General features: G+C 39.7%; 2 protein-coding genes and 1 long non-coding RNA gene across 3 annotated transcripts in view; all 3 read right to left on the bottom strand.

Moving 5' to 3' along the window:
* Window positions 1–184,100, bottom strand: part of LOC132392113 (protein unc-80 homolog) — a 208,351-nt gene extending 24,251 nt beyond the window's left edge. The window contains 57 exon segments of the mRNA XM_059965960.1: window positions 2,417–2,601; window positions 3,375–3,581; window positions 3,894–4,017; window positions 4,494–4,619; window positions 7,600–7,723; window positions 9,045–9,245; window positions 16,614–16,858; window positions 17,510–17,519; window positions 20,025–20,117; window positions 20,549–20,719; window positions 22,657–22,753; window positions 23,420–23,558; window positions 24,173–24,307; window positions 28,311–28,576; window positions 28,933–29,113; window positions 31,794–31,895; window positions 33,685–33,774; window positions 36,235–36,329; window positions 39,935–40,118; window positions 41,052–41,138; window positions 45,104–45,204; window positions 52,791–52,934; window positions 53,085–53,216; window positions 54,898–55,084; window positions 59,265–59,396; window positions 62,525–62,706; window positions 67,534–67,672; window positions 73,058–73,162; window positions 74,104–74,304; window positions 79,570–79,667; window positions 80,265–80,468; window positions 81,938–82,103; window positions 84,411–84,544; window positions 85,634–85,769; window positions 87,151–87,363; window positions 95,467–95,639; window positions 98,564–98,651; window positions 100,295–100,401; window positions 101,622–101,830; window positions 104,749–104,847; window positions 108,732–108,895; window positions 109,246–109,394; window positions 118,469–118,616; window positions 119,063–119,215; window positions 120,862–121,185; window positions 136,549–136,817; window positions 139,203–139,343; window positions 142,901–143,117; window positions 150,509–150,643; window positions 154,697–154,958; window positions 158,507–158,637; window positions 160,103–160,167; window positions 161,218–161,341; window positions 162,480–162,790; window positions 171,828–171,984; window positions 174,205–174,253; window positions 183,891–184,100. Of these exon segments, the coding sequence (XP_059821943.1) occupies window positions 2,417–2,601; window positions 3,375–3,581; window positions 3,894–4,017; window positions 4,494–4,619; window positions 7,600–7,723; window positions 9,045–9,245; window positions 16,614–16,858; window positions 17,510–17,519; window positions 20,025–20,117; window positions 20,549–20,719; window positions 22,657–22,753; window positions 23,420–23,558; window positions 24,173–24,307; window positions 28,311–28,576; window positions 28,933–29,113; window positions 31,794–31,895; window positions 33,685–33,774; window positions 36,235–36,329; window positions 39,935–40,118; window positions 41,052–41,138; window positions 45,104–45,204; window positions 52,791–52,934; window positions 53,085–53,216; window positions 54,898–55,084; window positions 59,265–59,396; window positions 62,525–62,706; window positions 67,534–67,672; window positions 73,058–73,162; window positions 74,104–74,304; window positions 79,570–79,667; window positions 80,265–80,468; window positions 81,938–82,103; window positions 84,411–84,544; window positions 85,634–85,769; window positions 87,151–87,363; window positions 95,467–95,639; window positions 98,564–98,651; window positions 100,295–100,401; window positions 101,622–101,830; window positions 104,749–104,847; window positions 108,732–108,895; window positions 109,246–109,394; window positions 118,469–118,616; window positions 119,063–119,215; window positions 120,862–121,185; window positions 136,549–136,817; window positions 139,203–139,343; window positions 142,901–143,117; window positions 150,509–150,643; window positions 154,697–154,958; window positions 158,507–158,637; window positions 160,103–160,167; window positions 161,218–161,341; window positions 162,480–162,790; window positions 171,828–171,984; window positions 174,205–174,253; window positions 183,891–183,982 (8,703 nt within the window). The 5' untranslated portion in view covers window positions 183,983–184,100.
* A 6,561-nt stretch (window positions 184,101–190,661) lies between these two features.
* LOC132392746 (microtubule-associated protein 2-like) lies at window positions 190,662–476,751 on the bottom strand. Its single transcript, XM_059967050.1, has 19 exons — window positions 476,717–476,751; window positions 441,576–441,629; window positions 353,003–353,055; window positions 276,086–276,362; window positions 250,540–250,584; window positions 243,680–243,796; window positions 232,231–232,305; window positions 217,624–221,895; window positions 217,226–217,429; window positions 216,837–216,968; window positions 216,151–216,227; window positions 213,801–213,974; window positions 208,926–209,073; window positions 206,244–206,309; window positions 205,493–205,821; window positions 201,108–201,200; window positions 194,474–194,555; window positions 194,261–194,373; window positions 190,662–193,312 (listed from the first exon to the last, which is right to left on the bottom strand). Exons 4-19 carry the CDS (start codon window positions 276,339–276,341, stop codon window positions 193,097–193,099), a joined length of 6,399 nt encoding a protein of 2,132 aa, XP_059823033.1. The 5' UTR covers window positions 276,342–276,362; window positions 353,003–353,055; window positions 441,576–441,629; window positions 476,717–476,751; the 3' UTR covers window positions 190,662–193,096.
* Window positions 476,752–554,023: 77,272 nt separating this feature from the next.
* On the bottom strand, window positions 554,024–555,767 carry LOC132392250 (uncharacterized). Its single transcript, XR_009511461.1, has 3 exons — window positions 555,681–555,767; window positions 554,796–554,902; window positions 554,024–554,227 (listed from the first exon to the last, which is right to left on the bottom strand). It is a non-coding gene; the product is annotated as an uncharacterized LOC132392250 (long non-coding RNA).
* Between the last annotated feature and the right edge of the window lie 20,949 nt (window positions 555,768–576,716).

Genomic DNA, 576,716 nt, shown 5'->3' with positions numbered 1-576,716 from the left:
GAACTCAGCAGGTCAGGCAGCACCTATGCATGGAAATGAACTGTCAACATTGCGAGCCGAGACCCTTCATCCTTTGCCCTCATCCTTCTCCAGTCTCAATGAGTGATCTTGGCCTCAAACATTAACCTTTATTCCCCTCGAAAGAAGCTGCCTGTCCTGCTGAGTTCTTCCAGCATTTTGTGTGTGTTACTATGTTTCTTGCAAGGGACAGCATAATTTAGATTTAACCATCTGAGAGTTAGCCCAATTGGAAATGAGTAGTGTAGTATTTGTACCTGCTGATTTGTCTGGAGAAATCAATCTTTTGAGACATCGCTCATTAAACAAATAGACCAACCTTTCACCATATTTTACACTAAAATTAGGAACCAATGATGTTGAGGATAGACAGGCTTTCAAAAGCTTTTAGTTACATTTCAAACTTATAATGTTGTTAGCCTGGAGCAAAACTTGTTCAATTATACATCAAGACATCCAAAAGCAGAAGCCATCTAGGGAATAGGAACAGGAAGAGCAAAGAAGTTTAGATGCTAGATATAAGGGTAGATTAGCACTTGAAAGAGATATGCATTATGGAATCAAAGGACCAAATAACTGACTGAGTTTGAATCAATTATCAGAAAATGATCTGCTTAATGGACAATTTAATTCTGCTAAGTGCAAAGGACAATACCAAGATTTGGTCAAAATTGGCAGCAACATGTCTGGGTTCACAATAACTTGATTTATTGCAGTCTTTTGTGCTAGGAGCAAGCCTGGCAGCCTAATTGGCCATTTGCCAGGCGTGAGTTAATTACCACTGACAATTTCCCTAAAATGAAATTAATTTCTAAGCCATCAGATCAGGGAGGCCTTAAAAATCAAACTGAATCTTTTGGCGTGCTTGACAATCAAAATAAATCATAATAACTGTTAAGTATGATTTTTGTTTCAATTGACTGAAATTTTAATTAATATTGTGAAAGTATCACAGGGCAAAGAGGAAGAACTTTTTTCACCATGCTGGAGGTTGGAATCTGTTACATACTAATCAAAGTAGGAGGTGGGTACTATAGAGATACAGATTAAAGAAGAGCTTACTTGTCACATTGAAGCATCAAGACGTTCAAATGTCATTTATGTCATTGTTTTTGCAACGTGGTGGGGGAAGCCCACAAATGTCGTCACACTTTCGGGACCCACAGCTCACTACGCCTAACCACACAAAACTAGAGCACCCAGAATAAACACATGGGGAGAACATCCAAACTTTCTACAGACAGCGGTGGGAACTGAACCCTGATCATTGATCACTGGTACTGAAAGGCCACTGCACCAACCAGTACACTACCGAGCTGCCCCAACATTTAAAACTCATCGAGTTGAGCGCTTGAGTGGCCAAGGCATGGAAGGATACCAATCAGTAGCTGTACATGGAATTAATAAGGGTGGGACCATGACATTTGGTATGCACATGGTGGGCTGATGGTTCTGATTCTGTGCTCTGTGATGCCATAACAAATGCTCTCCAACATAATAAAAATTATGTTTAGAAGATAAACAGAACTATATACTCAGTGGACACTTTATTAGGTATCTCCTGTACCTAATAAAGTGGCCACTGAGTGTATGTTTGTGGTCTTCTGTCCGTTCACTTCTAAGTTTGACGTGTTGTGTGCTTAAAGATGCTCCTCTGCACACTACTGCTGTAACACATGATTACTTGAGTTACTGTCACTTTCCTGCCAATTTACCAGTCTGGCCACTTCCCTCCTTAACAAGGCGTTTTCACCTACAGTAATGCAGCTCACTGGACGTTAATTTGTTTTTCGCACCATTCTCTGTGAACTCTATAGAGACCACTCTGCAGTTTCTGAGATACTCAAGTCACCCTATCTGGCACCAACAACCAATCCATAACCACTCAGGTCACATTTCTTCCCCATTCTGACGTTCGGTTTGAACAACAACTGAATCCCTTGACCATGTCCGCAGGCTTTTATGCATTGAGTTGCTGCCACGTGATTGGCTGATTAGACATTTGCAGTAACAAGCAGGTATACAGGTGTCCCTAATAAAGTGGCCACTGAGTGTACATTAATAACTTAAAATCATGTTACTCAAGTGGTAAATTAATATTTTGATGATAAGCATCTATTTTCAGCTGTTTCAATTGAACCACTAACTTACCATTTTCACTTATACAACGGAACAATACTTAAAACCAAAATTAAAACAGCAATTATATTTTACATGACCGACTAGTTAAACTCAGCAATATGTAATTGAGTCACAGTGGGAAGTTAGGATTGAGGGGCTTCTTCAAATTCAAAAAAAATTCAGGCCTATAGAAGGTCAGTCAATATGAAGATGCAAGTCAAATATCACTAATTCAAAAATGAAAAGCAAAACCGGAGGAAGTTATTATTTTCTTTACCTTGCACTGTATAAAAGGACGAAGAAGAATAAAGATAGGGATTCTTGTTCTCACTATAAAGTCTATGAAATCCCACATGGCAAGGCCTCCAACCTTCCGTAGTGCCATTTCTTTAACTTGCAAACTGAGCTTGTACCACTGGCTGCCCAAATGATGTTCAAAGCACACAAGGATCACCTTTAATGCTAACATAAGCAGGGTAATTAAAAAAGGTAAATCAGTAACTGAGAACTAATGATAATTAAGTATATTTTATCCAGGGTTAACAATATAGCTAAGATAAATAAAATCAGAAGTATAGATTTTCTCTCCTTGAAACTCTCAATTAATTCTGCATATACTGTACAGGTGCCCACCGCTTTATGAATGTTCGCTTTACGCCACTTCGCTTTTACAAACGACCTACATTAGTAACCTGTTTCCGTATTACAAAGAGGATTTTTGCTTTTACGAAAATTTTTCCCAAATAACTTAACGGTTCTTTGCTTTATGCCATTTCGGCTTAAGAAAGGTTTCATAGGAACGCTCTACCTTTGTAAAAGTGGCGGATATAACTGTACAGTATATCAAAATGTCAGTCAGTAGCATGCAGATATGCTCTTAAGTATTTACATTTATTTCAGCCAACCTAGTCATCAGTCCAATTTCCTGAGTTCCACAAACTCTACAATCACATTGTTGCTTCTTTGTATTTATATTTACTTACATGACATTCAATTCAAACATTGGTCAGTACATTATTTCTCGTCTAGTATCTGTTCTATGTTAATTAGCAAGTACAGACAGATAGTACAAACCTAAAATCATATTGAGTTCAGTTCTGGATACATCTCAGTGGTAGTGACACATCCATTTGGCAATTAATATCACAAAAAGACAGAACATTTTCTACAGATAAAGTCAACTGAAAGCTCTTCTTTTGTCATCTACCATTAAAACATGTGCTCTCCCACTTTACCCAAGTAAGCTGCTTGGCTTGTTGATTCAGTTAACCCTTCCCTCCGCAGGTCCTTCGCAGTATCCCCTGGAGTTGAACAATGTGCTGGAGAGTTCTCCAGCATGAAGTTTTTGCTACGGGAAGTACTGATGATTCGCGGTGGGAGAAGGATATTAATTACTGTTTGTAACAGCAGGAGAACCTCAAGCTGCTCCAAGTTTGGGCTATCTATAGCAGAGAGGAATAACTGTGTTATTTAAAATGTGAAAGAAACGTATCAGCGTTCATATCAAGTTCAAATTCAAATCATGAAGAATCAGTCTACTTTTTAAGTAAATAAATGGAATTTTAATAGATAAATTTAAAGATATTGCTATCCATTGCCTCTATCCCTTTACTGGCTTTTCTGCCTCCAGGCCTATTTGCTTCCACTGAAAAATTATGGTGACTATAAAAACCAACCAAACTAAGATTCATAATCTTAATTCATCATGACAAGGTGCATGAGAATAACTTTTAAAGAGCATCATAGCAACTGACCTTTGCTCCCAGTTCCAACTGTTAGCACAAATGGTATCAGAAGGTTCAGAAGCATTCCTTCCCTTCTTTCTTGATTAGTGAATGGGGAAATCACATGGCTTAAAGGGAAATCTTCTTTCAAAGCCTTTCATTAATAAAAAGATTATTTAGAACACTTCAAACAGTACTTCAATGTGCTCAGAATAAATTTTTGCTTTGGTCTTTAGTTTATTATTTGGAAGTTTTAAGACATTTGAAATGTTTACTATCTACTTCATATCAAGACAAAATAGACTGACAGTTCAATTTAACAAATATTTCAGAAAACATTTCTGTTAATGCACATTTAGAGTTCTGGAAATCAACACTGAAGAAATTTGCTTTCTTTATCCAAGCCTTTAGCAGCATCAGAATTAAGATGATAGGAAACTGCCTGCTCATTGAACAATCATGTATTGATTATGGTTCTCCCAAAGTTTGGATGCAATTTGGGTAAAAAAAAACTCTGAATCAATTACATAAATTTGTATACTCATTTCCCTCTATGGTTTCTGTCATATTTATGACTGCAAATTGATGGAAATATTATCTTCATGACATTTATCAACAGAATAGACATACCTGAATTTGTAGAGCAACAAGTCTAACGACAGCTGTGCTGAAGGGCAGTGGAGGAGAAAGGTATGGACTCAGGTGCAGAAGAGGGAGCCCATCAGCAACACTCGATGGTCCAACAACACCCATTACCTAGGCATGATCAGTCAGCAAATTAAATTTTACTGTAATGAATCAGACAAGTAACACTTCCTGAAATCTTCCTTAGCTTATAACATCTCTGAAAATCTATCCTGGGCCCGGCGTCTTGATGCAGTTACAAAGAAGGTGCAACTGTGGCTATATTCCATTAGGATTTCAGGAGGTTTGCCATGTCACCAAAGACACTCACAAATTTCAACAGATGTCCCATGGAGAGTATTCTAACTGGCTGCATCACTATCTGGTATAGGGGAACGGTATTGCACAGGAACGAAATAAGCTGCAGAAAGCTCCATCATGGGCACTAGCCTCCCCAGCATCCAGGACATCTTCAAGAAGTGCATCTGTTATTAAGATCTCCCATCACCCAGGACATGCCCTCTTCTCATTATTACCATTAGAGAGGAGGTACAAGAGCCTGAAGGTACACAATCAACAATTCAGGACTAGCTTCTTCCCCTCTTTCGCCAGGTTCCTGAATGGACATTGAACCCTACTCCACTACTTTTCTTTTACACTACTTATTTAACTTTAAATATATGTATACACACTTCTTACTGTAATTTTACAGTTTTTTTTATTATGCATTGCAATCTACCGCTATCGCAAAACAACAAATTTCACGACATATGCCTGTGAGACTAAATCTGATTTGCTTTCTGATAACTAACAAAATCTGAGTATTTTCATTCTATATTAAGCTATATATTATGACTGGAGTGCTCTTCATACACTATTCTGTTTAATGTTTTCACTTTGACGCGCTGAAGGAAGTGCACTTGTTTTAAAAGTTTTTTCTTGAAAGAACAACCAAATACAAAACCCACAATTAAGTCTCAGATGTAGTTTGCCTGCTTAAATAACTCAACTGTTCAGATAGTTCTAAAGAATGATCTCAGAGAGGTCAAAGGCAGGGCTGCAACGACAATTCCTATAACCCTCATGAAGTTTGACAAAGTCGGGAAGAAAACTGCCCACAATTAGCACTACAGCTCCATTATTAGTCGCTCTAGTGTGCCATTTATAAGGGTATCTGCAGTACCCTTCTTTGATCACACCTTCTGAATATAAATTGCTCTGCTATCTAGAAAGACAAAGCTACTAAGTGAATGGAAGCAGCTCTATTTGCAAGTTCTTCTACACACCAAACTGGTGAAACCCTGCAACTACATACTCAAATACAGTGTGAAAGTATCTCAATACATAAACTACAGCAGCTCAAGATGACATGAAAATAAGGTAAGTAGTGAGAGTCAACAAATATTGGCCTCGGTAGCTGTGCAATTATCTAACACAATTATCTCAGCCTCCCGGTACTGAGCACAGAAAATGAAGCTCCCAAGGCCGTTTCCAAAATCAGTATTCTTTACTAATAGTCAACAGGCGAGTAAATGGAATTGAAAAGATAGAATCGAAGGGGAAAAAAAATAATTAGGTTTTTCCCAGAATCAACTTTATTCACCAGATATATTTACTAGTATTAGGAACTTGCTGTAGTGTGTTGGCATGACATGCAACCAAAAACAACAACATTCAACAATAATAAAGAATTACATAATAAATAAAGTGCATGTTTGGCATAAAGTGTGCATAATTAGAATCATGGTATTTACAATGTAAAGATCATTTTAGAGAAGATTCGATGTTCAGTTTTTGAATCTAGCCAAGACTTTTATACACTGTGGGGACCATTTTTGAGTTATTTTCAAAACCTTCAATTTGTTGTAAAAAGTACAGATGGTGGCTAATAATATATTTTATTATATGAAAAGGGTATTTTTCCCTTTTTTCTTGTTTTTCCTAACAGCTCTGACTTTGGTAGTGGGTTTAGATTTGTTTTTCTGTATAACAATATTATTATATTTCAATATTATGATATAATTTAATTTTTACGAATACAGGGTTTTGTGATTGTAACTGTATTTTTAATACAATGTATTTGGTACTATTTTATTTTTTTCTTTTGACTTATAATATCTTGTTGTACTCTGTATTCCTTTATGCAGAAACTAATATAAATATTGAAAGAGAGAGAAAAGTGGTTTTCAGTGTTTAAAGTGCAGTTCAGTGCTGATGTAAAGAGAACGGGGGGGGGGGGGGCATGTGCTAACTAGAATGATTGATCAGATTAACTGCCTGGAGGAACGAAACATTTAAGATGATGCGAAGCTTTTGTTTTAGTAGTGCAACAGGGCTTTCCAGAAGGGAGCTTTTGGAAAAAAAGCAGTTTGCAGGGTGGATAGCATCTGCAGTGATTTCTCCTGCTCGTTTATTTTGACCTGGACACATACAAAGTCCTGCATTGATGGTAGACTGTAGCCAATAAACTTTTCTGCTGACCTAATAGTTCGCCATGGTTTTGTATATTGCGAAAGGATACTGCACCAAACCAGAAATTAATGGCGGATATGAGGATGTTCTCCATGATGGCAGTGTACAATTGCTCCAGTATGTTCTTGGGAAGATGGAATTTTATCATCTGTCACAAGTATATCTTCTGTTGAGCCTTTTTGTTAATGAAGGAGATATATTCTTCCATATGTGCTCCTGTGAAATAACGATGCCCAGGAGGGTGACTGCCATTGTGCAGTCATTGAAATACATTTCCCTATTGATTTCTTAACTGAAAAATACTGCTAGGAGGCAAATATATGAAAATCAGCTAAGTCTTCATCCTTCTAATGCAAAATTCAGATTGTAAATCCAATGCATAGATTTTCCAAGAGAGAGGAGAGCAATGCAAATATCTTCTCATTTTCACCTGTGCGTTGACAAAATGAGCCAAATATAGAATGCAACTAGTATCTCAATAAAAGTCGATTAGAATGAATGGGTTGAAAATTAAGCTTGGTCTTTTGATCTGTGCAGTTCAGTGCTTGACTGGTGATGCCGTCCTATAATGTATCACTGCAAGAGCTTTACTCAGAGTTAGTCAAAGATGGTTAAATCCCAGTGCTTACATTGTACTCACCAAATTAACACAGACATTAATCAATGACCTAAGATGTGGCAGGAATGAAATGATCGGCTGTCTCTGAAGTGTTAAGCAGATCCCTTCTATTAAACTGCTGGCAGCTTCCCATTCCACCTGGCGCCTGAACAAACAAAATAGAGTTTAACCAGAACCTGGTAAAATATCGCAATACTTTAAGGTACTTTGTTGGTGAAAAAAAGGCATGACCTAACATTGATTTCACTTGGATAAATATTTTAAAAGTTTATCTTAATGCTTTTCATTTCTTGATTTGCAGTCTCTGATTTCTAATGTGATTGACTTGATGGCATCACTTCCTGGATTTCAGAAATTGGCAAGATTTAATGCCCGGCACAATGATGTCAGTAAGAATGTTGTGCCATGGAAAGTGCCAGCTTTTGATAAATGGCAACAATATATCTATTTATTTAGTAACAGCCCCTTCAGGCGAATAAGACTACACTGTCCAATTACACCCACATGACCAAATGACCTACTAACCTGCACGACTTTGGAATGTGGTAGAAAACTGGAGCTTCCGGATGAAACCCACAGGGTCACATGGAATGTAAGAACTCCTTACAGACAGTGGCAGGAATTGAACCCAGCTCACTGGCACTGTAAGTGTTATGCTAACCGGTATGCTACCATGCTGTCCTAAATTCAGGCCAATGAGTTTGGTTCTGCTAAGCCAAACTTCCTGAAATTAACATGTCTGTCATTCACAAAATATCCAACTGAAGTATTACACACGCAAGATACAGTATATGCAAATTTTTATATTCAACTGGTTAAAGTAATGTATTTATACAAAAAGCCAGTCTCAAAGAAGTAAAAGAAGAAGAATTAGTTATTTTTTGCTGCCTTTCTCTTGGCTGTGTATCTTGGCTCTCTTTAGAAGTAGGAACTCAATCTAGAAATAAACACCAATGGTGGAGAAGATGAAATTACTCTACATTAAAGTCCACTGCGTCAAAGTTTGAGCTGATGTACCTATGTGTATATTTGCAGAACCCAAATTACTGGCCTGGAATTTGTGATTGTTTGTGAAGTCCCAACAAATTCTGTGATGTGGGTTTATTCTTTCTTGACATTAGTTGCTGTGAGATACCCATTCTAAGTAATCTTGCGCATCACGCAGGTGACGTCATCAAGGAGGCTTAAAATGCCCACCTCAGTGAAGAATTCACCACAACAACAAATCAAGAAATGAAAGTGTATTAGTTGTAAATTAATTTTGAATTTAATTTTATATTAAATACTTTATGGTTGGGATGGACTCAGATTAAAGAAGAACCTGAAATATTATACATCAGTTCATGTTATGGTCACCAAAACTTTGAGAGACCTAGCTGTATGTGGAAGGAAAAGTCCAACTGTGTTCTCTGCACTACATTCTCAACTATATTCCCCAATATTTATTAAGTAACGAATCAATTTACCGTAAGGTCGGCATCTTGTGAATCTTGTTGAACATTCGATCTAATCGCTTTAAGATTAAAATGAGAGCTGGCCGGACAGCTTCTGTCGTCCAATCAGTGATTGGAAGCATTTCCATAATGTATCTTCGAAGACCATGGCTCTCCATAGTTTGGGTGTCATACGGCGCAAGCTTCAGAAGGGAATGAGCTATTTCTGCCAGCCTAAGAGACCAATTACAAAATAACATAACTGTTGATTAAAGAAGTTTAATTTTTCTATCACAGGAAATACATCAATTTTCTACTTTCAAACTGCAGAAGGCATTAAGAACAACGAAGATCACTGCAGACACATGGTAAGGTATACCAAGATCTGTTATGATATCCTTTATATGTCTTTTTAGGTATTGCATGGTTCAGTAATATAAACAAGATTAAAGAATACTTGAAACAGAGTATAAGATGCTCGCTGTAATACAATTTGCTGCTCCCAGAATTTACTCGCTCTTAAAGTTCTGAGATGCAATAGGACTTGGGAGACCTCATGCAGGATACCCTTAAGGTTAACCTCCAGGTTGCGTTGGTGGTGAAGAAGGCGAATGCAATGTTGGCATTCATTTCTAGAGGAATAGATTATAGGAGCAGGGATGTGATATTGAGGCTCTATAAGGCACTGGTAAGACCTCACTTGGAATACTGTGTGCAGTTTTGGGCTCCTTATTTAAGAAAGAATGTGCTGACATTGGAGAGGGTTCAGAGAAGATTCACTAGAATGATTCCAGGAATGAGAGGGTTAACATATGAGGAGTGTTTGACCGCTCTTGGACTGTACTTCTTGGAGTTTAGAAGAATGAGGGGGGACCTCGTAGGAACATTTCAAATGTTGAAAGGCATGGAGAGAGTGGATGTGGCAAAGTTGTTTCCCATGGTGGGGGAGTCTAGTACGAAAGGACATGACTTGAGGATTGCAGGGCGCCCATTCAAAACAGAGATGTGAAAATATATTTTTTTAGCCAGTGGGTGGTGAATCTATGGAATTTGTTGCCACGGGTGGCAGTGGAGGCCAAGTCATTGGGTGTATTTAAGGCAGAGATTGATAGGTATCTGAGTAGTCAGGGCATCAAAGGTAATGGTGAGAAGGTGGGGGAATACGACTAAGGGGAGATTGGATCAGCTCATGATGAAATGGCGGAGGAGACTTGATGAGCCAAATGGCCTGCTCCTTTGTCTTATGGTCTGAAGGAATCGCAGAAGACTTTTTAATACATGGTATATTCAATCTATCAATTTACGTGGTGGGTGCTTGGAATACACGATCTGGGGTGGTGGTTGATGTAAAAAAGATCAAAGAAATGTTTTAAGCAGCACCCTTTGCACATTCCCTGAAGAAGCAAGCATTCAAACTCTTCATTATTATCTTGGCACAACTGGTGAAATAGTCTGCTATTTAATGGAGGAGCTTTAATTTTGTTGATAGCAGATATAACAAGAGTCATGCCTGAAAAAAGTTGCTGACTCAGGTTTTTGGCTGTGAGATGTTGATGAATTACACAATGGATTGCAAAAGGTCTTGGAATTTATTTTCTCATAAATGTCACAAAACCAGCATGGTAAGCTGGTGCTCCATTTGTTACGCAAATAATCATGTTCCTAGTCAAAATACTTTTATCATCAAAGTACATTTTAAGCTTGCTGTAGATTGATTCTCATATTTGTTTTTAACTTCTTACAAAACAGAATCTCTTCATAATCTTTTCCAGTTTTGATAAACCGTACATATGCTATTAGCAATGCCTCATTGTCTCACACAGTTGACTCATCCAGTTGTGTCCCAAACACTGTTTTTTGTAGCTCTGTGCATGGTTGATACTCAATGCCTTCACTCATTTCATCAATACAATGAGCTAAGGAGTTATTACTCAGAGCAATTGATTTTACAATACTGGTATCCATTTTGAGAACACTGGTAAGCACTTCTGATACAGTAGGTATAATTAACCTTTCACCAATTGTATGAGGATCTTCCACAATTTGCTATCATTTTGGAAATTTTATAAGAAGCAACGAGACCACTATCAAGGTCATTTTTTAGCTTTCTTGGCAAATAACTTGAGTGTGCAATGCTTTTCAAAAGCTTCTTTCATCTTCTGTAATTCAGTAATATCATAAATAGCCTTTTCATAGTGTCTTTTACAGAAGTGTTCCTGCAATGTTGATGGTTTCATGGCTTCATTATACAGTATTACAAATAAGACATATGGAGCGTCGCTGATCTGACAGGAACTGTATAAAACCATATTTCAGGTATGTAACTTTGTACTGATAACCATATAACCATATAACAATCACAGCACGGAAACAGGCCATCTTGGCCCTCCTAGTCCGTGCCGAACCCTTAATCTCACCTAGTCCCACCTACCCGCACTCAGCCCATAACCCTCCACTCCTTTCCTGTCCATATACCTATCCAATTTTACCTTAAATGACACAACTGAACTGGCCTCTACTACTTCTACAGGAAGCTCATTCCACACAGCTATCACTCTTTGAGTAAAGAAATACCCCCTCGTGTTTCCCTTAAACTTCTGCCCCCTAACTCTCAAATCATGTCCTCTAGTTTGAATCTCCCCTACTCTCAATGGAAACAGCCTGTTCACGTCAACTCTATCTATCCCTCTCAAAATTTTAAATACCTCAATCAAATCCCCCCTCAACCTTCTACGCTCCAATGAATAGAGACCTAACTTGTTCAACCTTTCTCTGTAACTTAATTGCTGAAACCCAGGTAACATCCCAGTAAATCGTCTCTGCACTCTCTCTAATTTATTGATATCTTTCCTATAATTCGGTGACCAGAACTGCACACAATATTCCAAATTTGGCCTTACCAATGCCTTGTACAACTTTAGCATTACATCCCAACTTCTGTACTCAATGCTTTGATTTATAAAGGCCAGCGTTCCAAAAGCCCTCTTCACCACCCTATCTACATGAGACTCCACTTTCAGGGAACTATGCACAGTTATTCCTAGATCTCTCTGTTCCTCTGCATTCCTCAATGCCCTACCATTTACTCTGTATGTTCTATTTGGATTATACCTGCCAAAATGCAGAACCTCACACTTCTCAGCATTAAACTCCATCTGCCAAAGTTCAGCCCATTCTTCTAACCGGCATAAATCTCCCTGCAAGCTTTGAAAATCCACCTCATTATCCACAACACCTCCTACCTTAGTATCATCGGCATACTTACTAATCCAATTTACCACCCCATCATCCAGATCATTTATGTATATTACAAACAACATTGGGCCCAAAACAGATCCCTGAGGCACCCCGCTAGTCACCGGCCTCCATCCTGATAAACAATTATCCACCACTACTCTCTGGCATCTCCCATCTAGCCACTGTTGAATCCATTTTATTACTCCAGCATTAATACCTAATGACTGAACCTTCTTAACTAACCTTCCATGTGGAACTTTGTCAAAGGCTTTGCTGAAGTCCATATAGACTACATCCACTGCCTTACCCTCGTCAACATTCCTCGTAACTTCTTCAAAAAATTCAATAAGGTTTGTCAAACATGACCTTCCACGCTCAAATCCATGCTGGCTACTTCTAATCAGATCCCGTCTATCCAGATAATTATAAATACTATCTCTAAGAATACTTTCCATTAATTTACCTACCACTGATGTCAAACTGACAGGTCTATAATTGCTAGGCTTCCTTCTAGAACCCTTTTTAAACAATGGAACCACATGAGCAATACGCCAATCCTCCGGCACAATCCCCGTTTCTAATGACATATTAAAGATCTCCGTCAGAGCTCCTGCTATTTCTACACAAACTTCCCTCAAGGTCCTGGGGAATATCCTGTCAGGACCCGGAGATTTATCCACTTTTAAATTTCTTAAAAGCGCCAGTACCTCCACCTCTTTAATTGTCATAGGTTCCATAACTTCCTTACTTGTTTCCCACACCTTAGACAATTCAATATCCTTCTCCTTAGTGAATACCGAAGAGAAGAAATCATTCAAAATCTCTCCCATCTCCTTCGGTTCCACACATAGCTGACCACTCTGATTCTCTAAGGGGCCAATTTTATCCCTCACTATCCTCTTGCTTTTAATATAACTGTAGAAACCTTTCGGATTTACTTTCACCTTATTTGCCAATCCAACCTCGTATCTTCTTTTAGCTTTTCTAATCTCTTTCTTAAGATTCCTTTTACATTCTTTATATTCCTCGAGCAATTCCTTTACTCCATGCTGCCTATATCTATTGTAGACATCCCTCTTTTTCTGAACCAAATTTCTAATATCCCTTGAAAACCATGGTGCTCTCAAACCTTTAACCTTTCCTTTCACCCTAACAGGAACATAAAGATTCTGTACCCTCATAATTTCACCCTTAAATGACCTCCATTTCTCTATTACATCCTTCCCATAAAACAACTTGACCCAATCCACTCTCTCTAAATCCCTTCTCATCCCCTCAAAGTTAGCCTTTCTCCAATCAAAAATCTCAACTCTAGGTCCAGTCCTGTCCTTCTCCATAATTATATTGAAGCTAATGCTATTGTGATCACTGGACCCGAAGTGCTCCCCAACACATACATCTGTCAGCTGACCTATTGCATTCCCTAACAGGAGATCCAACACTGCCCCATCTCTAGTCGGTACTTCTATGTATTGTTGCAAAAAACTATCCTGCACACATTTTACAAACTCTAAAGCATCCAGCCCTTTTACAGAATGAGCTTCCCAGTCTACGTGTGGAAAATTAAAATCTCCCACAATCACCACCTTGTGTTTACTACAAATATCTGCTATCTCCTTACACATTTGCTCTTCCAACTCACGCGCCCCATTAGGTGGCCTATAATACACTCCTATCAGTGTTACTGCACCTTTCCCATTCTTCAACTCCACCCAAATGGTCTCCCTAGAGGAGCTCTCTAATCTATCCTTCCAAAGCACCGCCTAAGATTTTCTCGGACAAGCAATGCAACACCTCCTCCTCTGGCCCCTCCTACTCTATCACACCTGAAGCAACTAAATCCAGGAATATTTAGTTGCCAATCACACCCTTCCTGCAACCACGTTTCACTAATAGCTACAACATCATAATTCCAGGTATCAATCCACGCTTTAAGCTCATCCACCTTTCTTACAATGCTCCTAGCATTAAAATAGATACATTTAAGATACTCTCCATCTCCTCCTCTCTTTCCATCCCTAACAATGCATTCAAATTTATTATCCTTTTCTTTCTTCTCCCCTACATCTTCGGGCTGAGTGCATCCCTTCTCCATCACCTGCCTTTCCTCCCTCACACACTGTCTATTTACTTGCTCCACTGGTGAACTAACCTCCTCTCCCATAGTCTCCTCAAATAGTCTCCCGCCCCCCCCATCTTACTAGTTTAAAGTCCGCCCTGTAGCCCTAGCAAACCTCCCCACTAGGATATTGGTCCCCCCACGATTCAAGTGTAACCCGTCCTTCTTGAACAGGTCACTCCTGCCCCAGAAGAGGTCCCAATGATCCAGAAACTTGAATCCCTGCCCCCTGCTCCAATCCCACAGCCACACATTCATCCTCCACCTAATTCTATTCTTACTCTCACTGTCGCGTGGCACAGGCAGTAATCCCGAGGTTACTACCTTTGCGGTCCTTCTTCTTAACTGCCTTCCTAACTCCCTATACTCTCCTTTCAGGACCTCTTCCCCTTTCCTTCCTATGTCATTGGTACCTACATGTACCACGACCTCTGGCTCTTCACCCTGCCACTTCAGGATATCTTGGACACGATCAGAAACGTCCCGAACCCTGGCACCAGGGAGGCAAATTACCATCCGGGACTCCCGGTCACCTCCACAGAAACGCTTGTCTGAGCCCCTGACTATTGAGTCCCCTACTACTATGGACCTCTTTCTTCTAACCCTACCCTTCTGAGCTACAGGGCTGTCCTCTGTGCCGGAGGCTTGGCCACTGTCACTCCCACCAAGTAGGCTGTCCCCCCCAACAGTACTCAAACATGAGTACTTATTGTCAAGGGGTACAGCCACTGGGGTACTCTCTAGTACCTGCCTCTTCCCCTTCCTGACTGTAACCCACCTATCTGCCTCCCGTGGTCCCGGAGTGACCACCTGCCTGTAACTTCTCTCTATCACCTCCTCACTCTCCCTGACCAGGCGAAGGTCATCGAGCTGCAGCTCCAGTTCCCTAACTCAGTCCCTCAGGAGCTGCAGTTCGGCGCACCTGGCACAGATGTGGACGTCTGGGAGGCTCGGAGACTCCCGGATCTCCCACATCCGACACCGAGAACAACAAGCTGCCCTCACACTCATACCTCCCAAATAACTGAAAATACAAGAACTAAAAGATAAGCCTACTGTGCCCTCTTCCGCCTAAGCCCTCTGAGCCCAAGCCCTACACTCTGCGCCCGGCTCACTCCGCTGCCCGCAAACGAAGCTGCCCGCTTCTTAAGGCGGCGTTCTTTATATATCTTCCCTCCTTCCCGGGCCTCCTTCACGCGCCTGCGCAGTCCCGCCTCTCAGAACTCCGATCTGAGAAGCAATTGGACAATTTGAAAATGGCCGCCGCCGCACTTCCTCTCAAGCCTCGCTGTCCTCTTCCAAAAGGAAGCATTCCCTGTAGTTTCTGGTTCTTAGCAGGATTAGAATTCAAGACTTCACTGCCTTCAGACTCAAAGAAATCGTGACAAACGTATTTATCCATGATTAATAGCACTAAATTAAAATAAAAAATTAACACAAACTAGGAACGCCTGTTGGATGCTGATGATGGCAGCGAGTTGACATGGATGGAACCATGGTAGCAACATGCAAAGGAATGGCGAGGGGAAGATGAAGACGATCACAACAGCGAAAATTTCGTTGACAAGGATTCAGATTAGAATCTGAATGTTAGTCGGGATAGAGCTGGTGTTCGACAAGCTACCTTTACACTATTCCAGTTAGTGCGATTGACCAATCACGTAAGGTCTCATAATCCCCAAAGATGGTTCTGAACCACACACATGAAGCCGAGGTTGCTTTGAACAACTCAAAAGGGATCCTTGGGGATGGCAAGTTCGCTGATTGGCTCTATTTCACTATTTGGTTCCAGCCAGTGCTTTATCGTTGCGCAACCTGTTTTCTCCAGGTCTTCAGAGAAAGATGAGAGGGTGTACTTTACTTACCAACTGTTAAGTTGTATGAACTTATTCTGTGCTGTGTGTCAGGGGGAACTGTTGGGCAATTGGTTGCTAATTTATTCATCCTCAATAATGTCCATTTGGTTGGCAAGGTCGGACGAGATTGCTGAGTTTCAGATGCATTCTGACGACAATTGCTCTCAACCTGCCGAGCTATGGTTCTTCCTGTGTTCCCGTGCCTCGTCCTTTTTTTGGAAGTGCCTGCTCTACTAATGATTGGTTAGGTCTCGTGTGTCAAGTTAGGGTGCCGCTTACTGCCCCCTCCTCCAAACTTCTTAAACGCTCCCCCGATGACTTCTATTACCCCCAATGCCCCCTTAGGACACGTGACCACCCCCATTGGGAATCACTGCTTTAAAGTAATACCTCATATGTGACTTCACATCAAGAAGTTCAAAAGCAGTGACCCTTGGCTCTCCAGCAATATTCTGCAGAATTTTCAACCTTGAGCCACAGTGCTTGAAGAACTCAGTGCAAATATTTAAGAGTGACTCCCGAGGTCTGCGGAATTCCTCTCTTGCTATGCGTTCATCCAGCTCTTCAGTTGGAAGACTCTGGCCCTCTTCCAACAAATGTAGGTTATCTCTGCAGATAGACAACAGCATTATTTCCTATAACAATTCAACATCACCAGTAGATAATCAATAAAAATAATTAATTAAGGTTTCATTAACTATAAAGAAAACAAAATCCTGCCAGCTCTCATGGAATGTGATCAAACAGCCGCCAACAGTATAAGAACCACAATGATTCAAGTATCCCACTGGTTGCTGACTAATTTGCAGAGGACACAGATAGGCTAATGGAATAGGTAGGTGATGAAATTCCACACACAGAGTGTGAATTGGTGCACTTTGGTTGGGAAGGAGAGACAATATATTTAAATGAAATTATTTTAAGGGGGTAAATCTTTAAAAATTGCAGGACAGATTAATACTTTATGCAAAAATGGGTTTACAAACAGCTCAATTGTGAAGAAAATTGTGTTAAACCTACATAAAAATATTGGCTCAGACGAAGACATAAAAACCAAGAGATGCTGAAAATCCAAAGCAACGTGCACAAAATAATGTAAGAGCTCAGCAGGTCAGGCAGCTGACGATTCATGCTGAGACCCTTCATGAGTACTGAAAGGAGGAAGGTGAAATAAGCAAGAATGCAAAGATGGGGCAGAGGAAGGAGTAGCAGCTGGTAGGTGATAGGTGAAACCAAGTGAGGGGCAGGTGAGTGGGTGGGGAGGGAAATGAAGCAAGTTCAGATACTTCTTCAGCCCTTTACCTTTCACCTTTCACCTCTTAGCTCCTTACTTGTTGCTCTGGTTCAGAAGAAGAATTGCTTTCAAATCTGAACAACACTCTTTGGGATTACTCTTAGGTGTTTAAACTAGGGGTTCCAAATCTGGGGTCCACGGACCCCTTGCTTAATGGTATTGGTTCCTGGCATAAAGCAGGTTGAGAACCCCTGGCATAAACAAAAGAAGGTGGAATTTGTGATCAAATGTAAATATTTTAAAAACAGATGGCTTAGATGGAGTAAATAAGAAGTAAATTTCCACAGGTTGAAGGAGCCCAACAAGATGCCACAGAGTTACGAGAATTCATCTTCATACAACACCAAAGCTGGAATTTTGGCCCACCATGTCCAAGCCAAATTTTTAGTTCGATCTACACCAATTCCATTTGTCCACACGGGGACCATATCCTTCTATGCCTTATCTAAGTTGACCAAAGCAAAAGAACATGAAGGAAGAATTATTGAAAGTGAACAGTTACAACTTTAATATCCTAATAGGACAATGGAAATAAACTCAACAGTAACATTTACCAGGAACTGAGTGACTATTGTAGTAATATGGCATAAGTGTTACTGAAAAAGTTGTTGCACCAGGAAGGCCAGACTGATTCCTTTTTTTCATGCTGAATCATTTCATACTTTCTATTGTAGGGTGCAGAATAAATTGTTTACCTTGGGTTAACCTCACATCATTAAGCATTTTTCTTAGATAATATTGAAGCCATTTGTTCTAAGATTTATATAAGTCTATTCACATTACTTCAAAACTTTGCTGAGTTTCAGTTTTAAATTTCAGTTGGGATTGACACCTTGAAGCTGGAAGGAACAGCAGAGGCCGTCATCGCTAAATATTTCAAAGCAGTGTACTTCTTCATCTCTTCCCTTTTGCTTCAGTCTGCGGTGAATTTAAAGTCCTACTATTAGTCATGCCAACTTGTTGGATTTTCTTTTGCTTGTATTGCCATTTTATTCTGAAACAGCGATGTCATTAGAGCGCTATTCAAAAATGAGGAAAATATCTACAGCAGGATTCATCCCAAAAGTACATCTTGATCCTCTGCTGTTTCCATGCACTAGGTAGCTTGCAACACAGCAACACTTTACATCATAATCTTTAGACCAGTGACAAAAACCCACAATTACCATCTTTGTTCTAAATAGAGCAGTACGTTCTTCTTTAACCATAATTCACTATAGATTTTTTGAATACACATTTGTCCCAAAAATCGTAAAATTACAAAGCTATTACATTTGAGAAATGCATTTTCTTTTTGTTTTTTATTGTGTTCTTTATGCTTATTGTGTTTGTTTTAAATGCTGTATCAGATCCAGAGCAACAATCATTTTGTCTCCTTTTACCCTTGTGTACTGAAGAATGACAATAAACAATCTTGAATCTTAAATCTTTTTGATCTATATTCAATGAGAGAATAATTGAACATTTAATGAAAGTTAAAGGGATATGCAAGATAGCTCACAAGTTGACCAACACACCAAATTAAGTGTTTTTTGTGCACTTAACAAAAGTTAATGGGTGCAATTTAGTAGGCATTTCCTAAAGCTTCATAATTGGTTAGGCAGCTGAATAATGAGTAGAATAATAGACTTTTATTCAGGTTAGGAGTAGTGCTGCCTCTCAAGAATCTGGTCTAGGCCTTAGCTATCCATGTGTTTATTAATGACTTAGTCTTGCTAATAACATGAAGTGGCATAATGTTGACAGGACCATACAATTACAGAAAGATATTGAGAATGGATCACGTTAAATGAATTAAAACAAGCAATTGTGTAGTTATCCAATTTGAACTAGTAATGGATAGATCCAAATATCACTAATCAATTTAATGTTATGAACAGAGGCCCAGGGATTTTAGAGACCACGTTCATAGATCATTATGGGTTAGTAGAAGTGTATGCCCTTGTATGTGAACGTTTTGAACATAAATCTGAAGGGATTTTGCTACAGAACTGTTCTTACACTGGCCTAAGAAACTAAATACAGTGCTGGGCAATCTACCACTGATCAGAGAGCACTGGACATGCAACTGTGATTCAACAGAATACTATCAGGATTTCAAGGACTGAATTTCTGGGAGAAATGATACACTATATTTGTAAACCCTGGGAAATAAAAGGTGAAGGAATTTTTGACTTGATGTGTTGAAGAATTGATGAGTTGACAAAATAGTTTTACTTCTGGAGGAAGCCAGGAAAAATAAAATATTTCTGATTAATTTAGTAATTAAATATATTATAATATTTATGATTGCCAACTGTTTTAGTCTCAAGGATCATAAATCCCTCTTGGACAACAATGACTATGCTCCTTGGACTAACCTTTAAAATGAGATAATGGAAAAATATCTCAAGACAAACAAAGCAGATTGATGAAAATTACAATGTAAGAGACTATTAGTGCGTTTCTTGCACAGATTGCAAGGTGACAAACAGAATACATAAAAATTATCATAAATTCTTTCTGACCTTGTGTTGACTCCTCCAGACATGGCATGGTTGGCTGTTGGAGCTCCTCTGTGACCTTGGTCAGACCTGCTCATCTGAGGAGCCGTCATCGGCCTGTACCGAATCCAGGGAAGGAACCAACACACATTACACAAAGTCAAATAATGCCTCCTTTTAAATCAATGTCATTTGATTGATCCAATTACAAATAATAAAACGATTTTAACTGCAAAAATATTTAATTTTAGTTTTTGTTCCATTCTAATATAGTTGAAATTAGTTCAGGATTTTGTTGAGTTTAGGTTTTAATTACCAATTGAGGTGGAAGGAATAGCAGTCACTGTCATTGTCAAATATTTCAAACCCTCCCTTTTGCCTCAGTGATATGCATAGAATCTATAAAGTATGTTTAAAATACAAAGTAATATACTAAAATATATAAACTCCTTCAACATAGTATGTTTCCTTCAGAAGAACATGACACATTATTAACCAGGCTAAAAAAAACTACTGCATACAAGAAAAGGATATCTCTTCTTCATTACCGGGTGAGCAATTCGACACTGTACAACAGAGCTTGTATAGACGTGGCAAGTGAAGCAATGGCAGTGATTTCATCCCGTGCTGCAGAAGCTGACTCCAATTCAAAGGTTTGTTTCTTTAGTTTCTGTAGGTAACAAGGTACTAGTGCTTCGAGAACCATCAGCATTTGCAGACTGTGGAACAAAACAGGATCATTAAACCAGACGTCCTCCTTGACGATCATCAAAGATAATTTATTCACCTGTTGGCAATGGATTAGTCTACAGCATTGATAATTATGAAATTTAAGCTCAATCTCAAAAAAATTCAAGCTTATACCTTTTCATTAAAACATTACTAATTACACATTGAAATTGATTGATGTGCAACGGTAGGTTAGCATGATGGGGAAGAATAGGAGAGCTGCGGGTTGTGAGGAAGAGACCAAAGATGTGTTGAAACTAAGATCAGATCAGCATGATATTAAAAGGTGAAACTGACACAAAGGGCCACATGGTCTAAGGGGTGTATGTTGCTCTGGTTTTCCAGCATCTGCAGAATCTCTTGTTTTCATGAAATATGGCTATTGTTATTTCATACTCTCAAAGCAGCTCAATAAGCATAGCTGGCTGATCCAGGTCCATGTCCACAAAGCTGCAGCAGAACCACCTTAATGCCCATTAAAACTGCTACTCTAGCAGTGAGATTTTCAGAATCTAAAAGTCAAGATATAATAGCGAATCTCTAAGCTATTATTGTTTTCATAAAAACTATTAGGAAATGGTGTGATTATGTGTGATGTAATGATATAACTGCAAGATTCATTCCTATGAAACAACCACTGAGTGGCTCAATTTTCTTTTCTTTATAACAAACACCATTTTACAGTATTTTGACAGAAATTGTTAATGAACAATATATAGTACGTAAAAGCTGACTGTTTTCAGCTATAATACATCCTCAATGGATAGGGATAGGACTGGTATGTGGTATTGATACAGCTTGTGCATTTTGCCTTTCATAGAAGCTGCCTGATTTTTGTGTTCTTGTTTTACATCTAATAAGCTGCTTAGATTTTTTTGCTATTTTGTGCCTGGTTTGCAGTTAGTTCAGCAATGGGGGAGATATTTTCTGGTTCGCATTATAAGGTTCCTGGATCAGTTGAGTGACAACTGAGATTACGACTATTATTGTCAGTAGATCGCATCTGTTTTCCAGCAGCACTTAAATATGAAACAATCCTGCAACAGCAACTCCATACATCACGTTTCTGGCCATTAAGACTCAATGCTAATAATTACTCCAACTTGTCTACTTGCTGTCTTCATCTTTGTGTCTGTTTTTTTCATTTTTGAATTTTGATTTTGTGCTCTTTGTTTTCATGCAAGCAGGATACAGTGAGTTTACAGGTTCCTCTTGTCTTTGCACATCAGCCAACGTTATAGAAACTACCCAATTTCCATTGGCTAGAGAGCTTCTAAAACGTGTCCAATGTAGTTTCTGTTTATACTTGATACCATCTTCCTGCCATTAGGGTGAAAACAAATAAGAAACAGCTTTCAAACTACAATATGTATCTTGAGTATTTGTCTTGACGACCTTCTGATAGCTCAAAGAATATACCATCTTTTAAAAGCAATGGAAATAGATATTTTGAATTAAGTAAGCAATAAATGCAAAAAGTTACTTGATTTAAATTAAATAAATATATGATTAATTAAATAGAGCCATGTTACCCATTCATCAGTCTTGTTTCTCATGTAGCTGAGGGACTGAGATGTGTAACTGGTTTCCTCAGCACAGCAAGACTGATTGTCCCAAGACTCAGTACAATGGAGTATATGCCACTGGTTACATACTCCTGCAGTGCAGTGCTCAACAATGCAGAAATACCACAACTGCTACATTGTTATCTACACTTTAGTCAGCCTATCAACTGTGCACCTAAGTCTGTGATGCATTTCATTTGAGAATTTATATTCAGGAGGCTTTTATAGTATTATTAATGTGGATATCTTTGTTATTTTATATTGTGGAATAAATGAGCATATATTTTCCATGTTAAATTCCAAATATCATTGCAATGCCTTAGAAAACCTACAGCATAATACAGGCCCTTCGGCCCACAAACCTTCTTAGTGATTCTGGAGCATATGCGACTACAGTAACACATAGCTTGATAGCTTCACTGATGGAGAAGGCAAGATCTTCATTTCCATAGCAGAAATCTAGAAGTACATGGAAAATCATTATATAGCTAACTATTCAGATGGTTTTCCTGAAGGTTGCTTTACAAGGGGAAAGAACCCATGTTTAAACCAGACAGAAACTACTCTTTTTACTTATGTTATTCTTCACATTCTCACTTCATAAAATATTTGGTAATAACAATGAAAGGAAAGAGTCTGACATACTAAATAATTAAAAACATGTTAACCAGATCCGGCTGATGAATTAAGGTTATCATGATGGTTATTAATGGCCGAGCAGTTGAATAAAGTGCAACAGCTCCAGAGGAAGTGCAGTGCAGGCAGACAATACCATGCAGGGCCATGATGAGATATATTCCGAGGCCAAGAATCCATCTCATTCTACTCGGGAGTCATTTAATAGCCAAACAAGAAAGGGATAGAAACTGTCCTTCAGCCTAGCAGTACATGCTTTTGAACATTTGCATCTTCTGTCTAATGGGAGGGGGAAGAAAAGAGAGTATCCAGGGTGGGGTAATGTCTGGTCCTTGATTATGTTTTCTGCTTTACCGAGGCTGTGAGAGAAATTGAGTAATTTTCAACAGGATTATCAATTTAATGATGTTGTAGCCTTTAATATTTAACCTTATTTCATAGATATCCTGCTTGAAATCATTGCTTATTGCCAAGGTTAATTAAAATTACCTAGAGATTTTAGAGGCTTCTCAGCTTTTACTAATTCCAGTACATCCAATATGTCTTGCGTATCGTTCTCCAAGGATACCAAGAGATCAAACAAACATTGAGAAGATACACTCTTCGAAGATCCATTATTTGATACATCCTAAGTGCAAAGGACAAATATAAGTTTACTTAAATGTAAATTATTTCAATATTGATTTCTATCTTTATCAAATAATCATTTAAATCCCTTGAGCCGCATTTTGTTTTTGATTCAATTATATGGGAGTTTTCTTTTCAATCTTAGTAATAGTGATTACTGTAATTGGCTACATGATTAAGCCTTTTTCAAGTTTTCAGAAATTTACAAAGTGGCTTACTAAAGAGAAATTACTACACACAATATCTAACAACTGTGATAAAGAATCCATGGAACAAAGGAAAAATTGATTAGGATAAAGACTTTGTTTATGCAATTACTTAAGAAAAACTGATGATGAATTTGCAATCAGTTTTGCAAGACAGTTTTTTGGAGATTATCGATATTATTGTATAATAGTTAATGTCTGTATAAGCAAGGGCAAAACTCATCAGATTTAGATGTTAGGTGGCACTAGGATCTGAGTTAGAATTCAAATGATGAATATAAAGCTACAACAGTTTCAGAATATCTAAGTATTCCTAAAATATAATCTTTGTATAACTTAGCATTTGAAGTACTTGCAGGCAGATTTGAAGGAGGGGGAAAAGGGATGGAAATTATTTTATTTTACTTACTGAGAATCCCAGCAATGGCGCCACACTTGCAAATAACTGGAGGATAAAAGGTTTTCGATGCAATATGTAAAACTGTCGACATGTAAACTCAATTGCTTGGCGTAGCAATGGATTACTTTCGTAATCAGCATAGACCTGTAACAGGAGAGCCGGAGGAAAAGTTAAAATTTCAGTGAAGAGTAAATGCAAATATAAGACAAATGTAACATAAGGTCAATGAATTATTCTTACTTTGATCATTTAAACAGTGGTATGAAGATGCCACATAACTAAATTTCTCCAATTATTTCAATTCTTATACAATAGCATAATAAAGAAAATGTGCTATCCTATAGCCTTATTACTAAAGTGAACAAACAGTAGCAGCTTTATTTCTTGCCTGCACTCTGCTTAACATCTTATCCAAAAGCCTGTACCTTTAACAGAGATGAGCTCCTTTAATAATAAAATTATTGTTCAAGTGAAAAGAGTTGAACTTAAACCCACAACCCTGACTCAAAGGGGAAATTACAATTAAGTGAACCAAAGCTGTTGTACTCTTCATTGCAAAAAGATGTATTTCATTTAATAGCATCCTGAATGACATAAGGCTGCAGGCATGTATGAAACAGATACAAAAGAAAATATTTAGCTTACAATATACAGTGCCTCGAAAGAGTATTAAACCCCCAAAACTATTTTCACATTTTCACATACTGTCTCATTTTCTAAATTAAAAATATATCGAAGTAGGATTTTTTGAGCTAATCTATAAAATATTGTGTGTCATGTCATATCAAAAGAAAAAATACAAAACCTGTCAGCAATTAACAAAAAATTAAAAAGCAAAATTGTGAGGCTGAGAAAGTATCAATCCCCTTTGTAAATAAGACCATGAGACATAGGAGCAGAATTAGTCCATTTGGCACATTGTCTACTCCATCATTCAATCATGGCTGATCCTTTTACCCCCGCTTCAGCTCCATTCGCCAGCCTTTCCCCCGTAACCTTTAATGCCATGTCCAATGAAGAAATGCTAAAGCCCTGACTTAAATACACCCAATGACCTGGCCTCCACAGCTGCCTGTGGTAGTAAATCCCACAAATTCATCACGCTCTGGCACCATGCTATTTCCTCTGGTGCAATACGCAGTATTACCTTACCAACTCATGCAATTTGTTGATGTAGAAAATTGGAAGTTCACCTTTTTTCAATGATTTCAAAGAATAAATAACCCCTTTCTCTGTAAGGTCCAACTGTATGGTAGATTTGTTCAATAGACCAAACCAAAATGAAGACAAGAAAGTGTTCAAGACATGTGAGGGAAATGATTAATAGAGAAGGCCAAATCTGGGGAAGGGTACAAGACCATCCCAAAGGCACTGAACATACCTCGCTGTCCAGTGCAGTCCATTGTGACAAAGTGGAAAAAAAGAAACCACAGCTACCCCACTAAATTTACTCACCAGAGGAGAATGGCACTGTGACGCTAAAAGTCTCTTTGAGTGAGCTGAAGTTAGTGGCTACAACTGGAGATGAAGTTCATGGCTCCACAATCTCTAAGGTCTTGCACAAAAAAGGGTACTTGTATAAGAGTGACAAGGAAGAACCCTGGCTATATACAAAAAACATATCCTTCTCCTTAAAGACTTTGTGAAGTGTCACTTAGAAGATAATGTAATGACGTAGAAGAAGGACTTGTGGTCAGGTGAGACGAAGTTGAACTTTATGGTTCTAGTATTAAGCGGTACATTTGGGGTGAATCTAATACTGTGCATCAGCCAGGGAACACCATTCTTACTGTAAGGTATAATGAAAGTAGCATCATGCTACAGGGATGGTAAGCCAGGTCAGGAATGATAGAAGATGAATGCTGCCAAATACAGAGATTCTGCTAGCCTCTGCCAAAAAGCTTAAACTGGGGAGGAATTTTGTCTTTCAGCAGGCTAACGACCCAAAGCACACTGTTAAGAGCAACCATGCACTTAAAATGGTGTCCTTGAGTGGCCCAGTCAGACTCCTGACCTTAACCCAATCGAACATCTTTGGCAAGATTGTTGTGCACCACTGCTCCCCTACAAACCTGGCACCGCTTAAGCAATTTTGCAGGAAGGATGGGCAAATCTTGCTCTATCACATTGTGTAAAGCTTATCTAAAAAGACTACTGGCTATAATAACTGCAAGAGGTGGTTCAACTAAGTTCTGAACAAAAGGGGATGATTTCTATTGAACTACATTAATTTCAGTTATTGAACTTAGTTTTCCATGCTTTATAATTTTCCCTTTTTTCTGAACTTTACTTTGACAAAAAGAACATGTGATTTATAAATAAACATTGTCAGTTAAATTGATCAAATCCTTGCTTGTAATACTCATCTATGTGAACAAAGAATTGGGGGATGAATACTTTTGCGAGGCACTGTAGTCTTCAGGACAGTTTAATTTATCCTTATTTATGAACTACAGAAGATGTACTACTGATAAACGCTCTTAAGGTTAATCATGAGTAGACAAATTTAAGATTTGTTAATAACACCAGTTAGTCCACTCAAATTCTGATGAAATAAAATGAAGGTCCGTATGTCCATCTTACCAATGAATGACATCTTTCAATATGGGTGCTCTCAGTTATGAAGCAACTAGCAGAAACTGAGAAGCAGGAAACAGATTACTTTTCAGTAGGAAATGAGTAAGAATAGGTAGAAGATAAAAGTACATAAGGTAGAGAGAATGCAGAGAGAAAAATAGCCATGAAAAATTAATTAAATTTAAATAGAGCCATTTCTGTTTCAATGCAATTAAGCAAATGGACCTAACAGATGGTATATGAAGGAATGAGAAGAGGTTATGCATGATTCTGATATCAGACAGACGCACTTTATTGATCCTGAGGGAAAATGGGTTTCGTTACATTTACACCAAGAATAGTCTAGAAATATAGCAATATAAAACCACAAATAATTAAATAATAAGTAAATAATGCCAAGTGGAAACTAGTCCAGGACCAGCCTATTGGCTCAGGGTGTCTGACACTCCGAGGGAGGAGTTGTAAAGTTTGATGGCCACAGGCAGGAGTGTCTTCCCATGACACTCAGTGTTGCATCTTGTTTGAATAGTGTTTTGTTCTTGTTCCTTGTTTCTTATTCCGTTTTGTGTATTTTGGACAATGAAAATATACCACCATTATTTTGTTCACATTGAAAATGTACAAGTTCAAGACATGAGCTAACAAATAAACACATCAACCTGAAAAATCTTAGAGCAAAGCAACTGAAAAATTTATATAGTCTTTTATTCAGACACAGATATAGATTATTCAGAAAGTTTTCTTCAGTTGTTACTTAGTGCTCAAGTAGAACCAAAATTTACTTTTCCTATTTAGACATTATTCTAACATTTACAAATATATGTCCAAATGTAGACTGATGAAAAGAAAAAGCAAAATTTAAAGGTGGCAGCATTTAAAAAATGTTACACCATTATGTCTATACAAAAATACACTTTCTTACGGCTTCTTTTAATTGCAAGAGACCATACTTGCATAATATTCTGCAATATCTACATAATCTAACACTTCCTGTGTCTGGTTCAGCAGTGTTGCCATCAACTTGTATGGTTGTCTGACAGAGCAGAACGTTTGTTACATCAGGACTTGGGGATTTTGTCACATTAAATCCCCATGTGGCTTTGACTGAAGGCCATTGACTTTAAGAATTTTTGTTGTTCCCCTCTGCAGAGATGTTAAGTATTTCTCACATTTTCTGTTCTTACCTTTAAGATGTGTTCTTTGATTAGTGCACTAATAGTTATATTACTGAAAATTCCTTTGTAAGGCACATGTCTAATTCCTCTTTGAAAATGAGTACTGAACAATGTTTTAAGCATTGCAATTATTTTTTTATAATTTTGTAAAACTGATTCTTCCCATCTTGCTCTTTAGCCAATTACATTACATTCACGTAATCTGGTGATCAAGTTTGTCTTGAGTGGATACCTGTAGTTTTTGATTTGATCAAACCACCTCCCTTCTTTTAAATAAAACCTTTACCTTCTCCCACTTCCGGGCAATTTTTAAAGATTAAGAAATACATACACATTCATTATTATTAAGAAGTGGCGGGTACTTAAGCACCAATTACTTGCTGAAATAAACTTACCTGAAGCATGGAAGGAAGGATCCACTGATAACCGCTCAGTGAGAAAAGGTGGTTGAAGTGCACAGCCGTATTGATTGCTGTAGCAGCATATTGTCGAAGCAATGCACTGTCCTCCGGGTGGAGAATTAAAGCCCCATTAAATACGTTCAGGAATAGCATGATCTCATCGCCCCACGGATATTCACTAGGCATACCCAAAAACATCTCTTCCAATAGCTTGATCCACATACTCTTATGAAGAGTATCAAGTCCAAACAGCTCTTTCCCTGACAAATCAATGAAAATTTTCATGATGATGCAGATACCATTCATGAAGACCTGTTTTATTTCAAACTTCTGAATTATCTGAATAAGTGAGTAACTTAAATTTATCCATAAAAATGCTCATGAAAACTAAGAACTATTTAATTTAATTAAAATAATTCCTGGAATACAACGTTCTGAAAACAGCTGGTATGAATGTACATTAGCTCTGAAATCCCTTCCATTGCTATGTAGCTCAATGTTTAGCTCCAATGATACTCATTATGCTTTAGAAAATGGACAAAATGCTTGGACAATTATTTGGTTGCTTGAAAATTTCATTTGAAAAGATTTGACATTTGCTGAAGAGGAGATTTACCTTGATGATCGGCAAACAAGGAAAATTCTGCATCTACCGCATTGCGAGGGAATGATGGTAATCTGAGCAGATCTTCTTGAAGCAAGGATACATGGGATTGTTTGTGTACAGCTGGTATGTGTTGAGTAAGGGACATCAGAAACATCACTCGCCCAAGCTCCTCCAGTTTCCGTGTGAACACCTATTTAAAATTATGCATGTTAGGTTTTGAGAAGGCAAAATACTTTTAAAATATCTATCTTAAGAATAATATAATGATGTTATCCCTTTCTTATAAAATGTCAGTGACTTCATCAATAAGAAATCATATCAGTGCTCCCTTCATATTTTTCCAAAGCAAAATATTCAGATTCAGCAACTGGAATTTACCTTGAATGGGTTTTAAAATGGAGAAAGCCATTGCTTAAGAATATTCCTCCAAAAGCGGCCACAATAGTTGCTGTTTCTAGTACATCAAAAACTATGCAGCAAAGTGAAAATTTAAAAACTTGTTTTAAAATCAGCTGGAGGCTGTCAAAAAAGACCCATTACAAATCTAAAGTTATGTATTTCAAAATTGCTTGCATATCTCTACAGGAACCAAGCTGAATCCTGCAGGTTTGGAAACGCAACCTACTTCTATCAATGAAAAACTTCCTGAGTGGAGGTCATCAGCTTGAAATTTTTGACTACATTTTTTCCATAAGGTTCTGCCTGTCCATCTAAATACTTCCTATAACTTCTATTTGAATTTCAGATCTCCAGCATCTGAAGTTCTTTTGCAATTTAGTAAAGTTTTGTAGTTGCAGCTGATTTTTCATTTATGTTTGGAAACTTTTAAACACAATAATAAGCTTGTCATATTGCTAGATTCAGGATTATTGTAAAACTTCCAATTACAAAGGAATTCCTACAAATTCCTTTAAACACTACCACTAATACTGTGTGTCTCTAGAGATTCGGCCTGTTAGCCTCTTGCTAACAGCTACTGGACTCAGCGGTGAGAAAACCATCTTTCTCAAACTCCATACTCTAGGGTCGGAATGACTTGGGTCCCACCAAAACCAGGAAGTTGGGATATATCGACCATCCGAACCCCAATCTGTGTGAATACTGTATAGATACTGCCCCCATACAATTAGCCACTGGCAAGAAAAAACAGGCCGTACACTGCATACAATCATAAAGAAAGCATATTAACAAATTTCAGCTTTATTGAACAGTTAGTAGGAAAAAGAAAAAAAAAATAAGAAGGGCCCATAACAGTTAATCCAGTCCAAATGAGCACTTAAGTTGGAGCACATCTTGAAGTTGTCTTCAACTCACACTGGACCCAGGGTCTGTATGAAAGCACACACCACCTTTTGAATGTCATTCGAAACCCCTTTTTGAACAATCGGGCTCCCTCATGGAGTATTAGTCCCTCCTCATTGAAGCACCTTGTGCAACAGGGACAGTGTCCTCAGCCATCTTCACTCCTGTCTGCTCCAAGCTCTCACCAAAAAGACCTCAACCCACACCAGTGTCTTTCACAAAACCTCTCCGTGCATGTTCTCTAGAACCTTCTCCCAATTCTACCAACCTGACTGGCTAACACAATATTCTTAAGTTGAACAACATAGCCCCTTATCATTAGCTCAAAGCCAAACATGCAGAACTGACTGCTCTTACAGAAGTGCCAAAGTGAAATACCTACTGCGTAGCAGCTAAAATCTTAACCAGGGCATTACACTTGTTTTATGCTTTTTAAAGGAGAATTACTGATCAGTTGAACACATCTTACACATGACCATATCAGACTGATTCAACTCAACCTTCTGTTCAATGAAAATAACCCTTGTTTACTTCAATTGTTTCACATACCTTCAGAAAAAAATATATCCTCTCCTACATGGTCTCTTTTAGCATATCAACAAACTGGGCTGAACACTGCTATACTAAAAAGAACTAATCACCATTATATACTCTCTGCTGTGGCAGAGATACATAAATAGAAAAATGGTTGCCATTCCAAATATTTTTACTTTCTCATTCATAACAACAAGCTCCACGTCATTTCTTACAACCAATCTGTAAAAAAAAAAGTGATGTATTTGGGTGAATACAGCAGGGATCATCAACTGGCTTGAAATCTAGTAGATTGCTCTGTCCACCAGAGAAAGCAGGACCTCCCAGTGTCCATACATTTTAATTTCACGTCCCATTCCCATTCTGATATGTCCATCCATGGCCTCCTCTACTGTCAAGATGAAGCCACACTCAGGTTGGAGGAACAACACTTTATATACTGGCTGGGTAGCCTCCAACCTGATGGCATGAACATTGACTTATCTAACTTCTGTTACTGCCCCTCCTCCCCTTCTTAGCCCATCCCTGACAGATTAAGTTTTTTTTTCTCTCTGCCCATCACTCTGTCTGTTCTCCATCTCCCTCTGGTGCTCCCCTCCCCCTTTCTTTCTCCTGAGGCCTCCCATCCCATGATCGTTTCCCTTCTCCAGCTCTGTATCCCTTTAGCCAATCACCTTTCCAGCTCTTAGTTTCATCCCACCCTGCTCTGGTCTTCTCCTATCATTTCACATTCCCCCTCCCCAACTACTTTCAAATCTCTTAGTATCTGTCTCTTCAGTTAGTCCTGACGAAAGGTCTCGGCCTGAAACATCGACAGTGCTTCTCCTATAGATGCTGCCTGGCCTGCTGTGTTCCACCAGCATTTTGTGTGCGTTGCTTGAAATCTAATAGGTTTCTTTTGCATAATTAAATATTTTGCTCAAATATTTTCAAATAAGACAAAATATGCAAGACCATAGGATAAAGCAAAGTGTAAAAAAAAATATTAGCAAAGGGTTCTAAATGACATTTCTTGACACTGGCCTCCTACTTGCCTGTTTTTGGATTAGTTCTTGTCCTTTAGAAGGAAGCATGTGGACAAGGTTCAACTGCGGTGAGACTGAACGGCGAAATGGGTAAATATCTCGTACGTAGGTCTGCAAAATCAAAACCATCCATACCATTAAAAACGGGTTAATCTAACAAGCAAACACACTGCATGCTGAGGGATTGACTCAAGAAATATCATAGATTCAGTCTCTTTGTAAATGCCTCCCTCAGCTGGATCATTTTTGAACAGCATCAACTTCACCTTTTTTTTTATTTAGCTTAAATACTGAGAAATTGCTAAATTCTCAAATGAGCAATTTATTCAATGAGACATTGAACTAGAACTGGATCCCCTATTAGCTTAGCTGCTGAATTAGTCAAATTTGAGCTTCCCGTGTTCTGGTCAAAAATCTATCAACTGACAGCAGTAAAAATCAAACTAAGTGAACATTAGCCCTGCATTACTTTATTTTGTGAAAAACACACAAAAATACATTCTGTATTTCACATCTGTAGTTGGAAGGAATTTGGTTTAACAGCCATTGAGGTATTTAACAGTAACAGGTGGTGGCATTGACTGTGAAGATGACTAACGAGGGACTCTGATGACCTGGGTAAGTGGTCTGTGAAATAGCAAATAGAGTTAGATTTGGCTAAGTGTGGGGTGTTGCATTTTGGGATGGCAAATGGGGATAAGACCTTTATACTGAACAGTAGAGGCCCAGGGAGTGTGGTAGAAAAGAAGGAGTACAGGTACACAGTTCCCAAAAGTGGCATCACAAGTGGACCAGTTTTAGGCATACTGACCTTCATTAGTTAGGGTGTTGAGTATAGAGTTTGGAACGTTATGCTGCAGTTGTACAAAACTTTGTGAGGTCACGTTTGGAAAGTTGTATTCAGCTTTAGTCAGCGTGTTAAAGAAAAGAAGCCTTGAAGTGAGTGCAGAAGAGATTTATAAGGATGCTTCTGGAACTTGAGGAATGAGTTACAGAGGGAGGTTGAGCAGGTTTAGATGTTTTTCACTGGAGCATAGGAGAATGAGACGTGTATAAAATTGTGAGGGATATCTATAGGGAAAATGTGCACAGTCTGTTTCCAGGGAATAGGGAATCAAGAACGAGAGGATATAGGTATAAAGTGAGAGGGGAGTGTGACGAGAGTCCTTGACGAGGATGGTTCAGGTCCAAATGCTAGAGTATCAGGGGCAAGAATCAAGACACAGTTTCAAACTGGATGGAGAATCTGAGCACAAAACAAACACTAGACGAAATGACAAGTAGTTTACGACTGAGCACCAGACCTCAGCTCGGGAGCTTCTTAAGTGCTCAATCCTTGGCGCCCAAAACATGAAAAGGCAGACATTCATCCTTCAGCTTTACCATCATAATTTCAGCAAGCTGCATGTGTGATGCATCAGCTTTCTGGCCAGAAATTTCAGCTTGGATGGCAAATGAAAGCCAAAGGTGAGTGTAAGAAGAGGTTGGGGAAGGGTGGGATGGCAAGACACAGGTACAACTGGTGCATTTTGGTGATTTGTTAGTGAATGCTGACATAATGGAGAAGGGTGGAGCAATATTCCTGCTCCTCCCGGTTCCATATTATTTTCTAATTCATTCATCATATACTGGCTTTTCTGGTGTTCCATCGCTGTATCTTCCAATGTCAATGTTAGGAGTACCCAGTAATCAAAAGTGTAACCAGACCAGCACTTATGTAAAATCAGGGCAGAGGCTGGATATTCTGCAGTGAGTGGATTTCTAACATATTGTAACCATCCTGCAAGGCAAATAACTTGATTATTTATCAAGTTAAGTTGCTTTCCTTTTTCCAATCCTTCCTTTGTGTAATAACCAGTAAAACTTTGGAAATTTACTAAGTAAAATAGATCAATCTTACCTTAGCATAGTGTATCAGGTTCCAGCGTTTATCCATCAAAAAGTAATGGTTTGACTGAGCTTCAGGAATATTAAAAAACTCCAAACACTCCTGGAAGGAAATAATGTGATAAGTCCAACAACTACAACACAAATGAACAAAAAGAACAGCAAGTAAGAATAAATTTCTTTACTTAACATTGTCACATTAATTTGAATCATGTATGAGACAAGAGAAGTTTGTCATTAGTAGCCACTCTACAATCAGTGATAAACTATCTCATTTTTCATTACAATCTAGTATTCATTAATTTGACATTCAAATTATCCAAATTTGGTATTCAATAATTACTAGATGATAGTTTACTACCAATACATTTGAGTCACATGGAATGGTCCCAACATCACTAAACAATATTTGCCATCTGAAGATTTAATTCTGTAAAACATGCTCACTTCTGCTGGAATTATTATTGAAGCTAGCCACAGATTATGACAATAATGTGTCTATCCCATTGATGTCAAATGCCACACTGATTATGGTAATCCAAAGTTAAAAAAAAATTATAAGAGAAAAACATGGTCAGTTTAAAATTGAAGTTCTCAGGTTTCATAGAAGTGAGAGTTTAAAAGCAGCACACAAACAGGAGGCTCCATGAGGTTGAAAAGATTGCAGGAAACAGAAGCTCTAAGCATTTAAACACAAGAGAATGAAAGTTTCTTGACTTCAGGAACAGTCTAGGAGATAGAAACTCCACGAGTTTAAAGAAAGATTGAGCTGGTGGGGGCTCCAAGAGCAATATCATAGGCAAGCAGGTGGGTGATGAGATGGTGAATATCAAGCTATTTTCTTCTTTAGACTAAGGCACTGATATAAACTAGAATCAGGAATTATAGCATGTAATATTAAATTTAATTAATTAAAGAAAGTAGACAATTTAAGTATAACTATAAATAATCACTGAAGCAAGACTAATTAAATAAGATCTTTCTAAGACACAGGAAGGCAGACTGTGAGTCTAGATTACAGAAATTCGCAGGTAGTGATAATTATCCTGAGTAATGGTGTCTGTGGGAAATGTCTCTAGTCCAGTTATTGACTGCAATTTGAATTGGGAACATTCTGACGCTTAAGGGTCAAGCTGTTTCTACCCACTCGTTGCAAGGAAAGATTGCCCAAGATGGGCAAACCGTGACTGCTATAGAGTCAGATAGAGAAGTTTATGAGAAGCTGAAAGTTTGTAAAAACAGTCCTTGCAGGTTTGAGGCACTTAGCATCTGTGAATAAAGAAGATAAACTCAAGTGGACAGACACATTGGAGACCAAAGTACAGTGGTTCAGAAACTTGTCAAAAGGGTGAAGAGCAGGATAGTAATCTGGTGGTAATAGGGCACTGTTGGCATTCTCTGCAGCCAAGGACAACAATGCTAGAAGGTGTTTTGCCTTTCTGTGAAGTTGATATGAGACATCTCTCAGCAGCTGAAGAACAGTTTTGAAAGGCAGGGATTGAAAAAATTACAAGTTTGACAAAAGGCAATTTTGAATATTTAAAAAAAACTTCAGAAATGAAGGTTGAGGGGTCACCAAACTTTAACATTATGAAGGGTGGATGTGGGGAGTATGTTTCCACTTATATAAAAGTGGTTATCTAGTGGGCATTATTATAAGATGGGCAGCTCAAAATCCAAATGGTTATTTAGAAAAAAAGGCTACTTAATGCATGATGAGAAAATGGAAGGCTCCATCCTGAAATGGTTGAAGCAAACAGCAAAGATGCATTTAAATGAAGGCTAAACAAGCACAATTGAGATGGTAAGAAAAGATGGAAGACTTGGATGAGAAAGGCAAGAAGCTAGTATGGGCCAAACAGGCTCAATGGTCCATTACTATACCATATAGTCTATGTAATCATGATTTAATACCTGAAATCCTCCTTACCTCATCCTCTAATATTTTCAGCAAAACCAAAGTTCAATTTTGAATTACCATAACAAAATATTTGCCCACTTTTTCTGCATTCAGTTCAATTCTACTCACCTAAATGCAAATTCTGCAAAATTGAAGCATGTCAGCAGTAAGACCTTTGGTCAAATAATGTAGGTCCTACACATAATTTTCCGCCCATTAAAATGTATGATTGTGTTTAAAATTTTAAAGCAAGGATCATTATTTTGTGTGCTTATGTGTTATAAACACAAAATTTAATAAAAGCAAAAAGAATAACTGCTGTAACTAAATATCTAATGGAAAAGAATGAATACTTGATAAATATTGCCATAAATTGAATGCATAACAGTAGAAGTATATAATTATAAACTGAATATAAACTGAATTATAAACTGAAGATATAAACTGAATGGGAATCAATGTATAAAAACAAAAAAGATAAAGCAAGCTTACAACATACATGCATGTAAATACCATATATTAGTATCAGGCACTCTTAATGCAACAAAAACACATTAGAAATGAAGTATTCACTACATGGTACTTAGTATAACAACTATACAGTAAGAGAACTCCAATGATCAAAATGAATGTAAATTCTTTATCGAAATAATATCTCCTCACCTTTAGAACAGCTTCAAATTGTGTATCTTCATGCACAGGAAGTTGTGTTGGAATATCACATTCATTCTGTCCATGAACAACCAAAGTCTTTGTGCCTGGTGTAACAAAAAGCCCAACATCAACATAAATTATTTGCTATAAAAATTAATCAATTAATTAGCAATTGACTTATTACAAAAAGATAAACTGCAGTGCCACATAATGATCTTTTTTCTATTAGCAGCAAGTGTTAAGATTTGGTTAGTGGAGACACATGCAGTTTTATATTTCAGACAGAAGCTGGTTGGGTATCTGAAATAACTTGCAGAAGTATAGAGGTGATTGGGGAAGTGGAACTAATAGGATTGCTCATAAGCAGAGCTAGTACAAATCTGAAAAGCCAAATGGTCTCCTAATGTGTTATGACCATTTCATGATTTTGTGAACCATCAATTACGCATGTTTGTACCTGCTACCTCCCATCCTGTGGTGGTAATTTAGAGAGCTGCCTAGCCCAAAATTATACAGAATTATTGAGGCCACAATTTCTGTCACTGAGTTCCTCCAATTTAAAAACATACTTATTCAACCAGACTTAATCAGCTACTCTAATATCATCTTACAGTGGTGCTAGAAAATCTGTGAACCCTGTAGAATTTTCTCTATTTCTGCATAAATATGACATAAAATGTGATCAGATTTGGTGTCCCAAAACTAGATAAAGAGTAGCCAATTAAATAACTAACACAAACATTATAGTTGTTCATTTACTTATTGAGAAAAATTATCTAACATTGCATGTACTTGTGGAAAAAGTATGTGAACCTTTGCTTTCAGAAACTGTGTGACCCCCTTGTACAACAATTACTTCAACTAGACATTTCCTGTAACTGCTGGTTTATCCTGCACATTGGCTTGGAGGGATCTTAGGCCATTTAGCTTTAACTCTGGGATGTTGGTGGGCTTCCGTGCATGAACTGCTTGCTTCTGGTCTTTTCACAAGATTTCTATAAGATTAAGATCAGGACTTTGACTCAACCATTCCAAAACACAAATTTTCTTTTCTTAAAACAATTCTGTTATTGATTTACTTTTGCCTTTTAAATCATTGTCTTATTGCATTATCCAACTTCTATTAAGCTTCCGGTAACAGACTGCTACCCTGACATTGTCCTGTAAAATGTCTTGATACAATCTTGAATTCATTAGTCCCTCAACGACTAAAAGCTGTCCAGGCCTTGAGGCAGCAAAGTAGCCTCAAACCATGATGCTCCTTCCACCACGCTTCACAGTTGGGATGAACTGCAGTGCCCCTTTCCCTCCAAACATAGCAACTGGCGCTTCTGCCAAAAAGTTCAACTTCTGTCTTATCTTTCCACGGAACTTTGTCCCAGAAGCATTGCAGAATATACAGGTGACCTTTTGCACACTTGAGATGTACAGCAATGCTTTTTTTGGGAAGTAGTGGTTTCCTCCAGGGTGTCCTTCCCTGAATACCATTCTTGTTCAGTGTCTCTCTTATAGTAGACACATGAACAGAGACTTCAGCAAGTTCTAGAGATTTCTGTAGGTCTTTTGCAGTTACCCTTGGGTTCTTTTTCATCTCCCTCAGCATTGTATGTTGTGTTCTTTGTGTGATCTTTGCAGGATGCCCACTCCTAGGGAGAGTAGCAACAGTAATGCGTTCTTTCCTTACTTGTAGACAATTTCCCTTACTGTGGACTGATGAACACTCAAGTCTTTAGAAATGTTTTTGTAACCTTTACCAGCTTCGTGCATCTCTATAATTCTTCTTCTAAGGTCCTCTGGAAGTTGTTTGGATCAAGGTCTGGTGTATATAAACAGACCTTTCTTGAGAAGAGCAGGCTATGTCAGTAACCTGACTTTGTATGTTCTTTTTATAGGGCAGGGCACCTGTACAACCCACACCTCCAATCACATCTCATTGATTGGAATGCATGACTCCAAATAGCTTTTGTAGAAGGCATTACCCCAGAAGTTCACATACACATTACAACAAGTACATGTAATATTAGAACATTTTTCTCAATAAATAAATGAGCAAGTATAATGTTTTTGTGTTATGTATTTAATTGGTTTCTCTTTATCTAGTTTTAGGACATGCAAAGATCTGATCACATTTTTTGTCATATTTATGAAGAAATAGAGAAAATTCTGCAGGGTTCAAACTTTCTAGCACCACTGTATGTGGCTAGGTATCCTATTTGGTTAAATATTACTCCTCTGAAATCCTTTAGGATCTTTTACTGTGTTAACAAAACTTCAAGCCGATGAATAAGGACCACCATTCATTTACAGTCCCACAGCTGGATTCTGGGATATTCATCTTTCAGCAGTTGATTATATTACTGCATTGCTGTTGGGATCAACAGCTTGTTCCATTGAGAACATAGAGGCTTTAGCTAATATGGAAAGGATATGCAGGACACGGGAGGTTACGGGGGAGACACTCAGCTCATGTTCAAGTTCAAATTCAGTTTACTGTCATTCATCTGGACACATGTATACCACCAAATGACACACTGTTCCTCCAGACTATGGTGCACTACATAGCACATGTAACTCACACAACACATAAAGCAATAATACAACAAATAATAAGGTGCATATATAAGTTAAAAAGTAAACAGTATAATGCTACTGGTGTTTCATACATGATGAGACCTGGGTGGTGGTAGGGAGGTCAATAGTTTTGCAGCCTATTTCCCATCCTAATCCCATGAAGCTATTTCCCATCCTAACCGTTCTTGTCCTAATGCTGTGATACCTCCTGATGATGGTCGGGGGTCAAAGGGACTGTTGGATCGATGGGAAGGATCATTGACAATGCTAAGGGCTCTGTGTATGCTGCACCCCTAATAAATATCTCTAACAAGTGGAAGAGATCATTTCAGCAGACCTTGTGATCCATTGTGGTGCATGATCAGATGCCTTGAAATTCCCATACCATGTGGTGATGCAGCAGGTCAGGATGCTCTTGATAGTTCTCCTGTAAAAATGGGGGAAGAGGGATCCTCGTGCCTCAATATCCTTAGGAAGTGAAGATGCTGTTGTGGTTTCTTGACCAAAGTGTTGGTGTTGGAGGAACCAGTTGAAATCATCTGTAATATGGTCTCCCAGAAATTTGGTGCTCCTAATTCTCTCCATGTGCAGTGATGAGTGGCCAGCACCTTCTTAAAAATCTACAATCACCTCTTTGGTCTAGTCAATATTGAGACTCAATTTGTTGTGCTTGCACCATTCTACCAGTGTCTCTCCCTCCCCTCGTTACACTGTCACATTGTCGTTGTTGAGCAAACTTGATGAATGGGTTTGAACTGGACCTAGCAGTGCAGCCATGTGTCAGCAATGTGAACAGCACCGGCTGAGCATCTAGCCCCAGGGAGGCCTGCGTTTGTCACTCTAACACTGAACTTCTGCTGTGAGAGATCCCTTCCAGTAGAGACATCATCATTAACAGAGCCTCATCTGAAGGAATTTCTAGCCTTGACTTCAAATGATGCCTGCTAGTCAAGAGGTGGCAGCAGTGTAGAGAAGGAAATCTGATACAATGTTAATAACCACATCACAATTTACAGCAATCTACCGACCTCTGCAAATGCACAAAAATGATAAACAGTTGAAAATAATTAGAATTAAGCAAAAGGATGTTTTACATCATTTGTCACTGCTTGTTTTTGTTAGGCAGCTGCGAGCCTACCTGGCATTGAGGCTGTGACAAGCAATTTGACTTCACACTGTTCTTTTTTCATTGTTTGCTTCAGGTCTTTGAAGAAAAGTCCTTCGACGTAAACCACAACCTCCCACAGAAAGGTGACAGTGGCTGAGATTGCATCCATGCCCCATTCACAAGGGGTGCGCACAAAATACATAATCAGGCCAACCTGCAAGGCAAAAGAAAGTGATGAAAACTAAACATGATTCAGTATGCAGGCAAATTGTGTAATTAACTGAGGGCAAGGCTATCCTGTGTATTTCCAGGCCATGCTCATTCCCACACCATCATTAGTTCAACTACAGATATTTGAGATATATACATAAAATTCATTTGAATGAATTTTGCAGCATTCTTCATAAATTTTACAGCCATTTAAATAGCTCTCTCATAAAGTTGATTGAGAAGAATTGGTCAACTTCTGCCAATCCACGAGATTAAAGAAAACAGTTTTAATTTCAGTTAGAAAAGATCAGATGTGACAGTGAATCACATACACAAGAGATTATGCAGATGCTGGAAATCTTGAGCAACACACACGTAGTGGAGGAACTCAGCAATCAGGTGACATCTATAGTGTGCAACAAACAGTTGATATTTCAGGCCAAGACCTTCCATTGGGACTGAGAAGGAAAGGAGCAGAAGCCAGAATAAGATGGTGGGGGCAGAGAAGGTGAACAAACTGGCAAGTGATAGGTGAAGCCAGGTAGGGGAAGGTAGGTGGGTGAGTGAGGGGCGATGAAATAAGATGCTGGGAGGTGATAGGAGAAGAGAAGAGCTGAAGGAGGTATCTGACAGGAAAGGACAGTGGACACGGAAGAGAAAAGAACGGGCATCAGAGGGAGGTGATAGGCAGGTGAGGAAAAGAGAAAGGGTGGGAGGTGAACCAGAATGGAGAATGGAAAAAGAGAGAAGGGGGAGGGGGAGAAATTACCAAATGTTAGAGAAATCAATGTTCATGCCATCCCGTTGGAGAATACCCTGATGGAATATGGTATGACAACATGAATGTAACTGGATGGTTTATATTTAAAGCTTACTGTATTATTGCTTAGGAATTCTTAAAAATACTTAAATAATTAATGACACCACTAATACTTACCAGATAGTTGAAGAGTATATGAGATGTCTGAGCTGGCATATCTCCAATATTCAACAGAAGTTTTCGCAGCATGTAGATCAGTTCATCCTTCGAAGAAGAGTGCAATTTAGCAAACATGGTTGGATTTTTATAAATTTATAAAGTAAAAAAAATTCTCAAAATAATCCTTTGAAAATGTTAAAATATTTCACCTGTTGTTATAATTTATTAACAATGTCACATTAGTTTATTATTGACAATTGGAAAGTGTTCTATTTATGATTCGATCAATGCACCCTTTGAAGTAGTATTTTCACATGCTCTAACTTTCTCCCATGTAAAATGGTAATCTAAATTCTATTTACTTCATTGACCGCATTAAATGGGCACTTTTGTCTCAAATGTCGAGGATTGGAAGATTGCAAAAGTTATTCCCTTGCCCAAGAAAGGGAGTATAAATAACCCAGGAAATTATAGACCAGAGAGTCTTACTTCAGTGGTGGGCAAGTTGATGGAGAAGCTCCTGAGAGCCAGGATTTATGAACACTTGGAGAGATATAATATGATTAGGAGTAGTCAGTCTGGCTTTGTCAAAGGCAGGTCATGCCTTACAAACCCGAATGCATTCTTTGAGGATGTGACTAAACACATCGATGAAAATAGAGCAGTAGATGTAGTGTATATGGATTTCAGCACGGCACTTCATAAGATTCCCCATGCAAGGCTCATTCAGAAAGTAATGAGGCATGGAATCCAAGGAGAACTTGCTTTGTGGATCCAGAATTGGCTTGCCCACAGAAGGCAAAGGGTGGTTGTGAATGTTTCGTACTCTGCATGGAGGTCGGTGACCAGTGGTGTTCTGCAGGGATCTGTTCTGGGACCCCTCCTCTTTGTGATTTTTATAAATGACCTGGATGAGGAAGTAGAAAGGTGGGTTAGTAAGTTTGCTGATGACACAAAGGTTGGGGGTGTTGTGGATAGTTTGGAGTGTTGCCAGAGGTTACAGAGACATTGACAGGATGCAGAACTGCATAGTGGCAGATTCAGCTCCACCCAGATAAGAGTGAAGTGATTCACTTTGGAAGAAGACAGAATATAATATTAATGATAAGACGCTTGGCAACGTGGAGGATCAGAGAGATCTTGGGGTCTGTGCTCAAAGGACACTTAAACCTGCTGCGCAGGTTGACAATGTGGTTTAGTGTGTTAGCCTTATCAACTGTGGGATTGAGTTCAAGAACTGTGAGGTAATGCTGCAGCTATATTAGACCTTAGTTTGACCCCACTTGGAGTACTGTGTTCAGTTCTGGTCACCTCATTAGAGGAAGGAGAGAGTGTGGAGGAGATTTACAAGGATGTTGCCTGGATTGGGGAGCATGCCTTATGAGAATAGGTTTAATGAACTTGGCCTTTTCTCCTTGGAGCAAAGGAGGATGAAAGGTCACCTGATAGAGGTGTACAAGCTGATGAGAGGCACTGATCGTGTGGATCGCCAGAGGCTTTCTCCCAGGGCTGAAATGGCTAACACGAGGGGGCATATTTTAAGCTGCTTGGAATTAGGTACAAGGGGGATGTCAGAGGTAAATTTTTCACACTGAGAGTGGTGGGTGTGTGGAATGCACTGCCAGTGATGGTGGTAGAGGTGGATACAATAGGGTCTTTTAAGAGACTCTTAGATAGGTACATGGAGCTTAGAAAATTAAAGGGTTATGCTCTTGAGATACTTTAGGCATTTTCTAGAGTAGGTTACATGGTTGGCACAACATTGTGGGCTGAAGGGCCTGTAATGTGCTGTAGATTTCTATGTTCCAATAGGAATCTATTTTCTGGCAAGATTCATTCAAAATAAAGCTGATTAAATGAATAGACTCACTGTGTGATTAATATTCCAGTCCCCAATTTGAAGCCATCACTGGCTCATGAAGACAAAAAAAATGATAGTATTGCCTTTGAGGTACACTCATCACTATCCCCAAAATACATTGTTCAGGAAATATCATTTCACATTATTATGAATCTAATGAATACTTGATAATAGTCTGGCTTGTGACATAAATCTTATAAAAGCTTTTGTAATGAAAATTTGGGATTCCAATTTTCCACTTTTATGATATCTAAGCAAAGCCAAGAATGGGTAAGTGTTACATCAGAGCAAAAATTTTAAAAGGGAGCTGAAGTATTTTCAGACAAGGTTAATGCAGATGATAATATTTACCTTAGTCAGTTAAGGATGAAACTATTTGAAATTTGAAAATAGCTCTGCATAATGTAAAATCACAAGGTGTAAAATCATAAGTAGATTCTCCATGTTCCCTCATCCAGAGAAATTAATGGTTGAAACACACTTACAGTAAGTACATATAGCATTAAATCAGTAAGTTTATCCATACAGATTAAAAATGCAATTCAAGATATACAGACTGGCAACTTTTTCAGATGTTTGTGTGGATATAACTGACAAGGCCAGTATTCGCCATTCCTATTAGCCTTTGAGGTAATGCTACAGTAGTGTTTTTGGTAAAGGTGCCTGATGCTATTGGGTAATGAGTTCAAAGATTTAGATCCATCAGTGATGCTTTTTCAAGTCAGGACCACATGTCAATTGACGAGGAAGTGGCACAGGATGATCCTCTCATGTACCAACGGTGCTCTGTCTGTTGGTCTGGGAAGTGCTGTCAGAGTTGCTTGACTGAGATGTGTAAATTTAAAGCACCTTTCAGTGCATCCAGTTGCACTGACCGTGTTGTAGCGACAGAAGAAATAAACATTCAGGGTAGCAGATGTGGTGCTCATCAAGCAGGTTGCTTTGTTCTGGATAATGCTTCTTACGTGTTGTTAGAGCTGCACTCACTGCAAGTAATGAATAACTCATCAGACTCTTGACCGTTCCCTTGTAGGAGGGATCTGGGGAGTCGGGCAGTAAGTCTATTGGATATGCAGCACTTGAACTGTCCACTTTTAATTGACTGGTCCAGTTGAATTTCTTGTCAGTGGTGACTCCCAGAATGTGGCATTCAACAACAGTGATGACATTGAATATTAAGGGAAAGCAGTTAGAATTGTCCATGATGTAAACCACCACTGACTGGCACTTTAGGGCATAATTTCAGATCACGCCTGAATGTTGTGTCTAGGTTTTGCTGCATTCAGGTGCAGACTGCTTTATTCGCTAAGCTGTTGCAAACACAACTGAATGTCCTGCAATCGTCAATTAACATCTTATGATGCTGCACCTGAGAAACGCTGGTATCACATTCTGCGGCTGGGATAAACGACCTCTAAATACTTAATCTGTCTTCCTGTGAGTAAAGCATAATTTCAACTCATGGGTACTGTTTCCCATTGACTTCGGTGTTATTAGGACTGTGTAATACTAATGTGATGTCAAGGGTAGTTGCTCTCAACTCACATTAAGAAATCAGTTCTTTGGTCCAAGGCTGCCATGACACCTGCAACCAAAAGGACGAGCCATGACAAACTGCAGAGCATTTTACTACGGGTAAAATGTTACCCTCTGTCTCTTTGGTAACGACTGAAAGTAAGTGGTCACATGGCAACTATTCAGTATGGACATCATAATTTTGTCAATGGGAAGTAGGTAGGCTATTTTCAATATTGTTGTCTAGATGCCAGTATTGTAACTGAGTTTCAAACGCTCTGCTAAAGGTGTATTTGATTCTGGAAAGTAGCTGAGTTGAGACACTGTCTTGTTGTTTTTCATACTTCTAGAATAGATTCTGATGATCTACCCCATCTATACCTCCTATCATTACACATACGTTTATCAGGTCATCCTTAAGCCACCATTGCTCCAGGAAAAACAAATCTAGCCTATCCTGTCCCTTCCCATAACAATTCTAATCCAGACAACATGCCGGTGAATCTCCTTTGCACTTACTGTAGTGCAACCACATCCTTCCTATAGTATGGCTAATACTTAATAAGAGCAGTTTTATTTTAAACATCTAGTTTATTACCCAAAATTAAATTGGTTAATAATTGTAAATAGTTGCTAGGATTATGAGTAACAACCCAAAATTGATACAAAATAAGTTAAAAATCTTAGTTTTAACCTGACGGTTACTGATGGTGAGCTTCTCCAGAAAATGGCGAAGAACAAGTGCAGGGTCTTCAATCAAACAGTTCCACAATACCTGCTGGGCCACTGCACTCACTGAAAAAAAAGGAAAATATCAGACTGACTAACTTTAACAATAAAAATTTTAACTTTATCACTATTACTCCTTAAAGGAAATACACTGGCACATCTAATTACGAAGGCTGTTGACCATGTTAAGTGGGAAGGCCTTGCGTTTGGCCTTGTAACATTTTCTGACCCAATTGCTCCATGATGCAGGAAATGTGGGGGCCATGTTTTAGAAGGCCAAATGAAACTTCTGAGCACAGGCAAGGCAAATTTTCTGCTTTGTCTGGTCTTTGTGATGATGGGTATAAAATGGAGGACTGAATTACTCAGGTTTCTGAGTAATCTGCAGATGCTGGAAATTCAAGAAACACACGTAAAATGCTGGTGGGACGCAGCAGGCCAGGCAGCATCTGTAGGGAGAAGCGCTGTCGACATTTCAGGCCGAGACCCTTTGTCAGGACTAACTGAAAGGAAAGATAATAAGAGATTTTAAAGTAGGAGGGGGAGGGGAGAATGAGAAATGATGGGAGAAGACCAGAGGGGGTGGGGTGGAGCTGAGAGCCAGAAAGGTGATTGGCAAAAGGGATACAGAGCTGGAGAAGGGAAAGGATCATGGGACGGGAGGCCTAGGGAGAAAGAAAGGGGGAGGTGGGAGCACCAAAGGGAGATGGAGAACAGTCAAAGTGATGGGGAGAGAGAGAGGAAAAAAAACAAACAACTAAATATGTCAGGGATGGGGTAAAGAGGGGAGGAGGGGCATTAACGGAAGTTAGATAAGTCAATGTTCATGCCATCAGGTTGGAGGCTACCCAGCCGGTATATAAGGTGTTGTTCCTGAGTGTGGCCACACATTTTGATTCCACGTCCCATTCCCATTGTGATATGTCTATCCATGGTCTCCTCTACTGTCAAAATGAATCCAAACTCAGGTTGGAGGAACAACACCTTATATACCGGCTGGGTAGCCTCCAACCTGATGGCATGAACATTGACTTCTCTAACTTCCATTAATGTCCCTCCTCCCCTTCTTACCCCATCCCTGACATATTTAGTTTTTCTTTTCCCTCCTTTTTTTTCTCTTTTTCTGCCCATCACTCTGCCCGTTCTTCATCTCTCTCTGGTGCTCCCCTTCCCCTTTCTTTCTCCCTAGGCCTCCCGTCCCATGATCCTTTCCCTTCTCTAGTTCTGTATCCCTTTTGCCAATCACTTTTCTGGCTCTCAGCTCCACCCCACCCCCTCCAGTCTTCTCCTATCATTTAGCATTTTCCCCTCCCCCTTCAACTTTCAAATCTTTTACTATCTTTCCTTTCAGTTAGTCCTGACGAAGGGTCAACAGTGCTTCTCCCTATAGATGCTACCTGGCCTGCTGTGTTCCACCAGCATTTTGTGTGTGTCAATTAAGAGTGGGTCACTTTAATTGGTCCAGATCACATGCAGGTCACATAAGAATGGCAGCTTTCCTTCCACATAAGGTAGTAGTGTAGAACAACTTAATTATTACAATTTAATGCAATTAGTGTAGGACAGTAGTGTAGAACATTAGTACAGGTGGTGAGATTCAAACAAGCCCAGATCTCCAATTCAAATATTTGGACTCCAATTCAGTAGTTCAGCCTACATATATATCTGACAACAAAATAATCTTTTTATCATTCTTTGAATCCATGTTCAAATATCGCCACCGATCATTTTTTACAATCCCATCTGTATGAAAGCCTTTTCTTCTTTCAACTATTCCTGACCAGTACAGGTATTTCCAGAGTTTAGCACCACAAAGATCCACTAGTCATTGCTAGGCAAACGTAAGTAACCAGGCTTACTTCATAAAAAATGTTGTGGATCTATGAAAAGGAAGACCTATGTTTCAGTAATCAGCTTAAAGGATATCTTTCTAAACATATAAATGTATTAACCAGTCCTGTCTGTGCTATAAGGTTCTGCACAATGGTAGAAGCCATCTAGTTTGGTGAAACTGACTCTCCGGGAATAAAGTAAAATCCAAGGTCTTGCATTTGGCAATTCCTCTCACAAATTAGAATGGAACATTGAAAGTCTTTTCTTTCTCCATGATAATGACCATTCCCAAACTAACTAACTAACCATCCCCTCTCGCAACCTCCAATTGCTCTTCTGAGCTCATCTTGCCCAAGGCATTCATCTCCAGCTTTGATTCTTTAGATCATCCAATTTCTATTTCTGGCTCTCTTCCTCAAACAGACATGGAACTGCTTACTTGTCAAATTCTTGCTCTTCTTTTATTTTTCAAAGTTCTTAAAATGCTGAAGCTTCCCAGATTTATACCAATTTTTCCAGCCAATTTCATGACTTTTCTAGTTCAATTTCTAACACACAAGAGTATTGGACATAATTAAAACAACACATTCTTCATACCGAGTGCACAATTTTTCTTAACACCTTTGCAATATCCAAAATAGCTAATCAAAGCCACCCACAGTAACATCTATCTTCCAGCTCAGTTTGGTGGTGTTATTTTTTACTACTTGAGAATATTCAAGCAGAGAATCCACATCACTAGGTTCTCTTGCTGTTGTGTAGGATTACACCTGGAATCTTCCAAGGACGTGCCCTCAGATCTTGCCTCTTTTGCATCAACACAATGCTCCCTACGTTATATGAAAAGAAATGGAGCTTGGTTTCACTGAAGTGTTTAAGAGACCTATTTTATTTCTTTGCAAGGTTGAATTATGTCTGTTTACATTTATACTGACCACTCTTTGCTATGTTGCAATGAGTTCAGAACAATGCAAATGAAAGCTGCTATTACTTATCTTGTAGTGTAGCATTAAATGAAGATATAAACATTATTATTACTGATGGGCAATTATTCACCTGTGTCACATAATAGCTGTGATTTTGAAATCCACACTGCCAAACAGAAAGGCTTTCCCCATCACTGAAGATTCGTAAAGTTATTTTAAATAGAGGATGCAGCAATGGTAAATATAAGATAGCTGGATAGAAATAAATGGTGTGTCTTTAAGGTATTTAAAAAAATTTTGGAAATAAAAGTAAAAGGTTTCATTAAGAAAATGTAGCAAGTATCTTCAGATTTGAAGACATTATGAATGAAATAAAATCCCTGGCATAATACAGAAATAGTGATAAATCAAGTGATTACAGAAACAAAAGACATTTATGAACTGTTCTTCACCATTCTTGTGTTCCTCTGAGCTTAAAATGAGCACTTTTCAAAAAATGTCATTGTTGTAAGGATAGAAATGCAACCACCAAACTAATGCACAACTGTGTCACAAACAACAGTTTCATATCATAGAAAGGTATGTGGTACATGGATTTAAAAATAAATTTTGGCCAGTACATTAGGAATAAATGCTTTATTTTTCTATGGAACAGTCTATGGGGAGTTTCTACTTCGACCTAAAAGAAAAGTTATAACACCTCTGTGGTAAACTATGTATACCTGTCTGGATAGGCCCCTCTGCTGACTGATCCTCCCACAGACTCCTGTAGAAAGGTGATTGGGGCACTGCTCCTCCCTCAGTCTCCGAGATGTCGTGCTCTCTTTTTGCTGCTAATAAAAGCCTATTGTTCACTTCCTGTCTCTGAGAGTTATTGCTGGTGCATCAACCTCTTCTGGGAAACACCATTGTCACGATACAACAGTACCTCAGCACCTTGTTATTGTGTCAAAATACTGGAAATACTCAATTGGTCAGGGAGAAATAGGTGGCAATGCGGGCTGTGCAGAAGATGCAGGAAGTCTTCAGGGAGTACACGTGGGTTAAAACGGACACAGGAGATGCAATATGATATGGAATGGAATGAAATATGTCAACATCTGAGCTCATGCACTGTGGTGAACTACATATACCTGTCTGGACTCGCCCCCCCCCCCCCCCCACTGACTGCTCCTGTGGCTCCTCCCACAGACCCCTGTATAAAGGCGATTGGAGGCACAGCCCCTTCCTCGGTCTCCAGGATGTTGTGTGGTGGTCTTTCTTCCAGCCAGTAAAAGCCTATATCTCGCCTCACCTCTCCAAGAGTTATTGATGGTGCATCAATTTTATTGGCTGGAAGTTTTAAAACATGGAAAGTATTTTACATCCGGAAAAATTAGACTTTGATCCCCAAGCTCCAGAAGCAGCTCTTGCCTTTGAACTCTGGCTTGCATGCTTCCAATCATACTTGGAAGCGATTCCAGTGACTGAGCCTGCCACAATGCACAAAATTCTCCTTTCCAGGGTCAGCCTGAAAGTATTCTCCCTTATCAGGGACCTGCCGACCTACCAAGGCGCATTGGACACCCTCAAAAGATAGTACCTGTGGCTGGTGAACACCGTCTACGCAAGACATCGCTTAGCGACGTGGTGACAGCGGACCAGCGAGTCGAACGGGGAGTTTCTCCGAGCCCTACAGACACTCGTGCGGGCCTGCGACTGCAAGGGACTGACGGCGGAACAGCTTACGGAGCTCCTGGTACGAGACGCCTTCATTACAGAGATCAGGTCAGTTTATGTGCACCAGCGGCTGCTGGAAAATGCCAATCTTATCTTACGCTCGGTGATCGAGATGGTCAACACACTGGAGGTTGCTCTGCACCAATGCTGATGCTGTCCAGCCGCGCGATCTCCCGCTGGTTCCATGGACGCTGCAGACCCTGCCACCCGCGAGCGAATCGACCTTGGCTGCTGCCAGTCGTGAGTCCACAAGCTCCCCAAAACCGACCATAGCTGCTACCAGTCACAAGTTTGAGCAGTGTTACTTCTGTGGACTCGAAAAGCACCCCCGAAAACATTGCCCGGCCCGAGAAGCCACCTGTTCCAGCTGCAGGAAGAAGGGCCATTTTGCTAAGGTCTGTAAGTCTGAACCACGAGCGGGGTCGAGCAGCGCCGCATGTGAGGCATGGGGGCTGCCATCTTGCCTGCCCGCCTCATGCAAGACATGGGGGCGGCCATCTTTGTTGGCGCCACCTCGTCCCGCCCCTGACCCATGGGTGCTTACTGGGCACCAAGACGGCGGTTCAACTCTGGCCTCCGTAACCCTCGACCAAAGCGCCCCACACCAGCTTGCAAGGTCAATGATGGACATCCTGGTGGAGGGGCACAGGACTAGCTGCCTGTTTGACACGGGCAGCACTGAGAGTTTTATTCACACGGACACGGTGCAATGCTGCGGACTCGTGACATGGCGGATAAGCCATAGGGTCACCATGGCTTCTGGGTCACATTCCACAGACATCCGGGTGGGTTGTGTAGTGACATTGGTAGTGCAGGGCACAGAATATCGGAACTTTGCGCTACTGGTCATGCCTCAACTGTGCGTGCCTGTGCTATTGGGGCTGGACTTCCAGAGCCACCTGAAAAGTGTGACTATGGCATATGACGGGCCCCTCCCACCACTCACTGTCAGGAATCCTCAGTTTTGTGGGACTTTGTCATATACCCCGCTACTGACCACACACACACACACCGACCCACACATCCCACCCAGCACCATGCCGACAGCTGCGCTAACCGACACTACTTGCAGCCTCTCCACCCTCAAGATCCCTCCCCCACCGCTGTTCGCCAACCTGACCCCTGACTGTAAACCCGTGGCAACTAAAAGCAGGAGGTACAGCGCGGGGGACAGGGCCTTCATTCAGTCAGAGGTGCAGCGGCTGCTCAGGGAGGGGATCATTGAGCCAAGCACAAGCCCTTGGAGGGCCCAGGTGGTTGTTGTTCGGACCGGGCAGATAAATAGGATGGTCGTGGACTCTAGCCAGACCATCAATAGGTTCACGCAGCTTGACGCGTACCCCCTACCCCACATCGTGGATATGGTCAATCAGATAGGTCAGTACAAGGTGTACTCGACCATAGACCTGAAATTCGCTTTACCACCAGCTACCCATCCGCCCAGAGGACCGCCCCTACACTGCCTTCGAGACGGGCAGCAGGCTCTATCACTTCCTGCACGTCCCCTTCGGTGTCACAAATGGTGTCACAAATGGTGTCTCTGTCTTCCAGAGGGAAATGGACCAGATGGTGGACCAGTGCCAACTGAAGGCCACATTTTCCTATCTGGATAACATCACTATCTGTGGTCACGACTGGCTGGATCACAACACCAACCTCCAATGATTTTTCCAAGTGGCCAAAGCCCTGAACCTTACTTATAACAGGGACAAGTGTGTGTTTGGAACCACCTGACTCGCTATCCTTGGGTATGTCATGGGGAACAGGGTCATTGGCTCAGATCCAGACCGCATGCGCCCCCTGTTAGAACTCCCTCTTCCCACCACTGTCAGAGCCCTCAAACGGTGCCTCGGCTTCTTTTTCTATTACGCCCAATGGGTCCCTCATTACGCAGACAAGGCCCGCCCCCTGATCAAGTCCACCACATTTCCCCTCTCAGCCGAGGCCCACGTGGCCTTCAGCTGCATTAAAGGGGACATTGCCAAAGCAACGATGCATGCGGTGGACGAGACCATTCCCTTCGAAGTAGAGAGTGACGCCTCTGACTTCGCGCTGGCTGCTACCTTCAATCAGGCAGGCCAGTAGCATTCTTCTCTCGTACCCTTCAAGGCCCTTAAATTCGGCACTCCATGGTGGAGAAAGAAGCCCAGGCCATAGTGGAAGCTATTAGGCACTGGAGGCACTATCTCCCTGGCAAAAGGTTCACCTTGCTGACCGACCAGCACTCAGTTGCGTTCATGTTCAGCAACCAACAGCGGGGCAAAATCAAAAATGGTAAAATGTTACGGTGGAGAATAGAACTCTCCGAGAGTTATTGATGGTGCATCATGCACTTCAGCAGGAAAACATAGAAGAGAGTTTGAAGGACATTGCTGTTCAGATGGATGTGTTTGCTACTGTACTTGGAGCACTTGAAGTTTTTGATAACCCTACTTTTGGGAAGTGACTTTGAATATCTATGTCTTTCATAATCTTATATATTTCATCCTCCTTCATTCTAGAGAAAACAAACTCAGCCTAAGCAGGATAAAGTCCATTTAGTCCATTTAAAGTGCACACACGCGCGCACGCACACACGCACACATTATGTTAATTTAAACTTATGTTCATTTGTCCTCATCTTATAGTTGCAGAATATACCTTCTGGTGCTACTTGGATAATATACCACACTGCTGCTGCAAAAAGCTCACTTTCATGGCATTTATATCTTGTTAATGTATATCTATTACACAATAAACCTGAACGTTAACTAAAGAAGGCTTGAAGTCAAACATGTTTCAAATTGCAGAGTGGGGGAAGGGACAGAGAGAATGAGAAAGGAATGCTGGGGTGAAGACCGAAGGAATGAATTTCACAAAAGGTGGTAATGTTAGCTAAAACAAGGCGGTTAGTCTTAAATTTCTGACAATCTGTCCACAGGAGAAGTTGAATTAGGACACAGGACATATTTCTGGCATTTGCCAATTTTTTTTTTGATGAATTCTGTGGAAGTCCATAATTCATAACCTTCTAACTCAAATGCAAGACTGCTCCTAACTGCTAAGTATTTCATGACGTTAGGTGTGGAGTTTAAAATATTAATTTCTACAACCTTTAATAGCTTTGATAAGAGAATAAAAACCTGTTTGCTTCAAAACCAAATGAGTAGCTAACCAAGGTATGATAAAAGTTACCTGCCACACCATCTTCTCGTACTTCCCCATCCTCCATGAGATGAACAATCGGGAGCACAGTGGCACAAATGCACGCAGGGAATACAGCTTGAGGAGGCTGCAAGACATGATGTGTTGGAGTGTTCTCTGTTGCATCTTCCTCATCTGCACATAAAACAGATACTAACAAATCTCAACACGATCATAATTGAAAGAACTGAAGAATTAAAAAATTAACGATCTTTGCACACAAGGACATATAATAATGCAGCTATTTCCTAGTCACTCACAAGTTAACTGGTGGCTGCCACTTACCTTCAGCACTGACCGCTGATCGCACTGACCACACAGAGCCCCGGCGGAATGAATAATTTCTATGGGAGGTACTGGACGTGCAGGATGGACTAACAGACAGCCGACGGGAAGCTAAATTTGCAGCATCCTCAACTGCAAAAGAAAATCAAAAATTCTGACTCATAAACTATTAAGTAAAATGCAGATCTTTAAGGTATAATCACAACACATCTGTTCATACTGTTTCTTGTGTGTTTAACAGATTCTTACAAAACGCAATACACATATATTTGTATATTCACTTTAGTGATCACGGATGATAATAGTTATGCAATATTTTTCTGACTTTTCTCAAAAATAATTTTGCTAAATTAAAGTTTTGTCAACCACTATCGACACCTTATAAAGAAATAAAGAACTCTTTTTACTGTGGACGTAAATGGGGTCCAATGATATCTGGGGACCAGCAGTATGAAAGCACTTATTACTGTTGACTACGCTTCATAATTGTAATGCACTCAGGCCTGGAATAAAAAAAAACACTAATTTGAACTCTTAACTGGCAGCTATGTCGTTAGACCATGAGGGACTAACAGATTAGTTCAGATAGGATAGATCAAGTATTAAATCGAGCATCCCCTCCCAAGCTACATCAGGGTTCTGATCACATTCAACCAGCTCCAGCGGGCACAACACTGGACTGCACTCTAAGCTTTACCATGGTAAAAGATTCTTCAGGGACAACACTTATAATGAAATTTTAACACTTCTTCAAAGACCTGCTGCATCCTGACGAAATCATGAGAACCCGTGACGCATGATGTTTGGGCTTGCAGAGAAGCATTGAGGAGTTCAGATCTCTCTCGAGGGGAGCACACGGAGGCGAAATGCAAACAGAGTAGGGCATACAGCAATCGCAGCAACCCACGCACCCATTTCACCAAGTTCTGCCTCATCCACGGCAGAACCTGAGGGTCTCAAATCACAGAAATGTAGTAGGGGAAAGTCAGCCTCAATTCCTAGTACACAGCAGCCGCAATATCCTCGAGCTGTTTGCCTAGCCAACCAATTTAAAGAATTCTAAAAATGAGTCTGCCAAAAAGGAAAAGACAATTTGTACTCAAGCTTTTAAATATTATATGGAATTTTAAATAAAGATTGGAATGGACATGATTAGGGTACAAACCAAATATCATAAAGATATTAAAACATTAAGAGCCATAAAATCCACTATACCTTAATATAATTATTTATGAGCAAATTATAATTCCATGACAATCCATACACTCAGCACATAAGTTCATGGATTCTGGGGGGAAAGAAGTGAATAAAAAAACTCCTCCTAGCAATTCAGAGAAAGGAAACGTTCTGAAAATTCTTGAATTCATTGGAAACAAACTTCAACACTTCTGCAAGCCAGGAGTTTGTTCTCAAGAGGTCAATGACCTTCTGGAAAGATAAAACTTGTGGTATCTCAACTGGCTCCACATCATCATAAGATATAGAAGATCCTCTGGGACTCTCTTTTGTTCACCATAAAATCTACTCTACAAAGAAAGACTCTAATCTAGTCTTGATTTTGAATACTACAATTCAATGACCTCATAATGTTTTACTATTTGAGAGATTATTCTGCTAAGTAAAGGCAATTTAGCTTTCAAGCCTATGCTTTTTTTCTTATTTTGCAGCCGTTGCATGAGACATATTGAAACTGGGCACAGTCGTGTAGCTGAAGACTACTCTGTTCTTTCATGATGAGAGAATTACAACTTTTAATGTCTTGTTTCCCCAAAACATCCCTGAAGAACTGGTTCGTGATTCAAACAGATGTTACCTTCCTCCTCCATTTCTGGTGGTGGAGTGTTAATGGGTTCATAGCATGCTTCCTGTGTGATGGGAATGGCTGTGATGAAGCTGGCTTCTCTACCCAGTCGTTTCTTCTCCTCCTCCTGCTGCAGGTTCTTCAAAATATGCTCTGCTCGCTGATGAGATCGGGAAACTGCACGAGCTGAAAAGGATTTCTGTAACAAATTGTAAGTTAAGGATATTAATACAAATCATTCTGCATATAAGCCAATTCTAGAACTTATCAATAATTTTCAGTAATTCATTGTTTATAGAATCACCCAGCACAGGAACAGGCCTTTCAACCTACAGAGTCTATGCTGACCATGATGCCAATCGAAACAAACCCCGCTTGTCTGCACATGGTTTACACCTCACCGTTTATGTGCCAGTCTAAATGCCTCTTAACCACTGTTATTGTATCTGCTTCCAGTGCGTTCCTGAGCAGAACATTCCAGATACTAACTCTATCTGCGTTTAAAAATGTCTCGTAAATCTTCTTTATACCCCCTCCCCACCCTCTTACCTGAAAAGTCGTACTCTCCAACATTTGGGAAAAAAGACTAACAAGACTCTATAGCCATACATACATCTAACCATACAGTACAGTATAACCACACATACATCTATCAGGAATCCGCCTCCCCAGCCTCTGATGCTTCAGAGAAAACAATTAAGTTAGTGCAACTTCTCCTCATAGCCAATACTCTTTAATTCAGGCAACATTCTGGTAAAACCTCTTATCCAATCCTGAGCCCAAAACTGGACACAATACACCAAATGTGGCCCAACTACAGTTTTATACAGCGGCAGCATGACTTCCTGACTTTTATACGTAACGCCCCAACTGTCGAAGACAAATATGCCATATGCCTTTGCTATTAATTTATTTTCATTTGAAACAACACAAGAAAAATTGCAAGAAAAATCACTACATTCTCCTATCTTACAACAGTGGGACAGAGTTTAACCATAACAAGGTCGTAGTGCAGAGAAAAAGGCCCTCCTGCCCACCATGCCCACGGCAGGTTTTTTTGACCCATTGTGCTACTCCCAAATGGTGTAGAGGCATAATATGAGGGTGGGAGAGTGTCGGGAAATCATCAGCATGTCCAGAAGTGGGGAAAGTACGTGAGAACATTGGTTTTAAAGGAGTATTCAATAGAATGTCGACTCCTTTGCTAAATAGTTAAGAGCACTAAAAAGCTGCTCCATGAAAATGATATCATATCAAAGATAATGAGGAGTGGTTTTATAGAGGTTTATAAAATCACGAGGGTGAATGTACACAAATTTGCTCCTAGGATTGGGGAATCTGGGCATGGGTTTAGTGTGAGAGGGGTAAGATAGAAATCTTTTCCACCAGAGGGTGGAATGAGCTACCAGAGGAAGCGGATGAAACAGGCACATTAACAACATGTAATAGGTTCTTGAACAGGTGCTTGGATAGGACAAGTTTAGAAGGATATAGGCGAAATGTGGGCAAATGGGACAATTTTAGTTGGGAACCCTGACTAGTATGAACCTGCTGGACTGAAGGGTTGGTTGCCATGCTGTACAACACTATAACTCCAAGAGTGCTGGAAAATTAGGGCCTAAGACCCAAAATAAAACACTTGGTCACGTAGACAGCAGTGACCCCTGCCCTCCCACATTACCTGAGACCTGGACATCTCAAGGCACTGAAAAAATATCACTTGATACAACATCTACAAAATTCTCTAAGTTCACTGGAAAAATAAGCAAACTGAGGTGCTTTTATATCCTAGTTAAATTCAGTAATGTTGTTTAGGCCATGTCATTCATATATTTGATACCAGACTATCAAAAACAGACTCTTAATTCCATTCTCAGTCAATGAAAGAGATCACCAGCAAACAGAAAATGATTCGAGGATATGCTCCAAGTTACCTTCAAAATTACACAAGAGCTTTAACACATATGGAAAACAGAGTGCAAGAATTGTTAACTTGCAAACACCTTTGAACACTGGTACCCCCAGCTAAAACTGCTCTTAATGTGGAATATGCTCAGGAAGAGTAAATATTAAAGGCCATTTTGTTCCTAATCACACTATTTAGGCAACTGTTCTTTCTCACATATTACTTAGGTAACAAACTTTTCATGGACGTAACACTGTTATGTACATCCTGTACTCACCCTCATTCGACACACATAATTAAGTAAAATTCAGTAACCATGTTCTGTCCTGCATCAGGCCATGTGTTTTGCATCACATTTAGTTCACAGAGTTCATACACCCATGGGCAGGGAGTATAGCTTTAAACAAATATACAGTCGGTCCTCCTTATCTGCGGTTTCTGCATGCGCAGATTCAATGAACCGCAGATCAGGAAAACCCGGAAGTTCTCTCTCCAGCACTCGTTGTTTGAGCATTTGGTCACCTCGCATCTTGTTCGGTCGCTACTTTGTTTCTGTGAAAGAATAGCTCCTAAAAAGCAATTAAGTGGTCAAAGCAATTCCACAAAGGCTAAGCGGGAGCGTAATCTGCAATTGTGACATCTTGACCTTCAACGCCTGAAGATCTTCAGCCCTCAACCTCCACAAATCATGACATTAGGATTATTGAGCCTCCTCCAAAGCATCCATATTCACTAAGCAATACAGTGTAACAACTACTTACATAGCGTTTCCATTGTATTAGGTATTATAAGTAAACTAGGGATGACTTAAAGTATACGGGAGGACGTGCGTGTGTTATATGTAAATACTACACCATTTTATATAAGGGTCTTGAGCATCCACGATTTTTGGTATCCGCTAGGGGTCCCGGATAAGGAGGGCTGACTGTAATTCATTGTCAATCTAGTTAGTTACCCTTTTTTAAAACAGAACCTTGTCTTCATGTTGTCCAAAACCCCTCCCAAGTCTGCCAGATCTTGCAGATTGGATCTGTATGTATGTATGTATGTATATATATATATAATGATCTTGATATGGCCCTTGTGGCTAAAGGGATCAGGGATATGGAGAGAAAGCAGGTACAGGATTCTGAGTTGGATGATCAGCCATGATCATACTGAATGGCAGTGCAGGCTCAAAGGGCCGAATGGCCTACTCCTGCACCTATTTTCTATGTTTCTATGAGTCTTCTCTGGCTTATAAATATTATTGACTTTATTACTTCATAAATCTGTGTGAAGGTTAGTTACATGTATGAATAAGAAACATTTTATGAAACACTATTTACTAATCAATAATCTTCAAGACCTTGGCCTTAGTACCTTGTTGTGCAGTTGGATTGATTTCCTCACTTACAGACCCCAGTGAGTTCAAATTGACTACAACATGACCTCCACAATCTCCCTCAGCACAGGTGCACCACAAGGCTGTGTGCTTAGCCCCTGCTCTACTCACACTGCACTTACGGCTGTGTGGCTAAGCACAGCTCCAATGCCATATTCAAGTTTGCTGCTGACACCATTATCATAGGTCAAATCAAAGGTGGTGACGAATCAGTACGTAGGAGGGAGGTTGAAAATCTGGCTGAGCAATGCCACAATAATAACCCATAACTCAATGTCAGCAAGACCAAGGAGCTGATTATTGAATATAGGAGGAAGAAACCAGAGCTTCATTAACCTTGGTGTTATTATTTCAGAGGACCTGGGCCCAGCATGTAGGTGCAATTATGAGGGAAGCATGGCAGACTCTCTACTTCCTTAGGGGTACGTGGAGATTCAGCATGACATCTAAAACTTTGACAAACTTCTGAGGGTGTTTGGTAGACAGAATATTGAATGGAAACACCAATGCCTTTGAATGGAAGATCCTTCAAAAAGTAGTGGCTGCGGCCCATACATCATGGGTAAAGCCCTTCCCACCAATGAGCCTATTTACATGGAGTGTTGTTGCAGGAAAGCAGCATCCATCGTCACGGAGCCCCACGCCCCCAGGTCACGTTTCCTTCTCACTACTGCCATCAGGAAGGTGATGTAGGAGTTTCAGGACTCACACCACCAATTTCAGGAACAATTATTACCCTTCAATCATCAGGTTCCTGAGCCTGAGGCAATAATTTCACTCAACTTCACCTGCCCCATCACTGAAATATTTCCACAAACTATAGACTCACTTCCAAGAGCTCGTCATATCATGTTCTCAATAGTTAGTGATTATTTATTATTCTTACTTCCTTTTATATTTGCACAGTTGTCTTTTGCATACTAGTTGTACACCCATTTGGTGTGGTCTTTCATTGTTCCTATTACAGTTATTCTGGATTTTTTAAATATGTCTGCAAGAAAATGAATCTCAGGGCTATATATGATGAAATACATGTAATTTGATAATACACTTACTTTGAATTTTGAACTTTAGAAAGCAAACACTTACAGATTGATCTTCACTGATTGGGTCCTGTACACGTCCTGTGCTCTGAGGAACCCACGGGGGATCAAACATCGGTATAGATGGCATACCCAAAATTGGAGAAGGTAATGTAAAGTTTATGCTTGGAGGTGGAATCTTAAACACAATAACACAGAAGACCACTGATAAGTGTACTTGAAATTCTTTAGTCTATCAAATACAAAATTCTAAATTTCAACAAGATCAAAATGTTTTATTGCAATGTACCAGGATTTGCACTAACACAAAATTGTGTAAAAGTAGCATTGCAATTGTTTTTATTCCGATGGTTTTCAGGAAAATGCCTATCACAATCCTTCAGCAAACAATTTTACAGCAAGTGCCATATTAGGAAAGTTAAAATATATTTAACATCAAGTGTTTCATATTAATTATGAATTCATAAATATGTTTGTACCAAAAACATGGCCATTAGCGGAACAGAAGCAGAGATGGAATTCTAACATAGCGAACACAGCTGGATTACAACCTTGAAAGGCAAGTATACTGATGAACATGCTAGGCAGCATCTGTCAGGGATAAACACTGCAGATCCGGCTGTCCATCGGCCTGGAATTCACAGACGCTAATAGATGATATGACAAGTCTACCACTCAATATTTACAAAAATGATTATGATACAAAAACTTCAGAAATTTGGAACAGTGCAAATATCTTGTTAGAATGTTCTGGAAGCCAAAGGGAAAGTATGAGCAGCAGCAGAGCATTAAAGTACTGGAAGCCCAACTTTATGGTAATGAATTTAATGGAGACTTTGCATAAAGAAGCTACCTAAACTGTATTTTGCCTACCCACTCTATTGGTAACCACACCACAAGCAATGACTGCAATGGAACTGAAAGAAATACAAATAAATTGTTGCTTCATCTGGAACCATCATATCTGGGGGGGGGGGGGGTTGAGGATTATCCATTGAACATAGTCTGATGAGGTGGGTGAGATGAAGAAAGATAATCACCAACTGTGCTTCTGAATGTGAGAGCATGGAATGAGAGCAGAACTTGGGGAAAGTGACAAACACAATCAAGGAACTATGAACATGGCCCAGGTAATCTTCATCTGAACAATGCAGAGACATTCTGGAAGTCCTAGTTTTATACATGGATGAGATCAGAGAAAGCTCAATAACAGCTCCACTTTCTAAGGAGGCTGAAGAGAACCAGACTATACACATACATGCATCATTCTACAGATGTGCAGTAGAGAGCATCCTGACAAGCTGTATCACTGCATGATATGGAAACCGCACTGCGGTAGACAGGAAGGCTTTTCAACAGGTAGTCAAAACTGTCCAACACATCACTGGCACTAGCTTCGCCACGATCAAGGATATATATATATATATATATATATATACACACACACACACACACACAAGGTTGCTGGAAAAGTTCAAGTTTAATTATCACTTAATTAAACATTAATACCCAAGGATGCAGTGTTACTCCAGACCAACATGCAAAACACAGTGCCAACAGTCATACACAGATCAAGGCACCCATAGTATATATAAGATAGCAAGTAAACATACAGTCACACTAAAGGCAAATAGCCCAAGTCCCTGAATGACTTGTTCTGTAAAATGACGGTGCATGGGTGTTACTGGCAGTTCTCAGCAGTCTGCTGAGAACATACGCAGCATGCAATTAAGATTGTCATTCCACTGATCAAACTCTGGGGGGCAGCACCTACAGAAAGGGCCAGCCCTCAACCTAATATGGACGCTGAACTACATTGCCTCCGGTATCTCCTCTCCTGGACTGTTGCAGCAGGCAAGCCCGCAGCTTGAGGCCTATTCCTCACTACAATCAAGGTCACACAGGTCCCCATCATCCATCTTCCCAATAAGCAAGGGAAACTGACAGGCAGCATTTTACATTATCAATATCCAACCAAATGGGCCAGTAATATCATGAAGGATCCCACCCATGAACTGTCTGATCCACTCCCATCAAGGAGGAGGCTACATAGCAGGACCACCAGACTCAAAAACAGTTTCCTCAAGCAGTAAGGCTGATCGACATCTCCACCCACTATCCCACCCCTCCATGGCCCAACCACCACTACTTTATCATATCCTGTCAGTCACCTTATGTACACACTCCTGTATCCAGCATCTCTTTATGGACATGCAACCAATCTATGTATATAAGCTATCTTACGTATTTGTATTGATTTTTTTTTACTATTATCATTATTGTGTTCGCACGTTTATTTTGGTTTTTTTATTGCACTGCATCACATCTGGAGAAACAGTTATTTCATTCTCCTTTACACTTGTGCACTGAAAATTTAAGAATCACAGATATTGCTGTTTCAAGAGCAAATAAAAAGGGGATGGAGGTCTTTCCACCACGTGCTTTAAAATTAACTCATGCAGAAAATGATATAAAAAATCAGCTTCCGCACAAATGAACTGCATACATATGAACTGTGCCTCTAGAAACCAGAACAATGTGCTTTCTGGTACTGGACTCTCAAACTACTGTGAACATCCTCCCCACGTCCACACTGTCTAAACCTTTCAATATTTGGTTGGTTTAAGTGAGATTCCTCCCCCCCCCCCAATCATTCTGTTAAACTCCAGCAAGTGCAAGCCCAAAGGTATCAAACACTGCTCAAATATCAACCCTGTCAATCCCAAAACCATTCTTGTGAAACTCCTCTGGACCCTCTCCAATGACAGCACATTCTTTTTAAGTTACGGAGCCCAAAGCAGCTCACAATACTCCATATGTTGTCTGATCAATGCCTTATAAAGCCTCATCATGACTCCCATTCTTGTATAATCTAGTTCTTTGATTACTGGCAACCAAGCAGACATCATGCTAGTATTTTTAGTGTAATACTATGGGCTCTTGTTTAGCAACCTCATATGTGGCACCTGGTCAAATTCAAGTAAACAATATCCAAAGACACTTCTTTGTCTATTCTGCCTGTTGTTTCCTCAACGAAATCTAACAGATTTGTCAGGTAAGATTTCCCCTTAAGGAAATCATGTTATGTCTGTCCTACTTTATTGTGTGCCTCCAAATATCCCAAAACTTCACCCTTAATAATGGAGTTTAACACTTTGCCAACCCCCAAAGTCAGGCTAATTGGCCTATAATTACCATTCTTCTGCTTCTCTCCATTCTTAAACAGTAGATGCTTTTATACTGAGGTAGCAATAGAGACAAGGGCAGAGTTACTCCTGAATGTATGCTTATTCCTGTAGAGCTTACCTTAAAGATCTGTTGTGCACCTTCTTCCATCCGTGGCCAGACTTGGTACCTGAATCTCCAGAGTGTGTTAAATTTCACAATAGCATTGATTCGTTGTACTGCTTCTGGATGGTGAAATTCGGACATTACCATATCAGATACAGCATCAGGAACTTTTACCGCACACAACAGAAACATAGCAGCTGTAAAAAGGGGAAAATATAATATATATAAAAACATTCACTCTGTGTGTGTGTGTGTGTGTGTGTGTAGCTCAGTTGCCTAAGACTTTTGCACAGTACTGTATTTGTCAACATGGAGCAAGTTTGTAAATCTGGTGGGAGCAAAGGCTGTTGGGAATGTCAGGGGTGGAGCACCATCAGAGGGGTGTGGGACAAGTGGTAGAGACAGAGTTGCAAGGGCAGGGGGCGGTGTAGGTGGAAACAACCCTAGCCCTGAGATAACAGGCAAGGTCATTTGATTCCAAACAATTGGTTTATTGATCATTACTGAATGTCTCTCTGGTGCTTCCTGCTCTCTCCTTTTCCCAACCATGATTCCCTTCTCTCTGGCCCCTTCCCACTCTCAGTCCACAGTAGAGACTTACATCAGAATCAGGAAGCATAGCAACTCACATGTCATGACATTTGTTTTATTTGTGGTAGTAGTGCCGTGTAATACATAAAATTGCTACAGTACTGTGCAAAAATCTTGGGCATCCCAGCTTTATATATGTGCCTAAGACATTTCCCCAGCACTCTACTTAATCTCAACAATAACAAGATACTGAACTATTTAAAGGCTCAAAGGGCATTGTTCTCGCTAGTCTGCTCCCTACTTTCTAGCTGCCCCCTCAGTGCTCTGTTTGCCATATTTCCAATTTCCCAATAAACTCAATATTTTCCACTTGAGCCTGCTCCTAGTGCTGAGGGGAAATGGGATCTGAAGATCCAATTCAAAGTGACTAGAAACCTGCAGAATCCGAAGGCAGACCATCCGTTGTGCATTCAGAGAGAAAAAAAAAACATACTTCAGCAATTCAAAACTGGAAAGTTAACACCAGAAACAATAGGATCACATGGAGAGTAAGCTCACAACAAGCCAAACAGAATGCTGGAAACAGTTAGCACGGTGAAAACAGACAGGAGACTCATTGCTTGGCATCAAAAGTAGATTCAGAAATAATGACATATAAAAGCTCTGGTGCCAAAATTGGGAGAAATATCTCACACATTAATCAAACCACAACCTGATGTAGTCATACTCAAAGAAATATAATTAACAGCTAGCATCCTAGATACCTCTGTCACCATCCCCGATTTCTTTTCAGATCAATGTGGCAAACTAACAAGGGAAAATGACATTGACTGGGTGAGTAACTGTCATGTATTTTACAGACAATACAAAGTTCAAAGTAAAATTTATTATCAGCGTACATACATGTTACCACATACAACCCTCAGATTCTTTTTCTGCAGGCATACTTAGCAAACCTATAGAACTGTAATTGTAAGCATCAGTAAACAAATTGGGCAAATACAGATATAAATAAATAATAAATAAATAATGAGCATGAAATAACAATATGACAGTCCTTAAATGAATGTAGTTAACCCGTTTTGCTCAACAGTCCGATGGTCGAGGGGTAGAACTGTTTTTGAACCTGGTGGTGCGAATCCTGAGGCGCTTGAGGATCTTTGATGATAGATGCTGCTTTTCTACAGCAACTTCATGTAGACGTGCTCAATGGTTGGGAGGGTTTAAACTGTGATGTACTGGTGTTCCCATACCAGGCCATAATCTAGCCAGTCAGCACACTTTCCACTACACATCTATAGAAGTTTGCCAAGGTTTTCGATGATATGCCAAATCTCCACAGATTACTGTCCACAGTGGTGCTGTCGTGCTTTCTTCACAATAGTATTTATATGATGGATCCGGGACAGGCCATCTGAGAATGTGACACACAGGAATTTTAAGTTACTGATTCTCTCTACCTCTGATGACTACTGGCTCACAGATCTCTGGTTTCCCTCTCCTGAAGTCTACAATCAGTTCCCTGGTCTTACTAACATTGAGTGAGAGGTTGCTGTGTTTACACCGCTCAGCCAAGTTTTCAATTTCCCTCCTCTACTCTGATTTGTCAATCCCTTTCATACAGCCCACAACAGTGGTGTCATCAGCAAACTTGCATACAGTGTTGGAGCTGTACTTAGCCACACAGTCATAATGTAAAGCGAGTAGAGCAGGGGGCTATGTACACAGCCCTGTGGTGCTCCTGCGCTGACGGAGATTGTAGAGATGTTTTTGCCAATCCGGACTGACTGGAGTCTACAAGGAGGAAATCCAGGATCCAACTGCACCAGGGAATATTGAGGCCTAGGTCTTTGAGTTTACTGCTTAGTTTTGAGGGGATGATGGTGTTAAATGCCGAGTTGTAATCGATAAAGAGCATCCTGATATATTCATCTTTGCTGTTCCAGGGTTGTGTGAAGAGCCAGTGAGATAGAATTTGCTGTGGACATGTTGCTTTGGTCAGCAAATTGGAGCACATCCAAGTCACCATTCAGACAGGTGTTGATATGCTTCAACACCAGCCTCTCAATATATTTTACCACTGTGGATGTAAGTGCCACTGGGCGACAGTCATTTAGACGGGTTACCATGGTCTTCTTGTGCACTGGTACGACTGAAGCCTGCTTGAACAGGCGGGTACCACACATTGCAGGAGTGAGAGGTTGAAGATATCCATGAATACACCAGTCAGATGGTCAGCACAGATCTTCAGTACTCAGCCAGGTCCTCTGTTCGGACCGGATGCTTTCCTTAGATTCTCTCTCCTAAAGACAGCCTGCACGTCATCTTCAGATACTGAGACCAAAGGATCATCAGGGTGCACGGTGGTTCCTCCCTGTTCTGGTGGTCAAAGCAAGCATAGAAGTCATTGAGCTCATCAGGAAGCGAAGCACTGCTGTCCCCTACGTTGCAAGATTTTACTGTAGAAAGCTAAATTGTAGCCACTGGTGGCTTCCTGGAAGAAGTAAATGTTAAGGAGGAAGGATGATCTACCAATCAAGCCGGGTGTTTTGTCTTGAATGATGATCATCTCTGCTTGATAAGCACCTCAAATATATATTCAACTCCACATTCACCTACAATTAAAACTGCACTGCTTGTTTACTCCATGACCCCATACAACAACTGAACAAAGCTTCTTTGACAGACCATCTCAGACCTGTGACCTCCCTCACCCAGAAGGCCAACAGAAGCTATTGCTTGCCACCTAACACACCAAGTTCTCTTCCAAGTAAAATACAATCTGTTTTAAGATGCTGAGTGCTTTCTCTTCATGATCACATCACAATCCCAGAACTCCATATGTAACAACCCTGCTGTTCCACACAGACTGTGATGACTCACCAAAATCATCTCATAGACAAGTGGGAATAGGTGATAAATATCTTGGCAATGATGCCCACATACCACAAATAAAAGGAGCTCCTTGCCAGGTTTGAAATTACTCTTAATATTTCCCCAAAATAACTTTTCTTTGGTAAATCTATCCAGTTTGCATTTCCATGAACCAGTATCACTTGAATCCATTAAATATCTTGCCCATTAATAGTTTACTTGCCCAAACAATTAAAACTAAATTTCTTGTAGATTAGTTTTAAATTTATCCTTCTTGAAGCCTTCTCTCGAGGTCTTACTTCCTTGGATGGGGTGAAAAATACTTCCTCATTCTATATTATCTGTTCAGAATTTAGAAAAGTACCATATTCACGTTACAAATTAATTCACACTCAATTTACATATTTTGATTTCCACTTTTCTATAAGTGGGCTTTTATACTCCCTTTGAATACACCAATATTTTTAAGTACTTTCATCCATTTGAGATATACTGTATAACCTTGTCCTATTCTTATACTAGAATCTATGTCATCACACAGTTTTCCATTTAATTATATTTGTTGTTCCTCTATGTTTTATTTTTAATGTATTCCAATGCTGCTATCAATAAATTCCAGCAAAGATCCCAAGATTCTGTATTGCCTTGAGGCACTGTCTATGTTGAAAGCAGGAACTGAACAACCTGAGAATAGTTCTAATTTATCATTGCCATAACAACATACTATGATAAAAAGACTAAATTTCATCAAGTTACTCATTGCATTTACTTCCATGAAAATACACAATGAACCTCAATTCCACTCAATTTACTTTCTTGCTAATCTTTTTAAACTGTTTGCTCCACTTGCATTTACAACTCAATTGTAAATAAACTGAACATCAATAATCCACTGGATATTGGCTGGCAGGATTAAAAAATAAATCACTGACATTTATTATTTGGTTAAAATAATAGCTGATAGTACAAAGATTCCCAAATGCCAAATGGGGATTTCTATCAATAATTATAAACTTAAACATGACATACCTTTCGTAAGTGCGTAAAAAGTCATCCCATCCCCAAACTTATTATCATAATAAGTAAGTAAAATAGAGCTTAGTAAAATAGAGGGCTATAGGTAATCCTAGTAATTTTTAAGATAGGGACATGTTCAGCACAACTTTGTGGGCCGAAGGGCCTGTATTGTGCTGTTGGTTTTCTATGTAATGCCTGTATTGTGCTGTAGGTTTTCTATGTAATGTGACAAATTACTGGAAGATTGTAAGATTTTTCTAACCAAAAGGGATTAAGTATTTATTTACAAATCATATCTGCCAATTTATTGCAAGTAACATACTGGTCTTACTGCATAGAATTATAGCACAATAATAAGGCAATAGATTTTATACCATTATTTCCTCAAAACCAGCTAAAGACACATAAAATTGTCAGCAATGAAGAACGTTCTGCTGTCCAATCTGAGTTATGTGGCATATCAATGCTGTCACATCAATGTGGAATGAATACTACAGGGAAATCACCAATACACAGCACATTCTATAAAAAGCAACTTTTAAAACTTCCTATTTTTTGAGGTATAGTATTGGCTGTATGTGTCACAATGAGATTGACGTTACCAGCTGCAGCAGCCATGTGTTCGTCTACACTGAGAAGAAGCTCCCATGCTGCAGGCTGTATGTCTCCATACATGTCCTCGGTTAGTATGGGTGCAGCTTTGATCAACAACGACAGAGGGGCTGGAGACAGGCTCATTACCTACATTAAAAACAAGGACCAAATAGAATTATAAAAAGAAAAAAATATTATATTGAGCACCTTGCACTACTCTCTCTCAATTCCACTTACAGGAAACTTAACAAGCAATAGACACTAAGAAATAACATGTGAGGGTTTTTATGATATTGATTGAGGAGTGGAAACTGAAGATAATTTCCCTGATCTTAACATGGTTCCACAGGGATTTTTATGGTTATTTGAACAAGTAGACAACATGTCAGTTTTTCACCCAAAATACAGCATCAGTAACTCTATAGTATGCTACAGTACAGCCATGGGACACACATCTAGAGCTCTATGCTTTAGCACTTTGGAGTGGGGCTTGAACTTTATGAATGCAGAGAGGTAGAAATGGAACCACCTGAGCATAAAATTGTATGCACAAGGTTAGATATATTATTTATGCAGTCACTGGGTTATGTAAGAACTTCATTCCTGAGAATTGCTCTTAAGCCAATTTCTCAGTAAGTCAAACAATTTCTATCGTAGTTTATGTCATATTGCTCTTTATACACTCATTACAACTCTTTCATTTCACTGAATAATCATGCTAAATCTCCCTATAATTAATCTATTGGAATATACACTGTACGAACGAATATAATAAGTAGTTCAATATTATTAGCTTGAAAATGCTTTAAAAGTATATGGAACATTCTGCCTAAAGTTGTATTTCTGTAAGTCGGGTCATCTGTATCCAGGGAGCCCCTATGTTATCATATACAAATTCTTAAAATTGACCTCAATCTATCCACTTCCAATTGTTACTGAAACACAACAAGGAATTATTATCAGAAAATAAATGCACTAAACTTAATAGTTATCTTGCATCCAATTTTAATTCTGAGTTTTCTAGTGCTCAGTAAAATGAGCTGTTCAAGAGAGCTGAGAATGCTGCATGAAAAGTATTTCAACAGCTCTGCGGGTGAGTCGAGAAAAGCAGTGCTTTCTCCCAACTTACTTCATGCAGGCAATACCCCCACTCTGACACCTTTCACATACCAAATTAAAAATCTGGAACCAGACATCTTACATTCTCAAACATATGAACACAGCACTTGGCCCATCTAGTTTATGCAGGCTTTTGCAGCAATCTCATTCCCCCACTAATTTCCTCGTATTCTATTCATACAACAAAATTCTTCCTCACCCAGTCACAAAAATCCACCAAGACTGGGATCCAGATAACCTTAAGTATAAATGAAATGCTTGCAAAAAGACTGTTGCACATAACATTCGGAATGATAGAATGCAACAATACAGAGCAACTTCCACAGTTAATGCAAGATGATTACAAGCAGGTAAATTTATATTTCCAAGCTAAGTGATATAATGACTTCAATGTCAAAGGAGTTCATGATGAGATGCAAATAATTTTACCATTTGTAATAAATCGGATGATAAAGAGGCATTATACATTTTAACAGTAATTTTTAATACTTTACCATGAGTGACAGTATTTTAGTTATCTCATCAATGCCTTTTGTTTAACTGAGAACACATTTTCATTTGGGGAGAGAAACCTGAAGAAAATGGTTAGGATCTTGAAATTGGATCAACAGACTTGATCATAGAATATAGAACAGCACAGTGCAGAAACAGATTCTTCAGGCACAATATAGTGCCAACTAACTAAATTAGCAATCAAATAGCCAGCTAATCTCTTCTGCCTGCAAAATTAATATTTATATTTTGATCTGTGTTATTTTGAAAGAGGGAGGCTTGTTGAAACAGGCATTTGGGCTCATTAGTTCAAAGCAGGACCTGAAAAGTTAACAAATGACCTTAATGCAATTTTGATGGCACGTGGGCTCCACAGAAGATAGCTACAAAGAAGTTATAAAGTCCCATAGCAACACCCACAAAATGCTGGAGGAACACAGCAAGTCAGGCAGCATCTATAGAGTGTGTTGTGTGTGTTGCTCCAGAATTCCAGCACCTGCAGAATCTTGTTTTTACAAAGTTCTGTTGGACTGAGAAGTACATTAGAGCTCCTTTTGTCCTCAAAAATAAAAGCTGGGGTCTTGCACCTAACTGCAACCACCACCCCTCCCCACACTCTGCACAACAGGGACTCATGAGTCTTTGCCAATAACCTGGCTGGCCACACATCTGAGGTGGAAGATTCACTGAGCAGCACTGGGATAACTATGGATTTGCCAGCATATACTTGAGCTATGGGCTCAGTGACGCACTATCAATTACTCCAAAAGACTGGAAGTAGAGTAAATACTGAAAGGCTTTTTATAAACAGTAAAATTGATCCACGTCCATGCTGTAGGGCTGTCCTAGACTGTGGGAGGAGCCATGACACAGTCACCTTTATTCAGGGGTCTGTGGGAGGAGCCACAGGAGCAGTCAGCAGAGGGGCATGTCCAGACAGATAACCCAGTTACAACCTATATACATGATTTACCACAGGCAGTATCATAGAAATCCCAAGTCAATGAATTGAAACAGTCACCTGTTAGCTATCCGGGTCTCAATTCACCCCACTGAAATGCCACTTACAGCAGCAAATCAATAACAATACCTTGCTTCAAGATTGCTGAATTCACCAGCTCTGCTACAGCTGTGGAATAATAGTGCTGGATAACAGCTCTGGGAAGCTATTCTTCTTAAAGAGAGACTCAGCTCAAAGGCAGGACCTTCAGCCAACCTAGTTTACACAGACCATCAACCACACATTCACATTAATCCCATTTTATTTTCCACACATTCGGACTTCCCCCAGATTCTGCCACTCACCTACACATTAGGGACAATTAACAAAGACCATGCCTTTGGGAATGAAAAATGCTAATGGAACTCACAGCAGAAACAGTATCATTGGAGCAGTGCAAGATGATCATGAACTGTCACAAACATTAAGAACATTGATTTATCTACTTCCCTCTCCTATCTTAATTCAGTGTGAAACTTTCCTTGATATTCCTCACCACCACAGTTTGAACTCAAATCTTTCTTTAAACAATATTTCTATCTTCCAGATTTTGTGAATTTCAGGAGTCCCAAACCAGTTTTCTAAGTTTCTGCGTTCATCTTTCCTTTCTGTTTCTCACACTGGGTGAGATGGTTAATAGTTCTTTTCTTGGGTGCTATCCCATACTGTTCATTCATACCAACTATTATTATTCCTTCTCTCAAAAAATAAACTATGCTTTCCCTGCCCTTACACCAACTACACATTTATAAACTATTGTATCATTTGTTGTATCTGTGCACATTTTTTCTGCAATTCTACAATTGGAATTCCACGAGTTCCATTATGCTGAAATAGTCTTTAAAGCCACAAATGATTCTGATAATCTATTTATTCACATGCGTTCTGATCTACCGGCAGCCTTGATCAGAACTGATTATACAAGCATCTTCTGGTTCACTACACTGTCATCCCATTTGATGGAACAACACATCCTATCCTTGGCGCCATTCTCTTTTCATTAAAACCAGGGAATCATCTGCAAAGGACCTCCATCCCAACAAAATTACTTTGGAATTTCACCAGAGATTGTCACAAGTCTAATCTTGCTCCTCTGTGATACATTTAGTATCACCTCAGTTTTCCCTTGCATGTGGTTCTTTACACTTGTCTGTAATAACATTTTATCTTGATCTCCTAAGCTGTTTCAACAAAGTTCAATATAATTCTGAACTCATTTTCCAAGTTAACATATTACATCCTTTCAGGAATAGATAGTCAGAATCGATTGATCCTTTATAGTACACAAAGTGTAGAAAGGTACCTAAGAGGGAAATCAGGAGTTCAAAGAGAGGGCACAGGGTGAATCTGACAGGCAGGATTAGGGAAAATCAGATGTTGTACAGGTATACTAAGAGTAAAAGGGTGGCAAGAGTAAAAAGGTCCCCTTAAAGATCAGCATGGCTGTCTACATGGAACCACTGATGATGGGTAAGATTTTTAATAACTATTTCTCATCAGATTTCACTGTACAGAAGATCATGGAGGTAAGGAACTAAGGTAAATTAGCAATGTCGGACCATGTATGAGCAAGCGTTGGTAGCCTTAAAGCACATCACGTGGATGAATCCATAGGAAATGGCATCTTCAGACATTGTGGGAGGCTAGGAATGAAATTGTGTAAACCTTGCAAAGGTACCTGCAGGTGAAGACTCCAAGCAGAGATAGCTAATGTACAGTCTTTGTCTCCATTTACTTCTTTCTGGCTCCATATGCCTATGATACTTCCCTCATCTTTTTCAACCTATCAGCCACTAGCTTCATTCTGAAACTCATCCCTCTGAGTTCCATTCGCCTATCATTCCTCCTTGATCTGGTACCACTTATCCGTTTTGTGCTCTGTCTCTATCTTCCAACTGGACTCCAGCTGGCCATTGTTCCTCATCTCAACCAGCACTGACTCACCCCTCTCTCTGAATTCTTCATACTATCTTGCTGCAGCGTTTCTATCTTAAACATTAACCATATCCTTGCCTCCACAGAAGCTGCTTGACCTGCTGAGTTCTACCAGCAAAATATACTTATACTCAATACCTATCTATAAAAGCAAGCATACCAAATGCCTTTTCTCTAGCTAGCCACTAGTGTCACCTCTTTCAGGGAATTACGAACTTGCTACTCAAGATTTCTCTGCACTGCACATCAATGTTCCTAAAATTGCTCCCATTTACTCTATATGTCCTATCAGAATATGACTTTCTAAAGTGCATTACCTCAATGTCCAGATTAAGTTCACTCAACATTCCAAATGAACCTATACCTCATGGTATCCTTAGACAACCTTCATTACTATGACTTCACCAATTTTTATGTTTACCTGCAAATCATTCAACCGTTGTATTGCCTGACCTTGAATATTACAGAAACTGTATGACATGGGTTTTGAATCTCCATTATACCATGGACCCCTACCATTAACCAATAGGTCTGTGGACCCCAGGTTGGGAATCCCTGCTATACAACATCACGTCACCATTTGAACAGACTAATCACACCACCTCCGTCCAATATTCCAAACAGATCTTGGTTTTGCTTGCACTAACTAGCAGCATTTTCAACGATGCCATTGTGAACTTAGTTGATACTACTTTCTTATAGACCTCAATTTCTTGTGTTTTAAGTATTGATGTCAACACTTTAAAAATACTACACATTTTTAAGTTCTTTCATAACATTCCATAGTTTAAGCATACTTGAAACTAGTGCCAAATATTCACTTATGTTAGCATCAGAAATTAAGCATCACTATTATTGCTTGAATATTTTCTAAACTAAATGTACCTTGTATGAGCAGCACAAAATGATGGATTAAAATTATTATGTACATCTTTCTATTATTACTTTGAGAATAAAAACAAAACTGAGTAATTACATAACTATACCTGAGTCCTAATATATTTCAACATTCCAGAATCCTTTTTCCCATCCAGACTTGTAACAGGTATCCTTTTCCTCAAAGGTGTACGGAGGCAAGACTTGTCAGAACACTAAAAAAAGGGGAAAAAAAAGAAAATATAGAATTGCATTCCAAAATGACTAGGTTTAAATGACAAGCAGTTAATTCTGCTTCTTCACACTCCAAATAAACACTTCATTATTGCTGTGTTTTAGATTATCTCCATTGCTACAGTAAAATTAACTTGCAGGAGGTCTTCCTGCCAATCATAGCCATGCCAATCAAAGCTTACATTTATCGTTCAGTTGCCTTGTAGGTCAATTCTTAGTTTCACAACTTACAATGGTAAAATTCTACCTTTTACACTTGCTACAGGTCTTTAAATTCTTCGAGAGTATTCTGCCACAGGTTGAGTTAAAAAAAAATGATATATTTCCTGCTTGAAGCAATTACCAAATGTTATACATATTCTCTCTACTAATCTTTCAGCAGTGAGTTTCAGATCTCTACAATCCATCAGGCTGAAACAGCTAGTAACTTTAAATATATGCACCCAGATTTTACACCTCTGCTGCAGATCCTATTGACTCCAACTTGGTCTCTTATAAATTATGTACGTCTCTGTTAATGTCTCGTATCTCTTTTTCCAGCATATCCAATCTTGCTTCATTGTCCAGCATCCTTGTAAAATTCTTTTGCACACACTCCAACGTAATTCCAAAGTAACATCAGTAAATTGTCGGCCATTGTATTATTGCTATTAATTGCCCTTTAAGACTCATCTAAAGATATAAATACTTCAAAAGAATATTTATTTTCCACCTGATTCACAAGAAAATAACTGAATCTTTGATCAATCCAGCATTCAATAAGCAGTACATTTGATAAGCACCGAAACAAATTAGTTTAGTCAAATTAAATATTTACTGTGTTATATTCAAATATTAGACACCAATATGTTAAGAATAAGGATGCAATAGGAAAACAAAATTCTACTTCCAAAATACAGTATGGTTGCTGAATTTTTAATACCTCTTTGGATTTCTTGGGTCTCAACCCTATTTTACTTCCAGAATCATCATCGCGGACTGTATCAACAGTGTCTCCATAGAGGAGTTTGATTGCCCTTACAAGTCGAGTGCAAGATCGGCTGTGATGCTGGTAGCAACACGGGTGGCAGTAATCAATGTGGCAACAGATAAAACTTTGTTGGCTGCATAATAATATCATAACCTTTTGACAAGAAACATAATATTAACAGTATTAAACAACTTCATTCTACTACTATCAACCAAATAAGAAATCCAACAACACACAGGTAAATTCTGGTGTCACTTATGCCTTACCGAAGCTCAGAACTAAAGTCAAATATGTCTGAAACTGGAAAATATATTCTGATAACTGAAAACAATTATAACTAAAAAGGAGACCAAAGAGACTGCAGATGCTGGAATCGAGAAGAGCACTGGAAGAATTTAACAGGTCAAGTGGCGTCAGTAGTGGCAGAAGTCAACATGTCAGTCCTTTTCCACTTGAATGCGAGGCATCGTTCATGCCTCCAACCATTTTGATAATGCCCTATTTCCTGGTCCCAAGCTGGCTCACCTTTATATACCTACTTCAATTCTTCACCTAGATGGTCTTATGGCTAGTTGGTCTTATATCTTAAACAAAGGACTAATCCATTTCACTCTACTAGTACTCTCATCCACTTGGCAGAATTTAACTTACAACCAACAACTTCTGCTTTTGTTCTTCCCATCTTCTACAGATCAAAGGGGTAGCCATGAGCCCTAGCTACATTGATTTGTTTGTTGACAGCATGGAAGTGCTTGCTTAATGCCTTTCTAGCACAACCCCACTCACTCCCCCAGGCTCTTTCTATACTACTGATTGGTGCTGGATGCTGCATTGTGCAGAATCTGTTAATTTTACTTTTTCCAAGACTTCCACCATCTCTGACACTCCTTTTCCTTTTCTGCATCTCTCTCCATCTCAGCTGATTTTTGTTTGGGGCGTAAAACGTTTCAGTTAGTAATTATATGGGAGAGAATACAAAGGCACAGAAGGATGTTCCACCAACAGCAGCAGCACGAATGCAGAGATGGGCATTGTTTCTCGGAGGCCACAATTATAAGATCGAATTCCAGAGGGCAACTAAACATGGAAATACTGATGGATTGTCTCATTTATCCGTGGAAAAGGAAACACCTAAAAATAAACTTTACAAAAGAGGGCAATCTTTTTGACCTATTCTCTCTAAAGCAAATCGAAAGTCTCCTTATTACGGCAGAGATGATATGAAAGTAAAGCAGGTAAGATTCAACATTGTCTCAGGTCTGCTCAAAGCTGGAATGTGCAGCAGGAAGTCCAGTTTCCCCACTTTTTTACTAGCACTGGGATGAACTTGTCCTTGATGGTGGTTGCCTTGTGTGGAGATTGACAGTTGTACCATCTGAGCGAAAGTGTCGGAAGAGCTACGTGCCAGTCATCTAGCTGTGGTCAAATGAGAGCGTTGGCTCAAAGCTTCGCCAGGTGGCCTGGGATAGACCAGCAGACCGAGCAGCTCCCCACGCACTGTTCCGGATGCCTACACGTCCAGAAGATGCCAAGAGCAGCATCTCTCCATCCCTGGAAACGGCCTGCACTGCCCTGGCAGAGGATTCATATAGATATTGCCATATCATTCTTGGGCACAAATTTCAGGATAGTCATGGGTGCAGTTACAAAGTGGCCGGAAGTATTGTGAAGCCTCTTCTCGAGGACTGGTGTCACTGAACACTTAGTCAGTTAGGCTTGAATGGGACAATTTAAAATTTGCAATGCTGTGCATGTCTACATAGTAGTTGTATTATATGGTAAACTGTATATACAGTATATAAGTTAACTAGAGAGCAATACATTATATATTTGAGTCGAGAAGCATTCTACCTTGAGTTAGAGATTATAGCTAAGCAGGGAGGAGTGTAGCATATTCAATATTTCAGTAATATTTGAGTAATAATGTAAATATATTGTTTGATTCAACATTCTTTGTTTATATAATTCATTATGGGTTACAAGTAAGAAGCACGTGGATGGCATACGTCATTACATCAGCACGTCATACACAAGCACCTCACTAACGAAAAATTAAATATACAAGTATTCAGAGCTCCATGTTTTTCTTTCGATTAGTTTCAGAAGTTACAAAATATAGCAGGGACGACATTTTATTAGGAGCCTGAGGAGACTTGGCTTGTCACCAAAGACTCTCACAAATTTGTACACATGTACCATCGAGAGCATTGTAACTGTTTGCCGCACCCACTGGACAGGACTGGAAAAAGCTAACTCAGCCAGATCCTTCATGGACACTCGCCTCCCCATCACCAAGGACGTTTTCAGAAGAAGGTGTATCCGTTATTAAGGACTCCCATCACCCAGGACACACCCACTTCTCATTGCTACCATCAGGGAGGAGGTACAGGGGCCTGGAGACACACACTCAACAACTTCAGAACAGTTTCTTTCACACTAGCATCAGATTTAAAATGGGCAATGAATGTATATACACTACCTTACTATTTTTTTACTCTCTTTTTACACTACCTAATTTTATCTTTGTATATCTACATTTATATCTATACATAATTGTAATTTATTATTTTTATGATGTATTGCAAATATACTGCTGCCACAAAATAACATATTCCATAACATATGCCAGTGATATTAAACCTGATTCTGATTTTGCATTTCCATATGCAGCACACTTGCCCTGTTACCCCTGCCCCCTTTCTCCAGGCAGAACAGCTAGAGAGTTCCTTTAGTCCACATCTTCCATCCTACATCCCCTCACATCTGAAACCACTTACCACCAGCATCTATACCACTCCTCCTCCTCATCAGGTTCCATCTGCCCATCGTCCACTACCTATCTGGTTCCACCCATCAGCTGACAGCCTCTACACCACCCAGCCTTGTACCTACATAGAAAAACCCAGAGCACAATTCTCCTGGACTGGAGAATCCAGATGAGGGAATTATATCATGTTGAAAATTTAATAACTTTGGATTGATATGAGAACTTCACTTATAGGATTGTTACTAGCTGTAATTTTCTACTACAGATACCCCGAAAATGCTTAGTCCATGACTGCATCAAAGGCAATGGTTGAGAGTATTTTGGACTCTGAGATAATCAGGAGTCCTAAGTGGGGTTGTTTCAATAATCAGTCATGATGTTAAATGGTTTCTGACCCACTCCTTGTTATTCCACATTGATAAACTATTGACAGGACCACTTCCTCTGGAAGATATTCAAATTGCATTGGAATAGCATGTTAGTATGCTTAGTTCCTTAAAGTTGTTATAGATGGGGATGCTAGTGGGGATAATGTCATATTGCTCCAATGTCATATTTAAGTTTGCTGACAACATTACTGTTGTGAGCCAAATCAAAGGTGGTGAAGAATCAGAAATATGGATGGCGATTGAAAATCTGGCTGAGTGGTGCCACATCAGTCTCTTATTCAATGTCAGCAAGACCTAGGAGATGATTATTGACTTCAGCAGGAGGAAACTGGAGGTCCATGAGCCAGTCCTCACTGGGGAGTCAGAGGAGGAGAGGTTCAGCAACTTTGAATTCCTTGGTGTTAACATTTCAGAAAATCTGTCCTGCTATTATAGAGGAGGCAGCACTTCTACTTGTCATCTAAAAACTTTGACAAACTTCAACAGATGCATGGTAGAGCATATACTGACTGGCTGTGCCACAACCTGGTATGGAAACACCAATACCCTTGAATGGAAAAAAAACACTGCAAAAAGTAGTGGATACAACCCAGTCCATCATAGGCAAAGCGCTCCCCACCATTGAGCACATTTACAAAGAACACTGTCATGGGAAAGCAGCATCAAGGACCCCTGCCATCCAAACCATGCTCTCATCTCACTGCGGCCATCAGGAAGGAGGTACAAGAGCCTCAAGTACCACACCATCAGGTTCATGATCAGTTATTACCTCTCAACCATCAAGCTCTTAAACCCCACCACTGAACTGATTCCACAACCTATGGACTCACTTTTAAGAACCTTACAACTTGTGTTCTTGATATTAATTGCTTATTAATTAATTATTATTATATTTCTCCTCTTTTTTTTGCTTTTTGTATTTGCAGTTTGTTGTCTTTGCATGTCCATCTGTCATGTGCAGTTTTTCATTGATTCTATTGCGTTTCTTGCTGTTTACTATAAATGCATTATAAACAAAGTGAACTTCAGGGTTGTGTATGGTGTTACGTACCCCGTAACGGGTTAAAAAGAACCAGCAGAAATGGACACACCTGGAGTTTGAGTCTTCCGTTATAAACTCTATTTTATTAGTAACTACTTGAATAATGCACTATAAAACAAGATAAGGTAAACAGGTTAACAGAGTATATGCATATATATAGGTGAGTAGATAAGATTCCCAAGCTTTTCCCAGCTCAGGTGATTAGGTGATACAGTCTTATGGTGGTATGGTAAGTAATCAGTTCAATTCTGGAATTTGGTTTGAGTAGAGTTGGAGAGAGAGAGATTTAGAGTGTTGGTTTATCTTCCAATGCCAATCCTCCACGTCATCCTCCCATTCCCGAAACTTATTTAAAAGTCACCAACTTGTGACTACAGAAAAGGGGACTGTTTCTACGGTAATACTATCAATCCAGGTTACACACCGATAGCATTCCACCGGTCCACACGGTGAGCAAAAACCCCACCTTTGTCGTAGGTACACAAAGCTCACGAGTGTCCTCCTTGCTTCTGGAGTCGAGTGTCTCCTGTGGTGTGTCTTGTGTTTCTGATTAAAAAGTCAACTGACCTTGCATATATCTCCAAGGGTGGAACACGAATTGTCCATCATATACCTCCGCTGTTCAGTTTCCAAGGCAACTCACAGACTTTCTGTTGCTCTCTCTCCCTGAAATAGCACACAAGCTGTCTGCTCCCTCTCTCTCTTGTTAAAGTAACAGTTCACTTTAGAATAGTCCTTCAGATCTCATCACATTGGTGACATATATTCGTAGCTCAATAATAAATTTACTCTGAATTTTGAATTTATATCACGATTCTATGATATACCTGAGTCCCAACTATTACTATAATTCTCTGACTCTCTTAAGAATTACCAAGATGATCAAAACTACATAGAATGTTTGAAGCATTACTGATTAAAATAAATTGAAGTACAGAATTCTGTAGTGAATTAGCGTTAGCAACTAAAAAGAAATAAAGATGAGCTATTCCTCCTTCAGCAGATACTGCCTGATCTGCTGAGCATATCCAAACTTTTCTGGTTTTATTGTTGATCTCCAGAATCTGCAGTTGTTTTTTTTCATTTTCAAAAGAATAATCTAATTATTGGTATCAATTAGTTCACATTACAGCAACTGCTGGCTCAAATACAAACTATCATTCTAAACCTTGTCACCTCAAGCACAGAAGAAAACACAAAATGTAGACTGTAATACATACTGGTAACCATGTCATATTTCTGTGGTAATTTTCTTCTGTCCCTCCTGTGCTCAATCTTTCGGGTTCAATACTAGGTTCACTAGTGCTCCAAGGGCTACCTGTGAAAAATAAATTTTATATAAACCCTCTTCACACCAACAAACCTATTAAAGTTCAAGTACAGTTATTATCAAAGTATGTATAAATTATACAACCTTGAGATTCGTCTCCTTACAGGCAGCCACAAAACAAAGAAACCCAATAGGATCCATTAAAAAAAGACCCAATGCGCAGAGAGCGAGAGAGAGAAAAAGACACAAATCGTGCAAACAACTAAAGCAGGCAACAACATTCAGAGTGAAAATGAATCCGTGGACACGAAGCTCGAAGCAGGCCCATGGCACACAGCGGAGCAAATCTTTGCAGAGCTCACAGACACAAAGCCCAGAGCAACCACAGCGGGTCACAGCCTCAGCACCGCGGAGAGCGGAGTAAACATCGCAGAGCAGCAAGCAGAATGGGCCCGACGCTTGCCCCCAGTCCAGATACCCTGCCTTTTCAATCCAATCGGCTTGGCATTTAAATCGTCCAAAGATCAGGTCGTTCCTTGCTCTCAGCCCAGCCACTGATACGCTCAAGCCTGGACACCACCACTGTGCTCTGGACCATACCTATCACTACACTTGCCTACATATTGTGTACATTAAAAGAATTACCTATATCAGTAACAGTGTCATGGCTTTGAGACAATAGAAGCTCTTCATTTTCTGACTCAGAGTCCTGTCGTGAAAGTTTTGTGCTCTTCAAACTCCCTGCTCGACGTATGCTCGACAAAGATCCACCTTTTTTTACTCGAAAACTTCGTGCCCCCTTTATCTGAAGTAGACGGGAACCTCCTGGCCTTGCTTTTCTAACAGGCCCTACAAAAAAAAATGAAGGCTATACATCAAAAATGTTGATATCAGCACGTATCTTATACAGTAGTGTGCAAAAGTCATAAGCACCCTAGCTATGCATAAGTGCCTGTGACTTTTGCACAGTACTGTAGTAATTTTATATATTACACTGTACTGCTGCCTCAGAAAATATCATGACATATGTAAGTGATGATAAGCCTAATTCTAATATGGGTGTCTATCAGGGAATGAGAGTGGGGAGGTGGCAGGGAGAGGGGAATCAGGGTTGGGAAAAGGGGAAGGAAGAAGGGAAGGAGTGGAAAGCACCAGGAAGCATCAGTTTGGATGTCTTCTTTGGTGATGAACAACTGAATTTGCTTGGGATGGGGGAAATTATTTTGCAAAATAATCTTGTATAAAGATATGAATGGGGACAACCTCAATATTTAAAAAGTGGCTTCAAATCTTGGTATCATGAAGAAATCTTAACAATACAAAATCTAAAATGATATTATTATGTTTTATTTTCCATTTAAAACTATACCTGATTAAATAACTGATGTAACATCAGTTGCAATACAATGATCAAAAGCTATGTACATCTAGATTTTTATGTAAACAAAAGCATCATCTACTGGTGTCTATTCTTTCTTTTTGTCTGTAATACCACACATATTCTGTACAGTAAAGTTTAGTGATTCCAACTCCACCTGCAAAAGCAGATAAATGTCAGCAAGATTCCTGGAATACAGCAGTGCCTCGCTGAATGCACAACAGAAATCTAATAAGTGTTATACTCATCAGGCTGCAGAACGACTTGCCCTGAAGATTTGCAGCTGAACGTGACAAGACTTTTAAATATCACCTCAATGATAAAATGAGTGAAAAAATTAGCCTTTATTTCAAATTAGGAAATTATTATATGTAAATAATATGATATTAAGCTTGAACATATGAGTAAATATATATAAATACTTCCACTTAAATGACCTGATGTATTTAGAAGAGCTGTAAGGGAATCTGCACATGATCTGCCAAGGGTAATTATTTACATTGGGAAAATATTACACTGGATTTATACTGAAATAAAACTTCTTAATTTAAATTAAATTGAAACATTGCCTAGGTTTAGAAAGGATTCAGATATTGAGAAACTCTACACAGTGTGTGTGCAGGTTTACCATTTCAATTTTTAATTTTTAATTTAATTTTTAAGATGTGGTCATCACTGGCAAGGCCTGTATTTATTATCCATTCTTATACATTAATTATTAAGTGTTGAGAGGAAGCCAGCTGATTTTTGCATTCTATCACCATCTCAGATGGGAATTACAGGAAATAAATTAATTTTCTAATGACTACTGCCTCAGGGACAATAGCTTGTCCATTTTCTAAGGTGGGGCAACTTTACTGATTTGCAGCGTAAATTATGTATACAAAAATTGATTATGTATATGTAGTTAATTAAGAAATTTTTTAAATTCCTTTCAAACCTTTCTTCTCATCACAGGCTGTGTCTGATTTAAGAGTGTGACTGCTACTGTGAGGTGAGTCCTTTGAATCTTGTTCGTCGTCGATAATTCCCGCGAAACTGATTTTGCGTTCATATCTATGTCGATCTAACTCAGGATCAAGACGAAGTCTGCAGCTTTCCAAATCCTGGTGAAAAGAGTTCAACGTTATATAGACTAACATTTTAAGAAATAAAACAGTTCCGAAGCCTTGTTAACTCAAGAGAATCTGCAGATGCTGGAACTCCAGAGTATTACTCAAATCGCTGGAGTAACTCAGCAGGTCAGGCAGCGTCTATGGAGAGTAATAAAGAGTCAATGTTTCAGGCCAAGACCCTTCTTCAGGACTGAAAGGAAGGAGGAAGAGGTGTGAATAAGAAGGTGAGGGGAGGGGAAGTACAAGATGGCAGTGGTAGGTGAAGCCGGGTGAATGGGTGGGGGAGGGAAGATTAAATGAGAAGCTCAGAGGTGACAGAAAAGGTAAAGGGCTGGAGAAGAAAGAATCTGATAGGAGAAGGGAGTGGACCATGGGAGAAAGGGAAGGAGGAGGGGCACCAGAGAGGGGTGATAGGTACCAGAAAGGGTTAAGAGGGGAGCCAGAAAGAGGAATGGGGAGTGGGGAGAAATTGCCTGATATTGAAAAAATTAATGTTCATTCTGTCTGGCTGGAGGCTACCCCATGGAATGAGGTATTGCTCCTTCAACCTGAGAGTGGCCTCATGGTGGCAGTACAGGAGGCCATGGACCAACATGTTGGAATGGGAAAGGGCATTGGCTATTGGGAAATCCTCCCTGTTATGGATGGAGCAAGCAGTTTCCCTCAGTCTACACTGAATCTCACCAATGGAGAAGAGGCCGCAAAGAGAAGACTGGATCCAGTAGATGACCCTGACATACTTGTCTCATCTGGTAATGAATGGTGGTGAAGGGACAAATCCTGCTTGCAGGGGTAAGTACCAAGTGGAGGTTAGTGGTGAGAGGTGAAGGGACAAAGGATTCATGGAGAGAGGGATTCCTGTAGAAAGCAGAGAGTTAAGTAGGGGTGGGAGGTAAATATATGTTCAGTGGTAGGATCCCATTGAAGATAGTGGAAGTTGTGGATAGTTTTTTGCTGGATGTGAAGCTCATGGGGTTTGTAGATAAGGACAAGGGGAGTTTTATTCATTAAGTTTGCAGGAAGATGGAGTGAATGTGGACTTAAAGAGCAAACACGAGGAAATCTGCCTGATGAAGGGTCTCAGCCCGAAATGTCAACAGTGCTTCTCCTTACAGATGCTGCCTGGCCTGCTGTGCTCCACCAGCATTTTGTGCAAGTGTGGATGTTTGGGAAATGGAGGAAATGTGGGTGACAACACCGTCAAGAAGATAAAACCCTGTTCATTGGAAAAGGACGACACTTCAGATGTTCATGAAAAGAAAGTCTCATCCTGAGACTAAATGCAGTGCAGACTGAAGAACTGAGAAAAGAGAATGTCATTTACTCTCTTCCTTGGCCCTAAATGTCAACTCTTTATTCCTCTCCGTAGATAACGCAAAGTACACTGCAGATGCTGTGGTCAAATCAACACGTACAAATAAGCTGGATGAACTCAGCAGGTCAGGCAGCGTCCATTGTAATGAGCAGTCAACGTTTTGGGCCGAGTCCTGACGAAGGGTCTCAACCCGAAACGTTGACTGCTCATTTCAACGGATGCTACCCGATCTGCTGAGTTCATCCAGCTTGTTTGTACGTGTCCTCTCCATAGATGCTGCCTGACCTGCTGAGTTCCTCCAGCATTTTGTTTACGTTACTCCAAAGCCTTGTTGTTGCATGCCAGATTCCAAACTACCAAAATTCCAGAGAAGTAGTGCACCTCAAAGACAAAACTGGGGAATAGCCATTTATTTTTACTGAGGAGGCGTCTGATCCACTGGTATTCCTATGTTGGTATGAAGCTTGACAACAAATCCTGTACTTATAATTAAACCGGAAAGCACACATCTGAAGTGCAGAGCGTATAAGCTACATGAAGTGTCCCTTTCATTTGGACTTTTATATGCAAGATTACTGATCACTTTACTTATTTGTTTGCTTATTTATTTAGAGACATATCATAGAACAGCCCATTGATCGTAGATGAGATTGTAGCCCATCGAGCCATGCTGCCTAGCAACACACCAATTTAACCCTAGCACAATCACGGGAAATGTTAGCAGCCCAGTAACTGGTACGTCTTTGGACTGTGGGAGGGAACTGGAGCATCTGGAGGAAACCCATGCACTTCGTGTGAAGGTAGAAACACTCTTACAGAGCACATCGGAATTGACCTCCAAACTCTGATGCCCTGCGCTGTAACAGCATCATGCTAAGACTGTGCTACCGTGGTACCCCTACTACTTTTTCTTGTTCCGCAAAATACTTTTCTCTAACACGAAGATATACTAATAACACTAAACTGTGACTGGCTATACTTACAACGAGAGGCTCAGTACGTGGTCGAGGCAAGCAAGGAAACGTTTCTCGAAGGAATGTTGTAATCTCTAGGAGAAGCTGGCAGGCTGCCATCTTCAGTGCAAATGGACAGCCACACTTGGTGGGATTAACAGTACCTGTGTGAAACATTGGCATGATCAAAGGTAAGTATTATTGACTTAAAATAAACTTGTGAGATTTATTATTGGAGACCCTCAGTAAATGGGTGCAGTAAATGATTCTTTCCCAATAACCCTACAATATTTTATCTCCTTTGTTTATTCATCAAATTCCCATTACTAGTAAATCCAGCATTAAATCTGCATCCAGCTCAAAAAAATGCAGTCCATTCCTAACCATTCAAAGTGACGAGGTATCATTCGTCGCATGTAAAGCTTGCCAAGCTGTTTGATGTACTGTACGTAATTCAATTCATAGTGAGAATTGACTAAATTCTTCAGGCTTTGTGGGGCACGGGAATGAATGACCCAATAACTGATGAAGGATATGTAGCATAAAGCAAGAAGTGGTGCAGTCAGAGCAAGAAAATATGGCAATAAGCTGGTGTGAGCCAGCCAACTCTTTTCATTTGAAGAGATTGCAAATTAAGTAGGGGACCATAAATTCTACAGGTAAAGCTCTCAACCAGAAATCCAAATCTTAAGCAAACATTTTGGTGATAACTATGTAGTTTATATACAACTAAAAGCAGAATCAGTGAGCCAAATTACCCAGCTGGTAGGCAGTTCTGTCAGCACTGGTCACATAGGAGAGGAAGTGTGCCTTCCTTTGGTTGCTCTGCCTCCACTTTAGCAGCACATTCCTTACTAGACTGCTGGAACCAAGCCTGGGCATTTATGCATGACAACCAATGAGTAACTATTCCCACACTCACTTGATCTACTTAAATCATAACGCAGAAAAGTTCTGCAGGTGCCGGCAAACTGAAACAAAAATTGAAAACATAAGAAGGACTCAGTAAGTGAAACAAAATCTGTGAGGAGAGGAAGAGTTTTACTTTTTGGATCAAGGATTTTTCATTAGAACCTTAGACCAAATCGGCAATCCTGTTTCCTTTTGTGGACGTTGCATGAAGTGCTGGAAGCTCCCAGCATTTTCTTTTCCTTTCCCTTTTAGTTTCCAGTTAAATCATAAACAAAGGAACTGCAATTTCATTGTAGCCAGTCCAGAGGAAATATAAAAGCGTCAAAATTCAATAGACATACTGTCATCAAGGAAATCCTCTTCTTCATCTTCTTTCCTCAAACGTCGTTTAGTCTCATCATCATAAATGAAACTGAGTATGTTTGCTGGGCTCTCACTCTCTGTGTGACACAGCTCATTGAGCCTGGTTCCAATAGCCTGTTAGAAGAACAGCATCTTAACTTCAGAGCATTGACATATGCATCCACGTGTAATTAAGGACACACAAATGCAAAAAAGCTGTTTTAAAATAACTTGCATTAAATCTCTCTAACATGCATACACAATTCTGTCAACCCAGGCTTCCTCCCTTATTTTCCCATTGACATAAACCTCCCAGTGAGTGCTTAAAATTCAAGATAATTTTCTTCACAGCAACATTTTACTGTTGGACAGAAAAAATCAAAATAAACCCCTGGCTAAAACATTGCTTCCTAGTTCAGTGCTCTTTGGTTGTTATAAGTATGGATGCCTTTGTACTAAAGTTTCAACACAACACTTCTTGCTTGCCTTGTATACCTTCAACTTACCTACCAGTGGGCAGAAAAGCTATATTCACTTTCTTTACGTATTATTATTCTGACCAGTTCCATTAAATTTACAATCATCTTAAGTTCTTCTTCCTTCCAAAACTGTAATTTTTGAAAATGCTCATCTCCTACCCATATCAATGTGCACAGCCCAGTGAGTACAAGCAATCCCCATGTTATGACCATCTTGACAATGGAAATTAATTTTTACGGAATTCAAAGACACACTACATAAGAATAAAATTCATTCTCACACAATTATGGGAAAAATGTTTAGAAATTAGCACATTTTTTCAACTTGCACTTTTTGACACAGATGACATGGCTTTGTGATATGGATATTCTAGGAAAGCCCTTCCATGTTACAAAAGTATCTACTTCAGTTTTTCTTCAAGAACCTAGAAAATATGTGTAGGAGTAGGTCAGCTGTTCCTTTGAACCTGTCCTGCCACTTGCTATGATCACTGACATTCCATCTTAAGTCCAATCTCCTCCATTATGCCAGATCCCCATGGACTTCAATTCCCCGATCTTTCCAAAAGTTAACTACCTCATTCTTAAATGCCCAAAACAATTGAACCTTCACAGCCCTCTGGAGTAGACAATTCCAGAGGTTTACCAACTTCTGCCATTAATTTCTTTGATGGTAAATCTAGGTTATATTTTCACGAGATACCATATGACTGAAAATCAAATAAGTTGCAGATACAAACAAAAACCACTGGAAACACCCATTACTCAGGATGGAAATAAGTCTGAAATTTTAACTCTGCATCTACTTCCACAGATGTTATCTGAGCTATGTGGTGTGATTATTTTGACATTTTTTAAAAATCTTTCATTTCGCACTATTGAATGCTTTCAATGTCTTTGAAAGATACCAAAGACATGGCGTCTATTTGTACTCTTCACTTTATAATTTATGAATACTTCTCAGACATGCTTAGCTTGGCTCTGAACTGCTTTTCAAAGGAAGTCGTGTTATTAATTGTCAGAGGTTCTTTGCTTACCTCACCCCACTGACAGAAGAGCTTTGCTGCTTTCCACTGTAATTTCTGATTACGCTTATTTCCAACAATGGGCGACCTTCCTCGCGACAAACCCTTTTTAGTTATACTAACGTGGTGTCCTTTCATCCACTCTGGCCAGTTTCCACGGTTGCATCGATGTACAAACCGGGCACACTCTATGAACAGTGCTGCCCTTGCTACAACTGGAGCTTCCTGAGATGATCATTCAAAGGAAGGTATGGAAATTAAAATACATTTTAAAAAATACATTACACCGTTGGACCCAATTGCTAATCAGGTTATTGATTTCTGTTCCCTGCCTCAAGAAATGAAGGACAAAAATTTTAATCATTCAATTTTGAATCACAAAGTCATGGTTGAAATCTAAAAAGAATTAATAATTAAGATTTCATTAACATCAAATGTCAAATATTAATAGTTTTTTTCATTTATTACTCTCCTTTTTTACATTGAGGTTGAACATTACCTAATAATGTCATAAGACACAAAACTGAACAAAAATTTTCTAATCATTTTCACAACCTGACTTCTATCCCAGGCCAATATCCAACATTGGCTATTTTCATCTAAAATATGCAACTGTAGAAATGACATAGAACATAGTAAGAGCTTAAAGAAGCACAAAACTAAAGACAGGAGATATGTCCAACTTTTTATTGCCTTAATCTGAATCCCCTTTTAATTTTTTACCTAATGCCACCTTCCACCTCCACCATTCTCTCCTACTTTTGCAATCAGATCAAGAGTAGCATTTACAAAGGACTGGAAAATGCAGGCTGGCCAGCCCTATTCAGGTAAGAAAATATGTATTCAGCATAGAAGCAAATTGATTGAAAATTATAAATTTGTTAAAGTAAAATATTAATAAAATACCAACTTATATAGCATCCATCACATCTAAAACATTTCAGTTTCTGAATGCAAGTTTGTACATTTCCTTATCCCTTTTCAGTCCCATTCATGAAGGCTTAGTGGCTCCGTAGGTATAATCTATTGGAATCATTTGAGGAAAATAACTATGTAAGCTTTCCAAAAATTCCGTTAAGGTAGCCACAGATTATTAGGTGAGAAGACAGAAAATTTGTCAAACAAACTAATAACTGCTAGATTAAGTTCCTAACTACAGACTAGGAATTTAGTTACTGGCTCACCAGTAGAAATTTATAACTCAAGGATGTTAATGAATTTCTTCTATCATGCAAATGTTAGTCTTGAAACTGTTAATTTAAAAAATATCTCTATAAATTACATAGATCTGGTTATTGGGATAGCTGATATGAAAAAATTACAATTCTTAAATCCTATTGATAAAAAACAAATATGAATAAATCTTATTACTCTGGAGAAAGGGCCAGATATCAGATGTTTTCTAGCTTGCATGAAGTCAGAGTAATGGAGTTGGACACGCCTAATACCAAATACACTTAGATATCACATATTGCAAAAACTAAAGCTCTAGGAAGGATTATTGTCCAGTATTCATGTCCAAAGCAAACCAGTCATTTGGTTCCATGAGCAGCACTGCTCAGTACCAAACAAAGCACATGTGTGTCTGTAAGAATCCATTGCAAAGCACAGTTGGAATGCTCATCAGATTCTGGTCAGAATCAGAACCTGGTATCACTGTATCACAACTGGTACATGTTGTGCTTTGCGGCAGCAGTACATTGCAATACATAATAACAAAAACTATAAATTACGATGTACATACAAAAAAAGAAAATTTAATTAAATACATAGTGCAAAAAGGAAGGGAAATAATAGTGAGGTGGTGTCCATTAGAAATCTGATGGCAGAGAGGAAGAAGCTGTTCTTGAAACCTTGATTGTACATTTTCAGGCTCCTGTATCTCCTCCTCGATGGTAGCAATGAGGAGGTGGTATGACCTGGGTGATGAGGGAAGGTGGGTCCTTAATGATGTATGCCAGCTTTTGAAGATGTTCTGGATGTTGGGGAGGCTAGTGCCTGCGAGAAAACTGGTAGAGTTTACAGCTTTCTGTAGCTTTTTCTGATCCTGTGCAGTGGCCCCTCCACACCAGACAGCAATGCAACCAGTTAGAATGCTCTCCATGGCCCATCTGTAGAAATCTGCGAGTGTCTTTGGTGACATACCAAATCTCCTCAAACTCCTAATGAAATATAGCCACTGTCGTGCCTTCTTTCTACTTGCATCAATGTGCTGGGCCAACGATAGATCCTCTGAGATGCTGACACCCAGGAACTTGAAACTGTTCACCCTATCCAGTTCTGATCTCTCAGTGTGTGTTCCCTTGACTTCCTCTTTCTGAAGTCAACAATCAATTCCTTGGTCTCACTGACGTTGAGTCCAAGGTTGTTACTGTGACACGCTCCTGTATGCCCTCTCATCACTATGTGAAATTCTGCCAGCAACCATTGAGTCATCCGCAGATTTCAGATGGCATTGACCTGTGCCTAGCCACACAGTTGTGGGTGTAGAAAGCGTAGTGCAGTTGGTTAGGTATGTATCCTTGAGGTGTGCCAGTGTTGACGGTCAGCAAGGAAGAGATTTTATTTCTGACCCGCACAGACTGTGGTCTCCTGATGAAGTGGTCAAGGGAGGCAGAGGCTCATGTTTTGGAACTTGTTGATTAGAACTGATGGTGTGATTGTGTTGAACGCTGAGCTGTAATCAATAAATAGCAGGTGGTCCTAGGTCAAGTGGAGAGCCAGTGAGACTGCATCCGTCGTAGACCCATTGTGGCAATAAGTAAATTGCAGCTGGTCCAGGTCCTTGCTTAGGCAAGAATTGATTCTAGCCGTGATCAACTTCTCAACGCACTTCATCACCATACCGTAGGTGTTAGTGCAACTGGGCCATAGTCAATGAGGTAGCACACCCTGCTCTTCCTGGTCATTGGTATGACTGTCACCTTTTTGAAGCAAGTGGGAACCTCTGGCTGCATTGAGAGAGATGGAAGATATTTTTGAACACTCCTGCCAGTTGGCTGGCAGGGATTTTCAGAGGCCCACTGGGTACACCATCAGGGCCTGAAGCCTTGCGAGGGTTCACCATGTTGAACGATGACCTGTAACATGATGGCAGCTAGACTTTTTGAACAAACTGCTCAGGAGAATTACAAAGGTGACTTTCAAGCACAGAGATGCTTGGTTAGGTGGAAGACTTAAATGGCTGCTATTTGAGAAAAAGCATAACAGATTTTCAAAGGGATTGAATGCAATTTTTTTGGAATAGTTAAAGAACATGCACAAACAATATAATGTAAGACTGAAGACTCTTTCTTACTCATGAGTTTAATGGATGCATGGAACAAGATATAAAATTGACTTGGTGTGCAGACAAACTCTTAAGAGACTAACAATTTCCTGATTAGAACATAAAAACAACAATAAGCCTTCAAACCGATTCCTCCACTCGGTTAAGTAAAGGCTTACCTGAATGTCTCTATCTTTGCTGTAGCTCTTTGTATTTGCCTTTATTGTATAGCCCTGTGTACACTGAAAGTAATTACACTCTGATTTATGCTTCCTCGATGAATAGCAAGTTATTTTCTGAAATTTTATTCTGCTTTTTTGAGGAAATTTCGAAGTGAAATTTAGTGGACGCTAAGAACACAGAACAGGAAAGCTAACAGAGGCCCTTCTGTCCATGACTTTGTGCCCACCACTTAACCTACTCTAAGATCTATCGAACCCTTCCCTCCTAAATAGCTCTACATTTCTTTCATCCGTGTGCCAATCTAAAAGTCTTTAAAAAGTCCCTAGTGCATCAGCTTCTACTGCCAGTCTGGCAGCATGTTCCATGCATCTATCACTCTCGGTATACAAAATCTACTTTCCTCCAATCACTTTCAAATTATACCCCCTTGTATTAGGAATAAAAATGTGAAAATAATAATTTTGATGCTCTTGGTGTTGCAGTGAAGCAGCACAAGCATGGATTATACAAGCTAGGAGCCCATTCTCTGCAATCTTGAAATTCATAATTTTAATCACTTCCTTGAAATGGGGAATCCAGGAACCCAGCCACAGGTTGAATTAGAGCCTTGCTAAGAGAAGGATGTTTATGTCCTGTTCTGCCAAAGGCAACTCATGCAGTTCATTTAAAAAAGAGGTTTGATTTTTGTTAAGGAATTAAATAAAGGAATGTGAAAATGCTAACTACGATCATAGGGCAGCGACCAACATGAGTTCAGTATCCCAGAATCCTGTAGCTCACGTTGTAGTATGTGGGATGGACCTGGCGCTTACTTTACAAAATTCTTCTTTTTCCTTTGCATCTTTGTAGATGCATTACTGTTTGATATTTGTTATTATTCAACTAGAGTCCTAGAGTAATAGAGCATGGAAACGCCCAGGCCTTTTGGCCTAACTTGCCTTGCTTGCATTTGGCCTTTACCACTCTGAACCTACTCTATGTGCCATTAAATGTTTTTTTAAAAGTTGTAATTGAATCTGTTTCTACCACCTCCACCAACTTGTTCCATATATCTGATACCCTCAGTGGAAAAAGTTGCTCCTTGGATCCCCTTTAAAACTACTGCTTCTCACTTTAAACCTAGGCCCTCCAGTTTTAGATTTTTTACCCTGGAAAAAGACTGTGGCCATCCTCCTTATCTACGCTTCTCATCATTTTATATACTTCTCTAAGGTCATCCCTCAGTCTCCTATGCTCCCTCTCTAGCCTCACCTTATATCTCAATACTTCCAGTCCTAGCTACATCCTTGTGAATATTTTTTTCACCCTTTCCAGCTTAATATTATCCTTCCTATAGTTAAGCGATGAGAATGCACACAACTCTTTCACAGCTGTAAGATGACATCCGACCTCGTATACGCAATGCCCTGACCAATGAGGGCAAGCATGCAAGTATCTTCTTCATCTGCCTGTGTCACTAGGCAACTGCACACCAAGGTCTCTCTGTTCTACAACACCTTCCAGGGTTTTGCCAAATACCACACAAGTTCAGCCCTGGTTTAACTCCCCCAAATAGATCTCTTGTCTGAGTTAGATTCCTTCTGCTATTATCTGGTCCACTAATACAGTTCATCTTGATCCTTCTGTAATCTTAGGTGACCTCGTTCAGTACCTATACCACCAATTTTGGTGTCACTCGCAAACTTGCCACCTATACTCTTAGTCAAATCACTAATATAGATAACTATCACCAGGGGATCCAGTGCAAATCCTTGTGGCAAAGCCAGTGGTGACAGGTTTCAATCTGAAAAACTACTTTCCAGTATCACCTTTTGGCAACTGCCACCAAGCCAAACACATACGAAATGCTGGACTTAGCAGGTCAGGCAGCATCTATTGAATAAAAAGTTGACGCGTCAGGCCGAGACCGTTTATCGGGACTGCTGTTTATTCCTTTCCATATATGCTGCCTGACCTCCTCCAGTATTTTGTGTGTTACTCTGGATTTCCAGCATCTGCACTATGTTTTCAAATCAATTAAAGTTTGATTGTCTTTCAAACCATACATGGATACAGCCGAATGAGACAGCGTAACTCTGGGGCCAAGGTGCAAAAATGTACATGCGTATTCCAAATAATGAGGAAGGAAAAGAAGAACATAATCATACAAAAAAACAAATTTTTAGACCAAGTTCAACTTCCTGAGTGACAGGTCCCACAAATTTATGGTTCCTGGCAATCCAGCAAGGATCTGGACCCACTGCAATGTGCCTATCACCACAATAGGTCAATAGCAGATGCAATCTCAATGGCTCTCCACATAGCTTTAGACCATCTGGACTGTACAAACACCTATGCCAGGATGTTGTTCATCAACTATAATTCAGCATTTAATACCATCATTCCCACAATCCTGATTGAGAAGCTGCAGAACCTGGGCCTCTGTATCTCCCTCTGCAATTGGATCCTTGACTTCCTAACTGGAAGACTACAATCTGTGCGGATTGGTGATAACATCTCCTCCTCGCTGATGATCAACACTAGTGCACCTCGGGGATGTGTGCTTAGCCCACTGCCTACACTCTATATACACATGACTGTGTGGCTTGGCATAGCACAAATACCATCTATAAATTTGCTGATGATACAACCATTGTTGGTAGAACCTCAGGTGGTAACGAGAGGGCGTACAGGAGTGAGATATGCCAACTAGTAGAATGGTGCCACAGTAACAACCTGGCACTCAACGTCAATAAGACGAAAGAGCTGATTGTGGACTTCAGGAAGGGTAAGACGAGGGAACACGTACCAATCCTCATAGAGGGATCAGAAGTGGAGAAAGTGAGCAGTTTCAAGTTCCTGGGTGTCAAGCTCTCTGAGGACCTAACCTGGTCCGAACATATCGATAGAGTTATAAAGAAGGAAAGACAGCAACTATACTTCATTAGGCATTTGAATAGATTTGGTATATCAACAAGCACACTCAAAAACCTCTACAGTTGCACCATGAGCAGTATTCTGTCAGGCTGCATCATTGTCTGGTATGGAGGGGCTACTGCACGGGACCAAAAGAAGCTGCAGACGGTTGTAAATCTAGTCAGTTCCATCTTGGGCATCTTTAGGATATCTTTAGGGAGCAGTGTCTCAGAAAGGCAGTGTCCATTATTAAGGACCTCCAGCACTCAGGGCATACCCTTTTCTCCCTGTTACCATCAGGTAGGAAGCTGAAAGGCACGCTCTCAGCGATTCAGGAACAGCTTCCTCCTCTCTGCCATCTGATTCCTAAATGGACATTGAACTCTTGAACACTACCTCACTTTTTACAATGTATTATTTCTGTTTCTGCACAATTTTTAATCTATTCAATATACATATGCTGTAATTGATTGATTCATCATTCTTCTTATTATTTTTTCTTCTTCTCTAGATTACGTATTGCATTGAGCTGCTGCTGTTAAGTTAACAAATCTCAAGAAACATGCCGGTGATACTAAACCTGATCTGGTTCTGAACTCCACCTGTCCGACACTGCAGGCTGGCACCAATAGGAGAGGCCGTCCCCAACCGAACCCAGATGCCACGCTACAACGCGAGACTGAGGATGGAGGCATAATCCTAGCTATAACAGAGGCAACACTGCTGCCTCACCACCTGTCTCTTCATCAAACAAGGGAAGCAGGCCTGCGGCAATCAATATCCAACAGGGTCTTGCGATCACAAAAGAAAATTCCAAGGCAGTCACTCACGGTTTCACTGCAAGCCCCCTTCGCGCCAACTTGAAGGCACCAACTCCGGTAGCACAGTCTCTACCTGGGTCAACTTTTCTAAACCCAATCCACCTCACCCACTTGAATCCCCATGCCTGATGGCCCAGTCGGATCCCCCGGCTTGACGGCTCAGCTTGAAATCTCAGGCCCGATGGCCCAATTCGACATCCTCAGCCTGACACCCTGGCTTGACATGCCTGGCCCGACTGGCCCAATTCCACATCCCCGGCCTGACACCCTGGCTTGACATGCCTGGCCCGACTGGCCCAATTCCACATCCCCGGCCTGACACCCTGGCTTGACATGCCTGACCCGACTGGCCCAATTCCACATCCCCGGCCTGATACCCTGGCTTGACATGCCTGGCCTGACTGGCCCAATTCCACATCCCCGGCCTGACACCCTGGCTTGACATGCCTGGCTCGACTGGCCCAATTCCACATCCCCGGCCTGACACCCTGGCTTGACATGCCTGGCCCGACTGGCCCAATTCCACATCCCCGGCCTGACACCCTGGCTTGACATGCCTGACCCGACTGGCCCAATTCCACATCCCCGGCCTGATACCCTGGCTTGACATGCCTGGCCTGACTGGCCCAATTCCACATCTCCGGCCTGATACCCTGGCTTGACATGCCTGGCCCGAAGGGCCGATTCGCCTCCTCTGAACCGCCAACTAGCTCTCACGACACCCCGGCCAGCTACTCCAAACAATGAACAATGAGCAATGAGTTTTTGTTTCCAACTGACTGATGCACACTGAGTCCCATGTGATCAAACCTTCCAACTACAATGCTGGAAAAAGCCAGGACAAGATAGAAGAATTTACATCATAGAAACCTGGCAATCGATGTTCCGCAAAAGCCACCTCTTGAATACATTTCACCTGCACTGTATTCTCCATCCCTTCTCCTACTTGTTCTTATACAGTTTTTCCTTGCATGCACCTACGCAATTTGCTCAACTGCTAGTATGGTTGCATTTTTCACATTCCGTTTAAGGAAGAACCGAACAACTTTCAACATGTAACACTGGATATTTTCTACCACTGACCTCCAGGAAAGAGCCGTATTACCATATACACTGAAACAAAGCTGGTAGACAAAATAGACTTCTGTAGGTTTTTTTTACCAGATCAAGAGCCGCAGCCAGGATTGAAGCATCAGGGATTGTTCCAGGTTCACAGCAGTTTAGAAGAAATTGGAATCGTTTCATGCCTTGTCTAATGGCCCCAAGGTTCAAGATATTCTTACTCTTGCTTCCTTCCTGACTAGCTTCCAAGTGTTCCTCAAAACTACGACAACCTAACGAAATATAAAACATCAAATTATCCAAAGTTATATGTGATTGTGCCTTTGTTAAGGGATCATACTATTAGGTATAGCTAAAAACTGCCTGACAGATCAATTTTTATTCAAGTATATATGAAACTCCAAATAGAACAGTTAATGATCCACTTAATTACACTTCTAACATTCTGGCAAACATATAATGCAATGATAAACAAATGGCTGAGTAATAATTATATTTTTTTAAGAATATCTTTGAAGAAAATGCCACTTATTAAAATGCTCTTTAATAGTGTTTTTCATTATAACTCACACTTAATCATAGTCCCGCAGAACCATTTCTAAAGCAAACTTCTGAAAATATTTTGGATTTGACCTTACTATCCTGAATGGTCTCCAAATTAATGTCAAAAAGTAAAAATACTTATGCTTAAACTAAGAAAAACAGAATGATTTAATTCACCTGCCAGAAAAATCTAATTGCAAACAATTTGAATTGAGTTAAACTGTAGCAATAGAAACATTTCCAGTGCAAATTTTGCACTGTAGAATTCACATATTAAACTTAATGTGAAATTTATGTTCAAATAATTATGCCACAGGATAATTTGCTTTTCTCCTGCTTTTTTCTTAAACCACAATTAATTGGATTGATGTTTAACTGATCAGTACTGGGCAGATATAATAAAAGACAATTAATGTTTATTGAAAAAACCACTGCTCTTTTTTTATGAAAAAAGTAATTTGTTATCATAGGTACCATGTGACATTCTTGTCTCAAACTCATATCTATTGCTGTTTGAAAACATACCTCAGAATTCTCTGCAGTAGATGTTTTCTTGTGCAAAGTACCAGTGAACAAATGCCTATCTTGGCAATTTCTACTTCATTTGAGAAAAAAAAACTATTAAGTTGCTTTTTACCCCAGTAACGATCTCCTCCCTCTCATTTCCTATACAAAACTGAAGGGAATATTCTTCACCAGAACAAGCTTCCACAATGAATGGTAATTACAGGCGTCTGAAACACATTTCTCAGAAGTTAATATGCTGAGCTATAATCTCTGCAGGTAAGTTTTGATTGGATAATTTAAGTGTGTAATTATTTAGTTCAATGGTAATATACAACATCTTTCCATGCATGAGTACATGTGGTGGTTGTATAAACAACTGCTCTTTTAAAAGGCTCTGAGAGGTGACACCTACAAATCAATCACCAATCACTGTTTATAGTACTTTACATTATACCAGTCATAAATCCCTCCATTAATGATTACTTATTCTTGTTAGGTAATGGTGACTTAACCACTGTGCTTTGACTTGAACAGTTATGAAATCCTGATACCAGCTATTTTATGTCATAATATAAATTTTTAAATATCACAATCATAGAAATACTGGAAAATGATCTACTGAATTGATTATACATGGCAAAATGTCAGCTTTGATTAAAAAGTCTGCAATGGCATATAATCCCAATGATGAATGACATTATTTAGTAATTGACTTTATTCCTCTGGGAACTAAAATACTTATTTAAAATGTATCTGCTTTAAGTATTAAATATCATATGTAGTGATAGGCATACATGAAATGAACTACAGAATTTAGTCCCTTTCATCTGTTGGAAATTCAAAGCAATACACACAAAATGCTGGAGGAACTCAGTTGGCCAGGCAGCATCTATGGAAAAGAGTAAACAGCCAACACTTCCCGCCGAGACCCTTCTTCACAAAGTTTCTCAGCCCCAAACATCAACTGTTTACTCTTTTCAGTAGATGCTGCCCGGCCTGGTAAGTTCCTCCAGCATTTTGTGTGTGTTCCATCTGATCAGCTGTAGCCGTAGACAGTATTCTTTGCTATCCACAACAGCAACAATTTTCATGTCATCCATAGTTAACTTCTAAATTCGTACCCAAATCCATATCATTAACTAGGGTACAAGCACCATTCCTGCCGTGAACCACTGGTCACAGTTTTCAAATCAGGAAAGCATCTTCCCATCACTACTCACTGCCGGCTCTCACAGTGGTGTGCCGCAGGGATCCGTACCAAAACTTTTGTTGTTGTACTCTACAGAATGGTGGATACAAATGTTCTATTATTGAGATTGGAGATAAAACAAAAAATGGTGGTGTATGGATAGCAAAGAAAGTTTTCCAAGACTACAGCACTGACATTCCCTGTAAGTGGCCACATAGGTAGATAGTGAGGTGAAGGCATACTGTATATTCATAGTTTACTGCATAAAACATAAGAGTTGTGGGGGGGGGGGGTCAAGTTGCAAAATTATAAAACATTATTTTGTGCAGTTCTAGTTTCCCACATTATAGGAAGAATAATATTTCACTGGAGAGAATGTAGAGCGATTCACCTGGACGCAGCCTGGATCAGAGGACTCGGGAGAGATTGGTCACCTGGACTTGTTTCCCCTGGAGGAAAGGAGACTGAGAGGTGATCTTATATATAAAATAAGGAGATGCATCGATAGGTTGGTTAGTTAGAATTTTATTCCTATGATAGGAGTATCAAAAACAAAATTTAATGTAAGAAGAAAGAGTGTTTAAGGGGATTAGATGAGAAAGTCTAACCCCAGAGAGAGGCCGATATCTGGAACTTCCCGTCAGGGGATGTGGTGGAATCAGATATAATCACTACATTTTAGAGGTGTTTTAAGAATCCTAAAATGCTCAAAACCATTATAAAGCTACAAAAGCAAAATAGTCACATCCAAACAAAGAATGGCTTTAGTAGCTGTTGTAAATCAGCTGACACTCAGCAGGGAAAAAATAATTGAAATGCTTGGCATAAACTGAAAATCTGTCCACTATATCCACCGGACATAAACAAGATACAACTCTGCAACAGTAGGGCAAGTACCATCTTTCTCTTCTGGATGATGAAGCTTTGATGGATTCCTTCGGCCCGAGCGCCATTTACCAAGTCGCTTGAAGAAGTTCTCCTCTTCATCTCGCCCATCTTCTAGGCCCTCACCTTCAGAAAGCTTCACTGCGCTATTAAATTTCACCTGTGTACAACAGCATTATGAAAGAAAAAATTGTAAATTTGTTCATTTGCAGAATTTTAAAATCACTAATTGATTCGGACTCTTGTGACAAAATACATTGCTAATATGGTTCTCATATGACTTTCTTGTTGAAAATAACAAAAGGATACAAATCCATTTCCCACTTACCCCCTCCCCAACCAAAGAATGTCAACTTGAGTGTATGGTCAAATGGAGATTAAGCAACAATATCAAAATAAAAGGAATAAAATTCTAATTATTTCAATAACCTAGACTGATTAAAATGAAGAAATGATTGAAAGTATTCTTCTGAATTCTAATGCACACATGATTCCAATTTTGTTAGGGACACAAAATTCCTATCATTACTATTGGCAGGTCTTGGGTATAGTATGCATGATTAGTGTTTGGACATGCTGATACAGCTATTTAAAGGTCTGCATCTTAAAATACAGCTGAACTAATATTGTCAGGAATGAATTGCTGGATTTTTATGTCAGTATTCCTTACCGCTTAACTCATTTACTTAATGGATCATGGGGCAGTTTGGGGTAATTTCACTCATCATTTCCTGACTTACATCAGAAAATAAATTAGAATTTAAAACAAGCTTACACATAACCATATGAGATGCACATGTTGTATGGCAAAATGGAATCACAAGTAATGTTTTGTTTTATTTTACTTAAAGGATAATTAAAAGAGGCAAATGTTATGCTGATGCTTTGTCACTGCTTTAGACAGCAGCACCAGCTGAGAACCACACCACATAATTCCAACACATCTACACCTTGCATGAAAATTCAAACAGATGTTAAACACATTTTGTCTGGAATAGAAACACAAAAAGCTGGCAGAACTCAGCAGGCCAGACAGCATCTGTGGGAGGAGGTAGTTACGACGTTTTGGGCCATCTTATAAGAAATCCTATCCCCACTCGACCATCCCATGTTACTACACTCCTGATGAAGGGTTTCGGCCCGAAACATCGTCACTACCTCCTCCCATAGATGCTGTCTGGCCTGCTGAGTTCTGCCAGCTTTTTGTGTTTTTATTTATTTCCAGCATCTGCAGATTCACGTGTTGTTTTGAATAGGTTTTATAACATTGGACTGCCTATACCAAAACTCCAACTGCCACTATTCACATTTAAGTAAACCCAAAAATCATATCAGTCTATATGATGGAATGTTTTCTGATGAGAATATCCCATTGAAACTGAGCGTGCACAGTTTGCATTGAAAGAAACTTTTTAAAATGTACTCATTGTTTTTGTAACATTAAAACAAATTACATATAATGTGTATTTTGAGAGCTAAGATTTAAAATTGATAAGAAAATTCTCCATAGATTGGTTAGATGCAATATGAGCATACATTTAAAGTAGAGATACTCCTGCAAGAAGCTAACTTTGAAGTACTTATGGGCAAATAGTTTAGCACCAACTGATATGAATTACAAACATTTATTTGATTACACATTGAAAACTGGACATCCAAAGCAATCAATTAATTGTAGAGCTCCTTCACATCCTGAAAACACAAACTTATGAAGGAAAAACACTTTCCATGTGACATGAAGTATAAATAAAAAGTTGATTTTGATAGTGCTAATTCAATATAAACAAAAATCAGTCTCTGCACCTTTGAATTCTGGCGTATGAATGAAAGTCTATCCACCGAGCTTATGTCCAAAAGGTCTTCAACGCCATCTGTTAGCCCTGATAATGAAGACCGTTTCAACCAGTTTCCTATTATAACAAACATGATTTTCAGTTATTTCCATAATGCTTTTCCTTTGAAGCACACCTTTATTTTGTAATTACAACCAATCTGAAATGTTAAAGTGCTATACAAATATATGCAAAAGCTGCTATTCTTCAAAATTTTCCTGAAAATGTGTCGTATCACCTACTGTCCAACTTATTTAACGAAAATGGAAGGGGAGAATAGCTTTTACAATCAGTCTCAGAATCAGTATCACTGGCAAATGTCGTGAAATTTGTTTACATCAACTGTACAATGAAATACATGATAAACAGAAAAAGTGAAAAAATAAATTACATTAAGTGTGTGTGTGTGTGTGTGTGTATATATATATATGTGTGTGTGTGTATGTATACACAGTTAAGTTAAAATGAGTAGTGCAAAAATAATAGAAATAAACAAATAGTGTCGTAGCATTCATAGGTTCAATGCCCATTTAGAAACTGGGTGGCAGAGGGGAAGCTGTTCCTGAATCACTAAGTGTGTGCCTTCAGGCTTCTGTATCTCCATGCCAATGGTTACAGTGTGAAGAGGGAATGTCCTGGGTGGTAGAGTTACTTAGTGATGGACACTGCCTTCCTAAGGTACCATTCCTTGAAGATGTCTTAGATACTACGGAGACTGGTGCTCATATCCTCAACAAAGCTGTCAACACAACTCTCACATTATCCTGCAAAATAATGCACTTTTACAACTTAACTGTTGTCAGTCCACACTTGAATGCAGCAAATCTCAGAGTAACATTCAAACCTGATCTAAGTAGTACATGACATTTATATCTTACAAATGTCAGACAAAAACAAGTTTAATTTGAACGAGTTTCATCATCTGTTCAGCCAATTTTTACATCAATGGCCAAAAGCTTAAATGGATCAATCACATGAACATTGTCAATGATAGCAAATCAGAGTAGCTACAATGATTTGACTGTTGACCCCCTAAAGCCTATGCACCATCTATAAAGCACACTTCAGTGAACAAAGCTCACAAAGCTCTCCATCATCAAAAAAGTATTGGTTTCATCACCACACTGCTTCTCATCTTCAACATTCACTTCCACCAACACTGGCATCAGGGTGCATATCTTACTCTTCCCCATGAGTAGGATGAACAGGTATCTCAGTTTTAAGTCTTAACATTAATGTCTCAACTTCTTCATGCAGGGCAAATTGATTCACATTCAATTGTTGTTGACTTTATTTACCTATAGGGAGTTTGAGCTTCTTCCGCAGGGAAATTCTCCTGGATCGTGAACGCGAGCGCCTGTCTGTGGTGGTTCCAGAATGAGCTGTTGTGCATTCTGAAGTATCTTGCTCGGACTGGCTGCTCGTATCACTTGCAGCGCTCTGTGATTTAAACATTTTACGCCAAAAGTCCTTTCGACCCAAAAGAGCTCCTGGAATTTGTTCCTCACTGTGTTCATTTAAAAAATTGTTAACAAAAAGATTATAAGATAGGAACAGGAGTAGACCACTTCATCCCTCAATCCCGCTCTGCCGTTCAACATGATGACGATTGACCACCCCATGCCTCAACTCCTCCTTTGTGCAGATATCCATGACCCTCAGTTCCCCAATGGTTGAAAAATTTATCTACCTCCACTTGAAAAATGTTTGGTGATCTCCCCTCCACAACTCTCAAGGGTAGAGATTCAATACCCCCTTTGAGAAGAAATTTCTCCATAGTCCAGTTTCCCAAGTAAAGTTGATAGTGTACACACACTGGTTACTGAGAGTGGATAGGAAAGGAACTTCTTTGCTTATAATAGTTGGAAACACTTGCCCTAGAAGTCAACTTCAACAAATGCTTTTATGTATTTTTTCCCCCCAAGGACATGTAGCACTGCCATGAGAGTTATCTCTGACTGAAGTAGCTCACATTTTGAGGACCACAATGCTTTATAAAACTGGCCAGATTTCAGAATTAGGTTTAAGGCAGATCTGATGATGCATTTTCTTTCTCTTCTATTCTTTTTATACTTTCACACAGTATCTACAAATTACAAGCGAGTCTGGTGGACTGTATCTTTGCTGCTGAGGATCTGGTGCTGTGCGGATGGATTTATGGTGGTCCAGCCACAACAAGCCCTGCCCAAACATTCAACTAGCAATATGGTCCGGCTATACCCCATCTCCTATTGTTAAATACAATTCTGAAAATCTTACTCTGATCCCAAAGCTATCATTCCAAATGCACAGACCGCTCAAATGATAACAGAAATATATATACAGCTGGTTCATTTTACTAAAAGTTCAGACACCACAAAATAAAAATTTTGAGCTTAGAGGATCCTATGAAGTCCATCAGCAGCCCATTGGTTTCATAGTGAACTTAAGGTCTGCCTTAGCCATCTGATGCTTTCTTAGTCCAGACCAAATAATACAATTAAACCATAAAACACAAGTCTGGAAATAGTGAATAAATAAAAATACAAAGCAAATAAATACTTTTATCTATTAGGCTGTTGGATATGTTCATGCAATCGCACAGTTCCTAGATGCTTGAAGAAGATAGTGGTTAGCCATTTTTAAAAAATGTCCGAATTTCAGGATGAGGTTATTAACAAATCCAATAGGACACCTGTGAACCTTTTTGAAAGTGTATGTCCAAATTAGCAATCATCTAAAAAATTCTCTCCTGTGGCATAGTAATTTTGAATAGAGATCATTAGCTAATGAATTAGTAACAATAATTATGGACATTTTAAGCAAAAAGGATGAGCCCTATTGCTTGCTTGCTCGCTTATTTATTTATTTATTTATTTATTTATTTATTGCTTTACTATTAATAAAAATATAATGGAGACAAATTGAAATTAAGCATTTTTAAAAACCTATTCACAATGATTAATAAACAGCTTTAAAAAAGCAATTGAAACATAACATCATTTCTAAATAGTAGATTATTGCAACCATTTATGAACCAAATCATGATGTGTGCATCAGGTCTATGAGGATTTCAAAGTGTACCATCCAACATCATGTGTTCTCACAAATGTTTAGCTGCCACCAAGTCGGCTGGCATGAGGAATTTCCTGTGAAACCATCTCACTGCTCTCTGGTTGTAAACAATAATTCACTGATTCATTTGGCAGTAAAGATAATCATTATGTATCTTTCAATTATGGGTGGGGTTTAAAGAATTAAGGGGTAGCATTGCATGCTGTCCAATAATATTTTTGCACGTGTCACCTTGCACATGCGTGTCATACCTTTGTGACCTCCTCCCTCCCCGTCGAGGCTCTTTTCTCACAGTCACTTATCTTAACATTCTTGTAGTGTGCAGTCTCTGACCAATTTTGCAATTCTGGCTGATGCCACTTCCACAATAAAATAAAATCAACTGATAATTATAATTTCAAGGCCTCTGATGCAATTTAATTTTACAGTTTCCTTTCTCGAGTTTGGTCTGGCAATTGGAGGCTCTGTACCAAATGACTATACAGTATAGGAGCAGAGTGCATTTCTCTTCCTCACTTTATCCTGACTGCCTGCATGACAGATTTATAAGCATGGCTTCCAAGAGAGACAAACTATGTACTTCCAGGCTGAAAAGAAACTAGAACTGTACTGGGACATAGTTCCATTTGCAACACAATGAACTGGTACAGAGCTGGGCTTGAATTCTACCAAGCACTGACTCTTGGGATTATTTTATTCAATAATACTACTATTAATATATAATATTACAGGATAAACAAACAAGGACAACTTAATTAATAGATATAGCCACTCCAAAAACACATAACATACAGAAACCAATAACTGAAAAACACCAGAAATATGCAGAATCAAATGAGGAAATGGATAGACTATGGAACATGAACAGGTTATACATTGTCCAGTAGTAATATCTACATCTGGCATCATCCCTAAGTCACTATGCAATGACATTAAAGAATTAGGCCCTCACAGCAATATTTATATTAATCTCCAGAAAGCCACAATACTAAACCCCATTAAAACAGTCTGAAAATTCCTAGCAATTGAGAAATGAGTGTGTTTGGCTATGCCCATGCCTCAGGCTTTACAGCATGAGCTAGGAAAAATAAAAATAGTTATAATAATAGCAACAAGAATAACCAAATTTATCATAAAACTATTGAACGAAGATCCATTAGCACAAGTGAAACACAAAAACACTAATAAATCAAGATTTCATTTCAGTGCACCTCTGCCACCCACAATGAGAGAAAACAACAGAATATTTAAACAACTAAAATCATCAATATCTTTAAAGACCCATTTTGGCCTTGTGATTATTTCTGGCACACTGCTTTGATGTGTAAAGGATACTGAAGGATAAGTTTTAAACGACTTCTTGTCACTTACTGTTCTGGGGTCTGAGGAGGACGACTGGAGATAACACTGCGACATTCATCTGGTGCTGCCGAGGCTTGTGCTTTCTCAGTGGCTGGCCCTCCATCAGTCCTGCAGTCGACCAAATTCAGATGTTATTACAACCAATTATGCCAGCCTTTTGGATCATCTATATTAATGCCAAAAAGTTTACTCAGATATATAAAGAGCAAAACAGAGACAAGAGTGGATTTTGGACCGCAGGAAAATGTTGCTTAAGAGCTAATAATGCTTGACAAAGAAATGCAGATGAATTTAAGTGTTTCACATCAGCCTTAGTTTTGGAAGACACTACTAGCATACCAGAAATCCGGGAGTGGCAAGAGGCAGAAGTGAGTGTAGGTGCTATTACTGAGGAAAAAGTGCTTGAGAAGCTGCAAGGTATTAAGGTATGTAAGTTATCTGGACAAGATAGAATGCACCCCAGGACGTGAATCAGGTAGCTGAGGAAATTGTTGAGGCATTCTTTCAAGAATAACATGGTTCCAGAGGACTGAAAAATGGCAAATGTCACTTCATCTTTGAAGAGATATACACTTGTACAGTGAAGGTTGGCTTACCGGCAGAAGGCAAAGAGTGGGAATAAAGGGGGCTGATTCTGGTTGGCTGCTGGTGACTAGTGGTGTTCAACAGGAGTCACTATTGGGACCACTTCTTTTCATGTTATATGTCAATGATTTGCATAATAGAATTGATGGCTTTGTGGCCAAGTTTGCAGACGATATGAAGACAGGTGGAGAGGCAGAGAGTTTGGAGGAAGCAGCAAGTCTGCAGAAGGACACAGACAGATTGGGAGAATGGGCAAAGAAGTGGCAGATGGAATCTTGTCGAGGGACAGGAGGAATGCAAACTATTTTCTAAATGGGGAAAAAAATCAGAAATCAGAGATGCAAAAAGACTTGGGAGTCCATGTGTTTGATTCCCTGCAAGTTAACTTGCAGGTTGAGTCGGTAGTAAGGAAGGCAAACGCAATGGCAGCATTCATTTTGAGAGGAATAGAATATAAGAGCAAGGATGCAGTGCTGACACTTTATAAGGCATTGATCAGATTGCCCAGAGTATTGTGAGGAGTTTTGGACAAATTGAAGACGTGTGCTCACACTGGAAAAGTTACAGAGCAGGTTCAGGAGAACCAGCCCAGGTATGAAACAGTTCATGGATGATGAGCATTAGATGACTCTGGGTCTGTACTTGGTGGAGTTTAGCAGGAAAAGGGAACCTAATGAAGACAGCATCTACACTCCATAGGTCAGAACAAGTGGGATCTCCCACTGGCCACCTATTTTAATTCCATTTCCCATTCCCACTCAGAAATGCCCACCATGGCCTCCTCCACTGATGGGATAAGGCCACACTTAGGTTGGAGGAACAACACCTTATATTCCTTTTGGGTAGCCTCCAACCTGATGGCATGAACACTGATTTCTCAAACTTCCAGTAATGATCCCTTCTGACTTCACCATTACCCATCACCTTGTTCCTCTCTCATGTTATCTCCTTGCCCACCCATCGCCTCCCTCTGCAGTGCTTCCCCCCTTTCTTCTTTCTTCCATGGCCTTCTGTCTATTTCACCAATCAACTTCCTAGCACTTCCCATCCTCCCTTCCCCTCCAAGTTTCAGCTATCGCCTGGTGTTTTTCTCTCCCCTCCTCTCACCTTTCAAGTCTACTCCTCAGCATTTTTTCTCCACACCTGCCAAAGGGTCTCGGCCTGAAACGTCGACTGTATTGTTTTCCATAGATGCTGAATGGCCTGCTGAGTTCCACCAGCATTTTTTGTGTTGCTTGGGTAAATATCAATATGATTTAGCATCAGGAGAACTTCGAACAAGGGGAGTTAGTTACAAAATAAGGGGTGGATTATTTAACACAGAAGTGAGAAGAAATTTCTTCCCGCAGAAGGTGCTGAATCACTTCAATTCTACACCCCAGAGTTGCAGAAACTGGATCGTGGGAAATATTTAAGATGAAGACAGATCACTTTTTGAAAGATGAAGAAACTGAGAATGGGAAATTGGTCAGAATAGATCAGCTACGATCATAGTGAATGGCAGGGTTGGCTTGATGGGCCAGATGGCGTACAACTTGTTTTTGCACTTACATTCACTTCTTACTGAATCAGATTAAATGGATATATAAAACAATTACTGCTTTGTGCTACAATTATTCTTCTCTATTTCCATACTGTCATTATTTTGTTTCTGAGGGAACAGTATTATAATGACATAATGTGAACCAGATTGACTGATCACTTACCCTAGCATACGATAATTCAAAATTAGAACTGTAAGTATAAAGTCCATGTCCCCTGATTTATTTTGTGATACTAGCACAAAAATAATTATCAAATGAAATAACAATTTCTTAATGTCAACCGATATTATAATCTCAAGGGTCAAAGTATAATTTATTATCAGAGTACATATATGTCACACTTACAACCCTGAGATTCTTTTTCCTGCAGGCATACTCAGCAAATCTATAGAGTAGTAACTGTAACAGGATCAATGGAAAAGCAAGAGCATAGAAGACAACAAACTGTGCAAATGCAAATATAAATAAACAGCAATAGATTATGAGCATGAAATAACAAGATAAAGAGTCCTTAAAATGAGACCATTGAATGTGGGGGCATCTCAATAGATGAGTGCAGTTATCCTCTTTAGTTCAAAAGCCTGATGGTTGAGGGCTAGTAACCATTCTTGAACCTGAGGCACTTGTACCTTCTTTCTGATGGCAGCAATGCAAAAAGAGCATGGCCTGGGTGGTGTGGATCTTTGATGAAGGATGCTGCTTTTCTGCGAAAGCATTTCGTGTAGATGTGCTCAATGTTGGGAGGGCTTTGTGTGTGGTGTACTGGGCCAAATCCACTACCTTTTGTAGGATTATCCATTCAAAGGCATTTGTGTTCCTATACCAGGCTGTAATGCATCCAACCAATACACTTTCCTACGTATCTATAGAAGTTTGTCAAAGTTTTTGATGACATGTCGAATCTTTGTAGACTCCTAAGTAAGCAAAGGTGCTGTTGTGCTTTCTTTGTAATTACATTTATATGATATCTCTTTGTGATAACTAATTCTAGTATGGTAACGAAACAGGAATTCTTTCAGTATTTTAGTGTTTCTTAGCGGTAATTATTTTGATGGGAAGAAATGCAATGTCAAGTGATATATCTCTGGAAGAATGATTTGATTGACAAAGCATTTGGTTGCCAATCTGAACTTAATGTTCCTGTAAATAGCTATTAAAGTGACTCCATTTTACGATTCACAAGAGAATGCCTCGGGATTCTCTTCAGAATAATTGCCTGTAAAATGTGAATAATGTTTAATCAAAGGCATCTATCTGAGATCAATTAATAAATCAGCCTCTTGCCAGATTTCCAGCAACTTTATTTTTCAGTTTAAATGGTGAGAATATGGACACTATTGAATATTGCAGCCGCTTGAAATTGTAATTAAGTTTAAAGTACACAGCAAGTGCCAAACAATAATGAATTTCTATGAACAATGAAATTAGTTGTATGATCTATAATTTCCAGGAACATTTATTTCAAAGATGTGCCATCATTATTTCACTGAATCCTGGACCTATTTCTGAATGCACGTAACATCAATTTCAGACAAACTCCCCAGTCATATGAGTAACTCCTGAGAATGAAGTCAGGAATATACCACATGCCAAATAGGATTAGGCCACATTCATTTTTAGGTCATAAAGTGGACAATATTAAATTAAACTTTTAACCAACAGGGGATAATATAAATGAATTGTTCACTTGAATATTGCCATGATAACACTGCATAACATGAATATACTTCTTGCCTTATAAGGACAAAATTGTTAAGCTCATTAATTACACAACACACTTTCAGATTAAGACTACATCAGTTGTTAGAAACTTACAGCCACTATTAAGCATTAGATTCTTTGCAAGATGTAACAGCTGAATACCTTTTGCTGACAGACACTTTCTTTTCCTCAGTTTCTTCAGGTTTCTTACCAGGTGTTACCTTTTCTGCACTATCTAGAAGAGCACTGAGTGTCACTCTTCGAAAAACATTCCCATGAGCTTCTTTGATGAATTGAACAAGCTGACGAATGTCACAATAAAGACCCTGCAGCAAAAACAGCAACAACTTGTATTTGTGTACAAAGCTATAATGTAGTAAGACTAAAACAATTCCCAGAAACATAAAAAACAAAACAGGCACCAGCAAATAAGGAATATTAAAGCAGATTATCAAAAACTTGGTCAAAAGTGGGATTATGTTGGAAATGAGCACTTCCTTTACCATTATTATTTTTAGAGCATCTGGATTTTCAATAAACCACAAAAATGATCAAGGTATTTCTTTAATCTACAAGGCCCTTGTGGAAAATAATTTACAAGTAAGTTATTGTGAAGTGATTGGTTATAATGATAGTGTCAGATTTCCAACAAATTGGTTCCAAAAGAGATGCTCACCAGATTCTCGGCGCTATGCAATTCATGCGTAGTTGATGCACATCGGGTGATGAGAGGTTTGAACATGCAGCTCACAATAATTGCTTCCATATTCCGTGTAGCTGATTTACTGTCGCCAGTTGTAAAATTATTTCCAAACCCAGCCTTGTCTAAACATACAGAAAATACCAATGAATGTTTTATCTTCAGAATCCTGTTTCACATCCTTCTGACCTATTCTAACCCAGGCTTAATCTTCATAAATCTCCCTTACTCATTCCCACTGGTCAGCAAGTAACTTACAGTGGATTCCAGTTGATTAGGCCATTGGTCAACTGGGGCAGCCGCTTACTTGGGTCAACTCTTAAAGAACAGATTCTAATCAAGAAAATAGCTGGGATTTATTTTGCTTAATTGGAACACCATGATGTTTAATTGAGACAGGAGACTGTTGCTGAATAGTTTTTAACTAGAATCAGATGCATGTACTCGTGGGGCTGTTAGATACTACACCATGCTTACAGCAAGCAGTTTTTAAATAGTGTCATTTGTGTGCACTTGTGTTCAAAAAGCAATGATTTTTGTCACAGGTAGCTGTGGAGAAATAAGCAGTAAGACAATTCAGAGCCGTTTTGCTCACTGCGGTTTCAAGCATTCAGGCTTGGTGATCCCAGAAATGGCCTGAGTGAAAATGAAATAATTTCACTACTTCAGGTTAGGAAATATGAAGAATTTGAAGGTCTTAACAATCATCTAGAATGTTGCAATGAAAATGAAAATTTGAAGGCTGCAATTGTCGATAGCATTGTACGTGCAGTCCATTGTCTACACTAGTGTCTGCATTGATTTTGTACATCTTCAGTTAATCAAAAGAACATGGCAGCGTACACTGGATGAACATTAGGAACTCCTGCTGTTTTATAGTACTGCTCTAGGATTGGTAGTGTTCTAATTTGTTCTGTATTTCATTTCAATACATAAGTTGTTATTCAGTTAAACAGTAGTTTGTTTTTAAAGCATCTTTTTAACTATTTCCATGAAACTTTGGCTAATTGGGGTGAGCCACTTAATTGAGCCAAAATATATTGGTTCCAATGTGTCCCAATGGATTAATTTTTGAATGAGACAGCTGTAGGCCTTAATGATATTTAAGATCCGAGTGGAAAGTACATGTGAAACTCCATTGATGAAGATGTCAACAAGGGTCTGAAAGTCTAACAGAATTTGAAAATTAGTGAATAAGGGTATCACAGGAAAAGCTAAAACATGCAAGACAATAGAAACTGACCTACTGTATATATACAGTAAACCTACCACAATAGCATACATTTGCTGTAAACTGTTCTGAAATTTAGATTTATGGATACCAATCAAACCAAACTCTGGAGTACAAGGCACCTACACTTCTATTTTGTGCATTTAACACAGACAGTAAAGAAAGATTTTATTCACAACCAAACCTTTCAATGTACAAAGCAATCTAAACCATTGCAAAAAGAGAATTGACCCCGTAGATAGCAGTTCCATGTAAACATTCCTTTTCTTTCTAAATCTTTTTATTAATATTAGTAATATGGACAGAATACAAATGATATATTGATAAAGAAATTACCAACATATAAATTCCATTACATATGAAAAAAAACATACATAAAAGTTACAATATAAATGAGTTTACCAAGACATAAGCCATAAAATATATGTATGAACATAGTAAGTCTAAATATTTTATAATATATGATATAAAGAAAACAGAAAAAAGAAAGAAAAAAAACAAAAAAAATATAATGCAAAACTAGCTAATCTAATCTAATAATATAGAAGAAAAAAGAAGCAAAAAAAGAGAGAGAGAAAAAAAAGGGGGCTGTTTATAATATCTCACAAAAATAAATATTCATCAATGCTGTCACTTCCGGTCCTCTCAAAATACATAAGCTAAAAGCTGGGAAATCAAATGAACTTGGCACAGGGTCATATTACATCATATGAAAATGTTGAATAAATGGTCTCCATAACTTTTCAAATTTAGTAGAAGTCTCAAAAACACCACTTCTAATTTTTTCTAAATTTAAACATAACATAGTTTGAGAGAACCAATTAAATACAGTGGGAGGATTAATTTCTTTCCAATTCAACAATATAGATCTTCCAGCCATCAGAGTTAGAAATGCAATCATTCGACGGGCAGAAGAAGATAAATGCAGTGAGTCTAAGATTGGTAAACCAAAAATTGCGGTAATAGGATGAGGTTGTAAATCGATATTCAAAACCGCAGAAATAATATCAAAAATATCTTTCCAATATTTCTCCAAAAATGAACAAGACCAAAACATATGAGTTAAAGACGCAATTTCAGAATGACATCTATCACAAATAGGACTAATATGAGAGTGAAAATGAGCTAATTTATCCTTGGACATATGGGCCCTATGTACGACCTTAAATTGTATTAATGAATGTTTGGTACATAACGATGATGTATTAACTAATTGAAGAATTCTATCCCAATTCTCACTAGAAATACTAAGACTAAGCTCTCTTTCCCAATCCTTTTTAGTCTTATAAAGAGGCTCTGAACATATCTTCATAATTATATTATAAAGTTTTGAAATAAGCCCTTTTTGAAAAGGGTCTAATTCAAATAAACTCTCCAAAATATCTGAAGGCACAAAATATGGAAACATAGAGAGTACAGAACTTAAAAAATATCTAATCTGTAAATATCCAAAAAAATGAAATCTAGGCAAGTTATATTTGTTGGATAATTGCTCAAAAGACATGAAACAATTATCTAAAAATAAATCAGAAAATCTTAGTAATCCCTTAGTTTTCCAAGCCGAATAAGCTTGATCTATAATGGAAGGGTGAAAAAAACAATTAGATACAATAGGACTACTTAAAACGAATTGAGTCAACCCAAAAAATCTCCGAAATTAAAACCATATACGCAAAGTATGTTTAACTATTGGGTTGTCAATTCGTTTCGGCAATTTAGAAAGAGCAAAAGGGAGAGAAGTCCCTAAAATAGAACCCAGAGCATAAGCTGATACCAATTTAGTTTCTAAACTCACCCAACAAGGGCCAAAAGATCCACCCCCATCTTTCAACCAACATAACAAATATCTAATATTAACTGCCCAATAGTAAAATCTGAAATTAGGTAATGCTAACCCGCCTTCCTTTTTTGTCTTCTGTAAATATGTTTTACCTAACCTGGGATTTTTATTCTGCCATACATATGAAGAAATTTTTGAGTCAACATTAGTAAAAAAAAGATTTCGGGATAAAAATTGGTATCGCTTGAAAAATATATAAAAACTTAGGTAAAATAACCATCTTAATAGCATTAATCCTACCTATTAGGGATAAAGATAAAGGTGACCACTTAGTAAACAAACCTTTAATCTGATCAATTAAGGGTAAAAAAATTAAATCTAAATAAATCTTTATGGTTTTTTGTGATTTTGATCCCTAAATAAGTAAAAGAGTCATTAACTAATTTAAAAGGTAAATTTCCATAAATTGGGACCCGTTTATTCAAAGGAAACAATTCACTTTTATTACGATTTAACTTATACCCAGAAAACTCACTAAATTGAGCCAATAGTGATAAAACTGCTGGAATGGATTTCTCCGGGTTAGAAATGAATAGTAATAAATCATCTGCATACAAAGGTAACTTATGAATATCTGTCCCACGATTAATACCCAAAATATCCTGTGATTGTCTGATGGCAATTGCCAAAGGTTCTAAGGCAATGTTAAATAGTAATGGACTAAGAGGACATCCTTGTCTAGTGCCCCGAAATAGGCGAAAAAAGGGAGATCTTTGATTATTGGTAAACACTGAGGCTACTGGAGTATGATAAATCAATTTAATCCATGATATAAGTATCAGACTAAAATTAAACTTCTCCAACACATTAAATAAGTAAGGCCATTCAACTCCATCAAATGCTTTCTCCACATCTAATGAAATCACGCATTCTGAAGTATCATGTGAGGGAGTATAAACAATATTCAACAATCTCCTAATGTTAAAAAAATAATGATTTTTAATAAAACCAGTTTGATCATCTGAAATAATTTTGGGTAATACCTTCTCCAATCTAGATGCCAGTAACTTGGAAAAAATCTTGGAGTCTACATTCAATAAAGATATAGGTCTATAAGAAGCACAATTAGTAGGGTCTTTATCTTTCTTCAATATTAAAGAAATGGAAACTCTATAAAAAGATTGTGGCAAATTCCTCAATCTAATGGCTTCCTCAAAAACCTTACCTAACCAAGGGGAAAGAGTAGCGGAAAAAAATTTTAAAAATTCGACTGTATAACCATCTGGACCCGGTGCTTTCCCAGAATTCATTGAGGAAATAGCCCCCTTAATTTCTACATCCATAATAGGAGTATCCAATATCAAAAGATTATCAGATGATAATCTTGGAAAATTTAATTTCCCAAGAAAATCAGACATGGTATTATGATCTTGAGGAAATTCAGATTGATACAGGGAGGTATAGAAATCTTGAAATGCCTTATTTATCTCATCATGGTTAACTGTCAGATTCCCATTCTGCTGACCAATCTTAGTGATTTGACGTTTAACCAAAGCATTCTTCAATTGACTAGCTAACAGTTTACCAGATTTATCACTATGTATATAAAAATCATATTTAGTTTTCATTAATTGATTTTCAATCGAGGATGTAAGTAATAAACTATGTTCCATTTGAAGTTCAACCTTTTGTTTGTAAAGCTCCCTACTAGGAGCAATTGAATATTTCTTATCAAACTCTTTAATTTTATCAACCAATAAAAGAGTTTCCATCTTGGTACGTTTCCTCAAACCAACAGAATAAGAAATAATCTGTCCACGTATATACGCTTTAAAAGTGTCCCAAAGTGTTCCGCAGGAAATATCATCTGTAGAATTAGTTGAAAAGAAGAAGTCGATCTGCTCCTCCATAAATTTTATAAAGTCAGAGTCTTGCAACAAGGTAGAGTCAAATCGCCATTGTCTAGCATTAGAAGCTGTATCCGTAAATTTCATAGAAAGTAATAATGGAGCATGATCAGAGATAGCTATAATATCATTGTTACAACTGATTACCAATGGAATAAAACAAGAGTCTATAAAAAAATGATCAATTCTCGAATAAGAGTGATAGACATGTGAGAAAAAAGAAAACTCTTTGTCATTAGGATGCCGGAATCTCCAAATATCAAAAACTCCATTGTCAGTCAAAAAAGAGTTAATACAATTGGCCGACTTATTAGGTAAAGTCTGAATAGATAAAGATTTATCCATCAGAGGATTTAAACAACAATTAAAGTCACCACCCATTATTAACTTATATTCGTTTAGATTGGGTAAGGAGGTAAATAAAGACTTAAAAAAGTCAGGACAATCCACATTTGGAGCGTAAACATTAACCAAAGCAACCTTTTTATTACAAAGTAAACCCGTAATTAACAAAAATCTGCCATTCGGATCCAAAAAAATATCATGATGAACAAATGATATACAGGAGTCAATAAAAATTGTAACTCCTTTTACTTTAGCATTCGAATTTGCATGATACTGTTGACCCCGCCAAAATCTAAAAAAACGAAAATTGTCCTCCTTCCTCACATGAGTTTCTTGTACAAAAATGATATGAGGATTAAGTATTTGGAATACTTTGAAAATCTTCTTTCGTTTAATTGGATGATTTAAACTATTAGTATTCCAAGACACAAAATTAATGGTCTGAGCCATAATTCTAAAATCAACCCTTTGGTATAGAAAGGGTTAACCAACTTATAAACTCATGCACCCAGAAGAGGAACAAAAGTAATGAGAAGACCCGGAAGTGACGACAACACAGACATATTTGAAGTTCAAAAACAGCCCAAATAAAAAAACTAACACAAACCGGTACAAAAAAAATAGAATTAGAAAACAAGACTATCCCCCCACCCCCCAAGAAAAAGAGAAAAAGCCAAAATATGACTTAAAAAGGGAAAAAGTAAGACTAATCCTACCCCCATGTCAGCTGAAGAACACTCCATATATAAAGGATATATATAAAAGAATCACCCCAACTTTAAAAATTAAAATCGCTATAATAAAAAACCATATTTCTAAGTATAGTTAGTTGTAAAAAGAATAAAAATATAATCACTAAAAAAAAATTATAAATCAGGCTCTAGCCCAGACAAAACAAAAAATATTTAAGCTATGATAAGCAATGCATTGTAGGAAAAAGGTGAAAAAAATAAAAACATAACGCAATCTTAAGCAAAACCAAAAATCTTTTTCAAAAAACCACTATCTTAATCAAAGAAAAATTCACCTTCAAAGAATTAAAAATATACCTTCAAAGGAACAATGTTAATGGACAAGTATGTAGTTAAATGATTAAAGTGTATAAGGCAAAACAATTAATATGACGAAAACACACTTTAACTTAAGTATAAAGTGTAGGATGAACCTACATCAATAACCAGATTTTAATTCTGGTTTAAGAGATCGAGAACCACCTTACACGATCAGAATCGTTCATTTATTAGAGACTGGTGTCTGTAGCAGTAGGGAAGTTCTCCTCCAGATATTTTCTCGCTTCTGAAGTTGAAATGAAAACCTGTCGTGGAGCATTCGACGGAGATATTCGAAGCTTCGCAGGGTATAGAAGCGCAGGTTTCAGATTTTTCTCATAACATTCAGCCATCAACGGTTTAAAAAAAAGCCTTCTTTTTAAAAGGTCAGGACTAAAGTCTTCGACCAGGCGGAAGCAAAATTCTTTTAATTTAATCATTCCTGCCCGACGAGCTGCTCTTATAAGTTGTTCTTTGTCATGTACATAATGGAACCGGACAATTACCACCGAAGGTTTGTCTGTAGCACTCGGTGATCGACACCGAATTCTATGTGCCCGATCAATAAAGGAGGGTTATTCGGGAAAATCGTCGGAAACACTTCTTTTAAAAGTTGAGCAAAATATTTCGAAGGGTCATCTTTTTCTATGCCATCTGGAAGACCAAGCATACGTAAGTTCTGTCTTCTGGACCGATTCTCAAAATCGTCACTCTTGGCTTTAAGGGCTTCCATCAGCTTAATGGTCGAAATTAAATCCTGTTGCAGTTTTTCAATAGTCAAATCTCGCTTCCGAGCATCTTCTTGCAGAGACGCAATAAGAGTTTGTTGCTGTTTAATTACTAAATCCGTCTTAACCATGTACTCTTGAAAAGCCTTTATAACTTCTTTAAAAAATTGTTGTAGTTCAACAAATTTTTTATCCAAAACCTCCATAAACAATTCAAAAGTTAATTCAGTTTGTTGTGGCGGAGCCTGCTTTTTCCCGTTACCGTTCGGATTGCATCCGGGATCCCGTCCCTTAGACCTGAGAGACATTTCTGTTTGCATATCTTCAAAAGTTCACAACAAACTCTGGGCAGTAAATCCAAAAAAAAATAACAAAGAAACTTTCGGTATAGGTAAAAATAAGCTGAATAAGGGTGATCAAAGGTTAAAAAAAGTAAAGGTTATGGAGCGAATCCAAAACAGTACTCAGTCCATGAGCATCTCCAGCTGACTCCCCATGTAAACATTCCTATGCTCAGTGCATCCTGGAACTTTACTTGTGAAGTACAACATTCGTAACTGAACTGGGAGTCAGACCTCATGCTCAACTGCTAACCTGAGATTAGCAGCTAGCTGCAAACACATTGGCCTCTCAGTTTCAGCCTAGCCAAAGCTGGCACCACTGCTTCATTTGACTGGGATTGCCAAACTTAATTGAGAAAGATAGTAAGAGATTTGAAAGTCTTTCCTTTCAGTTAGTCCTGACGAAGGGTCTCGGCCCAAAACGTCAACAGTGCTTCTCCTTATAGATGCTGCCTGGGCTGCTGTGTTCCACCAGCATTTTGTGTATGTTGTTTGAATTTCCAGCATCTGCAGATTTCCTCGTGTTTGCTCTTTAAATTTTCAGATTTTTGTTGTTCATATTTGTAAAAATTTAAAGTAGTTTCATCTATTTCAAGAAAATATATTCTTTTATTTTTAATTGATTAAACCCTTTTAATCATTTATGCCCAGGCACAGGATAAGAAGGTATTTCACCAATTCAGTTTGACCATCTCCGAACCATAAGAAATAACTTCATTGCAGCATTCCTGAATAATGCCTTGCAATCATAAGCTGACTCTGGCAACATCTTTCTCATTACCTCCTGTATTTAGTGAAAGGGTTAAATAAAAAATTCTCTCCTATAGTATGCTTCTCATTAGAGCCACACCAGTGGCTGGAGTAACCAAAGCATCATGCAACTCCCAGCTGATCAAATCTGAATACGCTAATTTTTTGGGAAATGTATAGACGTCATATAAACTTTAAAAAAATTTACTTGAGATCCACTTCCTGGGAATTCATCAATAAAGTAATGCAGGCATATTTTTAATATCAGAAGATTTAGATCCTTCATGCTATTAAGCTTCAGGGAAGATTATCATCATTTATTTAAAAGTCATATGGGAATTCTAAGTAGTTCCCTTCTGTGTAACAGGAAAAATGATTGCTGCAGATCTCAGGAAATAAATATTATTTACTCATCTTCAAGAAGTAAAAAATGATTAAAATTCAGGGAGAAAGAATTCTGAGTCACTCATCAATTGTCAGGTTTACAGAAACATGCCATCAGGCTTTCTTCTCAATTTCCCAAATGTTGAAGATACAACAACCTGATGCACAAACAAATCCATGTTTCTTTTTGATTCCTCACCTATTTCACTGAATTAGTGAATAAATTGGAATGAAATAGTGAATAACTTAACTAGAAAGTTTATAAACGTATGCCTCTATCATTTCAAGAAGCTTAAAGAATACAGTGAAGGTGAAGAGAAAGAAGCAAATTTTTAAAAAGGAACAGTGGATTTCATTACAATTTTAAAAACAGACAGAGGAAGTAGCTACCTTGAAAACAACGGCATATAACCAAACCCGATCGGATATCTGAAAAGCAAAGAGAAAGCTACTGGAAATCTAAAATTAAAAAAAAAGTAATAGCAATATTCAGCAGGTCAGGGAGCATCTGTAGAAAGAGCTAGTCAAGGACCTGAGACATTAACTGTTCCTCTCTCCATATATGATGCCTGAGCTGCTGATTATTTCTAGCACTTTAAAAAAATATTCAAATTATATATATATATACCTTGTAATTTTTTTTTACATAAAGAAAAGACAACATAATATCTCAAGAGTACTTACTGTCAGTAACTGGTTCCATACAAAACCCAAGCAAAGCATGCAAAAAATCCACTACGTTATTCAATGAATCCTTGTTTACATACTCTCGTAGAGTTTGTCGAAACTGTACTTTGCTAAGTTTGTACAATCTTGTAAGGCAGTTCTGAGCCTAAAATAATTAATACATTTCAATATAAATGATCTTTTTAAAAAAATCATCATAGAAGTGTCATGCTGTACTGAAAGATTACCAGAACAATGTAATTTATTCCACTGAATAAACAATGATAAAACAATGAATGATTTAAAGGTAAATTACCAAATCTGAATTTCATTATGAATGAATTTTCACATTGCTCTTTAAAAATAGCAGCTTACATTCAGTTCAGTGGCAGGACTGATGTTAATATCTTCAATTCATTTTAAAACAGACACAAACACTGTGTTTAAATTTGGATGAATCTGTAAAGTAGCCCTAATTATAATCTACCTTATCATGAGGTTAATTCAACAGTGATGAAAACTCTACACATCACTACCAAAAATTATCTTCACTTCTATCAATAAAGAGACATTTTTGGCAACATATACAGCAATATAATTTGCTGTTTGTACTCATAAACAGAATTCACGTACTTGAAGGCGGAGACGATCTCCTGACAGGCCACGGTGTCCTTCACCACAACCGTACGCACATCCCAACGATTTTATGATTTTGATGAGCATTGTTAATGTAAGTTTATGAATGTTCCCCGGGACATCCTCCTCCTAAGTAAATATATGTACAACTTAGTACTTCAATGAAATAAACTATTGCAAATGAACACAAAATGTTGGATTGCAAATTGATTCCTCATAGAGAACAATTGGAGAAAAATATTCTAAAAGTTCATATAGTAACAAGTCTTTTGTACTTCCACATAGAAATGATATTTTTGTTAACAAAACTGTATATGGTTATGCATTTGGCAAAGAACCTTCAAAATAATTTTGATCATATAAAAGTCAGATATCTTCCTTTTTTTCTAATTCTACTCTTGATGGTTGTTGCTTTTACTGAATTTTACTTCACAAATGTTGAATGCTCTCAAAGGTACATCTTCAATAAATGATTTTTCACATGTAACAAAAACTGTTGTGAATTGAATTTTGGTAAATCATTTGACTGTGTTGTGTATTTCAACTGAGCCAGATCCTGTCTTCTCCAGTTATTCATATACACTTACTAACCAGTAGGAGTCATATGTCACAAAAATGGTAATGTGTAACTACTTTAGATTAGAGGTATTGGTTTTACTACCTAACTTCTCAAGAGCACATTTATTTTAAATTCGTATCAGTGAGAGTTTGGGCTGAAATAGACTTTTATGACAATGTTCTGCTGCATTCCCTTGTCTTGTGACACTGGACTCAGCAGGAAAGCTGGGCTTCTACAGACTTCATTGCTCCCAGCCTGAGGAATCTACCTGCTTAAGTACTAACGTAACTGAGATAAATCAGTAAACTGGCAAAATGGATATTCAGAATCCTTTATTTTACCAAAAAAAAAAGGCTGCTGAAAGAACTTGGTGGGTCAAGAAAGCATCTATGGAGAAAAATAGACAGCTAACTCTTTGGGTTGTGCCCTTTTTAAGAATTTATTTAAATATTGTCCATTTTTTTAGCCGAGTGTTTTTATTTTATAGTTAATTTTTCAACATCTTATATGATCTTTTACATATCAAGAATCATCTTTTTGCAAGGTACACAGATATTTTCAAATGTCTTTGACATTCAGGTTCAATTTCAATTTCAGCTTTGAGATCCAGAGAGTCTGGGGAATGGGGCCTCACCAACTGTCAAAGTCTTGCTGCAACCATAGCCAGTGACTTGCATTGAAATGGTCCCTAACTTCCCCAGTGCTCAGAGCTCAAAGGTTGTGACAAAGTTCACACTGGAGGAGAAAAAACATGGTCCAAGGGCACGTAGTCAATTATTTTAGGTCACCAGATCTACTTCAACGTGTTCTGAAATACTGAAAGGAACAGTGTGCCACTGGTAAATCTAACTAGTTTTGAAATATGTTATCTCAAGAACTAAAAGCAGCTTTAAGTTTCTAAATTACAGGTTATTACTTTCTTTAGAAGATGTACTGGTGAACGGCCTTTTAGTACATCTGCTTAAACAAAAACATTATCCGAAAAGTTCTTCATTTGTTTTTTTTTAATTTGAAAGCAGCTTAAAACATGAATATTTCTCCAGTGTCTTTGTAGGACCACTACACTTGCAATGTAATGTCAAATCATAGCCCCCATTTAACAATGACTACACAGTAACAATTCAAAGTACCTAATTTCTGATTAGCCTAAGAATGAAATGCTACATTTCACAAGTTTGAAACTTTTATACTCTGAACATTGTAAATAATAACAAACCTCTAGACTTCCGCTTTTTTTGTTTCCATCGTCTCCTCCACCACCTCCTCTGCCTCCACTTGCAGCCGCACTTCCAACGCCTTCCTCTGGTGCAGTTGGAAACGCACTGGATGACCCTCCTGGCGCTCCTCGCTGGTGATTGGCTGCATCTTTCTGCCACTTGTCACCTACATTATTCTCCTTATTTCCTGCAGTTTTGTAATTCTTATCCACTAATTGAACTACATCCAATTGCAGCAAGCAGTCTATAATGTTTAGCCCAACATCACATATCCGAGAACTAATATCATGGTTAAGCACCATAAACAAAGCTTTCAGAATGACCTAAAAGATACAAAGAACATCCATTTACAAATTCAATGCCAGAAATTGTCTCAGTTCACACATCTGAAGAGTCAGAGACAGGCTTGGATCATGTTGATTTTGACAGCCCAATTGAATCTTTGTTACCATACAACTGTAATTAAACTCAAGGCCACATTAGCACAATTATCCTACAGAGCTAAATGCCCAGGAGCAGCAACTAAATAAGATCATAAGACATATAGCAGAATTAGGCCATTCAGTCCATTGAGTCTGCTCTGCTATTCCATCATGGCTGATTTATTATCCCTCTTAACCCCCTTCTTCCTGTAAGCATTAACACTCTGACTAATCAAGAACCCATCAAACTCCATTTTAAATATACTCAAAGCCATCTTGGCAGTGATTCCAGAGTCACCACTCTTGCTAAATAAATTCCTTCTCATCTGTGTTCTGTATGGATGTCCCTCTATTCTGAGGCTGTGCCCTATCGTCAAAGATTCAGCCACTATAGGAAACATTCTCTTCACATCCACTCTTTCAAAATTCATCAGGTTTCAATGAGATTCCCCCCCACCCCACCATTCTTCTAAAGTCCAGCAGATATAAGCCCAGACCTATCAAAAGCTCCTCAAACATTAATCCTTTCATTGCCCAGAATCACTCTTGTGAACCTCCAATGCCAGCACATTTTTTTTTGTAGATAAGGGGCACAAATCTGCTCACAATACTACATGTGGTCTGGCCAATGCCTAATAAAGCCACAGCATTACATCCTTGTTCTTATGTTCTAGTCCCCCAACATGTATGCTACCATTGCATTTGCCTTCTTTACCACTGACACAACCTGCAAGGGAAGACAAATCTCAGGGTTGTATCCTACATACATACTTCAAAAATAAATATATTTTGAATCTTCCGTAAGGACTCCCAAGTCCCTTTGCACCTCAGATTTCTGTATTTTTCCCCATTTAGAAAAAAGTCTACGCATTTATTCTTTCTACCAACATGCATAACCATATACTTCCCTACACTATATTCCATCTGCCTCCTCTTTGCCCATTCTCCCAATTTGTCTACATCCTTCTATAGACTCCCTGCATCCTACACACCAATGCCACACACACACAATGCTGGAGGAACTCAGCAGGTCAGGCAGCATCTATGGAAATGAATAAACAGCTGAAGCTTCAGTACGAGAGCCTTCTACAGGACTAGAAAGGAAGAGGGAAGACAAAGAAATAAAAAGGTGGGGGGAGTGGAAGTTGGATAGCTAGAAGGTGATGAATGAAGCCAGGTGGAATCCGATAGGAGAGGAGAGTGGACCACAGGAGAAATGGAATGGGGCGGGGGGGGGGTGGGGGAGGGATATCCAGGTAGAGACGATAGGTAGGTGAGAAAAGGTAAGAGGTCAGAGTGGGGAATAGAATAAGAGGGAAGGTGGAGGGGGAGTGAAATTGTTTTTTTTTTAAACCAGAATAAGAAATCAATCTCCATACCATTCTCAACACTACCTGCCCCACCACCTATCCTCGTATCATCTGCAAAATTGGCCATAGGGCTATGATTTTCAGTCAACCAAATTATTGACATATAACATGAAAAGAGGCGGCCCCAATACTGAACCATGTGGAACACCACCAGTCACTGGCAGCCAACCAGAAAAGGCCCCCTTTATTCCCATTCTTTGTCTCTTGCAATCAGCCAATCTTCTCCCCATGCTAGTATCTTTCCTATAATATCATGGACTATTGCTAGCTAAGGAGTCTCATTTGAAATACCTTGTCAAAAGCCTTCTGAAAATACAAACAAACAACATCCACTGACTCTTCTATGTCCATCCTGCTGGTTAATTCTTCAAAGAATTTCAACAAATTTGTCAACAAGATCTCCCCTCATGGAAACCATACTGACTTTGGCTTCCAAGTACACCAAAATTACACCCTTAATAATGGATTTCAATGCCTTCACAACCACTGATGTCCGGCTAACTGGCCTATAATTTCCTTCCTTCTGCATCCCAACCCCTTTCTTAAATAGTGGAGTGGCATTTGCAATTTTCCAGCTTTCTGGTTCCATTCCAGAATCTAGTGATTCTTGAAAGATCATTATAAATAACTTCACAATCTCTTCAGGTATCACTTTCAGAACCCTGGGGTGAAGTCCATCTGGTCAAGGTTGCTTGCCTACCTTCAGGCCTTTCAAGTTCCTAAGCACCTTCTCCTTAGTAATAGCAACTACACTCACTTCTGTCCCGACACTCAAATTTCTGGCATACCACTACTGTCTTCCACAGTGAAAACTGACACAAAATGCTTATTAAGTTCATCTGCCATTTCTTTGCTCCCCATTACTCTCCAGCACCATTCTCCAGTTGTCCAATATACACTCTCATCTCATTTTCACATTTTATATATCTAGAAGTACTTTTGCTATCCGCCTTTATATTATTGGCTAACTTACCTTCATATTTCAAATTTTCATGTCTTTTTTAGTTGCCTCTGGGTTTTTTAAATCTTCCCCAGCCTCTAACTTCCCTCTAATTTTTGCTAAATTATATGCCTTCTCTTTTCCTTTTATGTTGTCTTTGACTTCCCTTGTCAGCTATGGTTGCCTTATCCTCCCTTTAGAATACTTTTTAATTTTTGCAGTCTGAGTTTTCTGAATCGTTTCCAGAAACTCCAGCCATTGCAGTTCTGCCATCATCCCTGCGACAGTCCCCTGCCAATCAACTTTGGCCAGTTCCTCACTCATGTAATTCCCTTTACTCCACTCAGATACTGATACAGCTGACTTTATCTTCCTCTCAAACCGCAAGGTGAATTCTATCATATTATAATCTTGCATCCCAACAGTTTTACTTAAAGCTCCCTAATCAATCTGGTTTATTACACTACACCCAATCCAGATTTGTGCTTCCCCGAGTGAGCTCAACTGCAAGCTTTTCTAAAAAGGTGCCTTGTAGGTATTTTATAAATTCTCTCTTGGGATCCAGCACTGACCTAATTTTCCCAATACACCTGCATATTGAAATCGTTCCTTGACTATCATAACATTACCCTTTTAACATGCCTTTTCCATCTCCAATTGCAATTCGGCTCCAAGGCCTGTATATAACTCCCATCAGGGTTTTTTTTTAAACCCTTGCAGTTTCGTAACTCTACCCACAGGGATTCTACATCTTTGAATCCTACTTCACCTGCTTTAAGGATTTAATATTTTCCCCAACAAAGCCATCTCACACCTTCTGCCAACCTGCCTGTCCTTTTTGATACAGTGTGTATCCTTGGCTGTTAATCTCCCACTTATGACCTCAAATACACAACTCAGTGATGCCTACATAATACCTGGCAGTCCCTTAACTGCACAAGACCATCGACCTTATTCTGTATACTGCATACATTCAAACACACTACCTTCAGTCCTGTATGTATTACCCTTTTCGATTTTGCCCTTCAACTCACCCCACTGACTGCAATTTTGTCCTAGCATCTGCTTGTCGTTCCTCACAGTCTCACTACACACTGCATCTACTTGTACACCAACTGTCCCATCCTCAGCCCTATCACTCCGGTTCTCATCTCCCTGCCAAATTAAATCTCTGAGAGTGGATCCTAAAGCTCCTCTAATCACTTTTTAAAAGCTTCCAGTTGTTGAAAACTTATTTTGTGACAAATACTGAACTTTATAAATAATTCAAAAAGATATATACTCTAAAAATATTAAACATTATACTTACTTAAATACACGTGGAAGTACTAAAATTAAATAAGCAACATTAAGAAAAAAAATCAATGCCTTACCAACACTTAACAAAGTTGAAAGAAAAATTAAAGTGGCCTGACAGCCATTACAAAGACTGCAAGATGATGTACAGGGTGATCTGAATATTGCTCATTACAGAATCTCACAGCATGGAAACTGGCTATTCGGCCCAACACATTCATGTTTGTTTTCATACTGAATAGAGAGCACCCTTCCCAATTATTTCTATCTTGCGGCAGCACATGTTCCACTGCCCCGGTCACCAGGACACTACTTAAATACAGTCAGCAACTCAGCATTTTCTGGCAGTGCATTTCAGGCACTTGCCACTCTCTATGTGAAGGTGGTTGACTCTCACATCCCCTCTATATTTTGCCCCCTTTAATGAAAATCTGTGTCTTCCAGTTTCATGTGTCTGATGGAGGGAAAAGTTGCCTGCAGTATACTCTATCTATACCTCTCACGGCTCTACATAATCCAATCATGTCCCTTCTTAATCCGCTACTGTCCAGGGAAAACAGATCTTGCTTCTGCAGTCTCTGCCCATAACTGAATGGCTCCATGCCAATGAATCTGCTCTGCACTCTTTCCAGTGTTACCCTTCCTATGGCATACAGCATAGCACAGTACAGCGTTGTACAGGCCTTTCAGCCCATGAGGTAATGCCAATCGATATAAACCTATTGCACAATCAGTCGAACCCTTCCCTCCAACAGAGCCAGAACCCTCCATTTTTCTTATATCCACGTACCTATCTATGAATCTCTTAAATGTCCCTTTTGTATCAGCCTCTACCAACAACCCCAGCATTGCATTCCAGGCACCTACAAATCTCTGTGTAAAACAGGCTACCTCTGACATCTCCCCTAAACATTCCTTCACTTGCTTTAAATGGACATCCTCTGGTATTGGCCAATGTTGTCCTGGGAAAAAGGTGCTGGCTGGCTGCTCCGTCTGTGCCTCTCATAATCTCACATGTCTCTATAAAAATCACCTGTCCTCTGTCTTCCCTCTGAAGAGAAAAGCTCTAGTTCACTCAACGTTTCTCCAAAAGACATGCTCTTTAATGTGCCGCAGTTCCCGAGGAGACACAAAGGGAGAGAGAGTTTAAAAGAAGGGATCTGGGGCACCCAGCACATTTTGGACACATTAGTTTCCCAGGAGACATTGTATTGTGCATAATTAGACACTTGGCAAGGACGAATAAAAAGAAGTTAGGTTTAAGCAGAGCGGCCATTGTGTGAATAGGTCAGTGTTAAAGTGGAGAGTTGGCTCATTGAGACTTCGGCGAGGAGAGCCGTAAGCTCCAAGCAGATGTTTGTTGTTATTTATTCTCTGTTTCTTATTGCACATTTAGAGCAGTGGTGATACCAGCCAGGCAGGATAGTGGAATCCTCCTGTTACGGGATGTGGGAAAGCTGGGAGACTGCCAGTATCCCAGATGACTACACTTGCAAGAAATGCATCCAGCTGCAGCTTCTGACAGATTGTGTTGAAGAATTGGAGCTGGAAGTGGATGAACACTGGATTATTTGGGAAGCTGGTAGACAGGACACCAAGGGAGGCAATTGCAGTCAAGATGCAGGACGCAGGTACATGGGTGACTGGGAAGAGGGCAAAAGGGGAGCCAGTGCAGAGTATCCCTATGATCATTCCCCTCAACATTTTAGATACTGTGGGGGAGGGGGGGTAGAACGACTTAGCAGAGGAAAGCCACAGCAGTCAGGTCTCTGGCAGTGAGTCTGGCTCTGTGGCTCAGAAGCGAAGGGGAAAGAAAGGGTAAACTGTAAATATGGGGGGGGGGGCTCACTGGTTAGGGGAACAGAAAGGAGGTTCTGAGGATGTTAATGAGATTCCTGAATGATATGTTGCTTCTTGGGCGCCAGGGTGATGGACATCTTGGACTAAGTCCACAAAATACTCAAGTGGGAGGATAAGCAGCTCAATGTTCTGAGGTTCTACTGTTTTAGGTGTGATAGAGTGGGAGGGAAAAGGGGGTGGGGTGGCATTACTAGTCAGGGAAAATGTCAAGGCAGTGCTCAGTTAGGACTGACTGGACAGCTCATCTATTGAGATACAAGGCTGGAACTGAGGAATAAGAAATGGGTGACCACGCTAATCGGATTATTTTATAGACCACCCAACAGTCCTTGGGTTATAGAGGAGTAAATTTATAGAGAGATCACATACTGCTGCACAAAACATAAGGTTCTGATAGTATTGTAGGTGATCTTAACTTTCCATATATTGACTGGGAATCCCATGCTGTAAAAGAGCTGGATGGGAAAAGAGCTTGTCAAATGCGTTCAGGGAAGTTTCCATAATCAATACCTAGAATACCCAGCTAGAGAGAATGCGATACTAGATCTCAGGGAATGAAGCAAGGCAGCTGACAGGAGTTTGTGTAGAGGAACACTTTGCAACTGGTGATCATAATGCCATTAGTTTCAAGATAATTATGAAGGATAGGTCTGGTCCTCAGGCTGAATTTCTGAATTGGAGAAAAGCCAATTTTGATGGTATCAGAAAGGATCTGGAATGTGTGGATTGGGACAGGTTGTTTTCCAGCAAAGGTGTACTTAGTAAGTGGGAGACTTTCAAAAGTGAAATTTTGAGAGCACAGAGTCTGTATGTTCCTGTCAGAAAAGGCAAAGGTAACAGGTTTATGGAACCTTAGTTTTTGAGTGCTATTAAGGCCCTGCTTAAGAAAAAGGAGGTACATAGCAAATATAGGCAGAAACAAACAAATGAAACACTTGAGGAGTATAAGAAATGCAAGAGAACATAAGGAAATCAGGAGGGCAAAAACAAGGCATGAGATTGCTCTGGCAGACAAAGAGAAGGAGAATCCCAAGGGCTTCAACAGATATATTAAGAGCAAAATGATAGTAAGGGACAAAATTGGAAGATGAGAGTGTAATCTATGCATGTAGCTGTAAGAGATGGGGATCTTAAATGGATTTTTTGCATTTGCCTTTACTCCAGAGGTGGACACAGAGTCTACAGAAATGATGCAAAGCAGCAATGTGGTCATTGACCGTATACAGGTCACAGAGGAGGTGGTTGCTGCCTTCAGGCAAATTAGAGTCAATAAATCCCTAGAGCCTGACAACGTGCTCCCTCATACTCTGTGGGAAGCTGGTGTAGAAATTGAAGAGGCCCTAACAAAGATATTTAAAACATCTTTAGCCATGGTCAAGGTGGCAGAGAATTGGAGGATAGCTAATGTTGCTCCATTATTTAAGAAAGGCTCTAGGAATAATCCAGGAAATTACAGGCCAGTAAGTGAGTAAGTTATTGGAAGGTATTCTAAGAGACTAGACAAATCAGTATTTGGCTAGACTGGGACTGATTAAGGATACTCAACATGCATTTGTGTGTGCTAAGTCATGCCTAACCAAATCTTGAATTTTTTGAGGAAGTTACCAGGAAAGTTGATGAAGGAAAGGTAATAGATTTTCACCACATGGACTTCAGCGAAGCCTTTGACAAGGTCACTCATGGGAGTTTGGAAAAAGGTTCAGTCACTTGGTATTAGAGATGAGGTGGCAAATTGGATTAGATATTAGCTTCGCAGAAGAAGCCAGAGAGTGGTTGCGGACAGAGACCCAGTGGCATGCTGGGTCCATTGTTGTTTGTCATTTATATCAATGATCTGGATGATAATATGGTCAACTGGATCAGCAAATTTATGGATGACACCAAGATTGGGGGTGCAGTGGATAGCAAGGATGACAATCAAAACTTGCAGCAGGATCTGGACCAGCTGGTGAAACGGGCTGAAAATGGCCGATGGCATTTAATGACACAAGTCTGAGGTTCTGCACTTTGTGAGGACAAGCCTGGGCAGGACACGGTGAGCAGCAGGGCACTGAGGAGTGTGGTAGAACGGACAGAACAGAAAATACAGATCCATTATTCCTTGAAAATGGTGTCACAGGTGGATAAGATTGTAAAGAAAGCTTTTGGCACATTGGCCTTCATAAATCAATGTCTTGATTGCAGGAGTTGTGATGTTATGTTGAAATTTTATAAAACATTTTTGAGGCTAGTTTGGAGAATTGTGTGCAGTTTTCATTACCTACCTACATGAAAGATGTAAATAAGACTGAAAGAGTGCAGAGAAAATTTGCAAGGATGTTGCCAGGACTTCAGTTATAGGGAAATGTTGTACAGATTCCGACTTTATACGCTAGAATTTAGAAGATTGAAAGGAAATTCAAAAGATTGAGGGATATATACAGAATTATGAGGGGTATAGATAAGGCAAATGTAAGCAGGCTTTTTTGCACTGAAGTTAGGTGAGACTACGATTAGAGGTCATGGGTTAAGGGTGAAAGGTGAAATGTTTAAGGGGAAAATGAGAGGGAACTCAGGGTGGTGAGAGTATGGAACGAGCTGTCAACACAAGTGGCAGATGCGGGTTCCAAATCAATACTTAAGAGAAATTTGGATAAGTACATGAACGAGAGGAGTATGGAGGGTTATGGTCTGGGTGCAGGTCAATAGAACTCAGCAGATTAATAGTTTGGCATAGAGTATATGGGCTGAAGTGCTTCTTTCTGTGGCTGTTCTTTTCTATGACTTTATGTATGTATTCTCTAATTGAGGCAGCATCCTGCTAAATTTCCTCTGCACCCACTCTAAAGCTTCCACACCTTTCATATAATGAAGTGACTAGAAATGAACACATTGTGGTCTGAGCAGAGTTTGATGGAACTGCAAAATTACCTCACTAGTCTTGAAGTCAATCCCCTGTATAACAAAGGCTAGCACTCTACATGCTCTCTTAACCCTGCGCCCCCCATCAACTTGTGCAGCAACTTTGAGGGATCTATGTACTTTGACCCCAAGATCCTTCTGTTCCACCACACTGTTAAGAATCCTGCCTTTGATCTTGTACTCTGCCTTCAAGTTTGATTTCTCAAAGTGCATCATTTCACACTTTTGGGGATTGAATTCCATCTGCCATAAGATATAGGTGCAGACTTAGGCCATTTGGCCCATTGAGTCTGCTCTGCCATTTCATTTTGGCTGATCCAATATCCCTCCCAGCCCCAATCTCCTGCCCTCTCCCTGTATCTATTCATACCCTGATCAATCTATCAACCACTGCCTTAAATATACAAAGTCCAAAATTATTATAAATATAAATACATAAAATTAGCTTATATACATAGACTGATTGCAGGTACAAAAAGTGATGTTACATACAAGAGTACCTGTACATAAGGTGAAGTATTGTAGGTTTTAATGGTAGAGGTCTGACGGCTTGAGCAAATGACTGTTTTTGAGTCTAGTGGCTCTGGTGAGGAAGCTACATAGCTTCTTCCCTAATCTATGCGGGTCAAACAGTTCAGGAACAGGGTGAGTGGTATCATTCATGATATTGTTATCCTTCTTCTGGTATCTTTCTGTATATATGCCCTTGATAGCAGGGAGGTCGGTGCTGGACAGTTTTAAATACCCGTTGTAAAGCTTTCCTGTCAGCCGCAGTTTCCATTCCACACAGTGACGCTGCATGTTAAGATGTTCTCAACTACGCATCAGGTCGTGAGTTCTGATGTGCAGAGATCTTTTCAACCTCCTCAGAAAGTAGAGGCTTTCTTGATGGTGGGGAATGTGTTCAGGGACCATGAGAGGTTCTGAGAAATGTGCACTCTCAGAGTTTGAAACTGCTTGCAGTTTCTGCTGCAGTGCCATCGATGTGAATGGTGCGAGTTTTCCTGAAGTAGATAGCCATCTCCTTCGACTTGGTGGCATTGAGAAAGTGGTTATTTGCTTGGCACCAGCCCTAAATGTCTTCCATCTCCTCTCTGTTGGCAGTCTTATTGCTGTTTGTGGCGAGCCCAACTACTGTGGTGTAATCAACAAGCCTGACAATGTGATGACTGGCCCCTCTGTCTTGTGTGCAGAGTGTACAGCAGTGGGCTCAGAACACAGCCCTGGGGGGCACCCATGTTGAGGATGATGGGGAGGAAGAAGCTGTTGTACATGCTGACTATCTGAGGTCTGTGGGTAAGGACGCCCAACACCTGGTTACACAGTGGTGTATTTAGATCGAGAAGTAGGAGCTTCTTCATCAGTGTCTGTAGGACAATAGTGTTGAATGCCGAAAGGAAATCCAGAAATAACATTCTGGCATAATGAAGGATAGCGTCACACGTCTTCCGAACCTCTCGGTGTTAGCACGTGCAAGGATCGATGGATTTGTACCCAAGGACCTCCTGCTCTTCTGTACTATGAAAGAATTTATCATTGATGATTTGCTGTATGCCCTAGCTTCACTAGTACTCCTAAAATGTATATTTTCATGTTTGTCTGGATTAAGCACCATCAGCTCATTTCACCAATACAGTGATATCTCTCTGCATTTTAAGGGACCTTCCAAACTATCTATATTTTGCTAGTTTTCTTGACATCCATAAATGTAATAATCTTGCCTCCACATCCTCTGTCCTGCTCTCACCAAAACACTCTAGTTACGTCTTTGAAAATAGGCTAACCAAATTGATCAGGGAGAATCTATCCCTTACAAAGCCATCTTGGCTGACACTGATTAGGCATATAGGTGACCAGACATATAGATGAGGGTAGGGCAGTAGATGTCATCTACATGGATTTTAGTAAGGCATTTGACCAGGTACCACACGGTAGGCTTATTCAGAAAGTCAGAAGGCATGGGATCCAGGGACGTTTGGCCAGGTGGATTCAGAATTGGCTTGCCTGCAGAAAGCAGAAGGTCGTGGTGGAGGGAGTACATTCAGATTGGAGGGCTGTGACTAGTGGTCTTCCACTAGGATCTGTTCTGGTACCTCTACTTTTTGTGATTTTTATTAACTAACTGGATGTGGGATAGAAGGGTGGGTTGGCAAGTTTGCAGATGACACAAAGGTTGGTGGTGTTGTGGATAGTGTTGAGGATTGCCGAAGATTGCAGAGAGACATTGATAGGATGCAGAAGTGGGCTGAGAAGTGGCAGATGGAGTTCAACCCGGAGAAGTGTGAGGTGGTACACTTTGGAAGGACAAACTCCAAGGCAGAGTACAAAGTAAATGGCAGGATACTTGGGACTGTGGAGGAGCAGAGGGATCTGGGGGTACATGTCCACAGATCCCTGAAAGTTGACTCACAGGTAGATAGAGTGGTTAAGAAAGCTTATGGAGTGTTAGCTTTCATAAGTTGAGGGATAGAGTTTAAGAGTTGCGGGGTAATGATGTAGCTCTATAAAACTCTGATTAGGCCACACTTGGGAGTACTGTGTCCAGTTCTGGTCGCCTCACTATAGGAAGGATGTGGAAGCATTGGAATGGGTACAGACGAGACTTACCAGGATGCTGCCTGGTTTAGAGAGTATGCATTATGATCAGAGATTAAGGGAGCTACAGCTTTACTCTCTGGAGAGAAGGAGGATGAGAGGAGGCACGATGGAGGTATACAAGATATTAAGAGGAATAGATAGAGTGGACAGCCAGCGCCTCTTCCCCAGGGCACCACTGCTCAGTACAAGAGGACATGGCTTTAAGGTAAGGGATGGAAAGTTCAAGGGGGATATTAGAAGAAGGTTTTTTACTCAGAAAGTGGTTGGTGTGTGGAATGCACTGCCTGAGTCAGTGGTGGAGGCAGATGCACTAGTGAAATTTAAGAGACTACTAGACAGGTATATGGAGGAATATAAGGTGGGGGGTTATATGGGAGGCAGGGTTTAAGGGTCAGCACAACATTGTGGGCCAAAGGGCCTGTACTGTGCTGTATTGTTCAATGTTCTAAAATATGAATATGGTAGATGAGTATCCTAATGTATGATTCATAAAAGAACAGTGAACAATTAGGGAAGCTGATAAAACATGTGTTTATTGCAACTGAAATTAAATACAAAAGTTATTGAGTTTGGTTCAGTTTTATAGGGTATTAATGAGACTATACAGAGACATAGAGTACAGAAACATGCCATTCAGCTCATCAGCTCCATGCTGACCACAGGAGACCCAGACAGCATGTATTTATCCCATTTTCCAGTATTTGGTCCACAGCCTGGGCAATTCAAGTGCTCTTCCAAATTCTTACTAAGAATCTCAAGGGAGAGAACTGGAATACTCTTTCACTATTGGTCTCCTTATTTAAAGAAGGGTATAAATGGCTTAGTAGAATAGATAAGGCCTACTAGATTGATACCTGGAATTGGCAGATTACCTTATAAGGAAAGGCTGACCAGACTATAGTCATCTTCACCAGTGTTCAGAAAAGCAATGAAATGAATTGAATCTAGTAAGATACTGAGTGGTTTAATTCGGTCAATGTGGACAAGGTATTTTCTCTTTTGAAAGGATTTAGAAAAAGGAACATAGTTTAAAACTACAGGGCTGAAGGTATAAAATAAAAATGAGGCAAATGTTTTTCTTTTAGAGGATTCTGAATCTTTGGAACTCTCTCTTATGAGAACAATGGACACTGGCTTTGAATATTCTTACGCCATGTACTTAATTTATATGCTTGCAAGGCACTGGTACAGATATCAAAATCAAGCTGATCCTGTGGTTCAGTAGCACAATTGACATAACAGATAAATGATTATTTCTTCAACTTGCTCTTTTTCAGGATAACCCAGCATTGTAGACAAAAAAAAAAACAGGACCTAGAGGACAATTGTCCTCCTGAGCCTGCTCTGCTGTTTGATAAAATTATGGCCTATTTATGCAAATGGAACTAGTTTATATGGGCATTTTGATCAGCATGGTCGAAGGGCCTGTTTACATGCTGTATGACTCGATGAATATCATTCCACCTTGGCCTCAACAACACTTCCATTCCACTATAAATTGCCTGTCTTTCAGCCTCCATACCCCATGCAACGTATATCGACATCCTGCCTGCCTTCCTGATACTCACTGATCTTGCACGCCAACCTGTTGTGTTTCATGTCGTGGCCCTCAGATCTTTGTCGTCTCAATCCCATGAAGCACTAATTTACACCTTCACTCTTAACCACCTGCTAGAACACAATAGCATTTCTGTACCTTAGGTGAGTTTTGAGCACAAACTTCTAATATCCTCTGCTGATCAATGAATAAATGAGTTAAACATGCAAATACCTTCATTACCATTTTCCTTTGGTCATCTGCACCAAATTCTAGAGGTGCAAGTCAATATTTCGAGAATTTACAGTTTCCGGAAAAAAAATCATATTGTGCATCATCTTCTGCACATGGACAAATCTGTAAAGTTATTATAATACCTATGATATACAGCTTTAGTTATGATCTCAGCTATGCCTTTTGTTAATTCAGCATTGCATACAGCTACTTTAGCTCTGATATTCACAACACCTTCCTCACAGCAGAAAAGGAAATGGAAACATCATTTCTCATTGAAGAATACAAGAAATGGAAGCAGAAGACATTCAGCACCTCAAAAACCTGTCCACAGTTCCATAAGCTTATTCTCGCTCTTCTAACTCAGAACTGCTTTCCTGATTTAATGCCATTCCTTTGATATTTCATTATCCAAAAATCTGAGTGGTTTCCATGTGTCATTAAACCAGCTTGTATTTTACTACAATTCACTGATTTGCAGAGATGGCCATGATGAGCATTAATAATTGCAACTTCAGTTTTGTTCCTGATAACTGATTGGAATTCTGATGTTCAACGTACTATGCAACTATTCAACGTACAAGTGCACAAACTTGTGACAACGGTATATAAACTGTAATTAGAAATTTCTAGTAAAATATAAAAGTCTGAAAAAGTACAGAACATTTGCAAAACAGAAAACAGAAGAGATTCGGCAGTTGCTGGAAAACCAGAACAATACACACAAAATGCTGGAGCAATTCAGCAGGCCAGGCAACATCTGTGGAAAAGAGTACAGTCGATGTTTTGAGCCAAGACCTTTCCAGTTCCAACTGGATCCCACCACCAAGCACTTCTTTCCCTTCCCCCCAATTTCTACTTTCCTCAGGGATTGCTCACTATGGGACTCCCTTGTCTATTTAACCCTCCCCACTGATCTCCCTCCTGGCACTTACCCTTGCAAGCAGAACAGGTGCTACACCTGCTCCCTCACTACCATTCAGGGTTGCAAACACTCCTTCCCAGTGAGGCAACGCTTCACTTGTGAGTCTGTTGGGGTCATATACTGTGTCCGGCACTCTTGGTGTGGCCTCCTGTATATCAGTGAGACCTGACATAGATTGGGAGACTGCTTTGCCAAGCACCCATGCTCCATTTGCTAGAAGAAGCGGGATCTCCCAGTAGCCAGCCATTTTAATTCCACTTCCCATTCCCATATGTCAATTCACGGTCTCCTCCACTGTCATGATGAGACCACACTCAGGTTGGAGGAATAACACATTATATTCCGTCTGGGAACCCTCCAACCTGATGGCATAAACACTGATTTCTCGAACTTCTGGAAATGCCCCCCCCCCCACTATTCCCCATCCCCCTTTACCCTCTCTCACCTCATCTCCTTGCCTGCCCATTGCCTCCCTTTGGTGCTCCTCCTCGCCCTTCTTTTTTCCATGGCCTTTTGTTTTTGGCAGACAGACATACTTAATTGATCCCGAGGGAAACTGGGTTTCGTTACAGCCGCACCAACCAAGAATAGTGAAGAAATATAGCAATATAAAACCATAAATAATTAAATAATAATAAGTTAATCATGCCAAGTAGAAATAAGTCAGGACCAGCCTATTGGCTCAGGGTGTCTGACACTCTGAGGGAGGAGTTGTAATGTTTGATGGCCACAGGCAGGAATGACTTCCTATGACGCTCAGTGTTACATCTCAGTGGAATGAGTCTCTGGCTGAATGTACTCCTGTGCCTAACCAGTACATCATGGAGTGGATGGGAGTCATTGTCCAAGATGGCATGCAACTTGGACAGCATCCTCTTTTCAGACACCACCGTCAGAGAGTCCAGTTCCACCCCCACAACATCACTGGCCTTACGAATGAGTTTGTTGATTCTGTTGCACACAACAGCAAACATGATAGCACTGGCCACCATAGCCTCATGGAACATCCTCAGCATCGTCCGGCAGATGTTAAAGGACCTCAGTCTCCTCAGGAAATAGAGACGGCTCTGACCCTTCTTGTAGACAGCCTCAGTGTTCTTTGACCAGTTCAGTTTATTGTCCATCCATATGATTCGTATCTCCTATCAGATTCCCCCTTCTCCAGCCCTGTATCGCTTTCACAAACTTCCCAACTCTTTACTTTATCCCTCACCACACCCCCCCCCCCGGTTTCACCTATCACCTTGTGTTTCTCCCTCCCCTCCCACCACCTTTTAAATCTAGTCCTCATCTTTTTTTTTCCAGTCCTGCTGAAGGGTCTCAGCCCGAAACGTGGACTGTACTTTCTTCCATTGATGCTGCCTGACCTGCTGAGTTTCACCAACATTTGTTGTTACCCTCTATTATTTCAAACTTGAATTAATAGAAAATTTGAAATAAACTATTTCAAATTAAAAGACTGTAAACATTCACAAAATAATAACGGATGCTTTAAAAATCACTTTTTTCCGCAAAAGATTTAAATGTAGAATAACTAAAATCTTAATTCTTCAGACTCAATACCTTGCAAATTCAAAGTGATTGTTTTATCATAAAACTTTACCGTTAGATCAAGCATTCCATTTTTCTTGATAAAATTGTTAGTTCCTTCCATGTTTTCTGTTTCTTCAAGGCAGGTATAGTTTATACAGGAATCAGTCAGACTGCGGGGCAAGTTGGCACATGCCAGTGGCTCATGGGGCAATTCTGGTATAGCCACTTGGTTATATAGTTTTCTCATGTGTTCACTGAAGAAATCAGAATATCCCACATTGAACGAGGCTACAGTGGTGTTGAAAGTTGCTACTGTAATTGTGGAAATCTGTGATCTCACTATAAAATATAAAATTAATTATTTTTATTGCTTTAACTTCAAATGCAAAATTAAAATGTAATATAACCACTTAGAATTTCATGGTGCAGAACATTATGCCACTAATTTGATGTGTGTCAATTTCAATCATTTTATGTAATATTGGCAGAACATGAATTACAGAATTCTGATTTTCAGATTACTTACATGAAATAATTCAAGAAGGTGACACACCAATTTGACATATGGATTTTCATCCCAAATTATAGTTTTGTCAATTTATAGTTTATCATCATGGTTAACCTATTTTTACACCATCAGAGACACACTCTCTCTCTCTCTCTCTCTCTCTCTCTACCTACAGCTCAACAGACTTCTTGTTTCTCCTTTCCAATTCTGATAAAACGTTTTCAACCTGAGATGTTTTCTCTCTGTCCACACTTCTGACCTGATCTACTGAGTGTTTTGATATTAGATTCCCAGCATTTACAGTTATTTCCATTCCCCCTCCTTTTGAAATCAATTCTGTCCACCTTTGATACCTAGAGTGAATGGAAGATAAGTGTCAAACTTCATAGGAAAATATCCCACAGCTAACTCACACCAATCTAGAAAAACGCAGCAGGCAGCATCACAGGGACGGCAACCAACTACAACTCCTCACACAAATAAGAAGCTTAGGGTGATGATCTGGGATTGTCACATGGCAGACAATATAAACACCCCAAAAATAGATCCAAGCTTATTTTTACCCCATGGTCACTTTTGTGTATAGGCATTTAAGCATTGTTGCAATATGCATTAAACATAAAACACAATGATGAACAAGCAGTATTTTCATGGATATTAACTGAAGACTAAATGCATCATACAATGAAATTTTAATTTACTTTAAACTCATGAATTCCATTCAATTTACTCATATTATTCTCAAGTGAAAAAAAACTGTATAAATCATTTACAACATTATTACCCCCAACTATGAGATCCATGATTATGGCAAATGCACTAATAGAGGGTACATACGCCCAAAGATACAGTGTGGTGTAAATAACCTAGCATTTGATCATTTTTCCAATTATAATAAAGATTTTTCTGCTTATGTTACAATTTTATCTTGCAGTAGACCATGCAACAATACACAACTCTCCATGGAAAAGGCAGACATGTTACCTAAAAGTCTCTACCATTGTCCCTCTTAAGCTGTTTCAAGAACACTCTGGGCTCACTCAGCCCTGAGATCTCCAGAAAAGACACTGCCAGTGTACCTAAGTGGTGCCTTAATGACTGACCGTGGACAGAACTGAGTTTCACCATCGCATGCGACTATTTCGGATCTTGATTGATTAGTTGATGAGACAGCTCAGTATCTCACTCTCATTAACAGGGGATTTTTTTGCGTAAAACGTACTTCAATACTTTTTCAAGCTGAATAACTTTATTCAACAGATAAATTGTGGAATGGTGGTGGTGTGAGGGGGGCTAAGAGTATGTTAATACACAAATTACATTTAGGGCAACTAAAGTTTCCAAATCTTTCTGTATTAAGTATGGTCAAAGAAAGACCCTTGAACTGACATAATCTGCACTGGAAGCTTCTAATAATTTCTGTTCATAGCTCCAAAAAACAAATGGCACTCTTGGGTACAAATGAACTTGGCTGAAATTCCCTGCGACATAATTTTTTTTCAATGTAATAAAAATCTTCCTCCTCTATCAAATATTATACAGCAAATTATTGTTGTTTTGGTACATTTTCAAATTAGATTGTTTAACATTTTGTATATTGGCAGATTGATTGAAGTGCTGTTTCTAAAACTTTATTTGTGGTTGTAATGATCAAACTACTTCAAATATTCTTTTTTCAATCCATCAAGCAGTTTCATTTTTAACAATTATATGTTTTAAAACATTCAGATTTTTTGTATTGATTCACGACAGACCTTGCGTTTGGCAATAAAGTAAAACTCTTAACTATTGTTCAATTTTTCAAAAATGCTGATGATTTGCTATCTGATTCACTGGGTGCAGATTACTGTGCTCCCTATTGCACTCTGTGCTCTGGCTTCTGCACCCACCTAAACACATCGTCTCCTGGCTCCTGGGCTTCCTCAATCACACAGGGAACTAGTCCCACACACCCTCAAAACTCACTGCTAATTTGGTTACACTACTATACCGTTTAACAGTTTAAAATGTCAATTAACAGCACATTAGTCTGGAAAATCTACAAATCTGGCACCAAGCATGTCGGCTTAATGTAGTTTTGCTGTACAGTACATAAATGGTTCTGAGTGGAGATTTGGAGGCGGGAGGGGCAGGGGTACAATAATTCTAAAACAGTTTACACCCTAGATCAATAATGTCTAGTGGGAAATTTCTACTCCAAGGGATTTGCGTCTTACCTTCTTTAACCGTGTTATCTCCGTGACTGTTGGAGTGATCAGGTATGTCACTCAGCAAGGTGTGATGGGAATGGGAATGTTTAGTACTCATGCTTTCCATTTCTGTTGCCGTATCTGAACTGCCTCGCCGGGTGAATTTTCCTGCAACAGAATATTTTTCAAAACTGCATCCATAAAAATCCTTGACCAACCAGATTTCATTGAATGATGTACAAAGACACATACTTTCAGATGCAAATCACAACTAAATCAAGATAGATTAAACTATGTACACCAATACTTTTACTGATTGCAAGTAATTTAATTTAAATTGGTACAGTCCAGTACTTATTTCGGAGTTGCAGCATTAAAATGAACCAGGCTCTGGTGGGGGGGGGGGGGGAGACGAAGAAAACAAGTGAGCTGATTAGCCGGTTTGTGGATGACACGAAAATTGGACGTTTTCCGTAGTGAGTGAGGTTGTCAAATGATTCTGCAGGCTATAGATGAGGCAGAGAAATAGTGGATGGAGTTTCATCTGGACAAGCATCAGGCCAAACGTAAGAGAAAAGTAAACAGTAAATCACAGGACCATTCAGAGCCATGAGGTACGAATGGCTCTAGGCATGCAGGTCCATAACTCAATGGAAGTGGCAAGACAAGTAGACAGGGTGGTAAAGAGGCTGTACCACATGCTCGATGTCATCGATGCAGTGTAGAATCTATATTGCAGCCATATAAAACTGTAGTTGGTCCACGTCTGGAGTACTGCTTGCAGTTCTGATGTCACAGTACAGGAGAGACGTGGAGGTTTTGGGGAGAGTGCAGAAAAGGTTCACCAGGACACTGGCTGAACCAGAGAGCATCAGCTACAGGGAGAGGCTGGACAAACTTGGACATCAAGGCTGAGGGGGATCTGAAAGAAATTTTTTACATTATGAGAAGCACGAGTAAGGTAGATATTCAGAATCGTTTTCCCAGGTGAGATGTCAAATAGTAAAGGGTTTACAGTGAGAAGCAGCACATTTAAAAGGAGCTTAAAAGCGATTTACAAGGCAGCTTTTTCAAACATAGTGTGTTGGGTGCCTGGAATGTGCTGCAGGGGAAATGGTGGAAGCAGCTTTGATGGCTAAGTTTAAGAGGCATTTAGGCAGACAATTGAGTGCTATGCACCACGTGCAGGCAGATGTACCTTCAGGGTCGGCATGGACCATGTGGGCTGTTTACTCAGTGTTCTATGTGGATGTGAAGGAGCATTTAACATCTCGGTAGTGTAGGAAGAGTACAAAAAAGTAGGGTAAATTTGTTAATAAATGAGATTATTACAATGGTAAGAAATGATATTGATTCAGAAGCCCAAGGTGCATTGTGTGTACAGATAAATTATAGTAAGGGTAAGAAGAGCAGGCCCCACGACAGCATAGTGTCTGGCACAACACTATCACAGTTCAGAGGGTTCTGGAGTTCAGAGTTCAATTCTTGCACTGTCTGTAAGGAGTTTGTACATTCTCCATGTGAACTGCATGGGCTTCCTCCAGGTATTCCAGTTTCTTCCCAAAGCCCAAAGAAGTGCCAGTTAATAGGGTAATTGGACACTGTAAGTTATCCTGTGATTAGGATAGGGTTAAACAGGTGGGTTGCCGGGCGTTGCATCTTGTTGGGCTGTAAAAGCCTGTTCTGCACTGCATCTCTAAATAAATAAAAAATAAAGTCACTGGTAGCAGTAATATGTTGGCTCCCTAATAACAGCTTTACTATAGAATACTGTATAAATCAAGAAATAATAGGAGCTTGTAATGGAGATTGCAAGAATCGTAGGCAAATTAATTATTACAATAAATATTGAAGTTAAATTGGCAACAGCAACCTTGACGATGAATTCATAGAATGTATACTTAATAGTTTCTCAAAGTGTAATGTTGAGGAACGAAGAAGTTCTTTGAAATTTGTTACTGTATGGTGACATTGGATTAGTTTATGATCCAACAGTGAGAGATCCCTTAGGAAGTCATCTTAACATGGAAGAATTTCAAATTCAATTGGAGGGTAAGAAATTTGTGTCTGAGACTAGTGTCCTAAACATTAGTTACGTACTTGGAAAGTTAAAGGGTAAAATAGTAGGTCGGCAGTGGTAGGCATTTAAAGAAATAATTCATAAATCTTAGCAAAGGTGTATTTGGTGAGAAGGTAGCTTTGCAGTGAGGATCGAGGCCTAGTGAAGTTAAGGGTGTTATTAAATTGAAAAACAGAAAATGTGGCAAAGGGTAATGCTAGGGCAGTGGATTTGGATTTCTCTTGTGAACCAAAAAAGGATGACAAAATAATGGAGAGAGGAGACGGGAGTAAAAAGAGAAATTAACAAAGAGAGAAAAAACAGACTGTAAGACTAAAAAAAGAGGGGAAAGAGCAGCTCAAGTAAAGATTGGTCCCTTATGCAATGTGAGTGAGGAACTAATAATGGGAAACAGAAATGGCTTAGCTTTTAAATAATTTTGGATCTGTCTTCAAGGTGGAATACTAAAACGGATTAAAATGGATGGTCTACAGCAGTGGGCCAGAAACATACAAGACATTCAGTAAGGTACCATATTAAACGTAATGACACAAGATGAGAACACACACACTTGGGGATAATATATTGGCATGAATGGCTAAACACAAAAAAAAGAGCTGAATAGGTCAACTTCAATTAGCAATCACTAACAGGCAGGTGATGAATTGGACTAAACTTGCTGATGATACAAAGCTGAATATGTTTGCAAGTTGTGAGGCAGATGCAAAAACTGCAACAATATAGATAGGCTTCGGACCCAGCATGGAGGTTGCCCTTCACAGAAGGATGGAGATTGTGCAGCCGCTCTCATCAACACTGACTGGAGGATTTTACTGAAATTCTGAGATTTATGCGATTATTGGACTGTAGTTTATACTGGTCTCCTTCAATGTTCTGTTTTTTTTTTCTTGTTGCTGATTGTTACTTTTGTGTGAGGGAGGGGTTGAGGATTTGGGGTACGATGCTCTTGTTAGTGTTCTTCTGTGTGGGTGATCTGCTTTTATGTGTGAGGGGGTTGGGGTTCGATGCCATTGTAGTTGTCCTTTTGTGTGAGGGAGGTAGTTGGAGTTTTGAAGTTATTGTCACAGTTTTTAAGTTAGGGAGGAGGTTGGGGGTTTGGGTTTTTTGAGGTTTTAGCTGCCGTTTTCTGTGTGGGCAATCTATTAGTTTTTGTGCAAGGAATGGGGTGGGGGTTTGGGTTTTCCAAGTTTGGTTTCTTTTTCTTCTTTTGTGGGGGGCATGATATATTTTCTTTCAACAACTGCCATGGTTTTTCTGTATTTTGCGGCTGTCTGGAGAAGATAAACATCAGAGTTGATTTGTACATGCAAATTTTGAACCGTGAACCTTGGTTTAGTTATTGGGCAAGAAGCTGGCAAATGGAGTGTAATGTTCAAAAATGGAGGGTTGTCCACTTCAAAAACAAGAATGAAAAAACCATTAGTAGCATTGAGTAAGACTACCACAAAGTTGTGACACAAAGGGAGCTGGGTTGCAGCTTATGAACTAAAAGGTAGCATTCAGGGTACAGTTAGTAATCAGGAAAGATAATGGAATGTTAGTCTTTATTTCAAGGGTGATAGATTATAAAATACATCTGTGATTTCATGGGAGGAAACATAATTGCGGAAGAACTAGTATATGACATCAAGGTTATTTGGCTAACCCAGTATTGTAGCTTGCCAGCCTCCTCTGTCCAAACCACGTCTATCTTCTCCAGTTCCAGAAAAGCTCCCAAATGAGAAAGTACTTCGTGTTGGTGATACATCTAAATGGTCCTCGTGTAGGAGGAAAGGCATTCCCATTCGCCGTTGCCTCTTTTTACCTGGGTGATGGAACGGGATGGAGCCTTTGCGTTCACGGTCCTCTTTACGGCTCTTGAACTAATGCACAAAGGTAATAACTTTTATTAGTAAACAGTATTTGACATGGTTTACAACTGAATCTTGCATATTCCATTAGTTTCAAGATAATTATGCAGAAGGTTAGGGCTGGTCTTCAGCACAAGATTCTCAACTGGAGGAATGGCAATTTTGATGGCATCAGATGGGATCTGGCAGGAATGAATTTGGGAAATTTTCTGTTACAGAGATGCTTGACATGTGGGAGGTCTTCAAAAGTGAAATGCTGAGAGTATAGAATTTGTATGTTCCAGTCAGGATAAAAAGCAAGGGTAACAGGTTTAGGGAATTTGGGCTCTTGAGGGATATTGAGACCCTGGTTAAAACAAAAAGGTGTAGGCATTTGGGATCAAATGATGCCTTTGAGTATAAGAAATGCAAGAGAACATTTGAGAGGGAAATTAGGAGGGCTGAAACAAAATATTTCCAGCATCTGCAGATTTTCTCTTGTTTATGATGTTGGTCTGGCAGATAAAGTAAATCCCAACAGAGCAAAAGGATGGTAAGGGACAAAACCAGTCCTCCTGAAGATCAGCATGGTCAACTATACAGGGAGCCAAAGGAGACAGGGGCAATAGTAAGTGAACTTTCTGTGTCTGTATTTACTTGGGAGAGTCTATAGAACTGAGGAAAAAGAGCAGTGAGGCCATGGACAGTATCTGGAGTATGGAAAAGGAGGTACTTGCTGTCTTGAGAAAAATTAGGAAGGATAACACTCCAGGGAGTAACAAGATGTCATCTTGTACACCTGAAGGTGAGGGCAGTAATTACAGGGGCTCTGGCAGAGGTAATTAAAAAGTCTTTGGACATGGGTGACATGCTGGAGGTCTGAAGGACAGCTAACGCTGTTCAGTTGTTTAAGTTGTACAAGCCAGTGAACCTGACATCAGTAGTGGATAAATTACTGGAAGGTATTCTAAGATATACAAGTATTTGGATAGACAGGGCCTAATTGGGGATAGCATGTCTCTGTGTGTGGCAGGTCACGTCTAACCAATTTTATAGGGCTTTCTGAATATCTTTCATCAAGAGAGCTGATGAAAGGAAGGCAGTGAAATTTGTTGCCATCATCTTTATCAAGTGCACAGACAAGGTCCCACATGGGAACCTGGTCTGAAGATGAAGTTGTCAGTGGTTTAGCAAGAAAGCCATAGAGTGGTAATAGGTAGCTGTCTCGTGAACTGGAAGCCTGTGAATAGCAATGTTCCACAGGGGCTGATGCTGGGTCCATTGTTGTTTAACATCCATAGTAATGATTCAGATGATAATATGGTAAAGTGGATCATGTGTAGTATTTCAGAATGAGAATCACGTTTAATATCACCAGCATATGTCATGAAATTTGTTAAATCTGCAGATGACACCAAAATTGCGGGCATAGTGCACAGCGAGGAAAGCTATCAAAGTTTGCAAAATAATCTGGACCAGCTGGAAAAGGGCAGAAAGATGGCAGATAGAAGTTAATGCAGAGAGCGAGAGCTGTGAGGTGCTGCATGTAGGAAGGAGAAAACAAGGTAAGACGTGACCATTGAATAATGGGGCACAGTGGTGGGCAATAGGTCAAAGCGATCTGGGAATACAGATCCATAATTCCTTGAATGTGGCATCACTGATAGTCATATAGAGAGCTTTTGGCACACAGGCCTTCATAAATCGAAGTATTGAGTACAGGAGTTAGGATGTTATGTTGAAGTTGTATAAGACACTCATGAGACTTGATTTGGAGTCCTATGTGCAGTTCCAGTCACCGATCTACAGGAAAGATATCAACAAGATTGAAAGAGTTTTTGTCTACATGGATCTTGTAGGGATATAGGACCTGAGTTACAGAGATAGGCTGAATGGTGTCAGATAGGACTTTATTCTCTGAAGCACAGAAGAATGAGGAAAACATATAGAAGTATATGAATTTCTGAAGGGTATTGATAAGGTGAATGCATTCAGGCTTTAACTGCTCAGGTTAGTTGAGTGAAAGTGAAATATTTAAGGGGAATCTGAGGGGGAACTACTTCAGTCGGAGGTTGGTGCGAGTGTGGAATGAACTATAGCAGAAGTGGTAGATGAAGGATCAACGTCTACGTATAAGAGAAGTTTGGATAGGTTCATGGGGATTATGCGCACATGGATGAGATTAGGCACAAACCAAGCTGGCATGGTTCAGAAGAGAAGGGACGAGGAGAGGTGAGCATTGTAGTGATAGAAGATTCGGTGGTTAGGGGAAAGGACAGGAGGTTCTGTGGATAGGAACGAGATTCCCAGGTGGTATATTGCCTCCCAGGTACCAGGGTCAGGGACACATTGGATCGAATCCACAGCACTCTTAAGTGGGACAGAGAGCAGCCAGACATCATGGTCCATGTCAGTACCAAGGCATGGGTAGGAAGGATGACGAGGTCCTGTGAAGTGAGTTCAGGGGATTAGATGCTAAGTTAAAGGACAGGATCTTTGGGGTTACGATCTCAGGATTGCTGCCTGTGTCATGTGCCAGTGAGGACAGAAATTGGAAGATCATACAGTTTAGTATGTGCCTAAAGAGATGATGCCGGAGGGAAAACTTCTGATTTTTGGATCACTGGACTCTCTTCCAGGGAAGGTAGGAACTGCCAGAAGGGACGACTTGCATCTGAACTGCAGGGGAACTAATACCCTTGCAAGTAGGTTTGCTTGTGCTGCATGGTGGGGGGGGGGGGTGCTGGTTAAGATAGGGTTGCAGGGGGAAGGGAGCCAGAGCAGATGGTGCAGTGGTTGTGGGGAAGATGTTGCTAAGCCTATATACAAAGGCAGGAATCGAAGGGTTGAGCTTGGTGGGACTAACATTCTGTGTCATGTACATTTCAATGCAAGGAGTATTGTAGGAAAGGCAGATGAGCTTAAGGCATGGATCAGCATGTGGAATTATGACCCATTAGTGAGACTTGGTTGCAGGCCAGGCAGAGTAGGCAGCTCAATGTTCCATGGTTCCATAACTTCAGCTGGGATAGAGCGAGGCAGATTAAACGGGAAGGGGGTGGCATTACTAGTTAGGGAAAGTGGTTTTGGTAGAGCTCAGACAGGACAAACTGGAGAGTTTGTCCATTGAGGCTAGATGGCTAGAACTGAGGAATAAGAAAAAGATGACGTTAATGGGATTATATTATAGACTACTCAACAGTTCATGGGATTTGGAGGAGGAAATTTGTAGAGAGATTCCACGCTATTGCACGAAATGCAAGGTTGTGACAGCACTGAAGGTGATTTTAGCTTTCCACAGGGACTGGGACTCCCAGGGCTGGATGGGATAGAGCTTGTCAAAATTGTTCCAGAAGGTTTCCTTAATCAGTACATAGAGGTCCCAACTACAGAGAGTGTGATACTAGATTTCCTATTAAGGAATGAGACAGGGCAAGTGACAGAAGTTTGTGTAGGGGAACACTTGACATCTTGTGATCATGATGCCAGATAATTATGGAGAAGCAGAGGTTTGTTCCTCGGGTTGAGATTCTAAATTGGAGGAAGGCTAATTTTGGCAATATCAGAAAGGATCTGGCAAGTGTGGATTGGGACAGGCTGTTCTCTGGCAAAAGTGTAATTCCTAAGTGGAAGGCCGTTAAAAGTGAAATTTTGAGAGTACAAAGCTTGTATGTCCCTGTCAGAATAAAAGATGGATAACAGGTTTAGAGAACCCAAGTTTTGAAGAGATATTAATGCCCTGATTAAGAAAAAAAGAGGTATAGACAGGTAGTAACAAATGGGGTACTTATGAAGTACAAAAAATGCAAGAAAAAACTTCAGGAGGGCTAAAGGAAGGAGTGAAGTTGATCAAATAGGCAACATGAAGGAGCATCCCAAGGGTTTCTAAAGCTAGGAGGAAAAGGATAGCAGGGAATAAAATTGATCATCTGGAAAATTGGAGTGGTTATCTACATGCAGAGATGAAAGAGATGAGGGAGATCTTCAATTGATGATTGCATCTGTATTCACTCAGGAGATGGACACAGTCTGTAGAAGTAAGGCAAAGCAGCAGAGAGGTCATGGGTGTCGATAGATTACAGAGGAGCAGGTGTTTGCTGTCTTGAGGCAAATTAGGGTGGATAAATCCCCAGTGACCGACAAGGTCTTCCCTCAGACCTGTGGGGGTCCAGTACAGAAATTGCAGTGGCCATAGCAGAATTATTTAAGATATTCTTAGCCACAGGTGAGGAGTCAGAGGACTGGAGAATAGCTAATGTTGTTCCATTGTTTAAAGAAAAGTCTAAGGATAAGCCAGGAAATTTTAGGCCGGTGAGCCTGACATCAGTAGTGGGTTGGTAATCTAAGAGACTGAACATAGGAGTATTTGGATAGACAGGGACTGATTAGAGATAGTCAACATGGCTTTGTGCATGGTAGGTCATGCCCTACGTTCCCTCTAAGCTGTGTGTGTGTGCGCGCACACTCACGTTTTTCAACTAGCGCACAAAGGAAATCAACGTGCGCACAAAAAGTTAGTTACCTAACATAATATAGTAATTAATAATTATACTTATTGAAAATAATCTTTTAGCTAAATGTTCATTAACTAGTTAATAGAATATGTATGTTATTTTGTTGTAATTCTGTGCAGTTTCATGTCAAATATTTTGTAAACCTACATAAACTGTGCCACGTGTGCATTCAGTGCGCACATATTTTTGTCACGGGAGAAATTTTTGCACAACATAAGATTTTTGTGCACACTGACTACTAAAATTTAAAGGGACCATTGGTCATGTCTAACCAATCTTAGAGTTTGTTCAGGAAGTTACCAGGAAAGTTGATGGACTGAAAAATGGCAAATGGAATTTAAGGCAGACAAGTGTGAGGTGTTGCACTTTGGGTGGACAAACCAGGGTAGGACTAGCCCAGTGAGCAGTAGGGCACCGTGGAGTGCGGTAGAACAGAAGAAACTGGGAATACAGATCCATAATTGCTTGGAAGTTGCCAATAAGACTGAAAGAGTGTACAGAAAATTTTAAAGAATGTTGCCATGACTTGAGGACCTGAGTTAGAGGGAAAAATTAAATAGGTTAGAAATTTATTCCCTAAAGCATAGAAGAATGAGGGGAGATTTGACGGTGGAATACAACATTATGAGGGGTATAGAGAGGGTAAATGCCAGTGGGCTTTTCCCAGAGGTTGGGTGAGACTAAAACTAGATGTCTTGGGTTAAAAGTGAAATGCTTAAGGGAAACGTGAATGGGAACTTCTTCATTCAAGTGTGCGGTGAGAGTATGGAACATGCTGCCAACAGAAGTGGTGGGTGCAGATTCGATTTCAACACTGTGGTTCAGCTGCAAGTCAAAGGGACTAGGCAGATAAATATTATAGCATACACGAGATGGGTTGAAGGGCCAGTTTCTCTTCAACAGCGCTTTATGCCGCTGCCTCTATGACTCTATTAATATTTACTGTTTTTGATTTTCTTTTTTCAATATGCTCCATATTTCTTCAAAACAAACATTAAACATTTACATAATTCTCTGGTTATTATCTTTCAAAGTTCAACTGAATCTAAATGATTTCTGTAAATTGGAGGAAAGCAAACATGACCCCACTTAGAATCTGATCAGTACACTCCAGGAAGATTGTGCTTGTACTAGAGGGGGCAGAGAAAGTTCACTGGGATGGAGACCTTTTGTCAGAGGGACAGACTGGATAGAAACACAAGAAATGTCAAAAATTCCCTTCCTCTCACAGATGCTGCTCAGTACATTCTCCAGCAGACTGTTTGTTCTGAAAGACTGGATAGGCTGGGCTTATTTTCCATGGAGTGAAGGAAGATGAAGGGTGATCTCATAGGTATGTACGATTATGACGGGCATGGATAGTCAAATCATTTTTTCATGGTGGAGATATCAAACACAAAAGAGGATAACCTGAAGGAGAAATTAAATTTTTAAAAATCCCCTCAAGTTCCCTTTAAAAGCAGGAGTACACTGCCAGAGAAGTGATAGAATCAGATAAAATTACTGTGTAACAGGTACTTATTCAGCCATTTATGCAAGGCATAGAAGAATACGGTTCTAATGCATGCAAGCAAGTAGAATTAGTAGAGCTGAGAATAAAGGTCAGTATGGGTGTGGTGGCCCAAAAGGCACATAATTTCTGTGCTGAACATTTCTGTGACTCTGAAGAAAGTAGAGAATAACAGGGAGCTACCAAACTGTTAACTTGACATTAGTAATTAAGAAACTACTAGAATATATACAAATCATCCACAGGTTGTGACAGGGCACCATTCCTGCAAGCTGTGAACCTAAACAGTTCCCAAACTGAAAATGTGCCCACACACTAAGTTCCTGCACAGAGAAGATGTCTGCAGACCTGCAGCAGCCATTAAATCTAAGCCATTAGTCTGGAAAACAATCTGCAAAACCACTTGGGAACCCAGCAATGTGGACAGTGAAGAAAATGCAAGACTTCAAAGGGATACAAGCTAAATAAGTAGGTAGCTACGAGGTAGGTGCAGCACAATGTTGACAAATGAAAAGTTATCCACTGGTAAACAAAATAGAAATGCCGAGTATTTCTTGAATGGAAAGGGACTGGAAAATGTCTGAAGGGAGAGGGCATCTTTTGTACATGAGTCATAGAAAGCTAACATGCAGATGCAGCAGGCATTTGGGAAGAAAGAGTTTACTCTAAGAGTAGAGATAATCCTTTTTCAATTTCATGGGTCCTTGGTGAGATCAAAATGCTTACTACAGAGGGGACACAGCAAAGCATCATTATCTATATCATGATATAATGAATTGTATTTAAGGAAAAATCAAGCAAGCAAGGTTTCTATTCTTTATAGTTTATAAGAATGAGAGGTGAATTTATTGAGACATAAAATACATTTTAGGACCTGGAAGGATGTTTCCCCTGGCCTAGGAGATCTACAACTAGGTGACAGAGTCTTAGAATAGGGAATTTAGGACTGAAATGAGAAAACACTTCTTCATTCAGAGGGAAATTAATCTTCGGAATTTTCTACCCAAGAGGGCTGTGGAAGCCAGTCATCAATGGCTTCAAAACAGAATAATATATTTCTCAACACTAAATAAAAATCAAAGATTTTATTATATGGAAGGAAAATGGTGTTAGGACAAAAGATCAGCCAAGATTTGTTGAATAGCAGAACAAATGACCCACTCTATTTCTTATGTTTTTTGTTTTAATATGCATTTGTCCTTGCACATACCTAAATGGGAAAACAAAAGACACTTAGCAGGACTGATGGTTATTACTAATACACAATAACTTTATCCACAACTGACACTTGATATATACAGGTCAATAATAATACTTAAGTACAACATTAACTACACCAGCAACATAATTTTTAACTTCTTTGATCAGGGGAAATAAATATCTCTGAAGTTATTCTTCACCTTTTTAAAGATGTTCATTCCAAGATCAGTAGAAAGGTCTGGAACAGCCTGCCTTCTGAGATTTGTCACTGACAACTTTGCAAATGTTTCAGAACTCAGTGACTTCTCCTCTTCATTACATTTCAAAGTAAGATCCTTAAAAAGACAAATATAACATTTTAACTTTTCTCAAGTGTTTTCAGGCTCTGCAGGTCTTGTTCTACTGCCTTCTTGAGAAATGCGCAACATCAGATTTTTACAACAGATATTTTAACTGCAATAAATAAACGAAATAGCTTATGGACCTCAATTAGAAGCTGCAGTGAAAGTTGAAGTTCAAATTAAAGTTATTATCCAAGTACATGCTATATATGTTACCATATACTGTACTATATTGAGATTTGTTTTCCTTCAGGCATTTACAGAAAATAATGAAATACAATAGAATCCACAACAAACAATACATCAGAGTCAGGTTTATCACCACCATCATACTGTACTGACGTCGTGAAGTTTGTTGTTAAGTGTCAGGAATACAGTGCAATACATAAAAAAACTAAGTTACAATAAGAAATATAAAAGAAAGTAAATTAGTTCTGCAAAAAGAAAGCAAAATAGTGAGGTGGTGATCATGAACCATTCAGAAATAGAATGATAGTAAAGACATAAACCAACACAAACAAACTATATACAAAAGAAGGTAAACTGTATAAACAAAAAATACTGAGAACGAGTTATGAAGAGACATTGAAAGTGTGTGTGTGGGTCATAGAATCAGCTCAAAGCTGTGGAGAGTGAAGTTATTCATGCTGGTTCAGAGGCCTGATAGTTGTAGGGTCGTAACTGTTCCTGAACTGGGTGCTGTGGGACCCAAGGCTTCTGGACCAGCTGCCTGATGGATATACCAAGAAGTGGACATGGCCTGGTTGATGGGGGCCTTTGATGACGGAAGATTCTTTTTGTAGCAGTGCTCCATATAAACGTACGATGGTGGAGAGGGCTCTGCCCATGTTGGACTGGGTTTTATCCACCACTTTCCATTCCTGGGCCATGACGTTTCCTTACCAGCCTGTGTTGCAACTAGTTCAGATATTCACCTCTGTGCATCTATAGAAATTTGTTAAGAGTTCTTGGTGACATGCCGAAACTATGCAATTGCTTTAAGAAAGTAGGTGTGCTATCACATCTTCCTTGTGATGGCACTTAGCATGCTGGCTCCAGGCCAGATCCTCCATATGTTAAAGCCAAGGACTTTAAAACTACTGACCCTCTCCACCTCCAATCCCCTAATGAAGACTGGCTCACGGACATCCAGAGTCTTCCTCCTGCTTTTTGATGTTGCTGAAGTTGAGTGAGAGGTTTTTGTTGTGACACCACTCTAACAGAACTTCAATCTTCCTATTTGTCACAACATTTGATCACAATTTACATGCAGAATGAGGTTTTAGTAAATGTCTTCTTGAGCTGATCAACATTTCAAGACAAAGCTTATGCCCTGAAAAGCTCTCCCAGTTGTTCTATTTCATTACTTTCTTGGTACCCCATCCTGATAAGCAGCTCACATCCATCATTACATTAAAGAATTATGTGAGCCTATTAGAGGCGTAGCAACCTAAAGCAAACTCCTTCAGTCTAATGTTAATTATCTCTTTGATACCACTTACAAATGTATTTTGCAAGCTTTTTCCAGACAAAATCACCAGATATGTCAACTTTTTGGGTCCTCTCCTCTTCACTCCAAATTGCTGTGACCACCGGATGCCAAGGTAGCATAGTGGTTAGTGTGACACTATTGCAGCTTGAGACATTGGCATTCAGAGTTCAGTTCTGACACTGTCTGCAACAGGTTTGTACTTCGTTCCCATGAGCGTTGGGTTTCCTCCGGGTTCTCCAGTTTCCTTCCACATTCCAAAGACATACCGGTTAGTAGGTAAACTGGTCATCGTAAATTGTCCTGTGATTAGGCTATGGTTAAATAAATTGGGTTGATTGGCATTGCAGAAAATTGGGCTGAAAAGGCCTGTTTTGTGCTGCATCTCAAAATATGTAAATCTGTTTCTGTGCTTTACTCTCGGGCCAGCAAATAATCCTGGTGCAAGAAACTCCCCTGTTGGATTGACCCAATAAAGTTCTTTAACCATTGAGGGACTTCCAGTTGATTTGCTGTATCTAGGTTCTCTAACAACATTTGATCAGGTACCACATGTTAAACTTACCTCAAGGATGTAGAGGAGATTGTGAGCTTTCTTAGTCATGGCATTGGACCAGGACAGGCTATTGGTGTTCACTCTTTGGAAGCTGAAATTCTCAACTTCATCACTATGAATGAACACACCCTTCCTGAAGTCAATGACCAGCTCTTTTGTTTTAATGACACTGAAGGAAAGGCTGTTGTTATGGCATCATGTCACCTTGCCACTCCTTCCTGTATGCCAATTCATCATAATTTGAGCTACTGCACACTACGGTGGTATCATTTGTTAGAACAGAATGTGCTCACACTGTGGTGAGTGTATAAGGGAGAAGAGTAGAGGGCCAAGGACAACCCTGAGGTGCCAGTGTTGAGAATCATCATGGAGGAGATCTTACTGCCTCAGATTGAAGCACAGAGAGATTAAAAATGTTGCCCCCTCAGAGTACTACTTTGTTATTACTGACTTAGGAGTACAAGACACTGCTTCCAAAACCTCAAAACAAAGCAAATCATGAGGGGGGAAGTAATAGACTTTAAGAGGTCAGAGACTGGCTGGGGAATAGGTAAATATGTGACCAATGAAATTTTGCATGATAAACATTAAATGTTGCATTTTGGTGGGGAGGAAAAAGGAGGAAATTCTAACAGGAGGAAAAAGGAGCAAATGCTGGGAACACTGCAATGCAGAGTCAAGCAGTATCTGTGGAAAGAGAAACAAATTTGATGTTTCAGGTCAAACAGCCTTACCTAGCTCTGAAAAATATAAGAAAACAAATCAATTTTAAGTGGCCTTTTAGATCCCCTTCCCCTTCTCACAATTCCTCCACCGCATCTGCTCTCAGGATGAGGCTTTTCATTCCAGGACGAAGGAGATGTCTTCCTTTTTTAAACAAAGGCGCTTCCCTTCGTCCACCATCAACTCTGTTCTCAAACGTATCTCTCCCATTTCCCGCATATCTGCCCTCACCCCGTCCACCCACCACCCCCTCAGGATAGGGTTCCCCTTGTCCTTACCTACCACCCCACCAGCCTCCCGGTCCAACGTATAATTCTCTGTAACTTCCGCCACTTCCAACCGGATCCCACTACCAAGCATATCTTTCCCTCCCCCCCCCCCACTGCTTTTCGCAGGGATCGCTCCCTACTCGTCCCCCCCATCCCTTCCCACCGATCTCCCTCCCGGCATTTATCCTTGTAAATGGAACAAGTGCTACACCTGCCCTTAACACTTCCTCCCTCATCACCATTCAGGGCCCCACACAGTCCTTCCAGGTGAGGCGACACTTCCCCCGTGAGTCGGCTGGTGTGGTATACTGCGTCCGGTGCTCCCGGTGTGGCCTTTTACATATTGGTGAGACCCGACGCAGACTGGGAGACCCTTTCACTGAACACCTACGCTCGGTCCGCCAGAAAAAGCAGGATCTCCCAGTGGCCACACATTTTAATTCCATGTCCCATTCCCATTCTGATATGTCTATCCATGGTCTCCTCTACTGTCAAAATGAATCCAAACTCAGGTTGGAGGAACAACACCTTATATACCGGCTGGGTAGCCTCCAACCTGATGGCATGAACATTGACTTCTCTAACCTCCGTTAATGTACCTCCTCCCCTTCTTACCCCATCCCTGACATATTTAGTTGTTTGCCTGTTCTCCATCTCCCTCTGGTGCTCCCCCTCTCCTTCCTTTCTCCTGAGGCCTCCCGTCCCATGATCTTTTCCCTTCTCCAGCTCTGTATCACTTTTGCCAATCACCCTTCCAGCTCTTAGCTTCATCCCACCCACTTCGGTCTTCTCCTATCATTTCACATTTCTCCTTCCCCCCACTACTTTCAAATGTCTTACCATCTTTCCTTTCGGTTATTCCTGACGAAGGGTCTTGGCCCGAAACGTCGACAGTGCTTCTCCCTATAGATGCTGCCTGGCCTGCTGTGTTCCACCAGCATTTTGTGTGTGTTGTTTTATAAAACTAGTCACTTTTTGCATTGACAGCTGTGATCTTGTAATTTTCTTACCTGTGTTTTGTGGGTATTAACCAGAGAGGGAGCTGCTGCTACCATGGAGCTACTGCGTGGTCTGGGCAAATGGCTTATCTCTGGTTCAGTCGGCCTATCAGGTTTCTCCTCCAAAATCCGTCGAAGTCTTTGCAAATAATACATCAATGCCCAGTGGATACCTTCCTCTGACCAGTGGGGTTGCAGCAGACAACGTAAAACTGCAATGTCAAAATAGGTGGCATACCGAGACCTCTGACTCAGTGGAACAGTTAATGAAGCTCTGTAACAGATGTAGTTTATGCTACATTAGAAGAGAAAAATTTAAAATCACATTCAAAATTAACAGAATTCTCATTAAATGGATACAAATGTACAAATCTTTCAACCTTTTATCTCAATTCAAACACCAGATCCATTACTTGTTATAATATGTTTCCATTAATCTGCTATCTAAATATCTGTGAAATCCCAATGGTATGGCATCTGCCTTACAATGTAATATCTTCTGTGCTCCCTCCCGACTCACTGAGGCTCCAGTTCCTGCTCTCCCTTCCGACTCACCAGCAGCCTGCTTCCTTCTGATTTCAGAGAGTTTTCATTCCTTCGCTCTACTTAATCTGACCGTTTCCTGTACTCCCCTTAAACTTACCCGGTTCAACAGGAAATCATAATATCATATAAAAGTGGGAAATCATAATATAAAAGTGAATTAAAATAGGTTGGATATTAATAGGGAATAACAATTTGGAAATACTGGTATTAATCTCGAATATGACATTATTGGAGTTGTACTATATGCTGCTGAAAACTCAGCTGTCCCTTCTGTACATATGTGCAACAAGATATAACAGAGACAACAGAAATAAAATGCACACAGAATGAGAAAAGACAGAATTAGAAAATCATAAAACACTGTATGGGACAGAGAAAATAGAACCTTGGAGCCTATGGTTCTATATATAACAAACAGTACTATTATGTTCAAGCACTAACATCCATTTGGAAACACAACATAATGCGACAATGTTAGACATGGTTCATAAAAAATACAAAGACTGAATACAAAACATCCTTGTGTACAATATTAGGAATTGTGACCAAAGAAAATATTTTAGTATATGAGAAAATATCCTTGACAGATCAAAGATGGAATTTATTTTGTTGATGTGTAGAGGTAATGGAAAACAAAATGCCAGCTCGTGTACTTTATAAATGACACAGGAATGAAATCAATGGAGGAGAATTACCGAGGGAAATATGGAATGTAGAACAGTGATAATGGGACAGTTCACCACAATAATGAGCGTGACAAATACTGTGTTAAGGTCAGAAATTTCGGTTGAAAGTTGTGTATCCAGTCCAACAATGAGGATGACAGTACAAGATCAATCCCTTTGTAAGAAACCGGGTTAAGAGGTTAATGCCACACTGGTGATGCGTCTCAGATATAGGAACAGCTGAATCAAGGCCTTAGAATAGGAAGAGTAAAGGGCAAGGAGTAAACTCACATAACAGTCTTTGACATGAAGGAGGGATTTTCAGCAAACTGGCAAGGATGGCAAAACTGTAAGATGGGGCTGGTATAGATATGATCCATCCTGCATTCTGACACGGGTAGAAGGGAAGAGTGACTACGGGATGAAGCAGGAAAAGGGCGAGCCATGCAAGTGAACCAGGCTGAGTATAAAAAGTACAGAGAAGAAGCACGTAGGAAAATGAGGAAAGAGACAGGATGAGAATAGGCTGGGCTTAACAAAGGGGAATGCGAAAATTCCCCCCCCCCCCACTCTGCAGGAATATTCAAAGTAAAGGGTGTTGGAGGAATATTAGGGAATAAAAACAGCAGAAGACCAATGAGAAAGCAAGCAGTGATAATGCAACATGGATGCAGTTACCACGGGAGTTGATTTGAATTATTTATTAAGTATTTCCGCTAAAGTTATTTAAAATTCATTGTACAAGGTTCTGTTGTCAAAATTATATATATTTCAAATTTAATTTTTTTTAAGAGACAAAATTTTAAAAAGCCATATTTAAAAGTGAAAAGAGTAAAACTGTTAAAAAAACATACAAAATAGAAGCAGGAGGCAGCCATTTGGCCCCCTTATACCTACCATTCACTAAAATTTTTCACGCCAGCACCACTTTCTGCACAGATAACACCATTAGACATATAGAAACACAAGCTATCCTTCCTTTGATTCTACTCCACCGTTTAATTATGGTTGATTTATTATTCCCTCTTAACCTCATTCTACTGCCTTTTCTCTGTAACATTTGACATTCTTACTAACCAAGAAACTATCATCCTCCCCTTTTATATACCCAATGACTTGCCTCCACACCACTTGTGACAATGAATTCCACAGATTCACCACACTCTGGTAAATAAAGCTCTACTCATCTCTGTTCTAAAGGGACATCCTTTTATTTGGAGGCTATGTCCTCTGGTCATATACCATCCCACGATATGAAGCAGCCTCTTCATGTCCACTATATCCAGGTCTTTCAATGTTTGTTGGTTTTCAAGAATATCCTCCTTCATCCTTCTAAACTCAAGTACAGCCCCAGAGACATCAAAAATTCATATATTAACCTTACCATCCCCAGGATCACTGCAATAAACCTCCGCTAGACTCTCTCCAATGCTATCACATCCTTCCTTAGATAAGGGGTCCATAGCTGGTTATTAATGCAGGCTGAACAACGATCTATAAAGCCTCAGTATTACGTCCTTGCTCTTGTATTCTTGTCCTCCAAAATGAATGTTAATATTGTATTTGCCTTCCTTACTACCGACTCAACCTACAAGTTAACCTTCGCTGAATCCTGCACGACAAATCCCAAGTCCCTTTATGCCTCTGAATTTTGAATTCTCTAACTTAGAAAATAGCCCAATGCCTTTATACTTTCTACCAAAGCGCATGACCACACACTTCTCCATGCCATATTCCATCTGCCACGTCCTTCCCATTCTTCCAGCATGTCCAATTCTTTCTGCTAACTCCTTGCTTCCTCAGCCCTACAAAAGATCTTTGTATCAAACTTGGCCATGGAGCCATCAATTCTTTCATGTAGATCATTAACATATAATGTGAAAAGTAGTGGACGCAACACCCACCCCTGGGGAACACTGTTAGGCATGGGCAGCTAACCAGAGAATGCCCCCTTTTTCCATTCTTTGCCTTGTGCCAGTGAGCCAATCTTCTACTGTAGCAGCTAGCACCTTTCCAGTAACAAGATGGGGTCATGTCCTGCACTGCATATCGTCAAAGGTCTTTTGAAAATCCAGGTAAGCAACCTCCACTGACTCTCCTTTATCTATCCTGCTTGATACTTCCTCAAAATTTTCTAACAGATTTCTCAGGAAAGATTTCTTAAGGAAACCATGCTGACTTCAGTTTATTTTATCATGCGTTTCCAAGTACCCTGACACCTCATCCTTAATAGGAGGTCAATCAGCTTATAACTTATGCTCTTTTGCCTTCCTCCCTTCTTAAATGGAGGAGTGACATCTGGGATTTTCTGGAATCATTTCTGACACTAGCGATTCTTGAAAGATCACTACTCCTGCCTTTACAATCTCTTCAGCAGCCTCTTTCAGGACATTGGTGTGTAGTCATCCAGATGACTTATCCAACTTTAGACCATTTCAGCTTTTTAAGCACCTTCTTCTTGATAGAGACTGCACTCATTTCTGGCCAACTTTTGTTTTATTTTGAGCATGCTGTTGACGATGTCCACAATGCAGACAGATTCCAAATATTTATTTAGTTTGTTCACCATTCCTGTATTACTTATTGATACTTAAAAGAGAAACAGAGATACCTGGAGTTAGAGGCTCTTTTGTCCTTGGAAGCACCTGCAGCTTCAGGTGAATTATTTAGCTGTGGGCTCTGTGTCCTGCCTTCTGGAGCTATAGATTCCAACTGACTGGTCTCACAAACCACCTGAAAACCCTGTGTGATATGGAGTTAATAAATTAACACTTGGCTGAATAAATTGTCATTCTATTACCCAATTCAAAGCAGTGAGATTATACAATATTTTAATTGCCAAAACATAGAAATACAATTGAAATGCTAACGAATAATTCAAACATATTATTCAGGCAACTAAGCTATGTTCAGAGCTATGGAAGGAGAGATGAAACTTTTTTTAAAATCTTCATTTCATTAAATAAAAAACAAAATAGTGCACCAATATACTGTTCATACTTTCCAAAATAGAGATTTATAATGATTTCTTGAAATAGAATATAGAACAGTACAGCTTAGGAACAGGCCCTTCAGCCCACAATGTTGTACTGAACCAATTAAATCAGTAACCAAATGGCTCTTCTGCCTACAACGTAACTTCCTGACTTTTGAACTCAGCGCCTCGACTAATAAAGGCAAGTATGGCATATGCTATACACCCCCTCCCAATATATCTACCCTATCAACCTGCATAGCCACTTTCAGCTAGTTATGAACTTAGACCCCAAATGGGTTGTTGAGTAGATGTCATGTTGAAAGAAGTTATTTGTCAACAATTTCTCTACAGAGAAATTTGGGCAAAATTATTTCTGATAATTAATGCATTCAGGGATTAAGTTTCTTTTGTCACCAGCAACATCCTGCATCATGCAAGCCCCTCACACCATATTCTCAAGTGGAAGTGCCATTAATAAAAATAAAAGAGCTGGAAATATTCAGCAATTTAAGCAGTGTATGTGGAGAAAAGAATAAAGTCAATGCTTGAGATCAAGGACCATCAATGGAACTGGAGAAGTGGGAAGACATATGTGGTTTCAGCTGTACAGAGGGGAATAGATGGACAGAACACAGGGAATGACCATGATGGAATGCAGATCATTGATGTCAGCTTCAGTCATTACTTCAATGATGCCCAAAATGACTTCAATGAACTGCCCCATCTCAGCACATTGAAGCTCTCTGTACCCAAAAAAGTTTCAGATAACTAATCTTGCCCTTCCTCTTTCTATAGAAGAGACTGTACTTATTCTGCCTCCAACAGCTAATTTAAAATAATTGTTATCCAGACGACATTAATCTGTACCTCATCACACACATTCCCCCAACACGTTACTACTGCACGACATGAGTTCAGAGGCGGCAAGGCTAGAGACACACAAACAAGAGCCTAACTTCACACCTGAACTAGGAATTTCAAGCTAATGCCAGGAAACACATTTTTCCCGGAAGGGCACTGCAAATTTAGAACTCACTTTCAGCAGTTAGAAATTGCAAGGATTAAGAGACATTTGTTAGATACCGGTACACGTTAACAATTGCAAATAAATGCTATTGAGATAGAGAGTATCACAATGTTACCAAATCACAGCACAGGCTGAAGAAGTTGAATGGACTAATCTTATTCAAAATGACACAAATACTGGAAGTACATGAACAAAATACTCACTGTTACTCCTGCTTTATCTAAATTGCACAGTGGTGTTCTGTTGTTTAAGGGTGATGTTCTCTTGGCTGGAAAGAAAAATCATCAACAAAAGCAACATTAGATTTTCTACTCTCGGCTCCCTATTTTAGCAGCTTAAATTGAGCAGGAGTTCGATCCTGTGGAAAGTCTTCAGGAGGGCAGAGATGGGGTAGGAATGGCAATAAGTGAGCAAATTCCTCAATGGAACATTCACCTGGGGATCTGACAGTCAAATATTCCTCTAAAACGGGCAACTAATATCACTCAGGAACTTTCTGCAATAAGAAGCAATGCAGATGCTGCAAATATACGTCACTTTTGAACATTTCAGGGTATATTTTCCTTGATGTCAGTTGAGTTTGTTCATCTATGCCAAATATTCATTTCATTGAAAACTTAATCAAATAACTAGACCTCCTGTTGTACTGATCAAACCACGGTTTAATTGTCCACTGTAAAGGCCAGTCCCCCTTACAAAAATCTCAGCAAGTGCATCCACAACTTCAGCAAGTTCTCATCAATGAGAGGTCAGGGTCTGGATGCCTCATCATTTATCAGCAGACACAGACCTACACGTTGCAAGTCCTTCGCTTTCAATCTTAACGAAACTCAGTAAGGGGTTGAGAAGTTTCAGAATCTTTGTTCTATCAGTCTCTTTCAAATGAATCCCTTACTCACAGATTTTAAAAACATACAAGCATATTTTCATTCCCCAAATCTGCGAATTCTGCTCCAACCCCACTCAAATAAGAGTAACATTGAAAACTGCAAGCAAGCGACAATTCTGATTGATTCTAAAACTCACCAAACACTTGGTTTCAGCTATGTCCGTAGTTCAAAATATAGAGCAGGATATGAGAAACATATTGTTGTGCTTATTAATAAAGGCATCACAACAGATATCAGCATCCTTTTTAAAACAAGGACATGATCCTATAAATATCAGTAAACTGAACTCCATTGGTGCATTAATGTTTTTATTTATTTTGTCTTTCTTAAAGCAACAAATTCAGGGATTTTGTGCAAATAGCCATGAAAATGCTCAGTAATATTTAGGAAGCATATCTTTAAAGCAACAATGCCAATATTTTTCTTACCTGTGACAATATTTCTAACAGGCTTCACAAGAGCAGTGAATGCTGGTGCTTCTGGATGTTTGTGCTCCCACATAGGTTGCCAAATCACAAGGCCACTAGCCAGGCGAAACACAAGATCCGATTCCTAGAATTGAATGCAATACATCATTGAATTTCAGGACAAACAAGCTGCTTTTATACAACTAATTCTGGTTCTGCTAATCACCTATAAGTTATCAGGAAATTGAAAATGGTTCAATCCTTATTTTAGTCCAGCTCCTATGATTGAAAGTCATCTTCTAACACTTCTACTAAATGTGTAATATCATGATAGTTGTTTATAAAGTGATTTTGTGTAATGTTGCAAAATTCAGTTTCATATGGCAAATTTGTTATATCACTGTCCTTTTTGTGTCTACTTGAGAGTAAAACTAAATCATTTTATAATATTTTAACCATTCTAGATTATTCTAGTAATGTATTATACACAAGTCTGTTCAGAAATATTTTACAATAGACCCAAGGTTGCAAAGGGCCTACATTCATGATCAACAGAAGTCAAATTGCTATACGATTAAAAGGTCTAAGTACATTTGCCTAAAGGGACAAAAAGTGGCCATTAGACTAACATTGTCTGTGCCTTTCTTGTGAAAACATAAAACTACTCTTGTTCTCTCTTCTGCCCCTTAACCTGGGAAAGTTTTACTGTTCAATTCCATACCTAAATTATTTAAAAATTTCTACAACTGTTGTGGCAATACTTTTAAGACCTTAAGAAATTTGGAAGAAAACTCTTTATCAAACTTCTCACTTTTTGGCAATAATTGTGACATTTGATTACTTTTTCACCCTGCCGCGTTTAACAATTTCTGCTTTATGACTCAACCAAAACCAATCAATACTCCATCAACTTTCTTCATCTAAGGAAAAATTCCCTACTGTTCTAATCTCCATGTAACTGCTGGTAACTACCTCATCACTAATAATGTTGCAATAAAGTGTTTCTGTGCCCTTCCCAAAGCTCTTATATCCTTTCTGAAGTATGGTACACAATACTGAGTTGAGGCCCTACTAGAGATTCATAAAGATTTAGCTTAACAACCAAAGTGGTGATTGTTAAATATTTACTGAGTACTGAAAAATACTACACAGTTCATAGATAAACTGCATAAACATCATTTTGTAAGGAGTTCAGTTGGCTGTGCACTAAGAAATAATTTACATTGTATTCAAATACCCAGAAAGAATCATGTTTTAAGAAAATTATTAAATCATTAACTTACCTTAATTCTGTGAACAAGAGGTGCAAACAGAAAGACAAAGAGCTCTACGGTGGCCATTGAATTTGTGAATAACTTGGGTCTGGGGTGCTCTTCATCCTCGGTGACATTGTAGTGCCTGGGTTGGCCTGGAGATCCCTGATTCTCCACTTGATGAATAAAAGCGCCACAGCTCCCAGACCAGCTGGATCCAGCTCCACCAGTACTGAAAGCAGCTGTAGTTTCATTATTGCATTCATAAGGAGCATCCAACAGCATCCAGTGCAGCGTATGAAGCAGCTTGGTCTCTGCAACACCAAGCTTATCTTGGTGGCCTTCAACAAAATAAAGTGCAATATGTTTAACAGTTTATATAAAACCTCGGGTGAAGTTAAGCACTTTCCAGTTCAGGCAGTCATATGAATGGCTCAAAGCATCATGGGAAGCAGTGATAAATCAGGTGTTATCGGTTGTCATCATTAACAGAGCTGATGTCCACTCTCCTAAATTTTGCCTCAGTACTAACAAAAAAATAGTAGCTAGGAAGACTGAAACATAACTTCCAAAATTGAAGGAGGTTGCTCAATTTTACCATTTATAAACAAAGTCTGCAGTGATTTAACACTGGATGCAACTCCCACTGACTTATCCCAATATTAAGACATAGAGTGCCCAAGGTTAAGCAAGGAATGACTAATGCATTCCTGGAGAAGACCACTCCTACCAGAAGACCCCTACAGAAAACATAGCTAATGAAGTACAAACTTCACACAAGTTTCTCCCAGACTCTGCTCTTGGGAGTAGTTCTTGAATCTCTTCACAAGGAAACAATGTAGAGAACATCAACTGAAAGAGGTTCTTCTCCAAACACTCATTCGTGTATGATCCAAGTCCCAAGCCACCTTTCAACAGCACACACGTTCTTTGATTAAGCCCCTTATATTTTCTTCACTATTAGTAATCAACCCATCAATTCATCCAGACTACGTTCAGACAAACATTTATCATAATTCACTTGCTGGTAACAACCTCTTTCACCCACAGTGACTTTCCCAAATCCATTCTTTATTAATCAGTCTACGTGGGCTGTTGATAATAAAGTTTAATGATTAAGATTTTGAGTGAAATTATCAGTTTCAATTTGAAATTTAATACAAAATAATCCACAAAGAAACAATTTATAAATCTGACCCTAAATATTACTGACTTTAATATTAACCAGTGGACAAGAAAAGCCTGATTAAATAAGCTATCTCTAACTCTGTACACATGTAAACCAGAGACTGTAAAAGTAAATTTTCAGAATTTAGATTGACAAAATGTGATTTCTAGTTTGAAGCAGAAAGAGAGGGAAATGACTAGAGAGAATAGAAGACTGTTATGTAGCTATTTGACATTAGGGTCGGTTCACAAGCCTCTGCTGCTCTCAGCTTGTTCTTATTTATGGAGCATGTATCTGACGTGGATGAATATTCATTTGAAAACATGCAAACACACAGAAAGGTGTAAATGAAGTGAACAATGTTTTACAAATGCAAGCTCCCTTTACATACAATTCTAAAAAAGGATACATGGACTACATTCAGTGAGTGGCTGGAGACAGTAAATTTAAAAATGTGCGACCTCAGGCAGGAGATGCTCAGATTAAGAGAGCAGAGTCTCAGGATAGGGAATAATGACTGGGGTGAGAAATGCCTGATTCACAAAACTAAGGTTTTTTTAAGAACCTATCCACCCTTGCTTTCACAGTACATGCTAATTGTTACTCTATTCTGTCTAGCTACAGCGAAGGGGTGCCTAAATTGTTAAGTATATTTAAGGGTGAGATTTTCGTACATTAAAGAATGTGAATGGAGCTAGTAGATGAACTTTAAATGTGGAATGAAAAAGGATACTGAATAGCAAATGTGGCTCAAAAGGCCTTGTGGGTTATGCTAAATTCTGATTAAGATTTTTTTTTATATTCTTCACACTATAAAGTTGGTTATCATGCTCTTTCATAATGCATCAAAAATTGAAAATGATAGAAATGTTCAATATTTGGAAAGAGAATCAGGGTTAACATTTCAGTTAAAAGACCCTGTTCTTTGAACTGTAATATTTAAAAAATTATGCCTAAAGGTTTCACGCCTGTTTCTCTTTCCACAGATGCTGACTGACCTGGTGGGTGTTTCCAGCAGTTTCTTTTATTTATTTCAGACTTCCAGCACCTGCAAATATTTAATTTTCTCTCATTTCGTATGATGGAATACTTACAATGGCTCAGGTTAATACAATGCTGAGATCTCTATTGGTGATTCGAGGTTGACTCTAAATGTGTCCACTTGACCAGAAAGGTTCAAAATGATTTTTGAAGGTACAATTAATTTGTACAAGATTATTAAGTAATGTTTTGTTACTGGAAACTGGTGTAAAAAAGTCCATGCTTAACAACTGACATTCAGCAATCAAGGAGAAATCTCCCTCATTGGGGGATCAAAGGTGGCGACTGACTTGTTGCATCATGGCCTGGAATGGAAACACCAATGCCCTTGTACAGAAAAGCCTACAAAAAGTAGAGAATGCAGCCAGCCCAGTCCATCACGAGTAAAACCCTCCCCACCATTGAACACATCTACACAGAGCGCTATTGCAGGAAAACAGCATCCATCATCAAGGAGCACCCCCCCCCCCCTTCCAGGCCATGCTCTCTTCTCACGGTTGCCATCAGGAACAAGGTACATGAGCCTCAGGACTTGCACCACCAGGTTCAGGAACAGTTATTACCCCTCAACCATCAAGCTCTTGAACCAGGGGGGATAACTTCACTTGACCCATCACTGAACTGCGGTACTGAAAACTGAACTCACTTTCAAGGTCCCTTCGTCTCATGTTCTCGATATTTTTTGCTTATTTATTTATTATTTCTCTTTTTGTTTTGTATTTGCACAGCTGTTGGTTTTTTTTGCACATTGGCTGTTGTGCATCCCGTTGGGTGAGGCCTTTCATTGATCCAATGGTGTTTCTTGTAATTACTGTGACTGCCCGAAAGAAAATGGAACTCAGGGTTGCATATGGTGTCATACAATGTATGTGCCTTGATAACTTTCCTTTCAACTTTGGTTTTGGTCAAGACATACCTGACCCACACAAAACAATATTGTTTAAGTAGGTAAATATCTGAAGCAATGGAACACATGAGGACATCTACAGTTACATGAAGAAAAGGTACCACTTTTTCAATAAACCAAGAAAAATTTAAAATGCATCCTTTTTACCTACAGCCATCTAAAGCAACAAGAAGACAGAGTATATCTCTTTTACTCTATTTTTCTATTTCTAGTTCTTAGTTAACTAGTGTTAGAACAGAAAGGGTGAACAGGCTTATTTATTTTTGAACAGGTAACATTTCAAAATTTATACTCAAACATTAAGATAAACTTTTAAAGCAAATATCAATGATTGATGATGACAGAATCAATGTTTGGGATAAAAGCCAAAATGTATGCTGATTCAACTCCTAATTGGTGTTTTAGTTTCAGTAATTGTATTTCAAATAATATTGATCATTGGTACATTCCATTTCTCAACAATGCCACTTATTATAAACAATCAGGAATGCACACCAATGCCTCTACTTTGTGAGGAGGCTGAAGAGATGGACAATCTATACTCATGTCATTCTACAGATGTACAGTAGAGGGCACCCTAACAAGTTGCATTGTACGGAAACCGCACTGCACTGGACAGGAAGTCTCTACGAGTAGTCAAAACAGCTCAACACATATACCAGCACTAGCCTACCCACCCTCAAGGATGTATATACAGAGAGGTGCCTGCCAGTAACATCAGGAAGGATCGCACACACCCTGCTTATGGACTCCTTGTCCCAATCCCATCTGGGAGGAGGCTACATAGCTTCCATGCCAGGATCACCAGACTCAAAAACAGTTACTCTCCCCAAGCAGCAAGGCTCATCAACACTTCCACCCACTAACCCACCCATCCACACTCCACTACTTTATCCCTTCCTGACAGTCACTACTGTATTTATAAATTCATATATTTATTGCAGTTTTTAAATTATTGTGTTTTTTATCTTCTTGTGTTTTGTACTGCCTCGGATCCAGGGTAACAATTGTTTCTTTGCCCTTTACACATGTGTACTGGAAATGACATTAAACAATCTTGAATCATTACCTGATGAAGTGAAGCTCAACTAGAGTTGTTTCTAATTGTTTTTGTCCTTTCAAAATATATTTCAACTCTGATTACAACTTTTTAAAAACAGCCATATGAAAATTAGAAAACAATTGTAGAGGAATTGGAAATTATGTATACTGTATAAATCCTTATTAACTAAAATGGAGTATTCAAAATATCTACAAACAGTCTCCCCGCTAAATGTTCTGTGAAAGCAAGGTCTAAGTTACCAAAGAGATGACTCTTCAAGATGGCTACATTTCTATGAATACTGCCACTGGCATGGTCTCCATGGCTTTATTTATTCCACCAAAAAAAATCAGTACTTACTGACATCTTTTATTGTGTTTCTGAGGATTTTCATATACATACTGCCAAATATTGTTAGTATAAATTGACCTGTAGATGCTAGGTCAGGCAAGGGAAAACTACGGCCCGGGGGCAATATGCGGCCCATTAAGCTTTTTAATCCGGCCCACAGAACTTGCTGAAATTATATTAATAAACCTTGTTAACGTTTTTTCCCCGCAATTCTGGTGTTTTCCCAATAGATGACGCACTCTATATACATTGACCTTTGTTGAGGTGCAGCATATTACTCCACACTTGCGCTTTACTCTTTGACCTCTCACCCCTTCTGTAAAGATGAGTGGAGCTAAGTGGATAGAGAATGTCGGGTGTTTAATAAGGAGTGGACAACTAAATATCTTTTTACCGAACACCGATCAACTGCTGTATGCCTGATATGCCAAGAGACTGTGGCGGTTTTTAAAGAATATAATATCAGCCGTCACTTTGCCACAAAACAGGCCAACTATGCTAGCGACCAGTCAACGAAAGAACAGGAAGCTAATGCTCAGAGGTTGGCACCTAATTTACAGGCTCAACAAAATTTTTTTCACCGTCAAACTGCCATTCATGACTCAAGTACCAAGGCGAGTTTTATGCTGTCATTCAAATTAGCAAAGGCCAGCAAGCCTCTGTCTGAAGGCGAGTTTTTAAAAGAATGTATGGTGGAGACAGCAGGTGTATTGTGTCCGGAGAGCAAAGACAAATTCGAAAAAAATCAGTTTATCACGCAGGACAGTGACTCGCCGTGTGGAACTGATAGATGAAGATATAACCAGCGACTTAAATAAAAAGGCGGAGTCATTCACGTTATAATCATTAGCACTGGATGAAAGCAACGATGTAAAAGACACTGCTCAGCTCCTCATTTTTATCCGAGGAATTAACAATACTTTTGAAATAACGGAGGAGTTTTTGACAATGGAGTCTCTGAAAGGAAAAACACGGGGAGAGGACTTGTATGACCGGGTGTCTGCTGTCATCGAAAATATGAAGCTCCCTTGAAGTAAACTTATTAACGTCACCACAGATGGATCTCCTAATTTGACGGGGAAAAATGTCGGCCTGCTGAGGAGAATACAGAATAAAGTGAAAGATGAAAATCCTGACCAGGATGTTATTTTCCTTCACTGCATCATCCACCAGGAATCTCTATGTAAATCGGTATTACAGGTGAATCATGTTGTGAATCCTGTCGTAAAACTTGTCAACTTTATACGTGCAAGGGGACTTCAGCACCGTCAGTTCATCACGTTCCTGGATCACCAGGACCTACTTTATCACTCCCGTGTCCGCTGGTTAAGTTTGGGCAAAGGGTTTCAACGAGTATGGGAGCTCAAAGAGGAGATCGGTGCATTTTTGGAGTTACTGAGGAAGGCCGGCGAATTTCCTGAGCTGAGCAACAAGAGCTGGCTTTGTGACTTTGCGTTTGCTGTGGATATATTTTCACACATGAATGAACTGAACGTGAAGCTACAGGGGAAGGATCAGTTTGTGCATGACATGTACACAAACGTGAAAGCCTTTAAATCCAAGCTGGCTTTTTTCTCCAGGCAAATTTTGAATAAGTTATTCACTCATTTTCCCACACTAGCCACGCTGTAAGAGGCCGGCGCAAATGTGAAAAAATACAGCGAGTCACTGGATGCGCTGCACAGAGAATTCTGCCGTCGCTTTTCTGATTTTGAAAAAATTGACAAGTCACTTCAGTTGGTGGCCTGTCCCCGTCACAAGATCCTGAAACAGCACCAGAGGAGCTACAGCTGGAACTGATCGACCTTCAGTCTGACCCCGTCTTAAAAGAGAAGTTCAACTCTCTTAAACTGAATGACTTCTATGCTTCACTTGGTAAAGAGGTGTTTCCAAACCTCCGGAGGACGGCGCAGAAGATGCTGGCGTTGTTCGACCTATTTGTGTGAACAGGCGTTCAGCGTCATGAACATCAACAAAGCCAGCCACAGATCCAAGTTAATTGACCAACACCTCAGATCCATCCTGAGAATCGCCACAAAACTAAATCCAGACTTTGATGTGCTGGCTAAAAAGGGAGACCAACAACACTGTTCCCACTGAAATTAAAAATAAGTTTCTTCGTTGTGTTATGTAAAAAATGCATTTGAAAATATTTTTTTCAATAAGCCTTACATGTTACATGTCATTTCTATTAAGTGATGGACATGAGTAGTGCGCAGGTGCACGTACGTTCTCAAAATAAAAAAATGCGCTCCAGATCAAATACGCGCTCCGCATACTGGCGCGCTGTCACTGTTCTGTCTTTGTGCTGGTAGTTGTTGAGTTTTGGCACATGGGGACAATTGAATAAGAAGGAGCAGGACAAGTAGACCTGCATCTCCTACCGTTTTTGAAATAAAGACAGTCAGGAGGAGAGTGATGATGATAATATCTTGAAGGATAACAGAATTTTCAGTGCTTTAAAATAATAACTGTTACTATTAAAAAAAGCTGTATTTTATTCATTTAATTTTCAGTGTTTTAAAAGTCATTTAAATAAATAGCTAAATACCATGGGACTTCAAAGACAGATATTTTGTTGTAATGCATTTGTTCATTTTCAATTGAAATTAAACCACATGTTTTCTACATATCCCATGATATTTTATTTTCTCTTATGAGGTGTATTACCAAAACACTCCGTCCATCTGCTCCAGGTCCGGCCCCCCTGTCAAATTTTAGAACAGTTTGTGGCCCACAAGTCAAAAAGTTTGCCCACCCCTGTGCTAGGTGATCAGAATCAGGTTTTCACTGTGTTGTATGAAATGAAATGTGCATTTGGCAGCACTGACTAAAATTACTGTAAATTACACACTAATAGCACAAAAAATTAGTCAATATTGAGGAGTTCATGGAATGTTCAGAAATCTGATGAGAGAGGGGAAAGAGCTGTTACTGAATGGTTGAATGTGGGTCTTCAGCCTCCTGTATTCCCCCCCCCCCACCCCCGATAGTAGAAATGAGAAACAGGCACTTCCCACGAACAGTGGGGATCCTTAACGATGGAGGCCACCTTCCTGAGGCACGGCACCTTTGAGATGTCCTCAATGGTGGGGAGGGACGTACTCGTAATGGAGCCAGGTGAGATAACAACCTCTGGTGATCCTGTACATTGTAGCCTTGACACTACACTGTGATGGAACCACTCAGAATGCTATTCAATGTACACTCGCAGAAATTTGCAAATGTCTGTGATGACAAGCCAAATCTTCTCAAGCTCCAATAAAGCAGAGCTGCTGTTGTGCATCAACGTATTGGGCCAAGGATAGATCCTTGGAGATGTTGACATGTAGGAACTTACTCTTTCCACCTCTGATTCGTCAATGAGGATCAGAGCATGTTCTCCCGACTCCCCCTTCCTAAAGCCCACGTAGAATTCCTTAGTCTTGCTGCAGCTGAGTGTGAGGCTGTTCTTGTCACACCACTCAACTAGCCCAGCTAACTCACTCCTGTATGTCTCCTCATTGCCATCTGAGATTTTACCAACAATAGATAGGGTTTTAAGCTGATCTTAGTCATACAGTAACATGTGTAGGGAGTAGAGCAGTGGGCTAAGCACATTTCCTTGAGGTGTGCCTGTGCTGATGGTCAGCAAGGGGGAGATGTTTATACAGACTGTGGTCTCCCGATGAGGAAGTTGTGAATCCAATTGCAGAGGGAGGTATAGAAGCTCAGGTTTAAAAGCTTTGTGATTAGTACTGAGGAGATGATGGTTTAAAACACTGACTTGATTAACAACAACCTGACATACTGTACGACTTGTTATCTAGATCTTACTATTGTTTAGGTGCAGGATGAAGAACCAATGAGATTGTCCATGTAGAGCTGCTGTGGTGATAACACACAATTGCAGCAGGTCCAGTCTTTGCTCAGGCAGGAGTTCATTCTAGCTATGATGGACCTCTCAAAGCACTTCATTATGGCACATATGAGTACCTGTGATCAATAGTTGTTGAGGAAGCTCAACCCCTGCTCTTTCTGAGCACAGTAAGACTGATGCCCTTCTAAGATGGAACCTCAGTAGTGAGAGGCTGAAGATTTCACTGAACATCCAGCCAGCTGGTCAGCACCTGCTTTCAGTAACTAGATGATACACTGTTGGGGCCTGATGCCCATCTAAATTGTCAGGAGTAAGTTTTTTACGCAGAGTGCTGAGTGCATGGAATGGGCTGCCAGTGACAGTGGTGGAAGCAGATAGAATAGGGTATTTTAAGAGACTCCTGGACAGGTACATGGAGTTTAGAAAAATAAAGGGCTATGAGTAACCCTGGGTAATTTCTAAAGTAAGTACATGTTCGGCACGTGGACTTACTTTAGAAATTACCTAGGGTTACTCATAGCTGAAGGGCCTGTATTGTGCTATAGGTTTTCCATGTTTCTATCTATTTCTATAAGCATTTTTCCTTTCAAAGCTTGTATAAAAAAAGAGCTCATCAGGGAGTGGAGCTTCACTGCCATTTATGCTGTTAGGGTTCGCCTTATAGGACGTAATAACATGCAAACCCTGTCACAGGTGGTGTGCATTCGAATGCGTCTGTAATCTCATACAGAATGGCCTTTGTACTCCCATGATGGCCGTACCTGGACTTCTGTGGGATTCTGGATCACCTCACTTAAAAGCCACAGATCTATCTGCAACAGACTGCAAATCTCCTGATCATCATGGGCTTCTGGTTTGCAAAAACTCAGTAAGCTCTCAAAGGCACACACACGTCCACTCATACTCCATATATACGAAAAATAATCTGATTTGAAATATTAAGTACCCAAAATACTATATATTGAAAACTAGAAAAATGAACAGTCAGTGAAGAATGCAAAGGCGCTCACCAAGTTTATTCCGGTTCGACAGCAGTGTGGCAGTGCAGTGGAGTACATGTGGAAGGGCAGCCTGTATCAGTTCCCAACGTGTAATGCTCTGGATGGCTTCAGAGAGTGCAGGTGAGAGACCATGCAACTTACATTCCACCAACACACGCTCAAAAGACTAGAAACCAACAAAGCATAGTTAGAGTAAATTAATGCATCCTTCTCAAATAAAACTATTATTTTTTTCTACGCTCACATCACAATGCTGAGGTTAGGGATTTGTTATGTAAGCTATATTCAGAGATTAAAATTTGATATACAAGGGCTTTTAAGATGCTAAAACATCTATCAGCATCTTTCTTGTGCCAGTCATCACAACTTCTTTAGCCAATCCTCCCTCTGATATCTGTCCAGCCCTCCTTGTGAAGAATTTCACCCTTTGATCTTTTAGTAACCTTAATCACTACCTCGTGATGACCACTTTGCACACAATGGACTTTTGATTTTTTTGCGTTCTAATTGTGTACTTTCTTGTATAATTTACGTCTAACTTATGTTGTTCTTATGAATGTCATCTTTTTAATAGTGAAGCTGCTGCAAGCAAGTATTTTCACATTGCATTTGTCCATACTAATCCTTGTGCTTATGACTAAAAACTCAACTCTGACCTTGTGATATAACAATTAGATTATAATTTTTCTGCTCTTACCGTATACAAAGGACACCAGGAAATTTGCCTTTCATTGCTCGTACTGAAGTGAACTAAAACATTCAAGCAAATGGAACTGAATGCCAGGAGGAGAGGAGAGTAGGCAAAAGACTCCACCAAAATGGGCACTCAATGAAGATGAGTTCCTAAACAACAAAGACTTCAGCAACATTCAGCAATAGAAACTAATATTTAATTTCTAATTCATGTTTTGCCATTATGAGTAATGCACCTCCACTCAATAAGAAACACAACAGCCATGCTCTCCGTGGCCAAATTTCACCACTCACACTGCTCAATGGGAATCAAAGATAAAACAAGGTCCATGTCCTTCTACAAGTGCCAATCCAAACATAATTTTTACACTGTAACTTTATCTGCATTTACCACATCCTCCAGCTGCTCATCCAAAACAACCACAGCCCTCTGTGTGGAAAAACCTGCTTCACACATCTCCTTCAAATTTCTCTCACTTTAAACCTGTGCCATTCAGTTCTACATGCCCTGAGGAAAAAAATCTTATCCCATCTATAAGGCCACTCCTCTGCCTCCGAAGTATAGTGAGAATAAATCCTGCCAATCTAATCTCTTGTGATAAGTAAAGCACTTCATTCCAAGCAATGGAGTCCTCAGTTTCTTCTGCACTCTAATATTACCACATCTTTCTTCTAGTGTGGCAACCAGCAGTGCACACATTGCTCCAAGTACAGACAAATCAGTATTTTATACTGTTGTAGTCTGACGTTCCAAATCTTGTACTCAATGTCTCAGCCTACGAAGGCAAGCCTGCCAAATGCCTGCTTCACTGTCCTCTCCGTCTGTTGCTATTTTCAGAAAGCTCTGAACTTGCACCCCCAGATTCCTCTGTACATCCACATTACTGAGGTCTCTGCTATTTTAATAGTTAGTATTTGCTATTTTAAATGTGTTACCTCACACTTATCCAGATTGAATCCCACCTGCCATTCATATATGACCAACTACAAACCAGTCCCTGTAGGACAGTACTGGCTGCAGACTTTCAGTGAGAAGAACACCCTATGGCCTCTACACTCGACTTCCTATCACTTACCCAATTTTGTTTGCCAATGCTTAGTAAGCAAGAAGCTTTTTCACAAGGGAAATACTGAGAGTACAGAATCTGTATATTCTTGTTATAATAAAAAGCTAGGTTCATAGAATCTTGGTTATTGAGGGATATTGAGGTCCTGATAAAGAAAAAGGAGGTTCATATCAGGTATAGGCAGTTAGCATCAAATGAGGCTCTTGAGGAGTATAAGAAATACAAGAGAACACTTAAGACAGAAGGGCTAAAAGAAGGCATGATGTTGCTCTGGGAAACAAGGTGACCAAAGGTTTCTACAGAAATATTAAGAGCAAAAGGATAGTAAGGGGAAAAATTTGTCCTCTTACAGATCAGTACGGTCATCTCTGGAGCCAAAAAATTTGGCAAGTTCTTAAATTTTTTTTGCATCTACATTAACTCAGGTTACAACACAGAGACTATAGAACTATGGCAAAATTGCTGTGAGGTCCTGGAGTGTATCCCAAATATGAAAGATGACAATTGAACTTGGTATCAATGTCATGTTTTTGTGTCATAAAGCTGTCTAGTTTTCACTTCAATTTGTGTCTCATTTAATATCAGAACTTAATAATCAAAGAACACGTTTAAATAAGTTTGCATACCACACAGGAGGCTTCATACTGTTTTCCCAGCTTTGGTCTCAAAAATGCACTGCAAGATGAATAAAAGAAAATGTACTGTATGAAGTAAGACCAATTTTCAGAATTAGAATCAGGTTTCTTTTTACTGATATATATATCATGAAATTTGTTGCTTTGCAACAGGAGTACAGTGCAAGACATAAACATTACATTAAGTTGCAAAATAAATAAGCAGTGCAAAAGAAAAATAAATTGTGCAAAATAGTGCTTTACAATACTTTCTGGAGTAAAACTTTACTTTCAAATATGATTCTATTTTTGCTATTGAACATTTTACTGATTGTAAAGTAATAAAGTATTTAGTACATCAAAATTAAAGTTTCAATGAAATTATTTTCCATTTTTCACACAATAGCTGCAGTGAGTGATTTGAGGTGTTAATTTAGCAGGGATATATTTAACAGATAAGTGTAAAAGGTCAGAAAAACAATGTCATCAGAAAGGTATTCATTTTTTCTACCACCATTTAATGCTCTACAAAACCCGGTTCCTGGTCATTTTGAGATTCACTACTTTCTTAGGCCAGTTGAAGCACACATGCTGCATCAGCCAGCAGAAGAGATTTGCTGATTATTTCTTTTGCTGATTTTTCCAATTATATTCCAGCAGCAAAGTGAATAAAATGGAAGAAGAAACACACCTGGATCAAAGAGCAAAGGGGGAAATGGCAAGATTCTCCATTTATTAAAGGACTTTGGGGGGGGGGGGAAAGAAAGGGAACTGAAACATTCCAAATCTCAACCAAAAACACAACAAAAGGAGGTCCTCAGAACAGTGCCACTAGCTCACAATCTCAATACGCACTCTTCCATTAATAACCTTCCCTTCATCAAAATCAGGGAGGATATTTGCCATTTATTGCACGATATTCAGTTCCATTTTTTCATGCCTTGGACAGCATTCAGCAAGGGCTGATAAGTGCCCACATCTAATTTCAAAATCTGCCATCTTTTTTGCAACTTCAATCACATTTAATATCTTCCAAGAACAGTGGTCAAATAAACCCATCTGTACTAACTGTTTCTGGAAAAATCTCGATCTCTAATCTGAAGTAACCAGCAGAGTTTTTGTGTTTAACGATAATTTAAATTTCAAGGAAAAATTTAAAAGAATTAAAATAATGAAAGTATTTTTTTGAAAAATTAATTAAATGTACAGTTAAGGAGCTTAAATTAATTAAAAAATTAAAAACATTAATATTAAATAAAAACATGCTTGTATTTGAGGAATATAAAGAAAGCTAGAAACAACTCAAGCAAGGAGGGCCAAAAGGAGACATTATACACCCTCGGCAAGAAGGATTAAAGAGAATCCCAAGACAATTTTTTACAATCAATAACAAAAAGATAACCAGGGATAGGAAAGGACCATTCAAGTATAAAAGAGGGGATTTATGCTTGGAGTCAGAGGATGCCAGCAAATTACTAAACAAGTACCTTGCATCAGTATTCACAAAGGTGTATATTACACCAATATTTTCCAAAAATGGAGGATAGTGAGATGAGTCTGGAGTATTCTAATATGCTAGGCATTTTGAGAGCAGGGAGATGGTTAGGTCTCCTGAAAAGCATTAAGGTGGATAAACCCAGGTCTTGATGGGACTTATCAGGTCTTGATGGGCTGTCATCAGAGGCAAAAAGAGGAAATAGCTGGGCTTGAGTTAAACGATCATTGTAATTTGTCCCATGATTAGGTGAGCGTTAAATTGGGGTTGTTGGGGGTTGCTGGGGTAACATGACTCAGAGCCACTGTATCTCGAAATAAAAGTAAAAATAAAAAGTAAAATTGGTATACTCATTGAAAACAGAGGGTAGTAGTGGAATGTTGTCATTCTGGCTGGAGGTCAGTGACCAGCAGCCTTCCACAGGAAAGAGTGCTGAGACCTCTGTTAGGACAAAGTGTAGACAGGTTGATTAGCAAGTTTATTGGCGACCCAAAAATTGATGGAATTGTGGAGTGAAGGGCAAAAGATACAACAGGGTATAATGTAGATCAGTTACAGGCAGAAACATGACAGATGGAATTTAAACCAGGCAAGTATGATATTTTGCATCTTGGGAGATCAAACGTAAGGGAAAGGTGAAGGGGCTCTCATAGGATTGATGTACAGAGAGATCCTGGGGTCCAAGTTCATAGCTACCTGGAAGTGGCAATGCAAATAGATAGTGGCTATGAAACAGTATATGTGATGCTTCCCTTCATCGCTAACAGGAGTCAGAAAGTCATGTTACAAAACCACACTGGAGTACTACATACAGTAATGGTCACCCCATTACCGGGGAATGAGGCTCTGGAAAGGCACCGAGAGGTTTATAAGGATGCTGCCTAGATTAGAGGATATGAACTATAAAGAGAGCTTGGACAAACTCAAAGATTTTGACAAACTCAAACTCTTAAACCAAAGAGTCAGAGACTGAGGGAACATCTGATACAGTTAATGACGTTATGAGAAGCATAGATATGGTAAACAACCAGAATCATTTTCACAGGGTACAAATACCATACTTTAGAGGGCAGAGTAGTTAGGGGGAAGTTTAAAGGGGATGTGCAGGGTAAGCTTTTACTTAAAAACACAGAAAATGACAGGTGCCTGGGATGCACTGCCAAGCACAGCAGTGGAAGCGGTTATACTAACAAAATTCATTAGGCTTTTAGATATGCATGTGAGGACGCTGGGGATGGAGGGAAATAGTTTAATTTGGCATCATGCTTGGCAGACAGCTTGGCCAAAGGACCAGTTCCTCTTCAGTACATTTTTCATTTTAATCCAAGTCTGCAACTCCATTCAAATGAATGGGATCACAATGGTACAAAACCCAGGAGCTAGGTACAATATTTTTTCTGCCCTTTGAGATCGCATGGTTCAGCTCAAGCTCTGGATTTAATGCTGAATGCTATGTGGAGTGGAAAGTCAGATGTAACATCATTTGACCTCCATCAATATTTTCACAATGCACACGGAAAAGATGTGGGAAGAATAAAAATGGAATGAGTATATGATCAGTCTAAAGTGGGCACGCAATTACTGACAGGTTATTGGCAGATAAACTAAACTATACGAAAGACAAATCACTCGCTTGGAATTCCAGTCATTCGGACATTGTTTTACCATGCATTGTGAGGAAGAGAATCATAGCTTCTGATTCAGGTGGAGAAGTACATTCTTCCCACACTATGCCTCAGGATCCAGCTCTTCCACTCTCCAAGTTACTGGAAAATAGGCATTCTAACTATCATGGGTACTTTATTAAATGAAAAAGCATAAATGTCAGGGAGCATTCTTTTACATACAAAAGCAGGCACCTAATATTTTGAGGCAAACTGGATCCAAAATTCGCTTTGTGACAGAAAACTCCATCAACCCCAAAGTAAAATAGTCCAAAGCTCGAGGTACACCCATATGCATTCCACTTTAATCAAGTGTTATACAAGGCCCGCATTTGGGTCATCCAGTCTCAGATTACAAATTTTCCTGTGTTTGCCATCACACTTCTGAATTATTTTTAGTAAAACTAGACGTATTCCTGGAAATGTTATGCAATGTTTATGTAAACTTCAATCGCAGTGGTCTTATGTTGCTAAACCACAGGGCACACAAACACATGCCATTTTCCAATTTATCTACTCTCAGTTGAGATTCTCTATAACACCAAGTCTTAGAAAAATATTTGGCTTTGTTTACAGTGGGATGTCTGTAATATTTTACAAATCAAGAACAAGAAATAGCTCTAAGATCTGAGAACACACAATGTTTAAATAAAAATAAGTTCCATGATATTTCTGTACTGTCAACATCAATCATCTTTGACATAAAAATCTTTGAAGCTTGAACACAATAAACTACAGTGAAAAACATCAATTACAATCAATTCAAGAAAAATTATATTGATATAACCAACATCCAAATCCAATTTTTGTACAATGTTATTATTTTTAACAATATGTAGCGTTTATAAAATTTAAAATGAAAACAAATTGAATACAAGTCATGGACAACCACACCACTTTGCTGCAGCTCAATTTGAGGAATGAGAGGTTCCTTTTCTGTGGTGAAATATCAAAGCTGCCTGATTCTTGTAATAAAATGAAGGCAAAGCAATTTTCCATATTTATAGCACTGATTGTTACTGGAAAAAACTGAATGTAATTTGTGACCGATGCTTAAATGTACTTAAACATGAAAATCCCAGTTACTATTAGAGATGATCTATGCTGATGCAATGTGTCTGGAACGTATCTATCCACGTATGAATACATTACAAACCCATAAAAATCATTGGTTGAATATCAAATTTTTAATGAAGCTGTGTCTGCACTGTTGCTGAATAACTTCCCTAAATTAGAAAGATTATTAATACAATTCCTTCAAAAGAAATCAAAAATGTTGCAGATTTTAGAATAATGTCTTAATCTTTGCCATTCACAATAGTCTTTCATAAGTGTATATTCCAATCCTTATTTCACTTTCTTTACAGTGATTTAATTGTAACTACTGGACCAAATTAAACTGGATTCAGCCAAATGCCTGCTTGCACATACAGAATGTAGCTCAGATGTGTACAGTTGGTCAGATTAATCCTTTCATCCTGGGGGAAAAATGTGTGTAGCATTAAGCAGTATTCTGGTGAGTCCCAACACTTCATCCTCCCTCTCTCCCTAAGCCTCAAACATCCTAGTAATTTTCACAGAAGACAAAAAACGGAGGCAAAAGGCAAAGCTGTGAATAAGGAAGAGAGGAGTTACTGAACAAGCATCCAACGGCCTCGACTACTGATCCAAAGACAGGAGTTTGAATGTCAGCAATGGAACTGGGGAAACTGCACAAATAAACAAATCTGGAATTGAAGAGCCAGGGGTTTTAGGCAACTAAAGATCTACCCATGTGGTTGGCTCTTTAACTACAACATCAATTATGCATGGTCAATAAATCCTGGCCTTGCCAGTCAGTTACATCAATAATTTTTTTTAAATCCATGCAATAGATTTTTCTTCTGATATTTAACAATATTCAAAATTAAGATTAAATATTTTTAAACTGCTAATAAAAGTTAAAACTTTCAAATACTAAAAATATTCAAGTTAAGTTTACAAAAGCAATAAAGCCTATTTTTATCTAAATACCATCTCCAAACTATTCTGAACCAGATTGAGCTGCCAGAAAGTCAGAGGATGGGGCAGGGTGACACATGAGCAACCCCTGGGCCAGTACATGACCCAGAGCAGGACACAGTGCAAGTTCCCTTTGGCTACACTCTATGACAAAAACCTTTCCTGTTTTACCCAATAAAGACTAATCAGTCCTGATTTTCATTCTATACATGTTACACTGTGAGGACAGTAAAGATACGCAGGGAGTTAAACATCTTCTCGATAACTACCTGAGTCGGAGGCACACTTTAAGGTTTTTAAATGAGAAAACTTTTTGAAAAGATATTGCTGTTTCAAGGGCAAATAAAGAGTTGATGGAGTTGAATGTCTTTCTGTCATGTGTTCTTCAAGTCAAAATCCAACTTAACCCATGTAGGAAAAGATGTAAAAAGCAGTTTAAGAACAGACCACAAGCGGGACTTCCCACAGCCAAACATTTTAATTCCCATTCCCATTCCCATTCCTCTTGTGCCAAGATGAGGCCACCCTCACGGCGAAGGAGCAACACCTTATATTCCATCTGGGTATCCTCCAGCCTGATAGCCTGAATATCAATTTCTCCTCCCCGTGAACAAATTCCCACTCTGACCTTGCACTTCTTCTTGCCTGACTATTACTTCTCCCGGGTCCACTCAGCCTTCCCATTTTTCCTATTGTCCACTCTCCTCTCCAGCCCTTGCCCTTTCCCACCCACCTGGCTTCACCTATCACCTTCTAGTTAGCCTATTTCCTGTCCCCCAACCTTTTTATTCAGCACCTTCTCCCTTCCATCTCAGTCCTTCAGGAAGGGTCTCGGCCTGAAACTTCCACTGTTAACTCTTTTCCACAGATGCTCCCTGATCTGCTGAGTTCTACAGCATTTTGTGGTTTTGCTTATGAGCAGTAGGTGATGTTTGTACAAAACAAACTGCATGCAGAACAAACAGCGCATCTAAAGGCAGAGCACTCCCTACCTGGCATCTTCCATGTCAAACTTGACTACTGAAACTAAAAGCCAAATGAGCTTCCCATTACGTCTTTGGCAAAAGAATGGGCAGTCTCAGAGACTAGTCTTACTGCAGTCTTTATCTATTCTGAGTTTGAAAATGACGTACTTGCTGACGGTGACATCTGATGAGCTGAGCTCTGGCACGGCGATGATTAGGTAAGGTATCTCTGAAGTGAGTCGTACCTTCAACTCACTGTCAAGAAAGGGACAGAGTTCTCAAGGGTAACTTTGGATAGGAAGAGATTCCTGCATTGTGATGCTCTGCACAGATGATGTCGCTGCTAAGCAACAGGAGAATCTCAGCAAAAGAGACGAGTTGGTGTGGGGTGGGGGGGGGGCGGATCTTGTGAACTATGTCCTGAAGATGAGAACAACCGTGTGCTGCTTCAGGGGCTGGGATTTCATCCCCGTAGTTGGGAATATGGTCACAGTCAAAGAGTTCCAAGGGTAAAGAGAGCTCCCTCCTATTGACTCCGTGACAAACTCACTGACTCTGCTTCTGGTATCATCTGACATTCCAGGCATTTCTTTGGAATGTACAGGGAAGTAGCTACATCTGATCGATGTCCATCTGGCTCCACGTCGGCCTCTGCTGCAGGCATGCTGGAACAAGTAGGCCAAGGCGCTGACCCTGGATTTACAGCTGCATCTGGGTCGAATTCTCCTGGGCTGTCAATAGGTTTTTGGCTCAGTTTCCTTGAGACCACGGCTGCTTGCTGCACGGTATGCCCCTGTGTTCTGCGATACACTGCTGGTGTTTTTCCAGTTCTTCCCGCCATCCCCCGAGATTCTCCACTACTCTCCAAATGACAGACGTCCACATTCTGCCCCAGGGCTCCCCGAGCCAGCCTCGGCATCTCACTCAGGCGATTGTCCAGTGCTGATCTGCCTGGTGCAGCGAACGAGGGCTGAGCAGTTGGATCTGTAGTAGCCATTGAGGCACGCGGTGCTGTACTCAGCCCCCGTGTGCTCTTACTGAGTGGTGTACACCCATGTAACCCCGAGTTGGGTGACTTTGGGCACCGCTCAATGCGAGCTCATCTTCCTTTGGGTTTGAATCTGGAGCAGAGGATGCAAGTTTAGGAGGAGGACTGGGTAAAAATTTAGTGTGAAGCATGACAGGAAGCTGATGCCTATCATTGTTGGCTGCTTTGATTTCCTCCTCTGTTGAGCAACCACATTGTAATAGAGGGATTGCACCAGAGGCCAGCTCTTCAGTCACCTTCCCAGACGGACAACCACCACTGTCCAGGTCAGCTGCTGCTTCATACATACACCTTTGTCTCTGCTAAAGCAGCCTCAGCTTCGCACTCCTCCTCGAGTGCCCTCTTTGTAACTCATTGCATTCATCATGAGCTTTCTCCATGTTTAACCAGCTTTCTCCATTAGCATCTCAGCTTCGCACTTAGCATTCGCTGTTGTTATTCTTGCAATGGCATGAGTTAGTGTGGCAGCTGTGCTAAATGCTGTCTTGCTTAAGCGTCGCGAAGTAACGATTGATAGCATCACATTCTTACCTCACTTTCAGGGCTTGGCGATCGACGTTGCTGGGGTTGGAAGCTGACATTGTAGTATAGTATATGACACTCAGAGGCTTATACAGTCCGTAGTGATGCCTTTGATGGCGAGTTACCTTTTGACTCTACTGCCCTTGCAGCGTATTGTGTGCAGATAGGGAATTAAACACCTTCTCAAAAATCACCTGAGCCAGAAGCTTTCTTCAGGGATTTTAATGCGAAAACTTTTTGAAAGGATATTGCTGTTTCCAGGGCAAATAAAGTGTAGATGGAGATGGATGTTTTTCTACCATGTTTGTCCCAACTTGAAATCCACGTTAAGCTGTTAAAAGAAGCTTATGAATAGGAAGTGATATTTGTACAAAATGAACAGCACCTCTAGAGGCAGAACACTGACTCTCCTGCTCCCAAGATCACAGCTTCACATGGAAGACGGCAAATTCTAAGTTTCATTAAAAAGAAAAAGGAAATTTATCCCTTAGACATTGTGGGTAGAAACCAAAACTTCGGATGAACTTTGAGAGTAAGTGCCATTCCAATGCCACATGGATAACATATTACAGACCAGTGCAAACTCTTCCATAAGACTGTATGACTATGAGACATAGGGGCAGAATTAGGCCATTGGGCCCATCGTGCCTGCTCAGTCATTCTATCATGTTGATTAACTCTCTCACTCCCATTGTCCTTCCTTCTCCCCATAACCTTTGACAAGCTTACTAATGAAGACACTCTAAACCTCTGTTGTAAATAAACCCAATGACTTGGCCTCGACCACTATCTGTGGCAACAAATTCCACAGATTCATCATTCTCTGACTAAAGAACTTCATCTTCATTCTAAGAGGATGTCCCTCTATTCTGAGCTGTGCTCTCTGGTTCCCGACTCCCCTGCTATAGGGAACATTCTCTCCACATCCACTCTATCTAGGCCTTATAATATTAAATAGGTTTCAATGAAATCCCTTCTTAAGCTTCTGAACTCTACTGAGTGCAGAATGCTTCATTCTGTTTCATGCCTTCCTTCATAAGAAACAGGGGTAACCCAATCAGGCTTTAGAACCCATGTCTATTCAAAAAAAAAGAATGGCTGATTCAACTTTGACTTCAATGCTACTTTATTACTTGTTCATAGCGCTCCTCACCCCCATATGTGTGTAATATCTGCTTTTCACGTGTTTCTCCCTTCTCCAATTTGCTTTTCTTTCACTCTCTCTCCACCCTCCTTCAAGCTTGTGTTTCTCTCTGCACTTCATCGTCCTCAGTTTCTTTTGCACCCTGCCACCCCACCTGTTGAGAAAGACCTGTAGCCCTCGCAAGTGATTGTCATCGGCCTGGGAACTAGCGGAGACACGGGAAATTGCAGATACTAAATCAAAACAGCAGAATCTGCTGGAGCATCTCAGCGGCCGAGCAGCATCTGGGAGAAGCGCGTAGGGAAGAATACTCAACATTTTCTCGCTCCTCCCCTGAACCCCTCCAGCAGACTGCACTAGCAATAACGCAACGAGCTTTCAGCGGCTGCGAACGGCTCCCCGTCGCAGTTCAGCCTTAATTATATCTGATAATAAAACCAAAACAAATTATCAAATGCATCATAAGGCGGATTTCAAATCAAGGGCCCTAGCTCAAAGAAAACCAGACATGTCAGATGACCGCAGTACTTGTTGACGTATTTCGGGAGATCAACATCGGCAACAATTTATGCAGCAGGTGTTAGCCTCTGCAATGCCCTGCTGGAAAGGATGACGGCGATTCAATAGTAATAATAATAATTAATATAGTATCAATTAGTTATTATTTTGCCCATTTTTACTACGTGCTGGGAAATGAGCAATTGTCTGAGTCGCGGAGGAACGAGTGGAGAGCGTTAACGAGAAGGCTGGCACGGGTCAGAGGGTCCGAATGGCCCCGTTCACCCCTGTATCAATCTCTCCCCATTCCCCGTTTCCCAGCGCCAGCTCACGGGCAGAGACGAGATGTCCCGAGATCTACCTGGTCTGCCGCCACAAGAAGGTCTGGATGGGCAGAGGGATACCGCGGCCGCACTCCCGCTCCACATCCTCCGAGCTTTTGCGCTTCACCATGGCCGCAGCTCGGCTTCCACCTCCGAATCGCCTCCAGCGTCAGCACCTGCTGTCCGCACCCCCTGCTTTACCCCCTCCCTGCCCGCCTGCCTGCCAATCACTGCCCGTCCGCCTGCACCGGCAGCGCTGCGGCGCTCTGCAAGTGCGGGTGAAGGCGTTGCTCTGCGCCCAGCGCGGTACTCGTCTCAGTGCCGTGCAGCATCCCCCCAGTGAAGTGTCTCGCTTCCTGCAAACTGCAGAAATTCAGGTTAGTCTAATGTCATTTCCTGTACACAAGTGTAAGGAGAACGAAACAATTGTTACTCCGGGTCCGATACAGCACCAAAAAAAAACATAAAAGACAGCGAACATAAAAAAAAACCCACAAAAATATAAATACATTAGATTATATACATCGATTGAATGTATGTCCAAAAAGTAACACTAGGCTGTACATAAGGCGACTGATGGGAAATAATGAAGTAGTGGGGGTGTTGATTAGCTTCACTGCTTGGGGAAAGTAACTGTGTTTGCTACATGGGCTCCTCCCCATGGGAATGGGACAAACATCCACAAGTAGGGTGGGTGGTAGCTTTTACGATGTTACTGGCCTTTCTCTGTACACATGTCCTTGATGGAAGGTAAGCTAGTGCCAGTAATGCGTTGGGCAGTTTTGACTACCCATTGTAGAGCCTTCCTATCCAATGCAGTGCAGTTTCCATGCCAAGCAGTAAAGCAGATCGTTAGGATGCTTTTTCCTGTGCATCTTTAGAATGACTCGAGTATGGGTGTGCCAAGTCCAGCTCCCTTCAGTATCCTCAGAATGTAGAGGCTTTGGTGAGCTTTCCTGTCTGAGTAGGATGTGCTCTGGCAGCATGTCAGGTTGCACGTGATCTGCACTCCCAGGAGGCTGAAACTGCTATGCCTTCGATATAAAGGGGGCAGAGCTCTCCCGAAGTCAAGTACCATTTCCTTGGTCTTGTTGACGTGAAGGGAGAGGTTATTTGCCTGACACCAGGCCTTGAGTTCTTCCACCTCCTGTTGTCTCATCGTCTGTGCTGATGACCCCCACCACTGTCATGTCATCGGCAAACTTGATGATGTGATTGCTCGGGCGGTTGGCTGTGCAGTCATGTGAGAGCAGAGCAATGGGACCAGCACAGAGCCCTGGGGGGACTCTGTCTTGGGGATGATAGGGAGGGAAGAACGGTTGTGCATCCTGACTATCTGAGGTTTGTTTGTCAGGAAGTCCAACATCTGACTGCACAGTGGTGTATTTAAATGGAGGTGTAGGAGCTTGTTCACCAAGGTCTGGGGGACAATTGCCGAACTGAAATCCAGAAACAGCATTCTGACAGAAGTGTCCTTGTTTTCTAGGTGTGTCAGGGTCATGTGCATGACAGATGCTATACCATCTATCATACAGCAGTTCTGTCAGTAAGCATGTTGGTGAGTGTCCAATGTTGCAATAATGGAGTTTTTGATATAAGCCATTAACTGCCATTCAAAGCACTTCATCATGGTTGGTGTCAGTGCTATTGGGTAATAAACATTTACTTATGAAGGTGTAGAGTTCTTTGATATATGGATGATGCTGGCTGATCTGAGCATGTGTGGACAGCAGTCTGGATGAGTGAAGTGTTGAAGATGTCTACAAAGACATCTGTGAGCGGGTGTGCATACTCCAAGCACTCCTCCTGGAATGTTTTCTGGGCTGGCTGCCTTACGGGGATTGACTTTCTGCAGAGTGCTTCTCACATCTGCTGCTCTTACAGATACTGGAAAGGGGATAGCTTTCATGACTGGTATTGTTTTGCATGCTTTGAAGCATTCATACAAGCTCCTTAGAGCATTAGGAGGGAGGCATCACTGGTACAGTCTATGCTGCTTTTCCTTGCATAGTTAGTTTTATCCTTGATACCCAGCCACATATGCTGGGGATCATTATCAGACAGGTGTACCTGAATTTTTTGTGCGAAGGTGGTATAAAGTGTCCTGCTAGACACTTCATCTCACTTCCTCAGGAAAGCTACCCTTATGTAGGCAGTTCTAAAGTGGGGATAATATTTTCCAAACAAGAGACAGACCAAATCCTTCAGAACGTCCCTGATCTATCTCAATTCCATCTTCCCATACCAACACAAAGAGGAATATCCAAGGATGGCTTCATAACTCATTTAGAACTGAAGCTGAATTCCCAAGACCCAGAGCACAAATGGAACTGGCAATGGGAAAAGATCATTACAGCCTTATATAGGGACAATAAGAAACAAAATGCTGAAACACAGTCACAGGACACATCTACCCAGAGAGGCACGAGAGTTAGTACCGCAGCTTGAAGACCATGCCGGCAAAGGGTCTTAGACCTGAAAACTTAATTCTTCTTTTACCACAGATGCAGTCCAACCTGTGTAAGGGTCCTCACTGTAGATTTCCAGCGTCTGCTGATGTTTGAGGCTTTCATTATTTATGGAGATATTTTACTGTTCTCCGTTGTATCCTTAACCCGATAGAAATACTTACTCATCCCACTGCTGTGTCATGTCCCTGGGTGAGGGCTCATTCATCTAATGGCTGTTTTGCAACATTGAATCTCTGACCACCAATCAATGTTGCAGAGGCTGCCTACAAGGGCCAGGGTGAATGGTACTTCTGTTCAGCAGTGAGATGTGGGGCATAGTGACTTTCAAACTACTGCTGGGGACTGACTGTAGCTGCTCCATGTTGACAGACTATTTAGATGTCAAAGTCTCTCTCATCATCGCCTCATAGTGGATATGGAAGTTGTGACTGTATCTCCTCACCCCTGCTTGGCTACATATCTTCTCCCAACCCAGTTATTCCTCTATGCCAGCTATCACCACTGAGAAATCTCAGGCCTAGGAGAGCTAAATGGGAAAAACAACGTGTTTTAAATGAGAGACCCCAAGTTGCTTTTGAGTCCTTAAATCATTCATTTGGGCCTCCACTGCATTCCTGAAGCAAACAGTATCTTGAGCTGTTATGTCAATAGATTACAAGGTTATTAATGTTCTCAAATGTGTAACCTCCATGAACTCATGAGAATCTCTGACCTTAACTGTTCAAAGGGGAAAATTAACTACACTGGAAGCCAGAGTCACCTATTGGGCGTACACAGTAACTCTGAATAAACACTCAACAAGCCAAGCCTTACCTGCACGAAGAAACAAGCTGTTGCCATTTTGGGCCAAAACCTGTTTAAGTAATGGAAGTGCACAGTACCTCCCAAGCATCTTTCTTACTGGACCTATCAAGCACCAAATGCTCTATTGGTGGAGAAGGAAGGAACAATATTGGCCTCATCAGCTATTTCAGAACTGGAACAAAACGCAAGTCATCGTCAGTCTCAAGGGATTGCCCAAGAAGGAAACAGTAGAAACAATATCTGGTGTCCTTTTCTATCTGGACATAGCAATCTCAGAAACTCAGAAGACCATGGTAAATCATAAAAAGTATTAGCTGATTTAGAGACTGGTTTGTCTTTTTGCAAGGGAATAACACAAGGGTAGATTACCCATATGTAAGTGAAGATCAGATCTGATCGTGGGATTTTTGTTGCAATATAGTATGCATTATGGTTTTTACCAGTCTGTGAAGTAGCAGATGATTATTGATGATGTTTCCAGTGGAAGCATCTTTGAACAAATAATCATAAAAAACCTTGTTCATGTACAATTCAATTTTACACTCAGTGTATAAGGATTATACCTAGTGATAGGAATCAGAATCAGGTTTATCATCACTGGTATGTGTCATTAAATTTGTTAACTTAACAGCAACAGTTCAATGCAATATATGATAACAGAAAGGAAAAATAAACTAATAAATTAATCAATTACAGTGTGTATTGAACAGATTAAAAATAGTGCAGAACAGAAATATATATTTTAAAAATGAGGTAGTATTCATGGGCTCAATGTCCATTTAGGAATCATATGGCAGAGGGGCAGAAAATGTTCCTGAATTGCTGAGTGTGTGTTTTCAGGCTTATGTACCTCCTTCCTGATGGTAACAACGAGAAGAGGGCATGCCCTGGATGATAGGTATCCTCAATAATGAACACCACCTTTCTGAGGCACCACTCCTTGAAGATGTCTTGGGTAATGAGGCAGTTTTACAACTTACTGTAGCTTCTTTCGGTGCTGTGCAGTAGCTCCCCCCACCCCAACCCTGTACTACAGAGCAATGCGGCATTTAATTAAAGAACCATATTACAATACATTTTTCCAAATAGTGATTTTTTTTCTTACCAACATGAGCATGTGCTAATCATGCATTTTGTCAGTATCTATGCTTTAGTCCTTTGAAGTCATCAGCATAACAAAGTATTTCAAATATAAAAGTGAATGGACTGAATTTGTTGAAACAGCGAAAGCAAAGTTGTCAGCACACCTGTTATTACAGTGTAAACCCAATGGCAACTTCTGGTATTCACATCACATGCATACATTTAAAGGCAGAGATCACTTTAAGAGCATGTACTCTTGTAGTGATCAATGATAGCCTTAATACAATGTAACAACGTAAGCCTGATATCCACACTGCAAATAGGTGAAATTGTTTAAAAGTCAATTATTGATAGTTACTGAATCGGTGATTATTAATCAGTGGGTGCAGGCCCCAAATTATTTATTTTACCAGTGACTCAATTTTTAGAACTAAAATGAAGACATAAAAATGCTTACTAGTTCCTAGTTACATCTGTAATTATTATTTTCTGCTTCCACATTTCTTGGTTTGCAGTCTATTTGTAAGAATTAAGATACTATAGTTTGACTGACTTTTGAGTTTTACTGCTTCTTGACCTGTTCACTGGTGCACCGTGCTAGAAAAAATGGCAGATAAGTTGAAACCAGTACTGCTAAATCCATGCAGGATCAGGGTACCTGTACATGGTGAAAGAAACAGCTCATTCCTTCACCACTGAGAGATACAGTAAACCGATTGGTAAAACTAATACCATTGATGTAATGAAGTTAGCTGTTTGATAGCAGCTTGTAAAGCTGTGTGATGATAAATATTTGGATTACTTAAGTTTTGTCATAAGCTCCCTTACTAATACCATATACCTCAGAAAGAAAGGTAACGTGTGGAAGGATTATCAAACAATAAATTTCAGTTGTATGTATGCTACTTGATGACTAGAAGATTGTTTTACTTTCAGTTGTGAATTGTCCCTTTTAATTAGTTGGAAATGTCAGTTAGTATCAAATACAGTACAGAAAATGTATATGCTGAAACTAGCACAAACTGGACAATAGAAAATGGGTGCATCAGTTCTGTTTTTACTTCTTGGAGATGCCCTGAGTCTCATAAGCCAGATTGCTTTTGCAGCCAAGGAAAGAAATTGATCCCTTTGCTATTGCCTTATTTAAAAAGTGTAAAAATGAAAGACAGGTAACAAATTTTGTGAAATACCAGTGATATTAAATCTGATTTTAATTCTGAGAAAGAAAGGTACAATGTTAGAGAAGCGTATTTGGATATAAAAGCACATTTAAGCTTTGAAACTGAATACACATTTAAAACCAGGTTCAAAAAGAATATATTCTCATAGGTGTAAATCTTTCAAACTCAATGGAAAAGAGAACTGTGGAGATGATGGTGGCGATAGTCAAGGCTGAGAGAGTTCAAATGAGCTAGGGAATCAAGGAGTGGAGTGAAAATGTGTAAATTCTACCCATGTGAATTTCTGTGTTTGATTCTGGGTCTGGAAAGACATTTAGGTTGTGAGCAACAACAAGTGACTTAAGACTGGAGTTATCAAAAACTGGAAGAAGGTTTGTCTTCTAATTGCAATTGAGACACTAAAAAGCTTAGAAATTCATACTACCTTAACAGAAACATTAAATAGATTTTTCAATTATTTTTTACTATTTAGGAAGGGTTCAGATCTCTTAAAATATCATAAGAATTTTGAGAAACTATATATTAACCACTGGGAAATCTACATGCAACGAAAGCATACAACATGAATAATATTGAACAATAATGAATTGGAAGTTTATTAGTAAATGAGTGAAGAAGCTGAAAAACTTGTAAGAAAAATTGAACATCATAACACTAATGACTTTTATCAGAATTAACTCATCCTTTAACAAAGTGAAAAGGTTGATTATTTGAAATAGTTTAATTCGATGTTGCCCTGTGGGCCAGTACATGCCTAGTCAGTAGTAATAGTTCTGTTCTTTGAGCTAATGTTAATGCAGTTTTTCTCTCTCACTCCTCCCTTAGATGCTGCCTAATCTTCTGAGTATTTGCATCATTCTCCTTTAATTCATATTGTTCAGCAGCTGCTGTGGTTAACATATCGCAGTTTGATCTCTATTGTTTTTTGTCTGTCCATGAATCTCCTTTTATTTCCAGCTCCTCTAGAGAGATCATTGATTGATAACCTTCAAACATCTCTCTCTGCTAGCCCAACATCACCTTAGTCTCCACTTAATCACAAGCATTCCTTTTGTCCTATCCATTTCTTTTACATTGAAACATTTTTGATTTATATATATTTATCTTCAGTTAAGAGTTCTGATGAATGACGTTTGTCTTAGGACTTCTTCTCCAAAGATGCTACTTGATCTGCTGAGTATTTCCAGCACTTTCTTCTTTGCAATCCATAATACTTGATTCAGAGATAATGTAAGGGTACAAATTGAATATATACTCAGAACACAAATAGTATATTATGACATCGGTACTTTATCCTGACCAAAAAAACCATACAGTTATAAATGGAAAAATGTACATCCAAAATGCAACTAAATTCAATCCAATGCTTAGCAGAAGGCTACAAGGTAAAAGAAAGTGAAATTCCATCACAAAGTCATCCATATGTGTATGGTGCAAAATTTGACTTATTTAACTTGTAACTGAACCGCTCCTCAAAAACTAACAATGTCAACAGTGTCAGGAAAGTATTTCATAATTTTAATGACCTAGCATTGTCTGGGCTTAGACCTTTTCAGCAGCCTGCCTTAATCTCGGGCAAAGTTTCTATATTGCCCTGTTTCAAAAATAAACAGCACAGAACTTTAACTAGTGTCAGATGAGAAGCAATTTATTCTGCAAATCACTCTACAGCAAAAAACACAAGTGCAAATTTTACTTAAAACATACAAGCTAACACTGGCCAATCCCAAAATTTTCTATTTTAGCAGACTCTGGAATGATTGGATATAAAACACATTCTCTAAAGCACATTAAAATCCCACAGCCTATACCAGGCCAACGTATCTTTGTTTTGCCCTAATTTTTTTCACCTGTTCTAAAACGTTTCAGTATTTTTGTTTTCAAATTTTGTTGGAGTGACTTGGCAAGATAATATCAGTAACACTTTCATTTAAAATGCAACAACACCTCAACAATGATCCTTTCCATCACTTCCTGCTACAGTATCCTGTATTCTTCAATACAAGCTGTATCTTAATGAAAATATGCAGCATTGCTTTCAACATATTCAGATAATCTTAAAATACATTGTTGTTTTCTTTTACAAAAGGTTAATTTAATTTCCAAAGCATTTTTTTTTACAGGCTAGTGAAAAACAAGGTCTTAATTTGATTAATATTGTTAAAGATGTAGTTGTTGATTACATTAATATCTACAATCACCCTTGGTAGCAGGCTGTAGCAATTACAAAACTTATCTTCAAATTTTTTTATATCAGTTTTGACTTCGTCTATTCATCCTGAAGATACTGCCTCTTGACAACCTTTGAAAATGCATTATAAACCTATGATTTCATTCTTGTAGTTACCAATTGATTTCTCAATCTCAATTTGAACTGAACATTGAAAATAAAGTATTTTGTTACAATTCTAAGAAACGTCTTGTGAATGTAGCTTCAGTGACTTTGAACTGAGGCCAACACATTTGGAACAAAATGCTCAATATCCTGATTCCATAGCATATGTATTAAAAAAAAACACCCTTTCTTTTTAATTGGCCTTCACTACCTAAACTGTCTTGCAAAGTGAAATAAGCAAAAAACAGCACACACCAAATGCTATGTGACCCCCTCAGTACATCAAAACTCTACAAAGCAATTGCTTGAATCTTTTAGCTAGCAATACATCAAACTCATCTGGCACTAAGGTCATAACTTTTGGTTGTTACAGTAAGCACTTCATGCTATTTTTTTGAGAGATAAATCTAACAAGTATAACTGCTAATGGCTACCTTATCCTAAACAGTAACACCAAAAGGTGCAGAAACACAGATACTGTGAATAAAAGCATAACTTCCAAGTATATAAGGGATAACACACTGGCCACAGAGGATATCTATTATACCGGATATATATAATATATATACAGTACAAACTGCATATATATGTACTATATATCAAACAACTGATCAACCAAAATATGAAAAATCAGCATATAGAGAAATCTAGCACTGAACTGACATTCTAGTTAGATACAGATCCACAACATTGGATTTGCATCCTATTTACGTGAAGTAGCTACATAATATTTCTGAACAACTTAATTCCCATTTTTGTTACAACTTGTATTATAAAAATGCAAAACACTACCTTTTTGTGGGTGAGCACAATAATGTGTGGTCACATCATGTTTTGGCATTAATACTTCCAATCCTCAACATAATAAACTGCTTTACTTTCCTGAACAGAATGCAATTCAGGGATACTTTACACATATTACTAGTTTCTGGGTCTGCTCCTTTATTCCCTTAAAATACGATTATGTATTAATTTATCCTGCAATAAATATTAATAGGTACCCTCCCTCACGTCCAAGGAAGAATTCATTCAACATAGGATGAGGAGCTGGGAATAAAGTATGTCAGCTGCTTTCTGAGTACTGATCCATTTCAACACTGCCTTCAGGCATGAAACATTACAAATGTATTTGTCATCAGTCCATGCAAGCAGAGCTGAGAACAACATTGCTAAGTGTGATGTACAGCAGTTGTTACCATTTAAAGCCAGAAACACCTGGCATGAATGGAAACAAGATTTTGTTTTTATTCACTACAGTCTGAGGACATGATCAATAGTTAATTGAAAGGAATAAACACAATCCCACTTTGAGCTTATGAAGGCTCAAAGCACATGCTACAAACAAACAATAACAATTTTGATCAGCAAAATCACAATCCTTGCTTGGCTAGTGCAGCAGTAACATCATCAGCAAGTGTGGCAAGTTGTGGTGATTCCATTAAGTTGATGCTTCCAGAAGAAGAGACATTGCTGAGTCTGTGAGGAGTTGTGGCACCGGATCGTCCTGGGGACTGAGTGACAATATCTGCTCCATGGTCCACACGAGCCCTGGCATTCTCACGGAAGCTAAGCTTGTGGCTTTCAATCTATTCAGAAAGGCAAAGGAATATTCATATCACTGGTGGAAACAATAGCAGACAAGACTTAAATTGTAACAGGTAATCAGAATCAGGTTTAATATCACGATATGTCACAAAATTTGTTGTTATGTGGCAGCAGTACATTGCAATACTGTATATAATAATAAAAACTAAATTAAAGTGTGTATATATTTATTAAATAAGTAGGGCAAAAAGAGAAAAAAATGTAGTGAGATAGTATGCGTGAGTTCAATGTCCATTCAGAAATCTGATGGCAGAGGAAGAATCTATTCCTGAATCATTGAGTGTGCATCTTCAGGCCCCTGTACTTCCTCTCTGATGGTAGCAGTGAGAAAAGGGCATGTCCTGGGTGATGGAGGTACTTCATGATGAATGCAGCTCTTTTAAGGCATTGCTCCTTGACAATATCCTGGATGCTGGGGAGGCTAATGCTCATGATGGAGATGACCGAGTTTACAACTTTCTGCAGCTTATTTACTTCTGTGCTGCGCCAACCACCCCCCCCCCCCCCCGCCCAATAACAGACACCGATACAACCAATTGGAATGCTCCCCACAGTACATCTGCAGTAATACTTATATGATTCCATTTTTCCACAATATAACATGGTAAATGGATATCTTGATTTCCAGCTTTCCTTTAGAGCACTGCAAGGTGCTGGAAGAGTCGTGGAACAACCTATTGACCATGCTGGCTGCTTACTTAATGTGACACACAATTTTACTGCAAGCATGTATTAGAGGTAGATACTTGTGAACAGGAGGTAATAAAGTAATACATTGCCTAGGGTATCACAAGACACAGAATTGTAATAAACAAAAGATGGTTGGACCTGATCATTAGAATCCTGTGTTGAAATTTTTACAAAAGAGCAGTTTAATCAAATAGTGACTTGACTTAGCTGTGAATTTTGTTGCCCATTTTCATTCCTACCTTTACATTTCCACCTCCAGGTGTGTGATGTGTATTATCAAGGGAGCCAACCTTGGACTGTGCCTTTTCCTTAAAATCCAGTTTCTGACTTTCAATTTTAACATGTCCTCCACCTACACATGATAATAGATCACAATTTGAATGACACAATAAACAATATAACAACACTCTTTTCAAAAACCAGGCTCATAATAAGTTAAGAGTACACAATACCTGGTCTATAGTGTATGTTGCTGAAAGAGCCACACTTTGATGTGATGTGACTCACATCTATTTTCTTGGTAACAATTTGTACCTGAGGAACATGAAACAACCTTTCAGCACAAGATAGCAAGTCATTCATTGCATCCAAGCACTGCAGCAAAATATTTGAAGAATACAATTCAAGTTCTTTTGGATGAACATCATTAACAGCTCTGTATTTTTTTTATTCTGTTTGTTGGTAAATCATGTATTCATGTTGGGAAAGTTACATATTAATACATTTTGAAAGGCATATAGTACTTGAAAAGCTTGTTGTGAGATTCCAATGTAATCTACTTGATTAAAGCAATGAGCATAACATGCATTTTGCACCATGGTTACTTTCTTTAAAACTGCATTTCTAAATTAGATTAGGGTGAAATAACACAGTTGGAAATTGTAGGACATTATCTCTGAGAAAAGCCAAAATTCAAATTAATATCTTATTTATTGAAAGAAAAATTGCATTATAAACAAAATCAATTCTGGGCTTCTTTTGTGTCAAATTTAATTTTAAAAAATGCCCTTCAGGGCAGACCAATGGCTAAAACTCACTTTCTGATAATAGTACAGAATAATTGACTTTTCTGTTGAATTGAATTTAGCTCAGAAATGCAAATTTAAACAGTAACTAATCTAAATAAATCTCTTTTAATGTAATTAGATATTTCAGGCAGATTACCAATTTACAATGCCAAAAACAATTAATAGATAAAAGAAAGAGTTCAGAATTAGATCGCAGTATAGAAAAGAACAAGACCAGGCAACAGGTTTCTTGTATATGTCTTGTGTGTATGAACAATGATGAAGAGATAAAAGAAATCATAAAAGAGCACATCACAAGCTTTGTGGTTGTGTGGGATGGCTTTAATTTTACAAATTGGCTTACTGCAGAAACGTGCAGGAAGTATAAATGCCTTAAGTCCTAGTACCAAAAAGAATCAATCTTTCCCAGGCATTACATTCCTATTTTACTCTTGAGTTTTTCACACTTAGCCCAAGACAAAAAGACAAAACCTAACAAAAATGGTTTTTATTTTCATGCTAATGCATTTGTCAATTCAATTAAATCTGGCGAGTAAATTTGGAAAGAACAAATCTTGACTCATAACACACAACTGGTATTTTAATGACAAGCTCTCCATTATTGTTCTGGATTTCTGCCAAAGGCAAAGGAAATATTGCCTTAAACAAAAGCTCATTGTTAGTTTAAAAGGTCTGCCTTGTTGATACTAGTTTTACCTTTATAAATTTAACCAATTTTTAATAATTATTCAAAAATTACTAATTCTGTGGCCTTTTTATACTCTAAATTTACTTGATAATTTATATAGAAAGCTTGGAGTTAATGTTGTATTTTATCTCAATAAATTAAAAAAATCTTTGATAGTAGATTAATCAGTTAAATGGAGTAGCTGTTACTTAACCAAGTTAACTGATGGGCATTTTCAAAGAAAGCTTGTAACCGTGTAATCACAGATATATGAGAAATGGAGGAAGTAACATTCCCGATGGTAGAATGTTGAAAGGAGGAACTACCTGCATCTTTACAATGACTTGCTACTGTTGCAAAGCTTGCTTTCGCATGTTACTATGCCAGATGCAGTTAGGTTTGGTGTAAAGGACAAAAGTAGTAGAGACAAATGATCAGGAGTGCTATTTATTTTTATAATATGTAATTGGGTAGAGAGAGTAAGTTTGGAGGAACTATTCATAATTTATAGTTACTTGTCCAGAAATTCTAGCAATTTTTTCAACTTTTGCCATCATTACTCCATGAAACAGATAGCACTTTGAGATCCCCAAACATGCCCAGCTTAATAGAAAATTCCATCTTTGTCTAAAATGATCCAGTACACCTCCTTGGCAATGATATTCGTAGCCTTCTCCACCCCCAAAGAAAATCACTTGAACTGATGTCAGTGTACATTATTTACAATGTACTGTGAAAGTCATGTACAGATCAAATACGGGATCTGTATGTGAACAATGCCTTCAGAGACCTTTTATATACTAAGCCAAATTACTGAGTGAACTACTATATATTTTAATTCCTCGTGATTCAAGGTACATTTATTATCAAAGTATGTATGCAGTGTACAACTCTGAGATTAGTCTTCTCCAGACAGCCATGAAACAAAGAAAAGCATGGATGCTGTTCAAAGAAAAGCAGCAAACCATGCACAAAAAAACAAGATAACCAGAACATCAAACTCCTCCATGCGCAAAAAACAAATCACACAAATGGCAACAAAAACATCAAACCCCAAAACCTCCTGTGTAAAAAACCACAGTCCAATCCATAAATTGCAAACCCATAACTTTGGTATCATCCTCCAACAGCATCAAGGGCTTCCGTGGTTTTCTCTATTTCCTGGCTATTTGGAGCAGATGAATCTTGGAGTTGTATATTGCAATCATATATTAATAAATGTACCTTGAACTTTAACAAAATTCTTAAAATTCTCTACTAATCCTGCTTTGCTAATTGTGAGATTCTTTAATAAAGATTAGCTGTTCAACCAGGCTGATTGTACCTGCTGAACCAGAGATATCTTTCAATTGGTAGTAAGGAATTGAATATATTGAAAAACTAATATATTGGTAACACTTACAATTACTAGGAAACCAGATTCAGGCAACATTAACATGCTAGTTATTCCCTTTCTTCAAACTGGAAGTCATCATTTTTATGGCAAATGCATTCAAAATCAGGTCTAGTAACTGGTTGGATTTGTTTAACTTATATGTAGTTACTGTGCATACGAGAGGCATTTGTGATATTATAAAGAGAATAACAACTTGTTGTCCGAAATGGCAAAGAAAATGTATTAAATCGATAACATCTAAAAGGTCTCTGATTGTATTGAGTTGCAAGTTGTGTGGTTTGATAATAAAAGCCTTCAAAATGCAACAAAGAAGTGTTCTGTTCCCAACATGACTTAAATGGCCCATAAGTCTGTCCCATTTCCCCTTGATCAGTGCTCTACGCAAGGTTTATTTCACTACGTGTTCTTAAATATGCATTTATTTTATTATCTACAGATGCAGAGTTTATACCCTGAGCATTTTCTCCCTTAAGTGCTTCCATTTGTTTAGTATTTATATTTAAAAGTTATTTTGCCATATGCTGTAACTGGGGTAGCAGTGCAACATTTACTCATAGTACATAAGAAAGGGGAATGTCATATTTAAACATGTAAGTTGATGCATCGGCAGCAAAGTGACGGTTCAGGGCTTCATAAGGAAGGTCTCAGTGTTTTACAAAATGGCATAGGTACGCAGTTAAGGAGAGTTGTCTTTTGTATTTTGTTGTAGTATTCTGTGATGACTGAGTGAAAGACTTCAGCAGCTGTCATGAAAGGTTGCAGTAATTTTCCTCATTTGATTTCGGATGGGCATTGTCAACAAAGTGGCCAAATACAATGGTGTTTGAATAACATGCTATAAGAAAGTACATTAATTTCCTTTATTCTCCACAGTGAATATTTTTTTAGAAATAGGAAAGGGACTAAGCTTCTCATCCTTAAAGCACACTTCTTGGTTATGCCATGGCTGATCTATCTCAACACTTAATTAACACTCTCTCCATATGCCTTACTTCTTTGCAAGTTAAGAATCTATCAGTCTCTGAGCACGCATTGACCCCATCCAGAGAACTGCAAGGATTTTCAGTACCTCTGGGTACTGAAATTTCTCAATTTAATGCTTAGTAACTAATACCTTGCACTGACTTTCAGCCAACAAGATAAAAGATGCATTATCCAACATCTATCTTATTAAATCCATTAAAATTTTGTGTTTAAGATTCTCTCTCTTACTTTAAAACTCCAAAAGGTTCAGCTCTTCCTGAGTTTTCCTTAAAAGACAACCTCACACATCCTTCCTCACACATGCATACCCTATCCTAGTAATTGGGACCAAACAAATCTTTATTGTCATCTATCAAAGGCAGGTAAGCATTAATTTAAATCAACAGACTAAGAATAAGGGGAAAGTCAGGCAAGTGAACAAATTCAAAAGGCATGAGCAAGAAAGGAGACATTTGTGCAAGACCAGCAATAGGATAAAATAGTTGTAAATTTAGTTCTAAAGTGAGAATAGTGGGTAGCTGAGGTTAATGGATTTTAATACTGTAGTAAGATGTCTGTAATCAGAAAGAAAATGAAAAGTTAAATGTTTGATGAGTACCATAATGAAGGAAGTTATTAATTGGAAAATCAAAAAGGAGACATTTGATACAAAAAGAACAAAACTGACAGCGAATAACCATGAAAGCCATTAGAGTTAATATAAAAATATTAGATTTAAATTTTGAATTACTTTCATGAACTCTGCTTGCACTATAAAGATGGAGATGTACACAATATAAGAATAATGTATCAGACTGATCCCTGTTGGTGTTGTCCAAGTCAGATGACAGCTCTCTTGTGACACAGTAGAGAGTCAGTTCCATGAGGGGTATATTTGGGATTTTCATTTTATTTATTCCTTTCTTGTTCAAATTCTAAAATGTTGAATTTTATTTTCATTATCACTCTACATTGAATTATTACATCTTTTTATTTTTGGAGTTGATTACCTGATACTGGTTGGAGATAAATATGTGGTAACTAGCACTTCTGTGAAAGGAAAATTGTATTCCTTTGTTTTGTGAGCGGTAATAATCTTGAACCTTGTTCTTACAAGAGGAAATGGCTCTGGGGTACGGCAGAGCAGGATTCTGCAACAAAATGCATCCTTTCTTCTTCTCTCTTATTCAATACAAATATATTCTTAGATTTCAGGTAGGAGTCAAGAACCCTTTGGTAAGGAGGGGGAAACAAAAGTCTAGGTCCACATATTTAACACACCAAGGCCTCTTCATAAAATTCTGCATCTATAAGGTTAGAAATTGGGGCAGAAAAACAATGGCCCTGCTAAAGTTTACGTTTTTACCTTCAACTTCCTTTATGTCATAGTTAGCTGCCACTTTTATTTGACTTACACTCTTTATGCGTTTATGTCCAATTGTAGATCTAGAATCAAGCATGAAATATAGTAATCACCATTTTTACGGACTGAATAGATTTACTATTGTAGATGATTGGTCCAGCACATTATCAGAAAATATTGTCATAAACAGGGATTATGTACAAGTGTAATATTAATAGTGCTGGTTGAGATGGTTTGTAAGAATGTATTTTAAATTAGTTCAGTAATAATAGTAAAAATGAAAATAAAACTATTGTAGTTCTGTCACAAACAAGAGTAAATCTGCAGATGTTGGAAATTAAAGTAATACATGTAAAATGCTGGAGGAGGCCAGGCAGCATTTATGGAAAAGACATCTCTTGGCCCAAAATGTCAACTGTTTACTCTTTTCCATTGTAGCTCTGTCAGTCATTTGATAGACTCCATCCTTAAATGCAATGTGGTTTATGGTCATTTAGTGATGGGAAAAATTAAAGGGTATAATGGTCTTTACAAAGGTGCAAAATCTCAGAAAATTAAATTTTGACACTAAGGAGGTTCTGAAGGTTTTAACATTTGGAGTTGGTGGCAGGAGGATTGGGAGCATTGAAATTATTTAATTTTAATAATCAAAATTAAACGTGCAGATGACAAAAGGTATCAAAGGGCAATCGAAAAAGGTTTCCAAAACCGAACCGGAACCAAGTATTCTTCTGAAGAATATTTACATCACCTGCAGAACAACCTTATGGAACAAGTTAAGAGAGAATAAAACTCCAGTAAGCATTGTAATTTCTAGAATTTAAATAAATATCTATTGTATATTATTTCCAGAAGAATTAGAAGAGAAAAAAAGTCTTGCAGTAACTTACTTACTTATGATCTCAGGACCTCCCTAACAACTTTACAGCCAAGTTAACTGTTCCACATTCACTTTTACATTATAGATAACACAATAGCTATTTACATATACCAAGCTCCAACAGACACATAAGTGAGAGTGATCAGATAATCTATTTTTAAATATGTTGTTCAAAGTAAATGTTGACACAAGCTCTGGAAAGAACTCCACTACTGTCCTTCAAAATAGTATCATGGGGAAAAAGAAATTAGAGATAAATAAAAATTCCTAAACATATATTTTCTGCATGCAAAGCATATCTAATACACTTGGGGTATGTGCTATCTAATCAAATCACTTGAGCTGATACATTTGCTTTATGAATATAATTAATGTAAATATTTAAAGCAAATGTGTTGTGGCAAAGAAATAAATCAGAATTATTAACTGTATTAATAATGGATGTTAATTATGATGAGAATACATAATCATATAAAATCTGAGTTATTGTCTCTGTAAATGTTGATCATATGGTAAACTTTGCTATTGTCTCTTAAAATATGGAAAATAAATATTACTACACTCAATGCACACATGAAAATACATAATCACCCATGTATTATTTTTAAAATTTCAAACAATACTTTGCAGTAGCATCTCATATGAAATGATGCAAAGAAAACAAGCATTTCTTTTTAATTGATAAGCAAGCAAGCAATACCATTTGTGTCTTTTTAAGAGTTTTACTCAATAATTACAAAATTTTTCTCTCAAATAAATTCTCAGTTTTCAAAGTAAGAAGTGACTCACGTTTCCAATCGGGGGAGCATAACGCACGTTGTCCAGCGAGCCACATTTTGGCTGAATATGGCTAAAATCAGGTTTTACATTTGCTATATGTACCTGGAAATGATAGGGACTTTACCAATCAATATCTACACACTAGTCATTCAGTGAGAAGATGCCCACTGTCAATAATATTAGAAAAATACTGTCACACATTTTCTGCTTATAAAGAGGAATTTTATTTCCAATTTTCTATAGAGAGTGTTAATTCCAATTGGACTGAGAAAATGCTCCATGCTATCAAAAGCCAGTGGTAAATGACAAGTGCCTTTGATAGATGGTTCCTGCAGTTTAAATTCAAACTTTATTAAAATTATAATTCTTCTGAAATGGTTTTGGTTAAAATTCCTGTTTAAAGAACACTACAAAAAATTATTTTATCTGTTCACAGTTATATTGCAATTAACTATCTCACAAATGATATATTAAACAGTATAGATTTTGAATTTATCATAATTTTAAATATACACTTCTGCAAGTATTTGGTTTTAGCCATACTTAAGCCTACATAAATTTTGTTCAACAATGTAGCAAAAACAAAATTAAAAAATAACAAAAAATGCTGCATAAAAAGCTCCATGTGCAAATAGCAACAAAGCTATACAGGCGCGTGCGCACACGCACACACACACACACACATATATATAAACTTACACACATTCATATACCCAGGCCAGATTGTGTTTCTTAAGTCATCACTTTACTGATGTGCAGCATACGTTATTAGTATTAGACTAAAGGAGGACAAGACTGCAAGTGCTGACTGTTTAATTGTGCAAAATTGACCACTGAGGGCTTGTAACATTTCATGAATATCTACCAAATGACCCAATAGAAGGTTTAGGGTAAGGACTGTCCTTGGTCATTTCTTCTTGCCTTACTACAACCCAAGAAAGACTGACAAACATATTCATGGGGAAACTGAGGTTAAACAAAGAAATACATATTGTCATTAGCCTGATCTCTTTGTTCCCTCATCACTATCACAAACTTTAATAACACAATAGAATTACAAAGATATTTCACATTGCAAAGAACATTCAGTTAATTTGCAGAAATGCAAGATAAGGATCTCATACTATTATTCATTTTGACATGACTATAAGTGAAACCAATCATCAAAAATATACTTGGGTCATCATGACAAACAAAAAGGTTATTAAAAGAATAAGCTAATAGCTTTATGAAGCCAAAACATTTACACCTTCTTGTTCATAACAAATTGGCTTTAAAAACAAATTTTGAAAACAGACAAGAAATCAAGACATTTTAAACACGTGGTAGCATCTACTAGATGAAGTTTAATCTGTTCAATCAATTGAATAATTTCTATGGCATCAAAGTTATAACAATCTGTTTCCCTGTAGAATCCTGTCACTAAAATAATGATGTACCTGTGAGATTGATTTGTCATAAATGTTAAAGTCCTGAAATAATCTTACCATGTACTTCATTATAATAAACATGCTTCAAAGTCACCATGAGATGAAACAAACAGATGTAAAGTTTATGTAGAATAGGGGAAAGATACATAGTAATTAACACTAGTCTCTCAGAAATGGAAACAAAAAAAATCAGTTATCAAAATGGTTAAAAAAAAGCTTGTTTGTAAATGAAGTATCCCCTTGGAAATCCTTATAGAAAAAGGATTATATTCTCTAGAACTGAAGGAATAAACCAATCATACAGTTTTTCTTGTTAATTAATTAACTGTCCATTTCCCCAACAATTTTTTTGTGAATGGAGACTTAAGAGGCTGCAGATGCTGTAATCTGAAGCAAAAAAAAAACAACTACTGAATGAACTCAATGAGGTTATCATTTTGGATCATTGCTCCACATCGAGTGTCGCTGAGAGATAGCCAGTATAAAAAAGCGAGGGGAGATGGGAGGGGTAAGACAGGACCAAAAGGTGTCAGATGCAATGAGATGAGAAATGGTATGATGAAGATAGGTGCTAGAGGGAGAGGGGTGGAATAGGAGACAATAACTGTTGGGTGATAAATAAAGACAGATAGGGAGAGAAGAAATAAAAAGGGCAAAAGGAGCCAGGCTTCCAGGATGGAAATGTGTAGAAGTATAGACAAAGGTTGGAAGTGTGATAAGTGGAGATACAAGAGGCTGAAGGTTCTGGAATCTACTAAGTGAGGGAGGTGATCATTGGGACCATATAAGGAGAGAGACAATGGGAGATGGAAGTTGTTGGGGGAGGGGATAGGAGACTTGATAGGTATAGTGTCTGGTTAATTGGGCACAAGGACCCAGATGGGGGAAGAGAACGAAACTGGGTAATAGGGCAGATACCAGAAGAACCTATGTGGACCAGAAGGACAGAGAAACAAGTTCAGGGATTGTGGACTAACTGCAAGTTTTTTTTTCATTTTTCACTGAAATGCACTATCTATATGGGGCTTCAGCATAACAAAACCAATTTTCATAGTAGCAAGAATTGTGATGAAGTGTCTAGATACAAGACTGAGAGACAAGTCCTGAAGTCATACAACATTTAGTTTGTAACGTTTGACTACAAAATGGATATTTATTTGGATGCACTTCAAATAACTTGTCCATTACCTATAACACAGCACAATTTTCAGCAAATGCCTCACAGGAACAGGATCAAATGAGTTAGAGAAGCAAGCAAAGGGAGATTCAGTGACACTACCATCACATTCCTAATGCCAAATTTCCCACCACCAATGTGTGCTTTTAGGGTGATCACTGATTGTAATTAAACCATTTACATTGATACTGTGGCTGTAATAAGCAGCCACGGTGCCTGCCCTGAGTAATTGTTCTCCAAATTCTCAAAGCCCTTCTGCCACTTGCAAATCAGATAGCATAGAGGTTAGGGGCAGGATGTGACTCTCTCCATTTGTATGATAGAGTGGGGTTTCTAGAAACTTCAAGAGAAAGCAGCCTACTGGATTAATAGCCAATGACATGAGCATGGTTGTAAATTTGACCTAAATGTATGTCAAACATGCTTTCTTCATATGGTCAAAGATTACAAGTACAGCAGTGTGGAGCAAGTGTCTGGCTTGCATCCCAAGCACCACCATCTTTCATTCCTCTCACCACCAACATATATCGAACCTACTGTACTAGCTATTCCTTCAATATCATAGGTGGCCATCCCCAGTCCCCTAAACTAAAAGGGCATCAGTAGGCTGCACAAAGGAATGTCATCACCACCCAACCTGCTGGCCTGGCAGTATTTTCACCTCAAGGTTGCTGTGGTTCAAGACAGTCACCAGGCTTTTTTTTTTCTCTAAGATAAGATAAGATAAATTGGGCAGAAAACTCATAACCCATGTGCTATTAAAAAAATTGATAAGTGGCGGACTAACGTTTACTTTCCCTGACAAGCTTTGAAGTACCACTGTAAAGAAGAAACATGACGTTGGGAAACCTCAGAAAGGCATTTCAGAACTTTGGGCCCTAGACCACTAAAGGCATTGGATCCAGGAATGGGAGAATTAAATCTGGGCATTACCAGAGGCCAGAATCAAAGAAAAGGTTACAGGATGGAGGAAACTAGAGACAAAGGACTATATGGTCAAGGGTGAAAGTAGGAGTGAGTTTCAACATTCAATTACTGCTTACAGGGTTATGTCCTGGTGAATGGCAAGATGCAAGCCAGGGCATGGGCAGCAGAGTTTTGAATGACCTCAGGTTTACAGAGGGCAAAACAGGGAAGACAACACAACAGTAAAATTGTAACAAAGAATTCCATGAATGATACAGTACAGATGAGATGAGGTAGGGCGGAAAACGTCGTAATGTGTACAACAAATGTCCCCCTTGATATGAAACCATATGTCAAGCTGTCTATGTTATTCACAGGTTTTAAGTATAGTATTAATGATACTGATTAAACTGCAAAAGATTCATTGTTAATGAATCATCATAAGTATAAACTGATATATTGCAACACTTAATGGAACCAGAAATATCTGCAAGATCTTAGGCTTTACTTAACAATGAGATTTAAGATAGACTCAGCTGCAAAATTGTTGCCATTTTTCCTAAGCATAGGCTCTTCATTCCATTTAATTTCTTCCAACTAGTCACAAAGATGCATTTTGCAAATCTTTTCCTTTAAGTAGGAAACATGAGAAAACCTATTGCCATTGCTCCTTTAGATCAGACACTGCATCCTCTTTTACCAGATGAGCAACAGCAAATTCAGTATAATATCTGAAATCAAAGGACACAGTTATAGAAATAAAAACACACTATTGTTAAAGTTTAAGGTCTGATTTTTCTTTCCCAAAAGTAAAAATTATCATGATTGCCATCAAATCACATAGCATATTTTACTTAAGTCTATGTATTCTAATCTCATACCTGCCCTCCTCTGGGTTGATGCTTTAGGTTGTCAATTGATCCAATTTTGGATTTGATATTTTTCAGATCTGGCATTGGTTGGTTGATAACGCGGAACTGCTTTGGAGTAAGGGGAGATTTTGGAGGAGTGCGGATAATGGCCACCTTCCTCTCTGTGGGCACCAGAATGGGAGATTTGTGTGTGCCAGGTGTGCCGGGAGTGCGAGGAGTCCGGCTTCCTGGCGTACGAGAGTAACTGGGCGGCGTGCTCGGAGTGACTGCAGTGGATCCAGGAGTGGATGGTGTGACTGTGCCGCTTCTTGCTGACTTGGAGCGTGCTGATTCGGAGCCTTTGAAAAATACACGTCGTTTATATTGTTTTTGTTTAAAATAACTACGTAGCCTTTGTATATGCCTAGAAACATCATTCAGACTACATAAAGGTAATGATCACATCTTTAAATAGAATTTAATGAATAATTATGAATAGGTTTAGTAAACATTTTCACCTCAGATGCACAATTTAATAATTGGATTAGAAAATAAAAGTTTTGAAACTGGATTTCTGGTATTTTTATTTCTTAGCCTGCAAGTTAATTCTGGAAACCTGTTAGTAATCTGTACAACGAAAAATCAAAATACCACCATACCCATCCAGCCACAGTTCTGAATGTTCTAAGTGAGCTACACCAAGTCTGTCTTGCAGAAAATAAGTAACATTTACAAAATATTCATCGGGGCAGAGCCACCACTGACTACAGGGTACCTGCACTTGCTTGTGCTCGTGATCTGCTCATTCCATGACCCCTTTGGTCATTTCTTGGTTCAGTCCTTATAGCTACGAGGTAGAAAAGAGACAAAACATGAAAATAAGGATTTATGCAGTGAAATCAGTAGAGAGGAATGGTTAATGATCATTATGTTTGTAATTTGCATGCCAGATGTTAATTTACATTTTTTTTCAAGCACTATTAAAGAGACTGGCTTCTCTGATATCTCGAGGACACAAGCACAGGTTCTGAGAAGAGAGTGGTTTGATATCCTTGCACTTTTAGTTATGGCTCCTTAGTGCATTTATTGTGTCCCTCGAAATTATTCTACCTTTCTATTTAAACAGAACAGCACTAGGGTAACTGGAACTGAAAGCGCAAATTACAACAGGCTACTTAGAAAATACAATTAAATATAATTGCAAATATAAATAAAAGAGACCATTTTGCAAAGAATTTAGACTGTGATTCCTCTAAAAAATCCTAATGAACAGTTCTCAGATCTACAAAGTACCAATGTTTTGTCAACAAGGTGCATTATGTTAGTAACATAAATCAAAATATTAACAACGGAAACTTGTTTTAATAAATATATTCAGTAAAAGAGATTCCTATATACCAAAAGCTTAGCTTAACCTACTATATTCTTACTTGATCTCTTCCCCTAAGGAAAGGATAAGGGGAGGTCTGTGATTAAACCAGTAAATGCCCAAAATGTAATCTTTTCTCATATAGGGCATGGCAGAGAATGTCCCATGACTGAGCAGGAACTCCTTATTAAAATGGTTAATTTGCCTTCCTGCTGTTCAATTCAAAGCCCAATTTAAAAGTTATTGCTGATGATGAATTTCCCAGGGAAGAAATATGGAGATATCTGGACAGAAGTGGTTCCATCTTGTAGACTCAGCATGGATTCATGATGGGCAGGTCCTTTTTGATAAAGTTACTGTTGCTTTTTGAGGATATAATGAGCACAGTGGATAGAGGGGAACAGGTGGATATTGAATACTTGGATTTCCAGTGTCAAAAAAAGGACACCCATAAGAATACATGGAGTTGGTGGTAATGTGTTAGCATGAATAGAGGATTGATTAACTAAAAAGAGGCAGTTAGGATAAATGGGCTTTTCATTGATTGGCAGTCAGTGGAGAGTGGCTGATATTCAGAGTATTCATTAATGATGTAGAGACCGTGTGTATCATCTCTAAGTTTACTGATGCTATTAAATTGAGTGGAATGAAAAAATGTGCAGAAGATGCAGAGAGTCTTCAAAGAGATATAGATAGATTAAGTGGGTGAGTAAGCGTCTAGCAGATGAAGTAAAATGTTGGTAAATGTGATGGCATACACTTGGAAGGAAAAACAGATCAGATTATTATTCAAATGGTGGAAGATTACATCATGCTGTTTTGCAGAGCAACTTGGGAATGCTTGTACAAACGTACATGGATTGCAATAGAATGGTCTGCAGGTGCAATAGGTTCCAAGAAGGCAAATGAAATGTAGGCCTTCAGTGCTGGAGCAATTGAATTTCAGAGCAGAGGGGTTATGCTGCAACTGTGCAGAGTACTGTATGCAGTTCTGGTCTCCTAATTTAAGGAGGAACATACCGGCTTTGGAGACAGTATAGAGGAGGTCCAGAGATAAGGGGGTTAATATATGAGGAGAGATTGCGTTGCCTGGGACTATATTTGATGGAATTTAGAAAAAAATGCAAGGAGATTTTATTGAAACATATACAATTATGGAAGGAATAGATAAGACAGAGGCAAGAAAGTTGTTTATACTGGTAAGTGAGATAGACAGAGTCAGGGGAATAGATTTAGGATAGAGATGAGGACAAAGTGCTTTCCCCATAAAGTAGTGTACTTGTGGAATGCTTTTTCCAGGGAAGCAGCAGGGACTACCCCATTAAATATATTTAAGACACAGATATAGATTTTTGCATGCAGGAAGTTATGGGGAAAAGGCAGGAAAGCGGAGCTGAGTCTATAGCCAGATCAGCATGATCTTATTGAATGGCACAGCAAAGCTCAGCTACTCCTCTTCCTATTTCTTATGTTATTATACATAGCTCTATTAAACAGAATGACATTTTTGGAAACAGGATACAAAGAATATATTTATCATTATTGTCTATTAGCTAGATCTTCCAAAAAAACACTGCCATTTTTGGCTTTCTATATTAATTATGAAATTACGCATTTGTAAAGTGTTGGGTTAAGTAGTGTAAACATATAGAAAAAGCAGTGTAAGCAGTTGTATGCCCTTCTACCAACATACACATACTGCATCTTGGCGCGTGGTCAAGTGGTTAAGGTGTTTGTCTTGTTATCTGAAGGTTGCTAGTTCAAGCTTTGGCTGAGGCTTGCATGTGCGTCCTTGAGCAAGGCACTTAACCACACATTGCTCTGCGACAACACCGGTGCCAAGCTGTATGGGTCCTAATGCCCTTCCCTTGGACAACATCAGTGGCGTGGAGAGGGGAGACTTGCAGCTTGGGCAACTGCTGGTCTTCCATTAAAAAAAACCTTGCCCAGGCTTGTGCCCTGGAAACTTTCCAAGGTGCAAAGCCATGGTCTATCGAGACTAACGGAGGCCATGATTGAAAATTCGAAGTGATACAAAATGCTTAAAAAAGTGAGTCAAATATTGAGGTTTTAGACAGAAATACAAACACTAACTTGTTGGTCGCCTTGGTGCTGAATAAACTGGGCTTGCAGCTGTAACAAACTGTGGATCCCTTTCTTCTGGCGGAGCTCGGCGAGCAGTCAAGATTGAAGAAGGTCTCGGCAAAGCTGAACGCTTCTCTGGGCTCCTCCCTGTGGTATCCTGCACAGAGCAAATGATGTCAGTATGATCTATAACTCTATGCAACTTCCTTAACTTCCGTAATAATAACGTGAAATGGGGCATATATAATATTCAATAAACATATAACCCCCAAAATGTGCCAATAACCTGCAATTAAAATACCTTTGAGCTTTACAATTCTTTCCCAACTCCAGCAGAGCATGCAAATATCAATGGACAAGCTTTTAAAACTGACTAAAATGCTAAAGGAAAAATTTCATATTACAGCCAATTTATTTAAAATAGTCATGCATATGTGCACAGATTTGCATCTCCAAAGACAGGGAATAATTTACTATTCATTATTATGCAGTTTTGCTAAAGGCAGGTGATGTAACAAACTATGTTCTATTCATTCAACACAGATTACAGGTATCGACATTTTACTTTAAGACAATTTACTTTAAGGCAGTTCACAACATATTCTTGCAAATTCCACTTTGAACCAAAGCACTTCTGCAAAATTAAAACTATTACTTAGGTTTTAAGAAATTATTTTGCAGTATTTTGTCCATGCATTGATGTGATGTAATGATATTTTCAAAAACAAGGTGAAATGAAAATCAAGGACATGACAGATGAATTAAATGAGTATTTTGCTTCATCTTCACTATAGAAAGTGCTTATAACTTTCAGAAATAGAGAGGATGGATTTTGGGAAATTCCAATCACCTGCAAAGTGGAACTGAGCTGAATGTTGGAACTGTGAGCTGATACTGATGGACCTCATGCTAAATCTTTAAATAGAAATGTCTATGCCACTCTATGCAAATCAAGGTTTCACAAACGACGCTGAAACTATGATGGTTTCAAGAGGTAAGCATAGGCAGAATATGGTGGGGGAAAGTACCCTTCTGGCTTGAGCAGTGACATGGAATGTTTCTGGAAAAGTTCCATTAGATCAGAGAATAGATATACAGTACCTCCTTTATTCAAAAATTGAGGGAAGCAGAAAGCAAGAAACTATGGGAAAGTGAGCACTAAATTCATCACAACAAAAACAGAAGAGGCATTTCTAAAGCTGTCATAGAAAAGCAACATATCAGGGCGTATATAGAGAAAATTTTCATCCTGAGCCATATACAGAAGATGCTAAAGCAACTTAGCAAGTCAGGCAAGGGGAATGAACACTTGACATCTTAGACAAGATCTTTCATCAGAACCGGAAAGGAAGTAGGAAGAGCCAGAATAAGGTGGGGAGAGGGGAAGAGTACAAGTTTGTAGGTGATAGGTGAGACCAAATGCAGAGTAAGTTGGATGTGTGGGGTGTGGAGATGAAGAAAGAAACTGGGAAGGGATAGGTGGAAGAGCTAAAGGGCAAAATAAGGAGTCTAATAGGTGAGGACAGTGGACTATGGAAGAAAGTGATCAATTTAGAACTAGGAGCCATTGTTTACAAATTATGGGTCAACTACTCAACTTAGAGATGAAGGAAATCTTTTCCCTCATATGGCTGTAGGTCTTTGAAGGGTGTGGAAGCAAGGACTTGTACTACATTTAAGACTGAAGATCTGGCTGAATGGTGTTATAACAACCACCTCTCACTCAACGTCAGTAAGAACAAGGAAATGAATACTGACTTCAGGAGTAGGAAACCAGAGGACCATGAGACAGTTCTCATCAGGGGATCAGAGGTAGAAAGGGTCAGCAGCTTTAAATTCGTCTCTGTTATCAGTTCAGAGGATCTATCCTGGCTGCAGCACATAAGTATTATTACAAAAAAAAACATGCAGCGCCTCTACTTTCTTAGAACTTTTGAAGATTTGGTATGTCATCTAGAACTTCGACAAACCTCTATAGATGTGTGGTAGAGATTAAGTATATTGACTGGTTGCAATATGGCCTGGTATGGAAACCCTTGAATAGAAAAGCTTTTTAAAAAAGTAGAAGATATGGCCCTGTCCATCACAGGTAAAGGCCACCCCAGCACAGAGCATATCTACACTGAGTGCTGTTGCAAGAAACCACCTTGTATCGTCAAGGCCCTCACCATCCAGGCCATTCCCTTTTCTTGTGGCTGCCATCAGGAAAACGGCACAGGACCCTTAGGACTAGACCACCAGGTTCAGGAACAGTTATTATCCCTCAATCATCAGGCTCTTGGACCAGAGGCAATAACTTTCCTTAGCTTAATTGACCCCATCAATAAACTTTTTTGATAACCAATGGACTCCCTTTCAAGGACTCTTCATCTCATGCTCTTAATATTTGTTTATAATAATTATCTTTTTTTTTGTATTTGCATTATGTTGTCTTTGGATATCGATTGTTTGTCCTGCCTTTCACTGATCCTATTGTTTTTCTTTTATTTACTGTGAATGCCGGCAAGAAAATTAATCTTAGGGTTGTTTATAAATGTCACCATATACTTTGATAATAAATTTACTTTAACCTTTGAAATTTGTAACAGACAAATTCTTGTTGAAAAAAAGGTACAGGAACATTACCAGGGCTGGGTTAAAATCAAGTTAGCTGTAATCTTTGTGAATAACTGGGTAAATTTTAGATGCTAATTTGTCTGCTCCAAATTTGAGGTAAAATCCTTATGATTCCTTGCATGGATACAAGTGAAAACAGTAATTCTTTGAACATCTACCATTATTCTGTTTTCCAAAATGCTGCCTTAAAAAGATCAACTCTAAAGTTCTTCCAAATATTTTTGTACTTTAAATTCTGCTAGCTGCTCCTTTAATTTTGCATTTGTTTGCTACCACTGAAACCACCATCATCAGAATAATAAGCTGACTGGGTATATAGTTAACAATTTTTCCCATGCATCTGGTCGTTAGATGATGGTAATTGAAGTTTAGCCCCATGCTCTTAAGGTAGCTATTTAACAAATATTACCATTATTACATCTCCGTAACTATTGAGAATTCTTGGTGGCATCAAAACATACAAACACACAGTTCCACTGTCTGATTAATTCATTTTCACTTCCCTTGCTTTTCAGATTCCTGAAAAACATCTCCCCCCCCCCCCACAGATAGTATAATGATCTGCTCAGAAATCTGCAACCTTACAGAAAACTGTCAGTCTATTGCTTTCTAGCAACACACACACTTAAAATGCTGGAGGAACTCAGCAGGCCAGGCATCATCTAAGAAAACAGTAAACAACTGACAACGGCTGAGACACTTCATCAGAAGTCTATGGCCACAATGGTTCCTTGTTCGACTCCTGTGACATTCTCTCAGGTATTCCTCAAGTTGCATCCGTAGGCCCCCATAACTATTATCACCATTCTGCACTTTGACACTACTAACAAATTTTCCCAATAATTCTCATCCATATTGGTGGCATTCAACTTTACTTTATCATGACCTTTTTTGACTCCTCAATTACTACTAAACTGATGGCTTCTCTATCATACAATGTTGTTTAAGCAATAAGTTCCTTCAATTAAATATTAAGATCAAAGTTATTTCCATCAACATTTCTTCCATTCATTTCTTCCTTGGTAAACACTCAAAGTAGAACCAGCAGGTTCAAAATGTTGATGCCAACGGGAGATCTGGACCACTTAGAAACACCATCACTTGGACATGCCATCACCTGCACAATTCTTCTGTTGTAACTTGTACCAGATCATATTCGCCCATTATGTCTGATCTACAGGCTCCTCATAAAGGAATGCATCAACTTTGATCAACTCTTCCTAATTTGAAATCCCTCTGGGGCTTTACTCTTCCCTGTCTCTAATCTTCTCCAGCTTTATACCTCCATCCCTCCAATTATGACCTCTTCATTATCCATCACTTTCTGTAGTACTCCTACTGATGGGCATGCATTCAGCTTGCAAAGCCTTCACTCTGGACTCCTTTCTCCAAAGAGCTCTGTGTATTTTAATTTTGTAAAATGCTCCTTAAAACTTTTGAACAAGTCTTCTTCAAAATCCAGGTAGACAACAAATCTTGTTTACATTTTAGCATTTTCTTAGGATGTTTTACAATATGAAAAATCATTACATATATATCATACAGTGAGAAATGAACTGATTACAGATCATAATTATCTAATGCTGTTATAGCATTTATCTCACTGATGCATTTGTTAGAAAAGTGGTATTGTTCATATTACCGGATATAAACTAAAAAAGGATCAAAACAAGTTTTGAAAATTAAAGAACTATTTAGTTCTGGTGAAGGGTCTTTGATCTGAAACATTAACTGTTCCTATTTCCACAGATGCTGCCTGAACTATTGAGTGTTTCCGGCATTTTCTGTTTTCAATCAGAGAGACTGTCCTCTGGGAAGTAAAAGTAACTCAGCCTGCAAGCCTACTTCTTTTGTTTTTTTAAAAACAAAATGTCAGTAGAAAATACCTTGTTGTTCAAACTTCCTCAGCACTGTTACATTATTTTAATTTTTATTAATTATATCAACTTTGGCCTTAACTATTACTCAACTATTTTTCAGTGATGAATAACCTAATCCATGCAATAAAATGTCTCCTATTAACCCTGTCTACACGAACATAAAGTATGACTGCTGATGAGAAGTTCATAGTGTGGTCAACTCTTGATGAGCTCAAGTTCAAAGGTTGACAGGGGTAAATGTAATTAGTTTTATGCTGACCAAATTTAATGGATAAAAAAAAGCTTGACTGTTTCAACATTACAAGAGTGGCAGAAAATTTCAATTCCAAGTAGAAATTATCATTGTGTAAGAAGCAAAACTACTATCATGGACATTTCTTCATCTTACCTTTTTCACAAGCTGCTCATTCAAAGATTCTCTAGGGCCAGCAGACGAGGGTCGTGTGGGATAGTAATCTAGGTCAATAAAGGCTTTTTTATCAGCAGAACAAGTAGATTTGGGTCTTTCAGGGAGGAGGGAAGATAATTTTGAGGTAGGAATCTTTGTTAGTGTAGATGAATTCTTGCCATGAGAAAATATAAAGCAAATTAAAAAACGATAAGACAATGAACATAAAAATGGAACAAAATACTAAAACATAAGAACTTAAATTAGTAACATGTTTTGACATGTCCTGATAGTTTAATGAACATATCAAAAATAATAATGCAACATCACCAATATGAATACTCGATGAATTTAGATACTTATAATCGCCCTGGTCAACAAACACACCCAAACCAAACTTCTCATATTCTGCACAACAATATTATATGATACAGTTTTCCAGCAGTCAGCATAATTGGCCTAAAACACTATACTCCAAGATAATTAAGGTGTCATTTTACAAACTGTATTTTTATATAAGTGAGGGTGACTATGATTAATCTTTAAAAGCATTTTCTGTTCTGGAAAAATTCTTCAAAGATGTACAGATACAGTGGAAACTCCCCATTTTACCATTTGTGCTCCCTGTACATTTATTACAAGTTCTCACCATGTTATCAAATAATTAATACCATAGTTTCGAGAAGCAACAAAGTTCATACTTAAAAAAATATATGCATTTGCTTTATGTAACACATCATAGATGAGATAATATTTCTAAAATCTGCTATAGATACGTTAGCAAGTAAATACATACAGACCCTTGCTAAAGTGAATTAATTGGGAAGGCAAGCTAAAGAATGGGTTTGAAAGAAATGCTTTTGAGGTCTTAAAGAAACCTCAATGGCAGTTGTGACTTTGCATTCAGTTCTTTCATTGGTGGTGAATTCAAAGGTTATGATGAGAAAGTTCTGGAAATCCTAAATATGCTTTACCATTTAAAAGGGATTACTTTACTCTCAAATATATGCTTTTATAAAAACATTATTTATGTTTCTGGTTATTCTCAGCCAAGTCATGATAACTTCCATGTATGATCTTTTTTTAAAAAAATGAAGGTTGCTATGGTTCTAAATGTTTGTCTCTTGGCCCATCATTCTGTAGTCAAAAATGATGTAATTTCCTCCCAAGCATTGTCCCCCAGAATAGTTAGATGATAAAATGTTTTAGAACTCTCCTCACCCAAGCAAACCCTAAGAGTTCCCCATCATTGACACGGTTAATGATAGTGACTGATTGTAAAATATATAGGTGTAAAGCCAGCAACTTTGCAGCACATTTACATTCCATGATCTCTGAAACAGCAATTCCACCAGTGTTTCATCATTGGATTTTTTACCCCTCTAACCCAAGCGGGCAAGTCCTGGCTACATCTGCACATCCCATATAAACAGCCTCTGCCTACTGTCATACTGTCATCCCACGGTTTAGTGTTTTCACATCACCTCAACAGATATCTGCCATCAGAACATACAGAGATCATGCATATAGCATGACATCAAACTAGCTCTTTGAAGAGCCCAACTACAGCATTAATCACCCCGATGTGTCCATTTGCAAAGAACTTTAAATAAAGAGACAAGCATGCAGCGGGATTACCTCCCCCTCCTGAATCAAATCACGCAAGGAATCCTTACAATAGCTTTATTCCACCTTTTAACTTTGATTCCATCACTAACAAGCTGCCCTAATTAGGTTTCACCTCTATCCAGCATGCCTCTATTCTTCCAGCTCATCTGATATTAAAAGGCTCACACAGTAATGGCCCACTTTTTTTTTACCATGCTAGTTTTCCTCATTATCACTTCCCATTGCCTTGCCCCAGTCAGCCGGTCATTTGTATACAGGAAAGAATACTAAAGACGCAAATGAAGATTTGAAGCAAGAGAAATTCTGAAGTCCTCAAAAATAATTTGTTTTAATTTACAATTGTACAAAACATTTGAACCATCTAGGTATGAGTGAAAATGTTTCCTTCTGTGTTAAGTTTTTGAATAGCAGATTTTTTATGCTTTAATGAAATGTTTCTTATCATGCTTACTCAAATATTTGCTCTGTATGTGACATAGCACAGATATTCACTATCTGTGAACTAGAATTAATTGAAAACAACTTAAAAAAGAACAGACAAAACTCAGCAAAGATTAAAAAGTTACTTTCAAAATCTAAAGATCACATTGAGGAATTTAAGAATTATCTGTAGCTTCCACATATGCATACAGTACTTCAAACATAAAAATCATTAACTGCTGTTTAAGTTGCCCCACCTTCTGTTATGTGCACAGAATGCATTTATCACTAATTTACTTACTGTGATCCGCTCCTTAGGTTGCTTAGCAACAGAAAATTTCTGGTCTATAATGTAAGCACCCTCAACATTTCCAGGAACTAGACAAAAGGAACACTAGCATTAGAACATTGGATTATACAGCAGAAAGATTTCCATTTTGAATAAGATACAAGTCGAGATGTGCATGAAAGCAAAATGAATTTAATATTATCACCATCATATTGAATGAGAAGCAACGTAATGAAGTACAAAATTATCCAAACTAACAAATAGATAAAGCTCCAAAGGGAGTAAACCTTAGTACATAAATGTTTTATTTTTTTAAAAAGTAAAGCTAATATACGTCTGAAAAAAAAACACAAATGGAAAACAAATGCTTCATGTAATGCAAGTTATTTCTGAATACCTCTCAACAAGAGAATTAATGTGAATGGATATCATGATGCAGGCTGCAACACTTTCCCCACTATCACACGGCAATCTAAACAAACTCCCACAAATAATTACACCACCACTTCAAGTTTAAGACCATTGCACTTGCAAGCTTGTGCATGACAAGCATGTGTGATCATGACAGCTATAAGAAAAATGAAACAAAAAGCACCATATATAGCCTAATGGCTCAAAAGAAAATGCAGGAAAAAGCCAGTCCAGCAATGAATTAAAGTCCATGTTTGCCAGCCACATTGCAGTGTTTACACAATCACCTGTCTGCTTCCTTTTAGTACAAGGGACGTGAGCTGGTCTATGATATCTTACAGCTGGTTTTAATATGATTTTCCTGGAGGGAGACCGGGTCTGAATCTCTGTTTTTTTAGCAAGTTCAGACTTCTTATACACTGTTAGAAAGGAAAGATAAGAGCATATATGAGGACAGGAATAAAGTGCCAATCATGTGGAATGTTCAACATCCACTTTTCTTTAAAGGAAACAATAGAACAATTCAGGAATTTAGATATTGCTACTTCCTGTTATTGTTTATTCTCTAACAGACAAATTCTTAGAAAACGTAACATTGTTACATGGGCACAATACAAACACCTCACATCACAAAAATGGAAGAAGTGAAAATAAAAATTGCTTCCATTGTATGAACCTTTTCTTTTCTTTCTGTCTTCTTTGGAGAGTACATTGACATCTTTTTTGATTATTTTTCTCTCTGGCGTTGAAGCTCTGTTTTTTGCAGTTTTTAACACTTTCCCTTTCCTATGTTTATCCAAAGACGGGCTGCTGAATTCCTTCTCTGGTTTCTCCTGTTTTGTGACAGCAGCGGGTTGTGTTACTATGATACTCTCTTCATCTGCAGAATTAAAGTGCAAGAAATCACTTTAAATGGCAACAGGATATTACGAGGGAGAAGATAAAAGCATAAACTGAATTCATGTTACTTTTAAAAATCACAGGATACACTTTAAATGGCATAATTAAATTACATATAATAAAGAGAATTTACTATCTTGTGATGGATGATAGCTAGTAAGGCTTTACAGGCACCTTGTGTATCCATCCAGTAGCTGTCAGTGTCCATTACCGATTCATCAATACTCTCATCTTCTTTCAAGTCTGTTGGGATCTGTATCTTCTCTGGGATATGCACAATTTCAGCAGTCTGTACAGCAGGCTTATGAGTTTGTTCTTCTGTTAAATGGGTTTGTTCATTGCATGTAAAAACATCATCAATATCCTCGCCATCAGCTATGGCAAATCTCACACTGTGTCCCATGTCCTCTCCTCTTTCTAACGTCGTTTGAACAACTGTAATAATATCATCTTCTACTGTAACAACAGATTCCACAATTCCTCTCTCTTCAGTTCCTTCCACAGGAATAATATTTTCAGATACTTCATAGTCAGCAGGGTCCATTTGCAAAACTATTTCTGGCACTGTAACCTCAATCAACAAATTAGCCTTATTTTCTTCATTGCTAGATTTCTCAGCTAAAGCCGAATCTTGTAGAGGAGCAGAGATACTATAATCAGATGTCTCTGCTTTTGAAACTTCTCCCACAGTAACTTCACTAGGTGTGGTCCCAGTTTCATCCTCTGTGCTTTTCTCAGGCTGAGCAACTGCAGGTTCAACAACATCACCGGACAAAGTGTGTTCAGTTTTTAGTTCCGTGGTTCTCTCGGCTTGAATGAGTTCTGGTGCAGGGACAGTCTTCTTCTCTATTTTGTCGTCATCATGCACAGCTTCCAAGTCATCTTTCTGTGCACTAATGACAGGAGGCAAACCAGGCTCTGTGTCATCCTCTCTAATTTTAGCAGTTGGAGCCAATTCAGATGGAGATCCAATTTTCTCGGACATTTGATCAACTTGTTCCATTTTTTCACCTATATCAACGGCATTAGTATCACTTGGCAGATCAGGCTTAGAGACATCGAACATAATTTTCTCAGGTGAAGTGGCTTTTTGTACAGAGTCAGATTGCTCAGGTATTTTGTGATCAACAGTGTCATTTTTCACACACACCTCAGTTAAGGTAGCCTCACTATGTGAAATGGCCTTACTTTCCACAAGAGGTTCAGGTGTTTCTCGAATGAAAGCATCGTCTTCAGTCTTTTTATACTGAACAGTTTCTGGTCCAGCAAACTCAGAGGACAAACCAGGCTTATGGCCACCTTCAAAGACATTGACAGGTTGAACAACTTCTTCAAAGGAAGCAGTTTTCTCGCAAAACATGTGATCTGCCTCCATTTCTATGTCAACATCCAGCACAGTATCCTGCCTGGGTAAAATAGGTCTTGGCTTATCTTCAAATACTTTCTTAGTTTGAGCTGATTCCTGTACAGAAATACTTTTGCCAAACCTTAATGACTCCATTTCTAAAACTGTTACGGTAACTCTGTTGGACATGGTCTTGGTCTCATTACCCAAAGTTTTCTTAGGTTGAGCTGTTTCTTGAACAGGAACATCCTTCTTAGGCAGCTTTTGATCCACGAGCTCTAGCTTCAGAGATGCTTCCGGTTCTGTGAACTCAGTTGGTAAATAATCCAGAGATTTATTTAGAGGAGTGTCTACTGCAATTTCAGAAATATTAATAGCCTTATGTTGATCAAGTTCTTTTGCTTCAGGGATATCAGATAAACAAACAGGTCCAGATTCTGTTTTAGCAAGCTGGACTGGAATATCTATTGAAATTGATTCTTCATTCCTAACTTCTGATTGCCCTTCCAAAGTGGGCATTAATTTTAACTCACTGTCTTCAGACAGGGTGGCAATCCTAAAATGTGAATCCTCTTTATGCTTATTTGCATCTATCTGCCTCCTAATACTTTCCTCATCAATAGTTTGAGAAGCAGTGCGGATTTTGTGGAGGAAAATGCTTCCATCTTCCAAAGGACTTTTGACCTCCTCAGGAGTAGGTAAGGGAGCAGAGTATTCAAACACACAATAGCCCATTTCCTCTGGCTGGCCAACGTTTTTAATGATTAACTTGATGCTTTCACTCAAAGCCTCCGAGCCAGAAACAGACTCTGCAGGCATCGATGCTCTTCGGCTCATCTCAGTTTCACTGCCATCAAAGCTCAGTCTGCTTCTACTAACTCCTAAATCTAACATTTCCGGCAAGTCAGGGACCACAACACTGTCATTTTTGTAATCATGCTTCAAAGTATGGGAGAAAGCATACTGCTGGTCTAAACACACGTTTTCATTTGCTGACTTCTCTTCGCACGTAGAAACACTTTTGCTTTTATCCACTTCAACAGGAAAACAAATCTGCTTCTCCTCAGCAGGTGTCGGCGCAGGAAAAATGTCTGCTGTCTCATCCAAGCTTATTCCCCTGGTACAGGCAAGAATGTCAGATGCCAGTGGTGACAAAGATTCTGGGGGACCTTGGCTCTCTGCTTCCACCTCAAGTGATATTGAATCTAAAAAGGTTGTTGGGAGATTCAGCACTAGCTTCTGTAGTCCTTCAGATGTGTTCACATCACCACTTGAATCAGGATGTTGAGAAATTTCCATCTCTTCACGGTTTTCAGGAGCAGGAAAATTAAGTTCATTTTCTGCAGTGGGCTTGGTCTGGTCAACAGGGAGAGGTGAGTGTGCAAATGTGCTATACTGAATGCTTTCTGCCGGAATATTATTTTCAGCTCTGTTCTCATCTACTTTTGCTTTATCACTTAGGGCCTCAGTGCTCTGCTGCACTGCATGAGATAGTCTTGAACTGCTCTCCTCTGTAATGGTCATTTCATAATAACCATCTTCAGGCTGTTTGGTCACTTTTACCCCATCATCTTTTGAAACAAATGTTTCAAAATACTTAGATATTTCTGGCTGATCCACCACAGTCCCATCTTTTAAATTCACATTAGCAGCATCAGACTTTTTGCTTTGTGCTATTGGATTAATTGAACTTACAGTAGTATTTTCAGAAGCAACATCTGAATCAGTGGGTGGGGGCACCAGCGGTTCAGACTTCTTTTCTTTGGAAATTACCTGTTGAGTGCTTTCGTCTTCAATTTTTGTGGACATATCATGAATCTTCTCTCTGCTTTGCTCAATAGTACATGGGTCTAACTTAATCATCTCAAGCACTGAACCATTACTTATACTATCAGCTGCATCACCTGTGCCAGGATGTGTGCTATAGGCTGCAATTTGATTAGCTTCTTCCACACAGGATTGAGCAGGTGTAACATCAGTTAATTGCCAGACTTCAACTTTTTGATCAGCTTTATCCATTTCCTTAATTGTAAGATTGGCAGTTAACTGCTCAGGCACATGCTTAGAAGATTCAGTTGGTAATAATTCTATTGCACTGGAAATTTTCTCTTCAACTGATGGTTTCCCCTTTGAATCCTCTACATTTTCTGCACTTCTTATGGAGTTATATTCAACACATTCTGCTCTATCTTCTGGCATTGAAAAGACATCACCTATATGTTCGACCAGTTTTATTGTATCTAGCATTTCTTTCCTTTTAGCTTCTGAAATTATAGCATCATCTCTAACTGCACTATCAGCATCTGTAAGTGTTTGTTCTACATGCAATTCCTCAGGAATTCCTGGCTTTCCCTGAGGAAACTGCTGATCCTCTTTAGTGGTATAAACAGTAGTTGCAATGGTATCTGCTGGTATTTTTTGCTGAGGTAACACATCTTTGCCTTCAGTAACAGCAAATGGCTCTTCTCGGGAAGCTGCTGCACTCTCCTTATCAGTTACAACATTTGCAGAAATGTCTTTTTCTTTCAAACAACCACCAGCTTCTGTAATTTCTGCACTGGATATTTCAGATAAATCCTTGACATTAGGACTAGGTGAAAGTAATTTACTTTCACCTAGATCTGATTTGCTAGATGTTATTTCAGGTGAAACGGGCAGCGGTTTTCTTGTTTCATCTGTTATCTGGACAGAACTTGGTTGGACTTGGGTGACGACGTTCTCTGCTGCCACCACAGAAGTGCACTCATCTTCATAGGTGCTGAATTGCAATGATCTTTCATAATGGCTAGTTAGAGTCTCAACATTAGATGCAACCAACTCTTCTGGATATGGTTCACTCTTGACAGATGGAGCTAGAGGTTGAGTTTGCAAAATAGTAGTTGGAAATGAATTCTGTACCTCGGAGATTTCCACTGGAGTTCCGCTGAGAGCTTCATTATCTTTACCCAGTGTGGAAGAAGGCAACAAGTCAGATATTTGTTGTTCAGTATGCTCAACAGTCTTATCTTTCAACTCTGCCATTGATACTTCATGCAACGTTGGTCTTCCCCCACTAGCAACAGAGGATTCTCCACCTGTTGGCAGCTTGTCCATCTTCGTGGCTGAAAGCAAATCTAAAGTAGTTTGGTTGCATGCATAGAATTAATTCAATGATTTGCAAAAGCAATCCATGTATCTTCCCCTGCTCAAAAGGCATATGTGTGGAATACAGTTTCATTGTACAAATCTGCTGAGAGCTATAGCGGAATATTTAGGGCTGGTGAAGAGTTTTGTTATATTGTTGGACCTCAATTGTATTTAACACTTAAACTGTGACTGATTCTCAGAACTGCAGTTATAAAGAAATCTAACATAAACTACATTCTATGAGTGCATTAATGTGGAACTATCTCTGAAAAGATTGTACAAAATAAATGGTATTTTCCAAAACATGAATTTCTATATTTATTTACATTATAGTTTGCCAAAGCTTCCAAGGATATATTAGTTGATATTCCATAATTTACTCAAAGAATAAATATATATTCTTTGGTATTTTTATCTTTCTCCCTGCATTTTTACAGAAATTGACATAATATACTGTACTATATGCAATTAAGTTCTGCTTATTATTTTCACATTTGTCTTCCATTTCTTCATTCTAAACTGTCACACTTACTATTCTTGTTACCCTTAAGTCTGACTAAATTCTCTTCATGGTCTTTGTGATCATCTGCTTCCCTCTGTATGCACAATATACGTCCATCTCCAATTTCACTTTGCGTGTTTTATAATTTCTGTCTCCCCACACGTGTTGAAGCTGTGAATGTAGACTCATCATGCTGATTCTTGATGGATAAGTTATTTGATCCCTCCGTGAAAATGTAGAATATGTGCTGTGTGATGTTAATTGGGGTACGTGGGGTTAAAGAGAGGAGGGATGGGACATGAACAAAATATGGGAAGTGGAGTATTGGTGGTAAAGTTTAATGTATCTCTTCCTTATGGTGAGTAACCTTCATATTTGCATCTTCATGGAAGCTGGGAATAGAGGGGAGAGCTGGGATTTGGAGTCTATGGAGGGGGGTTGCTACTGGAAGGCATATACTGCTGTGATTGTTTATTACTATTTTAATGGGCACAATATTGTGTATGTGTTTTGCATGGTGAGCTTTTGACAAAATCATGTCAAAACCTGTGTATTTGAATTGAAAATTAATTTCACACACACACCATTTTATTTGCCCAACACTGAAAACTGAAAGAGATGATAGCATTTGCCATAGCCTGAATAAAACAATAAATGCAAGATGTCAGCACTGAAATATGAACAAAACAGTCTATTTTAAAATAACCCCTGATGTACATTGAAAATACAAAAATGCAACTTAATCACTGAAAAGCCTAATAACCAGAAAGCAGGTGAATCAGCTTTAAAATAATGTGATAACCTATCGGCAATGTAACTGGCAAACATTTAGGCAATGGAAAGCCTCATGCGCAATTAAAAAAAATCAACTCAATTGCCAAGCATGAAAACAAAATAACTTGAGCGTCAACAACAGTGGTGGGAAATTATTGTTGCTCCCATTGCCAGCATCAGATCAGCCAAAGCACTTTAAGCTACCCTTCAAGCAACAACTACCAATAATAAACAAAAGCTTGTTAATAAGAAGATTCTCAAAAGGCATTTGTCATTATCTGGAAGTCAACAGGAAGACACACCTTCACGAGAAGGTGGCATTTCTCCCATGGACCCAATCTCTCTATGAGTCATGCCCTTTCCATTGGGAATTTCAGCTGGTACATTGTCTTCACTTGATGATGTGACTTCCACACATTTGGTTTCCCAGGGTAAGGCCACAGCTTCTGCTTGCACTAAGTGCTCAGCAGACCAAGGCTCCTGAACATGCTCTTGCTCATGAGCTACAGCTGGTTCCTCTTCATCAGATGTTGGACTCTCAACAACTTCTACTCAAAGGAAGAAGTGGACATGTCAGGACAACAGACAACACAGATGTAATAATGTAACAGGTTTAATGGGACACTTTCAGCTCTGCTTTGCATAAATTAAGCATAAGGTTAGAATTGATGTTGTTGGCATAGTCTCCCTACAAACATTTCAAAGGCTATTCTTTGGTATGAATTCTGAGGTGACCTTGAAGTGAGTACTTAAATTTATATATGTTACTAAAACAGTTACAGGTCAATATGTTCACTTGAGTTTCATAAGTCAGAGTCACAGAGAAGAGATACAGGCCCTTTGGCACAACTCATTCACCTTTCCTCTATTTGACCCATATCCCTCTAAACCAGGAGGAGTTCCCAACCTGGGGTCTGCAGACCCTCGAATTCATAGCATAAAAAAGTTTGGGAACCCCTGTTCTAAACCTTTCCTATCTGTGTTTCTGTTCAAATGTCTTTTAAAACATTGTAATTGTACCAGTCTCTACCACTTCCCCGACTGCTCATAATAATATCATGACCAGAAATGTACATAATATTCCAAATATGGTCTCATTAACATCCTACACAGCAGTAACATGACGTCCCAATTTTGTACTCAGTGCCCTGATTGAAAGTAAGTGTACAAAAATCCTTCTTCATCACCTTGGCTATTTGTATAATTACTTTCAGGGAACTATACACTTGTACCCATTGGTCTCTCCATTCTACAGAACTCCACAGGATCCTATCATTTACTATGTTAGTCCTGTGCAAAGTCCTGCCCTGGTTTAACTTTCCAAAATGCACCACTTCACATTTGTCCAATTTAAATTCCACCTGCCATTCCTTTGTCTACTTTACCGGTTGATTCAGTACTTGTCGAAGCCTGAGATAGCCTTCCTCATTCCCACCTGGCAAAATCCACAAATCCACATTCTCATCTAAATCATTCATTTCCAGGGTATCTTGCACTTAATCAGTGGCACATAATTATGCACAGGCCAACCAACTGAAAATAAGCATCCACTAACATTCTCTAATTCCTTCCACCAAGCCAACTCTATATCTAACTAATCACACCCTTGGGATCCTCTACCTATGATGTTTTGTCAAAAGCCTTGGTGTAGTCCATATGTACATTGTCTACTCTCTGACCTCATCAATACCCTTGGATAGCATTTTTCACATAAAGTCATGTTGACTCTCCCTAATCCATGCATTTCCAAATGCAGATAAGATACTGTCCCTCAAAATCCCTTCTAGTAACTTACCCATCACTGACATTAGTCCCCTAGCTTGTTCTTAGAGCCCTTCTTAATGCAAGGTGCAACACAGGCCCCTTCCAATTATCCAGTACCTCATCTGCAGCCAAAGGAGATACAAAAATCCCTTTTCTCCTTGCCTACTTCCATTTATCACGCATGCACCTGTCCCCTAACTCCACCCCCTCAGCATCTAGGCTCTTTTTGTCCATCATTTTTCAACCCTCTTTGGTTTACCTATCACTGGTGTCGCACTCCTCTGTCTCTCCGCTTTATGTCATTGATCTTCCCTGCCCACTCTCAGTCCTGATGCAGGCTCTCAACCTGAAACATTGACAATTCCCCCTACTCGCCCCACTAGACGTTCCTTGACCCACTGTGTTTCTCCATCAGTCTGGATTTTGCTCCAGATTCCTGTACCAAGTCACCATTTCAAATATTTTCTGTAAAATCGGGACATATTTATAATCTATTACAGTCTTTGGCACAGATTTTTAATGTAAGCTTCAATGTCACATAGCATGAAATAGGCAATTTTTATAAAAAAAATATTAATGAATTTGACCTCAATAACCTCAGTTAACATTAATTACTGTAATCAAATGAAAATAAATGCTGAAGTACATTGCAAGCCAATTATCATTTTCAGAACAAGGATGGGGAACTCTTGAAAGAACACTTGAACAGTACAAGTACTCTGATTAGATGATGGGCAGTTTCAGAATCTAATTAGGCAACTTTACATATCCTGTAAACTATTTTCTTATTTCACATTGACAACTTCTGTTTTAAATCTCAGATTCATTGTTTTTGCTTTGATCAGAATTGAAGCATGCAAAGCTAAGGACAAAAAGGTTTCAAAAAACGATGGGGTCCTCCAATGTTGATCCCGGATGGTAACTATTCAAACTATATATCAATGAAAACCAGGCTGAAGTACGATGCATCAAGGACAATGAGGTGACACAAAATAGTGAAGGTTCCTCGCTTTGCTATTGTCATTTTGAAAAACAATCTAACCAACCCCATTTTTTATAATATTGTTTTGTCTTGGAAGGGAAGGTAGAAATGATAAAGTAAAAGGATTTTGGCACCTGTGTGTGTTGCTGTAGATTCTGACCTAAACAGATGATATACCATTTTGAGAAATAATTTGTCGATACTTACAAAAGAGCAAGGGAGACAAGTTCTTTGTATGCAATGAGATTTTTTTTTAAATCAGCAAATACACTGGCAGTAAAAGATTAAGCTGTAATTTTGAAAAGGGAATATGATTTTAAGAGCAAAATTGTAGGATTATGATGAAAGAGGTGGGGAACATATCTAATTGAACTGGCACTAGATAAAAAGTCTAAAGGGTTCTTCCTGGGCTTTAAAATTACGTGATTTAATGACAGCACTTCCATAAAAATTAATTTTGAGATGCATATTAATTTAAATTTGCATCAATGGTTGAGAATAATTAAATACAACTTTTGATCACAATCTAACCCATCCAGAGATATCATTTGGTTCTTAAACTTGGCATTTCTGCCAATTTACCTACTCCTAATTAGGTTATTGATGTGAAATTCAATGAAATGACTAATTTTCATTAAACATAAAGGACTCCAATTCTAAATTTTTATCGAATGATTACAGTATTGATAGATAACGGGCAAGCTTCTAATGCTATTTGGTGATTTCGCTGACTTTTTGCACATAGAGTAGGATAAAATAATAAAAGATCATGCTTCACACAACTGGAGAAAAGATTTTATATATTGCAGTAACAAAATTATCATCCCATCATCAATGGTACCTAAGCATGAATATGATACATGTATCTAGATTTTTAAGCAATTAGTCAGTTTTCACAAATGGAAACTGTATCTCGAATTGCACATGAAAATTTCCCAGTATGCTAGTGCATAGAAACAAAATCTCTCCTGTAACCAAGCTGACAAGTGTCCAGAGTATAAAGTAGTACACAGGGCCTTATAGAGGTTACACTTATCTTACTACATACCTGAAACAAGCAATGATTTGTGACTGAATTAGGTTACTTTAAATGATGATTTGTTTTTAATGTTGTGCAAATAGACGAGAACTAAATGAGGGAGATCTGGAAAGTCATGAGGGTCCTGAAAGTATGATTTTTGTTATCAAGGACACATCTGTATCTTCAGAATTACTAATGTAATTTTTTATCTTATTAAAGTGTATCACATTTATACAAGAACTGTGATGAGGGATTTGCAACTGCAGCAAATAGTTTTAATAGCACTGCTTTTCACCATCCAAAGATCATAAGCATACATTCAAAAAGGAATTTCCAATTTCATAATGATTTAGTCCACAGTTGACAATTCCTTTTATGCAAAAAGTTAAACGCTGCAAATACAGTAGTGTCACGGGCCAAGAGCTGGAAGTGTTTCAGTGATTTGCATCACTACTGAAGTGAATGTAAAACAGGCATGCCAGAAATGAAAGCTATGTGGAGTGAGCACTCATAGATTTAGTACAGTAACAGGTGAAAGACATTGTGAATAAAAACAAAAAGAATGTGAAGTGCACTGAATTAATAATTCAAGCACTGTTTTACCCAATGTAGGAAGTCCCAAAAATTCAAACTGTACGTGGAATTTTATTAATAGCCATGTTGCTTTTGACCTAATGGGGCTTGAAATGCACAATGCTTTCTCAGACATAATCAAGGTACGATGCAAAATCCTGTAACACTCATATTTCTTATTTAAGTAGTTCAAATTATTGGTAAGTGATTGACACTTTTTATTTGCCCACTAAGATGTGGGATATCACACTGTTTAGACAATTGGAATTATTTCCACCTGATGACAACAATTTTGATACAATTATATACTGATACTTTTAACAACTTCCAAAAAGTACCTGTGGTGTGAAATGACTGAAAGTGCCTTTACATCTGCATCATCAGAAAATGATGTGTATCAAAACACAACACAGAGGATATAGGTTAAAGGGGGATCCTTAAAATAGGCAGAAAGGCTTTGGTGGGTGGTAAAACTGAAATTAAAAATTTGGCAACTCAAAACATGAGCAAAAGGGTGAATAAAAGATCAGAAATGAAAAACAACATTCTCAAGATATCTATAAAGGCTACAAGAAATTGATTAGCAGTGGAGACAATGAAAGGATATGGAAAAAAAATGATAAGAGTTTAAAATCAACTGATTATTTAACATGGAGCTAACATTAGTCATGGGTGGATAGAATTTGTGAAAAGTTAGAACACAAGTGAGAGAGTTTTGAATGATTGCCACAATACAGAAGTTGAAAATACAGAGGCTAGCTAGGTGTGCACCTGCATCTTTTGATTAACAGTCTGAGTAACAGTTACATTGAGGTATGACGGTAAGGGCTGTATTACAGAAATGGCATCAGACATCTTAGTGATTGTACAGATATGTGAAGCAAAGCTCAAAGTCAAAACATGTCACCAAAATTGCAATCAAACTGGTTGCTGTTCAGGAGGCTTCTCGGGAAAAGAAGAGTTGATGCTGAGGAAAGAGATTTTAACAATGGGATCCAAAGACAATTGGCTCATTTTCATAATTGTTCAGTGAAATTCATGGTCATCTAATGCTGAATATTAGAAAATTTAGACATTTAAAAAATATTAGAAGAAGGTAATAAGATGGAGCTCGTAAGGACAGCAAGCAAATAAAAACTGGACCTGTACTTTTGAATGATACTTCTGAGGATAACTTTGAGATGAGAAGAAATTCCATAACAGGTAAATAGAAGAGCAATATATGGGGATTGGTCATGGTGTTGCCTGAGGATTATTCAGTTGCTCCTTAGATATTCTCATCTTTGGTTCATTCCTTCGTGCTTAATTTTTTTAAGAACCTGAGATTTTGCAAAACCTGCATGTATCAATTTTTCTGAAAAATTCAATTTGTCCATTTACTTACAGTTAGCAAATTTACAGAAATTAAGATCCAATAACAATATTTTGCAAAAATATTTATTTTTTCTTTTAAATCTGATTTGCAGCTTTTACAAAGTGGACATTCTGGTTTATTTTAAATAGACAGCCTCTACTTTGCCTTGATGTTTAAACCAAGGTTTGCTGCTTCTGAACTCACCAGCCAGGGATGTTTCTAGCCATTATAATAACTGGTAGGGTAAAATAGGAGGTAATAAGTGATCAAGCACATAACTGGAAGCCTTCACAACTTTACTTTTCACATTAACAAGATGCCACCTGATGCTAAGATAAAAACCTTGATGTACATTTAGTTATACACCTATTTCAGATTTTACACAATAAACTTCCCAGAAAAAAAAATTCTAGATTTCTTTATGTGCAAAATGTGAATTTCTTTCTGGTGCAATCCTATATTTTATGTTCTTATACCGCAACTTTCATATTTACAGATCTTTTCCACCTACTTTCAGGAAAAACTAGTAATTTTGTCTTTAGACATTATGTTATATTTGCACAAGGGACTTTCACTTCCATGTGGGTAAAACAATTGGACTGATGAATACATGCAAGACAGAGCAATGGAAAGAGGGGAATAAGATACAAGGAACCATGCTTGGGTTCACCTTTGTCCTGACTACACAACTCATCTGCCTGTAGTACTGTGGCACTGGGGGGTGTACAAGCGACAGTCCATTGGGAACTGAATAAAGGATGCTCATAGTACTCCTCATCAGAATTGTAAGGCTCTTCATCATGAGCAGAAACAGAAATGGAAGGGGCTAGGAGCTTGTGCTTCTCCTGAGTGGCAGAAGGCTGATAGCTTGAGCACCTTTGGAGAGGTTTTTGCTTAACCTCAATCACTAAATGTATAAATAGACACAGTGATAATTTGACAAACAGACACAAGTACAAAGCAAAAGAAAAATTCAGCTACTCAGTGTGATGAAACTGGCCTGGAAGCATATGGTGTCTCAAAATAAATATACTTGTTCTGCTGCCCACACTGTATAATTATTAGAAAATAAATATATTAGAAGTTTTTTGAGAAATACTCAACTCACTTCAACCTATATTTAAATGATATTCCTTCTCTGTATTGTCTTAGTAAGGTGCAATGTTTTAGTTTCAGTTAGACACAATTTACTTCTATTTTGTTGTAACAGATATTTTGTCCCCGTTTTTACATTCATCTGATTACCCTGTGGAAATACCAAAATCTTCTTGAGTACGTTTATGTACAGTCAAATATGACATTGCTGTTGATGATAATCTGTCCTTACACTGGTGACCAGTGAAATCAGATGATACTGATGACATAATAGGAATTTTAACTAGTTCAAGATTATTCTCACTATGACCAAATCTCTCTTTATTGTAAAGGGTTAATTTTTTTTGATTCATCTAGGGATCATGGACTTCGCTAACAATGGCCACACTTGCCCATCCCTAATTGCTGCTGAAATGAGTTGGCAATTAAGAATCAGTCATATCAAGAGAGTCCAAATGCACATAAGGATAGAAATGGATGCCTGATTTCCTTTCCTTAATTGGACAAGAATTTATAAAAATATTGTACTTACACTTCTACAGTTACTGAGATTAGTTACATTTTTAAATTCTAAATATATTTAGCACTTGAATTAAGGGCAGCACAGTAGTGTTAGGGGTTAGTGTACTACGACAATGCCACGACACAGGTTCAATTTCTACTCAACGCTATCTGTACGTTCTCCCTGTGACAGTGTGGATTTCCTTCGGGTGCTCTAGTTTCCTCTCATGTTCCAAGTAGAAGGGGTTAATAGATTAGCTGGTCACATGGATTGGCAGCACAGGCCCACTGGCCCAGAAGGGACTGAATTGTGCCATACTGCTAAATAAAATAAAATTTTAAAAGTTCCTCAGCTCTCACAGTGGAATTTACAGTCATTTCTTCAGATCAAAGGTCTTGAAATTTGAATAATAATTTAGTAATTTAACCACCATGATTTTAATGGTCAACTCAGTCTAAGAATGGCTAGCAAACACTCTTACCATAAAAAATATTTAATATTAATTAATTGTGAGAATGTGATTGGTTTCCATCAATTGTTGCTGGATGGTAAGATCCTTTAAAACAGACAGTGGATATCAGAAGAGAAGGCACTCCATAGCAATCTCCACATCTTTATGTGCATTGCTTTTCTCAAGAACAGGTGCAAGAGCCAATTAAGACAAATTTAGAACTTCAATTACTAGCAAAATGGTATATTCAGATCGAGTAGTTTCTAGCACAACCTGGACATAAAAATGTGGGACTTGCTGGAACCTAGGAGCAATGACATTGTGATGGGGGTCAGATTGAAAGAACGTGGATGCATGTGTTAAGGACCAACATCTGAAATTTTAATTTGCCAGTTTTCTCCACATATGCTGATCAGCTGCTGATTCGTTCAAGCCTTCAGTCATTTTTGTCTCAGAAGTAAGCCTCCTGTGTAAGTGCACAATTTGTCACAGAACTCCACTGTAATTGCTGACTTCCCATTTTCAATGCTGAATGGATCTAGCAGCACGGTTGACAAATGCAAAATCAGACATAGATGGTCTGAAATATCATTCCAACTGTTCTGCCATTTTTACCAATCCCAGTTTACATTAAACAATCAATTTTCCAGTAAAGAAGGGGAAACCTGCAGAATGAAGATACAACAAAAGAAATCATCTGGATTTCTGGACGGGGAGTAACTTTAAACAGACTGGAAATAATTTGTATTACATCTTCCTTTCCCCTACCACTAACTAAGAACAAAAGTTGCAACGTGCACAACTGCCACTTCACCTGATTAAACATAATGCAACTGGAATCACTGAACAAATCTAAAAAATATAACTAAAGAATCTGCATTATACTTTATAATTTCTTTATTTTATACGTGTTTTGCTGAAATATAACGTTAAAAAAACTTTTTAGGCCTTAAATGAAAACCAGTATCTGTAGGTCAGACAGCTTTGAAAATAATTGTTAGAATTGAAGTATCATTCTGTCTTGTACGTGCCATAATTTACAATTACTGCATGGCCAGTTTCATCCACTGTTGTTCAAGCACCCACAATCTGTTCAGTCTTCACACAACATCCAGACACTTCATGAAGACAAGGAAGCATTGAAAACAGTTCAGTAATTAAACAAAGCCACATACATATACTTTAAAACTGGATTAGAATTTCTTCTGATCAACAATTTATACACATTCATCCCCACAAACATTTGTATATGAAGAAAAGTTCAACAGAGATAAGGAAAACTATTTTCATACCTTTCTCAGCTGCAGCAAAATGTTCTGATGCTGGAGATGGTGGTGGGGAAGGTGGCAAATTGGTTAAATCTTCAACTACACGTTAAAACAAAACAAAATACAATGCAATAATTCAATAGAAACTCAATAATACAATAATCCAAAATACACTATTTCTGTTATTTCTCATGAAGGAATTTGGCTAAAACAAATGTGAAGAGAGGTTTCAGATCACTCAAACCTGCCGATGCTTTTGCTGTCTAGAGGGATGGGACTAATACTGCTATTGACTTCCTGTTTTACTTGGTAGGGCTTTTTCAGTGATCATTAGGACTGATGTCCCAGGACAGAAGGCTGATTTACAAAGTGGATTTGTGAGTGAAATATTGAAGATGAAGGAAGTCAATGGTGACTCTTGGCTGCTTGATGAGAGCTAAACCAGCAGACATGGGTGGATCCCAAGGCTGATTGGGAAACCAATCTAATGCCGCCCTCCAGCAACTAAACTTGTTATAATCAACCTACTCCATGAGGATGGCTGCAGCAATGAGTGGCTCAAGAGTCGTCCAGGGGATTCAGAACACCATCAGGGTGGCAGTGAAGGACCTCATTGAGGGAACCCCTTTACCAGTGATCTCTTCATCAAGAAGATCTTTGCTAAAGTGCTGTGTTCATGATGAAGGACATCCACTGCCTCCAGGACATCCCAAATAATGGGAATTACACATTACCTTCAAGTATCCAGTGTGATGGCAGAATGTGCTACAGGACGTTTGAGAGAAGAGGAACAAGGTTCTGGTGTTACTGCTGAAGATGCAGCCACTGTTCACCATCCCCAATCAGAATGAGTGTGAGATAACAGTGTATGTTTAACCCTTCATGTGCCTATCATGGATGTCCTCACCTTTGTGGCTTGTTACAATGAGGGAGCAGGAAGCTGTCTGGACATCAAGGACCCATTTAAGGTCTTGACTAGTAAGCAAGTGCTTGATGAAGATCAAGAATGGATGCAATAGAAGCTAATGTCCATCCTGCTTCAGTGCTTGTTAGTGGAGAGAACTGTGGGTACATGGTTAATGCAGGACAACCCAGACAGTGTCATAACCACAACAAACCTGAAACGCAATAGTTCCGCAGTCATTTGCAGGAACTGCGTGCAGGAAGAGCACCATCCCGAGCACTGCAGAGAAAGCACAAGTTGCAACCCCTTGGGGAGGCAGGCCATCTCTATCAGAAGATGACAGTGGGACAATAAGGGCATGACAGATGGTGAAAAGAAGTCTCAGAAAACACCACCCAAGAGACAACAGACTTCTGAGAGGAATAGTAATGGAAAGAAAGGGGCAATGCAAGAGACAGAGGACAGCAACCTCTCCTTTTCAGAGGATGAATGTAGGAAATTGACAATGTAGGCAGAGAAAGCATCAAAACAGAGGAGACAAAGTGGAGGGGAACCCATAGATAAATATGTGTTAATGCTTTGCAAAATCTCACCAGGATCACAATGGATGTGACTTTTCTATAGGAATGCGGGCTACCATACCTTTGCAACTACCAGAGGTGCTTGTGATGGTGGTCCCAGGAATTGTCTATACAGTCGAGGGGTGGGAAATGATTATCGTGCGTTCAGCTTGGGGATTATACTGCAGGGAGGCAACTTCTCAATCAGTGAGGTCAAGAAGCTGGGGGCACCTCCTTGTATCAGACATAAAGTACAGTGACATTCTTCTCTGGCTAATCAATGTGAGGAGAAGGATAGAGTCATAGAAAAGGACAGCACAGAAACAGGACCTTTGGCCCATCTAGTCCATGCCAAATGTTTTAAACTGTCTACTCCCATCAACCTGCACCAGAACCATCACCCTCTATACTCCTACCATCTATGTAGCTATCCAAATTTTACTTAAATGTTGAAATCAAGCTCACATGCACCACTTGTGCTGGCAGCTCATTCCACACCCTCTCGACCCTGACTGAAGAAGTGTGCAATGATCAGTGTCCAAATTCATCCTCAGAAGCTGCATATCAGAGGAATGTCTGCTCTACGGGCTGTTCCTAGGGACAGACACCAAGACAGGCATCAAGTACTGCTGGAAGGTCACCAACTCGGTGAAGGACGCCCTTTAGTCTGCAAAAACACTTGCTGGTCTTCTAGGACAGCAAGATGTCTGTAAGGGAATGCTGCAGACCAACACAGTCCAGGCTGCAGGGTTATATGCTGAAGGATGCACTGAAACTCATTGCAGACAATACTAAGATTTTGTGGGCAGGGCTAAAAGCACACATAGAGGGGCACAAATGGATGGGGAAACCTCTCGAACTATGAAATGGGTATCAACCTCAGGGCACCATATGAGAGGCAATAGTCCTATGTACTTGTTTTCTTTGTAAGTTTACATACTGAATGTAACAGATGTGAATATAAAACTTTTATCACTGTTTCACAATTTGTATATAATTTTTATCATGAATTGAGTCTATTTTTGAAATTGAATCAAGAGTCTTGTCTATTTGTTTACTAACTAATATTTGACACCAGCAATTTCTGTCACCATGAAGTTTGCAACTAAAAATTTTAAGGATGAGCACTCAACTGATGATAAACCCAACTCAAAAGATTTTCTCTTTATTTAATTTTCCAAACCCTTTGTAATCTTACACACCACTAGCAAATCCTCTGTTACATTGCCTGCTTTAAGAACCATCCAGTCCATCCCTACAATCCACTTCCCTTGGAACCAATCATGTAAATATGTTTTGCTCTCTCTCCACAATTTTTACATCCTTCCTAAAGTGGAGTGCCCAGATTTTATCCACAGCATTCCAGCTGGGGCTGAGCTAATGCTTTATATGGGATGAATACAGCTTCCTGATTTTGTACTCCATGCTGCTATTTATAAACCCAGATCCCATATGTTTCATTAATAGATTTGTTAAACTATCCTCCTACATCCAAAGCTTTTTGGAGTAACACTCCCAATGTTCTGCTATTTGCATCTACTTTAAAATGGTACTACATAACACATAACGCCTCTGCGTAATCTTTCAACCAAACATACTGCTCCTTATGTTTCTGAATTAAGTTTCATTTTCCACATAAACACCCACTTAAACAACCTTTCAGCATCCATGAGATCTATTAGCTTCGTGACTGGTGTTTACACTTCCAAGCTTTATGCGACTTGCAAATTTTCAGAATGTGCCCCCCCCCCCCCGTACCATGTCCAAGTTGAAAACAAAAGCAAGAATTTTGAACTAATCTTTTGAGTAGGCTTGATTTACCTCATTCCAGTCTGCAATACAGACAGCTAATCATTCACTACAACAGTCTTCTTGCCTCCCATTTGCCAGCTTTTGATTCAATGTTGCTACTGCAGTTCTATTCTTGGGCTTCAGATTTGTTTAAAAAAAACATAATATGATGCCTTATCAATTGCTGCTGAAAGTCCATATAACAGTTCAAACAATCTTTATATAAACACCGATACCTCTTCAAAAATCTCACGCAAGGCAGTCAAATATATTTTGCCCTGACTACATAGAACATAGAAATCTGCAGCACTTTACAAACCCTTCAGCCCACAATGTTGTGACGACAATGTAACCTACTCTAGAAAATGGCCTAGAATTACCCCACTGCATAGCCCTCTATTTTACTAAGCTCCACGTATCTAAGAGTCTCTTAAAAGACCCTATTATACTCACCTCCAGCACCATCACTGGCAGTGCATTCCACACATCCACCACTCTCTGTGTGAAAAACTTACCCCCGACATCCCCTCAATACCTGCTTCCAAGCACCTTAAACTATGGCTCCTCGTGTTAGCCATTTCAGCCCATGAAAAAGCCTCTGTGTATCCACATGATCTATGCCTCTCATTATCTTATATACCCCTATCGGTTACCTCTTATTTTCCATCGCTCCAAAGAGAAAAGGCCAAGTTCACTCAATCTTTTCTTTTAAGGTACCCTCTCCAATCCAGGCAATATCTTTGTAAATCTCCTCCGCACTCCATCTATAGTATCCACATCCTTCCTGTAGTGAGGTGACCACAACTGAACACAGTACTCCAAGTGGAGTCTAACCAAGGTCTACTATAGCTGTAACATTACCTCACAGCTCATTAACTCTATCCCACAGATAATGAATGCCAACACACCATACGCCTTCTTAATAAAACTGTCAACCTGCGTAGCAGCTTTCAGAGATCTATGGCCATAAACTCCAAGATCTCTCTGATCCTCCACACTGCCAAGAGTCTTACCATTAATACAAATATTGAACTTTATCACAAAGGCACTGCACTTGATTCCGACGTTTTTATACTTTATTCCACATTGTTATTGTTTTACTTTGTTCTAGCTCAATACATTGCAGATTGATTTGATCTGTATAAAGAGTATGCAAGACAAGCTTTTCACTGTGTCTTGGTACATGTTGCAATAGTAAACCAGTACCAATAAAGATGACTATGGAGGCATGAGAGAGGAGCTGACCAAAGTTGATTGGAAGAGGACCCTGGCAGGGTTGACCAGAGTAGCAATGGCAGGAGTTTCTGTGAGTAACTCAGAAGACACAGGATCATTTCACCCCAAAGAAGATGCAGCACTCCAAAGGAGGACGAGGCAAATAAGGGAAGTCAAAGACAGCATAAGTTATTGTCACATGCACCATGTTGCATGTAAATGATAAAGTGCAATATTGGTATTAAATCTATGTTGACTCTCCATGAGGTCACTCTTAGTTTTGTAAAATTTAATTCTTCTCTTGCATTATTATTAGTTGGAAATGTAACATAACACTAGCTGATCTGAAGTTATCAAGTTTAACATTCTCCACTTTTAAACAGGTATCTACTATTTGCAAATCAGAAATTCAAGAAAAAAAACTGCAGATGCTAAAAATCTAAAATAAAAACAGAAAATGCTGAAAAAAATCCCACCGATGCTCTTTCCGACCTTCTCTGCCACCTAGAGTGCCTTGCATTCTCTCTTGCTCAGTCCTAATGAAAGGTCCTCAGCCTAAAATGCTAAATGTTTTTCCTTCCATAGATACTGCCTGAACTGCTGTAAGTTTTCAGCATTTTCTGTATTCCTAATGTGTGTAATCCTGCATTACTTTTGTTCTACCCCTTTATCTTAGCACATAAATACTGAAAGCATTTCTACAAATGCTCTTCACCTATTTTTATCTCATGTCACACCCTGACAAGTTTCTCCTTCACCATGGCTATTGTAAAGTCTTCTGTAAGTACACAGACTGCTTCATTTTTATTTGCATATCTCACTACCCCTACTCCTTAAATCAGCACCAATGTTCCTTTGATTGGTAACTGTGTGCTTTGGGCTCTTTGATATGTTACATTCTTAAACTATTTTCTTCCACACCCGATCTTTTAGTTTTAACCTTATGTCAGTCCTATGCCCCTTCTCCAACTCTCACTTTTATCAGCCATCAAGCCCTTGGATGTTGACACTCTTATTTTTCTTTGCAGGAATCAAAAAAATCAAAACTCAAACACCAAAACTCTGCTTGTGCCATTATGTGCCTATCTTCATCCTACCCTGTCAACGCATCCTTTGGTTTCTCTGTAGTGGTTCAGGAACAGTTACAACTTCTCAACCATTAGGCTCTTGAACCAGAGGGGTTAACTTCATTTGCCCCATCACCAAACTGTCCCCACAAACTTTCAAGGACTCTACAACTTTTTTTCCCAATATTTAATGCCTATTTATTAATATTATTATTATTGTTTTTGGTATCATTTTGTATTTGCACAGATTTTTTTTTCACATTGATTGTTTTCCATCCTATTGGGACAGTCTTTCATTAATTCTATTGTGCTTCTTGTAGCTACTGCAAATGCCTATAAGAAAATGAATTTCAGGGTTGTATATGGTGACAAATATGTACTTTGATTTAAATTTATTTTGAACTCTGATCATTAGTGCTGTCCAGCTTGAATTCAATCCTGTCCTATAGTACTGCTTGGGTGTACTTCTTTCTGTGTCTGAGTGGGTTTCTACCAGGTGCTCGAGTTTCCTCCCACATCCAAAAGATGTGCTGACATGTTAATTGGTCACTGTAAATAATCTGAGGAGTAAGTGAACCTTTGAAATTGATATAATGTTTACAGAACAGGTTACGGGGAAATTAGTGGGAAATGGGACAGCTGTGTGAACTAGCATAGATTGAATGGAATGAAATAGCTTCTTCCTACATTGTAGGTAAATAAGGTAAATGTAATCATGTAGTCATAGAGCTGTTCAACATGGAGAATGGCCCTTCAGCCCTTACTTGTCCATGTTGACCACAATGTATATTCAAGGTTATCTCATTTCCCAGCTCTTGAACAATATTCCCTTGTTATCCACATATCTGCATAAATATATCTAATGTACCTACTTCAGATATCATGTGTCTGTAAAAAAGCTGACCCACAGAAGTCTTAGTAAACTTCTAACCTAAAACTATAGCTTTAGTTTCCAATTCATCAACACTGGAAAGAGGCCTCACCCTATTTACACCCTTCATGATTTTACGTGCCTCCATGAGATCATCCCTCAGTCACCTAAGCTCCGAGGGTAGTAGGTCCCACCACTCCCTCACCCACACCAATCCAATCCAACTCCACCTAGAAGCCCTACACTCAGAGGCCACTTTAATAGGTACACTTGTACACCTGCTTTTAAATGCAAATGTCTAATCAGTCTATCATGTGGTAGCAACTCAATCTATAAAAACATGCAAGTCAAGGGGTTCAGTTGTTGTTCAGACTAAACATCAGAATAGGGAAGAAATATAATCTAAGTGACTTTGATTGTGAAATGATTGTTGGTGCCAGACAGGGTGATTTGGTATCTCAGAAACTGTTCATCTCTTGGGACTTTCTCATACAACAGTCTGTAGAGTTTGCAGAGAATGTGTGAAAAATTAAGAAAAAATCCAGTTGGCTGCATATCTGTGTTGGAAAATGCCTTGATAATGAGAGAAGTCAGAGGAGAATGGCCAGACACGTTGAAGTGGACTGGAAGGCAACAATAACTTAAATAATCACGTTACAACAGTAGAATGCAGAAGAGCTTTTCTGAATGCACAACTTGTCAGACCTTGAATGGATGGGCTAAAGCAGCAAAAGATCAGACTCCTGTATCTAATCAATTTGCCACCAAGCGGGTTTACATATAAATATAGTACAAGCAAGTTCACATCCTCACATTTTCTCAAATCCAAAAGACCTTTATTGGGACATAGAAAAGGGAGTCACTGGGAGGATGAGCTGCTGGCTAAAGCACCATGTTATTTTTAAATAAAAATAAATTTTAACTGTTTAAAGTAAAATGCAAAAAGGGACTTCAAAAGCATCAGTACTGCTAATAAGAAATCAGTTAAATTATAACAGATTATGTTGGAAATATTCATTGGATATGGAACACGTTGTAAGATAATCATTGAGGCTTTCAGTTTGAGGACTTCTCAAACTTATGGTCAATATTCCCTGAATTCTGTATTTCAGATTACCAGTGCAAATTGAACTTTTGCTTGTGTTAATTAACATCATTGTAAATTGATCAATGGAATAGGAGGACTGAGCATAAAATATATATATATATAAAATCATGTCTGTTTATTGTATATGAGATATTAGAGAATCTGACCATTGAGATAGATAAACTGTAGACTAAGGTATATTTGAATTCAACCTTTCAGTGGGCAGGTAGTGACGGACACAAGTCCTTAAGCTTTAGGATAGCTATAGCTAAGGACAAAGACGCACATTGCGGGAGAGTATTAAATTGAAGCAGAGCAAACTACAAGAGCATTAAGCAGGAACTAGGGAGAAATACAGTACTATGCAAAACTCAGGTTCATGCAAAAAATTTTGTAAAGCGAAGATGCTTTCAAAAATAATGAAATGAAAAGTTTCTAAATAATCAAAAAATTACTATAAAGAGTAACAAATAGCAAAAAAAACCCTAAATGCAACCAAAATTTGGTGTGACCACCGTTTGCCTTTAAAATTGCATCAATTCTTTGGTACACAGTCTCGCAGTTTTATAAGAAAATCAGCTGGCAGGTTGTTCCAAGCATCTTGGAGAACTTGCCACTGTTCTTCTGTAGACATTCACTGCCTTGTTTGCTTGTCTCTCCGGGTAATCCCAGACAGCCTCAATGATGTTGAGATCAGGGCTCTGTGGAGGCCATACCGTCTGAAACCATATTAAAAATCTAGGGTGCCTAAGACTTCTGCACAGTACTGTAATTGGGAACAACTGTTTTTGGGCAAGCCCAAATCTGACCAGTGTGATATAAGCCCTGACTTACCCTGGTCTAATCATGGGGCATCTTACTATAACCAATTAACTTATCTATCCATGGCCTCCTCTACTGTCAAAATGAATCCAAACTCAGGTTGGAGGAACAACATCTTATATACCGGCTAGGTAGCCTCCAACCTGATGGCATGAACATTGACTTCTCTAACTTCCGTTAATGCCCCTCCTCCCCTTCTTACCCCATCCCTGACATATTTAGTTGTTTGCCTCTTCTCCATCTCCCTCTGGTGCTTCCCCCCCCCCCTTTCTTTCTCCTGAGGCCTCCCGTCCCATGATCCTGTCCATTCTCCAGCCCTGTATCACTTTCGCCAATCACCTTTCCAGCTTTTAGCTTCATCCCACCCCCTCTGGTCTTCTCCTATCATTTTGCATTTCCCCCTCCCCCCACTACTTTCAAATCTCTTACTATCTTTCCTTTCGGTTAGTCCTGACGAAGGGTCTCGGCCCGAAACGTCGACAGCGCTTCTCCCTAAAGATGCTGCCTGGCCTGCTGTGTTCTACCAGCATTTTGTGTGTGTTGTTGTTTGAATTTCCAGCATCTGCAGATTTCCTCGTGTTTACCAACACGTGCCTGGATTAGAGGGCATGTGCTATAACGAGAGGCTGGACAAACTTGAGCTGTTTTCTCTGGAGCTTTGGAGGCTGGGGGGAGATCCGATAGAGGTTTATAAGATTATGAGAGGAACAGATACAGCAGGTTGACTGTATCTTTCTCTCCCAAGTTGTAATGCCTAATACCAGAGCGCATGCATTTAAGATGACACAGGGAAATTTCAAAAGGGATGTGTGAGTAAGTTTTTTTTAAAACAGTGTGAGATGGGTGCCTGGTATACACCACCCTGGCATGTTGGTAGGTGCAGATACCTTGGAGGTTTTTAAAAAGGTACTTAGATAGACATGAATTTCAGAAAAATGGAAGGATATGAACATTATGTAGGCATAAGAGATTAGTTTAATTTGCCATTTGATTACTAAATAATTTAGTTTGCCACAACATTGTGATCTATAGAGTCAGTCTCTATGCACTAACATTCTATGTTCTGATTTGCAGAAGATACTCAGTGACAACCCACAAAGAAGGCTGATCAACAATGTTAGAGCATAAAGAGTTGGGAGTGATGGACTTGCATGGCCTGAGAGCTGGTTATTGGACAGAGAGCAAAGAGAAACTGTGCCAAGTGCTGTACTACAGGAATAGTTTTTAAATTGACAATCCATGCAAACAGTTTGCCTGAAGGAACCAAATGTGAAGTTGAAAATGATACAAAACTAAGTGAATTGTAAATAGGGAGGAGGATATAAAAAGGGTCTAAGGGAAAACAGATAAACTAAGTGGCTATGAATAAAGCAGATGCTAAATAATATAATAAACTATGAAAGTAATCATTTTGGTGGACAAAACAGAAAAATGAAATTTTTTGATGAGAGTTTGGCAATATTTACAGTAGAATGAACCTAAGTGTCCTTGAATAGAAATGATTAAATGTCAACATGCAGATGCATCAAGAACTGAGAAGACAAATGGCTTGACGGCCTGGATTAGTGCAAGTTTTGAGCTCATGTACAGTATGCAGGTATTTAAATGCAATTACATGGGCACCTTGGTGAGAATTGGCACAGACTGGATGGGCACAAAGGCTTGTCTGTGCTATAGAGCTATAAGACTATCATGCATAGACTGTCCCCAATCTAAAAAAAGAGTATAATTATAATAGAGGGATCAGTATGAATATAAAACAGCACAGCTCAGGAACATGTCCTTTGGCCCACAGTGTCTGTAATGAACATGATTCCAAATAAAACCAATCCCACCTGCCTGTGTAGGATTGATATCTGCCCATTCTCCACATGTTTTTGTGTCAGTCTAAATGACTTAATCACTAATATTGCATCAGCTTCCACCTCTAGATTCATTAGACTGGCTCTAGGTATATTGGATTTGCTGCACTAGGAGAATTTAACTAGACGAGGCCTATATTTTTAAAGGAGATCTTACCAAAACGTACAAAATTCTTTTGGGATTGACAGTCTAGATCATGGGTTCCCAACCCGTGGTCCATGAACCCCTTGGTTAATAAGTCGGGGTCCAGAGCATTAAAAGAAAAGTTAGGAACCCCTGGTGTAGATGCAGTGAAGAATTGCCCTCTGGCTGTGGAGTTGAGAACCAGGGTAATTAATTCTGATTAAGCTTATTGAGTGTGGAGAAATTTCTTTCCTTGAAGTGTGGTAAAGTTTTGGAAATCTGCACTCTAGAGAGAATTATTCCAAAGATTCTTAGATTTCTGGATATTAAGGAGACAAAGAGATATGAAGATAGTGCAGAAAAGTAGAGCTGAGAAACAAGATCAGTCTCGATCTAGATGAAAGGCAGAGCAGGGTTAGAATTCCAAATGGTGAACATCTGCTCATGTTTCTTGTGTAGAACACAGCATATTCCAGCACAGCAGTCTAATCATGGTCTGGTAATATTTCAAATCAAATAAGTGGCACTAACTATATAAAATACACATGCATATTAAATAACTTGCAACTTACTGAGTATTTTTAATTAAGTGTCAAATTATTTAATATACATGTATTGTATATGGTTAGAGCCACTTATTTCTCCAAAGAGAAGATCCCGTAGATAATACAGGAAAACCTGGAATATCACCAATTTTTCAGATTTTTCAGTCCTATTTTGGATACATCATGAAACTATCTAAGCCAGCACTTTATAATAATAAACATTTATTATTCATGAAGTCCTGGCAGCAGCATAATGCTGGATTAAATAATCCAGGCAGACTCCAACTCCAATAATCCAGAATCCAATTTCTTGGAAATCCTGATGGTTCAGGCCACTTTCATTCAGAATGCGAGTAGATTTGGGAGTAGGTTGTAAATCACAAGGTGAAATTTACAACCTGAAATTTGCCAAGTTCCTTTTCCCTTTCTCTAAATTCAGTTTTCTAAACTCACAAGCTTTATTGAAACATTTACTATACTACTAAAGTTTAACATGATAAAAAAGTAAAATAAAACTGTTGGGGTATTAATAGTTGGAACATCAAGTAATTCAGAAGATCCACTAGTCTGCAAGAATGCTGAATTACCGAAGTTTTACTGGTACCGTCAAGGTCACCTCACTTACCTGCAGAAGGCTGCTTTGGCTGGTCTCTCAGTACGGTATCTTCTATTTGTTCTCCTTTAAGCACTGCCACTGCTTCAGCTGTGACTTCCTGCACAATTCTAGCAGAGATCACTTCTGCTAAATAGATACAAGAAAAACAGGTCAATTTCTGAAAGGGAGCAAATTTGTTCTTGGAACTTGAAACTCCAAATTAAAATGAACAAGAAAGGAAAAGGAACTTAATACAAAGATGTCAAAAATGTACTTGACAAAGAAATGTGTTTTATATACAATGCATTTTCAGTATTTGAATTATACACATTCTTACTTTAAGGGTTGATACACGGTTTAGGAAAATTATTATTCCAAAGCATTACTCCATTCATTTTAATGAATCACTACACTCCCACTGTATTGTGCAGAAATAGTCCACAGATGTGATTTTATTTTTGCTGAGATGCAATTACGTTGAGTTGCCAAGTTGGAACTTCCCTTAATCTTGACTACCCATATGTTACTATTCAAATATGAACTGCATTGAAGTGAGATATTTAAACATATGTCGATACCATCCTGGGATCTTGCTAGGCTAACCAGTGTAGGAAAGAAACATATTGCTCACCTTTCTTGATATTTTGCTAAATCTGTATCGTATTTCATAGTTAGTCAGGACAACTATTTCATAATGATTTTATAATACAACAGGGTGGCTTACATTGTAGTACAGCTGTTCACTCCATTACAACTGAACAAAAATCATGTTTACCTTCCAAATTTCAATGCAGTGACTGGGTAAAGCGCAGAAAAAATTGGCAGTTAGGATTGAGGTCAAAATTAGAAATATACAAAGGGATTATTAGAGCACAGATTTGATTACTATGAAAGTGCAGCAAAAAAAGTTCCTTTGATAAAAAATAAGATTTTAAAAAAACCTAAATGTATTTTAATCTAGGGTTTGTAATATAAAAAACATCAATAAATCACTAAGCATGATTTATCCAATCCTAAGAAAACTAAGTAGAAGAACACTGATTTAAAGTTCTGCGTTTTAGGGAGATGCGAGGAAAAATGTTTATGCAGGAACAGAGCGGAGTTCAATCTGGACACGTGTGAGGTGATGCATTTTGGAAGGACAAACCAGAAGACTGAGTACAGGATTAGTGGTTGGTTGCTTAAGAGTGTGGATGAACAAAGTGACCTTGGGGTTCAAATCCATACATCCCTCAAGGTCGCTGCACAGGTTGATAAGGTAGTTAAGAAGGCCTGTGGGATGCTAGGCTTCATTATTAGGGGGATTGAGTTCAAGAGTAGAGAGGTCATGTTGCAACTCTACAAATCTCTGGTGAGACCGCACTTAGAGTATTGTGTTCAATACTCGTCACCTCATTAAAGGAAGGATGTGGAAGCTATGGAGAGGGTGCAGAGGAGATTTACCAGGATGTTGCCTGGTTTGAAGAACAAGTCATATGAAGCAAGGTTAGCAGAGCTGGGACTTTTCTCTTTGGAGTGTAGAAGAATGAGAGGGGACTTGATAGAGGTCTACAAGATTATGAGAGGCATAGATAGGGTGGATAGTCAATACCTGTTTCCCAGGGCACCAATAGCCAACACCAGAGGGTATATGTACAAAATGAAGGGAGGGAAGTTTAGGGGAGACATCAGGGGTAATTTATTTATTTATTTTTTATTTTTTTTACACAGAGGGTTGTGAGTCCCTGGAATGACTTGCCAGGGATGGTGGGAGGCTAATACATTAGGGGTATTTAAGAGCCTCTTGGACAGGCACATGGATGAAAGAAAAATGGAGGGTTATGGGGTAGTGTGGGTTTAGTACTTTCTTATTAAGGATTATATGGGTCAGCACAACATGAAGGGCTGAAGGGCCTGCACTGTGCTGTAGTGTTCTATGGTTCAAAGATAGCAGTTAAGATTTGAAACTTACTGTCTGCAATGATAAGAGAAATAGAGTCAACGAATGGATAAACATTTGAGGGAAAACAATATGGAGGCTCTAGGGATGAGCAGGAAAACAGAACTGACTGGATACTCTACTGGTTAAGACTTTATACACTGAATAATATTTTTCTGTGCAATATTCGATTATTCCATGCTCAGTGATACAGGGTCTGAAGAATTACAAGTGTAAATATTAAGAAATATGAAACAAATGATGAATAGCATTGGTTAAAATGGATTCATCTATGTGGTACTCATGGAGTCCAAGGTGCAAATTGATTTTTCACCTTGGATCCTATCAATTACACAGTAATCTGCAGTGTTAACACATTAACAGTAAGCTAATAATTTAATGTTTTGTCAGTGCCGTAATTTCTGGTAATTCATTTCACTCCTCTTGCATGACAACGATCTCAGCATCAACAGCATGGAATTAGTCAAATAGTTACTAAAAGGTTTTAAATAAAATGAACAAGTATAATGGAGAAACAAATGCAAAAAAAGAGAACATGGAACATGAGAAAAGGATTAAAAAGCAACTGAAAAGCAAAGAGAAAAAAAAGCAAATATTAAGCCTGAAGGTAATTCAGAGATAAAATTGGAAGATTGTTTTATGTTTCCCATCTTATCAAAATAAATGCTAATAAATCAGTACTTCATTCTTTGGTTGCCTAAAGATATCATACACAATGAAGTATTGGTGATTCTTTTTCAAACCCACACTTGTTAAAGCAAGCATATTCATTGCAGTCATGTTTATCTGGAATTCAGTTCCATCTCTAGTGAAGAACATCTTACCAGTATTATAGCCTTGCTTTACATGTATAGCAGGGTTCACTCAGGCGGCTTCATTAAAATGGTTGCACAAAGAGCGACCTTCTTTCCTCCAGTGGTGTTGGTTGCTCAGCAAAGCACAGGCAAGCTTTTCCTGTGTTTTTACTAATACTCTTGAAACTGACTGCTGCCAGTGTTTGTAGCAAGTACTATTTTCCTCTCTTCTTCCTTGTTTTAACTGCAGATATATAGACTTAACTCACTGCACAGGGATGATCAAAAATGGAGGACTATGTAAGAGGGAAGGGCTACATTGACCTTAGAGTAGGTTAAAAGGCAAGTACAATATCATGGGCTGAAGGGCCTGCACTGCATTGTAATGTTTTATGTATATGCATGGCTGCAAAAACACAAGGCAAAACATCAACGCTACTCACTCCATATCACCACTCTGCGCCATACTTTAAGAAAGAAGCTGTTCAAATGAGAAATACTCTATAACAACACAGGACGACAGACTCGATACCATCAGTGATCTATTAGCAATATCGCATTACCACTGGTGATAATAACTTAACCTTGCTAATGGACACCAATTGGCCAGTGTATAAAGTACTGGACTGAAAACCAATCAATTAAAAACATCTTACTTGGCTTTTTCATTTCACCTTTGGGGTTCAAAAAAAGTTCACACAAGGGAGGAGGAGGAGATGAAGAAGAACAGATGAATGGGAGAATTTTTAACTTAATTCTGAAATGTACACCCTGCAGGCAAATCTAACAAGTATCAATTACTCACCCTTTCCAATGAATGGTTTGCCAGGCTACCTCAAAGAACTCTACAACTCAACTGAACTGTTAAGGATAGCATGTTCCTTCCAGGGAAAAACAGTGATACCTTTACCATAATCATCACTTTTAATGATAATAGCATGTTATCTTCAGCTGTATTTATTTTATAGTGATTTAACACTCTTGTACTTCATGTTGAGATTTGATTCACATTCTCTAAATTATATGAACTGCATTAAATTAACTACCACAGTATGCATGCAGTTTCAGGGGTTTTAACAGTGACTCAAGCATGGTGTTTTGTCTTCTGTTGATTTCTTTGCAACAACTAAGGTAAACAACCTAAAAAAATCAGTAATGGACTTAACATTAACTGTACTCTTCAGTGCCTTATTTTCACCTGAGTATCAATTATTAGTGAGGACAGAGGTCAATCATTTAAATCTATGCAAATATGAAAAAAGGGTGTTGGTGCAAAATTTCAAAGCTGTACTGAAGTTGCAATCTGAATTGACAGGACTGTTAAATATCAAAGAACAGCAGAGTTGTCCAGTTAATAAAGGCTTTGCCTTGTAGTGCCAGCGACCTGCGTCAGTCCTGATAGAGGTTACTAGCTGTGTGAGTTCACACATTCCTTCTGTGTCCACGTGGGTTCTCTCTGGGTGCTCTAGTTTCCTCTCACGTCAAGGATGCGCAAGTCGGTAGCTTAATTGCCCAATGTAAATTGACCCTAGTGTGTAGGTCAATGGTAGAACCTGGGGAAGAGTTGATAATAATGTGGGGAGAGTAACATAAGATTAGAGTTGTTTAGGATTATTTTAAATGGGTAATTTATGGCCGGCATGGACTCAAGCTGAAGGACCCGTTTCCGTGCTGTGTCTTTGACTGTAAGAAGAATTAAATCTGAATTGTATGGACAAAGTAATCACAATGTTAACTAACACTATTCAAATAAAAAGCATAGTGGTGAGCCAGATCATACCCACTACCCCACACTGTGTTCAGTTATCCGAGATCCCATTTTCAAAAGGGTAATTTTTTAAAAATCAGATCATATAATGTCCAATAGATTGTGCACAAATATAGATTTACCATCAAATATATTGGCATGAAATTGAAATGTTTAAGGTTTAGGCTCCTCAGGCATAATGATGTGTAAATATGGAGATCACATGTTGATCTCCATATTATTTAAAGCTAGGTTCTTGATGCACCATCAATAACTCTCGGAGACAGGAGGCAAATGATAGGCTTTTATTAGCTGCAAGAAACCACGATTAGTAGCAAGAGACCACCACACAACATCCTGGAGACTGAGGGAGGAGCAGTGCATCCAATCGCCTTTATACAGGGGTCTGTGGGAGGAGCCACAGGAGCAGTCACCAGAAGGACGTGTCCAGACAGGTATATGCAGTTCACCACAGTTCTAAGAGCACTGGTAACTATTGACCTTGGGGTGTAGATTTAACGGAACAGCACTAAATACAGGCCATTCAAATCGATCACAATATTCAAAGAGGACAAACCTGCACGTAAATAATTGTCTGGACTTTGTTGTAAAAGATTCATGTTTCAATCACCGAGTCACTCAGCTCATATCTTTTCTCACTTGCACGTTGTTCCTCATATTCATCATCCGAAAGGGCATAAAAAAGTCAATTTGTCTGCCAAATCATTCAGCATGACCTCCTCTATTCATCCACTATCACCTTTGACTGTTATTAATATCTCTTAACTAAATGACTGCATAATCAACAGTAGATTAAGTTAAGCATAGATTGCCTTTAAATAAACTCAAAGACAACCAATGATATCTAACCTGGCTCCAGCCAAACCCAAATGAACACTGAGCTAGGTTTAAGACCATCACAGCATAAAACACAGGAGTAGAATTAGGCCATTTGGCCCATTGAACCTGCTCTGCCATTCCATTTGGCTGATTTATTATTCCTCTCAACTCCATTCTTCTCCCTTCTCCTCGTATCCTTTGACATCCTGACTAATCAAGAACCTATTAACTTTCACTTTAAATATACCGAATAAAGTGGCCTCCACAGCTGTCTGTGGCAATGAATTCCACGAATGCACTATCGTTTGACTAAAGAATTTTTCTCCTCTTAAATGAACATTTCTCTATTCTGAGGCTGTGCCCTCTGGTCCTAGACTCACATGTTATAGGAAACAAAGCCATCAATTTTGTCATGCAAATCGTTGACACACAACATGAAAATAAGTAGTCCAAACACCAATCCCTGTGGAACACCACTAGTCTGCAGCAGCCAACCAGAAAAAGCCCCCTTTATTTCCAGTCTTTGCCTCCTGGCAGTCAGCCAATTTTCTATCCATGCTAGTATCTTTCCTGTAATACCATGTGCTCTTATCTTGTTCATCAGCCTCATGTGTGTCACCTTGTCAAAGGACTTCTGAAAATCCAAGTAAACAACATCCACTTACTTACCTTTGTCTATCATGCCTGTAATTTCTTCAAAGAATTCCAACAGATTTGTCAGGCAAGATTTTCCCTTAAGGAAAGCATGTTGACTTTGGTGTAGTTTACCACGTGCCTTCAAGTACTCTGAAACCTCATCTTTAATAATGGACTCCAACATCTTCCCACCCACTGAAGTCAGGGTAACTGGCCTATAATTTCCTTTCTACTGCCTCCCTCCCTTCTTAAAGAGTGGAGTGACATATCTTCAGCAACCATTTCAGAATCTAGTGTTTCTTGAAAGATCATTAGGAATGCACCTGGTCCAGTTGACTAATCTACATTTCATTTTCCCAAGCACCTTCTTCTTAACTCTCTGAAACTGAACTAAATATTGTGAGTGCTCAACCCAATTTGCAGTTGAGCATCAATCCTCAGATCCGAACCATTACAAAAAGCCTTCATCCCTTCCTTTGCAACATTCCTTTGCATCTTCAACTCTTCTATGCGGCAAAAACTCAATGCTTCTGACAATTTTATTCTTTGGCCTCCTGAGACTTATCCTGGGTAAAACTCTGCCCATCACAAAGGGGGAAGAATTTGTCTTCTCCAGGAGAACAGAACTGATTCACATGAACTAATGGCCTACTCTATTCTGCAACTGAGGTCACAGAGAGTTATGTGAAACACACTATTTGCCATGACCCAAATTTGCTTCACGGAGAAATGACAAACCAATGTTGACTACAATGAGATCAGTCCTATAACTTGGCATACAAAATGATCTATTTGTTTTTTAAGGATGAAACAATACATTAAGTAATAATTAGTGGATGAAGTACCAAACAGTGTGAACTTGAACTTTTAAAAAAAACTTGTACAATGTATCTGTACATCTGATTATGAACATAATGCAAGTCAGAAATTGTACCTTCTGTTGCAGGAACCGATTTACTGTCAGATGTTCTTTCAGACACTGCAAGAAAGTAAACAGAAAGGTAGACAAGGGGAGAAAAAAAGACAGAATCAGTTTAAGGCACATAGACATCAGCTTGAGAATAGAAGTTAAATACTACATGTGAAATGTGATTACAACAACTCTTGGTAAGATGAAAGCCAAGTAATTTGCCTGACAAAAAATACACAGAGCACTGGGACAAAGTATATGTCAAATAAATGCATGAAAATCGGAAAATGGGTTATGAGAACCTTGGCATTTTCTACTCTTACAGTTATCAATTTTCTGAGTTAAATACTATTAATACATTTGAATAGAAAGATCACAATGTAATACCTAGAGTCGATTTCAAGTCGAGGACTAATTACTTTTTATAATTTGTCATAACGTATGATACACTGGAACAACAGTCATGGCAGATTAAGGCCAGAAGATACAAAAGCAGAATTAAGCCATTTGGCCCATTGAGTCTCCCCTGCCAGTTCATCATGGCTGATCCAATTTTCCCCTCAGCCCCAATCTTCTGCCTTCTCTCTGTATACCTTCATGCCCTGACCATTAAAGATTGTATCAATCTCTACCTTAAATCTACAGAATTGGCCTGCACAGCTGCTCATGGCAACAAATTCCACAGAATCACCATTCTCTGGCTGAAAGAAAGTCGTCCTCATCTCCATTCTAAAAGGACAGCCTTCTTTTCTGAGGATGTGACCTGTAGTCTTAGGCCCTCTCATCATAGGAATCGTCCTCTCCATATCCACTGTATCAAGGCCTTTTATCATTTGAAAGCTTTCAATGACATCAGCCCTTATTCTTCTGAATTCTAGTGAATACAGGCCCAGAGTCATCATACACCATTCATATGACAAGCCATTCAATCCTGGAATAATTTTCATGAATCTGCTTTTAACACTCTCCAGTTTCAGCACATCATTTCTAAGATAAGTAGCCCAAAATTACTCACAATACACCAAGTGAGACTTCACCAGTGGCTTATAAAGTCTCAACATTACATCCTTGCTTTTACACTCTGGTCCTTCTGAAAAAATGCTCACATCATATTTGCCTTCCTCACCACAGACTAAACCTGCGAGTTAACTTTAGGGAATACTGCACAAGGACTCCTAAGTCCCTTTACGCCTCAGTTTTTAAAAATTTTCTCTCTATTTCGCAACATCAACCTGTGCTTTAAGTATACCCAGTAACTTGACCTCCACAGCTGTCCATGGCTATGAATTTCACTGAAAATCGAAGTAAACAACATCCACTGACTGACCTCTGTCTATCATACCTATTCTTTCTTCAAAGAGTTCTAACAGATCTGTAAGGCAAGATTTCCTCTTAAGAAAACTATACTGCCTTTGGCCTACTTTATCAAGTGTCTCTAAGTACCCTGAAAACTCATCCTTAACAATGGACTCCAACATCTTCCCAACCACTGAAGTCTTGCTAACTGGTCTATAATCTCCTTTCTTTTGCCTCTCTCAATTCCTAAAAAGTGGAGTGACATTTACAATTTTTCAGTCCTCAAGAACCATTCCAGAATCTAATGATTCTTGAAAGATTAGTACTAATGGCTCCACAGTCTCTTCAGCCATGCCTTTTAGAACCTTGATATGTAGTCCATCTGGTCCAGGTGACGGATCTACCTTCAGACATTTCAGCTTCCCAAGCTCCTTCTCCTTGTAATAGCAACTACACTTCTGTCACAACACTATCGAATATCTGGCATACTGTTAGTGTCTTCCACAGTGAAGACTGACACAAAATAATTAATTAAATTCATCCGTTATTTCTTTGTCCTCCATTACTACCACTCCAGCATCATTTTCCAGTGGTCCAAATTCCACTCTCAGCTTTCTTTTACTCTATATCTACACAAAGTTTTTGGCATCCTATTTTATGTTATTGGCTAGCTTACCTTCATATTTCATCTTTTCTGTCCTTTTGGTTTTTCTCTATCCTGTGACTTCCAAATTGCCTCGAGAAACTCAAGTCATTACTGTTCTGCAGGTATCCATGCTAGTTGTCCCCTTCCAATCAATTTTGGCCAGCTCCTATTTTATGCCTCTAATTCCCTTTACTCCACTGTAATACTGATAGCTTCTCCCTCTCAAATTGCAGGGTGAATTCTAACATATTACAATCTCTGCCTCCTAAGGGCTCTTTTAGTTTCAGCTCCCTAGTCAAATCTGGTTCATTACACAACACACAATCCAAAATCACATTTCCCATAGTGAGTTCAACTACAAGCTACTCTAAAAAGCCCTCTCGTAGGCATTCCACAAATTGCCGTGCTTGTGATCCAGCTGCAACCTGATTTCCCCAATCGACCTGCATATTGAAATCCTTCAAGACTATCGTAACTTTGCCCTTGTTATGTGCCTTTTTCTATTTCCCATTGAAATTTATATCTCACATCCTTCAAGGTCCCTATACAACTTCCATCAGCATCTTTTTACTCTTCACCATTTTTTCTCACCACATTCTACAGAGGATGTATCCAGAGTATCCTGAGCAGCTGCATCACTGCCTGGTTCGGAAATTGCACCGTCTCAGATCATAAGACCCTGCAGCAGATAGTGAGGTCAGCTGAGAAGATCATCGGGGTCTCTCTTCCTGCCATTACAGACATTTACACCACATGCTGCATCCGCAAAGCTAACAGCATTGTGAAGGACCCTATGCACCCCTTATACAAACCTTTTCCCTCCTGCCATCTGGCAAAAGGTACCAAAGCATTGGGGCTCTCACAACCAGTCTGTTTAGCAATTTCTTCCCCCAAGCCATTAGACTCCTCAATTCCCAGAGTCCAGTCTGACACCAACTTACACACACACTCAACTGAACACCATTCCACTCCCTTTGCAATTTTTGCTAATTTCTTTCTCAATTCCTGCTAAAATATTATTTACATTTACATCATTTATTATTATTTTGTAATTTCCCTTTACTGTGTCTATTGTCTTGTTTATTAATTATTGTACTGTTTTGTACACTTTATGTAGTCTCATGTAGGTCTGAAGTCTAATGTAGTTTTGTTCTGCTTCATGTAGTGTAGTGTAGTTTTGTGTTGTTTCAGGTAGCATCATGGTCCTGGGGGAACATTGTTTTGCTTTTACTGTGTACCGTACCAGCAGTAATGGTTGAAATGACAATAAAAGCGACTTGACTTTAATCTCTATTCACAAGGATTCTGTATCTTCCGATTCTTTATCACCTCTTTCAAAGGATATGATTTCATTTTCTACTAACAGAATCACCCCATGCCCTCTGCCTAGCTTTATTAATAGAGAAGAACAATTTCAGTTTATGCTGCAATAACCAAGCTGTTTGCACATTAGATTCTGTTCTGTTGTGTTTCATCAGTTCAACTGGAATTCAATGGATCATTTTTTTTAATCAATTAAAAAATGTACATGACTATAAAGAATAATTACAGTGATTGTTCTTTTCAAATAAATCTAAGAAACACCACATCTAACCAATTGTGCTAAAGACAGAAATAAATAAACTATATTTGACACATTGGTGACTTTGCAGAACAGATACAAATGCATTTTTCACCGATGGCAACAAGACTTCTGATACCAAAATTCACAAAAAAAATCAATTTTAAAAATATGAACAGAATCTCTTTTCTGTGATTGATCTCACTGTTAAACCATTTGATAAATGCTTGAGGAGGTAGAGAACTGTAAACAGCCTTTCACACAATATTCAGGATTTAAGAAATATGAATAGGTATTCTTTTATGTGATTGATCTCACTGTCAAACCAGTTGTTAAATGCTGAGAGGAGCAGAGAAGTGCAAACAGTTGAAAATCAGTATTCGAATAATATCTAGTCATGAGCAATATTACTGCCACTTGCAACATGTCATGTATCTTTTTTTTTCTAAAGGGAGAAGGCTCTTCCTGCATGCTTATCTAAATACAGTAGGAGTGATTTAGGGAAAATTTCTTTAAACAAAAGGTTACAGATATCTGGGGATGTTTAGCCACTGGATACATTCAAGGCTAACACTCATGAATTTTTGGATGCTTCGGAATTGAAAAGCAAAGTTGACATTTCAGAATTAGCTCAATACCTCCTGCAGTTTCTATTTCTTGTGGCCAACTAGTGATTTCTTTATTGAAAGACTACACTTCATCAGAAATCATATTAGAAATTAGATCTGACATACACTCCCCAAGTCAAGATCACACTATCGTCTGGATGTGTGACTGAAATAGGCTACTATCGATGAGGAAAGGACAAGGCAATGAAGGCTTATAGGTACACAATAAAAATTATTCTCTGATATATCTTCCCTGTTTCTGTTAACCAAAATATGGAATATACACTTGTGTAATGTGTTATGAATTAAACTGGATTTACATAATTATTCCAGTCATATAGTGCTGTCATCAAATCAATTGTCATTCTTAAACTAGTGAACTAGACATTGAAAGTACACTCGACAATGGCCAGTGAGGTGGCTAAATTATTTTAAACTTTGTACCAAGACCCACAGTTATTATTGTTAGAATATCCTTATTTCTAAAATAATTGTGATGGGAAATTGCCTGAAAACCAGCACTAATGCCTTTTGAGAAGCAACAAGCCAGTGACCTTAGGTTGATGACCATACATTGAAATGTAGTAAGGCAAGAGTTTTGCAATTGCTATTAAAACAGCAATCAAAATCAAAACACTGCAAATCAAAATCAGGTTTCCATAAGAACACGGTAGATGAGAGGTCACACTGTTGTCCCTCTGTCCCTATTTATTCAATTATATTGGCACCACCATTAATTCTACCAATGAGGGGATGGGGCACATCTCCATGGTGAGTATTAAATGTATTGCTTTGAGGAATAAATATACTTCCTTTCCCCTCCTGCTATCACTCCTACTCACCAAGGACAGGTAGTTCTAGATGCCCTTGAAAATAATGTAGTATGAACTCAATAGTGACTCTGCGGTAGAATTCATCTGACTGCCCCCAAACATCACCAACTTGTTTATCAAATAACCGAACATGAAATTCCTGTGGCTTTCGAGGAGAGTCTATCTCCTGAGCCGAATCTAAGTTAGAACTGGCAGAGATACAGTGAGCTCATTAATTTCAGCACAACTGTGAGAGAGATTATCTTTTTTTCTTTGTATTAATTGAATTTAGTGAAATGTGTTTTTTTTTCAAATCTTCAGCTGTCTGAATTTTAATTTTTTAATTGAAATTCGATGGCTAGGATCATACTTTTGCTCAATAAGACACTACAATCTGCGCACGGAACTGTAGCTCTGGGCAGATCTGAACTGCCACTTCCCTGCTGCATTCAGCAGTAAGTCCTGTGGCAGGACTCAGCAATAATTAGCCAAGAGTCCAGAAACACTTTGTATTAGGCTCCTCAGCAAAATAACAGCCATAAATAGTGTATCAAAAAAGGGTCTATTTGAATGCCGTTTGGGACCCAAGTGGAAAAGGTAAATAAAAGTAGACAGTCACAGGTAGATAGAGTTGTAAAGAGTGCTCTTGGCGCATTGATGTTCATAAATGAAAGTACTGAATAGAGGAGTTGGGATGTTAAATTAAAATTGTATAAAATGTTGGTTAGGCAAAATTTAGAATACTGTGCAATTCTAGTCAACTACCTAAATACACCAATAAGATTGAAAGTGTACAGAAAAAAAATTACAAGGATGTTGCTGGAATTTGAGCCTCTGAGTTATATAGGGAAAGGTTGAATACATTAGGATCTTTTCCCCTGCAGTGTGGTCAAATGACAGGAGATTTGATAGAGACTGATAAAATTATAGGGGATATAGAGAGTATAAATGCAAACAGGCTTTCTTCTTTGGGCTTGGATGATATTAGAACTAGAGGTCACAGTTAAGGGTGAAAAGTGAAATATTTAAAGGGAACCTGAGGGTGAACTTTTTCACTCAGATTGTGGGCACAAGTGTGGAATGAGCTGCCTGCGTAAGTGTTGGATGCAGGTTTGATTGAACAGTTGAAAGAAGCTTTGGGTAAGTACGTAGATGGGAGGGGTAAGGTGGACTATAGTGTGGGATAATGGGACTTGGCAGAATAATGGCTTAGTATGAACTAGATGGACTGAAGGGCCTATTTCTGTGTTGTAGTGCTCTAGGACTATGTCTTAAAAAGGTCATTTGGCTTTATTCTTCTACTTTAGTCATTTTGATGTTTTTCCACAATTAAAAATACTTAAGAATCAGAAAATGAAGTAGGCAATTCAGCCTCTCAGAGTTTAATCAGGTATCAAAGGCTCTTTTTTTCCACCTCTTTCATTGGTGGGGCTTATTCCTGACTTAGACTATATTGAAACAAGATACGTTAGTGGGACTCATAATAAATTAAATTGAAAACTTACTAAAAATGTCTGTATGTGTGTCTTCTGGCCTGGTGGGAATGTAATCTTTATATTCACTTTTCAGTAAGACATTCCATCCCTCCAATCATACCAAATTCCAAGATTTCTGTCCAAATCACTACTAAGCTCCAAGATCTTCCTAAAATAAACAACATTCACTATGCCATATCCATGTCCTCAACTAACAGAATCATGCTTGCTTTTCAAATCTAAGTGGCTTCTCATGCACGTGATATAGATTACCTAGATACCCAAGATGCTTTGCCCTTTAGTCAAATACAAACTTATTTACAAATTCTCTCCAGGAAAATATGCACTTAAGCTGCTCAATCAGATCAACAGAGAAGAAACAAATTTCCTTAGGAAAAAACAAAACAAAGACATTCTGTTTACAGTGAAGACTATAGTACTTCATTTCAGGGAACATTATTAATATTGATTAGTAGTAACCTGAAGCTTTTTTTCCCGCTCACAATGACATAGTGTAAATGCAGCATGAGTGGCAGCAAATTTTACATCAACATACTATGCTTTCAACAGAAGAACATGCCCATAACTTTATTGACCCCTGTGTAAAGCTATAGCATGGAACCTGGTCAGGAGTGAAGAATCAGCAAACTCATTCTAAGTTACTGCTGCAAAAGAGTAGAGTTTTATCTAAATTAAAGGCCAATTTTTGATCTGACTTCTGTGTTAGCAAATTCACTGATGGGAAACTTATAGAGGTGTTCTGTTCACAAAATGCATGGCAAATCCAATCACTATACGTTAATATACCCAAAATACATTCAACCATCACCAAAGTGATGGAAGGGCTCACAGGTGATGCCATCATAATTTGCTGACAATACCACCCTGGGTATCGTCAAGACAACTCAGCACAAAACCTCATCACAGTCATCACCCAAACAAGAGCCAAAGAGTGAATTCTTGAGGCAGGGTAAGAATGAATATTTGATAGTGTGGAGTATCAAGGCACACTGGGAAAATTGACAGCATCAAGAGGAAAAATATTCCAACAGTTGGAGTCATGCCTTACCCCAAAAAGGATGCTTTGATTGCTGGAGCTCTATCATCTCAGCCTCAGAACATTACTTCAGGAGTTCCTCAGCACTATTTCCTACGCACAACCACCTTGTGAGTCCGGTTGAAGAGTCTCAACCCAAAATGTCGCCTATCCATTTCCCTCCATAGAGGTCAAGTTGCTACAGCATTTTGTGTGTTGCTCCAGATTCTATCCTCTTCAGTTTCTTGTGTTTCCATCTTCAGCTGCTTCATTTAATGACCTTCCTTCTATTCGAAGGCCAGAGTAGGGATGTCGACTAATGATTGTAAAATACTCAATTTCAGTTGCAACTCCTCAGCAATGAAGCAGTCCATTATGGCATGCAGCAAGATCTAGACAATGTTCAGTCGCAGGATGATATGTGGCAAATAGCATTCATGCCATAAAGTGCCAGCCATTCTGACCAATTCATCTTGATGTTCAATAATACTATCATTGCTGTGTCCCGAACAAACCAATTTCTGGATGTCACCGTTGACCAGAAATTATTTGGATTCATCATGTAAACAGGCTGGGCATCCTGCAGCAAGTACAGGGTGATGGATGCTCTCCAGTTACGTGCACATGTACAGCTTCAGCAACTCAACACCATCTGGAACAAAGCAGCCAGCTTGATTGGAAGCTCACCCACCACACTCAATATTCATTTGCCTTATCAGCAGATTACAGTGGTTGCAGTGAGCACAGTGTACAAAATGGATTGCAATTACTAACCGTGGCTACTACAACAGCATCTCCTGCATAACCTGCAAGGAGGGCAAGGGACACAAAGGAAAATCACCAATCCAAGTTGCACATCATCTATATTTATTTATTTAGAGATAAAGTGTGGAACAGGCCCTTCTCGCTCAATGAACCATGCCACCCAGCAACCCACCCGTTTAACCCAACCCTAATGATAGGACAACTTACAATGAGCAATTAGCCTACTAACTAGTACATCTTTGGACTGTGGGAGGAAATTGAAGCACTTGGAGAAAACCCATGCAGCCATGGGGAGAATGCACACACTCCTTACAGACAGCGCCGGCATTGAACTTCAAACTCTGATGACTTCAGCTATGCCACCATGTCGCCCTTCTTACCTATCGTTCATTGTCTAAGTCTTGGAACTCCCTACTCGACAGTATAGAGAGAGTATTTTTACTGGTGCCGCAGCATTTTAAAGCTAGTGGCAACCATGTTTTGAAAAAGTGCATTACTTAAAGTAACATGTTAACAGATAAATCTTATTAACAGTTTCATTTTAATCTATTGTGGCAAAATTGCAATTACAGTATCAGAAAGGCTTCTTTCTTTGAAATGCTTCAAACAAGAACACAATTACATGCACTGAAATTTAGAACACATGGTGTATATTAAAAATTCTATGTCACCCTTGATAGAAGTATATGCAATAATTGTTAATCTATATTAAACTAATACTTTTCAGGGATATATTATTTGTTAAATGCTTTACACTGTTTCCAAACAATTCACTTGTTGTTCTGTGATACTTAAATTGAAAGGAAGCTGGTTAACTCAAAATGTAATTTAAAAAATGTTAAGCTAAAGAAAAAGTAACTTCAATGAAATGAGCACTGTAGAACACCACTAAAAATACCTTGGCTCACTTACCACATAAAATTATGCACCTTAATTAATTCCTCTGAAGTAAGGATAAAATGGGCTCTGAATCAATTTGATTCGTGGATGGTAATATTCCCTGGCATCAAACACTATCAACGAAAAATATTTGTCTTGTACTGGAAACCACAACCAATGGGAAATTTCTATAATTTTGATCATATTGGATTTCTTCTTTGAAATCTTCACCACATCATCAAAAAACAATTGGCTTCATATTTAAATGTATGTCTGTTAGCTACCATTGTAAAGATTAAGGTGTTAAATAGAGATCTATCTTTTTAAACTCATTTGAAAAGCTACAAGAAAAGGCAAACATTGAAATTATGTTATAGACCATATTGTCACAAGGAAAATAAAATCTTAAAAATTACCATTTTGGACCAAGAAAACAAAGAAATTACCACATATATACCTCAATCATGGTTTTATTTGTACCTTGTACATTACCAGAAAAATGTATTGAAAATTAACATACAAGAGTAATTTTATTTTTAAGGAACATTTTCAATTAAGCCTCATATTTCTGCACATTTATTTGCACAAAATTATGTAACAAAAGAATCTTTGGGAAGCTAATGAAGAGTTGGTGCTTCAATGTTATTCAAAGATTAAACCGTATTTTGAAATCTTTCATTTTTAAAGGAATTTAACCAAAATTTTAGGGAGGAATTTATGAAAGGAAAGAGTTAAGAGATAGCATTGAAATGGATAATTTTAATCTACATTAGTTACAGAATAGACATGATAAGTCACAATGATTTCATCGTTAAAAGATCTAATGATTTTTATCTTTACTAATTATTCAACTTGTATAGTACATGTTCTTTCATACAAGATGCGTATCGGCAGTTTTCTACTAAGTAAAACAGTATGTACCAAAAAGATATTTGTATTTATAACAAAGCAAAGGGTGAAGCATGGTTTAGTTTTTAGAAAAAGGAGCCAGAATAAATTCAAAGCAAATTTTAAAAATCAATTTATTTTAAATAAATATGACATATTTAATAACCCTAACTACAGACAGTAAATAAGTAGATTTTTTTACATATGAGTAATGTTTCTAAAATACCTTTTCATTTTTATTTTCATCCTTGCAGCAATAATGATGTTTAAGCAACAAAAGGATCCCGTACAAAGCCGATAAAAGCATCTTACTTACGTTGTTGTCACTACAGTTTAAGACATTGGGTTTCTTTAAACCACAGACCCCATACAGGCAGAAAGAATCTGATGAAACTCACAAGGATGTCACTGTAATGGGCAATTCCACTAAGACCAGAATCTGGGTTATCCTAAGTCAGACAATGAAACCCCGAATATTAATGAGCCTGCCCAAGTATGCTTTCTTCTTCTAGCATAGCTGTGTCAAGAATGTGCAATACATGCAGCAAACTGTTGTCATAGAAACAGAGGCAGAACTGACTTAAATGTAACACAGCAGCAAGAGTGTGAGGACAACATCCAATAGTTTACTTATTCCTAATTAACAAATCACCACTGAATGCTCAATGAATCAGGCAGCACAGAAGGAACCCACGTTACCTATAATGATACTGTTTTCCCTTTTCCAATTATAATTAAAAATTACAATCTCATCTGTTTCGACTACTCTTTCGGGGAGTGAATTAAAGGGCATAACATTTCAAAATATTTGTGCCTTAATAAAGACACAGAATCTGTTTAATGTAATTCTAGTTAGCTTGTTTCTCCTCTGAAATGTACTTAGTTTGTTCAGTTTACAAGGAGGGTGTCTGGATGTCTGGAAAGGAGGCCAAGAGTCATTCAGAGAAGCAATTTGAAGGTACAGTGATTAAGGGCATAAAACAGCAACACGCAAGGCACCAGAAATGGAGCAGCAGCAGCACAAATTTAAAGGTTGTCGATGTGGAAGGGATTTTGGGGTTATGTTGCCCTTGGTAGGATTGAAAACAAAAGCAGGCAAGGAGCTTACGTCTCTCACCCAAACAGCAGATGGCCAAAGGTTTTGAGCTCTGAAATTTTCATGGAATGGGGCCTGTAGTAAATTCAAACAAAAATAAATTTAATGAACAAATTCCTTGTAGTTTTCACTGAATATTAAACCAAATGTAGGTTTTGGTGGATTTTCCCTTCAGTTACAAGTATACTGTTTTGGATACCATTAGTAGGTCAGCCTATCAGACGAGAACAGCAGCAGCCAAGTATGTGGCACGAACATCTAATTTGGATGTTCAGTAGTGGGGGGGGGGGGGGGTGGAGTCAAGAAAAGCTGTAATGATAAGACAGTCAATAAAGGAGCAGACAGAAGATTCTTTAGGCATGAATGAGAGCCCAGAATGATATGTTTCCTTGATGCCAGGGTCAAAGATATTTCCAAGCAGTTGCAGAACATTCACAAGCTGTTTGACAAAGCAGTGGGACCACAATTGTACTCAATGGGACCACAACATCAGTAGAAAAAGGGTGTGACACCTTGCAGTATGAATGTGGGAAGTTAGATAGAAGGGTAAGAAGCAAAATCGCAATGGTGGTAATGTTTAGATTACTCACTGTACCACACACAAGTGAGGGTAGGAACAGTAAGATAGGGCAGATGAATATGTGGCCAGGGAGTTGGTGCAGAGGGGATTCAAGTTCATGGAGTAGTGATATCCTGAGGCAGATGTGTCCTGTACAAAATGGACAAGTTACACCTGAACTGAAGCAGGGGCCAATATCCTAGAAAGGTGATTTAATATTGCTTTTCAGGCATGTTGAAACTCGTCTGGACACTGTGCAGAAGATGACGAAGCTGAGATAATTGTAGAAATTAAAGTGAGAGGTCGAGTCAGCAGAACAGAAAGTACGGGGCCAGGGTGCAAAGAAGGTCTGATGGGGTAAACTGCATTTATTTTAATGCATATAGCTGAGGTAGATGAGCTCAGGGCATGGATAGGCATGGAATTGTTATGTTGTTGATATTATAGAATCGTGGTTGAAGGAAGGGTAAGTCCATCAACTCTATTCAAAATTACAAATGGTACAGCCGTGACAGAGATGGTGGTAAGTGAGGAGTATTTGAGGTTTAGACTGGGGGGACATCACAGTAGCACCTAGAAAGGATATTCCTGAGGGATTGACCAGTGAGACCATATAGGTAGAACTTAGAAATAAGGAGGAGGTAATCACCTTGATGGGATTGTACAACAGATTCCCAATAGTTCCCAGTAATTAGAGGAGCAAATACATATGGAGATTCCAGATAAGAATAATAGTGTTGTGCAACCCAAGTTAATTAAACCCAATGATGTAATGTTAGAAAACTCCACCTGTGGAGGGATGAAAATGAGGTTTACCGAATTTTTAAAAAAGAACTTGGGGGGGAGAAAGTGCAGGAAAGCGAAAGAAAAGCAGCAAAACTATTAGAAACTAAAGATAACAAACTGTTAAAAGTGGAATTAGTAGTGAGCATCTCTACCCTACTTACTTGAAAACTTTAGCGTGAAAACCTTTGGAGGAGAGACGATAGTATCTATTGAAGCTACAGCTATAACAAATAGCAGATATAATGAGACAATATCAGCAGAGACACGTGTCAAAAATCTTTACCGAGTAACTGGGAGTTAGTTCTGTTTATCACACCAAGGGAGTTGATCAGTTTTTATTTGTGTAGGTATTGTGAATTGACTCTCATTTGAAGAATCTGAATTTGATTTTCTGTAAGAACTGATTATTTTTGCAAAGACTTTGATAAGTTACTGAATGAGATTTACTTTGTTTAAAAGTTGTGATGTTGGAGAATTGTCATGAAAGGAGTTAAGCTTTATAGATATATAATTTATGAATTTGAATTTCAATTTGTAGACATACTGATTAAAACTGAAACTGAAGTTAACCAGAATACTTAAGAATAGGAATTCAATGGGTTTTCTAACTAAGGAAAAAAAAGGAAAGGTTAGTCTGTAAACTTTATATGGGGAATAACACTAGATCTAATTAGTTAAGAGAAATTAGAATAACAAAGGTTATTCTTATGAATATCACTGATTCTAACTAAACAGGAATTTGTTTTTTGTTGATATCTCAGATTTGGAACCTCAACAGAAAGTTGGAATTTTGAATTTTTATGTAAATATTTTGTGTATCTTGTTTTTTTTATAAACCAAACTTACTTCCAGAAGTGTGTGTTTTTTATTTACTGCTTCCTTCAGTATCTAGAGCTTCTGATAGCCTACTGGCACCTAGTGTAGTACTATGTAATTTCAGTTTTCTCATAGAGTGCGGTGACCAGTCACACAAGATAAAACAAGCACTACACAGGTGTTAGAGTTGCCATAGCAGGAATACACTTAAGGAAATTCAAAGGACAAAAAGGGTACATGACAGGTAAGGTAAAGGAGAATACTAAGAGATTTTGTAAGTATAATATATGACCAACAAAATGGTAACTAGGAAGAGAATAGGTCTGCTTGAGGATTAGAGATGTCAACTATGTGTGGAGCCATGGGAGACCAGACAAGGTCTGAAATAAATACTTCTTGGCTATATTTACCATGGAGAACTCATGGAAGCTAGGGAATTCAAAAAAGGAGCAGAAGGATATGAACTGTACAAATGAGGTGCTGGTGTTAAGGCACATGAAGGAGGGAAATCCCTGAGGCCTGTCCAAATGTTTCCTAGGATACTGTGGGAACCAAAAGGAGGAGACGTGGCAGAGCTTTTTGGTATATCACTCAGCCAGTGGTGAGGTATTAGAAGCCAGTAGAGTGGCTAATGTTGGACCTTAATTTAGGTAGGGTGCATGTGTAAGTCTGGGAACTATGGTCCAGTGAGTGCAACACTAATGGGGGGTGGGAACAGACAGATACTGCGGGAAGAATTTGAGAGACAAGACCCATCTGTATTTGGAAGGCAAGAAAAGATTAGGGACCCACAGCATTGCTCTGTTTGGTGAAAACCATATTCCACAAATCTGATTAAGTTTCTTGAATAAGTGTCCAAAAGAACAGGGCAGTAGATACAAGAGATTCTGCAGATGCTGGAAATCTTTAGCAACACACACACACACACACAACTGGTCAGAAGGAAATCAGCAGGTCAGGCAGTATCGATAGAAGGAAATCAACAGTTAATATTTTGGATCAAGACCCTTCATTAAACCAAGAATGACCCAGTCTAGAAGTTGCATCATATGGGATCCAGGATGAGCTAATTAACTAAATGCAAAATTGGCTTGTTGTTGGAAGGAATAAGAGGGTGGTAACACAGGGTTGTTTTTCAGATTGGAGGCATGTGACCAATGTGTACTGCAGGTATTTAGATGGATATATTTATTAATGATTTGGATGAAAATACAGGCAGCATGAATGGAACCAGAACTGATGATGTGGTGGGAAGTCATGTCACAGCTGTTCAAGACATTGGTGAGACCACTCTTAGAATACTGTGTGTAATTCTGATCACCATACTATAGGAAGGATGTGACTAAGTTAGAAAAGGTGCATAAAAGATTTACATAGGTGCTACCAGGACTGGAGAGCTTGAATTATATCAAGAGATTAGAAAGGCTGGGACTGTTTACCCTGGAATGAATGAGACTGAGTGGTGACCTTAAAGAGCCTGATAAAATCATTAAAGACATTGTCCATTTTCCAAGGTAGTCGATCCTAAAATCAGAAGGCATGCATTTAAGGTAGGAGGGTAAATATTTAAAAGGGAACTGATTGACAAGCTTTTCACACAGAGGGTAGTGGGAAAATGGAATAAGCTTTAGAGGTGGGTACAATTTCAACATTTAAGAGAAATTTAGGATCTGAGGGGGCAAATAATCTCTTACACAGCAAATCTCACCAGAAGATCCCGTGCAGATCGATTAGATCTCATTAACCAGATTAAAGAATTGGATCAAGAGAAATTTAGGGACACATGGTTAGTAAAAATTTAGAGATATATAGACTAAACACAGGCAAAAATAAAGTCCCTTTGTACAATAAGATGGACTATTGACCTCATGGTCTACCTCACTATGTCCTTGCACCTTGTAATCTGCCTGCACTACACACCTCTTTAGCTGTGGCACTTGGTTCTGCAATGTTACTGTTTTCACTTGGTGACACAGTAGCATAACAATTTGAATAAAGCTTTACAGCGCCAGCAATCGTAAGGTTGTTGCTCAATTCCCACTGCTGTCTGTAAGGATTCTCCCCAGTTTTCTCCCACATTCCAAAGACATACAGCTTAGGGTTATAGCAAGGTTGGGATGGAAGCATTGTGACACTCACAGGCTGCCCCAGCACATCCTCAAGCTGTATCAGCTGTTAACGCGAACAACACATTTGACTGTATGTTTTGATGTAAATGTGACAAGCAACACTATTCTTTAATCTTTACAATTATAAAATTTAAAAGACAAGTACACGGATTGGACAGATTTAGAGGGATATAGGCCAAACATAGGTAAATGGGACTAGCTCAGAAAGGCTTTGGTTAGCATGGATAAACAGTCCTGTTTCCCTACTGTACAACTCCATACATTGACACTATTAGATGTTCAGGAATTGCAAAATTATCACTCCAAAACGAAGCAAAGATTAAGACTTGTACCAAAAAGGATGGAAGAACAGGATTATCTTCAATGATAATTTTCCTGTAGTCTGGTATTATTTTATTGACAAACATTAGCTCCGAGACATGGAGAACACAAGTTTCTTTTGCATGGTCATAGCCCACAAGGGAAATGGATACACAAGTTTAACCACTTATTTCCAGTGATTTAGATTGAAGTGAGGCTTTAATGTTATTACTATGGTTTATATTTATCATCAATTTGTTAAGGGAAATGCTAATGCAATAAACCTAGAATACAATGCATTCCTCACGCTCATTTCAAAAACATACAAAGAATTATTTTATATCTTCTATTGTAAGGAACCATAGTATTGGTTAAACTGCAAAATGTTTTACACAATCATTTTAAAATAGAAAATAATTGCACAATATTACTTCCAAGATCACTGAAGATTTGTTGCTAAGGTAACAAGTATGACAATATATCATGAGATGCCTTTTTGCTATCAGACGCATCAGCCTCTCTACAAGACCCCTACAGAAAGTGGAGTTTTGGAAAGCATTCCTCCTAATTTATGAGCTCTGTAATTTAAACATAAGTATGCTGGAAATAAATTGAGCACTTAAGGCTTAGTGCCCTTCTAGATTCTTATAAAAATGTTATAAGGAAAATCACTGAAGCAAATCCATTCATAAATCATGATGAATCTGATCACTGTGTGGCTGGTGTTTCCAATAGATAGCCACTGGCTTAGATCTGAGATCAACTGATCTCTGGCTCCCAACAAAAGTATTACATTAACAGTTCCACCTTAATGTTGGGATCTGACTTCTTGCTCTACCACTCAGCCTAATGGGAAAGCACAAACATCCTTGTCTCAACACAATGAAACTGGTTGCTAATAAAGCACAGGGAACTGGTTTATTTTCCTTTACTTTATATTATTTTATGCTTTTTAGATAATATTTCATACTTCTCTTTCAAGTTTTATAAAGGTGTTTCAAGAATCATGATTCTAAGTCCAGAAACAGAATCAGATTTATTATCATTGACGTATGTCACAAAATTTGTTGACCTTATGGCCTATAATAGCTGATAGCTGTTAGATTACCATCACAGTGTTCTGAAGCAAGGTCTCCAGATCTGCCACCAAGAGCAATTTGTCATTCAAAGCCTACTCCTAACAGTGGGATGGCCATGGAAATCAGACCTCAATGTTGCCTGGAAGCACACCGCTATGAAAGCAAACGGGCTAAGCTGTATGCAACCCGAGTACACCTTTTCATGAAAAGGAATTGGACAAATTGCTTTAAATGCTTTGACAGAAGTTTGCTTGTTTGAAAGAAAACATTTCCAACATATGGTTCCATACCACCAGAGCCATCCATACACTCACAATTCTCTATCCAAGAAGGCAGGGAAGACTCAAACACTGAACACATTCAATATAAGATTCAACAAATTCTGGATACTATTGGAATTAGGGGATTTTGGAGCCTATGCAGGAAAATGGTGCTGATCCTCTAATGAATGGCCAAATCCTACTTACATGTCATATAATCCAAAAGCAGCTGTCCTTTTGTACACATCTCAAAAATGAGTTCATCTGTTAACAGCATGTTTTACAGGCCTTGCAAGGGATTTTTTTTCCAACCTCTGCAGATGTTTGAAGAGAATATTAAAGCTGTTGCACCAAATTGATTATGCAGCAGATGTTCATCTCTACTTTAAGCAAGGATCCCTCCAAGTAGGACTGATGATGTATTTATTTTCTTTTTGAAATAGCATGCAAAATAATGTTGACCATTTGGACTAATTCATCTTCAATGTGCTCAAAGTCTTCAATTAAGGCATCTTGCAAATCACAAGCCAACCAAATAACTCACAGATTGGCTCTGCTTTCAAGAGGATTAAAGGCATAAATGTGCTTAAAGCTAAGAAATACTTTCCACAGCAACAGGGTTATTTACCCTGGGTCCACCCTTCTGCTGGTAGCTCCCCAAATCCCAGCAGTTAGAAACCAGATTACACCAGGGTATGATCTAAAGCACTGAGCTCTAGCAGGAAGAAGGACCAATTATTTCTAAATCTTTAACAAGGGATATTGAGAAATGTGGTATTAATATGCTTTTGTGATCAGCTTGAAGCTTGGTGACTTGGTGACCACTGCACTCTTATGTTCTAAGATTTTCCTACTTCCTGCATTAGTGAAGCGACTTCTGAAACCAAAAGCTTTAGGGCAGGAAATAATGAGTCAGTCTCGGAATTATGTGGCTGTCACGCCACACAATTTTAAAGCAGATCTTCTCAGTTTGGAAAGGACACATTCTCTAAATCATAATTGAAAGCATTTGGCATCTTGGAAAGGTTACAGTAATATCACTAACTGAACAGTCTTAAGCAAAGGAAAATTAAGCTTGACTTGAGATAAACTGATAAGGATCCTCAACTAATAATGCCACTATCACCCAAGAACAGGAAACATACATTTCTATTTGTCTCTGGATTATGAACCATACTTAACCTGACACAACTTCTTAATCAATCATTCTGAAATAGGGGAAAAAGATGTGAGGGCAAATGATGGAAGTCATATTGCAGCAATTATAATAAAAACCATTCAGATTTAATATTTTTGAAATAACTAACTCAACAGAAGAGTGTACCAGAGACAAATTGAGCAAGTGGGCAACCCTTACACTTCAAAATATTACTCTGCAAGAATACAAACAACGAGGGAGGAGACCCCGGCTTAAAACCAGAAAAACAGAAGTTCAGATCACATATTTATTAATGGTCAAAAAAAAAAATTAGCTATGAAATTCTCAAACAAAAGCTAAGTATGGATTTCTCAACATTCAAAATTGGTAAAATATGTTAAATTTTAAATAATTAATAAGGTTACAATCATTGGAACAAGTATTAACATTGTATAACCTTTCTAATAATCCTTTGCTATTAACAGTAACCATGTGTTTTTCTTGGAATATGCTACTTCTCTGAAAACCAGGCACAATGATGTAACGAGCAGATTTAACACCACCAGATGAATGACTTAATCCATTCATTTCAGCTACCATTTAGCTATAAAAACAGGCCTGCTGCTAGAAGAAGAGCAGCTGTGCCAAAAGAATATCAAAACTTAACTCTGCTTCCTTGGAGCCACCCTTTTTTGTTCTTTTTTTTAAACTGAACTTTCAGCACTGGAGTAGTTTTGTTTTTAAAAACTGACATGAAACTGGCCCACCACTGAAGAATAAGACAGTTGAGCTAATCTTAAGAAGAAAGCTCGGCTACCCCGTTATTCCTTGATATGCACCGGCCTTGGCTTCAAAGTGACAGATGTCCTGACCCATTTGAAATTTAGGTAAATAAATGAAGGCTAGGTCAGTGCTGAGGGAGATGAACAATGTCTGATTTTTGTGAGATTTTTTTGATTTTTATCTTTTGTGAATCAAATTCTATGTCCCTTTACTTTTAGAGTAAGTCGGGTAATATAAAATCATCACTTACATCGTAAAATGCTCCCACTAGTTTTTGACCCATTTTCCATAAGTTTTTTTTTTCTCTTGTTACATTATTCTCCTTCTATTAACAATAACAGATACATATTTCAGAACAGCATGACCACATTTATCCTGTGAATTTGGTTTTTCTCCAAAATTTTAATTTATTGTACTTAAAGGCCTTACTTGCTCTTATTTAAAGTTACAGAAGAGAGGGTGAAGAGGATGGAGGAAATGTCTGATATGCTGCACAGCAGTTGGGAAGGCAACAATTACTTAAAGAAAAACCGAAAATGACAGAAAAGAAAATTGGAACAAAGTGAAGCAGCAAGTTAGTTACATCCACTCACACAGAAAAGGGTTAACAAAAATTGTTCAATTTATTATGAAGTTCAAAGATCAAAATGAATATATTACCATAATATGTATACGTTAACCATTTATTCCCTTGAGATTCATTTTCCTACGGGCATTTACAAGGAAAAGATGCAAAAATACAAAGCTATACATAAGTGGGCTAGGTTGCACCAGAAGGGCCTGTTACCATGCTGTATCACTAAATAAAAATAAATAAAATCCTGGCTGATCTTAATATAACTTTATGCCATGTTCTCATCTACTCTGAGTTAACTGTCCACGACTTTGCTAATCAAATATTTATCTACCTCTAAGTTAAAAGCATTCAAAGACTCTTTCTATCAGCAGTAGAGGAAGAGAATTCTGATTATTCCTGAACCTCAAAGAATGAATTACACCACACATATGTCTTAAATGGGTGTCTCTTATTTTTAAACAGTAATCTGAGTTCCACATTCTGCCACAAGATTAATTAATCCGCATCCTCCCTGCCAAGATCCCTCAAAATTTTAAATATTTCTGCTGTCCACCTCTGCAGCAGAGGAGACAAACATAGCCTGTCCAGACATAACTTAGAGAAACCATACACCCCGCCATTTCATACATTTAGTCAAACCTCCAATGTGATTCCATTGCATTAACATCCTTTTCTTAACCAGACATCAATGCTGTACCCTGTAGTCCAGATGCCCTCATCAGTGCTCCAAATAACTGAAGCATAACCTCCCTAAGTTTGTTTTCAATTCTTCTCACAATAAATAACAATCTTTCCTAATTGCTCACAGAAACTACATAAAACCTATGCAAATCATGCACTCAGACACCCAGAACACACTATATTTCAGAAATCTGCAAGCTGTCACTATTTCCATAATGTACATTTTATATTTTCCTGCCAATAAGGACATTTTCACATTCCCACAATATATCCCATTGGTCAGATATTAACTCATTTAATATCTCTATATAATTTTCAGGCCTAGTTATATCTATGGTGTATTTAATTCTTCAGTAATACTGTAAATTTGTTGATTAAGCATTCATTTTTAAATAATTAATTTTGGGTTATACATAAATGTACACAAATGGCATACATCATCACATCATGTCATATGTGCGCTCCTCACTGAAAAGTGAAACTACGAAGTTAGACTCACATTCCCAGCCCCCTTTTAGCCCTTTCCATTAGTTTTTATGTTTTGAAGTTACCAACCTGTTGAAGCACAGCAAAACATTCCAGTTTTAAAAAAAGTGCAGCACAACATTTGAGTTTAAACAGTAAATACTTAGTGATAATAATGATTAAATGAAAAGCAGAAATGGCTGGCAACATTGTAAAGACAGGCACATTCCATTGCACAATGGATAACTGAGTGAACTGAGTCGTATTTTGAAGCAAGTGAAATAGCCAGTGAGAAGCAAGAGCCAATTTTGCAGAGTATGTTGGATTTAAAGGCAAACACCCTGCTTAGAAGTCTAAATGCTCCAACCAAACCAGCTGAAATGAAATTTGCTGATATGGTGAAAGTGCATTTTATATGCAGAATCAAAAGGAACGAGAGTCCATTTCAGCTTACGTGGCTGAATTGAAGAGATTGTCTGAGCAGTTCAGTGATGGGCTTAATGATGAACTAAGAAATTGTTTACATGGAATCTTACAAGAAAGCTTTCAAAAGTGGCTCCTAACTAAGCATATCTCACATTTAAAAGGTCAGTTGAAATGTCTGTGCGAATGGAAACAGCAGTCAGAGGCACAATTGAGTTGCGGTCAGCATGAACAAAGGTGCAACATCTAGCCAAACAAAAGTGCTACTGTTGTGGCAAGGGCAGTAAACACATACAAAGAGCATGTCGGGCAGACAGAAATAAACAGGCTGCAAAGGGAAGAGAAAAAGATGTAAATTCAAGCTGCAGTTTCAAAAAGAGCACAAATCTGCATGCTATTGATGAAAAATCTGATTATGATGAAAGTAACACAGGGCTGAATAGCCTTGAGATTTACAATGTGAAAAGTACCAATAGACAAGGAATACTTAAGCCAAATGTGTATGGTAAATTAAGTAAATTGTAAATGGACACGAGCTCAGCTATTTCAGTAACTGCACAAAATTAGTTTGAACAGCATTTCAAAGATACTAAACTGAAGCCTACAGATAGCTATATTTCTTGCAACAGTCCACGATCTCTCTACAAATTTGTTCCTGTAAATTCCGCGGACTGTTAGGTGGTCTATAATATAGCCTCATTAACATGCTCATACCTTTCTTATTCCTCAGCTCCACACATGCCATCTGGAAAGCTCACTCTTGTCCACAGAACTTCCTTTTTGTTCCCCTAACTAATAAATCCCCTATCACCACAGCTTGCTTCTTCTCCCCCCTTCCCTTCTGAGCCATAGAGCCACATTAAGTGCCAGAGACCTGACTGCTGTGACCTTCCTCTGCTAGGTCATTCCCCCTCCCCAACAGCATCCAAAGTGGTATACTTGTTGTTGAGGGGAATAGCCACAGGGGTACACCATTGGATGTTTAACCCCTTTCCTTTTCCTTACTATCACCCAGTCTCTGTTTCCTCTCTATACATCCTATATATCATGCCCTCAGCCTCATGAATTATCTGGAGTTCATTCAGTTTCAGCTCCAACTCCTTAACAGGGAGTGTTAGAAGCTGCAGCAGGTGAAGTCATCAGGGAAACTGGCCTTCCCACATCCCTCAAGAGCAATATGCCTCTTTCCACTCCCCTACCTTTTTATTCTGGCATCTTCCCCCTTCCTTCTCAATCCTGAAAAAAGGTCTCTGCCTGAAAAGTTGACTTTTTATTCTGTTCCATAGATACTGCCTGATCTGCCGAATTCTTCCAGCAATTTGTGTGTGTTGCATTCAACTAAACTGCCTGGTATCCCTACTGTTCAACCTATCCAAGTATACAGTGAGATACTGTAAATAAACTGGAAAGGAAATCTACCCACAGGTTTTTCGCCTTCTCTCACTCAAGCCTCTCCTTGCTGAAGTCTTGAAGAGCTAAAGCCTCAAATAACCACTCTAATACTGTCTACTCCAAAAATGTCTGCTCCAGAATGGCCCCTCTGCTTGTCCCCATCTTATTTTTATTTGTTCTTGCCAATCCAACCTGATAGCTGATTGGCCACAACCCAATGCCTCGTGTACTCAATCGGTGAACCTGAGTGAGCTACATCTTCTCATGCTCCCTGATGGTCTGCTGTTCAAAGATGATGGTCCACATCATCCAGTGAAACTTGCCATGCACAGTTTGGGATGCCAACACGCTGAGTAGAAAGGCATCCAGTGCAGTCAGAAACAGTTCCTTCAGTGCCATAATCAACTCCTACAACCACAACAGAGATGGCACCCGAACCTGCGAGTGTTTCACAGCCGTAGGTCTCACCTGCCGAGCAGAGTGACACCCCCCCCCCCTTGTCAAGAAAGACAATATCCAATTGAGTAATAAATCCTCCAGGAGCATTTAAATTTTTTGGCCTGAATGGGACAATTTAAAATTTACTATGCTGTGGATGGCTGCTTAGTAGTTGTATCATATATCACATAGTATGCTGTTTACATACATATAAATATATGGAAGTTGATATGTATTCTATATTGAGTTGGACTCTATAGCTAAGTGGGAGGGGGTGTAGTGTATTTAATATTTCAGAAATATTTGAATAATACAGGCTGTCCCCAGGTTACGTACAAGTTCCATTCCTGAGTCCGTCTTTAAGTCGGATTTGTATGCAAGTCAGAACAAGTACATCCAGTATTATTTAGCATCAGTTAGTCAAACGTTTGACTTAGAATATAGTATACGTTTTACCTTTCTATGCATATAAAACACTTAAGAAATGTATGTATTCCAATAATTAAACCACTGCATTGTTTAGTAATAATTGTAGCTTTCATCAGGGCAGGGCCTTTCACATGCTCCATTATTCTCACTTTATCTGTTATCATTTAAAATTGTTCCAATCGTTGACTGACTGTAGCTTAACGCTTTTCTAATGACCGATGGCATTTCACCTCTTTCCAAACGCTTTATTATTTCTACTTTATTTTCAATCGCGATCACTTCCTGTCAATGGAACAGAAACACTGCAGGTGGCGGGTCCCGAGCTGCACCAGCTCCCAAGGTCCACTGGGTCCTAAGGACCACCACACTGAATTCCCCGGGTTCTAAACTCCACCGCACTGAGGCAGGCTAAATGGGACAAGTAAGGACTGTGCTGGGTTTGGGTATTTGATCCTCCACAATATTCTACGTGGGAATTTAAACTGGAAGTGGCCATGTTTTTTTTAAAGAGATTGAGTTACGAGCTCAACATCAACCAGGCAAGGATTTTACAGGAGTCACTGGATCGACATCAACTCAGCACGGGAGCCGTCTTTCAATAAATCGAACTTGGAAAACTCTGTTCTCGGAGCCCAGTGCTGATCTCACTGTGCCACCAGCCGACCGGAACGGGGGGGGGGGGGGGGGGGGGGGGGAGGGGTCAGGGTGAATCTTACTAAGAAAAATTTAAGCCAAATACAAAGTTAAACACTCAACATAGTTTCAAGGGCAATGACTTAAAATGGCAGACAGTGCCGCAAGCTGACTTAAAATGGCGGACAGCGTTCTCCTTCCTCGGTTCTTAAGTATGAGTTGTCCATAAGTCGGACGTTCATGACTCGGGGACTACCTGTATTGTAAATATGTTGTTGACTAAGTATTCTTTCTCTAAATAATTCATCACGGGTTATATGTAAAAGTACTGTAAATGGCACATGTTATACATGCACACCGCGCTTAAAAGGGAAAATGAAGATAGACGTGCATTCCTGGCTCCCTTGCTTTCCTTTGAGTTAGTTTTTATGTTTTGGAGTTACGAAACATAACAATATCCTTTTCAGAATCCTGCCCAGGAACAGAAAAGTCCACAGAAATTGGTGGCCACAGCCCAATTCATCATAGGCACAGACTTCTCTATCATGGAACACATTTACAAGGAGAGTTACCTCCAAAAAGCAGCATCCATCTTCTAAGATCTCCACCATCCAGACCTTGCCACTTCTCCCTATTACCATCGGACAAGGAGTTGCAGAAGCCTTAGGTCATCCCACACCACCAGATTCAGAAACCAATTATTACCCTACAACCATCAGGCTTCAGAACTGCCATGGATAACTTTGATCACCACTACTCTGAATTGATTCTACTCACTTTCAAAGTCTCTTTACAACTCATGTTCTCAGTTTTTTATTTGCACAATTTGTCTTCTTTCACATACTGGTACGTCACCCTTTGTCTGTTTATGACAGAATTTCATAAATTTTATAGCAATTATTTTCCCCCTGTAAATGCCTGCAAGAAAATTAATCTCATGGTAGTACATGCAATATATACGTACTTTGATAATGAATTTAATTTGAACTTTGGTTTCTTACCTGTGTTCCATTAGCAAATACACAATTAGTACCTTCATCCAATTTATTTGTATTAATTGTAAAAAAAAAATTGAGATAGCACTAATTCCTGTGGCACACCATTTGTTATCTCACTAAATTTTAAAAACTCCATTACTCTTGCTCATTATTTTGTGTTAGCTGGCTAATCCTCTGTGTGCGGCCACGTCATCTCCCACAATTACGCTTTGAATGAGGGACATTATTAAATGGCTTCTGGAGTTCGAAGTTATTTGTCTTAGTAGGAGTGGTCCCAGATAGCATGCGGATATTACTATATCTTATTAATAGAAAAACTACTTAATTATCCTAAGATGCCTAACAGAAGTGGAAAACAAAGAGTTACAATGTACATTCCAAAGTTATTGTCAGACAGAGAAGTTCCAATGACTTGCCTTAAGACTCAATATTTTAAAATTATGATGCAAAAATATTTAGTGATGGTTTGGCAATGGTTCTGGTTTCACTTAAAAGCACAGAGACAAATATGCATAATCATCATGGATTCTTAGTAACAGATAATGTTACTAAGTTATCTTAATAACTTAGGATATATTCACTGCTGTATACTATAAAAGATAAGAAGTAGAATTTATTTCACCTGCTGTCACTTCGTCTCTAGCGGCTAAATTCCCATTGATTCCTTTTGCTTTTGTCTCAGTATAAGCTGTTTGACTTCCATTCTGAGTTGCTGCAGGGTGCTCACTGAATGAGTAGCCATTCTCAGTCCTGGATATACATTCATCTGTGGCTGTCTGTTCTTTAAAATTGGCAGCAAATTGATGTGACGCATCTTCAAGGAGAGTGTTGGAGCCCCATTGTGGTGCATTCGCCTCAGACTTCCTGTCATCTGCCATTCTTCTTTGGTAAGATCACAACTGTAATTATGATAATTGTACTGGTTATTAAAAATGACTGCTAGCAATGTAAAGTACAATAATCCTTCTCATCCAATTTCCGCTTTTAATGATTACAAAAGAGAACCCCTTCTGTGCCTATTTAGCAAACAGCATCAGGAGTGGTTTGTCCTTGCAATGGAAATCAATATACATTTGTTTTCATTGTCAACTGAATGATTTTATCTTAAATTTAAAGTATCATCAAATCCAATCTAACAGAATTTAAGAAATGGGACCAAACTGAAACTTGCTTCGCTTAGAAGTAAATAATTATATTGAAAAATCAGGTTCTGTGCATTTATTTTTTCCAAAAGCAACTTATTGCATTTTTACATCAATTATACATATTCTCAACATAGGAAAAATAATTTGTTGACCCATATCCATTGTATCGTTTAACAAATAACTGCAAGCAAATCGTAGCTACATAAATCCACCCCCCACTTTCATCTTGTATTACATGCTAATAGAACAAGTAGATGAAAGAGGAGACAACAGAAGCACAACAAATCTCCTTAAAATAGGCACAATTAGCAAAACTAAATTACCGGAAATAAGAGGATAGAGCAGCATTTGGTATATTTTACCATCCAGGACTTCCTGCCTTCACATCATTTGCTTTTTCTTGTAAAGCTTTGATTTAGTCACTTCTTGTCTTGTTAGTAATATAGTGATAAACACTGGAGATTATTTAATTATAAACTGTAATTCTTCATCACATTGATGCCATTTCCATTGTCAGAATTTCTACCCTATGAAATTAGCATTTGCATCTCAAGAAATGGTTTCTGTGAAGACAAGTAAATTATATGGACTATTTTATGAAGCTAAAATTTGTACGTTATTTCTCCTTTACTTTCAATAACTAAGGACAATTTTTTTCAAGGGATCAAAACTCTACTTGTTACAAATCTTTTTTCTCTTAGTGGTTACAGAGAGAAGCAAGCCCAACTTTATTCTTTAACACATGCATAAAAATGAGAATAAAAACCATAATTACACCCATCATTCCACAACTACTTAGAGAGAAACCACCGGTGGTGATGCCACAGAAATAGATTTTGCAATGTGGGTGGCATCCTGAAAATACCTACTTCTGAGCACGTTCAGTTAACGCCCATTTTTTTTCCCTTCAGAATTTCTCTAGGTACAATTTAATTGCATAGCAAGGAAAACCAGAAAATCTGGGACCTTGGTGAAAGGGACTGCCCTCTTAATGAAAGGATTGAGAAAGGGACATGAAGAATGGGAAGGAGGATGTAAAAGTGTACTTGAATATAATTTTAAATTAGGTACATCATGAGCAATTTGTTGGTGCAGTGATAACAAGGAGTTTTATTAAACAAAGATTTATGCTGATCCATAGAAGGGGATGGAGCAGATAACTACCCTTTGACCACAGCGTAAAGTTTTATTATGTTTTAAAGGTCACGAGAAAGGCGGGCAGGATCAAGAAGGAACAAGTTTAGAGCAAGCAAATGCAGGAATGAATAGGAGATCACAATTAGCAGGCAAAAAAAAAGCTACCAAAGAAAAGTAGGAAGATCATGGCAGAATTTGAAAACAAAGTAGAGACTTATAAATCTGAATTTTTTTTAAAGCAGAGACCAACTTAGGTCAGCAAGTACAGAAGGAATTGAGGAATGAAATTTCAGGATGGATAGTACAGCTTTTAATACCAGATAATGAAGACTGAGTGAAAGATAGCCACCTAGGAGTATATTTGAATAGCTACCTCAGCAAAGAAGCTAGAAAGAAAGACTGAACAGAGAAACAAGAAAGATTCAGATAAAAAAGATAAAATTTAAATTGTAAACCAATTCAGTAATGAGAGATGATCATGGATTGAAAAGATCATGATGTAAAATTAAAATCAATTTGGTTTGATCGCCAAAATAGCAAAAAGGTAGAAAACACCGGTATGAAATATTTACAGTACACCAAGCAGTTGCTATAGTATTGAGCAGGAAATTAAAGACGCATGTAATGGGTAATCATCAGAGACAATAGCCCACAAATAGACCTATGGTGTAGCCTCAAAGGGCTAGATCCCTGCTATTCTTTTTAAACAAATGAAACTAATAATTGTTCAATATCTGGAAGTTTGTTTGAGGACCAAATGTTCAAGTCATGGCAATTACATTATTATCACGGCTTACATAATTAATCATTTTCAAAAGGCAGTTTAATGAGGTGTACAGATACAAAAGCAATTATAATTTCTGTGGGGCAAGGTTAAGTATGAAATACTCCAAGTTATCAGCAGAGTGATAGAACAACTCAAGGCAATTGAAGTCTCCATTAAACTTGCACATCATAAACATCTTGCTTAATAGCAAAACTTGGCTACCTGGTGCAGAATTATTTTTAGAACTATTATGTATTATATATTACCATCTATTGGTAGAAAAGATTATTACAGCCATATATTGATTCAATATAATCATGGAAATGAATAATGAAGACTTGTGATACTGTAATACAGAAACAAAAAAAGGAAACTTTCAGAATGAAAGATCTTGGCTCAAATTTAGCAGCCGGAAAAGTTCGTCAAATATATAGATAGAGATTTTCAAAACAGTTGACTGAATTTAAAATAACATCATTCCCCCAAGTCAAATGAGAGCTTGAAGAACAGAATTCCAAATTTAAATCAAGAGATTCAAAACTGAAAAGAACCCATGAGATGTTTGTTCTAACATATGAGGAATATGAAAAATTCACAATGATCATCAATGGATGAGTTAAGAATAAGTTTTTTTCGTAAAAGGTTTAAGGGTGGAGTAGAGCTGCTCAAGAGTGAAGGAAAGAACTGGAGAATAAAGGTACAGCTTAGAATCTTAAATATTTCACTTTTTCTTACAAGTAATGATGCAAGTGAGAATAAAATGCGAAGTAGTAGAGCACTATCAAAAATAACAATATAAACTAAATCTGTTCTTTAAAAACTGAACCTTAGATGGTGGGATCAGATAGGTTCCCCCTGCATATACAGGACCATCTACTACCTCTAGCAGTCAGGCAGGAGATAAAAATCATAGTTCTTCATTTTTGTTGAAATAAATAAATTGTGCTAGTGAACTGGCTATAATCTAAGATCATTACTTTATTCAAATCTGAAGGTGTATGGATAATCATAAATCAATACAGTTGAAGCAATCTAATGATCAATGCCCAATTATTAGAACTTGAAATGCTATCAATGACCTTCGAGGAAATGTGAAGGTTCAATTATAGCCTTTGTGAATTTATTGAAGTTTGCTTCACAAACTCAGTAACGTATATTTCAAAGGTGCGAGCATTCAGGCAAGCAAGACACAACTGAAAAGTGCTAAGATTCTAAGAAATCTGTACAAGGGGAAATCCAGCAGCATGAGAAACAAGAAAATAAAAAGGTAAATAGTAACGCTAGAACAGAAACAGAAGTGCTGAAGGCATTCAACAGATCAAAGGCAATGAAAGAAGTCAGAACTTCCCCACAAACATTTGTTTTGTCGCAAGTTAGCAGGTAAAAGCCAATGGGAAAGATTTCCTTCCCTTGTTTCGATACAAATCTGCAATTATTTCAATTCTGATCGGAATGTACGCCAGAGATAAATGTAGGCCCTCCAGAGAACAGGGTTTGTGAATTAATAATGGTAAGTAAACAAAGAAATGACAGATATATCTTGAATAACTATTTTGCATCAGTATTCAACAAAGAAGACATTTATAATATTCCTAAGATACCAGATAAATTAATTTCAAATAACCTTTCAGGAAAGATTATTAATAGCAGAAATCAGCTGCAATTGTACAAGCCATTGGATTTCTGCATACAGGTGACCCCCCCCCCCCCCCCCCGACCACCCCCCCTCCACTTAACAGCAGTTTGGTTTAACAGAAATTCACCCTTACAGAATTCAAAAACTGCTACTCAAGAATCCAGGACACAGAATAAAAACTATCTCTCATGGAATTTACATGTCAACTTTTATTTTTTAAGCTTCCATGTTTTTTGCACAAATGACGTGGCTTTGTGTTATGGAAAAACCAAGATCAGGGCAAGCTTCTGGAAGCACAACTCTCCTCTCCACCCCTCCCATAACAGAGGGGCTGCCTTTATAGTTTTGGCCCTTGTAACTTTTATATAGTAATATTTGAGGAGATTCAGCAGGCTATTCTTGGAAGGAGAGGGTTGTCCAAATCAGAGCTAGTAAATAGTTGTATTCCTTAAGAGTTCAGAACAATGAGGGGAGAACTTATTCATATAAATCAGGTCCTAAGGAATGGATGACAGGGTAGATGCTGAGATGTTTTCACTAGCAGAAGAGGTTTGAACAAAATAATCACAAGAGAAGGGGCCAGTCATTTAAAACTGAGCTATGTAGTGTTACGAACCCCGTAACTGGGTCACTTACCAGCAAAGATAGAGAGGTCCATTGAAGTCTGATGGTACTATTTTTAACAGTATTGATTAGTAAAAATACACAAAAATATTATCAATGCAAACATACAGATAATATACGTCGTCAATACTAAATCTAAAAGTGCGGGTATAATAATAATCAATAAGAAATAAGCTCTATCGTTGTCTAGGGGATAATGTATTGTCCGATGGAAATATAAAAGTCACTCAGTTCATTCAGGCTGCAGCCTTTGGTTGGAGTCAAGAGAGAGATTTTTTTTAAAACTTGCCGGCTTTTCCTTTTATGATTTCGATCCTTCGAGAGTTCCGTTGGGGTGGCCGGTCACTTGTGGCCTCTCCTTTAGCTAAAGCCGTTCTTCCGTGGCGAGCCCGCCAATTCCCAGGCAAGGGAATTGGACGCACACGAGCCCCACCGGCTGTCGCTATAAAACGCTGTCACGGGATTTCTAGCGTTTCTCCTGGTGCGTCTAAAGGGGTTGTTCCCCAGACCCTCTTTTATCCTTACTCACGGGGTCTCAGATGTCAATCAGGTTGGGATGATGCAATCCCTCAACCAGCCCACTCTGGTCATCCCCTGAGGGCTTCAATGAATAGTACAGTACTCAATACACAATTCCGTCTCCAAGAGACAATGGCCGATATCCGTGGCTTTGTCTCACTGAGGCCAGGACACATTCCAAAACATTGAGGATAGTCTCCCATTTCCTGGGTCCCAGACCCGAATTAATAGCGATCTTGCGATTCTCAAAAAGGAGGGGGCTACTTTGTACCCTTCGGTCCCTCAGAGTTGTGGCACACTCGTAACAGTAGAAATATCTTTTCACAGAAGATAGCAAAACTATGGAACTATGAATAGTTTGGGAGATGAAAAATGGATCAGAAATGGATAAACATTTGATAAACTGAGGAATGCAGGGGTATGGAGAAATGGTACTGAAGAGGAGTTGAGTCCAACATGGATCAGCCATTGTTATATTATAATTACAGGGAGGCTTGAGGGGGCTGATGGCCAACTCCTTCTCCTATTCTATTGTTCTTATGCGATAGAAATGGATGAGGGTAGATCTGCAAAGCTTGAATTTGAGGAGGCTTCGAAACACAACACACCAAAATTCTGCACTGGTTCCAGTTTTGTTTCCACTTCATTTAAATATGAATTATATGAATATAAATGAGACTTCAGCAGCACTGGGTACACATGATATATTCACTGCAAAATGTCAAAACTATTTCCATCTGTAAACGTTACAGTAAGTACTTTAAAAATTGCTGCAGACCTGGCATTGCATGGCCTTCTTTGACATTACTCACTGGAATTTAGAAGATTGAGGGGGGATCTTATTGAAACGTATAAAATTCAAAAGGGATTGGACAGGGTAGATGCAGGAAGATTATTTCCGATGTTGGGGAAGTCCAGAACGTGGGGTCACAGTTTAAGGATAAAGGGGAAGCCTCTTAGGACCGAGATGAGGAAAAAACTTCTTCATGCAGAGAGTGGTGAATCTGTGGAATTCTCTGCCACAGGAAACAGTTGAGCCCAGTTCATTGGCTATATTTAAGAGGAAGTTAGATATGGCCCTTGTGGCTAAAGGGATCGGGGGTATGGACAGAAAGCAGGTACAGGGTTTTGAGATGGATGATCAGCCATGATCATACTGAATGGCGGTGCAGGCTTGAAGGGCCGAATGGCGGTGCAGGCTTGAAGGGCCAAATGGCCTACTCCTGCACCTATTTTCTATGTTACTAATTAGCAACAAAAGCAAAGGATCACTGTTTCCCTTATTCCAGTTCACTGCCAAATGCTGCTTAGTTACAAAACTGTAATGATTTAGCCAACACTGTATTACAATATAACAAAGGATCACAGAATAAGAACACTGAAGATCAGTCTGGACTTTCAAGCAGATTGGGATCATAAGTTAAAAATAAAGCTTACGTTAAACACATTTGAGATTTTGGAAGACAAGGACAAGACAATAATAATACTGGCATTGCTCATTATAATAAATACTCACTCGTATGTTTAAAAACTGCAAGAGCCTTGTAAATGCTAAGATTCTCAGTAGTTCATTGATTCCTGTTCATTGTGCTTGGGAAGACTGCACCAGAAAAACAAGCAACTTTTGGATTCCCATACTTCGTTTCAGCAGAGTATAACTACGGAGGCCTCTGACCGATTCCTTCATTATTACTGTGAGCACTGACAGTTGCACCATTTAGCCTCGGTATAAATTCTGATCTCGCACTTTCATTCTACACCAGCTTCCATATACCACAGATGAGTCAACTTCTAATGCTTAATTTAGAAATCAAACTGATGATGCTTGTATCTCCAATCATTTGCAGCTCTCTGCTGGTGATGTCAGTAATGAATCATAGTGTCATAGAGTTATCCAGCACAGAATCAGGTCTCTTGGCCCAACTCATCCATGCCAAAAAGTTGCCTTACTGAGCCTGAATTCCTACGCCACTGGCAATGCCAGCATTGCAGAAGGTCCAGGGGAAGTTCACAAGAACATATGAGGAGCGCTTGATAGCCCTGAGCCTGTATCTACTAGAGTTAGAAGAATGAGGGCTGGATCTCATTGAAACCAATCAAATATTGAAAGACCTAGGTAGAGTGGATGTGGAGAGATTGTTTTCTACAGTGGGGAAATTTAGGACCAGAGGGCTTAGCCTCAGAATTGAGGGATGTCCATTTAGAACAGAGATGAGGAGAAGTTTCTTTAGCCAGAGGGTGGTGTATCTGTGCAATACATTGCAACAGGTGGCTGTGCATGCCAAGTCATTCAGTATTTTTAAGGCAAAGGTTGACAGGTTCTTGATTAATCAGCTCATCAAAGGGCATGAGGAGAAGGCAAGAGAATGGGGCTGAGAGGAATAATAATTCAGCCATAATGGAATGGTGGAGCAGACTCAATGGGCTGAATATTTCTAAAAAAAACACCAGAGTCAAGACAGCTACTTCCTTTCAATCATTTGGTTTTTGAAACAACCTTATCTCTACGGTTTAAAAACACCATGACTACCTTCATCACATTGTACTACAATGGACTTTGTTTTTCATTTCATTCCAATTGTGCCCCTTCTTATAAAAAATGTGTAGAGCTTATGTCTATGCCCTTTTATTTGAATATTTATAACCATATCCTGCTAGTCTTTCCTATCCATGTAAATGACGCAATGTCTTTTACATACCACGAACTCTTTCTGCCTAAAACATATCTGGCAGCTTGTGCTATGCACTCACCACTATCTATCTGAAATAACTGTTCCTCAGATCCACTTTAATCTTTTTCCTTCTCACTTCAAATCTATGATGATGAAATTTGTTGCTCTAACAATGTAAACAAAAGATCTTATAAGAAAAGCAATTGGAAAAAAACCAAAATTATTTAGGATCGGCTAGTTTTAAAAAAAGTTTCCTAAGGATCAATTGTTAAAGCTTGCAAGTTGACATACAGTATGATTGTGAATGAAATGTCTAACAGCTCTTTCAAGTAATCATCCCTGGCTATGAAACTGCAATTGCAATCCACCTGGGATTGGCTGGATCAATTAAGATTTACATGCTTACTTCGAGACCAGATGTGTCTCAACTACTTGCTTAGTGTTCATTTTAAGCAGCTGCTGCATTAAAAAGGGACATTTCTCAAGGTTTACTATATAATTTAAGCCCCAGCTTCTAAATGCAAGAAACGTTTCGCCAAAACAGAGCTCGTCAATCAAGCACACCAAGAAAATTATAACTTTGCACCAGTCTCATCAATTGTAATTAATTAGCCGCACAGCTGCCCAACTATGGAATTGCAGAATGCATATTGTCTCTTCAATTCCATTTTGTTAGTTAAATAGACTCAATACCCACCTCACAGCAAACACATTTAAGAATGACGAAGCTGTGGTATGTGAAAGTTTCAGCACAAGATTAATGAAAGATATTTGATATTTGGGAGGGCATAGGAGGAAGAGGGTAAGTGAAAGAGGATTAAAATGAAAGTGATTAGTTTGGCTAAAACATGATAGTGACTTCAAAATTATACCATTTCATTACTCCATTATATATTTATATCTATTAGCTTGAGCAAACTCAATATTTCTTTAGATGAACAGTACACATTAAATAAAAAGGTCTGTGTACCCAAAACAAGTGTAACTTGAAGGGATTTCCTCTACAGGTCTATTCTCATTATTTGGATCCTAGTGGATATCTAGACAGAGCATGGTTCACATTCAATCTTAGCCCAGCACTACAGTTTGGATAAAGCATCCAAGACTTGAGCAAAACAAAAAAAAGGGATTGCTCGCAACTTTGCCATAATATTTGACTCACATGAGATTTAGACCACATAAGCAAGCTATCACTGAAACCACAAAAGCTTCAGCCATGCCCATGTCTCACCCAGCTCACTTGGTGTTTAAGAGCTTTCCCATATCCATTATTACCAGATGCATGCAGAAACAAATAAAAAATAATACAGTAGGAGCTCACTGGGTCAAGTAACATCTGTGGACAAAAAGCACCTTCTGTGTTCATAAATGCCGTTCAGCCCTCTGAATTCTTCTAGCATTCTGTATTTATTTGTTCAGCATGCCAGTATCTGCAGTCTCTCTTGTCTTCATTGAAGCAGAAATCTCTGCCTGTTATTACTGTTACCATGAAGATTCATTCAGCAGATCCTGTCCAAATCATACCGGAGAATGGGCACTAAACCAGTGACAGCAAAAGGAAATACTTTTGTTTCCCACCCCTTAAGAATATCTACACTATTTTTAAATCATTGACTTTCAAAATTTGTCCCAGTTCCCACAGCTGACATATAAATGATCTACACTTGCATCAAATTCCATCAGATATTTGTAGTTAGATTCATTATATTATAAATCTCACTGAATTCAATTGGGACGACACTTCTTTGAAAACTCAGTGATTTTCACTGTATCTCTTTTAACACATGCCCTCTGGTAGCATCCTGGTAAACCTCTTCTGCACATTCTGCAAAGCCTCTACATGCTTCCTATAATGGGGCAACCAATGTAAATGCAATACTCAAGACGCAGCCCAACTAGTGTTTTAAAAAGCTGCAACATAACTTCCTGGCTTTTGAACCCAATTCCTCAACTAATAAAGGCAGGCATGCCATATGATAATACAAGAGGTTCTGTAGATTCTGGCAATTTTGAACAGATATAAAATGCTTGTGGAAACTCAACAGATCAGGCAGCATCATGAATAGAATCCTGATGAAGGGTCTCAGACTGAGACATCAAATGTTCACTTCTTTCCAGTAGATGCTGCCTGACCGGCTGAGGTCCTCCAGCATTTTATGTGTGTTGCTTAAACACAACTGTACTTGATTCAGTATTGGGAAATGCTTTACAATTTTTTTTTTATTAAGTTTCAAATAGATATAACAATGATAGTAATACAAAGAGATGGGGATGACATTAATAACAGTTAACGTATACAGACACAGATTCTGAGTAACATGTGTAACCTAAGCCTCCCAATCTCTTAGTAACTAAACATGAAAAAAAAACAGAAGTATGAACCTGGTCAGGTGCCAGGTCTCTCAGTGGGAGAGCATTTTGGAGATAATGATCACAATGCTATCTCCTTTACAATAGCATTGGAAAAAGAGATAGGAACAGACAAGTTGGAAAAGAGTTTAACTGGAGTAAGGGGAATTATGAGACTATCAGGCAGGAACTTGGAGGCTTAAATTGGGAACAGATGTTCACAGGGAAAAGTACAGAAGAAATGTGGCAAATATTCAGGGGATATTTGTGTAGAGCTCTGTATAGGTACGTTCCAATGAGACAGGGAAGTTATGGTAGGGTTCAGGAACTGTGGTGTACAAAGGCTGAAATAAATGTAGTCAGGAAGAAAAGCTTACAAAAGGTTCAGAGAGCTAGGTTATGTTAAAGATCTAGAAGATTATAAGGCTAACAGGAAGGAGCTTAAGAAGGAAATTAGGAGAGTCAGAAGGGGCCATGAGAAGACCTTGGTGGGCAGGATTAAGGAAAACCCCAAACCTACAAGGATGTGAAGAGCAGGAGGATAAGACGTGACAGAATAGGACCCATCAAGTGTGACAGTGGGAAAGTGTGTATGGAACCAGAGGAAATAGCAGAGCTGCTTAAAGAATACTTTACTTCAGTATTCACTATAGAAAAGGATCCTAGCGATTGTAATGATGACTTGCAGCGAACTAAAATGCTTGAGCATGTAGATATTAAGAAAGAGGATGTGCTGGAGCTTTTGGAAAGCAGCAAGTTAGATAAGTCGCTGAGACCAAATGAGATATACCCCAGGCTACTGTGGGAGGCAAGGGAGGTGATTGCTGAGCCTCTGGCGATGATCTTTACATTATTAACGGGGACGGGAGAGGCTCCAGAGGATTGGAGAGTTGCAGATGTTGTTCTCTTATTCAAGAAAGGGATAACCCAGGAAAATATAGACCAGTGAGTCTTACTTCAGTGGTTGGTAAGTTGATGGAGAAGATCCTGAGAGGCAGGATTTATGAATATTTGGAGAAGTATAATATGATTAGGAATAGTCAACATGGCTTTGTAAAGGGCAGGTCGTGCCTTACAAGCCAGATTTAATTTTTTGAGGACGTGACTAAACACATTGATGAAGGAAGAGCAGTAGATGTAGTGTATATAGATTTCAGCAAGGTACCCCATGCAAGGCTTATTGAGAAAGTAAAGAGGCATGGGATCCAAGGGGACGTTGCTTTGTGGATCCAGAACTGGCTTTCCCACAGAAGGCAAGTTGTGGCTGTAGACAGGTTATATTCGGTGATTAGTGGAGTGCCTCAGGGATCTGGTCGGACCCCACTTGGAGTACTGTACTCAGTTCTGGTCACCTCACTACAGGAAGGATGTGGATACCATAGAAAGGGTGCAGAGGAGATTTACAAGGACATTGCCTGGATTGGGGAGCATGTCTTATGAAAACAGGTTGAGTGAACTTGGTCTTTTCTCCTTGGAGCGACAGAGGATGAGAGGTGACCTGATAGAGGTGTATAAGATATTGAAAGGTGTTGCTCGTGTGGATAGTCAGAGGCTTTTTCCCAGGACTGAAATGGCTGCCACACAAGGGCACAGGTTTAAGGTGCTTGGGAGTAGGCACAAAGGAGACGTCAGGGGTAAGTTTTTTATGCAGAGTGGTGAGTGCATGGAATGGGTTGCCAGCAACAGTGGTGGACGTGGATAATGATAGGGTCTTTTAAGAGACTTTTGGATAGGGACATGGAGCTTAGAAAAATAGAGGGCTACGGACAAATCTAGTAATTTCTGAGGTAGGAACATGTTTGGAACAACTTTGTGGGCCGAAGGGCCTGTATTGCACTGTAGGTTTTCTATGTTTCTTGACCACCCTGTCAAGCTGTGTACCCACTTTCAGGGTGTTGTGGACTTGCACTTAAAGATTCCTCTGGCACATCAACACTGTTAAGGATCTTGGCATTAACAATATACTATGTCTTTATATTTGATCACCTAAAGTACAACACTTCACACTTGGCCAGGCTAAACGGCTATTTCTCTGCTACATCTGCACCTGATCTAGATTTTGCTGTATCCCTTGCCAATCTTCTACACTGTGCACAACACCACCAGCTGACTACAGACAGTACACTAGCATAGCAGTTCGCATAATGCTTTGCAGTGCCAGCCAGAGTTCAATTCTGACCACTTTCTATAAGGAGTTTGTACGTTCTCCTCATGACCATGTGGGTTTCCTTTGGGTGCTCTAGTTCCCGCACATTCAAAAGGAGTATTGGTCCGGGTTAGTACGTTGCAGGCATGGTATGTTGGCACCAGAAGCATGGCGACAGTTGTGGTCTGCCTCCAACATATCCTCAAACCATGTTTCAAAGTACATCTGACAGATAAAGCAAATCTTATAAACTCACTAAGCATCCCATCTTCTTTTTCATCTACTCTTTTATATCACAAATAGCAGGGTGGTGGGTATGTGAAACACCCTGCTAGAGGTGGTGATAGAGGCAGATACATTAGACACATTCAAGAACCTAGAGTATGGATACCTGCAGAACACCACTAGTCACAGACCTCCAGCCAGAGTAAGACCCATTAATCATTACCCTTTTTTTTCTATGAGCAAGCCAACTCTAAATTCAAACAGTCAATTCACAGTGGATCCCATGCATCTTAAGGGAGTGGGATATAAAGGAGATTAAGATCAACTTTGTGCCTACAGAAATAAGACACGATTTAATTGTTCCAATTTACAATGGAATATATGGAATCGCAGAAACACCATGACAGGCACCTTACATCTTTAAGTGCTAGAGCTAATATTCTGTGCTGACTTTAATTTATTTTGAGAGCACAAATGAAGCAATATCTTGACACTCAAGAGGAAGCAGATGATGTCTGCAATCATGTCTGCAAGGTTACAGTCTGACTGGAACAATGCCAATTGCTGAACTGGTTGTAATGAATGGCAGCTCACACTTTACTTCTCCCTTGCCACAAATCACTGTTATTTATACCCTAATGACAGTGGTGCATTAAACTCATGCTCCTAGCAGATGCTACACTATTTACTATCTTGTAATCTTTATTTCAAACCTGTTACCATCCCTTTTCTTTGACTAGTGAAGCATTACATCGAATTATGCAGAAGGCTTGAATTTTTGGGTGATAATAACTTTTAAAACACGCCTAAAAGGCCTACCTGGAAAATCAGCTCTTAATTTTTCTTCAATTTGACTTGTTGTTTACAATATGTACCAAGCATGCAAAAGTTATACTTCAATTAATTTTGGGTTTATTTGCTTGCTATAGTTTTCTAAATGCCGATAGATGCTTTTGTCTAATGCCATCTGGCTGTGGGATATACAAATAGATGGCAAAAACCAGAAGAGTAAATATGTAAGTAGAAACGAGACAAAAATAAAGTGTTTGCAATTGTATGAGTGAAAGTGAAAACTTCGTTGAAGAGATATTGCAAAGCTTGAATCTGTCTGCAGCTATTATTGACAAATGACTTTCATTTAGCTGTAACTTACATTAATCAGAAGTTGATACATCACAAGTTAAAATATAATTAATTGAATCTACCTAAATTAGGCAAACACAAAAGAGAATTAAGAAAACATTTCTAAACTACATCATAAACAAAATGGAAATGTTTAAACACCACATATACAGCATAGAAATGAGCCATTTCGCCGTTTCAGTTTACACCACTGTTCACACGGCAAGTGTATACCCATCTGTATGTTGCAACTTGCCTTCATAACGTAATCATCTTGAGTGTACCCATTCAATGGTAAGTACATCCTTCCAGTTGCCTGTTTTTATATACCCTGAATAATCTAACACTTCATTCTTTGAAAATTAAAACAGAAAATGCGAGAAAAACTCAGCAGGTCACACAACATCTGTGAAAATAAAAATAGTTAATGTTTCATGTCTGGGACCTTACACCAGAACTGAGAAAGCGAGAAACAATTCCATCCAGGTAGTAAAGACCAAAGGGAATTGAGTAATAAACCAGACTTGAGGGGGAAAAGCCCTACTGCTGTTCCATGTGATTGTAAATACATAATCCTGATAAATACCTTGACAAATGGGCAAATTCTCAAAAGAGAAATTATCCTTGATGGTAACCAATAATGAAAGCACAGCTAGGATGAATAAAGAAGATTGCAAGTATTGAGTGTGCAGGCAAATACGGTGATGCTAACAGGCTTGATAAACTGACTAGAAAGGATGACTCTTTTATAGGAGTCAAACTGGACAGAGTGGAGGCTGTGGTAGAACAAAGGACCCTCCGGAAAAACCTGGCAATGTTGGAAAATATTTCTCAGCCTCTGCATGCCGCCTTGGCTTTCAGTAATAGACTAAGACAACTGCACTTCTCCAAGGAGTGCAATATGAGGTCCACCTTATCCTTGGCCATTAGGTTGTATAATGAGTCAACCTACAGCCTGGGACGTGATGCCGCCCCACCCATTAGATGGTTATTAACCAGAGCTCTTCTTAAACTCTGTTTACCACACGCTGCTATTACTAACACCCTGTGCAATACTACCATCACTTCTTGTCTAGATATTGTGAATGTGCACCAATTACTGTATAATATTACAGTAATTCTTGCATGACCATCTGATCAGTGTGAACTAGTAAATCTTGTAATCTTTGACTTGTAAATCTTGTACATCTCATTTTTAACTTAATTTTTTATTCTTTCTTACATCTAATATTTGTGTATCTGTGCACTTGCATTGCTATTGTGACACTGTAATTTCCTTTGAGATGAATAAAGTATCCATCTAGCGATATGGAGAAAAACTTGGAAAAGCAGATCTCCAAATACAGTTAAGTATTTGGTTTATGGTTTATTTACAAAATGAAAGAAAATTAATTTATAGTTATGTGAAACTTCTGCTATGTAAATACAAATTATATTTATTACAAATTTACTTACAGTCAGAAATAGGATCATTAACTTGTTGAAGCAAGCTCCCCAAAATGGCCGATTGTCAAACGCAGCAAATTCCAAATTAGACTTAAAATTCATGAAAAGCATGACAAGGTTTTAATTTTGACTCCTACTTTACAATTTGAGTTCTCTCTATTTACCTTCTTTTTCTGATCAACATAGAAATCAACTGTTATAGGTAGTTACGCATCTTTCACCAAACAATTCGCAAGTTAACTATGCATCTTGGGTACAAATGTAAAGAACACAATAATACTTTTTTTTAAAAAACCCACAAAGAAATAGCACAGAATCCCTACCCAATCTTTCTGATCTTAAAATTAAACAGTAGCTAAAAACATACAGATTTCTGTTAAATTCATTCAATATGTTTTAAAACTGATAAAATTTATAAAATGACTAGTACTTATCCATTTATTGCGATGCCGCTTGGATAGGCCCTCCTGGCCCTTCGAGCCACGCTGCCCAGCAACCCCCAATTTAACTCCAGCCAAATCACAAGTTACAGTGACCAATTAGCATACCAACCGATAGGCCTTTGGATTGTGGGAGGAAACTGGACCACCTGGAGGAAACCCAAGCAGTCACATGGAGAACGTACAAATTCCATTGAACCCAGATTGCAGGTACTACAGGAATTGGTCCAGGGTGGAAGGTATTGTAAATCACTATACTCCCATGTTGTCCTCTCTAATGTGGCCCCGTGATAGTTAGTGTTCAAAAAGATTAACCTTATGTGGAAAAAGTAAGTTAAAGTTCCCATTTTGTCGTGCCAAATGTAATCATGATCAGATAACTTGTTTTAGTGAGATTAATTGAAGGATATATATTGACCATAGTAAATTCCTTAACGTTCTGAATATTAACATGGAATCTTTGATATCACTTGACAGACTGAATATTTCATGAGAACAAAAACAGATTAGCAGCATAGCACTCCTTTAGAGCGCTAGATTTTTATGTGGACTTGAATTCTCAATCTTCTGATTGCGAGCATGAACCATGGCTACTAAGGAGCAGCTAATCATCCGAAGAACAGCCACGAGTGTGCTTGTTTAGTGAAAATAGTCAAATAAAATGTTCAAAAGCACAAAAACTGTTGCTTCGTAACTGAACCCAAACCTCACGGTCCTCAAAGGCAAAGCAAATCAATAACATTCAGGTTATTAAATCAGTTGTTGAGAGCCATTAAATGCCCAATGTTGGAGAAATATTCAGCAGGTCAGACAACAACTGTGCAGAAAGAATGCAATTTAATCTTCTTTTGCACAATTACCTTTTATACAAACTGGAATGTAGAGATGAAAGCTTTCCAATACAAAGGCAACCAGCAGGAAGATGTGTTGAAAGGATGGACAGCAGGAAAGTTTAAATGACAGAATATTAAATAGGGCAAGGTAAAAGGAGCAGTAAATACCAACACCAGAACTATGACAAGTACCCACCATCTGAAAAAGATAAGAGCATTGCTTATAACTTCGATTCATCATTCTCACCAAAAGAGTTTATATATTCTATAAATTAGATTTACTGCTAATACAAAATTGTTACACAGGAACTTGCCATAAATGTGGCTAATTCCCTATTCTCTGAGCTTTGATATACTGCAAAAGAAAATATCTAATCCTACAAATACCGTTCCTCTAAATTAGAGGTTTCCAACCTTTTTATGCCATTAACCGAGGGGTTTGTGGACCCCAGGTTGTGAACCACTGCCCTAGATGAGTGAACAAACTGAATTCAGTATCATAAGATCTCTCATTAGCTACTTCCATCCCGCTTTTCATTGTAGTTTTATTCAAACGGTGGCTGTAAACAGCTAGATAAAGATTTTCTATTATATTTTGAATTACTTATTTACAAAAACATTTTTCAAAAGCACTGCATTTTTAAAAATTGATTTGCAGTGGATTCTATTTAAATGGGACACATCAGGACCGGTACATTTTGGCTCAATTAAGTAGCTGCCCCAACTAGAAACACAGAAAACTTACAGCACAATACAGGCCCTTCGGCCCACAAAGTTGTGCTGAGCACATCCCTACCTAGACATTACTAGGTTTACCTAAAGCCCTCTATTTTACCAAGCTCCATGTACCTGTCTAAAAGCCTCTTAAACGACCCTAACGTATCCAGCTCCACAACCGTCGCCGGCAGCCGATACCACGCGCTCACCACTCTCTGAGTAAAAAAACTTACCCCTGATATCTCCTCTGTACCTATTTCCCAGCATCTTAAACCTGTGTCCTCTTCTAGCAACCATTTCAGCCCTGGGAAAAAGCCTCTGACTATCCACACGATCAATGCCTCTCATCATCCTGTACACCTCTATCAGGTCACCTCTTATCCTCCGTCACTCCATGGAGAAAAGGCCGAGTTCACTCAACCTGTTCTCATAAAGCATGCTCCCCAATCCAGGGAACATCCTTGTAAATCTCCTCTGCACCCTTTCTATGGCTTCCACATCATTCCTGTAGTGAGGCGACCAGAACTGAGCACAGTACTCCAAGTGGGATCTGACCAGGGTCCTATATAGCTGCAACATTACCTCTCCACTCCTAAATTCAATTCCATGATTGATGAAGGCCAATACACCGTATGCCTTCTTAACCACAGAGTCAACCTGCACAGCTGCTTTGAGCGTCCTATTGACACGGACCCCAAGATCCCTCTGATCCTCCACACTGCCAAGAGTTTTATCATTAATACTATACTCTGCCATCATATTTGACCTACCAAAATGGACCACTTCACAGTTATCTGGGCTGAACTCCAGTTGCCACTTCTCAGCCCAGTTTTGCACCCTACCAATATAACCTCTGACAGCCCTCCACACTATCCACAAAATCTCCAACCTTTGTGTCATCAGCAAACTTACTAACCCATCCCTCCACTTCCTCATCCTGGTCATTTATCAAAATCACAAAGAGAAGGGGGGCCCAGAACAGATCCCTGAGGCACTCGACTGGTGACCGACCTCCATGCAGAATATGACCCGTCTACAACCACTCTTTGCCTTCTATGGGAAAGCCAGTTCTGGATCCACAAAGCAATGGCCCCTTGGATCCCATGCCTCCTTACTTTCTAAATAAGCCTTGCAGGGAGTACCTTATCAAATGCCTTGCTGAAATCCATATGCACTATATCTACTGCTCTTCCTTCATCAATGAGTTTAGCCACATCCTCAAAAAATTCAGTCTGGCTCGTAAGGCATGACCTGCCCTTTACAAAGCCATGCTGACTACTTCTAATCATATGATACTTCTCCAAATGTTCATAAATCCTCTCAGGATCTTCTCCATCAACTTACCAACCACTAAGGTAAGACTCACTGGTCAATAATTTCCTGGGTTATCTCTACTCCCTTTCTTGAATAAAGGAACAACATCTGCAACCCTCCAATCCTCGGGAACCTCTCCTGTCTCCATTGATGATGCAAAGATCATCGCCAGAGGCTCAGCAATCTCCTTCCTCACCTCCCACAGTAGCCTGGGGTACAACTCATCTGGTCCCGGCGACGTATCCAACTTAACGCTTTCTAAAAGCTCCAGCACATCCTCTTACTTAATATCTACGTGCTCAAGCTTTTCAGTCTGCTGCAAGTCATCACTACAATCACGAAGATCCTTTTGCATAGTGAATACTGAAGTATTCATTAAGTACCTCTGCTATTTCCTCCGGTTCCATACACACCTTCCCACTGTCACACTTGATAGGTCCTATTCTTTCACGCCTTATCCTCCTGCTCTTCACATACTTGTAGAATGCCTTGGGGTTTTCCTTAATCCTGCCCGCCAAGGCCTTCTCATGGCCCCTTCTGGCTCTCCTAATTTCCTTAAGCTCCTTCCTGTTAGCCTTATAATCTTCTAGATCTCTAACATTACCTAGCTCTCTGAACCTTTTGTAAGCTTTTCTTTTCTTCTCGACTAGATTTATTACAGCCTCTGTACACCACGGTTCCTGTACCCTACCAGAACTTCCGTCTCATTGGAATTTACCTATACAGAGCTCTACACAAATATCCCCTGAATATTTGCCACATTTCTTCCGTACTTTTGCTTGAGAACATGTTTCCAAGTTAGGCCTCCAATTTCCTGCCTGATAGCCTCATAATTCCCCTTGCTCCAATTAAATGCCTTTCTAACTTGTCTGTTCCTATCTCTCTCCAATGCTATTGTAAAGGAGATAAAATTATGATCACTATCTCCAAAATCCTCTCCCACTGAGAGATCTGACACCTGACCAGGTTCATTTCCCAATACCAAATCAAGTACAGCCTCTCCTCTTGTATGTAGGCTTATCAACATACTGTGTCAAGAAACCTTCCTGAACACACCTAACTCCACCCTATCTAAACCCCTCGCTCTAGGGAGGTGCCAGTCGATTTTTGGGAAATTAAAACCTCCCATCACGATAACTCTGTTATTATTACACCTTTACAGGATCTGTTTCCCTATCTGCTCCTTGATATCCTTGTTACTATTAGGCAGCATATAAAAAACACCCAGTAAAATTATTGACCCCTTTCTATTCCTAACCTCCACCCACAGAGATTCCGTAGACAATCCCTCCATGGAGTCCACCTTTTCTGCAGCTGTGACACTATCTCTGATCAAAAGTGCCACGCCCCCACCTCTTTTGCCTCCCTCCCTGTCCTTTCTGAAACATCTAAAACCTGTCACCTGAAGTAACCAATCCTGTCCCTGGGCCATCCAAGTCTCTGTAATGGCCACCTTGCTCTAAGCTCACCCACTTTGTTCACAACACTCCTCGCATTAAAACAGACACATCTCAAGCCTTCGGTCTGAGTGCTTCGGTCTCTGTCACTGGCCTATCCTCCTTCTCGCACTGTCTACAAGCTTTCTCTATTTGTGAGCTAACCTCCTCTTCCCCAGTCTCTTCAGTTTTTGCATCCTCCAAATCTTCACTTTCACTGTAACATTCAAGACGTTCATCTTTACCTTCAAATTCTTGTAGTTACTAACTTGAAGTAGGGAAATAATTTAATCTCACATCCCATCCATTTCTGACATCTCCAAGCCTGAATGCTTAAAACTGTATTGAGCAACACAGTTCTGAATTGTCTTGCAGCTTATTTCTTGCCAACTATCAGTGACACAATTCACTCATTTTTGAACACAAACACTCATAACTGATGCTATATAAAAACCGTTTGCTCTAAACTCAGTGTAGTGTCTAAGGGCCACATAAGTCTACTCATCCAGTGCTAGTTGGAAGCTGTTTGGCAACAGTCTTCTCCGCCACTTAAAAGACACAGCATCCCAAATAAATGAAGGGAGTCCCTGCTATTTTCTCATATATCCTTTCTGTTCTTTAAGAAGTGTCCCAAGTAAGTGCTGCCTCAATTAACTGATAGCCCAATAACCAGAATCCACTATATTTCAGGTACCAAACATTTGCAAGAAAGTCCTTCTCCAGAGATCACAGAGTAATGGAAATTGGAATAGATTGTGGTTTAATGTTATGGTGTGAGCCATTTGAACTTAATTGCCCTGAATTAGACTTAAGCATTGGGCCTAAAGTCGTAGATGTTTCTGTGCTCCTCATTCATTAATTCTGTTCAAATTGTGATTGCCCTGTTCTGGGTATGTTCAAGAAATACAAAGTACTGTATCAGAACATCCATTGCAAATCACTGAAGGTGGGAGAAGGGTGGTACGGGGTTGACAGGATAGGAAAAAGAGTTTGATGTCTTAATTTCCCAGGTTTGTCCAATGTCCTACCAAAAGATCATAGAAATCCTGGTGAAATATTTATAAAGACTCTCACAGATTCTCACTGAAATACTGGCACACTTTTGGGAAAATCCCTATCAGAACTGTTGTTGTCTATTTCAGATCCCTATCACAGTGGAGACAAAACATCAAATCCACAAACCTACTACATCTATTGATCCAAAATTAAGTTGCAAGAATTGAAGTTTTAGATTAGAATGCACTGAGGTTTCCAAATAATGCATTAGTTATCAGACATCCACTGAATTACCTAATTTATAGTAAGGCTTACTATATCCTTACAATATACAATTGTATCCTATTTTGGCAACAGGCCAGTTATAAAGAGAACACAATTTCTATAATAAATCAATAACTAAAACTAATGCTATCAAGACACCAACTCTTTTACTATTACATTTATTCTTTGTAATTTCTAAAATTTAATAAATAAATAAATTGTTTTTTTTTAAAGGTAAAGTAACGTCTTTCATCACCTAACTGACAAAGTTTGGCAGCTCCCCATTGTTAAGTCCATGCTGTGTATTTCATGTTTTCTAACAATTACCGGTAGCTTCTATCGATTAATTAATAAGGCCAGAGTCTTAACACTAAGCTATGTTGATTTTGAAAAATATTGCTACTCAGTATTGCCATTCCTTCACTTTTAGCAAGTCTAAGTCCGGGACCAAAAAGTACTGTGGGAGAGTCAATTTGTCAGGTTACCATTAACTTCTTAAGAATGTCAATGCAAATCAAAAAAGTAGAAGTATATTCAAAATAATATTGTTACTTGCTTCTGTTATAAGAAGATAAACAAACAATGGTACTTGACCACTAAGGTACCAAATATTACTCTGTTTACGGCAAGGTATTAAATCTAATATTCTGCAATTAACTGCACCAACATAATAATTTTTGGAGAAACTGAATACTAACAGAAGTTTATTTGATGAGCAAACTTTACTTGAGTGTTGAACTTCAATGACATATAAATGAAAAGAAAGAATAAATTTCAAGTTTTGTTCTAAAAAAAATAAAATTCTAATTCTGATTTCTAAATTTAACTCAAACTCCTGAAAGCTAATTTCCTTCCACCTACTTCATTCTGTGGTGAGAGTGTCTGAGAACAGAGGACATAGCCTCAGAACAGAGGGGCATCCTTTTAGAATTGAGATGTGGAGGAACATTCTTTAGCCAGAGAGTGGTGAATCTGTGGAATTCTTTGCTACAGGTAGCTGTAGGGGCCAAATCTCTAGATATACTTAAGGCAGAGATTGAGAGATTTGGTCATAGTTTAATATAAAGAATATGTTGCATCTGAGGCTCCTTTGATACTTCTGACTGCAACCTACCTTTGGGTGTTATAAAGACCAAAGATGTTCAAAATGCACATCAGTGACTTACATGGTAATATTTACAATCTAAGGTAGCTGATGATACTCAGCAACACAACAGTGTATGCTATGGCAGAAGATGCAGCAAAGCTTCAGACAGGCTAAATGAACAGGAAGACTTATCGATGACAGATGCAAGTTGTTGTAACTAAATGTGAGGTGACCCACTTTTGGCAAAAAGTAAAAAAAAACAATAGTTTTAAATGGCAAGAGATTAAAAAATGTTGATGTTCAGACAAATCTTGTACATAATTCTTGTACAAATTCTTGTACATAAACCACTCAGAATTGGCAGCATTTAGGGCTGCCCATAGTATGATCATCTTTATTGCAAGAGGATGTGAGACCAAGAAGAATGAATTTTTCCCTGGTGAAACTGCCCTGGAACATTATGTGCAGGTCTGACCTCCCTTCCAAATGAACTACATATTGTGTTAGGGGGCCTCTTGTATTTTGTATTTTTATCAAGCTCAGCTTTCTAAACACAGCAGCTGACAATTCTAAAGATCAAAGTGTTGTTTTTGAATAATTAAACTTCCAACTAATATTCTTTATCATAAACAGGAGCCTGTGTTCAGTTCTTAAATGTAAGTGGAAAGCAAATCAACTTGAAATTACACAGCTTTGCAAACAGAAGCATTGTATACAACAGACTTGCTGGCCCCACGTGGTCTGGTCTAACTGCTGAAGAGATGCAGTGTAAGACATTGGGCTACTTAATTTGGCATGTTTCGAACAGACAACACTGGCTAAATTGTTTTGTTCAATGAAGTTTGCAGACTAGATTGATATAATCTAGCAGATCAATAGCTGATTTATTAACAATTGGAAAGCTGTGCACTCAAGGAGTCAGCTTCATAGCATTAATTGTGGATACCAGGGATCTCTGTCTCCAAAAGCTTTCAGACGATTTGAGATGAAAGATATCTGAAACAAAATATCATATATGGTATGTGTGAAGACTCCCAAGTGGCAAAGAAATAGCCTAAATGTAGACAGCAGATCAGGCTTTTTAGGAATGATCCAGAATATCAAGAAGAAATACAGAAACAAGGTGAATGAGAATCGATTCCTCTGGCTTCACTTTCTGCAACAGACGACTGTGGTTCAACTGTGGCTCATGGGTTTGTCTTTTTAGATTATAGGATTTGTACCTGCGTTTAGGAAATCCTTGACATTTTAGAAATCTGTAATTTGGGAACCTTTTATAAGATAGAAATCCATTGTGAGTTTTAAATGTAATTAAGAATGTTGTTTGGATTTGAATGTGCACCACTGAAAATAAATGAACTGTGTTTAAACTATTTTGTTAGCTGCAAGTATCTTTGCCTTGGTAAGGAGGGGGGACCCACCACTCAAATAATGGCAATGGTGGAGGATAAACAGGGAAGAAAACTAATCTTTAAATTTTGAGTAATTACAATATAACCTCTCTTTAATGAGAATACCTGTGGTTACTTATGTCAGATAGGGCTTAAGGTCTTCATTTCAGTTTAGAACTTCGTGGTCAGCAAACCCTATACCATCACAACACTTGCAATAAGAGTGCAACAAAATTTGAGATTGGTTCTTTTTTTTGTCTTTAGATTGTTTAATTAATCATAAGATTGTTTCTCTTATGTCTTTTTTTTCTTTTCAGGTTCTGGGGCTGGGGTTCTGTCAGAGTCTGTGATCTACAATTCTTCACAAGTAGAGGATTTTCAGACTGACTGTGCAGTCTGATGCTTTGCTACCTCCAGGAACAGTCTGGTGGATGTGCACCCTTGGGGAGCGGCCATGTGGATAACCCGGTTCCTCGTCAATTTCACCAACTTAAGTGTTGTGCGGTGACTGAAACTTCGAGACAGCAGGTGGTGTGTGCTGCTGTCAGAAGGCGCCCCCTGTACTCGTGCGATCCTTCTCTCTCTCTTTTGATAGAGAGTGAGAAACTGTCGGTCCTCAAGATGGGTGGCGGGGGGCTTGGAGAAGCAAAGCGGAGAATAGTAACGTTGGAACAGTGAGTTGCTGGTCTCCGCTCTCACTGTTGCAGTAGCGACCTCCACCTCCCTTGCTTTGGAAAGAGAACCTGAGATATCAAAGTGCTGGGTTATGGACTATAGTTTTGATGGACTTTGGGGGGGAGGGAGCTTTTGCATTTGTGTTGTGGGGAGGTCAGTGCTTCTACCAGTATAAGTGGGAGAAGGGGTAATACTTTTTCCTGCTGCTTGTGTGAAGAGTGGGGGGAGAAGGGGGCTTCAGGGCTTCAATGTTTCTATCATTCATTCTACAGGGTTTTTTTGTTTTGTGGATGTCTGTGAAGAGTACAAATTTCCAGTTGTATACTGTATACATTCTCTGACACTAAATGAACCTTTGAACCTTTGTCCTTTGAGAAGATATTAAGAAGATGGCTTTTATATTCTCTAGATTTCAGAAAAATGTTTTTTTTAAATTGAAATACAGCCATCGCTGGAAAACAAGTGTATTCAGCTATTAAAACTATAAAAAGTTCACTTGACGTGTTAACCACACCTCTACAGCATTGGATTGAATAGCATCTAAAGCACGTAAAACTGATACCTACAAGTGGAGAGGGGAAACTAATTTTGCTGCTTGTAGGAATGAACATTTGTCCTTTTGAATTTAATAATATGTGAATTTGCTCATCTGTATGGATGTCCATAGGGTGGGTACCCGTAACCCTGAGGCAGACTTTGTACTAAACTCTAACAAGGCTTGACAGAATATATTCCTTGACTGAGGTGTCTGAAACCAGGGGTCACAGTCTCAAAGTACTGTGTCAGCCATTCAGGGCTGAACTGTAAAGTCATTTTCTTTCCCCAGGGGTAACTGCAAATTCTTTGAATTTGAAGAGGGGTTCCCAGATACAGGGCTCTCTGAATATTCAAAACAAAAATCAATAGATGTTAGGATAGTAAGAGAATTTGGACAAGTGATAGAAAGTGGATATTTAAGTAAAAGGTCAAACCGAACCTTACTGAATGAGGAGCCAAATAGTATATTTCTTGCTGTACTTACGTTCTATACTGATCTTCAAATGAATGAGCACTTAACAATATCTTGCAATTGGAAGGCAGAGCTCCAGGCACTTCCACCTGCTGCTGTCATTTGAGATGGCTTAAGTGGATGTGGATGTGGAGTCAAACCTAGAACTGTTCTGATTTGGATGCTACATTGCTTAGCATACACAGCCATTGAACCAACAACATAAATATTAAAACTAATTGGATACAGGGGCAGGGAAGCACTTGATAATTTAATGTTAAGATGAACTGTTGCGAGGGTTGATGTTTGTTGGGTTGTGTAGTGAAACAGTCAACCCAGTAAGATTCCTGGCCTGACTTTTAGTTTGCCATTAGTTCCATTTGAGCTAGAGTATGTTCCATCTTTTTAAACAAGTGTTTGTACATACGCTGTGTACAAAAGGAAAACCTTGTATAAATATCAAAAATCCAAAATTGTATTGGCTTTAGGACTTCTGAAGATCAAAGTGTGAAAAGGTCGCCCTTCAATCAATTCTCTCTAGCTTTGTAAGCAATATTTCTGTTCCTAGCATAGAATCTCTCTGAGCTCTTTCAACAAATTATACTGGCATGATAACTAGTTGCATTAACGTAACAGTCAAAGTTGCTTACTGTCAACATTTTTCCAGGACCTCTAAAACTGCACGGTGTGCATAAATGCACCTATAAAATGGACACTGAGCAGCAATTTTCACCATTAAGTTCCAAAATATAAAGCAGAAAAATTCTCTGGAACAATGTTTGATATGGTAACAAATTTGAGGGAAGACTATAACAAGACTACAATTGCTGCATAGTGGGAACATTGACCTGAAATCAATTATATAAGCATAAACGTGCATACAACGTGAAAAAGGACAAACAGCTCCAATAGTTTTCTCAACAGGGCAATATTATGGCAGTAATGAAGCAGTAAAGTGATATGTCTATGAAAGTTCTCAGTCATCCAGGTCATTGTATATCAAGTAGTAGTAAATCAAGACAACTCGACTTGCTGTGTTGTCTAAAAGACATTTCATCACTCATCAGAGTCTTCTTCAGTTCTGATCCATAGTGTGTAGTTTCCTGGTTTACGAACTCTGTGAGTTATTTAAAGCTATAGCAATCACATGAGGGTTGTGGAGTATAATACCACTTATCAGCTACAATGTAGTCCTATCATCTTTACCTTGGTGTTTCCACAACAGTTCACACCTCCATTCACACAAAAATAAGACTGATGGCCCTTTCACCTCCACGACTCTTCAGTTCAGTTTTAGTTTATTATGATTTAGAAACCACAAATGCAATGCAGTTAAAAAACGAGACAGCATTCTCCAGAATGATATCACAAAAGCACATGAAAAAACAGACTACACCAGAAAATCCACATAACGTTTGGTAATCCCCAAATCCAGAGTCTGGAGAGGCTGCTGCATATTAATATTGTGCTACCATCTTAGCGCATTCCCTGGAAAGAACCTCCAAATAACCAGACAAAACAAAACTACCCAGACACACCAAGTCAGGAGACCAACTCTACCACCCAACAAAGCGAAAACTAAAGCTACAAGACCTACACAAAACCACATAGTTACATATAGTTATAGTTAACATATAGTTACAACAGTGCAGACAATACCATAATTGATTTAAAAAACAGACCATGGGCACAGTAAAAATAGTCCAAAGATGTTAAAGACTATAAGTTCGAACGAAACCACCACACAGTTTCCACAAGTCCTCAGGGTCCTGATTGACTCATCATCCTACACAGGTGGCAGAAGGGAGTACACCCGCTTTGGACTTCCACGGCGCCGGACTCAGCCTCACAGATGCAGCACACAATGAAAGCTTAATGACCCTCATATGATTGCTACACCTTTAAACAATTTACAGAGTTTATAAACCGGAAAACTACCCACCATGGATCAGAACTGAAGAAACCTCTTGGATGAATGGCGAAATGACAACATAGCAAGTCCAGTTGCCTTGATTTACTACTGCTTGATACAGTAAAGTGATAGAAAATTTACTCATGCCAATAACTTGTATTTTCAGCATGAATAACCAAAAATTACACTATTGTACATGGTGGCAAATGTGGTAAGAATGAAACATGTTTTTGCCTTGAATTTCTCAAATTTGTTCAATGACTGAAAGATAATACGAATAGGCATTAAGGGGCATGCATAATCAGGCAAGGCACATTTCTGAATAATACATACAAATACTGGAGGATATCAGCAGAGCAGGCAACGTCCATAGAAAGGAATTAACAATCAACATTTCAGGCCAAGAGCCTTCATCAGGACTCAATAGGAAGGTGGAAGAAACTATAATTATTCAGAGGGGTTGGGGAAGGAGTACAAACTAGAAGTGATAGGTGAATCCAGGTGGGTGGGGGAGGAGGGGATGAAGTGAGAAGGCGGGAGGTGATGTGAAAAAAGTAAAGGCCTGTAGAAGGAATCTGATTAGAGATGAGAGTGGAGCATGGAAGAAAGGGAAGGAGGAGGTGATGGGCAGGTAAGAAGAGAAGAGGTAAGAGAGGAACCAGAGTGGGGAATGCAAGAAGAGGGAACGGGGAGGGGAGAAATTACTGGAAGTTTCAGAAATTGATATTCATGTTATCAGGTTGGAGGTACCAAGACAGAATACAAGATGTTGCTCCTCCAACCTGAGGGTGATCTCATCATTGCAGTGGAGAATACCATGAAGGATATATCGGAATAGGAGTGGGATTGGAAGTCTCACTAATGTAGAGGAAGCTGCACTGGATACAGGAGACAACCCCAACAAGTTCACAGGTAAAGTGTTGCCTCACCTGAAAAGACTGTTTGGGGCCTTGAATGGAGGCCAGATAAGAGGTAAATGGGCAGGTGCAGCACTTCTTCCACTTGCAGTGATAAGTGCCAGGAGTAAGATTTGTGGGGAGTGGCAAATGGACAACAGGACCATGGAGAGTATGATCGCTGTGGAAAGCGGAGAGTGGGAGACAGTTAAAGATGTGTATGGTGGTAGGATCCCGTTGAAAATGACAGAATATATGGAGAATGATGTGCAGGATGTGGAGGCTCATGGACTGGCAGGTGAGGGCAAGGCAGGAAAAAATGAATGTAGAAATGTGAGATACAAGGATTGAATAGTTCATTATCTGCAGTTATTGAATTAATCTAGTCCAAGAATGAGGTGAAATGCCTCAATCTCAAGTCAAATGCATTGGAACTCGACAGAGTTGGAGTCCGATGGAGAAATAAAGAGACAAACAACTTGAAGCTCAGGGTCTTGTGGATTCACTGAAGGTGTTTTTCCAAAGTGGTCATCTAATCCATGCCTGGACTCTGAATTGTGGGAGAAACCACAGTACGAGTATCAAAGTCCACCCAGTTGATCAGGCGAAATTCCAGGGCAGAAATTGATAATATTGTAGGGCATGAAAAGTATGGGGGAGGGGTATGTCAGAGATTTTTTTTTGTTACACAGAAAGTGGTAGGTGCATGGAACATGCTGCCAGAGGTGGTGGTAGGGGCAGATACATTGGAGACATTAAAGAGACTCTTAGATAGACACATGGATAAAAACAAGTGTAGGACTATGTAGGAGGGAAGAGTCAGATTGAATTTGGAGTTAGTAAAAGGTTGGCACAATATCATGGGACAAAGAGCTTGTACAATGCCATACTGTTGTATGTTCTAAATACAAGTATTTGAAGCTTTCAACAATGAAGAGGTAAAAGTGTTTCAATTTCTTCCTCTGCAATTGCAGGAGTGTAAGAATGCCATAAGAATTAAATTAGGTCCAGTGCAGATGGACGTAAAGCACCCTTGGAAGAACACACTCTCATTCTGAGAGTTGAAATGAGAGAACGGGGAAGACATGTCGAGTTGTAGTATGACGTTGGAGGAGTCAGCAATTACAATGCATGCTCTTGTTGAATGTGGATAGAAGGCAAGGACATAGCCAACTCTTCCTAAAGTGCAGAATAAGGAACAGGTGAAGACTCTGTCAACATTGGAGGAGTAAAAACTACAAATGAGGAAAAAAATGAAGATTTATCAGATATAGTGTATGGACGATTACATTGACAATATAGATTAAATAAAGATAGGGAGCTGGGAAAATGGAATTGAATCCTTTGGGAAGCTGTTAGATTCCACGGGTTTTTATTGGAAACTGGTGGAAAATCTATATCATGTAATAAACTGTTCCTCTGCAAATATTTTTCTTACCTCTAACTTTGCTCTACTTCTCTTTCCACAAACTATATTCTGAGGTCCCTCAGAATCAGACTCTGCTTCAAAATGGACATTATGAGCTCATTAACACAATCTCGGCTCAGTGCCACTGAAAACAAAAAGCCAATCAAGCCTGTAATAACATGTGCTTAAATTATGGCAAATGTGCCTTTCACTTAACTGTCTCTGTCACAAGTCTGTCTACTTCTGTGTAAATTAACACAACATGTAAGGCTTGAAACACAGAACTTTACATTTAGCTTTGTGTAAGAATATGGTTCCTCAGTTAATTTACAGAGTCAATGAATGAAACAGACTCTGGCTAATCAAGTCTGCACTGGTGACCATCAGCTACATTTTCATGCTGATTCTATTTTCAATACATCTCATTAACTACCATTCATTCACACATTGGGGCAATCGACAGTGACCAATTAACCTACCAATCTGTCTGCTCTTTGGTACACAGGAGAAACCAGAGCATCAAAGGAAACCTACGCAGTCACAGGGAAAATGTGCAAACTCCTAAAACAGGATTGAACCTGGGTCTCTGGCATTGAGGAGCAGCTCTCTAAACAGCGTCACTGGCCACCCTGAACAGCCTAGGCTTAGCTCAAGTATGTACGAGTATGTGAAGAGCAGCAAGATTTTTGTTGGGTTTGGAGGTGGGGGGAGAGAAGAAGTGTTGGAGAAATGTGTCCCAAAATTGGCTTTTTGAGTCCTCCAGCATGCATAAAGGATTCTGATTAAAGGTTAACAATCTGAAGCATTAATTGTTATTCCTTCATAAAATAAAGCACTGAATGAGGCCCATTTGGTCCATCTCATCCATACTGACCATGATGCCTATCAATGTTGATTCCATTTCCCTATATCCCTCTCGGCCTTTCCTATACAACTACCTATCCAAATGCCTTTTAAACGTTTAAATACATCTGGCTCTATAACTTTCTCCGATAGCTTGTTCCAGATAGCCACAACCCTCTGTGTGGCTAACCCGTAAATCACCTTTAAATATCTTCTCTCTTACCTTAAACCTATGTCTTCTAGTTCCAGATTCCCTTCCAATGGAAAAAAAATTACCCTGACCATCCACGGCTCTCAGTTTTATAAATCTCTGCAAGGTCATTCCTCAGCCTCCTCCCTTCCATCCAGTGAGAATAAGCACCATCTCCGATCCAATCTGTTTATACTGACCACTTTGCATTCCAGGAGAGATCTGGATGAGTCTCTTACTGCAACCACATCCTTCCTCTGGATGCATGGTCAATACACTGTGGTCTAACCAATATTTTGTGAAGCTGCAACATGATGTCCCAACTCTCATTCTCGGAGCCTCAACCTATAAATACAACCATACCAAGTGCTTTCTTCACTACCCTATTCACCTATGTTGCTACTTTGTGTTGTTACGTATCCCGTAACGGGTTAAAAAGAACCAGCAGAAATGGACACACCTGGAGTCTGAGTCTTCCGTTATAAACTCTATTTTATTAGTAACCATGTGAATAAAGTAATATAAAACAAGATAAGGTAAACAGGTTAGCAGAGTATATGCATATATATAGGTGAGTAGATAAGGTTCCCAAGCTTTTCCCAGCTCAGGTGATTAGGTGATACAGTCTTACGTGGTATGGTAAGTAATCAGTTCAGTTCTGGTATTTGATTTGAGTAGAGTTGGGGAGAGGGAGAGAGAGAGAGAGGGAGAGAGAGAGGGAGAGAGAGAGGGAGAGAGAGAGAGGGAGAGGGAGAGAGAGGGAGAGGGAGAGAGAGAGAGAGGGAGAGAGAGAGGGAGGGAGAGAGAGGGAGAGAGAGGGGGAGAGAGGGGGGAGGGGGGAGAGAGGGGGGGAGAGAGGGGGGGAGAGAGGGGGAGAGAGGGGGAGAGAGGGGGAGAGAGGGGGGGAGAGAGAGGGGGGAGAGAGAGGGGGGGAGAGAGAGGGGGGGAGAGAGAGGGGGGAGAGAGAGAGGGAGAGAGAGAGGGAGAGAGAGAGAGAGAGAGAGAGAGAGATGATTTGTTTTCCCAATGCTGATGCTGATCCTCCACATCGTCCTCCTGCCCCCGAAACTTACAGTCACCGACTGTGACCACAAAAAGAAGATGCCGTCTTCTGTGGTGGAGTCATCAATCCAGACCAGGGTTAAACACACCGATAGCTCCCAAACGGTCACCCTTTTGTCCACACTGTGAGCAAAACCCCACCCTTGTCGTGGGTACACAAAGGTCACCAGTGTCCTTCTTGCCTCTGGCATCGTGTGTCTCTTGTGTGTCTGATTAAAAAGTCAACTGACTTTGTATATATCTCAGTAGGGCAGAACACAAACTGTCCATCATATACCTCCGCCTTTCAGTTTCCAAGGCAACTCACAGACTTTCTCTCTCTCCTTGCTGCTGAACTAGCACACAAGCTGTTTGCTCCCCCCACCCCACTCTCTCTCCCTCTCTCTCAAAGGAACTGTCCACTTTAGAATAATCCTTCAGATCTTGTCACAGTGTACAATGGATGCACCCAAAGTACTTCCACCAACCCTGCTATGGTCCCTGAGGTCCCTGGCATTTACTCCATATGTCCTACCAGAAGTCGACATGCTGAGTAGGATTACCTCTCAACTCCATCTGCTACCACACCACCCAACCTTCCAGCTGCTCTAGGTCCCATTGTATACTTAAACACCTTTCTTTACTAACTATAACTTCAATTTTCTCGTGATCTGTAAATTTACCAATCCCACTACCTACATTGCCAACCCAGATATGCAAGAGACCCCAGCTCAGACCATGTGGTACACCACACGTACAGCCATCCACCACTGCACTCTGCCTCCTATCACCTTGATGCAGGCTGACTTCCTGAATATTTCCAGTGATTTCTTTTATTTCAGATTTCTAGCCCCTGCAGAGAAAAATGACTTCATTCATTGGTACGGAGAGAATGAGCTGTGAGGGAACAAGACAATTATTAGGTGATTTGCATTTATTCAGAATAACAAATTTTCACTGTTTAAAATGTTCATGTAATTTTAAGTCCTTGGACTTTGTTCATTCATTTACAATAAATTAAAACATTTTAATTATTTGATTGCTAGCAATCATGTTTGAACATTTAGAAGCTTCCAAGGCTTTTGTCAGATTGTAAAAGTTAGGGAGTACACTTTGTCAGCAGCAAAAAAAAATTCCAGCTGTTTTGTTCAGACTGATGACATACTTGCCACTCACTACAGTCATTCCTTCCCCAAGACACTGGCAAATATACATATTTATGCTATCTGTCAGGGCCTCAGCGAAGACAAAATCAAGCAGAAGCACCAGGTGGCAACTATGGATCTGCAAAAGAGAATTCCTTTAATGCAGAGGTCACCTTAATGTGGAGGCCAGAGCAATCATGGACTCACCTGCGAATGATTAGCTGAGAGGAAATGAGGTAGCATGTATGAGGGAGGCAAGAAGAATGGAGAGGTGCAATAGTAACATGGATACAGGAGAAGGATTAAGACAGAATAGTTAGAGAGCAACTAATGACAAATACAGTGATTAGTGGGAATTTAGAAAACAAAACTGTGAGTACAATTGAAATTTCGATTAAGTTCTTTGAAAAAAAATGACAGTTAAATGAAGGTATTTTCAAGAGCAATTAGGATATTATATTGAAAAATTGTGCTTTTTTGTTCTCCAACATCAAGCATTGAAAGATGGCTACCAATGCCTGTCTGCACACCTCATCCAGTTCTTTTTACAGATCTGTACAATTCTCACAATATAGGAAAAATACTTAGAATATTAACTTCAGACATATATTGACTTGCACATCTGCTAACACAATGAAGCTTCCACATGTGGAGTGCTGCAGGAAATGCTAGCACACACATAGATCTGCTGTCATTACATAGAACAGGTTTTGCAAAAACAGCATCCAGTAAGAAAGGAAAAGCTGATCGTTACTTCGGGACCATACACATTAATTGAGTTGGACAGAACTTCTGCCAACTCTGGTCACTCCAATTTGACTCATGCTTAAAAATAAATAACCACAAGTTCACCTCAGGCAAAATTCTGAAACACATGATTAAAAAAACAGATGGAAGTAAGACTGTACAAGCAGAAACTACACAAGGAACTCTATTATTGCAGAGTGATTTCATAAATGTACAAATTTAAAACAAAAACTTTGAACAGCAAAGTCTTCTTACAACTTAAACTCTTCATTGAACCAGTTCATCAGAAACAGATTGTAAGTAATACACCAATATGCTTACTGACAGAACCAGTCTATGACAGCTGACAAAGCATCAGTCATCCACCTAGAAAACAAAGACATTTATGCTAGAATGCTGTTTCTGGGTTTCATTTTGGCATTCAAAATTATTGTTGCACAGACCTTGGTGAACGAACTCCTACTCCTCAGTCTAAGTATACTACTGTGCAAGAGTGCTGAATCTCCTAACGAACAACAGACAGGATGCACAACTGCTCATCCCTCCCCATCATAATCAACACAGATGCCCCAGGATGGTGTGCTGAGCCCATTGCTGTACACTCAGCTCCCTCATGTGACTGCACAGTCAAATGCCCATCAAATTCACATCGGTAAGTTCACTGATGACACAATAGCTGTGGGCTCATCACCAGCAATGATGAGATGGCCTACAGGGAGGAGATGGAAGAGCTTGAGGCCTGGTGCCAAGCAAATGTCCTTTTCCTCAATGTTAGCAAGGCAAAGGAGATGGTTATCAACTTCCGGAGAACTCGCACCACTCACATCCTTCTTTATATCGGAGGCACTGCAGCGTGGAAACTGTGAACACATCTGGAGGTGCACATCTAGCACAACCTCTCACAGATCGAGTACGCATTCTACACTATCAGAAAAGCTCACCAACACCTCTGAGAAGGCTTAAGAGTGTTAGATTGATCACATCTATACTCACAGCATTCCATAGTCTCACGGTAGAGAAAATCCTAACATGCTACATCACTGCATAGTATGAAAAATGCATTGTGGCAGACAGGAAGGTTTTAAAATGCGTGGTTAATACTGCCCAATGCATCACCAGCACCAGCCTAACTGCCATCAATGATATATATACTGAAAGGTGCCAAAAAATGGTCCAGCAATACAATGAAGAATCCCATCCACCCTGCTCATGGACTGCTCGTCCCAGTCCTATCAGGGAAGAGGTTACATAGCATTCACACCAGGACCATCACCCAAAAACAGCTACCGTCCCCAAGCAGTAAGGCTGATTAGTACCTACTCACCCACCCCTACTTTATCATTTTATGTCAGAATCACCTTATGTACCAAAACTCCTGTGCCATTTGAAGGTATAATCAAGGTATATAGCTATCTTATGTAGTTATATATATGGCGTTTTTTTTTATTATTGAGTTCTTTATGTTGTGTATTTCATTCTCTTCTACACTTTACTGGAAATGACATTAAACACTCAAACAATGTACTTTACTTAGAAACCAGTAACGATGTAAAGATGGTGAATGCAGTTACGTGAAAAAGAACCAATTGAAAATAACATCTAAAACTTCCATAAAGATATTGCTTCACCAAGCCAGTGACTTTCCATTTTTGGGTGGCATGACAATTAAGGCCAACTACAAGGCTGAAGGGGGACCAAGACCACAATATCAGATTTCATTGGATCAATTTGTTTAATACATAATTGTAAGATGCATTACAGATGATGAGATCCAGGAGCAAAAAAATGTTAGATTTATCATAATTTGGGAATCTAAAACAGTAATAGGAAACGGTGAAAATACTCAACAGTTTGGGCAGTATCTGTGGGAAGAGATATGGGATTTCAGGTTGAGGACCCTTCATCGGAACTGTCACCCTGATTTTCTTCATCAGAATCCTTGCTCATGCCCTCACCATATAGTAATAAATACTTTTAAAGAGCACAAAAAATATTGCTTCCAGAAACAGCAAGGTGAATGCACATTACAATTCGGCTTTAAGACGAAAACAATGGAAAATTCATCCACATTATCCAGTAATTTAGAAAGTTACTCTTCACTTTATTGTAGAAGCTCTCTTTGACAGTCCAAATAGTCTTTAGGTTTTTACACTGAACTAAAGCTCATGGCTGTTGGCAAGCACTTGTGTTCTTTACCTAAGTAACAGAAACTTAATTATTTCAAGAGGCTCATATAAATTGGATAGTTCTGTTTGGTGTCAAGCTGATTTGCAATTCAAGCCAGATTTTACTATTTCCAAGATTAAATCTGTTTATCTTTTGAGATATTTTCAAGTACTTGTGAAACAATGTAAAATTCTGATCCAGAATCACATGCATGGTTCCCATTAGCAAAGTGGAAATTGAGGAGTGGGAATCAACTTTCATAAACAGTAAACATGCACACCATTTATAAGACAATTGATCAATGAAACTCAGGATTCCTAACATGATCCTTTCTGCTCCTTTATCAACCACTTACTGAACCAAGCAGGGATCTTGAACAATTTGTTTTGAACTGTTATTAATGAAGAAATTCCAGCTAAGTATGTGGAAATCACCACACAAAAGGTAAGGACAGCGTGGCAATATTAAAATCCTTCAATTTCTTACTGCACTTGAAAAAAGTGACTTTTATACATTCAAATTAAATTAGATTAGTTTGCAACGGCATTCTGACAGTGTTCTAGCAAGCTTTATGGTATACTCCAATGAGCTCACTAAAAGTCAGACTGTAAGTAACAGTTAATTGTCATAAGAAGTTCGCATTTGAGAGAAATCTCTGAAACAAAATTTTCCCCAAAGCATGATAATCACCTTCTAGGCAGCTCTTCAATTATAGCAAGAATTTACTTTCACCTGAGGAATGCATCACTGTAGGAAGAAATAAATTTTCCTTGTTTTTGCATTCAAGCAAACTAATATAATCAAAGCATGTGCTGAATATACCCAGATGGAGAAGCTTGAATTGAAATGATATTGTATCAATTAGGTTCAAAGATGCAGTGCTTATCTTTAAAATTAACGTCCTTCCAAATGAGAACATTCTCAGTCAGCAAGGGAGCTGTGGGGAATGTTGTTGATAATGATGTTATGGAGTATTCCTCCCCACCGCAATACAGTACATACTCGCGTTCATTCAGGCACACATGGCAGGTGGAGGCCTGCTTTACAATTGAAAGCTGCAGCCAAGTTGTATTGATGGTGCGTGCAAGGGGTCAGTGACTGCAGTACAATAGCAGAAGGAGATCTTCCCAAATGGAACAGTCTCCAGCACAGAAGCTGAGCTTTATGTGAATGACTTCCTGCTCAGTCAAAGTTACAATGCCTATTAAGACATTTTTTGTGCATTCAGGTCAACCAATTAATGTGAACATCTGTCCTCTTGTGAAAATTTAAATGATCCAAACCTACAGCAGATTGTACGGACTGACCAGGGACTGAACTCAATGCTGAGAGCACAGTGTTTTCAGCTTGGCAGCAATGACAGCGTCAAAACGAATACAAGCCTGGATTTGCTTAAAATAGAGTGATAACATACCATAATGTTTTATTACAGCGTAATTGAGCAACAAGTTTATTTGTTACATTCTTTCATTTAAGTGGTCTTGCTACCTGTTATTTTTAGACCACAGAAGCAATAGTTTACAGTAGACAAAAGGGGACAAAACTATATTAACTATGTTTTATACAATCCCTTTTACACAGTATGTCGCTATGCAATATAAGCAACATAAAAATAGATTTCCTGCACATGGGTAACTTATGAAGCCCTCTCTCACAGCTTAGTGCTGCAAACTATTCGTTAGAATAGTGTTAAACACAATTTACAAAATCTCTTCTATATCCCTCAGTGAGAAAATTATTACATTGGCAAAGATCCACCAAATCCAGAGGGCCAAACATCAGATTAAGAAAGACTTGAAAACGCACAATTAGAAAACTTAACACTAAATGCTACTGCATATAGCAGAATGTGGGGGAAAAGAACAGAATGATTATTGATCAGTAATGATATGTTCATCAAAGTATTATAAAATGTCAGTATAAATAATTTAAAGAACCACTGCTTATAGCGTAATGAAACTTCAAGGTCATAATTCTTTTCCCTCAATCAGCCAATGACTCATTGGGAAACCTCATCAGGTGCAAGACACTCACATTTTGTCAGCCTCTCATGAGATTTATATATTTTTATATATTTTTGACTTGCTACTGTACCCCTTTTTGCTTCTTCTCTTTCCACTATGCAAGTTTAGTTTCCCATAGCTAATTGATTATTTCTTTCAGAAGTTACACTACAAGTATTCCTCAACCAATGTCTTCAAGAGGGTCCGCTAATCAGAATTTGGGAAAAATTGACCAGAAATCACCAGACTACAGTACATCCTTTTGAGTCGCCCCGTCTACTTAAAAATAGTAAATATCTCCACCTAACAATAGAAAAAAAATCAAAATGGAGCTAAAACCATGCAGTTCTGGCAAGAACTAATGTTGGAGAACCTATGAAGACAAAAGGGTCTACACTTGCTGGAATATGAAACAAAAATCAGAATGCCGGAAGAACTCAGATCAAGCAGCATCTTTGGAGGCAAAAGATGCAAGTCAAGACGCTGCATCAGGACTGGGAGGGAAGAGGAAATTCAGCAGTATAAAGGCTATCCACAGGTAACAAATTAGTTACAATTTTACAGACATTCATGAGTCGACATTGTCTAAGAAATGGAAAATACAGTAAAACCAATCTTTATGATACTCATAACTTCACAAAATTTTATGTTAATGGCATTAAAAGCAAGTAAGACAAATTTGCAAGAACTATTGCGAAAAGTAGAAAGGGAGAGGGTTAGTTCTGGCATTCATAGGAACCAACATATGTATGTATCCCCTAGGGATGACTCTTTCTCCTCCTCTCTCTTGCATTTTCCTTACACCTGGCTCTCCCTTCTGACCTTTCATCCTCACTTGATCTTTTCATTTCCCACTGGCAATATGACCCAGACCATCTTGTCTTCTCTACTCCCCTCTCACATTCCATCCACATGTCCTTTGAACATACAGAACTATGTTTACTTCAAACCAATCATGCCTAACTTTGTCATCAACCACAGACAAGGGGTGGGGTGGGGGGGTTTGTTGTTGTCTGATGTACTGACCTGTACCTTGTAGAGGGCAGATTGCAATCTTCTGAAGGCTCCTCATACTTCACTAAGGACAATGACACCATTCTCCAGACCATTAGAGATCTCATCACATCAGGGGATCTTCCCTCCAACCTTAGTGCCCCAACCATCTCTTACCCAAGATCAATAAACCAGACTACCCTGGCAGGTATATTGTCTGCTCTTGCCTCAATGAATTCATTTCTTCATACATGCAATCCATCCTGTCTCCCCTTTTCCAGTCCTCCCGCTTACACCCAGGACACCATTCGTGCCCTCCACCATTTCGTTAACTTTCAATTTCCTGAGCCAAATCAGTTCTCCCTGCACACCTCCATCCCCCATCAGTAAGGTTTTAACACATTTCTCTCTTGAATAAAGGCCCAACCAATCCCTCTCCAATTACATTCTCATCCTCTTGCCCTTACCCTCAACAACTTCCTCACAATCAGGATCAAAAGGATTACCATGGGCACTCACAAGAGTGCTAACTATGCCTATATTTTTGTTGGCTCCATGGACAGTCTGTTCTGGCAGAAACCCCTTTTCTGTTACATTTACAACTGTACCAGTACTATTCCCTACACTCATGCAGACTAGTCAACTTCATCACCTTTTACCTGGACTGCTCCCAGAGCTATCTCAACTAATACCTTTTTCCACCTGCCTCATTTAAGGATGCCAACCTCTTTTCTCTATTTTTCTACCTTCATCCTATCTGTTCTCAAGACGAGACCTTCTGCTCCAGAACTTCTGAAATATCCTCCTCCTTCTGGAAATGAGACTTACCCTCTTCCCCTCAGTAGTTCACGAAGCCATCATGCAAATTCCTTCCATTTCACGGTCTGTCTCAAACCCCTCTCCTCAGACAGAGCAGTGATGCATTTCCCAACATCCTCATCTTGCACCCCATCAGCCTCCACATCCAATATAACAATTTCTGCATTTCCATTTCCACCAGCTACACTGTGATCCCACCTTTGTGCCTTTCACATGGCCACTCTCTTCATATAAGACCATTAGACACAGGAGCAGAATTAGGTCATTCAGCCCATCAAGTCTGCTCCGCCAGTTCATGATGGCTGATCCTGGATCCCACTCAACCTCATACACCTGCCTTCTTGCCATAACCTTTGATGTCCTAACCAATCAGGAAACTATCAACTTCTGCTTTAAATATACCCATGGACCTGGCCTCTACGGCAGTCTGTGGCAGGGCATTCCACAGATTCACGACTCTCTAGCTAAAAGAACTCCTTCTTACCTCTGTTCTAAAAGGTTGCCCCTCAATTCTGAGATTGTGCTCTGTAATTCTGAATACCCTCACCATAGGAAACCTCCTCTCCACATCCACCTTATCTAGCCCTTTCAACATTCAGTAAATTTCAATGAGATCCCCATGCATTTTTCTAAATTCCAGTGAATATAGGCCCAAAGCTGCCAAATGCTCCTCATATGATAATCCCTTCGTTCCCAGAATCATCCTCATGAATCTCCTCTGGACTCTCTCCAATGACAACACATTCTTTCCGAGATATGGGGCCCAAAACGGCTGACAATACTCCAAGTACAACCTGACCACTGTCTTATAAGGCCTCAGCATTATCTCCTTGCTTTTATATTCTATTCTCCATGAAATTAGTGCAAAAATTGCATTTGTCTCCTTTACCACAGACCACAGAATACTTTGGTGTGGCTACACCTCAAATATCATGTACTGTTTTGGTCACGCTGTTATTGGAAATATGTCAACTAAGAGTACAAAGAAGATTTACAAGAATTTTGCCAAGCCTCAAGGGCCTAAGTTATAGAGAGAAGTTAGATAAGCTAGGGCTTTACTACTGGGAACGGAAGACAGAGGGGTGTCTCTATATAGATGTTTATAATATCATGAGGGGCATAAATTTTCCCTTTCCATTCATACGCGAGGCCATCTGGCACCTGGTTCTATCTGCATACCATCCCCTCCTCACCTAGCTCCTCCTATCACCGTCAGCCTCTATGCCATCAACACTTCCCACAGCCTTCCTACCATCCCACACAAACCACCCCACCCATCCCCAGTCTCTATAGTACTACTATATATATAGTATTAGTAGTTGTTGGCCTGGAAGGGTCTGTTCTGCACTGTAACTCTAAATAAAATAAAGTAAGGCCAACTTAAATTAAGAATTTCAGCCTCTTCATTCTATGTATTATGCCCAACTGAAAAAAGGATATTAAATCCTTTTATTGTTCCAGACAATTACAGGTTACCACTTATTAATCTCCCTTTTTTGCACAAGCAGCATTTTTGCTATGAATACTAATTCAAGCACTATATTGTCAGAATCAGAAGCAGGAATCGGAAACGGAATCAGGGTTATTATTACTGTCTTATTTGACATGTAATCTGTTAACTTGCACCAGCGGTACAGCGCAAAAACATAAAATTACTATAAATTACAAAATAAATAATGCGGTAGTGTTCATGGACCTTTCAGAAATCTGATGACAGAGGGATGAAGCTGTTCTTGAATTACTGAGTGTGTGACATCAGGCTCCCGTACCTCCCTCCCCCACCCCGCCCAATGAGAAGGAGGCATGTCCTGAATGGGGAGGTTGCTTACTAAAGTATGCCACCTTCTTGAGACATCACCTCTTGAAGATGCGCTTGATGGTGGGGAAAGTTATACCATGATGGAGTTCACTGAGACTACAACCCCCTGTAGCCGCTTGCAATCTTATGCATTGGAGCCTCCATACCAAGCTACGATGCAACCTGTGTGAATGCTCTCCATCCATCTACAGAAATTTTAAAGTGTCCTTGGCAACATACCAGACAGCATTCAGACAGGCTGCATCACTGTCTGGTATGGAGGAGCTACTGCACAGGGCAGAAAGAAGCTACAGAAGGTTGTAAATCTAGTCAGCTCCATCTTGGGCATTAGCCAACAGAGTACCCTGTATACCTTTAGGGAGTGGTGTCTCAGAAAGGCAGCGTCCATTATTAAGGACCCCCAGCACACAGGGCATGCCCTTTTCTCACTGTTACCATCAGGTAGGAGATGCAGAAGCCTGAAGGCACACACTCAGTGATTCAGGAATATCTTCTTCCCCTCTGCCATCCGATTCCTAAATGGACATTGAAGCTTTGGACACTACCTCACTTTTTAAAAAATATACAGTATTTCTATTTTTTCACATTTTTAAAATCTATTCAATATATATTACTGATTTAACTTGTTTATTATGATGTTTTATTTTATTATTATTTTTTTCTCTCTCTGCTAGATTATGTATTGCATTGAATTGCTGCTGCTAAATTAACAAATTTCACTTCACATACCTGTGATAATAAACCTGATTCTGATCTCCTCAAACTCCTAATGAAATAGAGCTACTGATATCCTTTCTTTGTGATTGCATCAATGTGTTGGGCCCAGCACAGATCCTCCATGATGTTAACACCCAGGAACTTAAAGCTGCTTACTCTTTTCACCACAGATCCTCAATGAGTACTGGTGTAATGTTCTCCTAATTTCCCCTTCCTGAAGTCCACAATCAATTTCTTGGTCTTGCTAACATTGAGTGTGAGGCTTTTGTTGCGACACTACTCAACGAGCCAATTTACTCACCATACTATTGTGTTTCCTTGATACCATCTGAAAGTTTAGCAACTATAATCAAGGCAACAATAAATTTATAAATTGCATTTGAGATGTGCTTTGCCACACATTCAAGAATGTGGACAGGGTAGAACGGCAGGCTACACACTCATCCTTGAGGTGCAACTGTTTTGATAATCAGCGAGTAGGAGATGTAATTACCAGTTCAAACTGTCAGTAGTCTCCCAATGAGGAAATTGAGGATCCAGTTTCAAAGGGAGGTACAGAGGCCCAGGTTTGAATCTTTGTGATTGGTACTGAGGGGATGACGGTATTGAACACAGGCTGTACTTGGAGTTCAATATCATTTTATCTTACCATTCAGTACAAGTCATATCCAAAGCTTCCATGGAAAAGAGGCAAAGAATTTTGAGAACTAAAACATATCTGAAATGGAAAAGTAAATGGCTTACTGTCTAGTAAATGAAATTACTTGTTCATGTTACTCTAGTTTGCCATTAAGTACAGCAGTGAAAAATAATACAGAACCCCAAAACATATTCACCAAATTAATTTGTTAAATATCTACTATATCCTGATTGGATTTGTTTTGTTATGCCCAGCCTTATAGTTTGGAATTGCAGAATTATTCATTTTTATCATATCTTGTGAGAGAACATGAGCAATGGATATTAAACTTATGTTACTGCATAATAAAGAGTCAAAAATCTAACCTACAAATTGGAGTAAAATAGCCACACTGACTTAGAAAATATTTTATGTGTAAGTATTTGTACTTTTCCTTTATGCTTTCAAAGTCATGTATCGTTGTTGTTTACATAAGCCTGAGCTGTGAGATAGTACTGTAAAATGGGTTATTCCAAAGCGTACTTGCTCTTTGCCGAGTTTTTGTTTTAATACTATTTTCATACCCTTTCTATAGCTCCATACCAACTCTGAACCAAACCCCTCTCTCAAGCATTCTGCTTCGAATGTTCCTAATGAATTTGCCTTTTCCAACTTTTCAAATGCTAGAGCCAATGAATGCATTTAATATTTGAGAAATCTTGTAAAAATGTTGCATTTTTTTGAATAATTCATTACAGGTTATAAGTATAAGTACGTGAATTGCATACAACAGCTCGCTATCACGTAATATATGTGTACCTCGCTTAAAGAAAACTCAAAGTTAGACCCGCATTTTCAGATTCCCATGACTTCCTTCGAATTAGTTTAATGTTCTGACATTACAAAACACGAGGTATTTTTAAAACGAATCTGAGATGGCTATTGACCCGTTCAAGTGCAGCAAGGAACGGTGAAACAGAGCAGTACCTGATCTTTGGAAGGCAAGACAAGAAAAGCAAGAAAATGGACAAATTCACCGGTTCATAAAGAGTGAGTACCAGGTGATAATACTCATTTTTAAAAAAAGCAGAAATGGCTGGCTGTATCAGAATAATTGATGAATTTGATTACACAATGGGCCTATTTTGGAAAAGAATGCCTTCTCGTAGTTTTATCTCCCAAGAAGAAAATAACAATCACCTGGGTTCAAGGCTGCAAAGGACTGGTTAACTCTTGCTAGGAGGCAATGCTAACGGTGACTTTCAGTTAAAGCCTATGATTGTGTATCATTCTGAAACACCATGAGCAATAGAAGGCATCAAGTCTACCAGTGATTTGGAAATCAAACAAGAAAGCCTGGGTAATGATTGATGGTTTCCTGAATTGGTTTGTTTCACATCTTCATTTAGCAGTGAAGTGATATTGTAAGAAGCATGACCTTGAACCTAAAGCTTTGTTGGTGTTTGATAATGCCCCAGGTCACACTGCAAATCTTGACACACTTCAGATCTGCATTCCTGTAGAAGTGATTTACCTTCCACTCAATACCATTTTATTACTTCAAGGAGCCTACTACCTTCGTCGCACATTCAAGCAATTTATAGAGGAGACAAAAATTTAAGACAAACAATCCACCAGGTAACTTTGAAAAATCTACAATGTCATGAAAGCTGAAGGCAACATCAGAGCAGCCTGGGATGAAGTAACTTCAAACTGCATGGTCGGAGTGCGGAAGAAACTATGACCAGAAGCTTGCAACAACATTCTAGGATTTCAGGCAGAACCAGTCATCTAAAACATTGTTGTAATTTAATGGGATTACAGGATTTTAACAATGGCGATGTTGAAGAGCTACTGCATTGTCATGGTGAGAGCGTTAATACTGAAGAGCTTCGAAAATTGGCAGAACAACACATCCTGGGTGAATCAGAGGACACGGATGGAAAACAGGAAACACCAGTAAGAAACCTCACCACAAATCCCTCAGCACCAGTGTCACCACAATCACACAAATCATGGACCAGTTCATCGATAATGACCCTGACTGGGAGAGAAGCAATAAGGCAAAGATAGGTGTTCTTGGTATGATTTCCTGCTACCGAGAATTGCTTCGTGAGAGGAAACTTAAGAAAAGGCAGTCAACTCTCAATGCCTACTTGGAGAAGAAATCAAAGTTAAGAGAAGGACCCACAACCTGGTCCCTCCTCTTCTAAGACGTAACCACCACCTGCTTCCCTCCACTGCTGCTGCGACGTATTCCTGCTCCACTGGTGTACAGGCGAGGCCTATTTGTGTGTTTGTTACTCCACAAATTACTGTGTACAGAAAATAATATATATCTCGGGTTTGATTTTTTTTAAAAAATCAGGCACACATGTCCACTTACGTAATATTATAAGGACCCCGTGTAACACTGATTTACATAGTGCTCCTCTTTCAAGGAATGGATCCTCAGCATTAAGCGGGGTCTGAGTGTATATAGTTGAGATGCATTCTTTACTGAGCTGGAGTTTATAACTAAGTAGGGAGAGTGGTTGTGGATTTAGTATTTAAGTAGTGTTTGAGTAATCTTGTACATTTATTATTTGATTAAGCAGTCTTGCTCATTTAAATAATTCATTACAAGTTATACGTATAAATACATTAATGTATACATCATCAGACTACCACATGCTAGGTGCGTGCCTTGCTTAAAGTAAACACAAAGCTGGATCCCCATTCTGGACTCCTGTGTCTTCCTTTGAATTAGTTTAATGCTTTGAAATTACAAAACATAGCAACAGTGAATTCCTTTACCCTGGCCACAAGGACACTTTCATATCTAAAAACAAGCTCAATCTAGCCTGTGCCCAGCCCTTTTCAACACTACCTATGCAGACATTCAGTCCACACTACCAATATTCTCTCCACTTCCCAAAGATATTGTCATCCTCACATGTAGTCAGTAATGGAAGATGGACTGAAAGTTCCACCTTCCGCTAGAACTCCTAATCTGTCTGTTGGCACCCAATTACTATTCTCCTTAAATATTCTGTAACTGTGCTGTGGTCACCTTCAGGAATGTGCACACCAGGAAATTCTCAGTCTTATATATGCCCTGTGTTGAACCAGTTTTTCTTTAAACTCACAACCCACTACCCCACCCCTGTTCCCCCAAAGTTTATAAATAATCTTTAATTTAAAAAAACCTTTTCTCTCTCTCTCTCTCTCTCTCTCTCTCAAGATAGCCCCACTCTTTAGCCAATTTTGCAGTTTGAATACCCTTCACTGAGGCTTAATCAGGACTGTACTCATTGCTCTCTTCCTGCTTCCCCCCACTGCCCTAATATGGGATATTACATTGTCACTAATAAAAGCATCACGTTAACACATGGATACTGTTTTGATTTTCTTGTGGCCAAAAAGACTCCTTGCTTCATATTTGAATGTGGACGTATGGATACCAAATGAAAAGCAGCACTATTGTGAAAGCATGCCATTGTTTCACTGCTCAAATTGCAAACAGAAGACCTATATCAGCTCCTTTACACTGCTTCATTGGTGTACCCCAGTCAGATTTCTCACCAAATTAAGCATCATTGCCAATTAAAGTGGTTGACCTGCAAATGAAGCAGCTCAATTTTTAGCCTTTCTGACAGGTCTGCAAATGAGCATAATTAGCAGAAATTTGCCATTGGTTTAACTTCATCAGGAGAGAAAGTGTGGAGGGTGGTGTATGGAAGATGTGTATTAATGTGAGATTTTTTTCTACAAAGTCACTTCCACTTTGGCTTTTGATAATCATGTTTCTTTTAATTAAAAGCAGAAGCCTTTTTTTCCCCAGTGCCAGATTCCTCCAGGCAATGACAGCAACACTTCCACTGCTGATCCAGCTACCTCAAGCAGAGCATCAAGTCCTGGCCTTTCCTTCTCACTCTGATACAAATACTACTAGATAAGCAATAAAAGCAACAAATGCAGGAGCTGTCAGCTGAAGCTCTTACATGTTACTGACATGAGTGAAAACTAGAAAGGAAAATTTACAGTACAAGGAAAATTTATAATAGCAAGAAAACTTAGATCACATGCAAAATACAAATTTGAAGTGTATCTATTATCTAAGAATGTATAAATTATACAACTTTGAGATTTGTTTGCTTACAGGTAGCCAAAGCATGAAACCCAAAAAAAGCCAATTAAAGAAAAAAAAAGACCAACACCCGTTGCACAAGAGAAAGGGGAAAAAAAACACAAATCATGCAAACTATTCTTCTCAGCCCAGTTTTGCATCCGATCAATGTCCCGCTGTAACCTCTGACAGCCCTCCACACTATCCACAACACCCCCAACCTTTGTGTCATCAGCAAACTTACTAAGCCATCCCTCCACTTCCTCATCCAGGTCATTTATAAAAATCACGAAGAGTAAGGGTCCCAGAACAGATCCCTGAGGCACTCCACTGGTAACCGAGCTCCATGCAAAATATGACCCGTCCACAAACACTCTTTGCCTTGTGTGGGCAAGCCAGTTCTAGATCCACAAAGCAATGACTCCTTGGATCCCATGCCTCCTTACTTTAAGACTTTTGGATAGGTACATGGAGCTTAGAAAAACTGAGGGCTATAGGAAAGCCTAGTAACTTCTAAGGTAGGGATATGCTCGGCACAACTTTGTGGGTCGAAGGGCCTGTATTGTGCTGTAGATTCTCTATGTTTCTAATTGAAGCTAACAACAACATTCCAAAACAAAATGTGTCCTCAGATCCGAACCCCTGAGCAGCCCAGAGTAGGCCCCAAGCCTCACTTATCATTTCATCATATCAGCGGGCATGGAGCACAGGAACTTTCATACCCTCAGTGGCATGGAGAGAGGAGTGACCATCAAAAAGAGTGAGCAAAATCGGCTCTCACCTCAGATCCCAACACCCTGAACTTTCAGTCTATCTGGGCTGGCATTTAAATTGACCAAACAACAAAACAGTGAAACTGTGAAATGGCTAAAATCTACATCCAGATCTTATTTTTCCTGTTGCTCTTGAGTCAATTCCAATGGATTAATGTCAGCTAATTCACCTGTCCAGGTGAAAAACTTGTTTAATGTATTAAAATACTCAAGCAATTGTTTCTGATTTAGTTTTATCATTCTCTCACTTTATGTCAATTTACTTGTATATGACTTTATGGAAAATTTGTCTACTGTTCTTGTGTAATGTCAAAATATAGAAGATCAGATGTCATGTTTTCACAAGAGGAAAGCAAAAACATTTGAGTGCTTAAATTGGAAAGCTCCCCTCCCAGTACCTTCATACTCCATGAGCGGCATATTATATTTAATTAAGCCCACAGTCACATTTCAGAACGATTTTCTGCTAGTTTGGAGTGGGGCTGCCAAATATTTCATTAATTCTTTGTTAGCAAACTTCTACATACTGATCTGTATTAATTATTCTAACAATACTTAAAATTTTAATTTTAACAATTAAAATTTGCATTTTAGATCATTCAAGAACAAAATGACTTTGCACACTCTCATGTATTTTTTAAGTATATAATCAAGTCAATGGTATTCAGAGATGCAGTTAAGTTGAAGCAGACCAGCATTGTTGCACATCAACAACTCCAATGGAAAAGACAAAGAAATGACTGAATGCACAGCAGAGGAAATGTTTTGTGGGTATTTGTGACAGCCTGGAATTTTGACTGTGGACTTCAGGAAGGGTAAGTTGAAGGAACACATACCAATCCTCAGAGGGATCAGAAGTGGAGAGAGTGAGCAGCTTCAAGCTCTTGGGTGTCAAGATCTCTGAGGATCGAATCTAGTCCCAACATAGTGATGTAGTCATAAAGAAGGCAAGACAGCGGCTATACTTTATTAGGAGTTTGAAGCGATTTGGCATGTTAACAAGTACATTCAAAAACTTCTATAGTTGTACTGTGGAGAGCATTCTGACAGGCTGCATCACTGTCTGGTATGGAGGGACTACTGCACAGGACTGCAAAAGGTTGTAAATCTAGTCAGCTCCATCTTGGCCACTGACCTACCAAGTACCCAGGACACCTTTAGCGAGCGGTGTCTCAGAAAGCAGCATCCATTATTAAAGACCTCCAGCATCCAGGGCATGCTCTTTTCTCACCGTTACTATCAGGTAGGAGATACAGAAGCCTGAAGCCACACACACAGCAATTTAGGAACATCTACCATCCGATTCCAAAATGGATTTTGAAGCTTTGGACACTAACTCACTTTTTTTAAATGTACAGTATTTCTGTTTTGGCACATTTTGTAATAATCTATTCAATATACATAATTAATTTACTTGTTTATTTATTATGTTTTATTATTATTATTATTATTATTATTCTCTGCTAGATTATGTATTGCAGTGAACTGCTGCTGTTAGCAAATTTCACATCACACGCCGGTGGTAATAAACCTGATTCTGATTATGTACCCAAAAGAATAGTTATTAGAAGAACTATCACCAAACCAGGAACTAAATTGCTTCAATGTACAAATGATGAACTAAACTCTTTCTCATCCTGCATTTTCAATGATATCATCAAAAATGACTGACTTGTTTCACCAAGTTATAACCACAATTCTAAAAGATGAGCATTAGTTGGAAAATTTAAGTTGATCTTATAAAGGACTTGACTCTTGCCCAACTTGTATAAACTATTTACACACAGAAAGTAATAATATTCTCAGTGAAACACTGGTGGACTTCAAACCAAATGAGATGAAAATGAAATCCCTACAGTAAAGGTAAAATAGGTCCCACAAAGAAATAAGAAATCTCATAAAAAATGTTCCCCAGCATCCCTACTTTCAAAAAGGTTCAGGAGGTTCGGTATGTCATCAACACCCTAACAAACTTATACAGATACATGTTGAAAGCATATTTTATGAAACTATGTTGCATTAAACAATATTTTAAATTCAACTTGCTAGAGTATGTTGCAAACTGAGTTGTTAAACTTTGTTTATAATGACCAAAATGTAGATTAAGGCCAGATATCATTTACCTTAGATATTATTTTATTTAATTAAATACTTTAATTACTTTAATTCTCAAATTTAACTGGATATTCATTGGTATCTTTCATACTTCTGTATTTTCCATAAATTCATACTTCTAAGCATTTGTAGATTCTGATTACAATGGGTACTTTCATTTCTTGCTCTGTTCACTTCTGCATCAAAATCCAATTTTCCTAACTCTCTCATCAGCATTTTGTGCTAAATAGGTGGAAGCGTGAGTTAAAGGCTTGATATAAAAAAGGGATATGCCCATTTATTGGAACCAAAAAGAACAAAAAAGTTTGGTATTCTTCAAATTAAATGCAATAAGAAAGTGCTGCTTAATGCAGAAGAGATTATATAAATCTCTTCTGCATGCTACAGATCACTTGGTTACATGCTCAGCAACCAAATTTATTATCTGTTAACTTTAAACAAAAATTCCTGTGATGTGATGACCAACATATCAGCAAATTGAAGGATTTTATGTATTTCTTTATCTACAAGGGTTTGCAAAAATATACAAAATGTTAAACTGCTTCAAAGTCCTGTGTTGTTTTTACTGATTGATATATGATTTGTTTACAGTACTGTTTTAGTGCAAGTCTTCTATTGTCCTGCAATATAAACAACTATTTCTTTTAGAATGGATCTTATGCTTATATATATTTTAACAGAGTATTTTATGAACAAGTAGATTGTAAATAAACTTTTATTGTACGTATCTGATACAGCATCAAGACCCAAACTCTTCCTTCTGATGAACTGCAGGATGATACACCCTAAAAATTGTCTTTCATAATAAGCATTCAGAACCCAATAAAAAGTTGCATAATTTATGAAAAGATAATAATTTTAAAGAAAGCATCATTTTTTAAAAATGAAATATATTTATTTTTTAGAAACTGAATTTGTGGGCACACAGCAGTGCAATTCTATAAACACAAAAAGCACAAAATTAAATGAGCTAATGAGTCTTTCAACAAAAAGCATCATTCCTAGAATAAAATTAGACAATGTTAATCCTTTCACAGCCACCTAAGTTAAATAAAAATCCATGTAATTATCCTGCCTGCAGCATAATAACAGATGATTAATACCTTTGATTTATAACTTTGTATTTTTATATTTAACCATATATTTAACAAAGATGCTTCAAATCAGTATGTTAATTCTGAAAAAATTCTGGATTTAATATTTAACCCTGCAAAGAAATAGACACACAGTGTACAAAGGTACTCAAAGCGACTCGACTTGCACAAAATGAATGATTTTTCCTGCACATTATTATTTAAAAGATGATTTAAATGCGAATTTGGGTCGAACCAAGACTTTAAAAATACACATAATTTTAATAACAATTTAACATATATGTATGGCTTTCAGCTACAATAATCATTTGCTACAAATTCATTAATACATTTCCGACAACTGAATTAACTTAGCAACAATTATTGTGCATTTCTTCACATTCTGCTGGAGCTTTTACTGACGTTGTGGGAGTAGTATATTTGCTCTCACAAAATGGTGCAGAAAGTGTAACAGATGATGAGATGCACAATGAGAGTTGTTACTCATCTTATTATTACTGATTATATGATTTTATTCAACTGTTTTTTCTCCTCTGTAATTTCAGGCAGGAAAGAAGTGAAATAGATGAAATATTTGGGGTGGGCAAATGAGATAAAGGCAAGATAAGCAATGAAAGAGGAGGTTTTTTGTGATTTCAGATTGAAGATGCTTATTATAAAATATGACTCCACAAAATTCACAGATATCAATATTGGTTCTGTTTATTAACCCTGAAACTCAATCATTTTAAACAATATCAATACAGCTTTCTCTCTGCAGATAGTGTCAGACCTGAGTGTTTCCAGTTGACCTGTTGATATTTCATCAACTTGCAAGTTTACTTTCTTGCAATTGCTGTCCCCCTGACATCCTTTTAGTGCACTTTTCCTGTAATTCTGATTCTATAGCATTTGTAGAACTATAACAATTTAAACCAAGGCAGAATAACTTACATTGAGCTTTCTCCTGCTAGACCCAGGGCCTTCACATCTCTTATCTATCTACATATTAGGGCACTAGACTCCTCAGCCTCCACATTACAAGAACATAGCAAGTTCAAGTTCAACTGTCATTCAACAATACATGAAATCAGCCAAATGAAATGGCATTCCAACACAGTACCAACAGTCATTCACAGCACAAGGTATATAGGACACATAAAATAGCAGTAAGCGTACAGTCACATAAAAATATAATATAGCCCCTGTCCCAAATTCTGACCACCATCTCAATGGAAAATGTCTTTCCTCCGATCCCCTCTAATTATCTTCCTTTAACCCAGTCCCATGCTTCTGACATCTCTAAATTGGGCAGAAGTTTCCTATTACCTACTCTAGGCTCCACACAAATTTGTAAACCTCTATTTGGTCCTGTCTCAGCCTCCTCCTCCCCAAAGAAAACAAACCCTGCCTACTTAGCGTCCTCAGGTAACAGAAGAGCTCTATCCCAGGAAACATTCTGCTGAATTTCATATGCATCTTCTCCAATGAAAATGTGTCCTTCCTATAGGTTGGCAATCAGATGCGTACTTGAACTGACTGTGCTGAAACTAGTGTTTTCCAAAGCTGCAACATAACCTTCAATCTCCAATGTTCTCTGCTACAGCTAATACAGACAAGTATCTCATATGATATAGAATTAATGGCAGGGACCTTAGAAGCATTAATATATGGGGTAACTTGGGTCACAGTCCCATTGCTCTCTGGAAGCAGTGATGCAGGTGGATAGCAAGAGTGAAAAACGCATTTGGTATACCTGCCTCCATATGCTTTGAGTTTAGAGTTGGAATGTCACATTCCATTTGTTAGATTGCACTTAATGCATACAATTGTGATCACCACATTACAGGAAGGATGTGGTAACAATAGAGAGCACGGAGAAGACCGTCATCAGGATGTTGCTTGGAATGAAATTAGAATCAGGTTTAATATCACTGCCATTATGTTGTGAAATATGTTGTTTTGTGGCAACAGTGTATTGTAGTACATTATAATTATTATGTACTGCATATTACAAATTACAAAATACATACACAAAAAATAAAATTAAATAAGTTGAGCAAAAAGAAAAGTTTAAAAAAGTATAGTGAGCCAGTGTTTATAGGCTCATTGTCCATTCAGAAATCTGATGATGGAAGGGAAGAAGCTACTCCTGAATTGTTGAGCCTATGTCTTCAGTCTCCTGTACCTCCTCCTTGATAGTAACAATGAGGAGAGCAAGAGCTGGGAGATGGGGGTCCTTAATGATGGATGCTCTTGGTGTTGGGCAGGCTAGAGCCTTTGATGAATATGGCTAAGTTTATAACTTATGGCAACCTTATCTGATCCAGTGCAGTATACCAAATGGTGATGCAATCAGTTAGAATGTTCTCCATGGTGCATCTGTAGAAATTTGAAAGAGTCTTTGGTGCCAAATCAAGAAACTTCAAACTCCAAATAAAGTATAACCACTGTCGTGCCTTCTTTGTAATTGCATCAATATGTTCAGCCCAGGATACATTTTCAAAGATGCTGACACCCAGAACTTAAAACTTCTCATCCTTTTCACTGCTGATCTCTCAATGAGGACTGGTGTGTGGTCCCTTGCCTTTCATTTTCGAAGTCCAATACTGAGTGCAAGTTTGTTGTTGTGATCTTTCTCACTCCTGTATGCCTCCTTGTCATCATCTGAAGTTCTGCCAACAATAGCTGTGTCATCAGTAAATTCATAGAAGGCATTTCAGCTGTGCCTAGCTATACAGGTGTGGGTGTGTAGAGAGAAGTGGGCTTAGCATGTGTCCTTGTGGTACAGCAGTGTTGATTGCCAGCGAAGAGGAGATGTTTTTCCTGATCTGCACTGACTACGGTCTCCATTGAGGAAGCCAAGGATCCAGTTGCAGAGAGGGATACAGAGGCCCAGGTTCTGGAGCTTGCTGATTAGTGTTGAGGGTGTGATATTGTTGAATACTGAGCTGTAATCAGTACACAGAAGTCCAACATAGTTATTGCTATTGTCCAGGTGATCCATGGCCAAGTGGAGAGTCAGGGAGATTGGTTCCGCTGTGGACCTATTGTGGCAATTAGCAAATACTTAGGCAGGAGTTCATTCTAGCCTAGCCCCCTCAAAGCACTTATCACAGTAGATGTGAGTGCCAGTGGGCAACAGTTGTTGAGGCAGTCACTGCTCACTTCTTGGGCACTGTATGATTGTCACCAAATTGAAATAGGTGGGAACCTCAGACTGCAGCACAGAGAGATTGAAGATGTCCTTGAACACCCCCAACAGTTGGTTGGCACAGGCTTTCAGTGTCCTACCAGGTACACCATCAGGCCTAAAGCTTTGTGAGGGTTTATCCTCATGAAAGATGTTCTGATGTCAATCTCCCAGACAAAGATTACAGGGTCACCAGATGCTGCAGGGATTTGCACAGGTGTAGTTTTATGCTCCTTTTCAAAGTGTGCATAAAAGGCATTGAGCTCATCTGGGAGTGAAACATCACAGCCATTTATTATCATGGGTTTTGTCTAGTAGCAACTTGCAAACCCTACCAGAACTGATGTAACCAATCCCATCTGTAACTTCAATCAGAACTCTATTTTGCTCTTAAAATAGCTTTCTGTAGGTCATACCTGGACTCTCTGATAAGTTCTAGATCTCCAGTCTTGAGTGCCATAGATCTAGCCCTCAGCAGATGACAAATCTCCTGGTTCATCCACAGCTTTTGGTTTGGGTATGTCCAGTATGTTCATGAAGGCACACACTCATTCACACAGGTCTTGATGAATTTGGTGATAACAATGGCCTATTCATACAGATTCATAGAATCCTGAATATTGTCCAGTCCATCAACTCAAAGCAGTCTTTTAAACTCTCATCCGCCTCCCTTGGCCATACACTCTTGGTCCTCATCACTGATGCTGCTGTCTTTAGACTCTGGCTCTACACCAGGAGTAAAGGTACAGCCAGCTGATCAGACTTTCCAAAGTGTGGGTGTGTGTTGGCATAGTAAGCGTTCTTGATGGTTGCATACCAGGGGTCAAGTGTGTTGGCTCCATTGGCTCCTTTGGTTCTAAAGGTGATATGTTGGTGGTAGCTGTTCAGAGACTTCTTCAAGCTGACCTGGTACAAATTCCCTGCAAGGATAGGGAAGACGTCAGGATGTGCTGTTTCGTGACTGCTGATCATGGTGTTCAGCTTCTCCAGTGCCTACCTGATGTTGGCCTGAGGTGGAATGTACACTGCTACCTGTATGATGCGGAAAACTCCCTCAACAGATAAAATGGATGACACTTGACTGCTAATTACTCCAGTTCAGGTGAGCAGTACTGAGACAGAGCCATCACTTCTGTGCACCACGATGAGTTAATCATGAAGCATACTCCCCCAACTCTACCTTTAAAAGATTCAACCGACCTCTCTTTATGGTGAATGGTGAAGCTATCAAGCTGTAGTGCTGCATCCAAAATGGGAGAGATTAGCCATGTTTCCATGAAGCAAAGTACACAGCAGTCACTGATGTCCCTCTGGTACTGCAATCCAGTTTCAAGGTCTTCAATTTTATTTTCCAAAGTGTGCATTCGCTAGCAGGATTGTCGGGAGTGGGGGGGGGGGGGGGTGGCTGGGGGTCTGCATTTCAATCGTACCTGTAGCTCAGCACGCCCTCACTGCTTACATTTTTTTAAAAAGGGGAACTGCACTCACGACCTGAGTCTGCCGTATGGGATATGTCAATTTTTGAGAATTGATAGATTTTTGTGAACATCTTAAAATAATGTTGCTTATTGAAGCACCCTTAGCTGCGACAGATGCAGTAATCCTAATTGGGAATATTTGATGATTCCCACTGGAGCTGCAGGCAGAGTGTCACCACTTCTTGGTGCCATCATTATGACCTGAAAGGTATAGTGAGAACAAGAGATCGCATAGGCTAGGTTTATTCTCACTGGACATAGGAAGCTGAAGAGTGCCCTTATAAAGAAACATAGAAAGGATAAATATTTAAAATCTTTACCTCAAGGCAGGGGTGCTCTAGAAGACACAAATTTATGGAACAGGGAAGGAATTTGGGAAATCTGAGGAGTATATTTTTCCACATAGAAGTTAGTGAATATCTGTAATGAATTGCCAGAGAAGGTGGTAGAAGCAGATAGAATTACAACAGTTAAAATACGTTAAGGACTTCAACAGGAAAGTGCAGAGCTGGTAAACTGGATTAGTATGGATAGGCATCACAGTCAGCAACGACTAGAAGGCCAAAAGGGCCTGTTTCTGTGCTTTCTGTTTCTATGATTCTGAGATACTTTCAGTTAGAAGATTTTTTTTTGAAACCACCACAGATAACTATATTTCATTCTCCAAATTTTCAGAAGAGAATTCGTTACATGTCTGGCCATCATCATTACAATGCTAGCAATATTTCTCTCCATTCAGGCACTGCTACCTCATTAAACTTGACATTGATGCAACTCCATTGAAAAGGGAACAGCCACAGATCCGCGTATCCTTAATCTATGAACTCCTGGAGTACAGCTTTACAGGCACTGTATTTCTGTAACTCAATGGCTTCACATTAGAGTAATAATGTTATTACTCTTTTATTGCATCATTAGAGCAGATTGAGGCTCTTCAGAGTTCTTTCATCATTCTGCTTGGTGCATATACTGTACACACTCATCTCCGTAGAGAGGAATGATAACCAACACGAATGGAGGCATATTAGGAGAATTTTTCCTCACTTCACTTTCACATCCCCATCCTGCAGTATAAATATTTTTATAGTACTAATTTTCATTTCAGGACAATAGCTGATGAAGATTTTTTGATATCCTGGAGATTTCAAACTGAGCACTCAAAATTCATAAAATGCAAGTTGCAGAACTTAAAGTTAATCATAAATATTTTGTTTAAACCATTTCATTGCTTTAAGGTTTACTTCAATTCAGGAGAAATATTCTGTATGAAATATCAAGTAGATTGACTGGAAAGGCTACATGAATAATAGGTTATGAACACCCATGGTCTCCAGGTAAAATGACATGACAACTTTCTGCAAAGAAAAATAATTCATCCTTTTTAATCATGTAACAATCTGATGCAGGAACTTGGCATATTGAGCAGCATATGCAGGAAGAACTGTTGATACTTCAGGCTGAAAATCTGTATCAGGATATGTTGCTCAAATTTCTGCATCTGCAGTCTCTTCTATCTCCCTCTTTAATTTTCCAATACATGTTTGCGAATGCTGCACTATGTCAAAATTTACCTGATTCCTGAGCATCCAAGACAATATCAAAAGCTCTCCTTTTGTGTAGAAAGTGTACATTTGCAAGACAGCACCTCAAGGATGACAGAACAATTAATATCACACAAGCATGAAAATAAGTATGACTAGAGGAATAGAGGATTCTCTTTTTATATCGCCAAGGAGAAGAATGGCTCCCAAAATCTAATACGGTAATCAGTAAAAATATTTTATTTAGAGCAGGCTGAATAGTGTTTGATTAGAGATACCATCCCCTCACCTACGCCCATCTTCACTGGAAACAGAGGGATGAATGAGCTGACTTACCACATGTATGGAGATCAGGCAAGACATAGAGAGGCCTCAGAGTATTTTCAGAGGGTTCACCCTTAGAACTCTCTGATTTATGTAATGCTCAGTTTGTGTCAAGGATCAGTAATTTATATTAAAGGGTTTTTAAATATCTTTGATATTCAGAAAAAAAGATAAAAAAATCATTTACCTTCCAATCTGAAAGTCAAGAATCACAAATCAAATAAATGGGAACTCCAATCCAACAGGACGTCTTGCCTGCACATTATTCATTTATTGAGACTAGTGTGATATAAGCCCTGACTTACCCTGGTCTAATCATGGGGCATCTTACTATAACCAATTAACTTATCTATCCATGGCCTCCTCTACTGTCAAAATGAATCCAAACTCAGGTTGGAGGAACAACACCTTATATACCGGCTGGGTAGCCTCCAACCTGATGGCACGAACATTGACTTCTCTAACTTCTGTTAATGCCCCTCCTCCCCTTCTTACCCCATTCCTGACATATTTAGTTATATGCCTGTTCTCCATCTCCCTCTGGTGCTCCCCCCCAATTCTTTCTCCCGAGGCCTCCTGTCCCATGATCCTTTCCCTTCTCCAGCTCTGTATCACTTTCGCCAATCACCTTTCCGGCTCTTAGCTTCATCCCACCCCCTCCGGTCTTCTCCTATCATTTCGCATTTCCCCCTCCACCCACTGCTTTCAAATCTCTTACTATCTTTCCTTTCAGTTAGTCCTGACGAAGGGTCTCGGCCCAAACGTCGACAGTGCTTCTCCTTATAGATGCTGCCTGGCCTGCTGTGTTCCACCAGCATTTTGTGTGTGTTGTTTGAACTTACTAACTGGTATGTATTTGGATTGTGGAATACCAACAAGGTCCACCATTAGACTCCACATGGAGGTCCGTGATGAAACACAATGACAGGTACAGCAAGTCCACATAAAGTGTGGAACTTTTGTTCTTTATAGGGCCTCCTAAGATGGAAACAGGAGCTTCTGCTCATTAAGGCCTCACTGACTATCAACCACCCATTAACACAAATCTTTTCTTTAAATTCTACCCATATACGTAACCAGATGACTGCTGAATATCATTTTTATTGTTAAAGTGCATTTACGTATCCACCTTGGTAATACTAAAATAGCTGCCTGTGCCTTCAAGAGAAAACGGTGATGTAATTTTGCACAGGTGGAGTAGAACGAAGAGTTGCTATGTTCTAGAAAGGATAATGTTCAAGTGCTTTTCTCAGGTTTGGTGAAGAAAGGTGATAATATCCATATAAATTAGTTTACACTTGTTGGTAAATCTAGAATATCAGTAATTTTGCATATTTTACATGTTGATGCTTCAGATTTTCATGAGTAAATTGATCAGCGCTGGAATAGTGTGGTTGTGCAAATTTCCTTATCGGCCTACTAGGTTAACCTTTTTCGTAATTCAACTACAAGGCAACATATTGTAAAAGTTTATTTCTGTCTTTCTTTATTGTTTCATGACCAAATGTGAATGTAACAGAGTAACATGAATGTGTTAATCTCTGTTCACGTTGTGTGAGTGAGGAGGATTCATTTCAAGGTCTAGCCTATGTGTTTGGGAGTTAAGCATATGTGTGCCAAATTTGAGTATATCTGAGTTAAGATGAGATGCATTTATTCTTATTTTTGATGCTGTGTGTAAGGTACAGTACAGGGTTGGTGGGATTCTAATGTTTGTTTTTTTTTAGAATTGCCACTACTGTATTGGTTTTGTATATTTTGTGTTAGTTATTTTCATACTGCCTGTGCTACAAGGGTGTGGTCCGAAATTAACCTGTGCTTGTAACAGCAGGAACTGTGTTTTCTTTAAATTCATTTTGTCTTTTTTATTTTGATACCCTCTTTCTGCATTAAAACATCTAAAACAGATAAAGGAATTAAGACCCGAAAAAGTATTTGTTGTCCTGCATGTGTTTTTCTCCCCCAGGCTACAAAATACTCACCAGCATCTCCCACCAGCGACCACCCACCTGCACACTAACTAGGAGCAATTTACAATTGGCTGATTAATCTACTAAATCACACTTCCTGGGGAAGTGGGAGGAAATCAGATCGCGCACAAGAAACCCACACAGTCACAAGGAGAACATGCAAACTCCAGAGAGTCAGCACTTAAGCTCAGGATCGAGCCCAGTCTCTGGTGCTTTGAGACAGTGGTTCGACTCGCTGTACCACTGTGCCGCCCACCCATGAGTGAGCAAACTTCCAGAGTGCTGTTGAAGGCAAGTTCAAACATTTATCTCAAAGTCAGGATGGTAATTCTCCCACATTCACCTTGGTGCTAGTAGTCATGAGTATCTGGCTCACACTTATAAAGATGAGATCATTTTGGTACATTTTAAAACAAATTCTCACAAGGTGGTTAAGTTCTCATAAAGGAATCTAAGGTTTAATATTTTAAACATAAAATATTTCTAATTGCTCAGCATTATCAATTTTCCCAGGCAGCAATCTGCAGTATTGCAATTTTATCATTCACTATTGCAGAAATCAAACACCTTGCTATTTTATGAAGTGGATTAAATATCCTATGGGCTGGAATGATATTGGAATTTCATCAAAAGGCCCTATTGGACTGGCCTGAAAGGAAACACTTAACAAGTGACATGAAAAGGCTAATGATCATTAAAAAAAAACAATTTTAAGATAAACAGAGAAAACTTCATAACAGAAATTTAATCTGAACACCATTATATTCGATGCTCCTGCACTTTGGAAGCAATTATTTTGCTTTCCTAGTATTTCACATGATGGATGAAAATTCCTTATTAATCAATCCTCCTAGTTAAGCAAATAGAAAAGAAAATAAGACTCAAGTTATTGCTTTTAATGTAGAAATGTCCTTGTATTATTATCCTTTTCTTTTCAATGACATGAAAAATGTCTATAATAAAAATAACACTTTGTGTGTTTTTAAAATACCTAGAACTGAACTGTAAAACTCAACTAGCTCCCTTTAATACTTATATATATTTTATTTTAATGCAATTAGAAATCGCTCATTAAAATGACTTCTTCAATTCTCATCAAATGAACCAAAATTATTTTTCTAATCCAATGGAATTTCCATGAGTTGAGTTAATTCAGAACAACACTTGCTGAAGGCAGAAGCAAAGTTCTTTAATTGATAGCGACACTGGAAAAATCTGTCTCCAAACTACTGTTAATGTTTCCTCACATTATACTTGGAAAAGACTGATGGAAACATTTACATTTTGAAAAGTTGCAAAAAAATGTGACAATGACATGCCATGTTTACGGAACTTCCACAAAGACACACTTATAAGCAACATATTTTGTGCCATATTCAAATTTCCAGTGCTATTTGCAATTGTGAATTCACTTGTTCTACAATATTTGCTCAATTCAAATTCAGCCAACAACCGACCACAACAATTTGTGAAGTCACAGAATCTCTCCCATTGAAAACAGAAGCCTCTTATAATATCTGAACACACTGTTTTTCTTTTATTTAAAAGAACTTTGGCAACTACACATGCAACCCATCAGAATTAGATGATTACATTTTGTAGTACTACAATGCTCAAGACATGCAAAATCTGGTTCTCATTCTGCAGGTTGAATTGTTAAACAGGAAACAAATGACCAGCGCAAGACTGCTGTGAAAATATAATATCAGGACTTCGCACTCTTAATCACCCAGCAGGTTCCTCCTGAATGTTTCAGATCCAAGTCATTGATGAATTTTAATCAGAGAAATCGCTCACAATGAATGAGACTAAAATCCCGTTTTTCACCATCATGGTTTATCATAGTGGCCACCAATCCGTCGATCACGATCGACTGATCGATCTTCGAGACTTTCTCAGTAGATCCCGAAAAAAATTAAAATAAATACACAAATACTGTTGTGAGATTATTTCCGGGTTGCGGGGTTTTAGTTCTGTTCTTTCTGCCCAGTGCGCATGTGTGTAGCTCCCCTGCCACGCACTACTTCAGAGGTCCCCCAACCACCGGGCAGCGAGGGAACTATATGATTTGGCGATATGAGTCAGCTGCACCTTTCCTCATTCCCTGTTACGCCCGCTGTTGAACTTGAACCCACGCGAGGGCATCAGTTGCCCGAACGCAGTGACACCTTTGCTCCAGGGATCACTGTTTGGTTTCGGGTAACCGGCCACCTTGTGCGGCCAGCAAGAAATGCCGTTGATACTGGCCCAGAGCACAGACAGATGGGCGCCGCCTCTAAACCTGTTTAGCACACCGAATGTCCGTAGGGAACCCGGTGGTAAATTATTTGCAGACGACCTAATTCGGTCTCAGGGTTTCGTAAGTAGCAGAGCAGCTACCTCACTGCGATCTACTGAAAGTCATCCTTCACGTCAAACTTTTATTGGCCGATAGATCCTACTGACCTACACGCGCCCTGTCGCACTCCTCGCTCGGTCAGTCGCTCTCTCTGGACTGCGATCGCCGCGGCCCCAGCACAGAGACCTCCAGCCCTTACCTTGCCCTCTCACCCCACCCACGACCAGCCGCACCTGGCCAAGGCATCTGGTGGCGGCGGGCAGGCGGGAAGCTGGAGTTCGGGCCCGGATAATGAGGCAATGAAGCCCTCAAAACTGCTTCAGTACCTTGAATCCAAGCACCCTGCACTTAAAGACAAACCCGTTGAGTTTTTCCAGTGGAAAAAACGTGAGCAGCATGGGACAGAAGCAACAGTCTGATTAACAACCCACCCTCCTGGTTGGCCGGTCCACAAGAATATTGTCAATATTAAACTGGTCCGCGGTGCAAAAACGGGTGGTGACCCCTGGTGTGTATACATTATTTCTACTACCGGGTTGCAGGGTTTTACTTCCGGTCTTTTCTGCCCGGTGCGCATGCATGTGACTAATCAATTTAGTAGGTCGACCTTGCCTTTCACCAAGGCTGAGGTAGGGGATCTTGAGCTTAAAAAGATTGGTGACACTAGTTTATCGGGTCAGCAGCTCAAATTTAGACAGTGACAATCACCACCATAAAACAAGCTTGACGAAGCTATATTACTTCTTCATTTACTATGCTAACCTTCAAAATGGAAAAAAAATCAAAGCTGTTTATATTATGTCACAACTTAGAAGAAAGCTCATGTTACATTTTTACAAAAGGTACAAATTGTTGTAGATCACATTAGTCATAAATGACAGCTGTGTAAAACAAAGTTACAGAATGCTTGTTCTGAACACGTGTAATTACAGTACTGAATATCAAGAATGGTTCGCCACTGCACCAATTACCAATATTATACAATCATTTATCCCACCGCTTTTAACTCCATCCTGGGCATTTTCCAGGAGATCTTAGGCCAGATCATTACTGTGAGGCACTATTCACTGAGCTCAGCTGCCTGCATGCAGCTAGACCAGATGGGAAGTGTTACTTCTGCTGGCCCTCCACAGCCTGGAGTGAGGCAGTGAAGATTCAGTTTTGCCAAGATCTCCAAGTTTTAAATATCTCATCCACTCATAGAATCACATTGTTGTACAGCCGAGAAGCAGGCCCTTTAGCCCAACTCATCCTGCCAAATAAGGTGCCTTCCTGGTCTTGTCTCCTTTGCCTACACTTGATCTCTATCCCTCAGACTTTCCAATCCATGAACTCATAACAAATGTCCTTTAAATATTATTAACATTCTGCCTCTACCACTTTCTCTAGTACGTTGTTCTTTATAGCCATCACCCTCTGTGGAAAATCATGCCTCTCAGACCCCCTTTAAGACTTTCCCCTCTCATTTCAAAACTATGCTCCTTCAGTTTCAGACTATCCTTACCCTATCCTGGGAAAATGACTGTGACCACCTTTCACATCTATGCCCAGCATCATGTGATATACCTCTAAAACAGGGGGTTCCCAAACTTTTTCGTGCCATTGAACAATACTATTAAACAAGGGATCCATGGACCTCAGGTTGGGAACCCCTGCTCTACAATATCACCTCCTCAGCCTTCTATGCTCCTTGGAAAACAATACTAGCCTATCCAGTTTCTCATAACACAAGTCCTTTGGTCCAGGCAACACCCAGCGGAATTACATGCTTCCTGAACTTGCACACAATATTGCAAGTCTCACCAACATCCTGTTCAGCCGCAATATGATGTCCCAACTCTTGTACCCAATGCCCTACCCAATGAAGGTACACATATCACATGCCTTCTTCAACATCTTATCTACCTTTGTCATCACTTACAGGGAATTCTCTACTTGTACCCCTAGAGTTCAACAAAACACCTCAGGGTCCTGTAATTTATGGTATAGAAATCAGATGGCAGAGGGAAAGAAGCTGTTCCTGAAAAGTTTGAGTGTATGCCTTCAGGCTCCTGCACTCCTCCTTGATGGTAGCAGAGAAGGCAGCATGCCCTGGGTGATGGGGATCCTTTGTGATAGTACCACTTTTTTGAGGCATCACATTCTAAAGATGTCCTCGATCTTGGGGAGGTTAGAGTCCATGATGGAGCTGGCTGAGTTTACAACCTTCTGCAGCTTTTTCCAATCCTGTGCAGTGACCTCCTCCATACCAGACAATGATGTAACATTCAAGAATGAGCTCCATGATACATCTGTAGAAATTTGCAAGTGTCTTTGGTGACATCCTCAAACCCCTAATGAAGTATAGCTAATGTAATTTGTATAGCTCTCTTTGTAATTTCATCAATATGTTCAGCCCAGGATAGATCTTGAGAGATACTGACACCCAGGAGCTTGAAACTGCTCACCTTTTCACTTCTAATCCCTCAGTGAACACTGGTGTGTGTTCCTCAAATTTCTATACCTAAAGTCCACAATCAAATCTTTGGTCTTATTGACCTTGAGTGCAAACTTGTTGTTGTGACAACACTCAACCAAATGATCTATCTTGCTCCTGTATACAACCTTGTCACCATCTGAAATACTGCCCGTTACAGTTGGGTCATCGGCAAATTTATAGATGGCACTTGAGCTGTGCCTAGGCACACAGTCATGGGTGTAGAGAGAACAGAGCAGTGAGCTAGGCATGCAAATCTGAGCTGTGCCAGTGTTGACTGTCAATCTTAAATTTATGTTGGTAACATTGCCAGCATTGGCTCTTCCACAGACTAACCAACTGAACACCTACATTTTCATATATACAGTGCCTATAAAAAGAATTCACCCCCTTGGAAGTTCTCATGTTTTGTTTTACAGCATTGAATCACAGTGGATTTCATTTGTTTTTTTTTTGACATTAATAAACAGAAAAATGACTCTTTGGTGTCAAAGTGAAAATAGATCGCTACAAAGTGATCTAAATTAATTACAAATATAAAACAAAATAATTGATTGCATAAGTATTCACACCCTATAATATGACACACCAAATCAATGATGCAGCCAATTAGTTTTAGAAGTCACATAATTAGTTAAATGGAGATCACCTGTGTCTAGTCAAGGTGCTTCGAAAGACTGTAGTAAAAGTGGAAGGTCCAACTGCTGGTGAGTCAATATCCTGCCAAAAACTATACCATGAAGACAAAAGACACTCCAAACAACCCTGTGAAAAGCATAAGTCAGGAGATGGATACAAGAAAATTTCCATGTCACTGAATATCCCTTGCAGTACAGTTCAGTCAATCACCATGAAATGGAAAGGATATGGCACAGCTGTAAATCTGCCCAAAGCAGGCCATCCTCAGAATCTGAGTGACCGTGCAAGAGGGGACTAGTGAGGGAGACCACCAAGAGACCTATGACAACTTTGGAGGAGTTACAAGCTTCAGTGGCTGAGATGGGAAAGACTGCATACAACAACTGTTGCCTGAGTGCCTCACCAGTTGCAGCTTTATGGAACAGTGGCAAAGTAAAAGCCACTATTAAAAAAAAACTCTCATGAAATCTAGGCGAGAGTTTGCCAGAAGGCATGTGGGAGACTTTGAAGTCAGCTGGAAGATGGTTCTTTGGTCTGATGAAACCAAAACTGAGCATTTTGGCCATCAGACTAAACGCTATGCTTGGTGTAAGCCAAACACCTTACATCAGCAAAAACACACCATCCCTACTGTGAAACATGGCGGTAGCTGCATCATGCTTCACTGCAGAATGCTCTGGAAGGCTTGTGAAGGTAAAGGGTAACATGAATGCAACAAAAATACAGGGAAGTCCTGGAGGAAAACGATGCAGGTTTTCCTCCAGGATTTGTTTTCCAGCAAGGCAATGACCTCAAGCATAAAGCCAAAACTACACTAGAATGGCTTTAAAACAACAAAGTTAATGGCCTGGAGTGGCCAAGTCAGACTCCTGACCTGAATCCAATTGAGAATTTGTGGCTGGACTTGAAAATGATCCCCAGGCAATCTGACAGAGCTTGAGCAGTTTTGTAAAAAAGAATGGGGAAAGATTGCAGTGCCAGGATTTGCAAAGCTGATAGAGACCCATCCACACAGACTCAAGGCTGCAATTGCTGCCAAAGGTGCATCTACTAAATACTGACTTGAAGGGGGTGAGTAATTATGTAATCAATTATTTTGTGTTCAATAATTTGTAGAAATTTGTTTTCACTGACATGAAAGTGTCTTTTTTGTTGATCAGTGTCAAAAAAAGCCAAATTAAACCCACTGTGATTCAATGTTGTGAAACAATAAAACATGAAAACTTCCAATGGGGGTGAATACTTTTTATAGGCACTATATAACAAACAACCAAGGCTTGAAGACTGTGGAGTCAGGGACAATGGTCACAGGTGTCTATTCTGAAAATTAACTCTGCACTACCACCCTCTGATTACGTTAACTAGGCCAATTTATCACCAACTGGCTCACTCATCCTGGAAATAATGTGATCTCATCTTCTGGATCAATCTACCATGTGGGACCATGTCAAAGCCTTGAACACTCATGCAGACAGTGTCTAATGTCCTACACTCATCAATACCCTTGGTCACCTCTTCAAAAAAAAACTCCAAATATTCCCAGCCAGAAAGTCATGCTGACATCTCTAATCAATCTTTATCTTTCCAAACGCAGAAAGATCCCATCTTTCAGAATCTTTTCGGTAACTTATCTATCTCCAATGTTAGGGTTACCAGCTCAAATCCAACACTGAGAGGCAATTAAAAGCTATTAGTATTGAAATAAATGATTAAAATATTTTTGAAAAAGGGCCAATTAGAACACACTGAAAGTTTGATACATTTGAAAAACATACTGTCCACCTTGCATTCAAATCTGCACTGTAATAGATGGGCTCGTGTATGCTATGACAGTTTTGATCTTGCCTTAGATCTTAACTGGTAGTTCCTCTAAATAATACTGGAAACACACAACGGACTGCAACACTATTTGTCACTTCATTTTTGACAGTGCATGTATGGAAGTTAAGACGTACTGTAGATTACGTACATGAATTGCTTTGGCTGCAACTTAAGCACAATAAGTTGTTACTCACAATTCCTATATGGTAATCAGCTTGGCAATGGCACTGAGCGAAAGTACTGTGTGAAGACAACAATGTCACTATTTAGCAAATTCCAAATAGGCCAAAAGGGAAGACAGATCAAAGTTGGGAAAAACAGTATTTTCTTTGTTACTGTTTAGAACTCACTTGAAAACAGTCACTCAAAACAACATTTGAAAAGCTGTTGTTTATATTCTCTTTAACTGTCCAGGGTTTCCACTCATAAAACTGACCATCAGCCCCAATACATAACTGGAGCTGATGGATGTACTGATGGACCCCAGGCTAAAGGTCTAAAGGTAAGCTTAGCCTTGGCTACTCCCACTTTTTCCTACACCAAGTGAGAGGATGAACACTTAATGAGCCAATCTTCCTGTCTCAGCCAGGAAAATGTACAAAATCTGAATTTCTTTGGGACAAGAAAAAAAAACATCCTGAGCACTTTATATTAAAAAATAAATGCCATGAGGGAGAAAAAGAAATAAATGTTAAAAAAAAGACAAAAACAAGGCAAATAATGGCTCTCTTTGCTACTGCAGTTGCTTTCATCTCAGGTTTTAAAACTTCACCATAAAAACCTTGCTTTACTGTTTACCAAAGCACATATGTAGGACCACTACTGAACTATTAGCAGGCAGCAGAGCTTTGAAGTCAACAATTCGAAGGACTATTTAGAGAACAGATTCTCCCTGAAAACCATGCTCACTCCAGGTCTACATTCCAGTTCAATTACACTCAGCACAACTACAATTTTTGATTGGTACTTGCATGTTAAAAATAAATGTGAATAAAATTTAAATATTGTTGCTAACTGCTTGAGTGAATTGGCCAATCTGTGATAAAATTAAATCAGAAAAGACAAAATTGTGTGCAGAACTAAGATGACTGAAGCAGTAGTGGCAATAACAGACTCCATCAATTCAGTACCCCAGTGCAGAAATCAAGCTATTTAACAAGTTGTAAGGAAAAGAAAAAGTGATGAGCTAACATAATATTTAAGAGGTCTAAGAATAAGGGGCAAGATGTATCCTTATACAATTTAAATCCGTCTTGTTTATGGTAGCAAACTATTTGAATCGTAGATCGATTTCCATTTTACCTTAAAATTTCAAAATTTTCTTCTAAATCTTTTGTTTACTGGTGACTACAATTTTACCATAAACAGTGTCAGCGCCACAATACTTCATGTGGTATATCACTCAGCAAATAGCGACAGCCAGAGTTACAAATGATGAACACAAAAATACTATTTTCACACTGAGTATCTGCAAGTACAGCACTGATGACCAACAATGAGTTGCCACTACACCTATTACCAACATTACATACAGATTTCAGACTCCTTGGAACAATGACCTATCTAATAAGCTATAGAAATATATATGCATACACACAAGAATTTTAATTATATCCAATTGTTGCAATACATTAAAAGTGCATTTATCTGGCATGTGCCCGACTTGACAGGTGATAACTTAACAACTGTGTCAGTACATTCCATCAGCACTTCCCAAATGTTGAAAGTCAAAAAGGAACTGCCAGTTCTGCACCAAAGGTCTGGCTGCTCCTCCAGAAGCTTGGTTACTGCAGCATGTCGGACAGCCAAGATAATGCTGTACTGTATCAGTGTAAAAATTCTTCAACCGGCATGACAAAAGTACTAGAAGAACTCTGTCACAAATCAGCTGTGTAAAGAGTCAATGTTTTGAGTCAGCAATCATTCCTTAGCATTTGGGTGAGCGTGGAAGCCAATTTACTGGCCTCTGCCAGGAAAGTGTACAAAGTCTGAGTTTCTTTAAGACAAGAAAAAAAAAACATCCAGAGTATTTTTATATATTTACAAAAAGGTCAATTGCCTTCAAATGACATGAGGGAAAAAGACATTCCAGTTTTCAAAGCAGAGCTAGGGGCAGGAGTGAGGTGTGAGACAAAATTCTACAAGAAGACAGGTTACAGCAGATCCAGTGAAGCATGGGGACTAAAAATTGTCAAAGCATTTTAAAGAAATGGGGCCAGAAAGGTCTATAAGAATGAATTTATGCTCCTGTCAATTTATAACTCAAATAATAACAATTATTATTTTGGTTTTCACTTCTTACAGATATGAAGTCTTACAGCACAGAAAACAAGTCCTTTAGCCCAACTTATCCATGCCAACTAAAGTCCTCTAACTGACCTAGTCCCATTTGTTTGAGGTTGGTTCTTCTAAATCTTTACTATCCATGCACCTGCCCAAATGTTTTTTTTTAATGTCATTATTATGGTGGTCATGACATGTGATGATAACATGAAATCCTCTTTTCAAGTAAGCGTTTCTTGTTCCAGTTGGATAAATTCATGCTACATTTGCATCACCTAGTTCCTTGCAGGTTGATACATCAAAGATTCAAAGTACATCAGCGATTTAATGGTTTCAGTGTACCATAAAGACAGAGATGCCTTCTCAGTTTGTGCGCACCACAAGGAACGACTGCTTCCAAGTCTTCAATAATCAGGTTGTCACTATTACAGATGGAGAGGTCATCCTCAGGTGATCCGTCTGCTGTAGCTAATGAGCACCTGACCTGGAAATGCTGAGACACTCCCTTAACCTGTTCTATAATCAGCACTGTAGATATTTTATAAAAATATAGAGAAAGGCAGCTAATTAAGCTTAAGCCATTAATAAATTTCTTCAGTTTTAGATAATTGGATAATCAAGGGAAAAAATATAATGTTTTATGTTTATATTGCAACAATGTTAACTTTTTCTAGGTAGGCAAATTGCTCCTTTTCAAGCACGACTATCATCACCAAATAATCTCTTATCCTGAATTACATGGCTCACCTTTTGCTGGATTCTCTTTGCTATATTATATATCTAGGTGAAGAACATTAGTCTGTAGTATTAGTCCTTAGATTTCCACTATGGGGTGAATGCTGACATTCAAGTCGTGCACATCAACATAAAATTCAATTACCCGAATCTTAGCACAGCTCCACCCATGTCTCTTGATGCCAAAGCACACTGGGACCAGCTACATACTCAGCATCCTTTCAATTATCACAGAAAATGGTGGCTTTTATTCTGTTTGGATGAAGCATCATTCTTTGTATTGCCTTGTTTTATCTTCCTCCTTCAGTTACCTATTGTAAATTATTTCTTTCCGCTCTATGTTACTGTTGCGAACATCTTATTCATGCTTTAGAGGCCTATCTATCAAAATACTGATCACTTTGCTTACCATTACTATAATAATCATAATTATCTTCTCTACCTGCTTAGGATTCATATGAATTGTGTTATTATTTTCTTTTGATTCAAAGCAAATACTGAAACCTCTTGGGGATGGTCATGAAAGAGTACTGTTTCAATGTGAAATAGATAAACCGCTTTTCTAGAATATGATTTGTTTTCCAAAGCACTGTTCAATTTTCTGAATGACAGCTGATGGCATTTGAACCTGAATTTTCTATTGTAATGAAGGTGAGTTGCAGTATTACAGACTTTACTGCTGCTATGAACTACTGTCACCAGCCCCGCACTCTCCCAACCCAGTTCAAGACCTTCTAATTTGATCCACACAACAACTGATAAACAAGAGCCGCTCATATTGTTATCTTCTGCTGAGTTTTGCTCCCAGTAAAAGAATGTTTCCCAGAGTCTTAGAGTAATTCAACCCCCTCTCTTCTCAAATGGCTAAAAAGAGTAAAAGTGATAAACACAAGAGATTCTGAAGATTTTAGAAATTGAGAGCAACACATACAAAATGCTGGAGGAACTTAGCATCTATGGAAATGAATAAACAGTGGATGTTTTGGGCCAAGACCCTTCTTCAGGACAACTTAAAGTTTTTAAACTAAAACATTAAGTTTAGATAAAGTAATGCACTTTAAGGGGCGTACACAATATAACAAGCATATTATAGTTCTAATTAAACTTCACTATAGAAAAGTCTATTTAAATTGCACTGTATTTTCACTTGGCAAATTAAATTTGCCACTTGTATGAAGAGACAGGAGAAACTGGTGACAACATATGTTAACTCTTCCACCTATTTTGTGACATTTCTTACTTCATTCTGCCCCATTCCACCAAACTATCCTCTCACGTGGTCCCACCTATTAACTGCTAGTTTGTACTTCCCCCACCTTCTTATTCTGGCTTCTGCTCCCTTTCTTTCCAGTCTGACGCAAGTTCTTGTCCTGAATTATTGACAGTTTATTCCCCTCCATAGGTGCTGCCTGCCTGCCTTGTGTTCTTCAAGTATTTTATGTATGCTACTCAAGAATTCCAGCATCTGCAGAATCTCGTGTTTAGGTTAATGCTGTCCTTGATTTGAATGCTTTTGTCACATGTGCCAGTTGCAATAAGTAAATGGTTACTTTGACCTTATCCTCAAATGTAGAAGAGTACATTTTGAGTACATTCCTGCATTATGAAAGGGTGCATTTTCAAAAAAACTATGTATTATGGTTTTCCATAATGGAAACGCTTGACAAATAGGACAGAACTCGCTGTTAATTTTCTATTTTACACTTGGTTATTTCTTCTCACTTGAACTCTGGAAGAGCAACAACATCTCATTTTTTTTTGGTAGTGATTTGTGAATTCTGTAGAATTTCCATTGCTCAAAATGGGAGTTCACTGTACTTGAAGCATATGGAGCTGGAGTACAGAGACAGATAGAGGGCCATTAGAATTTTTTTCACAACTGAGAAACATTCAAGAGCTCTAAAGCAAAATGGACTATGGTCTCTTCTTTTGTGGTACAATTAAATGGACTGCAACTAAACTTGTTTACTGTAAAATATCTCAAAAAATTCTAAAAGTTTTTTAATGCTAGATTGATGTAGTAGAAAAATAATTATGATCTAAATCTGTAATCGTAACATGATTTATGGAAACAGTGCAAATCAGTTTCTACTTATTGTTATTAACCTAGACTGCTGCTTTATAAATTTCATTACTCTGTCAATGTCTGAATGAAAATCATACATAAATATCCATCATTATTATTAACTGATTTCTCAATACATTACATACTGTCAACATTACATGCAAAAATCAGATTAAAGGGAATTACAGAAAAATAACCAAACAAAGGCAACAATAGTGGGGAAGACCAATTCTCTGCAAAAAGGAGTGGGTTTAAGAGGATGAAACAAGAGGTATCTAATTGGGGAGGGTTAAATATGATGCTATAAGGCAGGAACTTGGGAGCATAAATTGGGAACAAATGTTTTCTAGGAGAAGGGAGAGAGGCAGAAGAAAGAAAACTATAGGTCAGTTAGTCTGACCTCAGTGACTGGGAACAGGTTGGAGCCAATTTTTAAAGATGCGGCCTCAGGGTTCTTGAAGGCACACAATAAAACAGGCCATAGTGAGCATGGTTTCCTCAAGGGAAAATGTTGCTAGACAAATCTGTTGGGATTCTTTGAAGAAATAACAAGCGAGATAGACAACGAAGAATCACTTGATATTGTGTACTTGGATTTTCAGAAGGCCTTTTACAAGGTGCCACACAGGGCTGCTAAACAAGCTATGAGTCTACGGTACTACGGTATTACAGGAAAGATTCTAGCAAGGATAAAGCAATGGCTGATTGGCAGGAGGCAAAGAGTGGGAATGAAGGGAGTCTTTTCTGGTTGGCTGCCAGTGACTAGTGGTGTTCTACAGGGTTCTGTGTTAGGACTGATTCTTTTTACAAAATATGTCAATGATTTGGATGATGGAATTGATGGCATTGTTGCAAAGTTTACAGGCAATATGAAGATAGGTGGAGGAGCAGGTACTTTTGAGTAAGTACATAAGGACTTAAGACAGATTAGGAGAATGGGCAAAGAAATGGCAGATGAAATATACTGTTAGGATGTATATCATCATGCACATTGGTAGAAGAAATGGAAGTGTTCACTATTTTCTAAATGGAAAGAAAATACAAAAAACTGAGGTGCAAAGGGACTTAGGAGTTCTTGTGCAAGATTCCCTAAAGGTTAATTTGCAGGTTGAATCTGTGGTGAGGAAGGCAAATGCAATGTTAGCATTCATTTCAAGAGGACTAGAAGATAAAAGCAAAGATGTAACATTGAAAATTTACTGGTAAGACTTCACTTGGAGTATTGTGAGCAGGTTTGGGCTCCTTATCTTCATGAAAATGATTCAGGCCTCTGATGGCTCTGTGCCTGTATTTACCAGAATCCAGACGAATGAGGGGTGACCTCGTTGAAACCTATCAAATGGTGAAAGGACTTGATAGAGTGGACATGGAAAGGATATTTTCTATGGTGGGAGAGTTTAAGACCAAAGGACACAGCCTCAGAGTAGAAGGGCATCCTTTAAGAACAGAGATGAGGAGGAACTTCTTTAACCAGAGTAAAGTGGATCTATGGAATTTTTGGCCACAGGCAGCTTTGGAGGCCAAGTCTTTATGTATATTTAAGACAGAGGTTGATAGAATCTTGATTGGTCACGGCATGAGGAGATACAGGAGGAAGGCAGGGCATGGGGCTGAGAGCAAAAATTGGATCAGCCATGATGAAATGGAAAAGCAGACATGATGAGCCAAATGGCCCAACTCTCCTCCTATATCTTATGGTCTTGTGTCTAGAGTGAAGGTGGGACTGATCACAGATAAACCGGAAAACTTGCCTGGAGTCAGAGGAGGTAGGGGAGGTCCTTAATGAATGCGTTGCTTCAGTATTCACCAGCAAGAGGGACCATGACAAATGCAAAGTCAGATGTTGAATAGGCTAATGTACTAGAATTTGTCAAGGTTAAGAGTGAGGATGTTTTGAAACTTTCGGAAAAAAATGTTTAGATAGGTAAGTGCCCGGGATCAGATGTAATTTTCCCCAGGTTACAAGAGGAAGCGAGAAGAGATTGCTGCACCATTGGCAATCCATCCTCACCAGTAGTAGTACCAAAAGACTGGTGAATGCAAATATTATTCCTTTCTTCAAGGAATACACTGTTCCTTTAATTATGGCCTTTTGGCTATTTTCCACACCCTCATTTGCTACCCATCTTTCTTTCTACTATCAAGTAATTTTTCTTACTGCATTTTCAACTTCCATTTGCATCTTTGTTCCTCTCATTCTTGGCATTCAGATTCTCACTAAACAGGTTTACTACCTCTCCAAAATCATGGCAACTCCATTCCCTATTGTGCCACTCCCATCCCATAAGAATATTGGTGTCAAACCTGTTCAGGTGTAACCCATTCAATTCATATAGATCATACCTGCACCAATCACATTCCCACCAATCTAAGATACAGATTCTGGGGTCAGAGTCTTCAGAGGACTTTGACTGTCTGGCCCTGGAATCAAGTTATGTATTTCATCCACAGTCGCCAGATTTTGGAGCCATTGATTGATTGAACCACAAATAACTGGGTTGCACAGTCTCTCAGAATCTTGCACAAGAACTCCTAAATTCCTTTGCACCTCAGTTTTTTGTATTTTCTTTCCATTTAGAAAATAGTGAACTCTTCCATTTCTTCTACCAATATGCATGATGATATACTTCCTAACAGTGTATTTCATCTGCCATTTCTTTGCCCATTTTCCTAATCTGTCTTAAGTCCTTATGTACTTACTCAAAAGTACCTGCTCCTCCACAGTCACCTTCATTCTGGCTAGACCTGAAAAGGCTACACCCTACTCTGACCAAGCATGTCACCGCCTACCCACAAATTAATGAGGAAAACAACATCTCAATCAGGATATCTTTATTCCTAGTCTTTCCTCCTTTCCCTTCACTACCACACCAGCAACCAAAACAAAGTAGATAATCACAATTCAGATGATATCCCTTTATTGTACGATTCTTCCTTGACCTAGATTGAGTACTTCTAGGTAACTCTAACTTGCTCGTTGAGGAAAAGTACATGAATAGTTGATAACCAAATGAGCCTGGGACTACCCTCATAATGAAGAAAGCAGATAACTGCATGAGTGGAGCACATATTTAGCACATCAAAATATTTTGGTTTGGTTGCTGGTGTGGTAGGGAGGGGAAAGGAGGAAAGACTAGGAATAGATGAAGTCAATCAGGTGAAGTCTACAATCGGGCTAATTACAGTTAATAATGCAACAGGAAGAAGGGATTTAATGTGATCCATAAGCACTCCATTATTGTTGAGGTCAGTGCTACTGGAGGGTAGTCACTGAGGCAGGTTACTGGTGCCCTCTGGGGCAACAGGATGATGGTGGCCACCTTGAAGCTTGAAGGGGACAGGAAGCTGTTCCAGACAGATGCTGAAGATGTCTGTTAGAACCACAAATAACTGGGTTGCACAGTCTCTCAGTGCCCAACCAAGTATGTTATCAGGTCCCATGGCTTTACGTGGGTTGGCCCTGGCTAGAATCTTCCTCACATCAGCTGTAGAGAGAGAGAGCCTGTCCCTCGAGATGGGGGGCCTTGTAGTCTGTTATGGATTGAACATCCTGCCACATGAACTTCGTGTCTCTGGTGTCACAGAAATGGCTGCATATTTCTGTGAACAATCCCATTTTTCTTTACTAATGGCTCGGAAAAGCACAGCCCTTTCCCACAACAGAGCTCCAAAATCATAATAACCTTCCAAAAATTCTCAGTTAGAAAGAAGCTGGTGCTTATTACAAAGAAAGCTGCCAACTTACTTTGCTTCCTTCCAGGCTGAGCTCCAGACAGTTTGTAAATCCATATTAAGAGGAATGGGGAAAGAAACTTAACAGGTGTGAATGAATCTCCATTAGATTAAAAATAACAGTAAGCATTCCATGACTATAATGTGAGTGCTATATAACCTCAGCAAAACAGATTCTACCTTCTTGCATCAGGTAAAGCAGTTTCTTGATGCTATCTATGAGTAATCAATCAGATTACAAACACTACATTATTGATCGTTATTGGTGCTATGAAACTCCTTAGATATGCTACAGTACTCAATGTACCTAGGTAAAATTTCTATATCCAAAATTTTAACTCTATTAACTTAATGTAGTAGTTATTCATTATCAAGATGCAGCATTGAATATGCCTTTCAAGCCATACTGTTCAGCAACCCCTGATTTAACCCTACCCTCATCACAGGATAATTTAAAGACCAACAACCAATTAACCTACCAACCACTATGTCTTTTTGGACTGCGGAAGGAAACCCAGAGCACCCGGAGTCAAAGGGAGAACATACAAGCTCCTTACAGACAGCAACAGGAAATGAACCCAGGTTGTGCTAACCACTATGCTACCATCCTGCATCATGTATTCACTAGAACAATGAACAGAAGCTTTAAAAATCTGTTCAATGCTTATCGACTGAAAGCAGCAAAAATATTTTGTTACATTTTATTACATGCAAGAAAAATTAGCCAGTACAATTTATTTTCTTCTTCCCAATTTAATACATTCCTTTCTTGATGTGGTGGTTTATTCAAGCTGTGGATTTAAGGACACAAGCAAACTTCTAACCTCAGCTGATTGGTTATAATCAGAGCAAAAGTCTAGCCAGTGAGAGCTTCCGTCTTTATAAGATTATCACTATTGAGCTCGAATTCCATTCTTACCTGCTGTACTTGCAAATCTGTAATGCTACAAGGCAGAGGTAGAATTAGATTTGAAAACTAGGAGAGTATCTGCAATATGAAGTGGATGGGAAGAAGGGTGGGGCAAATGGACATAAGTTGTGTGCAAATTATTAAGAGAGCTTGGATAAAAACGGGTTGAGGGGTTATAGGTTGCAATCTTCAGATTTCGGCAAAAGCAAGCAAAGACCAGAAGGTATTTCTGAGCATTGCATTGATTGACACTACGACAAATCAAAATATATTGTTTTGTAATGTGAGAACAAGCCTTTCTGATTAGATTTTTGTACCTTTAAAGATCTCAGAGTCTGCAATCCAAAATACATACTAAATTGGAGTATCATTGTGGTTTTAAGAAGATATTAAAAATGTCATCTAACAGAATATCCAACAGCTCTATAATCAGCCCTTTATCTCCATTTAACTGTGCAATGCCCCATTTTGATTTTCACAGTATTCAGTCTGTTGTCTGACAGGTTGCATGTTAAAAATCATAAAATGAAACAAGATTTAGATGTTTCTTTCCAACAAAATAATGGTCTTTCAAATTTGCAAAATGCAATCACAGGCATGTTCATTATGAAAATCAACTGTAAAACGAACAGTCAAATATACAGCACCTTATTTCAAAAGACAGTGGATATTTTAACAATTACTCTGCATTATCATTTAACAAAGAACTGAAGACATACCTTTCAAGCAGATAGATCTTTCACAATCTGATGTAAAAATAATCAGGCGTAATCTGCAAAATAAATCATTCCTGTCAGCTAAACGCTACAATTGCAATGCACCATCATTGCTAAAGAGTCCATTTTATTAAAATGGCTTTTATCTTAAATGTTTTTCCTAATTCTGAAATAGTCACTTCCATACAATTACCAGTTGATTCACTGCACAGTATTAATTTTATTTTCTGATGACAGCATAGTAATTCTAATGCAAATTTTAAAAAAAACACCAAATGTCTCTCTGGGATTGGATGCTGCTGCAAGTGAAAATTCTCTTACAGCACTGTTAGCAATACAGCAGCTTCAGAAATATCTGGAAGACTGAATGGGGCATAGGGGTGGGGGATGGGGAGGTTGGGTAATGGTCAGCTGGCCATAACTGTTGTTAAAACATAATGCTGCATTCTCATCTGTTTAAGTGGCTTGCTGGGAGTTGGCGACACATCCTCCCAAGGAGGATTTTAATTAGAATTGTAACCAGTGAGGCACTTCTCTTGGACTGGAAGTTCTAATTCTTCGCAATGTCATGCATCACGTCAGAAAATACAAACTCAGCAACTCAAGCTCACAAACATTCTGCTTTATCAGGTCTGAATAGGTTCCTTTGCAGCTTCTCGTACATTTTCACAGAAAAATGTATACGACACAGTCTGAGACACACAAGAAGAATAAGTTGTTTTTTTAGAAACATGGTGTTTGCTCATCTGGAAATTGTTTTACCACTTGCTATGAAAGAATTGCTAAGAGATGAAGAACTTTTGAACTGAACATTTGGCGTATTATTATAACGTACAAATAAATCGGCTGATTAAAGAATAAGAAGTACAGTGACCATTACACCATTTACAATATTGTCCATAAGACACTAGAGGTACATTTTATATTTCTGTGCCTGTACCGGATGCAGATTAGAATGATGAGGCAGGATCTCATTGAAATCTATCAAATACTGAAGGACCTAGATACAGAAGGCATGGAGAGGAGGTTTTCATTAGTGGAGGAGCACTGTCTCAGAATAGAGGAATATACCTTAAGAACTAAAATGAGGAAGAATTTCTTCAGTCAGAGGGTAGTGATTGTGTGAAATTCTTTGCCATGAAGGGTTATGGAGATCAAGTCACAGGGTGTACATCAAGCAGAGTTTAATAGGTTCTGGACTGGTAAGGGGTTAAGGATTATGGGGAGAAGGCAATATACTGGGGTTGAGAGGAAAAAATAATTAGCTATGATTGAATAGTAGAACAGACTTGATGGGTGAATGGCCTAATCCTGCCCCTATACTGTATCTTATGGTCTTAAACAAGGTTGTCAATTTTCAGAGGTTTTCTATTACTATGTTTATTTGAAGAATGTTTTAATAGCAGTATTATACATGTAGTTCATTAAAAAAATTGAAAAAAGCTTGAAAAAATGTTCTGTGAACAAAATTGATGAATCTTTGCAATAATCTTAATTATACCTGCCTCGTGTGTAAGAAGGTAAAATGGCATGTTAAATTCGGAAAGTATGTAAATTTTTCAAAAAGTTCATGATTTGCAACAGTGACTTGGCAATGTAATAACCTTTTATGAAGTTAAAATTACAGCATGTTTGTTTTGGCAAAATACAGTTCATTTTCCTGTTCAGGTATTTTTTTTAAATTTTGATTATTAACGACTGGGATCATTGCCATGCCAAAGCAATGAAAACTTTTGTAATCGGATTCTGCCGTTTGGGAAACGTTAGCAAATGAAAACCTGCAATCTGTTGAGGTCCTGGAATGGGAATATATTTTTTAAATCTTTCCAGTGGTAGCTTTGGCACAATGTAAACCCAAACACCAAAGCATTCAGGGGCAATGTTCCCTCTAATTTCAACCATTTGCTTTGAGCAGGAAATTTTTACATGGCCTGAAAACTGTATGGCACCTTAATAAAATATTATACAAAAGTAAATTACAACTGAGCAGCAACAAAGGCTATATGCGTGAGAACATTTTAGTTACTATGTGGCCATGAACCCGCACAGCTTAGAAGGATAGGATGTCTACATAGTCAGGTTTGAGCATGAAATTTAGCTCATCACTGACATTAGACTATACCACCTTATCAATATTTTCCAAATTGCAACTATCATAGGACAAATGCTAATCATTGCTCCACATCAATTCATCAACATTTAACCACCCAATGCTGGAATAGCAAAAGTCCCAGTGAGAAACTTCGAATAAAAGCTTCTGATTGCATTCTCTTCCCCAGGTGTTTGCATCGATGATTAACCAACCCACAATTCAGCTTCACTTTCCAAACCACTGCAAACACAACCCTGTAGAATATTGCCTGTTAGCTTTTACTCCAGCTTGACCACAAAAGCCTCAAGTGACTCTGACACTTCCAGGATTCACTTCTCATCTCCTGTTGAACACTGACTTTGTACCAATTAGAACCCTGCAACTGCCAACTTTCCTTTCACTCGATCTGGCTCATTGTAGCTTTTCTGCCTGCCCAATGGCTCTTCCTCTTTATTAAAGTCCCTGGGGTGACCTTACCTCCTTTCAACCCTCCCGAATCCTTTGTCAGCCTTACAGCCCACAAACATAGTTACATCACTCTGCCTCAAGTGTTCCTTGTCTTGTTGCCTATTGTGCTTCACGCACAGCTGCTGAACTTTCATTCAGCACATTCCTGAACTATGGAAGTAACTTCCTAATGTATTTGCCTTGCCTCATCTTTCACTGCTGGCAAAAGTTTAATTCTTCAGTTACTTTTTAACCTCCTCCCTGGTCTTCTTTCCGAACTCCTGCTGGATGTTTTGAACAGTCACATTCTGTTTAGAATGACAAACAGCTTTCCTAAATTGTTCCTGATGTTAGTGGTTTGCATTTATTGCAATCAATTTTCCTTTTGCATAAATCCCTCTCACCACAATGCTCACCATAGGAAGACCTTCATGCAGAGTAAGCCAATACTGATAAGGAAAATTTTCAACATTCAAAGTCAATAAAATTTATAACATCTACATTTTCAACTGATGATGATCCAATAAAATAGCACCATTAAAGTTGTTTAAAAATTTCTCCATCTTAAAAACTCAACTTTGTTATGTCTCTACTTAGATTATTCCCTCCTTTCTTCTTCAAACTTCTTGAATAGGTTGTCCATGTCCATAATAAGCATGCCATCTAAATCCATCCTTTCACCATGACAAACCTTACCCTCTTCCTTCTGTCTTGCCCTACAATCCAGTGGAGAGAGACTGAATTCACAACTCAATTTCTCCTATCCAATCGCACCAAACTAATCTCTACCAAAGAGTTTTTAGAACTTTTAAGAAACAGTAGCAAACTTGACCAGCCCTCCCACTAAAGCCCGTTTAAGCAAACAGCTGATCCGAGCTTGGCCTGATCACCACTCCCCTCACTCACTTGTAGTTTAAATACTGTCAAACTCTGTATTTCAATATATTCAGTGAGTCTGCCTCCATAGCTCTCTGTGAAATTCAAAAATTCATGGCTACAGGAAGAATAAATTCCTATTCATCTCTATCTGAAATGAGCTACCCCTTATTCTGAGACTATGCGTCTAGTTCTGTCTACCTCCCTCTAGGAGTGCCTGGAACTCTGTTCCACTCACATATAATCCTGTTCAGACCAATCCAATGATCAATCTTCTGCTCCCTTGTGATCTGCACTCTGTACTTTGGTCATATAATCTAAAGAATCTAACCCTATACTTATGCCATTTGCCCCTATTACCACACCTCAACTATATATGCTTTGGGACTAATATTTCACCATAAACTGAACTGGACACAAGTTCCACCCCTTAGACTGTATATTGGCTTCTACCACTTATAAATTGATTTGACATATCACCATCTCCAAATACCACTAACTTAATCCTCCTACTAGTTTATATAGTATCTTAGGGTAAATCAGTACATATTTGTCATGGTGAATTACTTGACATAAAACTGAGCTTCTAAACTCCCCTTTTATCTATTGCAGTGATTGCGGACTTCCATTTCTGAAATGTTAGGAAATCCACCAAAAATCTCATGCTTGCTTCACACATTTCAGGATCACTGACCCCAGTACTTCCTAAATAATTTCAGCACTTCTGTGTTAACTCATTTAAAGCGAATGTGCCCTTTTCTAGTATTCATGGTCATCTTCGTTGTTCACAGCTCATAACTATCTATTTTGGTTGGCACCAAGGCTTCAAGGGGCATAATTCTCAACCTATTATTTAAATCCTTCCATAGCCTCAACAGCACCAACATCTCTTTTGCAAATTATCTGCTGCTTTAATTCAGACTTCTTTGCATTATCAGCACAGTAGCACAAGCAGTAGAGCTACCATCTCATGACAGCCAGGTTCAATACTTATCCCCCACTATTGTCCATGCAGAGTTTGCACATTCACCTTATGAGTGCACAAGTTTCCTCCACGTTTCTTCCCACATCCCAAAGACGTGTAGGTGAAAAGTTTAGTTGGCTACTGTAAATCATCCCTAGATGTAGGGTGAGCGGTAGAACCTGGTGGTCAGTGTGGACTTAGCCAGCCAGAGGGGTTGTTTCTGTATTCTATGATTCTAGCCTATTAGTTTACACCTTCAGCAAACCTCTCATTCCAAATCTACTATCTTAATTTAATAACCTACACTGTTAAACAAATGCTTCACTTTAACAGATCCAGGAGCAGGAAGGTTACAGAGAAATGTACATAAATTACCATGGAATTCAAAATATACAGCTCCTTCTAGTAACAGCTACAGCTATGTTACATTTCTTCACACACAAGATTTGCTTATTATTTAATTGGAAATATGCATATTATTATTAGTATTTGTTCTGCAGTGGCTAGGCAAATCAGGGCATTTAGAATCTAAAAAGATATAGCAAATCAATCAAGTGTTCAAGTGAAAGTGTGATGAATGGGTTTGTGTTAATGTGTTCCTGATTATATCAAGAAGAGAAAGCAATAGAACCATTATAATATCCATGTTTTCCCCATGGATGAGTCGTTCCCATTAGTTTCTATGGTGCAATCCTGAAGAGAAATTAACCAAACTGAACTGGAGCTTTTACAAAACTATTAGAAGGCAGTCAAAAATTAAACACCTAATCTTTTGAAAAAGAGCCTCCCTGAAATATATGCTACAATGTTGGCTCTGATATGCATATCTATATAAATATGTTTAATTATTTTAGAGATGAATTAATCATACCAGAATCCAGCTGTTTTAAAGAACAACCCATGTCCAATGAACTGCTTACTTTAGTACATGTAAATTTGTCTCAACAAAATTACCTCAGTGGTTATTTACTGGTACATTCAAGAATACTTCCACATCTTTTTTAACAACACATGACACTGACTTGACAGGTTTACACATCAATGATTTTTCCTCTATAAGCACTGTGTTGTCTAGTCTCCAATTAACCCAGTGAACTGTTCAGTGGCAGATGGGACCCCTCAAGGCAAGTAGGAAGACACATTAAATTGCCCAAGTAGTATTTGTATTTCATAAAAATGCTCTGTTTAGCCCATATAAACAACAAAATTAAATTTATACCACAGTCAAAATATTACAGAACTTGAAACAAAAGCTGAACATATTGGACCTAGTGGGTCATCTAGCAGAAGTGGTAGTGATACTGAGGAATTATCTTATAAATAAAATTTTGAAAAAGCTTAAAAACAGAAAGCTAATAAAAGATGATGTGTCACTACAGCGGAAAGGATTCTTAATACCCAAAATTATTGAGTGTAATAGTGAAACTAAATGTAGTGATGTTTAACTTCCTTTTTCCGATGTCAAACTCAGTTGAGGTGGGAGAGCTGAGGCAGTTTGAAGACTACACACCAACATCTAAACATCCAGATTGCATTTGGCCTCATCCATGCAATCATGGAAATCAATGATTGGCAGGTTAGTATGAGAGTGGAGACATAGCAGCAAATTAATATTCTACATCCCAGTTACATTTAGTCTGAATTCTCCATTTTCAGGCAACTTGCTCCCCTCTATTTCTTTCTCCTTCTGATCTATCCAGGCCCTCTCACAAGCCTCGGCCCACTCCACCGGCCCTCTATAACCCAGTTTCTTTACCCATCACTAACTAGCTCCTCCCCATTCAGTTCCATTCTTCATCCTCCATCAGATTCTGTTATTCACAGCCCTTTATTACTGCCACATAGTATCTCACAGGCTCTGTCATTATCTCCATCCTCCCCTCCATCTGTAAATCTACGTCTCTTCATCTCAATCAACCATATCGCTTGCCACCCCTCACACTCAGCTCTTTTCCTGACCATCTCCCTTCTATTCTTTCAGTTCAGTCAAAGGATCTCAGGCCAGAACATCAACTGTCCACTTCCCTGCAAAGATGCTGTCTAACCTGCTGAGTTCCTTCAGCATCTTGTATTTATTTTGTTTCAGACTCTAATACCTGCAGTCTCTAGTCCTTCCAGAAGGAATACTTCAGGTTCAGAGTTCAAAGTAAATTTATTATCAAAGCACATATACATTACCAGATACAACTCTGAGATTCATAATCTTGTGGGGTAATCACAGTAGATTCAATTATATACTCCATCAGTTAAGCTGAAATAATTAATTCAAATAGTAGAACTATTTTCTAAAGGTAAAAGCATGAACTTTAGACTAGATAAATACAGAACATTAAACAAAAAGAAAGGTGCAATAGAGCTAATAGAATACAAAACAGAGTAGCAAGATACAATGCAACCAATGGATGAATATGAAACATACAAGTTTCTTGGATATCAACAAGAAAATAGATCATAGTGTGATAAAGGAAAAACTTTTGACAGAATTTACTTCAAGGCTTAAGAAAATCAGCCAAACAGAGCTCAACACTAGACTTATAACAACAGCAATAAACACTTTTGTTATACCCATATTAATGTATTCCTTTGGCATAATATCTCTCTCCGAAACCGATCTGGAAAGTTTACAAAGAAAACTAAGAACTGAAATGACAAATTTCAGAAAACATTATGTACACTCGAATGCACTGAGATTAAAACAAGACAAAAGGCGGAAGAGGAATAACAGACATTAAAAATCTATCCAACAGTCAGATAAAACTTCGAAGGATGCACTTTCAGCACTGAAAACAGGATTCAGCATTCCACGTAAGCATTATGGAATTCTGATAAGTATATGCCACCAAACTTAAATGAGAGCACAATCAAGAAAAATGAAGACATTATCACTACTGAAGAAAAAGTTAACCAATGGAAGAGCATGACCCTCCTTAGGAGACATCTCCACGACCTGTGCAAACTAGATGTTGACAAGGAAGCATTGAACACCTAACTCAGAGTTGGAATCCTCTTCCCAGAAACAGAACGGTTCCTTGTGGCAATACAGGACCAGGTGGTTAACACAAAATAAAGTCAAAAATACATAATAAAAGACCAACAAATTCATGATGATAAATATAGAAAATTACATTAAAAAACAGAAACAATCCAACGCATTACAGGATCCTGTAGCAGTTTAACTCAATCTGATTACTTAACACAGGAACAATTAAGTGGCAAACATCGTTCATTAAAATCTTGCTTTAAAATACAAACTCATAAATCATAACTTACTATAAATACAAGCTTGATCCAGATTTAGAGTCAGAATACCACAAATTATATTACAACCAATCTGTTATCACAGATTGGACAATCCATAATAACCATCTGGATATAACAATACAGGATAAACAAGCAAGTACAATTTATTTATGGATATAGTCATTCCAAACACACGTAACCTACACAAATCGTTAAGTGAAAAACATCAAAATATGCTGAATTAAAAGAGGAAATTGAAAGACTCCAGAACATGAAAAGGGTATATACAGTGTCCCGATAGGGATATCTACACTTGGATCAGCCCAAAGGCATGACACAATAGTATTAAACAATGACTACACAGCAATATATACGTAAATCTTTAGAGAGCCACATTACTAAACACCACTTGAATAGTCTAAAATTTCCTAGCAATTGGCAAATAAGTGTGCTTGCCTATGCCCGCACCTCAGGTTTTACCAGCTTAAGCTGAGAAAAATGTTTTTTAAAATAATAATAATAAGTAATAAATATTAAGAACATTAGGTGAAGGGTCCTTGAAAGTGAGTCCATAGGTCATGAGAACTGTTCAGTGATTGGGCAAGTGAAGTTATCTCTTCTGATTCAAGAGCCTGATAGTTGAGGGATAATATCTGTTCCTGCACCTGGTGGTGTGGGTCCTGTGGTTTTTGTACCTGTCATGATGGCAGCAGTGAGAAGAGAGCATGGAGTGAACGTTGGGGGTCCTCGATGATAGATACCGCTTTCATGCGACAGCACTTCATGTAGATGTGCTCAATGGTGAGGAGGACTTTACTTGTGATAGACTGAGCCATATCCACTACTTTAGTAGGATTTTCTGCTCAAGGGCATTGGTGTTTTCATATCAGGCTGCGATGCAACCCATCAATAAACTCTCCACTGTACACCTATAGATGTTTGTCAAAGTTTTAGATATCATGCTGAATCTTTACCAACTCCTAAGTAGAGGCGTTACAGTGCTTTCTTCACAACGGCATTTATGTGCTGGACCCAGGATAGATCCTCTGAAATGATAACACCAAGGAAGTTAAAGTTGCTGACCCTCTCCACCTCTGATCCCCCGATGAGGACTGGCTCATGGACCTCTGGTTTCCTCCTCCTGAAGTCAATAATCAGCTCCTTGGTCTTGCCAACATCGAATGAGAGATTGTTGTCATGGTACCACTCAGCCAGACTTTCAATTTCCTTTTACTAACCTATCAGGAGATACTTAGCTTGACCTTCTGGGCATCTCTTGGAAGTTGGGTTTACACTTCAGATTTCCAGTTTCTAAAGATTTTTTTTTTGGTTTTTTGGTTTTTTATTTATAGATCTCAATCTTGAATTATGTACATAGAATTAAAGAGTGTAAAGCATAAAAAGGACTGTAATCATCTCCAAGAGCTGTTCCACACATTCTGAATAGTTTGTACATTTTTGTTTCAACAGCACATGTAGCCATTGCCAAGCCACTCCACCAACAGTGACAGTATGGTTACAGTTACAGACCCCGCAACCCACCTGGGTCATGGGGGTGCCAAACAGCTACAATACTGGTAGCAAAGACTGAAAACTGCACACATATGTTCTGTCTACAAAAAGTAGGTGAAATCCAATCCAGGCAAATCTCGCTACCGTTAATCAAGAGTATTGGTAACAATGACGTCAACTGGCACAGGTACTTCACTCTTCGCCTTGGACAACCCAAAGCCCAGTTGAGGAAGGAAGAGGGTTAGACACTGGGTTAGCAACCCCATCCCATGAAAGCCCGGAGCTACGGTAACACCAACAAAAACTCCAAGGACATCATCCCTGGGAGGAGGAGGATCTTTGCCTAGAAGACCCAAGATGGGATACAATTAGGGACAACTTGAAAGACTGGCCCAGGACAGAGGTCTCTGGGGAGCTTCTGTCGGTGGCCTATGGCCCAGTTCAGCTGATGGGTTTAACTAACTTTCAGGTACTTCAAGCCTATTCCCTGTGCTCACGTTGTAATCCACAAGGACCACTTAGCTCTATATCTCATTGCAACTTTGCTTCATTAGAAGATAGCAAGCACCGATGACATCAGAACACTGTTTAACTAAATGTAACACCAATCTTAGTAATGTTAAAGCCAAGGAAGGCTCTTCATTGCTGGTCACTTTACTAATCACAAGATGGTTGCAGCTGTCGTAGGCCAATCATCTCAAGAAGGAATTAGCTAGGCACACAATACCCACACAAATTAACTGTCACAGATCCCTTCAACCAATGAATATCCACAGCAAAGAAAATATTGACAAATATGATACATTATTACTTTCAGTTTTGTTGTTGAATATCCTAAAAATGTAGAATTTTGAAACAAAAGCTCTTCCTTGCTCTTTTTTCCACTCTCTCCAATCTTCGTCTGCTCTCCATATTCTTCACAATTTGACATCAAATACATGTTTCAGTCCTTGTGCTGTCTGTATTGTAATCTACTTCATTAGGGATACCATTTACTTTGTTCACTCAGGTCCTAACCGTCCTGTCCCAAGCATGGTTGACAGCTCCAATCTTACTGTACAATATATTGCTGCATTGAAGCAGGAAAAGGCAACCCTAACCAACAACAAATTATCAATCACTAACTCACAACAGCAAATTATGGGCCTCTATTTTACACATTTTCTTTCAGGAATTGGAGAAAGATGTATCCTTATCAAAACCTTTCCTGTTTGGAAAGTGAAATGGTTGCATTTTAAATCCATTACAGTTTCAACAATAAGTGCTGTATCAAAAAAAAAATCAAAGATCAATTGTTGACTAAGATCAAAAACTCCTGAAATAATTCTTTGTTTATTAAACTGGCCAGTGCAGGTGAGTTGATTGATCCATGTAATGGAGAAATTCCGAAGGGTTGATGTGGTGGATACCAAGATAGCAGATATCAGCTGGCTGGGCTCACTGCCCCATAATTAATAAATGTAAAACAGTAAAAGGCCTCGCTGGTAATTTTGACGTATACTCCCTGAAACAATACAAGATGCCTTATCCGAAAACACAACCACATACATTTCCAGTAATAGAGGAACATCAGACATTCTTTCAACCAAATACTAAAGTATTAATAACAGCCAATGAACCTCGGACAAAGTAAATTATAAATGTCACTTCTTATTCCTTTAGGTTTTAATTGTTACACAATAAACTGAAATTGATAGGTCCACAAATCAGGAGACCAATGGTTTCCATCAGTAAATTTCCCTGTAGGCTATTTCAGACAGCCGAAATGCAAATTACATTATCATCATAGGTATGCAGTATACAACCCTGAGATCAGTCTTCAGCCGCAAAACAAAGAAAACTATGGAACCCATTCATTCCTCCCCCCACCCCCCGCCTCCATCCACACATGCACACAAAGAAAACAAATCCCGCATAAGGCAATAAAACAAGCAAGGAACAAAGAATATAAAACACCAAGAGTCCAGGCATATTCAGTTCAGTCCCAGCACTGAGTCGTTGGTTATCTACAGAACGGGCCACATGCCAGGACTCTGGCACCGTGCTATGAGGGTGTTGAGGTCGAGAGAGACCATCACGTTCAGTCACCACCTTCTAGCAGCAGTGGCACTTTTAGGAGGTAGGTGAATGAAGAGAGAATGGAGAGATTATAGATACTGTTTCAGCTGATGGGATTAGTTTAGTTTGAAATTTAATTATTATTTTAGCTAGTTTGGCCCAGCATCATGGTCTATAGGGAATGTTCCTGTGCTATACTGTTCAATGCTCTGAAGTGGTCAGCTAACCAACCAACCTGCATGTCTTTGGGATGTGGTATCATTCTCTTAAAAATTGCTGATCACAGCAAGGGTGCTGGGGGCACTTAAGAAGTTTGCTTTGGAAACTGACAAAGCAATCTTGTGAGTGCCAGCAGCTGCAGTTGGAGACCAGTGCAGATTCTTATCACCCTCCAGCCTTCTGTTTAAACGGACACATAACTGTTATGTCAAATGACACACACAAAATGCAAGAGGAAATCAGCAAGTCAGGCAACATCTATGGAGGGGAATAAACAGTTGATATTTCGGGTTGAGACCCAATGTCGGGACTGGGATTGAAAGGGGTAAAAGCCAGAATGAGGAGGAGGAGGGGAGCGGAAGAAATACAAGATGGCAGGTGACAGGTATGACCAGATGAGGGGGAGGGGGTTGAGAGAGTGAGGGTGAAGTAAGAAATTGAGAGGTGATAGTTGTAAGAGAGGTAAATATAGAAAAATAGTTCAATGATATAATTCAGAACAAATAACAGTGATTGTTTAGGTTGCACTTACACTTGCTAGCATTAGTTCAGGCATCTTCAGGGAAGTAACATGGAAAACATTTGTTAAGAATACCTCACTAATTAAAACATTATCTGCACATGCTTCAAGAAATGCAATCAAAAACAACGAAAACCATGTTTTTTTTTTTGCAAACACAATGAAATCTGCAGATGCTGGAAATTCAAGCAACACACACAAAATGTTGGTGGAATGCAGCAGGCCAGGCAGCATCTATAGGGAAAAGCGCTGTTCACTGACTGCCTCCTCTACTGTCAAGATGAAGCCGCACTCAGGTTGGAGGAACAACACCTTATGTACCGGCTGGGTAGCCTCCAACCCGATGGCATGAACATTGACTTCTCTAATTTCCGTTAATGCCCCCCTCCCCTTCTTAACCCATCCCTGATATATTTAGTTTCCCCCCCTCCCTTTTTTTCTTTCTGTCTGCCCTTCACTCTGCCTGTTCTCCAGCTCCCTCTGGTGCTCCCCCCCCCCCCCGCCTTTCTTTCTCCCTAGGCCTCTCGTCCCATGATCCTTTCCCATCTCCAGCTCTGTAACCCTTTTGCCAATCACCTTTCTGGCTCTCAGCTTCACCCCACCCCCTCCAGTCGTCTCCTATCATTTCGCATTTTCCCCTCCCCCTCCTACTTTCAAATCTCTTACTATCTTTCCTTTCAGTTAGTCCTGACGAAGGGTCTCGGCCCGAAACGTCAACAGTGCTTCTTCCTATAGATGCTGCCTGGCCTGCTGTGTTCCACCAGCATTTTGTGTGTGTTGCTTTTTTTTGCATTTAGTTTTTATTTATTAAAAAACTCCCACAAATATTTCATAGGGACAGATTTTATTCTGTATCTTGGTTTTTGGGGCAGTGATCTGTGAATTCCATTAAGGGCACATTTCTGTAACCCAAATACCTGCAGTGCCAGGGTCACCTGTATTATAACTACTCCAGACTTACTTAATTACTTAAATGTCAATTCCGCAGCAGTTGTGGTGGGAATCAAGTATCAGATCCGAAAACAACTTGACCAACTGCACAATACCAGCAATAACTGTGTAAGGGTCAATCAGCATGGACAGAAGAGGACTCAGATATGACATCACCTGTAGATGCTGACATCATTCATTCATGGCTTTATAGGGAATTTCCAAACAGGAGACTGGTGGAATACCTTAGAAGCATACTTCTGTGACATCATTCTGCTACTGAAGTATGATTCAAATAATTAAACCTTAATACAAAATATATGATGTGAGCCTAACTGACCACATTTTTTTTGATGCAAGTCAAACAAGGTTAGACGTTTTGAGGTATTTGTACAGTATAGATATCAACTCAATCACATAGTAGCAGCAAAGCTTTGCAATTCCCAGTTTGGCTTCGTGTCGAGGAGAGCTGAGAGTAAAAGCAGGGAAATGGTGGAAAACAACACACACAAAACGCTGGTAGAACACAGCAGGCCAGGCAGCATCTATAGGGAGAAGCGCTGTTGACGTTTCGGGCCGAGACCCTTCATCAGGACTAACCGAAAGGAAAGATAGTAAGAGATTTGAAAGTAGTGGGGGGAGGGGGAAATGCGAAATGATAGGAGAAGACCGGAGGGGGTGGGATGAAGCTAAGAGCTGGAAAGGTGATTGGCGAAAGTGATACAGAGCTGGAGAATGGAAAGCATCATGGGATGGGAGGAGAAAGAAAGGAGGGGGGGAGCACCAGAGGGAGGTGGAGAAGAGGCAAATAACTAAATATGTCAGGGATGGGGTAAGAAGGGGAGGAGGGGCATTAACAGAAATTAGAGAAGTCAATGTTCATGCCATCAGGTTGGAGGCTACCCAGCCGGTATATAAGGTGTTGTTCCTCCAACCTGAGTTTGGATTCATTTTGACAATAGAGGCGGCCATGGATAGACATATCAGAATGAGAATGGGACATGGAATTCAAATGTATGGCCACTGGGAGATCCTGCTTTTGCTGGCGGACAGAGCGTAGGTGTTCCGCGAAACAGTCTCCCAGTCTGTGTCGGGTCTCACCAATATATAAAAGGCCACACCAGGAGCACCAGATGCAGTATACCACACCATCCTACTCACAGGTGAAGTGTCACCTCACCTGGAAGGACTGTCTGGGGCCCTGAATGGTGGAAAATGGAGGTTAACGTGGAGTTGCCTCCAGCAGCATTGTGCTCTCTCCCAAACAGCAGCTCTTTGTGTCATCACTTGGCCCACTCAGTAAAAACACAAATAGGCCAATTAAAATGAAGACATGGAGGACAAGGCTCAGATCCATTAATACAGGGGTCCCCAACCTTTTTTGCACCGTGGACCGGTTCAATATTGACAATGTTCTTGTGGACCGGCTGATGGGGGGTAGGGGTGGGGGGGGGGGTGTTATTCACGACAGGAATATAGGTGATAAGTCAACTACAAGTGGTTAATGCACTCAATTTAGTTTCTAAAGGGTTTATCTAACGAATTTAATACTAAACACACAGCAAGTATTTTCCTCGCATAAATATAGTGATCAGTCAATTATATGTCACTTATAAGTTAATAGCATCATAACATTTTAGGTAAGGTTTGGATATTAAACACAGTGTATATTTTCCCCATATGAACATATAAAATCATTACAACCCAGCAATATCGCTGAATCAGTGGGAGCCCTGGGCTTGTTTCCCTGCAACAAAATGGTCCCATCGAGGGGTGATGGGAGAAAGCGATACCTGAACGGGGTTCCTTATGTCCAGTCTATTCCGCAATTTAGTTTTCATTGCATTCATTGCAGAAAATCCCGCTTCACCCCCGCTTCACAGAGACATGATGTTGGAAATGGAGGCAATGTTTTCAGTGCTTTTATGGCTACCTCAGGATATTCAGCCTTGACTTTGATCCAGAATGCCGGCAGAGATGTAATGTCAAACATACTTTTTCAGCCCACTGTCATTTGCAAGCTCAAGTTGATCTTCTTCCTGCATGGATGATTGACATGGATGATTCACCAGGGACATTCACAAATGGGTCACGGACCCATTGCTTTGCACATCCTGGGTCATTTGCAGTTGGGAAGTAACACTCGAATTCTGTCAACAGCGAAGATCGGTGATGGCGCACCAGCTGTGAGAAGGACAGTGCAGCCTCAGTATCTCCCAAAATCCCTGCTAAAATTGAGAACATGTCAAATATGCCCCATCCACTTGCTGTCCCCACAGTTCCAGTTTGGCCTTGAAAGCAGACACTTTATCTGCAAACTTGATGACAGTTGTCATTCTCCCCTGAAGTGACAAATTGAGTACATTGAGCAGGCTGAAGATGTCACACAAATAAGTGTGTTCTGCTATCCACTCCTTGTCACATGGTGACTCGTTAAGCCGTTCCAACAGCTGAGCTTCGATCTCCTCTGCTATGTCATCAACTCTCCTTGAAACTGTGGTAGCTGAAAGGGAAACTTGTGCCATCTAACATAGCTGCAACTTTTCCCAACAGTTCATGGCACATGTCCTGGGCAGCAGGCAGAATCAATTCTTCACCAACAGTGAAAGGCTTCTTAGCCTTAGCAACACGGCTAGCCACCAAGTACGACGCTCTCAGAGCAGCAGCATTTGCGGAGGTGGTGGCTCTCAGCACTTGCTTTTGTCCCGCTTGCTCACATTTTTCCACGCAAAAAACTCAACGGTTTTGTCTTTAAGTGCAAAGTGCTTGGACTCCAGGTGCCAAAGCAGTTTTGAGGGCTTCATCGCCTCATTAGGCAGCTTGTCTCCACATATCACACACAGGGGGCTTGGAGAATGCGAGTCACCGGTAGCATTAAAGCCATATTTTATGTATGACTCGTCATATTTTCTGTTGAAGGAAGCTTCCTTTTTTTTTTGCAGTCTTGGCCTCAGCTGTCTCTGCATTATCATCATCGTTAGGCCTTTTACGGTATGTCCCTTCCAAAGAAACTCCCAAGCGACATTTGTTTTTTACTCATTGTGTAGTTGTAGGTTAATGACCGACTGATGACATTGCGTGCGTTCAACTTCACAGTGGGCATGACAGGGAATGAGGAAAGGTGCAGCTGACTCATATCGTTTCATATAACCAAATCATATCGTTCCCTCGTGGTCCGGTAGCACATGATTTGCTTAGGGTTAGGGACATATTCCATTTGAAAAGATTGCACAAACAATTAAACTGCTAACAGCTCAAATACAGGATACTTTTCAAATACAGTAGATTTGAGGTATTAGGACACCAAGAGCAGTACATTTTGGCCCACTTAAGCACACGCCACAATCAGCGGAAGTTACATGGAAATACTGAAAAGGTATAAAAAAGACACTAATGCTTAACTGAGCAGCAACTAATATATTTAAATGAAATATAGAACAAACTAGAACACTACCAATACTTCTACAGTACTATAATACTGCGTATTAGTTCCTAATGGTTATAGATGGAGGAATTCATCAGCTTTGTTCTTTTAATTGACTGTAAATGAACAAAATCAACGCAGACAATGAACAGCCTTAGTTTTTGATTTTTTTTTAAAAAGAGTTGTCCCAAATAAATGGCTACACCAATTAAATGATGGCCCAACTTACCAGGAAATCCACCGTACATATGTTCTAATTGTTTAGTTTAACAAACTCTAAAGTGCAGGAAAGGTATCACTTTAATTTATTTAGTCTTAACCTTTCACAAAATTAGGGAGGATGAGTAGTCAAAATCTTAAGTTGTGTAAGAGGTAAACATATCATCTGCTGAGATCTACATTGCTATATATTTTAATTTCCACTATAATGATTCATTAACAACAGACCAAATAAATCTGCAAAATATAACAACCAACACTCCATCATTCACCACTCGAATACACAGAACCAGAACTGTCACTGGTGCAAAGTATCACAAGGCATTCTGTGCTTTTAGAACGAGGTCAATGCCTTCAGGGAAAGAGGAAGTGGGAAAAAAAAGACACAAATTTTGCCAAAGTTTAAAAAAAACTGAAAGCAGATTTAGGTTTTCCACTGAACCTCTGGGTCTGGCTCCAACAACACAAAGTGACTTTTTAGTCAGTTTAACCAACAAGACTGAAGGACTGCCTCTAGCCATCTGTAGTCTGGGAAGCCTGAACACAGCTAATCACCTGGGTTGTGCAAAACAGAAATGACAGGATGAATACAGATTTAGAACCAAACCATCGAAGACTCTGCCTACACATGGGAAAAGAATTCAGTACAACATGGAGGAAAAAAAAACTGGATAGTCTGCACACAAGATGGTTAAAAGAAAATTGACTGCAGATTTAAACAGTAGTCCTTCTCTGATAAAACCTCTGCTATACAATTTAGGAAACATTTGTCTGCATCATTTTTGGATTAGGTTGACTTCGCCTAGCTACAGGGACATGCAGAGCTACAGCGGGAATTTTATTAAAATGTGGCCGGCTTATAATTACTCTCCACAGGCATTCAAGTCCTTTCCATTCAGACACCAGCATAAATTGTAACTGAGAGAGTTGAGTTTCTACTGTTTGTATCTGCTGGCCGCACCGCAGATTAGCATGATCCTCAATTTTAACTTCGGCCATTTGACAGAAACCGAGACGGGAAAAATTAAAATAGAACAAGAGACCAAACCACCTCTCTCCCACCCTGGCCCCATCAGCTCTCACCTTAAATCACAGGCTCACAAACCCGAAGCCAGCAAGGTTTCCTTCGTGTGCAGTTCAGCCTCAGATTATATAATTATGGGCGGATCTGTGACTTTAACCAGAGGGCTAAGTGGAGGCGCAGTAGCAGTTTCTGTGCCAGGTCAAACCTGCCAGCAACAGAACTTTTGCCAGAAGAGGTTCATTAAGTCAACTTTTTTTTCCTAGTCTCAGGAAACTCTGGGCCTCCCCCACTCCATTATTTTCACCTGAGATTGCATCAACCACTCCAACCAACACACATACACACACACATCCCCCCCCCACCCCAATCAAACTAGCTCAACAACCCCATCCCCCAAGATGAATTCTCTGCATCACCCCCAACTCTACTCAGCCTCACATTCCCAGGAGTCTGTCTTTCTGCTCCTCAAATAGCATAATATTCGTAGCTAGGAGCTCCAATCGTATTTAAAAGGTATATAGTGTGGGAGGGTGCAAGGAAGACTAAAAACTGGAGACAGATTTTGATACTCAAAATAACCGCAGCTCATTAACACTCTTAGGCCTATCTGACCCCATATGGCCTAACAGCCTGGCAGCAGGCGGCTAGTCATTCATGCCAACAAGAGTTACTACTACTCCACAATCAATTTAACCCTTCTCTCCTACAAGGACCATAGCCCTCCATTTTTCTTTCATCCATGTACCTATCCACAAGTCTTAACTGTCCCTAATATATCAGCCTCTACCACCATACCCAGCTGTGCAATCCAGCTCCTACCACCCTGTATGAAAAGCCTATCTCTGACATTTCTCCTAAAATCTCCTCCACTCGCCATAAGTGGGTCCTCTGGTATCAGCCACTGCCACTCTTGCTGTCCATCTCCCTCTGTGTTTCTTGTAATCTTATACATCTCTACCAAGTCTCCTCTTGTCTTTCTTCGCTCCAAAGATAAAAGCCCTTGCTCATTCAGCTCTTCATCGTAAGATATTCCTTAATCTAGGCACTATCAAGTGCCATCTATAGATCTGCCAATGGCACAACTGTTGTTGGCAGTACCTCAGATGGTGGTGAGGAGGCATGCAGCAGTGAGGTACATTGGCTGGTTGAGTAGGATCAGCACAACAACTTTGCACTCAATATCAGACCAAGGATTGACTGTGGACTTTTGGAAGGGTAAGTCATGAGGACAATAAGCTCAATAAACTGATTAGAAAGGCTGACCCTGTTATAGGAGTCAACCTGGACACACTGCAGGCTGTGGTAGAACAAAGGACCCTATGGAAAATCCTCACAATTCTGCACAAGGTTTCTCACCCTCCGCATGCCACGTTGGCTGAAAAGAGGAGCACTTTCAGTAAAAGACTAAGACAACTGCACTGTTCCAAAGTGTGCTATACGAGATCATTTTTATCCTCCGTCATTAGGCTCTATAATGAGTCAACCTATAGCCAAAAAAGGGATGAACCCCCTCCTGTTAGACTGTTCGAGGTAACTAATTTTTTATTCTTTCTTACTTCTCTTCTAATACTTGTATATCTGTGCACTTGTAATGCTACTGGGGGCTTCTTCCAGGGCGCCTAGGAGTGACTCGAGTAGCAGCAGTACTCTCAATGGATATGATTGTACTGAAATTCTCATTTCAGCCTGATACAGCTAAAAAGCACAACTGCTTCGAAGGTCAGTACAGTCAACAAAAATGTCTTAATACATTTAAATAAACTATCGCAGCTTAAAACTGACAGAAACAACACTGACTGTGGACGGAAGTGTCCGTGTAGGATTCCACAGAGGAAATGTGGCTGTAGATCAGGGACACAAGTGCGTTTAAGGACATAGGGTTTTAAACTCCCAATACCAACCATCTTGCTGGCAAACATGCAAAAAATCAATAATCTCAAAGCTAGGGTGCTAAATCAGAGGGACAATAGGGCCGCGTGTGTCTGTTTCACGGAATTCTGGTTAACCCCTTCTGTACCAGATGAGGTGATACAGATCGATAGGTTTACTATACACTCTCAGGATAGATCTATAGTCTCTCAAAAGCAGACATATAGGAGTATGCCTCATGATCAGCTCGTCTCAGTGCACAAATATATCAGTGCTGTCCCAATTCTGCTCACCAAACATGGAATAACTAGCAGTTAAGTACCATCCCTTTTACCTACCGCGGGAGTTCTCCAGAGTCATTTTGGTAGCAGTATACATTCTACCTCAGGCCAAGATCCATCAGGCTTTAGATAATCTGAGGAAAAACAGCGCATCCTAATGCCTTCACTATCGTTTTGGGAGATTTTAACCCAGTCATTCTGAAAAAAAAATCACTAGGCAATTACCATCAACAGATCACTTGCGATACAAGAGGAAACAACACACTGGACCATTGCTACACCACCATGAAGAACACCTAACGTACTATTCCATACCCTCACTTCGGGAAGTCTGATCACCTGGCTGTACTTCTACTTCCAGAGTATAGGCAGAGACTGAAGACTGTAGCACCAGTAGTGAGGACGAAGAAGAAATGGATTAGGGAAACACAGGAACACACCCACAGGACTGCTTTGAATCGGTGGACTGGACTGTATTCAGGGATTCACCTTCGAACCTGGATAAGTATGCTGCAGTTGTGACCAACTTCATTAAAACCTGTGTGGATGAGTGTGTGTGTGTATAAAGACTTACTGTACATGCCCAAACTAAAAACCATGGATGAACCAGGAGGTACATCATCTGCTGAAGGCTAGATCTGGGGCATTCAAGTCTGGTGACCCCCGCCTGTACTAGGTAAGCAGGTATGATTTGCAGAGAGCTATTTCTAAGGCGAAGAAACAATTTTGAATGAGGTTGGAAGTGACATCGGGTGCATGACAACTCTTGCAGGGTTTGCACTCATCTACAGTGATGAAATACTTTGGGAGGTTGGTCATGACTAGACTGAACTCCTGCCTCAGCAAGAACACAGACCCATTGCAATTTGCCTATCGCCACATTAGATCAATGGCAGATGCAATCTCAATGGCTCTTCACACGGCTTTAGGCCACCTAGACAACACAAACACCTACGTCAGGATGCTGTTCATCAACTATAGCTCAGCATTTAATACCATCATTCCCACAATCATGATTGAGATGTTGCAGTACCTGAGCCTCTGTACCTCCCTCTGCAATTGGATCCTCGACTTCCTAACCGGAAGACCACAATCTGTGTGGATTAGTGATAACATATCCTCCTCGCTGACTATCACTCTCAGCAGAAACACTCGGCACAAGCGCACTCGCAGAAGTACTCTCTCCAGTAACCTTTAAGCTATGAAGCTGCCAAATCACACCAAATAACACATAAAAATACGCAGCCTATATAAAGTAGAAATAATGTATGTACAGTGTAGTTCCACCTGCCGGAATCAGGAAGACAGCAAGCACACTGACGATGGTGTGTTAGCCTGAATCGTCAGAGGTTGGGGTGGTGGGAGGTAGAGGAGACTGGGGTGTCATCTGATCGTCGTTTGTTTCCTTCAGGGCAGGCAGGTCACCTTCTTCTATGTCTGCCTGCCTTGATGTCGAAGGTTGGGGTTCATCGTCTGCTGTGGCTGATGTGGAAGGCTTGAAAAATGACAGTGTGCTTGACTGCTTAGCCTCACGCACTTTTCTATCATACACTTCTTTGTAAGCACTCAAACCATCCTGCAAATATGCCCCAAACCTACATACCCTTTCAAAATTAAAGACATACTTTTCTGAGACCATTGCAGCGTTGTCAATCGCAGAGAAAATCTCACGCAGTTGCTTCACGTTCAGTTCCTGGACAATTTCACTTTTAGTCCATTCGCAATTGCATTCGGTTTCGATTGTTATCCTTTCCTCTTCAAATTGCATCAGCTCTTCATCTATCAGTTATTGGTCATGGGATGCCAAAACCTCTTCAACATCATCTTTGTCAACTTCCACAAGCCAAACTCACTTTGTCCTTACTTCGTTCACCACGATCGAAATGCTTAATTATGTCTAGTTTTACGCTAAGTGTAACACCCTTATGAGCTCTTTTAGGCTTTTCCGATACCTGAGAACTCATCTTGCTAACAGATGCACAAAATAAAGTGACATAAAGCACAGATGCTCACAGGCACGTGTTTAAGCAATGGCGGCTAGAATGCAGTTCCGGGGGAGGAGCTGCCTTTTTTCATAAGTGAAAGTACCTTCCGTTAGTGAAAACAGGTAACTAATGTAGGTCTTTCATAACAGGGAGGTGTCATAAAGCAAACATTTGAAAAATGGGGGACACCTTTACATATACCCTGAAAGTAGTTTTACACAATATTTTAAATAATTTTGTGCACAATTTAAAAATGTATACACATTGAACCATTCAAAAAGTAAGCTATCATTACCTCAGCCACCCAGGTGGCCAGTCAGTGGCTGCCTGGCATTGCCATCATTCCCACCTCTGAACTTATGGGCTACTGGAAAGCAGCCTTTGTCTTACACTTGCTCATCACACATACGTACTTAATATAATGTGTGCAGGGTAGCAAAAGCAGCACAGCAACATCAATATACCCAAATCAACTGTTGAACAACAACAAACAATGGCATTCTTTCAGTCTCCACCATCAGCAATGAGCTTGGCAGACTCAATGTACTTTTCTGCTGCTTTGTGATCAGCAGACTCTCTACCATCACAAATCTTTAAAAATTTAATTCAATGCCCTCTCTTAAATTTCTGCAAAAGGCCCGCTGAATATTCACAATTACCTTCATTTTTCAGTTTGTCATGACAGATTTTTGCTTGTTTCATGATCAGCATACCATTAAGCGAATATACTTAAAGATACAAGACCAAAACCGCGCATACTATTTCATAAACTCGAACCCTCTTGCAATTAAGGCCAAAATTCCTAACCACTTGTTGAACCTGCCTGCTAGCTTCTGTGATTCATGCTTAAGATATCTAAACATCTATACTTTGCTCTTGTGCAATCTTAATGCCATCTACAATAAGTAATAGCCTGCCTATAAATTTCTCTTTTAAAATAGAATATCTTTAAATTATAGTGGAATAATAGTTTGTCATGAGATTTCTTTACTACCTGTAAAATCAAAATCTAAGGATCGTGTAGGTAACCGAAAAGGATACTCTCAACTATGTAGATCAAGACCCTTTATATAAATGTATGAAGTGAAAGAGATAGATAAGTATGTTACAACTTCCATATCTTTGTACAGTAGACTCTGGTTAATTGGGCCATTGATTAATCAGTGCAGCTGTTTATTTGGGACAACCCTTAAAGAGAAAAAAATCTAATCAAGAAAATATCATGGATACCCTTCCTTTATTTGGGACATCATCCTGCTTAATTGGGAAAGGACACTGTTGATGAACATTTTCTAATTAGCATCAGTCACATGCATTTGTATGGATGTTAGACAATGCACCATGCTTAGAACAAAAAACTTCAAAATAGTATCAGTTGTATGTTTCTGTTCAAAAAGCAGTGGCTTTTATCATTGATACTTGGCAAAAAAAAAAGCAGAAAAATAATTTAGAACTGTTTTGCTCATTGTTGTTTCAACCACTGGGGCTTGGAAATGCATGAAACAGCCAGGAGTGAAAATGAAATGATTTCACTACTTCAACAAGTTAGGTACTATGAAGAATTTGAGGGGATCAACAGTCATCTTGAATGACACAATGAAAATAAAGGCATGCATGATGCAATCATCAAAACCCTTGTATGAAGGCAGTTCATTATCTGCACTTGGTGTCTGCACTCATTTACAGTCAAACACAGCAGTATACAATGGACGAATTCCTCGATTGATAACTGTTAAAACCTAATACACAATTTTGTAGTACCACAGTAGTATTGCAGTGTTCTAATTTGTTCTGTACTTTATTTAAAGACATGTGTTATACATAATTTGTATCTGTAACTCAGTTAAGTGATATTGTCTTTTTTAATAAATTTTTAAGACGGAGCGGAGTGATGATGGCGCTAAACAGTGACTCCTTTGCTTGCATCTTCAGAAACAGCTCTATTTCCAACTTTAATATCTTTATTTTTTCCCTTCCAGGTTCCTTTTGAAGACCCTAGCCTGGAGTTACACGCTGACTACGGTTCTTCGCGGGAATAGGACCCGCTCTCAGGGTTCTAGGATTGACCGTTGTTCAGCGCGCCAAGGGCTCAGCCTAAGTATTCAGCTCAGCTTTGGAAGCCTAGGATCTCGGGCCTCTGGAGATGGGCGTATCGAGGGTCGGTGTCATGACAGGAGATCCATGTATCATCAGAGGAGTCGGAATATCTGCAGCTGTGTGCCCAGAGACTCATGATCTTTGGACTCAGAGCTCGAAAAAAGCGACATGGCGGACTTTTAACATCGTAAACCAGCAAGTTGTTTGTTATGTCTCCCCGCTCACTGTAAAAATGGAGACACCTCTTTCTCTCTTATTAGGGAGAGTGCGAGCCTGTGGTACGTTGAATGCTGTGTGAACGACGTCTTCTGTGGGGTAACTGCAAATCTGTGTCTTTACTGTTGTTTTGCTCATGCTTGGAGTGCTCGGTGGCGGGTGCCAATCCGCTTTTTTTTGGCTTTTTTTTTTGCCGGTGGGGGGAGGGATTGTTACTTGCTGTCACTTATGCATGGGAGGGGGGAGCTGGGGGGTGGACTTTGGGGTTCTAACATTTGACTGGCATTCATTCTTTGGGGCACTCCTCTGTTTTGTGGATGGTTGAGAAGAAAAAGCATTTCAGGATGTATGTTGTAAACAGTTCTCTGACAGTAAATTGTACCTTTGAAACTATTTCCATGAAACTTTAGCTGAACTGGGCCAGCTGCTTAACTGGGCCCTGGTCTTGAGGTATCCCAACTAAACGGAATCCACTGTATTCTCTAATTCCCATGAGTGAATCATCTCTGATTGAAGTTTCATCAAAAATTCCTTTAAAAGTCAACAAAAACAGTAAAACGCGTAAACTGATTTATTATTGTCATATGTATGCTGCTTTTCTCTGTGACTGTGTACATACTGAAGTACAGTGAAAACTTTGTCTTGCATACTGTTCATATAGATCAATTTAGTACATCAGTGCATTGAGATAAAACAATGACAGAGTGCAACATAACAGTGTTAATGTAACAAAGAAAATGCAGTACAGGTAATAAGGTGTAAGGTCATAACAAAGCATCAGCTCAAGAATCCACTTTATTGTTCAAGGCAACCATTCAATACTCTTATAACAACAGAGCAGAAGCTGTTATTGAGTCTGGGGCACATGCTTTCAGGCTTTTGTACTTGTTGCCAATGAGAGGTGGGTAGAAAAGAGATTGTCTTGGGCAGGTGTGGACTTTGATTATACCGGCTACTTTAATGAGGTAGCCAGAAGTGGAGACAGATTTCATGGAGGGGTGGCTGGTTTCCATGATGTGCCGAGCTGTGTCCACAACTCTGCAGTTCCTTGTGGACAGGGGCAGAGCAGTTGCAATACAAAGCTGTGATGGGATCTAGACAGGATTCTTTCTATGATGCTTTGTTGAGGGTCAAAAGGAATATGACAAATTCCTGGAGCTGCCTGGTGAGGTAGGGATGCTGCTGAACTTTCTTGAGGGTGAACATACTCAAATGTGCTTATGCCAACTGAACTGAATCATAAGAGGTTCAGCGTCTGTTCTCGGCACTGCAGTTTCTTCCTTTTGACAACAATAAGTCCACTTAATGGACAGATTCCCCATTCTAAGGGCTGTGAACCACACCAATCACGTGTCACCAGTGTTCCAAGCTTGCAACATAACTGAGCAGAAGCCTGGATCTCTGTGCCGGAGTGTACAGTGTTTTCACTCAATTAAAAGGTTACATGTAGATTCGCAACCCAATATGCCTGTTTTTGAGGAAGATCACATTTATATGACATTGAGTAGAATGCTATGACATCACACCAACAACTACTTTGATAATTACCTTAATCATCAACTCTAAGCAAAGCACAGCCAGCTCAATTTGGTGCACTTCACCTGTATAAGAAGAAAGCTGGAAGGTACATCAACATGACAGTGAGAAAGTAGCACTGGCCATACAAGCAGCTTGTTTTCAAAGTACCATGCATGTAATTGACCGAACAAAGCAACAAGAATGATGCTCTCCTAGAAGCAGGTTGCCAAAAGCAACGACCATGAGCCTTTGTACCGGAAGAGTAGGCAGAGATAACTCAAAACCCTGACCATCAGGTTGCAAATGGAAAAGCTGAAAAGAAAGACAAATCATCAGAGCATTAAGGTTTAAAAAAAAAGTAATGAACAATGCCCTGCAGGTTTTGCTTAAAGATGAATAAGGAGGAAATGAGGTCCTAGTGGTAAATATGAACTATTAATAAGAGAATAATAATAATGAGAATTGCTATATTTCACTATTCTTGGTTGGTGCGGCTTTAACAAAACCCAATTTCCCTCGGGATCAATAAAGTATGTGTCTATCTGTCTGAATAGCAAGTTTGCTTTTATAGGCATTGGGTCATAGAAAACTACAACACAGAAACAGGACCTTTGGCCCATCTAGTCAATGCCAAACTATCACTTGCCCTATGCCATCAACCTGCACCCAGGCCATAACCTTCCATACCCCTCCCATCCATATACCTATCCAAATTTCTTTTCGATGTTGAAATCAAACCTGCATCCACCAGTTCAGACCTTCATTCATGAGGCCTCTAAGTACTGTATTCAAAATGTTCCACCTTCCTAATCAGTTGTTGTTTAAATTTTAACGGGATCATAATCCATGTCAGCAAAGGGAATGTATTAAAATGAAAAAAAAATCAATTGGGAGCATGTCATGCTCAAGTGATCTAGAATGAAAATACATTGTTACATACCCTGTAACTAGGTCACTTACCAGCAAAGATAGAGAGGTCCGTTGAAGTCTGATGGTACTATTTTTAACAGTATTTATTGATAAAATACACAAAAATAATATCAATGCAAACATACAGATAATATACGTCGTCAATACTAAATTTAAAAGCGCGGGTATAATAATAATCAATCAGAAATAGCTCTATCGTTGTCTAGGGGATAATGTATTGTCCGATGGAAATATAAAAGTCACTTTAGTTCATTCAAGCTGTAGGCTGCAGCCTTTGGTTGGAGTCAAGAGAGAGAGTTAAACTTGCCCATTCCTTTTATGAGGTCAATCCTTCGAGAGTCGGTGGGGGCTGAATTTTCCTTTGTTGTTAGCTAAAACCATTCTTCCAATGGCATGACCCACCAATTCCGAGGCAAATGGAAAGGGACGCACGTGGGCTGTTTCCACCAGCTTTCGCTATTACGCTGTTACAGGAGTTCTAGCGTTTCTTCTGGTGCATCTGAAGGACTGTTCCCCAAACCCTCTTTTATCCTGACTCACAGGGTCTCAGATGTCAATCAGGTTGGGATGATGCGATCCCTCCATCAGCCCCCTCCCACCCAGTTCATTGCCTGGGGCTTCGATGAATCGTACAGTATCCAATACACAATTCTGTCTCCAAGAGACAATAGCCGTTATCAATGGTTCCGCCTTTCGGAGGCCAGGACACATTCCAAACTCTTTGTGGATTCTGCATGTCTTTCTCTCATTTCCTGGGTCTCCTGAACTGACTTAACAGTGATCGTGCGATTCTCAAAAAGGAGGGGGCTACTTTGTACCCTTCGGCCCCTCAGAGTTGTGGCACATTCGTAACAACATATTGCTGAATTTATCATGGAGCTTAAACTCTAAGTTATAATAATAACCAAAGTAAAACATATATACTGAAATAAAAAGAGCCTCTGTCCTTAGTACAAATTATCTTATTTTTTTAAATCTGCAGATCAACAGTGAAATCAGTCAAAAACTTTAAAAATTTACTGCCCTTTTAAAATTCTCAAATTCCCAGCTATGAGCCACATATTTGTTTAACTAGTCCAAACACATTCAAATTTAACATTTGCATGTTCAAATTTCATTCTAGGAACCCAACCACAAAACTCTAACCCAACACTTCCTGTAACACTAAGGAAATGAAGCACTATCAGAGATACCATCTTTTATTAACCTCATTTCCCAATTTCTCCTCAGACGTAAAAATCCATGGCACTGATCAAATAAAACCCAATAATTAACCCAATTAAAATGGATTACCAGGTCAAAAATCACCCTCCTATTTGTGGGAAGGTGCTGCAGACAAATGGGCTCAGCATTTCCGACATTACACGTACAGCAAATGCAAAAACATGAAACATTTGCAGTTAACTCTGTATACGAATGGAATATCTCACTTGTTTCCTAAAGGGTTTTGAGCTGTCCTGTAAAATGCATTATCTAAATGCAAGCTTTTTCTCTTCTGAAACAGTGGAAAAAATTAACTAAAGGGGAAAAAGTTAGATGATACCTCATCAAAAGTGTGTCTTAAAACACCGGTGCAAGTAATTTCTGAAAGCAACCTCAATAATCTACAAATGGCATTCTTTCTATTAAGATATTGGTAAGGTTTAAAAATGTATTGAGGTTAAAAAGGCACAATACACTGTGAATGACATCTCATAATCTAGTCCACTGGAAAGCCTTGAGACAGGATAAGATTGCTCCAAAAGGCTTTAGCCTGTTTTCAGGCAAAATGGATGGGTTTTTTTTGGTCTATACAAGAGTGCCCATGACAAGCACATTGCTGGAGCACACTCACACACTGGGTAATTTAAAAAGATCCCTTTAAGTTGACCAAATTAATTTGAACACAACAGCGGAGTGCACATAAAGCAGAATTACCTGGGCAGATGTTCAGCAACACACACAAAATGCTGGGATAACTTGACTGTTCAGGCAGCATCTATGGAGGGAAATACTTAGTTACGTTTCAGGCCAAAATCTTTCAACAGGACTTCAAATTCCTGATGAAGGGTCTTGGCCCAAAACTGTGACTATTTCCCTGCCTAATCTGCTGAGATCTTCCAGTATTTTGTGAATGTTGTTCAAGATATCTAGCATCTGTACAATCTCACGTTTCTAGACAAATGTTCAGTCTGATTTTCAAGTCATGGCAAGAAAAAATCCCTCTCTTCAAAGTACATTCTTCTTATACCAAATATACCAATGATATTTTCACATTGTTTGTGTTGCTTGTAAATCTTTAGGGAGAGGTCATAACCTTTGAAGCCCACCATCCTCAAATGTTAGTGTTTTCTCTCTTCCTCCGTGTGGTAACTTTTAATTCATTAAAATTATCATTACAGATCTGTCCCCATCGAATGCCACATCTAGTTTGCATCATCAATGGGGGCGGGAGAGGTTCCAGAGGATTGGAGGGTTGCGAATGTTGTTCTTTTATTCCAGAAAGGGAGTAGAGATAGCCCAGGAAATATAGACCAGTGAGTCTTACCTCAGTGGTTGGTAAGTTGATGGAGAAGATCCTGAGAGGCAGGATTTCTGAACATTTGGAGAGGTATAATATGATTAGGTGTAGTCAGCATGGCTTTGTCAAGGGAAGGTCGTGCCTCACGAGCCTGATTGAATTTTTTGAGGATGTGACTAAACACATTGATGGAGGTAGAGCAGTAGATGTTGTGTATATGGATTTCAGCAAGGCATTTGATAAGGTACCCCATGGAAGGCTTATTGAGAAAGTAAGGAGGGATGGAATCCAAAGGGACCAGAACTGGCTTGCCCACAGAAGGCAAAGAGTGGAGGTCAGTCACCAGTGGAGTGCCTCAGGGATTTGTGCTGGGACCCTTACTCTTCGTGATTTTTATAAATAACCTGGATGAGGAAGTGGAGGGACGGGTTAGTAAGTTTGCTGATGACACAAAGGTTGGAGGTGTTGTGGATAGTGTGAAGGGCTGTCAGAGGTTACAGTGAGATATTGATAGGATGCAAAACTGGGCTGAGAAGTGGCAGATGGAGTTCAACCCAGATAAGTGTGAAGTTGTTCATTTTGGTAGGTCAAATATGATGGCAGAATATAATATTAATGGTAAGACTCTTGGCAGTGTGGAGGATCAGAGGGATCTTGGGGTCCATGTCAATAGGACAGTCAAAGCAACTGCACAGGTTGACTCTGTGGTTAAGAAGGCATATGGTGTATTGGCCTTCATCAATTGTGGAATTGAATTTAGGAGCCGAGAGGCAATATTGCAGCTATATCGGATCCCAGTCAGACCCCACTTGGAGTACTGTGCTCAGTTCTGGTCGCCTCACTATGGGAAGAATGTGGAAGCCATAGAAAGGGTGCAGAGGAGATTTACAAGGATGTTGCCTGGATTGGGGAGCATGCCTTATAAGAATAGGTTGAGTGAACTCGGTCTTTTCTCCTTGGAGCAACAGAGGATGAGGGGTGACTTGATAGAGGTGTATAAGATGATGAGAGGCATTGATCGTGTGGATAGCCGGAGGCTTTTTCCCAGGACTGAAATGGTTGCGACAAGAGGACACAGGTTTAAGGTGCTGGGGAGTAGGTACAGAGGAGATATCAGGGTTAAGGTTTTTACTCAGAGAGTGGTGAGTGCGTGAAATGGTCTGCAGGCAACGGTGGTGGAGGCGGATACAATAGGGTCTTTTAAGAGACTTTTGGATAAGTACATAGAGCTTAGAAAAATGGAGGGCTATGAGTAAGCCTAGTAATTTCTAAGGTAGGGACATGTTTGGCACAATTTTGTGGGCCGAAGGGCCTGTATTGTGCTGTAGGTTTTCTATGTTTCTATGTTTTTCATTAGATTATCTGTAGCTACTTTCCCTGAATGTTACTTACAAACCCATTCCCAATAAATCACTGATCACTCAATTTCCCATCCTCAGTACCAGCTGACAGTTTGTTAACAGTTTCTTCTTCTTGGCTACTCTGTCCTCCTACAGCATTGACTGAGGAACAAAGAGAACCAATCAGCGGGCTCAACCCCTCTGAACTAACAGCAGATCTGTAATTCCTTTGCCCGCGAATTTCTTGTAACATACTTGTCTTCACAATTATACCCTTTCCCTACTTCTCCCCAACCAATCAGATTTCTCCACCAGTAGTTTGTGTAGCAACAAGTAACATCTCTCATGAATGCAACGGGAATAATACAGTCCTCTTTTTTTCTCCACAGCTTCTGACACAGCTGACCAAACTAATTTCCTCCAGCGCCTCTGTTGTGCTCCCCAACTGCCCTTATTTGTTTCAATCGTGCTCCATCGCTCACTCTGATATCCCTCAATCATCTAGCCATAATGCACTACCTACTGCTATCACTGCATCCTACCTCACAGTTATTCACAAGGGTACACAGATGACCAACCTACTGCCTTCTCTTTCAATCTCTTCTACAGTTTTTAAATGTGTTTAAACAGCTTAAATTTTTGCTCAAACTGGTTCCAGGACAGTTCCAAGTGATTTTCTTTGGCAGCAGCCACTTGCTCCATTTCTCAACAGTCAAATCTAACTCCATGACAAATATCAGCAGCTAATCCAGGTCAACTTTAACCTCAGTGTCAAAAATTATCTTATCATAATCACTCAGACTACCTGTCTCTGCCTCCATTACATCTCGACATCGTACCCAGTCAGCTCATCCACTGTCACAGCAGGACAGCTCATCCATCTTCGTTATACACCCAACACACACAAAATGCTGGTGGAACGCAGCAGGCCAGGCAGCATCTATAGGAAGCACAGTCGACGTTTCAGGCTGAGACCCTTCATCAGGACTAATGGAAAGAAAAGATAGTAAGAGATTTTAAAGTGGGAGGGGGAGGGGGATATTCAAAATGATAGGAGAAGACAAGAGGGGGAGGGATGAAGCCAAGAACTGGAAATTGATTGGCAAAAGGGATACACAGTTGGAGAGGGAGAGGATCATTGGACGGGAGGCCTATGGAGAAGGAAAGGGGAAGGGGAGCACCAGAAGGAGATGGAGAACAGGTAAGGAGTGATTGTGTGAAGGACAGAGACAGAAAAAAAGAGAAAAGAGAAAAAAAAGGAATGAATGAATGAATGAATGAATGAATACATACATAAATAGGTAAATAAGGGATAGGATAAGAAGTGCCAGAGGCATTAATGGAAGTTAGAGAAATTAACCTCCAGCCTGATGGCATGAACGTTATCTAGACAGAATATAAGGTGTTGTTCCTCCAACCTGAATGTGGCTTCATTTTGACAGTAGAGGTGGCCATGGATAGACATATTGTGGTAAACTATGTGTATACCTGTCTAGACACGCCCCCCCCCCCCCCCCGCTGACTGCTCCTGTGGCTCCTCCCACAGACCCCTGTATAAAGGCGATTGGAGGCACTGCTCCTCCCTCAGTCTCCAAGATGTTGTGGTCACTTTGCTGCTAATAAAAGCCTATCGTTTGCCTCCCATCTCTGAGTTATTGATAGTGCATCAATTTTATTAGCAGCAGTTTTAAAACACGGAGAGCATTTTATGACCCGACACATTGGATATTGACCCTTAATCTCCGGAAGCCAGCATCGCTTTTGAACTCTGGCTTGCATGCTTCCAATCATACCTGAAAGAGATTCGTGTGACTGAGCCGGCAACGATGCACAAAATTCTCCTCTCCAGGGTCAGTCCGTGGCTCAACTCCCTGATCAGGGACCTGCCAACCTACCAAGGGGCACTGGACGCACTCAAAAGACAATACCTGCGGCCAGTGAACACCGTCTACGCAAGACATCGCTTAGCGACGCAGTGGCAGCAGGCCGGAGAGTCAACCTCGGCTGCTGCCAGTCGCAAGTCCGAGCAGTGTTACTTCTGTGGACTCGAAAAGCACCCCCGAAAACACTGCCCAGCCCGAGAAGCTACCTGCTCCAGCTGTGGAAAGAAAGGCCACTTTGCCAAGGCCTGTAAGTGCAAACCGCGAGCAGGGTCGAGTAGTGCCACGTGCGAGTCTTGGGGGTTGCCATCTTGGTCGCTGCCATCTTGCCTGCCCGCCGCGTGCGAGGCATGGGGGCGGCCATCTTTGTCAGCGCCAACTCACCCCGCCTCCGACCCACAGGTGCTTACCGGGCACCAAGATGGCGATGCAACTCTGGCCTCCGTAACCCTCGACCAAAGCGCTCCACACCAGCTCGCAAGGTCAATGATGGACATCCTGGTAGAGGGGCACAGGACTAGCTGCCTGTTTGACACGGGCAGCATTGACAGTTTTATTCACCCAGACACAGTGCAACACTGCGGACTCATGACAGAGCAGGTAAGCCAGAGGGTCACCATGGCTTCTGGATCGCACTCCACAGACATCTGGGGGGGGGGGGGTTGTGTAGCAACATTGGTGGTGCAGGGCACAGAATATCGGAACTTTGCGTTACTGGTCATGCCTCAACTGTGTGCCCCTGTGCCATTGGGACTCGACTTCCAGAGCCACCAGAAAAGTGTGACAATGGAGTATGAAGGACCCCTCCCACCAATCATGGTCAGGAATCCTCAGTTTTGTGGGGCTTCGTCATATACCCCAGTACTGACCACACACACATACCGACCCACACATCCCACCCAGCACCATGCCGACAGCTGCGCTACTGACACCACTTGCAGCCTCTCCACCCTCAAGATTCCTCCCCCACCGCTGTTCGCCAACCTGACCCCTGACTGTAAACCTGTGGCAACTAAAAGCAGGAGGTACAGCACGGGGGACAGGGCCTTCATTAAGTCGGAGGTGCAGTGGCTGCTCAGGGAGGGGATCATTGAGCCAAGCACAAACCCTTGGAGGGCCCAGGTGGTTGTTGTTCCGACCGGGCAGAAAAATAGGATGGTCGTGGACTATAGCCAGACCATCAACAGGTTCACGCAGCTTGACGCGTACCCCCCACCCTGCATCGCAGATATGGTCAATTAGATAGCTCAATACAAGAGGTACTCGATCATAGACCTAAAATCCGCTTACCATCAGTCCCCATCCACCTGGATGACCGCCCCTACACCGCCTTCGAGGCGGGCGGCAGGCTCTATCATTTCCTGCGCGTCCCCTTCGGTGTCACAAATGGTGTCTCTGTCTTCCAGAGGGAAATGGACCGGATGGTGGACCAGAGCCAACTGAAGGCCACATTCCCATATCTGGATAACATCACCATCTGCGGCCACAACTGGCAGGATCACGACACTAACCTCCAACGATTTTTCCAAGTGGCCAAAGCTCTTAACCTCACCTATAACAGGGACAAGCGTGTGTTCGGAACCACCCGACTTGCTATCCTTGGGTATGTCGTGGAGAACGGGGTTATTGGCCCTGACCCCAACCGTTTGTGCCCCCTGTTGGAACTCCCTCTTCCAACCACCCTCAGAGCCCTCAAACAGTGCCAGGGCTTTTTTTCCTATTACGTCCAATGGGTCCCTCACTATGCAGACAAGGCCCGCCCCCTGGTCAAGTCCACCGCATTTCCCCTCTCAGCCGAGGCCCGCGCGGCCTTCAGCCGCATTAAAGGGGACATTGCCAAAGCAATAATGCATGCGGTGGACGAGACCATTTCCTTCCAAGTAGAGAGTGACACCTCCGACTTCGCGCAGGCTGCTACCCTCAATCAGGCAGGAAGGCCGGTAGCATTCTTCTCTCGTACCCTTCAAGGCCCTGAAATTCGGCACTCTGCGGTGGAGAAAGAAGCCCAGGTCATAGTGGAAGTTATTAGGCACTGGAGGCACTATCTCACCGGCAAAAGGTTCACCTTGCCGACCGACCAGCGCTCGGTTGCGTTCATGTTCAGCAACCAACAGCGGGGCAAAATCAAGAATGATAAAATTTTGAGGTGGAGAATAGAACTCTCCACCTACAACTATGACATCCTGTACCGGCCTGGAAGGCTCAATGAGCCCCCTGTTGCCCTATCACGGGGAGCATGTGCCGGCGCTCAGCTCAACCGGCTATATGCCCTCCATGCAGATCTTTGCCACCCGACTTTACCATTTTCTGAAAGCCCAGAACCTGCCTTACTCCCTTGAGGAAATCCGGACGATGACCAGGGACTGTCAAGTCTGCGCTGAGTGCAAACTGCACTTCTACCATCCTGAAAAGGCACAACTTATCAAGGCCACCCGCCCCTTTGAGCGACTGAGTGTCGACTTTAAGGGCCCCCTTCACTCCACCGACCGCAATGTCTACTTTCTCAACATAATCAATGAGTACTCGCGGTACCCTTTTGCCATCCCCTGCCCCGATACCACTGCCACGTCCGTCATAAAAGCCCTGTGCCAGCTCTTCACTCTGTTCGGATATCTCTGCTATATCCACAGTGATAGAGGGTCCTCGTTTATGAGTGACAAGCTGCACCAGTACCTGCGGGCTAGGGGTATTGCTACTAGTAGGACCACAAGCTATAATCCCCGGGGGAATGGACAGGTGGAGAGGGAGAATGCCACAGTGTGGAAGCCACACTCAGCCCTTCAGTCAAAGGGATTGTCGGTCTCACACTGGCAGGAGGTCCTCCCCGAGGCACTCCACTCCATCCACTCCCTGGTATGCACGTCCACCAATGCCACCCCTCATGAGCGACTCTTTTCTTTCCCCAGGAAGTCTGCCACTGGGTCCATCCTACCGGCTTGGCTGACGTCCCCAGGGCCAGTGCTGCTCCAGAAACATGCGAGGAGCAATAAATACTCCCCGATGTTCGAGAGGGTTCATGCGAACCCCCAGTATGCCTATGTGGTCTTACCTGATGGGCGGGAGGACACGGTCTCCATCCGCGACCTGGCGCCCGCAGGAGCACCAGATCTCTACCCCGAACATTCCACAGTGACTATGAATCCTGTACCCACGAGACACCGGGCACACCAACCCCTACACAGACTCCTCACGACATGCACACGCTGGCACCTCAAGTCAGGCTGGAGCCAGCACAACCACTGTCACCAGTGCAATCACCCCTGGCACCTGTCACCACCAGTACTATGTAGATCGCAGCAACAGACTCGACCACCTGATAGACTTAACCTGTAAATATACTTGTAAGAAACTTCGCCCCGTGGGGACTCTCTTTTAAAACAAAGGGGGACTGAATGTGGTAAACTATGTGTATACCTGTCTGGACACGGCCCTCTGCTGACTGCTCCTGTGGGTCCTCCCACAGACCCCTGTATAAAGGCGATTGGAGGCACTGCTCCTCCCTCAGTCTCCAAGATGTTGTGGTCACTTTGCTGCTAATTAAAGCCTTTTGTTTGCCTCCCATCTCTGAGAGTTACTGATGGTGATTCACATATTCTCTCTTTACTCTCTCTCTGTCCCTCTCACAATCACTCATTGCCTGCTCTCCATCTTCCTCTGGTGCTCCCCTCCCCCTTTCTTTCTCCCTGGGCCTCCTGTCCCATGATCCTCTCCAGTTGTATATTCCTTTTGCCAATCAACTTTCCAGCTCTTAGCTTCATCCCTCCCCCTCCTGTCTTCTCCTATCATTTTGGATCTCCCCCTCCCCCTTTCAAATCTCTTAGTATCTCTTCTTTCAGTTAGTCCTAATGAAGGGTCTCGGCCTGAAACATCGACAGTGTTTCTTCCTATAGATGCTGCCTGGCCTGCTGCGTTTGACCAGCATTTTGTATGTGTTGCTTGAAATTCCAGCACCTGCAGATCTCCTTGTGATTTTGTTATACACCTACAGTTGTAGGTACAGATGCCAAATGAAATTTGGGGATGATCAAGATGCCAGAATTGGAGGAGTGATGAAAAGGGAGGATGAAAAGGGGCGAGTATAACAAGAATCATAAAAATTGTACATCTTAGACACCTAAAAACAAAAAGTTGGAAATACTTAGTTGGTTAGGATGCATCTACAAGAAGAGGAACAAGAGTTAATACATCATGTGGAAAACTCTTCTTTAATAATGGAAAAGGGAGATATAAGTTTGTTAAACAATAACAATAGTGATGGAGAGAGTAGGGCAAAACTGGGGGTGACCAATGGGATTAGCCATTAATCAGCATGCTATAAATATGACACAGTGTTTGCTCTAATGATGAGACTTTCCACACTGGAGCCTCTCAAACACCTTTGATTTTCTTGAACCATGACCTCTTTACTGCTGTTACTGAAGCTCTCAACCACATTTCATCCAACTCCTGCTCCTGTTCACCTCTCCTGCAGGGAGAAAGGAAAAGCTGGAGTTTCTCAAATCGTCCCTTTCTGCATTCATAGTATCATTCTTCTCAATTTCTTAAACCACCAGGCATATCTTCCCCCTTCCTCCCTTTTCAGAATTTTGTAACAACCCCCTGTCCCTCTGACTGTCCCCACCAACCAACCCCCCTTCTTTTGTCACTTTCTTTGTTGCCTGCCACTTTAATTGTCCATCTCACTCCAACTATGGCCCTTGTGTGCATTCACTGTCGCTTCCTCTATGGTTACAATAAGGTCTAAATCATCTTTCAGATGAGCATAATGCAGCCTTCAGGACATTGTATTCTGCAGCTTCAAGTGATATCATTCCCTGTCCATTTATGATATTGGCTCAACTGGTTTGTTTTCATGCCCTTTCTTTTCTTCAGGGACTGGAGCACATTCCCTGCCTGACTTGCTAAGTATCTCATCCCTCACCGCATTTTGCAAATCCTACTTGATTTCGTCTACGTTCCAGCTCACAGAAACAGATAATCTTGTTTACAGCTTATCCCCATGGTCACCCCTCTATTAAAGACATTGCCCTCCTCACAGTTTAACAAACTTCCTCCCAGCCTAGACTGCTGAGTACTCAACAGTTTCGTTGTTTTCTTCTGTGCAAGTATATGAAGGCTATGGAAATCGACAGAGCTTAACTGGATGCTAATACACATTAGCAAATGAGTTGGGTAACTTGCAGGCCTAATGGACGAAGGAAATGGTACAAATTAGGGAATGAAACAAGCCCTTCAACCCACCATGTCTGGATTGATCATCAAACACTCATTTACACTTATCCTACACTAATCCCACTTCATTCTCCATTGGATTCTGCCAGTCACCTACACACAAGGGGCAATTTACAGCAACCAATTAATTGACAAGGCTGTGGGACATGAGAGTCAAAAGGGAAAACATTCAACTTCTTCAAAGACAGCAATAGAGATCAGAACTGAATTCAGGTTACTAGAGCAGTGAGGCAGAAGCACAATCAGCTGCAGTGCTGTACTTTGCAGGATAAGTTTACAGAGGGTAGAACAAGAGCAGAACAAACAGTCAAGAATGAAAGGTAACAGAAGAACATTGTCGAAGTTTAAAATAGGATCCAGATCAAATGGGAAAGTAGGTCAGACAATGGTAGAATCTAAAACTAGAGGACATATATTTATGGTGAGAGGGAAAGATTTAAAAGGGGCCTTTTTCCCCCCCACACGGAGGCTGGTAGGTGCATGGAACGGACTGCTAGACAAAGCTGGTATAATTACAATATTTAAAAGGCATTGCAAAAGGTACAAAAGTAGAAAAGTTATATGACGAGATTAGTCAGCATGGATGAGCAGAGCTAAAGGGCCTCTATATTGCTGAGAGTTTCAGCAGATGAGTGGGGTTGTGGCAGAATCAAAACTCATACCAGTTTCTGTCTCCAAAAGACTCCAGCCAGTGTTCCAAGAATGTCACCATCTACCTACCCCCATCTAATCTTTCTTTTATTTAAACCTTTAATAGCTCAAGCCACAACACCAGCACTTTTATTTCAATACTCTTGTGATCTCCAGAATACCAAAGAATATAACATGGTTATAATAGAAAGAAATTATACACAAGCTAGTGTTTAGGCCAAAAGAAAGAGGACTGTTATTGTCATGTTGAAAATGATTTCAGGTCCATGCATCTTCTTGTAAATACCGTATGTAGCTGAACCTCCAAGATGAACAATTCAACCTTATGAATAACAAACTTGATGCACCATCAATAACTCTCAGAGACATGAGGCGAGATATAGGCTTTTTTTGGCTGGAAGAAAGAACAAGCAGCAAATGACCACCACACTACATCCTGGAGACTGAGGCCGGGGCTGTGTCTCCAATCGCCTTTATACCGGGGTCTGTGGGAGGAGCCACAGGAGCAGTCAGTGGGGAGGGGGGGAGGGGTGTCCAGACAGGTATATGTAATTCACCACAAAACTACTGGCTCCTACTGACAGTCAAAAGAATCAATACTTCCAAAGAGAAACTGAAGCCAAGGAACTTTAAATCACAGATAACAATGCTTTACTCCCAGTCATATTTCCAACTGCTCCCAAAGCAGACATAAAACTGAAACTAGTAATAAACAATAAGCCAAAATATCAAATAAGAGATAATTTAATACTAGATGTTTGAGAATGCACACGTGGTAACTTCTCATAACACTTTCTGGGGAAAAATAAAGTGAGGAACTATTTATTTATTTAACGCTAATTCTCAACATTCAACTATTTGACAGGGATCTGTTCCAGAAGATATTTTGCAAGCAAATTCATTTAATGACTCATCATCAGTTCTCAGTGCAGACAGTTCAACAATATAGTTGCAAATGTAAACGTTTACTGACAGCGTTCATCACTCAAAAAACACACAATGTTGTGAACAACCTTGAAGGTTAACTTAAACAGAATTCCACTGGAATTTTCTGAACGCTGTTTCAAGTGCGCAACTGAGTAATGGTGTGTGAAAGCATTGTGTATTTATTATTGATCTAACAAATATATCATTCTGCAAAATTAAAAGAGAAGTCCTATAATTTCTCTCTCTCATGCAGCACACTCAAGCTGCCCTACAGCCATTAAAAATGTCCTTTCACTAATTCACCTTGCAAAGACAAGCGCCGCAATCCAGAACAAAGGAACAGCAAGTCTTTCAGAATCATAATATATTGCTAGATTAAATACCCAACAGCATCATAATTCAACAATTCTAATGGACCATTTTCCACAAGAACATGCTAATGCAGATAAAGAATACCATATATTTCACCAGCGGCTATGCTGAGAAACCTTTTGGAACATCTGTACAACCTACAAAGAATTTAATAACTGTTTTAATGCACATTATATACAAGGGAAGTTTGGGGGAGGGAGCGGGTGTGAAGCCACCTCCTGCATGGGCCACTTTTCAGAGTCAGAGCTCATTAGGTTTACATGATACAAAACTGGCATAATTCCTGCAGTCACAAATATTACCAATTCTAAAGTGAGGATGCCTCAGCCAGACAAGATCCCATGATGGAGGTTAGAATGACAGCAGCTCAAAACTAAATGGATAAACAACCCTCACAAAAGGAACTGCCAGGATCAAGCTTTAAAACACAGTGGGACTGAGATAGAGGCAATATTGTGGTAGTGTGATTAAGAAGCCCCTTCTCCACTATTTTCACCACAAATCTTTTGGAAGGCAGCTGTAACTTGAAAAATGCTACCACTTTTATCATACCTATTAGTCATCTAATAAAATATGAAACCATAAATACTTTGAAAGCAGCATGCTCCCTCTTCATTAAAGCTCAAAAACTCACGACCTGTCAGGATACACAAGAGCACCAATGGACAACTCTGAAACGCCGGCAGAATACCATCTGGTACCATTAATTCAAAATTAACTTCACTTAAGTTATGCAAAGAATTGGAATTTTAAATTACAATATTAATTCTAGTCCTTGAATTAATCAACCATCACAACATAATACTCTATACCCCTGTTTTCTTTATAATTTTTTAGTACTCACTTCCTGCATCTTACAGCAATTGGCCACACAAATTTAGGAAAGCTGAAAAGATCAACTCATGTCATATGTTGCCTATTAATGACAAAGCAGTGCAAAAAGGAAGCACCACAGCTTTAGTGCCCCATGCAATTCACATTATCTGCTCCGATAATTGAAGAAGTTTAAATGTCAAACACTGGGATTTATTTCCAAAGCAATCTTATTATAGACAGTACCGGCTTTAGCAAGTAATTGCAACAAAATTGCTTTATGGGCATTGTAATTTTAGGGATTATATCCAACATTTTTATTATTCAATGCAGTAAAATTCAATATTCATGAAAGGAAGCAGGAAAATAATAGTCTCATATTTCAAAAGATTTACACATCCAACAGTGCATGAAGTAATCAGTATTGGGTCACTACATAAAACATCAAACACATTTTTTCCCAATCTTTTTCTAATTTATACTTCGGAAAGCCTAATGAATAGGAATATCATACACTATCGTGGTTACGCTTATATTTATGTTGAGTAGAGCCAAGGAGACTTGTACTTCATATGGAGCAGATTATAATTTACATAAACAGCTGTGCACCGAAGACAACTTCTTTCTGGTGTTGCAGTAACTAGAAAAAAAACTTGAGAAAACGTCACTTTTTTCTCCACATTAACTTTCTTTCCCTCCTTCTCATTTTGAAGTAATCAACAATAGTTTCACAAACACTAAAGACCCTCACAATACCATAATTTGTTTAAGAATCTCAACAATGACCAGCAATATTCAACTAAAATCAGAGTCCATTCAGGTCCACAAAATGAATACATGACTGATCAATTCCAGATAATTTTTGCTTCCTAACCCAAAGCCAACTGCCACATCCCCACTACCATTCAGGCTGAGGTCGTTCAATTCAGAGTCCGGGCACATTGCCCAAAAAAGCCTTCTTTGTCTATGTTGTTGAGTTAAACAAAATACAGCAATACTATACTCAGAATATTCTCTTCAATATCATCTGCTATGCTTTAAATTATGTCATAATTTTGCAAAATAGAATTATTTTTGTATTTAAAAATGTTTGCACTCAGTAAAATGTTTCACATAGTTCTTAATTTGTAGGTTATGCTCAGCTTTTATAATTGAAAAAAAAATTAAGAGGAAGAAAGCAATCAAAAGGTCAAGTTTCGAGTCTGCATGAAAATGAATGAGACAATAGTGAGGACACCCGAATTGCAAAGCTGAAACCAAGTGAAGCATCTTAGGCAGAGACAGTAGAAAGATACATTTTCATGTGACCAGCAGTGTTTACACAAGATAAATAATGTTTTGGTGAAGATTAGAATACAGCATATTTTCCCACCATTCAATGTGATAGGAGATGAAAATCATACTTCCGTATGGGACTTTATTGCTGCAGATTAATTGCGATATCAGACGTATGGATGTGGTGAAACAGGCAGGGAAACTGAAGCAAATATAAAGATTAAAGCAAGCCCAATAAACAAACTACAGACAGAAAGTGAGGAAGATCTGACTGGCTAAACGGGCAGGTAATGCAGAAGATCTCAGGGCATGGATAAGCACATGGCATTATGACATCTCAACTATTTTGAGACCATGGTTGAAGGATGAGCAAGACTGGTAGCTCAATGCTCCAGGCATTATAGAGGTGAAGGGAAGGAAGGTGGGGGAAGTTGCAATATTGATTAAGGAGAACATCACAGTGGTACTTGGAGAGAGTATTCTCCTAAAAAAAACACATCAAGTGAGGCTATATTGTGGATGGAATGCAAAAGTAAGAAGGGAAGACAAATAAGTCCTTAGAATGATAGATAAAGCTAATATGTAATATTCTTTTACTGGATTGAGAATGAACTGGAAAAACAAACAGATGTCAGGTAGAACATAGATCAAGAATATCAAAATATTGCAGATGCTGAAAACCAAAATTAAGAACAGTAAATACTGGAAATGGGCAGGAGATCAGCCATCATCTGCAGAGAGAAACAAAATTAAAGTTTAATACCAATGACTTTTCATCAGAACAGAGAAAAGATAAAAGTTAAAATTTTTATTTTAGCATGCAGAAAAATGGTAAAGTCGTGAGCCTGAAGGTTAACTCTTTCTGCATAGATGCAGGCTGACCTGCTGAATATTTCCAGCATTCTATTATTTTGTTAGATGCAATATCTGCTGGCTTTCAGCCCCATTGGGGGGGGGGCAGGGGGAAATTGCATAGTAGGTTAGAGAATGACCAGATGATATATTTTGACCTTATTTAACTCAGCATGCCTGCACTTAAAGTAGACCCACAAGCATAATAATCAAAAGAAATATTTTTTTAATTTAGAGACACAGCATGGCCCATTGCACCTGCACTGCCCAATTACACCCACGTGACTAATTAACCTACACCTCTGAAATGTGGGTGGACTGACAAAGGGTCTTGACCCGAAATGTCGACTGTACTTCTCCCTATAGATGCTGCCTGGCCTGCTGCGTTCCACCAGCATTTTGTGTGTGTTGCTTGAATTTACAGCATCTGCAGATTTCCTCATGTTTGCGCAGTACAGCAAACAATTGTGCAGAACAGTTCTGTCATTGTTCATGTAAAATGGAACGATGGTATCATAGAATACCTACTCATTTACAAAATCCTTGCTATAAAGCAAGACTTTTTCCATACATGAAGGGCTTCCTTTTATTTTTCTTAGGTACCTAGAATCCTAAAATGAAGCACTGCTCAGTCCTTTCATGTTGTGGTGTGCCCTTTTGACTACTTCTGCATTTGTGGAAAATATCTTGGGGAAAGACACTGAACTGCATAAACTCTTTTTACATCAAACCTCATTACAACATAAAATTGTAAATGAGGTGGTAACAAGAATGCTCCTCAAACATTCATGGCCCTCATGCTGGCTCAAACTAAAGAGATGAAAAACACATTTGTGCTCATTTTAATACTATAACAAACATAGTCATTATGGATTAATTAGTCTGTCCAACTAATTAACTTTTTTCATATTTTAATCCATCTACCACTAATAAATATAATGCCTCAGGAGCTCCCCTCATCAGAAATACAAGTGAATGAAATGAGCAAGTTGCTCATGAAATTTAACCATCTGAAACTGTAAAGAACAGTATGCTATCTGTAAAATGCTGGGAATCTTAAAAAAAATTGATTTTAGAAAAATTACAGACTAATTATGCAAGCTCTCTCTTTTGTAACTCAGAATGGAGGATTAACTCCTATCAGTAGCATTTTCCATTCATTTTCATTCCTGTGAATACATACTGAAACATAGTCAACTAATACTTCAGCTCTATTACCAAAGAAGCTATATTTTTTAATTTCAAAATACTCAAAATTCAAACCAATGAAATCTAAACCCACCACCCCCCACCGCCTTCCCAGTTTAATGCAGCCATTTCCTTATAGAAAATGTGCAACTTAATTGAAAATGAAACATTTACTCTGTAATTTGGGCCACTTGAGATTTTCGATATTATTTTGTCCAACATAAATGTGTTCCCATGCACCCTCCCCAACTGATTAAATTAAAAATACAGACACGTTGTAACAATTTCCTGAAGTACATCATTTGCACATGAAATTGTGGTCATTTATTCCTAGTGCACAGTTTCCATTAAAACACAAGGCTTATATTTTTGAATCATAGAGGAAATACCTCACTAGTGAAATATGCATGCCCAGAGCCAATTGAGTTCAACAGAAAGGCTTAACTCTGTAAATCTGACATAACTGTGTGAGCATGCAAGTCTATTTCCATCACATTCATTACACATTATAATGTCCCCTACAAAAGCAACTAAAAGATAAACACACAATCCTTAGGAAGACTGACTTACTTACTACCAATCAACTATAACTATTTTGAAGTCAGATATTAGGTGTAATTAATGCACTTTGAACTTACTGAGGTCTAGAAATTATTTTACTGTTGGTGGTGAATGCTTATACTCCCTACTGACTTTGCAGGAAATTATCGAAAACAGATTTGGGCATCTCTATGGCAATTACTTAGTATTTTCACAATGATGGTCATCAAGCACCACGTTAATGGAATCTTTGACACCCAGCAAACATGAAATTATCTAGGAGGTTAAAGTATTCTCAGAGACAATAAACCAGGAAGTATAATGTATTTGATTAGGGAATTACAATCCATATAAAATGTGTGTTATTAAAGAGTACCCAAGCTGCAGTTACTGATTAATATGGCAGTAAATATGACTCCAGGACAGCTTCTTCCACCAGGCCACCAGACTGATTAATTCATGCTGATGTACAGTGGCATGCAAAAGTTTGGGCACCCCTGGTCAAAATTTCTGTTACTGTGAATAGTTAAGTGAGTAGAAGATGAACTAATCTCCAAAAGTCATGAAGTCAAAGATGAAAAATTCTTTTCAACACTTTAAGCAAAATTAGTGTATTATTTTTGTTTTGTACAATTCTAATGAAAAAGAGGAAAGGAGCACCATGCAAAGATTTGGACACCCCAAGAGATTTGAGCTCTCAGATAACTTTTACCAAGGTCTCATACCTTAATTAGCTTGTTAGGGCTATGGCTTTGCTCACAGTCATTGTTAAGAAAGACCAGGTGATGCAAATTTCAAAGCTTTATAAATAACCTGACTCCTTAAAATTTGTCCCAACAATCAGCAACCATGGGCTCAGTCTAAGCAGCTGCCTATCACTCTGAAAATTAAAATAAATGATGCCCACAGTGCAGTAGAAGGCTACAAGAAGATAGCAGAGTGTTTTCAGGTAACCGTTACTTTACCTTGTAATGTAATTAAGAAATGGCAGTTAACAGGAATGATGGAGGTCAAGTTGAGGTCTGGAAGACCAAGAAAACTTTCCAAGAGAACTGCTCATAGGATTGCTAGAAAGGCAAATCAAAACCCCTGTATGACTGCAAAAGACCTTCAGGAAGATTTAGCGGTGCACTGTTCTACTGTGCAGCGACACTGGAACAAATATGACCTTTATGGAAGAGTCATCAGAAGAAAACCTTTCCTGTGTACTCACCACAAAATTCAGCATCAGAAGTTTGCAAACGAATATCTAAACAATCCTGATGCATTGTGGAAACAAGTCCTGTGGACTGATGAAGTTAAAATAGAACTTTTTGGCTGCAATGAGCAAAAGTAAGTTTAGAGAAAAAAGGGTGAAGAATTTCATGAAAAGAACACCTCCCCAACTGTTAAGCATGGGGGTGAATTGATCATGCTTTGGGCTTGTTTTGCAGCCAGTGGCACAGGGAACATTTCACTGGTAGAGGGAAGAATAAATTCAATTAAATACCAGCAAATTCTGGAAGCAAGCATCACACCATCTGTAAAAAAAAAAGCTGAAGGTGAAAAGAGGATGGCTTCTACAACAGGATAATGATCCTGCACATGCCTCAAAATCCACAATGGACATCACATACCTCAATGGAAATCCACATACCTCAAGAGGCACAAGCTGCAGGTTTTGCCATAGCCCTCACAGTCCCCTGACCTAAACATCATCGAAAATCTGTGGATAGATCTCAAAAGAGCAGTGTGTGCAAGACGGCCCAAGAATCTCACAGAACTAGAAGCCTTTTGCAAGGAAGGATGGGTGAAAATCCCCCAAACAAGAATTGAAAGACTCTTGTAACACATACAAAATGCTAGTGGAACGCAGCAGGTCAGGCAGCATCAATAGGGAGAAGCGCTGTCGACGTTTCGGGCTGAGACCCTTCGTCAGGACTAACTGAAAGGAAAGATAGTAAGATATTTGAAAGTAGGAGGGGGAGGGGAAAAATGCAAAATGATAGGAGAAGACCAGAGGAGGTGGGGTGAAGCTGAGAGCTGTAAAGGTAATTGGCAAAAGGGATACAGAGCTGGAGAAGGGAAAGGATCATGAGGCGGGAGGCCTAGGGAGAAAGAAAGGGGGAGGGGAGCACCAGAGGGAGACGGAGAACAGGCAGGGTGATGGGCAGAAAGAGATGGGGAAAAAAGGAGGGGGGAAAAGCTAAATATATCAGGGATGGGGTAAGAAGGGGAGGAGGGGCATTAACGGAAATTAGAGAAGTCAATGTTCATGCCATCAGGTTGGAGGCTACCCAGCCGTTATATGAGGTGTTGTTCCTCCAACCTGAGTGTGGCTTCATCTTGACAGTAGAGGAGGCCATGGATAAACATATCAGAATGGGAATGGGACGTGGAATTAAAATGTGTGGCCACTGGGAGATCCTGCTTTCTCTGTCGAAAGACTCTTAGCTGGCTACAGAAAGCGTTTACAAGCTGTGATACTTGCCAAAGGGAGTGTTCCCAAGAACTGAGCAAACTTTTGCCTCAGGCCCTTTTCTTTTTTTGTTATTTTGAAACTTTAAAAAATGGAAATAAAATAGTAATCTTTCTTAAAATATTAAAGAAATGTGTCATCTTTAACTTTACGCCTTTTGGAATTCCGGTCATCTTTTACTCGCTTAGCTATTCACGGGTAACAAAAATTTTGACCAGGGGTGCCCAAACTTTTGCATGCCACTGTAATTGTATTTCTATGTTATATTGACTGTCCTGTTGTATATACTATTTATCACAAATTACTATAAATTGCACATTTAGATAGAGACATAATAAAGGTTTTTATTCCTCATGTATATAAAGGATGTAAGTAAAGCTATTGTACATTAATATCCACATTTCCAGACAATTTGCTAGATGCAAAATCCAGAAAGCACATATAACCAGGTTCAAGGACAGTGTCTATCCCACTCTCATAAGCCTATTTAATGATTCCCCAGTATAATAAAATGGAGTCTTGATCTCACAATCTACCTTCTTATGGCCTTGCACCTTACTGTCTACCTGTACTGCATTTTCTCGGTAACTGCAACTTTTTATCCGCCCTCTCTTATTGTTCCACATTGTACACCTTAATGCACCATATAAAATTTCACTGTACCTTGGTAGAGGGACAGGTAATATCCTGCACCAGTTTCTTTACTGAAATTTTTAAACTGCATGTACTACAGAAATTGCTATCAGTTTCAGTGTTATCATAGCCAAATCTGACAGCTATTTCATTATTAAAACTACAATGTCCAAAATCAGTTTTTTATTTTAATTTCAAGACCATGGTATGTCAATGAAGTTAATAAATGCCTTGTATTTTTATTTAAGCAATATTTTAAATCAAAATAACATGGTTCAAGGCACATGTCAAAATTTACAATGTGTCTCGTCATTTATTTCAAACATGACATTAGGATTTGTCAGCTTTTGCTCAGATGCCAGGCACTTTTGCTTCCAAATTTACACTTCAAATATTCACTCCAGTGACCTGGGAATAAAACCTTAGACTCCACATGAACCCAGGGAATGCTGCACTGTCAGAAAATGCTGGAGGAACTTTGCACGCTTGGCAGCATCTATGGAAAAAGAGTATAGTGAATGTTTCAGGCTTAGACCTTTCATCAGGGGAGGTGTTGTTTCCTGTATGGAATTGCTGCCTGCCGCACCTTCGCCAATGCCCTTAGGTCAGCTGTAGGATCATCAGCCAAGGACCACCACTCATTGATGTTTCACTCTCTTAGCCTTGGTACATCTCCTGGTGGCGGACCAGTGACAGGGACATCTCCCTGCCATCCCCTGCAGCTTCCTACGGGGTTAATTGGTTCCTCCAATTTCAGTCCTTCCTCCTCAGCCACAGCCAAAAGCTGCCTTTTCTGCCCAGAAACAGCAGCTGCTGAATTCAACCATATTCATCTTGAATTACTCCCTTAAATTTTTCCAGTGATTGAATGTTCTTCTCTAAGCCACTCTTTAAAACCCACTTCTTTGACTAAGCTTTTGGTCGTGCCATTATCTCTACATGTTCCAGTTCTTGTACTTCATCCCTTATTTTCAGGGAGCAAGCTGGATTCAATACCACAAAGATACCTTTTCATCGTTCATTGATCACCACAAAATCTCCAGCATCCCAGCAAATGCTATTACGGCTGCATGTAAAACATTTTCACTTTTCAAAGTGCACTCATGGTGATATTTCAAGAAATATGTGACTACTTGGCCAAGTTACTTTCCTTGATGAGAACAATTAGAACAACTTCCCAGTCCACGTTAAATCTGCACTTCATAAAACTTTGAGGAAAAAGTTATCCAATGGCATAACTTTCATTGGCAAATGTCTATAATTTTATCTCTGTCATTTGCTACAGTAGTTCCTAATTAGTCCTTAGAGAAGGCAGCTGTAGTCTCCAACAAAGATAACCTCTTGTCTCTAACTAAGTACTTAGACTGGTGACTATTCTGGAATTTTTTTAATATTCTTATCCCATATATCCCCCTATTCAGATACAATCTGGTTATATTTTATGGAGGACAGCAACAAAGATAGTTGAAACTTTATCCACTTAAAACTCATTTCAGTTTCTCTACATTAATAAAGCCATTAGGGCAATTAGGAACACTGAACATTAGATATTTCTTCAGTGTTTATCAGTTTTAGAAATGGCACTATAAGCAAAACAGTAAGTGTTCACCTTCCCCCCCCCCAAAAAAAAAACACCAAGAAAAGATCTGCACAACATGAGCAAAGAACAAAGGAAGGAGATAACTCTGGAAAACACTGTAAAGCTGTAATAGCGAGACACTGGACAAGACCCTCAAAAAAGGAAACAACTGAAATAAGAGGAATCACCAATATCCATTCAAGGCATTTTGCAGCCAAGTACTTTTGAATTCTCCGTCTCCATCCTGGGAGACACATTATCCACTGACATTTTCTACAAACCAACTTCCACAGTTATCTTGATTATATGTCTTCACTTACAAGGATGCTATTGCTTGCTCTCGGTTTGTTTATCTCCACTGTATATGTTCTCATGATGAGATTTTCTATCACAGGATACAAGAGATATCCATTTTTTATTTTTAGAAATTAGAGCTCCCCCCCACCTGCCACTACCATTGTGCTCTCACCCCCATCTTTCTCCTTTTCCTGCATGTCATCCCTCACTCCATCCTGCCCCTCCCCAAACATAACAGGGATAGAGTTCCTCTTGTCTTCTCCTGCCACCTCCCCTTCTCCCTCCATTTGCTGTGACTGCTTTGTCCTCTCATACATCCCCACCAATCACCCCCAAGGCATTTATCCCTGCAAATGCACTAAGATGCCCTCACATCTGCTCCCTTTGCAACATTATGGGCTATAAACAGTAATTCAAGGTGAAACACTACTCTCACACATGATGGTATCATTTATTATACCTGGAGCTTTCAGTGAAGCCTCATACACATCTGTGAGACCCAGCACAGACTGGGGCAGTAACAGAGGCCAGCCATTTTAATTGCACTTACCATTGTAATGCTGACATATCTTGTCAGCCTCCTCTACAGCCAAGCTGAACTAGACACAGATTAGAGGAACAGCACCTCCTAATCTACACTGGTAGTCCCCAACCTGGTAGCATGAACATCGAATATCAATTTTTCTAAATTCCAGTTTATACTCCTCTATGTCTCCCAGGTGTTTTCCCTCATCCTACAGGCCCACAGCACCCCTTCTCTTTTCCCTCCCCATTCTCATGATCTGTGCCACACATTCCTCCCTCCAGCTCCTCCTCCACCTCCATCCTTTTATTCCAGGGTCTACCATCCTCTCCTACCAGATTTGATCTTCTTCAACCCTTTACCTCTTCTACCTATCATTTCCCAGCTTCTAACATCATTCCCATTCACCCCTCCCCCATCTACCTACCTACCTTCAGCCTCTCACTTGGGTTCACCCATCACCTACCAAATCTTGCTCCACCATCCATCCTCACCCTTTTGTTCTGGCCATCTTCCTCTTTCTTTCCAGCCCTCATAAAGGGTCCTCACCCAAAATATTGACTCCATTTTCAATCATTGGTGCTGCCTCCAGCATTTTGTGCATTGCTTCTGGAGTACATTCACTATAAATTGGAAAAACATAATAGTCCATCTGTCCACATTGAAATGTCACAAATAATGATGAGACAACAGGTTGCTTATACGATAAACGCTGCCCAGTATAGCAAGACAATTCCCCTAATCATCTTCATATTGTGTTAACGAAGTACACAAAATGCCACAGAAATCCTGTGCTGACTATGATAACGAGTTAGTTAAAAATGATGTAACAATACCTGAGTGATACAATGTGATTGATTTCCTAGGGTAAGAAGCGTGTGTGGGGCGCAATGTTTGAAGGCAGAATTAGAAGACTAAGCAGACTCTTTGAAGACTCAACTTTGAACCGGATCATGTAAACTGGTCAAAAGACCAACAACACACCAAGGTGGCTGCTTGAGGAAGTTTATTTCATTAGCCTAGATAAATCATAAAGGAAAATCCATATTTATAAATCTACATTACACAACACATGAAGTGTTGGGATAATACACTGAAATAATTTGATACAGACCAAAAAGATGTGCTTGAATATAAAATTCTGCCACTATAACAGGCCAACTAACAAAGCAATTTTTCAGTTATACATAAATCAAGATGCACAAGCAAGTGGCACCAGCAGTCCCTGAATCACCTGTTCTTCAGCTTCTGAACAGCAGTTCTTTGTACCTACCCAATGACTCAGTCTTTTTCCTAATTTTAAGAGCAACATTGGATTGTTTGGTGGGGCCAGAGCAAATATTCAGTTTCTAATCAAAAAAACTGCAAATGGTACTTGCATCATTTTGAAGAGACAGTGAACCAATGGGAACACTGTAGACTTTTGTCAGGTGTTAAAGAAGCACAGCAACAAAGGAGGAAATAACCTTATCAAATATTACTTTTAATCTGCACGTTGAGATTCCTTATATGCCAATAGCTAATGAGAATATTGAATATTAATGACCCATTTGTTTTCTTTATCAGTTGAAGGAACACAAATGGAAACCTCGATTACATTAAAACCATTATAACACAAAAATCATTTCATTGGGAGCATGGAAGAGCAGGAAAAGAAATTAACATAAAAAATCTTTTGCAAACATTTCAGTCATAGAGTGGAAATTTTATTGAATACAATTCCCTTCTGAAAGAATTTCAGAGTCAATTTCCAGAATCACAAAAGGTAGTAATTTTATTAGATTTCTTTTGAAAAACTGAAAAACCACACTTTTATTTTGGGGCCACAGGCATGTTCAGTAGTAATTGCCATTTATTTTGCTCCTAAAGATGATATGTTATCTTCAGAGGTGTGCAGGTGGGCTGTACAGGCTTAGGCTATTACAATATTTTGAATGATAAATCTTATTAACAAACATTCCAGCACTGCAGCATAAGGAGAATGGCATCTTTGTAAACTTGATTTTACATTCATTTTACTTTTTTAATGTCAGACGTGGTTACAAGTTTTGACAGAGAACACTGATAGTCGGAACATTACTGTGCTCATGCACACAAATGAAATACCTTTGGAAAAAATATTTAAAGGCATTAATTTTGCCCTTGCAAGTTATCTCACCATTATAGATAAATTATACAAATATATACTTAGTGGCCACTTTATTAGGTACACTTGTACATCTGATTAATGCGAATATCTAATCAGACATCTAATATCTAATCCAATGTGGCAGAAACTTAATGCATACCACCATGCAGACATGGTTAAGAAGTTCACTTGTTGTCCAGACTAAATACCAGAACAGGGTAAAATGTAATCTAAATGTCTTTGACCATGGAATGATTGCTGATGTTATATGGGGTGGTTTGAGTATCTCAGAAATTGCTGATCCCCTGGGATTTTCATACACAACAGTTTCTAGAGTTGAGGATCCAAACCTGGGGTCCACAGACCCTTTGCTTAAAATGGTACTATGTCCATGGCATTTTAAAAAAAAGGGTTGGGAACTCCTGCTCTAGAGTTTACAAAGAACAGTGCATTAAAAAACCAAAAAAAATCCAGTGAGTTGCAGTTCTGTAGGTGAAAATGCCTCATTAATGAGAGAGGCCACAGGAGAATGGCCAGACCGGTTCAGGCTTACAGGCTGGCAACAAATAACCAGGTGTTACAACTGTGATGTGCAGAAGAGCATTTCTGAATGCACAGCACATCATACTTTGAAGTGGATGTGCTTTAGCAACAGACCACGAACAAATACTCAGTTTCACTTTATTAAGTGCAGGAAGTAGCTAATAAATTGAGTGTATTAGCAGTTGTTAAATTGAGAATATCCTTGCATCAGGACATCCAATAGAAGGATAGGAAACGCTGGAAATGTTCAGGTCAGGAGAAGAGAAAAAGAGAGTTAACATTTCAGACTGTTTGTCAGAAAATAATATGAAATGTTGAATCTTTCCCTCTCTGCTCAGACACTGCCTGACCCGTTGGATATTTCTAACAATTTCTGTTTTTAACTAAGATATCCAGCAGCCGCAATGTTTTTGCTTTTCAGTTGTATAGATTTGCTTCTAGTCAATTAAATGAAAAGTTACAAGACTAAGAATGGAAACATTTTTCATCATTCCTGGTTCTATCATTTTTTCAGTTTCTGCTTGTGGATATGAGTTTTAAACAGGGACATCTTACGGTCAACAATTTTTGCACTATATTCAGCAAAATGTTTAAGCAGCTCTGATGAGTTTGCACTTTAAAATGTCCACGAGTGGAGAGGGAATAAAACAGAAGTACTTATGTTTGTCCTAAAGCTCTAATGTTATTCAGTGTTTTTTTAGCTGGCACAGGTTCATTGCATTGAACGACCTTGCCCAACCTTTAATACTAAGCATTAATTTAATTCATAAGGTCTCATTTCTTGAAAGTACCATTTTATTCATAAAATCAAATTAAATCACCCCACTTTCAAGATGTGTAATCTGATATAATTTTAATAAAGTTAATTACATTTTAGAGCTCTCAAGGGCTCTTCACCCACATTTTACGCTCATAATATATGTACTGAAGCAGCATATTGCTCGTCTAATCGACAAGAAGCTTTCTCATTGATGACTAGAAAATGTTTGATTACAGGTACTCAAACAATATATTTTAACAGTCATTGTCCACACTTCCCACAGTAATATTCCCTTAAAAATGCTATTTGTTATCAAACTTGCAAAAACAAGGCCTTAGGATTTTTGACCCTCATAAGTTGTATTCTGCACATAAGTGTTACTTGTGACTGTTCTGTGTGAGATAAATTAACTATTTGCTGTCAGTGCTGTACTAATTTGCTCTTTCACCAGAAAAGATAGTTTAACCCAGTTGAAAACAATGGTATGAAACAGTCATGGAATCCAAATAGCATGCTTGAGCAGTCTTAAAACAACCTTCAGAGGGAACAGGGCCAGAACAGAACTGTCCATAATTAGGTATTAATCTGCAAATCTCAGTTGAAAGTCAGCTGGTGCAAGAAATTGAAGTATCATATCAATGCATCAAGAAACCCAGCTGTTACTCAGTGCCTCATCTGGAAATGCTGATTGCTGGTAAAATGCATGTCTGATGTGAGAGGTGGCGGCATTCCTTTCTCCAACACTACCACTTCAACAGCATTCAAACAAAAACGTGATCATTTCCTGCCGAAGATTGCTAAAAGATGATGTATACATTTGTCAGATTCAGTATTATTTACCAAATTTATAAACATTTGAGTCAGCAGAACATCCCTTCCAATAATTAGGAACACAAATGTAAATTAAGTTTGCAGCATTAAAAACAAGCCTTTGTGACTACTGATCTGTGCTTCATCCTACACTTTTCATTGTCTATTTCACACTTATTCTATTCTTCTATCACACACCTTCCCCAAAATGCATTTATGCTACCTGCTTCAACTACTCCTTATATTAACTCTGTCCACATTCCTTGGGGTAGAGTGGATCTTCCTGACTACCTCCTTGTGTGGGGAATTGATGTATCATCTGTCTTTGAAAAACAGCTTTCCAACATCTGAAGTTTGATTTTCAAAGAAAGTTACAATTATCAACTTGCAAACCATGGAATGTAGTACATTGGAGCTACAGCATTTTCATTTTTGCTCTGCTACATGTTACACTGAAATCTAGGCTGGGGTGAAGAGCATCTATGACTGAAATAACGTACAGCTCGTGAAGCCGATGAGTGCCGATGGCTCTAAGAACAAGATAGCGCACATAATTCAAATCATTCTCAACACTCAACAATTTGTTGACTTCACAGGACATGGATCTGCCTCCAGCTATATTGAAAGTAGACGATACTACCTGGCCAACTGGTAGATTCCGTGTGCGTGCTCAGTACTATGCAGAGGTCAAAATCGTTGTCGGCGGATGCCTGGGAGACCACTCAGAAGACAAATATGAATGTTCTACGTTCAAATTGCTTGCCTTCTTATGCCACTGCAGTTATCACAAAAGCTGCTGGGCCACAAAAATATCTGTCCCGATATTTCCACCATCCTTTCGCAATAAGTATTTAACATCCTGTACAGTTCACTCAATTAAACTTTCATTAGAATATTGGTTCTATTCGGTTCAGCTCCACCAGGGCTATGGAATTTCAGTTTACCCCAAAAGACAATTTATTTTAAATAATCAACAGACAATGATGGACATACTCTGCAGCTTTGTAGCATCTGTCAAGAGAGAAATGGACTTAATGGTTGGTGCTGATAATCTCTTACCAGAGTTGGAGAAGTGAGAAAACCTGAAGTTGTAAAGGAGGGAGAAGTGGACAGCAGAGGCAGAGGCAATATCTGAGATCAGGTGAACCTCAAGATTAATTTGTTAAAACAAATTACGTTCATGCTTTCCAAAAGGAGAATAATGAATGCGTATTGGTCACAATTGATTTATCTGGAGTGTAAATTGAGGGAGACGAAGAAGGCAAAATAATAAAAAAAAATACATTATAAAAGGCAGTACAGAGCTCTGGACGCAAATCTCAACTAAAAGATACTAATGTACTTGACCAGTCCAGTGATAGAAAATTATAAAACACTAGAAACACACAGCAGTTTAGGTAGTATCTGTGGAAAGAGAAACAGAGTCTGTTAGGAGGAGGAGAAAGAACTTGCTTTTTCTCTTCACAAACAAAAGAAAATCTGCAGATGCTGGAAATCCAAGCAACACACACAAATTGTTGGAGGAACTCAGCAGGCCAGGCAGCATCTATGGAAAAGAGTACAGTTGACATTTTCAACCTTGACCCCTCTTTTCCATAGATGCTGCCTGGCCTGCTGAGTTCCTCCAGCATTTTCTATCTGTTGCTTGCTTTTTCTCTTTCCCATTTCTGATGATGGGTCTTCAAAATGTAATATAAATTCCTGCTTCTCTTTTTGTACATGAAATTTGTTTCAGATTTCCTGAATAAGCAGGTTTTTTTTAATTTTCAGGTCGCAGTAAAGATGAGTTTATCCCACAGGTGGATGATCAAGGAACAAACTGGCCAAATCTGACCAAAATCTGGCCAAAGCAGAAGAATTAGTTATCTGAAATTGCTGAATTCGGTATTGAAAACTGAGGTGGTGCTCCTTAAACTCACGCTGGATTTTGCTGGAACACTGTAAAGATCAAAGGCAAAGCATTAGAGTGGGAGTACTGTAAAGAGTTAAACTGACAGGCAATTAGAAAGTCAAGGTCATGGTTGCAGACTTAATAGATGAATGTATACTAAAAATAATGCACAAAGTTAAAAAGTGCAAAACATTACCAAAATGCTACTGCCAAATGATTCACAACGATACTATATTCTGCAATACGTTACAATAAACTTACAAATCTGTATACCAGATCTCAATCCTTTGGGAATTAATTTCAACAACTAATGCTTAATGATTCATGACATCTGCTTCTTGGAAAGACCTTCTTTGGGGAAAATGGTTAAAAATTTGTTGAACACAAATGAAAAATGTCAAGTCCAGCAGCTGATAACATACCACAAGAAATAAAGTTATAATAGCATGAATTAATTCAAAAAAATTTTAAAACATATAACTGAACAGTACACAATAAACTTCATGTTCAAAAAGCATCCCAAAGATCCCTAAATTAAACAAATACTTGCCAGTATGTTTCAGTTCTTGAACTCACTGTTGTTCAAATTCCAAGCAAATCACACATAAAACTCTGCTACAAAGAGTCCATTTATTTGGCGGGATGCTCCTATTAACTGGAACATTACAGAACTGGGTTCTTTGCAAAGTACCGGAAGTACAATCATCCCATTCATTTCAAAACTGACATGACTGGAGCACAGGTTTTGTTAGTCAATTGTAAGCATGAAAAACTAAAAATTCAAAATCTGAGATGGTAGCAGTTGAGCAGTTGATCCTCCTTGGCTCAATACTTAGTCGAGCCACCTCTTGCAGCTATTACAAGCAGCAGTTTTTTGGATAAGTCTTTACTAGCTTTGCACAACATGGTGGAACAAGATTTGCCATTCTTCCTTGCAAAACTGCTCAAGCTGTGCCAAGTTAGTTGTGGAGCGGCAGTGGTCTTGCCAGAGGAGTTTGATTGGGTTAAGGTCAGGACTCAAGTCACTCAAGGACATTAATATTATTCATCTGAAGCTCTGGCAGTGTGTTCTGGGTCACTGTGCTGCAGAAAGTCAAACTTCCACCCCAATTTAATCTTTCCGGCAGAGGCTAGCAGGATTTTATCCAGGATATCTCTGTATTTAGCAGCATTGAATTTCCAAACAATCCTGACCAGATTTCCAGTCCTTGCTTCTAAAGAGCATCCTCATAGCATGATGCTACCTGCACCACACTTTATAGTAGGGATGGTGTTATCTGGCTGATGCACAGCATTAGATTTACACCACTTAGTGCTGAAGCCAAAAAGTACCATTTTTAATCACAGCAGACCACAACACCTTCTGCTACATCTTTACAGCATCTTCTAAGTGATGCTTTGCAAAGTCTTTATGGGCAAGGTTACTGTTTGCATTTTTATTTAGCCAAAACACCCTTTTTGTGCAAGGCCATAGAGATTGTGAAGCCATGAACTTCATGCCCAGTTGCAGTTCAGAGTGACTGTTGGCATCACAGTAGCCTCTCCTACAAATGTCATACTTCTCTGGCGACTAAGCTTAGATGGGCTGTATGGCTGTGGTTTCATAGTCTGTTCCACTTTTTCATGATGCAATGCACTGAGCTCCAAGGTACGTTCAGTGCTTTTGAGATGGTGTGCGCTCTTCCCTACATTTGTGCTTCTCTATTATCATTTCCCTGACTTGTGTTAAAAGTTCTTTTGTCATCACTTTGGTTTGGTCTGCTGAAAATCTACCATACTGTTGGACCTTACAGAGGGAAGGGGTAGTTATTCAGGTGATCCACCAATGTTCTACAATCACAAACTGGGTGAGCTGGTAATGTAATATACAGTGTTGCACCCGAGGAAAGTTAGCACAGTAATTATAAAGAGGATGAATACTTTTCCAGCCTCACAATTTAGATTTTAATTTTTAATAAACTGTTGACTGGTTCTGGAATCTTTCTTTTGATTTGGCATGATGCACACCATTTTGTAGATTATCTCAAAAAATCCTACTTCAAAATATTTTAAATTTAGAAAATGAGGCAGTAAAATGTGAAAGTAGTTGTGGGGTGCTGAATACTTTAAGGCTCTGTATACGTCCCTTGCAAAGAAAACAGAGTCAATTTCCCTTTTCTCTTTCCTTCTCCTGGCATCCAAATGGAGTCTCATGGATTCCTCATTAAGCAACCTGAATTATTCCGTTACAAACAAGAGAAAGTCTGCAGATGCTGGAAATCCAAGCAACACACAAAATGCGGGAGGAGCTCAGCAGGCCGGGCAGCATCTACATTGACGTTTCAGGCTGAAACCCTTCAGCAGGACTGGAGAAAAAAAGCTGAGGAGTAGATTTGAAAGGTGAAGAGGTGGTGAGAGAGAAACACCAGGCAATAGGTGAAACTTGTTGGGGAATGGATGAAGCAAAGAGCTAGGAAGTTGATTGGTGAAAGAGGCAGAAGGCCATGGAAGGAAGAAAAAGCGGGGGGGAAAGGGGAGAGGAGCCCCAGAGGGAGGCAATAGATGGGCAAGGAGATAGAAAATTGTGAAGGGAACTGGTGGGGGGGCATTACTGGAAGCTTGAGAAATTGACGTTCATGCCATCAGGTTGGTGGCTACCCAAATGGAATATTAGGTGTTGCTCCTCCAACCTAAGTGTGGCCTCATCACGACATTGGAGGAGGCCATGGATGGACATAAGGGAATGGGAAGTGGAATTAAAATAGGTGGCCACTGGGAGATCCCGCGTGTTCAAGCGGATGGAGTGTAAATGCTTGGTGAAGTGGTCTCCCAGTCCATGTTAAGTCTCACCGATACACAGGAGGCCACACTGGGAGCATCAAGCACAGTATATGACACCAACAGACTCACAGGTGAAGTGTTGCCTCACCTGCAAGGACTGTTTGGGGCCCTGAATGGTAGTGAGGGAGAACTTACAGGGCCAGGTGAAGCACTTGAATTATCGTGCATTATATTTAGACTACTGTTTCCTAGTTACTTATTAATTGTGAACACCCTGAAGAATTAGCAATAGATTGACAGTGATGGAAAAAGCAGCTGACATCAAAGGTTAAATGCAAGTGAAAGCCCAGCAATCCCAATATTGTGGGGCTGTCAGTGTGAGTATAAACATCATAGCACTCAATTGTTCAATGCCACCCCTTACCCAGCCAGTTTCCTTCCCATGCAGAGTTAGACAAGGTATAAAACAGGTGGAAAATGGGAAATTCAGTAGATCATTCTCTACCCCTAAACTGTAAATGTCCCAAAGCTTTTATCACAACTGTTAAAGCATATACACATTTCGTGGGTTCATCAGCCTCCGAAAGTCACATTTCCTATGAATGTATTTTCCAGATACATTTTACGTGATAAAAGAGGGAGAGGGGATGTGACACCAGCCATTTAAATAGCAATCATCTACTCAAAACTTGCACATTATTTTCTTGTTGTATTAATGATCAAATTATACAAATTGCACATTTTGAATTTTGAGACCAAACTAAATGATCTTGTGTTATTTCCCATAGCCCTGTGTAGATCTGTACTCCAAACATCAGCTATCCTGCTAAAGAATAGAAAACTGTATGATTAAAAGTAATGATACTGAGGATGATTTGCTAATTGCACTTCGATGTATTTCCCATGGCTGATTCACTGAAAGAAGTAACTTTAACAATAATTGTGGTGTATCAAATTCCTAGCACATGAATAACCATTGTATAATATATCCACAAATCCACACTAACCAGCTTGTTACCTCAACTGGTCCACAAGCTTAAAACACTCAGACACAGTGAATTCTGCCAGTTGGCTCTTTCATCAGAGGTGATTTCAATGACAAGCATGCACCATGACTTATTGTTAATACCACAAGTCACCATTCTGGTTAAGAAGAATTAACAACCAGATTAATCACACCACAGGGGTTAAATTTTGAAGTAACACTTAAATTATCATTCTCTTGCAATAGGATATTTTCATCTTTTGAAAATGTTTCAGAAGAAAAAAGTCATTTTAATCCAGAATATTTGAGCTAATCTTTACTGCTTGTCCATTTAGCAAGAACTAAATGTTGAATGCTAAAAACTCACAACTTTAATGGAAAGTGATTGCATTGTATGATTTCTTTTTTTTTGGCAAATAGTCCATGTTACATCTACTGGCACAATGTTTAGGTTCAGAACAAACAATAGTGCTTGCACAGTGGATTACTTAATCAGGTTTAACTGTATAAAATCAGTTTATGATGGTGTCAGATTGTTATGTTTGTGCTATTGTGAGGCTGGGTAGTGACGAATAACACACACAAGAGACAGAGAAGTGAGGAATAAATGTGCAGCTGTCCATTTTGCTTGGAAGTCATCTACCCAAAATGCCCTCTCACATTATGTTCAAGATGTAACATGCAGGGAACCTTGACAGTAACCCGGAGGGATCAAAATATACATGAATACATAGTATATCCCTTCCCCCATATTTTAAAGGCTTCTCTACTTTCCCATACACAGATCAGCTGCTAAACACTCTGAACTAAAGGAAGAGGGTAGACTGCTTCTATTCCCAGACATAACCATGGGGATTTCTCTGCCCCATGTGCTGAGGGTTAGTCACAAGAGATTCAATCTGTCAGAAGGCAGTTTGTTCCTGTGAGGGTACTGGCTACCTAGGGATGATGGCAAAGTCATTTTATCTCTGGGTGGTGTATGTAAATATCTAGGCTTAGCTACTGCATTATCAGTAGGAGCAGCTCAGAAAGCACAGGTGATGGGAGAGCACTGGTTGTGTCATTTGATCTTAATAGATATCCTGCAGTCGTTGTCTCAGAATCCTGTCCCATTTCTCCAACTAGATTGGTCAGTTTGTGTTGGTTTTCAGTAGCCTCAGAAGTGGCCAACAGCTGATCAATGTATCTTCTCCAGATGCTGTGGTTACTAGTTTCCACTGTGAATGACATAGGACCACTGTGTGCTACCACCGTTGCAGGAATCCACTTTATTTCAGAGCTGTAGTTCTGGGCAAGTAGTCATTCTCCTGCTGTGAAACTTCTGTACCTTGCTTTGGCACGTCTCTCTGCTTGGGTTTTCTGTTCATTTAGCACAATCTGTTTTGTGTTTGGGGACCTATGCAGATCAAGCTGGGTGCGAAGCTGTCTCTTCATCAGTGCAGTGGCGGGAGCCTTTTTGGTGGAGTCTTGAGGTGTGTGTAGTATGTTAGTAAGAAAAATGCTGAGATGATGGTTGAGGGATCCACTACCCAGTGAAGTCTTGAAGTTTTTTTTTCATTCTTTGTACAAATTGTTCAGCAAGGACATTAGTAGCTGGATGATATGGTGCTGACTTAGTGTGCTGAATACTGTTTGTTCCCATAGATGCCTTGAACACTTCAGATAGGAGTTGTGGCCCTCTTTTTCTCTTACAAGCTGTTGAGGAAACCCAAAATGGCTGAAGATGGAATGTAGCTTCTCAATGCATTTTTCAGATGTAGTGCTCTTCATGATGGCAACCCTGGACCATTTGTTCTATATTTCTATATTCTATATATACAGCCAAGAAAATGTGGCCTTCTCCAGGTCCTGCAAAATCTATGTGAATCCTTTGCCGTGGTTCTTCAGGCCATTTTTATGGATGCAAAGGACCAAGTTGAGGAACATTTCTCACTCGCTGACAATATGGGCACATGCTTTGGCCTTCTCTTCAATGATTACATCCTGTCCTTGCCACCAGACATAGCTGCGTGCACTTTATTTCATGCATACTACACTACAGTGTCCTGCATTTAAGCTTGACAAACACTTGCTTTCTTAATGGTGGAGGAATGACAACACGGCTTCCCCATTGTAAACATCCTGCTTAGATTATGAGCTCCTTCCATCGAGCCTGGTAAAGTTTCAATTCTATGGTTGGCTCTCCTTTCCATTTTTGAGTTACCATGTCCATCACTTTAGATAGAACAGGGTCAGTATGGGTGTGCTCCAAGATTTGTTATTGGAGTTGTAGGTACTTTCTTGAAGTAAAAGATCTCTTTCAGGGATGGCTCTAGAGCTGGAACAGCCAAGGGCAGTTTGGATAGTCCATCAGCCCTCGAATAGTGCTTGGACCTTTTCTGCACTTTATATTGTACTGATGTGCAGATAGTAACAGAGCCAACATTGTATTCAACTACCAGCCAGGGACAGAATACCCACAAGTGGACCAAAAATTGATGTCCAGGGGTGATGATCTGAGTGTAGTGCAAATTGTCAACCAACGACGAATTGAGGACATTTCCTAACTCCAAATACAATTGCAAGTGCTGCCCGCTCGAAGTATAGTGGCTTTCAGCTTGCTTAGTGATCTTGATGTGAAGGCAACTGGATGCTCTTCACCTGATGGTTGATGCATCGCAGGCCAACTTCTGGGCAATGACAGGCTGAACGGTGTGAGTACTTCAGAAAGTGTCAAAGCTGCTTTGGCCTTTTAAAAAGGCACTTCACAGCGATCTGTCCACTGCCAATGTGTTGATTTAGTTAAAAGCTCATTAAGTGGTTTCACCATGCCAAGTTGGTTAACAGCAAACTCTGCTTTGTATGTTAGTAGTTCTAAGAATTACCTTAAATGACTTACGTTTCTGGTAATGCACCCTCCACGATTGCCTTCACTTTTGATAGTGCCTTGTGAAGCCCTGAGTTGTCGATCTCATGGATCAACTATTCAATCAAAGGTCATAAGAACTCACATTTGTTCCTCTGGACCTTTATACCAGCACTCTTGTTGAATGCCATGCTTTGCCACAATGGTAACTTTATTCTAAAAGTTAGTAGAAACTTTATGAATTTGGGAAGATACGCTTAATAGCTGTGCTTCTTGATCTGCCATCTCCATAGCTGTACTAATCTCAATTGCCTTCTGTAATGTTAGTCTGTCTTCTCTAAGCATACAATTCTATCATGTAATACGTCATTCAGCGACTGCCCAAAATCACAATTGTATCAGCACCGCCACGAACTGCAAAATAGAATCACCTTCTTCTCGATTCCTCTTATGAAATCTACACTTCTCAGCAATAATAAAGTTCAGATGAATTGTGGACCATTAAGTCTTTAACTATGTCCTCAAAAGGCTTATCACCATGTTTAGCAGGTTGCACTAGACTCCGTAATATTTTTTGCCAGTGTAAACTATTCAAATTTTTCAGTATATGAACTCCACTGTTCTGCCTTTTCATTCTACGGCCCCATACTTTCCAACACTGTCACCATTTTCAAACATAATCACATTGCAAGATAGTTAACAAGTCTCATCCACCTCTCTCCTATCTCTCTCTCCCACTCTCTCTCTCGTGGTTTAATTAACCATTCCATTCTCATTCTCTCCCCTCAGATTCTTCACTCACCATGCTTCCTGCAGCCGTTTCAGTTTGCTCATTCAAATTACCCGGCGGTACACCACCAGCATTGCACACAGACCTTTCTTGCCAAATGGAACAAAATAATTAATATCACATGAGAACTTGTCACCTCATCACATGTTTGTGGTACTGGCAAGCCAGGAGTCCATGAATAACATACATGAGACAGGGAGCTGTTTACTTTGCTTTAAATCATCTATCCAGAACGCCCTCTCACATTCTGTTCAGTAGGTAACACACAGGGAAGCCTGAAAACAACCTGTAAAGGCTTGAAATATACATACAAATACATAACATAGATGTCACAAACGATCCACAAATATTTCAATCTAAATGTGTTCAACAGCTGATACTGCAGCAATCCCCTGCGTAAAATAATCCCAAATCAGCAGCTAACATCTTTAAAACATCCAACTATGCTGGACTTGCAGTGGAAGTGTTAAGTTAAAAATAAGTGAAGCTGCAATAGACACAGTAAAAAAGAATTCTGGAGCCAAATAACTGATGAACAGAATTTATTCTCAATAGGAATTAGAAGCCGCAAATTTAAAACGAGAAGTGCTCAGCCAAAAATTACATACAATTGTACTGCATTTAGTGCTCTTGGTGTGGCTTCTCTACATCAGTGAAATAGAACACAGCAGGGCAAGCCAATTAACAGAGTACTTGCACTCAGTTCATAATGCCCATCCCAAGTTTCTAGTTGCATACCATTTTCATTCACCATCCCGCTACAACATCAACCTTTCCACATGCTCTTCTCCACTGTCCAATGCAAAATAGAGGAACAATCCCTCAATATTCCACAGCCCAAATGGATGAACATTGAGTTTTCTAATTCCAGGTAATCCTGCATTTTAATTCTTGTTCCCTCTCTCTGTCTCCCTCTGTTTGATTGCCTTCCGGTCCTCATTTTTTACCCTTTTCCCACACCTCTTCTAGTACTCCCATCACCTTTCCTTGCCTGGTTCTACCCACATATTTCACCCACAACCCCTGTTTTCCATCTTTTACTGGTTTTAATTGCCTTTCAGCTCTCCCTTAATGGCACCAGTTATCATCTTCCTTACCAGATTCCAACACTGAAAGCCTGTGCTTCAACTCATCACTCTCCAAAATGTCTCCATCTTCACCCTTCTCCTCCCCCACCTGATTCCATCTTACCTTTCTCATTTTTTCTGTCTTGCTCAATTTATCACTCACCTACCTGTGTCTCTCAACTCCAACACGTACCTGGCTCGATCTGCCCAGCATCATTCAGCACTCTTCGGTCCACCAATAACCTTGGGGCTGTGCTTCTCCACTCTCCCTCCCGACCCTAACACCAGCTATCTCCCCACTCAGTACCAATGCAGGGTTTCAAATAGCAACATCAATGAGTTCTTTTCCCCAACTGCAGCTCGATCCACTAAGTTCCTCCAACAGATTATTTCTCCTTTCTTGAATGTTTCTTTTCTAGAGTCTACCAATTTCCTAACAACGCACTGCCAGCACTGTTCAATGCCCAATTACAGTAAATGAGACCAGGGAGGCAAAATAAAGTATGTTTCAATTAGCAGTGGGAGCTATTGGATCCAGAATTACATCAGCACAATGACATGAAAACTCCCCAGTCAGACCGATAAAAATAAGAAAGAAAATGGAGTAGCAAGTCATTCTGACAAGTTCCAAACTGTGAAACAAAGTTAACATTAACAGCCTGCACAATGGAGGGAGATTACAAAGAAATATATCACAAAGGACAAGAGGGAAATGCATTCCAAGCCTACTAACTGTATCTGCCAAGAAACTGAGCTATAGTCTGGTCCCTCGATAATACTAGCTATTGGCAAACAGATTGTTCCAACCAAATCAGCATGTGGGGTTCCAGATTTAAACATTTGGTCAGTTTGTATTGCTTCTGCGAAAGTTATTTTTACACTCAAAACCAAATAAAAGCTCAATCAGACAACTATGCCCTTCACTTTAATTCTGGCATTGCATAGTTTGAAGTTAAATTACTGTGTTTGGAAAATAAAATGACATGAAACTGTCTTCTGTTTTCTTTAAAGAAAAAAATATCAATGTCATCACCGGAGAGAGGAAAACTTTGACATATTACGGTGTAAAAGAAATATAACCATTTGTTGTTAGCAGGCACATTCCTATTACAGACTGTTTTGCTGTTTGATGATAAATTCCAGGTGCTTTGAGAAATTTGTGGTCACATCCAAAAATTGATGTGAATAATTTATAATTATGACAAGGAAGAAAGTTAACTCAATTTATGATATAGGCCCTCATTACCCCCTTTGGCCTGTTCGAGTTCCTCAGGATGCCGTTTGGGCTCAAAAATGCAGCACAGACATTCCAGCACCTGATGGACGCAGTAGGGCGAGATCTGGACTTTCTGTTCAGCTACCTGGATGACATACTTATTGCCAGCCCCTCCCACCAGGAACACCTAGCACATTTACGCCTGCTCTGCTGCCACCTAAGCGACTACGGCCTGGCTATCAACCCCGCCAAGTGCCAGTTCGGCCTACCTGCCATCGACGTCTTGGGATACCGGATCGATCGCCATGGAGCTGTGCCCCTGCCGGCAGGAATTGAAGCCATCCACCAGTTCGCCAGACCCAGCACTGTTAAAAGCCTGCAGGAATTTGTTGGGATGGTTAACTTTTACCACCGTTTACTGCCCTCAGCAGCCCAGATCACGCGACCCCTTTTCGGTCAAAGAGGTCACCTGGACAGAGGAGGCGACGGTGACTTTCGAACAAGCCAAGAACATACTAGCAAATGCCACTCTCCTGGTCCACCCCCGGGTCGACATCCCCACTGCCCTCACTGTGGATGCCTCCAACATGACAGTTGGCAGCGAGCTCGAGCAGCTCATTGAAGGCCAGTGGAAGCCGCTCGCTTTCTTCAGCCGGCACCTACGACCCCCGGAACTGAAGTACAGCGCTTTCAACAGGGAGCTGCTGGCCTGTACTTTGTTATCCAGCACTTCAGGTATTTCCTGGAAGGGAGGGAGTTCACGGTCTTCACAGACCACAAGCCCCTCACTTTCATGTTTGCCGAAGTGTTGGACACGTGGTCGGGCCGCCAGCAACGCCACCTGTCGTACATCTTGGAGTTTACCACCACGATCAAGCACATCTCTGGGAAGAACAACGTGGCAGCCGACACATTGTCACGCACCTCCGTCCAATCAGTGCACTCTCTGTCTCCAGGGGTGGATTATGCAGCGTTAGCTAAGGCACAACAACTGGACAGCGAGATGCTGGCGTACCAAACCGCAGTCTCAGGACTCCGCCTCGAAGACATATCCATTGGGCCCGAAGGTATTGAGCTCCTTTGCAATGTGTCCACCGGGCAACCTTGGACTATTGTCCCGACCACTTGGAGGTGCCGCGTTTTCAACACCTTCCACAGTTTAGCCCACCCTTCCACCGGGCGACCATCCAGCTGATCGCAGACAGGTTTGTGTGGCACAGCCTACGCAAGCAGGTCGGGCGCTGGGCCAGGACATGCACGCACTGTCAAACCTCCAAAATCCAGAGGCACATGAGAGCCTCACCGCAACCCTTCCAGCCGACACATAGGAGGTTTGAACATGTCCACGTGGATATCGTCGGCCCACTGCCGGTTTCAAGAAGAGCGAGATACCTGTTCACCATGGTGGACAGGTTCATGAGGTGGCTGGAAGCTATCCCGTGGCATGGTTCAGACTCCCAGCCCATGTCACTTCAGACAGGGCTGTGCAGTTCACATCAGTTTTGTGGTCTGCACTGGCGCAACTCCTCGGAACCCAGCTCCACCGAACGACTGCTTACCCCCCCGCAGTCCAACGGCCTGGTGGAACGTTTCCACAGGCACTTGAAGTCAGCCCTGATGGCATGCCTCCAAGGGCCAGACTGGGTTGACGAACTCCCCTGGGTGCTGCTTGGCATCTGCATGGCACCCAGGGAGAACCTGGCTGCATCACTGGCCAAACTTGTTTACAGTGCCCCACTCACAGTTCCCGGTGAGTTTGTGCCGGCACCCCGTGGCCAGGAGGACACACCTATGGTGGTCCTAACTAAACTCCGGGTGCGGCTTGGAACACTTGCCCCAGTCCCGATGTCCCATCACAGAACAACACCCTCTTTCGTGCCCAAGGACCTACAACAGAGCAGGTATGTTTTCGTTTACCGAGGCGCACACAGACCACCCCTGCAGCGACCATATGAAGGACCCGACAAGGTGGTGCGCCATAATGGGACAACCTGCGCTCTCGACATCGGCGGTCGTGAAGAGACTTTTACCATTGAACGTCTCAAACTGGCGCATCTAGACCTTGAACGCCCTATTGCGGCACCACCCCCACGACGACGAGGCCAGCCACCTGAAAGAAGTGACAGTGTGCAGGCTGTGGACTCTGCACCTCCTAGCACCAGTTCTGGGGGGGGGGGGGGGGGGGGTTCATATGGCGGCTCACCCACTCGGCAAGCGAACCGGCTCCAGCAGTCGCGGGTGAGTCTGCAGCCAGCGGCAACCGTGAGGGCTTTGAGTGCAAGGCAGAACCGGGCATGGAAGCCAACGTCACTTCCACCCCCCCCCCCCCAAGAGTGGGGGGATGCTGGGAGCGGGCACTTAAGCGCACGCGGATTGAAACAGTAAACAGTTCAACCAGACCCTGCTCAACTCAGTGTGTTGCTTTCACTTGCTGCGTATCAGCACGACAACAAGCACCTCTTTACAGGCAGCCACAGTAAGAATGCTCCTTGACATTAAGTTCTTCTTCAGTACCCTGGTAATTAAAAGCAAAAGTCCAGTTTATTGACACATGCACAAGTGTAAATACATGTAAATACAGGTGCAACGAACAACTGACTCGCAGCAATATCACAGGCACACAGCGTCATAAAAACAGCATTCACAAGAATAACATAAATTAGACATAATTTATGCACAATGTTTGCAAGAACACACAATTAGAGCAAAAAAAAAAGTCAAGCTTAGTGTGAAGTGGTCATAGTGTTGCTCAAATGTAGCGATTAAGGTTTTACTAGTTGGTTTAAGAACCAGGTGATTGAAGGGAAGTAGCTGTTCTTGAGTTCAGTGAGTGTGAGACTTCAGTCCTCTGTACTTCCTCCTCAATAGACAGCGTGGCCCAGAGGATGGGGATAGCTGTTGCCTTTTTGAGACCGCTCCCTCTGTTGATATTCCACAGTGGGGAGGTATATGCCCATGATGTACTAGTGAGTGTACTACCCTCTGCAGCGTCTTCTGTTCCTGTGCACGGTGAACACTGAGCTCACAGCTGACAAACAGTATCCTTATGTAAAATTCCTGACCATGATGCAACCAGTCATGATACGTTCAACAGTACACCTGCAGAAATTTATTAGAATGTTTAGTAACAAAACAAACCCCCTTAAACTCTTAAGTAAAAACTCTGACATGCTTTCTTCATGATCGTGTCCATGTGCTGGGGTCCAGGACAGATCATCTCATATGGTAACACCCAGCTGACTCTCTCTGCCACCCGTTTCCCAATGTAGACTGATTCATGTTTATCCTCTGTCGTCAACTATTAACTCTGCAGTTTTGGTGAAAATGAGCAAGAAGTTGATGCTGCGGCACCACTCAGTTAAGTGTCCCATCTCGCTATGCCAGGCTGACTCATCACCAGCTGTTTATCACTCTGTCATCGAGTCTGATGACAGCTTTGGAGCTGGACTTAGCCACCAAGTCATGTGTGCACAGGTGGCAGAGCAGGAGCTAAGCATACAACCTTGAACAGTACCTGTGTTGATGATCAGAAAGGAGGAGAAATTGTTCTCTGCCAATGAGAGAGTCAAGTCTCCAGTTGCAGAGGGATGTACAGAGGCCCAGGTCTTGAAGCATGACGACGACGATTTTGGATGGGATGACTGTGTCGAAAGTAATGCGATAGTCAATGAACAGTAGCCTAACGTACAAGTTCCTGTTGTCCAGATGGCCAGAGCAGAGTGAAGAGACTGAGAAATCACATCCACTGTTAACCTGTTGTGGCAGAAGGCAAATTGAAGTGGATCCAGGTGATCCCTGAAGCAAGAGTAGATTAGTGCCATAACCACCCTCTCAAAATGCTTTACTATACTTGAATTCAGAGCTACCGACCGGGTGGTTGTCTTTAGGCAGATCACCGCACTCTTCTTGGGCATTGGTAATGCTTTTTTGAAGAAAGTCAGAAGCTCAAGACAGCAGAAGTGAGAGGTTAAACATATCCATAAAGTACTCCAGCCAGTCGGTTCACACAGATCTTTAACATCTGAACTTAGCTGGTTGAGTATTAGGAGCCAGGTGTTAAGATTCCCTTTTTGACTGATATTCAAGTATCTTACAGAAAGATACAGACATGCAGTGCTAGAAAGCCTGGTTGCTGAAACTATGAACTTCAGAACTTCAAACACAAGTGTCTGAATCCAACTACTAAAGACCAGGTATGAGCTATCAAACCAGATAATATGCAGATATGTACCAAGAGTCAACAATTGTAAGAGCCCATTGAGATAGTAAACTACTATACAAACACATGGTAAAAAGGAGTTCACAATGTTTATTGAGATAACTATAGCAGACCAACTGGAGCAGATGGAAGTAAACATGTGTTTGCATCTCACTGGTCATGAGGGCAGTCGTGGACAAGAATGTTATCATCCAATGAAAGCAAATTATGGACAATGACTCATATGCTCTATAAGCACGCTGAAACCCCATCACAGAAATGGAGCAGTTGATTGTTACTAATCCTTTCATGCATAGAACTTGGGGCAGAAAGAATCCTTTAATACTTCCTTAACAGAGCAAAAATTGTAAGCAGATAATTGCAATTTTGCCGATTTAAAGTATTTTTTCAGCAGTGACCAGGGTATTTGTGGAATCTAGGAGTTGAAATCAAGAAAATGGCTACAATGTAAGACACTGTTGATTTTAGAAAAGTACTTCAAGATATACACAGCTGTTTAAATCCAAACAAGAAATGGTGGATGGGTAAAAGACAGATATGTATGTGGTGAAGTGGAAGACAAAAGTAGAATAGGAACAGAACAGCCAGTGTTGTTTAAACATTGCAAATATTGTGGATGACAACCGGAATGGCTGACAACGTAATGCGCTGTTTGAGGGCTAAAGCACATTAGTTGAATTGTAAAATCATTTCCACAAGCAGTACGGAGGAATAGTGACAGAGAGTACAAGTAGTAAGATGAATTATCCAAGAATTCAGTCAGAGTCAGGTTCAGATACCAGTTGAAAACAATACACCTGCTGCCAGGTGAGTTAAATTCTGCAGCAGGAATCGGAATCTACATTTCATTTGGGAAGAAAGCTATTTGGAATTTCAGCAAAGACAGCTTGCTGTCCTTGTAGGGGTTGCAATCTGCCTTGGCTACTCTTTCAGAAACTCATTCAAAGTGTTGGAAATGCCATATAAGATAATGGGAGACACAGAATTAGACATGAAAACAGTGATGAACACATGCAGGGAGATATAATTGGGAATAAAAAGAGAAAAAAAAAGTTGAAATTGAAGGATGCCTCCTTCAAGCATTATGTAATGAACATAAATGAACTAAATCCATCAAAGCTCAATACAAGAAAGGAGTATAGATCCAATGTACAGTGTGAAATATAAACTTTTCTGGGAATCAGTATTTATCTAAGCAAGCACCTGTTTGAGAGATGTGCATGAACCATTTGCGGAGACATGAAATGGTGTTGTTTGGACATCCACGAGCAAAATGTTAAATGAATGAAGGAGACATGCTGTGATAACTTGATGATAGGAAGGAGCAGATACTACACACAGCTGTCTCAATTAAGGGTCCAGGGCAAATGCTTTGTACTTATCCAAGCTAGCTTCTGACGGATTATTTTTTAAAGAAATTGAGAACAGGTGATTATTGTGGGAAAATGCCACTGAGTTGGAAGATCAGCAATTATATTTCTGTTTGTAGCAATGTCTTATCATTACACACAACTTGCAAATTGGGTGTGTATACAAGCATTCTCAATAATTCAAAACATAATTAGGATACCAAGCTTGAAACAAACAACATAGCAGGAAATATTATAATTTTACAGCCAGAAGACTACCAAAAATTTGTTATGATGTGGCATTTGAACAGCATGATTTTGAGAGAGGGAAGGAGACAAAGAATGAAGTTTAAACTGTTCTTCAACCAATACTTCCAATAAAAATGAACTGCACAACTAAAGTGAACTGATTTTCAGAGAGACAAGGATATTTGTCCACAAGTTATAATGGATTGAGCTGATCAAATATTTGAACTCCTCACATTTAAACCTTTGAAGAGCTAAAGCAACAGCCCGTTAGCCAAGGGTGAGTGAGATCAGGGACAACAAAACATAAGCAGAGGCATCAGAGGCATGAACAAAGAAGAAATCGAAGAAAATGCTCCAGCAAGTACCAGATCAACTGTAGGCAGAAGTAAGCTCAGGAGTCAAAACCACCTTTCAAGCCTCTGGAATTACTTTGCACAAAATGTTCCTGCTTTGCAATTAGTTTCCTCCTTTTTGATGCTTGTTCAAAACCTTAACCAAGCCCTGGGAAATGTTTATTTTCCTAGTATCTTCTTATGCAGATCATTTTGTTTGATGCTATAAAGCATCAGTAACATTTTAAAGACACAATAAATGTTATTGCAATTTTTCAAAGAAGATCATTTTCAATATCAGAATATAGGCCGCATCTAAGCAAAATAGTTGTGAGTTTAAAACAAAACACAATGAGACAGCTGGATAAATGACAGGGAAAAGGAAGAAATGAATTCCAGAATAGCCCAGAAAACAGTTAACAGGCAGAGAAACACAAAGAAAATGAGCTCCATAAAATAAGAGACAATAATGCCAAAAAGAGATATAAAGCCATAATAAATAAAATTAGAAACATAAGAAGATTAGAACTGAAGATTAATTGCGTAATGGGAAATAATGTTGCAATAAGGAATTTCACCTGGATGGGAAAAGTATCTCATTCACTATTCTGGGAAATCAACTTCCTATAAAGCAGCCATTCAATAGCCATTCATTATCTAAGGGATAGTTTACCAAAAAATTAATCCCCAAGTAACCAATGGTGACAGACTTCATGAAGACATTAGTGAGTTACCCAAAATGCTGACAGTTTGATTTCTAGCTATTATCACCTGGCTTAACAGAGAATATCATTATTACCACACAATTACAACCATACTTCAAGAAAATGGTATCTATCATCAAGAATCCTCATCAGGGAACTGCCCTTTATTCATTATTACCATCAGCCAGGAGGCACAGGAGCCTGAAAATCCACACTCAACATTTTAGGAACAGCTTCTTCTGCTCTGCCATTATACTTCTGACTGGTCCACAACTACCTCAATACTTTTCTAATGTACCATTTAGTTTTTATAAATTATTGCAATTTTTTATGTCTTGTGCTGCACAGAACAACAAATGCCATGTCAATATCAGTGATAATAAACCTGATTCTGAATCTGGTATCGGAAAGGGATAAAACAATGGGAACAACCAAGGGGCTCCTGAAAGTGACAAATTAATGGCTGGACACAAGGCCCCAAGCTAAGAGACAAATTGTACAGAAATTTAGGAGTACACAAACTAGAATTACGTTTATTCCCAGAGGTAAAATGGCAGCTAGAGGTATGTAAAGTGTGTAGGAAGACAAACGGAAACACCACAGAGTTAGACACACTGCTATAGAAAAAACGCCCCAGAGAGCTATCACTGTTAACAGTTGAAGACTCAGAGAAGATGAGTTCAATATTATTTCTCAATATTTTATATAAATTTGCAAAACACATTTTTCCCCAATAATTGCTTCTCTACCGATTAGATTATGAGTACTTTAGTGTACACAATGATCTGTAATTAATACAATTTCCTTAGTTTTGGCACTGCAAAGGTCTGATTGTTCTGTGAGCTAAACTCTCCACTTACAGCTTAAACTCAATTGCATGTTCAAAAATAAAATGCCATTTCTTTAAAAAAAAAGAGGCAGGATAATGCTCGGGAGAGAATAGCATGTATGATGTGAGAGTTTCCAAAGTATCACTTGGGAATTAAATGTTTAGAAATTTCTCTATTAAAGGAAAGCATCAGAACCCAACAGGAAGCATTCCACGACCCTGTAGGACAAGCAGGAGAAAATTGTCAAGGCTCGAAAGATTATACTTAAAAGACCATTGAATGCAAATTGCTTGCCAGAGGACTGGAGAGAGGCCTATGAAGTAATCACATTCACAAAGGATTAATCCATTTAATTACAAGCCAGTTTGACATCTATGAGAAAGAAAATTGTAGAGTCCTTAATTACCATACACATAGATGGAGGAAACAATTTTATAAATAGGCAATATGGATTTCAAACAAAAACCTCAGATGCCTTTGAGGAGGTAACATAAAAGATGGAGAAAATATGGACTCTCAGCAATCCTTTGACAAGAAACCATATGGAAAAAGAAGTTTAACAGAATTAAATGACCACTAAACTTGATTAGAAGGAAGAAATTATAGGAAGAGTTAAAGGTTGTTTTTGTTCTGCATTCTGACTAAAAGTCATAGGATCCAGTCTTTACATTGTGCCATTTAGAAAGTATATATAGGGCTAGATGGAGCAACTGAGATACAAGAGATGCAGTTAATCCATTACAGATCAAGGAATGACCTAGTGGGATGACAACATGGAGTCACATAGTAAAATGCATGAAGTGGAATTAAACATCTGCAACCAAAGGGCATGTTGGGTAAAGTAAATCTAGAGGTAATTTAAGTAGAAGTAGACTGAGTAATGAGGAAGACTAAAGAATTAACACATAGGTTCACTGCACAATAAAGGCAGCATCATTAATTGAGTAAATGGAAATATATATGTTTTTTAAACAAATGATGAAAATACAAAAGCTCATATAAAACCCACAGTAAGGCATTTGCTAAAGTACCGTGTGCAGCAATGGACTTACATTAAAGGAGGGTATAGATCTTACCTGAAGTACCTAGGTTCTTGACTTGAGGGGTGGATTAATTTTGAGGCAACCTGATTAAAATAATTAAAAATCTGTTTAGCATGCTAAGTGATAGATAATAAAACTTTCACAGTGCCATGGGAATAAGTTCAATATATAAAAGGCAGCAATGGATAAGCTGTTCAGCAAATGTTCTTTTTCTAATGACTGAGGCTGTGGAATACATTGACGGCTGCTGTGGTGGATGTCACCTCCCTGTCAAGGGGTGAAGCAAATTTTTGACCAAGCTAGGAGCGGTGCTTATATAAAATTTGAGTCTTTCTGATTAATATTCACAAATATGATCACCTCTATTGATTCCCATCAGCTAAAAGCACTGGAAATGAATTTTCTATAATAAGTACATCTCCTATTTGTAAAACACACAAAATGATGGAGGAACTCAGCAGGTCAAGCAGCATCTGAGGAAAAGAGTACAGATCTATTGGCACAAAATGCTGGTGGAATGCAGTATTCCACCAGCATTTTGTGTGTGTTGCTTGAATTTCCAGCATCTGCAAGTTTCCTCGTGTTTGTGTTTTTAAACAGATCTATTGGTTCCCCTTTTTAAAAAAAAGACTTGGCCCTAGAGATGACACATGCAAGACATGTTCAGCCATGTAACTCAACTCAGAATATCAAGACTTGCCAAACAGGCTGAAGGACCATCTGGCCTGTTCCTTCTCATTAATTGTATATGAGGAAATAAAATAATTGAGGAGTTGGAGCACAATGACAATACAATTCATTTAGAATAAAAATCAGTGAGATGTTAAATATTGGTATTTATATGACATGTGGTAATCATACATACAACTGCTATTTCTAGTTTTAAGGGGTCCAGAATAGGTTGACATAAAAGCAAAATTAAATACAAATGATTCTGATGGGGAACCATTGTAAACTGCACAGAAATGTATTCCCAAAGAATGAAAACATAAAGACTAAATTTAGCCAGCCAGGCAGCATCGGTGGAAAGAGAAACTCAGTTCTGAATAAGGGACATATGCAATTCACGTATTTAAACATATAACTCAATGAATAATTTAAACGAACAAGAATGTTTCATCAACTGATATTTAAATAAGATTATACAGACGTCCACAGCATTGTAAATTTTAAATTGCCCCATTCAGACCTAAAGATTTAAATACTGTGGAGGCCTTCTTGCTCATGTGGAATAATATCTTTCCTGACAAGGGGGATCACTCTGCTTGGCAGGTGAGACTTATGGCTGTGAAAACTATCTCAGATTTGATGGTCTCCTCCATGGTGCTTGTAGGAGTTGACTCTGAAACTTCAAGAAATGGTTTTGACAGCAATAGCCACCTTTATTGTTCTTCCCTTTTCTTCTGCTTTATCCATTTTGATCTTGGGAATGTACATTTAGTTCACTCAAGTATTCTCTTATTAATCCTTCTATTGCTTCCTTTACAATATGATCTCTCCTTTCAGTTTCATCACCCACACCATCTGACAAATCCTCTGTTTCTGTATCTCCATCAACTCCTTCCTTTTTGGCCTTCCATTCAGCCAGCTGGGCGTTGATCTTTGCATCTATTTTTACAAGCAGCTTTTTGTCCCTCACTTGAAGTTCATGCAACAACCTTAATGCACACAGAGTACATTCTGGCTCTTTATAGTCACAAAAGCCAAAGCTCCTTGAACTCTCTTCCACTTAAAACCATAAATAACTGCCTGATTAGCAGATCGGAAACTTTCACAGATACATTGCCTATAAAATCTGTTGTTGTCGGACCACTGTTTTCGTCACGTTCGCGTTTCCTCTGAGCAGCGTAGCCCTTCCAACCACAGTCACAGAGGTTGGTACCAGCACCTGCTTGTCCTCTGTTGGGCAATGGTTCACGGCAATCAGCATGGAAACAGTAGTGGCATCATCAATTACCTTTCTTAATTTGCTTTTAGTTGGCTTCATTGAAGGGGATGTGGCATGCAAATGGTGGATGGATCTCCAATCAGGTTGTAGTTGTCTCAGCCAATCACGTCCCAATTAATAACGGCGTCAGTTCTACATATTCCTGCATTATTTTTTCGATGCTGGCCATTCTGTTTTTACCAGATACAAGCTCAATTTGGCCTGCTGGATTTTGTATCTCACTGCTACGAATGTCATTCCCACGGGAATCACCTTCAATACAATTTCTTAGTTCAATATCTGCAGGCTTCAGTTTAATATCTCAGAAATGTCATTCAAACTCATTTAGTGGAATGACAGAAAGAGCCAACCCAGTATACAATTCAATTTTAATTAATTTAGCCATTCAGTTCAGGTGTAAGCCATATTGCTCATCTCTTGTCAGTTTTTACACTGCAGATCTCAAGATTACACAGTCTGTATCACTCTTATCATTATCAGATTTTTCTTCAACAGCATGCAGATGAGCGCACTTTTTGACTGCAACTTAACTTTTTATCTTTTTCTCTTCCCTGTGCAGTCCATTTATTTTTGTCTCCCCGACATGCTCTTTGCATGTGCTCCACTTTGTTACATTTTCTGCGAGTTTTGCCCTTAAATCTACGTCGGTATTTTGTTCATGAGCTCCTGACTTAATGGTTTCACAATTTGCTCAGCCAGGCTGGTTTCTGTTTAGACACTGCAATTTCATTCATGATCACTTCCATTTCTGACTGCAACTCAATTGCATCTCTGTCTGGAGTTTCCATTGAAACAATGATTTCCACTGGTCTTTAAAATGTAGGTTGTGCTTCACTTAGGAGCTGTTCTTGTAAGACTTCACAAACTAAATGACTTCATTAAACCCATGACTGAATTGACAATGCTCAGGCAATCTCTTCAATTCAGCCACTTACGCAGAAATGGACACCCCTTCCTTTCAATTTTGTTTATATAACCTAAAGAGTTCTGCAATTAACAATGGCTTCAGATCTAAATATTCCTGCATTACTTTTACAATATCAGCAATGCTCATTTCTGCTGGTTTGGTTGAAGCAGTCAAACTTCAAAGCAAACTTTACACCCAATGAACTCAGCAAAAATTGGTATTTGTCTCTCATTGCCCACAGGAAAAACAATGTCAGGATGGTGTGTGATAAAATGTATGTACTCTCATAATAAACTTTACTTTGAACTTTGATTGGCTATTTCATTTGCTTCAAAATATTGTTGATTTAGCTCAGTATACATATTCCAGTTATCTTTTGTGTAATCAAGTGAGTCATATGTTTCCCAACGTAGCCAACCATTTCTGCTCTTTTTTATTATACCGTAATTATCATCCGGTACTCAGTCTTTATTAACCCATGAATTCTTCTGTATACTGTCTTTAAAAAAACTCAACAGTTTGCACATGTTGGGCTGTGTTTTTTTTACCTCACCGTTCCTTACTGTGCTTTATTTAGTTTGAATGTCTTGCTGTGCTTCAACAGATTGATAGCTGTCTCGGGTTCATTTTAAAAATATCTTATCAGCAATGTTATGTTTTGCAACTTCAAAACATTTAACTTAAAGATAGACTCAGGAGTCTTAAATACTAGTCTAACTTCGAATTCACTTTGAATGAGGCGTGCACATATCAGGTGGTAGTGTGATAACATATGTAATTCACATATTTATATATTTAACTTGCAATGAGATATTTAAGCAAACAAGAATACTTAATCACCCAATACATTAACAAGATTACTCAAATTTTAAATACACAACATCCTCCATATTGGAATTATCTCCAAACCTAACAACATCAAAGAATTGCAGCCCCACTTTCCCACAAAAAATCTATTCAAATGTGATTGTAATCTATTTCCTTCTGTTATGTTTTTGTCTGATAACCAACTTAGTGCTATATAAAAATATAACTGTAGTTCACATCATGCTCGTGTTTGATAATAACAACAAATGAGGTGATCCAGCACAAATTCATGGGAGTCCCTCCCAACAGAGACCAAATCTCATTGTTCCTTAGGAGATTACCAGCATATATATACAAGGAAGATGGGATCCATTATATTTGCTACATTTCTTTCAAGATTCATCTTACTTCATCTCTACCTTTTTAACAGCTTCTTCAAGAATGAAGTCACTGAATAAATTGGTAGATCTGTTAAATGCCTTGTCTCTGAAATACAATTTTTGAGACACCAGTTACCTGAATCTTGATAATTCCTTTCTAGCTCTTGGTAATTCATTCTTTAACTTAGAAAATGGGCAAGTTTTGCTGCATTCTGGGGTTTCTCATTTCCTTTCTCAATATAAAAATTTGAAAATGCATTACCATTAGCCTTAAATGGCAGCAAGTCTGTATTTCAATTCTTATAATTCTGTAGTACAAATCAGTGAGGTGCAACCACCAACCCTAAGGCACCTGCTGGATACAGCTTATGATTGATCTACAGTGACAAATAAAGCAATCAATCATTGTATCAATAGATCCTACTTGTGACCATCCTTTACTCATCTGTCTCCTGTTTGCTTCACAAGTTGACAAAATATCTATTTTTTGTGATCTTGCCAAACATGTTCATATCTAACTACTCTTTTCTAAGCAATAACAACAGAAAATGCTGGAAACACTCAACAGTTCAGTCAGCATCTTCATAAAGAAAATCTACGTTGATACTTGAGGTCGAAGACTTTTTGTTAGAACTGTGAAAGACTCAGATCAAGTTAGGTTTAAGTTGCAGAGAAGGTGAATGAATGGTGGACAAAACAAAGAAAACATTTTGGATTAGACAAGGACTGTGCTGCCATGGGGTTTAGCTGTAGGTGAAGTCATCTGGTTGACTGACAGCTTACAGCCACAGCAAAATTGGTCTCACCCTACCAGTGATATTCCTCCCCCACCCTCTTTGCAACTAAAAAGTTTATTTGTCTTCTCTTTTCCAGCTCTGATAAGGCATCTGCAACGTGAAAGATTGACTTTGCTTCTTTCCTGATCTAAACATCTTCAACATTTTCACTTTCCTCAAAACTCAGTCATATTTTCAATCAGTGCTCCCCTGGGCATATAATTGTCACGTCATCTGTTGATATACAATAGCATTTGTTGAATGTGATCATTAAGTATAGATCATATAAATTCTGTTGTAATTTCAAATGAAAATCAGAACTCAGCTGAAAGAATAAATGTTTGTGGTCATTGGAGCACCAATGACAGCACTAGCAGACTCCAAATTAAAAGACATCAGTAGCATTAGTATCAAATTATCACCCCTGCATAGGCCAAATGATGTGCTGCACGATTTTATATAGCAAGAGCTGCGATAAAAATTAGCTCAACTGACCAGTTAACCTGATAATAATTCTAGCAGCAATGCATAATGCAAGTTCCTAGGCAAAATTTGGTAAAATATTGGCTGCTGCTTTTTTTGGATTTTGTCTGCCAGAAGAAAATAGAAGAACTAAATTAATGTAAGGAGTTACTATTATTAAAAGCTTCCCCAAAATTTATGCCTTCAATTCTTTTATTTGCATTTATCAGATCATTCATGCAGGTTCATCTCTGTGTGAATAATATTGTGGTTATTAGTTTCATTTACAGGTAGACATCTTGACACTTGAGAACACTTTGGCAAAATGTCTGCCATTAGAGTCAAAACTTAAAAACTTACACACTGCAGTTTTAAATAAAATGTATTTGCTTCATTACTATCCCTCTCAAGTGCTGTGTTTGTATTTCATAACTCTAATTGCCAATTTTAAAAACAGATTATTCAAAGCAGGGAAAATAATTAAGAAGTTTAATCCAGCTCTATCAATCTGAAGTGGCAAAATGAAATCTCATTAGATATAAAACTAACAATCTCTCCATTACAAGAGCTACAATAATGGAGATTAATTAATAACCTTTAATGCAACATTTAAACATTCAAACTGCTTTGAGTTTGTTACATGGCCAAACTCATGAAATACAGCCAAACAATTTTACTTCTGCAACCATTGGGGAAATCTGAAGGAATATACAAAACCAACACTTCGAAGTAATTGTACAAATGCCAGTGCTTATTTGCATGCAATGCACATAAATGAAAAGTAAAAACCCAGTCCAATTGCACAATACCTATAAACTTTAAGATTTACCTTGTTCTGAGTTTAAACAAAACCAATGAAGAGTATTCACAATAACCAAAGAACTTATTTTCTGCCTTTAATACTACTGCACTTTCCACATTACAATACTTGAACACTAACAATTCAGTATTAAAATAGAAACGGCTCAAGTTAGCTCTACATGTCTGCAACTTAAAGCTCTGCTTTTTACATAAAAAAACTGACCCTATCAAATAAAATAAATTGTAACCTGAAATGTGTGCAAATGACAGTCACATCTGTACAAGTACAGCTATCTACTTAACTTTATTCCACTGCTTGTGGTGTTGCACCACTTGCCTGGCACCAGTTCTGCATCAACTACAATTTCCTCCAGTTTGACAGGAAGAATAAAATCCTCTTCAGTGACCATAGCAACAAAGGCACCAGCACGATGCTAGCTCCCTTTGGGTTGAAGATCTCTCTGTTTGTACCTTCAAAGTAAATTTATTTTCAAAGTAGATACATATCACCACATGTATCCCTGAGATTCATTTTCTTGTGGGTATTCACAGTAAGTACAAAGAAACCCAAAAGAATCAATGAAAAACCGCACGCAACATAGACTGACAAACAATAAACGTGCAAAAGACAACAAAATGTGCAAATACAAAAAGAGAGAAAAAAACACACATAATAATATCAAATAAATAAATACGGCAAACATTGGTTGTAAAGTCCTTGAAAGTGAATCCATAGTTTATGGAATCAATTCAGTGTTGGGATGAGTGAAGTTGAGTGAAGTTATCCCCTCTGGTTCAAAAGCCAGATGGGAGAGGGGAAATACTGTACCTGAACATGGTGGTATGGGTCCAGAGGCTCCTGTACCTCCCTTTCTAATAGCAGAAGTAAAAAGAGAGCATGGCTGAATTGTGGGGGTCTTTGATGAAAGATGCTGCTTTCCTGCAACAGCACTCTTTGTAATTGTTAACAGTGGGGAGGGTGTTGCTTTTTGTAGCCAGTTTTCAGACAGATTTCCATCACTTTTTGTAGGCAGATTTCAGACAGATTTTCAATCTCCCTCCTATATGCCGATTTATCAGCACCTTTGATACAGCCGACAACAATGGAGTCATCAGCAAACTTAAACATGACATTGGATATATACTTAGCATCAGAGTCATAAGTATTAAGCAAGTAGATCAGGGGGCTAAGTACACAGCCTTGTTGTGCTCCTGTGCTGATTGTGGAGGAGATGTTATCATCCTGAATTGACCATGGTGAGGAAATTGAGAATCCAGTTGCACAAGGAGGTACTGAGGCTTAAGACATGGGGCTTACTGATTAGTTTTGAGGAGATGTTAGAGTTGAATGCCAAGCTGTAGTCAATGAAGGGCATTCTGATGTATGAACATAGAACATTATAGCACAGTACAGGCCCTTTGGCCCACAATGTTGTGCTGACCCTGAAACCCTGTCTCCCATATACCGCCCCCACCTTAAATTCCTCCATATACCCATCTAGTAGTCTCTTAAATTTCACTAGTGTATCTGTCTCCACCACTGACTCAGGCACTGCATTCCACGCACCAATCACTCTGAGTAAAAAGCCTTCCTCTAATATACCCCTTGAACTTCCCTCCCCTTACTTTAAAGCCATGTCCTCTTGTATTGAGCAGTGGTGCCCTGGGGAAGAGATGCTGGCTTCCACTCTATCTATTCCTTTCTTTCTTTCTTTTCTTTTTCAATCTTTTTATTAAATTTCATATATAAAGAAAAACATAACATAATATTAAATAAGTTATAAATGCACTAGGTTTGAAGTTAAATTAGTAATATAACAATATCATTAAAATATCAGCAAAAAAAATCATACAATAATCAATCAAACCTATATTGATTATACATGAAAAAGAAAAATCACCAAAAGAAAAAAAAAGAAAAAAAATATAAAAATGCAAGAAAAAAATGTATATTAAAAAAAAACCTAAACTAACATGGGCAATAATAACAGTTTATATGTACATGATAGTGTCAAGAACTCCGGAACTCCATACCAGAACAAGAATAAAAAGAGAAAAGGTCTGGAAGAGGTCAAATTAATTCATATGAAAGTGTCGAATGAACGGTCCCCAAGTTTCTTCAAATTTAATTGATGAATCGAAAATAGTACTTCTAATTTTTTCCAAGCTCAGACAAGAAATAGTATGAGAGAACCACTGAAACGTGGTAGGAGGATTTACTTCTTTCCAATTTTGTAATATAGACCTTCTGGCCATTAAGGTTGCAAAAGCGATCATTCGTCTAATTGAAGGGGAAAGTCGACTACCATCCTCATTTGGTATACCAAAAATTGCAGTGATAAAATGAGGTTGTAAATCAATATTCCAAACTGAGGAAATGGTAGCAAATATGTCCTTCCAATAGTTATGTAAGGTGGGACATGACCAAAACATGTGGGTCAATGAGGCCACATCTGAATGACATCTGTCACATTGAGGGTTAATATGGGAATAGAATCGAGCAAGCTTATCTTTAGACATATGAGCTCTATGTACGACCTTAAATTGTATTAAAGCATGTTTAGCACATATAGAAGAAGAATTAACCATTTGTAGAATTTTTTCCCATTTTTCTGTTGATATATTATATTGAAGTTCTTTTTCCCACTCTTGTTTAATTCTACCTGACATTTCTGGTTGCATCTTCATAATCCTATTATAAATAAGAGCCACTAATCCCTTCTGACAAGGATTCAAGGTAAAAATCATGTCTGAAAAATCTATCGAAGTTGAATTGGGAAAGGATGGTAGAACTTTATATTAAAAATTTCTGATTTGTAAATATCTAAAAAAATAAGATTTAGGTAACTTAAATTTGTTGGAAAGTTGGTCAAAAGACATCAAACTACCTTCAGAAAAAAGATCACGAAAACATATTATACCTTTCCTTTTCCATATGCTAAAAGCTTGATCTGTTAAAGAAGGTTTAAAAAAGAAGTTAAGTAAGATAGGGCTATCAAGAACAAAGTTTTTCAGAGTAAAAAACTTACGAAATTGAAACCAAATTCATAATGTGTGTTTGACAATAGGGTTGGATATCGGTTTATTGAGTTTGACTAAATCAGCAGGAAGAGAAGAACCAAGAACGGAGAATAAAGAATATCCTTGTGCATCATTACATTCTAAATTTACCCACTGTGGGCACAATGGTGAATCCAAATCTAGTTTCCAATATATTAAGTTTCGAATATTATTCGCCCAATAGTAAAATCTGAGGTTAGGCAAAGCTAAACCACCATCTTTTTTAGATTTCTGTAACTGTCTTTTACTTAACCTGGGGTTTTTATTTTGCCACACAAATGAGGAAATTTATGAATCAATGTTATCAAAAAAAGATTTAGGAATAAAAATTGGTAAAGCTTGAAATAAATATAAAAATTTCGGTAAAATCATCATTTTAATAGCATTAATCCAACCAACCAATGATAAGGATAAGGGAGACCATCTAGTAGTAAGTTGTTGAATTTGATGAAGCATAGGTAAAAAATTCAATCTGAATAAATCTTTATATTTCTTGGTAATTTTTATACCTAAATAAATAAAGTTATCAGTAACAACTTTAAATGGTATCCTGTCATCCAATAAAGTTTGCGCATTTAAAGGGAATAACTCACTCTTATCCAAGTTTAGTTTATAACCAGAAAAACTACCAAATTGAACCTATCTATTCCTCTTAATATCTTATATACCTCTATCATGTCTCCTCTCATCCACCTCTGCAGTACAACAAAAACTAATCTCTCACCTGACAAATTGATCACACACACGGGCAGAGAGCTGTCAATCAGTGAGAGGGAAGACGTAGACAAACCCACTCACTGATTTACGCTGTTAAAAGTCTGCTGTGTCACTTCATCCAAGTTCTCCAACTCGAGAATTGGCAACAAACACTCCCCCACCAAGAGAAAAAGAGTACAATCAGAGTACACAGCCCCCGACAGCTGATCCAGTTCCCAATATTCCATTTTCTTCCGCAACGTTTCAGTCGGTGATACCAACTTAGAATCGACTCTTTCACAAGGCTGCAAGCTTCAGAACCCCGAAGGTGCTTAACAAGATAAAATCCTATGGCATTACAGGAGACATACTGACACAGATAGAGGAATGGCTAAAAAGCAAGAGGTAGCGATTGGGATAAAAGGGGGCCTTTCCTGATTGGTTGCCGGGAACTAGCGGTGTTCCTCAGGAGTTAATATTGGTACTACTACTTTTCATATTGTTTGTCAATGATTTAAATTGTGGAATTGATGGTTTTGTGGCAAAGTTTGTGGATGGTATGTATGTAGATGGAGGGGTAGGTAGTGCCAAGGAAGTAATGGGACTTAAACAATTGGAAGAATAGGCAAAAATGTGACAAACAGAATACAATGTGGGGAAATGTATGATAATGCATTTTGGTAAAAGGAAGAACGGTGCAGACTGTTACTTAAATGGAGAGATAATTCAAACATCAGAGGTGCAAAGGGTCTCAGGGGCCCTGTGCAAGACTCCAAGAAGGTTAATTCACAGGTTGAGTTCATAGCAAAGGTGGCAAATGTAGTGTTGCATTTCTTTCAAGGGGAATAGAATGTAAAAGCAAGGAGATAATGTCAATATGTTGCAAGTTAAAATCACCTACTATAACAACCATGCTTCTTGCAACAGTCTGCAATATCTCTACATGTTCGTTCCTTTAAATCTCTCGGGCTATTGGTGATCTGCAACACAACCCCATTAATGTGGTCATACCTTTCTTATTCCTCAGTTCCACCCATGAAGCCTCACTAGACAAGTTCTCCAGACTGTCCTTACTGAGCACTGCCGTAAAATTATCACTGACTAGTAATACTAACCCCCCTCTTTAATCCCTCCCACTCCATTGTGTTTAAAACAAAGGAACCCCAGAATACTGAGCTGCAACCTCCTGCCTTCCTGCAACCATATCTCACTAATGGCTATAATATCATAATTCCATGTGTTGATCCATGCCCTGAGTTCATCTGCATTTCCTTAAGCACTTCTTGCATTGAAATACACACAGCTCAGAACATCAGCTGCTCTATGCTCAAGCTTTTGATGCCTGACTTTGTCTGAGGTCTTAACAACATGTCTCCACAACCTCTGCACTATCTGTTCTGGCACTCTGTTTACTCATCTCCCTGCAACTCGCATTAAACCGTCCCCCTCCCACCACAACCACCACCACGCAGCACTTGCAATCCTTCCCACAAGGATCTCATTTCCCCCTCAGTTCAGGTGCAAATGATCTCTTCTGTACAGGTCCCAGCTTCCCGGGAAGAGAGCCCAATAATCCAAACATCTGATGTCCTCCCTCCTTCACCAACTCCTCAGGCATGTGTTAAATTGTATGATCTTACTATCTCCGTCCTCAGTAGCATGTAGCACAGGTAGCATTCCTGAGGTCACAGCCCTGGAGGTCCTATCCTTTAACTTAGCACTCAACTCCCTGAACTCACCTTGCAGAACCTTGTCACTCTTCCTACTTATGTCATTGGAATCTACATGGACCACAAAGCCTGGACACTTATCCTCCCACTTAACAATGCTGAGATCTCCGAGATCCTGGCACCCAGGAGGCAACAAACCATCCAGGAATCTCTTTCATCCACAGAACTTCCTTTCTCTTCCCTTAGCTAATGAATCACCTATCGCCACAGCTCACCCCTTCTTCCCCCTTTCCTCCTGAGTCACAGCACTAGACACAGTGCCAGAGACCCGAATGTTGTGACTTTCCTCTGCAAGGGCATCCCCTTCCCCCAAGTGAATCCAAAGTGGTATACCTGCTGTCGAGTGAAATGGCACCCGGGAACTCTGCACTGGCTCCTTAACCCCTTTCCCCTTCCCATCACCCTTGAGAGACAGGACGCCAGAGCTTTGCACTAATCCACTAGTTGCAAAATTGTAACTTCACTAGGCTGGAAATTCACCATTTTTAACTTCGCTTGATTCTGCTTCCAGCATGTGCTGTACCCCTGGCCTGGCAATGATAAAAGACTGAGGGATATACCTGTTTACTGATGAACATTTCTGCTGATGATGATGGTCCACCTCAAGGCTACCCAGGTTGGAGCTGCCTGTTCCAAGAATATTTCACTCAGCATGATTATAGTGACAATGATGAGTGTCCTTGGTATGATGATGGGACTTTGTCTTCACAAGGACTGTGCTTTCCAGTAACATCTGCCACATGTAGACTGGTGAAGGCATTACATACCACATCCACATTACATTGTCACATTTGAAAAGCTTGACTTGGTTAAGCAGTCAAATGGTTTATGAACGGGAAAGAAAAAGTATTACAGATGTTTGAAGGTGAAAAAAGTAAAATAGCTGCTATAGAGTATTTGGATTTACATAGAGCAGTGCAGCAATGGACTGACCATCCAGTCCACAATATTGTCCCAGTTTTTGCGCTGATCTTTACTAAACGTCCTCCATCGCTATCATCCATGGCCTCCATTCCCTAATTTTAGGTGTCTATCTAAAATCCTCATGGAACTCCAAACAAACTGATTCCATTATCATCCTTGGTAACATAAAGCCCTGCACAAAACCATACTGGCCATCTCCAAGCAAGTCATGTCTTTCAAAATCTGCATAAATCATATCCCTACGTATCTTCTCCAAAATAGGCTTTCTGGCCTATTATCATCTGTATAATCCCTACTTCCTTTTTTTGAAAAAAGGCACATTTACTACTCTCCAGTCTTCCAGGACCTCATCTATTTTTAGTGAGGATACAGAGATCCTTGTCAAAGCCCAAGCAATGTCCTCACTTGCTGCTTTATGGATTTCCAAAAGGCAAACATGAAGACATATCCATAAAATGTTACTGTACAAGTATTCACAGGCTTGAGGTAACAGATTACCAAGGACAGGACACTGATAAAGAATTCATGTTAGCAGGCAGTATTTGGCAGGGTGCCTCAGGGATCAGTGCTGTGGCTTTGACTATTTACAACCTCAGTGACTTAAAAGTGATTGAGTGTATTGTTTACAATCTTTCTTATGGGTCAATGATAGGTAGGAATTTAAATTGTATGAAATACAAAGTGTGTGCAAAAGGAATTAAACAGGGTAAGACAAGTATGAGGGGAGAATCAGTGGTGGATCTACTGAGGGAGGTATGAGCTTATGTAATTTGGTAAAGAGTAGAAAAATGAAGACCGCAACATTATTTAAGGAATTCTGAAGTCACAGTACATGATGGATAAGATAAATAAAGTATTTATAGCAAGAGGAAGGCAGTCATGAGTAAATATGATGCATTTCTAAAAGGCTTTTTTGAGGGCAAATGTGGGTACAAGGTTTTTAGGATAGATATTCTTTTAAGAGACTCCTGGATAGCTACATGGAGCTTAGAAGAATAGAGGGCTATGGGTAAAGCCTAGGTAGTTCTAAAGTAGGGACACGTTCAGCACAGCTTTGTGGGTCGAAAGGCCAGTATTGTGCTGTATGCTTTATATGTTTCTATAATTGTACTGGAAGGAGCAGCAAAGACTCACTGGACTGAAGTGGAAAATAAGCAGGCAATCTTATAAGGAAAGATAGAGCAGGAAGTGACTCATTCTCTCTGGAGTTCAGGGAAATGTAAGGATATGTCAAGGATATGTAGGTTCTAGGGGTCCTGGCAGGGTAAATGTTGTGAGACTTATTTTGGGGGCAGAATGTGCAATGGGAATCTAAATCTAGGGGTGGGGAAGGTAATCTGAGAAAAAAAAGGGTTGAACCTTAAGTCTGAGATGAAAAGGAATTTCTTTTCTCAGACAAAAATGAATTTTGATATGTTCAATCCTAGAAAGTTGTGGAGGTTGTCAAATGGTGTACAGATGGCTGAAAGAGGTTTTTTCCCCCAACAACAGCGGATATAATGACTTAGAGAATCAGCTAGGAAAATGGAGCTGAGGCCAAACATCAAATCTGCCATGATATGAATGGCAGAAGATGTTCAATAGACAGTATGGCTTACTCCTGCTTCTACTTCACATACACTTAACAAAACAAACAATGTGTTCTTCTTGGGTTCAAGCTAATGTCCACACTGCAGTTGTCATTCTTGTGCAGCTTCCTCCCTTTCCGCCCTCATCAATTGTTTAAACTGGTATGCCAGCAAAAAAAAGACTAAGGCATAATCTGGCTCAAAGTTATTAGTGTAACTTCATACACCTATACAATATAATATTCAACGTTGTACAACACAAGAGAAGTCTGCATGACTAGAATCAAAACACTTTGAAGACTCAAGTGCATCCGTGACGTTGTTAAAATAAAGATAATGAATAAATTGTTTGTTTTGTGACCTTTTGCTTTGCTCACTGATATTTTTCAGAAAATACTTTAATTTGAGATGCATCACACCCAAGTGTTGACCTAGCAAATGCCACCCACATCTAAAGAATCAATTTATTAAAAGAGTACTTGCTTCTAAAGAAGAGGTTTCCACGTTTTTCTTACTTGTTGACACAGCAGCTTATCTTCAGAGAAGTTCTTTCGTTATGAAATGGTCACCTACATTAAAAAAAATACAGAATAAAACCAAGAAACAACATATCCAACATGTAGAATTAAGCTCAAAGCAGGGGTACACGATCCTTTTCATGAACATAAAACTGAAAACACCTTTATAGTTTTTCTGTTGCGTGTCCTCCTTCTCACATACAAAATTACAAGTTGGTGCAACCTTTCATTGATTCTATTACAATTATTTTTCTATTATGGAATTATTGAGTATGCCCTCAAGAAAATGAATCATCTTATACATGGAGACATAACGTCTCCCAAGACTTTTTCTCCCACCTTAACCCAAAGTCACAATGTTTTTCTTAGTTTATTCCCCATCTTCCTCCATAAGAAAATAAGACACAGAAGGAGGAGCAGGCTATGCAGATCATGGCTGACATTTTTAAGCCACAGTGCCACTTGCTCACATTAACCTTGCATTCCACAATTAATTTAAAATCAAAAATACTATGTGAAGAAATTTTACATTCCTGCCATGAAATTGTGGCAACCCATTTCCTGGCACAGCCGAACCGGCTCACAATTAGCCAGCTTTCCGGCTAAGGGAGATAGCCTACGGGGGTTTGCGAGCACAGAGCGTTGGAGCCTCTACGCCACGGGGGGCAGGTTGAGGGAGGCTTAAAAGTGAGGCTGAGGATTTTGAATAAAGTTTTTTCCTTCGACTGCAGTTACCGACTCCGTGTCGTAATTTTAGCACTGCATGTAAGCACACCGCTACAATTGGTGACCCCGACGGTCCAAACGATTTTTGGACCAGAAATGACCGACGCCGCCTCTGTTCATGCGGTTTTGTTGAAACTGCCGGGTTTCTGGACACAGCGACCGAACCTATGGTTCCAGCAATTCCACGTTCGCCAGATTACCTCAGAAGACACCTGCTACTACTACGTGGTGAGCTCCCTCGACCAGGACACAGTGGCCCAGGTCGCGCAGTTCGTACAGTCACCCCCGGCAGATGGCAAGTACATGGAATTCAAAGCCCTGCTCCTCAGGGCTTTCGGACTCTCTCGGCGCGAGCAGGCTGCCTGTTTACTGCACCTGGATGGCTTGGGCGACAGACCTCCTTCGGCTTTAATGAATGAGATGTTGTTTGAGCAGGCATTCCTGGAGTAGCTGCCCGAGGACATACGCCTGCTGCTGTCCAACGCGGATTTCAGTGACCCCCGGAAGGTGGCAGCCCGGGCGGACTTGCTGTGGAACGCCAAAAAGGTGAGCGGGGCATCCATCGCACAGATCTCCCAGCCACACTCCCAGCAGCAAACCAGTCCAACAGGCCCGGCCGCAGAGCCCGCCAACCCCCGGCCCAATGAACACTGGTGCTTCTACCACCAGCGGTGGGGCGCAGAAGCCCGCCATTGGCGCCCGCCCTGCAAGTTCCCGGGAAACGCCAAGGGCCAGCCGCCGCTGATGGCTACGGCGGCTGGCCATCGGGATAGCCTCCTGTATGTGTGGGATAGAAGGTCGGGTCGCCGGTTTTTGGTCGACACTGGTGCCGAGATCAGCGTTTTACCTCCGACGAGTTACGACACCCACAGCAGGGCACCGGGGCCCCCCCTGAGGGCCGTGAACGGCAGCACAGTAAGGACCTATGGCACCCGTCAGGTGCAGCTACAGTTCGGCTCCAGCCAGTTCACGTGAGACTCTACACTGGCCGCCGTAGCCCAACCGCTTCTGGGTGCGGATTTTTTGCGGGGTCACAGCCTACTGGTCGACCTGCCCAGGAAGAGACTGGTACACGCCGAGACCTTTCAGACGTTCTCCCTGGGAGAAGCCCAGTTGCCAGCCCCTCACCTCGGCTCCATCACGCTGTCCAACAACGACTTCACCAGGGTCCTGGCGGATTTCCCATCGGTCCTGGCACCGCAGTTCACAGCGGCCATGCCCCGACACGGCGTACAGCACCACATCCCAACCCAGGGACCAGCCCTCCACGCCCACGCTCGGCGGCTTCCCCCGGACAAGCTCCGACTGGCGAAGGAGGAGTTCCAGAGGATGAAGGAATTTGGGATCATCCGGCGGTCCGACAGCCCATGGGCCTCCCCCCTGCACATGGTGCCCAAAGCGACGGGGGGCTGGAAACCATGCGGCGACTACCGCAGGCTGAACGAGGCTACCACACCGGACCGCTACCCTGTGCCGCACATTCAGGACTTTGCAGCAAACCTGCACGGCGCACGGATCTTCTCCAAGGTAGATCTCGTCCGAGGGTACCATCAAACATCCTGACGATGTCCCCAAAACTGCTCTCATCACCCCGTTTGGCCTATTCGAGTTCTGAAGAATGCCGCACAGACGTTCCAGCGGTTAATGGACGCGGTGGGACGGGACCTGGACTACGCGTTCATCTATTTGGACGACATCCTCATAGCCAGCAGCAGTCATCAGGAGCATCTGTCCCACAACTCTGTGCCCGACTGAGTGAGTACGGTCTTACAATCAACCCCGCCAAATGCCAGTTCGGACTCAATACCATTGACTTCCTGGGCCACAGGATTACTAAAGACGGGGCAACCCCTCTGCCCGCTAAGGTAGATGCGGTCCGCCACTTCCCCCGACCCACCACGATCAAAGGCCTTCAGGAATTCGTAGGTATGGTCAATTTCTACCACCGCTTCCTCCCTTCAGCTGCCCGGATCATGCGCCCCGTTCGCCCTGATGTCGGGTCCAAGCAAGGACATTACCTGGGACGAGGAGTCCGCCGCCGCTTTTGTTCAAACGAAGGAAGCTTTGGCGGACGCCGCAATGCTAGTACATCCCAGAATGGACGCCCCTACCGCCCTTACAGTGGACGCATCTAATACGGCAGTCGGTGGGATGCTGGAGCAACTCATCGCAAGTCGCTGGCAACCCCTGGCGTTTTTCAGCAAACACCTGCGGCCACCCAAGCTCAAGTACAGTGCTTTCGACTGGGAACTGTTGGCGCTCTACCTGGCAATCCGGCATTTCAGGTACTTCCTAGAAGATCGGCCCTTCACCGTGTTCACGGACCACAAACTGCTTACCTTTGCTTTTACAAAAGCGTCCGACCCCTGGTCGTCCCGCCAGCAACGCCACCTGTCCTACATCTCTGAATACACGACGGATGTCCGGCATGTCTCGGGTAAGGACAATGTCGTGGCGGATGGGCTCTCTCGCCCTACCGTTCATGCCTCTTCCCAAGGGGTAGACTTTGAGGCACTGGCAGAGGCACAGCAGGCAGATGAGGAGATTCCAAGTTACAGAACCGCAGTCTCCGGTTTGCAGCTCCAGGACCTCCCCGTAGGCCCGGGTGAGAGGACCCTACTCTGTGACGTCGCCACCGGCCAGCCCCGTCCCGTCATCCCGACAGCCTGGCGGCGCCGTGTTTTCGACTCCATTCATAACTTGGCGCATCCCTCCATCCGGACAACTGTCCGGATGGTTTCCAGCAGATTCGTTTGGCACGGACTCCGCAAACAGGTCAGTGAATGGGCCAAAACGTGCATGCACTGCCAGACGGTCAAGGTGCAGCAGCACACCAAAGCCCCACTGCAGCAGTTCCATCCCGCCCACCGGCGTTTCGACCGCATTCATGTGGATATCGTGGGCCCCCTACCGGTGTCGTGCGGAGCGCAGCACCTCCTGACTATCGTGGACCGGTTCACAAGATAGCCAGAGGTGGTCCCGCTCACCGACACCACCTCCGAATCTTGCGCCCAAGCCCTGATCACCACCTGGATATCTTGCTTTGGTGTACCAGCCCACATTACCTCCGACAGAGGCGCCCAGTTCACCTCCAGCCTGTGGTCAGCTATGGCCAGCCTTTTGGGGACTCAACTGCACCACACAACTGCCTATCACCCACAGTCAAACGGGCTAGTGGAGCGTTTCCACCGTCACCTGAAGTCAGCCCTCATGGTCCGCCTGCGAGGAGCCAACTGGGCGGACGAGCTTCCCTGGGTCCTACTCGGCATCCGCACAGCACCCAAAGACGACCTGCACGCCTCGTCGGCCAAGTTCGTATACGACGCACCCCTGGTCGTCCCCGGGGAGTTCCTACCAGCCCCACGGGGGCAAGAGGAAGATCCCGCAGCAGTCCTGGGCAGACTACGCGAGAAGCTCGGTAACCTGGCCCCCATACCCACTTCACAGCACGGGCAGAACCCGACCCACATACCCAAAGACCTGCAGAACTGTAAGTTTGTGTTTGTACGAAGGGGCGGGCATCGGCCACCGCTGCAGCGGCCATACGAGGGGCCGTTTATGGTGCTCCGGAACAACGGGTCCACGTTCGTGCTGGATGCTGGGGGGAAAGAGGAGGCTTTCACAGTGGACCGACTCAAACCGGCCCATGTGGACTTGGCGCAACCGGTCGAGTTTCCGGCACCTTGGCGCAGAGGCCGACCTCCCAAGCAGGTTCCGGCCCAGACTGTGGAGATTGGGGGGTGTATCGCTGGTTCTTGGGGGGGGGGGGTTATGTGGCGACCCATTTCCTGGCACATCCGAACCGGCTCACAATTAGCCTGCTTTCCGGCTAAGGGAGATAGCCTACGGGGGTTTGCGAGCACAGAGCTTTGGAGCCTCTGCGCCACGGGGAGCAGGTTGAGGGAGGCTTAAAAGTGAGGCTGAGGATTTTGAATAAAGTTTTTTCCTTCGACTGCAGTTACCGACTCCGTGTCGTAATTTTAGCGCTGCATGTAGGCACACCGCTACAAAATGGCCAATTTAAGACCATGATCCTGTATCCTAGGAACCACAGGCAACGAAAACATCAATTGCACATCTGCCTCATCGAGCTGATTAAAAATTGTCTGTCTCAATGAGATCACCTCCCACTCTACTGAACTCAAGAGTATAGATCCTATTTAACTATTTTTATAAACAAAATACCATCTCCAATCTACTATATCACTAAACTTGCAGACAATTCTTCTTGCAATATAGGCCAACGTATCACTTGCCACACCTTTCAGTGACACACAGATCCTTCTGAATATTGACACCTTTCCTCATCATTTAGACCATACCTTCCAAGTTCATCTTACCGTAGATTCCGGACTACAGAGCGCACCTGATTAAAAGCCCCACGCTCTAATTTTAGAAAGAAAATCAATTTTGTACTTGTACAAGCCGCACCGGATTTTAAGCCGCAGGTGTCCCACGTTGTAATATGAGATATTTACACAGAAAGATATTACACGTGAGGATTTTTTAACTTTTAATTAAATCCGTATGGTAACATAAACAAATATATATTGCTTTTTTCGAACAGTGCCTGTAACACAGCTACTTTTAAATATACATACGTATCGGTAACACAAATTACGTTGAGTATACTTTTTTACTGAACAGTGCACGAACAACATTCCAATATCTCCTAACAACAGGTAAAAAAAATATATATACTGCAGCCTACCAGGAAAAGTTATTGATCGCCTTCTTCATCTTCCTCCTGTGCACTAAAACCATCAAAGTCCTTCAGTGTCCGAATTGAATAAAACCTCAGGATCTCGTCACTCACTTCAGTCTCTTGGTTGTCGCTCTCACTTGAGCGCACGCAGTCCTCTTCATCACACAGCAGTCCAGCCTTCCAAAACCCGCTGGTGATGGTGGAAGTTGTGACACCGCTCCACGCATTTAGGATCCACTGGCAGACTTGAGTGAAAGATGCTCTTCGCATGTGTCCTGTTTTGGTAAAGGATTTCTCGCCGCTCGTCATCCAAGCCTCCCACTCAACGCGCAGCGCCACTTTAAATGCCCGGTTCACGCTGATGTCCAGTGGCTGCAAATACTTCGTGGTGCCCCCAGGAATCACAGCTGGAATTGAGTTTGTACTCTTGATGGCAGCTTTCACTGAACTTTCATTGTCAGCCGCTTAAAAAATCACCATCAGTGGAAGCTTTAGTCCGGATGCTGTGCAGCTCAGAACACAAGTAAAATGCGTTCTCTCATGGCCACTTGTTTTCAGTGTGATGGACGAGTCACCTTTTTTATTAAAAAAGTCCGAGTGAGAGGCAGGTCAAACGTCAAAGGTACTTCATCCATATTTATGATATCATCTGGCCCGATGGAATTCTCCGCTATCTTTGTTTGAGTGAATGTGTGGAAGTTAGCAAGTTGTTCCTCGTGGTCGGGAGGGAGCTGCTGACACAGAGTCTTGCGTACCCTGACGGACAGGCCTTTTCATCTCATAAATCTGAAACACCACGATGGCCCACCTCTAAAATCTTCGATTTTCATTTTGGTGGCGATTGCTTTAGCCTTCAGTCTGATCTGCACGGTGGAAACACCGTGGCCGCCTGCTCTCTGTGTGTTAACCCAGTCTTCAAGAAAGTTTTCAAGTTCAGGCCATCTGCTATGATTACCTCTGAAAGCTTTTGTCTCTCTTTTTGCATTGACTCAGTTCTTCACGCTGGCGTCTCCACCGTCTCAACATCGATTTATTTATGCCAAGATTATGTGCAGCAGCTCGATTTCCTTCTTCAACCGCCAGATTGATCACCTTTAACTTAAAAGCTGCATCATATGCTTTTCTTCGAGTGTTTTCCATGTTGATGAGGGTGAGTACAAATGACTGATTTACAATAATTTAATTGTGAAAGTGCGCTTGATTTATCGTACAATTTCATTGGACCTCTGTGAACTACTCATCAATTTTATTGGTCTACTGTTACGAGGCAAAATGTTTTTGGCGGCATGAAAAAAAAACATGCATTAGCCGCACCGTAGTATAGGCCGCAGTGTTCAAAGCGTGGGAAAAAAGTAGTGGCTTATAGTCCGGAATTTACGGTAATTAGAGCTCCATGCCCTATCTTATACTCAGAGACCAAAATCCCATTACATTGAGAAGCAAAGAAATTTCTTTACCAATCTCTCTATTGGTTTCTATTCTAAATGTTACTGAAATTCAAATAGACTCACATTCAAAAACTGTGTGTGTGTCCCCGAAATAGTAACTTATCCTTTGTTTTAACTTACTTGAAGCTCAGTTAATAGCACTAAATTGACTTTCAGGTACATCCTCGGACTAGAATGAGGATGTGAAAGATCTCAAGGCCTGGTGCCAGGCAAATAGTTTCTTCCTCAATGTCAACAAGACAAAGGAGATAGTTATCAGCATCAGGAGAACCTGCACCACTTACACCCCTCTTTACATCGGTGGCACAGCAGTTTCAACAATCAGTTTCAAATTCCTGGGAGTACACATCACTCCTGGTCCCAGAACACATGCTACACAATCTGGAAAGTTCACCAAAGCCTCTGCTTACTGAGGGGGCATGAACTGGAAGAGAACTGGACCATGCACATCTGCTTACATCTACAGATGTGCAGCAGAGAGTGTCCCTAACAAGCTGCATCACTGCATGGTATGGAAACCTCACTGCGGCAGTCAGGAAGATTCTACAACGGGTAGTCAAAACTGTCCAACACACCACATGCACCGGGCTACCCACCATCAAGAACACATATACAGAAAGATGCCAAAAAATGACCAGTAGCATCATGAAGAATCCCACACACCCTGCTCATGGACGGATGGTCCTATTCACATCAGCAAGAAGGCTACATAGCAGCCACGCCAAGACCATCAGACTCAAAACCAGCCACTTTCCCCAAGCAGCAAGGCTGATCAACACGTTGATGCACCATCAATAACTCACACTGAGACGTAAGGCGAGATATCGGCTTTTATTGACTGGAAGAAGGAACCAGGAGTGCGTGTCCATCATACTATGTCCTGGAGACTGAGGCCGAGTGTCAGGCCTCAGATCGCCTTTATACAGGGGCCTGTGGGAGGAGCCACAGGAGCAGTCAGCAGGGGGCGTGTCCAGACAGGCGCATAGTTCACCACACACGTCCACCCACTAACCAACACCTTCAATCCTCCAACTTTCAGAACTGCATTATTTCCTGTCAGTCACCTTATGTACAGACACTGCTGTGCCTTGACGGATGGACACACACACACACACACTTATATTTACTGTGTTTTTTAATTATTGGGTTTGTTATCATGGTGTATTTTTTGTACTGCATTGGAGGCAAAGTAACAATTATTTCATTCTCCTTTACACTTGTGTACTGGAAATGACATTAAACAATCTTGAACACCACTAATAGTTGATTGTTAATGTGCTGTAGTGAAGTTCTTTAGTATTACAAGTATTTTTCTTTGCTTAACCAAACATGAATACCACTCTTTGTTGAGAAGTAGTTCTGATGAAAGGGCATTGCCCCAAAATATTAAATGTTTTCCACTCCACAAGTGTTGCTTACACTACCAAACAATTCCAGAGAATCTATTCTTGGCTTTAGTTATGCTTACTAAGCACAAACATGCAAATCCTGAATGGCTGTTCTGGTGCCAAAGCAGAGTTATAAGAAAAATCCGTTAAGTTTAGGTACTTCAGTCAGATGTCAGCTGAACATTAACTTGACAGGAACTCTGCAGGTTTCAAACAAGAAGTGCTACTAGTTGATGCTTCAGGCTCATACTTGTAGCTTATTAAAAAAATACTGAACATCGGGAGTTACCATTCCTCAGAGGAAGTGTTAAGGTGGGGCCCATCCTTTTCTCTCACTATGTGGAGTATAAATCACATGCCTTTATTCCAGAAGTAGCAAGCTCATCCAATCCAAACTTTGGAAAAATAAATTGTCTGCAGAACAATACTCTGCAAGATAAATAAGACAAGTGAAAAATCATAATAAGTACAGTTTTATTTGGGATAATGTGATTTATATTAAAGAAATGTCAGGGGGTCTTCTGACAGAATGCTAAGGAAGAAAACAGATATTCAATGAGAAGTTCTAAATTCATGCAACAAGAACTTCAAAACTCAAATACAAGGTATGAAAGTTTATTTTCTCTGGCATATTTGCATTGCTAGTTTCCTCTTCCTTAACTAATAGGTCTCCCATCTATATAAATTGGTGGTGATCAAACACACGAAAATAACAATACCAGCACTCCTTCAAGTTTATTTTTCAAATCCCTTATTTTAATTATGACACTAGTAGTGTCCATGTCTTCAGCTGCCTTCCAAGCCCATAGAGCATTTCTGGATTGCTACCCATTTCCTCTTTTCTGATGCCCCTTAAAAATTTTAACCAAACCTTGGAAAATGCTTTTTTTAACATGCAGTATGCTAGAGGAATTCACCAGGTCAGGCAGCAGTTATGGAAAGGAATAAACAGGCAATGCTTCAGCTGAGGCCCTTATTAAGGATTGGAGAATTGGAGAGGAAGGGGGAAGAAGCCTCAAGGTGGGAGGGGGAGAAAGAGGAAGGAGTACAAGCTAGGAGATAGGTGAAACCAGGAGGATGGGGGAGGGTGAATAGGGTGAGAAACTGAGAGGTGCTAAGTGGAAAAGGTAAAGGGTTTAAGAAGAGTAGGTCTAATAGGAGAGAACAGCCTATCATGGGAGAAAGGGCAGGAGGAGGGACACCAGAGGGAGGTGATAGGCTGGTGAAGTAAAGAGAAGAGGTAAGAAGGGAATCAGACTAGGGAATGAAAGAAGAGGGAAGGGGAGTGGGAAAATTACCAAAAGTTAAAGAAATCAATGTTCATGCTATCAGGTTGGAGGCCACCCAGAAAGAATATAAGGTGTTGCTCCTCCAACCTGAAGATGGCCTCATTGTTGCAGGAGAGGAGACAATGCAGCAATCGGAATAGGAACAGGCAGTGGAATAAAATAATTGGCCACTGGGAAATCCTGCTTGCTGCAGATGGAGTAAGGGCCCCATTCATCACAAAACATCACTTCCAGGTGAGGCACAACTTCAGCCCGAAATGTATTGGGGTTCTTTACTGTATCCAGAACACCCAATGCAGCCTGCTGTATATTGGTGAAATCCAATGTAGATCAGAGGAATCGCTTTGTAAAGCACCTTCACTTCAACTGCAACCTGGTGCCTCTCCTTCTTCCCTTTCTCCCATGCTCCGCCTCCCAGCTTCCCACTTTAATCACTCATCACCCATCACCTACTGGATTATACTCCTTCATCCCCACCTCGCCCATCTCCTCCTTATCCTGGCTTCATCCTCCTTCCTTTCCAGTCCTGGAGAAGGGTCTTGGCCCAAAATATTGAATGTTTATTCCTTTCCGTAGATGCTGCCTGACCTGCAGATCTCCTGCATTTCGTATGTGCTACTCAGGATTTCCAGCATCTGCAGAATCTCTCATTTACCTTCTTATGCAGGTCATTTTGTTTGATATTCACTGAAACAGAGATATTTTAATGGAATCACACAGATTTAAGTTATTACTGCACTTTCTCAAAGTAGATAATTTTCAATATCAGTTATGAGAGTTATGGGGGGAAAACAATGAAAAGGCAGGATAAATAACAGGGAAAAGGAAGAAATGAATTGCAGAATAGCCCAGAAAGCAGTTAACAAATGGGCAAACACAAAGAAACGGAGCTGTACAGAACAGGAAAAGAGACATTAATGCCAAAAAGAGATTTAAAGCCAAAATAAAAATAGAAACATAAATAGCAGAATTAGAACTTGAGATTAAATATGTAATGGAGAATAATAATGTTCCAAGACTATCCAAAATGCAGGTAACTTTAGAAGATGAGAATAATGATGAAATAATGGTGTATGCTCATCAATGTTAGATCATTAGCATGAGATCTAAATCCAAAGTATTTAAATAAATGTTAAAAGGAATCATGAAAGTTATGAAAAGTTTCACCATAAGCTACTCTTTCAGAACAAAGAGAAATGCTGTTAGAACTTAGCCAGTCCAGCAACATCTGTGGGAAGAGAAACCTTTTAACATTTCAGGTCAAAGACATTGATCAGAATTGTTTAAATTTTTTGGTGTTGATCAACAGAATAAAACAGAAGAGGGTGATAGTGCCTCAACTTAACATCTCATCTGAGAAATATGACACAAAGTGAGTGGCAGAAAGATATCTGTTTAAGGAGATCAGAAATTTCTGCATAATTAGATAAATTACACTAGTAACTGTAATAAACCAAATGTAACTTTACAAAACCCAAGTACAAGTGTATTACTATCCTTTTCATTGTGACCTTAAACTACAAAGCAGCTATGCCAGGTATACAAGATACATGAACATACTCTTTCAATTACATTGTTATCTTAATGAACTGGAATGGAAATCATAACACAATGGACAATAAGAACAAAGAATGTTTTCCCATGATGTCAGAATAAAATACCAAACAAAGTGCATGACTTTCCAAGAAATTAACTTAACAAGGCAATAATGATGGTTCAACAAAATGTTAAATGAGAAAAAAAAATCCCCCTGGGCTTAATAATAGGAAAATATATTCCTATAATCAACAAATGGTTTGCAGACATGATGTCAAATTATCTACTTTGCTCAGTTCCAAGATACTCATCTCAAAATTTGATTTAAATCTAAATGGCCATTAAAAGATTCCCTTGTGCTACATTATTGCAGTTGTTTCATTTTTATGTTGCTGTATAATTTGGGGGGGGGGGAGGAGGGTAAAAAAATCAAGTTATTATCAACAGCAAATTATCTCTAATTAAGTAGAAGCATTCTTATGGTCAGAACAGGGAGAAAAAAAACAGCACTAGCTTAAAAGAAGAATATACAAATTCAGAAGTATTCCCAATAGTAAGATTTAACCAGTTTATGAGAAATGGACTAAGAATCTGAACATGTAAAACATAAAGGGTAGCAATTCTTTTAATTATTACAATAATAGAGTCAAGAAACATTAAAGATAGAAATGACTGAGGAGAACACAATTAATACTCCAGGCAATTAACTCCACCTAATTTACAAGGTACCAGAGGAGCAACTAGAAAAGCAACTCAAGCAAAATTAAGTTTTTCCTAGAGGATGGAAATCTTCGACAAGATTAAAAACCTAAAATAAATAAATCCTTTGAGGACTGACTGGCATTTATTCCAGAACTGAAAAAGACTTGTGATGTGATTCAAGATGCAAAGCATTGTGACAAAACTCTACAACACATGTGAGATTCTAATAGGCTGGAAACGGCCCAGTGTTGCTAACTTTATTGTGTGCTGAGAATATTGTCCCATGCATCAAACATCAGTGCTGCATATGGTAACATAAATGATTATAAAGAGTACACAGGGATTAGTTTTACAATTACATTTGGCAAATGAAATAAATATTGATTCAGCACTTAAGATGTTTACATTAAAAAAAGAACTGTTTCAGACAAGTTGACATCACAGGGTAGTGCAACTTGATCTATAAAGAGCATTTGGGAAGTGTTGTATGAAAGACTAAACTCAAAAGCTGTGGAAATTTGTGCAAAATCTTCAAAAAAAATGACTAAAATAGTCAGACAGGTAGGTAGAAAAAAATGCTGGAAAAAGTATCAAGAAAGGGAAGCATCAAGAAGACCAACTCAGATAATCCATATTACTACAACTCAGTTTGTGAATGGATCAAGTTTTGAAATTTCTCTGCTGAATAATCAAGTTTTCAGACAACACTACATTCAATATTGTGACTGCAACTCAGAAGACTAGGCCAATGTTCTCAATTAATAAAGCTGAAGCAGACAAATAATGAAAAAGAAACAAAATAATATACTGTAAAGTTCAAATATCCAGTTTCCAAGAGATATAAAAAATATTCCAAATAGAATGAAAAAAATACATTGCAATTTGGAGGATGACATGAATAGGTAAGTCTACGGTTACACCACACCTCTGCAAACGTGTCCAGTTCTAGTTGCTGAGAATGAGAGAAATTTAAGACTTGGAAGCAGTTCATACCCAACACTGATCAGCATCAGATTACTTGACTGAAGAAAGACTTTCCAACATTTCAGCCTTAAAAGGAAACGACCAAAAGATCTTGACAAAAGGCAAAAGCAAAATAATAAACACAGTGGAATTCTGATATTAAAATATAAAGCACCAGAAATAGTGAAAACGGTCAAGAAACATCTCCAGGGAGAGAAGCAAAGTTAAAAATTCAGAGTAATGGTCGGCTATTAGCGTTCTATTTTTATCTCCACATATGCAACATCAACTGCATTTTCACTTAATTTGTGAATATGTGGCATGCAAAGAATATGGCTAAGATAGATCCCCAAGACCCAGCATTACCTTTGCCAGGTAGCCCACCATCAACTTTTGCAGGCACCAATGACCAAAATGAGCAAATTGGAACTAGGGAGTGAATGTTTAAGAAGGTGTTTGAGGTGCCAATTACATGAGGTTTGTTCTGATTGGTGTTGTTGAGGTTACACTGATCCAGGCAGTTGTAAGTAATCCCATAGACTTCCCACTCACAAGACACAAAGCTTCATTTATCTAGTTCTGTATTTTACTCTTCATTGAAGTCCTCTCAATGTGAAGGATACATTAGTTCTGGCACATGGTGTACAGGTAATTGCCAATTGATCTCTCCATGAAATCTGCCATTTAATTATGATCTGGGAAGCTCCTTCCTTCTTGCAGTTTAAGATTACTTCCTGCAGCTTCAATTACAACAGTCAGTATATCATATTACATTTGTGCTTTTTCATTCCCCTCGCCATTTTAAATGGAAGTCTAGCTGTCTGTACAAGTCCGAAGCTAACACTGCTATTTGATAAACACAAGAGATTCTACAGATGCTGGAAATCCAGCACATCACACACACAAATGCTGGAGAAAATCAGGTCAGGCAGCATCTATGGAAATGAATAAACAGTCAATGTTTTGTTTTGATCTTGTTCCTGAATTCTTTCCCCCTAGAACGCTGAAATCCCAAATATAGGTAATAAAAATATACTGAAATTCTGAGTAAGTAGCTTCCTTCTGTGCCTATTTTCCTGGTCTTCAGAGTGAATATTAAACCAGTAGTGATCAAAGGACAAATGATTCAGATATTTCAGTTTTTAAACCATCTACATTATAGAAACACTTGTGGGAAACAGTTTTGAAGTGTTATATCAAACTGTATATTTCCAAGTTTAAGTTACAGAAGAATGTTAACAGATTACAGCTTTGGAATAATAAATACAGTACGCTAATGTAATCATGAAGCACACAAGCTTAAAAAGCTTTCCTTACTGTTAAATATTTCAACTGCCATCTAGAAAAAACACAACTTAAGAGAAATTCTCAAATTCAAAGCTGAAGGAGACAAGCTTTGAAGAACAGGAATCAATCTCTGCAAGATGGAGAAATGTTTACAAAAATGGATTTATCTCATTTCAAGATCAAGTTTAGTGTCATTCAATGACGCACATGTATACATCTAAACAAAACATTGTTCCTTTGGGGCTAAGGTGCCAAACCACTTCGCCACGCATCTATGTTCCATCCGCTAGAACAAAAGAAATCTCCCAGTGGCCGCCCATTTTAATTCTACTTCCCATATGTCCATCCATGGCCTCCACCACTGTCACGATGAGGCCACACTGAGGTTGGAGGAACAACATCTCTTATTCCATTTGGGTAGCCTCCAACCTAATGGCACGAACCTTGATTTCTCTAACTTTCAGTAATGCCTCCCACCACTCCCCTTCATTTCCCATCTCCTTTTTGTTTTTCACCTCATCTTACCTGCTCACTGCCACTTTTTTTCCTCTTCCATAGCATTCTGTCTCCTTCACCAACCAACCTCCCAGCTCTTTACTTCATTCCTTCCCCCATCCAGGTTTCACCTATCACCTGGTGTTACTCTCTCTCCTCCCCCTACCTTTTAAATCTACTCCTCAGCTTTTTTTCCCCTCTAGTATTGCCACAGGGCTTTAGCCCAAATTGTCAAATGTATATTTATCCATAGATGCTACCTGGTCTGCTGAGGTCCTCCAGTATTTTGTGTGTGTTGCCTGTGAGGAGTTTATACATCTTCCCCGTGGAATACATGGGCTTCCTCCCACAGTTCAAAGACATACCAGTTAATAGGTTAATTGGTCTTTGTAAATTATCCTATGATTAGGTCAGGTTTAAATCAATGGGCTGTTGCCGAAGCATTTGAAAGGGCCAAAAGGATCTATTGCGAGCAGTTTCTCCAAGTAATATTACTGGCATTATTATAATAAAACAGGCAGTAGTGTAAATATGTGAAACAACCACAATAAAAGGCAAAAAGTGACCAGTGCAGGATGAGTGTGTGTTTGTAAGTTGGGGAGTAGAGAGGGAAGCAGAGCATTTAGACAAGGTAGACATAGATAGCACTTGCGGGATGGAGTCAAAGTATTGAATTTATTCCAAATAAATGGACTGAAGTCCGAGCTTTCAGAATAGTTGACTGGTGTTGAGGAACCTGAGGATCAATTAATAGCACATCTAGTTTTACTGCAATAACTTATCTCCTTGTAGTATGAAAATTATCCATGGGCATTTTCTGCTTCAGGATCACAGGGAAATACAGCACAGAAACAGACCTTTCAGCCAACCAAATCTGTACCAACCATCAGCCACCCATTTAGATTAATTCAATTTTTTTCTTCCCTACATTTCAATCAGATGTTCTATAGTTCTAACAGATCTATACATTAAGACATGTTACAGTGACACATTAATGTCTATGAGATTTTGAAGGAACCCATTAGGTCTCTACCTGCTTCAAAATGGTTACCTACCTCAACAACTACCACTTGGTGGCGTTTACACCACCCTACAGGGAAGGGCTTCGAGCAGTTCTATGCTGAAATCAACTCCTGTCACAGTAAGATCCCGGACTCGCTTCAAAGGGCCTAACACCACAATATACCTACAGCAGACGCTACCTTGCTGATTCGCCACTCTGCTCTGAATCACCTAAGCAACCAGAATATGTCTGTCAAGCTGTTGATCACTGACTATAGAGCTCAGTGTTCAGCAGCATCATCTCCTCAAAATATCATCCTGCTCTGAGCCCTGGGCCTCTGCAACCAGATCTTCGAATATGGATTGAAAATCTCATCTCCTCCCTACTGACTAGCAATGCAGATGCACCCCAGGGCTCTATGCTTAGCCCCCACATTACTCCCTCTATACAAATAACTGCATGGCCAAACACGGCCCCAATGCCACCCATAAGGTCATTGATGGCACCACTATTGGCAGAATCACAGACAATGATGAGTTGCTATACAGAAGTGCTAATGGATTCCTTTTGTGACAACTTTACAGCTTAGCATCAGCAAAACCAAGGAAATGATTGTGAAATTTAGGAAGGGGAGGTCAGACAAACAGATTTCAGTCCTCACTGAAGGGTCTGCAGTGGAAAAGATGAGCGACTTAAAGTTCCTGGCTGTCAACAACTCAAGGATCTATCCTGCGCCTAGCACACGCATGAAGTCACCATGCCAGTGTCTCTACTTTCTTAGAAATGTAAGGAAATTCATCCCAGCCAGTTCCATCATGGTTACAGCTCTTCCCATTATCAAGCTGACGTCCCAGAAAAGTAGCATCTACCGTCTGGGACCACCACAACCAGATCATGTCCATTTCTTGATACTACCATCAGGTAAGAAGTATAGGATCCAAATAACCCACAACTGCTTCCCCTCTGCCATCAGGTTCTTGAACTGGCCTGAAAAACCTCGACATGACTTCAAGGTTGTATTTGTTTTTCCTCTCTAAACTTGCGCTCGTCATAAAATTGTACACAAGTTACACAACAAGATGAACATTACATTAGTTTATGTTAATATGTTTGTAGTATATTGTGCTGTTGCAACAAAAAGTTAATTTTATGCCTCAATACTTGTGTATGCAAGCCTATGATAATAAACTTGAATTTGAAACCTGAAATCCATGCAGTCACAGGGAGAATGAGCAAACTCCATAGGGAAATATGTGAAGTCAGGAAGTATCTGAAGAGCCTGTGTCATTGGATCCGTGAGGCAACAGTTCTTCTAACTGTGACAACGTGCCACTCTGCTACCCCCATACTTTGTTTATCCAATGCTTTGTTTCTGAAAAAAGTGCACTTAAATATTGTTCCATTCAATTAAAGAGCAAGTTATATTTATGTTTCTTCACAACAAAAGCAACATTCATAAATTAGTGTCCCATTTTCCACACAGTATCAGGAAAACAATCCAATTGTAAATTCGGAACATTATACATAAACACATATCTTCTTGATTACACAAACCATAAATCTTCCTGGATGCAAGCAGTTCATCGATAGTCTTAAAATATCATGCAATGCAGTCTTAGAAATAAACAGTATGCTTATTTAGTTAGATGGCTTTGTCAACAATACCATAAATCAGAGCTTACCAATAAATTGCTCACCCAAGCCCTGCTTGACCATTACTCAGGCCACCTAGCTCTAGGCCTTCCCAGAGCCTTGGCCCCAGAGCTGAATTCAACCAGCACAAATTGACTACCCATGGTATCAAGCCCTATGAGCTGATCAAAAGGCATCAAGGAAAAACATTCCACCAAATGGTGTCATATCTCGGACAAAAAGAGATAATTGTGGTTGGTGGTGCTCAGTTGACAACAGAACATAACTGGAGTTCTTCAAGGCAATAACCTCAATCATCTTCAACTGCAATGACCTTCCTTCAACCTAAGTGGAGAAGCTTGCTGATGATTGTACAAAGTTCAACTATGTTCGCAACTCCTCAACAAATGAAGCAGCCCTGCTTGCAGCATTACTTGGACATCATTCAGCAGAAGCAGATATGTGGCAAGTAACATTTGCACCAAAAGACCAGGCACCAACCAGAGGAAATCTGGACAATCTAGCCTTCACACGTATGGCAACAGCACTGCATTGTAATTACTCAAGGGAATCAACTACCTCAGTACTGTTAGCAGATTGGAGGATCGGTATTCTGCAACAACTAACATTCCAAATTCTTTCCGCATTCTACAAGTGCGATGGAATACTCTCCACTTCCATGAATGAATGTAGCTTCGAAAACATTCAGGAAGTGCAACAATAAAGAGAAACCACAATTGACTGGCATCCCATCCACTACTGTCAAGGAAGAACGGAGGCAGTAGGGACATAGGATGCACCTCCAGGTCTTCCCCAAAGCTTTAAAACATCACAAACTGGAAACCTTGCACCATTTTTCCCAACACCATTGGGTTCAAGTCTCCCTTGCAAACAACAAAGAGGATCTTCACCAGAAGAACTATTGCATTTTGACATGTTGACTCAGCAACACCTCTTCTCAAGGTAAATTCAGGATCAGCAAGACAGGCTGAACTTGCCAGCAATGTTCACAGTCCAAAGCTATATTTAAAAGAGCAGATCAGGCACTACAGGAATAGAAGCTGTTAAAAGTTTCAGGTCAAAGACCCTTTGCCAGACATAAGTCTTCCAAATGAAATGTTAACTCTCTTTTGGCTGCCACAACCGCAGCCTGACTTTCTGAGTCTTTCCAACATTTTTAGTTTTTACTTTTGCTTTCCAGCATTTGCAGTTTATTTTCATTTTGAATTTAGGGAAGTATGGACATACATGAGAAAAAGAACGGAACAGCAAAAATGAGGAAAGATATTAAACAAGTTTCAATGGTTGTGAGTAATTTGATAACACTATATTTTCCTTTCTCATATTATTTGATATGAAAGTGTTAATCCTAAAGGAATACAAAACACAAAAAAAAGGTCATTATGTCAAGTAAAAGCAGTCATTTAATACTTCATACAACATAAATCTGCATTCCAAACCAAGAGCATGCACTGAATTGGCACAACATGGAAAATGGGTACTAATCCAGCAGAGTTCAAAATATCATTAAGCAAATGCCTGGTACAGAGACAATAATCAGCTTAAGACAGCAGAAAGGGATTTGCATTCTTGAGAAACGATTCACTCAAGGCCTCAAAACTGGCATTCCTTTTCAATTGTATGTTCTGTTGGATTTTAACCAGGAAATGACATCTGGAGGAGCAGCCACTTACTACTTCCTTTCATAGTCACTACAAGGTGCCACTCTCCAATTCAACCATCAGCAAAGGTTTGCATGTTAACGTATGCTCATGGCAAGTTACACACTACAACTCCCTCAGTATTATCGATTAACATCCCTCAAGCTGAGCAGCCACTGCCAGATGCTGAGCAAAAGCTGGTCACTGAACACAGTACTGTAAATCCCAAATTACTATCAGCACAACCAGATATCAAAAACAAACTCCATCTTATTGAGAACCACATCCAGTAGCCCAACAACCCTACTACCATCTGCACACTCCTACTCTATAACGAGAATCAATTGTGGAGGTGAGGAAGAGAGGAGATTAAGAAAAGAACATCAATATGTACATTGGCCAAGAATACAGATCTAACGTTATATTGCCTCTGGATATACAGTGGATTCCAGTTAATTGCATCACAAGAGGACCAGTACATTTTGGCCCAATTAAGCAGCTGATCCAATTAGCTGAAGTTTCATGGAAATAGTTTAAAAGGCATATATATAAAAAACAAGCTACCATCTAACTAAGTAACAAATGAAATACAGAACAAGTTAGAACACTATCAATACTATCACAGTTCTGTAAAACTGTGTATTGGTTCCTAATAATTAACGATGGAGGAATTTATCTAGTGTACGCCGCTGTGATCTTTTGATTGACTGTAAACAACAAAATCATTGCAGGCAGACACCTAGTGCAGATAACAGACTACTTTCATACAATGCTTTCAACGATTGCAACTTCCAAATATTTCTTCTCATTGTAGTATTCAAGGTGAATGCTGATATCTTCAAATTTCATTGTTTCTAACATGTTGGGGTAGTGAAATAATTTAATTTTCACTCACAGCTGTTTCTGGCATCTCCAAGTCTGAAGGCTTGAAACCATAGGGAGCAAAACAGATCTGAATTTTCTTTGTTTATTTCTTGCCAACCAGTGACAAAAAAAAACCACTGCTTTTTGAACACAAACATGCGCAACTGATGCCATTTAAAAACTATTCACTCTAAGTATGGCACAGTGTCTAACGGCCATACAAGTGCACACGACTGATGCAAGTTGGAAACTGTTCAGCAATGGTCTCCTGCCCCAATTAAACTACATAGTGTCCCAAACAAATGAAGGGAATCCTGCTATTTTCTCAACTTAGTTTTTGTTTTCTTTAAAGAGTTGTCCTAAATAAGCGGCTGCACCAATTAACTAGAATCCACTGTACTGACATTCAGTCCAGTATAAATTAAGAATAAAATTTCACATCCTGTTTATCTTTCTATTTTGGTTGCCGAGATTTACTGAGTGCTGCACAAAGAGTGGATGCTAGCCTTGACATTACCATAAAAATTAATAACTCAGGAAAAGTGAATCATGCTGCTCCATTGCTGAGTATTACCTAACAGCACAGCGAACATTTAGTAAAGTGGAACCATCAAAGACAGAAAACAAATAAAGCAAACAATAACAGATTTTAAATTAACAAATGAATACAAATGATTGCTTTATCTATCATCAATGTTGATTCCTCTATTTAAAGATTGGTAACACAATAATAAACAAGAAACATGGTCCTACTTTCATTATATCAATCGCTTGCCAAAAGCATCTTTGATTCACTGATATAACAGTGTCGTCTTTTGAAAACAGCATCCTGTATAAAACACACAATGCATCCAAAAGTTACACCAATTTTCTAGATTAGTAATTTATTCCTTTTAAATAATCCACAATTATATTTTAAAAGAGATCTAAATGAAAAGAAATATAATAGATTGGAAGTTTAAATGTAATTGTGTCCCTTGGAATACATTCAGGAAAATCCCAATTCCCTAGATTCAATCAATGAACTAGAAAAGCAGCTACTCAAATAAGACACAATAATCAACTGTCCATTCCACCTCCAGAGCAAATACCTACTGTGCATCACAACACTAGATGGAAAATAGTCTGAAGTTCAGACTCTTGTTTTAAAAGGCACACAAGATCCAAGGCAAGCTAGCTAACTGGATTCAAAACTGGCTTGCTGATATGAGACAAATTGTAGTGGTGCTCGGAGGTCAATCTATGACTAATGGGTACAAAGCAGGGATCAGTGCTGGGACATTTGTAGTTTGTGACTACATATTAGCAATTTTAGTGTGAATGTATGACATATGACTAATAACTTTGAGAATGACACAAAAATTGGTGCTGTTGTAGACAGCAAAGAATGATGGCCAAGGCTACAGCAAGATCAGATGTAACGTTGGGTAGAGCACTTAGGAATAGAATACAATCCCGATAAGTGCAAGGTGATACATCTTAGGAAGACAAGTAGGGCCGGGACAAATGCAACGAATGGCAAGGCAACAAAGAATTAGTCCATCACATCCACTACGTACAGGTCAACATTTCTGCCCATCAATACTCATCCTATTTGCTGATAAGAGGTCTATATCCTTCTGCACCTTACCTATTTTAGTGCCTGTCTACAACTCCTAAACATAGTCATTCTATCTGACTCTATTACCTCCTCTAGTAGTAAGTTCCAAATATCAATCACTCCATGGTTAAGAAACACTTTCCTCTCAAATTCCATGCAAAACACCTTCCTCTCACCTTATTGTACATCTTGTCTTGGGAAGGCAGTGGTAAGCCGCCACCTTGAAATGCAGTGGTTCTTCAGCTGAAGGTCCTCGCTGTGTGGGTACGGAGATTTAACTCCAATGGCAGTCATACGTTCCGGTCAGGAGCCCATATGGATTTTGGGGATGCCAGTCAAGTGAGGTTCTTTGTTCTGAATGGTATCGAGCACCTTGAAACTTTTTAAAACTATACTCATTGAGGAAAGCGGAGACTACTCCATTGCACTTTTAAAAAGCTTTGTAGAATGTACAAAGAAAATTAACAGACATATGGGTCCAGATTCATTGTTCTCTGAAAGTGGCATCACAGATCAACAGTGTGCTGAAGGAAGCATATGGCAGGTTTCTTTTCATAAGTAAGCAAAATATATAAGACAGTTTATAACGTGCAACTTCAAAAAAATGCTGGGCAGAACTCCCTTGAAGACCATTCAAATCTGATGTCTTGTTATAGAAAGGATGAGAGTTTGCAAGAGAAGATACAAAGAGGATTCACCAGGATATTGCTTGAATTGGAGAATTTTAATTATGGAGAGAGATTGGATCAGCTGGGCTTGGTTTTCAAAGGAGACAGAGGTAACCTGATGGGAGTTATATATAGGTAGAATCTTTTTCCTATTCTAGAGACATATAATAAAATAAGGCATTAGGTCTAAGGTATGTCATAACTTCAAAGGGGGTCCTGTCGATCTGTGAGGTAGGAATTTATATCACACACAGACTGACATTTGTAAATTGCCGGAGGAAGTAGTGGAATTAGCTACAAACAATATGTCAGGAGACAATCAGACAGCACTCCAATTGCCAAAGCATGAAAGGTTATAGACCTCGTGTTGGCAAATGGGATTACTGTAGATGTACAAAAAGATCAGCACGAGTGTGGTGAGCTGAAAGTCCCACTTCTGCGCTATCTGACTGTTATGGCCTTGGCCACATCTGGCTCTCATGCAAACACTAGTAGTCTATGAAACTGAGAATGTGCATATTTCTACAGAGCTACAAATGAATCATTTTCTCTCCTATGATACTACCCACTATACAATCAAATATAGTACCCAAAACTGCCCAATATGAGTGGAACAAAAATATAATGCTTGATTGATAATTACAAAATTTACTATTTGAATCGCCTGAATGCTCATGTCATCAACCAAAATTTAAATCAAAGATGCATGTCACTATTTAAAAGATCTTGTCTCAGATTTTAAAAAAACATAAATGAGGCTAACATTATGCCAGTTTAACTGGCTTTCAAATTACTCTTAAGTATATATTGTATGAGCTATGTTGATTAAGTACAACTTTGGTCCCTAGATTTTAAAAGTCAATTGTTTCCTGGCAGAATCTTGATGACACAGAAGGCGCTGCTACAAAAGGCAAGGCAGAGATGGATATAGATCTAGTGTGGGCAGACAAAATGAGTGTAGATGGGAGAAAAGGTTGAGAAAGATGAGGTGGGCCAAAGGGCTTGTTTCTCTACTGTATGACTCATGACAAATAAATATGTTCAATATGCACATAATCAGGGCCAGTAATAGACATCTTGTTTAAAACATCATTATTCTTGTATTTTATCAAGATTGTCACATGTTGATCACTAAGTGACACATAAAAAACAAAATAATTTGCAGGAGAGAGAACAATTAATTATCCAATTATCTTAGACTTGGTTGCTCCAATGCACCTCTATGTGGCTGAGGAACAACAGGGAAAGCCACTCTTTGCAAAGTTGCTTTCAGAAAGGATCATAATCTACATATGCATGCATGACAAATCTTTAAACAGTAACGTTAAACACACCTTTATATTGTACTAACGCTATATCTAGTACTTGATAACTTGGAATGTACACAGCTGAAGAAAATATTTGGCCTGAAATGAATATGCTAAGCGTATTCTACAGAGGAAAACATAAATTTCCAGTGCCATGTAATACACAAAAAAATGCACATTCCACATGAACATTGCAATGCTGAAACTGGCAATTATAAAGGAAAACATATTATGTTAGTTTTCCATTCCTTTGAAAGCAAACTTAGATTTATCCAAACAAGATTATTAAGAACATAAGACACAGGAGCTGAATTAGGCTATTCGGCCCTACAGTCTGCTCTGCCATTCCATCAGTCCTCTCAATCCTGTTGACCTGCCTTCTCGCCTTAACTTTTTTCAGCCTGACTAATCAGGAACCCATAAACCCCCATTTTAAATACACTCAATGACTTGACCTCCACAGCCATCATGACAATGAATTCCACAGATTCACTGCACTCTGGACAAAGAAATTCCTTCTTATTTCCATTCTAAATGGACATCCCTCTGTTCTAAAGCTGTGCTCTCTGGTCCGAAACTTGCTACTATAGGAAACATCCTCTCCACATCCACTCCATCTGGGCTTTTCAATATTTGATACGTTTCAATAATATCCCCCTCATTCTTCCTAACTCCAGTGAGAATAGGCCCAGAGCCAAACACTCGTCATATGTTACCCTTTTCATTCCCGGAATCAACCTCACAAACCTAGTCTGGAAACGTTCCAAAGCCAGCACATCTTTTCGTAGATAAGGAGCCCAAAACTACTCACAATACTTCAAGTGCAATCTGACCAATGCCTTTTTAAAGCCTCAGCATTATATTCTACTCCTCCCAAAATAAACGCTAAAATTGCATTTGTCTTCCATACCACCAACTCGTCCTACAAAGTGGTTGATTGGCAGAAGACAAAGAGTGAGGAGAAAGGGAGCCTTTTCTGGTTGGCTGCCAGTGACTGGTGGTGTTCCACAGGGGTCTCTGTTGGGACAAATTCTTTTCAAGTTATATGTCAATGATTTGGATGATGGCTTTGTTGCAAAGTTTGAAGATGATATGAAGCTAGATGAAGGGGCCAGTAGCTCTGAGGAAGTACAGGTTTCAGAAGGACTTAGAGAGATGAGAAGGATAGGCAAAGAAGTGGGAAATGGAATACAGTATCAGGAGGTGTATGGTCATGCACTTAAAATAAAATAGAAATAAAAGCAGACTATTTTCTAAGTGGAGGGAAAACACAAAAAACGGAGGTGCAAAGGGACTTGGGAGTCCTTGTAAAGGATTCCTTAATGCTTAATTTGCTTCTTAAGTCTGTGGTGAGCAAGGAAATTGCAATATTCATTTCAAGAGCACTAGAATGTAAAAGCAAGGATATAATGTTGAGATTTTATAAAGCACTGGTGAATTCTCACATGGAGTATTGCGAGCAGTTTTGAGCCCCTTATCTTCGAAAGGGTGTGCTAGAACTGGAGAGGGTTCAAAGGAAGTTCATGAATATGATTCAAGTATTGAATGGCTTGTCATATGAAGAGCGTTTAATGGCTCTGGGTCTGTATTTACTGAAATTCAGAAAAATGAGGTGTGACCTCATTGAAACCTATTGAATGGTGAAAGGCCTTGATATAGGGGATGTGGAGAGGATGTTTCTTATGATGGGAAAGTCTAAGACCAGAGGACACAGCCTCAAAATAGAAGGGTGTCCTTTTGGTATGCAGATGAGGAGTAATTTCTTTAACCAGAGTGGAATCCTTTGCTACAGGCAGCAGTTGAGACCAAGTCATTATGTATATTTAAGGCAGAGGTCGATAGATATTTGATTGGTTAGGACATGAAGGGAGCAACCTTTCCTTTGTTAGAACTACCATACTTATGCTTTCTGATACTCTCAAGTATCTGACGTACTGTCAGTGTCTTCCACAGTGAAGACTGATGCATAATACTTACAAAGTTTATCTGCCATTTCCTTATCCCCCATTACTACCTCTCCAGCATCATTTTCCAGCGATCCAAAATCCACTTTCACTTCAGTTTTACTCTTTATACATTACTGTGCAAAGGTTAACTTACAGATAAACAAAAACTTGGTTACTAAAATCTTTTGCACAGTACTGTATTTGTCAACATGGAGTAGAGGGCACTTTGGAGTCTGGCAGGAGCAAAGGATGTTGGGAATGGCAAGAATGGAGTGCCGCGGGAGGATTTTGGGACATGTGGCAGTGAAGGAGTTTAGGGGGCAGAGGGTGATGTGGGTATAGACACACCGAGCCCTGAGACACAAGGCAAGGTCATTTGATTCCAAACGACTGGTTAATTGATCATTACAGAATGTCTTTCTGGTCCTTCCCCCTCCTTCTCTCTCCCTTTTCCTTTTTGCAACCATGATTCACCTGTCCCTTCCCGCTCTCAGGCCACAACAGAAACCCATATCAGAATTAAGTTTATCCTCACTTCATAAAATTTGTTTTTTTTTGCAACAGCAGTACAGTGCAATACATAAGATTACAATAGTACTGTGCAAAAGTCTTAGATATAATATATATCTATCTAGAGTGCCTAAGAATTTTGCACAGTACTCTGTATATCTGAAAAAAATGTTTAGTATCCTGTTATATTATTAGCTACTTTACCTTCATATTTCATCTTTTTCTCCTTATGGCTTTTTTTAAGTTGCCTTGTTGGTTTTTTAAAGCTTCCTAATCCTCTAGCTACCCACTAATTTTTGCAGTATTATATGCTCTATCTTTTCTTTTTATGCTACCTTTGACTTTTCCTGTCAGCCATGGTTCTGTCAATCTCCCTTTAGAATCCTTCTTTGTCGTTGGGGTGTATTTATCCTGCACCTTCTGAATTTTAGATTGTGAGGACACTCAGTCCTCATTTATTGTCATTTAGCAATGCATGCATTAAGAAATGATACAATGTTCCTCCAGTATGATATCACAAAAACACAAGACAGACCAAGAGTAACATACAAAAACCACATAATTATAACATAGAGTTAAAACAGTGCAAAGCAATGCCATAATTTGATAAGGGCAGACCATGGACACGGTAAATGAAAGTCTCAAATTCCTCGACAGCCCATCATCTCACGTAGACGGTAGGAGGAAGAAAAACTCTTCCTGCCATGAACCTCCAGCGCCGCAAAGCTTCCCGATGCAGCCTCTGGAAGCATCCGACCACAGCCAACTCTGAGTCCGTCCGAAAAACTTTGAGCCTCCAACCAGCCCTCCGACACCGAGCACCATCTCTGCTGAGCACTTTGACCCCGGCCCCGGCCACCAAGCAACAGGCAAAGCCGAGGATTCGGGGCCTTCCTCTCCGGAGATTTTCTGATCGCACAGTAGCAGCGGCAGCAAAACAGGCATGTCAGAAGTTTCACCAGATGTTCCTCCATGCTTCTCACGTCCGTCCCCATCAAATCAGGATTATGCATGGCCCCTACTTACAGATAACAGATATTTGTTCCTGGAGTGGCCACACACGCTACCGTCACGCCGCCATTTTCTCTCAGCAGAGTCCTGAAACTCCTGACATTACTGTTCTGCAGTCATCCCTGCTAGTGTCCACTTTCAATCAACTTTGGCCAGCTCCTCTCTCATGCCTCTATAATTCCCTTTACCCCACTATAATACTGATGCAACTGACTTTCAAACTATCATATTATGATCACTGTCTCCTAAGGATTCTTTTACCTTAAGCTCGCTAATCAAATCTGGTTCATTACACTCCACCCATTCCAGAAATGCCTTTCCCCTAGTGGGCTCAACCATAAGCTGCTGTAAAAACCCATCTCAATGCATTCTACAATCCCTTCTCTCAGGATCCAGCCCCAACCTGATCTTCCCAATCTACCTGCATACTGAAATTTTCCACGACCATCGTAACATTGCCCTTTCTACATGCATTTGCTATCACCCGTTATAATTTACATCCCACAACCTGGCCACTGTTTGGGGGCCTGCATATATCCATCAGGGTCTTTTTACCTTTGCAGTTTCTTAAATCTACCCACAAGGATTCTACATCTTCCAATCCTATGTCACCTTTCTAAAGATTTGATTTAATTATTCTGCTAGTAGCTTCAATGATAGAAAATTACTTGTTTTTACACAATTGCAAAAATATAATCTATGGTTTACTCTAAGCTGGAAATTCCATAGAATAACTATGTATAGATAACTTTTAAATCAAAATTCACTATTTATACATCAGTGGATACAAGTGCAAAATTACATACTAATATAGTCATTGCTCCAAACTTATTCAGCATTTCTATCAATTAATTTTACTACTTTATTCCCTTCACAATCAGTTGAATAAAAATGTCACCACAGGTCCATGGCTCTACTTTCTTCAGATCTAACAGAATTAACAGCAAACCAAGTGTTTTTGTCAGAGCCAATAGAATTCTGTCAGATCCTCTGCAAGTACTGAGCAACTAATACAAAAGCAGCCCAGGATGCGATATAGGTTAGCTTTAGGGCAATAACAAAGCACAGGAGTCTAGAACTAATTGTAAGAGGGGGAGGAATCAAACAAGAATCTTTCTCAGCCAAGATCTCCAGAAGAGGTATATCTGTACAGATACAGATCACCATATATATTGTTTGGTTCTGATGTGAATTGAATCGATTACTTACATTCTTCACGTACATGAGGAGTAAAAATCTTTGTTACACCTCCGTCTAGATGTGCAATTTATAGTAACTTATAATAAATAGTATGTACAACAATATAACATAGAAATACAGTTGTGTCTGTGTGAATTAATCAGTGTGATGGTGTGGTGTAAAAAGCTGTCCCAGAACCTGCTGGTCCCAGCTTTTATGCTGTGGTACCACTTCCTGGATGGTAGTAGCTGGAACAATTTGTGGTTGGGTATCATTACAGACTAGACCAGTGACACCTAAAGTGGGTGATATTGCCCTCCTCAGGGTGATGGCGGTTTCAAAGGGCAAATAACAGGGACAGTGGGGAGGCACTCAGTAGCAAGGGGATATCTGATGGAACGCAGGTTTAAGATATGAATTACTTACTGTAAGCATTTGATTTTCAGTGCCTCATAAATTAATGATCACAATCACCTCATCTCTTGCTAACCTACTGTTCTCTTAGACTACTCAAAGCTTGCTAAAGCTGTTGAAAAACAATATGACAGTTCTGCATCTGGCATATCATACGAAATCCAGAATGAAGTTGTGTTATTTCCAGGCCCAGCCCGCACATTATTGCCATTCATGACTGTAGTGCAGTGTTGACTTGTAAGATTCCCCTACTCTAATTATGCAGTGACATATTTTCTGTAAATTAGAGTACAGCATTCAACATGGTAAAGTTCTGCTCTGTCAAATGGCCTTGATTGCATTTCTCTACCCACAGGTGAACTGAGATATTGCTGCCTAGCTTTATGTACATTCAAGCAGTCAGGTTTTGCCTCAGCTATATGATAACATCATAACTTTCCCTTTATTAACTGTAACTCTTGAGGTTGGACTTAAACAATAGTCAATTGTCTGTGGTCACTAATCCACAACAAAAATGACAGAAGCATAACAAACCAAAAAGATGTATAGTGTAGAGTATCTGAAATAAGGATTTACATGAGCACCAAGCAACCAACAGCGTCAGTTGTACGAAAATGATTTTTTCAAATGAGACAACGAAACCATCCAGGCTCTTTGCAAATTTGAAAGAGAATACACACTTGATAAAGCAAATGTTTTCAACCACCTTGTGAAAACTTTCAGAAATGGAAAATACTTCAAAACTTGTTTGCCAGCACCTTACAACAAAGTGGTGATGATTTCCATGCTTCATAGAACATTACAGGTGCTTTGGCCAACCATGTAACCTACTCTAGAAACTGCCTTGAATTACCCCAGCACACAGCCTTCTATTTTTCTAAGCTCCATGTACCATCTAAGAGTTTCCTACAAGATCCTATTGCATCCACCTCCACCACTGTCGCCTGCAGTGCATTCCACGCACCCACCACTCCGTGTGAAAAACTTACCCCGACATCCCCTCTGTACCTATTTCCAAGCACCTTAAAACTATGTGTTAGCCATTTTAGCCCTGGGAAAAAAAATCTTCTGGCTATTCACATAATCAATCCCTCTCATCACCTTATACACATACATCTTCAAACATCTTCTCATTGCTCAATGTTAAATCTGGAAAGCGTCATACAATTGGAGAAGAACTGACTCTGCCAGCAGTAAGGGAGGTTCTGAGTACAGTTTTGCATAGGTCACTAACCCAAATAATTAAAGCAATTCCACTCAGCAACAATTCTGTTCAAAGACGAATAGATGAAATATCTATGAATACGTAAGTCACATTGTGCGCCATACTTAGAACCACAGAATTTGCTCTGCAGTTGATGATCAACTTTGCCAAGCAACAAATTTTTGCTTCTTGGTTATGTTTACTTCATAAAAGATAAAAGGATGGTTCAAGAGTTGTTATTTGCAAGAAGACTAGAAACACAAGAAGGGAGAGTCGATATTTAGTAAGGTTGAGCAATTTTGTCAAAGAGAAGGCCATCCTGCTCACCAGCATTCTTGCTTGTACAACAGATGGGCACTGGGTTATTACTTTCTTGTAAAAAGCTATATCTAACATATTTACCATCCCTAGACAACACTCCGTCACAAAAAACATAAGTGATCGGCTGCACAAATCATTAAATACTACTATCATAGCAATAAATAAAATCAAGTCCAATGTTCTCAATTCTCAACTATTTTGGAAGCTTTGTATGGAGAACTATGTACAGTTTGAATGCTTGCTGTTGCACACAGAAGTCAAATGGCTCACAGAGCAAATCAACCCACGATGCTTGTACGTGATATTTGAAACTATAATAAAATTCTTTGAAGATTTGAATGCCTCATTCAATAATCAACTTAAGAATATTAGGCATGACATCCCTTAATTATAATTATTCACAAAGTTTAATGAAATCAATCCTCAATTGCAAAGAAATGATGTGAATCTTATCAAAGTCAAATCAGTCATCTCCACAGTTCTGTACAGGTAAACCTTATTTAAGTGCAACAATGGCTGTTGCAACCTTCCCGATTTCCAATCCTCTAAGCTGTAAAAGAAAGAAAGAATACTGGATGATGATCTTCAAGTATACTGTGCCTGTCATGTATTCATGTATATTTTGACCCTTATGAGTTGCAGTCAAGTCTCTGTGTTATGTACTTAACATAACGGAGACAGCATTCTGGGTAGGTGATGTACAAGCAAAGCAAACCACTGCACATTTGTTCCTTACCTCTTCATCTCTCATATATGTCATTCATGGCCACCGAGCTTCCCAGTACCACAAACGTTACTGCCGGTGACGAGGTGACAAGTCCTCGTGCGGTGTTTGTTGTTCTGTTCCCTTTGGCAAGAAAAGTCCATGTGCAACGCTGGCGGTGTATCACTGTGTATGTGGATGAGCAAGAATGGAAACAGCAGCAGGAAGCATGGCGAGTTAAGAATCCGAAGGGAGAGAGAACAGGATGGTTAAATAAAACAAATAAGAGGGAGCGACTGAGATGGATTACTATTTATCGTTTCTGGAACATGATAATGCTTGAAAATGGCATCAATGTTTGGAAGTATGAAGCTGTATGATGAAACGACAAAACAATGTTCATATACTGAAAGATTTGAATAGTTTACATGGGCAAATCAAATTTCAGATGTTATTCATGTTCCAACTATGCAGACTGTGATCGGTGCAAAAACAGTTAATTTATTACACAGACCAGAGCAACCTGCTCAGCCTGGTGATAAGTCTTAGGAGGGCATAGTTAAAGAAACACAATTCATCTAAATTCTTGAATATTGCTGAGAGGTTTAGATTTCATAAAAGGAATGAAGAGGATCTATTTCTTAGTTTGTGGCAGTGCTGAAGCAACTGTCAACACTGTGATTTTGGGCAGTCGCTGAATGACACATTACATGATAGACTTGAATGTGTTTTGCCTAATGAGGCAATTCAAAAAAGTTTGCTTAGAGAAGACAGACTAACATTACAGAAGGAAACTGAGATTAGTACAGCTATGGAGATGGCAGCTAAAGAAGCACAGCTATTAAGTACATCTTCCCAAGTTCATAAAGTTTCTACTGACTTTAAGAATAAGACTCTATTGACAACCAATGTTACCATTGTGGCAAAACTGGGCATTTAGCAAAAGAATACTGGTATAAGGATTTATATTACAGTACTGAAGATGTAGCAAAATGGGACATACTGAATGCACCTGTAAAATTAAAAAGACACTATCAACCAAACACACTGTAATAAAGAAAAATTACTTTTGGAAAAATAAAAAGAATCCTGTGAACAGGATGGAAAGACTGAGGGCAGACTGAGTAACTCTCACTGTTATTGAAGAAACCTTACATGTTTTATCTGTTTCAGGACACAAAGACAGCTATTGAGTGACGCTGTGGTTAGATGGGGCCACTGTGAGGACGCAGGTGAACGTGGGTGCTACAGTATCATTGAAGTCAGAGGTAGTTTATGAACAAAAATTGCAGTCTCTTACTCCAGAAAGGCAAGATTGACTTCAAAGACTTACAGTGGTGAGGCTGCTCCAGAGGGGAAGTAGTACGTGTTACAGCGTGGAACATGTAGATGACTTACATGCAAAATAAACCACTGCACATTTGTTCCCCACTTCTCCATCTCTCATGTGTGTAACTGATGGTCACCCAGCTTCTTAGTGACACAAACATAACAATACCCACCTGAGTGAGCTGCAGAAATACATGTCATGTCAGAGAGATTTTAGGATCTTCTCTGAAAAGGAGGTTCAAAAAAAAAATCATATCAAGACTTTTGGTTGCAGAAAGAAATCTCTGAACGCTACCCTGCACTGTGGACAAAGGTCAAGATATGTTTTATTGACTTTCCAACATCATATTTAGTGGAGCACGGTTTCAGTGCAGCTGGCCAACTTCTTTCAAAGCTACAAAACAGACTGCAAATTACTGAATGAGGGGAACTGAGGCTCCTTCTGAATGACATTCAGCATGACTTTGAAAAGCTAATATCACTGCACAAAGCCCATCTATCTCATTGAAAGGTAGTGAATAGTTGGACTATTATTGTACGCTCGAAAATTATTGATGAAAATCGTTGGGTTGTAATTAAATAAACAGATCATTTTATTTGCAGCTTTAAATAGATTTGAATAATTTTTGCAATTATTTGTCACTGCTTTGAACTTGCAGTCCCTATTTTCTTTCACTGTGCACCTTAAATTAAAATTATTTACAGTTTTTAAATAAATGGCCGGACTGGGAGAGGGCGGCACTGGGATGTGACCTGGAAGCCAAAGGGGCAGGAACCCAAAGAAGTTTGGGAATCAGTGGTCTAGATGTAACAAAGCAGTTAGGTTGATCAAGAGCAGGCTGCTGATACTGTGGAAGCATGGCAAGCAGTTCGTCACCACCTTACATGAAGAATAGGCAGGAAGGGGGAATTAAATAATTCATCAATTAGTTTTGATGTTCATTAAAGTGACATATACATCTCACAAAAAACTCAGAATAAAATATGCATAGTCAGGCCACCTAAAAATTGACAAATTTTGCAGCAGTCATGAGGCAATAAGTCAATTCAGAAAATACTCAAAGATGTGTTAAAACGGTAACATAAGATGGCATTCACCAATCAGTCAAATTTGTGTGATTTATGACATTCTGGAACTTCTCCAGTAGATCACACTTATTCTATGGGATATCTCGCTTCAACATTTTGAAAATACAAAACATAGAAAAATGCAGCCCAGGAGCAGTCCCTTTGGCCCCAATATTGTGCCAAATCAATTAGAATAGTAATCAAATGACCAATTAAACTAATCCTCTCTGCCTACATAATGGCCATATAAATTCCATTTTCCCAACATTCATATGTCCATCTAAGTGTCTCTTTAAACTCTGAAATGTGGCTACCCAGGCAGCACATTCCAGGCACCCACCACTCTGTAGAAAAAGACTTCCCCTCCCATTTCCTTTGAAATTACCCCCTTTCACCTTAAATGCATGCCTTCTGGTATTAACTTGGTATCAAAAAGAATGGAATGACAGTAACTTCAGAGTTTTCAGCAGCTGGCCTGCCCCCAGCTTTCAGTATTAAAGGCTTCACACCCAAGCCAAGTCATTCATGAATTCAGAACAAAGTAAAATCTTACCCTCTCCAATTATCATCTCCATTTTTCACACTGTCGTCATTATACAAGTTATAGTCTGATTTTTTTTTTACTTGCTTATTGCGCATTCAGATCAACGGCGAACCCAGTTAAATGCCAACATCTGGGTTAATCCCCCGCCCCCTCGAAACTGCTTCAAATTAGTACTTTTTGCCTTAATTAAATTGGTCCAAATCCTAGCAGTAAACACTGGCACTCATCAGGGTCAGTGTCATCACAGATGTACAAAAGCCGCGTCTTGAGCTAGACAAAGGAATCAACGCGGCTATTTGCAAATTGGTCAATGAGCTTAAAAAAAATTCACTTGAAGTGTGTTAAAAAAAAAGAGAGAGCTGGCTGCCCCTGCTCCCAGCACCATCTGGCATGCAGGTGGGTGGATTTTGCAGCAACTCTCCCTTTGTGACCATCAGCACTGCTGACACGCTGTTTGTAAGGAAGCGAAGCTGAGCCGAAGCGAGCAGGCTGGGCGCAGGCGCACTCGGGCACCGGGAACTCTGTGCAAGAGCCGAAGCCACTGCAGCACAAGACACCAATCCCCTTTCCTATGCAAAAACAGTAATACCGTGAGTTGATCCGTTGGCTGGAGGAGGAGGCGGGTCACACGTATTTGCGGTGAAATACCCTGTCACTTACTAATAATCCTTAGCAACGTAGCGCTGTTCTCCATGAATATTGTGCATTATTCCAGAATGCGTAGTTCAATAAAAACGTGTTCGTAAAGATGGGGTGAATGAGAACATAAATAAATCCCCCTTCCCCGTGCAGATAACCTACATAAATGAAACCGTTTTCACTTAACCACCATATATTTTATTGCTTCCGTGAAAGTGTGTTTCAATCGATTTTAGATTACAATAAGTTAAATTGAAAGCTCGGTATGTTATAAATTGTATCTATATTGGTCTGTAAACGTGCGTCGAATCGAAACATAATTCAGAAATTAAGTAAATGCTGAACAGAACAAAAGAGATTGTTCAACCTCTCCCCCTCCCCTCTATAATCAGCTGCAGACAACCATCAATGGACCGGCGGCTCAATTAAGAGACGCACAATTTTCCTGAGATTTCTAAAGGCAAACAAAGACATGCCAGGTAATGCGTATTTTTGCCTCCGCGGAAAAAACCTGTCCAATTTATTTTGCTTCAAATGAAAATCCACCTCCAGGCGTAACTTATGTATGTGGCAAATACACTGCCTTTCGCTGTTGTTTGCAGAACAGTTCATGACCAAGAATGGATGATAGTGCTGAAAAGGACAGAATAGGACCAGGGAGAGAGGCTCAGGCACCGCCAATTTAACATGTGATGGGATTTTTAGCGGCACCAAATGTGCCAGGTTTCACCACTGAAAGGAGAAAGAAACAAAAGCAGCACCAGAGAAAACAACCAAGCCCCAGCTGCAGTATTCTGTACTGGTGCCGACTGTCAATGTTGCCCGTCATCCACCCTGGACCACAGACCCCTCACTAATCGCAATTCCCTCCCAGACTGCAGGAGCTTGCAATTCCCGGAGAGGCCGTCGCCACGGGTGTTCTAAGCATCAGAACAGACAAAAATAAAATTCAGAGTTTCATTTATCATCGCTTTCGCCTTACGATCCGCAACCTACCTGAGCTGCTGGACGTTCCGCTTGCCGGCTCGGCGCTGACCGACTGAGTCAGACAGAGAGCGAGGGCGGGGCTCCGCTCGAGGCGGAGGAGGGGGAGGCGCGCTCGCGCCCGGGCGGAAGGTGGGGGCGCGCGCACCCCGGCGTGGACGGGCGGCAGTGGCGCGCGCGCGCGTCCCCGGGAGTTGAAGCCGGAGCTCGCGCGCTGACGGCTACCGCCATCACCCCCCTGTTCGTGGTCGCGAGGGCGACCTGGGCATCGGAAGGTTGTCTGCACCCCGCTTGTGGAGCCAGGAGACCCAGCATCGCAGTGGAGAGGTATGAGGAGGTCTGCGGTGAACGTCCGCCCGAAGTCTCCGAGCTGGCAGGTCCTGATGTTGACTTGGTGCCGCTGCTGGTGTTCAAACCTTCTCAGCCTCGGCAGGCTTCAGTTTACAGCTTGGAAATTCTGCCATCTACTGCAACAACATCGCCAGCTTCAGCACAGGAGGAGAACCACATCTCTGCTTGATTCTAAAGTGAAGCGCATCTGAAGCAGAACTCTCCCGCTGACAGGTTCCGACTATCCTAGTTACACCTGGACTTTATTCTTCCAGCACCCAAACTCTTCTCACCTGCAACTGTGAGACTTCTCCCACTCTCTGTCCTGTTATCAGGTTCCTAGCCCTATGTCATTTTTATCATGGACATCCAAACGCTAGCTATCTCCATCCCGGAGATGATTCTTCCCTAAACAGAGATCCAAGCAGTCCCTTTCCACTGCCACTTCCATTTGCCTGGCCAAACTTAGTCGATTTGAACAACTTATTTAACTCTGTATTTCCTAACTTATTTTTGCTGTAAAAGAAAATGCAAAACAACATTGACAGATTGTGTTGCATCTATTACTTACTTAAGCCTTAATCCCTATTGGGGCATATGCTGCAACCACCAGCATGATCGAATCCTCTATCCTGCCAGTCATTCAGTTGCTCCAAATGTAGCTATCAAGGATCTTTCCTCTTCCAGGGTTGAGGTCTTTGGAGCTTCTGGTGGCACTTCTATAGCTCTGGGTCTTTACAGTTTGGCATAACTAACCCCATGCCCAACCCTCCCCCTTTTGCAGCTGTGTTTGGAACCATCTATGCCAAAGTTATAAGTATTTATGGACAAAAAAAAATTGTCAACAGTGCAGAGGCATATCCCTGCATCAGGACTGTGAACAGAATCCTTTGCTTATGAAGAGCCATTGAGTTGAAAAGTGGGATCTGATTCACGCCATTGATGCTGTGTGTTTCCAAAGTTTTTAGTCTCTGGATCTCCCTATCACCATTTTAGAGAGAATCCATTGCAAACCCACAACTGCCCAAAGCAAACTTGACTGCACTTCCAGCCACTTTGTAAGATCTTGATTCCATTTTCTACACCTTTGTAACGTACCACACAAAGAACACAATAAAATAGGAGCACGAATAGGCCACAGGGCCTCTCCAGCCTGACCCACTATTCAAATGATCACACCTGATTTATACTGGCCTCAACACCTCTTCTGTACCAGTCCCCATAATCTCAATTCCTCTATCTTTTAAATATTTATCTAGCTACACTTTAATGATCCAGAAACCGTACCCTCAGAAGCAGAGAATTCTACAAATTCACCACCCTCTGGGAGAAGGGATTTTCAATGCATTTCAGTATTAAATGACCAGTTCCTTTTTTTGTAACTATTGTATGCCCCCTCGCAACACATACAAAATACTGGAGGAACTCAGCAGGTCAGGCAGCATTGATGGAAATGAATAAACAGGCCCTTTGTCAGGACTGAAATGGAAGGGAGAAGAAGCCAGAAAAATAATGTTGGGGAAAGGTTAGGAGAATAGCTAGAAGGTGATAGATGAAGCCAAGTGGGAGAGGAAGGAATCTGATAGGAGTGGAGTGCAGCCCATAGGAGAAAGGGAAGGAGGAGGGGACCCTGGGGAAGGTGATAGGCAGGTAAGATGAGATAAGAGGCTAGAGTGGGAAACAGATAAAGAGGGGAGGGCAAGGGATTTTTTTTTTACCAGATGGAGAAATTGATATTCATACCATCACGTTGGAGGCTACCCAGACAGAATATAAGGAGTCCCCTTGTATGTGATTCTCCCATTGATAAAAAAATAGTATTTCAATATTTTATAACTCTGAATAATATCACTACTCATTTTCTAAACTCTGAGGAATATAACCACAAACTTTCTAGCATTTCTTAATAGAACAAACCTTTCAATCCCAGTAATTAGCCCAGTGGATCTCCTTTGGACTGCCTCCAATGCCACTATATCCTTTTACAGTTTAGTGGCGTCAAAACTGTGCACAGTATTCCATGTGTGGAAACCAGTAACAAAACTATAACTGTAACAAAACCTCCCAGAGTCAGAATCAGTTTGAATATCACTGGCATATGTCATGAATTTTTTTGTTTTGCACTAGTTTATTGCAATACATTATAATGAAAAATAAATTAAAATAAAAAGTATATACAGAGGATTTCAGTTAATTGGGACACATCGGGATTAGTACATTTTGGCCCAATTAAGCAGCTTCCCTAATTAGCTAAAGTTTCATGGAAATAGTTAAAAAGATATAAAAAAGGCATACATACTAAACTGACTAACAAATTATGTATTTTAATGTATTTAATTGGAACTTTATCAATACTACAATATTATAAAACTGTGCATGAGTTCTTAATAGTTATCGACAGAGGAATTCAGCATACACTACCGTGCTCTTTTGATTAACTAATATGAACAAAATCAGTGCAGACATTTTGTGTAGATAATGGACTGCCATCATCCTCCAAATCTTCATAGTAACATTCAAGAAGATTGTTGATACCTTCAGATTCTTTTTAGTTCCTAACTTGTTAAAGCAGTGAAATAATTTCATTTTCAATCTGGCTGTTTCTGGAATCTCCAGGATTGAATGCTTAAAACAAAAAATGAGCAAAACTGTTCTGAATTGTCTTACTGCTTATTTCTTACCAACTATCAGTGACAAACATCACTAGTTTTTGAATATAAGCATATGCGACTGTTGCTATTTAAAAACTTTGCTGTAGGTGTGGTATAGTGTCTAACAGACACAACAGTGCATGCAGTGACCCAAATCAAAGAAGGGAATTCCATATGTTTCCTCAATTAGCTTTTGTTCTTTAAGAGCTGGCCAATTAACCAGAATCCACTGTATGTACAGAATATAAAAATTAAATTAATAAGTAGCACAAAAAGAGGAATAAAAAATACTGAGGTAGTGGTCATGGGTTCATTGGCCATTCAGAAATATGGTAGCAGGAAAGAAGAAGCTGTTGAGCATGTGCCTTCAGGTTCCTGCACCTTATTCTTTATGGTAGCAATGAGAAGAGGTTGTGTCCTGGGTGATGCAGGTCCATACTGACGGATGCTGCTTTCTGGAGGCATCACCTTTTGACAGTGTCCTGAGTGCTGAGGAGGCTAGTGCCATTGATGCAAGTGGCTGAATTTACAATTTACTGCAGCTTTTTGCCAGTCCTGTGCAGTGACCCCTCCATACTAGACAGTGATGCAACCAGTTAGAATGTTCTCCATCTGTAAAATTCTGTGGGTGTCTTTGGTGACAAACAAATTCTTCTCAAACTCCTAATGAAATAATGCCATTGTTGTGCCTGCATTGTAGTTACATTGAAATAATGAGCCTAAAAAAGATCCTCAGAAACGTTGACACCTGGGAACTTGAAACATCTCATCCTTTCCACTTCAAATCCCTTAATGAGGACTGATGTGTGTTCCCTCAACTTCCCCTTCCTGCAGTCAACAATTATCTCCTTGGTCCTACTGACACTGGATACAAGGTTAATGCTGTGATACTACTCAACCAGCTGATCTATCTAGCTTATTTATAGATGGTACTTAAGCTATGCCAGCCACACAATTGTGAGAGTAGATCAGTGGGCTAAGCACCCATCCTTGAGGTGTGACAGTGTTGATTGTCAGCGAGGAGATGTTATTCCCAATCCACACAGACTGTGGTCTCCCAGTGCGGAAGTCAATACAGTTGCAGAGAGGTACAGAGGCCAAGGTTTTGGAACTTGTTGATTAGAACTGAAGGTATGATTGTGTTGATGTTGAGCTGTAGTCAATAAACAGCAGCTTGACAGAGGTACTACTATTGTCCAGGTGATCCTGAATAAATCCTGAATGTTGTCCAATTCGCAGACTCAAAGTAATCCTGTAAGCACTCCTTCACCTCCCTTGACCATACTTTCTTAGTCGTCAACACTGGTGCTGCAGTCTTTAGTTTCTACCTGTATGCTGGCAGTAGAAGTACAGCCAGGTGATCGGACTTTCAAAAGTGTGGGCGTGGGACAGCACAGTCAGTTTTCTTGATGGTGGTATAACAGTAATGGAGTGTATTAGCTCCTCTGATTCCACAGGTAATTTGTTGGTTGTAGTTGCTGAAATTTCCCTCTATGATGGGGAAGGTATCAGGGAGTGCAGTTTTGTGCTTGTTGTTTACTTCGCTCAGCTCCTCTAGTTCCTGCCTGATGTTCTTAAACTTTAAACTTCTCATAATAAAGACCAAAATGCCATTTGCCTTTTTAACTACCTTTTGCACCTCCCTGACAATGTTTGTGATTTATGCAATAGAAACCAAGATCCCTCTGAACTTCACAAATTGTAGTCCAAAGAATATGACCTCACACATTCCCACATTAAATCCCATTGGCCAGGCTTTCACACAAACATTAAAACTACACTATATCCCTTTGCAGAATCAACATTGTCCACATCACAAAATACACTGTCAAACTTAGAAACATTACATTTCATTCCACCCTCCAGGTCATTGATGTAAATTGTAAGCGATTGTTGGCTAAGAACCAGTTCTTGTGGTACTTCACTAGTTATGTCCCTCCATACTGAAAAGGACTCAATGAGGGGCCAATGGTGGAAGGATGAGCATCTTTATCTTTAGGATCATGAGCAGCTTAGATCTTAAAGACATAACTATCTTGAAGGATCTATCCTGGGCCCAAAACATTGAAGTAATAATGAAGAAGGTACGTCCACAGCTCTTCTTAATAGAGAGTTTGAGGAAATGCTAGCAAGTTTCTATAGATGTACATTGGAAAGCATTCTGACTGATTGCCATAAAGCCTGGTTATGGAGGCTCCATTGAACAGGATCTCAGGAGCTGCAAAGGGTTGTCAACTCAGTTAGCTCCTTCATGTGCACATCTCTCCCCACTATTGAGGACATCTTCAAGAGGCAGTAACTGAAGAAGGCAGCATTCATCACCAAGGACTTGCACCATCTAGTACATGCCCTCTGCTCATTACTCCCATCATGGAGGAGGTACAGGAGCTTGAAGTTCAAGCTTAACAATTTAAGAACTGCCTCTTCCCCTCCACCATCAGATTTCTGAACCAATGTACACTACTGTATTATTCCTTTTTACTTGCTTGATTTATTTATTTTGTTTTATAATTTAATTTTGTGACTTTGCACTGTACTGCAGCCACATAACAGCAAATTTCACAACATTCATCAGTGATAATAAATCTGATTTTGATTTATTCCAACCCTTTGTTTTCCATGTGACAGCAGTTTTTAGTCCATGCTAACACACTTCCTCCAAGACCAGTCTTTATCACACATTTCCAGGATTTCTCCACCCTGTCGCAAATCTTCCTCATTACCATCACTACATTTGATAATTCCAATGAAAGCCCAACAACCTGAAACATCAACTCTGTCTCTCTCTGATCTGAGTGTATAGACCATTTTCTGTTATTTCAGGTATTAGGCATTTGCAGGATTTTGCTTTCCACCTACACTTTTTCATTATGTCTAGGCTGGAGCTGTCTACAACATCTTGCAGTTTACTCTCCTGTCTTGCATAAAAATTCAATGGTGTTGCTTTGCTAGGATATGAAGTGCAGGTAGCTGTGCTATAATGCAACACTTGCATTCTTACAAAGCCTCACATTACAGAAAAAAGCATTAGAAAAGCAATTATGTCAAGAGATAAAGGGAGTTAGCGGAAGAAAGTTCTGGATTCACAATAACAAAGCTATTTTCCCTACTGGATTTTCAAAATGTTTTTTTTAAACAGTTAAGAGTTTATTTTGTAATTGCACACTAAAGCTGCATGTTAAATTGTCAAATAAATTACTGCTGCACAAGTGTCAATAGAAGCAATCGTTTGTCGATTTTCAATGGCCTCCCATGGTAAAACTAGCAGCCTGTGTTCTTTAGAGACAATGGTGTCTGATTACTGCGGGGAGATTACATGGAAACAGTATTTTTTTTCTTGCCAAGACCATTTCTTTTCTCAAGACAGCTTTTTTTCTGCTTGTCATTTTTTAAAGTAACTCTAAAGTGGTTTACAGACTTCAAAATAAATTTTATTATCAAAGTACATCCATGATTCATAATATGATTCATTTTCTTGTGGGCATACTCAACAAATCTATTGAAAAATAACTATACAAAATCAATGACAGACCACCCAACTAGGGCATTTAAACAGTGTGCAGAAGACAAGTAACGATTGAAATGCAAAGAGAAGAAACTATAAGATAAATAAATAAGTAATAAATATGGAGAACATGAGATGAAGAGACCTTGAAAATGAATCTATAGGTTGTGTGAACATTTCAATGATGGTTGAAGTGAAGTTGTGTGAAGTTATCCCCTTTGGTCCAAGAGCCTGATGGTTGAGGCTTAGTAACTGTTCCTGAACCTGGTGGTGTGAGTCCTGAGGCTCTTGTACCTTTCTCCTGATGGCAGCAGCAAGAAGAGAACATGACTGGGTGCTGGGGCTCCCTGATGATAGATGCTGCTTTCCTGTGACAGTGTTTCATGTAGATGTGCTCAGTCGTGGGAAGGGCTTCACCTCTGATGGACTGGACTATTTTTTGTAGGTTTTTCCATTCAAGTGCATTGGTGTTTCCATACCAGGCTGTGATGCAGCAGGTCAGTATACTCTCCACTATACATCCATTGCAGTTCGTCAAGGTTTTGGATGTCGTGCCAAATCTTCATAAACTCCTCAGAAAGTAGAGGCATTGCTGAGCTTTCTTCGTAATTGCACTATGATTGATGATCATAGGATTATCAGGGATGTGGGAGTTTGTGATGGCTCCTCTACTATTTGATGGTTCCCCGAAATAATTACACTTAGAAATGTAAAGTTGCTAACCTACTCCACCTCCGACCCTCTGATGAGGACTGGTTCATGGACCTCTGGTTTCCTGCTGAAGTCTATAATCAGTTCCTTGGTCTTGCTGACATTAAGTGAGAGGTGAGCTAGAGATTCATTCTTCCTCCTATGTGCATCTTTGACTCAGCCTACAACAGTGATGTTGTCAGCAAACATGAATACAGCATTGGAGCTGTGCTTAGCCACACAGTCATAAGTGAAAAGCAAGTAGAGCAGGGGACTAAACACACAGCCTTGTGGTGCACCTGTGCAGACGGAGATTGTGGAGGAACAGTGGTTGCCAATCTGAACTAACTGGGGTCTGAAGAGAGGAAATCCAGGATCCAATTGCACAAGGAGGTATTGAGATCAAGTTCTTGGAGCATATTGATTAGTTTTGAAGAGGTGGTGGTTTTGAATGCTGAGCTGTAGTCTGATGTATGCATCTTTGTTGTCCAGATGTTCCAGTATTGAATGAAAAGCCAATGAGATGGCATCTGCTGTAGACCTATTGCACCGGTAGACAAATTGGATTGGATCTAAGATGTTGGTGTGTTTCATCACTAAACCTCTTAAAACAGTTCATCACTGTGGATATAAGTGCTACAGGGCAATAGTGATTCAGGCAGGTCACCCATGCTCTTCTTGGAAAATGGTATAATTGCAACCTTCTTGAAGCAGGTGGGTAACACACTCTGCCAAAGTGAAAGGTTAAAGATCTCAGTGAAAACACCAGCAAGTTCATCAGCACAGGTCTTTAGTATGTGGCTAGGTATCCTGCCATGGGTTCACCCTCCTGAAGCACATCAGCTTCAGAAACTTAAATTATAGGATCATCAGGGGATGTGGGAGTTTGTGATGGTTCCTCTACATTTTGATGGTCAAAGTGAGCATAGAAGGCATTGAGCTCATCTGGAAGTGAAGCCCAACTGTCTCCCATGTTGCTTGAATAAATTTTATAAGAGTTGATTAAATTCAAGCCCTGCCACAGCTATGGAACATCCTTCACTGATTCAAGTTTGCACGGAATTTTCACTTCGCTCATGAGGTAGCTTTCTGGAGATCATACCTGGACCTGTCGTTACTTTTACAAACAAGAGAAAATTTGCAGATGTTGGAAATCCAAGCAACCTGCACAAAATGCTGGAGGGACTCATCAAGCCAGGCAGCAGCTATGGAAAAGAGTACAGTTGATGTTTCTGGCCAGGACCCTTCCGCAGGACTGGAGAAAAAAGGATGCAGAGTCAGAATTAGAAGGGAAGGGAGGAAGAAACACAAGGTGATAGGTGAAACTAGGAGTGGGGAGGGGTGAAGTAAAGAGCTGGGAAGTTGATTGGTGAAAGAGACACAGGGCTGGAGAAGAGGGAACCTAATAGGAGAGTACAGAAGGTCATGGAAGAAAGGAAAAGGGGGAGGAACACCAGAAGGAGGTGATGGACAAGCCAGGAGATAAGGTGTGAGAGAGAAAAGAGGACGGGGAATAGAGAAGGGAGGAGATAATTATCAGAAGTTCGAGAAATCGATGTTCATGCCATCAAGTTGAAGGCTACTCAGATGGACTATAAGATGTTGCTCCAACCTGAGTGTGGCTGCATCGTGATAGTAGAGGGGGCCATGGATGGACATATCAGATTGGGAAAGGAAAGTGGAATTAAAATGGGTGACAACTGGGAGATCCTGCTTTTTCAGGTGGATGGAGCATAGGTGCTCAGCAAAATGGTCTCCCAATCTACATCGTCTCACCAATATACAGGAGGCCACATCGGGAACACCAGATACAATAGATGACCCCAACAGATGCTCAGGTGAATGACTGTTTGGGGCCCTGAATGGTAGTGAGGGAGGAGGTGTAGGGGCAGGTGTAGCACTTGTTCCACTTGCCAGGAACGGGATCAGTGGGAGCGATGAATGGACAAGGGTGTTGCGTAGGGAGCAATCCCTGCGGAAAGCAAAAAGTAGGGGGATGGGAGGAAGGAGGAAAGATGTGCTTGGTGATGGGATCCCATTGGAGATGGCAGAATTTCCAAAGAATTGTGTGCTGGTTGCAGAGGCTGGTGGGGTGGTAGGTGAGGACAAGAACCATATCCCTGGTGGGGTGGCAGGAGGATGGGGTGGCAGGAGGATGGGGTGAGGGCAGATGTGTGCAAAATGGAAGAGATGTGGTTGAGGATAGCATTGATGGTGGAAGAAGGGAAGCCTGTTTCCTTAAATAAGGAGGACAGCTCCTTCTTGCTGGAATGAAAAGCCTCCTCCTGAGAGCAGATGCAGTGGTGACAGGAGGAATTGAGAGAAGGGGATGGCATTTTTACAAGTAACAGGGTGGGAAGAGCTATAGTCCAGGTAGCTGTGGGTCACTGGATTTGTAAGTGGATAAGCTGTCTCCACAGAGACAGAGAGATTGGGAAATTGGAGGGAGGTGTCAGAAATGGATGAGGTAACTTTGCGGGCAGGAAGGAGGTTGGAAGCAAAGCTGATGAAGTCAACGAGTTCAGCTTGGGTGCAGGAAGCAGCACCAATGCAGTTGTCAATGCGGCATAGGAAAATTGGGGGAGTGAAGGCTTGGAAAATATACTGGTCCACATGGCCGACAAAAGGGCAGGCATAGCTGTGACCTATATAAGTACGCATGGCCACACTTTTTGTTTGAAGGAAGTAGGAGGAGCCAAAGGAGAAATTATTGAGAGTGAGTATATGTCCCGCCACATGAAGGAGAGTGGTGCTACTGGTTGGGTCTGTTGTCCAGAAAGAAACGGAGAGCTTTGAGGCCTTCCTTGTTAGGGATGGAGATGTATAGGGACTAGACATCCATAGTGAAAGTAAAATGTTCAGAGCAGTGAACTTGAAATCATTGTTACTCTTGTTACTTTTTTAGGTTATCAGCCTTGAATGCCTGTGATCTGGCTCTCAGCAGATTGCATGGTTCATCCAGGGCTTCTGATTGGGGAAGAGTACAAATAATTTTGTGGAGACATATTTACCTGCAGCTGTTTATTAATAAAGTCCATGACAACCATGGCGTATTCATTCAGATCCCTAGATAAATCCTTGAACAGGGTCCAGCCCATGGACTCAAAGCAATCCCATAGCCTATCCTCTGCCTCCCACAACCATCTTTTTATTATCCTAATCTCTGTAGCTTTGCTCTATAGCCTCTGCCTGTATGGAGGTAGGAGGACAGCCAAGTGATCTGATTTACTGAAATGTGTTCTGGGCATGGAATGGTAGGCATTCATTATCTTATTATAACAGTGGTCCACTATGTTGGGACCACTGGTGCCACATGTTATATGCTGATGGTAATTGGGCAGAGTTTTCTTCAAACAAGCCTGGTTGATGTCTCCGGCTATGATTTGAAATGTGTCGGGATGGACTGTTCCTTGTTTGGATATGGCATCACGCAGTATTGAGAGCACTTTATTAGGTCTTCTATTTTCCAATCAAAATTGTGTATAACCAATTTTGCTAGGGTAATACAAATAGTACTTTCTAATTCTCCAGTTGCATTAAATCCAATTTACAGTATGGAAACAAGTGTTATAGCAGAACAAAGTATATTATGGTACAGCACCATTTTCACACATTGCAATAGACCCAGAATTGATTCCACACTCTCAGCAGTCAGCTGGTCTGTGGCAATAGGCATGGAGTTAAGCAACTTAGTACCCAAGTTGATTAATTGTGTAGATGCCCATCCACTGGTTAATCGACCCTGGCAAACAAAAGAATAGCTATCGGATGACAAGGATTATCCAGTGATATTTTAATAAAGGCACAGGTATTCAACCAGACACATACATAGCTAGCAAAGACACGTTGAAGGCTGTGCTCCTGCACAAAATATAATAGAGCCAAGTAAAAACATTGAGCCAGTACATTCTAAAAATTGTTGTACCATCCGCACTTTCTTTTGGGGTACACAAAAATTTTGAGCTTACTTCTTGTGGAGTAAATGTAAGTCTAGATTCACATCTGTGCACTATACTACTGCTGCAAGACAACAATTATAGTCAGTGGTAATGATTATGATTCTACTCAAATTTGGAATCTTATTCCAATTCCAACAGTCCAACATTGGAGCAAACCGGTAACCATCACTGGAAGCTGGCCAAGTTCAGGTGAGGAAGAGATAGGATGGAAAAAAGACATTTAATGAGTTATTAAGTTTGAAACAATGTCTTCTTTCATATTTGTAGCTCCATTATTGGCCTTAAGCTCGATGTGAGATATTTCAATGATAGCCAGCAAGGATTCCAACGTGGGGGTAAGGTTGAGGGTGGAGTGATAGGTTCCTCCTGACTCATGTACAACAAGGGTGAATAAAATGTGTCAGTGAATGTTATGCAATGTGTTGGTCTGATACAGTTATCACAATTTAATAGTAGGTGGTACAGTATGTGCAAGTTTTGAGATGTAGATGTTTCAATAGTGCTAAGAATGCTATGCTGGAGTACTTGAATAACTGAGTACAGTTAATGCACAACTATTTCCAAAAATGTAAAAAAGGCAACAGAACGTATGCCCACATCAATATAAAAAACATTCATACACAGAATATTCATATTCAGAATATTCCATATTATTAAAGGTAATCTGTAATTATGCAATAGAGAAGAGTACTACAGTTCAACATTTAACACCATAATTCCCTCCAGGCTTGACAAGCAGCTCAGAGACCTCAGCCTTCACCCTGCCTTGTGTAGCTGGATCCTGGACTTGCTGTGAGATTACTGGCAGATGGTAAGACTGGGCTCCCTCACCTTTGCCCCTCTGACCCTCAACACAGATGCCCTTCAGGGCTATGTCCTAAGCCACCTCCTTTACTCTCTGGATATTCATGACTGGATATTCATTCACCACCCACAGTTCCAATCTGCTAATTAAATTTGTTGATGATACTACACTGATTGGCCTAATCTCAAATAATAACGAGGCAGCCTACAGAGAAGAAGTCATCACCCCGACACAGTGGTGTCAAGAAAACAACCTCTCCCTCAATATTGTAAAAACAAAGGGGCTGGTTGTGGACTACAGGAGGAATGGAGACAGGCTAACCTCTATTGACATCAAAGAATCTGGGGTAAAGAAGGTGAACAGCTTTAAGTTCCTTGGCAGATACTTCACTGACGATTTCACGTGGTTTGTATGTAACGGCTGTGTGTTGAAAGAAAAGCACAACAGCACCTCTTTCACCTCAGACGGTTGAAGAAGTTTGGTACGGGTCCCCAATTCCTATGGACTTTCTATAGGGGCACAACTGAGAGTATCCTGACTGGCTGCATCACTGCCTGGTATGGGAACTGTACTTCCATCAATTGCAAGACTCTGCAGCGAGTGATGCGGACAGCCCAGCGCATCTGTAGATGTTGGGACATTCCACTATTCAGGACATTTACAGAGACAGATGCATAAAAAGATCACTGGGGACCTGAGTCACTGCAACCACAAACTGTTCCAGCTGCTACCATGCAGGAAACGGTACCACAGCATTAAAGCCAGGACCAACAGGCTCCAGGACAGCTTCTTCCACCAGGCCATCAAACTGCTTAATTCATGCTGACACAACTGTATTGCTATGCTATATTTACTGTCTTGTTGTGCATACTATTTATTTAAAATTACTATAAATTGCACATTACACATTTAGACAGAGAAGTAATGTAAAGATTTTTACTCCTCAGGAAGGATGTAAGTAATAAAGTCAATTCAATTCAATTGCTAATCATATATCTCATTCTTATGTGGGCACCTGGTAAAAGCATGCATTGCGGATTTGTCCGATTCAGTTACAGTAAGTACAGCTATTTTTAACTAAACCTCTTCCTACTCTTTCCAGTTCCCTTTCCTTTCTCTTTTCATAGCTTTGTAGCTGTTTATAAATGGTTAGATCTCTAATTTCTTCAATTACTGGTGAAAGGGTATCAACCTGATTTGTAAATTACTGGTTTCACTTCACTACATTCACTGCCTGTTTCCACCAGCATTTTCTGTTTTTATATTTCCGATTTTGAACATCAGCTATATTTAGCTAGTCCCGATGAACTGCAGAGTCTCTTGTGTTTATGATTAGCTGTTTTTAGTTATTGTTTGTCCTAAATGTATTCTACCTGTTTCACTCTTTTAGGATGAACTGAAGTTTCCTGTATTACAGCAAGGATTTGTTCTTCAGAATTTACCACAGCAAATCTGGAAACACCTGCTGCAGGCCAGGAGCCATACTAGATGCATCAGGATAATGAAGATTTAGAAGCGAGATGAAAAATATCAGGTGGTCCGGGTGTGGATGAAGTAATGCAGCAAGTTCTTGCAATACCTATCCTACATCCGCCTCCAGTTCGTGTTCTTTCTTTGTGTGAATGATCGCACACTTTTACATTCATCAAAAGGACTCCCTTACCTTGATCGTTACCCAAAGGTGGATCAAGATCTAACACAGCCCAGTGTAACTGGGCTTGTTAGTTGACAGGAAGAGAAGCTGCTAGAAGATTTAGTTGAGGCAGGTACATTAAAAAGTACTTGGAACAGGTATAGTACATGGTTTCAAAAGATTAACTGTAGGTCAAATGCAGGCAAGTGGAATGAGCTTAAATGGGAATCTTGGTTGAAGTGGTCTAGTTATGGCTGAAGGACCTGTTTTTCGTGCTGTATGACTCTGTGAATTGAAGAGGAAATAGAAACCATAAAAAGGGTAATCAGAAGAGAGAAAAACACACAAGTAGAAAATAAGGGAGAAGGATGTGATCAAGAAAAGCCGTAAGGGATGGGTGGTGGGTGGCAGTGCTGGGTATGAAATTAAATAATTTAGTGAAGCAGGAACAGAGGAAATATAATGTTATATAGCACTGGGTATGTGTGAATCAAAAAGAGAAGGAAAGAGGAAGTGAAACCAGAAAAGCAGGTAAGCACAAGTTACCAGAAAATAGAAGAATAAACCAAATGAAGGAAATACAGAAAATCAAAGGGGTGGAGAGAGGGGCAAATAAAGAATGGGTAAAGAGGATGAAAAAGAGAGAATAAAAGCACAAATGATCCGAGGGCATGGTTAAAGGTGAATGGTAATGAAAAAGCAAATTGAACAAATGAAATTATCAGAAAATACCAAGGAATTGGAAAAAATAAGAGAAATGAAGGAGAAAATTAGTCAGGATGAGAGTGAATTTGAAAAGCGAAAGAGAAGTCAGCAATATGAGAATGGACATGAAGAAGTTCAGAAAATGGTAGCAGCTACAGAACAAAATAATGGACAAAATCCTTGGAGTCTTTTACAAAACTATTATATGTCACAAAGAGGGAATTTTAGAATTTTCTGGAGAAAAGAATCATGGACCAAATGGTCATTCACATATGGTCAGTCGAGAGAAACCTCAAGGATGATAGGGAAGAAGAGAGACTGTGAATTTTACTTCTTTGGAGCATTCATGCTTTCTACTTTTTAATTAGATATGTCTGATGAATTATTTTTCATCATAATTTCCATACATGATACTACATAATTTAGAATCAAGCAAACATCTTTAAAAAAATCATGTCTGTAAAACATCTGGCCTTCTTCTGTAAAAACAGTGAGGACAATCATTTTTATTGGCCATCTTGCAATGTTCTGAGTTATTCTTAAAGAAGGAAAATATCATTGCATTCACACTTTCACTTTACCTTGCTGTATTTCAATCAAAATGCAGATTCTCATTTCACTTCCTCAGTTCTATTGAATGTCTGTGTGCCTGGAATATTAACTTTGGAGTTCTCTCAGTGGACTCTAGTGGAGTTGCTATTAGTTACCAGCATGGTTTTTGTTTGTTTACTACTAGAGCTTAGTTCCTTGCCATTTTAAGTTAATGAGAGAACTGATCACAATCAATCACTACAAAGTATGTACACCTAAATGATAGATGTGGATGCATTAAAGCAAAATAAGGAAAAGCACAAGCAAATGATAAATCACTAAAACGCATACCTAAGTCTTTCATTAAAACATGCTGCAGCAGCAATTCAAACATTGGGCAGCAATAGTCTTTCCTAAACACAAAGTACACTGCAGATGCTGGGGTCAAAGCAACACGCACAACATGCTGGAGGAACTCAGCAGGTTGGGCAGCATCTGTGGAAACGAGCAGTCAACATTTCAGGCCGAGATGTTGACTGCTCATTTCCATGGGTGCTGTCCGACCTGCTGAGTTCCTCCAGAGTGTTGTGTGTGTTGAATAGCCTTTCCAGTCATTGCGGTGATCTAATTTATGGTAAATGATTGTGTAGTTACCTGGATAATATTTCCAGTGCTTTTCATAGGAAAACTAGAAATTTAGGGTACAACCTTTACTATTTCAACCTTGCAATTTTTGCTGATTGTTATATTTCTGTTTAGTTCTGTCTTTAATATTGGTCTTAACGATATGTAATATACTGCAGTAAATTCTAGATGGATTTATAAATGTTCATTACAACATTTGTGTTTTGTGTACAGTATGCACCCTGATACAATAAATGCATTTTCTTGAACCTTGTCTATGCCCCATCCTTTTTACACAACATCTTAATTTCAGATCATGATTAGAAGAGTCGGCTTAGAGAAAGTAGGGTCATTAGGGCTCTTTCATTAAATTATATGAAATGTATTTCACAATAAGGTGAAAAAAACATTTATTTAGTTGTTGTGGAACTATGAAATCCTTTTATTTCATAGTCCAATGTTTCTTGTTTCAGAGAACAAACCTGTTTGGAACTTGGACCATAAATCATAAGACCATAATATATAAGAACAGAATTAGGCCACCATTGTTCCACCATTCAGTCATGGCAGATTTGTTTTTTTTCTCAATGCTATTTTCCCACCTTCTCCTTGTAACCCTTAACTCCCTTACTAATCAAGAGATATCAGTCTGTGCCTTACATATACCTAATGTCTTGGCTCCACCACACTTCATGCCAGCAAATTTCACCTATTCACAGAGTCATGGACTCATAGAACACTGCAGAACAGAAACAGGCCCTTCAGCCCATCTGTTCTATTCCAAACTAATAATCTGTCTAGTTACATCAGCATGTATCCAGACCATAGCCCTCATACCCCTCCCATCCATGTATCTACCCAAATTTCTCTTAAATGTTGAATTTGACCTTGCAACCACCACTTGCACAGTTTCAAGACGTACAAAAAAGCTGGATGAACTCAGCAGTTCAGGCAGCATCCGTTGACTGCTTCTTTCAACGGATGCTGCCCGACCTGCTGAGTTCCTCCAACGTGTTTGTACGTCTTGATTTGACTGATGTTGCCCTTAAACTTTTCACTTTTCACCCTTAACCCATGACTTCTAGTTCTAATCTCACGCAGCCTCAGTGGAAAAAGCCTGCTTGCATTTACCCTGTCTATACCCTAATAGTTTTGTATACCTATATCAAATCTCCCCTCATTCTCCTACACTCTAGGAAATAATGTCCAAACCTATTCAAACTTTCCCTGTAACTCAGGTCCTCATGTCTTGTCAACATCCTTATAAATTTTCTCTGCACTTTCTCAATCTTATTGATCTATTGCCTGCAGATAGGTGACCAGAACAGCACACAGTACTTCAGATTAAGCCTCACCGATGTCTTATACAATTTCAATGTAACACCCAAGCTTAGTGTACTCAGTACCTGTACCCTTTTACTTAATACCTTGACTTATGAAAGCCATTGCGCCAAAAGCTCTCTTTGCAAACCTTTCTACCTGTGATGCTACTTTCAAGGGATTATGCATCTGCACTCACAGATCCCTCTGTCCTACTGCATTCACTACCTTCTAGCTGAAGAAATCTCCCCCTCATCTCAGCCTTAAAGGCACGTCCCTTTATCCTGAGCTAGTGCCCTGGGATCCTAGACAGTCTTACCAATTGAAACATCTCCTCTGGCCTATTCTATCCAGTCCTTTCAGTATTAATGAGATTCTGCCCCCCCCCCCACCACACACCCAATCCTTCTGAATTCCATTGAGTGTAGGCCCAAAAGCAATCAAACACTTTTACTAAATTATGTCTTTCATTTCCAGGATCATTCTTGTGTATCTCCTCTAGACTCTAGCAAAGTCTAGCACATCTTTCCTAAGATATAGAGTCCAAATCTGCTTACAGTATTCCAAATGCAGTGTGGTCAACACCTTATAAAGCCTCAGCAGTGTCTCCTGCACTAGGACTCACAAGTTCCTTTGCACCTCTGATATCAGAATTCTCTCCCCATTTAGAAAATAGTCTAGACCTTTATTCTTCTTGCCAAAGTGCACACCCTTCCACTTCCTACACTCTATTCCATCTGTCATTCTCCTAATCTGTCCAAGTCTTTCTGCAGACACCCTGCCTCCATATTATTACCTGTGCCTGCAAGCATCACCACAGTGCTATCAGTTCCTTCGTAAAGATCATTAACATATGAAGTGAAAAGTTGCAGTCTCTACATTGACTCCTGCGGAACTCCACTGGTCACTGGTAGCCATCCTGAAGTGAACCCCTTTATCCCAACCAGTCAGCCTAACCTCTATCCATGCTGGTACCTTGCCTCTAACTCCATGTTCTCTTATCCTGTTTAGCAGCCTCTCATGTGGCACCTTTTCAAAGGTCTTCTGGAAATCCAAGTAAATAATTCTCACTGACTCTGCTTTGTCTAACCTGCTGTTACGTCCTCAGACTTGGCCAAATGAACTCTCCGTCAACAAGCTGCCCAGACTACTATTCTTAACAAAGGCTCAGCTCTTCTAAGGTCTGCTCTCTTAGCCACAATGATGCACAGGGTTATGGAAACATACCTTTGCATTAATTGGAGCATGGAGAGCAAAAATTGGCACCACTAGATTATGTTGTATATGGAGACATTGCCTAATGAAGAAAGGTCAAATAGGTTGGGTGTAACCTTAACCATTACAGTTTGGAAGAATGAAAAGTGATCTTACTGAAACATATAAGATTCTTAGGGGGTTTAGCACCTAAATGCTGGGAGATGTTTCTCCTTGTGGTAGAGGACCGGGGAGCATAGTTTGAGATGATAAACATTTAAGACCAAGATAAGAGAAAAAAATATCTTGTCTGAAGGGCTTGTGAATGTCTGGAATTCCTTGCCCTAAAAGGCTGCCCCCTTGAATATATTCAAAGCAGAGATAGATTTTTAATCAGATGGTCTCGCACCCTTGCCAACTTGGAAGCTGATGCACCTAGCACTGCATAAGTAGTAAAAGCGGGTACAATTGTAACATTGAAAAGACATTTATACAGTCCATGGAAAGGAAAGGTTTGGAGGGATGTGGGCCAAATGCATGTAACTAGGTGGGCAACTTAGTCAGCATGGGAAATTGGGCTGAAGGGCCTTCATGACCATAACTCGATGTCTCTAAATACGGACAAGCGTCTTTCTCACTCCTGACTAAAAGCAAATCAATATTTATTATATACAAGTGGTGCAGTTGAATACTTTAGCCACAGAGTTCAAGAATAGGAATATTCTTGGACTGGAGAAACCTAAAGATATTAGTAAGGATGTCATTCAAGAATTTGATTGGCACAATGACTGTTTTTGCCATTAGTAAATCAACAGTACATTTTTTATTTCATAAATTACATCCAATTAAAATAAATTGTAGTTTTTGTTTTTCAAATCTCTACAGCTGTAATCCAGCAGGTCAGTCAGCATCTAAGGAAATGGATAAACAGTTGATGTTTCAGGCCAAGACCCTTCTTCAGCCATACCTGCTGAGTTCCCCAGCATTTTGTGGGAATCTGCAGACTTTCTCGTGTTTCTGATTTGCTGCTTCACTGTAAAGTCTTTTCAAGGGATGCCAACCCTGAACAAATTTACATCTTCTCTTGTTAATTCATTTCCATAGATGTCTGACCTGCTGAGATCCCCCAGCATTTTGTGTGTGTTGCTCTGGATTTCTGAGATCTACAGACGTTCTCGTGTTTATGTATAGCTGTAATCCCGTTGTTTGTTGGCAAGTCTGGGTAACAATAGAGACGGATTTTATTGTTTTATTAACTAACTTTAAGCAGCCTTTTGTTAAACCTGGAACAGTACAATTCAATCCCATGACCACATTTACAGATGCATTGAACTCCAACAATATCTTTAATGTTACTGATGCAATTCAGTTACCTATCTTGGAAGTATCAGTAAGCACCTCAAAACTGGTAATATCAGCTCATTGATCTCCTTGAAAGGGCAGACCAGTGGGACAATGAATAACTAGCTCTCCACTTCCCAGGCCCCAGTATAGTTATTGCTGTCAAATACACAACAAATATAACAAAGATTTTCTCCACATACTTCCGTCCAGGCTGTGAATACCAGACCTCACTACTTCTTGGGTGACATCTGCTTTCCTTCTCTCCTACAACTGATATCTGATACATAAACTACTATTTTAATTCTTTAAGCATCTTTAACATAGTAATAAGACCCAGGTGCTATGTAGAAAGAAGACAACCAAAAATGTTTAATCTTACGTGTAATCTCTGCTCTCATCAGGAGATAGAAGCTATGACTAAGATGCACTGCATTTCTGTCTCTCTCTAACCAGGCAAGCAATTCTCGGATATTTACAACACGTTGAATAAAATAAAACCTGCCCGGCTAATGGAATTAAAAAGCTGCTTGTATGACAAAGAACATAAAAAATAGATCCATTAAGATTGCAGTAATACAGCAAACCTCTATGGTAAACACAAAGAAAGGTTCTTAAGGATGATTTCTGAAAATCTTCCCAAAAACTCACAAAATGCAGCTGTAGGTGAAAAGAGAAATGAGGTTGCTCAGCAGAACATATAGTACATCCCAAAAAAGAATTGGTGATGTGATTTCACTAAAATTCAATATTTATTCTAAAAAAAACTAAGTTTAGTGATACAATTATTGCCAAAATCAGATGCATTTATTATACGTAGTCAGCAAAATGTTGGTGCACAGGATGGTGTCAATAGGTACAAACTGTACCCTTCAATCAAAAGCCTTCTGTTTGAATCCCTGCGTTGGTGCTCAGTTTACTGGTTGTAGGTGAGGTAGCAGTAACAACTCCAAAAATTAACCCAAAGGCACGTAGCCAAAATCATGTATAAGACATTAAGTATTAATTTAAGGATCATTCTTGACTCTTTGATTCTTTTTATTATCTGAACTATAACTACTGTATATTTCAAAGGTAGAAATTACCAGTACAATGCTGAGGACTGGAGGGAAAATGGTAACATGAAACTATGAATCTACAAGCTGTCAGTGGCTTAAGAAGGAGTAAAGAATAGTGGTAAGAAAAGAGAGAAGAATTTTGTTCTTTACTCTAGTTAATTTTGGTATTTCATATTAAACAAATAGGTTCTCCAGATGCTGGGAATTCCAGAGCAACACACACAAAAAGCTAGAGGAAGCAGCCACTTGGCTCCACCAATCATCTTCTAGCTTGTGCCCCTTCCCCTCCACCCACCTTATTCTGGCTTCTTCCCCCTTTCTTTCCAGTCCTGATGAAGTGTCTCAGCCCAAAATGTCGACTGTTTAATCATTTCCATAAATGCTGCCTGGAGTTCCTCCTGCATTTTGTGCTTGTTGCTCTAGGTAAACAACACACACTAAGGTAAAAACATAGGTTTTGTCCTGAGACCCGTTTTGAAGCTTACTGATTAGTACTGAGGGAACAATGGTGTTGAATGCTGAGCTGTAGCAGTAAGCAGCCTGATGTAGGTATTGCTGTTATCCAGATGGTCCAAGGCCAAAGGGAGAGCAAGTAATAATTCATCCTCTGCAGACCTAATGTGGTGATAGGCAAATGGCAGTGGGACAAGCCCTTGTTTAGGCAGGAGTTAAATCTAGCCATGACCAACTTCTCAAAACACTTTATCACAGTAGATGTGAGTGCTGCTGGGTGATAGTCATTAAGGCTGCTTATCCTGTTCTTCATGGGCACCAGTATGATTGATGCTCTTTTAAAGCAGGTGGGAACTTAGATTGCAGCAGTGAGAGATTAAAGACATCCTTGACATTACCAGCTAGTTGGTTGGCACAGGTTTCAGTGCTCTAGCAAGTATAGCATCAGGGGCCGATGCTATGACCATTAGAACAATGTTCTTTTTGCATGTTTTTTTCTATCTTCCATTGTAATTTGTATCTCACATCCTGGCTACTGTTCACTGGCCTGTATATAACTCCCATCTGGGTCTTTTTACCCTTGCAGTCCATAAGGATTCTGCATCAATTGATCCTATGTCACTGTTTTCTAAGGATTTGATTCCATTTCTTTTCCAACAAAAACAACCCAGTCCCTCTGCCCAGCTTCCTGTACGTTTTATATGAGGTTGTCAAGAGCCTTGAGGGCCTCTGCAGCTTGCTGCAGAGCATTGATCTTCTAGGTTTCTTGAGCACCTGTATTTACTAATCATTCTCTTAACTAAAGCTGTTAAGCACTTGTGCTTTCAGTTTAATCCTGTCAAGTTAATTGTGCCTGGCATGGGTTTTCTGGCATTCTATGATTATTTAAAGAGGCCTCCCATTTAGTGCCTTAGTGGAGTCATTGTGTTGGAGAGAATGGTTTGTCTTACAGTATTGTTCAGCTGTTCCTCCGAGGCTCTGATGGTATTCCTATGTCTAAGGATTTGTTTCTGTCTCTTCATGGTGAATCTGCAGTCCTCCGCTTCTGAGGTCAAGTCATTGGCAGCTCTTCCTGTGACTAAGGCCAGCTTCTGCTGCACCAGGTTGAGTTGGTGCCAGCAACTGCTGTGAAAGACAGAGCTTGCCATTCCTCTACAATTGCGAGCGCACACCGTGACAGATGTATATCCTTCAATGTTCAGCTCCCAGCCGTGATCTTTTAATGGACTCAGTGTTTCCCACATAGCCATACCTCCCAATGTCTTAGTGACCTACAGAATCATCTACCATGCCACATTTATTGGGTGCATTTAAATATAACTTCAGTCCTACATTCACCACCCTTTTCAATTCTTTCTCCACGTTGGATGAAGTTAAAATATTACTCCTTTCTAAATTTTTTGTCCTATCCTTCTGGAGGCTTTTGTTACCTCTCCTGCATGCTTTTTAATTTATGCATACTTTTCCAAGCTGTTGAATGCACTTCTCACTATTTAGTTTAAAGCCCTAGCCAGAACCCTAGTTAGCAGTCTTTGAAGCCAGCTCTTAAGATCATGCATCAAAATACAAGCAACACCCTTCCAGTTTTTGGAGGCATTTCCATGAATTAATTCTGCAATGATGGTATAGAGCAGGGGTGGTGAACATATGGCATGCATAAAAATTTGTTGGCATGCGTCATACAATAAGGTTCTTTAAACCCCACTCAAAATAAAGAGATAGATAATGATGATCTTTACCACTAAATGAAGCAGTGAATGATTCTTTACAACCCGAGAACAGTAGGTTGTTTTCACAGGAAATGTCTCATGCCAGCTGGCACCAGCTAGTCAGTAGTGAGAACACCTGATATTGCATGATCCATTTTGAAAAGCTTGCAGTCCTCGTTACACATCAGTATTTGGATAGTAAACTGTTGTGCCAGTTAGCTTTGGCTTCACTCTACTTAGATTTATTCTTCTGTCATTTGTGAATGAACTCTGGATACTTAGTAGTAGTAAAAGTAAACACTGTTTGCAGTCTGCAGTTAACATACTGTTTGAATATTTATTTTTCACAATAAGCAGTTTGCTCAGATATAGAAGACAACAATCTCTCATTTCCCTCTGATACAGCAATCTTACCCTCAGGTCCTCAGTTTTGACCTCCTGCGAATGCACATTTCTGAACAAGAGGCTGGGTAGAGGGAGCCTCATCCCTCTGCGTTTCAGCCTGGCTTGGAATCCCACCCGCCCCGCTTCAGGCCATGGCAAGGAACTTTCATTTGCTTAAAGGTATCATACCTGCTTGGTCCGCCAAATGTCTCAGCAGATCATGTGTTCTGTAGATCATTAAATTGACTCAAAAGTACATTGCTTACAGGAAAACTAGATGCTTCAGATTTCAGTGAGGGTAATTCAAAAGAGGTATATTTAGTATTGTATGCAGCCTGCAGAACCACCAGCACCATCTTACAAAAAAAAACAAAGAGAACAGAATACGGCTCAGTCCATCATGGGTAAAGCCCTCCCCACCATTGGCCACATCTACATGGAGCGCTGTTGCAGGAAAGCAGCATCCATCATCAGGGACCCCCACCACCAAGGCCATGCTCTCTTCTCACAGCTGCCATCATGAAGAAGGTACTGGAACCCCAGGACTCTCAGCACCAGGTGCATAACAGTTATTACCCCTCAACCATCAGGCTCTTGAACCAAAGGGGATAAAGGATCTAGAGCTTTCCTGGCATATATGATGAGTAAACTCTTCTTGGGCTTCTAGCCAATTTTAACCAATTTTGATGACAGACGGCCATCTTCATCAAGGATTATGCCTAGACATGTCTAGTCTGGGGGTATTTATACTCTTGTTGTCCGTCCCTCCTGATTGGTTAGTCCTCATCCTATCCGATGCAATGGCCACAGCCACACACCATTCTCACACATCTGGAGAAGAAGGATGCTTACATGAGAATGGTGTTCTTGGACTACAGTTCAGCATTCAACACCATAATTCCCTCCAAGCTCGGCAAGAAACTCAGAGACCTCGGCCTTCACCCTACCTTGTGTAGCTGGATCCCGGACTTCCTGTCAGATCGCTGGCAGGTGGTAAGGGTGGGCTCCCTCACCTCTGCCCCTCTGCCCCTCAACACAGGTGCCCCTCAGGGCTGTGTACTAAGCCCCCTCCTTTATTTCTGTACACCCATTACTGTGTCGCCACCCACAACTCCAATCTGCTAATTAAATTTACTGATGACACTACACTGATTGGTCTAAACTCAAATAATCACAAGGCAGAAGTCATCATCCTGACACAGTGGTGTCAAGAAAACAACGTGTCCCTCAATGTCACAAAAACAAAGGAGTTGGTTGTGGACTACAGGAGGAATGGAGACAGGCTAGCTCCTATTGATGTCAATGAATCTGGGGTTGAGAGGTTGAACAGGTTTAAGTTCCTCGGCATAAACGTCACCAAGGATCTTATGTGGTCTGTACATACTGGCTGTGTGGTAATAAAGGTACAAAGAGCCTCTTCCATCTCAGACGGTTGAAGAAGTTTGGTATAGCCCCCCAAATTCTAAGAAATTTCTACAGGGGCACGATTGAGAGCATCCTGACTGGCTACATCACTGGCTGGTATGGGAATTGCATTTCCCTCAATTGCAGGACTCTGTAGGGAGTGGTGCAAAGAGCCCAGCACATCCGTAATTGTGAACTTTGCACTATTTAGGACAATTTCAAAGACAGGTACGGAAAAAGGGCCCGAAGGATCATTGAAGACCTGAGTCACCCCAACCACAAACTCTTCCAGCTGCTACCATCCGGGAAACGGTACCGCAGCATAAAAGCCAGAACCAACAGGCTCCAGGACAGCTTCTTCCACCAGGCAATCAGACTGATTAATTCATGCTAATGCTACTGTACATCTTTATTATATTGACTATCCTGTTGTACATAATATTTAGTATAAATTACTATAATTGCACATTGCACATTTGAACGGAGATGTAACGTAAATATTTTTACTCATGTATTTGAAGGATATAAGTATTAAAGTCACTTCAATTCAATTCAATTCCGCTGTCCCACCTTGTTTACAGTCAAATTCCAGTTCTTCAAAGGTCTTGCTCCAAGGAAGAATTAAATTCAATTGTATACAAGGTGGGTACAGCAGAAACATGATTGGATGAGGACTAACCAATCAGGAGAGACAAATGATGGGGGTATAAATACCACCAGACTAGACATGCCCAGGCATCATCCCTGATAAAGATTACAGAGTTTTTCATTGAAATGATGGTTAAAATTGATACCTGTACCTGGCTGGAAGCCCGAGAAGGGTTTATTCATCAAAGGGGATAGCTTCACTCAACTTCATTTGCCCCATCATTGAAATGTTCCCACAACCTATGGACACACTTTCAAGGACTCTGCATCTCAGATTCTTGATACTTATTGCTTGCTTATTTATTTATTGATTGATTGATTGATTGTTATTTTTTGTACTTTTTGCACTTGAACAGTTATCTTTTGCACAGGGTTGAATGCTCAAGTTGGTGCGGCCTTTCTTTGATTCTATTACAGTTATTTTTCTATTATGGATTTATTGAGTATGTCCACAAGAAAATGAATACTAAGGTTGGATATGATGATATATATACACTTGATAAATTTATTTTGAATGTTTAATTTTGAAACATATTGTATTTATTAATAAAACTAAGTTATTTAAGTTTATTTTTGTGATATTTTTAAATTGTGTTTACCATTTTCAGCTTGATCAGAATGTCAGCTACACCAGCAAAGAAACAAAAATGTGTACATGATGGAAGAAGCAGCAGAGGTTTGCAAGAGTGATGGAGCAAAAAATTTGGCACAATTATAAAGGATGATTAAGTGTTATGCGCCTTATGTTCTGAAACAGTGGTGTGTTGGACTTCCCCTGTAAAGTGGCATTATGAAACTGTTCATAAATGATTTTGCAATAAAAGTGAGCAAGAACAGAAAGAACACATTTCATGAAAAATAAGCAACAAAAATGCAGTGATGTCTTTTAATGACATTTATTTCTGGTAGTTCCAACTTAGTTGCTGCTAGTTTTTATGTTTCAATGAATATTGTTCAACATGAAAAACTTTCAGGGTAAGAATAAGAATTTGGAAGGATAAGAATTGTCTGGTTGACAAGTTAACCTTTCAAAAGTTGTTTCCATGACAACTGATGGTACACCCAGCATGATTGGTAAAGAGGGGGTTTTTGTTGATCTGTTTGTAAAGCATGTTGTATATCCACTGATCGACTTCCATTGTATAGTAAATGAGGAGGCTTGTGTACAAAAGCTGGTCATAAGGAACTTGAAGAAGTGATGAAATTGTAACCAAGTAATTATTTTTATTTCTGGGTGTGATTTATTGAGTGACATGAATTTGGGATAAGCAGGACTATTTATGTATAATTTTCTTTTTTATTTTTGCACTACTTGTATTTTTTATATTTCTTATTGTAACTTACAATATTTTTTATGTATTGCTGTCATAAAACAACAAATTTCAATACATATGTCAGTGATAATAAACCAGATTCTGGTTTTAGAACATAGAACATAGAATAGTACAGCACATTATAGGCCCTTTGGCTCACAATGTTGTGCTGACCCTCAAACCCTGCCTCACATATAACTCCCCACCTTAAATTCCTCCATATACCTGTCTAGTAGTCTCTTAAACATCACTAGTGTATCTGCCTCCACCACTGACTCAAGCAGTGCATTCCACGCACCAACCACTCTCTGAGTGAAAAACCTTCTTCTAATATCCCCCTTGAACTTCCCTCCCCTTAACTTAAATCCATGTCCTCTTGTACTGAGCAGTGATGCCCTGGGGAAGAGGCTTTGGCTGTCCACTCTGTCTATTCCTCTTAATATCTAGTACACCTCTATCATGTCTCCTCTCATCCTCCTTCTCTCCAAAGAGTAAAGCCCTAGCTCCCTTAATCTCTGATCATAATCCATACTCTCTAAACCAGGCAGCGTCCGGGGAAATCTCCTCTGTACCCTTTCCAATGCTTCCAGATCCCTCCTATAGTGAGGCGACCAGAACTGAACACAGTACTCCAAGTGTGGCCTAACCAGAGTTTTATAGAGCTGCATCATTACCCCGTGACTCTTAAACTCTATCCCTCGACTTACGAAAGCTAACACTCCATAAGCTTCTTAACTACCCTATCTACCTGTGAGGCAACTTTCAGGGATCTGTGGACATGTACCCCCAGATCGCTCTGCTCCTCCACTCTACCAAGTATCCTACCATTTACTTTGTACTCTGCCTTGGAGTTTGTCCTTCCAAAGTGTACCACCTCACACTTCTCTGGGTTGAACTCCATCTGCCACTTCTCAGCCCACTTCTGCATCCTATCAATATCTCTCTGCAATCTTCGACAATCCTCTACACTATCTACAACATCACCAACCTTTGTGTCGTCTGCAAACTTGCCAACTCGCCCTTCTACCCCCACATCCAGGTCGTTAATAAAAATCACAAAAAGTAGAGGTCCCAGAACAGATCCTTGTGGGGCACCACTAGTCACAACCCTCCAATCCGAATGTACTCCCTCCACCATGACCCTCTGCCTTCTGCAGGCAAGCCAATTCTGAATTCACCTGGCCAAACTTCCCTGGATCCCATGCCTTCTGACTTTCTGAATAAGCCTACCATGTGGAACCTTGTCAAATGCCTTACTAAAATCCATGTAGATCACATCAACTGCACTATCCTCACTTTGATTCTGATTCAGGAAGATTGGGAAAATCAGGTCAGTGTGGGATCCCAAGGAAAGGAATTTGGGGATTGCTTATTTGATTGATTTTTAGCGGCTTGTAGAAGACTCCACTAGGGAGAAGGCAATACTAGTTTGGTTGTTGTGTAACAAATCAGATTTGATTAGGAACTCTTAGGAGGTTGAGATCATAATATACAGACTGAGAGGGAGAAGCTAAAGATGGATGCATCGGTATTACAGTTGAGTAAAGGTACCGACAGAGGCATGAGAGAGGAGCTGCCCAAAGTTCATTCAAAGGGGACACTAGCAGGGATGACTGTAGAGATGCAATAGCTGGAGTTTCTGAGAATAATTTGGAAGACACAGGATCAGTTCATCCCAAAGAAGAAACACTCTAAAGAGAGGATGAGGCAACCATAGGCTAACAAAGAAAGTCAAAGATAGCGTAAAAGCAAAAGAAAGGCATATACAATATAGCAAAACTCTATATTTTTGCTATATTTTATGTAAGAAGATCTAAGATAAAAATACAAAGTTTAAAGTAAATTTGTTATCAAGGCACATATGTATCAGCATATATTTCCTTGAGACTTATTTTCTTGCAGGCATTCTCAGTAGAACAGAGAAGTATAATAGATTGACAATTAATATTCAAAAGAAGACAAACTGAAAATAAATAAATAAACAAACCTGAGAACATGTGTTGTCAAGTCCTTGAAAGTGAGTCCATAGATTGTAGAATCAGCTCAAGAGTGGAGATTACGAAGCTTTTAAAACCAACAGAAAGCAAATAAAAAACAATAAGGAGAGAAAAGTGAAATAAGAAGGTAAAGCTAGTCAATAATAGGAAGGTTAGTAAGTTTGCTGATGACACAAAAGTTGAGGGTGTTGTGGATAATCTAGAGGGTTGTCAGAGGTTACAGTGTGACATCAATAAGATGTGGAACTGGGCTGAGAAGTGGCAGATGGAGTTCAACCCAGATAAGTGTGAAATGGTTCATTTCAGTAGGTCAACTTGAAGACAGAATATAATATTAATAGTAAGACTCCTGGCAGTGTGGAGGTTCAGCACCACCTTGGGATCTGTGTCCTTAGGACACTCAAAGCGGCTGCACAAATTGACAGTGTCGTTCAGAAGGCATAGGATTTCATCAACCGTAGGATTGAGTTCAAGAGCTATGAGGTAATATTACAGGTATATAAGACCTTAGTTAGACCCCACTTGGAGTACTGTGTTCAGTTCACAAGGATGTGGATACTATAGAGAGAGTGCAGAAGAAATTTAAAATTATGTTGCCTGGTTTGGAGAGCATGACTTATGAGAATAGATGAGTGAACTTGGCCTTTTCTCTTCAGAGTGACGGAGGATGAGAGTTAACCTGATAAAGGTGTATAAGATGATAAGAGGCATTGATCATGTGGCTAGCCAGTGGCCTTTTTCCCAGGACTGACATGAGGGGGCATAGTTTTAAGGTGCTTGGAAATAGGTACCATGGGGATGTCAGGGGTAAGATTTTCATACAGAGAGTGGTGGGTGTGTGGAATGCTCTGCCAGTGAAGGTGGTAGAGGAAGGTACGATTGGGTCTTTTAAAAGACTCTTAGATCGGAACATCAAGTTTCAAAAAACAGGGGGCTATGCAGTAGGGAAATTCTAGGCAGTTTCTAGAGTAGGTTACATGGTCGGCACAACATAGTGTAATGTGCTGTTGATTTTCTATGTTCTAATACAAAGACGATACCAAAAGATTTTTCAGATATATAAAGAGTAAAAGAGGGGCAAGAGTGGGTAATAGACCACTCTAAAGTTTTGTGGAAGAGGTAGTAAATGAAGAAGTGACAAGTGAACTGATTAAGTACTTTGCATCAGCCTTCACTGTGGAAAACACCAGCAGCATGCCAGAAATTCAAGAGTGACGGGGGCCAAAGTGAGTCTAATCTCTATTAGAAAAGAGAAGGTGCTTGGATAGCTGAAAGGTGTGAGGCAAGGTAAGACAGCTGGACCAGATGGACCACACCCCAGGGGTCTGAGAGAGGTAAAGGGCTAAAGAGATTATGGAGGAATTAGTGATCTTTCAAGAATCACTAGATTCTGGAATGATTTCGGAGGACTTCAGAATTGCAAATTAGGGAGAAGGGAGACAAAAAACTGGAAATGGTGTGTCAGTTATCCTGACTTGAGTGGTTGATAAATTGTGTATTATTAAGTCGTCATTTTTATTGTCATTTCAACCATAACTGCTGGTACAGTACACAGTAAAAACAAGACAACTTTTATCAGGACCATAGTGCTACATGAAACAATACAAAAACTGCACTGAACTATGTACTACAACACAAAAAAAAACTACACTAGACTACAGACCCATCCAGGACTGCATAAAGTGCACAAAACAGTGCAGGCATTGCAATAAACAATTTAAAGAAACAAACAGTATCAGTTTGATTGTGAGTTTTATACAACTTCTACGAAGAACAAAGAAGTGAAGATGTTGGAAATTGGAGAGAAAATGCTGAAAATAGCAGATAAAGTGGACTCAGCAGGTCTGATGAAAAGGTCTTGAATGTTAAATATTAACTTTATTTCTTTTCTCACAGATATAGTCTGACCTACTGGACTATTTCCAGCATTTTCTTCATTTATTTCAAAAATAATAGTTGAATGATTCAAGTACCACTTTAGCACCAAAAATTGCTGTGCCATTCATTACATATTTTAGCATATGCAAGTAGATTCTGCTGATTGAGTTAAGTGTGTTTCATCAAAATTGGTATTCATTACCCTCAGCACATCACCTGATCTGGTTCAAGGGTTCATTATTGTTCTTCAAGCAATAAGAGAATAATGATAAATTTAGCTTTGACAGCATTGCCCATGTCCAGAGATCAAGCAATTTAATTAAAAGCATATGACTGCGCAGTTTATTCCATACAGAAAAGCAAATGAAAGCTACAGTCTGCCTTGGAACAGGAAGCACCAGCAGGGATAGATGTTCTGTTGACCACAAAACTTAAAATAATATGCACCTAAGTATTCAACCTTCAATATGAATGTTCACACAACTGCTATGGATGTTTTAGAGTGCCTGATTCAAGGAACAACCAAGATTGAGTTAAATTGGCATGGATGAACCCGCATTAATGGAGGCATCAACAAAGGTTCCTAAAAAAAATTATATGCATCTCATATCCTTAGTTCAAACTGATCCATATTGGACCAGATCTTGAGTCTTCTTGATCCAGAAATAGAAATGCACCCAACTCATAGGTGGAAGATTGAACTTGTAACTTTTTCACATGGAAGCGAACAGTTTAGCACTGAGCAAAGATAGAGCTGATAATCGAGGCTGACACATCAGTGTACTATAGAATCAGTGGTGTATTGTCAAAAAGTTAATTTTTCATCAATGGAGTTGGATGTAAAAGGTCCTGGAGAATGGTTTGCTGGCTTCATTTCCTGACCTAAGTTTTCTTTTCACTGAGGCAACTTTATCAAAATTGATTAATTCAGAAATTCCAAAACCTTTCTTTTGTTGTTGTGCCCCTTTTCAAAAAGATTATCTGTCTAAATTCTAATTTTCCATCCTAATTATAAAAAGATGAATAAAATGTATTTTTTTTTATTATGCTCCCACCCTGCCTCCTAACTTTAGCAACCTCCTCTAGAATGGTACATCCCACCATTTAGAACCTCAGAAATATTCAGGATATTTTTTAAATGTGGGAAGCCTGCAATAGCTCAGGCGGGTCTGGGAGCAGGAGCTGGAAAACAGTTATGTTTTCATACCGTAGATGGGGCTAGGCTTAGCTGCCAAATGTTATATGCCTGACCTGCAAGGCTTCCCACAATGTATCAAAGTCATTTATCTAAGTTTTTGCTGGGAGAATTGCAGGAGGGCTAATTGTGTATGTTACCAAGGTTAGAGACAAGTCTAGTCAGCTCACCACTCTCCATGAAATCGATTTGGTGATTTGGACCTGGTCTTTAAGATCAGTAGATCACCTGATGCCATGGAATTCAGAAAATTTTTAAGGATGATAGAGCATCAGGAGCAGGAGTAGTTCAGCTCACTAAGATCATTCTGATCCATTCTTGGCTTCAATACCATTTTCCTGCTCTCCTCTTTGTCCCCTGACTGATTTGTAGTTTAAATACCCATCAATTTCTGTTTTGAATATATACATTGACTCCACCTCCACAGTTCCCTGGCTTGGAGTACCCAGTCCAGGAAGAAGAAATTTCTCTTCATCCTCACCTGAGAGCTAGCTCTGGAACATTGCACCAGGAGGACATTCCTCCGCATTCAGGTGGTCAATTTTACTACACTATGATCACCTTCATTCTTTTGTACTCCAGTAAGAATGAACCCAACCTGCTCAAACTTTCTTCATGAGTCTCTTTCATATATCTGTAAAAACTCTTCCTGTCCATCGTGCTCTTTCATCTTAGTTTATTCTCTTATTCTATCTTCTCTCTTTTTATGTTTTTATTAATATCATTTGCTAACTTCAAGAATTTTCTGTCATACCATAAAACTTCAAAACATTGCGTGTCTTTTCATTCAATCGTGAACTTCATCAGTCAGACACAGATGGTGCCTGCTTCTCATGGTGCTGTTCTTCACCCTTTGATGATGTACTTTTGTTGAGCTTTATGAATTATATCTTGAAATGACTCCCTCTGCTGGTCTTATCATTTAATCTATTTCACTAGTCCACTTTAGCCAACTTTATCCTTACACCTTGGTATAAGAGCAAGACTCCAGAGTCTTCATAGTTTCCACATCCTTCCTATAAGGAGGTGACCAGAATTGAACACAATACTCTAAGTGCAGTCTCACCAGAGATTTGTAGAGTTGCAACATGACCTCTCTACTCTTGAACTCAATCCTCCTGTTAATGAAGCCTTGCATCCCATAGGCCTTCTTAACTACTCTATCAACCTGTGCAGCAACCTTTAGGGATGTATGGATTTGAATCCCAAGGTACCTTTGTTCATCCACACAACTGACCATTAATCCTATACTCAGTCTTCTGGTTTGTCCTTCCAAAATGCATCACCTCACACTTGTCCGGATTGAACTCCATCTGCCATTTTTCTGCCCAGCTCTGCAGTCTGTCTATATCCTCTTGTAACCTTCGACAACCTACAGCTCCATCCACAACTCCTCCAATCTTTGTGTCATCCGCAAACTTACTCACCCATCCTTCCACCTCTACATCCAGGTCATTTATAAAAATTACAAATAGCAGGGGTCCCAGGACAGATCCCTGCAGCACTCCACTAGTCACTGACCTCCACGCAGAATACTTTCCATCCACAACTATCCTCTGCTTTCTTCCTTTAAGCCAATTTTTTATCCAAACAGCCAAGGTTCCACTGATCTCATGCCTCATGACTTTCTGGATGAGTCTCTCATGAGGGACCTTGTCAAGTACTTTGCTGAAGTCCATGTAGACCACATCCACTGCCCTCCCCTCATCAATTTATTTTGATACCTCTTCAAAAAACTCAATCAGACTCGTGAGGCATGATCTTTCCTTCACATGTTGACTATCCATGAGTAGACTGTACTTCTCCAAATGCTCGTAGACCCTATCCTTAAGAATCCTTTCCAGTAGTTTGCACACCACCGATGCAGGACTCACCAGTCTATAGTTCCCAGGTTTCTCACTATTACCTTTTTTAAACAAGGGAACTACATTTGCCATTCTCCAGTCCTCCGGCACTTCCCCTGCAGCTAAAGAGGATTCAAAGATCATAGCTAATGTTTCTGCGATCTCTTCTCTCAATTCCCACAACAACCTGGAGTGTATCATATCCGGCCCTGGGGATTTATTAATCTTAATGTTTTTAAGAGATCCAGCACTTCTTCTTCCTTAATTTCCACATTGACCAGCACACAGGTCCGCTCTACTTTGACCTCATCCTGATCAAGATCCTTTTCACTTGTGAATACTGAAGCAAAGTATTCATTTAGGACCTCCCCAACCTCCTCCGCCTCCAGGCACATGTTGCCCTCTTTATCCTTTAGCAGTCCCACCTTCGTTCTCTTCATCCTCCTATTCTTCACATACGCATAGAATGCCTTGGGGTTCTCCTCAATCCTACATGCCAAGGCCTTCTCATGCCCCCTTCGAGCTCTTCTAAGTCCTTTCTTTAGCTCCTTCCTAGCTACCCTTTATTTCTCATAAGCCCCTCCTACTTCCTGTTTCTTATATGTAACATATGCTTCCTTTTTCTTCTTGACGAGTTGTGTCACATGTATCGTCAGCCACGGTTCCCTTTTCCTACCATTTTTTCCTTGCCTCAGTGGGACAAACCTATCCTGAACCCAGCTCAAGTGGTCCCTAAACTTCTCCCACATTACTTCTGTGCTTTCCCCTTTGAACATCTGTTTCTAAATTACTCTTGCTAGTTCCTGTCTCATCCCTTCAAAGTTAGCCCTTCCCCAGTTAAGCACTTTACCATTTTGTCTGATTTTATCCCTTTCCATAGCTATGAGGAAGCTAAGGGAATTGTGGTCACTCGCACCAAAATACTCTCCCACCAAGAGTTCTGTCACCTGACCAGCTTCATTACCCAGAACTAGATCCAGTATAGCCTTTCCTCTCGTTGGCCAGTCCACATACTGTGTCAGGAATCCTTCTTGAACACACCTGAAAAATTCAGCCCCATTTATTCCCCTTGCACTCAGGAGGTGCCAGTCAATATGAGGGAAGTTGAAATCACACATAACTACTGCCCCCTGCTCCAATCCCTCAGCCACGCATTTATTCTCTACCTCATTCTATCCCTATTCTCACTGTCACGTGGCACAGGCAGTAATCCCAAGATTACTACCTTTGAGGTCCTGCTTTTCAACTTCCTTCCTAACTCCCTGTAGTCTACTTTCAGGACCTCTTCCCTTTTCCTACCTATGTCATTGGTACCAATATGTACCACGACCTTTGGCTATTCTCCCTCCCACCGCTGGATATCTTGGATGTAATCAAAAACATCCCAGACCTTGGCATCTGGGAGGCAAACTACCATCTGAGTTTCTTTCCTGTCTCTACAGAATTGCCTGTCTGAACCCCTGACTATAGAGTCCCTTATCACTACTTCCTTCCTCTTCCTTTCCCTACCCTTCCGAGCCACAGGGCCAGACTCTGTGCCAGAGGCACAGCTACTGTTGCTTCCCCCAGGTAGGCTGTCCCCCCCAACAGTACTCAAACAGGAGTACTTATTGTCAAGGGGTACAACCACTGGGGTACTCTCTAGTACCTGACTCTTCCCCTTCCCACTCCTGACTGTGACCCATTTCTCTGTCCCCCCGTGGCCCTGGAGTGACCACCTGTCTGTAACTCCTCTCTATCACCTCCTCGCTCTCCCTGACCAGAAGAAGTCATCGAGCTGCAGCTCCAGTTCCCTAACACGGTCCCTTAGGAGCTGCATCTCAATGCACCGGGTGCAGATGTGGCCGTCCGGGACACCAGGAGACTCCAGGACCTCCCACATCTGACACCGACCACAGAAAACTGGCCTCACATACATAATCCTCCTTTTGCAATCAACAACTGCCTAACCTCGTCCCGTTACCACCGAAGCCCGTGGAGCCAAAGCCCTTTCACTCTACTGACTCTCTCTCTGCTGCCCGCTGGATATGGCTGCCTTCTTTTTAAACTGTTTGCACTCAACTGGCCAAGTACTAAAGACCTGTGCTGATCAACTGGCTGGAGAGTCCACCAATATCTATAACCTCTTGCTTTGGCAGTGTCAATTATATTGGTGCCTGAGACGAATGTGGTAACTTGCCTCAATGACTATCCTCTTACATCAACAGCAATGAGGTGTATTGAGAGGTTGGTGATGAAGCACTTCATATTTTGCCTGAGAAGCAAATTAGATTACTCAAGTGATCCGGGTTCAATTCCTGCCACTCTCTGTCAGGGGTCTGTATGTTTTCCCCATGAGTTTCTTCTGGGTGCTCCAGTTTCCTCTCACATCCCAAAGGCATAAGGATTAGTAGTAATTGGGCAGTGCATGCTCATTGGGCCAGAAGGTCCTGTTACCATGCTGTATCTCTAAATAAATAATAATAAATAAATCATTCAGGTCTGAACCACGGAAATGCTTTGCCAACATCTAAAGACACAAAATGAGGTTTCTCAAAACTTCACAAACATTCAAATAATATAAATTGCTTTCCAAACAATTAATATGTGTTTTATATCAATAGATCTAAAATATATTGGTAACTTGTGATCAGCTCGTGTATGCCACTGAATAGAGTCAATTTAGGGAAGCTTCCCAGATATAGTCTGCTATCTGGACTCGCTTTTCATGCTCTCCCCATGGCTCTACTTACTGGTAGGGATGTTAAGTTGGAATTCTGCTGGGCCCTTGGATTTTGGAGGAACTGGCAAAGTACAGTGACAGCTCAATGGTGACTACACCTCAGAAAAAATTGCCACGAGTTCCAGCCCTGAATACCCTGATAGCCCCTGCTAAAAGGCAAACTGTAGACAAAACTTTGCCTTCTGTCAAAACTGTGAACCACCATTAATTGTTTTAAGTGACTCTGACAATTTTAAATATAAAAAGTTAATTTAAAATAGATGAAACATTGTTTACAAATCATTAGCAACATTAGACTGAAGCAAAATTCCTTAGCCTCCCCATTTTAAGGTTTCTCTAGTCCTGCACCAAGTTACAGCTTTACTTTAATGTGAATGGCTGGATACCTCTTTGGAACACCTGGCTACAGGCAGCAATACTTGGCTCAATAATGCAACTTGTTTTTTTTTTAATCAGGAACACTGTTAATATATTCTGTTCTACTTAAAATACCTTAATGTACATGCAATTTTTACTCAGAAGATTGGTCATGTGCTATACATATCCTGAATAAATTCTGAATATCCTTAGTTTAAAGAAAAGATGACATCGTCACCTTGTAATATTTAGTCATAGAGTCATAGCACACTACAGCACAGAAACGGGTATTTCTGCCCATCTAGTCCGTGCCAGACCATTAATCTGGTTAATCGCATCGACCTGCACCCAGACTATACTCTCTACCATCCATGTATTTATCCAAACTTCTCTGATATGTTGAAATCAGTCCTGTGTCTACCAGTTGTGCTGGTGGGTTGCTCCACCCTCTCACCACCCTCTGAGTGAAGCAGTTCCCTGTAAATATTTCACCTTTCACCCTTAACCCAGTTCTTAACCTCCAGTTCTAGTCTCACCCAATTTCAGTGGGGAAAGCCTGATTGCATTTACCCTATTTATACCCCTCATAATTTTGTATACCTCTATCAAATCTCCCCTCAGTCTTCTACATTCCAGGGAATTAAGTCCTAACCTATTCAATCTCTCCTGATTTCCCAGGTCATCACTTTCAAGTGCTCTTTATCTCATGTTCTCACATATTTTTTGCTTAATCATTTAATATTATTATTTCTTTCATCTTTCTTGCATCTTTCTTTTTGTATTTGCACAGTTTGTTGTCTTTTGCACACTGGCTGAATGCCAGATTGGTGCAATTTTTCATTAATTATATTTTGGTTACTGTTCTACTATGGATTTATTGAGTATGCCCACAAGAAAATAAACCTCAGGGTTGTATATGCTGACATATATGTACTTTGATAATAAATTTACTTTGGATTTTGAACTTTTATCACCCGTCCTGTCTCATTCCCTGATAGGAGGGCTCATATTGCACTATCTCTAGCTGGGACTTCTATGTCCTGATTAAGGAAATTTTCCTGAACACATTCCTAAACTCTTTCCCATCCAGTCCTTTATAGTATGGGCATCCCAGCCAAAATGTGGAAAGTTAAAACTACCTACTATCACAGCCTTATGTTTCTTGCAATAGTTTGCGATCTCTCCACAAAATTTCTCCTCTAAATCTCATCCACCAAGGAGTCTCTACAATACTCCTTGTATTAAAATTTAGCTCAAAACATTAGTCACACCATGCTCAACCCTTTAATTCCTGATTTTGTATATACTCTTAACAACATATTTCTCCACAATCACTGCACTATTTGTTCTGGTGTTCTGGTTCCTATCCACCTACAACTACATTTAAAGGATGTAAGTAATTTGGATCTTTGTCTCGGTTTGGATCAAATCTCAGCAGAAGTAGAAATGTGGATAAATATGATCCATGTTATTTCATGCATCCTTTAAGACAGGGAAAAAATGTCCAGTCTTATACCTTGATGTCATATCTGACACTTGATTTCCTGTATCAACTACTTAGATGGATTTGAGACCACAGTGTCTGTTTCAGCAAGGAACCAAAGAAGGTGTTATATTGTCACATGAATTATCCTTAACAAAATAATGCTACTTTTCATTCTAATGTCCTAATGTTCCTTTCACTTTTTTTCTAAGGTAGTTGAGAGAACCATCAGCTGTGTCCAACTCACTTCTCCCTTGTCCTATCTTCATTCCCTCCAGAACCAAAATGGAATTTTCCTTCTCGTGTTCTATATCCTTTTTTCCCATTCAACATATCCTTTTCTATATTTACATTTACTCCAATGCTTTGCTATCATCAAATGCATCTTCCCCTCTCCATCAACATTCGGTAATGAAACTTCCCACTGTAACTTTTGAATCATCCCAATGTATTCTCATCACCTAATAGCAGATTACTCTCTCTGAACAATACACACACTGCCTGCCCTTCACCCTCCCACTATTCAAGGTTTTCTAAAGACACACTTCCAATGCAACAGCAGTTTGCCTTATTTCCCTGTACCAAAGCAACTCATTCTCTCTCACAAACTTAACCCTCTTCCCATGATTATTTTGTAACTTACCTACTCCAAGGGCAATTTATAGTAGAGTCATAGGGTCATTCAGTACAGATACAAGCTCTGTGTCAGGACAGAATAATGCAAAGTTCTGACCCAACACATTGACAATTCATTTCCCCCCAACAGATGTTACCTGATGTACTGAGTTCCTCCAGCAGATTATTTATTGATCAAACTCACAGAATCGGATTAGATGTAGATCACTGAACCATACAGCTTTGGAACGGCCATTTGGGCCATGATACTGTGTGACCTTGACACCAATGTATAGTAAATGTTCTCCCCCTGTGTATCAGATATAGCCCTCCATCTGTTTCATATTCACGAGTCTAACTAAAAGCCTCTTAAACGTCATGAAATTGTCTGCCTCCTTGGATATTCCTCACTCATTACCAGAACATGCAAATGCTGAACTCTGATTAACTGGTTTTAAGCAATTCTCACATGTCCGACGTGGACGCGCCTGACAGCAAGTACTTGCTATCAATAATTTCCACTCTGCTCTGGACCACCTAGACAATTGAAACTCATACAATAGGCTGCTATGAAGCTGTGATGGATATTCACTTTCCTGGGCCCAATAGGCTATTGCCAAACTCAGCTTTCAAACACAGCAGCAAGACCTTACTAAAGGGTCAGAGTTGTTTTTGTCAAAGTGAAGCTTCTAACCAATATTCATTGTTCAGTTTCTTGTTATTAGCAAGTAAAAATTGAGATCTTGTAAGCCTATATTTAATCAACATAAGACAACTGAGTTCTGTTACTTGGCTGGCATCAAACCAGACAACACTAGTTAAGTTATTTGCAGCATTATGATTGAGTTCAAGGAAGCTTATAGACAAGACTGAGCTTGTCAGTTAGCATATCGAACCTGCTCACACATATCATTGTTCAATCAGTAATTGGAATATTTGTGCACTCAGAGTGGCCTTCACAGCATTAATTTGGGGTGCCTGGGATTTATATCCCAGAAACTTTTATACCATCTGTGTGAATTACTTTATCCCAACAAAGGTATCCGAAAAATATCATGTGCAGATAAAAAGGTCGATGTTCATTGACTACAGCTTGGTGTTTAACACAATCATCCCAGCAAAACTCATCTTCAAGCATCAAGACTTGGGCCTCTGTACCCAGAGCTGCCTTCAGCTGAATACTTGGCTTCCTCATTGGTAGTCTTTAGTCAGTGAGGTTTGGTAACAACAACTCCTCCTCGCTGACCATCAACATAGGTGCACTTTTTAGGCTGTGCACTTAGCCCACTGCCCTACCCTCTATGCACAAATCGCTGTGTGGCTAGGTCATAAACAAGTTTGCCAACAACACTGTTGTTGGATAAATGATAGGTAGTGAAAATTCAGCCTACTGGAGTAAGATAAGATGCCTGGCAATTGATGCAGCAACAAAAAACCTCTTGCTGAACATCAGTAAAAGAGTTGATTGTTGACCTCAGGAAAAGCAAGGAAGATTCAAAGATTCAAAAAACTTTATTGTCATTCTAACCGCTCTGCAGGGCAGAATGAGACAGCGTTTCCCAGGAGCAGTGCAATCATAACAAAACAAACGCAACACTAAATAATAAACATAACAATAAATAGTAAAAACACAACAGCCACATGTCAGTTAAAAACAAGTTATAAGTGTTATAAGATGATCATGCAAAAGTCTACATTGGGGGAGCAGTGGCAGAGAGAGTCAATAACTTTAAATTCCTGGGCGTTAACATACCTTATGACCCATTCTAGGACCAGCACATACACTAGAGGTAATTACAAGAAAATGGTGCCAGTCTTACTTTTGTAGGAGGTTTGGCTTATCACCGAGCATTCTAACACACTTCTACAGAGATGTACTCATGTAAGTTTCCTGAATGGTTGCATCATACTCTGTTACAGCAATTCAAATGCACAAGAATGCAAGAAGCGGCAGAGAGTAATGGACTTAGCCCAATATATCACAGGCACAGTCATCCCCACCATCAGTATTATCCACAGAATGCACTACCTCATCAGTGATCTAGACCATGCCACCTTCTTGCAGTTGCCTTCAGTCAGAGTGTACAGAAGCCTGAAGTCCCACTCTGCTCAAGAACATCTACTTCAACTGTTGAGTTCTTGAACTAGTCAGTGCAACCCCAGCAATACTATGAGCTCATTTTGCATTTTGCACTAAAATGGATTTTTGTTGTTCAAATGTGCTCCTGTAATTATGTTCTTTTCTAAAAATTATGTGTAATTTATGTTTGTTTTCCCTTATGATTGCTGCTTATATGATGCTACATGTCTGTCAAATTTGCTTCTAGTAATCTTTTCAGTGCATCAATGCATTCATGGTACTTGTCCATATGACAATAAGCTCAAATTTGACTTTGAGAATTAACATTTCATGTTAATGTTGAATCTGATGTAAGGTCATTGATGTAGAATGTTGATTTGGTTGTATTTTCCCCACATGTGCTTCCAGGTTTGTGTTTTCTGTTCTATTTTTGTCCTTTACTCTAGTAACTGATTGAACTAGATAATTTTCATACTTGGTATTATCCCACAGTAGGCTGCCATCCATATATCTGCAGCATTTCCATTTTCTTAAAATAAATTTAGTCTTTTTGTTATTGTTCAACATGTATGCCTGTTGCTAATGGTGCTGACAGTAGAATTTATAATACTTCTGGCACTTATTTATTATACTTGACTTTTAGATGAACAGCTAACACAACAATTGTAGCACATGAGGAAATTTCATTAATATCCCAGGGAGGTTGACATAAGAAGTCATTTTGATGGCAAAACAGCACAATTTGGTCAGCACAGGATTTACGGAGTATTTCTTTCTTGTATTTAATTGCAGATCAATTTGTGTATTAGCAACAGTGTTGAATTAACTGTCAACTTTCAACAGATAACCATAGACATTTGTCATTGTTGATTCAGGCTTACTGACAATCTCAGTTAATATTCTATTAGTGTGACAGTCAATAATTTTCTGCCTTTTGTTAAAAGACTTTCCAATTGTTTGATCATTCCTTTTTTAAAGTTGGGCACTTTATGATTGATTGCCCATTACCAAAATGAAAGCTTTTGTTTATCTTTATCTTCATGCTTAAAGGCATGCCCTCTACAGTTTCCAATATTAAAGATTGTTGGCTGACTACATTTAAATAGTAGCTATTTATGTCAACTTCTCATTGTATGCTGCATCTAATGCATGCATATTATCTGTTGACTAGAGTGATTATTGTGACTGCCTTCTCTGTTTAGCTGACAGTGCGTTACCATTGATTAATAATTATAATATTGCATATTATAATAAATCCCTGTCACAATGAAGATACTGAATACACATCCCACTTGAAAGCTGGATGTGTGCTGAATATTATTTATATTTAGGTGGTTCCTTAAGGTTGTTATAGCCGGGGGAAGTAGTGGGGACTACCTATTAAATACTCCCAATGGTGTGTGCCTCAGATAGCCTCTGACAACCAAGTCCAGCTCCTGGCCTTCGTGTGTGGCTTAGCTACTAAACTCAGCAGAACCATTTCTACTGACAGGAGAAGGGGCAAAGGCAGGTTACTGGTGCCTTAAAACCAGTTACTTTGGGCAGATGGGGCTCTTCAGCTGTGGTTGGCAGCTCATCTAGGAGAAGGAAAATGCTGAGCTTAAATCTACACTGTCTTGTAGTTAACCCTCTCATGGGGAAGGCTTTGGGAGTAAACCCCTAGGAAAAATATCCAGAGCTAGAGTTCCTAAGGCAGTCCTCCACTGAGTTCAACACTGACTGGCAACTCCTGCGATGTTGCTGGTACCAAACTGTATCAGTCCCTGCCATTCCTTTGGGTCCATCAGTTGTATGGAAAGGGAGAGCTTGCTACATGGGCAACAGCTTGCTCTTCATATAGTACTGTCCAGGCTTGTGTATCTAGGCAGCTAGGAAGCACTATCCATGGTCAACTCTGACCAACGGAAGCCTCATAGAGACAAGATGACAATATTTTTGAAAATTTCAGGAGCAAACGTCACCAGTAGCCTGTCCCAATTGAGCCACCTAGACTCTACAACTAAGAACACTTACCAATGCCTATACCTCCTCAGGATCCAAAGGAACTATCAATGAGCTCTAGAAAGCATCCAGTCTGGTTGTGTCACAGCATGGAATGGCAAGTGCTCTCCAGGTGACTGCAAGAAATGGCAGGGAGACAGTCTGGCACAAGATGGAAACTAGCCCCCCTCCATGGACTTCAACTATACTTTTTGGTTCCCCAGTAAAGCAACCAGCTTAATCAAAGGCATCAATCACCCCAGACGTTCTCTCTTCTCCCTTCTCACATTGGGAAGAAAGCATGTACTACAGTACCTGACTCAAGAACAGCTTCTATCTCGCTGTAATAATTGTTTTCTACGATAACTCTGATTGTCACATTCAACTTTGTTATGATCTTGCACCTTATTGTTCACCTGTGCAACAGTTTTTGTAGTTGCTGCACTTCCTTCTTCATTCTGTTATTGTTTTACCTTGTGCTACCTCAGTGCTCTCTGTACTGCTTTGATTTGTATGAACAATATGGGGAAAAAAATGCTATTCGCTGTGTCTTGGTGTATGTGACAATTCCAATTCCAATTCCAAATGAAGCATATGAAGGTAAGGAGGAAAACACATGGAATAAAAGATCATAAGGCTTAAAAGCAAGTATAGACCATTGACTGCCCATGCACATTCTGGTATTCATTAAGATATTGATCTGTACTACCCCTTAATTCTCAATAGTTCAACATCTGCCAAATATTGTATGTACTTAGCTGCAGACCTTCCCTAGCTTATGAATACTTTATCTACATATAGTCTGTAGATATGAAAAATACAACAGATTCTGCAGATGCTGGAAATCCAGAGTAACACACACACAAAATACATCCATGGAGAGGAACAAGCAGTCAAGGTGTTGAGCCAAGGCTCTCCATCAGGATTGTACATGTGGGTGAGAGTTTGGGAGATCATCAGATGAATTTGCTGGATTCTGTGGACAGCTCCCTGTGGAAACTCAGTTCATGCAAATATTATTGCATCTTCCAGAGAGATCTAAATGAGTTAAGCCCCTGGTTTAACTACATGTTGTCATTGTTTGGCCTTTGTCTCTCCTTAAATATCTTGTAAGGTGACTGCACTTCAGACATACAAACTGTTTGGTTGCAAATGGTTCCCAAGAACAGAAACCCTGTCATAACTTGGGGAGGATATGTCATGACTTTTCCAATTCATAACAGACTTCCATAATCCTCTTGAATGGAGAGCTTCAAAAATTCAATACACCAGGTGAAAATTTTTTGCCTAGTTTCTGTCTTGAGTGGCCAACTCCTCTTATTAGAAGTTGGTCCTTGGTTCTAGCCAGCCCCTATGGAGGAAATACTATACTCATTTCTACCATGCCAAAACCCGAAAGAATATATTTCACTGAGATCGGTTTTGATTCTTATAAACTTGAAATAGTATGTGGTCTGCTTAATCTTTCCTTAGAGGACAATCCTCCAACCCAAAAATCTATTGTGTAATAGCAAGTATATCTTTCCTTTGGTAGAAGCACAAGACCTTTAGACAATTTTCTACATGCAGTCTCATCAGTATCCTATACAATTTCAGTATAAATCCATTACTCCCTTGTGCCAATCATTTTGCTATTTCAACTTTGCTGTATAGCTTATTGCTGACCCTATTTCTCACAGTGTTACATTCTCAAACTAGCATCATCCTGTTAATCACGCAGCAGGTTGTTACAATGTGATGGTAAAGCTCTTTGCTGATTGCTTTATGAAATCATTACTTCCACCACTAGATTGCAGTCTGTTCCACAAGTTCTTCAGTTTTGAACAAAAGTATATTGTTCATACGACTCAGAAACACTCTTCAATGTATTTAAAACTTTTAAATATTTTTGCTCCTGATGCCTTTGATCTATAATCTTTTTCTACAGATGCGGCTTGACCTGTTGAAAGTTTCCAGCTGTTCAGAATTAGAATCAGAATCAGATTTATTATCACTGACTTAGATTATGCAAAATCTGTTGTTTTCTGGAAACAGCACAGTGTAATTTCCATTTTTACTTGATTAAATAGCATTACTTCATTGTTTTTGAATGAAAGACTGAGGAATTGCCAAGGATTAGTGACAAAATAATAAAACTGACCTTCTCTATAATGTAAGACCATGAGGACAATGCTGAATTTTCCACTGATTGAATTGTGCTATATTGGAGAACTGAGGTCATATGCAAACCTTCCTGATTCGGACTGCTGGATTAGAATGATGAATGGCAGCTCTGGATGATTTATTTTTCTTCTTTCCTCTGATCATAATCAGAGGATAAATTCAGCATTGCACAAAGACACAGCTGGAATATAGTGTATATTTTTATTCCCTGATCTGTACAATTAATGATCAAGAAATTAAAAACATTCAGTTATTCCACTCCAGATAAAGGCTCTCAAACTGATCCATCAGCTGTCCATTTCCCTCAACAAATGCTGCCTGATCAACTGAGTTCCTCCAGTGGCTCATTTATTGCTCCATATGCAAGCATCTGCAGTCTCCTGAGTCCCTATTCACCAACACTCCCCAGGATACTTCAGCAGGATCTTCAAATTTCCAAACATCTAACTTTAATCCTCCATGATATTTTGGTAGCCATAGCTTTATGAGCAGTTTAACTCCGTCTTCTCATATTTGGTGCTCTTGCCCTGATCAATGTTTAATATCTCTTTTGCCTTGATCATTTCTGTGACTATGGTGTTTTTGTTTAAGTCCATCTCATCTACTGGAGAATAAGCTGCCAACAGCAGCTCACCACAGTCCTGGGCCAGTCTTTCAAGTTACTCCAGTGGTAGCCTGTCTTCTCCTCCTCTCCAAGGAATGAGATCTTTGGAGCTTCTTTTCATTGGATTTTTATGGGATAGGTGTTTCTAGCCCTATGCCCAGCCTTCTTTCGAAGCTGAGCTTGGGACTATTTATGGCAGAGTTTGTGACTATGGTGATTTGGTCATTTATCAGTATCAATGCGAAGCATCATCAGGTCCTGTTCATCTCCATCAAAACTCCTCACTAATTCCAAACCATTGTGGGTTGCAGAGTTAATCCCTTCACTATAAACCATCTTCTTAAAACTCTCTTCCTACACCTGCATTCCTATTCTCAACTCCAATAATGTAAAAATCCTGATAGATTTTTGTCTTGAAATCTGTGACTATCATTTCAGCTTCTCTGATACATCCAATCCTTTTCTTTATTTTCCTATCTAATTCCTCCAAAGTCTTCTGCTGTCCTCACTTTGAACACAAATATACTCTGAACCACTTATTCCCCCAACTTCTCATCAGCTACCTCAGTTCCCCGCCAGTCCCAGATTCCACATCTTATCTTCACACTAGGGGCAGTTTATGGTGGTCAATTAACCAATCGATTTGTCTTTAAGGCATGGGAGGAAACTGGAGTGCCTGGAGAAAATCGAGGCAGTCACAGGAAAACATACCAACTCCATACAGAAAGCACTTGTAGTCAAAATTTGAACCTGGGTCACTGGAGTAGTGAGACAGCAGTTCTGCTGTGTAATGGTAGTCGTGCAATACTTTCCATCAAGATCCTTCTCCTCTTCCTGAGCTTTGGTCTGGGTGAATGGGACCATCTAGCCATTTTGCTTCCTTATCTTGCATTTTCTGCTTCTACTTCAGGACTGATAAAGGGTCCTGGCCTGAAATATCAGCTGTTTATTTCCTTCCATTGACGCTGCTTGACTTGCTAAGTTCCTCTTGCTTGATTTCTCTATTTGTACTAGTAGTTTCCAGTAGATGGTGCTCTGTGCATTTGGAATACTGAGGCCCAAACACTAAAACCCTCCCTCTAAGTATGTCCAGTTTTCTGCTTCTATGTAAACTCACCACATCCAAATTTGATTGCAACCAAAGAGCATGAGTTCGGAGGTTTACAAATGCACTTTCTGAACAGGTGAGTTGTCTGTGTGTATATATCTGTGCAGGGTGAACAGGATGTAGGTGAGTATTTTACTAATTTTTAGGTTTCCAGTCCAGAGCTGCAGAGATTTACCTCTAACGGGAGTGGCCAATAACTGGATGATATGGTCAGAGATGCTCAACCATGCTGCAGAAGGAGCACTGCATGGGGAGGGTCCACCCGTTCTGTCCCTGACACAGAGGTCACCGAGCTGCCAGGCTGACTCCTGGCTTGTGGGCTGAAGGTGAGGGTTTCATGGACAGTGAGACCATAAGACAGGAGCAGAATCAGGCCATTTCTGCTCCACTATTCATTCATGGTTGATTTATTTTCTCTCTCAAACTAATTCTCATGCCTTCTCCCCTTAACCTTTGACACCCTTGCTAATTAAGTACCTTTCAAACTCCGCTTTAAGTTTACCCAGTGACTTTATCTCCACAGCTGTCGGTGGCAATGAATTCCAGAGAATCAGTAACCCTCTGGCTAAAGAAATTCCTCCTCATCTCTGTTCTAAAGAGACGTCCTTGTATTCTGAGGCTGTGTCCTTGGGTCCTAGACTTCCCCACTATTGGAAACATCCTCTCCATGTCCACTCTTTCAATATTTAATAGGTTTCAATTAGATCCCTGCTCATTCTTCTCAACTCCAGTGACTACAGGTCTAGAGCCATTAAATGCTTCTCATATGTTAAAGCTTACATTCCTGGAATCATTCTTGTGTAATTCCTTGGGGTACTCTTCAATGCCAGCACATCTTTTCTTAGAAACTGCTCACAGTATTCCGAATGTCGTCTGACCAATGTCATGTAAACTTTATTCACAGTAGACTTATTCAGAATGTCAAAAGGCATGGGATCCAGGGAAGTTTGGCCAGGTGGATTCAGAATTTGTTTGCCTGCAGAAAGCAGAGGGTTGTGGTGGAGGGAGTACATTCAGATTGGAGGGTTGTGACTAGTGGTGTCCCACAAGGATCGGTTCTGGGACCGCCTACTTTTCGTGATTTTTATTAACAACCTGGATGTTGGGGTAGAAGGGTGGGTTGGCAAGTTTGCAGGTGACACAAAGGTTGGTGCTGTTGTGGATAGTGTTGAGGATTGTCGAAGATTGCAGAAATGGACTGAGAAGTGGCAGATGGAGTTCAACCCAGAGAAGCGTGAGGTGGTACACTTTGGAAGGACAAACTCCAAAGCAGAGTACAAAGTAAACGGCAGGATACTTGGTAGTGTGGAGGAGCAGAGGGATCTGGGGGTACATATCCACAGATCCCTGAAAGTTGCCTCACAGGTAGATAGGGTAGTTAAGCAAGCTTATGGAGTGTTAGCTTTCATAAGTCGAGGGATAGAGTTTAAGAGTTGCGATGTAATGATGCAGCTCTATAAAACTCTGGCTAGGCCACACTTGGAGTACTGCGTACAGTTCTGGTCGCCTCACTATAGGAAGGATGAGGAAGCATTGGAAAGGGTACAGAGGAGATTTACCAGGATGCTGCCTGGTTTAGAGAGTATGCATTATGATCAGAGATTAAGGGAGCTAGGGCTTTACTTTCTGGAGAGAAGGAGGATGAGAGGAGACATGATAGAGTTATACAAGATATTAAGAGGAATAGATAGAGTGGACAGTCAGCGCCTCTTCCCCAGGGCACCACTGCTCAATACACAAGGACATGGCTTTAAGATAAGGGGAGGGAAGTTCAAGGGGGATATTAGAGGAAGGTTTTTTACTCAGAGAGTGGTTGGTGCGTGGAATGCACTGCCTGAGTCAGTGGTGGAGGCAGATACACCAGTGAAATTTAAGAGATTACTAGACAGGTATATGGAGGAATTTAAGGTGGGAGGGTTGTATGGGAGGCAGGGTTTAAGGGTCGGCACAACATTGTGGGCCGAAGGGCCTGTACTGTGCTGTACTATTCTATGTCCTATGTTTATTATTACATCCTTGCTTTTATAACAAATATGGGAAATGATAGAATAGGTCTGGCACACACTGTGTGAAGGAATGCCTTTCCTCAGCCAGATCTACTACTGTAGTGTTGTCATGTTTGTCATGTGGTATTGGTTGGCTGATAGCTGTAGGGAGGAGTTTGAGCGTGTAGGTGGTTGTAGAGATAGGATCTGGTTGGTATTAGAGAAGATATTCTAGTTGTGGAGTAGTTGGGGGGTGGAATGTCAGGAATGTGGCTCGTGTACTTTTGAGAATGGAGCATCAACAGATAGTGCATTGAAGAAAGTGCACAGGGAGGTGGATGTGCCAGACACCCTGTCAGGCTGAAAACCAGCTATCAGGCATGAGATTGGTCCATGGTCCATAGTAGTGAGGGTGGGTGTCTGACATCATTGAATAGGAGTTGATGTAGGATAAGGCATAGAACCAGGCTGGTGTCTACTGCCAACACTTGCTCACTCAATTGAGCAAGGATGTCAGAGTGGTCAGAAGCACACAGCAAGAAGAGTAAAGGTAGGTGGACCTATGTGCAAGACAATAAATGGCTTAGACTCACAGCAGCAGACTAGAGCAAAATGGATGAGGTTCCAGAGGTACTTACTGAGTACTTTGAATCAGTATTCACTACAGAAAAGGATCTTGACATTGTAGGGATGACTTACAGTGGACTGAAAAACTTGACCATGTAGATAATAAGAAAGAAGATATGCTGGAGCTTTTGGAAAGCATCAAGTTGGATGAGTCAACAGGACCAGACGAGATGTGCCTCAGGCTACTAGGGTAGGCGAGGGAGGAGATTGCTAAGCCTCTGGCAATGATCTGTGCATCATCAATGTGGACAGAGAGGTTCCGGAGGATTGGAGGGTTGTTGATGTTGTATTGTTGAAGAAAGGGAGTAGAGATAGCCCAGGAAATTATAGACAGTGAGTCTTACCTCAGTGGTTGGTAAGTTAATGAAGAAGATACTGAAAGGCAGGGTTTATGAACATTTGGAGAGGCATAATATGATTCAGAATAATCATCATGGCTTTGTCAAAGGCAGGTCATGCCTTACGAGCTTGATTGAATTTTTTGAGGTTGTGACTGAACATGTTGATGAAGGTAGAGCAGTAGATTAAGTATATATGAATTTCAGCAAGGCATTTGACAAGATACCCCATGCAAGGCTTATTGAGAAAGTAAGGAGGTGTGGGATCCAAGGGGACCTTGCTTTCTGGATCCTGAACTGGCTTGCCTACAGAAGGCAAAGAGTGGTTGTAGACGGGTTATATTCTGTATGGAGGTTGGTGACCAGTAGTGTGCCTCAGGGATCTGTTCTTGGAACTCTACTCTTCGTGCTTTTTATAAGTGACCTGGATGAGTAAGTGGAGGGGTGGGCTAGTAAATCTGCTGATGACACAAAGTCTGGGGGTGTTGTGGATAGTGAGGATGGCTGTCAGAGGTCACAGCAGGTCATTGATAGGATGCAAAACTGGGCTGAGAAGTGGCAGATGGAGTTCAACCCAGATAAGTCTGAAGTGGTTCATTTTTGTAGTTCAAATATGATGGCAGAATATAGTATGAATGGTAAGACTCTTAGTAGTGTGGAGGATCAGAGGGATCTTGGGGTTCGAGTCCATAGGATACTCAAAGGTGCTACGCAGGTTGACTCTGTGGTTAAGAAGGCATACAGTGCATTGCCCTTCATCAATCATGGGATTGCATTTAGGAGCTGATTGGTAATGTTGCAGCTATATAGGACCCTGATTAGACCCCACTTTGCGTACTGTGCTCAGTTTTGGTTGCCTCACTACAGGAAGGATGTAGAAGCATAGAGAGGGTGCAGTGGAGATTTACAAAGACGTTGCCGGGATTGGAGAGCACGCCTTATGAGAATAGGTTGAGTGAACTCGGCCTTTTTTCCTTGGAGGATGCGATGTGACCTGATAGAGGTGTACCAGATGATGAGAGGCATTGATTGTGTGGATAGCCAGAGGCTTTTTCCCCCAGGGCTGAAAAGGCTAGCATGAGAGGGCCCAGTTTTAAGGTGATTGGAAGTAAGTACAGAGGAGCTGTCAGGGGTAAGCTTTTCATACAGAGAGTAGTGAGTGTGTGGAATGGATACCAGCAATGATGGTGAAGGTGGATATGATAGGGTCTTTTAGGAGACCCCTGAACAGGTATATGGAGCTCAGAAAAATAGAGGGCTATGGGTAACCCCATGTAATTTCTAAGGTAAGGACATGTTTGGCATAGCTTTGTAGGTCAAAGGGCTAGTATTGTGCTGTAGGTTTTCTATGTTTCTATGTTTCTAAACAGGTCACCATTGTCAATGCGAATAATCCCTGTCATTCAACTGCGTAAATGAACTTTGGGCAAGTGACACTCCATAGCTGGACATCAATGTACACATCATGTATTCTCCTTGCATACATATCATAAGCGCAAAGCAGCAGGTCTGAATTTCCTGGTGTGCTATGAATGTGCAACTTGCCAAACCAGGCTTTAGATCAAGTTAACTTGCATTGCACACAATAGTGCAAATGAATTTCTGGCACATTGTTCTTCCTGCATAGTCTGCAAGAGTTGCAAAAGTGTCCCCTTTATCTATGTACCTCTCCTAGACCAATTTAGAAAAGCAACATAGAATTCATTGTGTTTTTTTTCATTTGCTACCTCAGTTTCATTGGAGACATTACTGGAAGATTGCAGGTGCTGGAAATCTGAAATAATATACACAAAATGCTGGGGGAACTCAGCAAGTCAGGCAGCATCTGAGAAGGGAAACAAATGGTTGACATTTTGAGCTGAGGCCTTTCATCAAAACTGGAAAGAAAGAGAACAGAAGCCAGAATAAAAAAATGGAGCGAGGGGGAGAAGATTAAGCTGGGTGATGATACAAACCCCATTTCCAGAAAAGTTGGGATATTTTCCAAAATGCAATAAGAACAAAAATCTGTGATATGTTAATTCACGTGAACCTTTATTTAACTGAGAAAAGTACAAAGAAAAGATTTTCAATAGTTTTATTGACCAACTTAATTGTATTTTGTAAATATACACAAATTTAGAATTTGATGGCTGCAACACACTCAACAACAGTTGGGACAGAGTTAAAATAAGATTGAAAAGTGCACAGAATATTGTGCAGAAATCTACAGATGCTAGAAATTCAAACAACAACACACACAAAATGCTGGTGGAACACAGGATTTAGAAGGTTGATGTCCCATCGGCAATTAGTGTCCTGACGAAGGGTCTCGGCCTGAAACGTTGACAGTACTTCTCCTATAGATGCTGCCTGGCCTGCTGTGTTCCACCAGCATTTTCTGTGTGTTGATATTCAAGTAACACCAGTTTGTAAGACTCCACATTAAGCAGGCTAATTGGTAACAGGTGAGGTATCATGACTGGGTATAAAAGTAGTGTCCATCAAAGGCTCAGTCTTTGCAAGCAAGGATGGGTTGTGGCTCACCCCTTTGTGCCAAAATCCGTGAGAGAATTGTTAGTCAGTTCAAAAGGACCATTTCCCAATGCAAGATTGCGGAGAATTTAGGTCTTTCAACATCTATAGTACATAATATTGTGAAAAGATTCAGAGAATTCAGCGACATCTCAGTGCGTAAATGGCACGGTCGGAAAACACTGTTGAATGCGCGTGATCTTCAGGACCTCAGGCGGCACTGCCTAAGAAACCGTCATGCTACTGTGACAATTATAGCCACCTGGGCTTGGGAGTACTTCGGAAAGCCATTGTCACTTAACACAGTCCGTCGCTGCTGCATCCAGAAATGCAACTTGAAACTGTATTACGCAAGGAGGAAGTCATACATCAACTCTATGCAGAAACGCCGGTGAGTTTTCTGGGCCCGAGCTCATCTCAGATGGACCAAAAGACTATGGAACCATGTGCTGTGGTCAGATGAGTCCACATTTCAGCTAGTTTCCGGAAAAAGCAGGTGTCGAGTTCTCCGTGCCAAAGATGAAACGACCATCCTGATTGTTATCAGCAAAAGTTGCAAAAGCCAGCATCTGTGATGGTATGGGGGTGCATCAGTGCCCACGGCATGGGTGCGTTGCATGTATGTGAAGGTACCATTGACTCTGAGGTGTAGATTAGGATTTTAGAGAGACATATGTTGCCATCAAGGCGAAGTCTCTTCCCGGGATGTCCATGCTTATTTCAGCAGGACAATGCCAGACCATATTCTGCACAGGCTACAACAGCGTGGCTTTGTAGACACAGAGTGTGTGTGCTTGACTGGCCTGCTGCCAGTCCAGATCTATCTCCTATTGAAAATGTATGGCGCATCACGAAGAGGAGAATCAGACAACAGAGACCACTGACTGTTGAGCAGCTGAAGCCTTATATTAAGCAAGAATGGACAAAATTTCCAATTGCAAATCTACTACAATTAGTATCCTCAGTTCCAAAACAATTAAAAAGTGTTATTAAAAGGAAAGGTGATGTAACACAATGGTAAACATGCCTCTGTCACAACTTTTGTTGAGTGTGTTGCAGCCAACAAATTCTAAATTTGTGTATATTTACAAAATACAATTAAGTTGGTCAGTAAAACTATTGAAAAACTTTTCTTTGTACTTTTGTCAGTTAAATAAAGGTTCATGTGAATTAACATATCATAGTTTTTTGTTTTAATTGCATTTTGGAAAATATCCCAACTTTTCTGGAAATGGGGTTTGTAGATTAATCCAGGTGAAGGGGAAAGGTAGGAGAGTGGTAGAAAAGGGAAAAAAATGAGTGTGATGTGAGAAGCTAGGAGGAAGAGCTGAAGAAGGAAGTACCTGTTTCACTATTGCGCAGAGTTTGACTCAGCTGGAAACTTCATCAGAGGCATTGAAAGTAGCATTTATTTGAGATGATGTCAAAGTGTGATGATTCCCATGGAGGAAGTGAAAGTACAGGAAGTTTCTTTGGCAGGTCCCAAGGAGATTGTTAGATTTTGATGTGCTAGATTTCAATAGAAGCATTGATGTCACCCTGAATAAAATATTATTGGAACACTTTGATGAATCTTCTAACTATGTAAAGAATAGAAATTGGTCTCTTAATAATGGATAATCACAGAGAAAAAAATTCTTGTTGCCAACTTTAACGGTTTCTAAGTCTGAGATTTGACTGCACCAGTTGTATTACTTGACCGGCAAATTATAAATCAATGACTGCCAAAAGGCTGGGTTTGCAGAGGAAAGTGGAGACACTGGAAAAAGGGGCAATTTGACAATGGCAGTGGCAAAGTGCCACTGATATTAGGCTTAAAGTACACAGCTAATCTACAGGATAGAGAGCTTTACTCTGCTTTAAATCCATGTAAAATTGGATTTTATTTTGGAGGTCACATATTGTGAAGTACATGTCTGTATCAATGCACCATGCAATAATGAGCATTAATTTTATTGTTTGGTTTGAAGGGAAATGATTTCAAAGTTTAAAGTTCAAAGTAAATTTATTATCAAAGTGCATGTTACCATATACAACCCTGAGATACATTTTCTTGTGACCGCATCTATCAGGCAGACAAGTAATCAATGTGCAAAAGACAACAAACTGTAAATACAAAAAAAATAATGATGATGGATAAATAAATGATAAATATCAGGAACCTGAATTGAAGAGTCCTTAAAAGTCTGTCCTCTGGTTCAAGAACCTGATTGTTGAGGGGTAATAACTGTTCCTGAAACTGCTGATGTGGATCCTGAGACTCCTGTGCCTTTCTCCTGATGGCAGCGGTTAGTAGAGAGCCTGTCCTGGATGGTGGAGGTCCCTGATGATGGATACTGATTTCCTGCAATAGTGCTTCGTGTAGATGTGTTAATGGCTGGGAGTGCTTTGCCTGTGAAGGACTACGCCTTACCCATTAATTTTGTAGGTATTTCTGTCCAAGATCATTGGTGTTTCCATACCAGCCCATTATACAACCAGTCTATACACTCTCCACCACCTTCAATGGAAGTTTGTCGAAGTTTTAGATGTCATGCCAAACCTATGGGAACATCTAAGGAAGCTGTGTTTTCTTTATAATTTCACTTTCATGCTGGACCCAGAACAGATCCTCTGAAATGATAACAACTAGGAATTTAAAGTTGCTGTCCCTCTCCACCTCTGATCTTGCCCCCCCCCCCCCCCCCCACCGCCCCAGGATGAAAGGTTTCCTCATTCTGAAGTCAATAATCAGCTCCTTGGTGTTGCTGACATTGAGTGACAAGTTATTGTTTTGGCAACACTCAGACAGATTTTCAATCTCCTTCCTATATGCTGACTCATCACCGCATTTGATTCAGCCAACCACAGAGTGTCCAATGTGGCAGGAATGGTACTTTTGATATGTGTCTTTATCAGCCATTCTAAGCTCTTAATGATGATTAGCATCAGTGCCACTGGGCGGTCATCGTTTACATTTGATGATGTAAGATTCCTATGCTACTGGGATGATGGTGACTGATTTGAAGCGTGCGGGGATAGCAACCTGGATGATTGAAGTGTTGAAGAAATCCGTGAGAATCAGGAAGCTGGTGTGCATACTCACTGTGCACTAAACGTGAGATGTTGCCCAGCTGGCCACCTTAAGTCTGTTACTGTTAAATTACTCATGAGTAATATTCCTCATGGTTTTGTGGCAGCCTCCTTGAATATCTGCCAATTAGTTTGTTTGAAACAATCCTGGAGCACAGATTGCCTCATTAGATCATACAATGATGGTCCTAGTGACTGCTTTCTCCATCCTCAGCACCAGTTGTATGCTGGGATTAACACGATGGAGATAGAGTCAGAGATGCCAAGATGAGGACATGAGGTGGCTTTTTAAGTACCATATATGTTTGTATAAATATGGTCCAATCTGTTCATTCCCCTAGCGGCCATGGTGGATGTTGGTGGATTTTGGGTGAAATATTCTGCAGGTTACCATGACTGAAGTCACCAGCAATTATGAAGGGACTGTCCAGATGTTTGGTTTGTACAGAGCTGATGATACTGTTGTTAGAACAATTTCTGGGTTTAGCATATTTACATTTAGCATATGACTTTGGCTACCAGTCTGCACGTCAGAATATATATTGTGGATTTAAATTGGAGGGCAGCTCTGAACAATGAGTTCTTAAAAGCCATGAATCCGAGACCACACAATGTTGATTAAAATTCATTTGGATGTCTATGGTGTGCATTGGAGTCAGCAGGTGTGAAGTTTCTGTGTGTAGTTTCAAAGAGCACATTGCTGAAACATTGTAAATAAGGAATTGTCCTTTGATGTTTAGTAGATAAAATATTGAGCTCCTTGTTGAGCCAGCTGACCTTTTGACTGTAAACGTCTCTGTATGATGCCTGTTGTATCTTGTGTTGTTGAGAAAAGAAGCTGCTTTGTATCTACCGGTACTTTTCTCCATTCACGCAACAACACTGTACAGTATATCTCTCCCAGTTCATCACTGGTTTTCGCACTCTGTGGGGCGGGGCGCGATTTAGACAGTAGCGATAAACACAGCAGCAAACTCCCTGAGCAGGTATTGTGAGTGGCGTTTAGTTGCTCCAGTCCCCCGGACAGTGACTGCTAACTACAGATAAGTTTCTGACAGGGAGTTCCTGTCTGTACAAAACAGAGTCAGCCTGTCGAGTTGAAATGCTGAAACAGGCATATTGTTGTTAAGCCGCAGTTCAGTGAAAACCAGAACGCAGCAGTTTCTGTTCATTCTTTCTCAGTCTCAGTAAATACATTTTTATTACCTAGCGGGCAGACATGGATGGTACTGCCAGTCTGGTCAGGTTAGCTCTTGGCATAGCTTGTGCCCCAGCACTCTTGCTTCCTTTCACACTGACTGAGTCTGCTTAGGCCAGGTCGCTGTTACCGCGTCTGGTGTCCATGGAATCCCTATGCACAACCTCGTCGAAACGGCTCAGCCAAAGAAGCGGAAACGTGGCGGGGAGCTGCTCAACTCAGCTGCTGATGGATTAAGTGTAATTTGTCTGAGTTCAGTGATGCCATATTCATGGAGCTTTGGAAAACTGAAATCCCTGACGAGAAACTTTGAAACATCATCTAAGAATTTAAAGCCATTATTGGAAGCTGGAGTGGTCACTATGTCCCTTTGTGACGCTATCTTTACAATCTCCATTTCCATTTATTTTACAATTTATCTTTACATTTACAAGTGGCAGAATTGAACTGAACTGACTTTATTTCTTACATTCTTCACATACATGAGGAATAAAAACCTTTATGTTACATTTGTCTAAATGTGCAATGTGCAATTTATAGTAATTTGTGATAAATAGTATGTTCACCAGGACAGACAATATAGCATAGAAATACAATTGTATCAGCGTGAATTAATCAATCTGAAAGCCTGGTGGAAGTAGCTGTCCTGGAGCCTGTTGGTCCTGGCTTTTATGCTGTGATACCGTTTCTGGATGGTAGCAGCTGGAAGAGTTTGTGGTTGGGGTGACTCTGGTCCCCAATGATCCTTCGAGCCCCTCTGACACGCTTGTCTTTGTAAATGTCTTGAATAGTGGGAAGTTCACATCTACAGATACATTGGGCTGTCCGCACCACTCTCTGCAGAATCCTGCAATTGAGGGAAGTACAGCTCCCATACCAGGCAGTGATGCAGCCGGTCAGGAAACTCTCAATTGTGCCCCTGTAGAAAGTTCTTAGGAAGCAGACCAAACAGAAAAGAAGTATAGTGTGGAGAATCTGAAAGATGGATTAATAACAACACCAAGCAAACAACAGCTACTATATGTGTCTGCTGTGTGAAAAGATTTTTTCAAATGAGGCGATGAAGCCATCGGGCTCCTTGAATATTTAAAGAGAATACACTCTGATAAAGCAAACACGAACTTGGCTTATTTTCAGACACTTTGTGAAAACTTTCAGAAAAGGAAAACCCTTCAAAACAGTTTGCCAGCATTTCACAACTGTAACTCTCAGACTCGGCTAGCATGCATTCATCTAGGAGAAAACAACTTTTGGCCCCGCCAAACTGAGTAATTTCGTTTGTGTTGATGCTGCACGATGTATTGCCTGGTTACATATCTGCACCGCAAAATATCAGACAATACACCATATGCAATTAAATGATTGAACTTTATGAATATTAATCTGAATATAAGGGTTAGTAAAGAAAATAAAAAGAAAAAAGGCCCATTTTAAGGAAAAAAGTCAAAAGTGCACGTTGGAGCTCACAAATACAGCCATTCATCAACCATCGACCTCCTCTGAGCAGCACTGACCTTCAGACCCTTGCTCCCGGTCCACTCCGCCTGGTGGTCTATGAGCTCTCTGCACACACGCCTTCCTTCTTCTTCTCTCACTGAAATCCCTCTTCCAGACTCACAAGAAAGAACAACATTTCCCTCATTGGATAGTCCCCACATTCCAAAGCCCCATTATCTCTACTCATAACCCAAATGTTGCCACTAAGAGAAACCATTACATTAGCAGTGAAACCTTACAGCGTGTTACACAACAAAACAATGTTGGTTTGCATGCTGCATTCAAAATTGTGAGTAGAGTTGTTGCCGATCCTGGAAGTTAGGTTGTGAACATTTTGTCACCGGTTGAGATGACATCATCAGTGCACAATTCAGTGTTGTTTCTGCCCAGTTTTCACATTTATATTGGTATGAATCATTGTTCTGATTAGTAGGCTATCATGCTGCCACTGTTCTCCCCTGAGTCCTGGCCAACCAGATAGTGAGTGATCTCCTCTCGACTGTATCCCAGGTTATTGGTTCTTGTGAGCATTGGTTCCACAGGTGTCTGTGATTCACCCCTCGGCTCCGATCCCACAGACGCACAGGTTCGTAAGTTGTGTCCAGTTCAATATGCTTGTTAATAGAGTCTTCTGTTGAGAATTAAACTTCTAAGAATTCTCTTGATTTCTTGTTTTGTACTTCTGTCAGGATTTTTGTAGTTTCTCAGGCGAACCTGAGTCCTTCTTGATCTTCATGAACTGAGATGAGTGACAGAAGATTGTGTCCTCTTATGGCTAACTGAAGTTCATGTAGTCTTGTGCATAGTTTTCTTCCTGTCTGTCTCCACATTGGATTTAGTATGTTACGCTTGTTCTCTTCAAGTTGAACTTTGGGTCTGATAACCATTCTGATGGTTATGGTGGGTTTTTGTGCTACCATTCCATGTAGGTGGAGCAGTTTTGTCATCATTTCAGAAATTTTTCTGATGAATAGTAGGGTTTAATAGGTAGCATCCTCTTTCTTGTCTGTTCAGTAAGAGTTAAAATGTTGTTTCTCCAGATGAGACACCTTCGGATGAAGTTTTTTGTACAACCACTGCATGTGAATACTTTGAAAAGGTGATTTTCTTCTCTCTTCTTGAGGTCCACCCTACCGCAGTGTATTTCCACTCAGTTGTACAGTGTTCGGACACAAATTAATTTGTGGTAGTTGGGGTGATTGCTGTGCCAATTGACGATTTGGGTCTGTATTTGTTTCTTTCTGGTAAACCGATATTTCTAAACTGCCTCCTGTTTTCCTGCTAATCAGCACATCTAGGAAAGGCAGCTGGTTGTTTGCTTCAATTTCCATAGTAAAGCTTATGCTGTTGAATACATTGCTGATTCAGTTTTGTACCTCTTTTATCCCATTTTTTTTTAATATGAGCAATGTGCTGTTGGCATTGCGCACCCATAATTTTGGTCTGATAATTGGTAATATGCCTTCTCCAGTTTTTGCAGGCAGCTTCTGTGATGAACGCAGATATAAGAGATCCCATTGGTACTCCTTTCAGCTGTTTGTAAAGCTGTCTATTAAATTTGATGTCACTGTCCCGACTGCTAATTCCCCATTTTCTCTTAATTTCCTTTGATTGTGCCACAGTCCCGACCATTAATTTCCCATATTTTCCTAATTCTCTTTGATGGTGGCACACCTGGTTCTCATCAAGACCTGCAGCATAATAACCCTGGCTTTGCATCCACGAGTTGCCAGATCGTTGTTTTAGCCAGTGTGTTAATTAACATTCCCGGCCGCTTAGGATTGTGCATTCTAAGTTTCACCTCAGTACCAAGGTTTACCTGTGTAACTCTGTCTCTCTGCATTAAGAAAAATATTGTCTACCGCTTGCCTTTCTATGCTCCGTGTCAAGATAAGTTCTGCCTGCTTTCCTGTTCACCCTCCTGTTTGTTGTTGAGCTCCAGCCACTCTCACACTCTCGTCTGCATCCTAACTCAATCTCCGTGCCAGTGTCCCATGTATGGGTTTACCCTGTTCTTTGCAACATTTGAAGTATGTTGCTAAGCAAAGATTCTGTAGTTTGCATATACTTTGGGGTCTCATCAACTGGGTTATTTGTTGTTGGCTTTTAAATAGGTCGCGTAACTTTTCTTTTGCCAAGTTGTGGTCAATTAATGTGACGAGTGTTGTGTTGTCAAACAAGACCATTATGTCATCATTGTCCAACTGGATGTTTTGCAGATTCTGAAGAAACTGTTGTACATTATTTATTGAACAGTCAGATCAAGCGATGAGATACTTCAAGTGTATCCATAGTTCTTTTGCCAGCTTGTAAGTTGGGGTTCATGGGAACGAAATGATGGATCGTCAGGGAATGCCGTCTTTGTGGACCTTTGGTAGTCCGTAGAATTTTGCAATGTTTGTGTCGTCTACCTTCATTCTGAGATGTTCCTGTTTAGCTATTATCTGTGCAGCTTGCGAATTATGTAAAGTTGTGTTAATCTGACTGGCAAGTTTTGAAGCTGGATCACCGCCAATTGGTCAATATCACAGGACAGCAAATTCTTCTTGAACGTGATACTTCCTCAAAAACTTTTAGTGATTATGATAGACTGCTTAAAGCTGAAAACAAATTTAATTATTATTATCAGTACTTGTATCACATAGCAATTTGGAGAAACAAGAAATAATGTTTATTGAATATAATGCATTGAATTGCATAATGGTGCTGATGCTTTGCAATAGTTCAACTAAACTAAAAATGGTTTGTTGATGATTTTCATTTGTTCTCAGTATCTGAGGCTTCTCGCTTAAGTGTCCAACAATAATCAGCCAGATTGATGGATTCCAGTTACCCTGATACTGTTTCTCCATGATCACAATGTCCTGGTGAAACCTTTCACTATGCTCATTATTGACAGAGCCAGGATTTGCAAGAAAGAAGTCAAAATGGGAATGCAGAAAATTAATCTTTCATGACATTTTTCATGAAATTTTCAAAAACATCTTTGAATGTGTTCAATGTGACTTTCTCCAGTCCCACTAGAAGTTCTTTGGATGCCTGTCATTGATGACCTGTTCAATTTGTGGACCAACAGAAAAGCCTTCCTTAATCTTGGCATCAGCTATTCTGGGAAGCATCTGTCTCAAGTATCAAAATCCTTCACAGAAATGTTTTTGCCTGGTGATAGCAGATTCCACCCTTGCAGTCTTGAACCCAGTAATTCTGCTTTTGCCTTTGACAAATGCAAATTTCTGACCAGGTTATTTAACACAGATTGAGTTATCAGATGAGGCTCACCCAACGTAAAGGGTTCAAAATCAGTATCAGTATCTGTGTCGTTTTCCATTCCTGGCTCATGCATCATGGCATCTTCGTCTGCCTCTTCCATGTCTCTGGTGGATTCAGTACAGGAAGACTATCATCATGTGGCATAGGTCTCATGGCTGAAGGGAGATTGAGGTATTCAACGGGTATCTTGTTTTTAACGGAGAAACTAGACACACTGATCAGACATGAGTAGCAGTCTGTCACATAATCCTTTGGCTCTTGCCATATCATTAGGACAGCAAATGGCATTGACTTCTGAGTACCTCTGAGCCAAGACCCAAGATTGACAGTGCATGTTACGCAACAAATGTGAGGAGCCCAGATTTTGTATTGGTGGCCAATTTTACACCTAACAGAGTTCATAGACTTGCTCAATAAGAGGAGTCATGCTCTGTCTTTGAAATTTAAGCATCTACTCGCCACAAATGTAACAGAAAGTGTCGTAGCTGTTGCAACATTGGCAGACATTTTGCTATCACAAATATACCTGAAAATACAATTACTTTATTATAATGAGTGCACACAATATGCTGTGCACGTACAGCATGTGAATCAACATGATCGCAAACCAATGCACTTTGTAAACCCAATGCATAGAAGTGGGTGACGCTTTTATAACCTCTCTAAAACCTGTGCTGCCTTGCAACATCCACCCAGCCTAGGTATGCCCAGACAAGGTAGAAAACTTTTCAGCTTACATTGTGGGCAATATTTTAATTGACTTGAATTATGAATTGAAATAATAAATAGAGGTGATATAAAACAATGGTGTGTGATAGGGAAATTTTATGCTAATTTTCTTGATCAGCTGCCCAAAATCCATAAGATACACCCAAAGGTAATCAGGAAGCAGAATGTTTTTTGTCCATCGTAGATAGTAGTGTCTCTGAGTAACTCGATGGCCTTTTTGAAGAAGTTGGCTTTGTTTTGCACAACTGTCATGCATCCTTTGTCTGCTGGCAATATTACAATGTTCTCATACTTGCCAGGGTTACTGAGTGCCTTTAGCTCAGTTTTTGAGAGTGTGTTGAGTTGTTGATTTTGATTCATTGCTAGTACGACAGTTTGTCTTATTTGCTGTTGTATGGCTTTTGGGAATTCGTTGGAATTGGGGATGTTTGCTAAGGACCTGAGATATTCATTGACTGATGCTTCCTTCATGTTAAATTGAGGCCACGGATGGCACCTTTTATTTGGCTTTGAAGAGTGGGTTTTTAATCCAGGCTTCATTTTAATTGGTGGTTCTACTCCTCATTAGTTTTTGTGGGTTCATTTGTAGTGCTGCTTTCTCACGCTCCCTGGAGTAGGCAAATTTGCATGTATCGCCCTTTCTAATTGTTCAGCCCCATCTAAACTCACTAGTCGTGTACAGTTATTCTGCCTTTCAAGAATGATGTTCCTATACTTCACCAGGCTGTTTGGGCATCTGTAATTAGCCTGTGGAGCATTCACCTTCCATTCTGTCTGGATTACTCCCAAACTAGGATATTTTGACACAAGCATTCAACATTTCATTGCTTATTGCTCAATCTGGTAAGTCTTATACAATTGGAGAAGAACTGATTCTGCCAGCAGTAAGGGAGGTTCTGATTATTGTTGTGCATAAGTCACCAGACCAACTAATTCAAGTGATTCTGCTCAGCTGCAGTCTGTTCAAAGACGAATACAGCAAGTGTCTGAGAATGTGGAAGACACATTGTGCAACATACTTAGGACAACAGAATTTGTTCTGCAGATGGATGAGTCAACTTTGCCGGGCAACATAACTTTGCTTCTTGGTTATGTTCACTTCATAAAAATAAAAGCATGGTTCAATAGTTGTTAGTTGCCAGCAGAGCAGAAAGGAAACAGATACGAATGGGGAGTCAATATTTTGAGCTGTTGAGCAACTTTCAAAAGAGAAGGTCATTCTTCTTAACAATATTCTTTCCAGTGTAACAAATGGGGCATGATCAATGTGGGTTATTACTTTTCTGAGAAAAGCTGTACCTAACATATTTACCATTTACTGCGTAATTCACAGACAGCATCTTGTTGCAAAAAAAACCCAAGTGATCGGCTGCACAAATCATTAAATACTGTTATCACAACGGTAAAATAAACACCCATTCCCTCAAATATCATCTATTTTAAGAGGTCTGTATTAGGAATGATAACAGTTTGAACTCTTGCTGCTGTAACAGAAGTCAAATGGCTCTCAAAAATATATTGCCTGTGATGCTTTTATGGGTTCATTTAAACTGTGATGAAATTCTTTGGAGACTCGAATACTTCATTCAGCAATCAACTCAAGAATATTAGGCATGACATTGCTTATTTGTCAGAATTATTCACAGTTAGTGAAATGAATCTTCAGCTGCAAGGAGATGCTGTGAAGGGAGCAGAGCAACAGATGGCACCAGAGGGTGACTTCTCCCAGCCCATCAGCAAGACATAAATTCTTCCTCTTCGAGTGTCTCTATTTTCCTTTTCAAGGTGCCTGGGGTCCTGTCAGAGTCTGTGATCTGCAGCGGCACTCAAACTGCAGTTCTGCACGGTGGTGGCTTCCCATTCTTGGAGCTCGCTGATCACTCTCATTTTCGATATGTTCAGGTGTGGCCTGAAGGTGGGCATCTTCAGAGTGTGGCCCTATGGATTGTATTCTTGCTGATTTCATGAACTGAAGCATTGAGGGGAGCCGGTACATTGGGACAGTGAGAGGGACTGTCAGAGGCCTCTGCACTTGGGTGATCACTCTCTCTCTCTCTCTCTCTCTCTCTGTCTCTCTCTCTCTCTCTCTATCTCTGTCTGTCTCTCTCTCTCTCTCTCTCTCTCTCTCTCTCTCTATCTCTGTCTGTCTGTCTGTCTGTCTCTCTCTCTCTCTCGCTCTCTCTCTCGTTGTGGAAGGGGTGATAACTGTCTCACTTGTGTTAATGAAAGAGAGCCTGAGGGATGTTGAATTGTTGCAATAAGCAGTTAGTTTTTGATGTTCTATAGACCATAGTCTCTCCCTCAGGGGGCTTTGCTTTTGCTTGAATGGTGGGTGGTGGGAATGCTGATGCTTGATGCAAGAATAAGTGGAATGTAATGTTCTCGCATAGGTGTAAAAGAACTCTGAACTAAACACCGAGGTAAACCATAGTCAATGAAGACAGGATCGCAGTAAGATTAACCATTTACTGTTCACTCTTCCACATTAACGTATGGTGAAAACTGTTGATAAAACAATACAAAATATATACAGTATTTGTTTCCTTCTTGATATCACATTTGCATCGTAAATACTTGCAAAAGTAAAACTACAACTATATTACATTAAAGTGCAACATATATTCAGAATCTACCTATGGCATTGACTGCTTTAAATACACTTCAACACAAACTATCCGCAACTCTTTAAATAACAAAAACATAAACCTTATCAACCGTCATTACTTTTAACAGAATCAGCGTTAACATTTTTAATTCAACACATCGATTATCTCATGAACTTACGGCGTTGCTTCACTGATGTTTCTAGTGCGTAGAAAGAAAACTTTTCTTGTGCTGATCCTGCACATGTGAGCCCCCTCCTTCCCATTTCTCCAAACCGGTATTTTCCCACAAGACGTGGCGAAACCGGGTGTGACATCATCGCATGCCGTGATATATCACAGACAACAAATTTACTTTAAACAATCTTAACTTTAACTAGAAAATGATAACAAACAAATTACTAAAGCGAAAATATAATAAACTAAACAAATGCCATAAAGGCAACACATGGAGGGAGTGGAAGGGAGGGGAGGGGAGGGGAGGGGAGAGGGTTGATGCTGCTTGTTCATGGGAAGGGCAGGGGGGTTTTGCAGTTCTGACTTTTCATTCTTTAGGGTTTTTCTATTGTTTCAAAGATGTCTGTGGAGAGTAAGAATTCCAGGTTGTATATTGTATACATTCTCTGATATTAAATGGAACCATTGACCATTGACTGTTGTCAATATCAAATCAAGTCATTGTCATATTTCTGTACAAGTTAACCTTATTTAAGTGCAACATTGGCCATCTTGATCTTTTCCAATTTCTGAGCTCTTCGTAGGAAAAGAACACCAGATGATGACCTTCACTAGATGATATGATACCCACCTGGGTCAGCCTGGGACATGTCAGAGATTTCAGAATCTTCTTTCAATCCAAATTCCAGGTTGGATAATAAATCCATTTGAACACCTGAAGTGAGGAATTAACAGGAATGATGGTGGACAAGCTGATCTCGCTACAAAATGACTAAGCTGAAGCTGAGGTTTAAAAAATTCATATCAAGACTTTTGGTTGCAGAGAGAAACCTCTGTATACTGTCTTGTACTGTGGAAAAAGATCAAGAAGTTCTTTATTGCCTTTCCAACATCATATTTGATGGAGCACAGTTTCAGTGCAGTTGGCCAATTTCTTTCAAAACAGTGAAACAGACAGCAAATTACTGCACATGGGGAGCAGAGACTCCTTTGAGTGACATTTAGCCTGATGTTGAGAAACTGATATCACTGCACTAAGCCCATCCATTTCATTGAAAGATGAAAAGCAATGAAATAGTTGTTATGATACAGCATTGATGAATATAGAATTGAGACAGGTTTTTTTTATAAACAAATAAAACATTTATTAAACACTGCTCAATAAAAAACCAAAGGTAAACAAATGACTAACTTAATCGGAAGTTAACTGCTATACGGCAACTTGAACAGTTCTTAAAGCGATAAATGCGAACACAGTACTTAAAGGGATAAATGCTAAAGTCTAAATGATTTATAGTCAATTAAGGGAGACTTTCCTGAATTAACAAATTCCTTGATGATGTGATGTTACTGCTGATCCCAGGCAAATATGCCTTTCCCAAAGGACTTACGATGAAGGAAATAAAAAAAGGCTTAAAGGCACTGACCTTTCCTTGGCGATTAACCCTGCTCAATCCCTTTCTGCTCTTATAGCAGGGACTATCTCGGATGCAGGTTACTTTCTCTTCCGAGTGAGGATTCAATAAGGTTGATCCTGTATTACAAATGACGAGACCAACTTTACTCGATCCTTCGGGTCTCCGTACTTCCACAACTCTTCACTCTCCAACTGGACTAAACTGGCAGCATTTGGCGAGACTGTCAGCAATAACCTTTGAGACTTAAGGCAGAAAGTAAAACTCCACTTAAAACAAAACTGCGTCATGAGAAGAATACGCAGCATAACGGAGTCACTGACGAATTAAACCACAAACTGATCTGCGTCACAGCAAGGCTTTCCCCTTTTATACCTGTTGGAACAGGCCATCACATGACCTCACTGGCGGGAAAATTACATCACTCCACGATCACAAGACCAATTGCATCATGCTCATGTGACAGCCACAACATTCCCAAGGGGTATGTAACACCTCCCTCCAAAAAACTTATTGGTCTGGGATGAACAAAATCTTAACTATTAACTATTTACAAAAAAATGTATAAAATTTACAACATACCCAATATACATAGTATTATCATACAGCACCTTACAAATTGCTATACAGCAGGAGTGTTACAAATGTTAAAATATCACTCCATTAAAAAAAAATTACCTTGTACATTCAACATCGAGATAGATAATCAGTAATCACATTATCTTTGCCTCTAATATGAGTTATCAAAATATTATACTCCTGTAACAAACTTTTCTTGCTAAAATGGAGTTTGATTTACTTCCTTAACCATGTTCCTTAACCAAGCCGGACCTACAACATAACTAAGGTGAGTCACAGTGGCATGGCCAAATTCACTTTCAGCTAAGTTAATAGTTAAGTTAGTTTTTGAAAGCCTTTCAAATAGTTTCTCCACCGCAGTAATATGTGCTTCCCAAGTATCATTTCCTGTAACTACATCATCAATATAGGTATCTTCAACATCTACATCATGTGAAGCTACTGTGGTTCTTCTAGGATCATCTGGAAATAAGTCCCTATATTTAAAAATTAATTGCTTCATCTGCTGCTTCTGCTCTGGCTGTGAATGAGCTAATTTCCTATCAATATTTTCCAGAATGGTTGATTTTGGTAATCTGGCAGAAACAATGTTGGGTTTAGAATGAGTTTCAGATGAATCATCCATTAAGTTCCTAGTGCGATCAGATTCATTATTGTTGACCACAACAGTCATAGTAGCAGACTGTTTCTCATAATATGGTTTTATCATATTTATATGGCAAAGTTGTATTGGCCATCTCCGATCTGGAGTTTTTATCACATAAAACACATCATTAATTTTAGACATAATTTCATTGGGACCATGAAATTTAGCTTGTAAAGGATTCGTTTGCACTGGGAAAAGAACCAGCACCTTATCTCCAGGCTTAAATGTCCACAACTTAGCTTCTTTATCATACCAGGTTTTCATTTTCCCTGGCTAAGCTACAAGCTTTATGTAATCTGCCCTTAAATTTTGAAACATAGTCCAGCAAATTAGTGTGTACCTCTTTATTAATCCATTGTTCTTTTACTAAGGCCAAAGGTCCTCTAACTCTATGCCCAAATAAAGTTCAAATGGACTAAAACCTAAGGATTCCTGTACAGACTCCCTTACTGCAAATACCCTCATCCCAATCATTCATTTTCCACACAATACATCCTAATCATAGTCTTGAGGGTTGCATGAAGCCTCTCCAAGGCTCCTTGCGATTCTGGATGGTATGCAGACGAGGTAATCTGCTTAGCTCCCAGTTTATAAAGTATCTGTTGACCCAATCCAGACATAAAATTACTACCTTGATCAGATTGTATTTCCTTAGGCAACCCAAAATAAGTAAAGAATTTTATATTTTAATTATAATTTTATAATATATTTTATTTAGTTTTAGTCATTATATTCCTAAGTGATACTGCCTCTGGAAACCTAGAGGCAGTGCACACGATAGTCAGCAAGTACTGATGGCCAGTTTTTGTTTTTGGTAATGGGCCTACACAATCTATAATAATTTTAGAGAACTGTTCACCGAATGTGGGAATAGGTTGCAGCAGGGCCACTGGAGTAACTTGATTAGGTTTACCCACAATTTGGCAAGTATGACACGTTCTGCAAAATGTCACCACATCTTTTCTCAAACCAGGCCAGTAAAAATGTTTAAAACTCTTGTCCACAGTTTTCTTCACCCCTTGATGACCATCCAAAGGCACACTATGGGCTAAAGTTAAAACTTTATTTTGATAAACTTTAGGAACAACTACTTGGTGAACAACCCTCCATTCATCACTTGCAGGAATTGTGGGCGGTCTCAACCTTCTCATTAACACTCCTTTCTCAACATAATATCCTACTGGCACCTTATCAATTTCACTATCCAGAAGAGCTTGTCCTTTTAATTTGATAATCTCAGGGTTTCTACTCTGCTCTGCTATCATCTCCTTCTGAGACAGAGACAAATCTTCAGGGCCAGACTTACTCCAAGAATCTTGTTCAAACAAAGAAGGTAAGAAAGTTTCTGACACATCCTCAAAATTTGAATCCTGAGTTGAACAGTCATGGGTAACAACCTCATCCTGCACACCAAGCTTTTTAGCCATAGCTGGAGTTACAACACAGGAGGGACCTGTGTTTGAATCCATCCGTAGTACCTCTGACTTTATTGTCAAATGCACTTCAGGAAAAACTTGTCCATCTGCCAAGTCATTGCCTAACAATAGAGAAATATCATTCACGGGTAAGCTGGGTCGTAGTCCTACTTTAACAGGTCCTGTAACTAACCCTGACCTTAAATTTACTCTATGCAACTATACAGGCATAAGGGCACTCGCAACACCTCATATATAGTTTATCTCACCAGTGTCAGACTCATCATTAAACTTTAACACACTGTCTAACATCAATGATTGAGAAGCTCCAGTACCCCTAAGGAATTTTATTGGCACCAGAGTGGATCCCTCTTTCAAAGATACAAATCCTTCAGTTATAAAATGATCATACCCCGTTTTAACTTGGTCAAACTCTAACAAAGCTTCACTTGTATTCATCAAACCCTGTGGATTTACAAGTCTTTCAGTATGTTGCACACAAGTCTCAGGGACTGCTTCCTGCTCCTTTTTCTTCATTTGGAAACAGTTAGCTATTATATGGCCAGGTTTCTTACAATAATTACAAATAGGACAAAACTGTCTTTCCTTCACAGGTTTTTCTTCATCCTTACATTTCTCACTAACTTCTGATTTAATTTCCAGTTTACCTTGACACTCTGTGCTATTTTTCCTTTTAAAAGTTCTGCCCTGAGGGAATTTATATTTTTGGATTAAAGCATACTCAGCAGCTAATTTAGCAGACTCCTGCAATGTAGCAGGGTCCCTCTCATTTAAGTATGTCCTTACTTCAACAGGGATGCTCCTTTTAAATTCCTCCATTAAAATCAGCTCTTTCAATTTATTATTGTCCCCATTTACATTTTAAGAGGAAAGCCATCTCTCAAAACACGCAGCTTTATCATAGGCAAATTCCACATAAGTTTTTTTCCATGGATTTCTTCAAATTTCTATATCTTTCTCTATATGCTTCCGGAACCAGCTCATACACCTTTAGTATATGCTGCTTCACAATATCATAATCAAGTGCTTGCTCAGCAGTTAAAGCTGTGTAAACTTGTGCTTTGTCTTTAATTACACACTGTAACAACACTGGCCATTTCTCTTTTGGCCACTCTGAAATCAGAGCAACAGTTTCAAAATGTTGAAAATATTTCTCTACTTCTGTTTCACTAAATGGAGGAACCAATTTAATTTCCTCACTAACAACAAATGTTTTCCTAGAACCAGAGGACTGATCACTGGACCTTAATTCCGCCATCGCAAATTCAAATTCCTCTTTTTATTTTCAGCTTCTAACCGACTTAATTCCAAGTTAGCTTCCAAATGTTTCTGTTTTACCTCGGCTTCTATTCTAAGCTTTTCTAACGCTACCTGTTCCAAGCGTAACTAGATTGCTGCTTTACACACAGGAAAAGTATCTAACACCGCTTCATCAAAAACACCCATATCTATATAGTATTCCGTGATTTTCCTCTGAAGTACAGGCTTTGTTGTAACGTTTGAAATAACTTTAAGTTCCAACCTGCTAGCAATCTCAGATACATCATAGTTTTTTCGCCTTCGCTAATAAATCCGGGTCTTGCGATGCCAGGAAGTTGTCAATATTCATTGTTGCTGAATACCACTCACAAACCAATCAAACAAAAGAATCAGGTATTTCCCTTTTACCAAAGCTGACTGATAATTAAACAAGCGTTTAAACTCAAAAATGGATTCAGATCCTACGAGCCCCCAATTGTTATGATATGTCATCGATGAATATAGAATTGAGACAAGTTTTTTATAAACAAATAAAACATTTATTAAACACTGATCAATAAAAAAAAGTAAACAAACAACTAATTTAACTGGAAGTTAACTGCTATACGGCAGCTTGAACAGTTCTTAAAGTGATAAATGCAAAAGTCCAAATGATTTACAGTCAATTAGGGGAGACTCTCCTGAATTAACGAATTCCTCGACGACGTGGCGTTACTGCTGATCCCAGACAAAATATGCCTTGCCCAAAGGATTTACAACGAAGGAAATAAAAACGGCTTAAAGGCACTAACCTTTCCTTGGCGAATAACCCTGCTCCATCACTTTCTGCTCTTATAGCAGGGACTATCTCGGATGCAGGTTACTATCTCTTCCGAATGAGGATTCAATAGGGTTGATCCTGTATTACCGATGACGACACCAACTTTACTTGATCCTTCGGGTCTCTGTACTTCCACAACTCTTCACTGTCTGACTGGACTAGACTGGCAGCGTTTGGTGAGACTGCCGACAATAACCTTTGAGACTTAAGGCAGAAAGTAAAACTCCACTTTAAAACAAAGCTGCGTCATGAGACAAATACGCAGCATAATCGAGTCACTGATGAATTAAACCATGAACTGACTTGTGTCACAGTAAGGCTTTCCCCTTTTATACCTGTTGAAACAGGCCATCACATGACCTCACTGGCGGGAAAATTACATCACTCCACCATCACAAGACCATTACATCATGCTCAGCAGAGACTCAATTACATCATGCTCATGTGACAGTCACAAGATACCCACGGGGTATGTAACATAGTGAATTGTTGGACTACTGATATACATTGAAAAATTGTTGATGAAAATTGCTTTACTGTAATTAAATAAAGAAATAACTTCATTTGCAGCTTTAAATAGATATGAATATTTTTTGCAATCATTTGTCACTGCTTTGAATCTGTAGATCCTATTTTTTTCACTGTGCATCGTATATCAAAATTCACGATGTTTTTTCTCTGTAATGACTGGAAAGGTGTGTGGTCTGGGAGCCAAGGGGTTGGTAGCCCAAAAAAGGTTTGGGAACCACTGTTCTTGCACATCATCTTTTGAACACAACCATAAATTGCTCAGATGAGATGAAAGTATTTCAACAATCACCTGTCATTGAACACCATTTAATCTTATTGCTTTTTGCTAGACTCTGTTTGGCATGAACTCACTTGTGTCAACAATATGCTATTGATAGACAATAGACAATAGACAGTAGGTGTAGGAGTAGACCATTTGGCCCTTCTAGCTAGCACCGCCATTCACTGTGATCATGGCTGATCATACATAATCAGTACCCCGTTCCAGCCCGCTCCCTATATCCCTTGACCCCACTATCTATAAGAGCTCTATCTAACTCTCTCTTGAATGCATCCAGAGACTTGGCCTCCACTGCCTTCTGGGGTAGGGCATTCCACATATCCACCGTTCTCTGGGTGAAAAAGTTTTTCCGCATCTCTGTTCTAAATGGCCTACCCTTTATTCTTAAACTGTGGCTTCTAGTTCTGGACTCACCCATCAGTGGGAACATGCTTCCTGCCTCCAGCATGTCTAATCCCTTAATAATCTTATATGTTTCAATCAGATCCCCTCTCCTCCTTCTAAATTCCAGTGTATACAAGCCCAGTCACTCCAATCTTTCAGCATATGACAGTCCCGCCATTCCGGGAATTAACCTTGTGAACCTAAGCTGCACCCCCTCAATAGCAAGAATGACCTTCCTCAAATTTGGAGACCAAAACTCCACACAATGTTCCAGGTGGGGTCTCACCAGGGCCCTGTACAGCTGCAGAAGGACCTCTTTACTCCTATACTCAATTCCTCTTGTTATAAAGGCCAGCATGCCATTAGCTTTCTTGTAATGAAATGATCATGTAATGAAGAGTGCAATCTTTTCCATTATTGCAAAATGGACTCTTTAAAGAAAAATTAGAAATATTCCCACAAACCCATGACCAATTAATTAATTCCTAACCAATAAATATTAAATCTTTTTTTACCATCTTTTTCATGACACAAATAAATTTGTTCAAGCTGTTTCATTGCTGATAGCATCCTAATGAATAAATTGACAGACATTAAAAATTTAGCTAACAGGTTATGGATTTGAAAAGTGGACAATATGATTCAGAACTCAGTAAGTCCAGCAGCATCTACGATGGGGAATAAACAGTTGATGTTTTGGGCCAAGACCCTTTGATCTCAGTCTGAAACATCAACTGTACAGTTTACTCCTTAGATGCTTCCTGACTTGTTGAGTTCCTCCAGCATTTTGTGTGTGTTTCTCAAGCTTCTATGTTAAAACGCTCGGCAGAGGATGGAGCTCGGAGAAGCTGTGCTGGAAGGAATGGTCATCGGCTTGGAGGTTTGATGGACCCGGAGTCCTTTCAACGGACTCAGGTTGCTTTCGGTGTGTGTTGCGTCTGCAAGGCTGGTTTCGACGGAGCTTCCATTGTGTGCTGTGTCTGCGAGGCTGAGTCAGGCGGCGCCTTGGAAGTCCATAGCGGGGGTATTCCCTTCTGCCACCGGCGTGGGATGGCGAGTCTGTCAGGATCCTGGGGACTTGTGGAAACTGTGGTGATTTCTTTTGAACTAATAGTCCTTTAACGTCTTGGACTATTTTTACTGTGTCCATAGTCTGTTTTTTTTAATCAATTATGCTATTGTTTGCACTGTTGTTACTATATATTGTAATTATGTGGTGTTGTGCAGGTCTTGTAGCTTTAGTTTTTGGTCTTGTTTTTGTCTGGTGGATTTGGAGCTCCTTTCCGGGTAACGCGCTAAGACGGTAGTGTGATATTAATACGCAGCAGCCTCTCCGGGCTCTGGATTGGGGATTGCCAAATGTTATGTGAATTTTCTGGTGTAGTCTGTTTTGTCATATGCTTTTGTGATATCATTCTGGGGGAATGTTGTCTCATTTTTTAACTGCATTGCATTTGTGGTTTCCAAATGACAATAAACTGAATCTGATCTGTTTACGAATATCCCTTGCAAAATCCAATGCTTACAGAATGGTGATTTTGGGAATAATGTTAACTCAAACCTCTGATATTGTGTGTTTAGAAATATCGAGGCTGCAAAATGAAAATGTTAGCAAAAGTACACAAAGACACAAAAGACAATTTAATTGCTAAATTTAATACCTGGTATGATTTTTTTTTCATTTCTTCCATCACAAACCTTAAATTGAATATCTTTGACATATAGTTGTCTGGTTGCAGAAAAACAGAATAATGTGAAAGATTTCTGAGAAAATAAATGATTCAGTCTTTGCTACATCCATTAATGGATATTCCCCACTGTTCAAACAAGCGTAGGAGGTATGAAAAAAATGAATCAGTATGTTGTAATTTATTGCATGTCAAGTTCAAATTTATTACCTTGGCTGTTACTATCCTATCACCCAAAATAATGAACTAAATATGATTCATAATATTGAGATTTAGCATATAAGAACAAAGTCCCACAAGAAAAAATTTAATGGTAATGATAAATACTATCAAAGTACATGGGTAAAAAGGGCGTGCAGTCTGGTTGATTTTCAGACGTCTTACTTTCTATATAATTGCCTTTTTTTACCCCAGAAGTTGCATTCAAGCATAGACTTGTGGATCTATAGGGAGCCCCTATAGGGAGAAACAGCAGTTGGTAATTAACTATATGACAGATATAGCTAACTTCCAACTGCTGGTAATTAATCGGCCTTAATGAATGGCAGTTCACTGAGGCTGATTAAATGTACAGAGCAAATAAAAAGTATTCACCCCCCCCCACCAGAAGTGTTCATGTTTTAAAGCATTGAATAATAGTAGATTTAATTTGCCTTTTTTGACACTGATCAACAAAAAAGATTCTTTCACATCAAAGTGAAAACAAATTTGTACAAATTGGTCTAAAATTACAATTATTAAACACAAAATAATTGATTTCATAATTACTCACCCCTTCAAGTCAGTATTTAGTAGATGCACCTTTGGCAGGAATTGCAGCCTTGAGTCTGTGTGGATGGGTCTCTACCAGCTTTGCACATCTGGACACTGCAATTTTTTCCCCATTCTCCTTTACAAAACTGCACAAGCTCTGTCAGATTGCATGGGGATTGTGAGTGAACAGCCCTTTTCAAGTCCAGCTGCAAATTTTCAATTGGTTTGAGAGCTGGACTCTGACTTCACCACTTCAGGACAATAACTTTGTTGTTTTTAAGTCATTCCTGTGTAGCTTTGTCTTTATGCTTGGGGTCCTGGTCTTGCTGGAAAACAAATCTACCAAGTTGTACTTCTCTTGCAGAATGCATCAGCTTTTCCTCTAGGATTTCCCTGTACTTTGCTGCATTCATGTTACCCTCTACCTTCACAAGCCTTCCAGGGCCTGCTGCAATGAAGCATCCCCACAGCATGAGGCAGCCACCACCATGCCTTATGGTAGGGATGGTGTGTTTTTGATGATGTGCGGCATTTGGCTTACACCAAACATACCGTTTAGTCTGATGGCCAAGAAGTTAAATTTCGGTTTCATCAGACCATAGAACCTTCTTCTGGCTGACACCTGAGTCTCCCACATCCCTTCTGTCAAACTCTAGCTTTCTCTTTGCCACTCTCCCATAAAGCTGTGATTGGTGAAGCACTCGGGCAACAGTTGTTGTATGCGTGGTCTCTCCTATCTCGGCCACTAAAGTTTCTAACTCCTCTAGAGTTGTCATTAGTCTCTTGGTGGCCCCCATACTTGTGCTGGTCCCTTTTTTGCATGGTCACTTAGTGTTAGAGGACAGCCTGCTCTAGGCAGATTTATAGCTGTGCCATAATCTTTCCATTTCTTGATGATTAACTTAACCGTACTCCAAGGGATATTCAGTGACTTGGAAATATTCTTGTATCCACCTCCTGACTTGTGCTTTTCAATAACTTTTTGTGGAGTTGCCTGGAGTGCTCTTTTGTCTTCATGGTGTAGTTTATGCCGGGATACTGACTCATCGGCAGTTGAGTCAGGTGTACAGGTGTATTTTTACTACAATCAATTGAAGCACCTTGACTGTACACTAGTGATCTCCATTTAACTAATTATTTAACTTCAAAAACCAATTAGCTGCACAAGTGATAATTTGGTGTGTCATATTAAAGGGTATGAATATTTATACAATTAATTATTTTGTGTCTTAGATTTGTAGTTAATTTCAATCACTTTGTAGAGATCTGTTTTCATTTTTATCACAAGAAGTCTTTTTCTGTTGATCAGTATCAAAAAAGCCAAATTAAATCCACTGTGATTCAATGTTGTAAAACAATATAACGCGAAAACTTCCGATGGGGGGGGGGTGAATACTTTTTATAGGCGCTATACTTCTAACTGGCCTACGACAGGTAGAGCTACACTTAGTCAGCCTCAGCAAACTGCCAAGAAAGCTACAAGAGAATTCAAATGCAAACATCTTCCACTTATGCTTGATTTCACTTTCCTGTCAATGGGAAATCCTTTTCACTAAAAGCTAAACACAAAGAGATCCTGAAGATGCTGGAAATCTTGAACTATACAGTTTATCTATGGAGTGGAAACAGTTGATGTTTCAGGCTGAGACCTTTCACCAGTCCTGAAAGCTATTCATTTGCAGGGATGCTTCATAGAGTAATCGTATAATATGAAAAAAAAATAGTTATTTGCTTTGAAATCCTAGCTAAAAGATTCAGATTCAAATTGCCTTTTTTTGCTTCTCTAAGTATATCATGAATTTACAAATTACATTCATTGTACAATCCTAAATCTTATCATACAGTAGAACTGCACAGAGTACACAACTAATTTTTAACTGTAATTATACTTATAAAGTGCTTGATTGCCTGCAATGTGCTCTGGCATGCTCCAAAACAAATACCAAAGGTGCATCATAAAATAGGACTTTATTACTTCGGTTCTTAACTTCTTCTCTCAGCTTTGCCTTCCTCAGAATTCAGCTACCAAACATCATGGCACTGCCATCTGCAATATGGTTTTAATGAATGCCCTCACATTTAGCAGACTATTAGTTTACGTTTACAATAAAGTTGGGTATTGTAGGATGAGCAAAGGTCAATTGTTCCACCATTCTCATTCTATCATCGTTGACTTAGGAAGGACAAATGCTTTCCATTCCAACACTTAGGAAAAGTTCCATTAATTGAGATCCTGATTCACAATAAAGTTAACAAAGAGAACTTAAAATATCCATTAATTCTTATTTTATTATTTATTGTTGTTGGTTGTAACTGGACAATAGTTTTCCATGCATCTGAGAACTATCATTGTTATTCATCAAATTACATACCTTATAGATTAAGAATCGGCAAAAGTAATCTAAAGTTTATCTTTATTATATTGCTCTAACAGTAACATGTCACAATTTATCACAGTGACTGAGTTTTACTTAAAATACATCTGTTAAAAGCCTTCAATGTGCTTCTTGAAATATATTTTTTATTGAATTTCAATGAAATTTTGATTGTTGTTTCCATCTGCAATGTGCTTCCACTCACAGGGTCACTAATCCCTTCAAATACCCGGCTATATTTAAAGGAATGCTAATGCCATGCATAGAAAATGTCTACATTTTAACAAACGCATAACGTAGCTGAAAATGAAAATTCACCAACTCTTAATTACTTGATTCATCGAAACCAAATTACGTTGAAATAGGTGAACTGTGAACATGCATTTTCTGTGTATTTTTAATGAAGCCACTGGAATAAACACAGTCACTGTTTATAGTAGTTATGCAAATAGTCGGCCCCTCAATTTGAGGACGAACTGCTTGTGTTACCCTCTCACCGGGCTTGTGTACAAACTCAGCTCGTTTGCTAACTTTGCTAACAGCCCTGAGACTGTTACCTTTCATAAACAATAGGGCCAGTATGATTTGGGGTACAACCAAACAGAAATGTTGTGATGTTCCAATTAAAGAAACGTTGATGTGACATGAATACTGCCCATACACAATTGTCAGTCAGCAAGAAATAACAGATTATACACCATATAAAATTATATAGAAAGTATATTTACCATTTTCAGCATTATCAAACAGTTTTTAAAAGAAAGAATTAAAAGGGCCCATTACAGTTAGGCTAATCTAAATGTGCTCATGACTGTTGAAGCTCACCTCTTCCAAAAGCTGGGTATAACTGTTACTCACGGCACTGAACCAATGGTCTGCTTGAAAGTACCCATCACAGTCTAAACTTCCCTCAGAGTCCATCTCAAACAAACTGGCTCTCTCTCAGGACTACTGGCCCTGCCTCCTTGGAGCCATTCATCAGCACAAAGCACTTCTTGCAATGGGGACTTTCCTTCCAACTGCATTCTGGCAGCATCTTCCCTTCTATTCCATGCTGCAGCTGCTGCCAAAAGACCACAAACCAGGTTACTGTCCGTCACAAATTTCCACACCTTTCTCCCTAGAACCTTCTCCAGATCCCCCCTTCCTGACTGGCTGACACAACATTCCTAAGTTGAAGAACAGGGCTTCTTACCTTCAGCCAAAACCAAAACATTCTACCAGCAGGACACACTGCTTTTGCAGAAAACTGCTAAAATGAAATACAGCATAGCAGTAGAAGTCTTAACCAGAGCATTACACATGTATCTAATTTAGTGTGTTTTTAAAGTGGCTGATGAGGCTAATGTGGGATCTATTGACTCTTCCACAGACAGGACGGAAGTTGGATGATGGAGTGGGAAGAGAGGTGTGAAGTGGGGTACTCCTTCCATTTATGCAGAACCCCAGTGTGCTCCTGAAATGAGCTTCAAGTTTCTCAGAACCATCTTAAACACTGCTTCTCCTGCTCTATGAGCAATCATAGGCCACAGATTCCCATAGTCAGAAATGACTGTTCTCAGAAGTTATTTTAATGAGTCTTCAAGTACAGCATGGTTCACATGCTCTACAATTCAAGACTATTTATTTACCTTCTCGTGTTTGTACAGTTTGTCTTCTTTTGCACATTAGCTGTTTGTCAGTTTTGTGTGTAGTTTTCAATTGATTCCATCATATTTCTTTATTTGGCTGTAAATGACTGCAAGAAAATGAATCTCAGGGTAGTATATAGTGGTATACATATGTACTTTGATAATAAATTTAATTTGAACTTTGAATTGGAGAGAGAGAGAGAGAGAGAGAGAGAGAGAGAGAATTTCTTGTCACTGCCTCCAGATGTGTTTGATTATCCATACAACCAAAGTTGAGACTCCTCATATCTCATAAGCTTTGGGTTACTTGGTTCAGCAACAAGAATTTTAAACTTATATTTCCAAACTTGAACATATCTTGCTGTAAATTTACTTGAACTATCTTCATACATATTGAAGTCTACCCAATTTTAATTCCAAAAGTTGAGTTTTAGTCACATGGAATGTAATTTAAAACAATAACTTTGTAACATTAACAATGGAAGGAAACAGCTGGCACTAACTCCTGAGGTACCTGGAACCATACTCCGAATGAGTCTTCCATTCCGATCCTGCATCCTGCAAATGAGCCAATCGATGACCAGTGCAGCAGAAGCGGCTTTCAGCCGGCAAGTAAACTTACCCTTTACGTTATGACGTTTATCTGCCAAATCATCCGATTCTTTGCCTCACTGGAGCGTGGCACAGGTAGCAACCCAGAGATTACTACTCATGGAGGTCCTGCTTTTCAGCATTCTACGTAACACCCGATGTTCTCTCTTTAGGACCTCCTCCCTTTTTCTACCTATGTCATTGGAGCCTATATGTAATAAGACTTCCGGCTGCTCACCCTCTTCCCTTGTGAACCAACCCAATTTATCTGGTTGCATGTGCGGCCTGACATACCATGCAGTCCTGTACAGACTTTTCAGCTGACAGCCATATGAGAGCAACATTTACTGCTTCCGCAATCACTATGTCCGTTGATTGTCCATTTCTCACTGTATCCGTTAAGGAGACAATTTGTCCAGAATAGAGAGTGCTCTTCATTGGATGTGTAGCTCTGAAATAAATCAGCATTGTCACCATAATTATTACCTGATACAGCCATAGACATGAAACAGCCAAACAAGAGCTACTTATAATAATCAAATAAACTATTGGATAACAAAAAATACAATAGTTAAGGAGAACCTGGTTTGTTTAACTCCGTAGCCATTGTTATGGAAATATAGGTGTCGGAAATCAGAATGCAATGAATTAATTCACAGTAAATATTTAAGTGCCAGTTACAGTTTACACTTCATATGAGTCAGCGGTGGTGGGTTCAAATTTCACTCTTAACTCTTGAGTATATAAGGCAGTCTAAATCAGAATGAGGCTGAGGGCACTGATTTGGGACATTGTGAGATTGTGAAAGATGCAAAATAAGTTCAAGTCTCTCTTTATTTGATTATTTTGAAAAAATAAATATGCATCTATATGGTTGTGATAACTATTTAAAAACTGATTAAAATATTAGATTTATTTAACAGAGGACTTTTTTCAATTATGCAATTATTGGAAAATTAAGAAATTTGAATGTTTGTTAGCAAATACTTCTCTTGGAAGTGTTTTATGGTAGGTATCTGATCAGTGGTTTTGGAGCATTTTGCAGATAGTTATTTTTTTCAAATGCGTTCTTCGGGACAGTAGTGTAACTGTTGTGCAACTCTGACGCAGTGTAATAGCCTTTAAAATGAAGATTAGATCTCATATTTACTGTGAATTCATTCATTGCATTCTGATTTCCAACACCTATATTTCCATAACAATGGCTACGAAGTTAAACAAACCAGGTTCTCTTTAACTATTGTATCTTTTGTATCTTGAGATGCTTTAATTTTCCGCTTTAGTTTTACTCCTGTTATAAAGTAATTCAATTATGCAGAAATAGAGTTCCCAGGGTGCCAGCTTCCCCTCTCAATCACCCTTCAAAACCTCATTCAAGTTTGTCTGTGAGCCAAAACACTGAAGTTGGTACTTTCTGAGTACCATAATTTTAGTCAGAGTGTTTTAACCATTTTTTAATAGACATGGATTTTAGATTTGTCAATCATTATAAAGCTGGTGTTCAATGCTTAATGTTGTTATTGAAGTAATAAAATGCACTTTGGGCTTCATTTGAATTGGAAGGATGTCAAAGCACTGCTCTGCTGCCACAAAACGACATATGTCAATGATAATAAGCTTGACTCTGATGTTGCTTCTGAAAGGACGTTTAAGCTAAATCCTCTCTATATTGCTTGTATAGTGAACCAAAGTTCACAGATTAATATGAATTTTGATTTCTTGTCTCCCACTCTGATGGAATACATTCCATTTGTAAAATAATATAAAGCATGTAAATCTATTCCTATTCGAGTTATTACAAATTATTGATATTAACTGTAACTTCCTCTAGGATTGTGAGATTTATTTTAACCAAGTGCCCCAGGTTGATTTGAAAAGGAGCAGAAATGGAACTGAATATGACTTAAAAAGAGGGACTGGCAAGAAGCTGAAATTTTCATCAAAAATTTCTTGAGAGTCAATATCACAAGAGATAATGGAAGCTGGAGCAACACACAAAACACTGGAGGAACTCAATGGGCCAGACAATATCTGTAGAGGGAAATAGACAATTGATGTACAGGTTCAGACCTTTCATCTGGATTGAAAGAGTAGAGGTGAGAGAGTACTTTATCTTGAGAGTCACCCACTTCATCACACTGGCTCCTACTCCATTAAATAAGAACTAATGCAATTCTCTTTTGATATTTACAGCCTGTCATTGCACTGGTTGGGCCTCATAGTGTGTAGTTCTAGTCACCAGGCTCTAGAAAGGATGTGTGGACAACATAGGGAATCCAAAAAAGATTAATGAGAATGGTTCGAATGAGGAGAGACTACAGGTACAAGGATAGATTAGACAATAGACAATAGACAATAGGTGCAGAAGTAGACCATTCGGCCCCTTGAGTCTGCACCGCCATTCTGAGATCATGGCTGATCATTCACTATCAATACCCAGTCCCTGCCTTGTCCCCATATCCCTTGATTCCCCTATCCATCAGATATCTATCTAGCTCCTTCTTGAAAGCATCCAGAGAATTGGCCTCCACCGTCTTCCGAGGCAGTGCATTCCACATCTCCACAACTCTCTGGGAGAAGAAGTTCTTCCTCAACTCTGTTTTAAATAACTGACCTCTTATTCTCAATCCATGCCCTCTGGTACTGGACTCTCCCAACATCTGGAACATATTTCCTGCCTCAATCCTATCAAATCCTTTAATTATCTTAAACGTTTCAATCAGATCCCCTCTCAATCTCCTCAATTCCAGTGTGTACAAGCCCAATCTCTCCAATCTCTCTGCGTAAGACAGCCCTGCCATCCCAGGAATCAACCTAGTGAATCTACGCTGCACTTCCTCAATTGCCAGAATATCCTTCCTTAAACCTGGAGACCAAAACTGTACACAATATTCCAGGTGTGGTCTCACCAGGGCCCTGTACAAATGCAAAAGGACATCCTTGCTCTTGTACTCAATTCCCCTTGTAATAAAGGCCAACATTCCATTTGCCTTCTTCACTGCCTGTTGCACTTGCTCATTCACCTTCATTGACTGATGAACTAGGACTCCTAGGTCCCTTTGCATTTCTCCCTTACCTAACTCTACACCGTTCAGACAATACTCTGCCCTCTTGTTCCTGCTTCCAAAGTGGATAACTTCACATTTATTTACATTGAATGACATCTGCCAAGTATCTGCCCACTCACCCAGCCTATCCAAGTCTCCCTGTATTCTCCTAACATCCTCTTCGCATGTCACACTGCCACCCAGTTTAGTATTGTCAGCAAACTTGCTGATATAGTTTTCAATGCCCTCATCTAAATCATTAACGTAAATCGTAAAGAGCTGTGGTCCCAATACAGAGCCCTGTGGTACCCCACTAGTCACCTCCAGCCAGTCCGAGAAACACCCATTCACTGCTACCCTTTGTTTTCTATCTGCCAACCAGTTTTCTATCCATGTTGAAACCCTGTCCCCAATGCCATGAGCTCTGATTTTACTCACCAATCTCCTATGTGGCACCTTATCGAATGCCTTCTGAAAATCTAGGTACACAACATCCACTGGCTTACCCTTGTCTAACATCCTTGTTACACCCTCAAAAAACTCCAACAGATTAGTCAAGCATGATTTGCCCTTGGTAAATCCATGCTGGCTCGGCCTAATCCGATTACTGCCATCAAGATGTGCCAGTATTTCATCCTTAATAATGGACTCAAGCATCTTCCCCACGACTGACGTTAGGCTAACAGGGCGATAGAACTCCATTTTCTCCTTCCCTCCCTTCTTGAAAAGTGGGATAACATTAGCCACTCTCCAATCTTCAGGAACCGATCCTGAATCTAAGGAACATTGGAAAATGATTACCAATGCATCAGCAATTTCCTGAGCCACCTCTTTTAGAACCCTCGGATGCAGACCATCTGGACCCGGGGATTTATTAGCCTTCAGTCCTACCAGTCTACTCATCACAGTTTCTTTCCTAATATCAATCTGTCTCAATTCCTCTGATATCTTATGACCCTGGCCCATCCATACATCTGGGAGATTGCTTGTGTCCTCCCTGGTGAAGACAGATCTAAAGTACGCATTAAATTCTGTTGCCATTTCCCTGTTTCCCATAACAATTTCTCTCAATTCATTCTTCAAGGGGCCAACATTGTTCTTAACTATCTTCTTTCTCTTCACATAGCTAAAAAAGCTTTTGCTATCCCCTTTTATATTCCTGGCTATATTAGAGGCTGCTTTTTATTTTAACTAAGAGATAAGAAGTCTGAGGTGAAAGTTGAAAGTGTATAAAATGATGTGGAGAGTGGATAATGGAAGGCTACTCCTGTTGAGAACTGAAGGACTAAAGGACATAGGTATAAAGTAAGCAGGAAGAGAGTTAAGCAAGGCAAAAGGGAAAAAAACTTTGTGTGTAAGTAGAAATCTGGAATGCATTGCTTACTGATGTGATGGAGATTGGTTCTATTGTGGTCTTCCAAGAGAGTTTTGGATATATATAGTGAGGGAAAAAAAATCTAAAAGGTTATGTAGAAAAAGTTGGAGATTGGAACTAGTGAGTTGCTCTGGAAGAGAGAAGGCAAATTGCTTTCTTTTGTGTTGTCACCCATTGTTTTATGCTTCTATGAATGTCACAGGGGAAACCTATCCCTACCATGTCTACAGCAAATGTAGATTTCAACTATGCTGAAGGTTTTCCTCTTCCCACTCATGATTTTGTTCTGCTGTACTATATGCAAGTGATGACAATTCCTTATACCCTTCACTAATGGGAAGGACTTCCCATGAACCATTCTTTTCAGATATCTTACCATTCTATACATCTCAATCAGCCCTTCCCTTGGGTTTCTCTTTCTAAAATAAACAGATGCACATTCTCTAATTTATCCCAGAAACTATAGACCTTCGTGGAACTATTCTTGTAAATCTTTTCTGGATGCTCTAGAATATCTTTATATCCTTCCCATAATGTGGTGACAAAAACTAACACAATACACCAAATGAGGCTGGGTGAGTGTTGGAATCTATTATTAAGGTGAGGTTTCAAGGTATTCGGAGGTGTATGACAAAAGAAGCTGAAGACAGCATGGCTTCCTTAATGGAAAATCTAGGACGAGAGAGCACTAGTTCAGAATAGAGGGATGTTATTTAGACCGGAGATGAGGAGGAATTTCTTTAGCCAGACGGTGATGAATTTTTGGAATTCATTGCCACAGACAGCCATGGAGGTCAAGTCATTAGGTATATTTGATGTTCAGGTTGTTATATTCTTGATTAGTAGGGATATCAAAGTTTACAGAGAGAAGGCAGGATTATAAATCAGCCATGTTGGAATGGTGGAGAAGATTTGGTGGGCTGAATAACTCATTTCTTTCCTAACTCTTATGGTCTAAAAAGAGAGAGAGAACTATGGTGTGAAATGCACGTCAGCTGTTGCTCGAATGTGAAACCAAAAGCGGGATGAAGGAAGTGTCCAGGAGGTTAGGTAGCATCTGTGGAGAGAGAGCAAAACTGATTTGTAATTAAGCTGGGTCACAATACAGTGGAACTGGTCAGCTCTGATTTGAACAGGAAAAGTGAGTTGTCTGAAATAATGTATTTGATATTAACTCCAAAAGGTAGTGCTGGGTCTAAATGGAAAATGAATGCTTTTCCTTCGGCTCACAATGGGCCTCCTTAGAACTGTGGAGGATACCACAGTGAGATGGGTTAGAACGGAAGAGGGATCGAGAATTAAGCTGACAGGTAACCAAAAGATTAGAGTTGCCCCACCACAAATCAAACAGTCGACCTACATTAGGTTTCTTCAATGAAGAGATGACAGCATTGCGAACACAGAATATAATATATCAGAGTGATAGAAGTGCAAGTGAACCACTACTTCAACTGGACAGACTGTCTGCCTCCCTGTAGTTTGGGAAGGGCAGCTTTAGTGGTTCCATGGGAAACTGCCACCAGAAAGGAGTAGTTGTTCGAGGCAGAAGACCAAACTAGTGAAACATGAAAGGAACATGAAAGGAACAATCCATTTGGATATCTGAAAGTGGAGGAGCGGATGTATCCGATGGTCAAATTTTGTTGAAGATGGTGGAAAACGAAGAGGAGAATCCATTAAAGATGTCGGCAGGTTGGGTAAAGCTGATGAGCAGTGGGATCCCATCTTGCTCTAGCCAGAAGAAGAAAGGATGGCAGCACAGATGTTGACAATCGAAGCAACGTGGTCAAGAATGTTTAGCTCCCATTCAAGTTAGCAGGAAGGTTAAAATGTGCATAAATGATTTGAACCTGAAGGAATAGAGGATGCAGAGAACTTCCAAAGATTGATGGGTGAAGCTACTCAGACTCATGAACTTAAGTCAGAACAAGGGGTAAAAAATACTGTTTGGTTGGGAATGTGATGGCAGGCAATAAAGCCTAATATTCCTACCAAAATTTCAGTTGTCCAGATTGGGCGTGGGTATGGAAATACAGCCCACAGGGACCAAAACTTGAATAAGTGTTCTAATGGTAAGGGCAGCACAGACCAGGTATTGTAGATCAGAAAGTAAATAGTTGTGGTGATGAACAGGATTTTTTTTTGCCAACATTTGATGAGGCTGATGGACTCCCCACCAATCCCTTTTATTTGTGAAACTTCTAAACTTTTGAATTATGAGGCTGTTCAATATTAATATCTGAATATTGACGTTTCACTTATGTACTAAGGCGCCCTTACAGACTAATCTCTGCTGCCATTACATCAGTCATTTTGAAATGATAAGTCAATCAATAAGGAAAAAGTGATGGCTGGACCTGAGATCCTATTTGAAAAATAGTAAATTGATCATTTATCTCAGCATTTAATGATCAATATTTAACCCATCACAAAACTTGATTTCTCACTAAAAGATTTTCAACATTTGCACCAATATGGATATAGAAGTCAGGTAGTTACACTGTTTTATCTCACTAGGTGCTGTCAAACTGCAAACTTCTCTGTTTTTTGCCCTTTAAAAATGAATCTGGTTAATTTCAATGATTCATGCTTCTGTAACATTGTTTTCTTGGCTATGTAAAAACTTCTCAAAAATGTCTTTGAAATGAGTAATCGCTTTGTCACAATTCTGCTCTGATAATTTCCATTTATTCTTGGCAGCATTCACTTTCACCTAAGTAGAAATCTGTTGGCTAAATTGGTCTACTTTCCTAGTTCATGATTCATATCTGAAGAACCAGTACATTTTTATTTGCCAGAAAGTTTACAAAAGCATGAGTATGGATCAAATTCTTGTCATTGCTGTTAATAAAATAAAATAACTGGGCCCTGAGTACACACACCCTTACAACTCGAACATACTTTATTCACTTGTGCACAAGGAGAACAGCATGGCCCCTGTCACCATACTGTTCTGAAGCCAAGATTAAACACTGCTGTTATATACAGAATTGACATATCAGTTACAGACAGTAACTACTTAGTAAATTGTGTATGTTTGAATTCCACACTTGCAAGATCAATTGTCATTCACAATAGAGATGTTAAAAATCTATAGAAACCACATGCTGACAACGCTTTGAAGTTCATAAGGCAATTGTCTCTTAGTTGTGGGGTGTATGTCACATCTTTCCTTTACTTCTATCTTGTCTGTCTCTAACACCAACTACTACTATGTAAAGGGAAGCTGATTGATTATACACTGTCACGGTCTCGCTGACCTATTTTATTGGCATTAAGTGAGGTTGGTTCTGGCAATCTTACTTCAAAGGTTTGTTACAAGGGATGAACAACTCTGATGGGCAGAAGGGTGCAGAGTCGCCCATGCCCCCCACCTTTTTGGAGAATTGCAAATCACTACTATTTCGGTGCTGTTATCAAGGAAGTAAGAGAGACAAAGGAAAGCTGCCAGGGCAGTTGTTATTAATAACAGCTCATGAAAGTTAATGAGAGAGAGAGAGACACAACTGACAAAAGAGGAGCGGAACCATTGATTACTGCTATTGTTTTTTGGAGAAGGATTGTTTACTTGGTACTGTTTTATTCATTGAAACCCCTCAGGGGGCAACCAGAGTGGGCTAGTTTGATGGGTTACATCATCCCAACCTGATTGACACCTGAGACTCCGTGAGTGGGGATAAAAGTGGGGTCTGGGGTGACACCCCTCAGACGCACCAGGAGAAACGCTAGTCAGCAGCAGAAACGCACCAGACAGGGTGGGAGATCGGAGACTGAAGGAAGGGTCGGTAAATTTTAACTCACAGTGGTTTATAGCGAGACCGGTGGGGGCTTGTGTGTGTGTCCACCCTTGCCTGGGTGGTGAGTCCACCGCGGAAGAACGGTCTAGCTAAAGGACGGAGGGGTCATATGTGAATGGCCACAACAACAACGCATCGATGGATAGACAACGATGGATCAAAATCGTAAAGGAAGGTTGGCAAGATAATAGCTGTTACTGTTCACATGTTTTCTCTCTCTCTCTCTCTCTCCCCCCAACAATTGCAACACATCGACAACCAACTATCGCAGCCTGCATGAACTGAACTGAACTTTATATTTCCATCTGACAATTTATTATACCCTAGACAACGATAGAGCTTGTTTCATTAGTGATTAGTATTATACTCGCACTTTTAGGTTTAGTATTGCTGACGTATATTCTCTGTATATTCGCATTGATATTATTTTGTATATTTTTGCTAATAAATATTGTTGAAAATAGTATCACCAGACTCCAACGGACACTTCTATCTTTGCTGGTAAGACACCCAGTTATGGGTACGTAACAGGTTTCACTCGACTAAACGGCCCCAAACTAATCTTGTCTGGACATTGTCTTTAACTTTTGCCTTACCACAACTTCCACAATCCCTCCTTTTTGTCTTGTAGAGGACAGTACAAATCTTACTGAATTTCAATAGCACTGAGTTTCTGAAACCCAGTGACCGTCTCATCAGGGGCAGTTGGCTGTTTAATATCTAAGACATACATGAAGCACTCTTGGCTAATAATCGCAATAGCATCACCTCTCTAAGACAACAGAAAGTCTAGTGCTAGTCAATTTTGAAGGGCCACAGTGCAGATTGTCAGCATTTCAGCAGTAAGATCATACCATGTAGAACTAAGACTGTGTTAGTAGCCAGTTTCTCCAGCAGGGATGATAAAGCTTTGTTAAGGTTTTCATGAGCCAGTCTGGCAGATTTCCAGAAGAGCAACACTACAATCCAGAAAAGCCCAATCTCAGAAGTGCTCCATTGACATCAGCCCCCCACACAGTAGGATGTAGAGAGTGGGTAGGTGGTACATCTCTGGTACTATGTAGGCCCAATAATAACACCCCTCCATATAGCAAGGAGGGAAGGACTATAGCTTTATAGACCAGAAGCTTAGTATTGGTCTTGATATCCCGATCTTCAAAAACACTCTTTCTCAGCCTGGCAAAAGCTCCGTTCGCGTAACTTATTCTGTGATTTATTTCAAGGTCAATGTTGGCTCTTGAAGAAAGGGGGCTGCCAAGATAGGGGAACAGTGTATTCCAGAGGGATGTTGTCAACTCGGATGGGTGGAGGTTTAGGAGCTTGATCTGAAGCAGGTTGGTGCAGGACTTGGGTTTTCTTGATGGTTAGATGAAGCCCTCTTTGCTCTTTGCCTTGAAGCTGTTAAGGTTAAAGAACCCCCCATCTGTCCTACAGAGATTCCTTGTGCGAGGTCCTGAACTGTGAGGTGAAGAATGGTTACACTGAAAAAGGCAAAGAGAGTTGGGGCAATGATGTACCCCTGTTTGACTCTGGTCTCAACTTTAAAAGGTGCTGTTTCAGTGCCACTGTTGCTGATGACTGCTGCACTCATATCATTGTGTAGGAAATGCAGGATCTTGAGGTATTTCTCCGGGCACCTGATTTTGGACAGTACCTCCAAAGGGCAAGATGATTTACAGAATCAGATGCTTCTGTAAGGTAATTGAAGGCCATATAAAGTAGAAGATTTTGTTCCTGGGCTTTCTCCTATAATTGACATGTTGTAAAAATCATGTCAGATGTTCCTCTGGCTGGACGGAAGCCACACTGAGGGGTGAAAGCCGGTCACATAAGAGCAATATATATGGTCAGCAACACTTGGATTGAACCCCCCCCCCCCCCAGGGGGCTTCAGGCAGTTCTTTTGTCAGTAGGCTCTCACCGGTACCCAATCTCCTGGCTGGTAGGTGTGGCACTTTGCAGCTTCAAGTACCCGTTGGTGGAAACCATTAAGAACTTGTATTAGTACTGTACAACAATGCAGCATGCTTTCACTCAAATTAAGATGTCCATCTGTTTAACCAAAAAGGGAGCAATGACTGGCAAGCACATGGGCATCCTAAAACTATTTCACACAGCGATAGGCTTGTTACAGTTGGAGCACAGCACGTTGTTATGAGGCCAGTGGAAGGGCCTCTGGCCACTTTAGTCTGGTCACCTCGCACAATTTAGCTGATTTGCATTTCAGGACCCATTCCGTCTTTCAGCTGCCCCAGATGATTCGGGGCAGTAAGAGCAGGTTTTACACTACAAGTTTTTCATTAAACTCCTATATAACTTTACCCTTTGTCACTAGAGAATTTCTCTTGAATCCCAAACCTAGGACTAAATTCTCATAATAAAATAAAAATCAACAGTTATGACATCAGTTCTTTGTGTTGGATAAGCTTTTACCCATGAAGATAAAAAACAAAATAAGAAGTACATAATCTTAACCCATACATTTATGTAACTGCAGAAAGTCCATTAGGAGATGTAAAAATAACTCCTGTGGGAGGGCCCCACAGAGGCAGACACTAGCAGTGTCTTTTGGTGTTGTCGCTGGCAAATCATTCAGTTGCTACTACTTTTCTTTCAATGGCCGAGAAGCTCTCATTTCCGATTATACCCATCATCCTTCATAGTCCTGCACATAGTTTGTTTTAGTCCATTAAGACTGGGAGGGAAAGCTGTCAGTGAAAATTGATTGATCAGGTAGCATTTTACAATAGGCAGAATTAAGATCATTTAAATTCGTAAGTACACTTCAGGAATGGATTAGCTAAAGTAGACTGCACAGTGTACGCTGCTACTGGTGGTGGAGAGGCGGAAACTGTTATCAAAGTTGCTTTGAGACCAAAGGCAACTTGGAGCCCAGCAGCCAGGCTGTCCACAAACAAACATGCCACTTGCAGACAACTCCATGTTTTGCCCCTATCATGTCCATCACCCCATTTCCATGTTTGTAGACATAAATCAAAGAACTATAAAGTCATACATTTAGAAAAGGATTATCTAAAATATGTTGATGCTGCTCAAAACAAAAGTAATACCAGTCACAAATGGTTCACATGAGCCATATGTGTATAAAGCAGGTAATGTTAAAGCTGAAGTTTACAGTGAAATTTTAACCAGAAGTTAATGATTAGCCAAAATTTGCTCACCGTCAATTTAGTTAAAAGTAAAACAATGTTATAAGTTAAAATAACATTCAAATTTTATGGAACGGCTATCACAATACTTTAAAACAGTGTACAGTATTGCCCAGGGGCCTTGGTGGAGCAGCCGAGAAGTCTCACACAAATATTGTACCCATTCCCTTTAAAAGCTTTAATCTTTTGATATAGCAATTGCTTTTAGCAATATTGTGTAAAGCTTGCAATTATACTTATTCATAATTATACTTGTTCAACATATTCATTAATGCCATTTTTTTTACAGGCACTGTGTATTTTATGCCAATCTACAGTTTGAGGGAAACATTTTCTTAGACCTCTGACTAGATCAGTTCAACCTACATTTAAATTAACATTTTGCTCATCCGCTCTGCACCCCTCCACCTCCTGTCTCCCGTATTGCTATTGGGAACTGCTGCCTGTGCCAGAGCATCTGCTAACGCTGGCCTCACCGAGTACTCAGGAGGCTCCACTTGGCATGGGCTTTGTTGAAACGGTGCCTGGGGAAGGCAGGAGTACAGCATCTAGTTCATCATCAGACTCTGGTGCTAAGTGCTTCTTTTCAAACTATAAGGTAGAGATTATTATCCTTTGCCTGTTCTTTCCATGTCTTTTCCTTCTTTTTGCTCACTTTCTCAGCTCTTTTACAGGATTGATCTAACTGGTCTTCCATTTCACATCTACATTGAACAATCACAAGCCACCCTACAGTCTTCTCATATTTTCCTTTCTCTAGCAATGTCTGCAGACACTCATTTAGTCCACTCCACCTGTCTTCTCAACATATACAATGCTTTCTGGTCTGTCATGTACAAACATGCATGGAACTGGAGCCCTTTAGAGTTCTGGGACAGGGAACTTGCATGCATACATCCACACACAGAGGCACACACATTTCAGGTTTTTTTTTAACCACACACTTAGCTCATTTTTCCTGTGCTGCCTGAGGGACCCGAGCCAGACTAGAGCAGCCTTCATGGTGGGACCTGACTGGGACCTTGGTAACTTCACACAGAACCTGATCTGGACCACGGCAACTTCGCCTGAGACCCAATCCAGACCTGTTCAACTTCTTTCTTTCCTGAGGGACCGAACGCAGACTAGGAAAACTTTTTTTCCTGTACTTCCTGCGGGACTCAACCTGAACCAGGGCACCCCCTTTTTTAATGCTGCTGTTTTCCTGTGTCAGAGACTAAAATGTTGGGGTACCTTGACTATTCCACACAGGAGATAATCTGCATTCCAATAGCAGACTCAGACCCTTGCTCAAATATGAGCAGCCTAGGGTTTAGGAGGAGCTGAATTCCTTCCTCCCGTATAACTGTAATGCCCTGGTTAAAATTTTTACTGCTATGCTGTAGGTATTTTATATTAGCAGTTCTGTAAGAACAGCCTGTTCTGCGTTTAGCATGTTTGGGTTTGAGCTGAAGATAAGGGACTATGTTGTTCAGCTTAGGAATGTTGTGGCAGTCAGTCAGGATGGTGGAATTGGGAGAAGGTTCTGGAATGCTGGGTGGAGAGTCTTTGTGATGGATGCTGGTGTGGGCCGAGGACTTTTTGGTGGGAACTGGGAGAAGACAGTAGGGAAGATGACTGAGGACGCTGTCCCTGTTGCACAAGGTGCCTTGTGCAGATGAATGGCTTCAAGGAGGAGGGACCAATACTCCTGTGGGAGAGCCCATTTATTGGAGAAGATTTTCGACCGACATTCGGAAGTTGGTGGGTGCTTTCACGCAGACCGTAGGTTCAGTCTGTGAGTTAAAAATGAGTTCAAGGTGAGCTCTAACTTGTGTGCATACTTGGATTGGGTTTACTGTGATGGGCCCTTCTTATTTTTTTAAGTTTTCTTTTTCCTACGAACTGTTTGATAAAGCTGAAATTTGTAAATGTTCTTTCTTTACAATTGTATGCAGTGTACGATCTGTATGATCTTGCTGACGGCTAATTACATGGGGGCAGTATTTACACAGTATTCACAAAGATCGGGGTTCAGGTGATCAGGACATCCCAAGTTCCTGGTCTGGTGGGACCCAAGTCATACTGACCTTAGACGTATGGAGTTTGAGAAAGGAGGTTTTCTCACCGCTGAGTCCAGTGGCTGTTAGCAAAGGGCTAATGAGCCGCATTTCTAGGGACACCCAGTAAAAACGAGTTTCATACAAAGCCATGAATTAGCCATCTTGGTGGAACCTCCAAGTAACTGTCATAACCAGCAATAAAATAAAATAACTATGATAACTTGACCTAGAACACATGCACACTTACGATTCAAATATTTTTCATTTACTTATGCAGAAGGAAAGAGTGTGGCCCCTGTCACCACACTGTTCTGAAGCCGGGAGAGGAAGCTTCTCTTTTTATATAGAAATAGTTATTAGTGTACCCTTTGGTAAACTGTGTATTTTGGATTCCTTATTTACAAGATCAATCGCCATTCACAATAGAGATGTAAAACAACAATAGAAATAACAAGAAGCTGACAACCAATGACGCTGAGAAATTAGTGAAACAGTTGTCCCTTAGTTGTTGGGTGTATTTCCCATCTTTCCATTATTCCTATCTCCTCTGTCTCCGGCACGTCCTACTGTGTAAGGGGAAGCTACATTCTTCTAGATTGATTACACATTGCCACAGTTATTCTCACTTATCTCGTCTACAGGTTGGCACCAGTGGTCTCACTTCAAAGGTCTCCTTGCCTGGATGTTGTCTTACCACAACTTCTACAATCTTTTAGAAAATCCTCAAAGAATTTCAGACACAAAAATTCCAAAATATAAACAGGAAATATGGAGATGTTAACTCTGTTTTTCTTTACATAGATGCTGCTTTTTAGTCATGGATTCGTAGATCACTACAGCACAGAAACAGGCCCTTCGCCCCATGCACTCCAAGCTGACCTATTTTTCTGCCTAGTCCCATCTACCAGACTACAGCCCTCCACAACTCTTTTATCTATGAACCTAACAAAACTTCTCTTAAATGTTGCAGTTGAACCCACGTCCACCAAATCTGCTGGCAGCTCATTCCACACTCTCACCACCCTCTGAGTGAATAAGTCTGTCTCAGGTTCTCCTACAATATCTCGTTCTTTACCCTAAACCTGAGATCTCTAGTTCTAGCATCACCCAAGCACAGGGGAAAAAGCCTTCATGTATTTACCCTGTCTATACCTGTCATAATTTTGTATACCTCTAAAATATCTCCCCTCTTTCTATTACTCTCCAGGTCCTTAACATATTCAAACTTTCCGTATAAATGTTACTGTGTCCTTGAAATATTTGCCATTTTCTCCTCTGGTATTTAGAAATTCATTAGTGCCCTCTTATGCCAGTGTCTCCCAGCATGGTGAGACATGCCAGAACAATTAAAATATGATTTTATATCAAAGGTTCAAAAGTGCAACACCTCACATTTGCCCAGATTAAACTCCATCTGCCATTTCACTGCCCATATCTGCAACTGATCTATATTCCATGGTACTGTTTTAGTAATATATCACACCATCCATATCACCAACAAATTTTGCATCATCTGCAAAACTACTAACCATCCACTAGTCATGGACCTCCAGCCAGAATATCCCATTGGCTACTACACTTAGTCTTCTATGAGCAAGTCACTGTGGATCCCATGAATCTTAATTTTCTGGAAGAGCCTACCATGGAACTTGTCAAATGCCTGAATAAAATCCAGGTAGACAACATCCACAGTACTCTTTTCATCAAAACCTTTGTCACCTCAAAAAACTCAATCAGGTAAGACACAACTTGCCGGATACAAAGCCGTGCTGACTGTCCCTATCTAGGTCATGGTTTTCCTAATGTCCATAAATCCTATCACTAAGAACCCTCTCTAACAGTTCTCCTTTCACTAATGTGAGACTCACTAATCCACTTCCCTTCTTGAAAAATTGTATAGCATTAGGTACTCGCCAGTCCTTTGGGATCTTGCCTGTGGCTAGAGAGGACATGGAAATCTTGGTCAAGTTCAAAGTTCAAAGCGAATTTATTATCAAAGTAGATATATGTCACCATATACAACCCTGGGATTCATTTTCTTGAGGGCATACTCAATAAATCCATAATAGAATAATAACCATAATAGAATCAATGAAAGACAGCACCATCTTGAGCATTCAACCAGTGTGCAAAAGACAGCAAATTTGCAGACACAAAAAGAAAGAAAGAATATTAATAAATAAATAAGCAATAAGCATTGAGAACGTGAGATGAAGAGTCCTTGAAAGTGGGTCCATATATTGTTGGAATAAATGAAGCTGAATTAAGTTATCTCCTTTGGTCAAAAGAGCCTGATGGTTGAGGGGTAGTAACTGTTCCTGAACCTGGTGTTGTGAGACCAGAGTTTCCTGTACCTCCTTCTTCATGGCAGTAGTGAGAAGAGAACATGCCCTGCGTGGTGGAGTTCCACAATGATGGATGCTGCTTTCCTGCGACTACACATCATGTAGTTGTGCTCAGTGGTGGGGAAGGCCCCATCAATCTCATCTCTTGCCTCTTTCAATAAACCGGGGTATATCCTATCAATTGCTGCGGATTTATCCAACACTGCATCTTTCCTCATCTCAAAAGCCCTAACATGTTACCACACTCCACACTAATCTCATTATCCTATTCATCTTTCTTCTTGGTAAATATCAACACAAAGTACCATTTAGAATCTTACTGACAAGCACATATTGTATGTCCTTCTTTTAACCATGAGTGGTCTTACCTCTCCCTACTTATCCTCTTCCTCTTGACATATGTTTAGAATGCTTTGGAATCTTCTTTAATCCTATCTGCCAAGGACTTTTCATGGTGCCTCCCTCCCTCTCCTAATTCCCTTTTTGAGTTCTTTTCTGGCTTTATAATTCTCAGCGGCTCCATTTGATTTTAACTTCCTAAATCATATGTACATGTCCTTTTTCTTCTTGACTAAATTCACCACTTTTCTCACCTTATCTCCTTACTGGCCCATCTCCTCCCCTTTTTCTTTCTTCCATCGACTTCTGTCTTCTCCTAGATTCCGCCTTCTCCAGCCCTGTATCTCTTTCACCAATCAACTTCCCAGCTCTTTATGTCACCACTCCCCCCTTCCCAGTTTCACCTATCACTTTGTGTTTCTTCTTCCCCTGCCTTTGAACTTTGACTCCTCAGCTTTTTCTCTCCAGTCTTGATGAAAGTTCTCAGCCTGAAACATTGCTGTCTGGCCTGCTAAGTTCCTCTAGCATTTTGTGTGTGTTGCTTGGATTTCCAGCGTCTGCAGATTTTCTTGTTTGTGATTGTTCTTATCCTTATTTATTGCTTTCTTAAAACTTGTGTTCACAATTTCTTTAATAATTATGCCACTGAAAGACCTGACTTGGCTCATTTCCCAGCACCAGGCAGGTACAGTTTGCCTCTTCCTATTTGCGTACTGATTCAAGAAACTCTTTCAGATGCCCCTGACAAATTCTTCCCCATCTAATCCTCTTGCACCAAGGAGAACTCAGTCCATTTTGGGGAATTTGACAATACCCTGTGGTTTTATACCTTAATAAGAACACCTTAATGACATCTGCCTACTTATCTGTTCTTGTTCATTTGTCCACTTATCAATGTCTGGTGGCTATGGTATGATCCCATCAGGTGATTGCATCTTTCTTATAGTGAGAGATTTTAATTTCCCCAATATCGATTGGCATCTCCCTAGAGCAAGGAGTTTAGATGGGGTGGAGTCTGTTGGGTATGTTTAGAAAGGTTTCCTGACACAATATGTAGATAAGCCTACAAGAAGAGAAGCTGTACTTGATCTGGTATTGGGAAATAAAACTGGTCAGGTGTCAGATCTCTCAGTGGGAGAGCATTCTGGAGAGAGTGACCTCAATTCTATCTCCTTTACTATAGCATTGGAACAGGATAGGAATAGACAAGTTAGAAAAGTGTTTAATTGGAGTAAAGGGAAATATGAAGCTATCAGGCAGGAAATTGGAAGCTTAAATTGGGAGCAGATGTTCTCAGGGAAATGTACGGCAGAAATGTGGCATTAAGGAGATATTTGTGTGGTGTTCTGCATAGGTGCTTTCCAATGAGACAGGGAAAGGATGGTAGGGTACAGGAGCAATGGTGTACAAAGGCCGTAATAAATCTAGTCAAGAAGAAAAGAAAAGCTTATAAAAGGTTAAAAAAAACTAGGTAATAATAGAGATCTAGAAAATGATAAGGGTAACAAGAAGGAGCTTAAGAATGAAATTAGGAGAGCCAGAAGGGGCCATGAGAAAGCCTTGGCGAGCAGGATTAAGGAAAACTCCAAGGCATTCTACAAGTATGTGAAGAACAAAAGGATAAGACATGAGAGAATAGGATCAATCAAGTGTGACCATGGAGAAGTGTGTATAGAACCAGAGGAGATAGCAGTGGTACTTAACGAATACCTTGCTTCAGTATTCAGAAAAGGACCTTGGCTACGTAGGGATGACTTACAGCAGACTGAAAAGTTTGAGCATGTAGACATTAAGAAAGAGGATGTGCTGGAGCTTTTGGAAAGCATCAAATTGGTTAAAAAACCGAGACTAGATGAGATGTACCCCAGGCTACTGTGGGAGGCGAGGGTGGAGATGCTGAGCTTCTGGCAATGATCTTTGCATCATCAATGGGGATGGGAGAGGTTCTGGAGGATTGGAGGGTTGCAGATGTTGTTCCCTTGTTCAAGAAATGGAATATAGATAGCCCATGAAATTATAGACCATTCAGTGTTTGGGAAGTTGATGGAGAAGATCCTGAGTGGCAGGTTTTATGAGAATTTGGAGAGGCATAATATGATTAGGAATAGTCAGCACGGCTTTGTCAAAGGCAAGTTGTGCCTTACGAGCCTGACTGAATTTTTTGAGGATGTGACTAAACACATTGATGAAGGTGCAGCAGTAGATGTAGTGTATATGGATTTTAGCAAGGAATTTGATAAGTTACCTCATGCAAGGCTTATTGAGGAAGTAAGGAGGCATGGGATCCAAGGGGACCTTGCTTTGTGGATCCAGAATTGGCTTGCCCACAAAAAGCAAAGAGTGGTTGTAGACAGGTCATATTCTGTATGGAGGTTGGTGACCAGTAGTGTGCCTCAGGCATCTGTTCAGGGACCCTTATTCTTCGTGATTTTTATAATTGCTCTGGATGAAGAAGTGGAGGGATGGGTTAATAAATTTGCTGATGACACAAAGGTTGGGGATGTTGTAGATAGCACGGAGGGCTGTCATTAGAGGTTATAGCGGGACATTGATAGGATGCAAAACAGGGCTGAGAAGTGGCAGATGGAGTTCAACCCAGATAAGTGTTAGGTGGTTCATTTTGGTAATTCAAATATGATGGCAGAATATAGTATTAATAGTAAGACTCTTGGCAGTGTGGGGGATCAGAGGTATCGTGGGCTCCGTGTCCATAGGACACTCAAAGCTGGTGCGCAGGTTGATTCTGTGGTTAAGAAGGCTTATGGTGTATTGGCCTTCATCAATCAAAAGACTGAGTTCAAGAGCTGAGAAGTAATGTTACAGCTATTTCGGACCCTGGGCAGATCCCACTTGGTGTTCTGCTCACCTCACTACAGGAAGGATGTGGAAACTATAGAAAGGGTGCAGAGGAGATTTACAAAGATGTTGTCTGGATTGGGGAGCATGCCTTATGAGAATAGGTTGAGTGAACTTGGCCTTTTCTCCTTGGAGTGATGAAGAATGAGAGGTGACCTGATAGAGGTGTATAAGATGATGAGAGGCATTGATCGTGTGCATAGACAGAGGCTTTTTCCTAGGTCTGAAATGAGAGGCACAGTTTTAAGGCGCTTAGAAGTAGGTACAGATGGGATGTCAGGATGGGTTTTTTGCGCAGAGAGTGGTGAGTGCGTGGAATGTGTTGCCTTCGACTGTGGTGGACAAGGATACGATAGGGTCTTTTAAGAGACTTCTGGATAGGTACATGGAGCTAAAAACAGAGGGCTCTGGGTAACCCCAGGTAATTTCTCAGGTAAGTACATGTTTGGCACAGCATTGTGGGCCGAAGGGCTGTATTGTGCTGTAGGTTTTCTGTTTTTATGTTTACTTTTGAGTTCTACCAATTTAGACTCAGTGGATGGGCCCTTTGAATGCAGCTGTGATAATGTCCCTGATTAATAGTACAATCTTATCCATGGAAGACAATAGGAATGATCAAATTTAGAAAGTTCAAGCCCAAATGAACTGTGGCAAGATTGCGATTGGGCAACATTACAGATGTGGTGATAGGTGCTCTTGGCAATAGAGGAGTTGGATAATTGAAGTTCATTGTTTGGGCAAAAATGACAACTTGGCTGTGAAACATCAGTCTTGATGGAGAGGGGATATAATCTGTAGCTGTAATTGATGGTAAACACATTGGATTCTCCATCTTTAGTTGAAGAAAGTTTGTGTTTAATCACCCAGACAAGCAAAAAACGACAAGTAAGAATCTACATAGGAATCAAGAGAATCACTGGTGATGCAAGAGATTGCAGATGTTGGAAACTGAAGCAAAAACAGCAAACTTCTGGAATAAATCAGTGGACCCTGTGCTTCTGTTCAGACCAAAGAATGGTTGACTATTTAGGTTGAAATCCTTCAAAAGGACTGAAAATATAGAGGAAATCAGCTATTTATAGATGTGAGACTGGTATGGGGGTTGGAATGGTGGTGTGCTGGGTTAAGTTGTAAAAACAACAAAAAGGAACAGAATGTTTTAGGTAGATAGTCAGGTTGGGGAGGGGACAGAGAAAGACAGAGCCAAATGTTGGCTGTTGATAAGTGGAAACAGATGAGGGAGGGCAGAAGGAAGAATGTGGGGGGAAGATGGTGAGTCCAGAAAATGGGGGAGGGTAGGTGGAAGAATTGAAATGATGAATAAACAGAGACTGACTCTGGTAGACTGGTGGAAGTGGGAAAGGAACACATGGGAAGTGAATTACCTAAAACATCAACACTCATTCAACATACACAAAATGCTAGAGGAATTCAGCAGGTCAGGTTTGTATCAATTGTATTGGGCTGAGACCCTTTTTCAGGACCAAAAAGGAAGGGGAAAGCTGCCAGAATAAAAAGGTTGGGGGAGAAGAAGAAGGGTAGCTAGAGGGTAATGGGTGAAGCCAGGTGGGTGGGAAAGGTAAAGAGCTGGAGATGAGGGAATCTGATAGGACAAGAGAGTGGACCATAGGAGAAAGGGAAGGAGGAGAGAGGCACCAGGGGACGGTCATGGGCAGTTGCGAAGAGGTAAGAGGCCAGAGTTGGGAATAGAAGAAGAGGGGGCAAGGGATTTTTTTTCTTAGCTGGAAGGAGACATTGTTATTCATGATCAGGTTGAAGGCTACCCAGAAGGAATACAAGGTGTTGCTCCTCTACTCTGAGGGTGGGCTCATTGTGTCACAAGTGGATACCATGGACTGACATGTTGCAATGAGAATGGGTATCAGAATTAAAATGTTGGGCCACTGGGAAGTTCTGCTTTTGATGGATAGAGCGGTGGTGCTTGACGAAGCGGTCCCCCAATTTATGATGAGTCACATTGATGTAGGGGAGTCTGCATTGGGAGCACCAGATGCAATAGGCAACTCTAGCAGATTCCTTTGTGAAGTGTTGTCTTACCTGGAAGGACTGTTTGGGGCCCTGAATGGAGATGAATGGGCAGGTGTGACACTTTGACCACTTGCAGGGGTAAGTGCCAGTAGGGAAATTAGTGGGGAGGGATGAATGGACAATGGATCATGGAGGAAGCGATCCTTGCAAAAAGTGTAAAGAGGCTGTGTTGTGCAGACCACACGAGATCCTCGGTGATGTTTATGCCAAGGAACTTAAAGCTGTTCACCCTCTCAACCTCAAATCCATTGATGTCAATAGGGACTAACCTGTCTTCATTCCTCCTGTACTCCACAACCAGTTCTTTTGTT

The sequence above is a fragment of the Hypanus sabinus genome, chromosome 4, assembly GCF_030144855.1.
Source record: "Hypanus sabinus isolate sHypSab1 chromosome 4, sHypSab1.hap1, whole genome shotgun sequence".
Classification (NCBI taxonomy): Eukaryota; Metazoa; Chordata; class Chondrichthyes; order Myliobatiformes; family Dasyatidae; genus Hypanus; species Hypanus sabinus.
This window is presented reverse-complemented; position numbering and strand designations above follow the sequence as displayed.

Excerpts from the sequence above, each read along its gene's own strand:
- LOC132392746 (XM_059967050.1), bottom strand. The coding sequence starts at position 276,341 with ATGGCAGATGACAGGAAGTCTGAGGCGAATGCACCACAATGGGGCTCC. Across the intron at positions 205,822-206,243 it reads CAGATCACGAGCACAAGCAA|GCTCCGAATCAGCACGCTCC; the intron begins GTGCAGGTACCC and ends TATTTTTCAAAG. Across the intron at positions 194,374-194,473 it reads CAACATACACTATAGACCAG|GTGGAGGACATGTTAAAATT; the intron begins GTATTGTGTACT and ends TATCATGTGTAG.